At 33.8% G+C, this 558,698-nt stretch overlaps 37 protein-coding genes, 6 long non-coding RNA genes and 3 other non-coding genes across 85 annotated transcripts; 23 read left to right on the forward strand and 23 right to left on the reverse strand.

Annotated features, from left to right (window-relative positions):
• Positions 1–10,652: 10,652 nt before the first annotated feature.
• LOC149490292 (uncharacterized) lies at positions 10,653–52,757 on the reverse strand. Its single transcript, XM_089702791.1, has 6 exons — positions 52,608–52,757; positions 36,848–36,977; positions 14,201–14,315; positions 13,813–13,970; positions 13,550–13,698; positions 10,653–13,473 (listed from the first exon to the last, which is right to left on the reverse strand). The coding sequence occupies exons 1-6, from the start codon at positions 52,659–52,661 to the stop codon at positions 11,743–11,745; spliced, it is 2,337 nt and encodes a 778-aa protein (XP_089558917.1). The 5' UTR covers positions 52,662–52,757; the 3' UTR covers positions 10,653–11,742.
• Positions 21,993–106,820, forward strand: LOC149490293 (uncharacterized). Its single transcript, XR_016316547.1, has 2 exons — positions 21,993–22,175; positions 106,524–106,820. It is a non-coding gene; the product is annotated as an uncharacterized LOC149490293 (long non-coding RNA).
• On the forward strand, positions 79,837–105,597 carry Mct1 (Monocarboxylate transporter 1). Its single transcript, XM_089702819.1, has 7 exons — positions 79,837–79,956; positions 83,310–83,772; positions 101,146–101,265; positions 103,213–103,437; positions 103,663–104,442; positions 104,526–104,726; positions 105,285–105,597. Exons 2-7 carry the CDS (start codon positions 83,625–83,627, stop codon positions 105,440–105,442), a joined length of 1,632 nt encoding a protein of 543 aa, XP_089558945.1. The 5' UTR covers positions 79,837–79,956; positions 83,310–83,624; the 3' UTR covers positions 105,443–105,597.
• On the reverse strand, positions 106,730–122,239 carry LOC149490295 (visual pigment-like receptor peropsin). Of its 7 annotated transcripts, none has more exons than XM_089702919.1 (8): positions 121,733–122,239; positions 113,704–113,842; positions 109,629–109,785; positions 108,719–108,846; positions 108,283–108,499; positions 108,113–108,197; positions 107,659–107,808; positions 106,730–106,977 (listed from the first exon to the last, which is right to left on the reverse strand). In XM_089702919.1, the coding sequence occupies exons 2-8, from the start codon at positions 113,798–113,800 to the stop codon at positions 106,864–106,866; spliced, it is 948 nt and encodes a 315-aa protein (XP_089559045.1). In that variant the 5' UTR covers positions 113,801–113,842; positions 121,733–122,239; the 3' UTR covers positions 106,730–106,863. The 7 variants fall into 7 exon arrangements, with proteins under 7 accessions (XP_089559045.1, XP_089559029.1, XP_089559024.1 ...); XM_089702903.1 differs by lacking the exon at positions 121,733–122,239 and adding an exon at positions 119,146–120,640; XM_089702898.1 differs by lacking the exon at positions 121,733–122,239 and adding an exon at positions 119,084–120,640.
• LOC149490296 (SET domain-containing protein SmydA-8-like) lies at positions 119,240–127,330 on the forward strand. Its single transcript, XM_089702933.1, has 3 exons — positions 119,240–120,488; positions 126,637–126,800; positions 127,053–127,330. The coding sequence occupies exons 1-3, from the start codon at positions 119,315–119,317 to the stop codon at positions 127,218–127,220; spliced, it is 1,506 nt and encodes a 501-aa protein (XP_089559059.1). The 5' UTR covers positions 119,240–119,314; the 3' UTR covers positions 127,221–127,330.
• On the forward strand, positions 121,547–123,743 carry LOC149490297 (SET domain-containing protein SmydA-8-like). Its single transcript, XM_089702851.1, has one exon. It carries the CDS (start codon positions 121,697–121,699, stop codon positions 122,891–122,893), a length of 1,197 nt encoding a protein of 398 aa, XP_089558977.1. The 5' UTR covers positions 121,547–121,696; the 3' UTR covers positions 122,894–123,743.
• On the forward strand, positions 124,368–126,500 carry LOC149490298 (uncharacterized). Its single transcript, XR_016316546.1, has 2 exons — positions 124,368–125,840; positions 126,030–126,500. It is a non-coding gene; the product is annotated as an uncharacterized LOC149490298 (long non-coding RNA).
• A 710-nt stretch (positions 127,331–128,040) lies between the features above and the next one.
• LOC149490299 (putative alpha-aspartyl dipeptidase) lies at positions 128,041–129,800 on the forward strand. The gene is made up of 3 exons (XM_089702470.1): positions 128,041–128,454; positions 128,913–129,476; positions 129,560–129,800. The coding sequence occupies exons 1-3, from the start codon at positions 128,291–128,293 to the stop codon at positions 129,621–129,623; spliced, it is 792 nt and encodes a 263-aa protein (XP_089558596.1). The 5' UTR covers positions 128,041–128,290; the 3' UTR covers positions 129,624–129,800.
• On the reverse strand, positions 129,581–135,759 carry LOC149490300 (uncharacterized). Of its 2 annotated transcripts, none has more exons than XM_089702457.1 (9): positions 134,885–135,759; positions 132,524–133,755; positions 132,273–132,433; positions 131,932–132,013; positions 131,416–131,624; positions 131,236–131,331; positions 131,030–131,147; positions 130,477–130,796; positions 129,581–130,192 (listed from the first exon to the last, which is right to left on the reverse strand). In XM_089702457.1, exons 1-9 carry the CDS (start codon positions 135,448–135,450, stop codon positions 129,977–129,979), a joined length of 3,000 nt encoding a protein of 999 aa, XP_089558583.1. In that variant the 5' UTR covers positions 135,451–135,759; the 3' UTR covers positions 129,581–129,976. The 2 variants fall into 2 exon arrangements, with proteins under 2 accessions (XP_089558583.1, XP_089558575.1); XM_089702449.1 differs by having other exon boundaries at positions 130,477–130,799; positions 134,885–135,758.
• Positions 135,760–139,576: 3,817 nt separating this feature from the next.
• On the forward strand, positions 139,577–142,648 carry fand (Pre-mRNA-splicing factor SYF1 fand). Its single transcript, XM_089702481.1, has 2 exons — positions 139,577–139,739; positions 140,025–142,648. The coding sequence occupies exons 1-2, from the start codon at positions 139,701–139,703 to the stop codon at positions 142,515–142,517; spliced, it is 2,532 nt and encodes an 843-aa protein (XP_089558607.1). The 5' UTR covers positions 139,577–139,700; the 3' UTR covers positions 142,518–142,648.
• On the reverse strand, positions 142,645–145,508 carry Fbxo42 (F-box protein 42). Its single transcript, XM_089702494.1, has 3 exons — positions 145,117–145,508; positions 143,818–145,016; positions 142,645–143,532 (listed from the first exon to the last, which is right to left on the reverse strand). Exons 1-3 carry the CDS (start codon positions 145,286–145,288, stop codon positions 143,050–143,052), a joined length of 1,854 nt encoding a protein of 617 aa, XP_089558620.1. The 5' UTR covers positions 145,289–145,508; the 3' UTR covers positions 142,645–143,049.
• Positions 145,509–149,547: 4,039 nt separating this feature from the next.
• Miga (mitoguardin) lies at positions 149,548–215,425 on the forward strand. Its single transcript, XM_089702828.1, has 10 exons — positions 149,548–149,910; positions 150,248–150,404; positions 150,473–150,610; positions 209,633–209,799; positions 210,194–210,388; positions 210,988–211,097; positions 211,845–212,013; positions 212,938–213,042; positions 213,435–213,563; positions 214,200–215,425. Exons 1-10 carry the CDS (start codon positions 149,815–149,817, stop codon positions 214,515–214,517), a joined length of 1,584 nt encoding a protein of 527 aa, XP_089558954.1. The 5' UTR covers positions 149,548–149,814; the 3' UTR covers positions 214,518–215,425.
• TRNAP-UGG (transfer RNA proline (anticodon UGG)) lies at positions 153,194–153,265 on the forward strand. The gene has a single exon. It is a non-coding gene; the product is annotated as a tRNA-Pro (tRNA).
• Positions 153,871–153,942, forward strand: TRNAP-AGG (transfer RNA proline (anticodon AGG)). The gene has a single exon. It is a non-coding gene; the product is annotated as a tRNA-Pro (tRNA).
• uzip (beta-pore-forming protein unzipped) lies at positions 178,985–203,395 on the reverse strand. Of its 2 annotated transcripts, XM_089702505.1 has the most exons (4): positions 203,151–203,395; positions 189,526–189,587; positions 181,925–182,135; positions 178,985–181,665 (listed from the first exon to the last, which is right to left on the reverse strand). In XM_089702505.1, exons 3-4 carry the CDS (start codon positions 182,124–182,126, stop codon positions 180,515–180,517), a joined length of 1,353 nt encoding a protein of 450 aa, XP_089558631.1. In that variant the 5' UTR covers positions 182,127–182,135; positions 189,526–189,587; positions 203,151–203,395; the 3' UTR covers positions 178,985–180,514. The 2 variants fall into 2 exon arrangements, with proteins under 2 accessions (XP_089558631.1, XP_089558640.1); XM_089702514.1 differs by lacking the exon at positions 189,526–189,587.
• Positions 207,635–209,314, forward strand: LOC149490307 (uncharacterized). 2 transcript variants are annotated; one of them, XM_089710802.1, is made up of 4 exons: positions 207,635–207,806; positions 208,034–208,234; positions 208,322–208,625; positions 208,864–209,314. In XM_089710802.1, exons 2-4 carry the CDS (start codon positions 208,034–208,036, stop codon positions 209,139–209,141), a joined length of 783 nt encoding a protein of 260 aa, XP_089566928.1. In that variant the 5' UTR covers positions 207,635–207,806; the 3' UTR covers positions 209,142–209,314. The 2 variants fall into 2 exon arrangements, with proteins under 2 accessions (XP_089566928.1, XP_089566936.1); XM_089710810.1 differs by having other exon boundaries at positions 208,870–209,314.
• Positions 215,426–217,564: 2,139 nt separating the features above from the next.
• mxt (Eukaryotic translation initiation factor mextil) lies at positions 217,565–236,187 on the reverse strand. Of its 4 annotated transcripts, XM_089702532.1 has the most exons (13): positions 235,946–236,181; positions 235,630–235,754; positions 235,389–235,542; positions 235,158–235,311; positions 234,179–234,380; positions 233,349–233,420; positions 232,701–232,761; positions 230,895–231,036; positions 230,364–230,498; positions 229,588–229,777; positions 227,694–227,759; positions 225,914–226,035; positions 217,565–219,119 (listed from the first exon to the last, which is right to left on the reverse strand). In XM_089702532.1, the coding sequence occupies exons 1-13, from the start codon at positions 235,951–235,953 to the stop codon at positions 219,021–219,023; spliced, it is 1,530 nt and encodes a 509-aa protein (XP_089558658.1). In that variant the 5' UTR covers positions 235,954–236,181; the 3' UTR covers positions 217,565–219,020. The 4 variants fall into 4 exon arrangements, with proteins under 4 accessions (XP_089558658.1, XP_089558675.1, XP_089558666.1 ...); XM_089702549.1 differs by lacking the exon at positions 233,349–233,420 and having other exon boundaries at positions 235,946–236,182; XM_089702540.1 differs by lacking the exon at positions 227,694–227,759.
• A 558-nt stretch (positions 236,188–236,745) lies between these two features.
• Piezo (piezo type mechanosensitive ion channel component) lies at positions 236,746–285,044 on the forward strand. Of its 7 annotated transcripts, XM_089702624.1 has the most exons (54): positions 236,746–236,943; positions 237,792–237,862; positions 250,917–251,012; positions 251,468–251,679; positions 251,958–252,084; positions 252,294–252,540; positions 252,655–252,823; positions 253,145–253,279; positions 254,569–254,677; positions 255,071–255,152; positions 255,239–255,470; positions 255,884–256,082; positions 257,363–257,562; positions 257,850–257,998; positions 258,184–258,327; positions 258,488–258,557; positions 258,931–259,055; positions 259,409–259,604; positions 259,884–260,063; positions 260,151–260,320; positions 260,563–260,695; positions 261,165–261,392; positions 261,726–261,964; positions 262,083–262,268; positions 262,661–262,850; positions 263,359–263,510; positions 263,649–263,812; positions 263,948–264,421; positions 265,582–265,697; positions 266,454–266,573; positions 267,328–267,436; positions 267,660–267,817; positions 268,037–268,116; positions 268,835–268,996; positions 269,812–269,956; positions 270,116–270,232; positions 270,319–270,485; positions 270,758–270,922; positions 271,682–271,792; positions 271,876–271,962; positions 272,645–272,792; positions 275,833–276,047; positions 276,255–276,413; positions 276,763–276,889; positions 277,117–277,263; positions 277,420–277,520; positions 277,788–277,969; positions 279,616–279,796; positions 280,048–280,145; positions 280,275–280,369; positions 281,482–281,585; positions 282,367–282,508; positions 283,007–283,760; positions 284,613–285,044. In XM_089702624.1, the coding sequence occupies exons 2-53, from the start codon at positions 237,799–237,801 to the stop codon at positions 283,151–283,153; spliced, it is 8,055 nt and encodes a 2,684-aa protein (XP_089558750.1). In that variant the 5' UTR covers positions 236,746–236,943; positions 237,792–237,798; the 3' UTR covers positions 283,154–283,760; positions 284,613–285,044. The 7 variants fall into 7 exon arrangements, with proteins under 7 accessions (XP_089558750.1, XP_089558696.1, XP_089558734.1 ...); XM_089702570.1 differs by lacking the exons at positions 266,454–266,573; positions 268,835–268,996 and having other exon boundaries at positions 253,145–253,297; XM_089702608.1 differs by lacking the exons at positions 263,948–264,421; positions 266,454–266,573; positions 268,835–268,996 and adding an exon at positions 264,551–264,598 and having other exon boundaries at positions 253,145–253,297.
• LOC149490310 (uncharacterized) lies at positions 244,331–245,829 on the reverse strand. Its single transcript, XR_016316497.1, has 3 exons — positions 245,257–245,829; positions 245,069–245,130; positions 244,331–244,994 (listed from the first exon to the last, which is right to left on the reverse strand). It is a non-coding gene; the product is annotated as an uncharacterized LOC149490310 (long non-coding RNA).
• On the forward strand, positions 273,633–274,662 carry LOC149490311 (uncharacterized). Its single transcript, XR_016317646.1, has 3 exons — positions 273,633–274,031; positions 274,158–274,219; positions 274,294–274,662. It is a non-coding gene; the product is annotated as an uncharacterized LOC149490311 (long non-coding RNA).
• On the reverse strand, positions 285,039–288,771 carry Polr2B (RNA polymerase II subunit RpII140). Its single transcript, XM_089702635.1, has one exon. It carries the CDS (start codon positions 288,628–288,630, stop codon positions 285,100–285,102), a length of 3,531 nt encoding a protein of 1,176 aa, XP_089558761.1. The 5' UTR covers positions 288,631–288,771; the 3' UTR covers positions 285,039–285,099.
• A 6,655-nt stretch (positions 288,772–295,426) lies between these two features.
• On the forward strand, positions 295,427–299,695 carry jub (LIM domain-containing protein jub). The gene is made up of 6 exons (XM_089702650.1): positions 295,427–297,156; positions 297,672–297,841; positions 298,178–298,240; positions 298,344–298,509; positions 298,933–299,073; positions 299,531–299,695. Exons 1-6 carry the CDS (start codon positions 295,668–295,670, stop codon positions 299,638–299,640), a joined length of 2,139 nt encoding a protein of 712 aa, XP_089558776.1. The 5' UTR covers positions 295,427–295,667; the 3' UTR covers positions 299,641–299,695.
• A 1,560-nt stretch (positions 299,696–301,255) lies between these two features.
• On the reverse strand, positions 301,256–303,508 carry LOC149490314 (uncharacterized protein C18orf19 homolog A). The gene is made up of 3 exons (XM_089702663.1): positions 302,980–303,508; positions 301,686–301,831; positions 301,256–301,610 (listed from the first exon to the last, which is right to left on the reverse strand). The coding sequence occupies exons 1-3, from the start codon at positions 303,348–303,350 to the stop codon at positions 301,372–301,374; spliced, it is 756 nt and encodes a 251-aa protein (XP_089558789.1). The 5' UTR covers positions 303,351–303,508; the 3' UTR covers positions 301,256–301,371.
• A 3,746-nt stretch (positions 303,509–307,254) lies between these two features.
• Positions 307,255–309,929, reverse strand: LOC149490315 (uncharacterized). Of its 2 annotated transcripts, none has more exons than XM_089702675.1 (2): positions 309,839–309,929; positions 307,255–309,546 (listed from the first exon to the last, which is right to left on the reverse strand). In XM_089702675.1, exons 1-2 carry the CDS (start codon positions 309,865–309,867, stop codon positions 307,584–307,586), a joined length of 1,992 nt encoding a protein of 663 aa, XP_089558801.1. In that variant the 5' UTR covers positions 309,868–309,929; the 3' UTR covers positions 307,255–307,583. The 2 variants fall into 2 exon arrangements, with proteins under 2 accessions (XP_089558801.1, XP_089558808.1); XM_089702682.1 differs by lacking the exon at positions 309,839–309,929 and adding an exon at positions 309,700–309,800.
• A 12,163-nt stretch (positions 309,930–322,092) lies between these two features.
• LOC149490316 (uncharacterized) lies at positions 322,093–325,463 on the reverse strand. Its single transcript, XM_089709775.1, has 2 exons — positions 323,494–325,463; positions 322,093–322,296 (listed from the first exon to the last, which is right to left on the reverse strand). The coding sequence occupies exons 1-2, from the start codon at positions 325,461–325,463 to the stop codon at positions 322,263–322,265; spliced, it is 2,004 nt and encodes a 667-aa protein (XP_089565901.1). The 3' UTR covers positions 322,093–322,262.
• Positions 325,464–328,357: 2,894 nt separating this feature from the next.
• Positions 328,358–334,499, forward strand: LOC149490317 (uncharacterized). 5 transcript variants are annotated; one of them, XM_089702738.1, is made up of 10 exons: positions 328,358–328,839; positions 329,060–329,197; positions 329,343–329,552; positions 329,751–330,015; positions 330,141–330,319; positions 330,591–330,672; positions 330,819–330,981; positions 331,221–331,391; positions 331,837–332,680; positions 333,968–334,499. In XM_089702738.1, exons 1-9 carry the CDS (start codon positions 328,813–328,815, stop codon positions 331,862–331,864), a joined length of 1,263 nt encoding a protein of 420 aa, XP_089558864.1. In that variant the 5' UTR covers positions 328,358–328,812; the 3' UTR covers positions 331,865–332,680; positions 333,968–334,499. The 5 variants fall into 5 exon arrangements, with proteins under 5 accessions (XP_089558864.1, XP_089558855.1, XP_089558871.1 ...); XM_089702729.1 differs by having other exon boundaries at positions 331,837–332,675; XM_089702745.1 differs by having other exon boundaries at positions 329,343–329,522; positions 331,837–332,675.
• Positions 334,500–334,527: 28 nt separating this feature from the next.
• On the reverse strand, positions 334,528–346,973 carry Wdr59 (WD repeat domain 59). Of its 2 annotated transcripts, none has more exons than XM_089702706.1 (12): positions 346,568–346,973; positions 346,285–346,492; positions 345,588–346,169; positions 345,232–345,305; positions 344,288–344,626; positions 343,810–344,181; positions 343,422–343,575; positions 338,292–338,475; positions 337,644–337,764; positions 337,250–337,504; positions 336,429–336,637; positions 334,528–334,755 (listed from the first exon to the last, which is right to left on the reverse strand). In XM_089702706.1, exons 1-12 carry the CDS (start codon positions 346,814–346,816, stop codon positions 334,665–334,667), a joined length of 2,838 nt encoding a protein of 945 aa, XP_089558832.1. In that variant the 5' UTR covers positions 346,817–346,973; the 3' UTR covers positions 334,528–334,664. The 2 variants fall into 2 exon arrangements, with proteins under 2 accessions (XP_089558832.1, XP_089558821.1); XM_089702695.1 differs by having other exon boundaries at positions 345,232–345,308.
• A 1,329-nt stretch (positions 346,974–348,302) lies between these two features.
• On the forward strand, positions 348,303–359,912 carry LOC149490319 (metallophosphoesterase 1-like). Of its 5 annotated transcripts, none has more exons than XM_089703043.1 (8): positions 348,303–348,356; positions 350,208–350,400; positions 350,477–350,618; positions 350,870–351,036; positions 351,513–351,607; positions 352,995–353,282; positions 353,669–353,811; positions 359,596–359,910. In XM_089703043.1, the coding sequence occupies exons 2-8, from the start codon at positions 350,286–350,288 to the stop codon at positions 359,612–359,614; spliced, it is 969 nt and encodes a 322-aa protein (XP_089559169.1). In that variant the 5' UTR covers positions 348,303–348,356; positions 350,208–350,285; the 3' UTR covers positions 359,615–359,910. The 5 variants fall into 5 exon arrangements, with proteins under 5 accessions (XP_089559169.1, XP_089559149.1, XP_089559156.1 ...); XM_089703023.1 differs by lacking the exon at positions 348,303–348,356 and adding an exon at positions 349,868–350,127 and having other exon boundaries at positions 359,596–359,912; XM_089703030.1 differs by lacking the exon at positions 348,303–348,356 and adding an exon at positions 349,868–350,121 and having other exon boundaries at positions 359,596–359,912.
• An 84-nt stretch (positions 359,913–359,996) lies between these two features.
• LOC149490320 (cytochrome b5-like) lies at positions 359,997–362,007 on the reverse strand. Its single transcript, XM_089703062.1, has 3 exons — positions 361,789–362,007; positions 360,865–361,265; positions 359,997–360,654 (listed from the first exon to the last, which is right to left on the reverse strand). The coding sequence occupies exons 2-3, from the start codon at positions 361,147–361,149 to the stop codon at positions 360,469–360,471; spliced, it is 471 nt and encodes a 156-aa protein (XP_089559188.1). The 5' UTR covers positions 361,150–361,265; positions 361,789–362,007; the 3' UTR covers positions 359,997–360,468.
• A 9,266-nt stretch (positions 362,008–371,273) lies between these two features.
• Positions 371,274–429,829, reverse strand: LOC149490321 (whirlin-like). The gene is made up of 18 exons (XM_089703084.1): positions 429,586–429,829; positions 416,911–417,077; positions 415,918–416,119; positions 415,522–415,754; positions 411,657–411,810; positions 410,529–410,659; positions 408,354–408,512; positions 405,760–405,885; positions 404,372–404,538; positions 402,163–402,346; positions 401,769–401,876; positions 400,621–400,677; positions 399,913–400,001; positions 399,038–399,104; positions 390,406–390,507; positions 375,294–375,563; positions 374,697–374,837; positions 371,274–374,492 (listed from the first exon to the last, which is right to left on the reverse strand). Exons 2-18 carry the CDS (start codon positions 417,055–417,057, stop codon positions 374,412–374,414), a joined length of 2,418 nt encoding a protein of 805 aa, XP_089559210.1. The 5' UTR covers positions 417,058–417,077; positions 429,586–429,829; the 3' UTR covers positions 371,274–374,411.
• On the forward strand, positions 380,263–388,903 carry LOC149490322 (uncharacterized). Its single transcript, XM_089703072.1, has 2 exons — positions 380,263–380,431; positions 387,967–388,903. Exon 2 carries the CDS (start codon positions 388,005–388,007, stop codon positions 388,197–388,199), a length of 195 nt encoding a protein of 64 aa, XP_089559198.1. The 5' UTR covers positions 380,263–380,431; positions 387,967–388,004; the 3' UTR covers positions 388,200–388,903.
• TRNAP-CGG (transfer RNA proline (anticodon CGG)) lies at positions 398,292–398,363 on the reverse strand. The gene has a single exon. It is a non-coding gene; the product is annotated as a tRNA-Pro (tRNA).
• A 4,793-nt stretch (positions 429,830–434,622) lies between the features above and the next one.
• Positions 434,623–468,129, reverse strand: Rgl (Ral guanine nucleotide dissociation stimulator-like). 6 transcript variants are annotated; one of them, XM_089703180.1, is made up of 8 exons: positions 455,454–455,724; positions 451,322–451,600; positions 441,097–441,201; positions 439,456–439,607; positions 439,017–439,127; positions 438,236–438,371; positions 436,607–438,053; positions 434,623–435,087 (listed from the first exon to the last, which is right to left on the reverse strand). In XM_089703180.1, exons 2-8 carry the CDS (start codon positions 451,487–451,489, stop codon positions 434,951–434,953), a joined length of 2,256 nt encoding a protein of 751 aa, XP_089559306.1. In that variant the 5' UTR covers positions 451,490–451,600; positions 455,454–455,724; the 3' UTR covers positions 434,623–434,950. The 6 variants fall into 6 exon arrangements, with proteins under 6 accessions (XP_089559306.1, XP_089559298.1, XP_089559331.1 ...); XM_089703172.1 differs by having other exon boundaries at positions 451,322–451,647; XM_089703205.1 differs by lacking the exons at positions 451,322–451,600; positions 455,454–455,724 and adding an exon at positions 467,681–468,129.
• A 1,394-nt stretch (positions 468,130–469,523) lies between these two features.
• On the reverse strand, positions 469,524–471,872 carry Rnmt (RNA guanine-7 methyltransferase). The gene is made up of 2 exons (XM_089703282.1): positions 470,508–471,872; positions 469,524–470,404 (listed from the first exon to the last, which is right to left on the reverse strand). Exons 1-2 carry the CDS (start codon positions 471,583–471,585, stop codon positions 470,301–470,303), a joined length of 1,182 nt encoding a protein of 393 aa, XP_089559408.1. The 5' UTR covers positions 471,586–471,872; the 3' UTR covers positions 469,524–470,300.
• Positions 471,873–472,381: 509 nt separating this feature from the next.
• Positions 472,382–479,600, forward strand: Top1 (DNA topoisomerase 1). The gene is made up of 10 exons (XM_089703095.1): positions 472,382–472,547; positions 472,849–473,012; positions 473,231–473,620; positions 473,841–473,943; positions 474,024–474,194; positions 474,403–474,499; positions 475,218–475,383; positions 476,925–478,222; positions 478,343–478,619; positions 478,715–479,600. The coding sequence occupies exons 1-10, from the start codon at positions 472,506–472,508 to the stop codon at positions 478,815–478,817; spliced, it is 2,811 nt and encodes a 936-aa protein (XP_089559221.1). The 5' UTR covers positions 472,382–472,505; the 3' UTR covers positions 478,818–479,600.
• Positions 479,601–479,658: 58 nt separating this feature from the next.
• On the reverse strand, positions 479,659–483,267 carry LOC149490327 (ATPase WRNIP1-like). Its single transcript, XM_089703099.1, has 8 exons — positions 482,728–483,267; positions 482,401–482,619; positions 482,090–482,262; positions 481,627–481,878; positions 480,974–481,133; positions 480,644–480,827; positions 480,250–480,495; positions 479,659–479,797 (listed from the first exon to the last, which is right to left on the reverse strand). Exons 1-8 carry the CDS (start codon positions 482,947–482,949, stop codon positions 479,694–479,696), a joined length of 1,560 nt encoding a protein of 519 aa, XP_089559225.1. The 5' UTR covers positions 482,950–483,267; the 3' UTR covers positions 479,659–479,693.
• Positions 483,268–484,193: 926 nt separating this feature from the next.
• rt (Protein O-mannosyltransferase rt) lies at positions 484,194–489,655 on the forward strand. Its single transcript, XM_089703110.1, has 9 exons — positions 484,194–484,489; positions 484,653–484,828; positions 484,976–485,277; positions 485,665–485,827; positions 485,915–486,229; positions 486,540–486,822; positions 487,870–488,137; positions 488,397–488,614; positions 488,930–489,655. Exons 1-9 carry the CDS (start codon positions 484,358–484,360, stop codon positions 489,416–489,418), a joined length of 2,346 nt encoding a protein of 781 aa, XP_089559236.1. The 5' UTR covers positions 484,194–484,357; the 3' UTR covers positions 489,419–489,655.
• A 328-nt stretch (positions 489,656–489,983) lies between these two features.
• Prosbeta2 (Proteasome beta2 subunit) lies at positions 489,984–491,464 on the reverse strand. The gene is made up of 4 exons (XM_089703118.1): positions 491,273–491,464; positions 490,758–491,194; positions 490,434–490,639; positions 489,984–490,157 (listed from the first exon to the last, which is right to left on the reverse strand). The coding sequence occupies exons 1-4, from the start codon at positions 491,332–491,334 to the stop codon at positions 490,017–490,019; spliced, it is 846 nt and encodes a 281-aa protein (XP_089559244.1). The 5' UTR covers positions 491,335–491,464; the 3' UTR covers positions 489,984–490,016.
• A 583-nt stretch (positions 491,465–492,047) lies between these two features.
• LOC149490330 (uncharacterized) lies at positions 492,048–493,905 on the forward strand. The gene is made up of 2 exons (XM_089703126.1): positions 492,048–492,458; positions 492,733–493,905. Exons 1-2 carry the CDS (start codon positions 492,237–492,239, stop codon positions 493,843–493,845), a joined length of 1,335 nt encoding a protein of 444 aa, XP_089559252.1. The 5' UTR covers positions 492,048–492,236; the 3' UTR covers positions 493,846–493,905.
• Positions 493,906–494,577: 672 nt separating this feature from the next.
• mRpL3 (mitochondrial ribosomal protein L3) lies at positions 494,578–496,922 on the reverse strand. Its single transcript, XM_089703132.1, has 6 exons — positions 496,739–496,922; positions 496,580–496,664; positions 496,049–496,276; positions 495,657–495,952; positions 495,061–495,225; positions 494,578–494,968 (listed from the first exon to the last, which is right to left on the reverse strand). Exons 1-6 carry the CDS (start codon positions 496,786–496,788, stop codon positions 494,716–494,718), a joined length of 1,077 nt encoding a protein of 358 aa, XP_089559258.1. The 5' UTR covers positions 496,789–496,922; the 3' UTR covers positions 494,578–494,715.
• Positions 496,923–499,710: 2,788 nt separating this feature from the next.
• On the reverse strand, positions 499,711–502,744 carry LOC149490332 (uncharacterized). The gene is made up of 4 exons (XR_016316574.1): positions 502,390–502,744; positions 501,941–502,118; positions 501,064–501,165; positions 499,711–500,900 (listed from the first exon to the last, which is right to left on the reverse strand). It is a non-coding gene; the product is annotated as an uncharacterized LOC149490332 (long non-coding RNA).
• Positions 502,745–503,997: 1,253 nt separating this feature from the next.
• LOC149490333 (uncharacterized) lies at positions 503,998–515,370 on the forward strand. Its single transcript, XR_016316584.1, has 2 exons — positions 503,998–504,296; positions 514,727–515,370. It is a non-coding gene; the product is annotated as an uncharacterized LOC149490333 (long non-coding RNA).
• LOC149490334 (protein O-glucosyltransferase 2-like) lies at positions 509,373–512,230 on the forward strand. Its single transcript, XM_089703270.1, has 6 exons — positions 509,373–509,670; positions 509,752–509,960; positions 510,048–510,504; positions 510,576–510,813; positions 510,885–511,184; positions 511,265–512,230. The coding sequence occupies exons 1-6, from the start codon at positions 509,510–509,512 to the stop codon at positions 511,382–511,384; spliced, it is 1,485 nt and encodes a 494-aa protein (XP_089559396.1). The 5' UTR covers positions 509,373–509,509; the 3' UTR covers positions 511,385–512,230.
• CYLD (ubiquitin carboxyl-terminal hydrolase CYLD) lies at positions 512,641–521,317 on the reverse strand. Of its 5 annotated transcripts, XM_089703225.1 has the most exons (12): positions 521,152–521,317; positions 520,994–521,078; positions 520,280–520,553; positions 518,967–519,173; positions 518,112–518,311; positions 517,456–517,635; positions 517,048–517,203; positions 516,571–516,759; positions 516,392–516,500; positions 514,367–514,500; positions 513,800–513,983; positions 512,641–513,481 (listed from the first exon to the last, which is right to left on the reverse strand). In XM_089703225.1, exons 2-12 carry the CDS (start codon positions 521,051–521,053, stop codon positions 513,288–513,290), a joined length of 1,887 nt encoding a protein of 628 aa, XP_089559351.1. In that variant the 5' UTR covers positions 521,054–521,078; positions 521,152–521,317; the 3' UTR covers positions 512,641–513,287. The 5 variants fall into 5 exon arrangements, with proteins under 5 accessions (XP_089559351.1, XP_089559356.1, XP_089559364.1 ...); XM_089703230.1 differs by lacking the exon at positions 520,994–521,078; XM_089703238.1 differs by having other exon boundaries at positions 520,280–520,549; positions 520,994–521,317.
• LOC149490336 (putative phosphorylase b kinase regulatory subunit beta) lies at positions 519,540–549,182 on the forward strand. 3 transcript variants are annotated; one of them, XM_089703146.1, is made up of 22 exons: positions 519,540–519,560; positions 523,373–523,490; positions 524,011–524,146; positions 524,403–524,685; positions 524,936–525,065; positions 525,386–525,537; positions 525,967–526,303; positions 526,447–526,536; positions 529,586–529,612; positions 530,556–530,710; positions 530,955–530,969; positions 531,280–531,399; positions 531,585–531,695; positions 531,887–532,014; positions 532,425–532,600; positions 544,811–545,073; positions 545,504–545,662; positions 546,205–546,330; positions 546,483–546,706; positions 546,788–546,902; positions 547,120–547,353; positions 547,854–549,182. In XM_089703146.1, the coding sequence occupies exons 1-22, from the start codon at positions 519,558–519,560 to the stop codon at positions 548,013–548,015; spliced, it is 3,264 nt and encodes a 1,087-aa protein (XP_089559272.1). In that variant the 5' UTR covers positions 519,540–519,557; the 3' UTR covers positions 548,016–549,182. The 3 variants fall into 3 exon arrangements, with proteins under 3 accessions (XP_089559272.1, XP_089559277.1, XP_089559285.1); XM_089703159.1 differs by lacking the exon at positions 519,540–519,560 and adding an exon at positions 523,117–523,294; XM_089703151.1 differs by lacking the exon at positions 530,955–530,969.
• Positions 549,183–549,389: 207 nt separating this feature from the next.
• On the reverse strand, positions 549,390–553,278 carry shv (DnaJ heat shock protein family member shriveled). Its single transcript, XM_089703301.1, has 5 exons — positions 552,687–553,278; positions 552,429–552,605; positions 551,963–552,130; positions 551,024–551,234; positions 549,390–549,569 (listed from the first exon to the last, which is right to left on the reverse strand). The coding sequence occupies exons 1-5, from the start codon at positions 553,134–553,136 to the stop codon at positions 549,514–549,516; spliced, it is 1,062 nt and encodes a 353-aa protein (XP_089559427.1). The 5' UTR covers positions 553,137–553,278; the 3' UTR covers positions 549,390–549,513.
• Between the last annotated feature and the right edge of the window lie 5,420 nt (positions 553,279–558,698).

Here is a 558,698-nt window from a genome sequence, read left to right on the forward strand (position 1 = left end):
TTATCTGATCTTCCTTGCAAGTTGCCCGTGTGTATTTATTTTATTTCCACACTGTTATAGCCACTTTCAGTGTAACATATAAATAGTAAACAACTTTGACCTGCGGATTCTGGTTTGAGTCAAAATTACGTGATCTGTATCGGTAAGTAGGGAATTAGGAAAATTGATAGTCTGAGAAGAAAGTTACTAGGTACCTAACTTAAGTTTGACGGTTCAATAAAGTATTTTCGGTTCAATAAACATACATATTACATTAATAATTGGTTACCTATAACATATTTTGTCATAAGTTATTAATCCTCTGAAATCTGAATTCTGATTAACACACACACTTAAAGGTTTTACAGTATAATTAGCTACCTAGACCGAAACCAATCACTAAAGTCATTATAAATACATCTGTAGCAGTCACTGTATAGTTAATTGCTCGTCATAAGTCGACATTTAAGTCAATATTTGTGAGGGCGGCACAAACAGGGCGGCGGCGATCAAACATCCTGCTCCTTAGACGATTATGGATTAGACAAGTATGACTTATACTTATGAAGTGAGGCTTATACACGCGAACTACTTTATTTGTTTCAGCTTTACTTAAGAACTTCTTGATATACTTAATGATAAACAGAAGCTTGTTTATCAATGGTGTGACTATTTCAATAAATATACCTAAATTATCTAATTAAATTAATTCCCTATCATCTATAATCTATTTAAAGAAACGACTAACATCATTTTTTGACACCAATCACATAAAAATACGACAAGGCGTGTCAATGAAATAAACATACATACTCTCGCAAAAAACCTCCTGCCACAGTCTGTTAAAATAGTAAAGTTTATTAACATAATGTTAAGTGTTTCATGAACATTAATCAATAACCTATTATCTTCCCAGGTTGTTCTGTAAGTTTTTACTATCATCTACAAGATAACGACCTATCTATCCATTCGATTTCAATCATCTTGCCCCACATCCCACTGCGCCATAAATCGTACCTGCCGTTACATTTTATTACAAGTTCACCTCAAATTTTCCGCAGGCTTTTACCTAAGCGAGTCTAAGTGATGTTCATTTTCGCTGGTAAGGCAGCTGAGCTCTAAGTGAATTTCAGTACATCGTATATGTATACCGTATAGATGATAATTTGGCTTCAGGGTGGATGAGAGGTAACGTGGTGTGACGAAGTGGCGCGCTTTAAGTGCTCTGCTAAATTGATCGCAATGACAACGTTGCTACTGCTAAATATTACCTGTCTGACACTACAGTTATTTCGGTTTATTATATGTGTTGGTGTCAATGAAAGCTCTCCTAGAGAAATTATTACGGAGTATTAAGTTCAAAAGTAGAAGCTTTATTTCGCTGTTTTTATTTTGTTTGTTAACTCTTTATGTATTTCTGTCATTTATAGCTCAGAGAATATGCGAAGCAAAGTTTTGGACAATATTTGCATAACAAAGAAATTTAAAAGGAATGCAAATCTAGCTTTAAGGTTTAAGTGCTGAAAGCTGTATTTGTAGGATGTTACTTCAGTAGTTACTTTGTTATTTGAAGTATAAGATTTAGCTCTACATGTAGATAAATAAATATGGTATATCTTTACATAAATTATTGCAAGCAATGAGAACAGCATCGCACGTTGAAATGAGGAAATAAGAACAGATTCATATGAAAATAAAACCTAACTAACATGCTACACCGTACACGTAGAAATAATTGCTAATCTCACAAATTAAAACAACGTTCCACCAGAACTCCACAGAACAAAGGCAAGAACATAATTACCATTTTAAATTGAAACACGATACACAAGTACGTCTCGCGCACAAAGCCAAATTAAATAGCAAGTAATTCAATCAGGGTCAGACCTTGTACTAATTGCTAAGTCAAAGTGGCGGCGGAGCTACGGGACGAGAGGTTTGATTTTGGACGTATATTTTCCATTGTTTCTATTTATATGTACTGGACTTATTTAGTGGTCGGAGTGACGGACTGTCCCTTTGCCAGCTTTCTATATTTAGGATCGCAAAAGGCCAACCAATGTAGGACATTTTAGGAGTTAATTGTCAGTTGTTAATTCTGAGTTAAAATATGTATATATAAAAAATAAAATATAATACAGTAATCTATTTTGCGGATTATAATCCTATAATTTAAATGATACATTTGAAAGACATTGTGTGTAACCAGTTTAAATTGGAATCCAAGATCTTTATTACAAGCATGATTTTACTACCAAACCATTTTCATTAATTTCACGGAACACAATTTTTGACAAGAGCGCTCGTGGATATCGATTTTGTAATATAGGGTGATTTTTTTGCTGGTTTCTTTTTGGCAATACTGTTTTTGATAGATCACGCGTGAATCGTGTCTTGTGTCTTTATCAAACTTGTTCAGTTTGGTCTATAATTTAACCATGAATCGACTTACGAACGAACAACGCTTGCAAATTATTGAATTTTACTATCAAAATGCATGCTCGGTTAAGAGAGTGTGAAGTCGGTTAAGAAGTGCGCGATGCACTTCATCGATTGGCGATTTTATTTTTTTTTGCTTAAAATGGAAGAATTGGACATGCCTCACACGTGGTTTCAAAAAGACGGTGCCACATGCCACACGGCACGCGAAATAATAGCCCAATTGAGAGCCGCCTTCGGCGAACAGTTTATCTCACGTTTTGGGCCCGTCGATTGGCCGCCTAGATCGCGTGATCAAACGCCTTTGGACTATTTCTTATGCCTACAGGGATAAACCAGCAACGATTGACGCACTGGTAGCCAATATTGAAGCATTTAAGTATTCGTGATATACCGGCCGATATGTTGTAGAGAGTGTGCCGAAATTAGGCCTTGCGAATGGGCCATCTAAACTGGAGCCGCGGCCATCATTTGCATGAAATCATCTTCAAACATTAAATTATATTGATCGTTTTATCAATTCCATTATAGATTACCTACATCAACATTTTCAAGTTTTTTGTGTTTTTTTTTTAAAATCAAATCCTATACCTCTTAAAAAATCACCCGTTATAAGTGACAGTTCAATCTATCGCCTTTTCCTCAAAATTATTGTATGGTCTATTCTTAGTAATTATTATTGGCAACTTTCTAAAAATAAGGAATTTTTTAGCTAAATTTAGAATAATAAATGTGAATTATCTCACAGCACTTTTTAGTTCAGTAATTAAGACGTTATTGTCTTTAAAAAACACAGTCTATGTCAAGGATACACCAGATTATTCCGAGATATTCTTTATCTGTGTAAATAAAAGTCATTTATCAAGAGGACGGTTTGCAGTTTTTGTGTTCCCAACAGATACAAATGAGGTCCCGTTTACTCAACATCTATATCGCCATCTTAAGTCGCGTAATGACTTTTTTATGCTTTTCCCTAGTATTCTTTGTAAAATTGTGGGGACATAAAATGGGGATTGTATTCATGTAAGAAGTGAATTATTTTGTCACATCCTTGTAATTTTTTTTGCGTAGTCTATATATGTTTCAAATAATTTATCGATGTTCGTGTTATATTTTCGAAATTAGATCACTAAATCACCTAATTATAATTATGTAATATTTATTAATAACAATTTTACATTTTATAAATTTCATTGCATTTAAATATCTATACGTCAGTGTGTCATAATCCACTTTCTAGGTAACTTTAATAGCTACCACAGTAGAAATGTACATAGACCGGGAGATACTGACACAAAATTTCGAGTCATTTGTAACAGGATGGCGGTTCTACAGGGGTCTTAGTACGCAATGACAAAAAGAAAAATGATGGTGTGAACGCTGGTACCGGTGGGTTAGTCGCGTGGGCGTTAGTCGAACTCGTCGGAAAAATAGCGAAAGTCAAACGATTTGTAACACAAAAATTTTAGAATTTACCGATAGTCCATAAAAAAGAAGTAGGCGGTAGTGTCATGCCATACTTTTCCGGTATGACTTACAGCCCGCCATACCGACGCGAATGTGTTGATTTAAAAAAAACAATTATTCAACCATTTGTACCAAGCTAACTTTTGCACAGGTAACCATCGTCGTGCAGCCATTTACGAAAATCGCCATGCCATACTTTTCGGACGATTCCAAATGGTCGCCATACCGCCGAAAATCTGCAAAATTTTTTTATTTCGCCTTTCTTTTTGTACCAGTATTGCATTTGGCTTTTTGGAGAGTATTTGATAAAATGTCACCATTATTATATTTGCCATACTTCTAGTAGGGGGAAAAAGTGCTGTCATACTTGAAAAATAAATTTATTGTTAATTTATATAAGTGAAGATTTCCAACACCTAGATCTTTGAAATTTTGTATTTATATTCGTTGATCCTCAAACTTACAGGAAAAATAAGTGCCATACTGTTACAAATCGTTTGACTTTCGCTATTTTCCGATGAGTTCGACTAACGCCCACGCGACTAAGCCGCCGGTACCAGCGTTCACACCATCATTTTTCTTTTTGTCATTGCGTACTAAGAACCCTGTAGAACCGCCATCCTGTTACAAATGACTCGAAATTTTGTGTCAGTATCTCCCGGTCTAACACAATTATATAAATTGCATGCCAACATTCTTAGCAAGCAAAATAAAAATTAAATTGTTATACATTCCGATGAGCGCACTTAATTGAATGTGGGAAAGTCGAACATGCTTCAGTACGAAAATAAATTCTTGGTTTTATTTGATATACAGTAACTTTTACATTAAATAGAAACAACGGTTACTTTTATTTTAATTTGGTAATATTAATTAAACATTTATTGCTGAGCTCATAGTTTCTGCAATCATTCTGTAATGACTGCATTATTAATTGATAAAGTCTGCTGTTCATTTGGATAAATTATAACAGATTAATATTTTTTTCCTTATTATTTCTTTACGTAGGATACAAACAACCCTAGGAAGAAAACCATTTCCCAAATTATTTCCTACCTCCGCTAAATGAAAGGGTTTCCTTATGAACACTGTATTTCAATAGCAATAAATTGCGAATTTATTAAAACAGTAATTCGAAAACTTGTTACCGTGTAATTGGTGTTTGTATTAAACCATATAATATGTAAATTATAGTGCATTGATACGCATTAATTAAATTTCAATCGTGTCTGAATTAATTCATTTATATATTCATACTTTTGAGAATATACGAAAAGAAGCAACGATAAACAACATAAATTATTCTAAGTATATTTTGTACAAAAACTCATAATCGTGAAAAGCCGTCAACGAGAATGAAGTATCAGTACTTCGAGACTTTTCTTCATAAATTTGTTAAAAAATACATAGCTCAACTTCTAGCGATCCCTCAACTTATAATTGGGTTCCTTCGAGGGAGTTTTTAAAACATCAACCAAATGTTATAATGCATACCTACACTTAAAAACTCATTTTAGAATGGGATTACTTTTAATGGGGGTAACACCTACCGTTTAGAAAAAAGTGTTACACATTGTCAATATGAGAGTATATTTTAGAGTCCTTTTCCATCGACAGTTTATAACTTTATACCGTTTTTGGGTACCACTACCATAATATCATCAGCTAATTATTGGGTAGCTGCGGCCAGCGGCAACATAATAATATATTTTTTTCAAATTGTTGAAGTACAACTTTCCATAAAATTAAAAGACGACGAGCACACACAATTTACAAATTGGTTTATAATTTGCTTGCACATTAGCATGTAACTAGTAGTAAAAATATTTAATTACATAAATAGATTCAAACGATACTGATGCTTTGTTGTTCTTAGAAATAGTGACCACGCGGACTAAAATATTAGGAAAATAGCTATAGCTATATAACCAATTTGGTATATTGGAATTGCTTTCAGTGCGATTGACGTGGCAAACAACCCTTTTGATATCTGTATTTGCTAGCTATATCTATTTTATTTGATATATAACGAGCCAGTTCAATATTTCAATATGGAGCCAGTAAATCGTGTGCAGTTTCCATACGTTAAACTAGGTTTGTGAATGACGAATTGCATTGTGATTGCGAACTGGAATGCTGTAACAAATTTTGTATTCGAATGAAAACGCCCCTTTGAATATAACAAGTAAACCCAATCAAATTTTAATACAATAGGTATTGCGTAATGAAGCATATTTTGGTGAATGATAAATTGATATCATGAAATTACTAACGCGAATTATTACTGATTATAGACATTTTAACTTGCATATTTTTGTTGTTTGAGAGCAACATCAACATTGAATACTTTAACTTGTATTAAAAATCTGTTTTGTCTTATATTCATCGTATAATATTAAACATCAACATTTAGTTGCATTTATTGCTCCTCGATATTTTTAACTAATTTCCACTGCGTTCTTGCCACTCAAGCTCACTGTTTAATTATATCCATTTATATTTGATCTACCTGTTTTCATTCATACAGAATAATCCAAGAAGTAGAGACAATTCAGACAGCGCTTACGCCACAGGCGGACAGACAGCACTTGACGAGGGTCTGCAAACTACGCTGTAACTTTAATTAGCCGTACTAATTTCGTCCTTATTTCATAAAAGCAACGACAAATTACTGTACCCTCTGATTACGGACGTAATTCTGTAGCGGTTTCATGATCTTTAGAGGTCAAAATCTACCTCAAAATGGCAGTCATAATAAATAATATTTTATAGCAAAAGTACCTACCGCTTGTATAGTATAATAGTTATGATTGTTATTATCTTCTCTCCTCTTTCGTTGATAAATTTTAAATTATGTAGTACATTTAAATATTAATTGAATACTTTCAATACTTACTAAATATTATAGAGCTCTTTAAAAATATATATATCTACGATTTAACAGTATTAAACAACATTTTATACTTGAAATGTTTTCCTGAAAGAGAAAGAAAGTACTTCCGGGAAAATTTAGTTTTAAAACGTTTTGTTATCTCTTCTAGATCGTTTTAGTTTTAAAACATTCTCTGGCTGTAAGAGGAGCAACAATAGCAAGCGTCCGTAGATAACAGGAATACTGAGTTAATCAGGAGCGCTCGGATTATCGTACAACAATAAATTGTTGGTCGAATCCGAGCTGTGTATGTGGTTAAGCACTCTCGGGTTCAATTGGACGATAACAATGTTTATCCGAAAGATAAACATAAAGCAAATGCAGAATGCAACTGCAGTGTCATATTAGATTATTCGTTTTGTGTTCCTCGCTTTGAAATATTGCGCCAAATGGAGGGCACATAGAATTTTACGTAGGAACAACAATGGAATTTATATTGTTACCGGGAATATCGCGGCACAATATTTCGGAGATTCCAGTTTTGAGAAATTCTTTGGCCTTAAACCAATGTAGCATAATATCAACTTCCCGGTGGAATAGTAAACATAAATAAAAACTTGCACATCTCTAGGTAGAGCCATAGAATGAAAGCACTGCACCAAAATATAGAAGCCATTAGATATTCCATATCCATAGGCATTTAAAACTTTCAAAAGTTTTAAATGCCTTAAAACTTTTGAAAGTTTTCTGTTTTTTTTTTATTAATTTATATTTCGATATGATTAGACGAAAGAATATGACAAATAGAAACAAGGTCATATCAATAGATCAATTGTTTACCTAAGTAAGTTATTGCCAGCTTCAGTTCCCTTTTATAAATTTATTTTATATAAGAAGGTAACGTAGTTGGTTTATGCCATAGATCGATATGCATTGGAGCCGTGGGCTTAGCAATAATCCGAACGCATTGCTTAAGGCTGCGGTTCTCAAAGTAGCACTTCAAACGTAGATAAGTAACAATAGTAATGCTTCAACACAAGCAATTTTTCAATCCTTTACATTAGATACTAATTAATCTTAAATATCTAATACTGTGAGCACATCGCAACCGCGGTAGCTTTTTGTAAAAACAGGTTTAAAAAATACCCTTATTCAGCAGAAGAAGAATTGAATTATATAATACAATATTATAAAATTATTATTAATAAAAAAAAAATAGCAAATTGTGTGCTAGAACCTTCCTCTTGGTCCACTTAATTCATTAAATAAAATCGCATCAATATGTACCTGTTGCGTAGTTTTAAAGATCTTAGCATACATATGGCATATAAGTATATCTTAGCGATAAATGAGTTTATTTACTAAAATATTCTTATTTACAAAGTCTATTGAATGCAAAAGGTTTGCGAACCTCTGCTAGTGCGATCCACAGAGGCCGAGGACGGAAAGTGATTTGTGTTTAACACGAAATAGAATCTCCGGGACGGGCTCCAGGTGATCTCAGCAATTTGCATAATACCGCTAGTTCGTTCACGTCATATCACCAGAGTTATAGAGTTATAGTTATAGCTACATGCCTTTATAAATAGATATTATAACGATAAATGTTTAGGTTTCATACGCACTATCGTCAATACTAACGCAAATCTTGCGAAGAGGAAAAGGTACAGCATTATAAGATGGTTGTAATAAAAAGTAAAAGAGAGACTCGTTAAACTTAGATATTATGCTTCACTAAATTCACTGAAATATACTTAATTAAAATGTCCCATTATCAAATGAGAATGTTAGTAGGTATCCTTCCTATACTTACCTATCCAATTCCTACATTCAATAAGACAGTTTTTGGAGTGATTTCTCTCACAACTTTTTAACAAGCGCTAGAGCCTACAACAACAATGATACAGCTTTGCCATGAGATAAAGTTTCATTAACATGATTGAGTCAAACGCAGTGCGATGGATCCACCAATCACAGTGAATAATGGATGAGACACAACCCGTGTGACCTCTGTCCTAATTTTCGTTGTCAATTTCTTACGATACTTTGGTTTTTGAGTCTTCATTTATAAACACATATCTTAAAATTGCCAAAAAATCTATAAATTATTCGGTCTATTTTTGATTACATATAATAAGGAGAGAATGTATCAGCATGGTAGGTAAACTAAAAACACACATCAAACGTACTAAAGGTGTAAAACGACAGAAGGAAGGATCAGATGATTTACGACGTGAGTCACTAGATATGTAAACAATAATGCGACGATACACGAGGTTCCATAACTTTTGTAATTATGTCCCGTGATGCGAACAAAAACGGTCGTTTCATTGAAAATGGGCAATACGATAGCAAACAGCAGTATAAATTGCTCTTCGTTTTGTTTTAAGTGTTATGATCTTGGTTCGTCATTAAATATTATAAATTTCAATGAAATACGATAAGAGGTAAAAATATAACCGCTAGAAATAAGAATAATGAAGTGATTACTTTTATTTCGTTAACTTTATTAATACAAAATCAATCATTTTAAAGTTTTTAGTATTACGGCAATTGGCATCCATACGTTTTATCTATGTAAATTAAGGTTCCTCACGTTAATAGCTATAACTTCAATAATATGGCAAATTAAATTGAAAAGTACCACACTAAGTAAACAAAAAGTTGAGGTTTTCCAGAAACTTGTACAAGTCGAAGCTGAAGCGTTTGGCAAATATTGATTGTGTGGAGTGTTGAGAAAACTTACGAGAATACTATTCTATTGTAATTTATTTGTTGTTAACTACTAAATTTGAATTTATTGAAAAAAAAAATGGTTGAAAACCTACCAGCTGAATATAATTAAATGCTTTATATTTTGCCTAATAATATAATTTGAAGTCTCTCATCACTTCACGGTATTCGAAGCAATTGAAGTACTCTCTGTCATAAAGTAAGTAATCAGCCTTGTATAGCTGGCTATGTTTTTAACTTATACCATTACATCAAGACGGCGGTAAGGACCTAATTGTGAAATAAATTTATACTTAAATTGTGTACGACAATAACTCTGTTCAAAATGTCTGTTTATAATAGTTAACAGATTTCGATGAATTTTGTTATAAAGAATGGCGCAGGGCGCAGGATGGCGTAAGTTCTGCCTGATAAGCTTCTTAAAAAGTTTTGAATTGTTTGTAATTAATTTATGTATCTAATAATATGACTATTTTGGTAATGTTCAAAGGGTATAACGTCTTTATCCGATATAGAGGAAACGTGATATATACTATAGAAACTTGAACGACAAAGAACCCTTGTTCATAATAAGTCACTCATTCCTTTGGCTCCCGCAGTAGTGTGAAATGACTCTTACCTTCGAGTGAAATGCGAACGCCTGAAGAGTTTTGTGTAGCGCTCTTGCATCTGTCTCACCTAGTGTTTTTGTGCATTCTCTTGAACTCACGGCGTATCAGCTAGTTTCATTGGCTCAGATATATCGTAACTAATTGAGTTTTTATGGATCTTTAAGACTCAAATATTGCAAATATCTTTAGGTTACGTTATTACCGGCTTTATCTAGCGTAGTACCTTTTAATAGTGTTTTGGTATGTTTGCATTTATTTTTAGTTAATAAACTCCGCAAATACTAAAAGAATACAATATATTCGTCGCTCCAATAATAGAATCTATTCAGAGTCATTAACTACTAAACGAAAATCAGGTTATCGGTACATATGATACGATCTCTGTCATCCCAAAATTAAATGACCTACAAAATTTTAGTAGGAAAGGTTTCGCAAAATACGTATGGACTAAATATAAGTCGATTAGCTTTGTTCATATCAGTGGTTAACTACATAATATAGAAAATTTAGTTTATTTCATCATTTTTGGTTACTAAAATAAAACACCAATATTATATTTAATATTTATTTATAAAATCCATACCTACTACATTGTGATAAATTATAAAATTCTCGTTTTCTGTAAAACAGCCATTTTCCCCAGCATCTTGAGTTGATATATCTAACCTCTTTCATCTTAAATGAGATTAATTTAAACGAACATCGTTCGAGGAGGGTAATTAATCTCGGAACAATATTTCAAAGGAATGCGATAAAGTGATGAATATAAATAAAATGTATCAAATACGATATTTTTAAATTAACGAATATAATTAAAATTAATTAATCTTAAACTATAATGATATGATTAGCATGTTTTCGAACTGTGTCTGATAAGTATCTCTTTATTTTGGCAATGATTTTACAGTAATGCTACTTTCTAAGTGACTAGATCTAAAATAATGTAACATAGCTTTGCTATACTCCGAAATACACGAATTGACTAGGTTGCCATTTGACATTTTAAAATACGTGAACACTAATCGATATATTATATGAGTGTAATGAACGATTAAATTTCTTCGTGAAAGTAAGGTCCATGCCCCAGTAGCGAGTATTAACATTATTTAAGTAAAAAGAGTATAAATTTATTTTATTACAATGTATATTTTATTTTATGAGCATCACAAAATAACGTAAGTATATAAAGCAACACGCGCTTTTACTATAAATCTTACAAACTATAAAATCTTTGTGCCAACCAAAATCTTTTTCGACCTCAAATCGATTTGACAAGAATCACTTTAAAACATTTATTAACCGACTTCATTTAAAATATATCATCTAATGTGGGTAGAAAGAACACTAGAAACTCTAGAGAAGTAATTTACGCTAACGCTCGCTAGTGGGATTGACAGTCAGCTTAAGGTGCGCTTAATAAATAATGTCTTAATGTAATGAATATGTAGTCTAATGAAATACCAATCACGATTAAGGGATCATCATGTAATTCTGCTAAGTGCACTGTGCGATCACAATATGTAACTGTGTCTTAAATCTAATACTATGCTGAAATTGTGTATCGTCTTCTCAGTCCTTTAATATCTAAGAGTAGAATTCCTTGGCAGTCAAAATACAGATTTATAGACTAGTGTTTCGAACCTAACCTAATATGCGAAAAGGGTTGAATTTTTTAGCGTGATTCTGAGAATTTTGTGGTCTCCGGCCCCTCATAGGTTTGTGGATTGGTTCAACCGCACCAGATAGCAACGGTGATTGGAAATCGTCAATTTCTTCTTCTCTTAAATTATCATCACTATGTTGGATATCAATGTCTGATGTGTCAGAAATTATTGTTGGCACTGTCTTATCATTATCGTTGATGTCAGCGCCAGTTGTTTTTTCAGAATTGTTAAAAACATGGGTATCTGATATCAATTGAACAGAGGCAGTAAAATTATGCGAATTATCATCTGAATTGGTAGGGGTATCAGATGTATTAATTAATGATGTCATAGAAATATCACTGTGCTCTGTAAACTCGGATGTATATCTATTTATTTCAGTTACGGTTGAATCGGAATCAACTGACAAATTGGGATGTCTATTTTTGAGTGGCTCCAAAGTTGGTTTTGATTCTTCGACTTTACTTATATTGTCTCTAAAGATGGGCATCTTTGTGGAAACTTCCATAACCTGAACGTTAGTTGAGTTGTTATTATGTTCTATGTTAAAAGTAATATTGATAATTTCATCATGTAAGACATAAACATTTGGTGATGTCGCATTTTGTTGGTATTTTGTAGAATTTTTAATTGTGTTAGTCGCAGGTATGTTAATTGTTTCATTATAAATACTTTTATCTTCTACAACTTGTTTTCTAAAATCATTAGGTTCTCTAATAATCACGGTCAGCTCTATAGAGGATTCATCTCTTTCATTGTCATCAGTGAGTATTTGTGTTTCATTTTGAATAGTTTGTTCCCGATTTTCACCTTGTTCTGTTGTATCTGATAATGAGATAGGAGTTTCTACAGTGGTGTAGGATGGTGCTAAAGATAATAAAGATTTATTTGAACTCCTTTTGACATTTATTATTGAAATTGATTTTCTTTTAGAATCATCGTATTTTGCATACTTTGAAGTATATTTTTTCGGCATTGCTTTTTTCGTGTAATCCTTATCGTTATTCTCGTTGTTACTTTTTAATTGCGTGACACTAATTAAAACACTGTTTGCTAATGTTGTCGGAGTTTCATTTGTCGTGTTGTCATTTTCTACATTTACCAAATTAGTCGTCATCGTCACTTGATTGCTTGGATGCATTATATCTTTATAATCATCGTGCTCTTGTGCAAGCTTTTCTTCAAAAGACATTGCAGTCATATCATTGCTTAATCTAGCTTTGGCCATTACTAGGGGTGGGACGAAATGATCAGTAGGTTGATTAAATATCATTTCCAAATTACCAAGCCGAGCAAGTTCATCGTGTAATAGCTTATGTTGAATGTGGCGTTCATCCTCTAACTTATCCGCATACTCGTTACTTGCAATGTCATCTTTGAAAATTATACTGGGAATATTATTATTTAGATTGTTATTTTCCACAGGGTTAATATTTTCATTTCTAGTGGTTGGTTCATATTGTCTGGTCATAAATTGATTGCGCTCTTCTAAAATATAATTATGAACAGGAGTAGATTTTATAAAACTAGCCTGTTCTATATCTCCACGTCCGGTTGTAATAGCCTCCTCAGTCATAACATCATTATCTTGGTCAATGGAAACGTCAGTAGTAACTTGCCAATCCGAATTGGTAAAATGTATATTTAGTGTAGATGAAGCTTGTTCTTCTTCAGTACACGATAAATCTTTCAACAAATCTTCACGTTTCTGAAAGAAAGTGTGATTTTAGTTTATAAGTTATAGATTAAATATTTTTTTTATTTAAAATGAATTTGATACGAACCACATTGCCCGTGCATTGAACGCGTTTCACACCAGCTAAACCACAGTCAGTTGTAAGTTGAACGGCTGCATTCTCCGGAAGGTACAAGACAGTAAGAGCTGGCAATGCTTTTACCATACAGCCCTCGTTGCCAAGCGCCCATTGAGGAACTATAAAGGAATGCTATTTAAATCAATCGCTTTCTCATATCACAAATATAAATTTTAAATAGAAAATTAACAAGAGTATAGAATAGTGTATAAGAGTTCTCATCAATAATTTACCCGGCAGTTCGCAGATAAAGGAGGCAACAGAAGGTCCACCGCATGCTCGAGCATCCCATCTATAGTCCGCTGCGGGATCAGCAGCTGCACAAAGTGGTGCAGTTCGCGAGTCTGGAGCTGAACTCCAATACCCTTCACCACTTAAGCCTCTATAGTCACTAAAATGTAAGTATCCATATTAAGCAATTTTGAAATAATTACCTATGCAAAATGTTAACAATAAATATTTTTTTCAGAAAGCTATTTATGATTAAAAGCGGATGAATAAAGAAAGCTTCTTTTTGTTTTGATGTAGGAAACAATATTATTTTAACAGATCAGATGTCGTAGCATATGACTCTTTCTAATATGTGTAGGTTTAGTTTGTATGAATTAATAATTTTCTTACGTCCATGTGAAATCCCCATCTGGGTTGCTTCTAATGAGTCCAACCCAAACTGCACTGGATATATCTAACTCTTTTAGGTATGCTCGAACAGCGTCATATTGTGCCGTAGTGTCCACTGCAACAAAGTAATATGAATTAAATGAGAATGATTGCATTAAAATCGTATAATTATATGGATTAATTAGCTATAAGAAACAGAAAGACTAACAAATGCTTTCATACTAGTCCGTTTGTTATACTTAGTTACTTGTCAATGTTTTTTTTTCAACTCTCAATATAAAAAAAACGAATACTTAATTTTTAGTATTTACGTCTATGAATATAAAAAAAACTCATGGACAGAAAAAATGTTATAGTCAATTTTTGCATATTTTGTTGTTTCAATGTCTCGTCTGAAGCCTCTTATAATTATTTTCAACTGTTTTTAATAAAAAGCCCTTCTTATTACATGACCCATAAAAACTTCAATTTATAGCTAATACCAGTATAGGAACCTATAACCGTAAATATCACTTTTTGAATTTCGTTCTTGAGTGTTACCCGTAGTATCTTTTGAAATACAGTTATAACGAAAATTGGAGTGAATTCATAAACCTTTCGTGAATAAATAATCATTTTAATGGAACGCTTAGCTTCGCAATAAAGTTGGTATCTCTGTCAGCAGATTTATAGCGCCCTGCCAAACTCGGTGAAGGAAAAATTGTTGGAATTTCGTTCGCAATTTCCTTATATACGCTGAATGAAACCAATCGGAAAAACATACACCGTATTACGCGTTCTAATAAGAGTTTTGTTCAAATTATTCATGGTTATTCTAAAGTTCTCGTCTCTTAAAATGTCATTATTCATAATTTGAATTTTCACTGCCGTCTTGTGAAGTTTATCTCATTTTTCTTAGTAACGATCGATCATCATCTATTTTATGGTATCTTGCCAATTCTTCGCTTATAGAAGACTTCAAAGAAGCCATTTATCATTGTTGATTGGCAGCATATTTTACAATATTTGAATATGTTCAAATAGGGTACATTTTTGTTGAAAATTAATGCATTGTCGTATAGTTTACATTTTATATGAAACTAGAAGTACGCTGAAGGTTTCTATTCATCTTTGATATTGTACGTAGCCTTTGAGAATAAAGGCTTTACCTCCAACAATGTGAATACAATCGAAGTGATTGACAGCAGCATTCGAGCACCAAATTACAACGGGAACTACGATGTTCGAGGATCTTTCGAGTAGGAAATTTGCATTAACGCTGAGTGACGTCAAGTCTACAAGCTAGCTATAAATTTAACGTTCGTTTATTATCGTCAGTTTATTCTTAGATAAGAAAAAATTGGTTATTGTATGTATGTATATTTTATGGTGATCGAATTATAAATACAGTGGCATTCGCGTAGATGTTTATAATAATTGCTAGGTTGTAATAATTTGGATATCAACTAAAATAAAAAGTTTTGGTGTTTATTTGTGAAGGTTCTGCTAGGACATACTTCAGTCTTCACCAAAATTATTATTCGATGCCAGTTTGTGCTTATTTACACAATTAATATAGATAAATAAGTATTTTAAGATAAATTTAAAGTTCGTAGTTAAAACAACAACCATATTTGTTCAAAATCCATACTAATATTATAAATGCGAAAGTAACTCTGTCTGTCTGTCTGTTACTCAATCACGCCTTAACTACTGAACCAATTTGCATGAAATTTGGTATAGAGATATTTTGATACCCGAGAAAGGACATAGGCTACTTTTTACCCCGGGACATAGGATAGGTTTTATCTCGGAAATCCCACGGGAACGGGAACTATGGGTTATAGGTTTTTCTTTGACTGCGCGGGCGAAGCCGCGGGTGGAAAGCTAGTATCTTTATAAAGATCTAGTATCATTGAACCTACAGACTTGGTTGGTACTTCTAAATTTTGTAAAAGCTTGTTGTGTTTTCTCTGTGTACGTTGAGATTTTTCAATGAAGCATAAAGTTTTAAATGGCGAGTTTATTTAAAATTTCATAAAATCGTTCAACATGGCATTTTTATTAAAATATAATATTGCAATATAATATACAGTTCAGTATGCTTTGTATAGCAAAATTTAAAGCTTTGCTAAAGCTTTAAATTTCGTATTGAATATTTCGTTGGTTTTACTCGACTTAATTATTTATCTTTGAATTAAAATTACTACTATAGCCATTCATTAAATTAAAATAAGATATAGAAAAGCGCGAATGAAAGAAAACCCGATAAACCCTTTCAGGCCATAACAAAAGAAGATTAAGTGCTGCTGTAATAACATAATATAGTGGCATTATCTACGAGCCAGTTTTTACTAAAACGTCATTTATCATCCCGTCACAGGGTTATTTCTTCACATTTTATGTAAAGGAAAATTGTATTATACGAATAGACTGTTCCTCTATTCTTCGAAAGCAATGATAATTAATTTAATAATCGTTCAATGGAATAAATTCAAGTTAATACCGCCGATAAATGAAAATGGAAACATTCGTTTATATAACTCTGACATTTTATCATAATATAACGTTGTTCTACAGAAAAGAGCGTTTATTCTTACAAACATTTCCTTTTATTTTATTTAACAGTTCTTTATACCTTTCATGGACGTGTCTAGGTTCTACAGACCTGGCAGTGCGCCAGACAACTCGCGACTCCCAGCGGGACTCTCGACGGGCGAAACTTCGAAACGACGCCAAGTCAATATTTGTGAGGCTGTTTAACTGCCCGCCACACATCTACGGGCGACATTTATTACCCGGATACACACTCATGCAAGTGATAATTGCTTTGTGACCATAAACTTTCAAATTTCAATGCGGCAACTGTGCTACGCAATTATAAATTCATGTGGATAACTTCGATAATAGATGGAAATATTGGTTCACTTCCTTTTGAGCTTTTGGTAGTTTATTTTATTATAACAAACGTTTACATTTGATTGACTAATAGAGTGAGAGTTCCTCAATATAATGTTATAAAATCCGCTTATAAAATCAATGGCAGAATAACATTTTTCAATGTTTTATTCCCCGAATATAAGATGATATGTGAATCAAATATATTTTGCCAAATTAACCTTTAATAGAAATTTGAAATGTTCAAATCGAAAATCGAGTTACCTTTATCAAAAATGTGTTATGATGTTCAAATGGAGCGAAAATAGAACACTATTTAAAGACCAGGTCTGCGCAGAAATTCCTCTGAGTATTACGAAGTTAGCGAAATACAAAATCAAGAAAATTTATATTAAATCGTGATGCGGGGAAGTCATCCGCAGTTTAGTCCCGGGAGACGTCAACATTTTGTACCAGATTTGCGCAGGTGTTCTTGGCTGTCGCGGAAGAATTCCAACAAATACCCGCGGCCCCATCATTAAAGCGGCTCGACGGAACACAGTGGGGTTTTAGTCGGTAAGAATCCGACATAACCCACGGCTCCTTCCCCGGGGGCCGTGGGTATCTTTGGAAGATTTCCCCACTATAAAAAAAAAAAAGGTGTTCTTGGCTGGAATATTCCAATTTGAAATACTTCATTAATATTTTAAGCTAAAACATGAAATGTTATCGTTATTTAATTTTGAATGGTTACAGAATTATAGTATTAAAGTCCAGAGGTGCGATAGTTATGTTCATATTTTCAATTATCGATGATAAAGTTTTATTCTCAGTAGTCATTTGTAGATCAGTAGGTATTCGTAAAATGTTTTTATAGCCATTAGAGTAGCTAAAAATATTTACATATAAAGTTGTTTTTGTTACCAATTATTTCTTCTAAAACGTGAGCATCTCCACGTAAACATTAATTATCTTTTCACCATGTAGGTACGTTCAAATATAAGTTTTCAACTTGCAAAAGAGTTCATATATCCTAACAAAAGGATTTCATAATAAGATCGTTGAACTCATTTTAATTTTAAAAGCGTAGCCAACTAATTTAAGAAGCGAGTCCCTGCATTATCTGACAAGGGTGGCATGAATAGGCTTTGTGCTATGCGACGTGAGAGCTGTGAAATAACGAGTAAATCGATGCATCGGTACCTATGGGCTAAATTCTGTGTAAACTTATTGAATGTGGAATGGACTTTGAACGTGTCAACAGTGTAGATCACCTATAATTATGGCGGCAAATTTTATGTACGATATGTGCTATATACAATGACTATTAGTAGTTATATCAAGAGATTTGTCATGAATATTGTAGACGTGAATCTTCTTCTGACTGTTGTTATTCTTTCACGCCGAAGGCTCAGATGATCTGCATTAATTTTCGATAATCGTCATTTATCGCAGTACTATTCCAGAACGACCAAAAGTGTCGCGCGAAAGCATTTTTAATTTATAATTCAATTTATGGGAACTGTTCTTCTACTTTTATCCAGTTTCATTATTACCATAATAAAACTTCTTAAAGATTTTCTCAAAGTTCTTTAATTAAACCTCGCAACGTAGAATAGTTAAGTTACTTGCAGAAGCATACCTATTAAAAGATTCATTTTATACCTCAAATTATTTTAGAGGCAACAATAGAATTCGAGTCTGTTAAAATAATATTACCTCACATAAATTTATCTTCGCAATTTTCTTTACATAGCCATCAAGTTACAGCATCATGACATTTTACTACGAGGAGTGTTCGAACAATATTACGAATTGGAAATTCAGAATAGTCTCCCACTGATAGAAGTCAGTTCTTGTTAATTGAATATCCTCGGAAATGTTGCTCTTTGCTAGTTACAGAAAGCTCGAGGCAGCTGAGGTCAAATTGGCTATAGCGTTCCGGTTGCTCTCAGATATTGGCTTTGATTAATTAGTAATTTGAGCGATTCCATTGTAATAAAGGATTCATCGTTTTGAACGGCCTTGGTTACTAGGCTATATTGTCCTCGAGGATAGGCTCTGTCAATAGTTGCCTTCTACAAGTATAATAGTCGTCTTACAACGATAAAATATCGATAAAATATCGATTTATGAGAATGTAATAGAAAATAATTAGTATATAAATATCGGTTGTATCCTATTGATTGTACTTTATATTTATGTCTAAATTGTTTGGAATTTATGTATTGTTCCTAAATAAATGGTTTTTATTAGTATTTTTATTTATTTCTACAAAATTGATTAACTAAACACAAAATTGTTTCAAACATGCGAATACAAAAAATGTATCCATATTAAACAAAGCTTTTGAAGAAATTACTTAATTTGATCTGAATCGGAATTTTTTAAGTGGGTTATCAAGGCCAAATACGAAACTAAGCTTAAAAATATTTTCGGATAAGATAAAGAAGGTAGCCATAGTGACTCATTATTATTTTTAAATCATTCTTGAGTGGAAATTTAAGTGTTTTTGAAATATATTTGAAATAAAAATCGAAATGAAATTGTAATTAACAAAATTCTGTGATTTTAATGTATGGTTTAAGTATTTTTAATTTATTGAAACATTTAAATATTTGTATGTTCAAAAACAAAAGAATACTATATGTTCACGGAATAATATTTCGACAAGTGAATGTAGCTGACGTTTATCGCGACAGAGACGTTGGAAAAGCTTTTATTATAGCATAATATTAATGTAATGTATGTTACTTTGGAAGTTATGAGTAATATAAATGGCTTCTGTGTCGTACCAATTTTGATGTTAATTAATCGTTAGTATTAGATATGTCGATTGCATGTGTAAATCCATTCACATGGAATAAACGAAGAGACGTAGCGTTGGTACAAATGCACGTATAACTTTTGCGAACAAAAAGTCAACTTCCAATGACACTATACGCTAGTCGTCGCTAACTAGAGGGTTTAAAAGTTGTGCGGCTTTTGCCCGCAACCCACCGCTTGAACGTAAAATTATATTTCAAAATAATACTATTCTTTACCCTCTCAATATCGAATATTCCACACACACTATATTCACTTCAATGAATAATGATACACAGCCGCCAGGTTTGGTTTCTAAAAAAGTATATTTTTGTTTGACAATTCTTTGGTTCAGTTCTTTTTCAAACCGTTACTGTAGCTATATTCATATAATTTTTTATTACTTTGTGAATACCGAACCATGTACCTACCTTTATAGTTTAGAGATACTTGCGACAAGTTATTAACGAGATATTAATGAAAAATAAACAATGTTGTAAACTGGATAATAGAAGATTAACAACATGTAACCCAATTTGCGATAAGTCCAAGCCATCCCCCTTATCTTCCTTTTACATTATTAGTTAAGTATATTAGTTTGTTTAATCTAAAACAACACACCACCCTATAAGCAATGCAAATGAGTTCGGGCGGAATAATTCTTGCCATCGTATACATATTATCTTATATTTTACATCTATTTACGCTTATACTATCTTATTAAATAAATGAATCGACCTTATTCATATACAAAACATACGAGAGTAATAGGAAAATGAGGATCATGATGTTACGTAGACGCAATATAGCAATTTTTATGCTCTGTACACGTTTCAATTTGGCAGCTTCGCCTTAAATTCTGTGCTTTTGCTTCATTAGGCAGATAAAGGGCATTTGAAAACAGCGTTTGTCACAAAGATATAGAATAGATTCGGTTTGTGTACGCATGTCAGCAATTAAGGGGCATGTTGTTTGCATGCCCTGTCCGGTGTCAAGTGACGGCTCGGCGTGCGCTAGCCGGTTAACAAGCACTTATTACGTACCAATGAACATCGCGTAAACGGCTTGCGGCTTTAAATATTTTTTTCTTATTTTATTTTATTACCTATTTCATTTTAAATATTATAAAAAATTGTTAACTGCAGATTTTGTGGTTGTTCACACTGATAAAAATAAATTACCTAAAACTTGTAATATATATCCTACCACAATGTTAAAATTTAAAGAGATTTAATACATTTATGTATTATTATCCTACCGCATGGCTCACCACTTAATTTATAAATTGTATTTAAGTAATTTAGCGGCTATATACACATAACACCCTTAACTACTTGATTCAATATTTCATTAGATAAATATGAGCATAAATCAAATCTCTTTAATAGGTAGCACATAAGAATATCCCATATAATATGTAATATAAATTATTTAGATAAAACAGCAATTTCATTTAATCATTTATTGAAATCAGTAGGTATAGCATGAATAAAAGCTTGCTGTGTAATTTTAATTAGAACGTATGCTGTGCCCTTAATCATCCATCATTTTAAACCATACCACGATCTCATTTTTATTCCAACGATTTTACATAAAAGCAATCGGTCCATTAATGAATCCATCGGAAGGTTTTAATTTTTCAAACATTTTAATATTGGTAAAGCATACGTATTTCCAGTCATAGGTACGTGCTTCATAGGTATTGATAATTCGTGTCGACGCAATTCACATAAATATGCAGCTTTTATTAAATTTCCGTAATAAAACTCCAATCCTGGAAAATTTTAATTAATTGCACTTTTTTGCATATATTTTAATCACGATTGTTTGCGAGGAGAATTTATTTTAATCGTTCTGATTTATGACATCATCTTCTTCTTGTCTTTTTATATATAAAATTCTCGTGTCACAATGTTAGTCTGCATACTCCTCCGAAACGGGTGGACCGATTCTCATGAAATTTTCTGTGCATATCGGGTAAGTCTGAGAATCGGCCAACATCTATTTTTCATATGTACCACGGGCGAATTGCACATTTGGTTAATCTTATAATATAGAGTAACATATTTTTATAAATCACAACAATTTCTAGAATATTGTCAAGCCCACATTGTAATTGATGCACACATTAAGAGCTAGCGCGCACGAGCAACTTTGTCTCCGCAACTATTTTGTCTCTCCCATCAATTTGTATGGGGAGTTGCGTCGCTACGTGCGCGCACTTTCATACTAGCCCATAGGTGGGAGAGACAAAATAGTTGCGAAGACAAAATAGTTGCGGAGACAAAGTTGCTCGTGCGCGCACTGTCTTATAGTTACTTTCCTACGTATTCAACGAGAAACAGCGATCACTTGCCAAGGCCGCAATTTTACGCAAATTCTTCTTTAACGCACCACTGCGACTGCTTGCAATAAAAGCTAATCTATTACGCGTAAAGGTAATGTTATTCCGGCGTCGCATTATACGAATGTTTTATTTTATTACTTTACTTAGCAAACAGAGCGTACCGCGCGTGATGGATGACTCGCTAATAAAACACGCCTAACCTGGCTACACTACATGTGGGTCACCGTTCAGGATTTATGGACGAATTTTCTCTGGTCTTTGTATCTACGGATCTAACTATATAGCTATCAACGGCTTATCTGAAATGAAATCTTAAGGAACCCATACCAAAATGTGTCCTTGCTTTGTGTTGAAACAAAAACGTACCCGTTGTAGATATTTTGCAACGCAATTTGACGTTGTCTAGCAATGTATTTGTTAAAAAAAAAAAAGTGTGTGCGTGTAACCTTTACGCGCGATTGAAGTAAAACTTCTTTGGCGTTGACGACATATATCACTGAAATGATTAAATATTAACTTAAATAAATAAATATTATATTATAATTTAATTATATTTATTATTCATGTGCTTTACAAAGATTATTTAAATGTTATATTAATATTATTCATTCGAAACAGGTAATTGAATGTCATAATAATTTCTTACGTACGAAATTATAGGTTTGTGGTAACTATAATGTGAAACATAAATTTTACTCTCTAAATTTGCTACTTTTCTTGAAAATACAGCATCTATCGTTGTACCGAAACGCGTTGTTGAATGAAGTCGAGAAGTATTCATAGATAAATCAAATTTTTCTTCTAAAAAATCAATTAACGGCTGAGATTCCTGAGAGCGAAAATTAACATTAAAATCTCCAGTTAGAATCATCGGTAATTCATGATAACTATTTAAAAGTCGAGAACCTTCAATTGTGAAGTGAAGTAATTGCTGATGAATAAAGGAGGATGGCCACATATGACCTGAATGCGAACATTAATCATCGGTGGATCAAAAAATAGTAATTTATGCGTGCTTTTACTAACGGGGTCTAACTTATTTTTTTCGGGCCGGGAAAATGTTATGTATTATTAATAAATAAACTCAAATTCATAACATTGTTTGAACGCATCCAAACGTCTTTCATTTTTACCTGTAGTATATGTGTAGTATGCGTTTCGTTTTCACAGCGCAGCGGGAGTTAATTAGCGATTACGTTTAAAAAAATACTAGAATAATAATATATATTTCTTTGTTTTATTTCACCTATCATATTTAATAGCAAAAACAGTAAGAAAGATATAATTTATAGATTTAAAAAATATTTTTTGCCATAAATACATTTAATAATATACCTAAAATATGTAAAACGGAACGTATTTTTTACCGGCATAATAGACACTAGATGGACACTAGTCACAAAGGTTAGCTTAGATGACACATGACATGACTGACGCGTAGCTGAAAAACATGATTTTGTTTATTATTTGTGTTGTATTGGCTTATACTTATATCAATCAAATAAAAAACATAGGCTACGTCGTCCACCCTTAGAATTTAGTTACGGCTGTAGGTATAACTCTAAACCATATTCATTATATACGTAGCCATAACCTCAAAAATGGCAAATTATGTAAAAATTCTAAGCTCCACCACTTTCAAATAATATATTTGCAATGTGGGATTGCTAAGGGTGGTTAGGCGAACCATTTAAGCCCTATATTAATCATGGTCGCGACATTTCATAGTCAGGTCTTGGTATGTAGGTATGGGCAGTGGCCGATGTCCTTTATGATATTTGTCAGGCTAGTATTTGTAGAAATATAAATAACAACGATAATCACAGGTTGGTCATTCGTATTAACACATCGAACCAAGGCGATGTCACCAATTTGTGAAACCTCATCGGAAATTTGTGATAATATCGTTTGTGAAATATTTTGAATTGGTGTTACATTGTTCAGTGTATCTGTAGATGAATGATATACAGCTACTCCACCAGCAGTTGAGTTGGGTCGTTTGTATTGGGTAACGCAATAAAAATTTTCAATAAGAATTTGTTCGTCATTTTTCATCCAAGTTTCGGAAAATAACAGCAATGTGGACCTTTTTAATACTTTATCATTCAGATCAGAAACATGAGCACGTAAACTTTGGCAGTTGAAGGAAAATAGTGTAATGTTACTCTCATTTACAAGGTTATATAATTCTTCCTGTTGTGTTATTAGGCGAGAATTTGAAAGTCTTTCAAATTCACACTGTAAATCAACTATTCCCCCTGGACGCTTTCTTCCATGATAAAATTTGTTGTCATCGGTGTTTGAGACAATGAACAATCCATTTATATCAGTTACTCGTGATAATGCTACATATAACAGCTGCTGACTGTGACTTTTATTGTATTCATAAACGATTTGATCAAAAGTACCACCTTGAGACTTATGTATTGTAAGCGCACAAGCAGATACTAATGGAAAGTGATTTCTCTTTGCAAATATTGTCTTATTTCTATTCATTGGTACAGATGACGATCTTCATAAAATTGGGACTGCTGTTCTACTAATGTTTAGAGTTTGAATATGATGGGCAGCTTTTTTCCTAATTTTCTCTCCTATCTTACCAGGAAACTCAAGCCATAAGCGTATGATGTTATCACTGTCATCACGTTCAATATACACTAACTTTCCAACACAACCGTTGGCTAAGCCATCAGATACATCAATATTGGTTGTAATAATGTAAAATTTGTTAAGAACTAATATGATTTCATAAGGCGATCCTCCTGTATCAATAACTGACATTTTATGAAATTGTTGGCGTACATATGCTTCTTGTTCAACTGAATGACAACCTATATACATATCTGTTGCTATGGATACTACTTTGTCTTCAGCAATATTTAAAATAGATTGATTATAATCCGCAACATGTTTATTTTTATTTTTAATTTACTTATTTTAAAAGTAATAAATAAACAAGTATATTTAGAGATTTTCAAAAAATTTTGCAATTTAAAATAATGTTTTTAAAACTGTTGAATTTTTCATTCACTTTGCTATTCACAATTGATCCGTTTGAAAATTTGAAAATAAATAATCCTAATTGATTATGATATTTGCCACTAGCTGGCGTATAAGTCAAGAAGCGTGTAGTATATGACATATACTTACAACCAATCAGAACTATTCTTTTTAAATGGCGGAAACTACACAGACTATAGTCAGCGTTACTTCCGTCAGAAAAAAAATCTGAGTTACTCCCTAGTCGCGCCTAAAGAAGTTTTACTTCAAAAATGTAGACTATATATAAATCGGGCTCTGGCCTCGCGTATAAGAATGCGAGCCTTTTCTCTCCAACAGGAACTAGGTTACACTGATTTTATTTATACGTTCCAGGCTAAACGATCGATTTTATTATGCACATGGTCACCCCTCGGGTATGCGTTTACCCTTTAGGGTGTGCCTTAAATAATATTGTTATATGTCAAACACGTCATAGCTAAGCCAAGGTTTTAATAAAAAATTACTTGCAGTGGTATCTCATAAACATAAATAGTTCAAACAAAAAAATAACTTAGAATTTCATTTTTTTATAAAATAAATATCTAGACAGTCATTCGAAAACATTTTCATATTATTTTGTCACCCACAAGAGTTTTATTGATTGACAAACTATCGGTAGTCCGCATGATCCCTTAGGTATTCACATGTAGAAAGTGGTCTGTTTATCATTTTAATTATAGTGTATGTGTCCAATATATGATAAGCTGTATGCCAAGATGTTATCTATATTTTAGATTACATTATATAATTTATTATTTTTCTCTAGCAACACTTGTTTCACAATAAAACGCACAAATGTAATTTTAGAGCAGGCTCCAAGGAGATGTTCGTTTGCAAAAAAAGCGGACCTAAATCTGACTTCTGATATATATTGTATAGGTCCCAGACATCCTATAGACAGATGTTGCCAACCAGTTTTGTGGTCCCCCTGCCCGCACCCCGGTAATTAAATATGGCATACAAAGAAAAAAATAAAAATTTCCCAAACATGCCGTGTGGGGTATCAAATGAAAGAACTTATTGAGTAGATCACGAATATATAGCATACTATATACATTTCTTACACTTTCTCTAAGATTTTTTAGAAAATTTACGAAAATGGTCCATTTTTGAGCTAACTTTAAACCACTATAGATTGAAAACTCATGAATATATTTTTTAAATTATTATTTTAAATAATTAACAATAGTCCATTGTTTATGATTCAATAGTTCGTAATATAATATAAGTGAGCTATGTGGTGGATTTGATGAAAATAACTATATACTATATGAACTTGAAAATATACTCGCCATCTTTGAATGCTCCCCCCACTCCCCCATGCAACTATTTCACTGTACGAAATATTGAATCGTAAACAATGGACTATTGTTAATTATTTAAAATAATAATTTAAAAAATATATTCATGAGTTTTCAATCTATAGTGGTTTAAAGTTAACTCAAAAATGGACCATTTTCGTAAATTTTCTAAGAAATCTTAGAGAAAGTGTAAGAAATGTATATAGTATGCTATATATTCGTGATCTACTCAATAAGCTCTTTCATTTGATACCCCACACGGCATGTTTTGGAAATTTTTATTTTTTTCTTTGTATGCCATATTTAATTACCGGGGTGCGGGCAGGGGGACCACAAAACTGGTTGGCAACATCTGTCTATAGGATGTCTGGGATCTATACAATATATATCAGAAGTCAGATTTAGGTCCGCGATTTTTGCAAACGAAACTCCACTGAGAGTCCGGTCTATTTTAGAAATATTCCTTTACCAATGTACTTAGGTATGACCTTACAAAACATATGTTACAATATATTGTATTTTAACAAGAGTAATGATGTTGCGTCATGAGTAAAATATAACATTTCTGAATGTTTGAAAACTGGATGTACCCGCAGCAATTAATCTCTCTCCTTATGCTCAGTACCTTATAACTTCGTTCTACAGACGTTTTCCATCTTACTTTAATTGATCTTTAAAATAATGACGCACCATTAAGGTAGGGCCCGATTCGTACCTTGAAATTAATGAACTGTAATAAGTCTGATGGCTGGCTCCACCCTGCGTCTTAGACGATGAATAATGACTCCATTAAGTCATGGTGCTCGTTTAATCGAGGACTTACAAATTTATATTCTTACAAAAGTTATTAGACCTCATTTTAGCACCATTAGTTACATTAAAACGAAAATAATGTACTTTATTTGTATAAGAACAATGGACTTAGTTACAAAGAATATCATATTCAATTCTACAAAATAGCTTGAATAATAGATACGCCATTTCATTAAATAAAGAAGCTCTTAAACCTGCGATTGAGAGTACGATATCTAAGAGCTTTTAAAGTGCGAAGAGAATTCAAACTGCTATGAGTGCTACACTTTTCGAATAAGCCGAGCGCGAAACTCAAATAAAATGCAACCAACAGTACATATAAGTGCCTATAATATATGACACCTTCGTTTAAATCGTGAAACCTATAATACTATCAAAATAATTTACTGGAATATATTTTTAGTTCAACGTAGAATAATTATTATTATCATGTTTCGTGTGTCAATAAATTTAATAACCATGAAATTATTTATGCAAATATGGTGTTTAATTCAAAATAATCAATAGGCACACCCACTCTATTCGGTAGTTGAGCGTATACGGTACATGTACATATATGAGGGTAATAAAACCACACCTCGTCTCGTGTGCTAAAAAACGAAATAGAGCATCCCTGTTTGTTCATGCATACGTAAACGTATGATTGGTTTCAGCTATATTATAAGCCACTTTTAAATAAAAATGTACTTTTTATATTAAGAAATAGTAATTGTAAACTTTTATTTGCTATTAAGGTTCGCAATTTTAACAATATTTTGGGTAAAGGCGTAAAATAAGTGTTCAAATATATTTTAAGGATAAACAGGCTTTTCGACCCTTGTTTGTATTACCACGATGATGGTTCAAAACCAGTTCTATTGAAAGTAACCTTGGTCTAATTTTTTGAAGAACGGGGCCATAGATTCATTAAGGACTATAAAAATTATACATAAGATATTCTAAGCCTTATACAAAATGAATTAGTGAAACTAATGGAAGCCCTACAGTCCATTTGTGAACCGGAAGGTGATATTTACGTACCTACTGCAACGAACGGGATGAATTCATTTACTAAAGAATATTAATAAAAGGTTTTCATATTCATCATCTCTTTATCTTCTTATATATAAAAATGAATCGCAAAATGTGTTGGTAAGCGCATAACTCGACAACGGCTGAACCGATTTCGATAATTCTTTTTTTATTATATTCCTTGAAGTACGAGGATGGTTCTTATGTAGAGAAAACGTAATTATTATGTACCACGGGCGAAGCCGGGGCGGACCGCTAGTTCTATATAAAATTGGCTTTCAATTGAAATATAGTGAAAAGTAATATGGGCTTTACATTTCCAAAGAAGCGTATTTTACACATAATAACGCGTGGTAGCTTTTCATAAAAACTAGCTTTAAAAATAACGTTTTCAGGCGCTTTTAAGCCTAATTGCTCTTGTTTCATTTTGCATTTTCTGTGGCACTCTTTTTAAATACTATTTTTGTACTAGACTAGGCCCTATTATATTTGAGCCTACTGTAATCTGTATAGTATAATCCATACTAATATTATAAATGCGAAAGTAACTCTGTCTGTCTGTCTGTTACTCAATCACGCCTAAACTACTGAACCAATTTGAATGAAATTTGGTATGGAGATATTTTGATACCCGAGAAAGGACATAGGCTACCTTTTATTCTGAAATATGTACCACGGGCGAAGCCGGGGCGGACCACTAGTAATTTATAAACATTTTATCAAATCATAACATATATATTCTTTAATATTCATTTACTTTTTTTTTACTTTAGAACACAATATTTCATCATCAATTAATTAACACATTAATGAAAATCACAAAACCTGTTTGTTTTGCATAATTATATAATGTTATATTTTACGTGCAGTATATTATTACAAAATTTGTAAACATAAATTTATTAAGTTGCGTATTTAGCGATAACTCATTAACACCGACAACAAAGTTATACAAGTACTTTAGATTTATGTAATTTTACCTTATCGATTTACATAAACGGATTAGAAGTTTGGGTCCGGATGGATTTAAATAATAAATGGGATGCGATTCAAAGTTGCTGGGTGCAAAACTTTATATAAAGGAACGCCGAGATGGGATCACGGTCATTTATTATCAACTTTCCTTACACTACCACTTGAAGAAAAGATCATTAATTTAGTTTCTATCACATAAAATCACAAATTTTTGAAATTAACTTTAATTGTTAATTCTTGTATCTGCAAAACTATATAACAATTACAATAAAATTTGTAATGAAAGTAATATAGAATATTAAAATGAACACGAATTTAAACATAATTTACAAATTGTCCAAGTCACTTCTACTTCATTATTAAACATTTAATATTGTATAAAATAATGAGAGCGTTAAAAAATAAGAAATTTAATTTCACTAAAAATTTCGTACGTAAAAAATTCTCAGGGGAGCTAATTAAGATTATATTAAACTTCGTGAACATAATAGATATTCAGAAAGTTTTATATCCATTCCTCTTTATCATAGAATGGATCCATGAACGTATTCTGGAAGATTTACTTTCATTGTTTAATATTTAATGAAGGTTGTTCGGGGAGCAGATAATTCGATTCATCAAGTTTCGTTTGTTAGGACTCGAGACGCTTCAATAATAAAGTTCGTTATTGGGCTCACTTATCGTGAACGAACGAAATATAGAATAGGGCTCCCTGGAGATTTGATCGGATAAGTAGGTATTCCATGAGAAAACCGTATACAGGTTACATTATCGATGATTAGGTACGTTCTCGTATTTATGGATCAGTCTCTGGTTGTATCCCTATAAACTACTAACAAGGTCTTTAGTATACCGCTATAATAGTTTTGATGAATCATCCCAAATTTTAGATAGGGTATAGCAACATCTTGAGTTCTTACATAACTGCTAATTCATTTAAGACCTTCAAATATTGATATTTAGATTAGAAAGATAGATTTAGAATATATTTTTAAAATCTGTATTTTTACTTTTCTCCAGCTGATGCGAAGATTTCTCTGTGAATTCTACAGATACAGATAGAGAATAATACTACCTATACTAGTAGGAATACCTACTCAGTTTTGAGACAAAAGCGAAATGATTAAAATGCCTTAAAAAAGGTAACAGAAATACCGCTTCCAATTATGAATAGCCCACTCACAAAAGTTGACCTGTTAACAAGCTTCATCTGTCCTGATTCAAAAGTTTCAGTCTACACTCACACATGCAACCAGCTGCATCACATCCACAGCTGGCCGTATCTTTATCAGAAGACTGCACTCGTACGTGCCTCTGGCCAACGACACTTTGCGAGTCTTTTACCCTCAGTAACAAGCGTTTTGAGACACCTGCAATCAACACTATTGTTCTTGCTTACTTTGTGCATTCTAAAGCTGAGGAAGTCGGAATATAATAAATGTCTAAGAACCAGACTAGATTCTGGAGTCCAGTTAGTAAGTCCCAACTACTAAGTTAATAAGTCCATATAGATATTACTTAAAACAATTTGAATTAATGAGCCAGAAATCAGCATTGACTATTGTTAGTAATTCAGCTTATTAACTGATTGCTTAAACGCATACGGTAATGAACACATTTAAATCTGCATTTCGAATCATCAAATTAATTGAATTTTGCTAGCGAAGAGATAATAGTTGCAATTCGCAATCCAAAGGAAAATCAGTCTCCAATGTACTTATGTACAAATTGTAATTATGTAGTTATTATACTTTAACAGAACCTTGTTATAACTTTTGCAACGGCAATGGCATTTCTGAAGCGAACATTATATTAAATTTATTTATGGGAGATATATTTCGAGTTAAATAGATTTTATAACACTAAATACTCATGTTACATAAACAGTACATCCATGTGCAAATTTTGTTATATTATCTCTTTAAAGCAGTGGTCATTACGGCCTACCTGTGTTTCAAAATTAATTACGATATTACAATAATAAATTGACGTATTTCGTTTTCAACGATATGCCCATAAATTTAAGTAGGTCAATAAAGGCATCGTAGCTGATATAAACAACCTTTTATCTTTAGATCTTATCTTTGTAATCATAATAAAAGCTTTTAGCCATTAGCAAGAATTAATTTACCGCAGGCAACAAATTAAACTCAATTTGCTTAATAAGTATATCCTTAATATACGAAGTGTTCTGGCGAAGCTTGGAAAGTTTTTCGAGCAAGTTTTAGGCTCTAAGCGGAGTTCACGAAACTCAATCGTGACAAGAATAAGCGGGACCAAACTTGGAAAATTCTTTTACTTTGGTGCCAATACATAAAGATTTAAGAGAACAATGGTAAATATGACGTATATTTGAAAGACTTAATTGGATGAGTACCTAATCGTTTATGTACACTTAAATTCTTTTTACTCAAAGCCGTTACTGTAGAAATATTGACCTGGATTCTAGATTCTAATCACATCAGGAAGTCAAAGTGCAAACTTCTGACGTGTTAAACAGAGGTGAAATAAACGATAAGAGCGAAACTACATCTAAACTGTACAAATAAATTGTACAACATTTATTACTTGCACGTAAATATAAAATGCACAGAAAGAGAGACTTTAGATGTTATCTTAGTTATTTATTTATTATAATTTATAAGTACCAAATACATCCAACTATGCATGAAGAATAATAATTATAAATTGTTGTATAAATTAGGCTTAATTTTTTATCGATAGAAGCATAATAAAGAAAGCAAAAGGAAAATATTTCTCAAGATCACCAACATTTTATCACGACTTACACAAGTATTTCACGATGCCATAAATAAAAAACGGAATGATGTCTCTAGAAGCTCTTTGATTTCACAATGGGCCTGAAATCTCCACGTCAATGATTTACTTTCACGATAAACGGTTAAGGGTCAAATGTCACTCGAAGCCGTCGCGTTTAATTTAATACATCTGGTACGACACGGAACTTTCGCAATCTGCTCGATCCAGTTTTTCTTGCAATATTATCTTTACAATCAGAAAAATGTTATAATGAAACACAAATCAAGAATGCTTCTATGTTTTACAATGACAATTTTCTTTAAAAACTCGCACTATCTACACAAAATTAAACTTTTAACATTTTGCCTATAACATTTAATTTATTTGTTTAATAATTATAAATTAACAAAATATTTTACACCACCTCAATTCTTTGAAAGATTGAGTTTCTCTTATCACGATACTTATTTATTTCGTATTTTATTATTATAACCAAAAGAGTTAATATTCTTCTAATAATATTCCCTTTGAATACATCACATAATCCTGTTTTGGTTTACAGACGAATCTCCATTTTCGTGTCACAAACAAAAACATCATTTTATCCTATACAAATATACTTGGCTTGTTAAACAAGGATCCTCTTATTCATAGCCTGTTAAACCCGATAGTTTGCTTCTGTTGTTTAGTAAAAATTTAGTCATAAAATGTATTAAATGTGTAAAAATATATTGAAATATTTAGTTACTTGTTGTTGCTAAAGGTTTCATGATAACATTCACAAATCGTAGTCATACAAAGTATGTCAAAATAGAATGTGTATTATATATTTTTAACCATTTCACTTATCCGTATAAAAAAGGAATGAAGGATCAAAAAAATGTATCTATGCGACACGTGGAGAAAATACGTACTTGAAGACGACTGGTTACATTATTACATACGCTAAAATATTTTTTAATATTTAGTCCGTTTTTTTCATTACAAAGTATTAGGAGTATGAGTAACAATCATAAATAGACTTCCACATTCGAAAGTTATACTTCCTGAATAAAAATAATAATTAAAACAAAAGCATCTCATTACATCTAAAATACAACAAATATAAAACAGAATTCAAATCTCCTAATAAATCTTCCGTTGGAATTTCGGAACCAATTTAAGTTTTCATTTACAAGACAGCGTTATGTTGCAAAGGATTTGCCTAACAAGATGTTTGAAGGAGCAACAAAACAACGGAATGAGATGGAATTGAACTCGTCAAGGATCCCCGCACTGATATTTGTTTCGGGGACGAAATATTCATTGTTTTAATAAATGGAAGTTGAGTGTTTAGTAAAATAAGTATATAGGAACTTTATTGAGTGCTCTTGTTATATAAAATGAGAAGAACACTTTCATATAATCAATATACCTATTACTGAATAATGGCTTAACTGTAAACTAAAACTGATGTTTAAATCATATTTACAAACATCACGATTTTGTCCTGTTATTTTTCGATAAAGTTAATATTCTATGCTGAAAATATCTTTAAAAGAAATGCATGAATTTATTTTCAGAATGTAGAAATTGAGTTTCTTATTTAAATGGATAGGTACTTACATCAAATATGATTTTGTTATCGTAAGGGCAACGAAAAGCGTTTATTATAATTTATGAAATTGATAAAGTGATGAAGGTACGAAGGTAAGAAGGGTTGAATATCTTACCTATATCAGTTTTTATTGAGGACCGACCTCTATCATTGTTATGACGGCGTGGTGTCTTTATAAATCCCTTCTGTCACTGCTACTTGTATTATGTAATGACCTCTTAAATACTTCAATGAAATATAGATAATTTTCTCCAAGAACCAGATTCATGATTGATATTATTTGAATCCAAGGCTTTATTTTCATATTCATATAAATACCTTGAGTAAAAAAATCTGTTATTCTTGTTAAAATTCCCTGACATAATATTCTTCGTATAAGAAACAATGATATATACAACAACGTTTCATCAAAGCGTGAAACAAAATTTTTAAGAAGACTCTGTTGTTTTGTCTATTTGAATAAAGTAAATGGCTACGTTGGTGAATTTAAAGTACAGTGGTACTAATTGCACTTTGCCTAATGCACAAAGTTTGCACGTTAGCTGTTATTTATTCAGTTTAACACCAATTACCGAGCTCAAACTGACACGTGTTAGTATGTAAATGGTTTACTTTGTATGCAGAAGTTAAATATTTAATATTTATTGTATTCGTTAGCTACACTATTCGCGATAGCATAATAATTATCCCTTTTCTATACAAAAATACCTACAATGACTGGTCGTGGATAGATGATGGTTTTAAATGGTGCTTTTAAGATTGTGCTATTTCGCAAATCCAAGTAGATCTAAAACAAAGTAAGTCCTGTCCAATTAATCCTGTCAATATTTAAGAAAATATTGAAACAGATCTTTCCAATCATGCCATTAACAAATCAATTGATACTTTATGGTTTTCATACATTTGGTCTATTTGCAGAATTTGTTGATCGATGTTAAGCAGGCAAGGTTTAAAACACCAGTTTAAAATTTGATCCGTAAATCTAAATGTCATTCCAGTGTAGCAATATTTCAACGCTGTCTGTCTGCCAGTACAACACAGCGACGCTTGCGACCGTCGTTCGACGTGAATCTGTTGGAGTTTAGCACAGGAGTTTAGCTATTTCACCACATCAACTAGTCGGAGAAATGAGAGCACAAATCAACAAAACGTTTTAAAGTGACGCTAGCGAATATTAATATTTGCATATGAAATATTAATAAATAACAGATTTTTCTCGTCATAAAAACATCAATTACATATCATAGAACCACCTTGATAAAAATCCGTAAAAGTTCCTAAACGTTAAACACAATATTATACTATATTTACTTTTATACGTCTAAGTTGATTTATAAGATTCCAATCAGCAGTTATCAGTATATTCTAGCAACTATTACAAATACATAAAGAACCATTATTGTTTCTTAATAAGATTCACTAAATAGATAATTTGTATTTATAACATTTTTTTCTATAAAGATACAAAATTATGTAACGACACACAATTTCCATTACTCTAGAAATCGTAAAACCGAAACTGGAATATAACATCAACGTAAGTATTAAAGATGGTATCGAGCGGTACATTTATTTCTGGCTGCTATCTCGAGTGGAGTCGAGTGACATCAAGGTAATGGGGTCTGGACTGGCCTGCCCTCGATTACCCCTAACGACTGCTCCCAATACTAAAATATATATACGTGTAAGTAAAATCCTACCATAACTGTGTTACGAGTTTCTAGAAGATAAGTCGTTTTGTTTTTTGAAAGAAATTCATAAATTGTGCAGTTTTGTATTATTTTTTGGATTTTTGTTAGAATTTTAAACCAACATCATTTTTCAGCAAAATAAATAATTGAGATAATAGTATATTTCTCGAATATTATTATGTTTGTATGATTTGTTGTCTCGCATTTGTTTATAATGTTTAGATAGTTATCTAAAATTTATATTTATACATTTTTTTATTTAATAATATAATAAATGTACTTCAGTATTATACGGTCTCTTTGATATTGTTTCTTTTTGATGTTGAGTAATTGAATACAGCATCCTCTTATGTTAATATGATAATGCTTATGTAGCTTTGAAAGATTTCTTGCATGAATTATTAGTTAGAGATAAAAAGACTTTTAGATGTTATGCTCATCATTAAATAAACAAGAAAAAATATTTTAATAGTATATATCATATAATTGGACATCCTACCACACGCACTACATTCCAAGAAATAAAAAGTGCTATTAGGTATACACAGTATCTTAGCGAAATTAAACTTGCAGTTGGAACTGCCGACATAAAAATTACAATATTCATCCAATTAAATGCTAAGCCCTCAACATGAAATGAAGCTCTATTTTCACAAACTCTGACCCATTTTTTTCTAAAACAATGGTCCCAATTGCTTTTAAGTGCTCATTACAGCAAACAATTCTGTTTCCTGCAAAAGCCCTCGTTTCATTTTTTAACTCGATATCATTTTATACAAAAAAGATTTTTGTGTTTCTTCTGTTTTTGTGATAGAAAAAACTTACTTTTACGTATGAATAAATTAAGAGACAATAAAATCACGATTATACCTCTCTAATTAGTTTTTGCGTTCTGGTGTAGAGCATTTTTCAAACTCGTGCACTGTGCATGATCTGTATTTATTTTTTATAACAAAATATAAATCTAAATGTGTATCATAAATAAACCTGAGTGGGTATGTGATTTGTGGACGATGACTTGTAACGTTGGGCTGTAAGCGTACAGGCACGGATTACTAAATGGTTCCTGGTATAGCATCTTCTTACGGTATTTTGACTTGAAATCACGGTTATCCTCACGTACCATTTAAATATTTTTAATATTGAATTCAAGCCAATTTTCAATTTGTTTTTCCTTGCTTTCTGTTGCCATTTTGATAAGTAGGTATTTCCCCAAACTCCTTTTTCTATGACATACATTTAATTATACTTTCTTGTATTTTGTGCTAAGGCATTTATCTTTTATTCATAATGTTAATGATAAATTAATGCGTTTTTGTCCTTAATAAATAGTTAAAAAACTATTTTCAACATGTGACTAATGACACTCATTTTAAATTTTGAAGAAACTTTTTTCAACGTTATTCTTGATTGTTTTTATCGAAGAATATTAATGAACGTGAAACGTACCTGTAACAAGATTAGCATGATGGAACTGGCAGACAGCATCAGCCTCGTACCAAGAGATTCGGTCCCTGAAGTAGCGGTAGAAGACGGGGAAGCCTTCCTCAGGCAGCACCCATGTGTTGCTGATGTTCACCTGTACAAAATAAATATTTAATAACTTGCTGTCATCGTATCTCGAAATGTATTTCGTATTGAATGTTGTTTTGCATGTATATTGTTAGATTGAATAGATGAATGTAAATAAAGAAAAACATAAAATAAATCCAATATTACGATAAATCTCTCAAAAACTTTAATATATTCCTAGCTAAACTTTGTGGTTACTAAGTCCAAAAAATAACTTTAAATTTTGTTCTGCCAACATAAGAACTAGATCCGGAAAGTACATTCCAATCGCAAATTAATAGAAACATTGCAATTGCGGCAACTTCCAAGTTCATTCAAATTTGTCCGTATCTAAAATTGCTTGCAACTCCGGCAAGTCAGCGGTAGACACAAAGGAGTGGAAAATTAGAAGCGGAATGCGCCAGCGCTGTGTGCTAATGAACTACATCTGGAATGTACAAGTTTAAAAGTTCAAACTGTTCTAGAAATTCTCCGCGTACTATACTACTATCCATGCAGTCCGGTGGTTTAGATCATTATAGACTGGAGCGGGAGCAGCTCTAACTTGATTTCACTGATTACTTTTTTCAAAATCAAATCTATCTATATTATCTTATCTGAACTATTTTTATGACTTTTACAGTATTGTAAAATTAATGTCATTAATAAAGTAAACGTTTTTACGTATGTTTTGAATATAAAATCCATTCATAATATTTTAGACTATGGTTTGATTGCTTAATTGATTGAATCTATCAATCAATCAATCAATCAATAGGTACACTACGTTTATGAAATACGCACACTTCCATCGCGATGGTTATATTTGCACGAATAACGATTTTGATTTCTTATACATACACTAAACAGTATACATATAATTTATTTTATTTTGTTCTTTGAAAGTTTAATCTCTAGATACGCTTTTATAAGAGCTATCCAGTAACGGGTTCATTGTATCAAAGCATCGATGTCATAAAATACCCTGTAAATAACTGAACTTAGCGCCGACACGGGAAAAGATTACACGTAGCTAATTAACGTTAAATCACGTACATGCCATGATGCCAGAAGGTAACATACTTTCACGTAATTCGGAATTTCACTACGGAATTCCTTACGATCGATTAAACACTTGATAAACGGCTTTGCTAAATTTGAAATCTCTTTATGTTTAGATGCGTGTATTATTTATGTGGACTTAAATTAAGTTTATATCGATTGTTAGTGGAACTCTGATGATTGTAGACTGTAGAGCTTCATCAATGGATTAGATAGCACTGGTATAATACATGTGATAATACGCTCTAACCTTATAACAATATAATTAATCACAATTACGTTTATCTTAACTTATCTATCTAAATTTAAACCAATGAAAGGCCTGATCTAGAGTGATCGCCAATAGCTCAATTAGATATAATTAAAGAGCTTAGTTCGAATCGCTTTGATATGCTAATCCAATTACTGTATCCACACTTGCTTTAGCAATTAAGTCTTTACGCTTTCGCTGATGACTGAGTAAATTGTTCCCTTTTTATATTCAACTGATTCACACGTGATTACATTAGAATTATACCACACTAGCTGTTCCGCGCGGTTTCACTCGCGGACGAACCCGTGGGAAAAAATTTCAGGTATTTCTATAGTTCATGTATAATTCTGGTACATGAGCTACATCACTGCCTAGTACTATCAAAATTCATTCAGTGGTTTTTCTGTGTAAGAGTAACTAACATACATCTAGCCTCACATTTTTTGCAATATCATATGTATGACTCTAAAATAAAAATTTCAATTTAAAATATTTCGCAGGTATAAGGTAAAAAAAATTTCTTTAAAAAATACACCGACACAGAAACTCATGTACAATTCACAGCATCAGCCAAATGTAAACTGTGTTGGATTAATAAATGAGAATGTTTTCGCTAAAACATCTTGTTGGAACATTATGCTATTCGATTTAGGTAATTGCATAAAAGCATTTCTTTCATGACGGAGGAATTTTATTTTTTAACGTTTTACCTTATTATTACGTTAAACTTATACTTATCTGTATATTTTCTTAAGAATTGAATACAAAATGAATGTGACGAAGCTAATTTAGGGGCAGAAGGCAAAAGAAACGGATGAAAGTAAAGGGAAATAGGGCGTCGGATGCTATTATTTGGTGAGTGAAGTATGATATGGGAAGTTTAACATAGATATGGGAATTATTAAAAAAATCTACACTATTATAACCCAGACTTGGCATTGTGCTTGACTAAATTATGAGTACCTAATTCTGTATTTACAAGCTTTCAACTGCAACTTGACTCAAGTGAGCTTTTCCGCCTTATATCCTTTTAACTATTGCACGCCTCATAAGCGAAGCGTTGAGGTGGGTACCAGAGGCGGCTCGCCCTAAGGAGCGCTGGTGCAGTGAACTCCCATAAATAATTATAATAAAATCATACTCCTTAATTTAATTATTAACATTAATTATTACTATTTAAAATCAATCGTAATCTTTAAAACTACTGTTAATACCAATGAATATATCCATCATTCCATCATCCCATACACCTGTATAATACCTACTGTATTATGTAACGCGCGAAGCGGTGCGCTCACGATTGCGCTCCAATGAAAAAAGATTTAGTACATTTCCTAATACGAAATCCAATAGGAGTGAAAGAGAGGGGTTTGCCAGAGCCCTGCGCGTGAAACAAAAGATTTTCTATCGAAAAGTAGCAAAATTCGGTGCGCCGCACCCGCAAACGTTGCCGGTTCGTTTTTACCGCCCGGCAGGACAGCGATTGCGACGTTGCCAGTTGCTACGTCTATAATATAAACAAACACTCGACTCTCGAGTCAACTTCAATGCACGCGCGCGATTCATGCAATTTTCTAATTAAAATTATAAAATACGTGTTGAAATAGCCTGTACTTATCAGTATTACTTGTGAGTGTTAAAATGAACAATAATTATAATGTGGCGTTCATTAAAAAGTGTGATAAAACGTTACAAATTCGGCTTGAATGTAAAGCTAAGGGACCGCCACGGCCTGAACTTGATCTTACGCAAAAATGTACGACAAAAACGAAAACATATACGCGTGTGTTTAAATCTGAACAATATGTAAAAAAACCGTGGTTGTGTGGTTGTGATGAAAGCAACAACAGATATTTACGAATGTCTTGTCGCTTTAAGTTATAGATATTTTTGCACACCAAAAAGAAAGACGTATGTAGGTATTTCCTTTATAAGTAATTTTTTTGATAAATGTACTGCTTTACACCATGTATTTTCAGTGTTTTATTTCAAGTGAACACCCATAAAATTTTGTCACGAGCCGCCTCTGGTGGGTACTACTGTCACTTCGCGCAAAACATCTGATTTTTCAAACTTAAAATGTCTTTATGTATCATACATTGCACTTGTAAGGCGCGGGACATATACAAGCGGCGCGGCGCGCATCGGGCGCGCTGTTGGCGTCCGAAAATGATATTTATATAGAGTGGTTAAATGCATTTTCTTCATGCATAATTTAGTAAAATTATGTTTTTTGTGCTAAAAGAGATTTGAAAGTAACGTTAATTTGAAAGTAACGATTTTGTTTTTGATAATTCCTTGTAAGTAAATAGCGAGGATAACCCCACGATTGCAAATATATCTTTGTTGGAAATGTTGGAATTTACTTGGAAAATTTTATAGTACTTTTAAAGTAATTTTAAAGTAGTACTGGTGTAATGATGGAAGAAAAGAAGGTTAAAATAACACAAAATTTATATTGTACTAGCGGTCCGCCCCGGCTTTAATAAAACACAGGTATGGTTGCGGTCAGACATCTTTAATTGCAGTATAAGGTACACACATGACACAAGTTTGCACAGAGACAATATTTTGTTACCACAGATAAACAATAAATTTTACACCCCCACTTAACAAAATAATGTACACAAAAATTTATATTAATTATAACAACAAAATCAAGGTTTCATTTCAACTAAATTCTTGACAAACCTAACATTTTAATAAATTTATAATGTTTTTCACTACAGAGACTCTTAGTTAAGATATCGGCTGGCATCTCAGATGTAGGTATATAAGAAATATTAACCAACTCTTTAACAATACATTCTCTAATGAAATGATGCCGAACGTCTATATGTTTAGTTCTTCTATGAAACAAGGGGTTACATGCTAATTTCTGTGAACTTTGGTTATCACTTAATAAATTAACAGGTGTATTAACAATTTCACCTCCACCTATCTCAATAATTAAATTTCTTAAATATACAGCCTCTTTGCATGCCTCAGAGAGGGCCATATATTCCGCCTCCGTGCTTGATAATGCAACAGTTTTTTGCTTTCTACATTCATAGGATATTACACATCCAGACATTTTAAAAATAAACCCTGTATAGGACTTCCTATCTATAGAACAAGATGCCCAGTCTGCATCTACAAAGCCAATCAGCGAACTTTCTCCCTTTACAAATTTCAATCCATAGTCTTTAGTTTTACTTAAATATTTTAAAACTCTTTTTAAATGTTTCCAGTGAGTCTCTTCGTAGCAGTTATTATATTGACTGAGGAAACTCACTGCATATGCTATATCAGGTCTAGATAAAACACATAAATACATTAGCGCACCTAGTAATTGCTGATATGGGTATGTTTGACAAATAGATTTAGATCTATCTAATTTTAAATTCTTTTCCATTGGAGTATCTGAACTTTTACAATTTTCCATTTTGTATCTTTTTAAAATTACATCTACAAAATCTTTCTGATCTATAGTAATAGAATCTTCTTTAACAGTTACATTCATACCCAAACAACGCTTCAACTGGCCTAAATTTTTTACATTAAAATTTGTTGTCAATTTACTTATTAATTTATCACATATTTCTTTACTATTATGGAACACAAAAAAATCATCTACAAACAATGCTATATATACTCTAACATTATCATTACAAATCATAAACAAACAAGGTTCATACTGAGACTTGGTGTAACCTAATTCTAACAAACAAACTTCCACCCTTTTATACCAAGCTCTGGCTGACTGTTTTAAACCATATATCGCTCTTTTTAATTTAAGTACTTTATTTTCACAATTAGGCATATTTGAACAAGCTGGTATTTCCATATAGATACATTCATCTAATGAACCATTTAAAAAGGCAGTAGGTACATCAAGGTGTATTAAATCTAGGTTCTTATCTACACTTAAAGCTAACAAAAGTCTCAAAGTAGAATATCTGAGAACAGGTGAAAAGGTCTCTTTATAGTCCATACCTTCTTTTTGTGTAAAACCCTTCGCCACAAGTCTCGCTCTATATCTCACTTTGTTTTCACAATCATATTTAATTTTAAAAACCCACTTGCACTTCACTATTGTTTTATTCACTGGCCTTTCTACGAGTTCCCAAGCTTCTCGATCACTAAATGATTGCAACTCCTCTTTGATTGCTTGTTGCCACTGCACACTATCTGGACCATTAATCGCATCACTCAAAGAGATCTCATCAGTTGACACTTCATTAGCACATAAGTTAGCCCTACCATAGTACTCTGGCTTTTTCCTTACACGTTTCTCTGGAATTTTAATGCTACTGGAAGGTAAATTTGCAATCATTGACTCATCTGGCGAAAATGAATTTGACTCCTGGAAACTATCCTCTGATCCTGAACTGGATCCATCTGGTATAAAAGTCTTGTCATGATAATGTGAGTGCACATCTTCTTCATGATCACTAGACTTGTCTGACTGTTGATCCCCCACTGAATCCTGCTGTTCCTTAGTGCTCTCCTGCACTATCACCTGTGTTGTCATACTGTCATTTTCCGGTTCCATGACCACAACATCTCTTGCCACTGAAACAGTGCGTGATTCAGGATCATACAGTCTATACCCTTTGACGTTTTCAGAGTATCCAACTAAAAATAGTTTTTTTTACTTTCTGTCCCACTTCAATCGCCTTTCTTTAGGTATGTGAGTCATAACTAAACTGCCATAAACTCGTACATGGCTGACATCTGGTTTCTTTCCAGTCCATAGTTCAAACGGGGTATGATGCTGAAGACCCGCAGCTGGAGATCTATTCTTCAGATATACTGCAGTTTGCACTGCCTCCGCCCATAATATTTTATCAAATTTAGCATCAAATAAGAGACATTTAGCTTTTTCAACAATTGATCTATTATACCTCTCACAAAGCCCATTCTGTTGAGGTGTATATGGGTTTGTCTTCTGGTGTATAATTCCAGTCTGCCTTAAGTAATTTTCCATTTGTGCTGAACAAAATTCTCCACCATTGTCTGTTCTTAAAATCTTTATTTTTGTAGATTTTTGATTTTCTACTAAGCTCTTAAACTGCTTGAAATAAGAGAATGTCTCATCTTTACATTTTAAAAAATACACAAAAGCCATCCGACTATAGTCATCCACTAACAGAAGGAAGTATCTGGCCTGTCCGAGCGACTTGTTCTCCATAGGTCCGCAGAGGTCAGCATGTACTATATTCAGAATATTATCACTCCGTGATGAACTTGTAGGGAAAGGTAGTTTGGTTTGCTTTCCCTCGCAGCACACAGTACAATTAGCTCTGCTGATTTCTGCCTTATCTTGGAATGATAAGCCTTCTACTGCTCCATCTCTCATGATATTTAAGTCTTTACTGTTAATGTGGCCGAGCCGTCTGTGCCATGTCCAACTAGAAGTCACTGCCGTCGCTGCTAACAGTTGATCTGACTTCACAATGTTCAACTTATACACACCATTTGTTAAGTTAGCTTCTCCAATGCATTCATTCCGTTGATTATAAATATAGCACACATTTTCTTTGAAAATAACTCTGTTGCCAACACTTATCATCTTACTAACGGATAGAAGGTTTGTAGTGAGGTTATGTATGCATAAAACATTGTTGACATTTACCTTATGCTCCTTATTTCGCACTTTCGTGGTAATATCTATGTCACCGGAACATATAACTGGCACGATTTCATTGTTAGCCACCACTATACTTCGAGGCTCAGTATTATACGATATATTTTTTAGCATATATTTGCTCGACTGCGATATCATATGCGTACTAGCACCCGAGTCTACATACCAGTCTTTGTCACTGTATTTTCCCGTTAGGAACATTGCACTAAATGCATTTACTTGTTTATTCTTTTCGAAGAAACGACATTGATTTTTGTAATGTCCGACTTGCTTGCATTTGTAACAACGAATATTTTTTACCACCGGCTTTCCGTCAAAATGGCTGACTTGCTTATTCGATTGCCTATTCGATGCTGACACGTGCGTTCGTTTCCCGCCATTTTGATTTTGGCGAGAATCTTTTGAAAAGAATGCTCCTTCGGTTTTAATTTCGGTGCCTGCGCTCATATCTAGCAGCTTAGTCTTTATTGTATCTGCACTCATGTTCATTCCGGAATGCTCAATGGCCATTATCATGGGCTCGAACTTATCGGGTAAACCGGCTAATAGAAGCGAACCGACCCACTCATCATTAATTTCGAAACCGGTACCTTTAAGCTTTTGAGAAGTATCCACTATTTGGGTCACATACGCAGTCATCGATTCCGAGTTTTCAAGACGTATAGAAATTAACGTTCTTAGTAAGCTGATACGACGCGTAAATCCGGAATCGTCAAATAACGCCTTTAATTTTGCCCACAAGTTATGCACTTTAGTTTCATTCTTGATGTGTACGTAGAGCGATGGGTCGATAGTCATCACCATCTTTGCTTTAGCCTTCCGATCATCTTGTTCACTTAGGTTAGCACTGTTCTTAATGTCGATGCCTTCGAGGATTAAGAAGTTTTCTACGGCGAATGCCCAATCGGCAATCATCGTAGTTATCTCGTCCCTTCAACCTTGGAACGTTCAATGAATAATTTCCTGCCATTGTAACTGCACAAATTTTTAATTTACTCAAAAAGACTATTTTTTAATTTGCTGGGCCCATAACCTAATAAAACACAGGTATGGTTGCGGTCAGACATCTTTAATTGCAGTATAAGGTACACACATGACACAAGTTTGCACAGAGACAATATTTTGTTACCACAGATAAACAATAAATTTTACAGGCTTCGCCCGTGGTACATATTTCGCAATAAAAGGTAGCCTATGTTCTTTCTCAGGGTCTAAAGATTATCTGTGCCAAATTTCATCAAAATCGGTCCAGTACCTAGTTTATGCGTGAAAACCATACATACATACATACATACATACATACATACATACAAACCTTTCCTCTTTATAATATTAGTATAGATAAAATATGGTTTTCAAACACAGGTTTACATTTAAACCATATAAATCTTATCATTAAAATCTCAGTTCAAAAGTATTTACAGTACTGATCATTCCACAATATTATTACAATTACAAATAAATAAAAAACACAATCAAAATCAGGATTATCTTTATTTCTGACATTGTAAATACATGGGAACTTTCATTATGCTCTTCTTCATTTTCACTTTCCCTACTGCCATCACCTGTGTAAATCATTTCATCGATTAATTCAATTCACCTTTAAAAACAAAACGAAGAAGGGTATGTAATAGCAGCTCTATATAATTCCACACAGAGAGAACACATTTTTGACTGACAGGCTACCGTCTCCTACCACCCGATTTGTTTTTGATTGTGTATGACCGTGAATTGACCTCTATTTGGATGCGATGGGGGAAGCGCGCCTGCGGTACGCCTGCGGTACGCCCGCGGCGCAACCGTGGCGTGCCGCCTCGTCGCCTGTCCAAAATTCTTTCATACAAAATGTATAAGAAGGACGTGGTGCAAAACAGATTCAAGAGGTGCGCTTATGGCACGCCCGCGCCCGCGCCGCTTGTGTTTGACCCGCGCCTAAGATAATACATACACACACATATTAAGAAAAAACACTATTTTTAACGTTCATGATATTTTTGATGTCATTTTTGTTATTTAAACTAGTTAAAAAACAGTTTAAAAAAGTTCTGTCTTGGACGTCCGTGTGTCTGTATGTGCGGATCCTTTTTCTTGTTAACACGATAGCGACCGAAATACTTTACTAATCGAGTCTTTTTTTTTCTCTTACGCTTGAGTATGCTCAGGAATAGAACCCTTTCATTTTTCAGGGTCTGATTCGATGTGGTTTAATTGTTATTAAATAAACAAAAATAATAATTAATAAATATTTATTAAAAAAAAATTATGAGGCGTGCACTTTTGGATTTTCCAAATTATTTTAACCTCTTATGGTTTATTTCTCAAACACTAAAAAATCTATATCCTTCCCTGCCGAAAAAATACCATTAAAACGCCTTTAATTCACAGACAGATTATAAAAACCATATTTTTTTTCACACAGTGTTTTAAAAACAAACAACACCTTTTTAAAAAATACATAAAATAGATTTAGAAATACACAGTCGATTTCTAAGAAACCTTGTTTGTAGTATTTGCACCTTGAAGAGAATTGGAATTACGCCTTCTGTGGAAAACTGGATGGAACATTTACTAAAGATTACTTTTATTTCAAAGCCATATTGGTTTAGTTTATGTGTAGTAGGTATTAGAGAGAAATCTTAATGCTTTAACTATATAGAGGCTTTTTACGCTCCTTTAAGCTTAATAGATTTTGAGCTTTTATACACTTAAATTAGCTTTCCGCCCACGGATTCGTCCTAGTAATCCAAAACTTTACATATTGTACCAAAAATTTCATGCTATTCATTTGTGAAAACAATGAAAATTAGTGCAGTAGTTTTAGATTTGCGAAAAGACATACAATAACCGCACGAAGATCCTCCACCTTGTTTTATAAAATATAGTGATAATAGCATAACAAATATACCTCCATCTATGTGTTCGAATATCTTTTAGAACCCTCATAATATTATATAATAGGAATAATTCAATAAATGAAAAACATGGAATAAACTTGCTATCAGAAGCTAGATACAAGATAAGCAAATAATCCGCAACAGTCGGTTAAGTCTAAATTACCCAATTATAGTTTATCGTGCTCCATTTATACCCCCATAACTTTAATTGTACGCATGCGGCATTCGAGCAAGTAGCTACTATCGGTCAATTAAGGAAAGCTGGCATGTTCACAGTACTCACACTTATGCAATTTCACTTACAGTATGTTCAAAAATAAATGCGACTCTAGTTTCATTTTAGACTTGAATTGTAAAATGGGTGCGTTGTAGATAAATATATGCAAATATAATTATGAAAGCTCTCATAATTTACCTGTAAAATTATAATTTAAAAGTAAATCAATTGATGAACTTAATTATTTATTCTAATAATAATCAATTGGATAAAAGTATTAATAATTATTCAATTATCAAATAATAATTAAATTTCAGGTCATAAAAACAATACAAATAACACGTGCGCTCACTCCCAACATACACCAGGGACAATCCCTTCCAAAATGATAAAAACCTAAAAAAAATAGTAGTAGGATGAAACCCATTAGAAAAGGAGGAGAATGTGATAAAAATTAAAGGAAAAATAAATTACAGACAATCCGAGTTCGGGAAGTGGGAGGGGGGGAGCTTTTAAGGCTAAAAAATGGTTTCTCTTGATTTCCAACAAAACTACAAGTCCTATGGAAAAAAGTTCAATGGCAAAGTTGTAGGTAATAAAAAATTCTACAACTTTTGTATTAACATTTTTTTCACATAACCTCAAAATTTAGGTGAAATATTCAAAAAACCAAGTTATTGGTTTTTTATTTCTTTTTCAAAAAAAATTTTTTTTCTACGATATTTGGTGAAAACTTACCTTATTATGTCCCAAATACACTGTAATTTATTTGATTGAAAATATTTATTTTTTCGCCTTTTTACCAAAAAAACAACCTAATTTTCAATCGAAAATTCTGACGTCGAAATATCAGCTTTTTACAAAAAGTTTGGCTTTTTGTTCGTTGAAATATCTACTTTCTAATGGTCTAAAATATAATATACATTACCATAGTAAATTTACTCAGAAAATGCATACAAACAGTGTGATAATGAGCTATATTTCTTCCATTTACTGTATCACAAAATTCTTCATAGATTTTTAGATATTCGTACTACACCAATTACATCACCCTGTATTTATAAACAATTGCAAAATATGACACATACATAGGCCGGGAGATACTGACACAAAATTTCGGGTCATTTGTAACAGAATGGCGGTTCTACAGAGGTCTTATTACGCAATGACTAAAAGAAAAATGATGGTCAGAACGCTGGTACCGGTGGACTAGTCGCGTGGGCGTTAGTCGAACTCGTCGGATAAATAGCGAAAGTCAAACGATTTGTAACACAAAAATTTTAGAATTTACCGATAGCCCATAAAAAAGATGTAGGCGGTAGTGTCATGCCATACTTTTCCGGTGTAACTTACAGCCCCCCATACCGACGCGATGCGTTGATTTAAAAAAAAAACAATTCAACCATTTGTACCAGACTAACATTTGCACAGGTAATCATCATCGTGCAGACATTTACGAAAATCGCCATGCCATACTTTTCGGACGATTCCAAATGGCCACCATACCGCCGAAAATATGCAAAAAAAAATTTTTTTTCGCCAAACAATTTGTACCAGTATTGCATTTGGATTTTTGGAGAGTATTTGATAAAATGTGACCATTATTTTATTTGCCATACTTCTAGTAGGGGGAAAAAGTGCTGCCATACTTGAAAAATTAATTTATTCGTCACGTTTCAAAAATACGACTGTACAATACGTACAATTAATTTTTACAGTATGGGATTATTATATTCTGTTTGTTTGTATACAATTCTATCTAGAAAAAAATATCGCAGAATGCAAACATGGGGCGGATGATTGTAAGACTTAAGCCAAGACGTAAAAAAAATGAAAAGAATTGGCGATTTGTACCAGTACGGCATTTTTGGAAAGTATATGATGCAACGTGACCATTATTATATTTGCCATACTTTTAATAGAGGGAAAAATTAGTGCCATACTGCTACAAATCGTTCAAACTACGAATAAAATCTTACAATAAGAAAAAAATCTTATACACATTCGTCACCTCCCACAGGTATGGCATTATCACACTTCTATTTATACTCATTCAGGAGTTGTTGAAAAAAAATGTAGGGTGGTACAAATCGTTTGGCGAGAAAAAAAATTCAAAAATTTGCAGATTTTCCGCGGTATGGCGACCATTTGGAATCGTCCGAAAAGTATGGCATGGCGATTTTAGTAAATGGCTGCACGACGATGGTTACCTGTGCAAAAGTTAGCCCGGTACAAATGGTTGAATTGTTTTTTTTTAAATCAACGCATTCACGTCGGTATGGCGGACTGTAAGTCACATCGTCAAAGTATGGCATGACCCTACCGCCTACATCTTTTTTAAGGGCTATCGGTAAATTCTAAAATTTATTTGTTACAAATCGTTGGACTTTCGCTATTTATCCGACGAGTGTGACTAACGCCCACGCGACTAGTCCGCCGGTACCAGCGTTCTGACCATCATTTTTCTTTTTGTCATTGTGTACTAAGACCCCTCTAGACCGCCATCCTGTTACAAATGACCCGAAATTTTGTGTCAGTATCTCCCGGCCTAACATGTGCAATGTATTAAATGTGTTGACGTTCCAGCTCTTCTTAATATACCTATACATATAGTCATTGTTATTTTAGAAGCCATTATCATTCAAAACGATGCATAATTCAAACCCTATGCAGATTACACGTAGCATTATCGCGGGGCTCATGTTGCAATCCATATTAATATTATAAATACAAGAACATTTCTGAATGTATGTTAGCAGCTTGAACGGATATGGATTAATTTTGATGTATCGATGAGACTGGAAAGAAACAAGCATTTGAAAACAAAGACCAGGTAATTTAATTTTATACTCATAATGAATTAAATTTCTCTGTATACACAGAATATTTCTAGAAATTATTACTTATAAGACTATTATATAAATATTTTTAATGTAGTTAATTAGTTTATTCTCTTGGTCTAGAATTACAATCGCATTATATCCGTCATAAGACTTGAACTAACCTTTTCTTTTTAAAATAAAAGTTGTATTTGAATAAGATATAATATTATAATGGAGTTTGAACAAAATATCTTATGCCAAAACCAACTTATATGAGTCCTGAATATTGATAAGTCTGCAAAATATGTAAGACGCGTTATAAACATGTAATTTTAGCTTAAATTTCTGCGACCTGAAAAATAAGCTGACAGTTTAAATACTAAAAATACAATATACTCTAATCTTTAATATGTAGAGCGTAATTCTTAATTTATATTAAACAACATTTAGTCCTTCAAGTACTAAATGAAGTATTAAAGAAGTACCTACTCAAATAACGAATTTAATTTAGCAATTTGTCTTTACGCTTTTCTATCCAATTCGAAATGAAATAAGTAATTCGGGCGTAAGACAGAAAATGTGATAAATGGAGCAATGTCATTTCATCAATTTTTGTTTTATGATTTCATCTCGGCTCCGCTATAAAACAGGATTTCCGTTTGACGATATCGGAGCGCGAGACGCTGTTTGTACTTCAATTTTCCAGAATCCCATAAAGCAAACTCAACAATCGATTCTATGGCGATCAAATTTGAAGATACTATTGTTTGTGTTTTGAATTAAGCATTAAACAAGGAGTAAGTTGTTATATAGGTTATTATGCTTGAGCTTATTTCATTTTAATTCATAAAAGGTAGGTTAACCTTACAGCTACTATTAAAAATAATAATACTAAATACATATGTATAGTAAAGCCAATTATTGTGTGCTTGTGTTTTAAAATTAATAATCTAATTGACATACAATCTAGTAACAATGTGATGTTTGTTATTGAGGTTTAGATTTCTGATTAAACCATTCCGGTAAATTGAAAATGGATTCAATATAAACTGATAGCAGCACTTTTAACGATCGACTTGGCATAAGTCATTTTAAATTTGATTGAAAATGTGTTCGGATCGAAATTAATATTCATAGAATCTTATAAAAATAATATCGTTTAACCCCGTGTGTTATCAGAGATTATTTCTGCGCTTTATATAAATAATGTAGATATTTCATTTAAAGAACTAGGATTAAGATTAAAACAACTTATTAGCCTTTTTGCTGTATTGATTTTCCACCCGTTCTCCTGACAATTTAAAAGCTTTGGATTTGAAGAAATCGCGGATACATTTCTCGGATATTCTTATCGAACAAAATAGCTATCTCAAAACGCGTTATCTAGTCTACAGTCAACTCATTTCATACATTTCAATGCTTACAACTTCTACATGTTAAACTTTGCGCATAATAATTATCTATAAATGGCGTTTGCATGAAATTCTGAAGAGCGATTCAGTTTTAAGTGCTACATATTCATTGACTCAATTCCTTTTGAGACGCTGTATCATGTATAGAGGACGCTTAAGCCTCTTCAAGATATCTCATATAATGTGGTCTAAGAGACCTGGTTTATCATGTCGGCCTTGCTAATTAGTTATTAATAGTTAAGTACAAGAGAATATTTAATTGGATTAAAACAATTGAGCGCATGCAGATATCGCTAAGAAAACTGTATAAGATTATTGGCGGCATAAGATAATATATTATTTTTGAACGAATACTTTACTAATCATATTTTGGATGAACTGTTTTAATTTTCACCTCTTTCACTTCTCTATTCCTTATTTCTTTATTGTCCAATTTGTCTAATGTCTAATAATGTTAATGAGAGGGTACGTTCTTTATAAAAATTCTTTTATAGACACTCTTAAAAGAATGGTTTCTAAGTGTCCTTAAAAGAAGCGACACGTCCATAAATCAACTCAAATTAAATCAAAAAGCTTATAATGATGTAAGGACTGATGAAATCTCAATATTCATATTATCATAATAAGTTTTTATTTCTGATTCGTAACCCGTATGAAGAGAGGTACCGTACCCGCATCTGATTTACGTCTTTATTATAAATCTTGTTTGTCCTTAACTTAATTTTATTTTTGTTCTCACATATTCCTTTTCAAATGGAATTTTTTTCATATTCCTATTTATAGATGTATATTTTTAGAATCATTGATTTTTTTCAGGATCAAACAAGGACACGTGGAAATCTTTGTTTTATTTAATTATTTATTATATATTTTTATTACATTATTTATTATTATTTATTTATTTATTATTATTATATTATTAGGTACTTTATTTTACACAATAATTCCCCGACTTAAAACGTGTATAATATAAAAATAATAATTATAAGTATAAGGTTCCTTAAATGTTAATTTTAAAATTTATGTTCAAAATATCTTAAATGTTGTTTTTTTAATAACAGTTAGGCACAGATTTATTTGAATACATACTTTTTTCTTGCTTTAATTCCAATAATGCTAAATGTATATTAACACTACAACATAATATAACTTTATTAGAAAATTTAATCTTTCAAAATAAATATTTAGTTATGTAACAATTTTTTAAGTTTGCTTTATGGTGTCACCCAAATAAGTTAGTCCTTCCGAGGAATTTTATATATTAATTATAATTTTAGTTATAAGAATAAGATAGAATAGTTTAAACGCTGTTTATTATTACAAAATATATTTGAAGAAAGCAATAAAATAGTAAAGTCATTCTTACCGCACGTCCTTGAACTGTTACGAACAGTGCCAAAAAGAGGCACGAAGTCCACATCACGTAGCCGCGTAGTCCTCGTAGGCGGTTGACGTAGCGGTCTGCTACAGTCGAAGGCCTTCGCGTGACTGCCGCAAGCTACGAGAGCTCGCGTGTCGCCGCGTAGCTCGCCCACATTATGTAAACAAAATATTTGACAACACAGACGACGATGGGCTACTTCAAAGAAAACCTTTTTTATGCACATCTCACAGCTGCGTCGAAGAATTATTGTAATTGTAATAACATATATATACTCTTCATATGTTGTATTTTAAGTAGGTAGGAAGAATATAAAAAAACATTTTTCAAAATGCTGCTTCTAAAACTTATTTCAAACTGAAACCACACTGAAACTATCATTTCAGAGTAATTTGTTTTAGTAATAAGTATGAAGACTGCAACATGTTTTGTCAAGCTATATGAAATACATATATCAACAAAGCTCATAGAATTATAACCCAATTATATTGTGCAAATACAAATGAATAGACTTTAATATCGTTCTATCCAACAATTTCTATTTGTTTAAAAATTATAAATTAAGGGATTAAAACTAAGTTCGTAATCTCTGTACCAAGGAAAATAATACTTTTAGGGCAATATTGACAATAGAAGCAATAGATTGAGCTTTATGTATTTTTATCTTATATTTATATTTAAAGGTCCATTTTGTTCATTCTATAACTTGGAACTTCTATTGGAACTACTACTGGACAATATCATATAATAAATGAACTTAAAAAAGCAACCAATGACTCAACGCGGTCTTTAAATGAAGAAAGCGCTAGAAAGTCAATTCGTATTGTTTAGTTTGCTTTTCATCGTTCAATGAAAGGAAAACACTTTCGTGGAAACATCTTATTCCTTCGCCTCACGTAAGTTATAGTATTTATTTTATGATGTCATAACATATTTAAACTTGATTCTTATTATTTATTAGAATAAACCACATCATCAAATAAACAAAAGTTTTCCTAACATATATGGCAAATAAATTTAAATCAATAAATAGTTTGCACTAGTATTGATCTAAATATATGTAAAGTACATTTTTCTGCCAATGATGATATCATTAATTTTTAATACATACTCTAATAAACAAAGATAAAACAGGCAGGATATAAAAGCGGGAGATCCAAAAGCCCCGCATTCATTTCATATTACTGCAAAAACTTCAGCAGCTTTTGTTTAAAAACTTTTGTTTGAAACACTCGAGATACGAACCAAATAGCTGGAAGAGCGCAGAGGAGTAATGATCCTGCGGAGAAAAACTCAACCTTTTCAATGCATAGATGCAATTTATACAACTGAGGTTTTATATAAAAGTTCTTGTACAAGATAATATTATTATTCGTATTCCATATGCAAAATAAAACAGATGTCTATGAACATTGAAGTGTACATGTTGTTTGTAAATAGTTTAATTTGCTTAATAGAAAAGATTTTTAAGTTGTTTCATGCATTTCATGCAAGTCCATTAAGCTTTCATTGACCTCAGATCTGCTAGACTGAAACCTTTATTTTTCTCTACCAGTTGGGCTGATAAAACTAACAAGATAACTGTATAACTCAAAGACGTATAACAACAAACGCAGTTGCAACCAGTGTTTCAAATAGAACAATAATATCATCCAAGAAAAAAATAAATTTTACATTTCTTCAAATTATTTTATACGACTGATGGCTTACTTACTATATAAATTACATTTTATTGCGCTGTTTTTTTATCAAATACGTTTAATATAGTTTAATTTAAACATACGAGTAAATATTAAAAATGCGTACACATATATAAAGTTAAACCTTCATATTAATTAATACAAAGGAAAATTGTTATAATCCTGACCTAATCAAATATTCTGGTCCCTCGTGCAAAACTTTTTTAATTAATCCAATCCCGTTTTTTGAGCAACCAAAATAACTTGATGAAACAATTTTGATAACGTTAAAATTCAGATTAAAATCAAAGCGCTTGTAAAGACGTTTCTCTGGATGCTGTAATTTCGATAATTGCCCGTTATTACCACAATGCGATTAGTAAAAGCTTGGGGTAATTTGTCTGCAATCATTAAGGCTAACTGGATCCTTGATCGATGTGACTGACCTTTATCTTGAATGAACAGAAGTGTTGGGGCAATCACGATAAATAACCGAGCCAATTAACTTTATTGCATGATTCTTTTATCCTTTTAATAACGGGTATGTTTGGAAACGATTTCCATTTTGCAGTTGCGAGTCGTATTTTTTTATTTAATATATATGGGTAAAATATTTATCAGATAAATTGAATATGAATTCAACTTTATTTGCACTTTATTACCTTACTCTATCGAATTTAAATAGAGGTAAAATATGAATTGAAAAAATTGAATTCAGAATCAGGTTCAGATTGAAGATTGGCAGATATTTCTTTAGATTAGCAGAGCAAAGAAAAAATTTCTTTGTTAAATATTACTTTTCGAATTATTAAAACACCCCTAAGTTTCAGTAAATAAAATATGAGCACACTGTAATTTAATAAACGGGCCAGAGCTTCGCAGTACACTGTTGACTTATACACTTTTCTAGTATTATAAAACAAAAGAAGTAAATCCGTCCGACTTCCTTCCGCGGACGTGATGAGAATATTATGGCACAAAGACGCACATAGTTTTAGACACGTTCCTCCAAACTGTGCAGGGTACCCTTGAATTCTTCAACTCATAATAACGCGTGACTAACATGTTTCATCCGAAGCGCCGCAATCGAAACTGTATCTTATTCCAACGCCTAAAGAACCACTCGATTTACTGGCATGGAATAAAAATATTACGCAATGAACAGAACGCATAAACCCCATATCAGCTATACAGCTTACAAAGTATGATTGGGAATTTTATAGAGCTCTTTGTTTATCGCTTCCATACTTAAATCAAGTCTCGAGACGAGATCTCGCTGCTAACAAGCGACTCTTAAAAATATTTGCTATTATGCGGCGAACTGAAACGAATCAATACCATTAAAATTCATACTTTGAAGATGACTATGTAAGTAAACAACATGATTGCGATACGAAGCTTATAATACGGGTATTACGTTCGCATAGCTAAGCTATTCAGATTTCAAACAGATATCGAAATGAGATCACAATATAAGTTGCTTGAAAATGGAAAGGCGTACTTAAATGGGTATAGACTGAATATTTAGAATGAGTCTGATTAAGAACTCAAAACTATCTGATTTATTAAAATATAATATATTTCATATATGAAATTTTATACTAAAAATATTAATATAAACACTCTCACATAACAACATAGACGACGTGAACTATATTGTTAAACCTTTTATCGATAATTATATGCCACTCCCATATTACTCGCTTGATAAACTAACCTGAAGAGCATTTGTATTAAAGGGGGAATAGTTTATTTTTAAATTAATATTGATTTAATGTGAACACTAGCTGTGTTCATTCGCCGTACATAATAGGCACACTAGATTAGTTCCACTTGGAATGGCGAGGAAGTAAAAGAGAAGCCGCTCTGAACAAAATCTGTTACGTTCCGGACAAAAACTCATAAGGGATTACTGTCTAAGCCTCGAAATTTACTTTAGGCTACGGAGAGGATTCGTATTATTTTGTAGTATAATATTATCGGTTTAGCAATACACATTTTTTCTAAGAAATAACTCAATGATTAAACATGCCGTAACTCTATTTATACAAAAGATGACGCGCGTCGTTGCCTGCTTAAATTCGATTTTAGCTGACTTGTCGAAAACGGAGGTAAGTGTGAAACAATGTGACAAAAAAATATTCATGTTTTATTGTATGTTCCGTATAATTTTTGTATGCCAAATATTATGACATTAAATACGCATATTATATACTTTTTACACGGTGTAAAAACATCGTTAGCGGTTGGGTAACTTAAAACGATTCCCAGAAACTCAAACCAAGAAGCGTTAAAAATATAGTTTCGAACCCAAGTTTATGATATATCGAAATCGGATGAAAACTTATACAATCGTCTTCATAATATAATATGGTTTTACTTTTATTTTACACCAGTTTTACCCGCAGTGCTCCGCTCCTGTTGGTCAGCGTGTTGATATAGCCAGCCTTCATCGATAAATGGTCTATCTAACGAAGAAATAATTTTACAAATCGAGAGAAAACTGAGATTAGCGCGTTCAAGCAAACAAACAAACCCTTCAGCTTTATAATATTAGTATAAATTATTTTTCTTAACTAATAATATATATTTTTTTGTATTTGCTACCTCATTAAAAACGTGTTATTTATTTTTGATTTGCTCATCTGAAATTTTATCGAATAGGTGCGGCTCAATGTTATCTTTTTATCAAAGAAAAGGAACAAATATAAATCCCAGGCACTGAATTCTTTAATTAATCTACATCAAACAGAAACAGTGGGATCTTACAAGCGATTCAGCAAAAATAATTAATTAATACCTAATTAGATACGTATTCCAAAAATATAGAAGCAAATATAAAATGATATTTTGTTTGCAAAAAATGATATTTTGTTTTATCTTTTAAGCAATATGCTTTTAAGTATTATGCCAAAAATTTATTTTATTTTTATAATAAGTAAAGAAATAGAATATTATGAAAATCATTCTGACGAATAAATTTCACCACAATAACAAGTGCCGGAATATCTGTACAATAGAATACAAAATATAAAATGTAGTTTTTATTCAACACTAACTTTATTTTCAGGTTTGCGTATATCTTATTCATACTGCCTGAAGCGTCGTCGTATCGTTACTTGCCAGCGACGGGACTTATTCCATATTCCTCTACCTCTGAACGTGATCTGCTCGCAAATATAACAGAAATACCGCATCACGTTTTAATAGTTTATAGTACATGGTATTGTTCTGGAAGTTTGACGGGCAGCAGGATTGTTGTTACGGCGGCTAGCTGCTTCGCAAGATACAAAGGCGAGACGATTACTGTGAAAGTAGGCGCTGAATCGATAACAGCTAATGGGTAAGGCATTTAGAGGGAAGGCCTTAATTTCCGATGACAATAAAGATGTCTCAAACTCGATTAGAATGTAGATATATAAGTATAGCCTATAGGTAATTTGCGAAACTAATGACTCCTGTGTAATAAGTTGTTCTGTGAATTATGGAGTTCATGTTTAGTTTTTAGATTTTATTGTTATTATAATTTCTCGTGAGAATTTTGTTATATTCTGTAATTTTATTTTTCTTCCTGATTTATTCTCGTATAAACTATAATGTACGTAGTCGGTCAATTTTTTTTTGTTTTAATTATTTCTGAGAAGGAGGTTTCTAAACATAGCCGCCAATATTTAGTGAAAGAAGTTATCATTATCATACCATAATATTTTGCAATATTTAATCACGGTCAAAAAGATATAAATAACGATCTATCTTTGTGTCCCCACAAAAAATATCTGACATGAGATTAAATTGTGCGAGAGGAAGGTGAGGGAGACGTTGATTTATACAAAATATGGTCACGATTCTATTTGCCCAAGTTTTTCCTTATCCCTGTAAGTACGATGAAAGTTTCACGTATGTTATTAATTCCTTCGTGCCCGATCTTGATCCTGGCATGGTGAAAGGAAAAATACGTAATAAACTGAGGTTTTTCCGACATATTTTGTCTTATACATTTTTATATTGTAGTATCCTATATATTTTATATTAATATGATTTTTTCAGACAAGTTATAACAGTTATCGAAATGAAAACGCACGAATATTTTAGACACTTGAACAAAATCGATAATGACATTGCAATGTTGGTTTTGAAGGTAAGTAATTGGGCCATTAACCTCCCTGAAATTTAATGATGAAAAATTAAGTGAAATAATAAATAGTACTAGAGACTTGTAAAATCTTTAATTTGTTACAAATGTGTATTCATCATGTTGCCACTAATGTTATTTTGTACCTATCCAATTAGGTAGAATAATCGTATCAGAAAATATAAAACCGTAGTAACAAAATAATATCCTACTAAAATATAAACGAATAACAGTAAGCATAACGTAGGCACTATTTTATGCCATTTGTTATAATTTCAGAGATGCCACCTCTAAGCTCCTAAAATTTATACTAAAAAGTTGATCTTATTTCTTGAGCTCAATGTACAAAGGTTGCCAACTTTTTAACTATGTATAGCACCTGTGCACTAACAGCTCTTTCACGATACTTTATAAAAAAACATTTAAAGGAATTCAGTGAAAAATAATTAGATTAATAAAAATAATTAATAAGTATTTAGTTATCTTTAGTTATATGATAAAAAAATTGTATACGTAGCACAACTCTATAATACGAATAACATAGGAAAAAATGTATATGTATGTAAGTACTTGGAACACGATTATTATTTGAAATAAAATCACCTTATTACCGGGATTGTATTGATACATACTTACATAGATAAATGTACTTGCAAAATAATTTCACAATCATTACAGGATCATGTCAATTTTGAAGACGGTGGCGGTGTACAGAAAGCCATGTTAATCGAAGCTGATGTCGCATTTCATGTCAATACACTTCTAAACGTTTATGGATGGGGAGGCCCAGTACTGGTACGGGAGCCAGGAACAGATTTTATGACCAAGTTCCTCTCAAGCGGTAATTAGTAAAATGCATCAAAGTATAGTATTATGAAGCCTCGTGAACGTCAGCTGGAGCTCGGTTGGGGGGAAGAGCGGTTGTAGCCTCCCGTATCAGCTGACGGTTTTTCCACCAAGATACAGCCAGCTGACCTATATATTTATCCACAGTTACATATAAGCTATCATCAGGTAAATTTTTGTTTGAGAGGAAATCACGGAAAATAAATTTTTCTTTAAATTTAACTTTCATGTTCGAGACACCAGCTGACGTATAATACACCATGTTGTAACCAGCTGATTATTTTTTTTCGTTGAGATATTGGGTTAGCTACAATTTGACAAATTTTTAGCTGAGAGGAAATGAATGAATGAATGTATTTTTTTTCCTACGTGCGTGGGAGACTACAACCGCTCACCCCCCCAACCGAGCGCCAGCTGACGTTCACGAGGCTTTATAATACTATACTCTGATGCTTCTGACGAATTATCTCTTGAGAGGAAATAATGAACCCAATTTGCACCTGGCTCCCTAACCATACGTTTTGCGATCTTTATTAGATCCAAGCGGAAGTTTCAATCTCTTAGCATTTTATATTACAGCGTCATCTTTTATAAATAGCGAAACTTACTATGTTCTAAAAGTTTTCAGTATTCAAAGCCAATAAATTTCTACGAGTTCTTTGTACAGTAACTAGATGGCGCTGCAATAAAAATAACAATATTGCTTGCCAAATTCAGAGATATCGGCACAGACTAATAATAATATACTACGATATCGGTATGTTTGGCTAGCTAAGGGGACTATAAATAATTCAACTTCAGTATCTACATCGCCTATTGTCACACATAAGTACCGACATGGCGAAATAACAAAGGAACCATTTTACCTTTCAGGGTTAGGTTAAGTGCTCGTTGGGTCTCAAATAAAATGTAGCCATACCACACCCCGGACACTCCATACAAAATTATCGTTTTGACAGTCACACTGTAGAGACTGCAAATGTGTGCGCTTTATGGTTGGCACATTTGTGACTAGCGTAAAAAAAGCGAAATACATCCGTAAACAGCACAATATCTAACCATTTTCTACGAATAACGATAAAATCCAAAATAATAAAATTATTTTAAGTCAATTTGATTAATGTTGTCAATCTTCGTTGCGTATCGTCCTTGCAGAAAAATGTGGCCCATTTTAATCACGATCGCGCGGGGTGAGGTAAGTGTTTAATTTTGGCGGGAGGCGGAGAGTGTCCGTTCTATAGCGTTTAGCTACTATTATATTCTGTGGCCATACTCTGAACACGAAACTCAATTTTTATCTTTTATATTTTCCTTTACTTATACTTGAGCATTTCCTCGAGCATTTCCATGCAATTTTACATTTTAAATACTGGTACATAAAACCTACAAGGCAAAAGCTCAAACACCAAATACATTTCCTGGTTCGAAATGCAACGTTCGAATTCGAATGCTCGGCGCTTGTTCGGCGAAATGCGCACAGCTTAAAGCGAATGTGCTAACCTATAAAATTTTGTTGTATACGTTATAGGTATGTCACGTATGTGGTTGCGGTATATTTTTTTTAATAGTTTAACTTTGGCAATAGAAAAAAGCTTCGCCATGCTTGCGTTTGTGCTTTTACTCGTTAAACATTAGACCAAAACGCTCGTTAGTTTTAAAATCGTTTTTAACAAAATAGTAACTATTCCCAACCCTAATGCTATTTCACATATCTAAATGTTGTCGAATACTCATATTTATAATGCACTTAAAGGAGAAGGCAGTTAAGTACCAAAATATGCCGCTCTGTTCCGTGATGGCAGTCATGGAGAAATAGGAATGTCAGAAACAGTACGGACATCTGATAACGCCCTCAAACTTTTGTGTGAGATATAATCCGGTAAGTAGGTCGGAAGGAAATCAAGTCACTTATTATTAGGTATATTTTGTATGATAGTATTTAGGTTATGAGTTAGATGTTATTGAAAGCACCAGATTAGCCTGTCCGTCTCTATCCAAGAGTATGGATTAAATTCAAACTCAAACATTTATTTATTCAATTAGACTTCTTTTAAAAGCAGTTATGAATCGTCATAACATTTTTAACATTTACCACCGATTCGATTAATCTTATAATATTACTAAATTAACGAGACTCACTTGATGGGTTGGACCGTGGACGATCTAAACACGCACGTTTATGAGAATATAGTCATACTAGCTGTTGCCCGCGACTTCGTCCGCGATTACGTCGTTTTTTGTCATTCGTCGTTTAAAAAAAATACGTGACACTTTATTTTTGAATGTTCTTAATTGTCTCTTATAAAAATAAACTACATTAAAATTGAATACTCTGATAAGAAAATCTTAAAATCGGAGGACATCGAAAATCTGAGGAAAACATGAATTTGATTTAAATTCTACATTACTTAGTAATTCAAATAATAATCTAAATTAAATGTAGATTAACAGTTTGAGCGCATCATTATACAGGGTGTAATCGTTAAGTGTGCACAGGCGATTTTTCCGTAAGTATCACAGATAACAAAAAACTTTAAACTGATATCGAAAGTACTTAACCTAATGAGTAAAATGGCGGTAATAAATTTTTAAAAATAAATCGAGAAATATCAAAAAAATTATCTTTAAACCCTCCCATACATTAAGTATGAAATATGAATATCCCATATACCTACATTTAATATGAAAGATTTTAGCTTTCTTTTTCTTTTTTTGTAAATGTCTGGAAAATCCCCGGGAAATGCTCGGAAAATCCCCGGAAAAGCCTGGGAAATTCCCGGAAAATAACCGGAAAATGCCTGGGAAATGCTCGGGAAATGCGTGAAAATGTCCGGAAAATATCCGGGAAATGCTCGGAAGATCCCCGGGAAATGTCTGGAAAGTCCCGGAAAATAACCGGAAAATGCCAGGGAAATGTCTGGAAAATATCCGGAAAACGCGTGGAAATGTCCGGAAAAACCGTGGAAAATGCCTGGAAAATGCCCGGAAAATGCTCGGAAAATCCCCGGAAAATATCCGGAAAATGCGTGAAAATGTCCGGAAAAAGTGTGGAAAATGCCACTTCAAATTTGCGAAGCAATTAAAGCAGAAAACCAAAAAAGAAAAATAAAGCTAAAATCTTTCATATTAAATGTATATGGGATATTCATATTTCATACTTAATGTATGTGAGGGTTTAAAGATAATCTTTTTGATATTTCTCGATTTATTTTTAAAAATTTATTACGGCCATTTTACTCATTAGGTTTAGTACTTTCGATATCAGTTTAAAGTTTTTTTGTTATCTGTAATACTTACGGAAAAATCGCCTGTGCACACTTAACGATTACACCCTGTATAATATGTACCTAAGTATTAAATTACGTTAGTTTACATAGTAATTTTACTAAAAACACGATGACTTTCTTTCGCGCTCGGTACAACAAACTAAGCATGTTTGTGGTACGTGGCCCGCATCACTTGACCCCCCGCGAGTTCCCCTCCGTTACTATGCGAAAATACATTCGTCGCCCTACCACAGACTAATAATAATATACTACGTATACAAGCCCTACTGTAGGAAAAATTGTAATATTTTAAATTCGAGAACCCTGGTTCCTAAAAAATAATATGACATAATTTAAAAGAAATTTTACGTAGAATTAGTTAGGCATTTCTTTTTTGATTTTCGATATTATATACTAATCATAATTTTTAATTACAATATTATGTAGTAACTATTTGGTATAGGATAGGCATTTCATTTCTTGATTTTCTTTAATAAGTTGGTACGTAAGTTTTTTAGCTCAGTTTAGTAAGAAATTTTAATAACAATTCTTTTAATTATTTATGGTAGTACGTATTTACTCAATAATTGTATGTTAAGTAGTAATTCAGCATGGGCGTAGCCACGGTGGGGCTGGGTGGGGCGCTTACCCTGGCTTTGATCTGGTAAGTACCAATTGTGAAGGGGAGTGGGCGTGGGCGTTGGCGTGGGCCTGGGAGTGGGCGTGGGAGTGGAAGCATGAAAATAAAAACAATTATTGTTGCCCCACCCTGAGCCCATGGTCATAGGTCCCATAGTCACTATTCCACGCGGACGAAGTCGCGGGCACAGCTAGTAGACAAATATAATCAGAAAGCTTTGAACTCCTAAGCTCAACCATAAAAGATAGACATTAATTATGATGTCGGGAGATATTTTTTATATAATATGGAGAACATTTCTTTCATACTAATAATTGTACCAAGTTTCGTTTAAATCCGTCGAGTAGTTTTTGTTTCTATAACGGTTATACAGACAGACAGACGGACAAACATTTTTGGCGTCAGTGTCGATCCCTAATCACCTCGTGATAGTTATTTAGGAAATATATTTCATGTACAGAATTGACCTCTACAGATTTAATATAAGTATTATTCATATAATTAGATGCCAATTTCCATGTAACGTTAAATTCGACTATACAATAACTAACAGACAACGCAGGTTACTCTCGTTTCCGTAAGTTGAGGCGGCTACATATTCGGTCCTCATAACTTCACTTTTTGTGAACGAAACGACAGCGCGGTTTAATTCGATGCCAACACCATCAAAAAAAGGAAATATTTTTAATTGTGAAAAAATATTATGATTTACACTATAAATACTATTTTAACATTAACACAAAATATAAGACTGTGAGTGTGTAAAAATAAATCCAGCTAGTTTCACATCAAACTTATGTTTTTAATTAGGTATACGACATGAAAATATATTAATTACCAAGCAATAATCATACAGGTAAATACTGAACAAAAGTATTAACAGTCAAAGTAAATTTTTACTTACAACATGTAAATGATGAAGGAATAATAATTATCAACGAACTAACCTTTTTGTATTATTGTTTATATATAAATTCATAAACAATAAATTTATAAAGAATAGAAAAAATTCGACCACTAAAGAATGCTGGTTCGAGTCCCGCCTCGTTATCGAATTTTTAAAACACGAAGATTTTTAAAAATGTAACCAATGAACACAATCAATATTAGATTAACTTTAATGGTGTCTAGTTTGACTTAAAATAATAAACATCTACCCTCACTTTTAAAAATGTAGTATATTCACACGAATTATAAGCGCACCTTATAGGGAAGGGAAGATATGGGTTAAAGAGTTAAATAAATAAATAACATAATTATATTTAAATTATTAATTTTTAACATTGTGTTCAGTAGTGTTAACATGTAAATTGATTTGATTTTTACGAAATCTCATAGATGGCGCTGTTTCAAATTTGTATACTAATAAATTCATTAAACTGATTCTCTGCCCAAATTACGTAAATGACATAGTTTTTATTGTGTAAAGCTAGATAATAGCATGGCTTACTCGAAACCAACATTTAAACATGAGTCTTTAGATTGTACGCTGTCGTAATACACGTAATACGTAAGAAAAAAAAAGGTTCACAGCTCCTCCCCCGGAGGTGATAGCATGATAATATGTTTAAAAAAGCCTCACCCGACCTGTTAGTAATATTCATGCAAAATTTGAAGTCAATCTATGCAGTACTTTTCGAGATTAGCCTGGACAAACATACAGACAAACAGACAAACAGACAAACAGACAAACAGACAAAAATTCTAAAAACTATGTTTTTGGCTTCTATATCGATTATAGATCATGGATTATGTATTCTTTTAAAAAAATATTCAATGTACAGTTTTGACTTTCCTACGATTTTATTATATGTATAGATTTCTACTACTACTTAAAGGTAGAGTACCTTACTAAATGTAAGTTTATGAAAATATATTTCTAATAGGTACTATTTTTCAGCAACGGAACCTGAGTGACAACGGTGGAGGTGCGATTTTCAACAAATCCCTCGTCGGTATCCTCTCTGCCGGTGGAACAAGTGGCAAGGGACCTTATTCCGCTATCCTTACAAATATTTCTTACTTTAATAAGTAAGTTAATGTAAAGGAGTCCTGCTGGCATTGATTAAATGTTTTCATAGCATTTTTTTCCAAATAAATAAAACTTTTAATTATTTGAACATCAAACTTTACAACATTCTATGTATAGATGGATATAGAGCTGGCTCTATGTTCCTTATTAAAAAACTTATCTCATCTTTAACAATTAATGTAATACATGAAATAAAACTTTGTCACAAATGGTCTATGTTTATACAGGTTAAGCGGGACGTAATTATCAACAATGACGTACGTAGGTACCTACCTTATCTAAAATATTGAGTTCGAGAAGCCAAAGTGTAAATATTAACTCATCTTGCTTACCATTTATGTAATAATAATTCTATTAGATGAGACAGGTCACATCTTTCAAGTCATGTGATTTTGTTAAAGTAAACTTTGATAATTTTTGCCATTGTTTATGTTTGGCGTAGACCGTACGTAGGTACCTACTGCATGTTGGCGCAATGCGGGGTGTTGGTTTTTAGTATCCACACGACAGAAATCGCCTGATTTAATATAACAAATACTTACAGTTCTATTCATTCATCTTTCTAATTACTGAGCCTACATTAAATCATATCAATAAATACAAATACGGAGACTCTCTGAAACTAAATTTCAAATTTACATCTTATAAATAAATTCGAGGATAATTTTGTAATTCTAATAAAACAGAAATTATAATAAAACTACATTTTGTATTGTTTCAGGTGGATTAAACTAAACACGAAGTATTTTTTGAACAAGTACTGCTCCATGCATAATTCCGGTGACTATTACCATATAGACTCTGTAGAATTCCCAGAAGCTTGATCCGTAGATACATGTTTCTACAAAGTGTGAAACTGCGCGCTGAAGAATGTAGAATGTGGATATGTTTATTTGTTACGAATATAAAAATTCATTTCAACCAATCTTACATTTGCAGTCGTTTACGGAATGACAAGTCAATAACTGCGTTAAAAACAACCGACTTCAAACTTGCACTTGCAACATTTACAAATACAGACAAAAATGCTCATAAAATAAAAACTACTGGGCCTATCCGAATAAAATTTTTATGGGACCAATTCGACACCATCCCGCATCGAACAAAAAAAGAATCACGTAAATCGGTCCAGAAACCACGGAGTAATCGGTGTACATACATAAAAAAAAAAAAAAAAAAAAAAACATACCGGCCGAATTGATAACCTCCTCTTTTTTTTGAAGTCGGTTAAAAAATAGTATTCAACTTTTCATTTGATTTGAATTAGCTCCTAGACTAGAAAACTTGTACATATATTTAAAGGCTGGGGCGATTACTGAAAACGATGTGCTTTGTCAGTGTAGTCTCTCGCCATTGAAAAGTTTAGAGACACATGGATCTAAAACAGGGAGACAGGGGCAATAAAAACAATATTAAATTCAAATACTTTTTACAATTTTTGTACCGCCTTGTTATCCAGGAATTAAAAGCAATAACAATAATTAAAAACATATGTATTTAATATTGCTAATTTTTGTTATCTTTGTTTTGCATTTATTTATGAATCATCGTGAAACTTGGTTGTTGTTTTGTACATGTACTAGTTACAATAATTATATACAAATTTTTCCACATTCTTTCGTATCCAATTACGAAAATACCAGACGTTTGAGTATAAACTTGGTTTTCCTTTTTTCGCGCACCCATCTCCGTGTGACACAATACCAATTACCATGCTAAAATAAAGGAAGAAAACACTTATTTCAATTTCTAGTCTTCTCATTACTTTTCAATTCCTTTTAAATATATTTTAACAAAAACTCCAATTGGATTACAATGAGATATTTTAGACATCTCTTTCCTTTAATGAAATTTAAATAAAACCTAATGCCTACTCGATAATAAACTTTCTTCTTAAAATCAACTGCCTTATAACCAACTTTTCAAGTGGGTAAATTACTCTGAAATTAATTTGTAAAGTAGACGAAGCCGTAACTCATCGCTATTTGAATTTCTATTCGTTTTTAGGGTTCCGTAGCCAAAATGGCAAAAACGGAACCCTTATAGTTTCGTCATGTCCGTCTGTCCGTCTGTCCGTCTGTCCGTCTGTCACAGCCGATTTACTCGGAAACTATAAGTACTACAGTGATGAAATTTGATGGGAATATGTGTTGTATGAACCGCTACAAAAATATGACACTAAATAGTAAAAAAAAGAATTGGGGGTGGGGCCCCCCATACATGTAACTGAGGGATGAAATTTTTTTTTTCGATGTACATACCCGTGTGGGGTATCAATGGAAAGGTCTTTTAAAATGATATAAAGTTTTCTAAAAAACATTTTTCTTAAAGTGAACGGTTTTTGAGATATCAGCTCTCAAAGTCGTAAAAAGTATGTCCCCCCCCCTCTATTTTTATAACTACGGGGTATAAAATTCTAAAAAAAATAGAGGTGATGCATGCTAATTAACTCTTTCAACGATTTTTGGTTTGATCAAAGTATCTCTTATAGTTTTTGAGATAGGTTGATTTAACTGTAATTTATTATATTTGCTGCTACGGAACCCTTTGTGCGCGAGCCCGACTCGCACTTGGCCGGTTTTATTATTTGTGTATAAGTTAAAATTCGTCCTATTATTATCACTTTTATTTATTTTTTCTGTGACGACATACATGCATATGGTAACATAAGTAAATATTTCATTCATATAACAAGGTATTCTGAATTTTATATAATAATAATATGTGCGGGATACTATACCTATATTTCCATGAAAATGTATAAAATATTGCCATTATTTGTTATTTATAGAAATATTGTGTTCCAGAGAGATCTTCGATCGCCGCCTTACAAAAAGCTCGCGTCCCTTTAGCTTACATTTAAGGTTTATTAACACGGGTGTAAACTATTTATCCATTATGGAAAGTTGAATGTACCTGTGCCACATCACGCCGCCGCCTGAGTCCCCCTTGCAGGTGTCTCGATCCCCATCTCCGTATAAACAAAACATGTCTGCACTGAACTTCATTCTATGCATCTTTTCACACTCCTCCTTAGGCACGTAGCGGAGCTCTGTCTGCATTAGCCCTAACTGAGACAGCGGTCCGCCGTACTACATATAATGTACAGAATTATATTTCAGTGATATAGTAAATTAATAATATTAGAAATTGCACTAGTAATATATACCTTAATCATGCCCCATCCGGTAGCGACAAAATGCGTTTCGCTAGCATTCATCCACTTTTTTGTATTTACTAATATTGCTTTTTCCGATCTTTTGCCAAATCTGATTGGTTTCTGGACAAATATCAAAGCAATATCACAAGCGAAGGGAATAGGGACGTTGTAGTCCTCATGAATAAGGATACGTGACACATCGTAGGATTCAGCTTGGTGGTCATACATGTACCTGGAACCTCAAAAATATTTCGTATATTAAGAAAAAGAGTAAGAGTAAATAGTAATTAGTAAGGAGTATTAAAGCCTTGTTTAAATTTTAACATAATTACTTTTTCTTTTTCGTGTCTTAGTCTAAAAAATTCAATTAAAAAGATAGAAATAGGTTTTAGTTTTAGATAAATAGTCATAAAATCTTTCAAGTGTTTCTGCATTCATTTCTCTCTCAATATACTAACTTTAACCTCTGTTTTTCAATATTGTTCCTAACTTTTTTTTCTTTGTTGAGTTTCTAGATAATGTTTTCAGAGTAAAAAGCTTATCACGCGTCACGCAACGTAGGTAGGTACATGTTTGTTTAGACACGGGAATAATTCGTTGCAATTTTTGCTTACGCAACTTTATTTATGTAAATTGAGCAAATATGACCAAATTATAAAATTTTCAATAAATAATTAATTTTAAAACTCACCAACGGCTACCAACATATCACTGGTATCTCTGTTATGATCAAAGCAATGTGCAGCTGTAAGTACAGTCCAGCTATTTAAAATCGTGCCGGAACAAAGAGCTCCTTGATTAAACAACTTTATAGTAAAAGGAAAGCTTTCAATTTTAACTGGTTCACCTCCTACTATTCGGCCTTCTAGATTCTCAGAAACTCCAATTTTAGCATGTATCGCGAACAGAAAAACAATATGAAAAACCATTATTAGAAATGAAAACAGGCTTCAGCATAATTAAAAATTAATGAATGATATCACGTTCACAAAATAGCCATAAATTTTAAATTGCGGATTTATTGCCCAAATCGTAATTTATAGCCAAAACACATACGAACGGCGTACCAATACAGAATTAATGTTTTTTTATAGTAGAATCCGTCGTAAAATAGTTACTGGTAATTGTATAAACCGCCGTAAAATAGTAACTGGTAACAGAAACAAGAGTCCGGTTTATTTAATATCTTTTTATGGAACGTCTTTTTTGTTTAAAATTACAGTTTTGTTCTTAATAATGAAACTTGTACTTATTAATATTTTAAGTATTCGGTGGCTTAAATAAAACTTTTATTTAAGAAAGCTATATTTCGGTGTTTTCCTTTTACATAAAATAATTCAAATGACATGCTACCTACACGATTCGATTTCAGGACCTCAGGACTTAATGAATGCAATGTACGAACATTAGAATTCATTTCACCGTACATAATGTTTTGTCTCGCTCATGCGTACAGAATGAGCCACAGCGATCTGGCGATAGCAAGATGCGAAGTAGGATAGCGTTTACGGGATTTGTGTAACTCTGGCCGCCCGCCTTGGCGCAGTCTGTGCTCAGTCGCCCATCGGTGGTCGCCGACAGCGCCGCGCGCGGCAAACTCGCACACCACTCATAACCTTAATAACTAGGTTATATGTTCCAATAATAAATAAATAATATTCGTGAACATATTAAATTAAAGTTTCCTAATACATAGCAATAGAAGATTCCTATTCAAGTGTGCTTATATTTTATAACGATTTTCAACAATACGTACATCAATAAACATTGTCAAAACAATGATATTGATTTACGATTCAAATTATTTATTTATTGATTACTGTTATCATTACTCAAACAACTGTTAAAAGGTAAGCTAAAGGAAAATTGTTAAAATTATTAAAATGCATGTCAAAAGTAACACCTGTTTGAGTCGTCATGTTTACGATTATTTCAGTCTATGATATTTTTAATTCAATAAAACGCAATGTTTGAATAACATGTCAGTCGTGCATTCAAGAAATAAATATTATGGTCCAACACAGGGGTTTTTATGATAAAAAATATATGAATATATATGAATTATTAAGGATTTTAAGAATGAAAGCAAACTACAACTTTTTTGTATTAGTTATATTCTAAAAGTTTTGAATGAAATTGAAATGAATAAGAACTATAACAAATAATTAAATATATATTGAATATTCATAACAATTTATGTACTGTATTTTGCGTCACACTTTATTTAATTAAATTATGATCTGTATGACTATGAACTGTATGTAAGCTTTATAGAAAAAAGTAAAAAATGAATATGTCACGATAATAAAATATCTCCGAGAAAATAATGTGCTTCATATTTTAGTTACACAGCAACGTGATAGTGTCATAGTACACGTGCGGGTGGGTGGTTCTTCCTCATAGTAGGTTTTATATAAAATATAAAATTAATATAGTTTTTATAAACTAAAAAACACGCTTATAGTAGAGCCATTTTAATAGGCAACATTTGACAGTTCAACAAAATTCAACAATGTAACCTAGTAACGACGACATAGAATAACATGATATTTCGTTTTGTTAGAACTGCACATTTGCTTAACTTTTTTCAATTACGATTACATATTTATAATAATAATGACCGATACAAGTAATTTTAAGATTTTATTTTACTGATAAACCATTCTAAACATAATAAACAATTTCTGAATTAAAGAACTGACGTCGCTACAATTTTGTGTCAGTAAACTTTTTTTCTTTTTAAATTCCAGAGACGTTACTCTAAAAATCGAAATCTGACATCTAGAATCGAATGCATTGATTACTTGTGAATAAAAATCATCATAAATTAATAAATGTGTTTCAAATTCGATTGACAAATGTTTCAAGTCCGTATCGATTAATTCACTTTAATCGATGTTTTTAAGCAGGTTACCTCTCTTCGAAGATAAAACTGATAGACGTCAAATGTTGCCTATTAAATTGGCTCGACAATAGTATTGTCACCGATACTTGATAAGTGTACAAATTTAAATTTAGTAATGTAATAAAGTGTACAAGTTTTATGTGGGTCAAAATCGAGCCTGCGTGTTGATAAAAAAAACTACAACTGGGAATTTCAATGAATGAATACAGCTAGATTTTAATATTTTTGTTCTACATTGATGAACGTCTGCTTTTCAATCATTTTGTATAAAATAACCTTAGAGTCCCATTATTTTGAAAATTGTTTGTCTCGAGTCGTGTACATAATTAATTATAATATTTATAAAGACTTACTATTCTTTGTATGCAAATGTTTACCTATAGTTTATACATAAATTACTAATATAAATAAATCTAAGTACTCACCATCTGCAGGTAAATTTGTGGTAAACGGTATAAAGTACTAAGTACACCAATTGTATTGTTACAAATCGATTGTAAATAATCAGAGCGACCTAGGCAATGTGGCGAGATGGGCAATCACCCGCTCATAATCCAGTTTACTGAGGGTTGTAGCGCTGCGGGATTATCACAATCTTGACAATCATTTCTCACCTATTAAACACACCTAAACCATTAATGTATAGCCATCATACTAATATTATAAATGCGAAAATTTGTGAGTATGTATGTGTGGATGTTTGTTACTCTTTCACGCAAATACTACTGAACCGATTTCAATGAAATTTGGCGTACATATAGAGGGTAACTTAGATTAACACATATGATAGGTTATCCCGGAAATCCAACAGGAACGGGAACTAAGCGGGTTTTTCTTTGAAACGCGGATGAAAGTTTTAAATAATAATGTAATTACTTATGTCGTAGTTCAATGTACGCCAATCATGAAAGTGATTACTTTATATCGTATTTCAATACGCAATCATAAATCAAACAAATTGATCATGTTGACAATTTTCGTTAAACATTCCGTTCAAGTACCAATAAATAACGTAATGGCTGAATTGTATGTGTACTTAGAAGGTACTTAGATTATTACGTTGAAACTTGAAAGCATTCAAAAGCAAAGCATATAATATAATATTCCTACATAACTAAAATACAGACACGCAAAAAAAATTGTAAATTGGCAGTTGGTTAAGTTTAAAATAAATCCATTTCATATGAAAACAGAAAATAGCAGCAACAAAACTGAAAACACACCACATCTATAAAAAGTTCAACGCAACATGCAACGAGTTTGCTCAGAAAAACAACCCTAAAACAACCCTATGAAATAGAGTTGTTTTATTCGCTTACCCGTCATATAAATTCCGCGCGAACTGTACTCACTGAACATTGAGTGCGGATTAAGGCTTCTCGTGTTAAAAGCTATTTTGCTTGTCGATAGAAATACCTTTTATACAAAGCGTAGTTTTAACGTACCTATATAACTAAACGAAATTGCTACTATTATAATAGATGTAATATTTGCTTATAATAAAGGCATTCGATTTAAGATAAACGATTTAAATTGAAAGTATTGAAGAAAATTACAAATAATTCATAGGTGGATTTCGATGGGCTGCGTATTATAGTATATGACATCATTCATTCATTCCCATGATTCGTAAGAATGAAATAATATACTACGTCCTTGTATAGCAAATAATTGATAATAAAGTAATTCAAAAGGTACAGGAAATAAGTATGTTTTTGCTGTATTATCTGTCTAAAAACATGTGCTGTCGTATTTAAATTAAATTAATATAGTACAAAAACGTACCTATCACTATTGCACGCCTCATAAGCGAAGCGTTGAGGTGGGTACTACTGTCACTTCGCGCAAAACATCTGATTTTTCAAACTTAAAATGTCTTTATGTATCATACATTGCACTTGTAAGATACATACACACACATATTAAGAAAAAAACACTATTTTTAACGTTCATGATATTTTTGATGTCATTTTTGTTATTTAAACTAGTTAAAAAACAGTTTAAAAAAGTTCTGTCTTGGACGTCCGTGTGTCTGTATGTGCGGATCCTTTTTCTTGTTAACACGATAGCGACCGAAATACTTTACTAATCGAGTCGTTTTTTTTCTCTTACGCTTGAGTATGCTCAGGAATAGAACCCTTTCATTTTTCAGGGTCTGATTCGATGTGGTTTAATTGTTATTAAATAAACAAAAATAATAATTAATAAATATATTTTATTAAAAAAAAATTATGAGGCGTGCACTTTTGGATTTTCCAAATTATTTTTAGTTCTACAAACCAATTTTTGAATTAATTACTTACAATTTTAATTATGTTGGAAAATACAGTTCAATTTATGTAATGTTATTGGAGAAAATAAAAAATCACTTCCATATTTTTTATGGAATTATTGTTGTCGTATGAAACGATTGCGGTTGCGAGGTACGTTTTTCAACTTTGCATTTAACTTACTTACTTGAATCTTATTATGACACACCCCGGACACTCCATACAAAATTATCATTTTGACAGTCACACTGTAGAGACTGCAAATGTGTGTGTTGACGCTTTAAGGTTGGCACATTTGTGACTAGCGTAAAAAAAATTCGCGTTTTAAAATGAAATACATCCATAAACAGCACAATATCTAACCCTTAATTTTCTTAATCTATCTAACCAGTTGTCAATCTTCGTTGCGTATCGTCCTTGCAGAAAAAATATATGGCCCATTTTAATCACGATCGCGCGGGGTGAGGTAAGTTTAATTTTGGCGGGCGGGGAGGCGGAGAGTGTCCGTTCTGTAGCTACTATTATGTATTCTGTGCTTATGATTTAAATACTACTTTATATTAATACTTGTCATTCATGACTATAATATTATCATTTATGTTATATAACATCCAAGCCTTGCTTGTGTGACATTTCTTTGAAAGTATCCATAATAATCAGTTAGCAAATAACTATAATAAGGAATAGTTTGCTGGTTATTTGATAAGGGGGAATACCGTATATACCTAAATTACCTAAAATAATAAAAAAATTTACTATTTTATTATTTTGTTCAATGATACAGATTATCATAAGATCTATTATCCGTGATCTATAGGTACTCGGAAAATTCAATCAGCAACGTGATCTATATAAGGTAAAGTAGGTAATAATAAAAAATTGTCGACATGTGAACAATGTTTAGATTGACGATAAGATATGTCAACATCAAAATCGATTGTGCGTTTTTTCCTATTAGGTATTTTGTAACTAATCCCAAAGTGAGCGCCACGTGGGAACCACCATATGTTTATTTGATAAAAAGAGATAAGCACCACATTAATAACAACCATTTAATATTCAGCCTATAGGTACTGTCGTATATAATAATAATACAAAGCGGCTTACCATCAGAGGCCAGAGCTTACCTTTGTAATTTTTATTCTTCTTTAAATCGATCCAAAATCGATAGTATTAAATATTTTGAAAAACCATTTATTATGTAACTACATCATTGTAATATCTATACGTCCGACAGCAGTCAGGTCGAATCGGGGTAAAAAATAAGAAAAGTATACCAAAAATAATAAAAAATAGAATATATCAGAAGTTTTCAATCAGTTTCCTGTTGATTTTCTTTATATTATACTTGTGATATAAACAAGTTATCGATATTATCACTGGATTGATGAGAATTATTTATGAGCACTGTATTCAATTATTATTGACCTTTTATGGTCTAAATACCCTACAACCTTGCACACACGATGAATACCAACTATCTAGCTACTTGTAATATTCTTGATCAAGCACTAGGCTACCTAGCTTATACAGGTAGGTACTTATTATTATGAACATTGAACAGACGTTTTCCTATGCTCTTATATATATCAGCATCAAAAGTAAATATATATTACGAATTTGGATCCGATATATAGGATGTCACACAAACAGGACAATAAATTTTAGTATTTTTGTCAAATAATAACTCTCTCTACTCCCCATAACCCGTTGGTCCACTACTTACAGGATACCCTGTATATCGATATAGTTTTGTAACAAAAACATTAACGTAAAATGTTATTAATGATTTATTTACCTAATTGGTTAAGGTTGCTGATTAAAGATACCTATTTATGAATGTGAGATTATCGTCTTTAATTTTAAACATATACAATATAATTATTTTAAAATTGTTAATAGAAAACTGCATAGCTATTAAAGTTTGAAAATGATATTATCATTCAATTTTATTTAAATGAAAAACTAATCGCTATCGCTGGACTTATCTAAAAGTATGCCATGTCCTTAATACAAAGCGGTACAATCATAACCCTGCGTGACTCATCTCTGTTAAATCTTCAATGTTTATTGTATAATTGTAATTAATTAATATGCATGCTTGTCGCCTTTAATTATTTTCCTAATTATAAAAAAAAATTGTCAGGATAATTAATTCACCTTCATAGTCGTATATGAGCCATAGGGCCAAGGGCAAGGAACAAATTTTAGAACTCGGTCAAGATACCAGCGATGACTGACAATATGACCTCCATTTACTTGAGAATTTACAGCACAATTTAATACCTATTTATTTTCTCGATATTACATGTATGGTATCTAAAGGTCAACGAATTGGGGTCGAATAATATCTCAAAAAGAATGTTGTTGTAATAATGTTATGAGGAATACCTAATTTTTCCATAATCAATTGTTATTAACAAACGTCCCGTAAAACAATCTTTGAACACAAACAAAGTTTTAATTATGATTGGCTACTTTCAGTAATTAAGTAGCTGTTTATCTAGTAACCCCGTTTTGTTAATAGTCTATTTGCGTTGCAGCTCATTAATAGATGTAAAGAATGTTTAAATAGAATTTAAAAGCGACAAGCAAACTATTTAAACACGATAGAGCAAAATACTACATGAGGTGGAGAATAAAGAATAAGATTGTTATATCATCTATAATAATTATTATAAAAGAAAGTCGTGTTAGTTACTTCACTTATAACTCAAGAACTGCTGAACCGATTTAGCTGAAAATTGGGAGGGAGGTAGTTTAGAGCAGGAGAAGGATATATGATACCAAATATGTACCACGGGCGAAGCCGGGACGGACCACTAGTATTTTAATATACTTAAATAAATCGTTTGTATGTGGATTGTGGACTACTCAATGTATTATTTTCTCGGTCCATGGCGTAAAAAATATAATTACTTATTTGTTATTATTAAGAAAAAAAATCGATTTGGAGTAAAGTTATTTTGGTAAATTCATAATTAACAGTTCATTTTGTATATTTAACATAAAACAGGAATATTAAGTACAACAACTTTAATAACTTGGCACATTTATTTGCGTAACGAGTTTCAGACTATATTAACATTGAAATATCTATGTATTAATATTTAGTTAGTCGTGTATAAACCTATAGTTTGTATATAGGTATAGAGCGAACATCTAAAAAGCTGTATTAAAATCTTTTAGGCCGATGATTTCATTACCTTGTCAAGCTTTTACAATATTTTCGCTTAAAACCATAAATAATTATTTAACCATTGTTTTTTTATTTTTATTTGTAAGAAAACTTTCAATAAAAGTAGCTAGTATTAAATATATAAACTGAATTTGGAGCAACCTTCACATTTCACATTAACATCGATAATATGAAAATTGATTACGAGTTACGACACACGGACGAAACGGTCATATCAAAAGACGAAGAGATACATTGATAAACCTTGCTCTGGAGGCGTGAACAATCCAGATAAGAAGGAATGCGCAGTTTTAAAATCAATTTTTAAGTTTACATCGAGCATGTACGAGCTATTACATAATTAGTTAATAATAAGCTTGGGATTAAGGATAATTTGAGCCCTGGAGGATATAAAAATAAATAAATAAACAAAATGTGCGTTAACAAGTGTATCTTATTACATATTACAATAATACGTAATGACACTCAAGAGCGATTACCACATCGCCCTTTGACTTTTTAATTGTTATCACCGGCAAACGTCCGTTCGTTTGTCCGCGAAAATAAATACAAAGAGCTAGGCAGGAAACCGTCTATATGTTCATACATAACTTTACCAAAAAGGGGATAACAGGCGCATAATTATTAGATAATAGTATAAACTTTAACCACAATATAACTATGTATAGCATAACATGTTTTTATATAGATTACAATATTTCTTAACAAGACATTTCATGTAAGATTTTAAGAAGCGATTAAATTAGTTTCAATACTTGCATTTATTTTTCGGTTTGTAGGTATATAAACAGTTAATCCAAACACATAAACAAGTATGATATACAGTATACTACCCAACCCACATTTTGTTTTATTTCTTTCCTATACTGGAAAGGTTGCCTGGTAGAGACCGCTACCTAGCGATAAGGCCGCAATTTTCTTTATTTTCAATGTATTGTCTATTGCTTTTCGTATCTATTTCTATAGCAATAAAGGATTTTCATTTCATTTCATATACACTACTTTGTAACTACAAATATTTAAAGAGGAAGTCCAAATCAATAAACAGATGGAAAGTAAGTTACCTATTAATTTATTTAAATCCTACATAAAAATCTATTTCTTTTATGATTCCGTCATAAAGAGGTAGTCAATTTTTTATTTATAATCATTTTTGATCATATTTAAGCAAAGTCCCTGAGAATTTGAGAAAAATATGTTTTTAACTCAAAGCTAAGTGGATAACCTGGTGAACTTCGTAATATTGGTTTGAGTGCGAATAAATGAAAAAAAGTAAATCGGTCAGTGAGCCATCAATATTTTCGATCCTAACACAATTATTTGTCCCAATATTTATATGTATATACTCAATGCATATAATTTTTAATTACAATGAAAAATAAACAAACCAGTTCTAAATTTACCCCCTCAAACATTTTCGGTCTTACTAATAAAATGTTACCCATTCGTTATTCAATGGATTAGTTATTGCAATAACCTGTCTTGTTTTTATAATTGACGTTTCATGTGAGCAAGAGCAGGACACAGCTATGGTAGAAAATGGTTGAAATTTATCCATTGTTTAACTTTTTATTACCTAGTAAGGCCGTTTGTGTAAAATAACACAAGATGTTTGTTGGGGAAACTGGAAAACTGGGAAAATAACGGTCGAACAAAATTATAATAAATTGAACGTTTTACCTTATACCTATAACTATACAAAGATACTATTGTTTCAATTTTATTTTACTTTAAAACATGATTTTTATTATTTTTGCACAACTCTAGGATAAACCATTTCATAATTATTATAAGTTATCATGCTTATAGACTATTATATCAATTATTATTCTACTAAATCACTCATTTAACATGAAATGTAATACATAATAATTATGTAAACAATATTATCTCATCAAAATTTAAAATAATATGATTATATAGAATTCATCCTAATAGTAGGGGAGGCCAGGATGCTAAATGTGGATTTACTCGAGCGTCACGGGAACCTATTAGAATTGGTAGATTAGACCATAGCGAGAAAAAAAGGTCCTATAATGTTTTCACTTTTAGCGGTGGGGAAGGGTTTTTAGATTTTTTTTAATTTAAAAAAGAAAAAAATTGGCTTGGAAATACTCAAGCGCGTTAGATATTGATATTTTGCATGCTCCAGGACGTCACTGAAAAAAAGTATACGTTAATCTGACGATTTAAGTGGCGATTTAATCGCTATGAAGAAAGGGTAAAAAATTAAAGTAATATTATTCGAGCGCGTCAGATTAATATATGGGGGGGTTAATTACAATATAAGAAGTCCCCATTTCGCTAATCTGACGATTCGAGCTCAACCTTAGGGAATTATGGATTATTCAAATTTTCCAGCGGGGCCCCTGAGCGCACCCACCAACCATAACTGCTCATATTGACTAGAGGTACTAATGAATAGCTAAGGTACCGTCCCTTATAGTAATCTGACGCGCTCGAGTAAATCCCAAAATCCCCTCTTGGGCTCCCCTACTATAATATTTACATTTTATACGCAGAGCAATTATAGATAAACAAATGAAAAACTGAAGTTAAAATTATTTAACATCAATTACTCGCAGTGATTATGAGATATACGCGATAACTCGCGTAATTAGATTTTTTTATTTAGAAAACATTTTTTAACTTAAAAATAATAGTACCTAGATACCAAAAACACATAGTATGTCAGGAACCCGTCCGATTAGGGCCCTTCTGGCCTCCTCCACTCAAGCGACAGCTCAAGCCGAGGTTCGTGGTCCCCGTCAAGGGGGGACGCCCTTGTGCATGTCGCTACCAGGGTGAACCTTCAGTTCACCCCCGCGTCCGCGTTAAAATGTAGAAGTTCTTCTGGCTAACATTGAGAGACACCACACAAAAAAAAAAAAAAAAAAAATGTCAGGAACAATTTACATATCAACAAAACCCAAAAACATTACCATAGTACGTTACTTATCGCCAACGTTAATTAAACAGTAATTGGTTGGGCTCTTGAACTTCACCCCTCATGTAAAACAAAGCTGATTTTCACAATTCTTCATTCATTTTTCTCGCATCAGTTTGTTTCCTCGGTTATCTTGTATTTAGCTGACTCGTTTAGTGATAGAGTGACCGCGCGCGAGTGAGTACGCCATTCGCGGCATCAATACACTCGATATAAATACGCTGTGTGCTATATTGTTCTGATAAAACTGATACAAAGGTAAGAATAAAGTAATGTTATATACGGATCATGTAGGTTACAAAAACAAACCCATTCTCGATATTTAAATTGCAAGTAATATATATAAAAAGATATTGTTTATTGTATTGCGAATTCAGAATTTTAGCGTAGCTTAAATGTAGTTTTAATTATTATATACCTACCTATACTATATGTAAATATCGTATAATAAGTTTATATTGTTTACGTGGTTAATTTTATGCGTTTATCTTGAATTATAGGTATAAAATGCACGCTTTGAATATTATGATATCAATATTCACATAATTAAAATGAACATATTGCATATATTTTAAACGGATTGTGAGTTAAATAATTTAATTCATAGGTCTTTTATTGTATTGGCGTATATTATTATCGACAAAGTGCAAGTGATAATAGCATTGTTTCAGTGTTATTCGTTCATGTTTTTTACTCTCGCTGAGTCACTGGCCGCTTTATTATTTGAGGGCGTCCCGGTATTGATACTATCATTTATAAAGCACGTGGACATCTTATTTTAAGTCTTGCTACACTTCCCGGATCACAGCTGATTACAAAGATCCGAAATCTCGAGTAATCTATTTCGATCCGACACACCGTGATCACTTTGTTTTGTTACAATTAAATTGAACACATCATTATTAGTGAAACAACGCGTTAATCTTGCTTTTAACGTTTGAACGTTTGAAACAAGCTTAATGTGCATTCTTGGAAACTTAAAATACAATAACAATTTTGGAATGTTGTTTAGTTTACAATTTTATATATTTGTAAACAAAGATACCTATATTGCATCGTGTAATTATCAATTTCAGATTTTTTTAACATATTCATGGTTTATGCTTAGAGCATGTGCAGAATCGAAAGATTCAGCAGCTACACATTAAAATATATCCACTAACGTCTTTTTGGATGAACGCCATCCGTAATTGCCCCAATACATATTATTTAATTCTATAGTTATAAATACTTACAACACACAAAGAAAATCGTAAAATACATCTTAAATACCTATAAATCGAACCTAAGCCCTCACACAACGAAGTACAGTCCTGTCCACTATATAAATTAGGTCATGATAACAAAATTCCTAGTATTTACAGTGCGTGTGTAGGTGTTTGACGAAGTTAATCCTGTCAATATTACCGGTAAAGAAGGATATGAAATTAGAGCAAATTAACAAGACCTAACTAGTTAGAACTCTGGAAAACTGACGAGCAGTAGACATAATCTTATATATACGCTGTTATCAGTAGGTGGCATTATAAACGCCGAATTGATGCTGCAACAAGAAGGTCAGGTGGTTTTACCAAAATTTTACAATGCCAATTCTTAAAATCGCTGACAAGTTCGTAAATTAACACATACCAAAAGCTCATCAGTGAATAAACTGAAACAATACATTGCATAAACAAAATACATAACTTTTTTAATTTGACAATAATAATGTAAATTCTATTTTAATTAAAATTAAAACATCCTACTATAATATTATAAATGCGAAAGTTTGTGAGGATGTGTGTGTTTGTTACTCTTTCACGCAAATACTACTGAACAGATTCCAATTTACAATGAAATTTAGCACACATATAGAGGGTAATTGATAGGATAGGTTTTATTCCGGAAATCCCACGGGAACGGGAACTATGCTAAACTAGTTCACTATAAACGATAAATATGAAAAGCTTGAAAGCTTTAAAAATAAAGCTATGAAATTAAATTAACTATACAGTGAAATTACTCGCTGCAATAAATATGTGATAAGATGAGTGAGCATCTTATTTTCTTCTTCTAACTCTAGAGTCTAGAGTCTAGAATCTAGATGTTAGTGCAATTCTAGCAATAAATTTAGTTTTCGAGAGTTATCGCTGAATCTTTACATAGAGTTAAGAAAAAACTGCATATAGATATCGCTCCAATGAATGTAATTATTCTTTTGGGACAACATTAAAAAAATAAACTAGATTTTCGATAGATAGCATAAAACAAGATATTGGTATCAAATGCATTTTGCCGCAGTATTTGTTCCGCTCTAACTGGGCACAGTAAATATTGACTTGTGTTTAGATACTTGATCTGTTTCGGAAATAATATTGTTATCAACCGCATTTATATATCTACCTACCTACATTTAGCGCCATCCTATTATGAAGTTGTTATTGTCTATTCAGCTAAAACATATTTCTAAGAACATAATTAGGTACCTATATTTATTTCAATTAATAAGAATAACAATCGGTTGTAAATCTTTAAAATCATTAATTTTGAAATAGTATATGTACCTAGTATATACGTATATGTATATACAGTACTACAGCCACAGTACAGCATTACTTTATACATAAATACTTACAATTTGTAATGTTTGTTTAAATGTTTTATAATCGTAATTCCTAAGAGTAGATAGTTATATCTATTTAATTATATAAATATATAATCAATATACATATATAAATAATTCATCTTCCAAATAATAAAATAACGCATTCAAAGTAATTAAGGTTATATATTTTGTCGAGTACGTATATCTACAAAAACGACTTTTTAAAGTATGTACTCAAAACGTTATCTTTAAAAAAATTCATAATACGTCGTAGGTAGGTACCTACTGCGCTTATATGTATTTCAATTCAAAGCTGGTTCATAAAGCGCTCTACCAAAATACTGCTGTATTCCATTTATTACTCTAACAACTTACATGCTACTAAAACGTTCTCTTTCATGAGGTAAATGTGAAATTTTCTTTTATAATAATTGATACATATTACTACGTACTGAAACTTTTTTTAATAATATAATGATTGCTTATTTAAATAGCATGTTAGACATAAGCTATGCACCTATTTAACATTATTTATATTGAAGGTAAAAATGCTTAATACTTCAAATACTTGTTAAGTCATAATATCTTATCACATATTTATTGCAGCGTGTGATTTTTATAATACTAATAGATATGTAAAACATTTGTAAATCGATAAATCAAATTAATCGTAACAATTAAGTAATCTCATATTACAAGCATTTATCGTGTGTACAAAGGTGTTTTATAATCACGCTCATCTTAAAATAAAAATAATCATTTCGTCATATCATGATTGACCCATCCCGAAACTTGCACAAAGAAGTGTGATAAAATTCCTGATATCCATATCGATTTTATGTTAAAATGCTACCTATAATCTCTGTTAGTGACAATACCTTGTGATAATATTCAAGTACCTGGTGACCTTACACATTTCATATATTTTATGTTTCATTAATTTTATGTATTTATAGAGCATCTCTATTGAATCATAATAAAAACGATATCTACACATACTTATAGATAAAATAATTATTTGTTTCAGGCTTACCTACAAAAAACAGGAATGAAATACAAGCAATGCACTACATCAGCGTCATGAAAACGAGATAATGATAATTATTATCAGGCTCTTTAGACGCTTCGGCGCTTCCTCCTTCCTTCCAAATAGATTATAAACTGATCAAGTGACGAGTGCCTCTATTTGCACAAGATTTAGAGTAGCAAATATTCCAATAGCCGTATCTTATCAACAATATTCTCCAAATAAGTTAACAGTATTTCACTTCAACTCGAATTACGCTTCAAGGCATATCAAGGGAGAGAAATTGTAATAGTGCCAAAGATTAAATAGTTGAAAATGTCACACGGAGGAGTGAAGACTACGAAGAATGGGAATGGAGCGCAAGTGGAGTCGTCGAGAGAGGAGTCTGAGAGCCTGGCGCCGCCTCCCGACGGCGGCTGGGGGTGGATGGTCGTGTTCGCTTCCTTTATGATACATATCGTCAGTGAGTAGATATATTTATTTTAACTTTTTATCTTATTGAACTATTAATTATTAATCACTGATGATTTTTACCTTTTATATTTACCTACCTTAAATTATCATACCTACATACCTACCTATGTAGTACCTTGTATGATTTTAGAAACATTAAAACAAAATTAATTTAAAATCGAGTTATTATTTTAACAGATTAAATAATAATGGTATCATATGTGTTGGTGTACTTTATCAGTTAACCAATAATTAATTAGGTAATGATATAATCTGTAATTCTTAAAGCCTGTGTATCTCTCACGATCTCTAAACAATAAAATGTTATTGACAATAAAAAGCTAATATGTATTTTGTAATTATTCTTTCACTTGCTTTATTTGATATATACACACATCAATAATACATAGATAGCTACATCCCTGGTACTGCACTAATCCTTATCCGCCAAATTTAACTACGGATCAACAACTTTACGAACACTTCCAAAGAACACGGGACCTCATACCGCAATAAGACATTGGTATTAAATTTTAAGTAAGAACTACCGATATCGTTGGTAAATTAATGTAAATGCTGACACGTCTAATTATTTATAATTAAATTTATGAAAAAAAATTGCCAATTTTAGTCAAAATTTATAGTTTTCTAACAAGAAATAAATATTTTTTGTTGTAATATTTTTATTGAATATTTTCATATTATAATTATCATCCAAGATTCCACCTTGGTGAGTAAAATTAACATGTTTTATAAAAAAAAATCATGAAATGTTTTTAATTTTTTAAAGATCCTAAAATGAACTACAATTCTTCCATTTACAATATCATAAATTTTTCATAGATTTTTAGATATTTGTACAATGCAAAATATCCCTAGCCTTTGTTGATGTGTGTATTTTGTTATTATTCTAAGACTCGGTTTATTTGACAATATATCTTCTATATATATAAAACTCAAAGGTGACTGATATAGTGATCAATCAACGCACAGCCCAAACCACTGGATGTATCGGGCTGAAATTTGGCATGCAGGTAGATGTTAGGACGTAGGCATCCGCTAAGAAAGGATTTCCCGAAATTCTTGCGGGAACGGGGAAAAACGGGGATGCACGTACAAAGTCGTGGGCGGAAGCTAGTTTCTTATAAATTTAATTTAGCTCAATGAAAACCAGTAATAATCCAACGTATAACTAAATGCATAATGCATTGATAGACGTTGTGTTTGTGGAGTCAAATCAAAAAGTCTGTATCGAAATGTTTTCGCTACAGTGTATGTCGCAGGAATTTTTTAATTTCATACTTGCTGTAGATTTCCGTTCATAACAATGAATCATATTTTCATACTCAGCTCTTTTTTTTCACACCTATATTATTAAGTATTGGATATTATTAGGTACTCGACAAAGAAAGTTTAAAAATAAATCAATTACGAGACCTTTTGAAGAATACTTAGACCTTTTGAATTTTATTAGGGTAGTTACGATACTTGAACTTTTTATTTTTTTTCTCCAAAAAAACTCAAAAGTGCAACTTGTGACCGATACTGATAGATTGCTCTTAATTAGGTCTATAATTAGTAAAATAAACACATTCCTCCATGGAAGCCTTTAGGAGGAATCGATTTTCAAAATACTATATTAGGGTAGTTTGAGTTACTGAACTTGATCTTTTTATTTTTTTCTTCCAAAAAACTCAAAAGTGCAACTTGTGACTGGTACTGTTAGATTGCTCTTAATTAGGTCTATAATTGGTAAAATAAACACATTCCTCCATGGAAGCCTTTAGGAGGAATCGATTGTCAAAATACTATATTAGGGTAGTTTGAGTTACTGAACTTGATCTTTTTATTTTTTTCTTCCAAAAAACTCAAAAGTGCAACTTGTGACCGGTACAGATAGATTGCTCATAATTAGGTCTATCATTGATAAAAATACTAGATTCCACCATGGAGGCGTTTACGGGGAATTGAATTTTATTAGGGTAGATACGATACTTGAACTTTTTATTTTTTTTCTTCCAAAAAAACTCAAAAGTGCAACTTGTGACCGGTACCGATAGATTGCTCATAATTAGGTCTATCATTGATAAAAAAACCAGATTCCACCATGGAGGCCTTTAGGAGGTATTGAATTTTATTAGGGTAGTTACGATACATGAACTTTTTAACTAACTACCCTAATAAAATTCAATTCCCCGTAAACGCCTCCATGGTGGAATCTGGTATTTTTATCAATGATAGACCTAATTATGAGCAATCTATCTGTACCGGTCACAAGTTGCACTTTTGAGCTTTTTGGAAGAAAAAAATAAAAAGTTCATGTATCGTAACTACCCTGATAAAATTCAATTCCCCGTAAACGCCTCCGTGGTGGAATCTGGTATTTTTAGCAATGATAGACCTAATTATGAGCAATCTATCTGTACCGGTCACAAGTTGCACTTTTGAGTTTTTTGGAAGAAAAAAATAAAAAGATCAAGTTCAGTAACTCAAACTGCCCTAATATAATATTTTGACAATCGATTCCTCCTAAAGGCTTCCATGGAGGAATGTGTTTATTTTACCAATTATAGAACTAATTAAGAGCAATCTATCAGTACTGGTCACAAGTTGCACATTTGAGTTTTTTGGAAGAAAGAAATATTTTTTGATCGATTGATGTTGAAATTGTTTGAGCCAAAATCATGTTTTACTGCGTATAACTCAGAAACGGTAGGATATAGGAAAAAATGATTCAGGTACAACTTGTAGATAATTTTATGGCCTTTCAATTTTTCCTTGAAAGTTTTTCTCTAACATGTACCGTTTTTGAGATTTAAGCGAAAAATGAAAAAATGGACCCATTTCCCCCCTCCCCCCACTCCGGGGCTCCTCCTAGTGGCCCGGGGTTTTAGTATGTTTATTACCTAGGGACTCTTGACATGTTTCCGAAGAAACATCTTACGTTACTAACTCACGCACTCTAGACCCCCCTTGGAGGGACTCATTCAATGGACTACTATCCTACTAATAATTATAAACGCGAAAGTTTGTGAGGATGGATGTATGTGTATGTGTAGGTATGTATGTATGTTTGTAACATTTTCACGCAAATATTACTGAACTGATTACAATAAAATTTAGCACATACACAGAGGGTAACTTGGATTAACACATAGGATAGGATATTTTTCCCAGAAATCCCACGGGAACACGAAAAACGCGGGCGAAGCCGCGGGCGGAAAGCTAGTATTCACATAAATATTAAACAAGTGTTATAATCTCACTTAACAACTAAAAATTCGAAGTATTATAATATTTAATCAAGAATAATCTTTCGTGCGATACATATCTAAAAATGTACATATTTCTGACTAAGATTATGTTCTGATTGTCAGATTCATCGTAGACAACTTTATCATGACAAATTATCTTCTAGTCATGTGTTTACCTATTTGGATTATATTATAAAGATATAAAATTTATATAGATATATACCTTATACCATATAGGTAGGTACATTATATAAATCTTTCCACTATCAATAATGTCATACCAGTTCTTAAGGACGTAAATAATGTCTTAACCTATGATGCTGATAGTTAAAATATAAATAAGGAATGTTATTAATTTATTGTCGCATCTATTAAAATTAATAGTTATTTACACAACATATGTAATGTACATACACAGCGTGTAACTGGGATTTATAAATAATGCAATAAAGGTATATTATAATACGGTTATATTTACAACGGCAATGACTGGACTGCAGTGCGCGATAGAGCGGTTGGCACGAGGTCATTATGCATTGCTCTATAAAGACATTGAGGACTATTTATATGCGTTAATAATATATAGTACATATTTTCCGATAATAATTTGATCTTTAAACAAATGCAATAATATTCTATTAGCGGAAGATATTCATTAGTTTAGTCTTAACTATAAAGCACGCTATCCTCTAACTAAAATTTTACAGCACCTAGTAGGTAAGTACCAACTCAACACTAACAGTTAGGTTGGTACTACACGTCTCACTGGTTTGTTTGTGTATTTCAAAAACTCTATTGTCCCGCATTACTTCCTGTTTGTCTCGTCCTTCGTCCTTCTTACGCTGGATTATAATGAACATAAGACAAAAGCACTGTATGCAACTAAAGAGCACCATCACTGTGACGTAGCAACGATGTATGACAGAAATAAACTTAGCGCATATGACACGTGCTTCGGAAACAAAAGCGCTAATTTAATGACTTTTAAATAAAATACTCGAAGTATGTAGCACGTATTATTAGGTAGCTCAATACCTACTTTTAATTCATCTTTAATTTACATCATCAGAAGTAAATTTACGCTAACTAAAGAATGGTAGGTATATAATATTTTGAGTATGCAAAGTGTTAGTTAAATACACTCATGTGCAAAGTAACAGTATACTAACAGCGTGCTATGATAAGAGCTGACACTATAAGCTCGTTGATGTGCATATTTACGTTATCTTGTGTAAATAATTTATATAAAATAAATATTGCAGTACAAATGAGATAATACAATTTGGTTAGCAGGCTTCATAGATACTTAGATTTTTAAATGCATGTAAATTACACATACAAATACTCATGTGCCAACTGCCAACCATATGAAACGGTTTTGTATTGACGTATTTATACTATGATTGGCTGCATGTTAGCGAAAACACGTGTTACACACTAGATGCATAAAATTATCACACTACATTAATCTGTTTTGTATTGCGTTACAAAATAATTATAATTCATAATACAGTGTGATTATAGATAGTTATTATTATAATATATTTTACTACTTGACATGATAATAATAAAATACTACAAAATGTTTCAAAATTAACTTTAAGTAAAGAATACAATGAAAAAATACAGCATGCACCTGAAAATAACGTGATATTTGAAATATCAAACTGTATGGAATGCTACAGTTATTATGTTAGTGAACTTAGCAGATCATTTTTAGCAGATCAAAAAAAATGTGAGTTCTTATCGCGTGCAGTTGAGTTCTACAGTTCCTGATACTTTTTAGAAATAGTTCTGGCGTTTTTAGTTTTTACCTTAAAAAACGACATTTGAAAAAATGATCTGCCAACTTCCCGTAGCAGATCATTTTTAGCAGATCAAAAAAAAATGTGAGTTCTTATCGCGTGCAGTTGAGTTCTACAGTTCCTGATACTTTTTAGAAATAGTTCTGGCGTTTTTACCTTAAAAAACGACATTTGAAAAAATGATCTGCCAACTTCCCGTAGTAGATAATTTTTAGCAGATCAAAAAAAATGTAAGTTCTTATCGCGTGCAGTTGAGTTCTACAGTTCCTGATACTTTTTAGAAATAGTTCTGGCGTTTTTACCTTAAAAAACGACATTTGAAAAAATAATCTGCCAACTTCCCGTAGCAGATCATTTTTAGCAGATCAAAAAAAAATGTGAGTTCTTATCGCGTGCAGTTGAGTTCTACAGTTCCTGATACTTTTTAGAAATACTCGCGTAAAATGAAACACTAGAAAATTTATTTATGTCATATTTCATCATGCCGTAGCACCATTCCGTAGCATCATGCCGTAGCATCATGCCGTAGCATCACGCCGTAGCATCACGCCGTAGCATCATGCCGTAGCTTCATGCCGTAGCATCATGCCGTAGCATCATGCCGTAGCACCATGCCGTAGCATCGCGCCGTAGCATCATGCCGTAGCATCACGCCGTAGCATCATGCCGTAGCATCACACCGTAGCATCACACCGTAGCATCATGCCGTAGCATCACGCCGTAACACATGCCGTAGCATTACGCCGTAGCATCACGCCGTAGCATCACAGCGTAGCATCACGCCGTAGCATCACGTCGTAGCATCACGTCGTAGCATCACGTCGTAGCATTACGTCTTAGCATCACGTTAAGGCTGCAATTAGACGACGCGCGCGGTCACCGCGCGGCCGCCGCGCGGCGACCGCGCGGTGGCCGCGTACTAACTGTTCAGTTATAGCAGATTTATGTTTTATTAACTAGGACGTAAAGTTGAAATTAATTTTGAGTAACTAACTGCGCGGTGGCCGCGCGGTGGCCGCGCGGCGGCCGCGCGGCGGCCGCTCCTCGATCGCGTGGCGGCCGCGCGGCCACCGCGCAGTTAGTTAGAGCGGGAGCACACGATGCGTTGCGGCGCCGCACCGCAAAGATTTCACCGTGTCAGTGGGCACACGAGTGGTGCGGCGCCGTAACGTTGTTCTGTCGCAGCAGCGTCGTAGCAGCGTTGCATAGCGTGTCCTTCCTTGTGACACAAAACAACTGAGCGGTGCCGCTCCGACGTCGCACCGCATTCACCCCTCCCCGCCTCGTCTTGGTGGTTACAAGTCCGGTGCGGCGCCGGAGCGCATCGTGTGACATGCCACAGATATTTCTATGTAAGACAACGCAGCGACACCGCTCCGGCGCCGCACCGCCGCCGCAACGCATCGTGTGCCCCCGCTCTTACTCAAAATTAATTTCAACTTTACGTTCAACTGGATATGGTCCGGGTTCGCAGTGGCGTGGCTGACCGCGCGGTCAGACACGCTGTAACATTCCTTGTCATATAAACGCGCCCTAAGCCGGGTCCAGGTCGGGTTTTTTCAAATGTCGTTTGTTAAGGTAAAAACGCCAGAACTATTTCTAAAAAGTATCAGGAACTGTAGAACTCAACTGCACGCGATAAGAACTCACTTTTTTTTGATCTGCTAAAAATGATCTGCTACGGGAAGTTGGCAGATCATTTTTTCAAATGTCGTTTTTTAAGGTAAAAACGCCAGAACTATTTCTAAAAAGTATCAGGAACTGTAGAACTCAACTGCACGCGATAAGAACTCACATTTTTTTTTTTTGATCTGCTAAAAATGATCTGCTAAGTTCACTAACATACAGTTATTTGTATTTTAATAGTCGATGTTTGCGGTATTTTGTTTAATATTAAGCTGATTCCAATTCAGTCATTTTAGGCATTTGAAACATATGTATTTCACAGTAGATATAAATAAAATATAACTTATGTATCGACCTACTTTGGTACATATTTAAATATCATTAAAATGTATATTATACAATCTACAAATAATTCAAATTACTTATAGGCTGCAACGGCTGCAACCCAATATACAATATGACTTTTCTCTGTAAGTACGTATATTGTATGTATGAGTAAATTTGTATTTTCATACATAATATTTTAATGTGAAAAATAAATTTTCATTACTTTTCTTTACTACACACATATACTATTAAATAAATATATCAATATAAACGATCACGAGTTAAGCCAATAGAAACATTATCATATCTAGTAACAGATGTAGTCATCAATAAAACACCCCTCATTTATCTATTTTGGCACCATTATAATTATTTAGCCATCATATCAGCCATTTAATAGCATTGGTCATACATTTGTACTTATGTATGTAGTACTTAAATAGTTTCAACATTATCGATACTGAATCACGGCTTAATATTAATATTCTTATACACTTTATTCAATTACCTAAATAAAAATTGCCGACGCGATGCATTTTCCGCGCGAAGCGTCGCACTATATATGTTTTTAGGCCCGAAAAGTGACATTCTTGTTTTATTGGAAATATCCAAGGAGCTTCTCTTTTTAAATGCACGAGTAGAACACCCAGAGTTTTATTTCAAAAACACGATTTTTAAAAAAAATATTTAAAATATTGGAATTTTCGCGGCCGACTGAGCTAAATAAATTCGTATAAAAAAAATAGATACACTAGATAATTTATTAGGTTGCCAATATAATTATGTAGTGGTTACAGGCGCAAATTATCCCTTTTTGAAATTTTCGATATTGTCGATAGAGGCGAAAGTATTGTAATTTTTATTGATCTTAGTTTTTATTTTTTTATATTATATGCAGGCGTTAGTAGAAGCTCTGTTTAGTCCCAAAAGAAGCCTTGAACTGAGATCTACATGTGACAAAAATACCACATTCTAACCACGAAGTTATTACGAGAAATAGATTTTCAAAGAATTCAAAGTCAATATCATTATTTCATATCTAGTAACAGATGTAGTCATCAATAAAACGCCCCACATTTATCTATTTTGGCACCATTATAATTATTTAGTCATCAAATCAGCCATTTAATAGCATTGGTCATACATTTGTACTTATGTATGTAGTACTTAAATAGTTTCAACATTATCGATACTGAATCACGGCATAATATTAATATTAATATTCTTATACACTTTATTCAATTACCTAAATAAAAATACATTGCCGACGCGATGCATTTTTCGCGCGAAGCGTCGGTGTATGCGGACAAGGCTCAAGATAGCGCGTGCCGCTTTCCTATACGGAAAATCCATCCATTGCGAGACTGCTCGCTCTATGTGGAGATGACGAATAAATTTATAATGCCTCTTGATATTATGAGTAAATTAATCAATTTTTGGTGCCTTGTTCCTATCTCCTACTTCCTAGACTCTAAAGTCTGGAGTCTAGATATTTCCATTGTACCAAAGCGGTCGAATCAAATTAAATGATTGACAAATTGTACAAATGTTTCATACTATCTGTGATATTAGGTACGCACATAATATGTGTTATGATTCATCATTACATTATTTACTGTTAATCAGCATTGCATTGACCTCATGATCTGTTGTTACTATCATATCTTGTCAACACTACGTAATAAATTATTGGCAAACAGTAAATACTTGTACATAACACTTATATTTGTATCGATTAAATGAGAAGCACAATATTATTTTAGTATTTGTGCATTTAAAAATAAAATAAAAATAAAATAGTTTGGAAAATCCAAAAGTGCACGCCTCATAATTTTTTTTTAATAATTATTTATTTATTATTATTTTTGTTTATTTAATAACAATTAAACCACATCGAATCAGACCCTGAAAAATGAAAGGGTTCTATTCCTGAGCATACTCAAGCGTAAGAGAAAAAAAAAATTTGGAAAATCCAAAAGTGCACGCCTCATAATTTTTTTTTTAATAAATATTTATTAATTATTATTTTTGTTTATTTAATAACAATTAAACCACATCGAATCAGACCCTGAAAAATGAAAGGGTTCTATTCCTGAGCATACTCAAGCGTAAGAGAAAAAAAAAAAGACTCGATTAGTAAAGTATTTCGGTCGCTATCGTGTTAACAAGAAAAAGGATCCGCACATACAGACACACGGACGTCCAAGACAGAACTTTTTTAAACTGTTTTTTAACTAGTTTAAATAACAAAAATGACATCAAAAATATCATGAACGTTAAAAATAGTGTTTTTTCTTAATATGTGTGTGTATGTATTATCTTACAAGTGCAATGTATGATACATAAAGACATTTTAAGTTTGAAAAATCAGATGTTTTGCGCGAAGTGACAGTAGTACCCACCTCAACGCTTCGCTTATGAGGCGTGCAAAAGACTCGATTAGTAAAGTATTTCGGTCGCTATCGTGTTAACAAGAAAATCCTCGGCACATACAGACACACGGACGTCCAAGACAGAACTTTTTTAAACTGTTTTTTAACTAGTTTAAATAACAAAAATGACATCAAAAATATCATGAATGTTAAAAATAGTGTTTTTTCTTAATATGTGTGTGTATGTATTATCTTACAAGTGCAATGTATGATACATAAAGACATTTTAAGTTTGAAAAATCAGATGTTTTGCGCGAAGTGACAGTAGTACCCACCTCAACGCTTCGCTTATGAGGCGTGCAATAAGCCTTTATTACTGTTTACAATTTGTTACAACTTTAGTATCTTTACAATAAATATTAACAATTTTCTTAAACAATTACTTTCTTATGGGTATCTTCTATCTTATCAATGGGTTTCAATTAACAGTTTGTCTTTCTACAAAGGCCTCCTCTAAAGACTTCCATCTCTCTCTATCTCTCGCTGTTCGCATCCACTCTGAACCGGCCACTTTTTTCAGATCGTCTTCCCAACGCTTCATTTGACGTCTTTTACTTCTTTTCCCATTTGTGCATTTATGGTGTAATAAATATTATGTAGCTAGTCATAAATTAATTAGAAGGTTTTCATGATTTGTAGGTAGGTAACGATCAATGGACGTTTCAACGTTGTATACAATAAAAGTTTGAGAGGAAATAAATCAATAAATCAATGTACTCTACGTGTATTGCAAATGTTTTAAGGTAAGAAAAAATGTGATGTTGTTTCATCATCTCTTGTCTGATCGGATAAAAATAGCCTTCGTTTTAATATCAATATTGATGGTGCCGATCACAGTGCCGATTGTGTCAAATAGATAACAGTATCAGGAATAAATATTTCAAAGAAAGTATTTATTGCAATATATAGCAATATAAACAAATATTTTCAATTGAAATAGTGTTTATCGTGCTTAAATATCAAATCCTGGGTTACTAATAAATAATGTAGTCTAACTTCAAAGCAAAGCTTAAAATAAAGTCTGTAAATACATGAAAAAAGTCTATTGGCAATTAGAATTATTTATATACATTTATATCTACTTACTAGCTTTCCGCCCGCGGCTTAGCCCGCGTTGTCTAAAACCATATCTAAAACCTATAAATCTATACTAATATTATAAATCTGAAGAGTTTGTTTGTATGATTGCTTGAACGCGCTAATCTCGGGAACTACTGGTCCGATTTGAAAAATTATTTCGGTGTTAGATAGCCCATTTATCGAGGAAGGCTATAGGATATATATCATCACGCTAAGACTAACAGGAGCGGAGCACTGCGAGTAAAACCGTGGAGCACAGCTAGTAAATTATATACTAAAACCTTCCTCTTGAATCTCTTTATCTATTAAAAAAACCGCATCAAAATCCGTTGCGTAGTTTAAAAGATTTAAGCATACATAGGGACATAGGGACAGAAAAACTACCTTGTTATATACTATGTAGTGATGATTAGCATCTGATCTAGTCTCGAGCCTTCCACTGCCTATTAAACCTATAAATGCACTTACTTGTTACTTAATTTATCACAGACGCATCAATTTGGCGTAAATCAAAAGAGCCACATTTACCTACCATTATTAGATACTATCTACGACAGTGTTCCGCAAAGTGTGTACCGCGGCACACTGGTGTACCGTGATCATTAGTTGGTGTGCCGTGGAAAAGTAAGGTTATCTTATAAAATTATTTTTAGTAAGTAAGTAAACCTAAACAAATCACGCGAGCGCACGTGCGAGGCGTTTTGTTTCGTTCTGTGATTTCGTTAGGCCGAGCAGCCGGCCGCCGGCGCGTCGCGGGAGGCGGGGACGGAGGCTCGCCGCCCCGCTACCCGATCCCAATCTCTCTGGCTTACAGTCACCAGATGGTCACCAGCTGTGGTCACCAGTACGAGTCCGCCGTTTAAATTCACCGCACGCTTTTGTTTCGTCGCGTATTATTCTATGCGTAAAATAATTGTTATAGAATAATGGATAAATTCATTAAGCGTAGTGTAAGTTTGTCAGGTGAAAGTAATGAAGAAGAAAAAGACTCAATGAAAAAGAAACCCAAAATTGTTCATCGAAAATATGACGAAAGCTACATAAATTACGGTTTTACATATTGCGGAGACGAATCTTGTCCTACCCCAAAATGTCTTGTTTGCGGAGAAACATTGGGTAATAATTCTATGGTGCCCAGTAAACTAATACGACATTTAACTACTAAACACCCATCAGTAGCCCAAAAAGACAAAACGTATTTTCAACGTTTGAGGGACCAATCGAAGAAGCAGGTAAATCTCATGAGTTCGTCTTTCAAAACCTCAGCCAAAGCACAAAAAGCAAGCTACGTAATCGCTAATATGTTAGTAAAAGCTAAAAAGCCGCACTCTCTTGCTGAAACTGTAGTTTTACCTGTTTGCAGAGAAATTGTCAAGATAATGATTAGCCAAGAAGCTGCTAAAGAAATTGAAAAAATACCTGCATCGGCAGAAACAATTTCACGTCGAATCAATGACATATCTAATGACATTAAATCGACGTTGATTGAAAAATTGAGAGTTAGTGGAGTTTTTGCGCTACAAGTTGATGAGTCCACTGACATCAGTGGTCATGCGCATCTCATCTCAAATGTTAGATACATTGATGGATGTGAATTCAAAGAGGACTTTTTATTTTGTCTGCCACTGCCTAACCATACAACTGGTGAAGAAATATTTAAAGTAACCGACGAATTTTTTAATGAGCATAATTTAGAATGGCATAACTGTATAAGTGTTTGCTCGGACGGCGCAGCGGCTATGACAGGGAAGGTTAAAGGCTTTATAGCTAAGGTTACTGAAAAAAATCCTGACGTTCAAAAACAGCATTGTTTTTTACATAGGGAAGCTCTCATGACGAAGTCTCTTCCTGACGATCTATTGAGTGTTCTTCAGGAAATTATCAAAATCGTCAATTATATCAAGTCGCGACCGCTGAACTCTCGTCTTTTTAATGCACTGTGTCAAGAAATGGGGGCAGATCATCAGTCACTTTTATTTCATACAGAGGTACGATGGCTTTCTCGCGGTAAAGTACTTTCCCGAATTTATGAGTTGAAAAATGAGACTGAGATGTTTTTGCAGTCCCAGGGTTCTGATTATGAACATTTATTTAAAAAAGAAGAATGGCTAGCAAAACTTGCATATCTGACGGATATATTTGCTCACTTAAATGAGCTCAATAAAAAAATGCAAGGCAGAAATTCCAATATTTTGACATCGTCGGATAAAATTGAAAGCTTTCGTAATAAATTGGAACTATGGATCAGTCTCGCTACGAATGGTAATAATGAAATGTTCCCAAATGTCATGGCAGCTGATCCAGAAAAAAAGGTTCAGGCTTTGATTGGCAAACACTTAAAGCTTCTTGCAGAGAAAATGAATTTCTATTTCCCTAAGCGTGATCTGCAACCTATGGACTGGGTTCGAAATCCATTCTCCGAGAACATTCCTTTCGGCCACTTACCAATAAATGAGCAGGAAGAACTGATAGAAATGAAAACGGATCGCACATTAAAATTAAAATTTTCTGAAACTGATTTAGAACAATTTTGGCTATGTGTGAAAAATGAATATTCTTTGCTTTCTAAGCATGCTATTGCAATACTTTTGCCGTTTGCAACGACCTATTTGAGTGAATTAGGATTTTCGACTCTTACCACAATAAAAACCAAAAAAAGGGAACGCCTCAGGACGATCGACGAAGAAATGAGAGCAGCCTTGTCAGCGATTACTCCAAATTTAGACCGTCTATGCTCAATTAAACAGTCTCATGTTTCGCATTAAATATAATGTTTGTTGATTAATAATAAAAGTTGATTAATATTACTTAAAAACTGGTTTTTATTTTGTGGTGTACCTCAAATTTTTTTCGTTTTCCTAGGTGTACTTTGAACACTAAAAGTTTGCGGAACACTGATCTACGACACTTATACCATCGAAGACACATAAACATAATATTTATTCATTCATTGTTTGTATTGTTTGGCGATAAGCTATATTAATTTACTATCATGTGTTATCTGATTGAGTAATATATGTATTATTAACATAATTGTACCGATGAATCATACCATTAATATTTTTATCCTTTTGAGATCGATATGATATCTACGATCAATCAGTGATAAGACCAATTCTTGGCTTAGAATGGCAGTGATTGAAATGAAAACACAAGGTATGAACTAACTTCCATAAAAGTGAAGTCCCATGTCCCCTAGTGGGGTTACTAGGGGCAGATGCATTATACATCTGTTTCACTGATCGATTTTCTTTAGGGACAAGTAGGTGATCAGCCTTCTGTGTTCTGCTAGACCGAGACATTTTTTTTTCTTCGTCTCCACCGGGAATCGAACTCAGGACCCCTCAGTTCTACGCTCACGCGTCAACCACTGTACCAAGGAGGCGGTCGAAACTTCAAGAAGGTAAACAGAAATCTTATCATTATCGACGTCTGTCTTCTCAATTCCACCGCTGAGAATTCGTGTAGGTGGTAGATGACAGATGACGTCTTATATTTTTGTACTTTCATCTTCCTTGTAAAGATAAAATTAACTAGGGACAAAGGGTTGTTTTTTTATATAAGCTAGAGGTTTTAATCCATATTTTAACCATTGAGCGACCACTACTATAAACATGACCTAAACTTCATAGAAAAATCTTAGCGTGGGTAAAACGCTTACGAAACTCTATAAAATTGTCTTATGTCTTGGCAAAATGACGTATGAAATGAGTAGGCGGATAAGTACTCTCTTTAGAGTACGTATATCAAATTAACGGAACGGATGCTTAATAAAATCACGACTATTTATTCGTTTATTCGGATCGAATCATCTCTGTTAAAATACAATACACAGCTGCTTTTGGTACCGAAATTCGACGGGAACTGCTTTTAATGTCTTAGATGTATTGTTCCGAACAATACAAAAACATTCATAATAACTGTGAGTAGGTACAAAGGAAATGAGGATAAAAGTATGCCTATATTCAATATCATGGAAATTAAGAAAATATTTTTCGAAGAAAACTTTTTGTATGGCTTATAAATATGATATGATCACAGAAGGTTCTCTTTTATTATACAACGTATTGTTGATTTAACAGAAAGTTGTTTTTATGTTGTATTAACAATACGGAGCTTCCGTATAGATTTTATTGCGTTTTAATTGTAAAATATATCGAATCTGTTACTTATATTTGAATGCTCTGTGTCTTTATTTAAACAATATTATTCTTTCTTCATTGTTATAGAAACAAAATTTACACGTAGGTAGAATTGGTAAGATTCGAGAAAGTCATTTAATGAAAATTAGAGCAGGCTCCAAGGAGATGTTCGTTTGCATAAATAGCGGACCTAAATCTGACTTCTGATATATATTGTATAGATCCCAGACATCCTATAGATAGATGTTGCCAACCAGTTTTGTGGATCCCTTCCCCGCACCCCGGTATGGTCCGGGAGCCAGCAGCAGATTTTATGACCAAGTTCCTCTCAAGCGGTAATTAGTAAAATGCATCAAAGTATAGTATTATGAAGCCTCGTGAACGTCAGCTGGAGCTCGGTTGGGGGGAAGAGCGGTTGTAGCCTCCCGTATCAGCTGACGGTTTTTCCAGCAAGATACAGCCAGCTGACATATATATTTATCCACAGTTACATATAAGCTATCATCAGGTAAATTTTTGTTTGAGAGGAAATAACGGAAAATAAATTTTTCTTTAAATTTAACTTTCATGTTCGAGACACCAGCTGACGTATAATACACCATGTTGTAACCAGCTGACTATTTTTTTTCGTTGAGATATTGGGTTAGCTACAATTTGACAAATTTTTAGCTGAGAGGAAATGAATGAATGAATGTATTTTTTTTCCTATGTGCGTGGGAGGCTACAACCGCTCACCCCCCCAACCGAGCGCCAGCTGACGTTCACGAGGCTTTATAATACTATACTCTCATGCGTCTGACGAATTATCTCTTGAGAGGAAATAGTTAACCAAATTTGCACCTGGCTCCCTAACCAGTAATTAAATATGGCATACAAAGAAAAAAATAAACATTTCCAAACATGCCGCGTGGGGTATCAAATGAAAGAGCTTATTGAGTAGATCACGAATATATAGCATACTATATACATTTCTTACACTTTCTCTAAGATTTTTTCGAAAATTTACGAAAATGGTCCATTTTTGAGTTAACTTTAAACCACTATAGATTGAAAACTCATGAATATATTTTTTAAATTATTATTTTAAATAATTAACAATAGTCCATTGTTTACGATTCAATAGTTCGTACAGTGAAATAGTTGCATGGGGGAGTGGGGGGAGCATCCAAAGATGGCGAAGTTTATGCCAAATCTAATCACACAGAGGCTGATTCAAGAATTTTCTGCCATATTTTTCATTCTGTCAAACACAAAGACAGTGCAGAGATAATTATTCTAAGCCCTGACACCGATATTTTTGTATTAGGCCTTTATTTCTGGCATAAACTTGAAAATATACTCGCCATCTTTGAATGCTCCCTCCACTCCCCCATGCAACTATTTCACTGTACGAACTATTGAATCGTAAACAATGGACTATTGTTAATTATTTAGAATAATAATTTAAAAAATATATTCATGAGTTTTCAATCTTTAGTGGTTTAAAGTTAACTCAAAAATGGAGCATTTTCGTAAATTTTCTAAAAAATCTTAGAGAAAGTGTAAGAAATGTTATAGTATGCTATATATTCGTGATCTACTCAATAAGCTCTTTCATTTGATACCCCACGCGGCATGTTTTGGTAATGTTTATTTTTTTCTTTGTATGCCATATTTAATTACCGGGGTGCGGGGAACGGGACCACAAAACTGGTTGGCAACATCTGTCTATAGGATGTCTGGGATCTATACAATATATATCAGAAGTCAGATTTAGCTCCGCTATTTATGCAAACGAACATCTCCTTGGAGCCCGCTCTAAATGCGTATTCAAGAGTAAATAATATGCTCCCGCAAAAGGAAACGTTCAGACGTTTCTTTGTTACAGTACAGTTGTGATAGTCTTTGTTGGCACCAGAGTTGTCAGTGGCTATATTGACGTGATGCGGTATTGTGGGCTATAAAGTGCCTATCATGTTAACCCAGTTCGCTGAGAATCTATCGCGATAACAGAACTGTGTGAAAGAATCACATTCTGGTGATATAACACGCACCACGTGGTACGTCGGACGTTGAGTGCAAAGTTTCAGTCAATAAACTCTTATTCAATTCATTCCGCTAAACTTCTTTATGTAAAGCTAGTGTTTTTGCCTTCTGATGAAACTCTTTGTACGAATTCCACTCATTTATCTATTCTGCGTTTAATTCAAGTGAAAATAATTTAACTAAAATTAGAGTATTCCCAAAGAGAGCTAAGATAACATAAAGCTGTTTATATTCACGGAAGACTGTTCTGTTTACAGAATTATCTTATCTTCATTATACCTCTGCCTTTGGTACAGTCAGAAATCATGATAATTTCATGAATGTGAAATATTTAATTTAGCCTCGCTTTTATTTAGGAAATAATAATACTGACAACTTCACAAACAATAAATAGATTATTCCACGAAACGAACTTTGTTTCACTCCCTCGCTGAAGATAATCGAAATAATGTCTAAAGTATCTAATAAATGAATTATTAAGGCATCCCCACCTTAATACATCTACGAAGTCAATATCTTTCTTTCGCCAACTTTCCGCACAATATAGTCAACTTTCTGTTCAATATAAAACTTCATTCAGACATAAAACATTATAAAGGCACGTCTTTATATCATATTGTGTATTATCATCATCATCAGCCCTTTATGGATCATGTGTATAGCAAATTAATGTTAATATTGTTCCCTTTCAGCCGATGGCATGACCTATTCGTTTGGCGTGTTCTATGCAGAGTTCCTGACCTACTTTAATGAGGGAAAAGGCAAGACTGCGTGGATCGTGTCTATCCTCGTCGGGGTCACCCTTAGCTCAGGTTTTTATCATCATTAATTTAAAGGATTTTGGCGATGTCACAGCATTTGGCTCACTTTGAATAATGAATGAGCCAACTTTTTACTCAAGCCCAAATACGAGTATATTAGAGCGGAATTATTTAGTTTAGCCGTCTTTTATGCCCTCTAATATGTGTTATCTGAGATGATGAGAGAGGGGTTCGACCCCTGGTGAAGATGCAATCAAGAGAAGTTTTGCCATTGTACCGCTTAAACAGTGAAAAAAATACACTGAAATTCTTTCATCAATTTTAAACCGACTTCAAAAAAAGGAGGAGGTTATCAATTCGGCCGGTATGTTTTTTTTTTTTTTTTTATGTATGTACACCGATTACTCCGAGGTTTCTGAACCGATTTACGTGATTATTTTTTTGTTCGATGCGGGATGGTGTCGAATTGGTCCCATAAAATTTTTATTCGGATAGACCCAGTAGTTTTTATTTTATGAGCATTTTTGTCTGTATTTGTAAATGTTGCAAGTGCAAGTGTAAGTCGGTTGTTTTTAACGCAGTTATCACTTGTATTTATTAAGGGGGCGCATAAAGCAAAATAACCAATCTTCTATTAGATGATACGTGTAATATGCAAGACCAAATCTAAAAAATAAAATATATATCAAACTAGATGATATGTTCAACGATTCTGTTTAATCAAAAACATAAAATATTAAAATTTACTCGATAAAAAAAAATCACCAAGTTAGCTCTAATTTTCACACTTTTACGTTTTCTACTTGACATGGTAATACTTATTATGATTTTTTTTTTCATAAACAATTATATTAAAACATTTGCAAGATATTTGTCAGAGCATTTTGTGTAATTACTTTTAGTTTTGGTTTTATCTGCGATAAACCACTTTTGGCGCTCTTTTTTTCTCGAGATAAACGTTTGATTTTGTCACGATAAAAGTGGTTTATCGCAGATAAAACCAAAACTAAAAGTAATTACACAAAATGCTCTGACAAATATCTTGCAAATGTTTTAATATAATTGTTTATGAAAAAAAAAATCATAATAAGTATTACCATGTCAAGTAGAAAACGTAAAAGTGTGAAAATTAGAGCTAACTTGGTGATTTTTTTTTATCGAGTAAATTTTAATATTTTATGTTTTTGATTAAACAGAATCGTTGAACATATCATCTAGTTTGATATATATTTTATTTTTTAGATTTGGTCTTGCATATTACACGTATCATCTAATAGAAGATTGGTTATTTTGCTTTATGCGCCCCCTTAATTAGTTTTTTATCACTAAAATTTTGCTTTTTCATCAAAGTTGAAATATCTTGAATACAAATTAAACATAAATCCATACTAATATTATAAATGCGAAAGTAACTCTGTCTGTCTGTCTGTCTGTTACTCAATCATGCCTTAACTATGGAACCAATTTTCATAAAATTTAGTATGGAGATATTTTGATACCCGAGAAAGGACATAGGCTACTTTTTATCCCGGGAAAATGACACAATCCCGGAAATCCCACCGGAACGGGAACTATGCGGGTTTTTCTTTAACTGGGCGGGCGAAGCCGCGGGTGGAATCTTAGTATGTAATAAAGGCGAATCATTACCCGCAATTTCAAAGTTTGCTCATATTCATTTAAATGAGAACCTCGGGGGTTCAATGACCCCATCCTTCAATACCTATCTCTCAAATATTTACAAGCCTTATTAATTATCTCTCAGTATTAAAGACGTCGGTACTTATAATTTATCGTTCTACAAATCTTGTATTTATACAAGAAGCTATTTCTTAGTATCATTAAGAATAATACAAACATAATAAAAGTTGGTAATAAAATAAACTGAAAATTGTGTTTTCTACATTAAACCTAATTTATATGAACTAAAAGAATACAAAATATTATATTATTTATTAATATTTAAATGTTATTAATTTCTGCAACCATGAACAATTTCAGGTCCCATATCAAGTTCGTTTGTGAACCGATGGGGCTGTCGATCAGTGACAGTAGCGGGAGCCATGCTGTCTGCAGTCTGTGTCGTGATATCGGCCTTCGCGAACAACGTCACCACGCTCATCTTCACTATCGGTGTGGGCACTGGCGTTGGCTTCGGGTTCATATACTTGCCTGCGATCGTCAGTGTTACGGTCTGGTTCGAGCGTTACAGGAGTCTTGCTACGGGTAAGCTTTTCTGCGTATAGATAGAGTCTTAATTTGTCCTTGAGTTTTCCTTCGCCTTTATAACTTTATTAGTTTAACATTACATACATTGATACATACATATACCTATTGATTTACAAAACAATTTGACAAAAATTTTCAACTGACGCATAAAATTATATTAGTTTAATAAACTAACTATTTCAATCAATGGAATTTGGCTAATTTGTAATTTTTAATTTTCAGGCATAGCTGTATGCGGGTCTGGCCTTGGAACGTTCCTCTTTGCACCGATTACATCCGCTCTAATAACAAACTATGGATGGCGAGGTGCAATGGTTATCATAGGGGCATTTATATTAAATTGTATTCCATTAGGACTAATGTTCCGACCAGTACCTGAACGACCAAGAACACCCGTGACGGAACCGATGTTGCCACAAGAAATTAAATCACCACTCAAAAGATCTCAAAGTACGGAGCATGTTGTACGAGCAAATGGTAAAATAGAAGATGATGTAGCTAGGCTTACTCTTTCTCAGCCTGTGTTGAATAAACCACAAGAACAAAAACCTATAAGTTCACGTCACGGAAGTGGTATCATGCAGCGCCCAGATGTGTTGTACCAAGGAAGTATGACAAGTTTAGCGCGACTCAGGGGACCATCCATGGAAAAATCTCAAGTATCAATGAAAAGAGAAGAACGAGAAACGCGATGTGGCTGGCTTCCATGTTCTGACGAGTTCAAAGTCGCCTTATCAGAAATGCTTGACATTTCACTTCTTGTAGATCCTATTTTTATATTATTTGCACTGTCTAACTTTTTAACTAGTATAGGATTTTATATTCCTTATGTCTACACAGTGCCTATGAGTGAAAACTTGGGCATAGAGAATCCACCATATTTAATCTCTATCATAGGTGCAGCAAACTTAGTAGGAAGAGTCATTCTTGGATATATAAGTGATAAACCGTGGGTTAATCGACTCTTAGCTTACAATGTATGCCTTACCATAGCTGGAATAAGTGAGTAGATAAATTATTATTTTGTTATAAAATGTTTATTTATTGTATTTAAATATGATTAAAATGTAATAATATTATTTCAGGTACGGCGTTGGCTATGGCCTGTTGGGAATTTTGGGGTTTGGCTCTTTATGCAACTGTATTTGGCTTCACTATTGGTGCTTATGTTGGTCTCACTTCAGTGGTGCTAGTTGATCTTTTGGGATTAGAGAAATTAACAAACGCATTTGGGTTACTCCTACTGTTTCAAGGAATCGCTTCACTTATTGGTCCACCTTTTGCAGGTAATTATATAATATACAGGGTGTCCCACTGTTGGTATACTAAGCTCAAAGGAGGTTATAGTTTTGGCTACGCTGAGTACGTAAAAAATACTTAAAAAATTCCAGACTCATTTTTTTTTCAAATAGATGAATTCTTAAAACTCTATGTGTACACCCATAACAAGCAACCCGCCCATTTTTGCCACTAGCACGTGAGCTATCATTTAAGATTATGTTTTCATAGACAAAATGCTCACATTAGAGAAGCGGTTTATGACGGCTGCGCGAAGCTAGAGAAGAAAACATGGATTTTCAGGAAAAAATTATCAAAAAAATTTTGACGTAATTTTGTTGTTTATATATTTTTTACGTGATCAGTGTATGCAAAACTACAAGTCCCTTCGCGCTTAGTATACCAATAGTGGGACACCCTGTATATCTCAACATTATAAGAAACAAGTTTATCTATTTGTAACATAAAATAAAAATTATGAAAGATAACGATGTCTGTATTTATATAGTGATAAACACTTTCGTAGGTACTGATTAAATTTCTAAAAACACTTTATCTAATTACAGGATGGCTTTACGATACATATCAATCATATGCGCCCGGCTTCTACGTCGCCGGTGGCACCATTTCCCTTAGTGGCATCATTCTATTCTTAATACCTGTACTCGAAAGGAGAAACAATAGGAGTCAATGGAACCAGAATACTGACATGGAGAGCATTTAGCAGGATAAGTTCCGAGGGACCAACTTTGAGTACCCCGTTATTGTACTCAACAGTCCCTCGACGCCGTCCTCCATCACCTCCTCTGAGGACACATATAGCAACAGGGTATATACAACAACTTTAGATGATAATATCGATTTTATGATAGAAACTGAACAAATGTGATTCATAACTCTAGTGAATGTGATGACATTTTGGACGATAATCAAACCCATTCCAAAAAAAAGTGAATATAGTGCGCGTAATTAAGATATCAAAGTGTAAAATAATAAATTAAATATTATATTGATCGAAAAATATATTGTGTAAAATATAGTGTAACTAATACAAGTAAGATTAAGTGACTGCAACAAATTTGTTATAGTACCTAAGTGTTATAAAGAAAAATTATATAAAGTTATGATTTACATGTGCGATAAAGTGTGCGGTTCCTCCAACATATTTCACACAAATCTAACAAAACATATCTGTCAACCTAATTTATCTCGAATAGTAACTGCACTGTATGATTGTTTGCGATAAGTATATAAAAAAATTACAGTATATTCATCTTAAATATTATAAAAAATATGAATAGGTGATAATGTATTATGGTTAAGAATTTCAAAATCTGTGAAATTACTACAAACAAGGGACGGTGTAAATCATAGATGGCCTTATTGTGGACCAAACATGTACGTAGAATTTTACAAGAAGGAATGTAAATACTAAATACCTATCAGTAAGATAAATAGACAGCTGAGCAAATTTTACAAATAGTATCCAATAAGTACAATCTTCCTTATTTTACCATAAAATGTAAGTTTATAAATCTTCCAAGTTTCTACTGGTGTTTGCCATAAATATTTTGTATAATATTTGATTAGACTGACTTAAATAATATCGTACAAAATTCATCTTGTGTAATTTCGACTGATTGTTGATTTTGATTACGGTTACCTGAGTTTTAAGTAAAGTTACCATTATTATTTAAGAATACTGGTGTTTATTTTTTAAACCTTATTAAGCCAAATTTGTTATAAAATACTAAAATCGAATTAAATATGTTCAATAATCACATATAAATAGACATAAAATTAAGATTTTATTATTTTACATCATAATAACTATATCTTTTCATTTCATACATTGAAATATACAATGAAATAAAAATACAGTATTTTCAAAACAAAATATATTTTCGGTGGTTAGGTATAAACAATCCGATTAAATGTGAAAATAGGAACTATAATCTTACGAAATTAAAACCCAATTGTTTCCAGATGCTCTTACTGATGATTTGGAAGGTAGTTAAGTATATTTTACATTTTACATGTTCATATTTAACTTCTTACAGTGTGAATAAAAACATAAACAATTATATTTAACTAAAAGAATACTTGGTGTGTATTATTTTCAAAAAAATAGAGTAAATTTCTCCTTTATAATTCCTTCTTTGTCTCTTTAACTCCAGTGATCTTGTAAAAGTTCAATGCCTTTCCGCGAATCTGATCATCCACCAAAAATAACGTTATTGACACGAACGCAGGTGAAATCTGAAAATAACACAAATATTTAAAAACATCGACCCGCTTTACAAGCTGATTAATAATAAGGTATGTGATGCCTTGTGAAAGTGGATGCTCAAAAATTACAATATGCTATTCATCTACACTAATATTATAAAGAGGAAAACTTTGTTTGTTTGTTTGTTTGTTTGTTTGTTTGATTGTAATGAATAGGCTCATAAACTACTGGACCGATTTTAAAAATTCTTTCACCATTCGAAAGCTACATTATCCACGAGTAACATAGGCTAGGTTTTATCCCGGAAATCCCACGGGAACGGGAACTATGCGGGTTTTTCTTTGAAAACGCGGGCGAAGCCGCAGGCGGAAAGCTAGTATTTTTATACAGCACAATCCTGTGCAAGTATTTCTTAGACTAGAAACATTGTGAGAAAATTTTGCTAAAATAAATACGTAGGCTCTAATAATCTCGATCACTTTTCTTCTGTGCTTTTACTATGGTCTAAGATCCGAATATAAGTCGAAATGCAACGGCGTGATAATAGAATGAGACCAATTTTATAATAAATTTAGTGTATTAAAAAATGTATTAAAAATGGGTTGACTGGGAAAATCCTGGATAGGACTATCAAGTTGCCACTATCAAGTGTTAAACTATGGCTACAGATATTCCAATAATAAAAAAAAGTTGGAAAACCGTTTACTCACCGAACTCAGCCACATCGACCACTGAACGAGAAGTACTGATGGCACGAAAGAAATGTATTCATTCAAAAGCTGTGATAACACGACCGATCCCCTTACCATAGTTATCGGTAGCCAACACATGATAATCACTGCAGTCATTGCAACTACGCTCTGTAATATTATTATGTATAATATTGATTATAATATATCCTCAGATATCCAGCATTGTAACTTTAGCGCTAATACTTGTTAGGTTAAATAACGACATCATAATATCAATATACAAATAAAAAATACAAATAAAGGTATTCAGTGTTATATACTATATACAAATAAAGTGTATACAGTGTTATATTTCAACCAATAACCTCAATTAGAAGTAATTTAAGAAAGAAACAATATTTAAAAGTTCAGTTTACCTAATTAGTAATTAATTAAAAAATGTAGAGCAAGTTCATAATAACAAAATATTGACCTTTGTAAACGGTGCTTGTTCCATCATTTTTTCCGAGCTTTCGTTTACAGCCTCTAATTTTTGGGCCCAGTATAACATCACGATCCTTAAAAGTAAAATAAACAATGAGATAAGCCCTTTAAAATTGAATTTCAAAAGACTTCAACTTATAAATAATTATTTTTCCTTACATAAAAGAGCCCGATTTAACGCTGCGCAGTAAAAATATGAGGACAATGAATTCTTTTTGCCAAGAATCTGGCAACACCATGTCGAAAGTACAGGAGTTACAGGTAAAATCTAGTCCATAACTACCGATACCAAACAGGGGCGGTATGGAATATAGAGCGGCGAAAAGGAGGCACAGTCCTTGATACATGCAATAATGCCATTTGATTGGCTCCCACCCTGAAATATATAAAATGATAATGAATATTACAATTATTATTATTCTTGTATTAAAAAAAACCTTTAAATAAATTTTTTAGGACATTTTTCACACGCACGACTGATTCCATACTAAGCTTTTCGCTTGTATTATGGAAACCAGATGGCTGATAAACATACATTCATATATATAATTTTATTTAAACTATCCAACATTCGAATAAAAAACATACTTATTACCATTATTTATATATTTATGCACTACGTATCGCTCGATACAAACATGAGTGAGGCACTCCACTTCGTAAACTGATAAAAATGTATCCCAAAAGCCGTTGAATGTACACGATTCCTTAAAATCGAACCAACTGAAAAATAATTGTGAATTATTGAGTCGGAGTGTACTAATGTATTAAATAAATTAGTATTTAAATTAAAAATTGATATTAATTTAACGAATTAATTCATGCATATGTCGCAGGTTTTTCATAAAATTAGGTTTTTGATCAAAAACCTAGGTTTTTCACCATAAACCGGAAGATGACACATTTTAAACTCAATTTCATCAAAAACCTGTAACAATCCAGATTTTTGATCAAAAACCTGAACTAGTATGGGTTTATGATAAAGTTCTTGTCAAAATCACGGGTTTGCTTTGTTTTATGACAAATTTAAATGAAATAAATAAAACAATCCATCATCATTTGCAACTTAGTAGAAAGAAAACATCAAAATTTTACATCCATGATCCAATCAATATTCTCCTCCTTCAATCCAATCAGATTGATCATAAACCCAAACTAGTTCAGGTTTTTGATCAAAAATCTGGATTGTTACAGGTTTTTGATGAAATTGAGTTTAAAATGTGTCATCTTCCGGTTTTTGATGAAAAACCTAGGTTTTTGATCAAAAACCTAATTTTATGAAAAACCTGCGACACATATAGTAAGGTAAAAATAAAATAATTAAAACGTGATATTTTATAAATTTTAACAATTTCAAATTATAAACAACAATGTGTAATGTTAAACATTACATTCTCTAACAAAATTAGATTACGAGACTGTAAACTAATTTTTCAATCTGTATGAAAAAATAATCACTTGAAAATCAAGAAAAGTTTGTCGTACACCACCATTACACCACTTACCTTTCAGATAGAAGTAAAGAATGGCAGAGAGATAAACCGCGCCGTAAACAGCTAATTAACGTGAAGAAAGCCAGATTGCGATAGCTGAGATCGTATTTTAGATTAGTTAACAAGAGCGCCAGATTCAACCACAGACCTAATAAAACAGATACCGAATCTGGAAATAGACAAACATAATGCTATTTCAGTATGATTCCTTTTCTTTGTTGTAAGTTACGACATCGATAAAGCTAATGGCTCAAAGCTTTCTGTTGCTATTTCAATCAATTTCACTTTGTTATAATTTGTAAAACACATAAAAAAATGTATACCTACATTTTATATGAAAATACAATAGAAAACTTATTTTCAATTTATTTTATACATGACCAATAATGCAATTATTATAGAATATTTAAAACAACAGTCATAAAAAATGAACACCCATTCTTTTGATCTTTAATGAAACTAGTCAAAAATCCTAACAGAGATAAAATTTTTAAAAATCATTTTATTATTTATTTTATTAGAGTTTAATTTTTTTATACGAACTTAAATTTTGTACACATATATAAGACTAGCTGTTGCCCGCGACTTCGTCCGCGATTACGTCGTTTTTTGTCATTCGTCGTTTAAAAAAAATACGTGACACTTTATTTTTGAATGTTCTTAATTGTCTCTTATAAAAATAAACTACATTAAAATTGAATACTCTGATAAGAAAATCTTAAAATCGGAGGACATCGAAAATCTGAGGAAAACATGAATTTGATTTAAATTCTACATTACTTAGTAATTCAAATAATAATCTAAATTAAATGTAGATTAACAGTTTGAGCGCATCATTATACAGGGTGTAATCGTTAAGTGTGCACAGGCGATTTTTCCGTAAGTATCACAGATAACAAAAAACTTTAAACTGATATCGAAAGTACTTAACCTAATGAGTAAAATGGCGGTAATAAATTTTTAAAAATAAATCGAGAAATATCAAAAAAATTATCTTTAAACCCTCCCATACATTAAGTATGAAATATGAATATCCCATATACCTACATTTAATATGAAAGATTTTAGCTTTCTTTTTCTTTTTTTGTAAATGTCTGGAAAATCCCCGGGAAAGCCTGGGAAATTCCCGGAAAATAACCGGAAAATGCCTGGGAAATGCTCGGGAAATGCGTGAAAATGTCCGGAAAATATCCGGGAAATGCTCGGAAGATCCCCGGGAAATGTCTGGAAAGTCCCGGAAAATAACCGGAAAATGCCAGGGAAATGTCTGGAAAATATCCGGAAAACGCGTGGAAATGTCCGGAAAAACCGTGGAAAATGCCTGGAAAATGCCCGGAAAATGCTCGGAAAATCCCCGGAAAATATCCGGAAAATGCGTGAAAATGTCCGGAAAAAGTGTGGAAAATGCCACTTCAAATTTGCGAAGCAATTAAAGCAGAAAACCAAAAAAGAAAAATAAAGCTAAAATCTTTCATATTAAATGTATATGGGATATTCATATTTCATACTTAATGTATGTGAGGGTTTAAAGATAATCTTTTTGATATTTCTCGATTTATTTTTAAAAATTTATTACGGCCATTTTACTCATTAGGTTTAGTACTTTCGATATCAGTTTAAAGTTTTTTTGTTATCTGTAATACTTACGGAAAAATCGCCTGTGCACACTTAACGATTACACCCTGTATAATATGTACCTAAGTATTAAATTACGTTAGTTTACATAGTAATTTTACTAAAAACACGATGACTTTCTTTCGCGCTCGGTACAACAAACTAAGCATGTTTGTGGTACGTGGCCCGCATCACTTGACCCCCCGCGAGTTCCCCTCCGTTACTATGCGAAAATACATTCGTCGCCCTACCACAGACTAATAATAATATACTACGTATACAAGCCCTACTGTAGGAAAAATTGTAATATTTTAAATTCGAGAACCCTGGTTCCTAAAAAATAATATGACATAATTTAAAAGAAATTTTACGTAGAATTAGTTAGGCATTTCTTTTTTGATTTTCGATATTATATACTAATCATAATTTTTAATTACAATATTATGTAGTAACTATTTGGTATAGGATAGGCATTTCATTTCTTGATTTTCTTTAATAAGTTGGTACGTAAGTTTTTTAGCTCAGTTTAGTAAGAAATTTTAATAACAATTCTTTTAATTATTTATGGTAGTACGTATTTACTCAATAATTGTATGTTAAGTAGTAATTCAGCATGGGCGTAGCCACGGTGGGGCTGGGTGGGGCGCTTACCCTGGCTTTGATCTGGTAAGTACCAATTGTGAAGGGGAGTGGGCGTGGGCGTTGGCGTGGGCCTGGGAGTGGGCGTGGGAGTGGAAGCATGAAAATAAAAACAATTATTGTTGCCCCACCCTGAGCCCATGGTCATAGGTCCCATAGTCACTATTCCACGCGGACGAAGTCGCGGGCACAGCTAGTAGACAAATATAATCAGAAAGCTTTGAACTCCTAAGCTCAACCATAAAAGATAGACATTAATTATGATGTCGGGAGATATTTTTTATATAATATGGAGAACATTTCTTTCATACTAATAATTGTACCAAGTTTCGTTTAAATCCGTCGAGTAGTTTTTGTTTCTATAACGGTTATACAGACAGACAGACGGACAAACATTTTTGGCGTCAGTGTCGATCCCTAATCACCTCGTGATAGTTATTTAGGAAATATATTTCATGTACAGAATTGACCTCTACAGATTTAATATAAGTATTATTCATATAATTAGATGCCAATTTCCATGTAACGTTAAATTCGACTATACAATAACTAACAGACAACGCAGGTTACTCTCGTTTCCGTAAGTTGAGGCGGCTACATATTCGGTCCTCATAACTTCACTTTTTGTGAACGAAACGACAGCGCGGTTTAATTCGATGCCAACACCATCAAAAAAAGGAAATATTTTTAATTGTGAAAAAATATTATGATTTACACTATAAATACTATTTTAACATTAACACAAAATATAAGACTGTGAGTGTGTAAAAATAAATCCAGCTAGTTTCACATCAAACTTATGTTTTTAATTAGGTATACGACATGAAAATATATTAATTACCAAGCAATAATCATACAGGTAAATACTGAACAAAAGTATTAACAGTCAAAGTAAATTTTTACTTACAACATGTAAATGATGAAGGAATAATAATTATCAACGAACTAACCTTTTTGTATTATTGTTTATATATAAATTCATAAACAATAAATTTATAAAGAATAGAAAAAATTCGACCACTAAAGAATGCTGGTTCGAGTCCCGCCTCGTTATCGAATTTTTAAAACACGAAGATTTTTAAAAATGTAACCAATGAACACAATCAATATTAGATTAACTTTAATGGTGTCTAGTTTGACTTAAAATAATAAACATCTACCCTCACTTTTAAAAATGTAGTATATTCACACGAATTATAAGCGCACCTTATAGGGAAGGGAAGATATGGGTTAAAGAGTTAAATAAATAAATAACATAATTATATTTAAATTATTAATTTTTAACATTGTGTTCAGTAGTGTTAACATGTAAATTGATTTGATTTTTACGAAATCTCATAGATGGCGCTGTTTCAAATTTGTATACTAATAAATTCATTAAACTGATTCTCTGCCCAAATTACGTAAATGACATAGTTTTTATTGTGTAAAGCTAGATAATAGCATGGCTTACTCGAAACCAACATTTAAACATGAGTCTTTAGATTGTACGCTGTCGTAATACACGTAATACGTAAGAAAAAAAAAGGTTCACAGCTCCTCCCCCGGAGGTGATAGCATGATAATATGTTTAAAAAAGCCTCACCCGACCTGTTAGTAATATTCATGCAAAATTTGAAGTCAATCTATGCAGTACTTTTCGAGATTAGCCTGGACAAACATACAGACAAACAGACAAACAGACAAACAGACAAACAGACAAAAATTCTAAAAACTATGTTTTTGGCTTCTATATCGATTATAGATCATGGATTATGTATTCTTTTAAAAAAATATTCAATGTACAGTTTTGACTTTCCTACGATTTTATTATATGTATAGATTCTAAATATACCTGTTAAAACCAATCCTTCTTTCAAAATGGATCTATCTCCATCGTTAAATAAATTTTCCCACTCGCAACTCTGTACGGACATATTAACTGCAAACATGTAATAATTGTAACAAAGGTTGAAGTTGACTGAAGTCGATACCTGCAATTCAAGGATAATATTATAGTCTTAGTTATATCTATTATTCAATATCTAATTACTTTGGTATATTATATACCTTCTGTATAGTATAACTAAATACCTTGAGCTGGTTTGTTTACGCTCTGTTTCTTAATCCGACACATTGTTACAATGTTTGAAAACCACATGATATTTTACACAAACTTTCGCAGTTCAAGGAATTCTGAATATTTTGGCCTCTTCTTTGTATTACTCAACTTACCTGTCTTATTACTGGCTCTATGGTGCAATGGTGAGCGTGATAGATGTTTAAATACCTACTCATTTATAATTTTAACCATCAATATTGCATTCAGAAATTGAATTCTAGTATATTCTAGAAGACTTTTGAGTCGAACATTTTAGGCGATTGAATATCCATAAGCTGGAGAGTCTTCCTAAATAAGTACCTATTATTTGAATTTTGGGTAGAGGAATCGACTTTATATAAATTAAACACTAGATGCTATTTACAATTTTATTAAGAATATGAAACAAAATATTTATATCCCATTGAAAATCTTCGTTTAACCCCAGCTCTCGGTACGGCATTGCAAAGAACTTCTTCATGACTTCTCACCAAGCCTGAACAAGGCTTTCGATAGATTCATAAGAGACGCACTTAGTTGCTTTTAGAATATAATGTTAGTCCCTTAGGTATCTCATCGCGTATTGAGGTGGCAATAGTGCGTAATTCTTTCGCATTCTCCCTAATAATGCTGCTCTTAATCTGGTATCACCTGACAGGTAACATAATACAGGAACGCATGTTGCTGCCTATAAATACAAAGATTTTATGTAATAAAATACTTATATCAGGACTTATTTGATTCGTAGGTATATCACAATATTGTAGAGATAATTTACAACCTTGAACACTTGTAATAAATGTTACAATAATTCACTAACATAATATATAGTAGGTATATACGCTCCATAACATATTATTGTCGCTTCATCCTTCGTAATAAAGACTCGTCCTTCAATCTCGACTTCCTCAATGAAAAGTAAATACATAATTTATGAGCGAGTAACACGTCAATATCATGACCCCTTTAAATGCTATTATATAGGAAGTAGGCAGATGGGGTCTGATTTTAAGATCTACTTATGTATTTGATTCCATGATCATTGTGAATATAATTTAAATAAACGGAATAATGGAAGTAAAAACGTACAGAGATAAATATTCTTCTTCCTCTTTTTACTGTACATGATTGATTTTAATACATAGATTTTGAATGTTATACAACACAAACCTCAGAGGTAATAGGTGCAATCAAGGCGAGCACCGGGGGCACATGGGGACGGTACCCATAGAGAAGCAGCGGGAACCACTGGCTACCCGCCACCAACGCAGCTGGGATCCATAATGCCAATGTTATCACGCTCAGCACATGCACACACTACAAACAAAAAAACACGAGGAAGTCCCATATCCCCTTGGCAGATACATTATACATATTATGTACATATTAACGCTGAAAAATTTTACGGTCAGGTAATTTGATAGACCTAAACAGTTTTTTTCTTAGTCTCTACCAGGATTCGAACCCGTCATAGGTTCAGACATTAACCACTGTACAAAGGAGGCATCATAAAAAATAACTCAAGAATATTCATAAGATAATTTTCAATTACCTTTGTTAAATGCTTCTCTTCTCTAAGTATCTCGTTTCTGTAATAAATACTTTCTAATCGACTTGCTTTTCCCATGTAATAAAATCTGTAAATTGTATGAGTTTGTTAAATAAATTATATTTCAACACCATAACAATGAAGAAATAAGAAATACTAACATGCCAATAACTGGAACGACCCCACAAACGAACACATATGGAACAACATAACCCAAATGTTTTGCACCAGCTTGAGCAGAGGGCCACAATAAGGTGCATATAGTACCAGTTGCGTCACACGAGTACACTCCATATCCGAATAAGGGTGGTATAGAAAATACCACGGCATTTACCCAACTGCATGCGGTGAGCGTCCAATAGTATCGATAATAGAGATATCTCTCTGGAAAATAAACATATTAAAGAAAAAAATAACAGAGAATACGTTACTTACCAATATAAATTACTAAACCTACCTCGCCTAGTGTATCTTGCGAGCCAATATCTTTCAAGAACAATGGTGAATATAGTTGTCATTTGGAAAATTCCATAAAATTGATTCAAAAATGCAAAAAGCTGGCACGCATGTGTGCCAAATAGCCATCTGAAAAGCAAGAAAATGTTGTATATTCCTGTCTTGAGAAAAAGAAATACGTTGTCTTTGCTTGAATTATCGTGGTTCAATAAAACTAACCTTTGGCCTATTGCAGATGATGCTGCAAATGGAAAACTAAGTAAATTTCTGCCGAGTGACGCTGAGCAGACGTTAAGTATCAACACGTGGCTTTTGGAAATAAGAAGGTGACTGTGGATGAAAGTGGCAAATAGCCAACCATTGAGCAGCATCCCGAATACACCTGTTGGCACTCTTCTTATCAAATTCAAATTACATTCGACACAAGTATTAATAAGCTTTATAAATGACTGGAATGTACCCTTTAAAATAGGATGCTCTGGTGAGACATAATTAATTATGGCGATTAAAACTGCCTAACAATTTAGATCATATCAATACTTACCAAATATAATTAGACATCCTCCAAGTAATGTTTTGTAAGAACTATCGAAATAATACCATGGGCACTCGTCTTCGTTATACTCAAACAATGTTTGCATATTATTCGAACTATTGTAATTAGTTAAGGTTCGCATTAATGGTAAATAATAAATCCGAACACAATTTTCACAGTAAATTTTTGCCGTTTTTACGTCCATGTAGGCTGTGTGGTCACGGAGACTGGACAGGTTGTCGAACCAACTGGTTCATGATAAACAAAAGACGCAGATCATGTTACTTACCAGAACTACATTTTAGATTCAACTATGCAGACGGAAGCATTTAGCTCCACCGTGGTTTCACAAGTGGACAGTTGCAATACCCACAAATTCAACGATCTATCTGAATATTTTCGTCTGGCTTCACTTGCTGTCAATGTGAATAAGCTCTAGGTTTCTAGTGAAATAAAATTCGCCTTGCTTTCAGGTGTTTTATACAAAAAATATTTTAATGTCCGATGCTCTACTAATTCCTAATTCTCCGCAATCTAAATCTTTACTAATAATATAAAAAAAACTGAAGGGATTGTTTGTTTGAAGGCGCTCATCTCAGGAACTGAGCAAAAAAAAATACTACCGGGCCGATTAAAAAGAAATCACCGTTGGATATGAACAGGGTCTCTATACTCGTTATTAAGACCTGAATCGGGTAGAATTCCCTTTTAATACCGAAAATTAACTCTAGTTATAACCGTTTTTCTTCTTAGATTCTTAATGTACATAAAAAAATGTATATTAAAGTTTCGAATATGATAAAGGGCATGGTTGTTTTAATTTGTTTATTTTACAATCAGGTTTTTTGGAAAAAAATCATGAACTGAGGTCGATTTTTGGACTTTAAACCAAAACGCTAAGTCAATAATTATTGCAGTGTTTTTACATTGTGTTTATGAAATTGAAACACAGGGCATGGTTGTTTTAAATTTTGATTCCATATCCAAATATCTTTTTAATAATTTTTATACGTACTTTTACTACGGTAGATTCGCGGCGGTCCCCCGATCCCGCCTTGTAAATCACCTAGCAAGGTCGCTAGCCCCTATTAAGGCCTTAAAAGTTTCATTATAAAAACCGGCCAAGTGCGAGTCGGGCTCGCGCACAAAGGGTTCCGTAGCAGCAAATATAATAAATTACAGTTAAATCAACCTATCTCAAAAACTATAAGAGATACTTTGATCAAACCAAAAATCGTTGAAAGAGTTAATTAGCATGCATCACCTCTATTTTTTTTAGAATTTTATACCCCGTAGTTATAAAAATAGAGGGGGGGGGACATACTTTTTACGACTTTGAGAGCTGATATCTCAAAAACCGTTCACTTTAAGAAAAATGTTTTTTAGAAAACTTTATATCATTTTAAAAGACCTTTCCATTGATACCCCACACGGGTATGTACATCGAAAAAAAAAATTTCATCCCTCAGTTACATGTATGGGGGGCCCCACCCCCAATTCTTTTTTTTACTATTTAGTGTCATATTTTTGTAGCGGTTCATACAACACATATTCCCATCAAATTTCATCACTGTAGTACTTATAGTTTCCGAGTAAATCGGCTGTGACAGACGGACAGACGGACAGACGGACAGACGGACATGACGAAACTATAAGGGTTCCGTTTTTGCCATTTTGGCTACGGAACCCTAAAAAGGTACAAGTAAACAGGATGCATAATATCCAAATGAATTATTGTGCATTATAGATAAATTGACACAAATTACAATTTAGGACTTTTTGTCTTTCACAAAATAAATAGTCTTACCTATATATAAAAATGAATCGCAAAATGTGTTGGTAAGCGCATAACTCGAGAACGGCTGAACCGATTTCGATAATTCTTTTTTTATTATATTCCTTGAAGTACGAGGATGGTTCTTATGTAGAGAAAACGTAAACATGTACCACGGGCAAAGCCGGGGCGGACCGCTAGTTTAATATAAAAAAAGTACGAAACAAAACCAATATTGCATTAATTTAATATTTCTTGTCAAATAAAGTAGTGAATAGAATTAAATACTTAAATATTTTATCAGTGACGAACAAAATTATTATATAGAGTCTGTACTCTATCTACATATTATTATGATTTATATCCAAATAATCAAGGAGACTTGATAATCTAATGAAATATAATTTTTTACCAAAAGAATTATAATTAAACACCGACTTTAACATTGTCGCCTTTATTGATCTATTAAAACCTAAATTTCAAAAACGTACAACGAGAATTATTATAATCTAACAAAATATAGTCTTATTTCGTTTATAGTCGCCAATATGTTTAAAGTATTAATTGGACCGGGAAATTGTTTGGTTGTCATGCTAAATGCGCTCGTTGTATTTATTTTTATATTGACCGGTGGCTTTGAACAGTCATTTTACATATCTACCTGACAGTCACAACCGTTTATAAATAACATTAACGTACTTATATAATAGTCAAATTTTTGCCTAGTGACTTCACGCTTTCGTTCCACATATATCTACATTCTACAATAACTATAACAATAAATAAACGAACCCATCTTCCACATTTTTGACGTAATCACCTGTTGAAAATTGACGCAGCGATGTTTGAGTTTAAAACTAACCGCATACATTACTCACACACCTCGTAAGTCTGGCACACATCGATCGTCTTAGTTAATTACAGATAAGTCTGTATATGTTTTTGGCGATGTATATCCGATGAGCGCCTATTCCGTGTTATCAAACCAACTAATGTTGATATTCACGGCGAGTACGCAGTGCAGTGCCGGCACCGGACGAGTTGCGACAGGATGTTGTCGATGGAGCAATTGTCGCTAATAGTGAAGGAGCATCTCGATCAGATACAGATCAGCAAATTTATAAACCATTCCAATAAATGGACCATTCGCCAGTCCGATGTTAGCGGACGCGGCCTTTTCGCTACGGAAGATATAAGGGCAGGTGAAGTGCTATATGTGGATCATCCACTTGTTTACGGTCCACGATCCGGAACTATCATTCAAAGAGGTTGTACTATTTGCGGTAACATCGATAGTGATACACTTTTTCGATGTACAAGATGTGGTTTAGTATTATGTTCGCAACAGTGTTTAAGCAGTGATGGCCATTACGATGACTGTATACAGATTTCTGCTTGGAGCAATAAAGTACCGATCGAAGATGTGGACGAAACCCTCTTGTCGAGATGTTTGGCAGCCATAAGAACTTTGTCATTAAATGAAGATAAAAAGCAACTATTACAATCTCTACAGTCACACACTTTACCACAACACGGAAGTGAAATAAGAGATTTGGTGAAGTATTTTGACATTTCCCCCGAAGATGAACAATTAATGTCACTGGCTGTTTGCATTCTTGACGCAAATGCATTTCAAATAGCGACTCCTTATGGCAGTAGCGAAATGAGTATGCGTGGCCTGTACCCTGTATCGTCGCTAATGAATCATAACTGTGTACCGAATACGAAACACAGTTTTAATCGTGATTACTACATGGTAATCAAATCCGTAAAAGCCATTCCTGCTGGGACTGAACTTACTACATGCTACTCCGGCTTGTTGTGGGGAACTCCGGCTAGACGACTGCATTTATTTAAAACAAAACACTTTTGGTGTAAATGTGAGCGTTGCGCTGATCCGACCGAGAGAGGCACATTCTTAGGGGCTCTTAAATGTTTTGAATCAAGTTGCACTGGCTCTCTTCTTCCGATGGATCCGCTCAAAGCAACATCAGCCTGGCACTGTTTGAGTTGCGAATTGAGAGTTCCTAATAGTAATATTTGTGCCATACAAAGTGCTCTTGGCAGTTTACTTGGATCTTTAGACTTCGACAACGTTGGAGATTTAGAAAAGTTCGTTTTGAACAGGTTATTTAAATATGTTCCAAAAACAAACCAAATTGCAGTAGATTTGCAATGTCGTATCATATGGGAATTTGGAGAAAAGGATGGATTTAGGTGGCATGGTGAGTTTATTTCCTTGTCGTATTATTTAAAAAAAAACGTGAAAGAAAATTCTATGCATGAATTATTTTTATCTACGTTTACAGTTTACGATGATAACAACATATTTTATAAGATAGATCACAACTTTTCTGACATGTTTCGATGATATCGAAGGATAAAAAATATCGTCATTTTACCTTGCTCTCTATTTTATTCACTATAAATATAACACTTATACAAAATAATAATTTTGTATAAGTGTTCTCGCTTCTATGTAATGCTTCGCTTCTATCGAAATGTCGAAGATAACTTTTCAAAACTTTTTTTATTTTATAAACAACATTAGAAATTACGTATATTCTAGTAATTAGTCTTAGCATAGACTAATTAAATAAATAATTAAGTAAATAGTCTTAGTCATTAGTCTTTCTTATCTTTTAAGTTAATTTTGATAAAATATGCTATAGCCCTTACCAATAAACAATTGATGGCCCTAACTGATAGTTCACAAATTAAATAGATAGATAGAAGATAGGAAACACTTTATTGTACAATGCACACAAAAATAATATTTACAGAAACAATAATGTACAATTTGCGAAACAAACGTTAACATTTATAATCCTAGAAATATTTTATTAAATTACCTTTACATATTATGATTTTATTTTATTTTTCAAATCGAAACATCTTACACTTAGAGAATAATAATAAACATTATACTTATAACCATAATGCTATTAAATTTATGAAACAGTATCAAATTACTCACTCGTTGCCACAGCATGTATGAATCTAAGTAGATATAAAACTGTATAAGATATAAAATATATTTGATATAATATTTTCTTATATATATGCTAAAACGTAAAGTAACTGAGGCAAGAAAGAGGTAATTTATGTGAGATTATTAGAATGTAGGGACTAGAGAGTTTAGGTAACCTTTGTGTCTATACTCTGCAGGATTGATTTTGAAATTCTTTTACCCGCTTTTACTATTAGAAGTTTTCCCATCCTTATAATTCTAAGTGATCAATGAAATAAAAAATAATGCAATCATTTAACCCGCTTCAATGAACGTGTTCTATTTTACTTACACAAGTAATTCCAGTAGCTATTTTCAAAACAGTCTATTTACATCGACATCGTAACAGAATACCGTCAGTCAATTCCATTCAATCGGAGTAAACTTGACGCGCGTTCTCTTACAAATATCGCCAACGCGAAAATGATAAACGATTGCTTTGACACCGTTCAGCAATACCTGTGCGAAAACACCGCCAATGTATATTCTAATGTATTTCGATTGAGTCCATCAGATCTGGGCGGAAGAGGGCTGTTTGCAAATAAATGTATCAAGCGTGGCTCCATAATTTTTGTCAACAAGCCATTAGTCTTAGGACCACGACGCGATCGTGCCGGCGAACTGTTCTGTACTGTATGTTACAATATAAATGACTCTTGCAGTCCTTGTGAAAAGTGCGCTTTGATAACATGCTCTATGAAATGCAAAACATCGCCTGAGCATACCAAAGAATGTGCTTACGTCAACGCTAAATGGCAACCTAAGACTTCAGTGGATTTTGAACGTTCAAGAATACTTTGTAAAGCCCTCATTTACATACGATTTTTATTTTTGTCTGATAAGGATAAACAATTTCTGCAAATATTTCAAGCAAGTACAAGTAACCAAGTTTTTGAAGAATTTGAATTATTATGTGCTCAAGATATATTGCAAAACGATGATATGAATTTCTTAAAATTTGCAAATTCTATATTAAAGATAAATTCGTTTAGAATTCCAGCTCAATCTAATACCAAAACCGTCCCATTAAGAGGCTTATATCCATTATCTGCGTTTTTAAACCACAGTTGTGTACCAAATACAAGAAATATTTTTAGAACAGATTACGCTATGGCTGTTTTAGCAACGCGAGATATAGAAGTTGGAGAGGAATTATTAAGCTGTTATACAGGGCTTTTATGGTGCACTCCTACGCGGAGATATCAATTATTTAAAGCAAAACAATTTTGGTGCAAATGTCATCGGTGTCAAGATGCTTCTGAAATGGGTACTCTTTTATCGGGATTAAAATGCATCAACAAAGAATGTACTGGAACCACCCTACCTCACGAACCTCTTAAGGTCAACACTGATTGGCTATGTACTACTTGTAATATGACAATACCTATTGAAAGAGTACGCGATATTCATGGAATACTTGGTAGTCTCCTAGGTACTTTAGATTTGGATAAAAAATTATTAGAGGTTGACGAAAGGATTTTAGACAGGTTAACCAATTTTATCCCTTCTTCTAATCATATATTAGTGGATATAAGAATAAGACAGGCTTTAAGTTATGGATATGCTGGATCAACCATGAATGGTATAAAATTTGGTGTTGTTTGGTGTTGCCAAAACTAATTCAGCGTAATTCGATGTCTTTTGTTGTAAGCTGCTTTATGTTGTTATAATATTGAATGGAGAATCTTACATAAGATTAATATTATACTTCTGTATAACAAATTACAATTAGGTAGGTGGTAGGTACGTAACCAAAATTTGCTTTTGCTATGAAATATTATTGCTTTTAATTACGAGGTCCTAACATAAAAAATAATTTTTAATCAGTTTACTATCTGTCACGTCAATTTCATCTCCTTTTTCAGTGAAATGAATGAAAAACTGAGGGCTTGAATTTAAATATGTACATCTATATTCTATACCTACATGTTAAACTCGTATACCTATGCAATATGCAGCATAAGTACTGCTGTCGTCTCGCATAAGATTTCGATGAGTAATCTACCTATAATGTGGTTTAGTCAAGGTTCTGTTTACATGCGGTTAGGTACTAATGATTTATTAAATGACACAAAACCACTCTAATAGGGGTTTGACATTCTCTTATCTAATAATCAAAATGTAGAATTTACAACATTTAACCACATAACACAGAGCTAGAGCTAGAGCAAGAGCATTATTTCGTGATCTTTTAGAGTAAACGGAAACTCGTATTCAGTATTAGAACATTGCATAGAATCTTTTCAAACGCACTATAAACAATAAAAAATTAAATAATGCTCTACGCCTGTTTATACTAAAATAATTTGACATAGTGGGGTAAGAATGAGCATTCGCTCATTTGATATACCTAAATATGCACGTGAAACTGCCCTCTCGGCATACCTACTGATTTATTGATGGATTAAGGGTGCGTATAAAGCAAAATTACCAATCTTCTATTAGATGATACGTGTAATATTCAAGACCAAATCTAAAAATAAAATATATATCAAACTAGATGATATGTTCAACGATTCTGTTCAATCAAAAACATAAAATATTAAAATTGACTCGATAAAAAAAAATCACCAAGTGAGCTCTAATTTTCACACTTTTACGTTTTCTACTTGACATGGTAATACTTATTATGCGTTTATCGTGACAAAACCAAACGTTTATCTCGAGAAAAAAAGAGCGCCAAAAGTGGTTTATCGCAGATAAAACCAAAACTAAAAGTAATTACACAAAATGCTCTGACAAATATCTTGCAAATGTTTTAATATAATTGTTTATGAAAAAAAAATCATAATAAGTATTACCATGTCAAGTAGAAAACGTAAAAGTGTGAAAATTAGAGCTAACTTGGTGATTTTTTTTTATCGAGTAAATTTTAATATTTTATGTTTTTGATTAAACAGAATCGTTGAACATATCATCTAGTTTGATATATATTTTATTTTTTAGATTTGGTCTTGAATATTACACGTATCATCTAATAGAAGATTAGTAATTTTGCTTTATACGCACCCTTAACCACTAATACATTATATAACAATAACCCCTTTTAATTTTTATAAAAGAGCTTCTAAAAGCCCAAATAATGCAATTATATTTATAGAAAAATTATTATTGTAATTTATTTTGATGACAAACTTGGCCGAATATGCGTAATGATCTAGATCATTGACCTATAAAAGACTTGACGGTTAATAAATTTGTTTATAAACCGCTTTATTTTGCTGCGTATTTTTGTCAGCTCATACGTGTGGAAATAACTCGTGAATTGCGACTAAATTTTTATTTTTATCTCATAATATTCTAGAATTAGGGAATGGAAAATACCTTACAGAACCAAATGATTTTTGTATACCTACCTACTTAGATTCAGTAAAATGAAAATTACTAACAACTTAAAATTTTGTTTATCGATAATTTGGAAGTATGGATGCACATAGTTTGAACATATTTGGATGAAACTTGGTAATTACAGCATTATCAGATAATTTACCAGAATAAAACCAAAGCCTGTTGAGTTTTGCCCGAGATATCTGGTCTTATCTGTGGTGGAACCATTTTATTTTATAATATCAAACTAAGTTATAATTTACTAACAAATTTGCCTTTGTATTTTGTAATTAGATGAACGCAGAATTTGTTTCGATTCAGCTGATGATTTTTTAGGTCACAAAACACTTCGCATTCTGCTAGCAATTACATGCAACAAGTTTTTACATAGGCATTTTATTTTCACTTTTTATTATCTTTTTACACATTATTCAAAGCGTTTCGTAGAGACTATAGATTTAATTTGATTAAAAATTTTAATTTTAATTTTAAAGATACATATACAAATACTTTTATTACTTATCTCATTTATATTCTTATCACATGTTAAATAAGGATATTCACTTAAAACAAACATCCATGCATTTAAATTTAAAATTAATCATTCGCTCATAGCACTGCGCAATTCTATAATGCTTAGTATCGGATATGAAATGCATAAAATATAACGCATAACTGTGTATTATTTTAAAATATGCACATAATGGCATTGTGAGTTCAGTGCATTGCGTCGAGCAGTTACTGCGCAACAAGTGAATAAAATCGTGTACGATAATTGCGCGGGAGGCAGTTGTTCGATCGATCGCCGTTGACATGGGCGCCGCTGCAAAAAACGCCCGTCCTCACGTGGTCACCAGGTGGATTGGTTTACCTGTGCCGTTAGTATTACGTGACTAAACCCCACCTTACGTACAAATTAATACATCAAAGGAAAATTGGCACCAGATCGATTCGCGTAGTACCTAATCGCTATTGTTGTGGTAATCATTGAGTAACAGTTTTATTAGTGCATCACGATGTGTTGATGGATGTCACATATTTTATTCTCTACACGTACAATGTACCTACATGCGTTAAACATGAAAGAGATAGCATTTTGAATACTTGTGTATGCATTTAGTTTGCAATAAAAGGTTCGTACAAACTTTGCCAACTATTCGTGTTATCTATTTAGGATGCAAATCGTTGAGAGCATGATATATTACAGTTATAACGCGTCACTATACAAAAAAAATGTTGTGTGGTTTTATGAAACCACGGTAAAAGTGAAACTGTTCGAACGGTTCCGAACACTGCTTTGTGTAGCGCATGTCGCGTGACGGTCGGCTGCCGAGTAGGTAGGTATACCTACTCGGCAGCCGCGATACACGCGACATGCGCTACACAGACCAAAAAGTTTGAGACGATGTAATAAAAGTTTCACTAAAAGTAAGAGACTGCTTCTAAGATAGTAATATTTTTATTATCCTGGTAGGTACCTACATACTATGTACCTACATCGAGTTGTACCTAAGAATTAATAACAACTTTCATAGCTTGAATTTTTTTTAATTATTCAGGAATGAGTATTAAGTATTACCTAATTAATAATTATTGCTCTCTTCACCCTTTAACTTACTCTCGTAAGTTGCGACTACTTATTTAACATATAAGAGCTATAATAATATTATTTCTTATGTGTGCAATGTTTAAACTCGCTAAGCAACGTATTTTGTACAACCTGTGGCTTATAAGATTTAAATATTACTTCTTATTTCTATAATTTACTTGTTGTGTCCCGTGTTTTAGCCGCATTGCTCCACTCCTATTGGTCTTAGTGTGATGATATTTCTTGTATAATGTATAACCTTCCTCGATTAAAGGGCTATCTATCAATGAAATAACTTTTCATATCAGACAGAATAGTTCTTAAGAACACCGCGTTCAAACAAAAAAAATTGTTCAGCAATTATATATTCAATTACATGCCACTAACGATTGTTAAAATTCTATACAATTTTTGTCCAGTTTTATATAGGATATTATATATATTTCAGAGCTATCGGAAGCGCGGTTGTCGCTGAAAGAGAGCCTCTGCCGCAGCACGCTGCGCACGTTGGCGGCGCTGGGGCTCGGAGACGCCCACTTGCGGGGCCTGCTGTTGTACCACCTGCATGCTTCGCTGGCGGAACGCGCCCGACGCTGCCCTGAGTTATACGAAGTACGTTTCTATCTTTTGTTCAAATTTAGTTCGTCATTTTCCAAATTGGATCGCGAATTTTAGTTGTTATTCTCAGTTTTGTGTTAAAAGCAGTATTATATTTTCTTAAAAAGGATATTACCAGATTTTGTGCAAGAAATATTCCTAACGTTTTAAGGATAAATTGGCACTTCTTCAAAAACTGCTTCCTCCTTCCACTAGGAAGATACCACTTCCAATACATATTTACTTTATTTATATAATCCATTTCAGGACCTCAAGATTGAAATTGAGAGCACAATCGAACAAGCTTATCATATTCTTCAAGACGATATATCCTCACCCCCAGACTTAGAACTTCGGCACCAATATCTGGGGCCAGGGTGTGAAAAACCTCACGAAGAACGATTTTTAATTCTAGATTCATCAAGACCGAATTAATATTATATAGATTTTGTAAATATAATTTATATCGTAGATTTTTAGTCGAAAATAGTAAATGTACACGAACTGAATTTTTATATTAATAAAATGCTATTAGATTGCATGAACTATTTGTTTTATTTAAAAAAATACTAAAATTATTCTATGTTTATTAATAATATAGTTATATAAGTAATTTTTAATTTGTTTAATATTAACAGTAGGTATTCTCAATCCATAAAATTTTTCTATCACAGTTAACATAATAGGTAGGTATTTTACTGTTTTATTAAAATGACCTGCGAAGCGAGCCATATAAAGGGACACACAGAAACATTAATTTAATCACATCAGCGCCAGTTTAAGAATCACAGTCACGAGATTCACCCAAATAATTTGCTGAAGTTTATTTTGTCATAAAATAAAAACGATTTATGTTTTTCATGTACCTACTTTATATTCAAAAATGAAATCATAGTTATCTAGATTTTAAAACTAAAATTCTTAAAGCCACAAATAGGCGTAGGCCAATATTGAATCCACCATAAAAACTTGATAAATGAGAGAAATGTTTTCGAAAAGCTTCCCACTCAGAAAACCATTTTTGAATAGGGCCGTTGAGAAACGTATTTTTACGACATGTACCTACAGACCTATTTATACTGTGGTTCAATTCAATTTTTTCGAAGGGTGGCAATTTTGTTTGAGTACAATTCTGCCAATGTCACGTTGGGAATTGTGGTTGCGTGTCGTAAAAATACTTCACTCAGAGCAATAAACCATACTTCACGATCAGCTGTTGTTATCAAATAAGTGAATGTCAAATATGAAATATCAGCTGTCTGTCAATGTTGACGCTAATTTGCTGGTCGACCTATATTTCAGAATTGCGAAATCCATTAGTTTATTCAGTGATGATTCAGTGCTTAAATGTATTTTTTCAATAAAAGAATAGTGCAATAATAATAAATCTACGTTAAAACATATTCTTATTACCTACATGAAGTTTGAATAGATTATAAAATCGAAGATTAAAACGCTTACTGATAAAAAATACATAGATTACTTGTAATAAGTGTAGATAATTAATGCGATATTCACAATTATCTCAGTATCTTGTAGTGTGTGTACGTGGAATATCGCAAAATATAATGCAAACAAAAAGACAAGCTCTGTTACTCTCTTCATCAAATTGCCATGGATATTCTTTATTGGAGTTTGCGAGAGACGAGATATGCAATTTCTTAAAAACGTAAGAATGCCTTTAATGTTAATTATAAATTCTGAGGGATATTATTTACTCAGAAAAGAAGCTAAAGAATAACTAGATTTTAAAAGAAACAGCTAAATCTTATTAAGTACCATCCACATTTTTAGTAAAAGTTTTGCATTGAATTTGCCTACCTATTTATTGAAATTTTGAGGTCGAATTGAATTCTCATTTATTCCATTTTTCATATGCTCTATTTGATATAAGATAATAATAGCAAGCCCCAATAGTATTGTTATACTGCTTATTGACTGTTATTCTATGTATTTCATATTATTATTTAGTAGTAAGCAAATGTTAATTATGTTAAATGCTTCTTTGCTGTTTTTGCAGACCTTTTGATTGAACATACTAATACTATAATTATACTATCCTACATTGTGATATAAAATTCAGTAATTTGATTAAAATTGTAATGGCAATGAGCATACTTCTTCTAGGAACAATGTTGAGGAATTAATATTTGTACCATATGCACAAAACGATTTTGACGGCTATACAAATAAAATCAAAGAAGTCATCAACCCATGGGGATTTTCTGTGAAAGGATTGCATACATATGGAGACCCAATAGATGCAATAAAAACTGCAAAAGGTATCTTTATAGGTGGAGGGAATACTTTTCTTTTACTAAGCAGATTATATGAAAAAAAAATAGTACAGTTAATAAAAGAAAGGGTGGACAATGGAAGCTTGGTGTATATGGGAAGTAGTGCAGGAACAAATGTAGCAACAAAAAGTATTCATACAACGAACGACATGCCAATTATTTATCCTCCCAGCTTTGATGGTATTGGTCTTGTTCCATTCAATATAAATCCTCATTATTTTGATAAAGTTGAGAGTGAAACCCACAAAGGAGAGACCAGAGACCAAAGAATAAGTGAATATATGGAAATGGACCATGCTAATTCAGTACTAGGATTGAGAGAGGGTTCAATTCTATTTGTCAATGGGAACTCTCTTATCTTAAAAGGAGTGGCTGGCGCTGTTGTGTTCAAAAAGTAAGTATGATGTTTATATAAACAGAAACTACATACATAGAACATAAAATATTAGTTAAAAAATCTATTATTTTGTTTTTCAGGAATGAAAAGAAAATCGAGTATGATGTTGGCACAGATGTGTCGTTTTTATTAGAAAAAAATTAAAATATAATTCTAATGTGCATAGTGTCATATATCTATGCAGAATGCCAGCTGCAACCTATCGTAATTCCTAAGAATATATTTTTTTATTTATAAAAGTAAATTATTGCATTGAATATGCTGTTTAATGAAATAAGTGTCAATTCTAACAAATGTTTAATAAAATATTACTTCACTGCATACTATTTATTTTTAACTAAATCTTGTGCAAGGCAGAGTGTTCACCATAATTTTTCAAGATTCTGCAAAGTAGCAGATTCATTGTTACATTCATGATCTACACTATAGTTTTTCATTTGACAATCCAGCACAATTCACTTTTAAAGTCTACCACTATAAGGGTGACTGCGTCGATGTCAGCCGCTGACTGGGGCTTCCATGAGCAAGGCCCGTGCCGCTTGGAACAGAGAGTTTTGTGGGGCGACTCTCGCCTGTCCCATGCGCTCTGCGGCGGGCAAGTGACACAAGTACCTCCGCAGAGCTAAATCTCTTCTTGCACTTAGCCCGCGCGTGATCTCGCAACCCAAACCGAAGAGCACTTCACGCTGCCGTTTTCTTTTCTCCATTGCCACCTTTAATAAAAAATTACAGTATAATTTTCTAAATAGCATATTTAATTTACAAATCAAATTAGCCCATTTACTTATTGGGTATACACTGATATTTATTCGCAAATAATAACATACAATATATTCTTATGATATTTCTAAAAACACTTATAAATTAAAGTTATCACTTATCATATTTCTAAGGTGCACAATCCCTTTTACACAATTGAATGATACATAATTACATACTCTACTTGTGCGTATTAAATAATAACTCACTATACAAAAAAACACTTTGCATAAAATACCTGTATTGACGCAACTGGATGAAGATCATTAACGTCTGGTACATTTGAAGCACTATCTTGTTCTTCATGTTTACCATTTGTTAACGTTGTCCCATCGCTGGTTGTATGCGATTCATTTTCCAACTTCGCTGATTCTCCATTCTTTTCCAATATTTTCTGTACCTTATCCTTTCCTGCCATATTTACTGATAGACCGAGCCTTGCAAGAACCCTTTCAGGTCGCCATCTATCTCGCGCACCGCCCGTTGGAGGTTTTTGTTCACGGCGGTTAACATCAGCCACGAGACTAGCCCAATCGACGCCCAAAGCATCCCCAAGACCTGCTAAAATACGTCAATATTTAGTTGTAAACACTGTGATAGATAGTTTTAGTAAAGTAAAGACTTGTTAGTTACAAGTCTTTTTATAATTTTTAGGAGAAAATATTCACGAAACTGAAATACAAGTAATAATTAAATTTAATAAAATAAAATTGAGTTACTTTACGTTCTTTGACGATCTTTAATGTTGTCGAAATTCTAACAACCTAGTGATGATAAATTTGTACACTTACTTCGCGTTTTCTCTTCCTCAAGCTCGCCATCGGATATTTCCTCGAAATCCAGATTGGCAACATCATCCTCATCCTTACCATCTTGTGAATCTTTCTCCTCACAGGCGCCGTTTGTTTCCTTAAAATGACAATTTTTTTTTTATTATACCCACTTGATATATGCATTACATAATACATTACTTGCTATAATATTATCTTGTCTTCACCTGGGTATTTTCTTTTTCTCCACCCTCAAGTTTTGATTTACTTTCGTCCCCTAACTTTTCTGTTTGGCTATCTTCATCAACAGTCTGATCAAGCATCTGTATAAAGTTATAAATATTTGTGTAATACTTTCATTTTATATACAATTAAATCAATTTTTTTATATTAGAACAAGCACTTACATCATCACGTTCTAAAATATCATCAGGATCATCACTAATTTCACTCAAATCATCTGGTATTGGTTTGTCATCCACTTCTGTTTCTTCATGCGCTGAAGCTATGGGGGCTTGGGCTGCGATATCTTTCGATACTTCTGTTTCGTTTCGTGGTCTTCGTTTATTGTTGTCATTACGTCCATGATCCATTCTCATTCCACGGTTATAATCATCTGAAAGGTATAATCGGTTATAATCTTAATATATATAAATCTCGTGTCACAATGTTTGTCCTCAATGGACTCCTAAACCACTAAACCGATTATAATAAAGTTCACACACCATGTGCAGTTCGATCCAACTTGAGAGATAGGATAGGTTTTATCCCGGAAATCCCACGGGAAATGGAACTATGCGGGGTTTTCTCTGAAAACGCGGGCGAAGCCGCGGGCGGAAAGCTAGTCTCATATATATAAAAGTATATGTGTTAATAATTTTTAACTTCAAGAGACAGCCCACAATTAAATTATAATTATATACCATGCATACGATTGCGATGAGCGCCTGGATGACCTCGATGGCGCCAGCCTTCGTCTTGTTCTTTATCACCCCATTCGCTCATCTGCCAATCATAAAACATATTAATTATGAATTAACACCATAATAGATAATGAATAAGCATAATTTCGTACCAGCATGAGGACTGGGACAGCCAAGGAATATATGGGACAGGATAAGGCAGGCAGGTTCTTTTCTTTTCCTATAATCTATCAACTCATTCCAATAAACAGTCTTGTAATATAAAGCAACCTAGAGCCAAAGAGGAAAGATTTGCTTATTAAAATAATTCATGCCATCACACATACTTCATAGTAAATTACCTGAGACTCATGCATAGGCCAGTGCCGTTCCCGGCCCCAATCACCTGATCCACGATAATCTTCATTGTCCCATTCTTTATGATGCATATAGCCACGCTCACGGTCCAATGAACCAGATCGTCTTTCCCAAGAATGGTCCCGATGGCGACGATCGTCGTAACCTGTAATAATAAATTTAATGTTATTAAAAAACTTTGATCAATATTTGTTAACTCAAAAAAGATAATTTTAAATGAAAATAAAAACTCAACCCATATCTACACGGGAATCTCCCATAGGTTCACCATACATTCTGTCTTCATCTTCGGGATAGCCTCTGGATGGGCCAGGCATATCATACCCTGGATCATAATGCCTATCTCTTCCTTGAATGTAGCCTGGAGACCTATCGCTATCTCGTGGCATACTACCATAACGATCATCCATTCTATCATAATGCTCCATATTATGCCCATGATCATATTGTCGTTCCATATCATAATCACCTTGTTCCCTATCCATACTATCCATTCTGTCTCTTTTGATAGATCGATCTCTTTCAAGTCGGTCTTGCTTTCTTCCCCCTCTTTCAGAATGGGAATCTTGCCTATCTTTCGAAGAAGATGGATTTTTATCAGTTTCGAGGGCTCTATTAGATATGGCTGCTAAAGCAGCTAAACGCTCTTCTGGCCGAGGGAGTAACCTTTGCATTGGTTTGTTTGGTTTTTCCAATCCTTTGTCCGACCTTCCACTTCCTAAGCCTCGCTCTCTGCCGCGACGCTTATCATCTCGTTTAGTGTCCTTATTATTACGATCTCTGCCTCTATCTTTTCTGTCATGTCTGTCTTTTTCTTCATGTTTTTCTTTTTTTCTTTCCGCGGACCTACGACGGTCGCGTTCTCTACTAGCTGATCGTTTTTTGTGTCGTTCTACACTGCCTTCTCTTCGTGTTGGTTTTTTTGGTGACACAGGTCTGCTTCGTTCTACGCTTTCTTTCCGCCTTGGTTCTTTTGGGTTAGACCCATGACGACGTGGAGAGCGAGATCTACCCTTTTTAGGAGACCTACTACGCGCTCGTACTCGCTCTCGCTCCTTATCGCGCTCCTTGTCTTTTTCTTTTTCTTTGCCACGGTCCCTCTCTTTATCTCGCTCTCTTGTGGATTGTGGTGATCCGCTTCGATTTCTCCTTTGTGGAGATTTGCTATGTTTCGAAGTTGTTTTTGATAGTAAACTTTTTGTTGTTATTGGTGGTGTTCCACCAGACTTTTTACCTGGTGAAAGAGATTTCTTACCAATTGCTTTTTTTGTCACAGTTTTCTTTTTATTCTCCTCATTTTTTTTCTGCAATCTATCATCCTTTTTAACACTTCCTTTCTTAGTTTCAGATTTATCTCTTTTTGCAGGATCAGTTTTAAGTATTTTCTTTTTAGCTGGTGTGTCACCATCTGATGAAGAACTTGAATTTCTCTTTAATTTTCCTTTCTTTGCTCTTTTTTTAGCATCCCTTAAAAAATTTAAAATACAATTATAAGAGATCTTTTATTTATTAAGTACTTAAATATATATTTATACAGGGTGGTAGCATCATAGCAACTTTTATAAAATTTTATTTAATAAAACGATAGTTTAAAATTTAAATCAACATTTTTAGTTAATTTCAAGTTATGCAATAAATTTATGAATTTTAGTTGTTAAAAATTAACACTCTTAACTCATTGTATAAATATTAGGAATTTAACAGGCATGTTTTTTTTTCTTAAATTGGCACACTGGTGACCATATCTTTTTTTAACACCATATTAGATTAAACTTAGAAAAAAATATGCAAAACATGAAATTTGAGTTACATCTTCTTTAAAACCACTATGTATAAAATATTTACAAATTAAAATTATGGTTTAATATTCGATAGTGCATTTATCCACCTATACTGTGTCAAAGAAAAAGATCGAAAATATTCCTTCATTTGGAGTCACAGCACCAGACAGAGTGGCAAAGGCTATTTTTTATAGAATTTCAGAACAATGTTGGAACAACAATCATTTAACAACCACCATAACATTCTCTATTTCCAGTTACCAAATTATCAATTTATTACACCACACCCTGTATAAACTAAAACATAAAATCTTCTTTTAGATAATGCAGTCTAAAAAATATTTAAATATGTTTTGAAAGAAGGAAAAAATCCATAGTTCCCGTTCCCGTGGAATATCCGGGGATAAAACCTATCCTACATGTTAATCCAAGTTACCCTCTATATGTGTGCTAAATTTCATTGTAATCGGTTCAGTAGAATTTGCGTGAAAGAGTAACACACACACACACAATTTCGCATTTATAATATTAGTAGGAAGTAGGATAGGATATTGACTCTACCACTCTCTAAAAGAGCATCTTAGTAGTTTCTTGGCGGTTCTTACTTCTTCTCTGTAGAAACTGCTTTCCGAATCAGTGGTAATTGGTAAAACTATGTTATGATAACGATTCAAAAGTGCTTCTAGAAGAAGTCTAATTAATTAAATAAATGTTTGAGTTTGAACTAGTTGTAACAAAATGCATAAGTGATGCATCTAGTTCTAGGATCATGTGACATATATACATTATGTTTACAATCTATGATAATATTATACCTGCCAGAGGATGAAGATGAGGAACTTCCATCAGATGAGGATGATGTCACACTTGACGTGCTAGAACTTCTAGATGATGATGAACTGGATACCACTTTTTTCTTTTCTTTACTCATATCTTTATTAGAGTCCATTTTCAGTTGTAATTCTAATTCACGTTGCAGCTGTAGCCGCCTTTTTTCAAGAACATCTGTATCTGCATATTCCAAATCATTTTGGTCCCAATTATCAATCTCACCATCTGGACTTCGACCCGTTCTCACAACAACAGTTGAATGTAGTCTACTTTTCGCATCGTCTTTTAGCAATCGCTTCTGGTCACCATCTTTGATAGCAGCTCTTTGTTTCGAAGGGCTGATCAGTGTGTGAGTTGAAGCAAACTTGCAACTTTTACCATACGCACAGCTGCCGTGTTGGGCCCACTGCCTGCAATATTCAGCAGGTTTTTTAGCACTTGAACTAGATGCCTTCTTAGTACCGAGACGCTCGAAGACACTGGGTCTATTCGACAAGTCCTTTGTTTTTGGTAATTCAACAGTAATTTTCCTTTTTCCTTGTTTTGACATTATAATTGAAAAACATTTGTCTTTTAATCAACTACAATACAGCGAATATGAAAATAAACATTCATCACAAACACAATTTTCTTAAATGTAACCACGAAGATGCTTTCACAAATCAGATAAAAGTGGAAGTACTGAATATATCTTTCTGAATTCGTATAACCTAAACTCAAATAAAATATTAAACTCGGTACTTAATAAAATTCGTACACTTGTAAATAATACACCGGAAAATAAAATCATAAATCAAAATTCAAGACTCAAGAACGCCTGCATTTTGGTTCTCCAAAACGAAAATGCAATTGACAAGTGAGTAGTGACACTTGACCACAGAACATAATATATAATCAGGGGAGCACTTGACGGTCATTCCTTTTTTTAACGGGCAATATCACGGCCAATCACGGCAATAGGCACCTTTCTGAGGGCACCTTAGATAGAAAAAAAAATCTGACGAAAAATTCTGATCCATATATCCACATACTGCTAACAAGCAACGCATCATTTTTCCTTAGATCTTCGAATCTTTTGACTGAAAGATGAAGTATTTTGATGTGAAACTGTTAAGTTGTGAAACGGGCATATGTGGTATTACCACAAAACAATTTAAACCATGATTTAAACTGTGATTTAAACACAGTCTAACTTTAAACCAGGGATCTGTCACACATCAAACAAATCAAAGTGTCAAAACCAGATTAAAGAGAACCCGCGCTTAAAGATAAACCCTGTCTATAGTTTTTTGCGGTAAGATAGTTGATATTTAAGGGATTAGGTATAGGTTTTATTTAAAAAATATTCAAAAATAGAAGCCCCGCGTAGGATGGGTAGGTCGAATTGCAACCCGCACCGTGTATCAACAGGATTATCAGGTTATACCAACAATATCGTATTTTTAACGAGCGGGTTTTAAGTCGCTCTTAATCGTCTCTAACACTCTGATACGTATAATTAACAGGTTATTATCTCGTTCGATTGCTTAATCACGCTAAATCGTGTCGGGCAATGACCTAGTAATCGTATTGATTCCATTCTTGAGCATCTAAAATGTATATATCTATAACATAAATTATCATATTTTAAGAAAAGCACAACTATCCCCAATGGTGCAATGGGTCTCAGTGGTCTCAATGGACAATGCTTAGAATATCGGACGTGCAAAAATTAAAGTGATTTATCAATTTATCCGTACATTATCCACAACACGAATGCTCCAAACGGTAAAAGAAAACATTATCAGGAAACCGGCATCTTCAATAATCAAAAGTTCTAAGACATTCTTAGAAGACCACTGGAAGACATTCGACTGCGAAGAAGAATGGCCTGACCAACAATTTACACTATGCATCATGGCGGAAAAAACGATCCGTGTGATTGTGATAGCGTTCTTGTACATATATCCATTAACCAACTTGTCTCATTCTAACTAGGTGACCATGGCTTAAAAATTATGGGACAAAAGCGAGTGAGATAATGTCCGGTACATATTAAATTACATTGATTTAATTTATACAAAAATAATTATTTAATTTATAGTAAATCGTCTTTGGTGATTGTGGCTAATAGGTACTGTACAAGAAGCTTATATGGTACTGTACAAGGCTAATAATATCAATGTACAGTCTATGGTGGTCTTAGATCATTAAGTAATGGATAACACTCACAGGCGCTTCCCCTTTTGCCGAGGTATAAGATTTTTCAAATCGAAAAATCTTATGCATTCATAAAAACTACTTGCGTAATCGATTACAAACACTGTGCGTATTCGTAAAACATCGAAAGGACGTCTGCGAGTGCTCCGCTAAAAATGCCGTTTTGTGCTGTCAAGTCTTGCAGAAGCAAGTCAAACACATCAAATATTAAAAAAGATGGAATAACCTTTCATTTTAAGTATTTTTTTATTTTTTTTACGTAAATATCAATTTAAATGCAATTTCTAATAATCGTCGATGTATCGTTTAGCGATATGATCAAGACAAATAATCGAGTCATGTGTTTACTCGATCATTGATGCGGCCTCACGAGACTATCATGGAAAGAAAATATACAAATTTAATCTTTATGAACTAAGAGATAAAGTTGAATTTAAAACGCGATATTGAACCGCATTCCCCACGAGACTATATTTTAAAGAAATACAAATTTAGCGAGACTATCTTGAAAAGAAATACAAATTTAATCTTTATGAACTAAGCGATAAAGTTGAATTTAGAACGCGATATTGAACCGCACTCCCCACGAGACTATAAAGCGATGTAGCGAGACTATCTTGTAAAGAAATTCAAATTTAATCTTTATGAAATTAGTGATAGAGTTGAATTTAAAAACTCGTCGCTTAAAAGGTCGTAAATTTTTACGACTTTCTTAGTGACGGACTGCTTTTAACTTGAACGTCGATAAAAAAATATTTTTCTAAGTAAAATTTGAAATGAGATGAGAATTAATCTTTATTATATTAAAATTTTACACAACTGCATAAAAAGGAGTATAATGTTTATTTTGTAAGTCTTGTATACTATATGTATTTATTAAAATTTACGCTCGGTTACTTTTAACTGGCAGAACATTTTAATGGTACGGAACCCTTCGTGCGCGAGTCCGACTCGCACTTAGCCGTTTTTTTTGTAATGTTAATCTTGTAACCTTTCTATTATGTAATCTATACTATAATATTATAAAGCTGAAGAGTTTGTTTGTTTTTTTGTTTGTTTGTTTGAACGCGCTATTCTCGGGAACTACTGGTCCGATTTGAAAAATTCTTTCGGTGTTAGATAGCCCATTTATCGAGGATATAGGCTATATATCATCACGCTACGACCAACAGGAGTGGAGCCACGGGGGTGAAACCGCGCGGAGCAGCTAGTTTGTTTATATGTATGTATTATATTATGTATTTCAGATTTACAAAAAATCCTGCTTTAAGGCTAAGGTGGATTGAATGCTGTGGGAGAAAATCAGAATGGACATCTCGGTACAGAAATAATAAAAATTTCTATACCGATATTTATTTTATTGAATATAATATGTGATGTGTTGAATAAATACATATTCAAATACAAATAAAATGGCGTTTTATTGTTTTTTCGTATGCATATAATAATGATGAAAACGTTACAAATTACCTGTGTAGTATTTTTTATGAATATAATATTAATGTTATTTCTAATTTCAACAAAATTATTATTTTTGTAATATCGATATGGTTACATCCCTTTAGAGCGATTGTATTATTACGTATATAATATGTACAGAGATTTTTCTGTGTAATCGATGTCTGTGTGCAAAAACATGTAGTCTGTCAATTTTGTAATAGTTTGAGTTTGTAAAGACACAAATTATTTTTGTGAATGTGTGATTATGTTTCAAAGTGTGAGTTACCCTCCCCGCACCAAAATCGGCAGAAAGTTTAGTTAGAACATTTGCCAGCGTGCTCCATCCATTAGGACTTAGGACCTAAGTCCTAATGGATTAAGAATGAATTAGATCATTGTCCCCGTTTTCCAATTACAGCACTAGAGCGCATTATGCGGCATAATGCTTAACGTTGAATGTTCCAACTACAGCAACGCTTCGCACAATCGAGCACTAGAAAAAGTAATGCGCGTGAATTGATGCGTGCAATCGATTTATCGTTAGTAATTATTAATTGTTGGAAAAAATTTTAAAGCTTTCGTTTCATTGTAGTTTTTTCGAAATAATCAAAGTTAATTCAAATTGTGTTAAAAAAATTAATATAAGTATGGATGAAGGTACAAACATTGAAAAAAATGTTAATGAAATAATCAAAATCCAAATTACTTAAAATAATCGTAAATATTTTATGTATTTATTATGTATACCACTTTATTTACACATTAATGAGGTTATTGCTAACTCTATGAATATTTTTTTTTTTCAACACTGAACTTAGCGCAACCTGCTGGTGCGTTTCACGTTCCAATTAAGCATCAGCATAATTCGGCATTGTGCGGCACTGAGTCGCATTATGCTCTGTAATTGGAAAACGGGGTAAGTACCTAAGTCTTAGGTACTTAATGATCTAAGATGGTGGTAGCGGTAGTCATGGATACTGAAGTCAACAGTTTAACACTGGCAATTATTGTCAAAATATGTCAACGTCAAATGTGGTTGTTTCTCTGTCTATGTGGTGGTTCATTCATTTCAGTAATTTCTGTAATTTAAAAATAAAATCAATATTAAATTAAATATTGTCCAATTTATGAAATAATAATAACCAACAAGAGATAACCAAAATGCCGATGCTAGATGGGAAAGAAATTGAAATATTTTTTGTAAGTATTCGAAATATATAAATCTGAAACGAAACTTACGGTTTTGATAATAGTTACATACAGTAATACGATTTCGACTAGTACGCAATTTTCTCTAACTTGCCAATCGAAAAAGTCTAATAGGCATAGGCAGTACCTATTGAATGTAACTATCTAGTTCGAAATTTACTCCTATTCATAACAATTTGGCTAAGTAGCATCTACAATTATTAACATAAGATTGTCTGTTATTGTCACTTATTTAAAGCATAAAATAAATAATGATAAATATTTTCAATTTTACAGAGTGAAGAAGATCTTCCTTACGAAGAGGAAATTTTAAGAAATCCTTTTTCTGTAAAGCATTGGCTTCGGTATATTGAACATAAGAAAGCTGCCCCAAAACAAGAAATAAATCTCATTTATGAAAGAGCATTAAAGGAACTACCTGGTTCATTTAAATTATGGTACAATTACTTAAAATTGAGAAGAAGTCAAATTAGAGGAAAATGTATAACAGACCCAGCATATGAAGATGTTAATAATTGTTTTGAAAGATCTCTAGTGTTCATGCATAAAATGCCAAGAATATGGATGGACTACTGTAGTTTCTTGACTGATCAATGTAAGATTACCACAACAAGAAAGGCTTTAGATAGTGCATTAAGAGCATTACCTATTACTCAACATCATAGAATTTGGCCCCTTTATCTAAGTTTTTTAAAGAAACATGACATTCCAGAAACAGCAGTTCGTGTTTTTCGTAGGTATCTTAAGTTATGCCCTGAAGACACTGAAGAATACATTGATTATCTCATTTCAATTGATAAATTAGATGAAGCTGCTGTCAAACTGGCTCAAATTGTTAACAATGAGAATTTCCAGTCAAAGCATGGTAAATCAAACCATCAACTGTGGAATGAGTTGTGTGAACTTATTTCTAAAAATCCAGATAAAATTCATACTTTGAATGTTGATGCCATTATCAGAGGAGGCCTTCGACGCTACACGGATCAGTTAGGTCACTTATGGAATTCTTTGGCAGATTATTATGTAAGAAGTGGTTTATTTGAAAGAGCTAGAGATATATATGAAGAAGCTATTCAAACCGTAACAACAGTTCGTGATTTTACTCAAGTTTTTGATGCATATGCACAATTTGAAGAACTAAGTTTAAGCAAAAAAATGGAGGAGGTTGCCAAAAAGCCTAATCCTAGTGAAGATGAAGATATTGATTTAGAACTAAGGCTAGCTAGATTTGAGTATTTGATGGAAAGAAGATTATTACTACTGAACTCTGTACTGTTAAGACAAAATCCACACAATGTAGCAGAATGGCATAAAAGAGTTAAGTTATATGAAGGCAAACCTCATGAAATTATTGATACTTACACAGAAGCAGTGCAGACTGTTGATCCCAAACTAGCAGTTGGAAAATTGCATACCTTGTGGGTAGGTTTTGCAAAATTTTATGAAAATAATGATCAAATTGAAGATGCAAGATTAATTTTTGAAAAGGCTACACAAGTGAGCTATGTTAAAGTAGATGATTTAGCATCTGTTTGGTGTGAATGGGCTGAAATGGAAATACGACATGAGAACTATGAAGAGGCATTGAAATTAATGCAAAAAGCTACTGTATTGCCCAGTAGAAAAGTAGCATATCATGATGAAAATGAAACAGTACAAATGCGTCTTTATAAATCTTTAAAAGTATGGTCAATGTATGCAGACTTAGAAGAAAGCTTTGGTACTTATAAGTCTTGCAAGGCTGTTTATGATCACATTATTGACCTAAAAATAGCCACCCCACAGATAATTATCAATTATGGCCTGTTTCTTGAAGAACATAATTACTTTGAGGAAGCATTTAGAGCATATGAAAAGGGGATAGCACTTTTTAAGTGGCCAAATGTATATGATATATGGAATACATACTTGACCAAGTTTTTAAAAAGATATGGTGGTAGCAAACTCGAAAGAGCAAGAGATCTCTTTGAGCAGTGTTTGGAACACTGTCCCCCAGAGTTTGCCAAGTCTATATTTCTATTATACGCCAAGTTAGAAGAAGAACATGGTCTTGCTAGACATGCAATGTCAGTTTATGAACGGGCCACTACGGCAGTCCTACCAGAACAGATGTTTGAGATGTTTAACATCTATATAAAGAAAGCTGCAGAAATTTATGGTGTTCCAAAAACGAGGCAAATATATGAAAAGGCAATTGAATCCTTATCGGAAGAAAATGCAAGAGAAATGTGCATTCGTTTTGCAGAAATGGAAACTCGCCTTGGTGAAATTGACAGAGCTAGAGCTATATACGCTCATTGCAGTCAAATGTGCGATCCTAGAATCACAGCAGAGTTTTGGAATACTTGGAAAGAATTTGAAGTGAGACATGGAAATGAGGATACAATGAGGGAGATGCTTAGAATAAAGAGAAGTGTCCAAGCAACATATAACACACAAGTGAATATGATGTCAGCACAAATGTTAAGTTCGGCAGCACAAGCGGCTGGAACAGTGTCTGATTTGGCACCAGGTATGAAGGATGGAATGAGAATGTTAGAAGCTAAAGCTGCTGAAATGGCAGTTCAAAGTAAGGGTAACATACTGTTTGTTAGAGGGGAAACTCAAGGACTTAAGGAAACAGACAAAGTTGTCAATCCTGATGAAATTGACATTGATGATGAAGAGTCTGAAAATAGTGGTGAAGATGATGACACTGAAATTGCACCTGTTGAAAAAAAAGAAATCCCAGCTGCTGTATTCGGGGGCCTTATGCCTGATAAAGAGTAATTGGATTTTTTATCATCAAATAAATTAAACACTAAAATGAGTTGTTTCATTTTGTTTATCTATGTACAATTAGTTTATTTACAATAAGATTACAAAACAATTAATTTCTTTCTTGTCAATATAAAATAAAAACAAATTAAATTGGTAATGGTAGAGTTTTTTTTTATTACAAGAGTATCATTCAACTTTTATAAAAAGCTTAAGCAAAGCAAGCCATATTAAAACATCACGTCAAATTTTAACTCATTTTTTTTTGTTTTAATTCAAATTAATTCAGGTCTATATCTTTAAATTATATACAATTTTATTTTTGAATCCACTGAGACATTATAATGTAACATTTTGACATAGATTTTCATTTAAAATACATAATATTTTATCAGCAAAGTTAAAAACCTCTTGTGTGGCATACTATATTTATTATGTATTACATTCATTGCATTGACTTTTTTATTATGACTGTTACATATTTTGTATATTAGTTTACCACATGAATGAAAATAGTACAATTCATTACGGGACATAATTCACTTCAAATTATGTCTCTTGGAGGTGTAATAAAATGTAATGAATTAGAATACATATTTTGTTGTTCTGTATAATTTAATATACTAATATCGTTATGAACACCGCCAAACATGATTAATTCACCATTTCCCTTAACTAATGAATACATGACTAACTCCTCAGGTGCCCCATTCATTTCACCTAAACGTGGACATAACCAAGACACATAATTCATAGAATTACCACTAACTACTGTTGAGATGTCCAGTACATGCATAGTTAAAGTATTTCGTTTTATTTTCTTCACTGCAGGCTTTTGGGGTTCATTTGCTGGCTGTTCTTCCTGAACATTGCCTGCATCCAATCTGTTCTCTAAATGTGCAATTTGTCTTTGATTGATAAGATCATTTTCAGGTGGAGCATTATTGTAAGCAGGGTCACATGCAAATGCAGCCATTCTATATTTATTCGCCTCCTGTAGCTGACGCACAATTTTCATTCCTTTATTCTGAAAAAATAGAGGCAGTTTATGATTATTAATGTAGGAATTGAGTAGTTAAAATTAAATATAATATTAAATAACTGACTGTAAAGATTCAAGATTATATTAAATAACTGACTGTAAAGATTCAAATAATTTTTTTTGTTCTGATAATATCACATTTTGCAAAATCATTGGAACAAAATATATGCCAAGTGAAAAGGATATGTATTAACATGTTATCTTACAAATTTAATCAATTTTTTTTAAATATTAAAATAACCTATTTAAAATATAAGAAGTCTCACAAACCTTGTTTTTATTTCTTCTCAGTGTTGAGTCTTTCATATTAAAATCTAAACCACCACCTGATAATTTGGACTCTTGACTAGAACTAGCAACCATAGGCTCTGCATTGCCATTCGGTACTTGATCATTATTATTTTGATTATTGCTTGGCCCAGCCACCGGTTCTGCAGGTTGATTTTGCCCCTGCATCCGCATTGGTTGCCTTGGTAACACACCTCGTCTCCCATTTATGTTCTGGTCTCTATCTAAGGGCCTCTGTAGGCTTTGCTCCACTCTGACAGAAACTGGTGCTCCCTCAGGTCTACCTAAATTTGATAATCTTACAGCAGATGTCACAAGTGGCTTTGCTGTATTCCAACCATTTCTACTTCTACTTAAGCTAACAACTTTGTCTCCCACTTTGCAAGCAGGATTACACCAAATGTTAGCTGAAGCCCATTCTTTATTTTTTACAGCAATCTCTTTCCATGTCCAAGTAGGCCCTTTCATGGTTAAAATCCAACAGTCACTATAAACAAATCTATTATAGAGAGTCTGTACTCCACCTAACAGCATAAGCCGTTCACAATCAAGTCTAATAAGCGATTGAGCATATCTGGGTGGGGGTCTTGGTTTAGTTGTAGCTTGTTTCCTCCAATTAAATGTTACAATATCAAGTACCCACACATCATTTGAACATTGAATTTGGAAATTTTGAGCTGCTGACATAACTAATCCTCCAAATACAACCATTTCATCTCCTTTGATACATGCTGAATGTCCAGCCATTGGTGGTGGGGGATTGCTTGTATTAATGAGTATCCATTTATTTGTATTCACACAGTAAAAATGAATGTCATTGAACATTGTAACATTTTGGTAATATTGGGAAAAAGAGGGATATGTCCAACCACCAAATACAATCAACCATTCTTTATAATGTACCATGGTAGTGTATGCTTTTGGTACGGGGTATGTTCCTGTTGCTAAGGGTCGTACCCATTGCCTTTGGGATAAGTCAAACCTCCATAAATCATTAAATGATGTGGCGTTTGTTGTACATCCACCAAATATATACATATTATTTTCCAATACACATGCTGCATGGGAGAATCTTTTGGTGATTGTAGGAACAATATACTCTGTTGATGCAATATTTTTCCATACAATGTTGAATTCGCCAACAGCTTTGATTAACTTAATTGACGTTTTACGTAAAACACCTAAAAATGTTAATATAAAAATAATTAGTTTCTATATAAATTGAACAAATAATTACTCATCATGGAAAGATGTAACAAATAAATTATAAAATATACTAACTTTGAGCACAATGACACCATCGTTTACATACAGTCATGCAGTTTTGCAAATCTTTGTATGGAGGTAAAAAACCAAGGATAAATTCAAGAACTTCATCAGGTAAATCTTCAATTCCAATTTGAAGAGTATGGAACTTAAGAGATTCATGTATTATTTCCATTTCGACAAGCATTTATAAAATAAAATGTGGTAAAAATGTTATGGTATGTTCTTTGTCAAAAATACATGATAATTTCAATAGATGGATAGTGGCCAAGGTAGGTTTTTAGGATTTAATGTACAGCCATGCTCTAGATAAGGGCTCTAATTATAATTTAAATTAAATAATTATCTTTTATATTTGTTATTTTTACGCTATAGCAGAGCTAAAATAAAACGACTGTAATTTATGTCAATTTGACATTTGATAAATATGTCAACTGTCACGTACTTTTTTAAACACGACGTGCAATGCCATGGCATATGGGAATTTTTATTTTTGTTAAATTAATTTCCATTGTAACCTACGTAAAGTTTCAATCAATATTTTTAATGCCTTTTACTACCTAGTTTTCATAGATTTCTTTGTACCACAGAACAGTAAAAACAAACTGTTTTTACAGTTCTGTGTACAGTGTACTATACTGATGTACTCTGCTAGCCCACAGTGCTAGCCTCGGAGCAATTAACAAGCCTGGAGAAGTAACAATTAATTGAACGTTTCTTATATATAGTGGCTCGCTTTTATTCAATACCCTAATTAATTCGATAGAAAGAGACAACACACTGTTATCGGCTTGGCATTCAAATCCACATGTAGCCACTTTTTGTTCTAAAAAGGTAGTGCTTGCCACTTTATCGAATACTAAAATATCGATAAATAAAAAAATTAAGTTATAAAATTGCTTGAAGATAATTTAAGATTCTTTTAATTTTGAATTATGGATAGGTCCAAATTTTAAGATTCGTTTAATTTGGAATTATTCATTTACGATGCGTATTGCATTGTATGGTAGTGGTATTTATAAAAAATATTATTAGGTATTTCGGTTTAGGTTGTTTTTTATGGTTTCGTAAAAAGGTACGTATTTTTTCCTGTTTTCATAGATTCATTCATAGAATTATACGGAACCCTTCGTGCGCGAATCTGACTTCCACCTGGTTGATCTTTTTACAAATCAATAATCGTATCCTACTAATATTATAAAACCAAAATATATAAGAATGGACATTTGATATTCTTTCACGTAAAACTACTGAGTGAGTTTTTATGGAACTTTACAATTATACATATTATATATTACAGATTAAACATCAGAATAACATATAGGCTACAATTTACCGCGGGAAAATAACTCATTCCCACAGGAAAAAATTGGTAAAAGTTTAAAATAAATTGCTTCAAATAAAACAAATAAAATTTTAATTTTTTTTACAACATTTTATTTCGATACTTAATTAACAAATTACAATATTTATTATTTAAAATAGATGCCACCTTAAACTTGTGGCACAGCATCTCTGCAAAGCACTTTACGTTTCTTCCCGTCTGATTCGAAATGATTTGAACAAAGCCGAGAATGTTTTGAAGGCTTCCAATTTTCCCTGTGCTATAGCTTTAACCCAAACATCTTTTAATTTTTCTCAAGCCAGAAACCTGCAAATAACAATAAAATCCATACTTAAATACCTTTTTTTTCTCCTAACCTAAAGCAGTCATTATCAATGAAGTACTTCGTACCTACTCAAGTATCGATAATTGCACAACACTATGGAAGTTATATTTTGCATTTTTTCTAAAAACTAAGCTGATTATGATTTCATTTCAATGATTAAGGTTAGATAAAACATAGATGATTATGAAAATAACGTAAATTAGCTTATTTATAATACAATTAACAAAAAAATTGATCAAAACACTAACCTGTGAAAAGACAAATTCCAATCTTCATCCGATTTCCCAGTACTACGGCTTTTACAGCCGTGAACAACACAAGCCATGTAATCTTTAGTAAATTATCTTTTCAGAAAATAACATAAGAAACTAGAAAACACGTTTTTCACTTCAAAAACAATAATTAAAATCACCATGCGTTAGTGACCAGACTGGTCACTAAAACAAATTTCAATGGCTACATGCTCAGGCTACATGTCATTTCAAACTGTCGAACTGACATATATCTGTCCTCTTTTTTCGCATGACATTTTGCCATAAGCCAAAAAGGCCAAACTAGTGCTTTATTGTACAATTAATTGTTACGAGTGCTAGCCCCTCTCAGAGGAATAAACCTATAGAGTACTTGTATCGAGCGTATACAATTTACATATATTTGTTTCTCTCTATCTAAAGAAAACGTCGTATGAAAGAATGAGATAGCTATAGACTACAAGCTACGTTTCAACATAGTCATGGCACCATTTTTACTATAGGTACGTATTTAGATAGATAGAAGGTGATAGTGATGGGATGTTCTTCAATCGATAAAATCGTGAATGCATTTTGCATTTACGGTTTCGTGAAATAATAAATAATAAAAAAAACAAAATTAATCATAAATTTCAGTTGAATACATTATTTGTTTAATCCTACGAATATAATAAATGCGAAATTATGCGAGAATGGATAACTTTCTCTTTCACTGCTGAACCGATTACAATGAAATTTTGTACATACACACATAGGATAGGTTTTATACCGGAAATCCCACGTGAACGGGAACTGTGCGGGATTTTCTTTAAAAACGCAGGCGGAAAGCTAGTATATTTTAAAATAAATTTTAAAAACTTGAAATGTAACTAATTTAAAATAAAGATCAATAAAGTTAAAGGAGTGAGGAGAAAGGCACAGTCAGCATGAATTTTAACAAGTTCATAAAAGGACAGTCTTAAAGAAAACATTTTCCTTACATCCTACTAATAAAGCGAAAGTTTGTGAGGATGGATGTTCGATATTCTTTCACGCGAATACTACTAAACCGATTACAATGAAATTTGGAAAAATTACTTTTGATCCCGTAAATCCCACAGGAATGGGAACTATGCGGGTTTTTCTTTGAAAACGCATGTATATTAAGTAGGTATGTATTTCAATAGTAGTTTCTCATCTATGAGAACTGTCATTTAATCAACCGTTTAATTTTCACATAGTTAAACATTTAAAGTAAATGTGTAAAAAAATTTCCAAATAAAAATTCACTCACACACAAATGTATTTATTATCTAAAGGAACAAAAAAAAACGTAAGCGTTGCACACTTCTTCTAGAGTATCCATCTTGATAACACGCAGGCTCGAAATGAAGTGAACACAATCTAGCAAATTTCGACGGCGTCCAATCTACACGTCTCATGTTTTATACCCATTTTTTATTTAGCTCTGGAAATCTAAAACAAAATGAATTTATTAATAATCTAAAAGAGAAACAACAAACTAAACAGATAAGTCAAATAAAACAACCACGTGGTATTTTTTATTTTCCTGCTGTAGAAAATTTACATCTATTATTTGCTACAACAACTACATATAAATCTGATATAAGAAACAAAATAAATAAATCAACATTAATATGAAATAGATTTTTTGTCATAAATCGATAATATACGCTAGATGTGTTACAACACTACGGTGGTAAACAAAATGCCAAACGTGATAATATTGTGACATTTTTTAAAAATTATTTAATTCTTTTGTATTCCACAACCCCATTAAGTGGGTAAATGTTACAGTTACAACATAAACTTATAAAAAAGCGCTTGATAAAACCTTCAAATAGGGTTAGAACATAAATATTTATCAATTTGCTGAAAATCACTTACCGATGGAAAGATATTTTTTCATTGTTTTCATCCAAAACTCCCATTCGACTAGTAATAGCCGGTAGCTAAACATACAATAGTCATTTTAGCACACTGACAAATAAAAAGAAACACTATACACTTTATATTTTCTAAATATTTCGTTAAAAACACTTGACGCACTGAGCCCACCAGCTGGTTGGAAAACAAACTGACTGCCGGCGCGCTACGTTTGAAGACAGTGCAGATACTCTATCGCTATCTCAATCTGACTTATGCTGTTATTGACTAAGAGTAAGTAGATTAGAAAATATGTATTTTGTTCTGTCTCAATATAAGAACTCTATAGGTTTATTCCTCTGAGTAGCCCCTATTAAATAAATTATCTCACAGTGATACATGTCATTTCAAACTGTCGAACTGACATATATCTGTCCTCTTTTTTCGCATGACATTTTGCCATAAGCCAAAAAGGCCAAACTAGTGCTTTATTGTACAATTAATTGTTACTTCTCCAGGCTTGATAATTGCTCCGAGGTGCTAGCCCCTATTAAATAAATTATCTCACAGTGATCTCACCTTACTGGCATTTGGTAAGATTTGGACAAGATAAGCTTCTTGGATTTGGATTAGTAGACATTGTCAAATGTCAACTAATGTGAAATGTCAGTTTGACCGTTTGACGACTCCGGGAAATTTAAGTAAACACGGACAGTGTGAAGATTATCTTTCCAATAATGTTAATTAAATTGGAAACCGTCTGATATATTTATTTAATATAGTTTAGGACTATTTGTAACAATATATATTAGTGCATATCATGCTTGATTGTTAGACGATCTAACATCTAACCTTAATTATATGTAAGGCGGAACAATTTAAAAAATTTAATAAGGAAGACATAAGTGGATTGATCGTTGTCCAAAATGCAGCATATTATACAGGCCAGCCCAATAATGGATAAAATAAAGCAATTCCAGCATGCTGTAACATTCAGGTTTCAACTTACCACTTCACAGAAGGTCATTAAATATGTTTTTCTTTGGAGAATGTAATGAATGTTTTGTGAAAAGTACATCATATTTTATAATAAAATGTGTTATATATTGTTGTTATTTAGTTTTATTATTTTTTTTTATTAAATATATGTTTCATAATACATTTATTTAAATATTATAAACAGGAAAGTTTAACAACATTCTTATAAAATATATAGAAATAAGGGAACCAAATATAAGTTGACAGGAGTAAATATTTTGTATTATAATAGATTGTAAAATAACCCTATACATGAAATATATACTACGCTAACAATTTTCTATTTTGAAAAATTGAAACATTTTTTATTTATATTTTCAGGTCATACTTTGGAGTATTGGTGTAGTGGGTACTAGTGCAGTGGTTGTGGGTGTACTCTCAAGGTATTTAGCAAGGAGGAGGGCAAAACCTCTTCTAAATCCCAGGATTCAAAGGGCTATTAATAAGAGATTGTCAAGAATGAGAAGTCCTAATGGAGGTAACAATATAGGGAATAGGAGGTATTGATTGTAATTTTTCTTTTATAAATATCTTATTTTCTTGTAGGGATGGGATCAGTAGCGAGTAGCGGGGGAAGGAGCAGTCCCTTGGGCTTTAGTGAGCGACTCTCAGTGGCTTCTGGATCAATTGGATCAGGTGCAGGAGATGCTGCTCCTCTATCACCACAGCAACTTGGTGTTATGGGTAAGTCTTAGTTTTATCAATGTTTATTAAAGAAAATGAATTAGACATTAATGAAAACTAATTATAGTGACATCTCTTATTCAATAGCAAACATGTTAACTAAGAATAAGTCCACACGGCGCGTCGCGTCAGCGTTGCGTCGTCGCAACGCAAATATTTGACGCATAGCCGGCCACACGGGCGCTGCGCCATCGCAGCGTTACTACTACTACAACTGAGCGCTGACGCCCCCTCCCGCTTCGTCTCGGGGGCTGCTATCCGTCACGTGTGCGTTGCGCGCCGCAGCGCGCCGTGTGAACACCTTGGTTATTTGTATGTAAAACGACGCAGCAACAGCGCTACGACGACGCAACGCTGACGCGACGCGCCGTGTGGACTTACTCTAAGTGTGCACTTGCAAAAATTGAATACATTTGTATTTTTTATGCATTCTTGCTATTTAAAACTTTATAATCTTTAATACACTTTCTAATACATATATCTAAATTTAAATTCTATAGAGGTTATTTTTTTATCAAGAATACAAAAATCTAGGTGGGGTTGTAACAGATTTTTTGCAGCGCCATCTATTGTTGAGTAGTCAAACCACTGCGATAACTTAAAGAAACTAAATAGTTGTTCATTGAGATAATAGATGTCGTAAATTATAACTTTCAAAAAAATCTATTTCCACCCGAAAAGTGAAATTTTTGTCAAGTATAAAGGATATAAATTTGTACAATATACGAAAAATGAAAAATAATGAAATTGATAAAAACGAATCGCTTTAAATAAATGTGTAGTTATATAAAAAGATACAAAGTTCAAACATTCGTGATTCGCTTCATGAAAATAAAAAGGAAAAGAATCATGGTGTAGAAACGTTTTGTTCGTATTCAATGTGTATCATTCACTTTGAAGAGGAACAGGATTTGTAGTGTCTCCTTCCTTGTGCACTGCTTCCTATTGAATAATGTAGCAATTACTCTAGCTCAGACTTGTCTCGCTTGTCTTGTCAAGGAACATTCGAGATTATCCGTTGAATATAGGTGTTGAGCTGACTCTCTATTTGAATTGAAATTTTGAATGCGGAATAAAGTATGTGGGCAAATTAATGGGAAAAGGAATTTAAAAGAAAACATATGGAAAACACATATACATTTTTACGAATCTGAATCTTTACGAAATTAACGCAACATATTTATAAATAATTGGGTACCTACTACCTACTTACATAAATATTTCCGATCATCATCAAGATTTTTAGATCATTAAGTAAATGATCTAAGTCAAGATCAGAAAAAAATATAATTTCAATCGATTAAATGAAGAAAATATATGCAATTTAGTAATTAGGAACTAGAAAAGTACATATTTGACAATGTCGTCGTTTGGATAAAATTTTCTAAATCAGTCTTACTATTAAACTTATCAAGACTTTCATAAAAATACAACTCAATACGGAATTTATTAAGAATAATTAATAATTAATAATCATACAAACGAACTGTACATTAAATTTATAGTAATTACTACAATTATTCATATCTCGTTATTATTGGTTTCGCCAAGACGACCGTACGAGAAACTGCGCTGAGAAAATGTCATATAAATTTAAATGTACAGATTAACCCACAATAAATCATTTAAATACTTCTCACGTTCCTTATATGTCTCTGTGCTTATTATATTTTATCTCGTAGTCAACGGGTTTAAAATTATAATTTATAATGCGCGAAGATCATCCGTTTACAGTTTATTCAATATACATTTTATATGTATAGAATTTTGTAATTCATTTATTTTTAAGGCACTTTATCGCATTTTGCTTCGATATTTTTTATACACGATCCATTGATATATAATTTCTATTGTTATAGTGTGTAGTGTTGTACAACGAACGTTTTATTGTGAAAAAATTGTTATTAATAATCTAAAAAGTTTTTCATAATCAAATTTTTGGAAGTTTAAGAAAGACTAGGTATAATAAGTGTGGGCGTAAGCCTCTTTAATTTCCGAAGTCAATTTCATAATCTACCTTTTATCTGATGTATAACACCTTTGACTTCTTCAAATAACATCGAACACCTTCATAACATCATTTTGTTATTTGTACAACTACTCTTTATATTGGGTCTATTATTGAGTCAAGTGTGAATGATGAGTTACGCGATTTTAATTCGGAGGTCACATTGCACCTTGCGCGTCATTTTGTAGATTCATCACCGTTTATGCCTAACATATTATAAGTCTAACATATATTATATTCGGTGTATTATATATTAAATCAACTCGATTTTGTACTACTGTTCTACCGATTGCCCATATTTGCCCAGCGATGTTGTACACTAGGTACGTCCTATTTTCTCCCATCCCAAAAAACTCTTTAAAATCGAACGAGCCGTTTTGTGAGCACTGTGAGTTGTGATTATGAGTTTTTTTTAATTAATAAAGATGGTAATAATTAATAATGTAACATTATCATTATCAGCACATTTATCAGTGTCAGATTAAAACGCCATAATTACCACTAAAAATATTATATACCTAATACGATTAAAATATTAAATCAATAAGGTTCTTAAATTTGATATTTAGTAGCGTGGCTCGTTGGTCTAGGGGTATGATTCTCGCTTTGGGTGCGAGAGGTCCCGGGTTCAAATCCCGGACGAGCCCGGTTCATTTTTTATTTTAAACATTATTATCTAGTATCCGCTTTTTATCATAAAATATATTATATATTTGTATGCTTTCCTTTTATCGCTGATAATTTTATTTTATTTTCTGAATTGTACGCACGGAATATTATTTAGAGATTATGTACTAGGTAATAGCAGATGTGTACTCCATAGCATAAAATAACTTCAAGGTCTGTTAGAGCATTAGCATATAACTGTTAACATGTATCATGTATGTAACATTTAAAATACGATTTTTTATCGATAGCTCCTTTTATAGTCACTTCAAATTTCTAAAAATAGAATCATTATGTTCAAATACAAGGTAGTTTATTGTTGCTATTTCCCCCTATTATTTATATCTTGTTTTTTTTCTATTAAAAAGAAATAAATATTAGGTACCTACGTTGCAATTTTAAACATTGATTATTAAATTTTGCACAGTTTTAGGTGCACATCGGAAAAGAACATGCCTTCCTTGCTGCGACTAGTTTTTTATTCAAACTGTCGATAACATATTATTGTGATATTAATTTATGTAGAGTCGATAAAAAATTATCATAAAAAAGGAAAGTATCAGTAATTTCGTTATTTGTCTCAACCGGCTCGTTGGTCTAGGGGTATGATTTTCGCTTAGGGTGCGAGAGGTCCCGGGTTCAAATCCCGGACGAGCCCGGAAATCTTTTTTTTTTGTTTTTCTATTCCAATGGAATGTTCTTTGCAAATAGCGATATTCTCTGATAATAATGCGAAAGGATAATCTTTATTCTTCACTAATAATTATAAAAAAATACTTTTATCATTTTAACAACAAAATAAATTAAAATAAATGGATCTCTGTAATAGCTAATTTTAAGCGTTGGCGAATTCTTTTTCTTATTTTACCGTCTTTTTAATGACTTTATAATTAACATTAAGAAGCTTATACATAAAGTACATTCTACCAGGTTACATTGTGAGTTCGCTCTCTCTATGCTGGCTCTCGTTTTTACTTAAGGTTGATGTTCCGACCGTCCCTCCATACATTTTTGATTACCTCTAAACACTTAACACAGACACTATTTCTTTAAAACTAATCATTTTATCACTTCTCTATAATGAAATGTGTGCGCGTTCGACCTTTTTAATCAATAATTTACAATATTTACTTAGAAAAACAACAGTAAAATACCGGAAAAATTTGACACTTCTACAGTAGTGTGCGTGACTTTTGCCAAGCGAAACACGACATAAAGCACGACATCTAGCGCATAGACTATATACTTATTACAGATCTAGCGCGTCAATGTCTAAACGAAAGGCGATGTTTAGACATTGACGCGCTAGATGTCGTGCATTCGCGTTCGTTATCTTATGCATAATGAGCATAATTCTAATAAATCAAAGTTCTGTGTAAAAATTGAGTAATTTCATTTCCAATCGTTCAAAGAAAATAACAATAAAATAAAATAAAACTAATGACCTTAGAAACTATGTTTTTTTTTATTTATTACTCATTATTGTTCGTCCGTCGTAGGTCTGTAAACTGTATTGTACACTGAAGGTAAATGGTACTGTAGGTACTTTAGTTCGGCGTCGTCGCTCGTCGGCTTGATATAAAATTACATTCTTGATTTCATTGACACGCGCTATGATTTGCGCGCGGAATTTCTTGTGTTGTGAATTTATTTTTGTATGCTATGCATTTTAATTGATTCAAATTGCAATGTTTCTCTAGTATGCATTTGAGACTATATTGTAAATTGTAATAATTGATCGTGGGTATAGTAATTAATTATTCTAATAACGCAATTAGTAATATATGTATTTTCGGTGGGATTCAAAACAAAAAATTGGCCCGTGATTTTTATGAAATTTCACCACATTGCAAATCACATCAATCATAGTTCATACACATGTATGACGAAAGTGATTAGTATTGTGGCTAACATTGACTCATCAGTTCATCACTGAAACCAGTGATAAATCAGTACCTATATCATATTGTGTTTGAATATTTTTAAACAATGATATAAGTATACAATTATTATAAATCGGTAAACTATCAAAGTAATCACAAACTTGCAAACATTGGTAAAATGTCCAGTAGTTTATGAGCCTATTCATTACAATTTACAATCAAACAAACAAACAAAGTTTTCCTCTTTATAATATTAGTGTAGACAAACACTATGAATACGATCACTAATGCAAATTCGGGGATTTTCTAATTATTGCTAAATAATAATTGAATTCGTTTTGAAATACTCTATAATTTTTAGTGTATAAATAGACATTTATAATGTGGTGCTCATTTTTTTTGTACTGCTAACGCTATTGTAGGTACCTATTTTCGTTGTTTTATTTCAAGTGAACACGGCCATACAATTTTGTCACGAGCCGCCTATGATTGTAGGTACTTTTGTTAGGCTCCTTCGTCGTCCGCGTCGGCTCGAAAGTTCTTGATTTCATTGTCACGCGCTATGATTTGCGCGCGGATTTTCTTGTGTTGTGAATTTATTTTTGTATTATTATTATTTTTTATTTATTTTTTTATTTTATTGATTCAAATAAAATATTTCACTAGTATGCATTTGAGACTATATTGTATTATGTATAATTTATCGTAGGTATAGTTATTCTTATAACGCAGTTATATTTTCGGTGGGACAATTTGACCCGTGATTTTTCTGAAATATCACCACGTTGCAAATCACATCAATCATACACACGTATGACGAAAGTATAGTGGCTATAATTGACTCATCAGTTCATCACTGAAACCAGTGATAAATCAGTACATATATCATATTTTATTGTGTTTGAATATTTTTTAAACAACGATATAGGTATACAATATTATTATAAATCGGTAAACTACCAAAGTACTTCCGAATTTTCAGACAGACAAACAAGTAGTTTGAACACGCAGTTTTCTTATACTAGTAGCAAAAATCAAAACCATAATATTATGTTTCCCTACTATATTTTACTAAAAGTCGAGTGCGTCGAAATCGTAAATAATAATATGTTTTTCACCTTCCTGGTTATTTTCCCATAGTAAATAGTGTTTTAGGTTTGTTGTTGTAGGTAGGAATAATAATAATTATTCTTACATGTTGGTTATGAAATGTATATTGAAATAATTTACTTTTACAAATCATTAGTGATATAAGTTTTGAGTGAAAATGCTTGGATCAGCATAATATTATATGTATCGGCGACGGCTGGATTTTAAAAACTATGTGGGCTGGTTATATCCTCTATGTTGGGCATCGTGGGTAACTTCGAGCATCAAAAGACATAAACGGAATCTAACACTGACGATCACTAATAAACTGAAATGAATACTTTGTATAGCGAATCTAAACTCAAACTAATATAGAGACTGATATAGACTCGAACAGACAAGTCCGCTCGGCACGAGCTCCAACACTTGAATGCCCGTCCGCTACCACGGCCATGTCCAAGTGCACTTCGTGAGTCATGCGCTTGCGTTCGGTAATATCAGGGGGGGGGATCTCCGACACGGCCATCTCTGACGATCACACGTCCTCGTGTGAAGTCTCTACAAAGACTACATACTCACAGTATCCTGCTCGGCCATACTGATTCTCGTCAACCATTTTAGGTCGTCACTAAAACAAACAATAATCATTATTCATCAATCAGCGCTGCACCAACAGCTCTCCTCGATTTCGCACCTACGAAACGTAACATAGCTCTGAATAACGTCGCACCAACGACTCATGTCGATTTCGCACCAACGAAACGAACACAACACTGAATAATGTTAATACAATGACTCACCGCAATTTCGCACCAACGAAATAAATAAAGCACGGAACATCGTCGCTACAACGACACACCACAATTTCGCACCAACGAAATGAGGCTAACACTTAATAACGTCGCTACAACGACTCATCTCGCTTCGCAACAACGAAAACAAGGATATCTCAAAATATCGTCGCTACAACGACATTTCTCGTTAACGCACCAACGTAACGAAAAGCAAGACAAGAGACAAATGGCAACTGCATCTACTACCACTCAACCACAGCACTCAACAAACGGCACTACAATGCATTACAAAATCCAGATAAAGCATTTTACATCTCCCCTTTTACACAAAGCTCTTACGTCATTTTAACTACTACCACTACTAGCTACTACTAATAACCTCATGGTCGGATATTTTCCTGACTCTGTTGTGAGGATTTCGGAATTAATGATTTGAAGTGGTAACTATCATTATACCTCAACCATTTTAAGCGTACCCTTGTACTTCAATTCAAGCTTGTTTTGATTCATTTCCTCAATGTCGAAAAGAAGATTATCACCAATATTAAATTTCCATTGGTTAGCTTTACTTTTATCATAACATGATCGACTTCATTATCAATTACAGACATTAACCCCAAAGTCTCCTTTAACAAATAATAGCTCCTTCAGCTATCTAGCTTTTGTAACACGGTTTATAGTGAAGTTCATTGCCAGTCATACGTCACCTAACGTATCTTGACAATATCGATGTTTGCTAGACTCTACTGCTATGTCTAGCTGTGAACAACCAAAGGCTCATGATGTTGATGTTGATGACGATGACGACTTCCATGTTCAGCAGTGACTACGAAAGGCAGATGATGTTGACGATGACGATGATGATGACTTCCATGTCTAGCAGCGTACTGCAAAAGGCTGATTATGTTGACGATGACGCCATGTCCAGTAGTGGACTATATCGATGACGATGATGAATGATGACTGCCATGAGCACACAGTTTCAACGTACTCTTCACTATCTACCTGATCATTAACACCACTACCTTCGGTGGAGACTACATCTTAATGTAACTTTATTATTTTTTACAAAATAACTGAGAAAACATTTACTTTCTAAGCACCTGCCCGATTATCAATCGTACTGGCTAGTTATCAAAACAAATTAACACTGGCTTCTAGTGCCGTTATACTACTTCTAGTACTACTAAACCACTCTACACATTTTTAAAGCAATAGAGCAAAACATATCGGGTGAAAGACTCAATTAGACTTAAACATACTCCTTAACATCATTCTTCCCACTAAGTTCCCCTGTAGCATCAATGTGCACGAAATAGTTACTAACTTAAGAGTTTTGCTTGAATTCTGTCCGAGCTAGGCTTAGAGATCTAGCAAGTGATAAAGTTGATAACGAACTTACGTACGAACTTAGACATGTAACACAGATGCACGACTAAATCGTGGATATTATGTACCACTGATCTTTCACCATTTTATCTGCACCTTGACAAATAATTTGCAACCTTTCCGCATATGTCTTCCAGACATCAGTAACAACTCATTCTGCATGTCCAAATGCCTCTCATGGTCCTGGCAACCAGTCAACGGAAAGCTCAGCTATGTTGACTCGATTCTGCCCCACACAATTTGGAATAAACGAAATACATACTGTGACAGTGAATGTGCATTGCGCGAAACTCGAAAGGCAACCAACATCCTTTATACTAGCTCCCTTTATCTCTGTCATGAATGATATTAGAGTCGATAGACTGGAGACAGACCCTCTCTACCTGTGAACACCTGAAGACACTCCTCTGCTTTTTACTAAACGGCTCCCACCGAATTGCAATCAGTCACCACTGCAAACTTGCAAACCTGTAAATAATACCTGAAGTGCATAACTGCATTAACCACTGCTATGCTACTGCAACTTAAACTGCGGTCTCGTGTGCATGGGAGTAAAACCTGGTCTCTAAGGCAGTAGTTCTACGTCTGTAGTAAGCAACTGGATGCTACTAACCGTCATGTTTCCGTATCAGTTCAGTAACACATCCATCCACGCTCGCATCTATGTGAACCGGGATCATACACCATAAGAATAGGCTTTGATGTTAAAAGACTAATAAACGTTCAACTGATTTGCTCATGTGATGATGAGTAATCGCTGATTAATTTTACTTCCCTTGTAACTTGTAAGCATAAACAATAGTGCTATAATTTAAGAAAACTGTTAATAAACTAACAGAACTAAGAAGCTGTATAAGCTATGTAATTGTACTTTACCATCCTTAATGACAAACCCTAAGTATTCAACACTACGCTTCCAAAACTTACATTTGGATAGGTTTAAAGAACCTTCCTCAAAGCATCCGCTCCACTCCTCACTACAATCTGGATGCGCACTGTACCTTGTTCCACGTCAGAAGCTACTTGGTTTCACTAATCCAGCTGTTAAAAAACTCATTGACTTTGTTACGCAATCTGCTGCTCGTTCAACGCACAAAACTCCTTAGAACAGACACATTTCAACAGCTGTAACTCAGATGGTAAATAAAGTGCTAATGCAATAATAATAACACTAAAACACAACACATTAAAATTCTCTAATTGAAATTCACGCCTCTGCATGATGGACTTATGTCCCTACGTAAGTCGTAAGCCTACCAAACCGCTAGGTATCTTTCTTCTATCAGTACCCGTGTATACGTGTGTAACGTTATTAACTAAGCAACACGCTTCAATAAGATGAAATTATTGTATTGTCACTATTCCTTAGTAAATGTGCACAGTGTGAAATAAATCTGTCTAATTAAAGTAGGTAGTTCAAAATCAAGTTCGTTACATACGAACAATAAAGGAAGCCAAATGTAAGCGTGTTAAAAATCAAAACAATTTCTCGTATCAGACTTGCTACAAACAAGAACATTATTACGCAATAATGTAACACATTAGAATATCACACATGTAAACTTTGTGTTTAATTTCTCAACCTAATAATCTAGCATCGCTATCATAATAATGAGTAGGCACAACACAAATTAAAATTACTAAAAAGTAATCGCCTATTGTAACTTGCCATAAACCTTGTTATGATCTGTCTACAATATGTTAACAGACTATTTTGAAATTAATGTTATTATTAAAAGCACTTACTAGTCAATTTGCTACTAGCAATTATATCTCTGATAAGGATACACTCAGTACCAAAAAAACAAAACTTAACATGACGTATGACTCACAGTTGTCCATAAGTTTGCCACACGGCACGTGTTGACTCAATGATTGCGCTCAGGCAACGTGGATGTACCTGACCTGCTGGTTTTCGGTGATTCTATGCCTAGTGCAATCATTAGCACCTTATCCGCTCGTGCACTCCGATGCAAAGTGGCCAGACACGCCACACATGAAACAAATGACTCGCGATGGTTAAACCCTGCACTAAGAGGACTGCTGATCCGTCGCGCGCCCTCCATCTGCTGTCTGCGAATGGCATTCACACGCAGGTCTCCTACAAACTTATTGATAGCACACAGTCAGCGAAGCAGCCCTGTTACGCCTCGCACTTGTCCTGTAAATGTCACTAATTTGCGGAGCCCTTCACCGCATAAAGACGGCTGCCCTGAGCTCTCCCAGCAGCAATCCCCGGCAACAATCTCAGTAGTAGCAAGGGCCACACGCTGCAAACGCTTGTCAAACCGTGAAACACGCGACAACACGGTTGAAGTGGCAACTTCCTTCACGCTCACATATCGCCAAGAAGCCACTGACGCACACAACCCGACGACACACACCGACAGGCACTCACGTCGCTTGGCTCGCCACCCTACAAGTTAACACAAGCAGCCGCAGCGGACTCAACATAGTCACATTACGGTACACAATACGGTAACAATTCTCCTTACTGTGTCCCCTGCTACCAGAAAATAAATTAAGAGACATGATAGACACTGCAAAGCACTTTAACGCATCATAAATAGCAAATAGTAACAAATAATAACTTTAACGGCTTTTTTCAAAACACAGATCAACGGACAATGGCATTACATCACGCACGTTATTGTTCCACTTGTTGTATGTTGTAAGCACTCACCGGTTTTCTTATGGCTACGATTAAACGTCGCATGATACTATTTTGCACCTCCAGAATAATTTTATAACACGTCTACATTACCACATGACGATTGTAAAAATCACGTTTATTCTTTGTGCTCAAAGCAATCCCGCTTCTGATATCGGCGACGGCTGGATTTTAAAAACTATGTGGGCTGGTTATATCCTCTATGTTGGGCATCGTGGGTAACTTCGAGCATCAAAAGACATAAACGGAATCTAACACTGACGATCACTAATAAACTGAAATGAATACTTTGTATAGCGAATCTAAACTCAAACTAATATAGAGACTGATATAGACTCGAACAGACAAGTCCGCTCGGCACGAGCTCCAACACTTGAATGCCCGTCCGCTACCACGGCCATGTCCAAGTGCACTTCGTGAGTCATGCGCTTGCGTTCGGTAATATCAGGGGGGGGGATCTCCGACATATGGTACTTCAAATACATGTTTTGATAAAAAAAACAATAGTGTAATAAAATAAAACTGCGTTTTATTGTAATCAATGTTGACAATTTTAAATTCCAAAATTATTGATCAATAAAATAGTTTACACCAACAAATATAACTTTTATTTTTATAACAATCGTTCATAATATAAACCGTAGCAGGTGGCGTTTTGAAGTTCTGTCTACTCATACAGAAAAATGGAAAACTTGTTTTTTTTGTAAACAATTTATTACTCATGTTGTTTGGCAACTCGAAGCGTGGTCGTCCGTCGTAGGTACTTTTGTTCGGCGTCGCGTCGTCGTCCGCGTCGGCTTGATATAAAACATTCTTGATTTCATTGACACGCGCTATGATTTGCGCGCGGAATTTCTTGTGTTGTGAATTTATTTTTGTATGCTATGCATTTTAATTGAATCAAATTGCAATATTTCTCTAGTATGCATTTGAGACTATATTGTAATAATTGATCGTGGGTAGGTATAGTAATTAATTATTCTAATAACGCAATTATATTTTCGGTGGGATTCAAAACAAAAAATTGGCCCGTGATTTTTATGAAATTTCACCACATTGCAAATTATATATTATACAATTACAATTACAATTATTATAAACTAGCTGTGCCCGCGACTTCGTCCGCGTGGAATAGTGACTGCATAGTAGTTACTACTTAACACACAATTATTGAGTAAACACGTCTTGAAACACGTACTACCATAAACAACTAAATTATTAGTACTTACAGATTATTTTACAGTTAAGAAATAAAATAAATAATAACACAAAATAACTGTTAGTAAAATTAAAACTAAACTGAGCTATAAAACTTTGTTACAGAAGAGTTCAAAATTTCCAGGGTGTGGCTATCCTCTCGCTCCCATGTCCCCCTCTTCTTTCCCCGGGAAATGCTCGGAAAATCCCCGGAAAATGTCTGGAAAATCCCCGGAAAATGTCCAAAAAGTGTCTGGAAAACATCCGGAAAATCCCCGGGAAATGCTCGGAAAATCCCCGGAAAAAGCCTGGGAAATTCCCGGAAAATGCCTGTAAAATGCTCGGAAAATGCGTGGAAATTTCCGGAAAACCGTGGAAAATCCCTGGAAAATGCCAGGAAAATATCCGGAAAATGCGTGAAAATGTCCGGAAAATATCCGGTAAATGCGTGAATATGTCCGGAAAATATCCGTACAATGCCTGGAAAATCCCCGGAAAATGTCTGAGAAATGTCCGGAAAATGTCTGGGAAACATCCGGAAAATCCCCGGGAAATGCTCGGAAAATTCCCGGTAAATGCATGGGAAATTCCCGGAAAATGTCTGGAAAATCCCGGAAAATAACCGGAAAATTCCAGGGAAATGTCTGGAAAATACCGGAAAATAACCGAAAATTCCAGGGAAATGTCTGGAAAATATCCGGAAAATGCGTGGAAATGTCCGGAAAAAGCCTGGAAAATGTCGAGAAAATGCTCGGAAAATCCCCGGAAAATATCCGGAAAATGCGTGAAAATGTCCGGAAAAAGCGTGGAAAATGCCACTTCAAATTTGCGAAGTAATTAAAGCAAAAAACCAAAAAAGAAAAAGAAAGCTAAAATCTTTCATATTAAATGTATACGGGATATTCATATTTCATACTTAATGTATGGGAGGGCTTAAAGATATTTTTTTTTTATATTTTTTCGATTTATTTTTAAAAATTTATTACGGCCATTTTACTCATTAGGTTAAGTACTTTCGATATCAGTTTAAAGTTTTTTGTTATCTGTAATACTTACGGAAAAATCGCCTGTGCACACTTAACGATTACACCCTGTATATAGGTATAGTAAATGGATGAACCGATGTTAATTAAATATGTCTAATCTGGGGGCACGGCAGTGCCCCCGCCAAGTCGAGCAAAAAAAAAGCGGCACGGCCGTACCATCCTTTTCTCGAAGCAATTCGGGCCTTTTTCGACCCCCTATAATTCGGTTGTGGATAAAGCAAGAAACCTGAATCTTCAGTAACTAATCCGGCATTATATAAACACGGAATATTTAAAATTTCAGTCAATTTGAACCAGTAGTTTAAGAATGACAACTTGTTAAAGTTTCTAAATTTTGTCACTCACTGACTCACCGATCATCAAAAGTCCAAGGCACTTCTAGCAGACTTAGAAGCTTCATATTTGGAATACATATAGAGTTTAGTGTCTTAATCATGGGAAAACTTAAATATTTTGTAATTTCGGTCCAGTTTTCCAAATACACCAACTGCATCAATAACTTTGTAATCCCATATAAATATATGGGATTACAAAGTTATTTATGCAGTTGGTGGTTGGTGGTGGTTATAAATTTAATAGGTGTAGATAGGTACCTACCCAAAAAATATGTGTCAACAATTAAATACTGCAATGCTAAGATCTCTCCCACATCCTGAAATAAATCTTATAGCTATAGATAGCATTGATTGTCCCAGGTACCTAACAAAAAGAGCTCGTGAATGTATAAAAAAATATGAAGACGATGCTTCTATGACTGCAGGTCTAGAAAAGAACATAATTATAAAAATAGGCGCAAAAGTCATGTTAAGGCGAAACATTGACGTGAGTCTCGGTTTAGTTAATGGATCTATCGGTATAGTGCGAAAAGTAAAGGTTGATCCTGAAAATTCAAAAATAATTAAGAGAATATATATCACATTTAATAATGAACCTGATGCATACGAGCTTGGTCCGGTCAAAACTAAATTTGAAATTATTAATAGAGCTTATGTTCATCGCGAACAATTTCCCATATGTATAGCCTATGCTATAACTATACATAAAAGTCAGGGCCTAAGCCTAAGTAATGCGCTGATGGATATAGGTTCTGCAGTGTTCACATCCGGTCAAGCTTACGTGGCACTTTCGAGAGTTACAAGTCTGGGCGGTTTACATCTCATTAATGTCGACTTTGGAAGTATTAAAGCGCAGGAATCATCAATTTGTGAATACAACAGATTAAGAAGTATTTACCGTCCAGACTTGTCAAAAATTGAGACATCAAAGCCTCCGAGAAAAGCCCATAGAGACAGGGAGTGGGCTTTGAGAAAAACTGTGGCTGAAGCTCAAGAAGTAGTACCGGAAAAGAAAAAGAGGAAGACTACATATAAAAATAAGAAAATATCATAAGACCTTTAACAAAATTCGTTAGAAGTAGATGGTATCAAAAAGAAAGGCTCTACAAAAAGAAGTGAGATCCCATCAAAAACATCCTGTAAAAAACCCAAGTCTCGCAGCTCAGTCTTTCTACCGTCAAAAGTTGTGAGATCCATGTAATACCAAGTCGGTTAATCTATTTAGTGTCTACTTGAAGGACCTTCTGTCTTAAGTTATTACATAAGTTATTATCATGCCAATATTAAAAATATTTAACGTTTTAAACAAATAGATCGACTTGGACATCGCATGAAAACAAAATGAATATTACAATATTATATTAGATTCTTTAGTCTCTCGCGCCTCACGCGATTGAAACTCTCGTTCCTGTTGGTCGCTGGCCCGTCGTGCTGTGTAGTGTGATACATACTAATAATCAAATCAAGCGATGTCCAAGTCGATCTATTTGTTTAAAACGTTAAATATTTTTAATATTGGCATGATAATAACTTATGTAATAACTTAAGACAGAAGGTCCTTCTAGTAGACACTAAATAGATTAACCGACTTGGTATTACATGGATCTCACAACTTTTGACGGTAGAAAGACTGAGCTGCGAGACTTGGGTTTTTTACAGGATGTTTTTGATGGGATTATACTTTACACGTCATGCCCTTTCATTTCATATGTCACTTGAGTCAAAATTCACTTTTTTTATTATCTATCACTTTTATACCTATATCAAATAAATGGATGAACCGATTTTGGTAAAATTTGACTTATTTTTACTGATAGGTCGTTCACTTTCATTTAATATATCACTAAAGTATATTCGACAACTTTAGTTATTTTCATTCCCACTTTTACCCCTATATACCTACTTACAATAAATGGATGAACCGATTTTGAAACAGTTTATTTAAGAACCAGCGTCGGAAAATATGCTGCCTAACAAAAAAACATCATCTAATTCGGATTACCTGCTAGCGAGCTACGGTGGCACAAACACACACACACACAGCGGTCAAACACTTATCACCCATATTTTTGCATCGGGGGTTAAAAACATAATATAATACGACATAATTTAAAGGACATTTTATGTATAAAATTTACCTAGAAATACCCCTCCCCCCTACTACCTCAGCTTACCCCCCCACCCTTGGGGACTTTCGATATGATCACTTGGACATAACTGTAGCGTATAACAGATAACTTACGTTTTATCGTACACTGTATGTGTACCATAGAATGCCTTAGCAAATGTTCGCCGTGAGTACTAAAATGGTCATAACTTTTTTATTTATGAACCGATTGACATGAAATAAACACTAAATGTTAAATGAAGATTACCACAATATATTAGTGAAAACCGCATCGAAATCGGATAAGCCGTTTCTGAGATTAGCGTGTTCAAACATACAGACAAACAGACAAACAGACAAAAAATTTTTTAACTACAGTTTTGGGTTTGGGATCGATTTAATAATAACCCCTGCTAATTTTTTTTTACATATTTTCATTGTACAGACACCACTTTTCTAGAATTTTATTATATGTATTGATTACAATTACAATTATTATAAATCGGTAAACTATCAAAGTAATTACAAACTTGCAAAATATGCTTTTCCGAATTTTCAGACAGACACACAATTTTATTAGTTTGTTTTAGCAAAGTAGGTACCTATACCTATACGCTTACGTCGCGCGTCGCGTCGTCGAAAACGGTGCGCCCAGAAACAAACATACCTAATTCAGTTACAATCCTTTTTTTGTTCCGTAATTTATTGTATTTATTCTAATACGATTTTTTTTATTCGTCGGCCAGTTCTACTAGGTATAAAAAGATAAAATTGAAATATAATTATTGTAGCGACAGCCATATTATGTTACTATGTTTTCGTAAATATGTTTTTCACCTTCCTGGTTATTTTCACATAATCTTATCTTATATATAAAAATGAATCGCAAAATGTGTTGGTAAGCGCATAACTCGAGAACGGCTGAACCGATTTCGATCATTCTTTTTTTATTATATTCCTTGAAGTACGAGGATGGTTTTTATGTAGAGAAAACGTAAATATTATGTACCACGGGCGAAGCCGGGGCGGACCGCTAGTATATATATATATAAATGAATCGCAAAATGTGTTGGTAAGCGCATAACTCGAGAACGGCTGAACCGATTTCGATAATTCTTTTTTTATTATATCCCTTGAAGTACGAGGATGGTTTTTATGTAGAGAAAACGTAAATATTATGTACCACGGGCGAAGCCGGGGCGGACCGCTAGTCTTCTTATATATAAAAATGAATCGCAAAATGTGTTGGTAAGCGCATAACTCGAGAACGGCTGAACCGATTTCGATCATTCTTTTTTTATTATATTCCTTGAAGTACGAGGATGGTTTTTATGTAGAGAAAACGTAAATATTATGTACCACGGGCGAAGCCGGGGCGGACCGCTAGTATATATATATATAAATGAATCGCAAAATGTGTTGGTAAGCGCATAACTCGAGAACGGCTGAACCGATTTCGATAATTCTTTTTTTATTATATCCCTTGAAGTACGAGGATGGTTCTTATAGCTAGAGAGCTAGTTAGTTTAGTTTTAGTGCAGTGGCAGTGTAAATGTTGTTGTTGAGGTTATGTAAATTTAACACTTTAGTTAACTACCAAGATATAAAGAAATGAGGATAGGACACAATAACTATTGGTTGAGGTATTTATAAACTCATAATATACTTTTAAAAAAATCACGTTTTAATAAATTTCTAGAATTAAATTAGAACAGCACAGCAAGAAGAAATGTACCATATGTACCCGCACAAAGTCGATATTGTGTTGCCTACCGTTCGACTCAATGGCTAGGGTTGTAACTACCTTTAATAATTATTACCAAACTAATAAACCGAGTGATGCGAAATAACCATAATTCTTTTAGAGTTTGATAAAATGATCAGGCAGGTATTTTCTTTAATCCTCTGAATTCTCGGTTACTAAATTGTATCGTTGAAATTATTCTTAATCGCGTAAATTTAATAAATAATCATATGGAAAACACTTTTCATTTGTTTTTTTACTTTCACGCCCAACTACTATACAATAATTACGTTGTTTCGGTATTTTGACGAGAAAACGCAGGAAACATCCGTTGTATCATTTTAGATAGATTGTATATTTTGTATCTGTAGAATTGAAATCAAAGCTATGTATATGTTGTCTCCATTCTTTTCTTATCGGATTGTTGATCCCAATGCGAATGCGTCACTTAAATTTTATAAAAGACAATTAAGAACATCAAAAATAAAGTGATACGTAAATATTTCACAGTGCAATATATTATATAATTAATAATAATTATATATTTATGAAAAAATAATTACATCAGATTTAATAATAGCAATTGTTTTGAATGTACATAATATGAATAAATGATTACATCATAATAGTAATAATTACAATTGTTTTATTTCCCATTTGTTGCAACCCTAGCATATCTTCATGTAGCAGCAGAAGTACCTACACTGGCGGCGCGGCGGCATCGTGCGACATCAAAGGCATTGCCTTACTAGGTAAGTTTATAATGACTCATTTCTTTTATTATATAATTTACGTTTTACTTTTACAGAATCCGATTCAATGGATTATGAAGACGAGTCACACAACGCCATACGATAGTGATGATGAATGAACATTTCAATAAATGCATGCGTGTTTTTTTATGTTGTTTTGTAATTGTTAATTGTTTCTTAAATAAAGAAATAAACTAAATATTTAAATGATGATTTGTTATTTGCAACACAACTTTATATTTGAGATTCTTTACAAATGTATATTTAGTTTTGTATCATCAAATTTATAAATTTTATTCCATAGTTTTCAAAATTAAATGTAAATGACCATAAAAACATTAATAAAGTAAATCATTGATGTAAGGTCAGGGAACGTAATACATATATACATCTGACCATGTAGAAGCTAAGTCTTGTTGACTGCTGAAGTCTGTAAAGTTTTGTTGTCTGCTGAAGTCTGTACGCAATGAAAATGTCTGCCGTTTCGAAAATAAGTTTTTAAGACCCTAATAAATAAAATATATGTATATATAATGGCAGATCTGGTCAAATACTTTCAAAATTGTATTTTTTTCAGCACTTTCATAAGTGTCTGCCAGAATGTTATCCGCGTGATAATGGTCTGCCATTGTTATTTTCCGATAGTAATAATAATCTATTTTCAAATATCAAAATGGCAGACGTGGTCAAATGGTTTCAAAGTTCGCCAAAAATTTCCACCTGTCTTACCTAAGCGCGCGCCCCGTCCACCACTCTGGGCTTAGTGACTCCTCATCTCATGTATAGTAGGTATAGGGGAATCAACACACAAAAATCCAGGTCTGGTCAAATACATACAGGTAGCTTTGCGCTAGCTCTCTAGCTATTACTTCTTATGGAGAGAAAACGTAAACATGTACCACGGGCGAAGCCGGGGCGGACCGCTAGTAAATAATAAAATAATAAATAGTGTATTAGATTTGTTATTGTATCTTGTATACCTACGAATAATTATTCTTACGTCTTGTTGGGAAATGTTCAAATACCTACCTATTGAAATAATTTACTGTTACAAATCATTAGTGTTATTAGTTTTGAGTGAATAGGCATGGATCAGAAATTCAGAATATAATATGCTACTAACTACTCAAATACATACATGTTTACACAACAAACACCACTGACCTCTATAACTATAAGTTATAGAGGTCAGTGACCGTCAGTGACAAACACTATGGATACCTACGCTCGCGAATGCAAATTCGGTGATTTACTAATTATTGATACCTAGTCATTGAATTCGTTTTGAAATAGCCTGTACTTTGTAATTTTTAGTGTTATAGACATTTATAAAATGTGGTGCTCATTTTTTTGTAATAAATCATCCCGAACGCTATTGTATTTTCGTTGTTTTATTTCAAGTGAACACCTAGGTATACAATTTTGTCACGAGCCGCCTCTGGCCTCTGGGTGAAATAAACAAGTCAAATGATTTTTGTTCTAATTGTATTTTGGTAGTAGTTTGTTTAGAATTTACATTACCATTGTTTAATTTTTATTTTGTATTTGCAGTAAAATAAAAAGATGAAAAACTTCATTAGGTATATTGTACGACACCTCACTCTGAATCGCGCTAGCGAAATTTTTTCGTTACAGAGCACATATACAACTTTCGGACAATCTTCATTGAGGCCGGCCGGCAAATCGAGTATGTCGAGAAACTTCACTTATTCGATGGAGGTATTCTACCTTCCTTCCTCCACAGTTGTGGGACCCCGACGTGCATTGAACACGCAGCTTTCTGATACTAGTAGCTAAAATCAAAACCACAGATATGTCTGTGATCAAAACCATAATAATATTTTTACCTATTATTTTACTAAAAGTCGAGTGCATCGAAATCGTAAATATGTTTTTCACCTTCCTGGTTTTTTTTCCATAGTAAATAGTGTTTTTGATTTGTTGTTGTATGAATAATTATTCTTACTTGTTGGTTATGAAATGTATTTTGAAATAATTTACTTTTACAAATCATTACTGATATTAGTTTTGAGTGAAAATGCTTGGATCAGCATAATATCATATTTGCTACTTCAAATACATGTTTTGATTAAAAAAAAACAATAGTGTAATGTAGGTAATAAAATAAAACTGCGTTTTATTGTAGGTAATCAATTTTGACATTATTTATTTCCCAAAATTACAATAAAATAGTTTACGCCAACAAATATAACTTTTATTTTTATAACAATCCTACTTCCTACTAATGCGAAAGTTCATACATGTTTCAAAAGAAAAACTTTTACTTTTACTATTATTTCAATTTATCCGGTTTAATTAAGACTTAATATTGATACATATGATCATTATAAATACAAATAGGAATTAACAATATAACGAATACGTGGCACAACTAAAATTTTACCGATACCACCCGTGGTCATTCTCCTTTGTGGGTCATTTGTAACAGGATGGCGGTTCTACAGCGAAAAAAGAAAAATGATGGTCAGAACGCTGATACCGGATACCTTAAGATACTGTAATATAAAATATTACTAGATTAGATAAAATATTATAGGTAGTATCTTCACCGTGTGTGACGCGCTTTACATTCACGCCATCTAGAGTTAAATCTTTATCATTTTTGTATACGTCTGTGTGTGTAAACGACCCTGTATGCAATGACAGATGTTAAAACGCATAATTTTACCGAATTGGGTGGATTTTAAGGCAATGATATAACATATTTCAATAAAATATAATATTCAGTAACCGCCATGACTATTCCTAGGTTTGATGACTATTCCAATTACGCAAAAACTCAAATAAACTAGAAATGTAGAATTCAGCGCCATCTAGCGGGATATTGGCTGGGAACAGATCGTTGCAATCACCTTAACATACTTACTTAATATTTCCTAATTTTCGTATCTTCATCGCTCTCAGGTTTTGATTGAATTTTCTCCTGATATCATTTTAATAATTCCTACGTTCCGTTGCTTAATTAAGGTGAAAACAATTATTCACTCAAAGCTTCACTTACAAGTTGAAAACGCGAAGGGTTGTCGATTTGTTTGATTGCACCGTTTGTAAACAGACGAGGGAACTTCAGTACTTCCTGGCCCTTTCCACAGTCGTCCCTTCGTGCGCCGGGAATAATTAAAGAGCCTCTTTTGAGCTGGTCTTTGCTAAAATATGTCCTCGGGAAACTGAATGCGCCTCGTGAAAAGATACCCTACATGGCCTAGGGCATAGAATATTTTTGTATGCTCAAATCCCTGAAGCGTCGTCCCCGCAGTCAGTGTGTTACTTATGAAGGGGTCTGTTTATTTGTCGACGTTTTCAGTTCTCTTGATCCTGTTTTATCGCAGACATCCTTGTTTGTAGCAATAATAACTGACTAGAAGTTTTTAATTTACTATTTGCTGCATCGATTAGACATTTGGCCATCTATCAAACCTTGATAATTATAGTATGTAATACCTATCTATATATGTATTACAAAACCTGTACCGACTCTCAAAATTTTGCAAAATCAATGCAATAGTCATTAATCTTGTAAGGCTCGTTTAATCTTTATTTTGTGTAAATTAACTCTGTGTGATAAATGGTCGTCTTATTTCTAATTGTAGAAAAATTATAATTGGTTCGATTATATTTTGTAATTCTCTTGCAAAATAGCTAAAGGCAATAAACCTTCGCATAGCTGAGAAAATAATAAGTATAACTATTTATTTTTATTTACTTATAGTACTCCTTGTGCCGACTTCGTCCGCGACCCGCGTGGAACTTTTAGCAAATTTAATCTATATTCTATACTAATACATATTATAAAGCTGAAGAGTTTATTTTGTTTGTTTGTTTGAACGCGCTAATCTCGGGAACTACTGGTCCGATTTGAAAAATTCTTTCGGTGTTAGATAGCCGAAGCCGAGATAGAAGTGAAACCGCGCGGAGCAGCTAGTTGCAAATAAACTATGTGTATCTAGCTCACACTAAGTATTTTACTGCAAATGTCCGACACAATCACACAAAAACATATCTTATTTCTTATTTATATATTTATATTTAAGTAATAACCAAAAAGTTTCAATCCTCTATTCTAGCTTTTAAAATGACGTTATTTTCATATTGATGCACTGAATTTCTTTTAAAAATTAAATCGTTTCAGGAGCGTGATTGTATAATATCACAGAAATATAAAAACAAATTAGTGATGAAATAAGGATTATAAGATAGATACATCAATCGTTTAGATAAATTAATAAGCAAAATCTTTAATTAAATCTATTTTATTTATATAATAGTTGAAGAACTAATTATTATTTAAAACTAGCTGTGCCCGCGACTTCGTCCGCGTGGAATAGTGACTGCATAGTAGTTACTACTTAACACACAATTATTGAGTAAACACGTCTTGAAACACGTACTACCATAAACAACTAAATTATTAGTACTTACAGATTATTTTACAGTTAAGAAATAAAATAAATAATAACACAAAATAACTGTTAGTAAAATTAAAACTAAACTGAGCTATAAAACTTTGTTACAGAAGAGTTCAAAATTTCCAGGGTGTGGCTATCCTCTCGCTCCCATGTCCCCCTCTTCTTTCCCCGGGAAATGCTCGGAAAATCCCCGGAAAATGTCTGGAAAATCCCCGGAAAATGTCCAAAAAGTGTCTGGAAAACATCCGGAAAATCCCCGGGAAATGCTCGGAAAATCCCCGGAAAAAGCCTGGGAAATTCCCGGAAAATGCCTGTAAAATGCTCGGAAAATGCGTGGAAATTTCCGGAAAACCGTGGAAAATCCCTGGAAAATGCCAGGAAAATATCCGGAAAATGCGTGAAAATGTCCGGAAAATATCCGGTAAATGCGTGAATATGTCCGGAAAATATCCGTACAATGCCTGGAAAATCCCCGGAAAATGTCTGAGAAATGTCCGGAAAATGTCTGGGAAACATCCGGAAAATCCCCGGGAAATGCTCGGAAAATTCCCGGTAAATGCATGGGAAATTCCCGGAAAATGTCTGGAAAATCCCGGAAAATAACCGGAAAATTCCAGGGAAATGTCTGGAAAATACCGGAAAATAACCGAAAATTCCAGGGAAATGTCTGGAAAATATCCGGAAAATGCGTGGAAATGTCCGGAAAAAGCCTGGAAAATGTCGAGAAAATGCTCGGAAAATCCCCGGAAAATATCCGGAAAATGCGTGAAAATGTCCGGAAAAAGCGTGGAAAATGCCACTTCAAATTTGCGAAGTAATTAAAGCAAAAAACCAAAAAAGAAAAAGAAAGCTAAAATCTTTCATATTAAATGTATACGGGATATTCATATTTCATACTTAATGTATGGGAGGGCTTAAAGATATTTTTTTTTTATATTTTTTCGATTTATTTTTAAAAATTTATTACGGCCATTTTACTCATTAGGTTAAGTACTTTCGATATCAGTTTAAAGTTTTTTGTTATCTGTAATACTTACGGAAAAATCGCCTGTGCACACTTAACGATTACACCCTGTATATAGGTATAGTAAATGGATGAACCGATGTTAATTAAATATGTCTAATCTGGGGGCACGGCAGTGCCCCCGCCAAGTCGAGCAAAAAAAAAGCGGCACGGCCGTACCATCCTTTTCTCGAAGCAATTCGGGCCTTTTTCGACCCCCTATAATTCGGTTGTGGATAAAGCAAGAAACCTGAATCTTCAGTAACTAATCCGGCATTATATAAACACGGAATATTTAAAATTTCAGTCAATTTGAACCAGTAGTTTAAGAATGACAACTTGTTAAAGTTTCTAAATTTTGTCACTCACTGACTCACCGATCATCAAAAGTCCAAGGCACTTCTAGCAGACTTAGAAGCTTCATATTTGGAATACATATAGAGTTTAGTGTCTTAATCATGGGAAAACTTAAATATTTTGTAATTTCGGTCCAGTTTTCCAAATACACCAACTGCATCAATAACTTTGTAATCCCATATAAATATATGGGATTACAAAGTTATTTATGCAGTTGGTGGTTGGTGGTGGTTATAAATTTAATAGGTGTAGATAGGTACCTACCCAAAAAATATGTGTCAACAATTAAATACTGCAATGCTAAGATCTCTCCCACATCCTGAAATAAATCTTATAGCTATAGATAGCATTGATTGTCCCAGGTACCTAACAAAAAGAGCTCGTGAATGTATAAAAAAATATGAAGACGATGCTTCTATGACTGCAGGTCTAGAAAAGAACATAATTATAAAAATAGGCGCAAAAGTCATGTTAAGGCGAAACATTGACGTGAGTCTCGGTTTAGTTAATGGATCTATCGGTATAGTGCGAAAAGTAAAGGTTGATCCTGAAAATTCAAAAATAATTAAGAGAATATATATCACATTTAATAATGAACCTGATGCATACGAGCTTGGTCCGGTCAAAACTAAATTTGAAATTATTAATAGAGCTTATGTTCATCGCGAACAATTTCCCATATGTATAGCCTATGCTATAACTATACATAAAAGTCAGGGCCTAAGCCTAAGTAATGCGCTGATGGATATAGGTTCTGCAGTGTTCACATCCGGTCAAGCTTACGTGGCACTTTCGAGAGTTACAAGTCTGGGCGGTTTACATCTCATTAATGTCGACTTTGGAAGTATTAAAGCGCAGGAATCATCAATTTGTGAATACAACAGATTAAGAAGTATTTACCGTCCAGACTTGTCAAAAATTGAGACATCAAAGCCTCCGAGAAAAGCCCATAGAGACAGGGAGTGGGCTTTGAGAAAAACTGTGGCTGAAGCTCAAGAAGTAGTACCGGAAAAGAAAAAGAGGAAGACTACATATAAAAATAAGAAAATATCATAAGACCTTTAACAAAATTCGTTAGAAGTAGATGGTATCAAAAAGAAAGGCTCTACAAAAAGAAGTGAGATCCCATCAAAAACATCCTGTAAAAAACCCAAGTCTCGCAGCTCAGTCTTTCTACCGTCAAAAGTTGTGAGATCCATGTAATACCAAGTCGGTTAATCTATTTAGTGTCTACTTGAAGGACCTTCTGTCTTAAGTTATTACATAAGTTATTATCATGCCAATATTAAAAATATTTAACGTTTTAAACAAATAGATCGACTTGGACATCGCATGAAAACAAAATGAATATTACAATATTATATTAGATTCTTTAGTCTCTCGCGCCTCACGCGATTGAAACTCTCGTTCCTGTTGGTCGCTGGCCCGTCGTGCTGTGTAGTGTGATACATACTAATAATCAAATCAAGCGATGTCCAAGTCGATCTATTTGTTTAAAACGTTAAATATTTTTAATATTGGCATGATAATAACTTATGTAATAACTTAAGACAGAAGGTCCTTCTAGTAGACACTAAATAGATTAACCGACTTGGTATTACATGGATCTCACAACTTTTGACGGTAGAAAGACTGAGCTGCGAGACTTGGGTTTTTTACAGGATGTTTTTGATGGGATTATACTTTACACGTCATGCCCTTTCATTTCATATGTCACTTGAGTCAAAATTCACTTTTTTTATTATCTATCACTTTTATACCTATATCAAATAAATGGATGAACCGATTTTGGTAAAATTTGACTTATTTTTACTGATAGGTCGTTCACTTTCATTTAATATATCACTAAAGTATATTCGACAACTTTAGTTATTTTCATTCCCACTTTTACCCCTATATACCTACTTACAATAAATGGATGAACCGATTTTGAAACAGTTTATTTAAGAACCAGCGTCGGAAAATATGCTGCCTAACAAAAAAACATCATCTAATTCGGATTACCTGCTAGCGAGCTACGGTGGCACAAACACACACACACACAGCGGTCAAACACTTATCACCCATATTTTTGCATCGGGGGTTAAAAACATAATATAATACGACATAATTTAAAGGACATTTTATGTATAAAATTTACCTAGAAATACCCCTCCCCCCTACTACCTCAGCTTACCCCCCCACCCTTGGGGACTTTCGATATGATCACTTGGACATAACTGTAGCGTATAACAGATAACTTACGTTTTATCGTACACTGTATGTGTACCATAGAATGCCTTAGCAAATGTTCGCCGTGAGTACTAAAATGGTCATAACTTTTTTATTTATGAACCGATTGACATGAAATAAACACTAAATGTTAAATGAAGATTACCACAATATATTAGTGAAAACCGCATCGAAATCGGATAAGCCGTTTCTGAGATTAGCGTGTTCAAACATACAGACAAACAGACAAACAGACAAAAAATTTTTTAACTACAGTTTTGGGTTTGGGATCGATTTAATAATAACCCCTGCTAATTTTTTTTTACATATTTTCATTGTACAGACACCACTTTTCTAGAATTTTATTATATGTATTGATGATGATGATGATTTTATTTTGTTACCGAAAGAGTCTTTGAAACAAACTGATTACTTTGATTACGTTGTTTTATATTTAGCTTTAGGATAAGTAGGTACTCAAACCTTTTGTGTAGATTTATTATGAGTTGAGGATGATTGAATTAGATTAACTTTTTATTAGTTATTAAACTTATAAACAAAATTCAAATATTTCGTTACGAGAGTTATTCAGTTATTTTGAATCCGGGTTCAATGTGATGAAGACAAATCGCGTCCTGAATTCCAAATTACCTACGTAATTTAATACTTTAAAATTCGGTTATTTTGGCTTCAAAATGTATTCGTACCTAATTCTGCTTATTTAGTGGTTAGCATTTTAGTACAATTCAGTCATAACCTCGTTTCAAAGGTTTCCCTTAAATAGCTTCTTTATAGGCGATTCATACAAAAATATTTTCCTACCTTTACAAAGAAAAGTAGGTTATTTTTATGATGGAACCTTTAGATTTAGACAAATGCCATTGTCGTGATCTTTACAAGCATATTTGTTAGTATAGGTATACCTATTGTATGAATATATTTAATTTATTTAGAGGGCAATCAATTTTATTACACTGAAAAATTGAATTGAATGATGAATCTTGCCCAAAAAATTTGGGATAAGGCAAAGCGTCCTCATCCTATCACAAATTCCATCATAAAGCTACCCTGCTCATGAGTGGGTGTTAATACCTGATATAATATGTTTTTGCTTAAATATTATTTTCGCCAAGGTTCTACTAGATACTGAAGTTTTGTAACTGACAAAATTTCAGGATACCTACTTTTTGATAAAATATTTCACCGCTTATGCGGCGATTACACCTAACGAGTACAGTGGCGAGTCAGTGTCCTCGGCCGAGTGCTCGGTTGGTATAAACACTTCAACGAGTGCTCGGCCGAGTACTCGGCCGAGAAGAGCGGCGAGACAGTCACTAGAATCCCAATTTGTTTACTCGGCCGAGTACCCACTCGCTATCCCGCTCGGCAGGTATAAACACGCACTCGTCGCGTCACTCGGCCACTCGCCACTCGTTCGTTTCGTCATTGTATTTTTTCAAAGAATTATTATTTTTATTTATTATTTCTAATAAATCCCACAATTCATTAATTATATCTGGTAACAGCCGATTTAAAACCCGTTAAAATTCTTTTTTTTTACGATCCATTGTAGACGTCCGCGTCGTGATCAAAACTGAACTGACTCGCCACTTAACTAGTGAAATACGTATAAACACCCACTCGGTTCGGCAACTGTCTCGGCCGAGAGCGTATTTACTGACTCGCCACTGTACTCGTTAGGTGTAGGTAATCAGCGCATTAGGAATGGAAATTGAGCAGGCCAATTTTCTTTACGAAATTTTAATTTTTTTTAATAGGTACAACATTGACTATTCATAGCATTACATATAATTTTGATACAAAACTTTTATACGAAATAAATTCTATAGCAATTTGAATGTTTCTCTTTGAACCAAAACCTACCTTTGTCGAAATATTCATTTAACTTTTCATTCTCCTATCTAGATATTATTAATATAGCACATCTTTCTATACAAAGTTGCTAGGAACGTGACTTTTCGACGTCTTTTTATGCGACTCTTTTACTTTATAACCATGAAATTATCATTTTGGGACTTTTTATGTTCATTTCCTCGCACTTCGTTGTGGTTGTTGGGAAGAATAGGATTATACATATTATCGTAAACAGTGTTAAGGTTTTAGAAGGGAGAAAAGATAACATTTATATCTTTGTTTTTATCTATTATCATTTGATTACCTGAAAATTAATTCTGTCTTTAGGTATGTAGATGGATTGTTGAGAGTCGAGACCTAGATTTACATTTAATCCGTCAGTCCTCGGATCACAGACACAATAGAAAATCTATTGTGTCTCGGCCCGATCGGGCCGCTCGGTGGTCAATGGGTTAAAGAAGGTTACTAAACAATAAATATTCACAAAATAAGTCTAACTCAGACAATCAATCAAAATATGAAAGGTGATTGTATTTTCATCCACATTTTATGGAACGTAATCCATCAAAGTTATTATTTACTAGGCTTTGTAGTAGATAGTAATGTAATAACCATTTTAGCTGAATCTCATAGTTATAATAGTGATTGCAAAGAAATTTCTATCAATTGATTTATTATATTACTTTTAGTTTTATTAGACCTTTAACCCTGAAACAGCAGCACCGATTTTGAGAATTTTCAATTTGTTATCGCTATCACCTAATTGTTTTCTGGTACTACAATATTAACTAAGGTAGGTAGGTACATAATAAAAAACAAGTTTCTGTTACACTTTAATGATTTAAAACAAAACTTACATGGAACATCACAATTATGCTTTGCAAAACAATATTGATGTCATGAGATTCATATTCATATAATATCTAATTATACAGTATTAACAAATATCTTAAAGTTACGAAACAGTTTTACTATCTAAGGGAGCGTTAAGCAAAAGTCCACATCGAAATGGCATTCTAATAAGGATATTCAATATATTACTTTGAATTACATTACACAACGAGACAAAATGTAAGCAAAATTTAACTCGAAACACACCTTTGCGTCAAATACTCTTTAAATACAAATGTATTAACCCTAAACACTTATGGAATAATGATATTCTAGGTGGGACAATGATTATACTCCTAATAATAAGGTGATAAGAAGTAGATTCTAGAATTACATGAGAGCTACGATAAATGATGACGAAATACTGAATGTAACAAAAATATAATATGAAAAAAATATAATACATGAAATGAGTTCACTTACGCTATTAGCTCATACAAAAATATCATTCATTTCTTTACACATACAAAAAATTGCTAAGCATTATTTTATATAATAATATGTAGGTATCATACAGACCTTATTCCATTGATTAATATAATATTGATACATTTAATAATTGGGTAATGGGAAAGTACAGAATGGTATTATTGGAAGGATTTACTTTGGTATTTAACCTATACAATATAATAAATATAATATGTTTTGTGATCCTTAGAAGTAGCAATGATTTGTAGCAAAATTATATTGAAAAATAAATATAATCTATAATTGAACAAAATAAATTAATCTACTAACACTATCAGCTACACAATATAATTATTTCTAAATAAAACTCTTTGTAATTTAGAACTAATAATAACAAAAGGATTAAAAAAACATAGAGGAGGTATTACAAAGATATGTCACAATTACATTAGCGGAAAAGGTCTAATAGCATATGTTATATGTGTGCTTAATTTTTGATGATATCATCCGATGTTTTCGATTAACATAATTTAAAATTACAAATAAACTTGTACTGTCTTCACTATTCATAAAAGTCAATTAATAGAAATATTTCCTTCTTTTAGTTAACTTTTATAGTTTTTTCTCTGAGTCACTTATTGCTCTAGGTATATTAAAATAAATAAATCAATATTTTATTTACTTTTAAAAGCAGGATGTTGGTAACGATTTATCATTGTGATAACTCTTTTTTGAGATGTTATCCACACTCCTTTATGCAAAATTAAGGTCGCTCTGCGACTCTTAATATTCTTAACTATATACAAACTCTATTTACACGCATGTGTTTGGCTCCTCCATTTGCTTGGAATGAATATCTTCAACGGGAATGTTTGCAAAAACCAACTTATATTCCTATGTACAATATTACTACACTGCCGTTATCGCAGCCAATAAACGAAGTTACACAATACGTCTATCAACTCGAAGCAATAGTAATGGTTTATTCCATAGATATATCAATTCTGTTTATTTACATCAAGAAGCTAATATGTATATATTTTAATATAATTTAGAGTAACATCGCGAACAGAGGAATAAACAAAACAATGGAAACTACTTTGATATTGGCACCGTTGTTGGGATTACTTCCCAAACCTCCGACAACCGACCTATTGATATTATCTTCCTTTTCTTGTGGCGCTTTAACCATATCTTCGCTACTGTCTCCTAATATGCTGTTGCTATCCATAATCATACCAATGTCGTTCTTTTCTACTGAAGGTGGAAGTGGCGGAAGTACGGTCGTCGTTGTTGTGGTAGTAGTCGTAGTAGTAGTGGTGGTAGTGGTCGTCGGTACCAAAGTATTGTTGCCCGTATAGTAAATTTCTCCATAAATAGCTTCCACCTCTACAGTGTTTTCAATCCGTTCACCTCGCATTGGTCTCGAACGCGCATTGTTTTCTTTATAAAATGTCATTAATTTAGCTGTGTATTGTACGTCGCGATCAGTATTATTGCCTCTGAATGTGACATTGCAAGCAGTTCCCGGTTCTAGAAATATTTCTAATTTAAAAAGTTCTTTTTTCTCTTCCGTGTAGGGGTTGGCCCATTCAATTTGAGGGAAAACGGTTCCATCGCTCATTTCTATAGTTGTATTTAAACCGATTGCAATACCGTGTCCGTGGCCCCAAGACAACGTATAGTTGAACTTATATTCTATCTCAGTTGTCACGGTAGCAGCCACATCATCATCGTTTCGTAAAATTCGTTCTTCAAAAACTTGTGGATCGGTTTGTCGTACGTGTTGTGTATCTAAATCTAACTCCACATTTTCCAATTTATAACTGATCGGTTCTTCTTCTATCAAAATCTCTCCGCTATGTTCAATTAATTCATTGTTTTTCTCATCGAATGAAATCAATTCACCCACCGTACTCTCGTAATTTATTCGTCCAATGTTGTGCGAGAAACCGCCATCACTTTTTACTCTGCCGACAAAAGTGGTATCTAACGAAGAATCCACAGCTACTGCGCCGCTTGGTTTAGAATTAAATTTATACCAAGGCTTCCAAATAATCAAAGATGCGTTTTCAATGTTTTCCATGACTTCAAAGATATTGTAACTCTTAGTACCTGATACAGCACAGGATGTATAATCAGGTCTCAATTGTCCCAGTAGCATATCGCCTTCATGTCTGGTTCTACATAGATAAATCGGCCCTGAAACATTATAAAGAGGTTTATAAACGAGTTTAAGTAAATTGTCAAATCAGTGTCAATGTACAACTGAATAACTTTAAAACTGAAATAAAAACTAAATTAAAACAATATATAAAATTTATAAAAAAAATAATTTAAAAAGATACACGTACTGATAAATATGCAGAATGTTATAGGTACATACTAAAATGTTTAAATCTTTCCAAAAGTATGTATTATATGTAAAGTAATCCGGAAAAGTAATCCGAGCTATATATACCTTTTTCCGACTCCGCACCAATCACGTAGTTTTCCATCGCTTCTTTTTTGAGGTTTGCCCACTTGAGTGTACTGGATGTGACAATTTGTTTTAGTCTCGCATTGAATAGGCCAACCCCAGCTTCACTGAGCACCGGGACCGCTAATGTAATTGTCGCCAACAGGACCCACCACCCACTCGTATAATTTCTAGTTCTCTTCATGATTGCTATCTGTGGACAAAAGATTTGCTTTACATAATTGTATAAGCGAGCGTATATGCACAAGGTAGAAAGTTTGCATAAACAAGCCGTGCCAATGTGGTTCCACGATCACTTGCAAACTCAATTTTCCTGACAGAATTACTGAAACCATTTTACGCTCAAGCGCGGTGACGAGTTTAGCGAATATTATTATTATAAGCGAATATTATTATTATATTATTGCGTTTACGGTACATATTTAAACCTTTATAGGATACCTTTTACCGTGAGATGAATAGGGCTGAAGGGATGATAAAATTTTTAAACCTGAACACATTTAAAAATCTTTACGAGCTTATGAATTATCTACATTCTACAGGAATACTTTAAACTATTAATCTATTTGTCGTAGTTATCGTAGTAGATTTATAGCGTATTCGCGTTTATTAAAATTTAAGGGTAGGTAGGAAACATAAATTTTTCTTCGAATACATTGCATTTCAACGTGGGTTGTAGGTACAGAGGGTGAATGTTGGCAAGGAGGCGCCAAGCAAATCGATCCTCTAACCATTAGAAGGTAAAAAAATGCTTGTAGTTGTAAGACACCATTTTTATAATGTTTTTATACCTTTGTACAATCAAGTTTATTCTATAATGTAAAGAAATTAACATTTATTATCACCAAGTCAGTACAAACATATTTCTTCATTCCTTAGAACGTAATTAAGTTTATTATTTCCAACATTGCCTTGTTGTTTTTTATTGTAAATATAAATCTATAAAGTAAGTTAGGTAATAAAACTGCGCCTTATCTACCCTAATATATTATATCGAGCGTAAATCAGGAGGGTGAGATTCAGATTCCGATACACTTTCAAAGTAAATAGAAAAGGCGTCTTCGTCTGGCTATTTTGTTTACTCAATATTGAATTGAGTTTTTCCTACTATGGAAAAATAAACTTTACATTTACCTACTAGGGACTTGTTACGATATATTTACATCATACCTTGTTGAGAACCGGTTCCAAGATTATGCTAAGCAATTCCATAATTCAAGGTTAATATCAATTGATAATAATAGATAGTATTTAACCTTATGTGTAGGCTTACAGTAATCTTTATAGACGTAATTAGGAAACATGATTATGTTGTTAAATTGAGCAAGTGACAAACATATTTAACTATTGATTTGGACGAAATAATTAGTAAATGCCTGCAGTGTTCATGTGCCAAGTTTCATATAGGTTATTGACGACCGCACTGCGACCCCTGTGGAGGCTTTTAAACAAATCGATGTTTCAATATTTAAAGAGAAACCTTTACCGTAGTTTCCAGTACGATAAATTTATCTGCTCTTATTTATATTTTGGCCTTCACGTGTCTAGTCAATTCAATAAAGACTTTTGAAACTTATTATATATGTACTTTATTAACATTGTTAGATCATAAAATAGCTTCAAATAAGATATAGGGCTTATTTTATGGCCGAATATGTCATTGTTAATACCGAAACTAATGGTTTTAATTCAATTTAATAACTCCACTTGACACGGTCTATTGCGTCTGACACAAATCCCGACGCCCCATTCGTTTGTTTGATTAAATTGTGATATATTGCTTCTGATATTAACCACCTCATACGATAAGCTAGCCGTGACTAAGTCAGTGTTATTATTTCGACTACAAGGTGCTGCTAAATTCCTAAACCCTACAGCATCTGTGGAACACGTATCTACTTATCGATTTTCCTGTAATATAACCCGTATCTAAAGTTTATTCTGTCTTCCAGACGCTGGTATATATTTCGTACCTAAATACAGCAGATGTATCTCATATGATAAACACAAAATAAAATGTTCATTGTATTATTATATAATTTATTTTGCAATCGCTCTATTTGAATAGTATCAATGAAGAGTTTGTAATATTATAAGGCAAAGGTTATCTTTAATGTTCGTGAGTATCAATTCCTTACTACTCATGTTTAATTTTTTCTCTTTTACTTTTGGACTGCAAAAAAAACGCTTCCATTGCAATTCAAAACTCTTGAGTCTTGAGACACACGTGGCAACGGAAGGAAATTTGGTTTTGCAGGTGCGAAGCAAACGGTCCCTAATCTGTTTTTCCAGTAAAATTTTGTAATGTTATTTGCACATAGGAACACAGTATGCTTTAGCGTACACATAGGTATATCTATAGACTCGTAGTTGAGTGTGACATTGATTTTGTGACTTCAACACAATGCCCTTCTCCGACAGATACTTGTCTAGCCCTAGATAGCGGAGGGGAAACACCACTTTCAATAAAACAAGGAAAACTTTTGTTTTCTACCTCCCCATCGTTCGCGACTACATTTAACCGAGTAGACAAAACTCGACATTGGCCAATTGCCGTTAGGGGAAATACGATGACTAACAGAGGCTGAGGTTTTCGAAAAACTTCCAGGAAGGCATTTTGGCAGTTTCGGAGTATTGTAGTGAGCGGTGACATCATTGGTACAAAAGTATTTATGCAAGTGCAAACTAATTCTGAACAGTAATGTCATTGTAGTGGTTGTAAAATTTTATGGCACGACCCCGTGGATAACTAAAGGTCGTTTGGCAACTGATCTACCTTCCATTACGTAATTTCTAATTATGGAGAAGGACATTTTAACGGCGAATGTGGATGTCAAGGTCTGCAAATAAAAAATATTAATATTTTTGAAAACGACTTTCAATGCTCTTTGTCAGCTTGTGTTAAAATTTTTATCTCACTGTATTCGACAAATTATATGTAAGTACAATTTTTTTTATTGAAAGATAAAAAAAATACCTTAATAGAGATGTTGTGATCGGTGCAACTTATTGGTGTTAAAAATCCTTGACTGTTATTGTATTGTAACTAAAGTCACTGTATCCAAACACCTATATAGAAAACTCACTTAGACTCAACGGTTCAAGACTCTCATTGTTCCAAGAAATGATTTATGTATCGTAATCACTTCACATGGCACTTGAAGTGACACGGAGTATATTCGGTTACGAGCTCGCTATTGTTGCATCGGATACTGTTCATCAACACACCATTCACTGTTACAAAGACTCATCAGTAACGCCAATTAACTTCACGCTTCAATATTATATTCTCGTGTATCTTTTATGATTCCCTACGGTTGTTTGAGGCTTTGGTACACGTAAAATTGTAGTTATTTGAATGACTTTTTTGTCTATGATTAGGTGTGAGGAAATGAACTTGAGTCTTGAACTCTATACTGTTTATTCTTTATCGTTTAAAGATAAACGCATCATCAGATACCTAGTGCATTATTTTGATATTAACCGCAGATAGAGATATTTTTCTAAAAAATAATTTCATACTCAACGTCCGATATCAGAGGCGAACCAACGTGCACGGCTCGCACTGTAATCGCATTAACTATGTAAAAGCAATCAATAATATAGGGGATTAGTGTCGCCTGCTTCAAAGCGAAGGCTTAGAAAGCTTTGTCATATTGTTTTATTTGGATTATCCATAACATGTTTAGTGTTGAAATATGTGTGTCGCAAATATCGACATACGGTATGCGAAAAATTCTAAAAAACAGATACTTATATTAGTTATATTTCAATCTGCAATCATTGTATGTACCTACTTATAATTATATTGTCTGGATTTCAAACTAACCCTGAGTTAGTAAATACTAAATATGTAGGTATAAGCTTTTACATAGTAAACAATAGATTATAGACTACCGCAATAAGTAATAGACTATAAATAAACTGCCTAGTATATTCATATTTATTTATAGTATACGTATAATTTAATAAATTTTATCTTAATTGACCATTCCAAGCTCGTCCATATCAAGGGCTGAATGCGGAGAGTTGATTTTATCTGTCATTGTTCTCAGAGACGAACATCGCTAAGCTTTTAACCCAGATATGTTTTGCTTGACTTGCATTTATATAGACGACTTAGCTCTCTGGTCAATAGACAATTAAGTTAATTAAATGACTCTTGAACCCTCTTATTTTCTTTCACTAGATTTTTTCTTAGTCGAATCAAAGAATTTGTGACACGTATTTAAAACACACTGCTATAGCGTAAGTAAACAGTAAACACGACGAGTTTTACTTTTACGAATTACGATACTTGGACTTTTATGCTCCGACAATTTATGCTTTATGTATTCCTTTTCCAGTTAAACTATTCACGCATGCAGGAATATTTAATACGACACTTGTACATATACGCGCTAAGCGCATTGTTGACCTGGATCTAGAATAGCACTCTCAATGATGCTTCGCGTGAGATGGGTTATGTTCTGAAAGGCAATTACGTTGGTAATAGCATCGTTATCAAGTGCTGCATTATCATCGGGATAGTTAACGAGTTCTGCTTTCACCGGCCAATTTAATTTAAAAACGCTTTGTTCATACGGCGAAAGCTAGGGCAAGGTCGCTTCTTTTGTTACAACGTCTTAACTGACCCTTTCTTTTACGCTTGAATCGTTGATTGAACCTTTAGCTAATATGTTTCTACGGGAGTTCTAACTTTAAAACAATGATCTTTCACACCGTGCTGCAGCAAAATGATAATGTGCATTTCACTTTATTAATAGTATTCACACGGGCGTTAAATAACCGTTATATAAGAATAGAGCAATAAACATAATGATTGGGAACAGTCGTGCACTGTAATGTTCTGCTACTGGTAGGAATAGTCTTTTTTGCGGTAGCGTAAATTGCTCTCTGGGCGCCGTCGTTTGTGCCCGTGTACCGGTGGATAACTGTCGATAAATCATTCTCTTTATCATTGTTCGTTTCTACGATGCATTGGGTACAAAGCGCAATCAAAGGAAGTGTTTAAGTACAGTTTCTCGCTAGCCCACATTATAATAATTGTATAGTGTCGGCTGAGTGTTATATTTAGCTAATTCTTACTCTGATTATTCTCTCTGATCATTCTTATTCGAAGCAACTTTATGTTGTTTGTCGAATTGAATACTTTTTTTCATATCGTAAATTTATCAATGGAAGCTGGAATGCCAGTTATGCAGTAGATAGTATTTGTTCTGGAGATTTAGTTGCGGATCGCTGCGTGTGCGCAACGGTGCATGAGTAGCTGATACCGTGGGAATATACCCTAATATCTCAAAGCAAGCATAGTTGTGATATTGCAACACTGGTGCTCTGAATAGTTTCCTTATTTAGGAAGCTGCTATGTTTGATTGTTTGTGAATTATGTTTTGGAGCAATATAAGTAATTCAAATTAGAATAATTATTTTTTCTCTTGTATACATGTATAGTGTATAATGAATTTAAATCGAATAAGGAGGATTTTGACGAGTAGGTATTAATTTCCATACAATAGAATATACAAAAACGCGAGAACATCGAGCGTTCTCCTATAATGATTAATGATAGCTGCATTTATGAAGGTATAAATAAGTATTTGTATGTGATAAACGGGAAGACAATAGCGAGGGTAACCGCGGCTGACTCATACGTAGCCTAATAGACGTATTCATACCACTTGAAAGCTCTGAAACAATGGGATGCGGGTTTGCTTACCGACCTCAGCATCGACTTAATGTTCCCGACAAGTCTTAACGTTTAGGCAATAAGTGATGGTATACACTATATTTGAGTATAAAACTTGTTAATTGGAATACAAGAATTTTGAGTACCTACTCATGTCACTTTCTAAATATTATTTTATAACATAGACGGTTCGTGCAATTTTAATTCAAATGTCAAGGTTGTCTGACATAAGAATCAATTAAGGATCGTGGTTTTAATAACATTGAAGCTATTTAAATTCATTAAATGTTTCCATTATGAAATTAAAAATTCATAGAAGTTGTAAAAGTGCACATAAAATATGTGAACCAATTTGTATAGGTATTTTCTTGCAGCCATCACGCAATGACTGGCCCGTGCCCTAGATACCGCATTAGTTCAATCCATTAATATAATGATAGACCACAAACCTGTCCCACAAACCCTGCAACTTTTACTCGTGGAACTACAAAACACAAAACAATTTACCGTTACCATTTTTAATTTACGAATAGAGCATGAATCCGTCCGGTTGCACAGTGTGTATTGTGAATAAACTGTTGCAGTCGCGCCATCAATGACGATCCACAGCCGTGACGGGGTGTCGGGAGATTTGCACGATAAAATAGCACACGCATTTACGCCTGCGTTTCCGCCGCCATTATGTACAGAATACTCTCCACTGTGGTCAAATGACTACATCAATTCGTATCACTGCAATATGTCAGCGACCGCTATTCGATAGAAATGAATTAGCGCCGTCGCGTCGGTCGGTAGACAAAGTTACACCGTAAATCAAACAGCGAGAGACTAATTAACGCGGTATGGTTGGAGCTAATATCATCACCTGCTGGTCACGCTCCATGAATACGGAATTCGTTATGCCGTTTATTTAGTCAAACATTATATTTCATATTTACTATAAGTAGAAAATAAGTAATATTCACGATATTAAAACTTTATTAATTTTCATGTTTATGTTCTTAATGATCACACATATGTGTTAAATGAGTAATTGATAATGTGGTCTATTTGTAGTCACTTTACGTAACAACAATCATAAGCAATTTTAGACCTCCCGCAATGATACTAATGATAATTATGAATGTAGACTGTATTATCATTACATTTTATAAGTGCACCTTCGAGTCAACATGTTTATAAATAACATGATCATTTTTTTTAAAAGTACGTCATCATACGGTTTAAATCCTCAAATTATATAATCAAAATGCACGTAAGGCGGATGCCGGTATGAAGGATGACAATCTGGCTCCCCACGGTTTGCGACAACGAGCTGCAAGGTCGGTGTCTGATTGTCAATAATAGCAGCATTTATGATAGTGACGACATAGTGCCCCAGTTTGATGTAACGATATTTATCATTTAATTGTCCCTATCATTTTTTCTTAGACGGGAGACTCGAGTTGAGATAGCGCGTCCGCTTGTTATGATAATGTATGACGAAAGCACTGTTGCTCCGTATCACAACAGAGTAATAAATTAATTAACTACATCCATTATTACATTTTGACAAAAAGTTCAAGTCTTTGTAAGGTACTATTTCCAACGCATATTTCTTGAAAACTTCCTACAGGATCAAGGTGGGCCCCTGCTCTTGAGCCAGTTACCAAATCGTCTATTTTTAGACTGTTGACAACACTTCGAAAGAATTTCATTCAATTGTCGATGTTGAATTGACAATTCGTTCATACTTTTTTTTGTGTTAGTCTCGCATGAGTTAATCGATTTCTCGTTCGATTTACTTCAGAGAATGTTGAGGAACATTCCTTTTAGAGATATTCCCAAAATACCTAATCTCTTAAGTGATAAACTTATTCGTTTTAGTAATAATATAAATTGAGCTTGACTTTACCTTAGTGATGTTGCTATGAGAAATCCAGCTTTAATAATGTGTACGCAAGTTTGAAGTTAGATCTGAAAAAATAAAAATCAATGTCAAATTTATAACTTTGAAAAAGCTACCTAAATAAGAACATCGCATTATTATATTAGTAACGAATCTGCACAAACAAATTCCTCTTTATGGACCATAAAATAAACAAACGAATGCAACAGCTGCCGACTAACTTAATCCATTTCATTTGCGAAATTCTTATTATTATACACATCTGCTCTTATAATTGCTAGTGAAGATTTAATTTTTCTTATTTTTAGCCCTTTGAAAGAGTTCTCTATTAATTAAGCACTTTCGAGTCTGCTGAGCTGCGGTCAGGAAACCACCCACAAGAAATTTAAATGCAGCTTAATCGCGTGGTTGAATGAGCTAATGAAACGTAAACCGACGTAATTTTCATAAGACGTAACAGTTATAGCTGGTTTTAATCATATTAATGGGCCATGACTTTAAGCTAATCTTGGTATCTTGCAATGCAGCTTTCCGTTAAGTACAGCTTTAGAGTTACCTAGCAAATTGAAATTAGGAATACTTTAAATTGGAAAATTGTTTTGATACGTTAATAATCTATAAATAGGTATGCATTTTATTAACTGCATACTAAAAAAAAATTAACAAACCGAACAGAACCGCATTTTATATCATTTTAAAGCAAATTTGGCTCGTTTTACTTGCACGGCGAATACTATCAACTCGGGTGCCGTTAGCTCTACTTAAAAATTCTCAAATGTTGGTGCAATACGGAATGCGAATGCGTCGCATTACAAGTGTAGGTGATAATGCAGTCGTTATGCAGCGGTGGATCGGCCTTCGCCACGGCAACAGACCCATTGTGAGCTGTTACAATGAGCACTTAGAAACTGGATATCAGCGTCTTTGTACACAACTACTCGAGTTTAAGTGTAGCACTCCGTGAGTAGCTAATTGCTTGAAGTGTTGATTATAAATACGTCTTTGCCACTTGTACTTCATACTTCTAATGCCGATTATTATATATTTTCAGATTCTCTATTAACCGTTTCTTATTTGTGGCTTGGAGCTGTCCAACTGAATTGTTCAGTTAACCACAAGTAAAGTAGGGACTTCCAATAACGTTAGGGGAATCGGTTAGGCGGACAACTGACAGGGGTCAAATAAGTAAAGTGCACCTATTTGTCTTAGAGTTAGAGAAATAACAAGGTTTCTAAGATTTAAGTTATAATTTATTTTAATAATAAATATACAGTACTTATTGGACAACCTACCTTTTAACTCAGCTTTAATTTTTCGGCTAATTGACTTGACTTAAGATATTGCCTAACATCTAAATAATTAAACATTATTGCAAATAAAACACTTAATTATAATAGCGGTAATATTTTGAAATAATTTTATTTCAAAATACATATTACCTATGAATTTTATTTAACCACCACAAAACCACAATAACGAGTTAACATGTAAAATGTATTCACCCTTTTAACGAGAAATAATTTAAAGCCTAATGAATTACGGAAGTAGAGAATAACAACCGACGCATATGTCATTTGAATCGCGATAAAGTTATACTATGACCGCCCCCGCAGTGTTTCAAATCCCAAATTGCCCGGCAAAATTGCACAGCCCTTTGTTCAATGGAGTTATTATCGCAGACCACTGATTCGGAGGACCGCATTTGCAAATATTATGATTCGTTGTATTATTGCGCACTTACCTACGTTGTTTTCAAAGCGATATCCGGAATTCGATTTAGATTTTCATTCGAAGCTGCATTGATAAAAAACGCTGGCATAAAGATCAAAGTCGTGATATCAAAGTTACATGCAATATGCTTTTTATTTTTTCAAACGCAGATCACCGCACAAAGAGAGAGAGGGAGGTAAGCGAGGTAGTTTTCTCGGTTTCCATGGCGACGCCCTGCAGACTGCTCTCTTTGTTCAGTACTTCCGAATTAGTGCATCATTGAAACGTTCAATGTCGCACACTATTCCCCTCTTGGTGATTAAATTTGTCTATAAATGTCATCATTTAGTTACAACACCACTGTAACCCCATCGCACGTGCGTACAATTTGTTTTACACAATTACGTTAATTTACGTTAAATTAATTTAAATTGATAATCTGGTTCCCCTTTTTCTATTAAAACGGATTTCATTGCGATTTTATAGTATGGGTTTCCACCTATCTGAGTGTTTGCACACCCTCTAGGCTTAATTGCATTTTATTTATTCAATACATTGTGCCTCCACAAACGGAATACAAAATATAATGCCACAGGGAGAAGTATATCTGAAGCATTGATTTATGACGGTGTGAAGAAAATTTGTAACACATAGGTATTATAAATTATATACTGACATACCAAAATACTCTATCTACTTTTAACAAGTCGAACATTACAAATATCATAACAATATTAACTTAAAAAAATTCGTTCGAATCTTGTTTTCGAGGGCAAAGTTGAAGCCAAAAGTTACTTAAACTTCTGCTGATGTCATACCTGCTGCGTAATAAAGGAACCCTCCTCAATCGATTGCAGAGTACATTACGTATTTATTGCTAACAGGGTCCTCGGGAAGGCCAGAGGAAAATGTAAATGTGCCTCAGTTCCGTAATTCCTGTTCCGTGCAGGGCTTACGTTGATGTTATCTGCACCCTTGATATATATGTCACCGTGACGTTGATAACGACTTATATTGCTTGTTTTGGAAATAAATTTCCTCTAAGGTATTTCTAAATTAAATTATGTTTGGGTTATTACAGTTTTATTGAATCTATAATCACACGCAACGCTATCGTTTCGTATTTGACGACATTAAAGTCGTCGGTGCTCTACTTAGAAAACCACTTCATGCTGCTTTACTTTTATTTATATTATCGATAACTTCATATGGCTGGTCTACTGAATGGTGTAGGATTGATAAATCACGTATGCATATTCCATTATTTATGATGATAACGCAGTAATCTTTGTTCGTTTTTATAGCGCACAATTAATTCACAATTCTGGTATTCATAGAGCACATGTTATGAATAGTGCATTCCGCTCTACAGATATGGATGTCTCATAAATACTCACTTTCTTTTTGTGATCAATCTTAAGAAATGCTTTAATGAAGATCGTGGTCTTGTAGAAGAATAAAAAAAAAACTAAATAAACATTTCCAAAAATCCATTCATAATTTTAAATTTTTTGTATCAATTTAAATTAAGCTACATAAAACTGTTAGTTATTCATATTTGAATAACTGTGAACACATGTTCGTAACAGAAACAAAATAAGGAAAGTTCTTGTAAATATGAACAGAACTTATGTTCAAAATGGAATGGGCGAGTCGGATGAAGTTCTGAACAAACAGTAAGGGCTTGGGGTGACAAACGCCGCACAATATCGCATTAATTAACTCCAATATCCTACTATATTTGACTATTAATGTTGGAATTTCTAAGGAAACGCATTAAGTATAATATAATTGAGAACCCCCTTCTAATATAGTACCTAATATTTCAGCTTTGCATTAATACCGTTACAATTTCGAGTCGATATTTGCTATATTTAAAACTTTAAAAGATACAGTTATTTTGTATGAAAAAGTATACAGAACACGATTCTGTTGAACATAATTAATGTGAAAAATGTCCACGAGGAAGACTCTACCAAGTGACTAGACAGCAAATAGAAGACGACGACATAAACATTAATTTACCAATTATAAAGTACAATTCTCGTATGTTATATTTAGTAGCATGATTCATCTACGTAACCCTTGGTTACAGTCCACTGGTTGAAAGTTACTTCAACATACTCATAGTTTATATTATTATGACGTCACTGGCTCTGTGAGTCAACTTGAAAATGAATCAATGAAAATTTTACAAAAGTAATACGATAGAATTTGACTCATATTACGGTAATGAATAATTACCTCCGTTTATAGACGAGATAAATCGTATTTCGTATTGCTGAACTTCAATTCCTTCGCGTCGCGTTTAAATTGAATATAAGATTTGAAATCGGTGCGAGCGTCTGCCTTTTATTCATACTGCTCGGTTGGAATAAGGAGTCGCGATTTTTTTGTCTTGTATTGGCGTGGTATACAAAAAATGCGAGGTGCAGTTTAAACGATAACGGCTCCGTGCCGTGGGGGCGGGTCGATGTACGCGGCTCATTGTGATGACTCACCGGTCACCACTCACCAGCACATCTCCAAGTTTTCATACTTATTTATTCTCAGGCGCAAAATTGAAAATTATATGAATAAGAAATTGCATAACTCATCTTAACGTGCGGTCATGCGCTAGACTTCTTATTAGATTGTAATGGAATTTAGATGGTTTTATGTGTGATTAAAATTGTATTTTAATTTTTACGTATTAATTGAAACATCTAATAAATAATGTTTTCACAAAAACGATTACATTTAGCTCATAATTCATATATTATCGCTGACTCTAACACAAATAATAAATATACATGTGTTTTATATGTACATAAAAGTTTTATCGCAAATACGATTTATTTGATTAAAGCAGTTTTTATTGCATTTTTCCAAGATTGATTCGGAGAGTAATGTGGCATGATTACGAGGCAAGGCCGTATGAGGAATAATGATTGCTAACAATTTAATTGAACCTACAACTTGCGTAACACCGGTTGTAATTAATTATTAGTATGAGGCTAACGCGGACGGCTACGATAGGATATCTAATATTAAGCACTTGCAATTATTCCGTTTGATTGATATGAGATTCTTTTACGAATTAATCGCCACTTTTAAGGTATTAATTCCATGTCAATGAATAAGATTACAGAGTTTTGGTCTAGAAATACTAATCACCTGTCCATATTGAAATGTTTGTCCATAAATGCATGAAGGCATGTAAGGCGGACTGAACATTATAAAACTAAATTGGTGAAGCATGCATTAACGGCAGTCACACTCCAACTGCATTAGACATATGATACACGAAAAGTTAGAAGGTAACTGATTCTTCTCCGTCAGATTTCCTAGTAATATGATAGTCGTATAAAGTTACAATAATCTCTTCAGGACAACTCTCAGGCTCCAGTAGCTCACTAAGCTAAAATAAGAGCAGCCGAGGCGTTGAACTCTAACATAAAAACTGTTGCGTGTAATAGTGCTAGGTCATGTTTTGACGTAATAATAAGAAGGAATATTAAAGTCGGTAATAACAATAAAGAAGCAGGGTTTATTGCTATTGACGGTGGCCTGTGTGCGGACTCTTGAGGTTCAAGTAGATCAGTTTACGATTGCGCACACAAATAACTCTCTTTACTTTTACGCGCAATGTTCGCTATGCATTTTATTACTCCAATTGAACTCTTAATTTGGAAGCGAGCAACTTTTTATTTCTTTGAACTACCTATATACATTAATGATTATGTAATTGCATATAATTTAAGAATTAATTATGGTACACGAATATATTTTATGTCTTATGATATGCACGGCATGCGGTCCTGCATTAGCATTTCCTTTGAAGTTCCGTGACCGTTCTAAAGTTCAAAATGTTTGTACCTAAACCCGGGTGCTGACTGAACTAAAGAACACTTTGGCCAAGTTGGTAGAGCGGCTCTTGCGTAAGTCAAGTGCTTGTTGCACTCAACACGTCTCCCGTGAAGATGTCGCTACTCGCGAGTACCCGCGTTTTGTCTTCGTAAACATCGCTCTTGAGCCTTATTTACCACCACGCACAGATATAAAATGTTTATAATTGCCTTGCGTCATAGTTAGAACACGGTGTTTCGTATTTTACTTGTATATTGGACATTAGATAAATTTAGAATTATCTAATAAAATTTATTCCTAACGAAAATTAAATGACAACGATTAAAAAGAACCTTTTTACCTCATCGATAACCAAATATTTAATATTTTTCTTTGTCACAAACATGTGTATTGTGTACACATCACTTGAATGGTTTATTTACATTTTGTTCTCGTCGAACCATCATCGTACCAAACAAATAAAATCTCTACCAAGTACCAACTGTATGTTTTTGGAGACCAACATACTTGACAAGCTCTTCAAAGTGAATGATAATCTTTTATCGAATTAGGTATAATAACCCACTAATATAAAAAGTACGTGTTATGTTCCCGATTCGTGACTAGAAAAAGTACTGCCTTATTCCACAGTTCAGGCACGTTTGCAAACCATGCACGTTTTGTACTAATTTGTGAGTAACAATCGTCCATGTATTTCCTTCATTTTTACGCACTGAAATGCAATTTATAACACATTTCATTATCATTACGATTTAATGTGAGAAATAAAATAAATATAGGTGTATGCATTAGCATACACCCATATTTATTTTATTTCTCGACTAATGTCGTGTTTTTATCGAGACATAAACTTGTTTAATATCTATATGAGATTGAGGTACAACGGAAGTGAATAATATAAAATCAATTGGATATACAGTTCTGTAGAACTATTTAAAGTAGAAAAAATATATCTCAGCGTACAATCGATCATTTTCGTGACTGGGTTCATTTGAGATCGTGCACCGTTATCTTTGGTATTCCAAAGCGAATCCAAAAGAACATCGTTTTAAATGGGCTCTCACCCGTTTTAAGTGAACCTTTTCAGTGTAGTTTTTCAGAATATTTTTAGTGCCGCAATACACTCGAGGCTTTGCCATGAATAAATTCAAGGCATTTAAATTTTTATAACGGGTCGGCTTTTCTTGTGAGCGTCGGTTACTTGTCTGTTATAAACTTTGAAATAAATGTAATACAATTTAGGTTATATGTATTATCAATATCAATTGTTTTGCCGGAAATATTTCTTGTTCTATTCAAAATTATCAAAACTGAGCACAAAGCTATTAAAGCTTCTATCATGATGATTAACTATATTTATGAGGTTACACGTTTCTTCTCTCGGGAACTTAGCAGCGGGTAACGGAAGAACTTGCTACACGCCACAATTAGTGCCCTGTCCCGTTACCGGCACATTGTCTGCGTCGCTCCTCCGCCGCCTGCCAGTTGCGTTCCTTTGTGATTTCCCCATGGAATGTTTGTTCATCGATCAGCACTTTATTGTTGTTCGATTGAAAAATTAATTCCATTCTTTACACTGATTCGTACAATATCACGATCACTGGTGATACATATTATGTTTTTGTTAGAAGAGATGTATTTTAATACATTCCTAATGCTTATTTTATGCCTATTATGTTTTCGTTCCGATTAAAACCATGAATCTGTTTTTTATGTACATCGAGTTAGAATAGAATCATTATTCGCGACAAAATTAGTGTTAATTGAATAGCTTGGGCCACCGTTAACAAACGGTACGACCTAAAAAAGGGACGAGAACCTAGCGGAAGTGTAACAGTATTGCAAGGGCTTCCGGAAAGTTTTCTTTTGCCATCTATGTCTCAAGAAATAGCGTTGTTGATTATTAATAAAAAAATTGTTTATAAATAAGCTAGTTAGACATAGAAATAGAATTGCGGCCGAGAAATGGTAGAGTATAAAAATAGCGGCCAGGTTAACAGAGTGAAAGAGAGAGAAATGCGGCGAAGGACATTTGGTCGTTCTCTATTGTCGATGGTCCTTGGCATCAACCTTGCTCGTGGGAATGAGCAGACAACCTTGGAATACCTACAATTCTTTATTTCAGCACACATGAAAAAGTAATTAAACATCAAATCAATAATATCCATTTATATATATTCCAAACGTCCTATTAACAACAGCCAATAGTTTTGTTTAACGTTAATGTTCAAACGGATGTCTGTGAAAAACTGTAAACATGTCGATGCACTAGATAGCTTTTACCCGATGCAGGCCAAGTAATACGTATATGGCACTATAATCTTCCCTCGCCTGCATTGCATCACCAAATATTGCATTGAGTATCTAAGTGGCTTTCACTTAATTATCCAGCCCTATATCCAAGTGCCCAAGTAAAGCGTGTCGGTGTAGGTAATGGTATTGAGGAAATAGGATTATTTTTGGGCGGATATTAAATTATAGCCGGTGAGAGCTGGACCATGTGCTGCGGGTTCTTTTGTGGTTAGATTTTTATGAGCTCATCGCTTATCTTTGACACATTCAACCATAAAGTAACAACGCATTGAAATGCTACAAAAGTATCAATCGTTATAACAGCATGTTAAAGTCTAAAGATGTCGTAAAATTCTAGAAAAGTTAATTCGTAATTCGACCGGCTCACGATGGTGTCATGTAAGAACAATGAAGACTTTATTAAGTATTTCCTTGAGTGACTGCTAGGCAATTTGTCACGTGGGTGCGCACGCGCCAGTAGAAGGAGGGGAAGACTTATTGATTTTGGCCACAGTGTCGTACACCGGACGTAATTTTTTATTCTGTATTCATACACCTGTTGAGTGCATTGTTTCAATTAATTGTCTTTATATTAGAGTGGGTTTGATTAATTTCGTCATAGTGGTACGGAATCATTTTGAAACATATTATATATATGTCGCAGTATTTCTTGTTGGATATCCAGTTTTGCAAAAATTATTACTATGTATTTAAAGTTCGTATATACAGTTACCTACTTACCATTAATTTCTAATATTTTTAAATCTACAGTAAAATCAATTGTAGAATGCAAAAACTATTTAAGTGGTCGAATATTGTATTCGGCTACGTTCTCATTATTGATTAAACTCATAGCGTTAGGTATAAATTATAATAAATCTGAAATATAAGAACATATTGCTTTTACGAGAAATGGAGCAAATACGATTATGCTGAAAAGGGAACACCGAGTATCGAATTACAGGCAGCCATACACGATTCGCAAATTCGCGTAAATCGATTGTTCCACTGGCCATGAACTCTCGTCAACTCTCTCAACAATTGTACCAGTATTTCACGGAAATCACCAGTAATCTTAAACATCACGTTCCTCAAAAAAGGTTTAGTTAAAATACATTCAGTTTTTTATTAATTTAAATTGACTAAATTCGTCTCAGCTCATTTTTGGTACGTTACAAAAACTCTCTTTATTAATTTTGCCTATTTACTTTGTGCGGTGAACCATTTTGCTCATCGCAGGCAACTTCATAAAGTTGAATAAAAAGCCGAACGTTATGCCTGAGTCTGAGAAAAAAGTGGTTTGTACGTCCAACTAACTACGCTGGATTTCACTTTGATTTAATACTTCAACTTTCCAAATGAAAATAGAAAAAAATGCGGTTTAAATTTATCTCTTTATTTTCTCTGGAAAGGTCTTTGGGATTTACAAAGTTTCGTTAAAACCTACGTTTTATGGTTATTATAGTGTGATAGTAACCAGAATATCCCAAAGAAATGAGCAGCTGCATTTCGTCCCCCTCTACTCAATCATTGTTCGGCCAAGGGTCGTAGGGAGCAATGGACGTGCCGCAAAAAATATAATAGACTAATCTCAGGTACCGATGTTGCACACACTAAACATGAGTATAATATAGTTTCGTAGTAAAGTATAATAATAGGTCTAAGTAAGGCGGATCTTATTGCATCACTGATCACATAAGAACAGCGCTCAGTTAAAATTTCTTCCATTTGTATAAACTTTGTTCAATAGATATTGCAAACTGTATACAAACATTCATTGAAATATAAATTAACAATTGCGGTGAACTAATTCAATGCAAACCTTTTAGGCTTTGTTAAATGGACTTTATATCATGCATTGTTGTAAGCCGAGTTATATTCTGTGGCGCTGTTGATTTACATTGATTTTGAAATCGTGTTAGAATAGAATAAACAATAAAATAATGTTCAAATTCCAGTGATATTTTTTTCAAATGCCAGGTTCACACAATTGTATTAAAGGTCCTTTCGATACCTTCAATAAAAATGTATCTTGGAAATACACGGAGCGTACGTTCTATATTAATTTAAGTATATATTTATCTCTGTGCAAGTTGAGGGTATGAAGTGGAGTGAAAGGCTGCCATTAGTAGTGGCACCCTACTATAGAATTTCCCCTTAGTTGTCCGTCAGACAGCTAAAGGAAGTGCATTAAGCTATTAGTAAACAGTTAGCGTAGGTTGCCACCAACAAAACTTTTGTATCGGTATTGATAATAACTGATTTTGACCTAACCTTCATACTGAAACGAGTTCCCATCGAGGTTGAAGGCGTCTGCCCACGCTTTGGTGGAATTTGAATTTTGAAAGACATTGAACTTAAGCCATTATTATAAAGTACACAATCACCATGAGCTCCATAATCTCTATGGAAATAAACTGTCCCAAAAATATAATCTTATTTCTCAAAAATGTCGAGTATAAATTGAAACTGGAATAACGGTCAAACGTCTACCATTTTTGTTACATTTAAATACGAGTTAATGTACGTGACTATTGCCAGAAACAACAAAAAAAACATTTAGTAGCGTATTTGCCAAGATCAGGGCCAAGCGGTCACCGCCCGAGATGAAAAGCATCCAATGTTAGCTTTGCTTGTGATAAAAGTTTTATCCCTCTCAATGTCGCCGGTGATGTCATCTTTAAGTCGAAATACGCAATTTATAATGATATATCATATCCGGCATAATAATAAGACAGTTGTTAATAAAAAAATAAGATTATTGAGTCGCATCAATCACAATTATAATATATCATGCTAAATTTAAGTTTTAATGTAATATATCTATAAGTGGATTTTAAACAGCGTACAATTTTGGATATATTTCAGCTTTATTTAGGGCAAATGTCAAGATTTATTTAATTCCCGCGGGTGTGTTTGGCAATTCTTGGCCGTTGCTTCGCGAGGGTTTCGTCGCGCGGGCGCGTATCGATCGCATTCCCGCTGTACGCCGTTGCTTGCATACGAATACGAGAATCGGCCCCACATTCAGTCCCTTATCAAAACCACTTCCAGACTGAACCCTTCGTTAGCACAGTTTATGATTGTTACGTCAACACGACCATTACGGCTCGCATTTTTTTATGTCAATAGCCCTTTCATAAAAATCACGAAAGTTATGGCCGTCCAGCGGACATGGGACAAAGCAAATTGCAAAAAGCTTTTCCTAATTTGCGTTTACGCGAGGGACACGGCCTCGTTTCAGTAGTATGTCAAAATAGCCTATTTAAACAGAACGCTACTGGTTATTTGAACAAGACACGGTCTCTGGTTTTATAATTTTTGATGGCAGACTACTAATAAATATAGAACGATTTTTAACAGTGCTCCCATGACTAGGATTAAATAATAGCTCATTATATTAGAGAGGAAAATTGTAGGGTTTCCATAGAGCCCACAATTTTTCCGTTAAAGGCAATTATGACCGCCTCCCTGCTTGAAATTGACACAATTTTCCAGTCGGCATCGTGCCCACCCCTTCTTATTACGTCGCGAATTTATCTCAAAGATGGCATCGTTTATGTAGAGCACATAAATTAAGTGCTTAATTATGAATATGTATTAAATTTCATAGTGCTATCTTAGCGGTCGTTGTTGACTTTGTTGTTATTTTTTGAGTATCTCAAAAAAGTTACGTTTCGTTAAAATGTTACATTTTGTTGTGATAGTTTTCATTGTATAATTTAAGTCGGTTATTGCCAAGAAGCTTGGTAACAATTTAAGGTGAATGAACTTCGGAAATGTATTATTAGACAGTCAATACATTGGCAATTACTAATCAACGTTACTGGGTGATCAGAGAAACGGAAATTAATAGAGTAGCAACCGACCGGCGATGTCGCCATCGAATTAACCTTTACAAGCAATTGACCATCGGCCATCCTTCAAGAATCTACTGGCAAAATATTAGAAGACCGAGCTCAGTTTACGGAACAAGGTGCCGCTAATTATCTACCAACAACGTTACACCTACGCGCGTAAAATAATACGTATGTTATTCACAACTTTGTTTATTCGGTTTGTTTATTTAGTCGGAAACACACACGAATTCCTGTTGCGTATGACGTGAGCAGTATGGATTTGCAGATCGATACAACGACGCCAAGTGGCCTCTGGCGCGACTGGCTCGATGTTACTGTGACAATTAAAGCTTCAATGTGGCCGACTTTACCCTAATTACTGATATCATATAACTGTGACGTTTCCTTTGTTCAATCCCTATCTTCTAACTCTTACTGCCTGCGTCTTGTGCTGTACTCCTGTCTCCTACTCTACCTACTCTACAGTGTTATCAAACATTAGGTACACCTTGTAGAGGTTCTTCTAAGGTCGATACGACAATCACTTAGTTCAATAAAAAAAAAAGACCAATTTAAAAGCCACCAGTCACGGCTATTTTATCCGGACTTCTTAATCGAATTCTACATAAGTGATTCATTAAATTACAGCTTCTAATTTATTGTTGTTCGCGGTATCGGGTCCTATTCAAAAGATACGTCATAGTGTTAGTTTTTGCACGCCTCATAAGCGAAGCGTTGAGGTGGGTACTACTGTCACTTCGCGCAAAACATCTGATTTTTCAAACTTAAAATGTCTTTATGTATCATACATTTCACTTGTAAGATAATACATACACACACATATTAAGAAAAAACACTATTTTTAACGTTCATGATATTTTTGATGTCATTTTTGTTATTTAAACTAGTTAAAAAACAGTTTAAAAAAGTTCTGTCTTGGACGTCCGTGTGTCTGTATGTGCGGATCCTTTTTCTTGTTAACACGATAGCGACCGAAATACTTTACTAATCGAGTCTTTTTTTTTCTCTTACGCTTGAGTATGCTCAGGAATAGAACCCTTTCATTTTTCAGGGTCTGATTCGATGTGGTTTAATTGTTATTAAATAAACAAAAATAATAATTAATAAATATTTATTAAAAAAAAATTATGAGGCGTGCACTTTTGGATTTTCCAAATTATTTATTTTATTATTGTTATTGGACTATACGAGTATAAGCACGTGGAGCGACGTGCAGCTGTCGCTGACAATGCGGATTCACAAATCTCTTTTGACAGATGTTTTGCGAGTTACATATCCGTAGTATTTCATCGAGTTTATATGTATTTCATACATGAATGAATTAACCGTTCGATATTAGAATATTATTTTGTAGTAAATTATATACAAGTAATAAGATAAATTATTAAATCATTTACATTGGAATCCAAGTTGTAGAGTCGCAAAGAATTTAGTTCACCGTTAAATTATTTATACTTGTATGAAATGCTGCCGAGTGGTTAATCGTGGATTAATACGGATGATTGCAACATATCAAGGCAAGAGAAATTTCTATCTTCGGTCCTTGGATGAACACAGGCGATATGTCTTATAGGATTTGTCCATTACATAAGTCTGGCGTCTAAACAGCGTGTACGGAGTGAACCGGTTTAAAGGAAACGTGTTAGGAGGTCCGTGTATCCAAATGTTACTCTTGTTACTCCATTGAATAAACCTAGTATGCAATTGTGGTAATAAACAAAATGTAAATATAAAAGGTTTCGTTTACCTTCAATGGCTTGTAAAAAAATTAAATAGATCAGATAAGATCTTTCAATGTGAGTACCAGAAAATATTTAATTATTATTTTCCCAAATAAAGTGAAAATTTATATTGTAGAGATGATATTGTAGAGATCGTATCAACCATAATGTGATTACGGTTCCTTTTGTGTGATCTTACCTGAACTCGGAAAAGACCGGCGTTATTAGCGCGGGATGAGGCAAGATGATATAAAGGTAAATCACTACGCTTAAATTCCTTATACGCACATCACTAAATTGTTTGAACACTGGAGAACTAGTTGGCTTATATTCACAAAGATCTATCAATATTATGGAATCGTAATATTTATGTATTTGAAAGATGGATTCAATGAAGAGGAGGGTACCGCCGCAGTGCAGAGCCTCTGATAGACTGACGGAGCGCGGAACGGGCCCCGCGCCCGAGAGGCGAGGCCTAGGGCTGTCACACGACCGACGTTTGAATATTACGAGTGCATATAAAATGGTTTAGCTTGATGCTATTTTCTTTAAGTATTGCAAAATTCACATTGGGATACAGTACCTACCTATATGATTAATTTATTAACACTTATTAAAAACTAGCGGTCCGCGCGCGCGCCCCGGCTTCGCCCGTGGTACATATTTCGCAATAAAAGGTAGCCTATGTCCTTTCTCGGGTATCAAAATATCTCCATACCAAATTTCATGCAAATTGGTTCAGTAGTTTAGGCGTGATTGAGTAACAGACAGACAGACAGAGTTACTTTCGCATTTATAATATTAATAGGGAAGTAGGGATTGTAATGTTTAAACGTCAGATCGATTTTTCATCCATAAAAACAATCAAAATATGAATGAGCAAACAGAAATCTTATTTATATTTATTAAACATTTTAAGCTCCTTCATAACATTGAAATGAATACCCGATATTTTAAATTTAGTGTATACCCTACCAGCGCCCGCGGCGCGGCGCCCGCCTTGTGACCGTCGCGGTCGCGATCGCCACGCTTTATTATTCCAATGCCGTTAAATTTAAACTTCACGTTATCAGTTATCACTTGTCTGTTAATATACATTCACCTATGTTGGTAAATAAACAATCTATACGAGTAAATTACTATGAACAATAAAGGCTTCTTGGAAAGTTATAAAATAATTTATCAAGTTAGAATTTTGTATAGAGGTGCGGTTAAAATAATGCAGATAGTATAAATATAACATTATATTATTTAATAACCTAATGCTCGCATGAAGCTTTCTTTAAAATATAATATAATATTTAGAATGAATTCTCCTTCCATAAACTCTACCATTTTGATATCGAAACTCTACCCATTACTATGGGTAGAGCATAGTAGAGTCTAGTACTCTGACTCTATTATGCTCTATTTTGCCTGGTTTCATTAAACAAAAAACAGAAATTTCATTTAATTTACTATTCGTGTAGTATGAATTAATATTCCGTGAATTTTATTCGCGACTCATGATCCCCGGGCGGAGCAAAGTCGGTCGGTGTGAAAATTCGGGGTTAGGTAATTAAGGTAGCTGTAAGCTGACACCGGGCTGACTGGCGCACCTTACCTTCCACAATGAATTTATTACCATGTTGAATCGCAACACTTACCATATCCTTTTAATATTATGAAGTATGAATATACGAGGGAAATGAGATTTTGTTCAAATTTTTCATTGCTTGTCCGTTAGGTTTGCAAGCAGAAATATATCTATATACAGTTGGGTTTGAATAAAAAACATTAATCATGCCGTATTTTGCAACCTTTTTGGCTCTTTGCGATTAAAATTGAAAACATTGATAAGTAATAATCCTCTGAAATTTCATAGGCTAGAATTCTGAATTGTCATAGATGTTACAAAGATTTATTAATAACCAAGTTAATAACCTATAATAGCTGTATGGTCCATTGAAAAGTTACATTTGGGGTTGCATTTTTTAGAGGACGCAATTTTATTTTTTTGATGTGTAGGGGTGGTCAGTGTGAAGCTATCACCAAGTTTGTGGGGTCGCCACCCTTGTCCCACGGCCGCCATCTTGAAAATAGCGGTTGATATGGTTTTTACGATATATCTCTTAAACTATTTATTTGATAAAAATTTTTTTTTTACATTATTTGTTGCAAATTAAATACTCTACAACTTTGATCCTGCAACTTTTTGTCGTAGAACTATAAATAAAAAAGTTATAAGCGAAAATGTTCAGAAATTAGAGATATTTATATTTCTCAATAAAACTTTTTTTTTATAATTTTACGTAGAAATGATATTTGACCATTTTTGTAGATTGTTTTTTGATTTTTTCATTAATTAAATAGCTAAGGTTTTACAGCGCTCCGAAGTGAGTACCAATTTTCAGTACTCTGAACTATACAGTATACTTATATTATGTGTGTACTAATAATAATTTGTCATCAGTAATGGTTTTTTTTGTTATTATAATATTTTTAATAATTAATTTTGCAATATCACTAATAATTAATTTTTGAATCTTTTCCCCACCACCCAGGAGGTAGAGTCTGGAAGCGCGACTTTTTTTTACGTCGAAAAGCAGGTCTGAAATGTTCTGCAGTGTGCTTCTATTGTTCTGGAGTATGAGAAAAGAGCCAATAGCCAATATATGTATGGTTAAGAGTACTGAAAAATAGTACTCACTTCAGAGCGCTGTAAAACCTTAGTTATTGACGTTATAAAAAAATGTTGTACATAAAAGTTGTTCCTCGAAAAACAATCTACAAAAATGGTCTGATATCATTTCTTCGTAAAATGATAAAAAAAAGTTTTATTGAAAAATATAAATGGCTCTAATTTCTGAACATTTTCGCTTATAACTTTTTTATTTATAGTTCTACGACTAAAAGTTACTACACCAAAGTTGTAGAGAATTTAATTTGCAACAAATAATGTTAACAATATTTTTTTATCAGTTAAATAGTTTAAGAGATATATCGTAAAAACCATTTCAACCGCTATTTTCAAGATGGCGGCCGTGGGACAAGGGTGGCGACCCCACAAACTTGGTTTTAGCTTCACACTGACCCCCCCTACATATAAAAAAAACAAAATTGCGTCCTCTAAAAAATGCAAGGTTAGGCCTAAAAAATGTAACATTTCAATGGATCAGTACCTATACCTATCATACAAATTGTTATCGCTTGATATTTTCAATAATTTTTTTTTTATTATAAAATCATGTTACGAATTATAATATTATGACGGTCAAAATAGTTAACGACATGCTTGCTTTGTTGCTGCAGACAGATTTATTTAACACGTCCATAAATAAATATAAATCACATGTTTTCGAATTCTGAAGTGCTAAATGAGAATCGTATTGTAATTTATATAAAAACTCAACATGTTCAAAGGCATAATATACATATTTTAAACCCAATTAATACTTGCTTTTCTGTTATATAGATAAATCCGGATGGTTGGCTATCGCTATATTTTTATTTGGTTTGTTTCCAGAACTTTCGACCGGGTGAATCAATTTTGATGATTCTTTTTTATTTGAAAGCTATCGCCTTCCGGTTTGTGCTATTTAAATTTTGTCCAGTTCTTACAATTTGAAGATGGTTTAGTTTTTTGTTAAAAATAATTATTTTGTAGCTCTATTATTTCTGTTAGATGATGAATAAAAATTGATGTGGTAAGTGTATTATCACGACATCTATATGACTTTATAGATATAAGGGCTTGGTTTCTGTTGGTTTTGCTATTTTCGCTGCTAGAGGTCGCTCTTTATTTATAGTCTGAATGCGAATATTTAAAATACTTCTTAATTGATTAATCAATGTGAATTAATGTTTAAATGTTAGTGATAATTAATCAAATGCCCATATTTAACAAAATTTAAATTAATAAAAAGAAATTCAATCGTCGGTTGACGCCATCTATGAACGGAATAAGTAACCTAAAATGTATGTAGTTGCTAGCTTCATGGTACATTTCTATACACAAACATGATTAGCCGCGTCCAGACCGGCTGAGCGCGGCTCGCGAGCCGCGCTCAGACTTCCTGCTCGCGAGCCGTGGCATCAGAGCTATTTGTGAAAAGTTCCGAGCCGCGCTCGCGAGCCAAGGTGAGCCGGTTTGAGCATTCAGTTTATCTCCGTATAACGATGGAAAACCACGTTTTATTAGCTGCTGCGGCGCTTGTGTTGTCTGGATATATCATAAAAAAAAGAAAAAAGAAACAAAAAATCTGGATTAAAAAATTTTACCAAAACCGAAACCAATACGGTAACAGTTTGTTAAAGGAACAGGAACTCGCTTGTTTTTATTTAAATGATCTGGATCTTTCGAATCCCATAACATTTTGAAGCTTCCGTAAAGTTGTATTAAGCGAATACTGTCTTCTTTATCCATTTTTGATTCTGGCTCGCGAGCGTCGTCCGTATGTCCGTCCACACCGGGCGAGCAGCTCAGACTGAGCCGCCTTTGAGCATCGCCAAAAACCGACAACGCATGGCTCGGGGCTGAGCGGCGCTCGGCCGAGCCAACGTGCGCCCGAGGAAGCCCGAGCGCCGTCCACACCGGCCGAACTATTGGCTCGCGAGCGGGACTCGCGAGCCGCGCTCGGTCGGTCTGGACGCGGCTATTGAAATAAACTCGTTACCACAGCTCGTTACTCGATAGCTGATAGACTCAATGGTCGCCATTACATATCATCTTGTAGTTTGTGTTTTGAAAGAAATTGAGTATGTCAAATCTACAAATAGCGCGCGATTTATTTGATTTTAAGTTTGAGTCTGTTTGTTGAGTTTGAGAATATTGATTCGTAAATTTATTATTTTGTTAGACCAAGGAACTGTTAAGGTAAGTTTGTTGTTTTTTAATATAGATTTTTAATAAGCTTAAATATTTAAAGTTTATTAGGTAATTATTTAAAATAATTTAGTTGTTATCATGAATTTAAAGGGTTTTCAATGTACTTACCTGATTTAAATAATTTGCCCTTTGACAAGAATTTAATACTTATTAATTTGTTTGAATTCATTTTAATTTTAATTATTTGCCATTTCATATTTTTTTACATGTTTCAGATGGCACCACCTCGAAGAATAGTTAGAGAACAGCTTGAAATCCTAATAGATTTCTTAGAATCAAACAGAGACATGTCCAAAGGTTTGCTGCCAAGTGCACCCATGAGCCATCAGGCAATGCGACATAAATGGGCAGTGCTGGCCAAAAAGCTGAATGCTGTTGAATCAGGAGCTTTAAAAGCACCCGATGGATGGAAGAAAGTATAATATCCCCAAACAATTTTGAAAATAAATAATTCTTTGCTTTTTAATGAATTTTAATAATTATTTTTTGTTCTTTTTTTACAGTACTGGTTTGAATGGCGGCATAAATGTAGAAAAAAAGCTGCAAATGCTAAGAAATTTCAATCTGATCCAAACGCTAGTAGCAGCAGATTTGTACCACTTAATGATCTAGAAATAAGAGTATTGGAACTAAATGGAGAGGGTTCAGTCAGTGCTGCAGTCTCATCATCCAAGCAGTTAGAAAATTTCTTAACAGAAAATTCAGACAATGAGGAAGTTTCTAACGATGAAAGCATAGATGAATCCGTCCCAGTGAAAGTCAAAGTTAGACAGTCTATTAGTAGCAATAACTCTAAAATGCACACAGGTGATTCTTATTATGTATTTTTATTTAAAACAAAATTGATGATGGCTTGCATTTTTAATTTTGTTGATCACATTAATTTGTGAAAAAAACATTTTTAACCGCTGGACTCACAAAATTTTTATTTTTCTAAATGTTTATAAATATTTTACAATAATAAAAGCATTTTCTAAATATGTATTTAAAATGAAACTGCTTTGAACTGAGTGTCCATTTTAATTACAATTTATTATTTTTTCAGATGAAGCCAGAATCACACCGCCTCCCCGCTGGGCGTTAGATTTAGAAGAACGTAGAATAGCGTCACAAGAGAGAATGGCGGATGCCCTACAATCAATGGCCAGTACACTACGCTCACAAGAAGAACGCAGATCAATGCTGGATGATAGAATAGCAGATACATTGACAGCTCTAGCGGGAACCATACAAGATCTCAATAGTGGGGTACATGATATGATACAACACATACAGAGCTCTAGTCAGACGGAAAGATCCTATAAGGAAGTTGTATTGCTGTAATATAATAGAAGATAGTTGTGATATATAGACTTAATGCATTTTAAGCACAAAGCTCAAGTTCCTTGAAGACAATCAATGTTTTATTTGAGCCATCTTGCCATATATTTTTATTTGTACAAACCTATACTATACTAATATACATTAAATTATTTTCATTTACCAAATAAACACATTTAAATAAAATTTATTTGTTTTATTTGTATGTTATGATGTGAAACAAACAGGCTATCCATAATTATTCAAAGGTAGCAGTAATATTAGGATAGGATGTATGTCTATGTGTTGAACTCATCCTAAACGGCTAAACCGATTTTAATAAAATGTGTGTTGTGGATGCGAGATTATGTTAGATTTGCCATGTTGATTCTTTACTGTAGCTACCAGATTTTGCTGTACGTGGCTGCTCATTTGATTTCCAGTGATTTCCAGTTATTTTTATGAATTCCATTCGATAAATACACAACTTATAATTTTATTATTTGTTCAAAAAGGTATGGAAGCTCTGGAAACGAGTATAAACTACTGGGAAGATGCGCTGGCCGCATTTTCGGTGAACGCACGAGGCGGCGGCGCCGGCACGCTCGCACTCACTTCGCCTGAAGAGGCGGAGTTCTGTAGAGAGATTCAGGAACTTCTACAAAATGCCTACTTGCTACAGGTAACATTTGCAACTATTCAACATTACAGGAAGACGTACATAATATTATTTAAAATTTCATACTGAAAGAGGTGGGCCAATGACTGATTCTCAAACAGATTTTAGGTACTATAAAACTCAAGTAGAACAACGGCATATTCTCCACTAAGACGCACATGATAACAATGTTTCATTTTCATTTAAAAAATGACTTGATGGATTCACCAGTTTATCATCCTAAATGGTACATTTATTGAGGGAGGGTAAAGAAACCTATATATTCCAAATTCTTAAACCCGATGTCTGCGATCTAAGTCGCCTTACTACTTATCTTACATTAAACAACAACCAATGCCCATTTCTAGTTTAAAATATGTGTCTGGTGTTTTATTATTTTCTTTCTCTAATTTTCCAGGAGCGTTGCGAGCTCCTGTTCCTCGACCAGCGGTCGGTGCTGTTCCGCTCAGAAAGCGGCGGCGGGGGCGGGGCTGGGGGCGGGGAGGGGTCACTCGCACGCGTGCGGCTGCTCTCTACACACACGCACGCAGGTTCCGACCGCACGAAGGAGCTCCACTCTAGTGCTGAGTCCTTCGCCTCGGCTGAGGATCAGGTCACTATCCCAAAAAAAATTGACATTCAAAATCTTTGATTCAACCAGAATCCAGATTTTACTGAATGTAAAGTCATCTATAAAATTTTCATATTATCATAATATATTAAGAACTGTTGCGGTATTGCACGTACGTAACGCACGCACATAACGTGCGAACAAACTTTTTCAAGATTTCGTCTTTCTTTAACTTTTGTCTAAGAGCTAGCGCGCACGAGCAACTTTGTCTCCGCAACTATTTTGTCTCTCCCACCCATGGGCTAGTATGAAAGTGCGCGCACGTAGCGACGCAACTCCCCATACAAATTGATGGGAGAGACAAAATAGTTGCGGAGACAAAGTTGCTCGTGCGCGCTAGCTCTAATGTAAACATTAATGATAATAATAACTATAGAATAAGAAGGCAATAAAATTAACTAATTTTAGTTTCACTTAGTAAACAATGTTAAAGCCTTACAGGATTATTGCATTGTATGTAATATTTATATTTTTGCAGTGTTTTTAATTTGCACCCATTATATTATTGTCTACTGTCTTTGTCTGTTACATTATGAGTTTTATAATAATTAATTGTAATGTTAAAATTTGTGTGGTTGCAGGTTGCAGACCTCAGAGACTTCGATGATTTAGCTGAAACAGTGCCAGAAATAGAAAACCTAGAATTATATCAAATGGGTCTTAAGCAGCTAGAAACAGGCATACCTTATAGGTATTTTCTCTAGTAATATTTTTCACCATTTAATTATTATCTTATAGAAAATCAAATACGAAATAAGTTGCATACTGATCTCTATTACAATTGATTTTAATTGCATTCAAATAAGAATCATTATTTCTTGATTTTAAACTCAAACATTTATTTATTCAATTAGATTTCTTCTAGAAGCACTTTTGAATTATTAGAACAGTTTTAACATTTACCATACTTACCTACTTTTATCGTTCACTTTTCTTCATACATTCAAAATTGACCACATCGCCTACCCCTTTATTCAGTAGCAACTTATCAAGAAAAAAGTAATAGTTCGATTCAAACTTAATGGCGGTTCGGAAGTTACGTCAACGTCCCGCTGATATCTAAAATTGTATTCTGAGCATCGGATCTCACGATGAACCGAGCCACCATTAGTTTGTAGTAGCCACCATGTAAATCGTACTGGACCAATATCTTATAGTACTTTAATCTAATCAAATAATAAAAAAAAGACGGGTTGCACTCCGGGAGTGCCGGCAGAAGTGAAAACTTGATTATTAACGTTCAGCATGTTTGATATTTTGGAATGGTATCCGTCTTACGCATGGAATATAAGGGCTAAAAAAAAACATCCGTCTTACGCTTTTTCGATCAGGCCACGTGTCCTGACGCGAGTTTAAGATTTTATACCCAACGCCGCTAAAGAAGTTTTCACTTCAAAAAAATTTAAATTTAATCAAATCTTAAATTTTTTTGTACCAGAACGCTCCGCACGGAGGTGTTGTCGTGCGGCTCGGACGCGGAGTTCCTGTGCAAGCTGCACGGCCTGCGGCTGGCCTTCCGCGCCGTGTTCCGCGACCAGGCCGCCTGGGCGTGGTTCATTGATGCCGGGCGGCAGGTGCTCACTGACCTGCTGCTGTTTGCTGATAAGGTGACACGCATTATATGTAGCTTTTATTACGCAAACGCACTTTAACATGTGCGTGCGCGCATTATCAATTATTTTGTATAAATATGTATACTAGGTACTCGTATGTGTTCAAGACATATTCCAACGATCTTGATGATCTTTATTTTTTTTTTGACTAGCTTCTGCCCGCGACTCCCTCCGCGCGGATGTCGGTTATCGTATGGTTTATTTCTCCATTTTGAACTTGTAAGCCGTTTCTAACGCAACGTGTGTTCGCGGTTCTACAGAACAACGTCTATGGATAAAACTGAAAAACTAAGATTTTTTTTCTACGTATTTTTCCAGGATAAAAAGTATCCTTTTTATGCCCAGGATAATCTATACTAATATTATAAAGCTGAAGAGTTTGTTTGTTTGTTTGAACGCGCTAATCTCGGGAACTACTGGTCCGATTTGAAAAATTCTTTCGGTGTTAGCCCATTTATCGAGGAAGGCTATAGGCTATATATCATCACGCTAAGACCAACAGGAGCGGAGCAATGCGGGTGAAACCGCGAAGCGCAGCTAGTAAGGTATAATTATACCAAGTTTCATCGAAATCGAACCGTTAGTTTTCACGTGATGCCTGAATATACAGACTGACGGACAAAAAATTTTTAATCACATATTTGGGTTTGGTATCGATCCAGTAACACCCCCTGCTATTTATTTTTTGAATATTTTCAATGTACAGAATTGACCCTTCTACAGATTTATTATATGTATAGATACACTACAAATATAACAGGCAAAATAACTGATTGAAGTAGACAGTATAACCACAAGTATAACTATCATTATATGTACCTACAAATGAGTATTATTAGCTTAGGTTCTAAATTATCATCTTCTATAATAAATAAACCAGCACAATTTACTTGAGGAATGTATATTTTTAATTTTCAGGAACCTAAAGAATTTCTAGTCGCTTATGAAGAAATGGTGTCATGGACTACGGATGCTGCCAACTGGACTGTGTTAGAAAGCGAACTGACAAGCAAAGGTGTTAAGGTGGGTTGTCGATATAAATATATAAAAAAAATCATCTATTCATTAAAAATACTGATTATGCTTTATTTTTGTCGTTGGAAAAATACCAAAGAACCTCATGTTAAATCATCCATTGAAACCCTGGACTATCAAAGTGTTTCATGTTTATTATAAGCTCCATAATTTTTAACTACTAGCAGCTCCGCGCGGTTTCACCCCCGTGGCTCCACTCCTGTTGCCCGTAGCGTGATGAAATATAGCCTATAACCTTCCTCGATAAATGGGCTATCTAACACCTAAATAATTTTTCAAATCGGACCAGTCGTTCCCGAGATTAGTGCGTTCAAACAAACAAACAAACAAAAAAACTTCAGCTTTATAATATTAGTATAGATATATACTTATTTCCCCAGGTCCTGACATTCTACGACGTGGTACTGGACTACATTCTGCTGGATGCCTTCGAAGACCTGGCATCTCCGCCGGCTTCAGTGCTGGCCGTTGTTCGCAACCGCTGGCTCTCCGACGGGTTCAAGGAGACGGTATGTTTAAGTTGCCTTAACTATATATATATCTTAATACTAGCTGCTCCGCGCGGTTTCACCCCCGTGGCTCCACTCCTGTTGCCCGTAGCGTGATGAAATATAGCCTATAACCTTCCTCGATAAATGGGCTATCTAACACCGAAAGAATTTTTCAAATCGGATCAGTAGTTCCCGAGATTAGTGCGTTCAAACAAACAAACAAACAAACAAACTCTTCAGCTTTATAATATTAGTATAGATATATAAATCTCTTGTCACAATGTTTGTCCTCAATGGACTCCTAAACCACTTAACCGATTATAATAAAATTCGCTCACCACGTGCAGTTCGATCCAACTTGAGAGACAGGATCTTTGAAACATGTAGGTACCACGGGCGAAGCCGGGGCGGACCGCTAGTAGGTATTATAATATAAATGCTTGTGTCTAAGCCTTAAACTAAGTTTGAAATTAATATTAGAATTGCATTACTTCTAGACTCATATATTTTCTACTCTTAACAAACCAATACGAAACCTGTATTTAATCAATAAAATTCCTTAGAACTTTTATCAATTCTTGTGACTTTATAAAAATCTGTTTGCAATATACTCATTATTATACATACATTTAAAGACGGCTTTTTAAATTACAGGCCTTAACAACAGCAGTGTGGTCTGTGATCAAAGCGAAGCGGCGCTACCTACAATACCAAGACGGTTTCATGGCCCACTTCTACTCCATATCCGAGCACCTTCTACCTGTTCTAGTTTGGGGTTTCCTCGGGCCAAGAGAACGGCTAAAAGACGTCTGTGTATCCTTCCAATCGGAAATAGTAGGCTTTATCACAGACTTATTCAGTTTTCAGAAGTCTAGATACACTACAGTGGAAGACCTGGCCGTAGACATAATGCAACACGCCAGAACCCGGGCCGCTAATATCACAGAGAAGTTGTCCGAGCGAAATTATTAGATAAGCTTAATGTTCAAATCATGTCACGGTTTATGGTCATATTGTATAAGACACTTGTTTCGCATTTTCCCGCAGGCCTATCGTTCAGATTTATTAAGAAACAACCTTGAATCAACTATTTCAAGCAGAATTGTTTTCTGCGTCATAAATATGTTTATGTTTGGAAAGTGCGAAACCAGTAAGGATATATCAAAATATATTAATATAGACTCAGGTGTAGGCTTTTCTAGATTTAATCGGGAGATATCGCATGGATTCTATTATAAATGTATATCAGCGCCATCTAGTGTAGAAAGACCATTATAACTTCATGTTTTGTGAGCTTGAGTAAGGGGAATTATATTACATTAGTTAAAAACGTCTCTCATCTATAATATAAGTATTTAAATGCATTTATTTTAACGTTTTGTATCATAAGTTACTTTTTTTATTGTATGAAATAATTGTTGCATTTTTATTCAAAGTTTTTAATTAAATGTAATAAAGAGCCTCTTTCTCCAGCGTAACGTAAGGAATTAAGTTATGGGCAGCTCAATTCTACAGGATCATTTCATTACATTCGTATTTACTCATAAATAAAATAAGGAGTAATATTCAACATTCCTGTGTTGACTTGATGTCCATTTTTATGGCCACAGAGATATTAAACTAGCTAACACAAATGTACCTCTTACTTCCACGTGCAACTTCGATCAAACTTGACAATATCATTATTTACTTCATCAATGATTGATTACATAAATTAAAATTCACATAAATTGATGCATTTTCTTTGTCTAATTTAAAGGTTGTCAGTTCTACGTACATTAATCATATGTACATTCAAAGGTGTATTTTCATATATGTACCAATAATAATAGCAATATATGTATATCAAATCGTAATCGCTTTGCCATTATTTAATCTCCATGTAATGGTCCGGGAGCCAGCAGCAGATTTTATGACCAAGTTCCTCTCAAGCGGTAATTAGTAAAATGCATCAAAGTATAGTATTATGAAGCCTCGTGAACGTCAGCTGGAGCTCGGTTGTAGCCTCCCGTATCAGCTGACGGTTTTTCCACCAAGATACAGCCAGCTGACATATATATTTATCCACAGTTACATATAAGCTATCATCAGGTAAATTTTTGTTTGAGAGGAAATAACGGAAAATAAATTTTTCTTTAAATTTAACTTTCATGTTCGAGACACCAGCTGACGTATAATACACCATGTTGTAACCAGCTGACTATTTTTTTTGGTTGAGATATTGGGTTAGCTACAATTTGGCAAATTTTTAGCTGAGAGGAAATGAATGAATGAATGTATTTTTTTTCCTATGTGCGTGGGAGGCTACAACCGCTCACCCCCCCAACCGAGCGCCAGCTGACGTTCACGAGGCTTTATAATACTATACTCTCATGCGTCTGACGAATTATCTCTTGAGAGAAAATAGTTAACCAAATTTGCACCTGGCTCCCTAACCATAAGAATTATGAATAATCATCTTAATATATATAAATCTCGTGTACCTATATGAATGTTAAGAGACATTTGCTTCAAGTGTCGATCAGCACTAACTAGCCTAGCTAGTGAATGTGCGTTATTGTTCGCCATTTAAAACAATACTTTTGTATGCGGTTCTGGTTATGTAATACGCTTTATCATTCAAAAAATATTAATACGTGTAACGTGAAACAGTAGTCGCTTAACTTTGTTGTACAGCCAATCTTGTGTTTTATTTTGTAAATATATTTAATTTATGACAAATTTGTTTTATTTATGTTGGTAAGCCTAGATTATCAAATAAATTGTAGATATCAAGAATGCCACTATTACTCAGTCAAATAAAATATACAAACATGAGAAAACTGGTTTTATTCACTGATTATACTTTTGCCCGCGGCTTCGCTCGCGTAGAATTTGGTCTGCCATATTAAGTTACTTGACTTTTTTTAAATACATTAAATATTTTTTTTAATCTAGTTAACTCGACATCGTACATCCCAGATCGCCTCTCCCCCGCGACTGCGACGCCGTTAGGCTCTCCCTTCAAGTCAATCATATCGTGATAACTTTTAAACTATTCGGCCAAATTACTTAGTGTGAAAGACAAAGTTTTATAGCGAGAAATTTATTCATTTTGATAAGAGTTTTTTAATATACACTAATATGTGCATTGCTAAATAGTACGAAATTCAATAAAATTTATGGTTCACAATTTTGGTCGTACTGGCTCGCACATGAAAGGATTTATGCTGTCGCGGACTTTTATTTAGATCTACTTAGGTAATATAAACAATTCCGCGGTCCATCATCTTTATGTTACTCCATTGGTTTAGTCAGCGCACGCCAAGATAGCACTCAGATGGAAAGATTTTTTTCCGAATTAACTGACACGTATCGTTATGATGACCATCTATACTAATAAAATAAAGAGGAAAGGTTTGTAATTATGTATTTATGTATGGTTTTCACGCATAAACTACTGGACCGATTTTGATGAAATTTGGCACAGACAATCTTTAGACCCTAAGAAAGAACATAGGCTACCTTTTATTGTGAAATATGTACCACGGGCGAAGCCGGGGCGGACCGCTAGTAATTAATAAAATCATTATAAATTTTAGCCTATGTGTTATTCATCTAAATCAGTCCAGTAATTTTTTCGTGAAAGAGTAACAAACACACATACACATACATCCATCCTCACAAACTTTCGCATTTATAAATATGTATTATAATTTATAATATTATTAAGTAGGATTATGGTGAAATTGCGTTTAGTAGTAGGTATGTACATAATTTTTAATGCCACTTAAACAATAGCTTATGATTACTTGGAGCGAAATAAAAAAAAATAAGATAACTTATTAGTCTGCATTGGCTTATTTATTCACAGCAACTTTCTAATAATTTGATAACATTTGGTAGTTGAGGTTTTAAATCATCTCATTTTGTATATATTTTAATGTAGATATGTGTAGAAAAAAAATGTTGCCATCTGCAAAAAAGATAAAGATGTGAAGAGGATTCTCTTTTAAATTAGGTAATAAATAAAACTCCAATTTATTATAAAATTTAGTATATCATAAATTTTCACAATATAACCTTTGTATTACTATACAACAAAAAATGGACAAATATAAAATTTAAGGTTATAATACTTTCCAATGAGCACCGTTTTAAAACAAATTCATTTTCAATAGTACTTTTTTATAGAGATATATTCCAGAGTGTATACATACCTAAGTGCAGATTTTTATTCCATTTCCCCAGTGTAATGAAATGTGACATTTATATCAATGTGCACCAAATACAAATAAAATATATTATCAATCATAAAAACATGCTTTTTAACTATATTAATTTCAAACGAAATCCATCTACAAATAAACTTTTTAATTTAATAGTTAATGAATAAAATAGTAGCATTGCTACAAATATAAAATATTATAAGGCTCTTTTAACAGCATCATAAACATATATAAATATGTATTAACAGTCTTAAAATATTTTTAATATTTTCCATCAGTTATTCGTGAAATATTTCTAAACAATATAGGATAGCCTGGAACGACTGGAACCTAGACTTGTGATAATTTCACAATAAACTAATAATTAGCTGCCATAACTCATAGGTAAAATATTTTAAAGATCAACGAGATAATAATAAAAAAAACTGTATCTCAATATGAAATTTGCATGTAAATATAAAATATAAAGATCAACGAAAGTTATACCATCCAGGCTTTTCCTGTGAAAATAAAATCTTACGACATATTGAGATATCTACTTGACAAGACTAGACACTAGATACAAGTTTGAATGAGTATACAAACACACAAAGAAATGCATGCATTCTTCTTAAAATAAATGGAATCACTCTATGATATAAGAAACTAAATGTTCCTTCAGAGTATACACAACAAAAACATATTAAGAACATGCACATCGGACGTCTACGTTTTAAATTCCATTTCAATCATGTCTGCTTTAAACGCCACGTTATTTGTTCTATCGAAGATACTAAACACAGTAAATATTTAAGAGCAATGCATTAGTGTTGAAAGTATGTATTACGAAAAGAGATCACATATTGCGGACGAAGAATTTTAACAACGCAACATATCTCTGCGTGATTACAATTTATCACAAACTCTATTAGATCCACACTCATTATTTCGTAAATAATGGATTAAAAACTACATACTACGATATCCACATTAAATAAAATAAATATTTTGGTGAGCTAATACTTTTAGTGAGTAAAATATAAGTCCGCTATATTAGTATATCAAGCGCGTGAGAAATCTTCGAGAGACGGACGGGTCTTAGCTAGGCTATAGCGACAGGACTCTACGGGTAACCTAGCTCGAAAGCAAAGACGCGGGTCTCGCGAATGACTAAATAAGGAGTGAAGCCGCTGGAAATGTATGCTCAGGCAACTGTGTGTGTGTCACTCGCGCACGTGTGTGTGTGTGTGTGTGTGTGAGGTGAGTGCGTGCGCGTGTGTGTGGGAGATTACTCTGGTTCGGGCGAGTCGGGCGCGTCTACGGCGGCGACGGTGACCGCAGCACGAACCTTCTTCAAATAACTGGCGCTGTCAAACTCCAGGCAACTCTGCAGATATCAATTGACCAAAATAATTTTTTTGTTCACGTGTGTACGTCGTTAATGTAAAAATTTTCAACTTTCCCCGTGCAATCCCTTTTTTGTTTTTCTATTTGAGATTGAATGTGCCTGCTTTCTTTCATATTTATCAGTGCTATTATAATACATACACTCAGATATCATGAACACACTATATTAATATTCAAAGCGGTAAATCGTGCGACAGTATGAATTGTTAGATAGCTTCAAGCGTGCTAAGGAAATAGGTAACATATATTTCTTTTAGATGATGTCGTTCAGAGATTAGTGCGCGCTAATGTTAGAAGGGAAGCAAAAGAGTAAGCAAAGACGATTGCGTTTTTTAAGTTTTATATTTCAAGCAACAGACAATGACAAGAAAATAGAAATAACACTGGAAATTTTGATAACAAAACCGAAACTTTTAACAAAACGTAAACAAAATATAAGCATTATATTCAATAACAAACACGTTGCAGAGTATCCTGGTAAACCTCTACCTGTATTGTACCCCTCTCGAATATCCATTCTGTCCAAGCAGCATGAATATTTAAATCGGAATTAGTATCGCCGTCCCAGTATATATAGTTATAAACATATTCAAAACATTTTGCATAAAAATTTATCAATAATCATCACAGAATACAATATCTATTAATACTATCATAAAAAATCTTTATAATCACCATTAAACATATTGAGAATTTTCAATTCAGTCTTACAAACGGTCATAATATATTATTACTTTAAAACAAATTAGGAACATTAAACCCTCGTCTGTCGGAACACAGATCTGAGCCAAAAATTTTGTACCCGTTGTCTGTCGTGGCACAGATCTGTGCCAAATCATCGCCGGTTGGAAATTAGCTCATTGTAACGCAAATATAGTTCAAATCTGCATAAACGACTATTTAGTTGATAGCTTATGAATTACTGAATATTTAAAGTCCATCACTTAATAATTTGACCGATAAATATTCGAAATATAACAGTAATTATGTCATACTTTAGTCGAGTAACTTTTAAATTTTAAAGTTTTAAAAAATGTAAAATTTTGCGGAAAGTTGATAAACGGTAAGTATTTATTGTTCTTTTTATTATTATTCACTATATATCCTAATGTTTATGTGCCGAAATAATGAAAATTACCAATAATTATACCACAAATAATGGCTCCAAATATGTATCTACCATTTCACTGTACGTTGCTTAGTTTTTGACCCCTGGTTAATCGTATTTTATTTTTAATATTTTATTTGTTTTTTACATCATTTTACTAGAAATTTTATGAAGATTTTTATAATATAATTCAAAATTTGATACTGTGTTCCATTTTAAAGATATTTCGTTTTCAATTCAGAACCGACAATAATTTCCCCGTAAAATTCGCGTACAGGATGATCGCATATTGTATGAAATTGAAAAATTTAATTGTTCGTCTTCATACATATATATGTTTTGTTTATATTGATGGGTATCGTTTTTGTGGTATTTATTGTCCTCAGGTTTAATACGATATAATCAACTATACAAATTATAGTCCGTAACCTCTATGGAATTCCTTTAATTTTAGTATATTATGGTTAAAAGTGTATATTATATGCTGGAAAAATAGTAAAAAAAACCTACATCGGGAACAATGGTTTTCACTATGACCTATATATAGGACAAAGTGACTATGTTACTATGTAATTTGTGTAGGACAAACTGGAAAAGAAATTTAACACATTAATTGTACAACATATTCTTACCTTAATACAAATGCAACATATTATTTTTTATTGGGGAACCATATGTTTCTGAAAAAATAAAAAACCGGCCAAGTGCGAGTCGGACTCGCGCACCGAGGGCTTCGTACAAACTTATTTTTTTAATTATGCTGTAGGTATCTTTTAATTCATATTTTAGAATTCTTTATCTGTGCTATAAGACGTTGCTATTGTAAGTTTTTATAACCTTGCAAATGTCGAAAATTACGAAAATTTGCAGCATAAACGGTTGTATCTTTTGATTGCGTTGGCATATATTATGTTTGATTCTGTTTTTATTTTGTTTATCTGTCGTCTCACAATTTCAAAATGAACGACAACACGGGAGTTGTCATTTTTGAAACCCAGATAGTCCAAAGATGTTTTTTACACATATTTTGGGGTTATTTCTTTAAAACTGGAAGAATGTTTTTTTATAGTTTTGAGCCTCAATACGATTCGCGCTTCAAGGACTCCGAACAAACCTACTTTTTATTATGTTTTAACTTCTAGTGTTTTTAGTGAATTTTTCTTTATCTGTGCTGTAAAACCTTGCTTTTAACCAAGTCCACTTAACTTTTGACCCGTAGGTTTTGATTCCCTTGCTAGTAGTTGCGGTTTTCAGAATATGCCGCATATGAATATTATTTCTTCTGATTGCGTCTTAAATCTTATATTATCTCCATACCAATTTGCATGAAATTTGGTATGGAGATATTTTGATACCCGAGAAAGGACATAGGCTACCTTTTATTGCGAAATATGTACCACGGGCGAAGCCGGGGCAGACCTCTAGTATGTATATAAAAATGAATCGCAAAATGTGTTGGTAAGCGCATAACTCGAGAACGGCTGAACCGATTTCGATAATTCTTTTTTTATTATATTCCTTGAAGTACGAGGATGGTTCTTATACGTAGAGAAAACGTAAATATGTACCACGGGCGAAGCCGGGGCGGACCGCTAGTGTATTATAAATCTGAGTTTTTAATGTGAATATCAAGTTAATACATGTAGCCGTTCATTAGTTGTAAGTTGAAATTATTATTTTTTTTTATATAAAGTGTAATTAAAAAAATCATGTTATTTGCGATTATTCTTATATCTGTTTTATAAAACATTGCTTTTTACCAAATTTAAAGATTTTATGTACTTGGGAAGTACCCTGTCGGTTTTGATTCCATTGCAAAAGTCAAAATTTGCTAAAAATTGCAGCATTAATGGCTGCATCCCAAAGGGTTTGGTTTTTAAGGGTCCAGAACCCTAATAGGATCACGTCTGTCCATCCCATCTGCCCATCTGTCTGTCAAGACCCATTTTCACAGGAACGCGTGATGTGACATAAAACTGAAATTTATATTGATTACTTGAGTCGATTGAAGCTGTGAAAAAATCAAACTTATAAACCAACGCAATCAAAAGATAAAGCCGTTTATTAACTCAGGCCCCGGAATCACAGACACAATAGAAAATCTATTGTATCGTGGACCGATCGGGCCGTTCGGGGCTCAATGGGTTATGCTGCAAATTTCGACATTCGCAAGGGAATCGACACCTACAGGGTACTTTCCGTGTACGTAGAGTTTTGAAATTGGGGTAAAATAAGGTCTTATAGCGCAGATTGAAGAATAATTTCGAAAAACATAAAATTTCGGAGTTACAACATAATAAAAATGTTGTGTGGTTTTATGAAACCACGGTAAAAGTGAAACTGTTCGAACGGTTCCGAACACTGCCTTATCTCGGCAGCCGACCGTCACGCGACATGCGCTACACAGACCAAAAAGTTTGAGACGATGTAATAAAAGTTTCACTTTAAAAATTGGTTTGTTCGGAGCCCACGGTGTGCGAGTCCGACTCTCACTTGGCCGGTTTTTTATTCTTATGTACTATATGTAGTACATTTGTAGGCCGAATGTTAAAGCTGATGTAGATCGCTGTCTGAAGATTATTTTTATTTGCATTCATGACTTTAAATAGCCTTGGAACATTACTTATTTAATAAAACGAATTAAATGCATCATTTGCAGTACGCCTGCAAATATAAATCTACCCTCTCATTTTGTAAATGACTAGCGATAACAATAATTGTATTTTTGCCTTTTGGTGTCAAAACTGCTTCTATTACCCAGAAGAAGAATGCAATTTTTCTATTTGAAGATATCACATTGCTGTTTAAACTACATAATCAATAATAACTTATTTGTTAGGTAACCCTAAAATAAACTTCCGTCTTGATATTTTAATTTTCTTTCGAAAATAAAAATTTGTATTTGATAGAATAACCTTTTCTGATTCGTAAGCATTTGAGTATCAATAAAAGAGAATTCAAATGGATCCAAACAACGATTCTTATGGCAATGGAAGACAAGACACTCCAAGGCTTACTTTAACAATAGGACGTAACAGTATTTGAAATCAAGAAATATAACTCTGTATATTTTGTCAAATGAACAGATAATAATACTAACACGATTAGTGTTTGGGAATTTACAGCTTTTAATTCCTGATACCAGGATTCTTCATGAAATTCTACACATAACACGTCTTACTTTATTCCAATCAAAATATTTTTTAAGTTTCATGCTGTTTGTGTACTATGGACTCCCTAAACTACTGAACCGATTTTAATACAATTTTACCGATTAGTTTATATCTTAATTACAATATGCTTGGAAATACTGCATGTATTGAAGTACAACTAGATTGGATAGCGTTCATCACTTTCCTGATCACATTCAAGTGGAACCTCGTGGTAATAAATCGTCGTCTCGAGGCGGTCGTTGTGTCCGAACTCCGATGTATAAGAAAAAATGAACAGAAGTTAACATGCTAAGTTGCAAATATTCCTATTTATTGGCCAATGTTGGCGTCAACACCACACATTACAACCACATGAGTATATAAATAGTACAGACACAAAGCTTCATAAGAATTTTTTTTTCTGTCAGTTAAGTAAAATTTATTTAAGTAAATAAAACATTTAGATGTATAATAATTGTTTATTTATTTTGAATCTTTAAGTTTATTGATTTTTATCCTTAACATAAGCTGTATTTTATAAAAAATATTTAAAACTCGAATTTCGGAAATTTTTGATTTATAAGTTAAATGTAACAGTTTTTAATTAAGTTATGGTATAATTAAATGTAGATTTCACTTTTGTACAGCTTAGACATTTTTCTGTATGGATACAGTGCCTTTCGATTTGTAGTTGGACAACATTTCATTTTATAGGTTAATTAAGAGCATGAAAGAAAAAAAAGCATTTCTTCATAATGCTATTGTTACCACAAAAAATATTTTCTTAATCGCTAATTTTAAGAAAAAATAAATTAAAATTAAAATTGATGTGGAGACGTTATACATACAGACGTTAGAACAAAGTCCACCATAAGAATGAAGTCATTTAGGAATAAGACGATTTTTAAACATTAATAAAAACCTAAATATTTTTAAAAAGTAAAAATTACTGTTAGTTTTTATCTAGTTTTGATTAAAATAAAAATAAAAAAAAAGTAGCAAAAATTTTTGAAATGTTCTAATTTTGGAGCAGACTGTAATGTCTGTATTTGTATGAACATATGTGGAGATCGCGTCCACTCATTTTCATGCGTAAACGATGATATTCATACTCAACTTTCTCGAATTTTTATAAAATAAACCTATGTTTTTGTTATATTCACTCAAAAGATTGTCTATTCTAGTGTGAAAATACAAAAATAAAAATCTAAAATACCTTGATATTATTTTATTATGAGTATTTTTCTTAACAATGTCGTATTTTTTCAAAATGTGTGGGAAAAAATGGTTCTAATAAATAAAATAAACATGCCAGGGAGTAAGTAAGGTAACTAATATAAAGTTTGGTTATCTAGTTAGCATCAAAATTTACAAGAGTGTCACAGGTTAAAGTTTATATCACAAATTTTAATATCGAAAAAAATCGGCAAATCAGCGCCGACCGCTCGAATTTCTCCGACAGACAGCACCTTTTTGACGCGGCGCGCCGCGACAGCTGAGGGGTTAATGAACAAATACATCGTCAGACTATAATTTTTTTAACGCTCTTACGCTTAATCAGACTCAAATAATTACAAACTAATAGGATCAGTCTTATTTAAAGTCGCTTAGGACTATTGAATGAAGTCAAGCTTATATCGTTAATTTATCCTTAGCAATCGGACTAGCCTACACCACACAGGATCGATAACATTCGAGTTTATTCTTAATTAATTCCTATCAATAAGTACACTGAGATTTCTTTCCTCCGAAAGTGGTGAAACCTGCGGCCCCTCATGCTCAAAACGCATTCAGTTGCGAGTGCAATTAGATGTTATAGAAATCGTGCATTCAATTTAAGCGAACATTCCAGAACGTGCTCGATCCGATACCGATAAGTTAATCTCGGCTGCCTAAAGAGGAGCCGGAAAACGTTACCCATTCATCAAAATTATAAACCCAAAGATTATCCGGACGTTTACCCACGAAACCCCGGTATAATACTTCAACCCACAATCGAGCACGTTTGTTATGTTAAATATTTTACACAAATGAAAGCTAGCGTTAGTTTCTTGGTTGCCATTTTTTGGTGCGTGGGAGAGGAGGTCGAGCGGGACGAACTCAATCTCCGGTCGGGGAAGGAAAGGCGACTAAACTAGGGGGCGATCGCGAGGCGATTTGTAATCGAGCCTATAAAAGCCGAGCCAGATCTACTTGTTTCCACGTCCCGAAATCTTGTCCCATCTGCTATCCAGAATCTTTCACTGGGGCATCTAGCAAAGAAATTATATTCCTGAGCGTCAGAAAAGGTAATAGGGATATTCAAAACGCCTCGCGATCGCGTTCCCTAGTGGTGGGGGGGGGTCGCGCGCCGGCTGCCCCTCGCTAGTAGAAGTTGCGGCAGAGCAGCGCCGCCAGGTAGTTGGGGTGGTGCAGCGGCGGCCACACGCGGAAGGGCAGCAGGCGAGCGGGCGCGGGCGGGGCGGGGCGCGCGGGCGGGGGCGGGGCGCGGGGGCGCGGCGCCGACAGCGTTACCTTGCGCGCGAGCTCCGGCGGGAACGACGCCAGCCCGGCCGGCGGCAGCTTGCTCAGCGGCGAGTCCGCGTACTGCACCAGCGTCTCGTACGTGTACACCTGCCGCGAGCCTGCGCCTGCACCTGCGCCGGGCCACACGTGTACGTGCGAATGCGAACAATTCGGTTCGCAATCATTGAGATATACATATGGAGACGACACCGCCTACATCACTTATGTTCCGCTCAACATACGCCATATGGCGTAACTGCACGCTCATTTTTTATTTGTTTTAAAGTAAAACGCATCAAATATGCCTTCGTGTGTGTTACGATATTCCACAAATAATACAAATAATACGGAAAAGTGCAAAGGAATAACTTTCATCGGTAAGTACCTAACTAGATAATAATTTTTAAAACTTAGTTAGAGCAAAAAATGGCGCACAGATTTTGTTCGTGGTGTCTCCCCCATACGTAGTAATATTATCTCAATGTTCGCAATACTCATCATTACCGACCCGAAACATTAGGTGTTTCCGGTCCGTATGTTGATTATGAAATACTGATTCGCTTTTTTGCAGCAAATGATATATTGTCATTTATCGTATTGCTGCAAGGAATGTCTACTAGTTAAGGTTCTATCATTTTTTTATTTTTCCGTAAGGAATGGTTGCTTTGTGCCAATTTTCTTGCTATTAATACAATATGAAACATTCATTTTGAAGCAAGATATATAATCATAAAAAGAAAATAAATATCTATTGTTAATTAGTTAATTAGTCACAAATGTTGCAAAATAATCTTGTTAGACTGACTTCTGCATTCTACACGAACGACAAACCATTCTAATATTAATCATTTTGCTAAATAATGATATTAAAAACAGTCTTATCACATTTTAAATTTAGAAGTCAAGTGATAAAACTGCATGCAGTTAATGGTTCTAATTTATATTAATCAAAATGTTGAAACGGAAAGCTATATTAGTTTTCACAATGCACAATAAACAAAGTGGTATTAAACAGACCTTGATAAATATTCACGTAATTTCTGGATTAATGTTAAAAACTTTATGATGTTTGTGTTCTTGTTGTTGTATATTATAAAAACATGAAGAGGCTATTAAACTTTTCTAAATTCTCAAACTATGTATAAACCTTCTTACTTAATCATGTAACATTTCTAAATATGTATGCAGTAATGAAATAAAAATAATAAAATAGGTGAAATAAAACTGAATAAGTAAATGATTTAAATGAATATGATACGATTACATGTGTGTACGTGTGCCTGTCATATGTATAATTTCCGGCAAATAACTTGAACATCGATAGCGAGCGACATTAAAAGCGCAATTTTTCTTCGCGCATCGTAAATATTATTGCGACGAAATTAATGTGAAAGGTTACAATATTTAAACACACTTTTTTAAGTTTGAATACTTACATACATTCAGAACCAAATCAATCTAAATAATTTTATATGGTTTAACTTAACCCAACCAGATATTTCAAAATTTTCATTAAAACTAATCGTTGACACGTTGCGTTGTACATCCTTACATTATTTCAGTGTGTCCAAACATTGCAACCGCAAACATCCATACAGAAGCAAAGCATACTCCTACGCACAACAACCATCGAACATTCCAGACGAGTGCCAGTCAACATCGAACATTCTAGAACACCATGGAACATTCTAGAAGGTGGCCGCTCGCGATCGAATGTTCTAGAAGGGTTCGCTCGCGATCAAATGTTCTAAAAGGGTGCCGCTCGCGATCGAATGTTCCAGAAGCTTACCTTGGTTCTTGTCGGTGGAGGTGGCGCGCGAGAAGCGCGGCCGGCGCGGCGCCGCCTCGCCGTCGCCTGCACACGCACAACGCACACTGTACCTACACGCGGCGCGACACCGCCGTGGACGGCACACATTCATCAACAATTATGTTGTTTTGTCCGTCAAAACATGCTAAATTGTACTTTTGCAGTTTGTTTGTTGTGTGTAAATAAAACATCGACTCGGGTGTTGTGTTATTTATTAATTGAAACATGTACAAGTGTGTGTGTGTAAAATAGTTGAAATGAAATAAATGTCGATCAGATGTGGTGTACTTTTAATGGAATTAAAGATTTTATTTATGTGGTAGTTTTATAACTTGGTATTTCTTTTTAGATGATAGAGTTGTTTTGATGACGTTTTGAATTTTGAAAACCAAGTGTGAAAGGTACCTGTTAATTTACGAAACATGTAATACCATAATTGTTCATGAATAATGAAACCGTCACTAGTTAATGTTATGGGCAGGTGAAACATTAATAATGGCCGATGATAAAATGTTTAATTTGGAAAAACACGCTGCCATAACCCGTGTTTCATATAGTCTATGTGAAATGGTATAATAATAAATACACAATATACATACTATAAAACAATTGATGAGAATTGAAATTCAACCACAATCTATGAATTACTGTTTCCAAACCCTACATGCTTCAGCCAGTCGCTAAGAGATATTCAAATAAATACCTTTATTATTATTGTAGCTGTATTATAGCACTCTTTGCATCTAAACAGCAGAATCTCGTCATGCTTCCTAGGTTAGTATAAACTCGAAGGCGCAAGAAAAATTTGTTTCAAACTTTATTTTCATGCAAGTATTACTATTAAATGTTGAAATTTTAATCCTTTTAATAAATATAAAATAGATCACTAGTATTACTTAAGACTTCCACAGTAAAAAAATCGTTTAAAATACTTAGATTCCTAATTTTCAAAAATTGCTTACTTCCGATGACGTCTTCAACTAAAAAAGAAGAGAAGTAGAAATATCCGAAGAGAAGTAGAATATATTTAATATTATTTGTATAAATCAACCCGTATATGCCTAGACATTATCTTATTGTGATAAGACATAATAAAATTATCCCTATGCAAATACAGATTCATCTAAACACTAACTAACCTAATACACAACAGTACAGCTTATACTCTATGGTATAGCTTTACACCGAACCACACATAGTTGACAACTAGTATCATGACGTCATCACTCACCCCCTCATACACATCGCTACAGCTAACAGTAAACACCGAGCTACGTCAGTCCGATGACGTCATCACTCACCCCCCTTCATACACATCAGGACAGCTAACATCGAACTACGCTAGCCGCATGACTCATTACGCACCCACTCATACATAATGACAATAGTGATCTGTTACTACGCCTAAACAGCTAACAGCGTTCCACCCCCCTTGATACACAGCGACACAGATAACAGTAACCAGCGAGTAGCATCAGTCCTACGACGATATCACCCTCCCCCCCCCCCCTACAGCGAAACAATAAACACTACCTTCATACACATCAGCACAGCTAACATCGAACTACGCTAGCCGCATGACTCATTACGCACCCCCATCCCCCTCATACACATCACTACACCTAAACAGCTCACACCGAGCTACGCCACGCCAGTCCGTTGACGTCATCACCTTCATACACATCAGCACAGCTAACACCGAGCTACGCTAACACGATGACGTCATCACTGACCCCCTCATACACATCACTACACCTAAACAGCTAACACCGAGTTACGCCAATCCGGCCCCCCCCCCTTCCTACACATCGACACAGCTATACAATAAACACCGAGCTACACTATTCGCGTGACGTCACCACTGCACACGTACCTGCGTTGTCGTCTGTCTGCGGCGGCGCGAACACGTCGTCGTCATCAGCCCCGTTGAGCGCGGCGTCGTCGCGCAGCAACAGCGCGGCGGCGGGCCGCTGCGACAGCGTGAAGAAGTCGCCCGAGCCCGCACCCATCGCCTCCAGCGCGCCCGCGCTCTCGAAGTACTCGTCCAGCACCAGCTTCGCCGTCTGCGATCAAATAAATAAAAATTCTTTATTGACAAAAAAAAATTGGGTGTTTGTAAAGTAGGTTTACATGATAACGTCTTATTGGTGGCAACGCTCGAGATGAGACGGGAGATCGGTCCGTCTCTCTCTCGTTATACCTGCGATCGCGCTCGTGAGGTTTTGGTGTGACACAAGTTTCTGAATATGTCACCCGACTAAAACGATTTTAAAAACGTTATCAGTTATCACGTTTAAAAAATTTACGTTTTGAAATATTGAATTCTCTGACTCCCAAACTAGGTACCTGTATGTCAGAAGTCAGCGCCCTCTTCCGAAGAGTATTCAAGAAATGCCAATAAGAAAAATAAAAATGTATAACAAACAAAAAAATAAAAGTAGAAATTATTGTTTTTCTCGGCATGCATGTGTGTGTTTCGGTGTTTAGGCCTTGTGGGTGTGTGTGTGTGTGTGTGTGTTTGTGTAAAAAAAATTACATTCTTTCCTAATAACATTAGTTCCATTACAGCTTTGAACAAACAATTTCATATTGGTGTCACCAAATACTTTTCTTCTTGATATTATGTAAAGGAAGGCAAATAAAACTCACCTTAACGAGATCCAAATTGTTACCAGTGATCTTAATGGAATGTTGGCCAAAAGTCACAGTGTACTTATACTCTCCCAGGGCAGCATCGTTGGTAGAAAAGCTATGCAGCAGAGCCCTATTGTTATGCGGCGATTTCTGAAATAAATAAATGTTATGTTATGTTTGTTACGCAAATTAACGGATAATATATAAAATCTATGAAGATGTGATATTTGGTTATGCAACAATTATTCATCCCAAAACATTAATTCAAATACGACAAAATTGCTTACCAATTGCGTGTATGTCGCGTTTCCGTATTACATCTTTCCACTTGATTAATTTTGTTTTTGTGAAAAAAATTGAATCTAGTAAAGTCTTTATTAAATATGTACTATAAATTACAAATATTGCAGCAATAACATATTATTATCATTCAGATTGCATACTGCTTCATAAATTGATCAAATTGAATAATAAAATATTTTATCAACACAACTTCTCTGCTCAACGAAACCGAAAAAAACAACAAGTTATTAAATAAAAACGAACCTCTCTAGGGCGCACCGGTTCATCGGAACCATTGGAGTCTAGCGAAGCGCGTGAAGCGCCGAGCCCGCCCTCGAGCGCGCCCTCCAGCCGCACGGGCGACGCGTTGCGGCGAATCGTATCGCCAATCAGGTGTTTTGCGTGGCTGTATCAGATATTATGTGTGTTTAGAATGTTTGCACGTTGTTATAAAACGCATGGGTGGACTTAAAAATAATAAAATACGTTATGGAAACAAGTAATTAAGATTTAACATGTGCAGTAGGTATCGACAGCTTAAATAATACTGGATTGTTATGGAAATTAAAAATAGCACTATTATAGTGATTATGTTGTTGTTGGCCGTTTCTAAACTCCGTTTACCCTGTAAACCTTTCAACATCTTGATGATTTTATATAAGTACTAGCGGTCCGCCCCGGCTTCGCCCGTGGTACATATGAAAAATATATGTTGGCCGATTCTCAGACTTACCCGATATGCACAGAAAATTTGATGAGAATCGGTCCACCCGTTTCGGAGGAGTATGCAGACTAACATTGTGACACGAGAATTTTATATATAAGATAGAATATTTTAAGGTTACATTTTCTTTTATTTTTCGTTATTCTTCAAAAAAAAAAAGACAAACAGATTTATATGATGGTAGTAAGTTAATTATTGTATTCGTATCATCGCGTTTCTCGTTATATTTTTTTCATGTTTTAATAAATTAATGAGTTTCAAGTCATGTAAACACTTCACGAGAAATATATTATGATGATATTATAATATGTAATACGCAAGGCTACAAGGCTTATAATATGCAATAAACAATTACGTCAACATAATCGTCATTATGCCGTTCGCATGTAAAATTCTATAATGATTCATTATTCAGTATAGGCTATACTATTATTCCCAAATATCCTGTGTTTATAAACGAAACAGCTAGAATCACGAAATCGCCGTATCCTTATAGAGCTTCATAACTCATGAGTCATTTACGCATTCCAGTTCATTAGCCACTGAAGCGTCAATTTCAAAACCGAGTAATATTACATTGCATCTAAGGCCATATCTTAGCGTGCAAGTAACGTTATTTTATCTCGTTTTTATTTTATCATAAACCTGTTAGTTACACGACAATGCGTGGGCGAAAGAATGTATGTCAGACATAATATTCTAAATACCTTTTAGAAAAATCTTATCTATTATAACGCAAATCTAAAGATAAGGTCAGTTTCAGGGTTCTGTTTGAGCACAAAATTAGAAATTCTTTATTATACAGGGTGTCCCACTATTGGTATACTAAGCGCGAAGGAACTTGTAGTTTTGCATACACTGATCACGTAAAAAATACTTTAAAAAAAAATTACGTCCAAAATTTTTTGCTAAATTTTTCCTGAAAATCCATGTTTTCTTCTCTAGCTTCGCGTAGCCAGCATATACCGCTTCTCTAATATGAGCATTTTATCTATGAAAACATAATCTTAAACGATAGCTCACGTGCTGGTGGCAAAGTTGGGCGGCTCGCTTGTTATGGGTGTACACATAGAGTTTTAAGAATTCATCTATTTGAAAAAAAAATGCGTCTGGAATTTTTTAATTATTTTTTACGTACTCAGCGTATGCAACACTATAACCTCCTTTGAGCTTAGTATACCAACAGTGGGACACCCTGTAGAATCGAGTGATTAATAACATGAGTGAATTATGTCTGATCAATCTATCAATTAAGACTGATTAAATTAAATTGATTGTCAATTTTACTAACAACGATAAAAGTACCTGAGTTCTAATAAATAAAAGGAAAAAATATAACGACTTACTTTACATTCTCCTCATTGGGTCCAGTAATTTGCACCAATCGCTCTTTAGCTCCAGGGCTCACTGAAATCATTTCATTATTTATTTAATGTAAGGGTTATTATTCCATTGTGCGTGTTAGTTTTGTTACCATTTGGAAAAGCTTAAAGCTAAATGTGATTATATGGCGTGAGATTATTTAATGAAAGTTAATTTATTATTATTGATAGCCTGGAACTGAATGAACTCCTCGATCAGAACCCTCGATCTTATTTTTATTTGTTTTCATACATAATAAATGGTAGTTTCGAATTGCCTATCTATCAGAAATGAGCGAGCATGGGCAAGACAAGAGCGGATTTGTTTTAATAATAATTATTTACAGCAATTCATTATTTTTTTTTAAGATGGAGCATGGACTTACATTTTACTTCTTTCATTTTTTTTAAGATCTCTTTATTATTACGTTAACGAAACATTTAAATTCTGGCGACTTAAATTTCGCCGAGGATAAATATTTCGTAATATCATAATTTTTTTCCAGTGGCAACCCTATCATAAAAATATTCTCGATCATTTTAGATAGTTAGGGGGAAAGCATAGAGACAGGAAGGTTCCAGAACACCATGCTAAGCGTCGCACAGCCCCACACCGTCACCGTGCATTCATACCTCTCTGAAAGGATATTATTGTATCACTTAGCTCCTCGATCATGTGCACCCGCCTGCCCTTGATACCCATCACTGGAAACCCAAAATCAAACTTCAGACACATTCGCAAACTTACCGAATAACCTCAATTGGGGTACAGTTCTCCCAAAATAATAGTGGTGTGGAATTGAGCCTATACTCTTGTTAAATATGCGATTTGTTTTATTTTTAAGGGTTTAAAAATTTTCGTAGCATGTAATTTATATGGACATTAAAAAGAAGTAGACATATTCATAAGATGTATCATCATATAAATGTTATTAATTAATTATATATATTATAATATATTTCTTTATATCTTTTCTTAAAAGATTAAAAATTAATAAGAAATTAAAATGTAAAAGAATTTAAAATTACTAATTATCAACATGCACAATTTAAACTACAGAATAATTAATTAAAATATAATTGATTTTAACCATGCACTATAAATAACAAAAGTTACATGCATTTTCAGTAATTGAAAACAGATTTTGGTTTTCTAATAAGAATGCAATCTGGATGCAATATCAACAAGAAAAATTATTTCAACTTTGTTGACCTAATGGCAAACATTTATTGTATTTAAATTCAAAGAATACCTTACAATTATTACATAAACCATTGTTCTAACAGCCTGATATAATATTTAAAATATAAAAATGATTTAAATAACACAAAAATGTTTATGAAGTTCAAACCTTATCAAATACTTTTTTGTAATTGATAAACTGAAAAGATGCGCATTTATTTATATAAACAAAAATTAAATCAAACCGTTTTTTCAGTATAAATGGAAAATATTCACATACCTTTTCCAGAATCAGCGTTTCGGATAACAACCTCATCCTTGGAGTAATTCTTTCCGGGTATCTTAGTGGGCTTGGGGAACTTTCCGGAGGGCTTGATCACTTCACCGGGCCCCAGCAGGGTCGGCGGCTCGGCGGGCGCAGCCAGCGTCGGGGACACCGAGCCACCGGACCCCGCACCCTCCATTGTTGGCACCAAGAGTGGCTACACATAACACCTTTAGTAGCTAGGTGATCAGAAAAAAAAGACGGGTTGCACTCCGGGAGTGCCGGCAGAAGTGAAAACTTGATTATTAACGTTCAGCATGTTTGATATTTTGGAATAGTATCCGTCTTACGCATGGAATATAAGGGCTAAAAAAAAAAACATCCGTCTTACGCTTTTTCGATCAGGCCACGTGTCCTGACGCGAGTTTAAGATTTTATACCCAACGCCGCTAAAGAAGTTTTCACTTCCAAAATGTTTTAATGATATTTGATGATATTATTTTATACTTTGTATTATTGCCTCTCGATGGAACTGCATTTTATTATTTAGATTTTGAAGTAAAGCATACAATTGACTAGTTCCACTTTTATTTACTTATAAATAAAACATTTTATAACATGTTTTGGTGAGAATAAATTGTTGCTTACAATTGAAATTCATCGATTTTTGTACATAAATCATTATAATTCTAATACAGTGTTAGAATTAAAAAATAGATGATGTCATATCACCAAAATTTTAATTATTTAGGCATGCCAATTACTAGTATCATCACATATAAATATATGACCTAGACATACATATATATATTTAATTGTGGTTGTAAACTAAATTTTTAATAAGCACTAAGCTTGTATCATTGCTTAAATAAATGTAAATGGATTAATTTTGAACATTACATGTTAGTCACAATTGTAAATAGCTAAGTGGTAGAACATACTATCTCCATCTCTTTAATTAATATAGATAAGAAGTGTCAGAGCAATCATTTACCTCTGCGTGGGTGCCACGGTGTCGGTAGTATTGACTCATATAATCCGAACCCTGCCAGTGTTTAGCGCGCAACTCAATTAACTCAAGCAAATGAAGTCGAGTTTTTTTATCAAGTCGCTCATCCTGGGATCCATTGCGGAACACAACAAAATACCTGCAAAATAATACTTTTTTATTTTTTTCTTGCTCCTAATCGAATTATTTATTTACTTAAATAAAATTTTACCATACCTGTCTAAGAAGTCTTTATACAATGCCTCTAGTTGAGCTCCATAGAGTTTCAAATTGGAATACATAGTGGAAACATTACTTTGAAGAGCCCGATCAAAATTCCCCTGCATCATTTGATAAGCAACTGCCTCCGTCAGTACTATTAGGTCATCAACTACAAAATAATTATAAGTTAGAATTAGAACAAATATTTATTTTTAAATTTAAAGTATGATAAATTATAATCCAATAAGATTCTTACCAGAATTTATTTTAACATCTAATACCGAGTTGCGGTTATGTGCAGAACTAGTCGTCGATTTAAGGGGTCTGGGAACTTCAAGTTTTTTGACTGTGCGGGTCATTTTCGTTAGAGTCGACATGGTGCTGTTGGTAAATAAACCGAAAACATTTTTATTTTGCAGCAGAAAAAAAAATCATTTGTTTCTAAAATTTGACGTGACGATTAATAATTGAACAATTTTAGCGAAACATTCGTATGTAACCTTGTCATAATTTATTCATAGCTAATGAAACAATGAACAGGAACCAGGCTATCATAAAAATGGGCAACTCACTCATCCATGGCGACTGGAGTTTTTTGTAATGTACACAAACTGAAACCACTATTATCGGCAAAAAGCGTGAAAAGTGAAAGTGATGACAATAATCCTAGCGAATAAATTCGGAACAAATCCAATACGTGTTCATTACTCGTAAAATTAGTTTTTCTTGAAATATAAAAGTATATGTGAAAAAATTTAGACTTTTTGAAAGATGTGATATTTTACTCGATGATATACATTTAGACAAAACAATTGAAAACTATAGAACACTATGAATTAAGAAATAAACAAGAAAACTCACCTGGCTACGCCATTAATTCGCAATAAAAATAAATTTAGTGCAGTGACGTTCAATCGTTCACTCCACACTTTTACATGTAAAAAATTACCAAAATTTAATTAATTATTTATAACATTATTTAATAGTAATATCAATTACAATAAAACCTTTTTTTGTAAAAATTAAAAATAAATACTATTTGAAAATAATTATAAAAATCGATATTTCAGTATCGCTTTAGTACCGTATCGATAAGCTTTATTGCATGATTTACTCAGTGTTATATAGCTATTTTTGATAGGCAATCTATAATGCCATGATCATAGAATTCATAATCAGAAAATATAATATTTTAATAAAATATTTATATATTTTTATATCGAAATCGGTAAATTTACGGTTTTAACACCGTGCATCACTCAGAACAAAGAATCCTATGATCGTTGTTCAGAGGTGCATCACAGCTGCTTACTGTCAAGTAAACGTCAGCAGTCGCCAGTCAGCTGTCAGTCAAACAAAAAATGGTGCAAGACGCAAGTGTCACTGGAGAATTGGAGGATGAGGGTCGTGTTTTGGTTCATATTATGATTTATTAATGATGTAAATAAAATGATAAAACAGTGTTTTAAATTAAAAAATAAAAAACTTCTATATAATGACTATAAGTTTAAAGTGAAGTGTGTTTTTCAAAGTGGATTTTGTTTAGTTTAGATACGTAGTTCATGTAAAGGTACTTATTTATTCTTATTTTTAACGGCATATTTTTATCTTCATTAATATTATTTTTATAATGTAAAATATTACAATTATTTCATGTGTGCAAAACTTCTGATAACCATACCTTTGAAAGAGTAAGCTTTTGATTTTATAATAGCATTTGAGTTATTTTTTTATTAAAAAAATTATATTTATATTTATTCGCAACTTTCAAAGCAACTTTTTACTTACCTCTGCCTTCTTATATTGTCCATATTTCGTTAGAATTCAAGACACTATTCAATTTATTTTGTTATTGTATTCAACAATCTTATCCATACTAATATTATAAATGCGAAAGTAACTCTGTCTGTCTGTCTGTCTGTTACTCAATCACGCCTAAACTACTGAACCAATTTTCATGAAACTTGGTATGGAGATATTTTGATACCCGAGAAAGGACATAGGCTACTTCTTATCCCGGGAAAATGACGAAATCCCGGAAATTCCACGGGAACGGGAACTATGCGGGTCTTTCTTTGACTGAGCGGGCGAAGCCGCGGGCGGAAAGCTAGTTTCCTATATGTATTACAATTAAATTTCAAAAAAAATGTTTTTTTTAAAGAGTGAAACAGAGATGGAACATTTATAGATTAAAATAATCATCATTATCTTTATATGTAGTACAAAGCTTATTTTTATATACTTATTATTTTATTTTTTTAAGACATTTTAATTGTTATAAAATTACCTTTGTACCACTGTATGTAATTAAAATTCAATCCAATTAAAAGCTTGATTGATGTTTCCCAGTAGTAGTAAAAATTACATGATTGCAATTATTGTTAGATATCCTTTTAATTTTTTTTTGTTTTGTTTCAGCACCACCATGCATAAATACTACCTGTCCTTGTTGCTGGTGCGATTAGTGCTGCCAGCAGCATTCCTTTTGAGTAAGTGAAATTTAAAACATATAAATTTGCATACAATTTCCCATATTTCTTTACATTCATCTTTAATATTGTTTTAATTTAAAAAAAAAGGAACAAGTTACAACAACAACATCATTTCAAAATTATGTACCTACTTATAAATCAGTGCTAAATATTTGAGTTTATGCTTTTTGTGTGTTAGTTAGAAATATATTGTGATTCAATATTATGTTCTTATCAATGCATAACCATTCTTGTCATAGAACTCCACTGCATATTTATATATAAGTTTTACATTACTGTGTAGTGTGTATGACCCAGATCAGATTATAATTTCGAAGGAGTTAAAAAAAAGTAAAATGACTACAAGTTCATAAAATAATACTTATTATAAGAAATACATTAATGAAATAAGCTTCCAAAAGATTAAGGGGAAGTTCTTTATCAAGCAGTGTAACAGCATAAGATGAAAAAAAAATTGTTAATGAGAATTAGGCTGCAACACTTTCCTGGTTTTCGCTTTGTGCATTTTAATTTCTTATCTTATTTGTGGGAGGTTTTTACCCCCAAAATCCTTCCCCCTGCTATCCATGTATATGTTTGTAAACATTTATGGATTTCATAAGCTTTTAATTGTGTATGAGGAGATAAATGTTATCAATCACATTGTTATCTCTGGGTAGTTGAAAATGTGACATACTTTCTTGAACTTTTATGATTTGTTTGAACTGTTTGAGAAACAATAAATATTTCCTGGGCGTTTAAGTTAAATAAGATTTTCCATTTACTTTAAATGTTTAAATAATAACTTCTAAGACATATTAAATTTAAATACGATTTTTATTTAAATAAATTTAATTTCACCTCGGTTTATAAATTTGGTGGGGGTTAAATAAAATCCCACGACGTCTCACCAGGGAGGAGGGAAAAAAATAGAAAAAAAAAACACCTCACATAGTTTATGGACGCCCCCAATTGCGAAAGTTTGTGATTATGGATAGATGTTTTGTTCAAAACTTTTTCCTCTTTCACGGAAATATTACTGGACGGATTTAGATGAAACTTTACAATAATATGGATTATACAAATAATACATGAGCTATAGAAAAACTTGATTCCAGAACGCACGGCTCAGCTTGTTCCATTCTACTTCTATAAAAAATCTCTTACAATTCTTAAAGTGTAAATTATTTCGTAAGATCTAGTAGGTATACTATGATAGACACTGGATAACCAGAAACATTCATAATGCAGCTATTAATTACGGCAATCCTAGAACCCGAATCAAATTAAGGTCATCTATTATTAATAGTAGATATAAAATTACAATCGATTTTTCCCGGATCTTTCACAAAGCGACATGTATTGGACGGTATTTCAGCCTCTTCAGTTTGAATTCCCGAAATAAACATTACGATCAATCTGTTTTAAAATATGAGGCGATAAAAATCTCAAATGTTTAACTTATTTATACATAAATACATCTGTAATACGTGTTAACGTAATATCTTAGTAAATAAATCACTTTGAAAAGATTTATTAAAGGCAATATCTAAGCTTATTTTGTCACGAGTTAGATAAATGTAGTGCTGTGGTATTTATACAATTTTTAAGTGATTTTTATTACTTTTAAATCATTATGATCTTCTAAATCTTTATAATCATGAAATCGTATCTATATCTCATTAGAAAAAAGAAGATTTAAACACTACTTTATCCCTGAAACAAGGATCGTGTTTTGCAATAACGCCGATAGCTGCTATATCAAAAGAAAGGTTACAGAAAAAAATAGCGTAAACTTTACATTTTTATTAATATTGTAATTCAAATCTGTTTGATAATAATAATGTCGCATTGCGGGGAAGGAATAATGTATCCTCAGGGCGCGTCATTTTGGGTGCGTCCTAGCGATATGTATTTCGACCTGACCGAGTTGTCGTGGCCTACACGAGACCTTTGATTACTCCGCCAAATTGCACGACCCCTTATGATTGCGTGATCGCAAACCGTGGCGGCCGCGGCGTTTGTTGACTCGATGGTTGTAGCGAACTGCGAAGTTTGTACGCACACTTGTTCATAAAGCTTCAGAGTCCAGAGACATAATTGATTATAGTGAAATATTATAGAATTTTTCCGTGGCTCGCGATTGTAGAGTCCCAGATCTAGAGATCTTAGATCACAATTCACAGTAAATTTTCCAGAATGTTGAAGCGTACTTCTTCGTATCTAATAGTTAGGTACTGCAACGGCTAGAGCTGTATATACTAAGTATGATTTGGGACTCGTTTACTTAACTAATGGACCACGCCTGTCTGCACCTTGTCCTTAATTAAATGTCTGGCCATCCATTTCGAAGACTACAAGTTTAAACAATAAACTTCACTACACTACACATAAATCTATTGGATACAAAACATTTTCAAGCAGATAGTCCTGAAAGTAGATTAATATAGACTGTATTGTGTTAATATTATACGATAAATACTGAATAACGTTAGTGCAGGTCCACACTGCGAGCCTAGCGCGGTTGCGACGGCGGGCGCGAAATATCAAACGTATGAAACGCGCCTTTGCGTCCACATTGAAATGACTATGGCGGAAGCCTAGTGCGACGGTAATGAGCGAGCCAGCGCGCGTAGTTTTCAAACTCTCCTATACGCGCGTTCTGGCCACACTACGGGCCTAGTCAGCAAGCGACCCAATGCGCGGACGGCGGGGGTATCAAACCAGTTCGGTCTTGTCGCTCGACTTCTTATATTATATCCTTTATTGTTTTTCGTAAAATAGCGGTAAATACTTAATTGTTGAAGTGAAACTTCTTTATTTATAAGTGCGATTCAATCTAAAACACTTATATACACCACAGTAATTTTGTAGGGTATAATCTCAATTCTTCATATAAGATTCACCCGTTATTCCACTGTTTTATTTATTTCGTGTACAACTTCTATAATGATCTCATCTCAAAATCGGACTGTCCAGTAAAAATAGCAAATCGTCCAAAGTTTGCAACACCCGAAAAACGTCGAACCGCTACTTGAGCTCGCGCGTCGGTGTGGCCACCGCGAGCGCCCGCTCGTCGCGCCCGCCTAGGCCGCCGCCACCGCGCATTCAGTGTGGACGCACACTTAGTGTTTATGACATTTATTTTGCCATGTTTGTACACAGATTGATTCCTTAAATTGAATTATCTTTTTTATCTGATGCTAGGTAAGGTCACTTGTGATGTACAATTACATTGTCTGAATTGTCCATTTAATTAACCCTCGTTACGTTTGGTGTTAATATGGAATCTACTGGCATTATAAAATAAAATTGAAGTTTTAAAATGGATGTGTTTATAATCTGATCAAACCAGGAGAAACAAACTGACACAGATGTTATTTTAATGTATGAGTTATTGACCGCAACGTTTACACATTTGAATTCTCATTTCGCCTCTACAGCATTATAGCACCATATCACATTTTCTTTTAAGATATTTTAGCTTTTCATGCCAAATTGGAAAAGATAAGCCGATCTCATTTCCAGGCTTTCGGTGGGTAATGCAATTTATTTTGGAAATTACTAAATCGTAGATTATATTCTCTAGCTTTGTCTAGCTGCAGCGTCATGCCCATGTGACAAGATATTGTAAACACACCTTTACATTACTTTCATAATATAAAACAAGTTGCAAACACGACACCCGCACCGGGAGCTAAATAAAATTAATTAAACTCCTGGACCTTTCTATGTAATGACAGCAATGGTGTCAACTGTCACGCAATCTTCATTTGCTTCAATGACGACTATTACCATAAGTTCTAAAAAATCTCTAGGTCCCCACCCTGTTATATCTACATTACTGACCATAATATGATAATTTGTATCATAAATGTTAATCAATTTGAATTAACTTTTAAAAGTTATCAATGGAATAATGGAAAGAGAGTCGAGAACTCTTCAATGCATGTGTTACAACTGTTACAAGGTTGTAATTAGAAACGACTGCGTCGATTAACATTTCGTTTTCTAGGTGGATACTGCTTAGGTACAATTCAACTTATTTCAATGAATGTTATTTGTTTAAAAATAAGATAATTGATGGTGATCCTTTATTCCAAACTCAAACATTTATTTATTCTGACTTTTTCAAGAAGCACTTTTAAAAACGTTATAACATATTTTGCCATTTACCTTCGATTCTAAAAGCAGTTTCTATCGAGAAGAACCGGCACGAAACTCCGTAGTTGATCTTCCTTTAAAATCATCCCAATATACTCTTAAAAAAATTGCTACTAGCTCTACCTCTATACTCTTATTGTGTCCGATTTTAATTTTCCTTATATATAAGAATTCTTTATCGGACAATCTAAATTAGAAAGTTCGTTAAGAATAGAATGGTGCGGGAATTAAAGAGAATCGTGTCCAAACATTTTACGAGTGCAATCTCGGGTTCACGATAAATAGGTTTATAGATCTATGTTGGGAAACAGGTGACATATTCAATCTTCCTATGTTTACGTGCTTAAAGTGCGTCACACACGGTGAAGATACTATAATATTTTATCTTAAGATACTGTAATATTTTATATCACAGTATCTTAAGGTATCCGGTATCAGCGTTCTGACCATCATTTTTCTTATTGTCATTGCGTACTAAGACCCCTGTAGAACCGCCATCCTGTTACAAATGACCCGAAATTTTGTGGGTGTCGTACTGAAGTTACAGTAGGTACATTTTACGGTTTTGAGCAAAGCAGTACCTTATAGGTATTAAATAATTAGGTACTTGATATTTAATATCAGTTTTCTTTTAATTTTTTTTATTAATAATTTATTTTTTATTGGGTATGATTTTAAATTATTACAGTAAAAGAAATAGTCAAAGCTGAATTGCTATATTATGAAGCTACATTATGAAGTTTATTTCCAAGAAACATTACTGTTATTACTTTTTGAACAGCAGTTTAAATGACGTGTTATTGTATATTAAGCAAATCAAAACTCAATATTTATGAAACGGACAAAACGTTTGGCATTCCATGTAAAAGCAAATATACTACATTACCTAACTGTATAGAAACGCACCGATTTTGGACATCTACGTATTGGGCCGGCTTGCCTTATCGTTTCTGATTCACAAGGTCACACAGCAGTTCAACTGGTTAACTGACGTTATGATCTCATCACACTATCGAACTTGTTCTGAGTATAATTATTATAATTAGCACTGCCATATTACGTATGTATTCTAAGGTCTGCTTTTAGCCTTAATAGCATCATTTGGACCACAGACCACTAGGCATGTATGCTAAACCTTTTTCAATTAAATATATTTATGAATATTAAATATATTAATTAATACAAACGTTTATATTTCTGTTGCTTTTTAAAGGAAGGATTAAAAATACCGTAAGGTTTATATCCTTAATACTCCTTATAAATGCTTTCTAAGGAATTGGAATGTATCAGTTTCCAAAACAATCTACAGATTGCTATAAACATCTCTTTTTAGGTTTGCGCTCAGTAAGGTGACGAAATGAGTAGGTACGATTATTATTGATTGAGTAACGTACACGTTTTCGTATTTTCCCAGTTTTTAAATTCAAGTTGCAGATCGTAATTCTTGTACTGTTTATTTTCGTAACGTCGATAGTTTTAAAAGTAAACACTCTAGTTTTTTTACGCTCTAATTAGATTTGTTGAAGTACATACTGTATATTTAATTTAAGACGATACACAAAAAAAAATCCACTGCTTGGCGGGCGGAGTCTAATAGCTCGCTATCGCGAACGCGGGTGTGCGCGAAGTCATTCTTGCAAACTCGCCGCGCTGCCGCTGGCCGACTCGGGACAAACATGTATGGAGTCGTCATACAGTTATAATATTGTTATACTGTATTTATTTAATTGTTGATTTATTGGTTTTATTTTCTTGCTTATAAACAAATAATCTTCTTTTTAACAACTACTTAGACATTATTAATAATTATTATTATTTCGTAATGTTAACTTTATTACAAAATAATACAGGTTATAAATAATCTTTAAAATAACAAAAAATATTGTTACTCTGAAAAAATGAAATGGTACTCAATAACGCGGACTACTGAATTGATTTAGATAGAATTTGATGCTGACGTAGATATTACATCATGCCTAGAAATGAAAGGTACTATTTCTGAAAGAAGTTATAAACCCTAATTCTTCTCAGTCAAAGTCAAGAGTGGAAGATATCACTAATACAGTAAAACTGATGCGAAATGGATGTTAATTTGTATATTTTTTTGTTAGTTGTTACTTAATCACGTCAAGACTACATTACCAATTTTGATAAAATATAGCTAATTGCCTGGATTTACACATAGGATACTTTTTATCCGAACTGAACACTTCTGTGGGATAAAACAGGATTCACGATATAACCTAATTCCACGCGGGCAAAGCCGCGGTCGGAATGATATTTTTTTAAATAAAAAAATTGTTTTAAAAAAAACACAAAATATATTGACGCATGTATTTATTTTTTGCACTCTATTATAATTGTAATTATTCATTACAAATAATCAAAATAAAATAGCCAGAACAAAGTTAGGCCCTGGTAGGGTAGGTAGGCAGGTACAGCAATGTGAGACGAACACTGGCTTATTTATACCAAAAATAATGTATTATAAACATTAAATTAAGTTTACAACAAAAATACATAATATTAGCTAATGTGAAAACGAATCAACCAATCATCCCACAACAATGAAATGTGCACACAAATATTCATCCAAATCGGTTCATGTGATTAGGAGGAGTGACTGCAGCGCCATCTTCCGGGCCCAATTGTGTTTCCAGATCACCCAGGAACTCAATTTAATATACTTACACAAAATTTTTCGAAATGAAAACTCACATTACTATGTAAATATGAATATAAACCTGTTTTAGTACTAAGCAATTTCCCGCACAGGTGTAGTAAGTATAAATGAAATAAATATCAACATCAAATTCTTTATACAACATACTTATCTACCACCTACTAAGAAATGTAATTCTTGAAATTTTTTCGTATTTTTTTAAATATAATACTACTCCAATGAGCTCCTGTTCCATATTACATCCACCATACTTCCACTAAGTTCACCATGATTTTTTATTTCTTTGCACTTTGTTGCTTTTTGCTAAAAATGGAATCATGCGATAAAACCAGTAGAGCGTTGATAACATACATTTTTGACTGAATAAAGGTACTTACGAAGGAGTGGGTTCACATTGTGAACAATCAGTGGGTTTATTTTCCTTCTGGATTCCGGATTTCTGAAAAGATTATTTATGCTATAAATGAAAAAATCTTACACATTCGTTATGTACTTAAAACAGGGGTACATATCAAATATCGTCTATAATACAATTATCATCAAATTTAAAATAAAACCAACTTACTTCATTAATTTGTTCCAATTGTAAGCATTCTTTTTCCTCCAACCTTTATGTTTCTTCTTTTTATTTTCTTTATTGTCCCCATTTGTCTCATTTTGTCTTATCGTGTTGTCACCCTTTTTTACGATTGCGCAAGCGACACAAGTTCCCCGTGTGACGGCCGTAGCGGGAATGACTCGTGCAGCGATCGGGGTAGGAAGGTACAGGGCGGCTCTCGCTATATTGGCTGGTCGCGCGCTAATTTCAAGTATTTCTTGTTTATTTCAAAACCATCGCATATTTCAAAATTCTAACACGGTAGACGTATAGGTTGTATATTTTATAGTTAATATCCAAAAAGTCGTAACTTTACGTTTGTTATTTTGAAGATGCCAGAGATTAAAAAAAAATAACAATGAGAACTTTGTATTTTTTTTCTATCGAGAAAATATCATGGAATCATGTTTCTAAAACGGTAGACGTATTGTGTTACTATTGAACTTTCTTGTCAAGAATTTTCATCACGACAACTTTAATAATATAAAAATTACGAAGGTTTGAAAAGGGCCGTAAATGTTAGAAAAATTAATTCATCACCTTAAGTTACAGCTACAAGCCACACGTGGTAATCTAAATTGTCTTATTGTATTGGAATGATTAACAGTTAATATAATATTATTTAGGCATGAATCTATACAATCACCAGCGGAAATTGAGTGGGATAAACAATTGATAATAGAGTGCAGTTTTACATTAACAACAATATTGTATTTATCTACTTATTACAAATTGTGGATCACCCTTGGTTTCAAAATTTGTCCATGAACTTGGATTAACTGCTCAAAATTCGTACATCATAGAGTTCAATAAGTTTTGTATCACTTCTTGTGTCGCTACTAAAGAGTAAAGACCTATAAGTTATCAATTCATAGTGCTAGACTGAAATAATCCACATTTCATTTCATACGATGACAAATTAAGATGGGAACAACATATAAATAGCACAGTAAAAAGAATCAGAAGACTTATATTCGTGTTCAAAAATCTTCGGTCTATTGCCAACACTACTCTGCTCATCCAGGTATACAATGCTCTTTGCCACTGTATACTAACTTATTGTATATCTGTCTGGGGAGGAGCCTGCAAAACTCTAATGCTGCCTGTAGAAAGGGCGCAAAGGGCTGTCCTTAAGGTTATGTTCTACCTTAATTATAAACATCCTACAACTGATATATACAACAAATCAAATGTTCTTAGTGTTCGAAAATCTTATATTTACCAGTGCATCCGCAGAAAACATCGCATGATAGATCTTTCTAATACAGAGGTAAAAAGACTTAATCGGCTACCTATCCCCTCAACCTCATCCAAATTCGCTCAACATCAATATGAATTCTTAGCAACAAAATTGTATAATTTGTTAAATAGTAAATACAACGTTAGGGTTTTAAATCATAATAAAATTAAACGAGTTGTGAAAGATTGGCTAAAAGATATGGATTACGAAGAAACAGAAAAATTAATGATAGTAAATCACTAGGACGTATTCAACCACCCACCCACATGTCATACGTACTAACTTACTCACATGCTCTACACAAACACACACATGCACACACACAAACACATACACACATGCAAACACACACACACACACACACACACACACACTATATATATATATTTATTATATGCGAACAGATACGTGCACACAATATTTATAATGGGAATGACTTCTTAAAATTGAAATATTAACTTCAGTTTTTCCTTTTTTTTTTTGTATAGATATAGTTATATTTTTTTTTTCTCCTTTTATCTATTTTTACTGTATAAACATAAAACTGTGAGTTTGCAGAAACATATAAATATAATATAGATATAAAGACTGGGAAGAAACTGGCCTTCGAAACACAGTTTACCACTAGTTCGAAGGTCAGGGTCTGAACATAATGCTGTACCTGTTTCTTGAAAATAAATTTTTATTTTATTTTATTTTTATTTTATAGCACTTATAGAAGGCACTAAGTAGGCACTCAGTTAATTATTTCTCACTATATAAAATTCCAAGCAAATAGGTACCGGTCAAATGTGGCTACTTGACCACATTTTTTTACTTTTTCTTAGCTAACTTATTTATGTTAAACTTTTATTAACATTTTATGATTTGTTCATGTCATGAATGATTTCATCATTCACTTTTACTAGGTATTTCTTTAAAATATATTGAATCTGACATTATTTACAAATAAACGTAATACAGGTCAAGTTGACACTGATGTGGTATCTTGACCTTGCACATCAGTTTTCATAGGTAGATGCTTAACATTCTTGTTTTAGGCTAAGTTGCTATTACTTTTTAAGTCTTCGACTTTTTAAATATTGCAGCCCGAAGCTTTACAATAAACTGTTAGGCTCTGGCTACCTGGTCAAGTTGCCACGGGATTTGTTATGATTTCATACAAAGCATTACATGTCGGATAGGGTTGTCACAAATAAGACACCAATTTTAATGAACTATTTATTTATTAAACTAAATTTAATACATATGTATATGTATATTACTTAATACTTATAGGTATTTATTAATAGGTAAGGAAACATTTATTTTTCATTAGAAATATGTATGTTAAATCGTTGTCATCAAAGAGAGTATAAGTATCTGGATTGTCCGAAATTTGCAGCAAATTTATTGATTTTACTATGCAAAACTCGAAACAGATAAAAAAAAGGAAAAAATGCAGTCACGTTATTTTTTGTGTCAACCCTAGGCGTCGGTCAAGTTGCCACGCAGCGGTCAATGGCAACTTGACCTAACCTGAGGCATCAATGCCCAAGCAAATATTTCGACAGATGAGCCTAAAATTGGATAGTTCCCACTGTAAAATCAATCTCTAGGGTTTATTACACAACATATCAAAACTGTACTCACCTGAGATGTGCAGTTTAAGCTCTACAAACATAATAATACTGACACCGGCAAAAGATCCTTAGTCACAGTCACACTTCGATACGTTATATTGCGAGAACCAACAGCGTTACCGCTTTAAAATTAAAATATGTTGCCAATTAATATTTTAAAAACCTACCAACATCGATACGTTAGGTCAATTTGCTTTCAATTCTACAAAATTTGATATTTTGTTGTTAAACGGAAGGTGTGGTCAAGTTGCCAAGTAAAGGTCAAGTAGCCACATTTGACGGTACCTACATTGTCTTTTTTGCTTCCATGTGTAATGATTTTTAGCAGTTACCATTGTTTGTAAAGGCTCCTTTATATTTATAAAACGCCTAACCTTGACACGTCAGTCGTTACTAACTAAAAACAGTACACTAGAAATATTTCCCAAAACTATAATAGCTAAAACTGGCTAGCCACTTGATGACTTGAGACAGGAAACATGATGAGATAATCTTTTGTGAATATCCAAATATGTAGCTCTTATTAATAGCGCCAGGTCATTGATCTATTTACGAATGCTACAATGTTGCACAACTCTGCTCTATGTTGATTTTTTTAATAAAATAACTTTACCGCGCTCACAATAATCCCTTTTGCGGTAGGTACCTAGAGCCGATTGTTAAACCGAATGTTGTTTGCTTCACAAGTTATTATTTTCTTTGCCTACCCTATTTTTTGGATTTTGGGTAAGTAAATAACAAAAAGTTTATAAAAGCGATGTGCGTAAGCCATAAATTAGTGCACCATTTACAAAATCTGGTTTGAGCAGAGCTGAGTAAATTTTTCTATTTAAACAACTACAAATGTAAACTTGGCCTATATTCGTTTTGATTCTGACTCAGTGAACTCTAATTCGTGTCTGTAAGCCTATTACTGCTCCAAAATATACTACGTGGTGTTTTAAAATGCTGAATCTATTTTAAGTCTTATACTCAAACAATGCTAGAGCAAGAGAGCAAAAGCAATTCTTACTGAAGTAAAAATACATAATTCTTTGAGGATGTTTGTAGGCCATAACTTAGTGTACCTTCACAGAATTACCATGGCTTGATTCACGATTTGACTTTATACCTATAACTGCCGAATAAACTTCAGTGAGTAAGCGCTAACTACCATTTGTGTTCAGTCAATGGAACTTCTCACAACAATAATTTTCATTAGATATGAATTATAAAAAGATATATATGTACCTAAATGTAGATAATCATCAACATAATGTATTTGAATGATGTCTTATGTTGTGTTATTATGCATATAGTTACAAGTTATAATAATGCTATAATGTTAGTTATTATGAAAAATGAAGGGCTGGGTAATAGACGTCACAAGGCACAGGGGAATAATTTAACCGCATAATTCAAGGCCATATCCATAGCAGTTATGAGGATAAGTAAACGTTATATAATTTTAACGTAAAATATTGATATAAATCTGTAAAGAATCTAAAATGTCTCCCTATCTATCTAACTGGTCTGATAGGATTTTAATTGCTACTGGCTTAACAATAAGCCGATGATTGAAAAGCTTTTGAGTTAAATAAATTTTAAAAACAGTAAAAAGTAATGAAACTTTTTTTTAAATATACTTAACTGTTGAAAAAGATCATCTATGAACAGCTAACGGAACACGTTATTCTGTTGTGGGTGTGCATTGAATAGTAAAGCCGCAAATATTTATTTATAGATGCCACAATATCAATTACACAATGATAAGTAGCAGTATTGTCTTTCTTATTACCTACTCTGTTTACTCATTCAGTTAGAGCGATTAGCATAAACGTAAAATAAGTAGGTAATACTTCTGCAAATAAAGTTCTTTATTTATCAATTGATTAATAAATGTCGACATGAAAAATTTCTTACCGTTTCATGTTTTTTTCTTTTCGTTTGGAATAAAAGTTAAGTGCATAATAACATCAAAGAGCATCGGAAATACCAGGTCAGTTAATTTAGTACTGAAAGGGAATAGCAATAAAAGGCAGGTCGGTTCCAGATAGTGGAAAAATGGGTCGAAGTATAAAACGCGATATACGCTTGCTACGGTGAAATGTTAGCATGGCATTTCATCGCCAGGAAAATGCGCTTCGCATTATCAGATACGTAAGTAGGCTCGCGAAACGAACGATAACACTAAAAATATTTTTTGTTTACCATAAATATATTATGGACTGAGATATCCGATAGTATATCCTACTATCTAATCCTTTAAATATTTGTGTTTGAATTAAAAACTTCTTTTCTTCTTTCAACTTATATTATTTATATTATAAAAGTTCAATGTATAGGTTTAAGCTTTTTGCAGTTTACAATACATACATCTAATCGCTCTTAGTTCTTACGCAATGTTACCCGAGTTCTGATTCCACCTTGTGTTATGGTTCCAACTAACAATACTGTCTACACCTAAATAAACTTCTAATAACAATTCAATATTCATATTACCTATACGCTGATACATTTGATTGAAATCAAAGGCTAAATTTTGATGCCTAAAGAATACCGATGAGTTTTGAATATTTCAATTGTTATAATATGGTCTCAAGGATATTATAATATTACGTCACTCCTAGAGTATTAAGTTTAGGGTCTGGAAAGTGACGTAATCCCTAAAAACAAATACATATAGGTAAATGAATTACCGTGCAAATTGAATGCAACGCACATACCGATAACACATATTGATTTCATTGATAAGATTACTTGAACAAGCATCTGTTTTTTTGCAGGTATAGCACTACGACCGTTTGGCCTCTCCCTTATATACCTCCTTCTCTACTTAATAGCACCGTTCCCTCAAGTTCCTGACTCCAAAACGTTTAAAGGCAAGTATTTACGGCAACATATTCAGAACATTACAAAAATGTAATCTATTCAAATTGGCGTGAATCATGTTTATACATTTGTATGATTCACGACAAACTTTTATGGTTTACTCATGAAGAGTAGGTCTTAAAATAATTATCGACAAAATAGTAAATTAGGTACTAAATTATATTATTTAAAGTATCATAGTCTCTAATGAAACTGTGAATAAACTATGTAGGTCTATATTTGATGCCTGCCGAATAAGCAATTATTCGTAGGTGGAAAGGGCAATATTTACAGCTAATTGTTATCAAACATAAAATTTGTCGGGTCGTCGTCACAATTTGCTTTAAGAGATTACGTAAGCGTAGCATTCCTCAGTGGATATATGCATATAAACATGTGTTCTACTTTTTAGTGATAGCCGTATAATCTAAACAATAAATAATATGAATTTAAATAAAATTTTCAGGATGGCGAGGAAAATATCTTCTCTTGAATATCATCGTGTCTATTCTTCTATTATTAACGCATGCAGCATGGCACAGCGTGCTTGCAGCCTTCGGGAGCTATGGTTCAATTCTCGAAAAATATCCAATCATCAAAGAGATTGGACTTAATCTTGGCCTAGTCTCCTACAATGGTATAGATCCACTCATGGCAATTCACTATTTGGCCCCAGAGGTAAATTTGATACAAACATTATATTTTCTGATAATAATATAGATGAAGGTCAGTCACCACATGTGTTTGTTTATGGAAGCAATATAACCATGAATCAAATGTTTCGTATCGACTATAAATTAGAATTACTCACAGAATTTCATAAACCAACCAGTCTATTGTTTAGATTATTCTTTCAGAAATTTATGATTATTATATTTTTTTACTATAATATCAGTAGTAAACGTTAACAGTAATAAAATGTTAGCGTATTTGTTACACGTAATATTTCTTTCCAGTTAGTAATGACAGGCGTGTCCCTTGCTGTGTATATAATGGTCCGGAAACTCCTCGTCGGCTCACCTACTGAGGAAGTTGAGAGGAAAGACTCTAAACATCAGAATTTTCCTTTACTAACTAGTGCTGGTGGGTACACCATAATTTTCATGATTTTGGCACAGTTACAATTTTATAAAAATTGAAAATATTCATTTAATGTTTAAGTTTTTTCACTGATTTTATTGCCTCATCAAACAGTTAATATAACCTCTTTGAATGCCAAGTATATTGGATAATTTTTGGGATAAAAAACTATCTCCAACGAACAACGTAGGTAAATATTTCTCCTTTCACAGGCAAATACGCAGCGTTATTCCTCATAATGTTCTCCGGTATAATGCGGCCTAGTATCACTTCGGGGATATATTTCCTCGTGTTCATGGGGGCAGCTACAGCTTGGGCTCTAGGTCGGCCATTAGAGCGCGGCTTTGCGGTTATAAGTCGGTGTGTGATGGCCATCATGGGGGTCCATATAGCTGTTCTGCTGGTGTACCAGTGCTCTTGGCTCATCGAGATATATCCACCTGATATGGACATGGCTAGGTGAGTTGTAGAGCAGAGCGTCAATATATCTTTATTTGTCTTGTGATAATATTGTTTACACTAAAAAAGTCGACAACTATTGTCTATCTATTATTATTTATACCTTATTTTCAGATACTTCGGTTTAACCAAACTAGTTATAATAAATAGTACAAATTCATCGACAAGTTTTACATACGAAGTCACGGAAGATCACATGTGGGCGACGCTGGCGAGCCCTCTAGTCATTCTGTTCGCATATTTCTTTCTGGCTATTGAATCGAGAGAACTCTTCAAGCCCAAGGTATGTAAACGCCAAACTATTAAACTTTCTATTGCATTTTGATACGAATGATAAACTTTTCAATTAACGTTAACTGACTAATAGTTCTGCGCTTTAATAGAATTTGGAACGGACGTCGCAATTAACACTGTTGCGTAGATTTGGCAAGTTTTGTTATGTAGTTTGTACACACTCATACCTTTATAAGTACGGGCTTAGGTGCTACTATTGCGGTGCATTTATAAGCTACAGTTCATAACACTAGCAATTTATGATGGGCATTAAAGCCACGCTAGGGTTGTACACGTAATGAAATTTATTAATGCTGATGGGGCGGTATAGGCGAAGAAAAAGAGTGCTTTAACTGGTGTAGAAGCGGGAAAAGTGAATGGATCGCTTTTGCGCGGTGTTTCGTTCCACCGCGCCAGCCGGTACGCGCCGAGAGACAAATGGAGAAACGCAACGAAAAAAGTTCGAGTAAGCACGCCCCTGGATGTACGCACAAATGTCAAATTTTCATCTATGCACTTTTTATAGTATTTTGGTTAGCACATGGTTGTATAAATACTATATGGCATAATAATTGGATTTTAATAAAATTAACGGATTCCGTACTAAAACGATGATAAAGAACCTTTTGTCCTTTAATTATTATATTTTCCCAACAATTATCGATGCCCATATTTAGGTGTCTTACTGGAAATTTTTAAGTTTGCAAGGGTGTAAATTTGATCAAGAAATAACTTTATAATAGCTATGAGGAGTGAAATAATAATAACCAATATTAATATTGATGTTCAAATCAATTTTGTACGGATTCCTCGGTTTATAAGATATTTTCTCTTTTGAAATTATGTATTGTTACTTATGTAGTTGTCTTAGGGCTTTGTAGGAATACATATGTAGTAATAATGTAAATAAGGCACTCGTAGTAGCACACTGATTGGGTAATTAGATAACATGAAGTTGGCACTAAAGCAAGGCATGTCCGCTTCTACTAACATTGTAAAATAACATTTTGTTTCTTTTACGTATCTTGTTTTTTTTTTAATTTTATTTTTGCAGCCTGTTTTTCATTCTTTTGTAGGTTGCATATTCGTACATAAATTCCCAAGCACTGCGCGGTGACACCGGTGAGACTACTCCCGTGGGTATTAATTTTTTTTCTTTTAATCAATCATGATATCATTCTGTGTGTCTGGGAACCATATCTGGATCATGACCATGTGTTTCTGCTTGCATTGCTTTGTGTCCACCAGTATGCTAGAGCACTTGTAGTTGATTAGTGTTGCTTTTAATCATTAATATTAATTTGTACTTTTCAAAATTTTGAATGTATTTGTTGTGTTTGTGTGTGTTTTATGTTTGGACGTAGTTAAGGTACTGTTGAAATAATTTAATCCTGATATATAAAATTTATAAAACATCTTTTTATGTGGTTAAGAATAAAGTTATGCTATTAGTAGTTGCACTGCTCAAAATGCTTATGAAAACTCATTCGAATGGGTTGTAAATTAATTATCTTATTTCGCATTTCGATTCCTAGCGAAGACCAAAACGGTTTCAAAGTCACAAAGCACAGAAAGTTGTTCTATTATTAAATCTATTATCAAAAGATAGAAAATAATATTTATTTACTCATGATGAACTTCCAATGGTAAAAGACGATATAAAATAAAATTCGAGCACAAGTATTACATGGAAAAACACATCAACATTAATAAAATTGTCTAAGCATATATTAATCTATATTATATTATGTATAGTTAATCAGCACAATTAGTCCAAGCAAGCGATGGTCCAGCGTAAGATCGGGTTCTGTGTCTCGACCATTGCATCAAGATTCTACTGGATCCGTAGTAGTACCAGATGAAGGTATGTTGATTGAATTTAAGGGGTAAACAAATTCAATATTTATCGCAATTGATATAGAGTTCATTTTGAGATTCTTAGCTGACTTCAGACCATGTTAAACAAAATATTGTTTATGATTAATGTCAAAAAAGGCTGCATACAAAATTATGAGAACAACGAGTCATATTAGGATTTAATTAGAAGATCAAGAAGGTTATATGGGGTCATCTCACAAAATACAATTGGTAATTTGAAACATCGAATGACGTAATTATTAACCATTCGAATAGTGATTCACTTTTGCCAACGACTTTTGCATTAAAAAATCACGTACATTTGATATGATAAACAGGTTATTGTTCGCTGCATGTGAAACTCACATTTTTATCTTAATAAATGCATCTTTTGTTTCAGAATCTGTTATGGAAGTTGAAGAACCAACTTTGTTGGATGATATAATATCTGCTATCATTGACTTTTTCCAAGTGCTTGTTAGGTAATAAAAAAACAAAAATAAATGATACTGGGTTATGGAAAAATAGTGGAATGGAATGGAAAATTACATTTTTTTACATTTTCCAGGTCATCCTACATAGCAACAACGATAACAATGATGGCTTGGAGCATAATGTTCCACTCTTGGTTGACCTTCGTGTTCCTAATGTGGGCAAATATTGTGTGGCTCTGTCAGGACCAACGATCTTTTATGCTTAAGACGAGTCCTATATTGGTCCTATACGCCATGTTACTGCTATTAGCTCAGTATATTTATGGAATGAATCTTTACGAATATGAACTGCCTTCTAATATTACGGTGGGTTATTTTTATTTTCACTTTGTAACTTGTTTAGTCGTAGTAGTTAATTAGTTACTGATTAAGCTTATAAATTGACTAGCTTTCCGCCTGCGGCTTCGCCCGCGTTTTAAAAAAAAAACCCGCATAGTTCCCGTTCCCGTGGGATTTCCGGGATAAAACCTAGCCTATGTCACTCAGAAATGATGTAGCTTTCCAACAGTGAAAGAATTTTTCAAATCTGCCAAGTAGTTTCGGAGCCTATTCAATTCATACAAACAAACAAACAAACAAAAAATCAAACCTTTCCTCTTTATAATATTTGTATAGATTTACCTGGCTTATAACAAGTTTTGTTAGCAGCAGTTACTGCCTGAGCCAAGCTACATATTTTTTTATCAAGTGCTTATACTACAATCGAGGTACCCCCACAGGAGGTGAATCTTCGGCAAATAGGCCTGGGCCGCGTGGACGGCGAGCCGTGCGTGCCGCTGCTCATCAAGTCACTGTTCACGTGCATGTTCTGGGTGACGTTGCGGCAACGCGTGCAGGAGATCCGGCAACGTCGCCAGTCCGCCGCCGTCACCGACATGGCGGCGCCGCTGCAGCTCACCGTCTCCACCGCGGCCAGTGGTGGGTACAGTCACGTGCACGTGCCGGCGACGGTGCGGCAACGCGTGCAGGAGATCCGGCATCGTCGCCAGTCCGCCGCCGTCACCGATGTGCTCGGATGCATTTATTTGCGAATTTATATAATTTAACCAGTATAATGTAATTGGTATACCAATAAGATAAACAAACTTCTCTATTCATATTAATAGAGTTCTGACCTCGAGAAGTTGCACGCAAACAATAATTAGGTCTATATGTTATTATTTCATAAGATGGATTGTTTTGTAATAACAAAGTCAGAGATAAAACTAAAAATATATTTTAAATGCTACAAAACAGGTCTGGCGCACGGTAATTATGTTTTATTGACATAAAATTACTAATTTTGTTAATATTTTATAAACTACATATTGCCAAATTAATTTTCTATTTATAATTATGATTTTGAAATATGAGCACAGAAGATTTACTATTCATGTTTATATTATGCACGATAATTCTAATTGAATTTTTTTAAAGAAAATCTCGTTGAATCCTATGCACCCCTTTCTCTAAATTTACCTCATATATTTTCTAAAACATCACTTTCTAATCGAAAAACTTTCTTATTTTCACTTTTTTAATAACTGACCTACGTTCTTATATTCTAAAACTCAAAAATAACATTTTTATATCATAACTAGCGGTCCGCCCCGGCTTCGCCCGTGGTACATATGAAAAATAGATGTTGGCCGATTCTCAGACTTACCCGATATGCGCAGAAAATTTAATGAGAATCGGTCCACCCGTTTCGGAGGAGTATGCAGACTAACATTGTGACACGAGAATTTTATATATAAGACTAGCGGCCCGCCCCGGCTTCGCCCGTGGTACATATGAAAAATAGATGTTGGCCGATTCTCAGACTTACCCGATATGCACAGAAAATTTCATGAGAATCGGTCCACCCGTTTCGGAGGAGTATGCAGACTAACATTGTGACACGAGAATTTTATATATACTTATTAAGACTAGCGGCCCGCCCCGGCTTCGCCCGTGGTACATATGAAAAATAGATGTTGGCCGATTCTCAGACTTACCCGATATGCACAGAAAATTTCATGAGAATCGGTCCACCCGTTTCGGAGGAGTATGCAGACTAACATTGTGACACGAGAATTTTATATATAAGATGTATTTTCTTATGTAAAATCGACGTTGGAGCCAAATATGAAAAATATTGACTAACGTCGATTATACGTTATAAAATTGTTTTTTTTTTTCCATTACAGCCTTGACAATATATTTTATTAATGTTTCAGTATTAGAAGCAGAACGTGAAGACGAGAACCGATCTCGACTCTTACGTGCACTAGGAGAGTGGTTACGGGCCATGTGCGCTCGATATTGGATCTACGTAGTGGTGATAATGCTATTCGTTATTGGTGTCACAGGGGATCGGATGACGATATTCCGCATCATTTATATGTTCCTGTTCCTTGGGTTTATACTTATGTTCCAAGTATGTGAAAAATTATAATCTAAAATATGTTACCTATATCTAAAAGATCACTTAATAAATTTACAATAAATCGCTTATAACTAAGCTATTTTATAAGCAAAAATGGCTAAGATATTGGAACTTTTGTTTTTGATGATCAAAGGTGGGATATAAATTTGAAAATATGAAATGTAGCCGCTATTGTCTATTTAATTTGTTTTTGTTATTCTTGATGAGGGGATTGACCATTAAAGTCATTAAAATCAACATGAAATTGCACATTAATTATTTATTGTGTTTTATTTCAGATAAGTTGGTACTGGTGGCGAAGACTGATGTATATATTTTGGATAACAGTGATTATATACTCTATGATAAATCTTATATTGATCTATGTATACCAGTTTGATAATTTCTCCAAAATGATTGAAACATATCTTATGATTAATGAGAGACTGTAAGTAGATCGTAGAAATTCATGATTTTTTTAATGTGTTTGAATAGATGCATTTTCAGAACACCTAAAAACTAACCAATTTACTTGAGTTATGTTACGACGAAGTACTACTTATATACCAATAAAAATTCTACGAACACTATACTATTTATTATGCCTCACTTTAAATTATTCTCTGTTTTCAGGCAGCACGATCTAGGTCTTGACACATATCATCCAGCTGATTTATTTGTGAAGCTTCTAACTCCAACGCTTTTCTTGATAATCACGATAATGCAAGTGCATTATTTCCACAAAGACTTCATGGAGTTATCGGACCCGAAAACAATGTAAATATAATAAAGCTTTATATACTGCATTTATTATAATACTTATTTGATTTGAATTTTCATTTAAACAAAATATTCATATCAAAAATATGCCTTTGTATCTCAGTAAAATAACGTAAACTAAGTAAAACTTATGGATCTATTGCTTTTTTTATGACAGATCAGATAGCATAGTTCGAGAAGCTGGATCCAATCGGCCTAGCCAAGTTCAATCTACAATGAAAGATGATGTAAGTAACATTTCTTTTCCGTTCTAATTAAATTAATTTTAAAATAATACAATATATAAAGAGGAAAATTTTGACACTAAAAAACACTTCTAATATAAAACTTAAATAACATTATTTCGACTGCAAAGTAATTGCAACAGGAGGATAAGGAAGCCTCTTGAAGGCCGTAGGAGTGTTGAAACATATCGCAAATGGTTGTATTGCTTTACATGTAAATTCATTAACTTATAACGCATGCCATGCATATTAATTATCTTTATGAAAAACAATAACTTATTTACAATCGCATCGGAAAAGGTATTCACCTTTCATATTTCACCAAAATCCAGTATACATAATTTAGCTCTGCAACAATATTTTTCTTTTAATTAAGCTACCAGCTCTTCCGGATGAAGAAGAGCGCGAGATTCAAGGAACTAATTCGCCAAGTGACACTGAAGTCGAACAATCTATGGCTACGTCTTCCATACATACTGCGGCTAGACGATCAATGCACAGGTAATGTGTAAACAACATTTAGAGTTCGTTTAAATAAAAATTTAAGAACATTTCAAGTGTACCTTGTATGTATGTGGTAAAGATTGAGTTTCGGAACTCTGTAACTGTTTAATGAGTACGGCATGATGGCAAAGTGCTAACAAGTAAAGCGAATACGATAAACAGCATTCTTGGACCGTTTACTTATTCTATTTCGATAATTTTCGCGTGACAAATTATAGTGATCAAGCATAGTAATAAATATGCCAGATAAATAATATAACTTTTATTTGAAAATGTTATAATCAAATATTTATATTACTGAACAATTTTCATAATTTTACAGTAAATTATTGTTTAATTTATATTCACAGGAAACCCTCCCGCAGCCGATCATACGCGCCAACAATAACGGAACGAGGTTCAATCAAGTTCCGTCCGTGGCTTGCAGCTAACTTCAATAAGATGAGAGCATTGCTGTTGCAGTGGACGGACAAGGCGTTTATATTCCTCGATATACATCTTATTAAGATCCTCTTTATTTCTCTGATGCTGCTGTGTGTGTTTAATGTGAGTTTGATTTTATGAAAAATATCTAAAACCTTTTTATTAGTAACGAAAATTTATTCAAATATCAGAAAATATCAAGTCATTTTCCCCACTATAAAAAGGTCATTGAGATTTTTTTAAAGATATAAATAATTTGATCACGAGGCGGGATTCGCATCTTTTTTGCCAACAGGGGCCGGATTCAAAATATTTGTGAAAACTTAAAGGCAATTCATCATTTTAAGCCCAAAAATTTCAAAAGCTATGTATGCAACTAAATTTACAAATATTTATTTTCAGGTTTGCGCGATGCACGTTCCAATAATGATTTTAATATCACCAGCGCTATTGCTAAATTCTAGAAAACAACGATTTTGCATTCTTATCATATCGACGCTAATAAGTGTGTATCTAATGGCCAAGATGGTTTACCAAATTGAGTACATCAAGCATTCCTTCTTTGATGTAAATTGTACCATGGTAAGAATAGTTTAAATTTTTTGATGCTTATTTTAAAATTTGTGTGGAACAATATCAAGTCATTTTAAATAAAAAATATTTTAATAGGAGGGTGATAACAGCACAATAAACACAACAACATACAATAATGCTGAATGGATTGGCTTCTACAAGGCGACGCGTGAAAAGCCTCTAGTGGTTCTGTTGAAGGGATACATCGCTTTGATTGCAATGTTCACTTTCTATTCTTTGGTTACGTATCGACAGCAAACACACAGGTATTTATATTTTCTCATTTTTATTTTTTTGTTAATACTTTTTAATTACCGTTTGTGATAATAGTTTTCGAATAACCATAACATTTCTTAGACAAGGTTTAAATCAATTCAATGTATGTAAAAAGGTATTTTCTCTTAATTCATAAACTATCGAATAGTTTTTCATCTGAATTTTAACATGTACTTAAACTGCGTCTTATTTTTGTACTGAATGCGTGTAATTTATGTAATTTTTTTTACAGGGATTTGGGAGTTCTACCGCATACTAAAGAGAAGCTGATGTTCCCGGAAGTAACTCGTAAGGACGCTGACAAGGATTTGATACATTATATCAAATATTTATTCAACTACGGCTTCTATAAATTTGGCGTCGAAGTAAGTTTGTTATTAAAAAGTTTCCTTGTAAACTATTTTTGCTAAACTTTATTATAAACAAACTTTTTGCTAAATTAAGTTTTCGTATTCTGCCACTAGAGGTGCTGATTTCTCTTTCTGGGCTACAAAATGTAATTCCTTAAGTAAAATAACATGGTTGTAAAGAATTCTAAGAAGACTTTTTAACGTGATAACGTTTTTAAAATCGTTTTAGTCGGGTAACATGTTCAGAAACTTGTGTCACACCAAAACCTCACGAGCGCGATCGCAGGTATAACGAGAGAGAGACGGACCGATCTCCCGTCTCATCTCGAGCGCTGCCACCAATAAGACGTTATCACGTAAACATCTCGATCGTAAACCTACTTTACAAACAACCATTTTTTTTTAATATTGCCTAATACAAACAATATCGTCAAAATTCCAATTGAATACTTTTAATGTAAATAATAACTTTTTTTTGTTACAGATAACATTAATATGTTTAATGGGTGTGATCGGTTCTCGTATGGACCTATATGCCGTAATATACTCCGGATGGTTGTTAGCTCTTGTATCACTACGAAGGAAACCGCTAGCTAATCTGTGGCCTGCGTTTACTGGGCTAATAACACTCCTTGTGCCCTTACAGTATATGATCGCTGTTGGTTTTATGCCGCAGTTCTGTATAGACTATCCTTGGAGAGGTGATGATCAGGTAAATGGCAAAGTAATATAGCTTCTATGACTTATGGGATATGGTTGAAAGTCTCTCAACAATCTGTGGTCATCCTTTCTGCATTTTTATCACTTCTGATTGCGTTCGAATGTAGGATTTATATTAGTTTAGCTAATCGATTTTCATTATATTAATCAGTTTATAATCTGTCAATGTTGATGTTATCGCTGTTTAGAGATATTTCCGAACCGAAGTTTTTGGTGTGAAAAAAAGTTTCTATCCAAATTAAGTAGATGGCAACCAACTCCCTTAAAAAAATCTACCAAATTTTTATACGTCAAATAAAAACTCTAAGTAAACAATTTGTTTCAGCAAATGAAACACATACGCACATGGCTCTTTCTACCATACACGGCAGAACCGCCTCACGCTGCTAAACTGATATTCGATTTCTTCCTATTGATGTTTGCTTCGCGGCAACTGAAAGTGTTTAGAATAGAAAAGGCGCAAGGAGATAATTACCCGGGCGGGTCTAATAGCGAGGATATAGGCAAGGATTGGGAGACGCCGAACTTTGTCAATCCTGTGCCCGATTTTCTGTGTTATGTTGGGTAAGAATAGAAAAATTTAATGATTTGTAAGATTATATCCACATTATTAACCAAATTACCTTAAATTATAAGTGTTGCTAGTTTTTTTTTTCTATTAAATAGCATTTTTCCTTTGTAGGTCCTGGTTAGACGTGATCAAGCGGATGGTATTCCTAGGCATGCTGTGGGTCACACTAGCTATCATGTTCATGACGGGAACCAATCGTGTGAACTTATTCTCTATGGGCTATTTGATTGGCTCGTTTATATTCTTGTGGCAGGGGACTGACTTTTATCTGCGACCTAAAGATGCTATACTGCAATGGTATGATTTATTTGTGTTTCAAATTCACCTTTAATGACAAGAATACTTAAAATATTTTTCATTTTTTTTTACGTTAATTGCTACTTTTAGTTTACTGTTGCTAGATCGTATTATTTTAAATAAAAGTGTAATTTTAAATAGTGGATAAATGACCGAAATGAGGCATAAGATGATGTACAATGCGATTTTTAGTAAATGTTAACCAGTGTTACAGAAGAGATATTCTCTGTAACTTTTGCTGACGTGGGAACCTTTTTGACATCATCATAATTTTAAAATTGTATTTTACTTTGAATTTTATTGTCGTTTACTGTATCTTTGTTTTGGCGCCAAATAAATGAATTTGAATTTGAAAATTTGGTGTTTCTCAAAACCCCACTAACCAATTCCAGGTGGTCATGGCTAGTGCGGTACAACGTGTGCGTGGTGGTGATAAAGGCGGTGCTGCAGATCCCGGGCTGCATGTTCAGCCGCGTGATGCAGGAGCACGCGTGCTGGCTGGTGCAGCTGCTCGGTATCGGCTGCGTGGACAAGTTCGCGGGCGGCAATATCGCGCAGTTCCTCAAGATGCACTATGATAAGGTATGGCAATAAATATTTCAGGACAATAGGCATGACGAAAGACTTTGAAATCCTCGATCCGAAAATTTCTATGTTTTATTTTATTGATAATCTCATTAATCTTAATGTTTTAAATATTTCAAGTCACTATTTTTAATTTATTTATTATATATTTTCCCTTAAAAACACTAATTCGATCATTTATTGATACTGTCGTCATGTATATTTTCACAGTATGTGGATAATTTATTGTGCATGAAATTATAATTAGGGATGCTTATGTTATGCCAGCTTGATCCCGCTACTTCAGTCGCATGGATAAAAAGTAGCCTTTGCGCTTATGAGTTATGACTACATATTATAAAACAAAGTTCTCTGCAGTGACAGACTGTTTGACCGCGATTAACTAAAAAACCACTGCAACAATTTTCATTATGTATTACGCGTTGCATTATCATACATGATTAAAAAAAACACATAATTTATTTCTGTTTCATAACTATTATTATAAAAATTTATTCTTTGATAGGATACGGCTTGTTCTGTGCCTCAAGAAGATATTGGACTCGCTTGGGATGGAGTGTGTTTCGCCTTCCTCATACTGCAGCGAAGATTGTTCCACAGCTACTACTTTTACAGGGTTATTGATGAAAGTAAAGCAACTACAGTATTAGCTTCCAGGTTAGTTTGTTATTAATTTTATATTATGCTATAATGTATGTAAGTAATGAATTATATATTGAATTACTTCATTAAAACATATAACTTAATATAATAAATCCTATAAACTGTAATTGAATACCGTAATGATTTTTGTAGAGGTGCGGAATTAATAGAAGAACTTCGACAGAAGCAAATGATGATTCAAGAGGAACAAGAAATTAAAATACTTGAAAAGATAAAAGTGAAAATGGAAAGAATTAAAGCTAATCAGAAGAAAATACAGGGTGCTATGTCAAAGGAACCTGTGCATCACGATGCAGGTAATATTTTTCTAACTTTACGTAGAACACTAATATCATATACAATTATATCTCGTTATATTTATATGAAAAAAATAGGAGAGTTTATTAAAGTTGTAAATTGAGAATATTTTATTACTTCGGTATCAAAAATAGAAGAGGACGAAGAAGAAACGCAACAAGAGGAAACAGACCGAGTGCCGCTAGAGCGCGGTGAATCGGATGCCACAACGGTGCGCGGCTTCCACACTCCCGATAGTCCGGCGTCCCCTCGTGGTTTCCACACCCCCCTAACACCATCCCCTAGGCATACACCACCCCCCACCCCGTCTCCACCTCCACACCCCCTCCCCGCTTTGCCCGCTCCTGCTATCCAACCCGGCCCACCATCTCCATCATCCGCTTTAATGACAGTATCGCTCGATGCCTATCTAGAACCGCGTCGCATTTCTTTCGAATCCCCGCCTTCCTCTGAACTCCTCCCTCGCGCCCAAAGCCCGGAAGAATCCTATCCAGTATTCTCCCCCCCTCCCATCCGCCGACGTCACACCGTTGCAAGCCCGAGTGTTCTCCAGCGAACCTCCATTATATCGTACTCGAGCCGCGCCGAACCGAATTCTCACCATACGTGTAACTATGAACGATTTATTTTTAGTCGTTTATTCACTGCGACTGAAAATACACGATCACTCCTGTATATATTTGTAAAGCAATGTTAAATAACTGTTATTTTACCTTAATTTTTTATGTGTAATGTAGGAAGCCACGGCGGGTCTTCGCGCCGTTTATACACAAAGAGACACGAAGGTACAGTCCAAACGTGGTTACGGATAGATAATCCGGTTGAATAGAACGTACGGAGACATACTAAACTTTTCTGTCTGGGCTCTGTGGAGATTTTAACAAAAAATATTCCATTTTAACCTCGATCTATGTTCTACGATCCATTTAATTATCAATATCACGATCGATACTTGTTTAATCTAAAATTAAGCTTAAGTCAATAACTGTTGTCCTCGTCTGGGTGAGATTCTACTTAACTGTTTCCGAGAATGTGTTGAGAGCCCCGAGCTAATCCGCTTAGCTTCCAAAGGTGTGAGAGTGGTGTTGAGTTTTGTCTTTGTTCGTAGCGCGAGGAAGGCCGCAGTATAAGCCGCCCGCCAGCCATCAGAAGGGTAACGTTGTCTCGAAGTTTCCATCGCATAACATTGTCTTTGCGTTACTAACCACTTGTGTTCGCAGCTTAGCGGTGATGGTATTTAGGCAAGTTGCATCGTGAAGAGATTAAAATTGAATTGTGCATTTCATTTTGTTTTGGAATTTTGGAAAAATTGGAATTCATCAAATTAGCTTGCTAGATTATAATGCATGTTTGCTTATTTGCAAGGTATTAACTGGTTTTGCACGCTCTTTCTTTCTCTTTATGTATTCTAGTATATAATGTATTTAACATAAGTAAATACAATTCATATAATATTATAATGTAAAATAAACTGTTAAATATTAGTAAAAGTTTGTTTTCACTAAAACTATAATTTCACTGAAGAATTTAATTTATATGTTATCACTGTTTTAATAAATTTGGTACAAATATATTTTTGTCTGAGGGTGCAAAAATGCAGTAATATTGCAATGAATGTCATATCACTTTAAATTTTTATTACAATAATCACAAAAAATGTCATGCTATTTAACGATATAGCAAAAAATGTGTAAATAGCTTCGCCTTTTTCGCTTAACTGTCAATGTAGGAAAATTTCGAGATGTTAAAAGCCTTTTCTCATATACAGCTGTACGCTCTGGTGACTACTACATGTTCGATGAATTTGACGACTTCGATGTTCATCTCAAGGACGAAGAATCGAGCACAGACGAAGACGAACCTAAGGAAATGGGTATCGGCAAGGTAACTTCGATACATCATCATCGAATACCTACATCAGTTACATATATTTTAGAATTCTGTCTGGGATTATCTTTGTAATGAGTATATGAGATTGGAAATTGAGCATGACATTAGAGTTATGTGGTGAAGTGTAGTGTTTTAAGGAATCTTAGCATGTCAATTTTGATTTAGATCAAAATCGGGTGGTGGGGTTATAAGTGTGCTTTTGTTACAAAATGGGCATGCGGTGACTAACATGTGCGCCTTGCAATAATATAGTACGTACAAAATGATTTGTCTAGTTTTTCGTGAAATGAAGTTGGTTGGCTTTAGACCAGAATATTGTCTATTTTCTTTTAATAACATCCTATTTTTTGTGTCTCACAAATACCATAACTAAAAAAATCAAATCTATGAACTTACTAAACATACAGTAGATAATAAATTTAGTTGTGGGTTTTCAGTTCTCACTAATATGATTCAAATCGTTGATTAGTTAACACTTATTGTACTTATCTTCTTACTTTGTTGCGAAATTTTTCAACAGATCAATTTATCTATTAATGCGTTTCGGTACTTTACATATTAAATATTTCGATTTCCTCAATAATTTTGCAATACAATATTCTGGTCTACACCTGTCTTATAATCTTAACGTTGTTTAAAATATGTGACGTCAGAGTCCTATGTGAAGTTCACTTAAAATTGGTGACATAAAATGGATAGAATTCACGAAAAGCTAGTGAACGGTGGGATTGCACCGGGTTGTGGGTATAGTTGCTGTCGACGGCGATAAAGACGGACGTGCGTCGCGCGGTGTCGCTGCGGCGCGCGTCGCTGCCCGCGCTGCGCACGAGCCGCCGCGCCTCCGCGCCCGCGCACCCTGTGTCGTATCAGGTAACGCTAAATTCCAAATTTTTTTGGTACAAATAAATTCTAAATTTTTGGCAATATTTTTTGGTGACTTTTGATTGATAAATTCTAAATTTTGGACACATATTTTTTGGCAACTTTTGTTTGATAAAATTCTAAATTTTGTCAATATTTTGGCGACTTTGCAAAACTTTTGATTGAAATTTATTGGATCTTTTGAAATTCGATTTCGGAATACATATATTGGCATTTAAGAAACATATGTTTGGCTTCAAATTTATGATTATTTATTAATCATTGAAATGAATAACGGCATAATAATACCGTGCGTAAGGGTAAGTTTAATATTTATAAGGTAAATGTTGCTTTTGTTTTGCATGCTAGAAGCTTTTCGATATTTTATGTTGGGGTAAATTATATATTGTATGCATAGTATACTGTGTTTTTAAGTTTCCTTTTATTTTTGTAAGTTATGATATATGTATGTTTTGATTTATAAGTATTTTATACACACTTATGTCGTTTAAATTTTTATATGAAAAAATAACAAACTTGTCTTTATTATCATGTATCAATATTTTTATGTTTATTTAAATACATATTTCCATTATTTAGTATATTTTTAACTAAATGTTTCTTATATTTAAATACAATGTTAATAATTAAATCATGAGTTACAGGATCCTTTATGACATCTTTCTCATGTAACCTTGTAACATCATTATTAAGAAAAATTGTTCGATAATTGTTATTTAACTGGTGAAAATTGATGACATAGATGCGTTCGCATTCGTCTCGCGGGGACGCAACGCAGGACGAAAGGGATATTACAATGCGAGAACGACCTGGACCTTCTTCGGAATTAGATGACTATGCTCCATTACCTGGTGAGCAAAATATCTCGCTAGAAGTTCATAAGATTATATTTTATTCATTAAATTAACAACATATTTTTCAAATAATGGATAATTGGAGCACGAGTAAGCATCATCAATTTATCTATTGATTTAGTTTAGTTTATAATATTTATAAAATGTTGGTAACCTTTACTTCTTGAAAGCTTATTTGCCTTTGGGTAACAGTAACTAATAAATAATTTGAATTCACCAGAAAACGAAACATGGATGGACAAAGTGAAGGGCCTATTGGATACAGTGAACGCCTTCATATCGAGTATCCTCGTTTCGCTCACACGTCATCTAATGAAGTATTCGCGCGACTACCGATATGTCTCTCGTACTCTTTCTATTGAAAAGAAAATATTGAAGGTATGCTTTCACAATCATTGATTGTATTTATGTATATATGTTAAATTGAAAGCTAGTAAAGTTCCGTTAAGAAATAATGCCTTCCTTTTGTATAAACTTCCTGAAACTTACATAACTTTAAAAACACCTTTTACATAACTCTAGACCCAATATTATTGTTTTTCTAAGTCAATTTAAAAATCTGACATGTTAAAATGTATTTTCATTTAAAAATTGCAGGAAAAAGAAGGCTTCGGTATTGGAATAAGAGAAGGATCACAGATGATCTGGGAACCATTACCTGATTCACTCGTACACCAGTGAGTATTATACCTTCAATTTATATAGGTACTTGGCCAAAGACAAAAGTCTATAATTTGGCACTTCTTTTAAAGCGCTTATGTGCTTTAATATTTATCTGTATCTTGATTGCATTTTGTTATTGGTCAAATACAAGTAGTATATTTAGTTTGTAGATCATGCTACATGCATGTAGATGCTAAGTAGCAATATAGATAGAAATAGATTTAGTTCAAGTAGTAAGTAGTGATTTATTTTGCATGCTGCATTGTAGAGAATCGGATAATTCTAGAAATAATTTGCTAGTGCCGATGGAGGATATGGGGTGCGTATTAACCATATTTAGAATTTCATTTTGTCATATAAATAATTATTAAGTATATTAATTGGTCATTAGATAAAATAGTTTGCTAAAAGTTACAGGAACAAATATAAAAAAGCCTTATTTACAATATATTTAATTTTTCATTTGTGTGGTGTTGAATGTAATTCAAGACGTTAAACGACATGATCTCTTATGCCTTAGCTAAGCTAAGCATAAAACTTAGTGTTAAAGTACCAAACGTATTAGTATATGATACTTAAAATCAATAAAATTCATTCATTACTTTGCCTTTTTATTCACCATACACATCCTAAGATTCATATAAATTTCTAAAATTCATATGAATTAAATTTCATCCAAATATACCAAACTCTCCCAACACCGGTAAGTATAACACATGGGCGTGTTTCCAGCCGTAAGTTAAGTGAGATAAGCGTGCCGGAGATCCGCATTCTGGCGCCGAGTATGGAACGCGGTCTGGACCGGACCCCCCCGCGCACACCGTCTCCCTCTACGCCGTCTGACGACGACACGTCAGAACACGAGAGCGCGTTTAGCTTGCAGACCACGGAAAGGTGCTGGCTGGCTTGGGGAGTGTACTGTTGGCGGGATTGTTCTAATTTCAATTTGAAAAATGCGCTAAAAAATACTTGGATTTACTTGAATAGATTTGGTGTGCCTACTTGTTATGGACACGCATTTTAATGTTTTGATCACGTATTGATATCCCAAGTGTATTCTGACAGATGATTTTCTTTACTTAAATTACAAAATATACTCATAAAAATAGAGTAAGACAAATCGATGATCTCAAGTGTCTATAGAAATATATCTTTTGTTATGTTATATAGAATTTCGTTGAAGTAATATAATTATACAGTACACTTCCCATTTGGTGTTTTTCGTCGTCGCTTGCTGGATGTTTTATAATTCCATTTTCTTCTATTCTTGTCTTTTTTATTATCGTTGTAGCTTAAGCATTTTATATCAATACAAAAGGTAAGTTTCTGAATGTATTTTGTCATGCAAGTTGTCTTTTCAGCGTAATTACAATAAACTAAAGCATTCCAAGGATTTTTTACGAAAAATATATTTTCTCTTTCTTCTTTTTATCTATTACATTGTCTATTACATTTCTTTGATTAAATACTTATAGCGGGAAACTTTTGTAAAAATAACTTTATGAATATACTTAACCATCTGCTTTTCTGCACTATACCCTTTTTCTGTACTATGTCTATACCTTACAGCAATATACGACTAAGGAGTGCTGTAAGTGTGTCTATATCGTATTTTCTGTGTCACCTTTTAATCTACCTAAAATTCTCTGTACATACATATTTGCTATACTAGTTATGTTCAAGTATTCACGTGAACTAATTGATTACAGTAAAGACATCACGACATTGGAGGAACAAGACGACTCAATGTTCAAACAAGACAAGTGTCCGCTAGTGCACCTCGGATATGCTCTGTGGTATGCGGTATTGGCGCATACAGACATCGTGTGCTATATCATGGTGTTTATTAATCAGGTAAATGTCACAATAATTGATTAAAATACGATTAAATACGTAACATCAACTTTAACATGTTCTATAGTTAAAAGAGGAGATATAATCCTTCCTCCTTCTTTCTCTTATTGTTTTTTATACATTCTTACTTAAAGAGGGTGAATAATTTGTTTCCTACAGATACAATCAGCTACAATATTGTCTATTCCACTGCCCCTGATGGTCTTCTTGTGGGGAACCTTAACAATACCAAGACCGACGAAAACATTTTGGGTCACACTCATCGCTTATACTGAAGTAAGGTTTTGTCTTTTATATAGTCTGTGTAAATATACAAATATATATGATACAAGTACTTATGTTTGATTTTTTTTTCACTTTAGGTCATAGTATTGATAAAAAGCATGTTCCAATTTGAGATATTGCCTTGGAACCAAAAGGCAATACCGGCTAACATGCCTTTCACAGCGCCACGAATTATAGGCATCGAAAGGAAGTACAATTATGCGTTGTACGATCTGTTGTTGCTGCTTATTATCTTTTTACACAGGTGTGTTATATTTTAAATATATTTCTTGAAACATTAGGTATTACAGGATAGCTATCCGATGTGGACTAAGGATAGAAGATATCAATAATCCATTTGCGTGGCCAATATTCTCAATAAAGTTCAATTTTTCCTTCAATAATGTGCCGCTCGTAAAACGTCAATTCAAACTATGTTCATAATTTTCATATAAGCCTCTGCAACTTGTATCGTTATAAAACATACTTACCTATATTATTAATCTCATCAAATCAATCAAATATATATCTCGGCAGGTTCATGTTAAAATCCCTAGGGCTGTGGAAGGAATCCAGCCCAGAAGTGGAACTCCAAGAGGATAGAGACTATCCGCTAACCGCGGAAGATACGCAGATGCTAGTGGAGGGGCGGGGCGCAGAAGTGGGGCAAAAGTACGTGCAAATGCACGAGAGAATCGGCCCGTGAGTTATATTTGTATTTCTATTTGTTATTGTCTAGATTGGAATTTAAATTTATTACATGCCTTTAAAAAGTAGTTGGGGAAAATATAATTTTAAGAGATTTCTATAACAGAATGTTTTGCAGCTTATAAATAAAATTAAATGGTTGTATTAAGGTTATTTCTATAACATTATTAACTACATTTTAATTTTAACCTCTCAACCACCGAGCGGCCAGATCCGACCGCGACACAATAGATTTTCTATTGTGTCTGTGATTCCGGGGCTTAATGGATTAAAATGATGTATTAAAAGTTTTGCAATAATGTTGTACCTATAATAGCCAACTAAACTACAATTACCCTATTTAATTCCCAACAAAAGTAATTGTTCAATTATATTTAAAAAAGTAAAGAGTGAGAATAAACGATGTGTGTACGGACAGACAGAGGTGTGGGGCGGAGACGTACTGTGATGTTGAAGAATAGGGATAGATCGTCCATATACACGTAAAATTTATTTTATTTTGTTTCTATAGATAGTGTTGTAGTTTGATCTTATAATTTAATAAAAATCCTTAATAGGTAATTAAATAATGTATAAATAAGCATTGATAATAAATATTGCTTATGTCGTAACTTGAAACTTGTGTAGCTCTGTATAAAGCAATGTTGACTAAAAGAGAATCTAGAGGAGTAATCATTAGTAATGTAAAATATTAAGTAGTAATTGTGACGATAAAAGGGTTTATGAAAAGGAAATAAAATAATATTTTTATAGAGCAAACGGATCCAGTTCAAACGGTGTATTACCGACAAGCGAAGGTAATTTGCCGCAATTAGAAGAACGTCATGACGAGCCCGGACCTTCTAAAGAACCAGATGAATATGGGTAATGTTATTTTTAAAATAAATATTTAATTCAACTTTTATTAATGAGAGTTCTCATATAACTTCAAGATATATTTCTTTCAGTGTAAACGATGATGAAGAACCAATAATTACCGTCAACACTACATTAGAAGATACGTATCAGCATTATCCCAATGTGATACTATTATCGTAAGTTAATTTCTTTATATTGTTATCCTATTTCGTTCTATTCAAATTGAAAATGTGACACTAGAGAGGCATTGATGTAATCTATCTTCATGATGAAAAATTGGTCAGAAAATATATGTGCGCACTGCGCATATTGGCGTCTTCTGTTGCCTGAGATTTGAATTCAGTACTGAAAAATACATTTAATTTCACTTTTGAAAGCTCGGTCGTTTTTGCACATAATTTCGAAATACTTAAGCTACCCATCCGTATCTGTAAGGTAGCTAGAGCGTATTAAGCTATTTTAATTTAATTAATATGACACACATAAACGTTACTCTCCTTCCACCGTTTTAAAATTGCCGAAAATTATTAACAACACACTTTTATAACATTGAGATAATATTACTACGTATGGAGGAGACACCACGAACAAAATCTGTGCGCCATTTTTTTGCTCTAAGTTTTAAAAATTATTATCTAGTTAGGTATTTACCGATGAAAGTTATGCCTTTGCACTTTTCCGTATTATTTGTATTATTTGTGCAATATCGTAACACACACGAAGGCATATTTGATGCTTTTCACTTTAAAACAAATAAAAAATGAGCGTGCAGTTAAGCCATATGGCTTACGGAACATAAGTGATGTAGGCGGTGTCGTCTCCATATGTATATCTCAATGATTTTAACGTACTTTCCAGGATAAAGCGCTACCTAAGCCCGACGCAGCGCTTCTTCGAGCGCATGTTGGCGCCGGGCGCGCGCGTCACAGCGGACGTGTACGCGTACATGTTCCTGTGCGATTTCTTCAACTTCCTCGTTGTTATCTTTGGTTTTGCTGCTTTTGGGGTGAGTTACGATAGTGATTGGTGGAAAATGCTTAGTTTGTCTTATTTACAGAAAATATATTAGGGACTTTACACTCATAATATATTTTAGTCATATTTATGGGTATATATGAGAATTAATGTGCAACTTATTACTAATAAGTCTTTGCAGAATATTACTGGTAGGCTATTAAATGGGTGTGACTTAACTTTTCAACTTAAGGTGATGAATTAATTTTTCTAACATTTACGGCCCTTTTCAAACCTTCGTAATTTTTATATTATTAAAGTTGTCGTGATGAAAATTCTTGACAAGAAAGTTCAATAGTAACACAATACGTCTACCGTTTTAGAAACATGATTCCAGGATATTTTCTCGATAGAAAAAAAATAATTTGGAAAATCCAAAAGTGCACGCCTCATAATTTTTTTTAATAAATATTTATTAATTATTATTTTTGTTTATTTAATAACAATTAAACCACATCGAATCAGACCCTGAAAAATGAAAGGGTTCTATTCCTGAGCATACTCAAGCGTAAGAGAAAAAAAAAGACTCGATTAGTTAAGTATTTCGGTCGCTATCGTGTTAACAAGAAAAAGGATCCGCACATACAGACACACGGACGTCCAAGACAGAACTTTTTTAAACTGTTTTTTAACTAGTTTAAATAACAAAAATGACATCAAAAATATCATGAACGTTAAAAATAGTGTTTTTTCTTAATATGTGTGTGTATGTATTATCTTACAAGTGCAATGTATGATACATAAAGACATTTTAAGTTTGAAAAATCAGATGTTTTGCGCGAAGTGACAGTAGTACCCACCTCAACGCTTCGCTTATGAGGCGTGCAATACAAAGTTATCATTGTTATTTTTTTTTAATCTCTGGCATCTTCAAAATAACAAACGTAAAGTTACGACTTTTTGGATATTAACTATAAAATATACAACCTATACGTCTACCGTGTTAGAATTTTGAAATATGCGATGGTTTTGAAATAAACAAGAAATACTTGAAATTAGCGCGCGACCAGCCAATATAGCGAGAGCCGCCCTGTACCTTCCTACCCCGATCGCTGCACGAGTCATTCCCGCTACGGCCGTCACACGGGGAACTTGTGTCGCTCGCGCAATCGTAAAAAAGGGTGACAACACGATAAGACAAAATGAGACAAATGGGGACAATAAAGAAAATAAGAAGAAGAAACAAAGGTTGGAGGAAAAAGAATGCTTACAATTGGAACAAATTAATGAAGTAAGTTGGTTTTATTTTAAATTTGATGATAATTGTATTATAGACGATGTTTGATATGTACCCCTGTTTTAAGTACATAACGAATGTGTAAGATTTTTTCATTTATAGCATAAATAATCTGTTCAGAAATCCGGAATCCAGAAGGAAAATAAACCCACTGATTGTTCACAATGTGAATCCACTCCTTCGTAAGTACCTTTATTCAGTCAAAAATGTATGTTATCAAAGCTCTACTGGTTTTATCGCATGATTCCATTTTTAGCAAAAAGCAACAAAGTGCAAAGAAATAAAAAATCATGGTGAACTTAGTGGAAGTATGGCGGACATAATATGGAACAGGAGCTTATTGGAGTAGTATTATATTTAAAAAAAAAATACGAAATAATTTCAAGAATTACATTTCTTAGAACGTGGTAGATAAGTATGTTGTATAAAGAATTTGATGTTGATATTTATTTCATTTATACTTACTACACCTGTGCGGGAAATTGCTTAGTAATAAAACAGGTTTATATTCATATTTACATAGTAATGTGAGTTTTCATTTCGAAAAATTTTGTGTAAGTATATTAAATTGAGTTCCTGGGTGATCTGGAAACACAATTGGGCCCGGAAGATGGCGCTGCAGTCACTCCTCCTAATGATATGAACCGATTTGGATGAATATTTGCGTGCACATTTCATTTTTGTGGGATGATTGGTTGATTCTACTAATATTATGTATTTTTGTTGTTAGAAAGTAAATTTAATTTAATGTTTATAATACATTATTATTGGTATAAATAAGCCAGTGTTCGTCTCACATTGCTGTACCTGCCTACCTGTACCTACCCTACCAGGGCCTAACTTTGTTCTGGCTATTTTATTTTGATTATTTGTAATGAATAATTACAATTATAATAGAGTGCAAAAAATAAATACATGCGTCAATATATTTTGTGTTTTTTTTAAACAATTTTTTTATTTAAAAAAATATCATTCCGACCGCGGCTTTGCCCGCGTGGAATTAGATTATATCGTGAATCCTGTCTTATCCCACAGAAGTGTTCAGTTCGGATAAAAAGTATCCTATGTGTAAATCCAGGCAATTAGCTATATTTTATCAAAATTGGTAATGTAGTCTTGACGTGATTAAGTAACAACTAACAAAAAAATATACAAATTAACATCCAAAGTTTCGCATCAGTTTTACTGTATTAGTGATATCTTCCACTCTTGACTTTGACTGAGAAGAATTAGGGTTTATAACTTCTTTTAGAAATATTACCGTTCATTTCTGGGCATGACGTAATATCTACGTCAGCATCAAATTCTATCTAAATCCATTCAGTAGTCCGCGTTATTGAGTACCATTTCATTTTTTCAGAGTAACAATATTTTTTGTTATTTTAAAGATTATTTATAACCTGTATTATTTTGTAATAAAGTAAACATTACGAAATAATAATAATGATTAATAATGTCTAAGTACATAGTTGTTAAAAAGAAGATTATTTGTTTATAAGCAAGAAAATAAAACCAATAAATCAACAATTAATATATGTACAATAACAATATTATAACTGTATGACGACTCCATACATGTTTGTCCCGAGTCGGCCAGCGGCAGCGCGGCGAGTTTGCAAGAATGACTTCGCGCACACCCGCGTTCGCGATAGCGAGCTATTAGACTCCGCCCGCCAAGCAGTAGATTTTTTTTGTGTATCGTCTTAAGGAATATCCTATTGTTATGATAGACTGAAGCAATTTTTTGTCAATACACAATTTCCATTAAAGAGACTAACAAAAAACTTTATTTCAGACACATCAAGGCGATGGCGGTGTTCAAGCCTACTTTGAGGAAAACAAAGTGCCCATACCATTCTTAGTGATGTTGATATTACAATTCGCTTTGATAATCATCGACCGAGCGCTATATTTACGCAAGTTCATGTTGGGCAAAATATTGTTCCAATATGCGCTAATAATTGGTGTGCATATATGGATGTTCTTTGTACTGCCTTTTATCACTGAAAGGTAAATAAATCATGAAATAGTTTTTGCCTCTTTTGAAAATCTTGAAACAGTGAAACCATTATAAGGTACCTTTTCTTTCAATTACTCATCAAGATTTAATGTGGTGTTATAACATTATTTTACACGATAGTCTATCTAAATCTATTTTATATTTTTATATTTAAAGTACCAAACTAATTTACATAAAAAATATACTACAATTTTCAGAACATTCAACACGCTACTTCCTCCTCCTATGTGGTATATGGTGAAGAGTGTCTATTTGCTGTTATCGGCTTATCAGATCCGATGCGGATACCCAAGACGAATTATTGGAAACTTCCTCTGCAAGTCGTATAACTTCCTGAATATGATCTGCTTTAGAGGGTATGTGTCCTTTTAAAATGAAGATAAATAATAATAAATGTCGCTCTATTGATAAACAGTTATAAAGTCTGACAATTGTACCTACACAAACTATGATATTTTACATTACTAGAGGAAAATATTAAATTACCAGCTTTCCGCCCGCGGCTTCGCCCCTTTGTCTAAAGCTTAATAACTTATATACTAAAACATTCCTATTGAATTGCTCTATCTATTAAAAAAACTGCATCTAAATCAGTTCTGTAGTCTTCAAGATCTAAGCATACATACGGGATGCGACTTTGCTTTAAACTTAGGAGTTTAGTTTAACAATTGGTAAGTAATTTAATCTATATTTTTTGTTATTAAGATTTATGGCGGTTCCATTCTTATTCGAATTACGTACACTCATGGATTGGATATGGACAGATACATCCATGACTCTTATGGACTGGCTCAAAATGGAGGATATATTCGCCAGTGTTTTCTTGCTCAAGGTATTGTATACGATTTGGAACAAACATTTACGTAGTAATAAAAGCTTTTTTGAACTTATATACATTTATTTGTTGTAGATTAATTCTTCACTTTTTAAGTATTATCAGTATTTAAGTATTATCAGTACTTAAAAATAAAGATAATTAACCAACCATTTGATTTTATTGTCTTGAATGAGTATATCTATTTGGCTCACCTAGTAATCAATTTTAATTTATATTTGTAGTGTTCTCGATATGTAGAAGACGAATTCCCGCAACCTCGCGGCGTCAAGAAGTCCACTACATCGAAGTATTTATTAGGAGGAGGCGTTTTAGCATTTGTCATTGCTATTATCTGGTTCCCGCTCGTTTTCTTTGCTTTCGGAAATTCCGTAAGTAACTCAAAATCTTTATATAGAACATTAATAGAGAAATATTTTTTGCAGAAAAATTTTCAGATGTGATTGTTATTACAATTTGAAAAAGAAATACCTTTATATAAATTAACAAAAATAATTCAGTGATGGCATATTATTGTTTTTGTGTAGGTCGGTGAACCCAATCCGCCCACAGATGTAACTGTTAAAATACGCATTGGACCGTTCCTACCAGTATATCAAATGTCGGCACAATCTCATAATATTGATGTGTAAGTATTAAAGGTTATACAAGTATTTTTTTGTGATCATAAATGCATTAAATATAATAAGTAAACAAAGACCTTCAATGTAAAAAATAAAAATACTCGGTTAATGACTTTTATTGAATTTTCACGAGCTGTGTTGTTACGAGAATATACTTTTTTAAATTTATAGAAAATTTTGTATTAGTAAGTATGACTAACAAATATTCTACAAGCATAATCAAAGTAAAATTACGTTCAACCAAACAACTATAACCAACTTCCCATTTCCAGTTTCACAGAGCAAGACTACACGCAGCTGAGCAACATGTACGCGCGCGACCGCACCGCGCAGACGTTCCTGTCCAACTACATGTACAACGACGTGGCCGTCGTCACCATCAACCCCAACTCCACCGCAGTGTGGAACATCTCCCCGCCGGAGCTCGACCGCCTCGAGAGAGAAGCGTTATCTAGTTAGTGCTTTGATTGTAAAAACACGACTCTATAGACTCTGAAATAAGACTCAAAATCGAGTAAAATGTCCGAGCGGCGTTGTATGACACATTACTTGTAACCCCAACTCCACCGCAGTATGGAACATCTCCCCGCCGGAGCTCGACCGCCTCGAGCGAGAGGCGCTGTCCAGTTAGTGCTTATAAACACATAGTAGTACTGAAAACTCGACTCTATAAGCTGGAAAATAAGACTCAAAATCGAGTAAAATGTCCGAGCGGTGTTTTATAAAAAATTCTTTGTAGTTAAACCTCTCTTACGTGGCTATAAACTCCAACTCCACCGCTGTGTGGAACATCTCGCCGCCGGAGCTCGACCGCCTCGAGAGAGAGGCGCTGTCCAGTTAGTGGGAATTTACTCTCTAAAGCCTCGAAAATAAAGCTCAAAATCGAGTAAAATGTCCGAGCGGCGTTGTATGACACATTACTTATAACACCAACTCCACCGCAGTGTGGAACATCTCCTCGCCGGAGCTCGACCGCCTCGAGCGAGAGGCGCTGTCCAGTTAGTGCTTATAAACACATAGTAGTACTGAAAACTCGACTCTATATGCTGGAAAATAATACTCAAAATCGAGTAAAATGTCCGAGCGGTGTTTTATAAAAAATTCTTTGTAGTTAAACCTCTCTTACTTGGCTATAAACTCCAACTCCACCGCAGTGTGGAACATCTCGCCGCCGGAGCTTGACCGCCTCGAGAGAGAAGCGTTATCTAGTTAGTGGGAATTTACTCTCTAAAACCTCGAAAATAAGACTCAAAATCGAGTAAAATGTCCGAGCGGCGTTTTATGACACATTACTTGTAGTGAAAACCCTTTTTCGTGGCAATAATACTCAAAGTTTGGTCATAGTCACCTTCAACTCCAATTCCATCACCGTGTGGAACATCTCGCCGCCGGAGCTCGACCGCCTCGAGAGAGAAGCGTTATCTAGTTAGTGGGAATTTACTCTCTAAAACCTCGAAAATAAGACTCAAAATCGAGTAAAATGTCCGAGCGGCGTTTTATGACACATTACTTGTAGTGAAAACCCTTTTTCGTGGCAATAATACTCAAAGTTTGGTCATAGTCACCTTCAACTCCAATTCCATCACCGTGTGGAACATCTCGCCGCCGGAGCTCGACCGCCTCGAGCGAGAGGCGCTGTCCAGTTAGTGCTTATAAACACATAGTAGTACTGAAAACTCGACTCTATAAGCTGGAAAATAAGACTCAAAATCGAGTAAAATGTCCGAGCGGTGTTTTATAAAAAATTCTTTGTAGTTACCTCTCTTACGTGGCTATAAACCCCAACTCCACCGCAGTATGGAACATCTCGCCGCCGAAGCTCGACCGCCTCGAGCGAGAGGCGCTGTCCAGTTAGTGAGAATTTACTCTCTAAAACTTCGAAAATAAGGCTCAAAATCGAGTAAAATGTCCGAGCGGCGTTGTATGACACATTACTTGTAGTGAAAACCCTCTTTATTGGCACTAATATTCAAAATCTTGTATCCTTCAGTAGAAAACTTTGCCTATTAGGAGTTATTTAGGTTAACTTTAAGTCATACACAGCAACCATTTACAAGGAAGTAACTAAAGTATCTAAATTTATATTTATTTTTCTTTCAGATGCATCGCTTTCCGTAAAATTCACATATGTAATAACGCATCTGAGTAACAATCCACAAAATCCACCGACCATAGAGAATAATCGAGAAGTGCCGTTGGATGCATTTATTAATGGAAAAAGGAATCCTGAAAGAGATACCTTACTCAATTTACTAGCTGGCACGGCGCGTCCAGATGATTGGTGAGATAAATATATTATATATACCTTATGCAATCACTATTTAGAGTCTAATTTAAATTGATTTTTTTTAAAGAGGTAGTTTGTGAGTTTGATGGATCTTATTAGTAGATTAATCTGGAAATACTGAATTGTATTATATGCTATGAATAGGAAAGAAGAATAAAATAATAAGAAGAACAACTCCTATTTTTTTTAATTTTTCTATTCTTTCGGAAGTTTGTGTGAATTGTATGTTATTCTCTTTGTTTTAGGTTGAACGTTAAACATGTATTCCCAAAGTTCGTGAAAGTGTTTAATAAAGGAACTACAAAAGCCGCTTTCCAATTGATGCCTCCTGATCCCGATGGAAGTAAGATATAAAATACATGATAGTGAAAATTTTTTATTAAAATTTTAAATGCACTAAAAAATATATTTTTAAATAGTTTGCATAGAAAGAATGTTTATTTTAAATCTCTGATTTAATTATTTTTTACAGATGATGAATCGAGGTCTTATAGAGACGTTAAATTACGTTTAGAGAGAGATAGAAATTCCAGTTATTGGAGAGTTCATGAATCTTGCGAAGAAAGGGTAAATTTTTAACACAATTTTCTTAACTAATTTATATACCAACTAGCGGTCCGCCCCGGCTTCGCCGGTGGTACACATTTCGCAATAAAAGGTAGCCTATGTTCTTTCTCAGGGTCTAAAGATTATCTGTGCCAAATTTCATCAAAATTCGTCCAGTAGTTTATGCGTGAAAACCATACATACATACATACAAACCTTTCCTCTTTATAATAAAGGGTGATTTTTTTGCTGGTTTCTTTTTGGCAATACTGTTTTTGATAGATCACGCGTGAATCGTGTCTTGTGTCTTTATCAAACTTGTTCAGTTTGGTCTATAATTTAACCATGAATCGACTTACGAACGAACAACGCTTGCAAATTATTGAATTTTACTATCAAAATGCATGCTCGGTTAAGAGAGTGTGAAGTCGGTTAAGAAGTGCGCGATGCACTTCATCGATTGGCGATTTTATTTTTTTTTGCCCAAAATGGAAGAATTGGACATGCCTCACACGTGGTTTCAAAAAGACGGTGCCACATACCACACGGCACGCGAAACAATAGCCCAATTGAGAGCCGTCTTCGGCGAACAGTTTATCTCACGTTTTGGGCCCGTCGATTGGCCGCCTAGATCGCGTGATCAAACGTCTTTGGACTATTTCTTATGCCTACAGGGATAAACCAGCAACGATTGACGCACTGGTAGCCAATATTGAAGCATTTAAGTATTCGTGATATACCGGCCGATATGTTGTAGAGAGTGTGCCGAAATGCGAATGGGCCATCTAAACCGGAGCCGTGGCCATCATTTGCATGAAATCATCTTCAAACATTAAATTATATTGATCGTTTTATCAATTCCATTATAGATTACATCAACATTTTCAAGTTTTTTGTGTTTTTTTTTGAAAATCAAATCCTATACCTCTTAAAAAATCACCCGTTATTAGTATAGAAGTATAGATACCATTAGACATGCTTTAAGAATAGATGTTATTTTTAAAATACAAAAATACAAGTCTAGCCTGTTTACAAATGTAATCTGTTGTTTCTGTAAATCTGCTTCACTGTTTAACGTACCCATAATTTAGGCCAATTTTTTAAGTAATTGAGTAAAACAATGTAATTTTCAGGATCCGCTCGCACCGATACCAATGAACAACTGCGACATGCTGGTCATGTACACGTTCAACGATAAACTGTTCCCAGAGACGCTTAACTTCATATCCGGTGGCGGGTAAGTTTTTATTTTATTGTATTTGGCTTATGTTATGTAATGTTTTACTAATTATAATAATAAAAACAACAAATATTCAATATAAAATTATTTAAAAAAATATTTGTAAAATCTTTCGAAATATAATTATTTTAGAGCTAGCGCGCACGAGCATCTTTGTCTCCGCAACTATTTTGTCTCTCGCACCTATGGGCTAGTATGAAAGTGCGCGCACATAGCGACGCAACTCCCCATACAAATTGATGGGAGAGACAAAATAGTTGCGGAGACAAAGTTGCTCGTGCGCGCCAGCTCTTACGTGTCATTCCCATTGAGATAATATTATTACGTATGGAGGAGACACCACGAACAAAATCTGTGCGCCATTTTTTTGCTCTAACTATGTTTTAAAAATTATTATCTAGTACATACTTAGGTACTTACCGATGAAAGTTATTCCTTTGCACTTGTCCGTATTTTTTGTATTATTTGTGCAATATCGTAACACACACGAAGGCAAATTTGATGCGTTTCACTTTAAAACAAATAAAAAATGAGCGTGCAGTTACGCCATATGGCGTATGTTGAGCGGAACATAAGTGATGTAGGCGGTGTCGTCTCCATATTATGTATATCTCAATGGTCATTCCCAAAAGCGACGACATAAGTGATTAAGTTCTAGTAGTGTGAATAAAATATTTATAGAGGACCATTAATTACTTTTTGAATAAATCCTGTCTATTTACTTGCTCTTGCGCTCATAATATTAAATTTTCCCGTATTTACAAAAAACAATTTCCAGTATCATCGGTCTCTACACGACATTCGTGTTCCTCGCGTCTCGAGTTCTGCGCGGCTTCTTCTCCGGCATCTACACCAAGATCATGTTCGACGATCTGCCCAACGTGGACCGCGTGCTGCAACTGTGCCTCGACATTTACTTGGTAAATCATATAGTTTTATATATATTTTATTCGTTTATCATTGTATTTTTATGCTATATACGTATATACGTATAAATTTAACTTACCTCTTCATTAATTTTGTTATTTTAGAGCTTTTAGTTTAGTTTATAGACATAATACTATGATCAATATTGGGAAAAGCTTCTGGCTCCTGAGACACAGTTTTAAACTCGTTCGGGAGCCAAAGGATTCATTATCTAGACCCACTCTAGACCTGTATAATTATTATGTCAATAAATTTTTTTTTTATTTTTATGCTACCTTTAAGTTTTTGGCCTATCAATTATTTTAATGTAATTTTTTTACAAAATACGAACACCTATTTATAATGACTATTATTTCTAGATTAAATCCCAAATTAAAGAAATGTTAATTTAAATGGGCCGTAATTTAGCTAGATGGAGTTAATAATAGTTTGTTATTTCAAGTGGAATGAAAACGCTCTATATGTCATATTAATTATTATTGTATTTAAAGGTTCGCGAAGCACTCGAGTTGACGCTGGAAGAGGATCTCTTCGCCAAATTAGTGTTCTTGTATCGGTCACCTGAAACTATGATAAAATGGAGTCGGCCGAAGGAAGAAGATAGTCAGGAACAAAGAGCTCTGCCCGCTCCACAGTGATTTAAATAACTCTAATCTTTGAAGCTAGGTACATCTTGCTATTGAATAAAATAAATTTGATATTTTTCATACTCATCAAACGTCCAACTATGTGCATAAGTCAAATATGGCCGTAAAGCTTGTAATTAGGACAAGAACAAATGATGTATAATTTTCATAAGAATTTGAACACATTAAAAAGTAACTACATTCTGACTATATGATTACACTCGTCCTCTCGACGTCATACAGAGAGAGTGTGAACGATCACATTTGATATTTTTATAGATTTTAGGATAATTTTTTACTTCTTCACACCTAACACGGTGCGGTTAGCAGTTAGCTTCCGATTCGCACTGCCTTTATATTACCTAATTATGTCCTGTACGTGCCTGTACCTATATTATTTATTCGTATCAATCAAATATAAAAATAAAAAGCGTTGTACAGCAATGAAATATTTATTGGTGCTTGTTTCTTTACAAAATATATAATGCTACTTACAAGACATAAAAAAATGATTGTTTATTTCTTATACTTTCCTTCTTGTTATCGCACTTTCATGTAGTACTTAATTTAACTTCTTAGAAGTACACGCTCTCTTTATACATACCTAATCTTAGATTAAGTATTGGTCTCCGCGCGCGCGCTACGACTAGATACCGCCCCACCTAAAAACAATAGCTCCGTGAGTGCGGCAACTCATTTCTGTAGTGTGTGTTAGGCAATTTGTAAAGGCGCTAGTGTGTGTGAAGAATTGGGCTGCCAGCTACATAAATTTTACCTCATAAATGGGAAATCTGCCATCTTGGAAAGAAGTTTTGAAAAATATTTTTTTTCATCCTTACCTGGCCGGGAATCGAATCCATGAACTATTTGAGTCGCATGACTCAAATCCACTTGCGACGCTACTATACTATAGTCACAAAGGTTGTTTAAAAGTAAAAAAGCGGAAATAAAAAAATAACATATTATATGAGTCAGTTAAACATGTATTAAACAAGAATAAATTATTGTTATTATACTTTTTTATACATGTGTTAGTAATAGCATTGAAAAAAAAAGTTCAAATTATTGCTTAAAGATTCCCTCAACCACGTGTATTTTTTTGGATATGCAGTACGGCAACATTGAATGGCGTCGTATTTTCGTAGAAAAAATTTTCGAAGTAAAGGAGAAATTTCGAATAATACGATACTTAGTGATGGTACGTGATCCCAGTGTCTTTCTTATTTTGTGTTGTATTATTTTTAAATAGTTTTATGACACAAATGGGCATTTTACTTCAAATTTTGTTCAAAATCTTTATAAACTATCGGTTCGCCCTCTCCACACAATGCTTGTGACACGACTGGCTTGGGTACGCCGAATTCGGCGTACTATTAGTTGCCGCATTTTTCAAGTACGCCGGCGGTATCTAGTCGTAGCGCGCGCGCGGAGACCAATCCTTAATCTAAGATACCTAATATTATATTTTAAGAATTATTATGCACTGATTTATTTTTAGATTGTATCTGCGTAGATTTTTCGTGACATTGTAAATTTTTTTTTTTTGTTATAAGCTGCCTTTTTAAAAATAACTCAATATGTGATGTCACTAAATATTGTTATACAAATTCTATACTTGTTGTATTTTGAATCAATTATAATTTATTATGTTGAAATATTTATTTAACGTTATCGTGTTTTCTTATGAAACAGTAATTCAAATCTACCATACCAAACTTTACCTCACATATTTCGTAGGTATATAATATGAATTGTTAAGGAAATAATACTTTGTTGATTTTAGTTTAAGTCATAAATTTACCAGTACAAGTGGCATGAATGTACATTTTTTTATTGTAACTGTTGTATTTAAGCTGCATTTAATGTTGTGGTTTGTGATAATAAAAGTTCTTTAAAATGTTAATGAAGTTTTATTTATTTTCTCAATTAAAAACATTATTCCTTATTCTACTATAACATTAAGCAATAACCATCAGCCGCGGTGCAATATTCATTGACATTAACTCCTGGAATAAAAGTTTAGCCGCATATGGAAGTCTAACTTGCGAAATCTGAGTTTTGTTTTTGCATCCTTTGCATTCAAATGTATTATTTCGAAGATTAGCTATTGCAATCAAACCACAGAAATTGCAAACATGAATTCTGTATGGATCGGATACTTCGAATAGACGCTCTCTTAGAAATTGTGCAGCGCCATGAGCGATTTGACAATCACGTTCCATTTCACCAAAACGAAGACCTCCATCTCTCGCCCTACCTTCCATAGGTTGACGGACTAAAATCTGCACAGGTCCCCTGGCTCTTGAGTGAATTTTATCGTCCACCATGTGCTTAAGACGCTGATAATATGTAGGGCCCAGAAAAACCTGAGCATTAATCTTTCTGCCAGTGTGACCGTTGTACATAACTTCGTTACCACGTAGATGATAGCCATATTCTTGCAACAATGAAGAAATTTTTTGCACATTTACAGCATCGTTAAATGGTGTGGCATCTCCAATCTCGCCTTTATTTGATGATACTTTGCCTTGAATACACTCGATCAAGTGACCAATTGTCATACGAGAGGGAATGGCGTGAGGATTAATAATAATATCGGGAGTTAAACCTTCGCAAGTAAAGGGCATATCTTCTTGTCTGTACTGTATACCGCAAGTACCTTTTTGACCGTGACGAGAAGCAAACTTGTCGCCAATTTGAGGAATACGTACGGATCGCACTCTTATTTTACAGAATTTATAGCCTTCGCTATTTAATGTTAGCATTACTTGATCAACAATACCAGTTTCACTATTACGCAAGAATGTAGAAGCATCACGCTTCGAATAGCGTTTAGTTGTTCCTTCTAACTCATCATCATTTTCAGGTAAAGTAATTGTTTTACCAATGACTACATCATCCCCTGAAACTCTTATACCAGGAGCTATAATTCCGTCATCATCCAACTTATCATACAAAGCATTTCTCATTCCTTGACAAGTTTGTCTGGTTGGTTTTTCAAATTGCTCTTCCTGATCCCCTATTCTTTTTGATTCTGAATCTTTGTAAGATCGATAGAAAACAGATCTAAAGAATCCTCTTTCTACAGCAGAAGCATTTAAAATGACACTATCTTCTTGGTTGTATCCTGTGTAACATAAGATAGCAACAATAGAATTAATTCCAGCAGGTAATTCTCTAAAACGCAAATATTCCATAGATCTTGTTGTTACTAATGGTTTATGAGGGTAGTACAGTACATGAGCTAAGGTGTCCATTCTTACATGGAAGTTGGTGATATAAACACCCATAGCTTGTTTACCCATAGCACTTTGATAAGTATTTCTTGGGCTTTGGTTATGATCTGGGAATGGAATAATTGATGCACAAACACCTAAAATCATGGCTGGATGAATTTCACAATGAGTATATGTAGTACAGTAGGCATATTCTTTTACTTGAGCAAGATCATCAGGACTCATTGCTATCATAACAGTCTCTTCTTCCAAAGTATCAATGTATTCAACAACACCACTAGCTACTAAGTTTTGCCAACCATAGTTATTGTAATCCCTTTCTTTTAGTTGATCTATGTGTTTCTTCTTAAGCAGTAGTGCTCCATTCTCTACAATCAACAAAGGACGACAAATTCTACCTGCATCAGTATATATTCTTATTTCTCTATCTCTTATATCACGAATCATACTGACTTCAGACACAATAATATCCATTTGACGTCTCAGTTTTCTTAAAGTTGCCATCAACTGTTCAGGATCTCTATGAATTCCGACCCAACAACCATTTACAAATATTTTTGTAGCATCTGCAATAGCTGATGGTGCTATTTCTTCCAAATTTTCCATAGACCATTCCTCCAAGAACTCCAAAATTGGAGAAGGTTGACTTCCAACAGAAATATAAGCCATTAAAGCCAAATTCTTTACAAGTCCGACAGCAGCACCTTCAGGTGTTTCAGCTGGACAAATCATTCCCCATAAGGTGTTATGGAGCTGGCGAGGCTTAGCTAATTTACCATCACGACCAATAGGCGAATTTACACGCCGCAAATGAGAAAGTGTGGATGCAAATGTTAAACGGTTCAATACTTGTGACACTCCAGCTCTCGCTTGATGAGCCTTTTTCTGATCACCCCAATTTCCGGTAGCCAATGAGTATCTCAAACCATCAGTGATAATTTTAGTTTTGATAGCTAATTCAAGATTGAAATCTTTTCCTTTGTCAATAAATTTCTGCGCATACATTCTTACTTCTTTAAGGAGATTTTTAAATAACCCCCGAAACAGGAAAGCTAACAGGGGGCCTGCTAGGTCGAGTCTTTTATTTCCATAGTGATCTCTGTCATCTAATTCACGACGACCCAATGCAGCCAGAAGCAATCTATGCACCATATATCCTAAGAAATATGCCTTCTTTGTTTCACAAAAATCAGACACACCAACATGTGGCAACATTTCTTTTTGTAAAATCTCCCTTGCATATTTTATACGCCTTTCCTTAGTTACACCAGGTCTTGCACCTCTGGCTCCAATAAAATTAAGAGCCACATTTTGTTCCTGTATAACAAAAGCTTCATCCAAAGAGGGCTTTACCATTTCCATCATTTCGGGATCATCAAAATCATAAATGATGTGTTCCAATATATCTCTATCGGCTACGAATCCAAGAGCACGGAATACAATCATTATGGGTATCTCTTGTTTAATATAGGGTACAATGGCCACAATTCTTTGTCCAATAGCAGATTTTTTAATGCTTTGCCCACCACGAGCCATCATGTTAACCCAAAGAGTTGATGTAGGTCTTGAGCTGTGTTCCAGACAGGAACGAATTTCAGTTTTATAAGCATATTTCCCATCTTTCATGCTGAATACATATACAGTATTTGTTGCCATTTTTTCTTGAGCAATCAACACTTTCTCAGATCCGTTTATAATAAAATAACCACCAGGGTCAAGTGGGCACTCATTCAGTTCAGTTAAATCTCTGTCAGTAAGATTACTCAGCAGACAGTATGTAGACCTTAACATGATGGGGATTTTACCAATAAACGTTTTTTGATGCTGGGTTTCTATTGGATCTTCATTTTCTTTAACAATTGTTTTTGTGATATCAACATACAAAGGAGCAGAATAAGTCAAATTACGCAAACGTGCTTCATTAGGCATCATAGGCGATGGAGCGCCGTCTTTTTCCCAATGGGTTGGTTTTGAAAGGTAAATCTGATCGAACTTTAAATGATATTTGGGAGGTACTTCGATTTCACCAGATGAATGTTGGGCTTCTGCTTGAAGTTCAATAGGTGGAGAATCTTCAACTATGCGTTGCACGGACATCTGAATAAATTCATCAAAACTATCTAACTGTTGTCTTACTAAACCTTTCTCGTCAAAATATGCATTGATGACAATCCAACAAGCTTCTTGCCATAGCTCCGATGATATTTCTTCCACATCTTCTTCCTCATATTGATCATCTTCAGTGTCATACATGCTGGTTTCAGAAGATTATATGATTTTAATAATAAAATCACAATATCTACAAGATACAACACAACTGACGCTGTGACGAGGTACAAAATAAAATGGCGATGTCCGAGAGGCGAGAGCATGACAAATGACAATTGTGAATTGACAGTCAGACGTAGCAAATGCCGCCTGAGTTTGACGCTAATCAAAATGTCAAAATGACGTTTTATGGTTTAATATTAATTCCTCAAATAATTCATAGATACAAAAGTAGGATTGGATACATAAATTATTGATATTATTTCGAACAGTTTTGATATCAGTTTTTATTTGATCAACTGGCTCCTTTGGGCGTATTCAGAAAGAAAGCTTGAAACTTATAAGCACTTATTGGCGCTTGTCAACGCTGCACTGGTTCGTTCTACACAAAGGAAGCAGGTTGACGCAGACCAAAACAAATTTTATATGGCAGCGCCCAGCGCTGACCAGCTTATCGGCGCCTATCAGCGCTTATCGGCGCGTGTTCATATATTTTCCTGCGCGGGTTACCAGCGCTGACAAGCGCCGATAAGCTCTTATAAGCGCATATAAGTTTCAAGCTTCCTTTCTGAATACGCCCTATCGCATTACTGATTACACATATTCAGAATCCGAAAATAATAATAAAAATGTACGATCAAAAAGCCAGGGATCATAAAAATTATGTTTACATACGTGCAATATAATTTCATACTATTACAAAGGCATAAAATTCAAAGGAATTTGACTTCGCTTGCGTTGAATTGAAGTACACCGATACAATACAATACACCGAATACAATACAATAATTTCTACCTTGTACCCTTCTTGTACCTAAAATTATGTGTTAGAGTTTTATGTATAGTAACGTACGTTCTAATTCCGTACGTTATTTTTGGATTCTAATTAGAAAAACTCGTCTTCTGTTGACACGGACTCTCGTGTCCTGAGTTCCGTGCAGAATTTCATGTAAAAAGAAGCCATAGAAATAAATTAATAAGCGGTACGTAACTGTAGCGCTAAGCGAAATGTGCGGGGTATTGCGCATAGGTGCTCTAGCGCCAGTAGTATATATCTCAAATACCATAGTACCATACTTTTTTTACTTCTGCGCAGGTTCGGGCTAGCGCGCGCTAGTTAGCACAGCTAGAATAATTTAGAAAGACAGAATCTTAGAGTATAGATATAGTATAGAGCGCGTGTATTGCACAAATTGCTCAGTGCACATCGTAGGCAGATGAGCTGATATTATATAGATGTGTGTGTGACAAATAGGGATGGGTAGGTATCAATTGCGTGTTGAACTATCGATAAGTTATGTAAATAAATATGTATCATAAGTAAATTGTATGTTCAATAAGTTATTATATATGAATAAAGTATAAATATGTAATTTTAAATTTGTTTACCAACTGAATTAAGTTTGTTTATTCCATTTGAATATTTCTTCTATTAATTATAAGTACTTTAAAAAAAGAATATCAGAAAACCGTGAGTACTTTTTAAATAATAAAGTTAATAAAAATATAAGGTCGGGTTTAGTGCTATTTCTTTAATAATAAATCAAACAAGGCTAAACTGTACATTATAGGGCGTGGAGTTGAGAGTCGTAAATTTTTTTGTGGTTAGCTATTGTCCTATGGAACCTAAATCTGATATTTCACACCGCGCAAACTTTTAGTTTTTGAGTTACGAATTTTTGAAAATCGGAAAATTTTACTCCATTTTAGCTTTGAAACGCGAACTTACTGTTATGACAGTGTCAAATTGACATACAGCGATTGTCAAAAGCGTTTCATTTCAGGTAAAACATTTCTATCTAACAAAAAAAAATTATAATTTAAATTTTAATTATGAAATTTGTATATTTTTTAACAACAACATTAAAAATAATTATTATTAAGTATAGTTATTGTAAAATAGATTAAATAAAATAAAATTATTAATATTCGCAATTTATAATTTAACAAAAATATTAATTGTACGCTTTGTACCGTGGAACAAAACAATAACGACGTCATTTTCAGTTACCGTTCGTTTGCCGCCTTTTAGTCGAGATCATTTCGTGCGTACTCCTGTTAAGCCTTAAAACTGTACAAAACTATTAAACTTTTACTTTTAGTATTCAAATAGGTAGCGAGGAGCGAAGCGACGAGCGTGTTAGGTTAACATTTGGTTGGACTAAAGCAAAGGGGGCGCAGGACTTTTGATGGAGTTGGTGTCATTATAACACCTATTTATTATTGTTTTATCGTAAAGATTACGCTAATATAAGCATGTTTTATAGGAACAACTTTTCTCTAAAAATAAAAAATGGCCGAGATATTCGCCCTCAAAGATTGATGGTTTTCAAGGGAGCTGGGACATAGAAAAATTTCGATGGATGTTGGTGTTATTATAACACCTATTTAATATTGCTTTATCGTAAATATTACGCTAAAATAAGCATGTTTTATAGGAACAATTTTTCTCTAAAATCAAAAACGGCCGAGATATTCGCCCTCAGAGTTTCAAGGGAGCTAGGACTTGGAAAATTTTCAATGGATGTTGGTATCATTAACACCTATTTATTATTGTTGTTTTATCTGCTGCGAAAGTCCGAATCTAGCTAAAAAACGTTACGCTAAAATAAGCATTGCATTATCATAAGACTAGCCACAGAACCGAAGCTGTCAACCCTGAATTCCACGTGGTCTTGTCTGCCCTACCCCTAGAGTGTATGTAAAAAGCCGAAGCTGCGAAGCGGAGTACGGGCGACCGTGCTTTGTCACGCAAGGGCGGAAGGGCTGCACTTCCCGTAGCGCCGGAGCTAAGGCAGTGTCTGACACAATATAAAAAAGACATGAGGAGATAGGGAAAGTCACTAGGTTAGGTTAGGTTAGGTTTTATCATCAATCTTTGAGGGCGAATATCTCGGCCATTTTTGATTTTAGAGAAAAAGTTTTTTCTATAAAACATGCTTATTATAGCGTTTTGAATAAAGTTTTCCTAAGTATTTTATGATTCCTATACAATTTTCACTTTGGATCAAAAATTTTCTAAGTCCTTACTTTGCGCCCCCTTTGCTTTAGGCGGACCGCGACTTTAGGGCGATTCCCACTCAAACAAAAAAAAAACTACAGGTTAAGAAACTAAAAAGAAAAGCAGTTTACTATGAAAAGTCCCTTTATCGATTAGACACCTCAAAATAATGAAATTCAGGGAGCATGTTTCAAAAATTTAACCATAATGTTTATTACATTAAATCTGTCATATTTCAAATCAAAGAGCTAATGCAATATTACTAGTATTGAAAACTATTAATGTAAAGTAATAAATAATTAATATTAATTGCTTCAGATCAATGTGGAACTGGAAAAAAATACATGCTTTAGTTATAAATTGATGTTAATTTGCATCCTTGCCTGCCAAAAAGTGGTAACAATCCAACATAACCTCAAAAACTTCATTTGTAAATATCTCGAAAACTATTAATTTCCGCGCCCCCCCCCTTTACAGGGAAAGTTCGTAGTACCTACCCCCCCCCCTCCACCCCCCACCACCCCCAAATTCCACGCCCTATAATGTACAGTTTTACCTCAAACAATAATAACAATGTTTTAAAAATGTTAAATAAAAATAAGAAATAATTAATAATTTAAAATGATAATACAGTAGCACCTCTATAAGTCGAAAATCAAGGGAGACGCCAAAAAATTCGAGTTCTAGAGTTTTCAACTTATGGAGGATTTCGACTTAGGCGGATTTTGATTCGACATACAGAGTTTGAGGTTTATTCTTATAAATTTAGAGTTAGAGAGGTAAAATAAATTAAAATTTAACTTGCAGAGGTGACAAACATGTTTTTATTTATTACAAATCAACATTATTTCAAATCATTTTAAAATAAAAAATTTGGCATTAAAAAAAGTCAGTATTTTTTTTGCTTTAGATAATTTGGTTGTTCTCATTGTCTAATCTATAAATAGCAGAAAATTCTTCTTCTTCAAAGATACTGGTTTGCTCTATAAAATTTCGTAAGGTATTCAATGCGGTTCTTGCCTCTTTTATGGAAACCTATAATGGAGCGCATGTACTATTCACGTCTTCTATGTCATCTTAATCATTAGTATCGGTTTTCTGAGCTACTGAATCGTTAATTTCGTCATTAGATACTTAATGCAAACACGTGTTTACATGAGTCATAAATTTATTATCGTATACTCCTAAAATGTAAAACGTTGCTATGTTCGAGATACAGAGGTCAAATTTAATTTTTCGAGATATAGAGTGAAAATATGTACCATAATGGCTTGGAGGGACTCGGTGATAATTTCGACTAACAGAGGGTATAGATTTCAAGTAACGGAGGGTTTCGGGTATGAAGGGAAGGGAACAGAACATTTTTTCGAGATTTGGAGGTTTTTGACTTATCGAGGTTCGACTTAACGAGGTGCTACTGTATAATAAATAATATAAATAATTTTTTTATTTCATTTTATCCATTCTACTATCAAAATCTTCAAAATCAATTTAGCGGTTCAGAAAATATATCGTAAAATTACATACTTTACATTTACCCTATAATACATTCGCATTCATAATATAAAAAAGTGTATCATACAAAACACACCACAAATTTATTTAAAAATTTATTTACATTTTTAAAAGAGTTTTAATTTTAAAGTTAAATAAATAATTTGTAAAAATATAGTTCTTCTAGTAAACTTTATATCGAGTACAGCGTTGATCAGGTCACATCACTACGATAAAATGGCGGCAGTGAGGCGCGCGAGCAAGCCTGCGCGTGTCCGCCTCCCACCTCCCCCTCACCCCCGCGATGCTAGATTTATTTTCATAAAAATAAGTATAACAATCGACTTACTGATGAAATGTGATACTGGATTTCAATTTTGTGTATTTTCTAGTATCGTTTTTGCAAGATATAACTGCACATTTCACCATGTTTATTCCTAGATATGAATAAAAATCAAGAGCAACGCACTTCGTCAGCACTCAACCACGACTACGAGCGCGCGCGGCGGGAACGTCGTGTTGTTCCCACCTGTGCCTACTGTTCCCACTTGGTTGTTCGCGCTCTATAGATATCTATACTCTAAGGACAGAATCAGGTTTAGTCTATGGTATTACTTGCTCTGTCGTCTATGGTTGGTCGGCAATCGGCATTCATCACAGATGATAAAAGAAAAAAACAAATCTCGCCACTGCAGTCTGCACTCTTCTAATCGCGAATCGCGACTTGTAAATTATAAACAGACGTTCGAACTGGTGCGACCGGACCACCGTACTCGTGCGGTGCGATCGACTCGCCACACGACCGCACCGCACCTAGGGTTGCCAGTATTTAAGATGCCAGGATTTAAGGGTTAACAGCATCAAAAATACGAGTTTTAGTTATTTTTTACGGGAGATAATTAAAACAGCAATGTTAAATAGAGAAAATTTATTTTTGGCATTTATATTTGCTGTTGGAAGAAACAGCTTTTAATAGCTCTTCATTTTCTAAAGCGAATGTATAAAAATCTTTGCACGATAATTTAAAATTACATTTTATTAATTTGCAGCTTCGCCTTTACAGTTTCAATATTCAATTGGTTTCGGCTATCCGTCCAGGCATTGCCGCACAAAGAAAATATTCTTTGTTTAAAAATTATGATTAAATTTACGATTTTTAAAAAAACATTTAAAATATTGGAATTTTCGCGGCCGACTGAGCTAAATAAATTCGTATAAAAAATAGATACACTAGTGACTAGATAATTTATTACGTTGCTAATATATGAAGTGATTAAAGGCGCAAATTATCCCTTTTTGAAATTTTCGATATTGTCGATAGCGGCGAAAGTATTGTAATTTTTACTGATTTTCGTCTTTATTTTTTTATATTATATGCAGGCGTTAGTAGAAGCTCTGTTTAGTACCAAAAGAAACCTTGAACTGAGTTCTACATGTGACAAAAATACCACATTCTAGCCACGAAGTTATTACGAGATATAGATTTTCAAAGAATGTCAGGGTTGTCCCTAGTAAACAAAATTATATATATCATCTATCTATTACCAAGTTTTTGTTTATGTTTTAGTCGTTAGTTATAGTCGATATTTCAATATATTATTATATGTAGGTACATAATCTTTATATGTAATAAATTAACTGAACAAAAAAAATATCTTAGATTTATAAGACAATTCAATAATATCAAATTAATACAAATTAATCTCCTTTTTTTGTGAATATTTCGAGCATTGATCATAGTAATCTCATTAAAAGTCAAACCGAATTCCTTGAAAATCTATTTCTCGTAATAAATTCGTGGTTAGAATGTTGTATTTTTCAAGTTACAAACATTGAAAAGAAGAAAACGAAGAGAAAAGAATGGGCAAAATTATATTTAAAAGACAGGGATTCATTCAGACATATGCAGTCATATCATAAATCTTTGTAGAGTTCTAAAATTTATATTATTAATCTTTTTTCAGTATTAGCCACGTCATCCGACGCCATCGCCATTGATAACGATCGACCGACGTCCGTTTTGTTTGGCGGTAGAACTATGACTAAAGCTGTAATAAGTATATAGTCTATGACTAATGCGCTGTCCGGTGCGATCGCCCGTCCACACGCGCGAATTTGGTACGGTCCGCACCAAGTTCGGATGAAAAAACCATCGAACCAACCGTACCGTCAATAATAATAATTATGTCCGGCGGACCACTGTACACACGATCGAATATGGTCCGGAGCGCACCAAGGTCACGGTGCGGTCCGTACCAAATTCGAACGTCTGTTTATAACTGTAGATCAACAAATGCTGCAACAAACTTCAATTTTCAAAGTAGATAATAAAATTATTAAAAATATAACATAAATTTGTGGGAGTGACCAAGTGTAATCTCTACCCACTAATTGCATTTTTTGTTTGATAAATCGTTCATACCTACTCTAATGTTTTGTTGAGGTATCCATCAAATTACAAATATGAATCATTCATTTTGTTACTGTATGTTTTTATAGTTCATTCAGTTTTGTTTTAAATTGTACCATGGACTTCTCAAGAAGAAATAATGCAGAAGAACAAAGATGTATTCTTGGGCTGCAAGATTTAAAAATTACAAACAAAGACGAGAATGATACTGAGCAAGCGCACAGTGCAACGACATCTAACATATCAATCCAGACCAAATCGAGACCTGTGGGCGCAATCGAGAGTTTCACATTGGGTAATAATCCAAATAATAGACAGGATTATAGTTTTTATGAACGCTCAAATGTTATAGCAGCCTCGAAATACGCTACTCCGAAAAGGGTGGAAACTATAGCTTCGATTAACAAACGCGATATCAATGCGACTGCGCTACCGCCGAGCCCTACGCGTTCAATAGATTCAATATCGCAAAGATCTATAAGTTATCAGACTGAAGACTTATATGAAATACCGGGTAACACAAACACGTCGTATCCACCACCTGTTTACGAAAATATAGATTATTACGGTGAACAACAATTACCTCAACCTCCATTCTATCACCAATTGTATCAACAAGGCCCTCCACTTGCGCCTGAAGGATATTACGACACACGTTATAGCAAGGCTCAACCACAGGTTCCTGTAAACACAAAGCCAAAACCACTTGTTTATGAGAACATGCTTTGTTCTGATAATGAAAAAAAAGTTGATTATAAAGTACAACCTAACCAACAGCACTTCATACAACAGAGCTCTTCTACCCCTGGGCCCCAAGTTCCAAATACTAGTCTAAATAAAAATATAACCCATTTGTCAAGTGATAAAACTAAACTAGATAAGATTCCACCACCGCCACCATACAATACAGCCCAGGACACTTGCAGTAGTGATTATACTATTATGAAGTCTGCTCCTCCAAAGTACACAGATGTGAGTGCTCTCTTAAAAAATGATAACACAGTGAGTTTTGATGACAAAGTTGTCAGTGTTCCCTCAACTGCAATATATGCTTCGATAGCACCTAGTGCCCAACGACCGAAAGCAAATATTGCTACTGAGGTTCAAATAGCTGTTCCTGCACCTAAATTCTTTCATCCTAAACCACAATTAGGTAATGGACTTGGTAAAATAAAACAGCCAGTGATAAATGGTGGGTATAGTACTAATTTAAAAATGCAATCAGGAAGAATGCAGATAGTTGATGATACGAATGGGTCGGACTATGTGTGTATGACTGGTGGAACTCCAGCTGCTGCAGTGGCAGCGGCTAATAGGGATAATGTATCCCTAGGTTCAGAATCTGTAGGGTCTAGAAATTTAACTTCTACTAGAACATCTCTGTGCTCTCCTGCTCAATCCCCTGCGCCTAGTCCCACACCAAGCTCGGTATCACAAGTGTCTGGTGGTTCAAGGGGTTCAGGAGGACGAGGGAAGAGTTTGCTGCCTTACAGTATCACACCCCCCCGCCCACCTGGTCCTAGTGAGGCTCAAAGAAAAATAGAAGAGATGACTAGACAATTAGAAGAGGAAATGGAAAGACAGGATGAAGAAGGAGAGTATTTTGGTGAGTAAACTTATTTAAAACTAGCAACTACATAAAAAACTTATTTAAATGTATTCAATTCATTCAAATAAAGCTATATTATATTAAAGTAAATTAAATCTGTTTTACAGAGAATTTGAAGAAAATATGCTAATTTTATATACTTGCATCCTTCGCACATGAGTGACTAAGGTTACTCTAATCTGAATATTAAAAACATTCATATTATTTTAATGATATAATGAAAATAAATCCTTTTAAATTGTGTAAATGTGAATCATTAGGAAATATAATAATCCATACTAATATTATAAATGCGAAAGTAACTCTGTCTGTCTGTCTGTTACTCAATCACGCCTAAACTACTGAACCAATTTGCATGAAATTTGGTATGGACATATTTTGATACCCGAGAAAGGACATAGGCTACCTTTTATTGCGAAATATGTACCACGGGCGAAGCCGGGGCGGACCTCTAGTATGACATAAAACTCAACTTGCTATTGCTTTAATTAAATGTTTATTTTGTATTCCAGGTATATGCCATACATGTGGTGCAGGTGTAACAGGTGCGGGGCAAGCTTGCCAAGCTATGGGCAATCTATACCACACCAATTGCTTTATTTGCTGCTCCTGTGGCCGAGCTCTCAGGGGAAAAGCTTTCTACAATGTGCATGGAAAAGTGTACTGTGAAGAAGACTACTTGGTACGTTCACTAAACCTAGAAAACATTAAAAAATGTAGCTTTCAAATACTAATTCTATAATTTTGCTCGCTACTGGTTATACTTATTTTGTTCTATTGACTTTGACTAATTACTACAGACAAATATATTGAACTTAAATTTTTTAAATCACTCATTTAATGAATAAAGTTCTAACAAAACTTGAAGTATGTTATGATATTTTTTGTAACAAATAGATTCTTAATGTTTATGTTTTTTTTTAAAGAAGGAAAATAAATTGTAGAATGTAAATTTTATTAATAAAGTTAAATATTTTTACATGATATTAATGAAAAAATATATTTTTTTCTTTTTCAGTATTCTGGTTTTCAACAAACTGCAGAAAAGTGTGCAATATGTGGTCATCTTATAATGGAAATGGTATGAAGCTTAATTTATTTTTTGCTATCACTATCACTATGAAATAAGGACATATTAATATATGTATACTTTTATGTGGTTTATAATTATTTTCCTCTTACAGATTCTACAAGCCATGGGCAAATCATACCACCCTGGATGTTTCCGATGCTGTATCTGCAATGAATGTCTTGACGGAGTACCTTTCACAGTGGACGTTGACAATAAGATTTATTGTGTCAATGACTATCATAGGATGTTTGCGCCTAAGTGTGCCAGCTGTGGGAAAGGTATTTTAAATATAATAAGCTATCTGTATCTTAATAATAATAGATTTATATTGAAATTAAAGTGTGGGAATTTTTATTCTATTTATCATAAGAAAAACAGAATAATAGCAGTTTGTTAATTTAGAACTACTACTATTACTAAATAGTAGTCTAATTGAATAAATGAATGTTTGAGTTTGAGTTTGAACATTAATATGTAACTTATGTAAAAAGCTATGTAAAATATTATGTAGGATTCGGATGTGTTTTAAGTAATATGTAATTAAATAAATGTGAGTCAAGTAATAATTAAGAAAAATAAAATATGTTATAAGTTTTTAAACTCTTCTTCATTTTGTAATATTATGTGACTGAATACATTAGTCATAATAAGAAAATTAAGGAAATGGTAATGTTCTACAAAACTCTTAAATTAAATTAAAGGTATCACACCAGTGGAGGGAACAGATGAAACGGTGCGCGTGGTGTCGATGGATCGCGACTTCCATGTGGATTGTTACATGTGCTGTGTCTGCGGCATGCAACTCACTGATGAACCTGATAAACGATGCTATCCCTTAGCTGGTGAGTTATTAGTTTTTTTTTATATGTACTGTGTAAATGGTAGTACTAACATATTATTAACATTTATGACCACCTATGGAAGGCTGAATTTAAGTCAGAGGTTAGGATATATTTTTAAATGTTAAGTGCTTATTTATTTATTCATAAGTCAATATTTTCATTTAAATGTGTGGTAAGACAGTTAAGTAGTTAAGTTTTTTAAGTATTAAAAAATACTTCCCCATTCTTTTGTATTTTAGCCTATAACCTATACATGATATAAAGACAAGATGCACTGAAACTTAATTTCTCTATTTATTTAAAATAATATATGTATGTTTATCAGCCATTTGGTTTCCATAACACAAGTGAAAGCTTAGTATGGGATCAGATCGTGCCGTGTGTGAAAATTGTCCTGAAATATTTATTTATTTTCTATTAGTATTTGTTGTTTAACAATTATATTTTAATGTTTCAGGAAAACTGATGTGTCGCGCGTGCCACTTGGCCACGATTGGTGCAGCCACAGGTCCCGGCATGCCGCCCGCCCCGCACCTCTCACCAGCTTCCTATCAATACATGGGCTAAATAAAGTATTCAAAGTGTATGCTTCGTGTACATGCCTAGAGATTATGAAATTGTTCGGATATAAGATTCCTTAACAAAAGGCTATAATATTATGCCTAAAATTATTAAATAGGGTTTTATAATTTTACAACAAAGCCCATTTATAGATGAAATGGAACAAATGGTTAAGTTAAATCTTATACTAAGTATTATTTATCTGTTCATTAAATAGTTGGATGCTTCAATGTATGTAATTGTAAGTAAACAGTGGGCAGCAATATAAATGGAATTGCAATATGCAATATAACATACCATGACTTATACCGGATTTACTTGTAATGTTATGTATTTTTTAATTAGCAATGGATTTGATGTTATGCTAGTTTATCTTCATTATAAATAATAAATAATAAAAACTTTATTGACATAAAGAAATAGGTACAGCTTATATATGAATCCATAGGCTCCTGAATTAGTTAAATACTGTGTCTCAGGGGCCAAAATTATTATGTAATCTATGTCTTCAAATAAATTTTATCAGAACAATTTTTTGTAACTATAAGCTTTAAAATAAGTGTGCATGGTTTATTTTACATGGTGAAATGAATAACACTAGAGTCTAGCTCTATATCAGTAATTAGTAAGTAGTATAAGTATTGAAATAATTTTGACTGCATTATAAATATTTTATGAATATTTCATAAAGAGCAATAATTAATATATGTTTCTTTAATTACAATCAACAAGAATATGTCAATGGAGTATGAAGAAATAATACTAGGTTGAGGTCCGCTAAAATATTTCAGCAATATTGCAAATAATAAAAGCTTTAGACAGGCAGCAACAAAGGATACATTTAAAATTAAACTCCTAAATATAGCTGACAAATAACCATATTGAAATTAAAGTAAGCAATTGGAAGATAAAACCTTCAAATAAATGACATATAATAACTACATATTATACAATGTTTTTAAAGCTATTTGTGGGCAATTTGCCTTTTATGAAATTATACAAGTTATTATAATGTACTTTATTATTATAATTAACATAGCTACTAGGATTTGATTGTGATTTTGTTAAACCAGTTATGGTTGATGCCTATGTTGCCTTGTGATATAACAATAGAAAAATGCTTACTAACATCAAATAGAACAACAAACTTTTTTATATGTGTGGTAAATTGGGATTGATTTTACATATTTTTTGTATAATATGTTTATTAAAATCAGGGTTTTTTTCAACACAATTGAAATGGTACAAATTATATATATTAATACAAAGTCACAAGTATTAACACAATGTCTAATATTATTATCATTTAATTTATTTGCAAAGTTGATGCATTTATTATTTTTTACGTTCAAATAGCACCTCTGGTTGCACTCTTGTCACTTCCGTATTTATTTTGTTTAATGATTTAAGAAAATTAAATATTGCCATAATAAACATTCCAGCTATGTGCTGTCTTATTTTATAGGTACTTAATTAAATGTAGAATTCCTTTGTCTGTACATTATGGTACCGATGTTGTGATTATTTTAATTTTAAAATACATGTACAATTGAAGGTAATTGATAATTGTGTAAGGCTCAGCTTTTATATTTATATTTTGGAAGCAATAAATATTTCAAACTGTAGTTGTTATAAATTTATTTCAATATAAATAAATACACTAATCATTTATACATTTTTGGCCAGGCCATGATAAAAGATAGTTTCTAACAACAATAATTTTTATTGAAAAACCTGTTACATTTTCTTAATTTTATTCTTCATATTCCGCATTTCAGATTTATATCTTTTCATTTCATCAAAAACCTGTGTTTGTTTCTCTTTGATTTGTGTTTGATAATGTTGCTTGCTCTCATTGAATCTGTCTTGTATATTATCTTTCCTTTCCTGTAACATTTCCTTGAGGCGCTCACGGGACGGAACTGGTCTAATCCATCCTATAAGTGTTAATTTATTTATGGCATAGGTTGTGCCACCTGCAGAATAAAAAAAAAGTAAATAAATACATTGTTATTTAATTTTAGCTCCAACTCGTAAACATCCATACACACCTAGAGTTACAGCATATCTGAGGGGTGTAGCAGCCTTATAGAGTGCAAAGGTTAAAGCAAAATAACCAGCCTCCGATTTCTTTAATGGTTCCATAAGCTTTTCACTGATTCCAAGTGATTCTAGCAAGCTTATTACATCAACACCACTGAAACATACATATAATATAAAGGGAACTATATTTTCTATCACCAAAATTTATATTTGTCATCAAGTTGTATCACATAATAAATAGATCTATCACCACGAAATATTTTCGTTCTCAGATAAACAAAAATTGTTCCCAGGTATGAATTATCAAATTAATGTTAATATATGTGTAAAATAAGAGATCGATAACCAATAAAATTATATTGCATTACATGAATATAAACTTCGTTCTTATAATAACAGTTTTGTTACTTAAATAATAGCTCTGTGCTCAGAATGGTAGATCTGTCACCAAATAAATCGATAATCGATCCCTGACTGCGATTCCTTTTTATTTGATATTTTGTCACCAATAAAGTAGTAACATTTTATTTCGTTCAGATATTGAATTAATAGTATTCGTTACCAATTTAATACATCAATTTATAATTTAAATGAAAAAATGATCAAAGGGGCGGAGACAAATTGGCGCGACAAGCTGATTATTCAGTGGTTATTATTTTTAAGAATAAATATTGATTATTTTAACTTTAAATACCTAAGTGTTTTATCTACTATTCTGCTAGCCATAAGCCAGCTATTTTAAACCAGCGCTGATTGTTCAGTGGTAATTATTTTAAACAATAAATATTGATTATTTTGACTTTAATTGTTTTATTTACTACTCTGCAAAATTTTTTATTGTTGAAATTTAGAACCGAACCCTAATTTTTTATTTGAATTTAATGCAATTTTCTAGTAACATAATAATATGATTTATTGGTGATCTCTTTAGATTAGTTTGCTTAAATACTTGTTAGGACACACCTATTATAATACATACAAAAACATTTATTTGGTACTAGACCTTATATCTCAGGATTTTAGGTGATTTATTCTGTAACTGATTTTGCATTGTTTGGTGACTACATTTTGGTGACAGATCTACTATTTTGAGGACAAACCCTATTATTTAAGAAACACAAAACTAATTAAATTGGTGATAGCTTAAATGATACCCTAATATAAATACTTATTTTAAAATATTTCAATGAACTAGCTTTTAATTATATTTTAATGGTTTTCTTAAAGCTTGTAGTGTGTAACAGTATGAAATGTTATCTATTAAATATTATATTTCTTCAATACTGCAAGATGCGTCATTACCTTCTTACAGCATAGTAAAATCCACCAAGCCACATTGCAGACGTGGCCATGTGCACTGGTACTAAGACGTACCAATAATCTCTATACATTTGCTTGAATCGCTGTATAAGTCCAGGTTTCTTTTCTGCCTCGGGTGGTAATGGTTTTGCGTCATCTTTGTTACTCTGTGTAGAACAAGTCCTTACGGGGTTCCATGACAATCTTAAGTTATTTTCAACTAAAAAAGGCTTCTGTACAACACTATGTGGACCTAAAACACTGCTAGCTAATGTTCTCGATGGTAAATGTTTTCTTATGTTCCATTTTACCGGTTTGGTTATGTTTTGTAGATAGTGATGATTTCTACATAAATGTCTTAATGTCAGAGCCATTATGATTAAGTTGACACGATTTAATAAGGTAGCCGTCTATGCATTTTGTGTTTTGCAAATTATGGTGTAATGGTGTAATAACAAATATGAAAGAAAATATTTTTGTAAAACTTCTGAATAATGATGACATTGACATTCGATGTATTGACAGCTTAGGACCATAGTCAATGTAGACAGCTGTGGTAGACAGGGTTGCCAAAGCTATGGATGGCTAATTCATCCAAATCCCCAAAAATCGTGATCGAATTCCCCACTTAAATCCCACGGGAACAGATACTATGCGGGTTTTTCTTTGACTGCACGGGCGAAGTCGCGGGTGGAAAGCTAGTTACTGATAAGTTTGAATTTTTTCACAGCTTCAAGGGACAGTAGATGCTACGGTAATTAAATTTATATTGAACACTCTAGTAGTCTATGCATAGACTTGAATATATAATTTCAGCTTGATACCTTCAGTCCTTCACGAGTTCCGGAGAAAAAGGAACTTGACAGATAAAAGGACAGACAGTCGACGGACAAGAAAGTGATCCTAAGTGCGCAAGCCCCTATTTAAACTATAGTAAGTCACAGTCGCCGGCGACTGGTCGACAGTGCGTAATAGCTCTAAAAGGGTTCCGTTTGTTGAAGTAAAACTTCTTTAGGCGCGACTAGGGAGTAACTCAGATTTTTTTTCTGACGGAAGTAACGCTTACTATAGTCTGTGTAGTTTCCGCCATTTAAAAATAATAATTCTGATTGGTTGTAAGTATATGTCATATACTACACGCTTCTTGACTTATACGCCAGCTAGTGGCAAATATCATAATCAATTAGGATTATTTATTTTCAAATTTTCAAACGGATCAATTGTGAATAGCAAAGTGAATGAAAAATTCAACAGTTTTAAAAACATTATTTTAAATTGCAAAATTTTTTGAAAATCTCTAAATATACTTACTTGTTTATTTATTACTTTTAAAATAAGTAAATTAAAAATAAAAATAAACATGTTGCGGATTATAATCAATCTATTTTAAATATTGCTGAAGACAAAGTAGTATCCATAGCAACAGATATGTTACATATAGGTTGTCATTCAGTTGAACAAGAAGCATAAGTATGTATAATTTCATAAAATGTCAGTTATTGATACAGGAGGATCGCCTTATGAAATCATATTAGTTCTTAACAAATTTTACATTATTACAACCAATATTGATGTATCTGATGGCTTAGCCAACGGTTGTGTTGGAAAGTTAGTGTATATTGAACGTGATGACAGTGATAACATCATACGCTTATGGCTTGAGTTTCCTGGTAAGATAGGAGAGAAAATTAGGAAAAAAGCTGCCCATCATATTCAAACTCTAAACATTAGTAGAACAGCAGTCCCAATTTTACGAAGATCGTCATCTGTACCAATGAATAGAAATAAGACAATATTTGCAAAGAGAAATCACTTTCCATTAGTATCTGCTTGTGCGCTTACAATACATAAGTCTCAAGGTGGTACTTTTGATCAAATCGTTTATGAATACAATAAAAGTCACAGTCAGCAGCTGTTATAATATGTAGCATTATCACGAGTAACTGATATAAATGGATTGTTCATTGTCTCAAACACCGAAGACAACAAATTTTATCATGGAAGAAAGCGTCCAGGGGGAATAGTTGATTTACAGTGTGAATTTGAAAGACTTTCAAATTCTCGCCTAATAACACAACAGGAAGAATTATATAACCTTGTAAATGAGAGTAACATTACACTATTTTCCTTCAACTGCCAAAGTTTACGTGCTCATGTTTCTGATCTGAATGATAAAGTATTAAAAAGGTCCACATTGCTGTTATTTTCCGAAACTTGGATGAAAAATGACGAACAAATTCTTATTGAAAATTTTTATTGCGTTACCCAATACAAACGACCCAACTCAACTGCTGGTGGAGTAGCTGTATATCATTCATCTACAGATACACTGAACAATGTAACACCAATTCAAAATATTTCACCAACTATATTATCACAAATTTCCGATGAGGTTTCACAAATTGGTGACATCGCCTTGGTTCGATGTGTTAATACGAATGACCAACCTGTGATTATCGTTGTTATTTATATTTCTACAAATACTAGCCTGACAAATATCATAAAATTTATTCATCAGCAATTACTTCACTTCACAATTGAAGGTTCTCGACTTTTAAATAGTAATTATCATGAATTACCGATGATTCTAACTGGAGATTTTAATGTTGTTTTTCGCTCTCAGGAATCTCAGCCGTTAATTGATTTTTTAGAAGAAAAATTTGATTTATCTATGAATACTTCTCGACTTCATTCAACAACGCGTTTCGGTACAACGATAGATGCTGTATTTTCAAGAAAAGTAGCAAATTAAGAGAGTAAAATTTATGTTTCACATTATAGTTACCACAAACCTATAATTTCGTACGTAAGAAATTATGATGACATTCAATTACCTGTTTCGAATGAATAATATTAATATAACATTTAAATAATCTTTGTAAAGCACATGAATAATAAATATAATTAAATTATAATATAATATTTATTTATTTAAGTTAATATTTAATCATTTCAGTGATATATGTCGTCAACGCCAAAGAAGTTTTACTTCAATCGCGCGTAAAGGTTACACGCACACACTTTTTTTTTTTGGTTGAGGTTTGGAACCCTATAAAACTGAGAGCAATCAGAATCAGCCCAATCAGCGTAATATTTTGACGTTTGTTTATGTTTTCAAACTTTGATTATTTAGACTATAATTGTACATACCGCGTCACATAATTATCAGGATGATTATAATAAAAACTACCTAGTTAGTCAACTTTCGCTCGCTCCGGGGAACCTCTCTTTTATCGGTACTCTACATAGGCAGCCAGGGAAAATGAAATGGATAGATACATCACTTTAACCCTTATTCAAACACGAGCCTGTGGAGGAGCTAACAAAAAAGTAAGATACGTTCCTGGGTAATTTTGGGTCGTAGATTTCAAAAATACACACAAAAAAGGGGTTAGTGGGGGGGAAGTACCCTTTTTTCGGTGGGAAGTATATATCCCGTCATCTGTTCTCTCTTGTAAAAAGTTTGGAAAGGTGGGAACTATAGCTCCCAGTGTCCACTCCAGACATCAATATTTTAAAACACTAGTTAGTTGCCCTGACTCCACTTGTGAATTTAATGTTATCGTAAAAAATTATAAAGATCAAGTTTTTTAATAAAGGAGGTGAAAGTACTCATCAATGCAAGTTTCTTTTACTGAGGGAAGAATTCGGGAATTGAAAAATGAATGACTTCAACATAAAAATGGCATTTTTCTACAACAAAATAAAAACAATAGGTAAATACTAATGTATTGAGTTAAGATTTCTAATTATCTGATCAGGAAATAACGAATAACAATAAATAAGTTGCTTATACCAACTAAAAAAGATTTTTTAGACACACAGATTTTATATATAGAATTTCCGAATGTCGTGTGCAGTGACGAACACTGGGATGATATCTTCCCACTTAAAGACTTAATTTCAATCGACACTACCAAGGTATAAAAGAAAGATTCTGGACATATTTTTACGTTTCACGCAACCGTAATATAGTCTAGTTTACATAGCTAGAACTGAAATCTACTTATCTAATTTTTTTTGAGCACTACACCAAAAACTAAAAAATAACGGTCGTTTTCGGCTGCAAAATCACGTCACCTGACTTTGACGTGTGTTTACCATGACATGTAATAATTTTCTGAAAAGTGTTTCCATGAAAAAAAGTTCTCTAAAATGTTAAGATTGCGTAGATTAATATTACACTGCATTAGGTTTAAGCATATAAAAATAAAACACGATTTACTTCAATCTGGGACGTGGGAAGTATAGCTCCCAGCGTTTTAATAAGGGTTAAATATATTAATTAACTAACTCAGCTCCTGTTGGTCTTAGCGTGATGATATTATAGCCTTTAGCCTTCCTCGATAAATGAACTATCTAACACCGAAATAATTTTTCAAATCGGACCAGTAGTTCCCGAGATTAGCGCGTTCAAACAAACAAACATATACATATTAATTAATATAAAAAAGGCGTTGTTTGTAAAGCATTTTTATTGAAAAAATAACGTGTTTTTTTACATTCTACACAAAACCTATATAATGAGTGGATATTTCAATCTTAAGTATCTAATATCACAGATGGTTTAAACGTTTACCCTAATTTAATGAGAAATTTTAATACAGTTATATACAGTAGCAATAAAGTTTAAGATGGTAGTTATTGACACAATGGCTTTGATCGCCGTAAAGATTAAGTCGACTAATTGTACCAGTTAAAAACCAACTGTGGTTGTCGTACCGCAGTGTGCCTTCAAAAACAGCACTGCCAGGCTCTGTACGTATTGCAACCATAAATTCGCGCCACCCTAGTTCATTTTTTTCTGCTGTACCAACTTCCATCTCTGTTGCATCTATGATTTCTGCTAGATTCAGACCGGCACATACTTTATAATCGCGCACAAGTTTATTTAGTTCTTTCATCATGTGAGCTGCTGCTTTTGTAGCCTGAACACTATTTGTTGGTATTTTTCGACCACGATGACAGGTACACCAATGATCATCTATTCCAGCTATAGAGCACGTTCGGTTTGTCGGTATGGGTAGAAATAAACTAATACTACGATCTCCCGAGTATGGCTGTTTGATACGTGATTCTATTTGTGAATTTTCTATTTGACTCAGTTCTACAAGATCATTCAAAGTTGCGTGAATATCAAATGGTGTAGTCAGGCGCCGGCTGTTTGTTTGCAAATTTCTAAAGGCTTCACTATATTTTCTTTGAAAAGAAGATGGCAGTAAAATATATACAAAGGGCAATCGTTCTTCTAAACGGCCCTGTTTTGTAGTTCTCATTTCACCCCACCTTATTCCATGGTCACTAACCAGAAATATTATAGTGTCATCTAAAATACTTAGTACGTCTAAACTTTTAAAAAAGTTTACGTAAGGTAAATCCATTACCATGGGATAGTTCAGATAGTCATGACTCATTGTTACTTCCCAAAAGAAGCCAAATAATTTGGATGATCTTAAAGTTATTAATAGATCTTCAACGTAATCCAATAAGACTTTATAAAAATATTTGTCATTCATACATAGATATGAATTAAAATCTTTGTTTTTTCCAGCGTTGCGTTCCGCTTCATTAATAAACGTATGAATGTAGTAATCCGTTGGAGTTTTCGTGAATCCTACTTTAAAGTAGTTAAACGTTCCAAGTGTGGCACTGTCTTCGCCCAGAGCTGTATGATAACCGGCCTGTTTATACCACTCCCAAACGAATGGGCAATTATCGAATGAAGACCTCTGATTTGGAACGCACGTTCTTTTTAATTCAGACTCTTTGATGCCCATTAACATGGGTATAAGATTTGGAAATGTGTTATCGTCAACTTTGTTATAGCCGAAGAGCTCAACGGCATTCTTAGCCTTTAAAAATTTTAATGTTTTAGGCATTGTTCGGTGAAAGTTGAGTCTTGATACTGCATCAATTCCCAAAATCATAACATTGTACGCTGTTTTGTTTTTAGTTATTTCATTTGCGTGATGTTTGTTTATGGGAAATAGATAGTATTGTTGGTAAATTTTTTCCATTCCTCCAAAGCATACTACATAAACGAATTCATCTTTTGCTTCTATGACATCGGAAAAATATTTGCACTTGCGATATTCCACCCGGTCGTCAACGTCTGACGAAGTTATATCTTTAATAGATACAGGCCGCAAAAAGGATCTGTAGCAACATTTTAAGTGCTTCTTTTCACCGACGATATAATGTCTGACACTTTCTTCTCTAATCCAGATATGAGTTCTATTACTTCCAAGTAATGCTATTGATGTATTTGAACACGGTTTCATTTGATCTGGATATTTAACAAATTGTTTTACACTCTCATCAAGTGGTTGTAAACCTGGTATGATGCATCCTTGGGTCTGTATTGTAAATCTATCTTCATCCATAATATCATAATTGAAAGAGTCCAGTGATGGAACTATAGCGTAATTGCTAAGAAGTATTATGTTTGTGATACCATTAATTGATAAAAGAAAAAAAGCGCTAGTAAAGAGCGTCGCAACAAGAAACAAGAAGCGCAAACGCACCGGCATCGAGCCAGGCATGCCACCGTAGTAAGCCATACGACTCAGACTGAAAAGAAAAACACAAAGTTTTTACTTACTAAGTTAAAAATATCAGATAAAATTAAGTGGAAAATTAAATTAGTAATGGATAAAACGTGTCACTCATGCTGATTGGATAACGACATAGATAGAGCAAGAACAAATTAACATTAATCTCTACCGGCGTTACATCAAAACATGAACTTTCATATCAATTTATGGTACGATATCAATTGTATAATAACTAGTCATAATTATATGATAACTATAATAAAGGTAGAATAATTATTCTATTTAAACAGGTAATTTTTAGTTTTTACCGATAAATAGTGTTTAGTTTGTGAGCCATCTTTACATATAAAATATCTAACTATTATGAAATAGTCACCACACATAGGTACCGAGTCAGCGATAAACTACACTGACAATTAGTATCGTCTATATGTTACAAAAACAAAGCATGAAAATACAATTTTACGGATAATATGAGAAGGTCAATAACATTATCCACGCTTGTACTATTTCAAAATTAATTTCACAATACATATATATGTACACAATAATATACAAAACTCTGCCAGCTGTAAAACATATCCATTGTATTTCAGTTATTATGCATAATTAATCACTACATAGTATAAAACAAAGTCGCTTTCCCTGTCCCTATGTCCCTATGTCCCTATGTCCCTTTGTACGCTTAAATCTTTGAAACTACGCAACGGATTTTGATGCGGTTTTTTTTAATAGATAGAGTGATTCAAGAGGAAGGTTTATATGTATAATAACATCCATTAAATAGTGGAGAAGTACTGTTATTTTTGAGGTTTCTAATGTGATGTCGTAAAAAATTACATTGTTTCCGCTTATATTGCAAACGCAGGCTGAACCCTACGAGTTTTATCAAAATAATGTACTAAGTATTATACACATTGAAAAGGTCTACAGAAAAGACCGCGATGGTATATGTCTATCTCTTATGGATAACCCACAATAACATTTTTTTGTCATTTACTTTTTACGACAAATAATAGCTAATTTTCGAAGCGATTTTCACCAATACAGCATTAATCCTTAACCAATTAAATACCTTGAATACATTGTTCATTTAATATAGATCTATATGGCACTTTACACCGTATGATTTAGGTGAATATTTTCGAAGATATTACAGATTTAAAAATTGCGGGACGTAGCGTTTTCGGCGGTACCGGCCGGCCGGGCCGCTATGTTTTTACATACAACGTTCACAGTTTTTCTGTAGTGTATTTAGTATATCAGCATTGCACCCGTGCGAAGCCGGGGCGGGTCGCTAGTTAATTATAAACCATGAGTTTGCGTCAGTGGCATTCATAGTTTGATGGCGTTGAAAAAAGATCCATTTCAAGAAACACATTTGAGGTCAATTTTTTTTGTAAGAAAGAAAGAAATCATTTATTCATGTACTAAATAAGCTAACTAAACAAAAATAAGGTAAAAAAATATTAATAATTAAAATTAAAATGTTAGGTAAGGTTACTAAAAAAGTTGGTACCTACAGAAAGGGAGACCTCTCATCATTATATGGATATTGTGTAAAGCAGACACAGCGCTGATTTTCAGAAGTTCCCTGTTTCAGGTGGCACTTGTCTTTTGCTTTCAGAATGATTATATTTTCTCACTCATCTGTTATAGCAAGTCCAAAATCCTGAACCAGTCAATATCCTTATTGACGGTTATTAAGGTTATTGACTAATGGCGTCGGTCAATATCCTTTATTATTGACCGATTTATCCTATATTATTGCCCGACACCATTAGTCAATACCCTTATTGCCTGATTTAAAGAGCAGACATTCAGTCAATATAGATTTTAACCAACGTACTGTACGTATTTTAACACTTAAATCTTTCTGTAATGGGCGAGAAAAGAACATCCTAAGACATCCTAAGGCGGCCACTGAAAATCAGTGATGACACACTGAGAGGTTGGCTGAATTATGGCATAAGTATATTTTAATGCTCCATTTTTACTGACACTAAATTGTATCTTTTTTTTCATATTACCATGATAAACTTTTTTCATTTCATTTCATTTCACCACCCAATGTTCATCACCCAACACAAACAGCCATCCACATGCTTGGCGAACGTTCATAATGCTAGGTCCACACGCTGGCTGTTTGTCACAAACACCGCTAACAGCAAACGAAGTCCCAAACACCAACCACAATCACCCAACACAAACAGCATCCACATTCCACATGCTTGAAAAATAATATTATAGATAAATTATGATAAAATACGTATTTAAGGCGATAGAAACAATTCAACTATATATTTATACTAGCGGTCCGCCCCGGCTTCGCCCGTGGTACATATGAAAAATAGATGTTGGCCGATTCTCAGACTTACCCGATATGCACAGAAAATTTCATGAGAATCGGTCCACCCGTTTCGGAGGAGTATGCAGACTAACATTGTGACACGAGAATTTTATATATAAGAAGATTTAAACGTTATTTATTATGCATACCTACCTACCATAGGTATGCATAATAAATAATCTTATATTTCGTGTTTCTCATACGGAAGATTGCTCTAAACCGTTGTTAGGCGATTGTGAAGGTAATAATATTATTATTTATTTAATTAAGTATTTAATTTGATAGATAAATTAAAAAATTTAATCAGAGATAATGTAAAAAGCAGTTTTAATCCTAATAATATTATAAATGCGAAAGTTTGTGAGGATGTGTGTGTGTGTTTGTTACTCTTTCACGCAAACTCAAACTCAAACTCAAACATTTATTTATTCAATTAGACTTCTTCTAGAAGCACTTTTGAAACGTCATTAAGTACATATTTTTAACATTTACCACCGATTCGGAAAGCAGTATAAAGCAAATACTACTGAACCGATTACAATGAAATTTAGCACACATATAGAAGGTAACTTGGATTAACACATAGGGTAGGTTTTATCCCGGAAATCCCACGGGAACGGGAACTACGTGGGTTTTCCTTTGAAAACGCGGGCGAAGCCGCGGGCGGAAATCTAGTGAACAATAATTTTTCATAGACTCCTATTTCAACCCTTTAGAGATTAATTAAAAAAAATATCCCATTCTGTCCCGGGGTGCTCAACTACTATTTTTATAAGTGTTTTGACAGACAGACGGACAACAAAGGCTCGAGGGTTCCGTTTTTCCTTTTGTGGTTCGTATTCCTAAAAATGTGTCTAAGTATCTCGAATTCAGATTTATAAAGCAGTAATTTCCGTTACCTTACTGAAAAATAAAAGGGGATATATTACATGATCATTATGACCTTCAAAAGCATATAATAGATATACATTTTTAATAACTTACAACGTTGTTATTTACTTGAATTGAATATTGTACGAATAGATTACGATAAAATATGATGTGCTAAGAGATTCGATGTCATAATCTTTGTGATTGTCTATTATATATATCATCGTCGGGTACCTTTCTTGTGTCAATACGTATTGAGAACACTCAGTCGAACATAATTAATTTAAAAAGTAATAAGTGTAAATATTGTGTTAAATCCGTGTTCATCACAAAGGACTTACCTTCAGTGTATCACAACCTAAAAAGTTTTAATAATTAACAGTGGTAAACACAAACTTAAGTTTAACAATTGTGTTGAATGATACTGACTTTTCTCGAATACCCTCAAGTTGAGAACGTAATATCAACCGGGAGCATTTATTAGTGTGCTTTTTTACAAAAACCGGTAAAACACCGAAGTATTGGAGCATTTATTACTGTGCTACTTTGACTTTTGAATTATTTTTATTACTTTTATTGTTCAACTTAAATTTGCATTATGGTAGCCTGCTCAGCGTGTAATGTGAATATTTTAGTAACCCAAAAAAGAATTAAATGCACCAATGGAAACTGCCATCACCTATATCACCAGGATTGTGTCAAGTTTAATGAAACAACTGGTTTACGTTCAAAATGGGTGTGCCCTGTCTGCGTGGCTTCCAGACCCAAGGTGGGAGACAACTCCAATACCCCCGTTCACGACAAAGTTCCTAGAGATTTGATGGCAATGCCGACGACCTCAGACAATGACACGGTGATATTGGAAATTCGCAAGCTCCGTGATGAAATGAATTCAAGATTCGAAAATCAAGAAAAATGTCTAAATAAATATAACTCCACGCTTATTAAAGTCCAACAAGACTTAAAGGATCTTGGCTCTCAATTTTCTTTAATACGAGAAGAATTGGATGAAGCTGTAAAGTCTATAAAATTTTTATCAGACGCACACGACGACCAAATAAAAATAAATGAACATACTGAAAGTTCTCTTTCGAAAATTCTTGACGAGAACTCATTTCTCAGGTCTGAATTAAATTTATTAAATACAAAAATGGCTCAGCTAGAACAATCCACTAGAGACAACAATTTGGAAATTCAGTGTGTCCCTGAACAACGAAATGAAAATATTCTTAACATTATAAACAAAATAGCAAGCACAGTAAAGTATGATCTAAAAGACACTTACATCGCGGGTTTCCACAGAGTAGCTAAGTTGGATTCAGAATCAAAACGCCCACGCAATATTATACTGAAAATGAACAACCAACGTACCCGAGATGATTTCCTAGCCGCTGTAAAAACCTTTAACCGCCAAAACGGAGAGAAATTAAACACATCTCATATTGGCCTTGCTGGTGCTAAGTCGCCAATATTCATCTCGGAGCATCTCAGCCCTGCCAATAAACAACTTCACGCTGCCACTAGACTTGCTGCTAAAGAAAAGAAATACGACTTCATTTGGATAAGGAATGCCCGCATTTTTATTCGTAAGGATATTAAATCAGAAGCAAAGTGGGTAAAAAATTTAGATTTTCTAAAAACCTTGTAAACTTTAGCAACAACATATTTTCTCTTTACTGTATTTATTTTAAAATTCACTCTAAAATGTTATTACCAAAATGTACGAGGCCTCAGAACCAAAACAGAAGAATTTTACAAGTCTGTATTGTTAAATAACTACGATGTAATAATTTTAACCGAAACGTGGCTTAACAATAGTGTATTTGACCATGAACTTTTTGACCATCGTTATAATGTTTTCAGACGAGATAGATCGTCAACTTCTTCTAGTGAGAATAAACGAGATGGAGGTGGTGTCTTAGTTGCAGTGAATAACCGTTTTCGTGTTATAAGAAATTCCAACTGGGAATCAGCATGCGAAGACCTTTGGCTCTCATTAAAAATTAATAATAGTTTTTTAATACACATATGCGCTGTTTACATACCTTCACCTGTTAACTCGTCGTACCTCGAAACTTTTTTAAATAATACTACTCAAATCATACATAATGACGTGAACTCTCAGCGCTCTTCCACTTTTGTGATAGGTGATTTTAATCTATGGGAATTAGTATGGCAACGCGATCGTGATTTAAATTACCTAAAAACGTCTTCCCGTTGTAGTTCACTTAGTACATATTTCCTCGATTCCCTTGCATTTAACAATTTACAACAATGCAATGCTGTCGCGAATTCAAATGATCGTATTCTCGATTTAGTTTTAGCCAGCGAGCCGTCGCATGTCAACGTCTATAATGCTGATTTTCCTTTAGTTTCGATCGATGCGCATCATCCCGCTCTTAAAATTAATATAGAAAATCCATCTCAACGTCATTTGAAACCAAATAGCGACATTGTTTTATATGATTTTTATAAGTGCAATTACGAAGTAATAAATTTTGAACTGGAACAAGTTGACTGGACTTCCCAATGGACAAACGCCTCCAACGTTGACGAAATGGTCACAACTTTCTATGACACTGTATTAAATATTATTAAAAGTAATACTCCAGTACGCAAACTACGCAATGAAAAATATCCCACATGGTTTAGTCGCCCCTTAATAAAATCTCTTAAAGAAAAAGCTAAGTTTCATTCAAAATACCTAAAATATGGGAATCTCAGAGACAAGCTCCAGTTTGATTTACTTCGAAGGCGATGTAAGGACATGCTAGACCACTGCTACTCAGAGTTTAAAAATCACGCGGCTGATCATTTACGTCATCGTCCTAAGCATTTTTGGAAATTCTTTAAAGATAAAATGAGCAACTGCACAAATTTACCACATGAAATGGTTTTTAATAATACGGTTGTTAAAGGTGGTCAAGAAATATGTAATGCTTTCTCTGATTTTTTCCAATCAGTATATTTTTATTCTTCGAATTCAACGACACTATCCAAAAATATGCATGATGCAGATACAGACAGTGGTGTCGCCCCTTTTAGCACGTTGGTGATATCTGAAAAAGAAGTGTTAAATCGCTTAAAACTTTTAGATGCCAATAAAGGCCCAGGACCCGATGCAATACCACCAATATTCTATAAAAATTGTGCCAAAAGCCTATATGTACCACTTACTCTAATCTTTAACGAATCATTAAAATTCAGCGTCTTCCCATCTACTTGGAAACTCGCACACTTAACTCCGATTCACAAAGCAGGCTCATTAAACGAGATTACCCAGTACCGACCTATCTCAATTCTAAGTACACCTGGAAAAGTTCTAGAAGACATAGTAAATACTAAACTTTTGGCCCACATTAAATGTAAAATTGATCAAAACCAGCACGGGTTTCTGCCTCGTAAATCAACAAACACAAATCTGTTAGGTTATGTATCTGATATAGCTGAAGCACTTGATAAGAATCTCGAAGTGCATGCCGTGTACACCGATTTCAGAAAGGCGTTCGACTTAGTAAATCATGATCTTCTATTACATAAGCTCTCAAATATGGGGATACACGGATCCTTATTAAGATGGTGCGAGTCATATTTACGCAACCGCTCCCAGCTTGTCTCAATCCGAGGTTTTAAATCTACCCCCTATACTATTCCATCGGGAATACCGCAGGGCTCCCATCTCGGTCCTCTCTTCTTTTTAATATTTATCAACGACCTCCCCCGTGTAATACAATCAAACTATAGAATGTACGCTGATGATTTAAAAGTTTATAGAACGATTAAGGATAAAACAGATGTTAATATACTTCAATCAGACTTAAATAATATACAAAAATGGTGTACAAATAATCAGATGTGCTTAAATATTAATAAATGCCATCACATTACATTCTCTAGAAAGAAAATTCGAACACCCGTAACTTACCTTATCAATAATTTACCACTCACGGAAGTGAGCTTTATCCGTGACCTAGGCGTGATCATGGATAGTTCTTTAAGTTTCAGAAACCATTACGATCATATTGTTAAAAAAGCTTCACAATTATCCGGCTTCGTCACGAGACAAATGAGATTCCTGAAACAACCTCAACTTACCATTTTAATTTATAGCACCCTCGTTCGTGGAATACTAGAGTATTGTTCAGCTGTCTGGAGCCCTAGTTACCAAGTCCATTCCGATAGAATTGAAAGAGTCCAGAAACGTTTTTTGTATTATCTTAGTTACTCAGAACATAAATGTAGGGTTTTAACTTCCTATGACCAGCGTCTATCGTACTTTAACTTGAGTGGTTTACATACACGCAGGAAAGTAGCAGATATCTTATTTCTTTATAAGGTTCTACATGGGGAAGCAGATTGTCCTGATGTCTTGGAGCGCATTTGTCTTTCAGTTCCGCGTATCACTACTCGTTTACATAACAGATTATGTTTTCTGCCAGCTTCAAGTAAAACTAATCTTGGTCAACATGCACCTTTGTTTCGAATGTGTACCTATGCAAATAGTATCCGATCAGAAATAGACATATTTAGTGGTTCTCTGGTCTCAATTAGGAATAAATTATTAAATTTCATCAAATAAATAGTTATTATAATTATTGTTATACATAGATAAGGTATCCAATTGAAATTTGTAAATTTGCATGCTGTGTCTACATCCAGAAGGTTATAAATCAACTGCATGATAGTACATAATTAATAGAATAAATCACAAACATTTGTAACCAGTTTTGTAGACCAATAAATAAAAAAAAAAAAAAAAAAATATGGAAGACAGAATATATTATTGAATTAATAGGTACCTAAATTTAACCGTAGGAGTAAATAAAACACATTTGTATAGGTTCATGTGTCGACACCTCCTACGTATAGTATCGTAATCAACAAAATTGCGAAAATTAGTTTTACACATTTTCAAATTCTTCATAAGATATGTTATCGTTTGAACTAATAAAAAAATATATATTTACAATAGAACCCTAGATAATAAGACTGCTAATTATCGTATGTTCATCTTGATCGAAGTAAAATATGGTATAATGCAGTTCCCATACACTACGCGGGGGTGCGGGGATCTTTGAGCCGTGCGACCGAATGGCAACTGTTAGTAACGATTAAATACGCGGGAGAGGAGCACGTGCGCTGTTATCGTCGCTGTTTTGTAAACTTTGCACTGATTTTCATTATTTAATCTACATTGCTAGATATATATATATACTAAGTATGTCATCTAGGTCAAAAAAAATGATTGAATCAGTGATTAGATGTGATGAGATCGGATCACAAAAAGTAGAAGAGGCCGTTACAAATATAAATTGTGATGGTAATGTGTGTACCCAAGACCAGAGTGTTGAGGATTCTATGAGGATGGAAGGTAAATTATGTTTTACTAATATTTATATTATACCTAATTATGAAAAAAAATACATAAATTTAAAAACGTTTATCGCCCATAGTAAAATATCGTAAGTATGACTTACGATGTTATACTTCGATTTCAGAGACTTTTCAAATATCGTAAGTAAATACTTAAGATACTTTACGATGGGATAGTAATATAAATGGTTCCCGTATTCGTACTTACAATACTTTACGTTGGAATTTCTTCTTGTTTTTCTATCCTATGTTGTACTTAAGATATTTTACTATGATACGATGAATAACTTACTATAGTATTTTTTTCAAAAGATCTCAATTAAAAGATATCTTTCATTTTTTTTACAGAGTCGCCGCTCCCTTCTAACGCAAATACACACAACAACAATTTGTGTACACGTCTTTAGAAAAAAGATGTCTTTAGAGAAGCAAATATGCGAGGCCGTCATTCTAATCATCGCAAAATAATAACTGAAGATGTTATCAAAAGTGTATGCGATCACATTAAATCGATACAGCCTGTAGAATCTCATTATACTCGCAGTAGAAGTAATAAAGTTTACCTAGATGGAGACCTTAATTTTCAGCGCTCGTTTGATTTATATAATGAATGGCTCGACACGTGTACGTACTCTTCAAAAGCTAGTACTGAACGGCAATACCGCGACATAGTTAATGAACACTTTAAGATTAGTTTCTACGTGCCAAAAAAAGATCAGTGTGACAAATGCCATATTTACAAGAACATATCTAGTCCGACATTATCTCAAACACAATTACACGAAGAACACCTTAAAAATAAAGAGGTAGCTCGCAAAAAGAAGTTGTGTGATAAAGAACTTGCCAAAATATCAAACGGTAAATTATTAGTCGCCACATTTGACTTTCAAAAAGTACTAACTGCTCCATACGATAATATAAGTGTGCTGTACTACAAAAGAAAGCTTTCTGTATTTAATTTGACAGTTTTTAACTTAGCTGAACAAGAAGGTACTTGTTTTATGTGGCATGAGGGACAGGGCAGACGCGGGGCAAATGAGGTAGCCAATTGCTTATTTAAGTACATGGCTAAATATAAGGATCAAGGTGTAAATGAATTTCGGTTTTGGTCGGACAATTGTGTAGGCCAGAACCGAAATCGTATCGTATATGCTATGTACATGCAAGCAGTGATTATGTTTCAAGTTACAATACATCATTGCTTTTTAGAAGTTGGTCACACCCAAAACGAAGGCGATAGCGTCCATGCCTTAATAGAAAAATCTGCCAAAAATAAACTAATTTATACACCGTTTGAGTGGTTTTGTTTAGTACGCTGGGCTAAACAAAAAGGAAAGCCTTACATAGTTGAGGAATTATTACTAAAGGGAAATTGGGTTAAAAGTACTACTGGGGATAAGGTGCAATGGAATAAAATAAGAGAAGTCTTTGTTAAACCTGAAGATCCTTTTAAGTTATTTTATAAATATGATTTAGCTGCCGATGATTATCATGTTTTATGTATAAAGGCGTCTACCAGGAGACAATGCATATCCAATGTAGATGCACTGTATGAAAATAGACTGCCGATTCCTAAGGCAAAAAAAGATGATTTGATGAACATGTGCAAGTCTCATATTATACCTAGTACTCATCATGATTTCCAAAGTTTACCAGAAAGTGGCAATGACCTTAATTTGGATTCAGATTCAGATTGATTTTTTAAATTCAAGTTCTTATTAAATATTTTTTATTGTTGTATGTACTGATTTTGTAATTTTAAAGACTGAACAATTATGATTATTATTAGTATAGATTAGTAAAGAAAGTTTATTTTACTTTTTGAAAAATATTTTTGTTTCGTTAGTTTTAAAGATATATTATAAGCAAGATTGCGCCCGAAATGATAGGGAAGTTTATTTTATTTTTAGATTCTGAAAGAGATTTTTGTTTCTTTGGTTTTAATGATATATTTTATTGCAAAAATGTGCCCAAAATGATGGGGAAGTTTTTTATTTTTAGTTTATGAAAGAGATTTTTATTTCGTTGATTCAAATGACATATTTTATTGCAAGGTTGTGTCCAAAATGATAGGGAATTATCATTTTCTGCTAGTATAACACTACTATTACTACTTGTTTTTTTTTTTTAATTTTTTTTTGTGTGTTACTGATGTTTATTTGGACTGCTGTAATTGAGAAATACATTACATTTCAGTTTAAGGAAAAGAATTTCATTTCAATCATCCCTCAATATACGTCGCTCACGAAACGATACAATGACCTAATTATAAAGCATACTGTCGTATCTATACACATTTCACATTATTATTTTGTTAGTATCCTTGTAAATTGTCGTATGTGTAACATACGTTATTTAATCCTACATATAGTTCGACGTAAAGTATAGTAAGTACTACATACAATGAAGTACGATTGATATTTTTCGAAGTACAATATCGTATGTGATTTTTAAGAAAATCTAGAAAAATAAAACCGGCCAAGTGCGAGTCGGGCTCGCGCACAAAGGGTTCCGTAGCAGCAAATATAATAAATTACAGTTAAATCAACCTATCTCAAAAACTATAAGAGATACTTTGATCAAACCAAAAATCGTTGAAAGAGTTAATTAGCATGCATCACCTCTATTTTTTTTAGAATTTTATACCCCGTAGTTATAAAAATAGAGGGGGGGGGACATACTTTTTACGACTTTGAGAGCTGATATCTCAAAAACCGTTCACTTTAAGAAAAATGTTTTTTAGAAAACTTTATATCATTTTAAAAGACCTTTCCATTGATACCCCACACGGGTATGTACATCGAAAAAAAAAATTTCATCCCTCAGTTACATGTATGGGGGGCCCCACCCCCAATTCTTTTTTTTACTATTTAGTGTCATATTTTTGTAGCGGTTCATACAACACATATTCCCATCAAATTTCATCACTGTAGTACTTATAGTTTCCGAGTAAATCGGCTGTGACAGACGGACAGACGGACAGACGGACAGACGGACATGACGAAACTATAAGGGTTCCGTTTTTGCCATTTTGGCTACGGAACCCTAAAAATCAAGTATTCCTTTTAAAGGTAATATAACACTCATAAAAATGTAGCTGTATGCCAAATTTGGTTCTTAATCAAGAGTATTTGGCTTCATAAACATCAATAATCTACTTGCAAATCTTTAAATAGCTGTACTGTAAAGTTGATCAAATACAGTTACGATATTATACGTAGGAGGTGTCGGTGTATTGAAATTAAAATCACAACGTCAACGTCTAACATTTATTTTCGGGAAATGTACCGTCTACGTCTTTGAATCAAATAATGAGGTAAATTCATTTGAAATATTGAGGAAAAGTAATCGGAAATAACAATTAAGTTTAGGCCGAGTTAATTTAACAACATAATATGTAACTTCATTTCGACGTACATTATTGACGTACAAGAAACAAAAACATACGTACCTACAAGTTGTATATAGTACCAATACGTAGGTACTTATATTACATATAATACAGTCAATGTGCATCCATAAAATTGGTAACATCATTTTTTTAAAACAGAAATTATATATTATATACCATTAAAGAATAGCTAAATTCACAAAGTCTTGTGTGATTGCGTAGATGTTGCAGCTCTCACCCATTTTATCTCGCTTCACGAGTCTTGCAAGGGGCCTTGGCGAGCCCTTGTAACGTATTTGACCTATTACTTCTGCCTCCTTATAAGATATGTTCCTATACTGTTGTATTATATTTAAAAATTTAATAGTTACGTACTTACTCAGGGAATACATGGTATTATACACTGAAATCAACAACTATAATGAATACTGCAAGTAAACAACAATTTATTTATTTATTATATCTACATTACACATTACATAATATTAAAAAACAACTTATTATATTTTTAGAGAGCTATAAAAATACAAAAAATATTTTAACAATCTACTTATAATGGAAGATCTAAATAAGCCTAAACGTCTAAATACTTATCAGTATTAAGTATGAATTTGATTGGGAAAACTTTAGAATAGGTGCCTGATAATAATAGGCATTTAAATTATTTTATAAGTTATATTTTCTAGATAGAGAGATAGATAGATTTGTTGGCTGAAAGGTTGAGTTTCCAGTGAATCAATCGGGCTGATCAATACCTTCCGTAGTACCTTGTAGTAGACGGACTGTGAAGTAGGGCTAGTTATTTATATATACGTAGTATATTATTATTAGTCTGTGTTTATATATATAATTTAAAAACGCTATTGAGTTTCTCCACTGCAATCCAACTGCATTTTTTATATTGCAATTAAGAAACGCCTAAATGATACTTAATATCTGTTTAGCCTGTGTAACATATTCTTTTAATTATTTTATTTATCTTTGTCTTTAAGTATCTTTGATTCTCATGCCCCAATAACATAAAGCGTCGGTAATATATACCTACGAAACGAAATAACATGAATCGCGAAAAAATGTTTGTTAATTTATCTGTGTTCTTGTTACCTACTTGAGCTGAGAAATTGAACCGTATTTGAGAAAATGAGTTGAATATTCAGCTACAGCCAAAGGCTACAGCACAGATTATTTCAAAGCTTAAACTTTCTGAACATTCTCATTGATAGATAGCATTAAAATACGATACCTACGTTATATTATTACCACAGAATACTAAATAGTTTCTATGTAAAATGTAAATATTACATAGAAAGACAAATAGATACTACCTAGGTAGTTATGATTATTTTGTTTGTCACAACATTTTTTTTTAATAAAACACACAATCAAATCGTAAAATAATTGTGTTAACTACAATTTCTCTTTTAAACATTTCATTAAAATAAGATGTGTATACTGATTAAAGAGAAGATATTTATTTTCCATCATAATATGCAACAATTCCTTTTAGGATACCTACAACTTTTAACTCATAATAATTATGATATGATATAGTTAAAGTATTATTGATATGATTGATATGTCTCTACAATAAACAGGCTAGAATAAGAATAGTAGATAGCAATTGTAATTATTGAAGAGAACAAAAAAAAATGGAAACAATCTAGACTAGACTAGGACAACGGTAGTGGCTAACTCTACTTAGTACTGCTTAGTGTGAACGATATGTTTTTAAGATTTCTATACATACATTTGTAGAAACTTAACATAATCTCACACTTATCTACTATGTTTGGCACTAGTGCACTTATTCGTATCTATGGGCAAACTTTTTTTTGACTAGGTAGTACAAACATGAAATAAAAACATGTACTTGTTAAAATTAACATAGGCCTACACATGCAATACAATCTCAAGATTTCATATTTTACGCTAAGATTAATGTATCACAGATTTAATTATAAATTAAAATATCTACTTACTGACAGAAACAATACAATTTGAGTTGATAATTATGCTCGCAACGACTTTGTTCTCCATAAAGGTTTAGGCGACTAATAGTTCCTGTTAGAAGCCAGTGTTTATTATATCTTCGCATAGTAGCTTCAAATACGCCATTGCTTGGACCAACTCGTACAACTACTAAAAATTCGCGCCATCCAACTTCTTTGTCATAGGGAGTACCAACAATCATTTCCGTTACTTCCATTATTTCCATAAGGGAGAGTTTGGCGCATTTCGGATTTTTACGAACGAGCATATTTAAATGCAAAGTTAAATGATTGGCAGCATCCTGTCCCTCAGAACTTTTAGTCGATAATTTTATTCCTCTATTACAAGTACACCAGTGATCCTCTATTCCCGCCATTTGGCATGTACGGTTATTCATTATTGGTAAAAACAAGCTTATACTCCTTTCTTTATAATAAGTTGTGGAACTTCTGAGTTTAATGTTATAATTACTAATGGCTTCCAAATTCACGAGATCCGAAAGAGTTGCATGTATATCGAACGGTGTTGTCAGACGGCCGCTGTTTAAATTAATGTTTTCATACGCAACTGGAAAATTTTCATAAAAGGACGATGGCAATAAAATGTGGATCAAAGGTAATCTCTCCTCTAAGCGACCCTGTTTTGTAAAGCGGATGTCACCCCATCTAATTCCATGATCGCTTAATAATATTAAAACTGTGCTTTCTAAATAACCTGATTCGTCAAGCAACATTAGAAACCTTTCATAGCTATCGTCCATTAACATTGGATAGTTCAAATAATCGTGGCTCATTGTTACTTCCCAAAAAAATCCAAATAACTTTGATGTCTTTAAAGCATTTGTTAAATTTTCAATATAATCAAGAAGAACATTATAAAAATAGCTATTGCCCATACATATGTATGAATTGAAATCGCGATTATTGCCTGAATATTTTTCAGCTTCATGCATAAACGTATGCAAATAATAATCAGTAGGACTTTGAATAAATCCAAATTTTTCGAAGTTAAACGTACCAAGACTGGCACTGTCTTCTCCAAACGCTGTGTAAAAGCCTGCACTTTTAAAGGAATTCCATATAAATGGGCAGTTATCAAAAGTAGATTTTGTATTTGGCCAGCAGGTCTTTTTTAAATCTTGCTCTTGTATGCCTAAAAGCATAGGAATTAGGTTTGGAAAAGTGTTATCTCCAACTTTGTTGTATCCCAACAGTTCTATGGCGCCTCTTTTTCTTAAAAAACCCAACGTTTTTGGCATAGTTCTATGAAAGTTTAACCTTGATATAGCGTCAATGCCAATGACTATTACATTGTATGCAGTTGGATTTTCTACAAAATCATCATTTCGGTTAAAAAGAGGTTTCTTCGGAGTAAATGCAAAAAATTGTTCAAAAATAGTGATGTATTCATGAACACAGGATACTTTGACGTATTCATTAATAACTTCTATACTAGTCGAGAACTCAATGCATTCGTTGTACTTCACTCTATCATCGATTTCGGCCGAAGAGACATCATCGACAGCCAGAGGTCGATAGAAAGACTTGTAGCAGCAAGTAATATTTGCATTTTCAGTTAAATTAAAATGTCGAAGGTTCTTTGAATTGATCCATATATGTGTTCGATTTTTATCTAATAGTGAAGTATTTGGATTTTCGCATTGTTTTACATTTTTAGGCCGTTCAATAAATTTTTTAATACTGTCATCAAAAGGTTGCAGCCCAGGTATCGTACATCCTTCAGTTTTAATTGTATAGCCTTCATCAGAATGTACAATGTTGTAAGGGAATGATCTTCGCGCTGTTTTTAGTGGATCTTCCGTGACAAATAAAATAAGGGGACTATTGCTTAGGTAAAGTAGGCAAAAACTGCTTCCGAACAATATTGCAAGTAGAATCACGTATCGTAAACGTATTGTTGTCTTTCTGTTTCGCTCCAAATTTTGCTTTGTTATCACCATTCTGAAAATTAATCATATGCTTAACGCGACATTGCTTTTTGAATCTATTTATAAAGATCTACTATTTTTGACTAACTATTAAAATTAAAAATGAAAATATATATCTTATTATTATACATTTCAATATTTAAATATTCTAAAATCTACATTGCTAATTTTTACTTTTATTTTCGAAAAAGTATACGTATGTATAAATTAAAATAAACAACTTAATAATAACACTTACATGAAATCACTTGCATTTTGGCATCACAGATAGCACAGTAGGATTAAGAGACATAAACATAACAAGATTAACGTGACGTAAACATCAGTAGTTTTCATTTTAAAACAAATATCACAGGGATAATCGAAGCTTTTTTGTTTGTATAAGAGAGCACCATATTGGAAGTTCGTGTCCAAAGTTATTGACAATAATTCAATTGTGATATATTTTATCTTTGAAAACTGCATACATGTCGACGCGAAGACTCCGCGATTTATGAAGAGAGGTGGACCAGAAGCTGGGAAGAGCATGCGCAGTGGCGAATTTAAATTCAGGCTGGACTGTCCACAGTTTCTCAAAATATATTTACAGAAAGGGTGAATTCTTTTATCGTTTATGAAAATGAGAAATAGATATCTATCACTAAGTATTGTGTTGTAACTTTGATTCAAATTGTTTGATCACCCGAAATAACAGATCTTAATATGTATAGGTACCTTATAATATGATTTTTAACTACTTTACTACAGGGTAAATTTTTAATGGGCTAATTAAACGATGGTTCTTTAAGCAAACTCAATTTGTTGTTTTATTCTTCTCTCGTGTTTACCTACCTATAAACCTAGTAATGCCGATAAAAAAAATACTTTACTATTCACAAGACGTCACCTCTATCACACGAAATCTTCAACTGAGGGCTTTACATGTAATGTGCAGCATGCAATATGAGATATGAAAGAAAATATAAAATATTTTTTACAAAACAATGCCCGCACGCTATAAAACTGTATGCTAATTTAAATTGATTTACCTACTACAAATGGTTCGAGTGTTCATTTTTAATAAGTTATTGTAATTTACTAGTTAACTACAAATATTCCGATTTGAAATGTAACTTTGATTTTTTTTTCAAAATTAAACATTTAATAAAAAATTATAACATAAATACCTTTCTATAGGAACAGCTGTTGAATTTGTCTTAGAAAGAAAAGCAAATTATTACAAATATCACGGGCATGTGAAAGCTTTCCGTTCAAAAAAATTTTTAGAAAAATACTAACAATAATTATTGACAGAATCTCACACGAGTGAATATTCATTTTTTGTTCTTTGTGTTTATTCTTTTTTTCTCCAATGTAACTATGTGTGTGTTAAATAATGGATTTAAATAAATAAATAAAAAAGGTATGCGTGTACACACGTAAGAAGTGAAACTACGCAAAAATGTCACGCGTACGGCGTAACGCAAAAATGTCACGCGTACGGCGTAACGAAAAAATGTTACACTAAATTTTTGTCCAACCCCGATAAAGAAGTTTCACTTCAATAAAATTCATTATACGTATTAATCTGTGTATAATGGATCATGAATATAAAACACTAGGCTTATATTTTGAGGTCATTATACTACAAACATCTAAATACATTTGTATTCCAAATATTTTATAATAATCGGTACTGACCTCTATTAATCCTTTTAAAACGTTATTATAGTGTTAGATGCGTGGGTCGTGTGCAGTTAACGACTTATGGCTAGAATTTCTAGCGCTCCTTCAACATAACACTCATTGTTTTGCCCGCTTAATTGCCACTTTATCGGTTTGTTAGTGAATTAAACTGTAGCAACCGTCACACGCAAGTTTAAAAAAACTATTATCAATATTTTGACTTTTATCGTGATAACATATATCAGCTTTCGCTACACTATTCATAATTTTAATTAACAGGCGTAATCTATCATGATATTTGGGTAACCGTTGTAGGTATGTTTGGTACCTAATACGAATTATTGATAAAATAAAAAATTAATTATAATAAGCGCGAAGGGACTTGTAGTTTTGCATACACTGATCACGAAAAAAATACTAAAACAACAAAATTGCGTCAAAAAATTTTTGCTAAATTTTTCCTGAAAATCCATGTTTTCTTCTCTGGCTTCGCGCAGGCGGCATATATAGCTTCGCTAATGTGAGCGTTTTATCTATAAAAACATAATCTCAAACGATAGCTCACGTGCTGGTGGCAAAGCTGGGCGGGTTGCTTGTTATAGGTGTACACATAGAGTTTTACGACTTCATCTATTTGAAAAAAAAAATGCGTCTGGAATTTTATAAGTATTTTTTACGTACTCAGCGTATGCAAAACTTTATAGTTTTGCATACGCCTCCTTTGAGCTTAGTATACCAACAGTGGGACACCCTGTATATTCGTGACATTTTTATTCGCGTTTCCATGAATCATGAATCCATTATCCAATACATAGGTATGTTTACGTTTTAAGCATTAATGAATAATCTTAATTTTCACTTGATAGCTTCGGGCTTCCTTGGTACAGTGGTAAGCGTAGGAATGCGCTTCAATTTATAGGTACTGGGAATCAAATCCGGTGGAGATGATTAAAAATTAAATGAAAAAGAAGAACCCGCTCTAGCATTGATTGAGATGGCTGTTATAAATTTGCTCTACCTATATTAAAGGAGTTAGGAAATGCGGGACTTCATATCAGTTACAGTTGAACAAGAGTAAGATTAATGACTTTATTACTCTTACTCTTCAAAATTGAGAGATAAACAAATATTTGATTGTATAGAGTTTAATCAAAATATAAAGCAACATATTTTTGTTTCAACGAGGATTATAATTTATAATTTTATGCCTCCGATCGATACCCATTCGCTTCGATTAGTAACTAATATTCGATTTCTGCCGCACCGTGGTGGCAATCAAAGTTGTAATGAAATAGAATCCATTAATTTCTGATCTACCTCGTTCATGTCATATGAAAAGATCTTTTTATTAGACTTCTTTTATAGGTTAAATATTTTAATAATCAGCAGTAAAATCTTCGTGAATAAAATTTAGAAACAAAAATAATAGTTACGATTGTTGCAATTGGCATTGTAGGTTACCCGGTGATATCATATAAGCAAGGAGTCCCTTCTCGTAAGGGTCGAATGATTTAAATTTATTATACTCACCGGAATTGAAGGGGAAATTAGGGACTTTACGCATGCGCCAAAATACCTAAAATTGTCAGGCTTACGAAGTGTATTTCTTTAACATGCTCCTGGCTGTTAGTGTATAAAATTTATTGAGATTATTATTGAAAATTTTTACAAACAATTTGTCGATTACAAGATATGAATGAGGACCACGTCGTTTACCCTCGAGGTAAGAATCTTTGCTTTTGTGAGGTTAGGAGGCCGTGGAAAATCGATAATTTAATAACATAAGCCTGATGATTATTTATTAATCATGCAAGGTAATGACGCACGCAATTAATATAATTTCATTAAATAGTACTAGATAACTTCACGAAAGTAGAAATTTTGGTGATTGGGTCTTGTATTTATGTTTGATGTGATGTGTGATTTTGGAAATCTTTTTTCAGGTCCTGGCCCTACTCTTCCTGACACTTATTCCATGGCCGGGACCCTCTGTATTCAAAATTACATGTTCTCGTGACAACTCGAAAATCGTAAGAAAAGTAATACAAAACAAATGGCTCCCGGTTTTAGAAAGGTTCCAGGTCAGTATATGCAATGTAGGTATATTTTGGTATGGTATGTCGAATATATCTTGTTTAAAGTGGTGTGCTTTTAATTTTATACATATTATTAATTTACAGTGGATTCATTTAGTTTTAAATCGTTCATTTGAAATATACATTTTAGGTAAAATTACCCCTGGAATGTCCGTTCCACCCTGCGCGGGACATATTTGCACCTCAACATGCGGCCAAACTTCAACACCGCTCATCCCAGTGGACATGTGCTTTCTGCGGCAAATCCTTCTACGAAGAACGACACCTTGACACACACTTTGACCAGCGACATAAGACTCACATTAATAAGGCAAGACATTTAAATGCTTTTTGCCAGCACGTATGTACCATTTTATCATATTTAATCGATTGCAGCCAATCCTTTTATATTACCTACAACCCTACCATTCCATTTGCATATCCAAGTTTAGCAAATACAAAAAAAATTAATAATGTAAGTGAGAATGTTTGCCCTTTGCACTTTCATTGAAGTCATTCCATCGTAAGTATAGGTATCTAATGAGTAATTTGTTTACAGGCCGAAGATGCAGTGTGTTTAGCAGATTACTGTGATATAATGCGGTGTCAGGTACTGATCGCACACGGGTTGCTAAGCGACGGCGTCGTACCAAGCACAGATGTAGAAGTGTGGCAAGATCTGGAGTCAGCGCGGAAAGCTCTCGCACCAGCTGCTACAAGGAGTATCGCTAAAGTACCAAGCCGCCGTCGGCAGAGAGCCCGACCTCCTCCACCCATACCAGTACCTGACTGTCCACGAACGGAGGGGGATACTCAAGAACCAGGTAAGTTGATATTAATTGTATGCAAATTATGATAAAATTTAATTGAAGTACCTAAGTATAAATATCAAATAGTGTATCATATAAATTTTTATTTGAAACATTAACGTACATATTTCTTTTTGAAGTAGAAACTCCAGAAGAGAAAAAAAGAGAGGAGAGCGACGGTGATACAAATCAAACGGCAGAACTCTGTGATGCTGACACTGTTGAATCGTCTCTGCCGCCGGACAGTCGGCAAAAGAGGCTTGCCGATTTACAGGCAGAGCGTGCTGCCTGCGACCCTAATAAACTTCAGGGTTTAAAGGTATTTCACTATAACGTAAGATTTACGTCATATTGTATTGTGTGGTGTTAAAACCACCTGAGATAACAGTAAAGATACCTTTTTATTGAGAAAACATACTTCATAATGTTATTTATTAACTAGGAGCTTCACTTGTGCAAATTTGGATAGCAAACAATGGAATTCAGAATATTCCACAGTACCTAAATAATGATAAATAATGACTATTTACCGTTATTAACACAAATAAGCTATTTTATTAGTTAATTTCCTAAAATAATGATTTTTCTAGGTGCGCTGTGAAAAGGTTGTGCATTCATGTATCGCGACTCTTCTTTTACATTTAACACAACCACAATTTACTGAACTTGAAGGTAATGTCCAAAGAACTGATTATTTATTAACAAAAGTAGCCCTTGTAAACTTTTTATCGAATTTAATGATAAATGCAAGTTTAATTAGCTTTGAAAGTATTATTATTTTAATGAATATTGTTTTTAATGTAAAACTACTGTTTCAGAGGAGATGCAGCGCGCTGTTTGCTGGTACCTAAGTTGCGACCGTTACTGGGAGGACACGACGCCCGCTGCCCGCGCTTTTCCTTGGCCACTGTTGTTGGCACTGGCCACGGGACTTGCGCTAGCTTTGTGCATGTGCTACTATATCATATGGATTGTGTTTGAGTAAGTAAATATAAGTATAGAGGGTAGCTTTTTTTCTCAAATCTATCTTTTCGCAATTCTGCCGTTATTTTCATTAAATGTGATTGTGATGTGATCCCAATAAATGCATCAGCTAACTACAATGAGTCATTTAATTTTTCTTGGGTACAATCCCATCAAAACGTGGCATGTATATCTATGTATCGGTCCATTCTATCCATTCGGAAATTTAATCACAAATAATTGAATATTATCTGTAGCTCAGAAGAGGGTAGCATAGCGGGTAGCGCGTCCGTTTCCATGACGACACACTCTTCCCCGGCTCGCGCCGAGAGACTCGGGGGCGAAGACGCAATGTTGGATGACGAACACGACGACCATTACATTTATGTCACATACCCGCCAGAATTGAAACGGAGGCTTCTAGAAAGGTACGCTAAAAACATCACCCTGATTATACTCTCTCCGTATATAAGACAGACGAGAGTAGATTGAAGGTTATTTTATGATTAATAGGTGTTTTATTAAAATATGCAATGTTACGATTAGAAACTAATTATACATAGGTATTGAGATTATTGTATCAAATCTGGAATAGTAGGTAATGTTTTGCATTCAGCATATAATTACATACCTACCTACTTTATTATCTTCTAGTTATTCGTAAAAAATATTTGCATTTTACTACAAGTCGTAAAGTAATTGTCTTTTTAGTGTGTGTTGTTGCTATATTGTGTTTGTGTCTCTTTATAATTACCGTATGGTTGAGTGTACAATGTTTTTAAATTAAGATTGTAGGTAGTTGTTTTTTTTTACATAGACGCATATTATGTAGATGGGGAATGAATAATAAACTAACAATTGTTATTGTTTTAGCTGCTACAATAGAACGACTCGTCTTTGAGAAACGACCGCTCATCTCATTTCGTCGTGCATGGTTTTTAGTTAATATTTAAATAGACATATTGGTATGTAGTCATTAGAACAAAGACAGTCTGATTTAGCCAAATGTACCTACCTAATGTAATCGTCTTCTGTGCCTTCATTTGACTTTATTTTGTATAACGTGACATATTTATGTAGAATATCGTTATAACTTCTAATCTCTTGTGACTTTTAAAATGTAGAAGAAATGCCTGTTATAAATGATGATATGTATAATATTGTATTCCGCAAGTATCTATTGCATTATCATAGATAGGACTGTCTTTTCTTGTTTTTAACGCGTTCGTTTAGTTTCTCGTAAAATACATACTTCTATCTATCTATTTAGCCTAAAAATATTAATAAAATAGAAATCAAGTGATAAGGTACAGAAAATGATTAAGTCCAATACACAAATCGCTCGCACAATAGAATTTCTATTTACCTACATAGTCTAAAATCAAAACTTAAATAATGTAAATTTCGTGTAATTTTTAAGTTTAGAGTTTGTAAAATTTTATTTAGAAGTAGTTCGCTTATTGAATAAAAATGGTGCCTATTTTGTATAAACATAGGAAAATGTAGCGTTCACTTTTTATAGGTACTAAATAGCAGTTTGTTTAAATAGATTGTTTTTAAAACAAATGGGTTTGGCTTTGTATTTGTATCGTGTTATCGTTTAAAGTATTTGTAAACCTAATCAGTTAATTAACAAATGTAATATTTAGATAGTTGATTAAAATTAACTTTTTGTTCACGGTATCCTTTGTTATTACATTTAATCAGATTTGGTTACGTGGGCCACACTGAAAGTTTTGCGTAACTAATAAATAAAACAATTTACTTGTCTAATATTATATTTACTACTTTTTAAAGTATTCTCCGTTACATTTAAAACACTTTTTCATCCGTTCAAACCATTTCTGGAAACATGAGGACCATTGGTTCGAGGGTATGTTTTCTGCGTGCTGTTTGAAAGCAACCACGGCCTCTTCTGGCCACGTAAATGTCGAACCACTCATTGAATCATATATTTTTGGGAAAAGGAAGAAATCGCAAGGTGCTAGGTTGGGACTGCGTGCGGCATGAGTCACATGCTCTATGTTTTCAGAAGCCAAAAATGACTTTGTTTTGTTCGCGGTGTGCGCCGAAGCACTGTCATGGTGCAACAAGATGCGACTTCTAGGTCGCTTTTCTCTTATTTTTTCTAAGACATTGGGCAAACAAATAGTGGTGTACCACTCAGCATTAACAGTCTTTTGTTACTCGAGTGGGATAGTGCAGACAGGATTCGTCTTAGAGAAAAATAATGCAATCATTTGTTTGGCGACCCTTCTCGCCTGCCTCAATTTGGTTGGTTTGCTGTCACTTTCAAACACCCACAAAGAATATTGGTGTTTTCTTTCTGGAATATAACCATGTATTCATATTTCATATCCTGTCACGATATTATACACGGCATTAGAATGTCCGTAATTGTACTTTAATAGCATTTCTTAACACCAATCTACTCGATGTCGTTTTTGTTCTGGAGTGAGTTTGGGAGCAATCCACCGGCAACCAAGCTTCCTAACTTTGAAATGTTCATGTAAAATTTTCTGAATTTGGCTCATACCAATCCCCAAATGTCCTCGAATCTCCTAATAAGTGATATGGCAATTTTCTTAAATTAGTCGTCTGACGGTAGCCATATTTTCCTCCGTGATCGCAGTTGAGGGTTGACCTTCACGAATTTCATCATGGAGAGAAACACGGCCGCGATGAAATTCAGCATATCAATGCCTTACAGTGCTCAAATGAGGTGCTTCCCTCCCAAAAGTATTTTGAAGGCGAGCAGTGCAAGCTTTCGGAGAAAGCGAACTTTTAAAATCATCAAAAATCATCGCCCTAAAATTGTTTCGTGTTAGTTCCGTTTTTGCTACGGACAACGAACTTCAACTTGAGATAAAAAAAAATTGACAAGTGCTTCCCACCAAATTTTTTTTTCCTCAACTTATGAGACTTCATATGTTAAAAAAATAGAACATTCGAAATTCAAACATTTATGGGTGGCCAGAAACGCAAAACTTTTAGTGTGCACTAGGTATTGTCTTATGTCTGCGATTACATCTTGTACCTGATAATTAAAACGCCATTTAAGAATTGTAAGCGTTTAAAAGCACAAACCATTAGAATTAATATATCAAAGGCAATAAGACTCAGTCATTTATATTAGAAGTTATTAACTTGTATGCAATTGGCACCTTTCTTTGCTTTTATAATTAATTGTCTCTGATTGGATCTTTGAAGGCTTTTTGTTTTGTAAATCCTATTTGTTCTTTTTATTTAGAAACAACAAAAATTAACGAGCTATGTTTGTTGTTTATATTATAATTGCTTATTGTTGTAATTTCTTTACCTTTATAATGTTTTTACATTTATCAATTGGATTTTGCAGAAAATATATGGACCTTCATAAATAAGTACTCTGTGTTCTTATTTTATTATTATAATAATGCTTCAATGAGACTGAAGAACTCATTAATGATAGTGTTAAATTTTAAGATAAAACCTACTTTTTAACTCACTTAATCTAAGATACTCATTGCACAGTTAATTTATTTAAAAAATGTAATTTACGAAGTTTGTTAAATAAAGTTCTGATTGAAAGTTGAGATGTTTTTATTCAGTGTAAAATTTTATGTTACAGTCTTTGTTATAAATAATATTTATATAATTTCCTCTAGCTTTGCTATAAATTAAAACGAAATATACAAATAGGCAGGCAGGCAAAATTATTTTCATCCGTATTTAACGCCCTTCCATCCCGAGTTTCCTTCCATTACGCACTTGCAGCCGCACCCCGTTGGACAAGTATCGTGTTGCGCGAACCTATAATAAATATTTGAACGTTAATTAACAATAAACAATGATTTTAATTTCCAAAATATTATGTTGGATAGAAATTAAGAACGTAGATAGAAAATAATAATTCTAAGAGACACGAAGTAACGTGCGTTTTGTAACATTAGGAGAGTCGAAGACATTTAGCAAGCTACTACATTGAGAAAGGATAAGTAGCCCAAAAGGACAGGAGAAGTCTCTGATTTGAACTATTCAATCTGTTTATATTGCATATAATTTTCATGCCACGTACGTTTGTCCGCTGTGGATACTCTGAACCGTTTTAAATAAAGCACATGAGCAGTTTTATCCAACTTGAAAGATTATAGGATATACTTGATAAATTGAACTGTAGATATAATACAACAGTCGTACTGTCGTAGTCATTTCGTTATATAGCTGTTCCGAACAAACCATAGTCCACATTGACAAGTTAAAGCAAATGAATGGAAATAGCTATAATTTTAGTGACTGATTTCTGTCTTCAGAATCTGGGAAGGAGATTTTGGGAGATTTTTGACAAATTTAATGAACAAAAAATTAAACACGCATTTCCACAAGACAAAATACACACAAGTAATATAGATTCATATTTGGTGCCGTTATAAAGCACCTATTATTTATGTGAAGCGCAAAGAATAAATATAGAAACAGAGTTACTTTTGCATGTATAATCTGAATCTGAACAAAAGACTAATATCGTAATTATTTTACGAAACGTTGAATCATGCATGCCGTATTACATAATAATTATTTATGCAATAAAAATAATTTCTGACGGCAAGGGGCGCCAGGTGATCATCCTAATACCATGCGCGTACTTATGGTATGCACCGCATGACTGCATCGTCGTACGGACAACATGCGTAATGCGCGTAGTAGCTTTTCGTAGACGTCGTTCCGATTCGATTCATTCAAACCTATGTGTCGCGAGAGGATGCATATTCTATGTGATTTTACGTGTTTTCTACGCATATCGATATGAATAACATACGATATATAAGAAGTATTCGCGGTAGGTATGCTGCGTGATGTGGGGCTCTATCCAATCACCTAAATCCACAAGACGCAACTACGTGCGCGGGTGCGTAAAAACATCCGCACGTCGATTCAAATCTGTACTCTTCTAAAATCTATTTTTCAATCCTTGGTTAAAACTTATTCGTCGAATAATGTATAAAACTACCATTTTAAAAACGTATTCTAATTGCCCGTATTTGACAGTTTACGTGATATTTTAATATTATTGTGTAATACTTTATTGGACGGATGAGTTTAATCCAAGCATTAAAAAATCGGCCCTAAGGCATTGAGGTATTATTACTAGAGAGGGCATCACGAACAAAATCTGTGCGACAAGCGCGGCGGCGCGGGGCGGCTAGTGAGTCATACAGTTTGTAGATATTCTGCCTCTTATTACTTAAAAATTAAAACCAATCAATGTACCAATAAATATTGTATAACTTATTAAAAAAATATGAATAAACTTATCAATTAAAACTAATTAATGTAACAAATAAAAACTGAGTTTGAGACGATTGACTCTAACTCGTGTTAAAAAAAGTGTAGAAGCGATGTCCTCTCTAGTACGTAGTACATTGTCAATGCCCTAAGGGTATGTAAATAGCATTTGCTTTAATCGCTTTAGAGCGGGCACTCACCAGGCGAGCATGTGCCTTGCGTGTCCCGCGTGCGTGCACAGCGCGCAGGCGGCGGCGAGCCCGCGCACGGGGCGCGCGCACACGGCGCAGGGCAGCGCCACGCGGCACGCCGGGCAGCCCGCGCCGCGCGTGCACGCCCCGCACCGCCCGCACTCCCACGCTTCCCCTTCGTACTGGATGTCGTACTTGCAATGGACCAACTTCATTACCTGGGTCAATACATAATTATTATTTAAGGATTACCAACATTTGTCATTGACTGAAAAATTAGGACACAAGTTGTGTACAACGCATCGTGAACGTCATCTTAAACATAAGTTGGCGAGGAGCGAAGCAACAAGCGATTTAGGCAAAGACGTTATACTATTAACTAGACTGTGCACCATGGCGCAAAAACCGGTCCGAGTGAGAGCGTTCACAAGCCAACTTGTCCTTTTCTAACTAGGTGACAATGGCTCAACAAAATAAGGTACGAATTTCTTGAAAAGCAAGTTAGTAAATGTCCAGTACATATTATATTGATGATGCGCTACCTAATTTTAATGTATAGATTTTCTAGATAATGTGACGAATATAATTTATTTCATTCCAACCGTTTTTCGGAATAACATACATTTACTAGGAATTATATACAATGCCGGATTAAATACATTGCCGGTAACATAATATGTATAATAATCCTTAAAAACGTATATTATACATTAAATTTCATCAAAATCGGTCCAGTAGTTTATGCCTGAAAACCATACATACATACAAACCTTTCCTCTTTGTAATATTAGTATAGATAGTATAGAAGTATAGATTTACAAGTTACTCACCTCAGTGCGTTTATATAACAACTGCCATCGATGTAAAACATCCGCATACGTTCTCTTGAAACAATGGTAAAGATGTACAGTCGCCTCGTCAAGCACACAGGCAGAGTTTCTATCAGACTTCATAAGAGAATAGTCCGTGTTTAAATTTTCCGCTTCAGAACACGAGTTACTACGCAATATACTTGGCAGTGTCCAACCGTCAGCGCTTATCTCGCTGTATTGGTTTATTGTGTTGTACGGTGATGTATTATTACCCTAAAATAAAAGTTATAATGAGTTCATATTGAACATGCAAAATTTTAAAATTGAATAAAATAAAAGGTAAAGTTTAAAGTATGTATTCTTGAAAAAACATTCAATTCTCAATTGGATAGTTTTATGTTTCCTAACTTACATAACTAGACGTACTAATAGAGGATTGAGAACTGGAACTGCTTGAGTCGTTGAATACCGCAAAGGCACAAGTTAGCATGGCCGCCATTTGTAGATCGAGTGATTTGGCATAATGTGATATTCTGAAAAACAAAATTAAAGATGATGTTGAATATATGATTGGCATGAAACACTGCCAATAAATCGCATCGTTTTCTATTTTAATTGCAAATGAATCATGGATATATTTGCATTGAGCTTTTAATTTTTGCCATGTCGAAAATCAAGATGCCCTATGTCTTAATTTCACAGCTTCACAAAATGATACTCACAGAAATTGATATTTAGTTTGAGAGGACATACACTTAAAATGCTTTATTTTTCGCCCCGCAATGCGAAAGACGCGGGTTCTAATCCCGCCGCTTAATTTTTTATTTTTGAAGTGAAAACTTCTTTAGCGGCGTTGGGTATAAAATCTTAAACTCGCGTCAGGACACGTGGCCTGATCGAAAAAGCATAAGAAGGCTTTTTTTTTGTGCCCTTATATTCCATGCGTATTAGACGGATACCATTCCAAAATATCAAACATGCTGAACGTTTATAATCAAGTTTTCACTTCTGCCGGCACTCCCGGAGTGCAACCCGTCTTTTTTTTAATTCTCTTACTCACAGAGTCTGCAGCAGGTTACAGCACAGCGGATGCCCCGCCCAGCCCATGGTCTCCTCGCTGGACATCAGGTGGTCCACCGGCTGCACGCTGAGCGCCTTCGCCACCAGCGCCGCGAGCGTCCACGTGTGCGATAGCTCCTCTTCACCTTCGTCCGCTGATACTTTGGCATTGTGTTCACACATTTCTGCGAAAATATTTATTTATTTATTTATTTTATTTAAAAAACATCACATGTCATTACAGGACAATGCCCAATGCGACAGAGATACACTTTACTATACAATATAAACTTAGCTAACTTAAATACTAAATTGAAAATATTCATACAAAAATCAACATGGAAATAGAAAATTTAAATAACTTTTTTTAAGAATAACAGATTAACTGTAGTATCACCCTTGCGAATTCACTCATAGGACAATAAAATAAGTCCGCTCTTTCGTGCGCTTCATTTATGATGCGGATCGCCCGTACTATTGGTGTATTCGCAAGAAGGTTGGTTCGTGCTGTGGGCACAAGCAACAGTGGTGAGCGGTGCCGCTTCCACGCGAATCTGGTGGGGACGCAGAAACTCAAACATTCAAGTAGTCTTGAGTTCTGTTCCCTACCACGAAGAAGACTTATTACATAGACGGCAAGCGAAAAATCTCGCCGTACACTCAATTTATTGTACCCCACCATACCCAATACAAATAAGGTGGGGTACATCAACGGATAAAAAGGATATACCCCATATAATTTTAAATATAGATGTCTCATGAATTTATTTTGAACTCTCTCCAACATTAAATTATATTTGTCCTCATGAGGAGCCCAAACTGCTGCATTGTGTTCCGACTTCTTACTAAAGCTTTGGTCTGGTGATCATGACGCACAACGCTGAGGTATGCGCCCCAACGCAGCGTCACGACGCAGCATTTACCGTCCCTGCGGAGAGGTGGTCAGTTGATTTTGCCGCAGCTACCAAGGTAGACGTGAACATGAACAATTTTGCTGTAATTATCAAACTTCTATGTTTTTTGTCTTTATTTTTTTATAAAGAAGGATAGCTGCAAACTAATTCTATTAAATTGTCCTCGAAAAAATTCATATTGTCGCATTCATATATGCCGTGACGCATACCCGCACACCGCAGCGTTCAATCGAGAATGACGCCGCGCTGTGCGGGAGTACACCTCCCCACTCACCGCGCTTGCCCTTCGCCGCGGACGCATACTGCGACGGAACAAGAGAACATTGTCGACGTTTTTCATATGATTGAGTGTCCGGCATCGCAAACCGTATACCTCAGCGTTGTGCGTCATGATCACCAGACCAAAGCTTAACGCGTTATATAGGACCTTGAGTGTTGTAATGTTAGTGAAATCTTTGGCCTGTCTCAAAACAAATCCAAGGTTCCTGTATGCCGTTTTACATGTTTTTATTATATGTTCACGAAATCTTAGATCAGCAGAGAACCAAACGCCTAAGTCCCGACCCTGCGTCATACGCTGAATTGAGACCGGACCTATTTTGTAGTCATACAAGAGAGGAGACCGAGTACGATGGAAACTCATTACCGAACACTTATTAGGATTGAAGTGAAGCTTGTTTTGACTACTCCAATGAAGGATCCTAGCAACATCATTTTGTAGGCGTTCACAGTCTGACAGATTTCTTACTTCGGCGTATAATTTCAGATCATCTGCGAATAGCAAACACTGACCATAAGTGAGGACGTCTGACAGGTCATTAATCATTATAGTGAACTCTAATGGACCGAGGTTACTACCCTGACTTACACCTGATCTAGTGAAATATGACTGCGATTCGCAGCCATTATAGTCGACATATTGTTGTCTGTCTTTCATATAGGAGGCCCAGAATTTTATCAATTTCGGAGTAAATCCCATCTTCGCAAGCTTTCCCAATAGCACATCATCATCTACAGTGTCAAAAGCTTGATAATGAAAATATAATACATATAAACAAATGAAAATATATAATAATAACTAGCGGTCCGCCCCGGCCCGTGGTACATATTTACGTTTTCTCTACATAAGAACCATCATCGTACTTCAAGGAATATAATAAAAAAAGAATAATCGAAATCGGTTCAGCCGTTCTCGAGTTATGCGCTTACCAACACATTTTGCGATTCATTTTTATATATAACTAGCGGTCCGCCCCGGCTTCGCCCGTGGTACATATTTACGTTTTCTCTACATATAAACCATCCTCGTACTTCAAGGAATATAATAAAAAAAGAATTATCGAAATCGGTTCAGCCGTTCTCGAGTAATGCGCTTACCAACACATTTTGCGATTCATTTTTATATTATAGAAGATAACGTTTATGTCTTATCATTTTCAAAGGCTTATATAGTATACATTATACATACATATGTTAAAGGTTTATTGCCAAACAAAAAAGTATAAGTGGCACCCGTTTTAGGCTAAGTTCAAAGAACTTGCCTGTGTAGAAAGGCAGGATAATTGGACATGTTCGCAAAAAATTTTAAAAATTAAAATACTTGTTGAAGTTATCGTGAAATAGGGTCCCATCAAATACCTCCTATGATATGCATAAATTTTACTCAATTGCTAGTTTACAAAATAAAAATATATGCGATTAACTTGCCATTTCATTCCCTCTCTAGTATACCTATATTAAGAAGAGCTGGAACGTCAACACATTTACACATTGCACATGTTAAGCCGGGAGATACTGACACAAAATTTCGGGTCATTTGTAACAGGATGGCGGTCTAGAGGGGTCTTAGTACGCAATGACAAAAAGAAAAATGATGGTCAGAACACTGGTACCGGTGGACTAGTCGCGTGGGCGTTAGTCACACTCGTCGGATAAATAGCGAAAGTCCAACGATTTGTAACACAAAAATTTTAGAATTTACCGATAGCCCTTAAAAAAAGATGTAGGCGGTAGTGTCATGCCATACTTTTACGATGTGACTTACAGTCCGCCTTACCGACGTGAATGCGTTGATTTAAAAAAACAATTCAACCATTTGTACCGGGCTAACTTTTGCACAGGTAACCATCGTCGTGCAGCCATTTACTAAAATCGCCATGCCATACTTTTCGGACGATTCCAAATAGTCGCCATACCTCGGAAAATGTGCAAATTTTTGAATTTTTTTTTCTCGCCAAACGATTTGTACCACCCTACATTTTTTTTTCAACAACTCCTGAATGATTATAAATAGAAGTGTGATAATGCCATACCTGTGGGAGGTGGCGAATGTGTATAAGATTTTTTTCTTATTGTAAGATTTTATTCGTAGTTTGAACGATTTGTAGCAGTATGGCACTAATTTTTCCCTCTATTAAAAGTATGGCAAATATAATAATGGTCACGTTGCATCATATACTTTCCAAAAATGCCGTACTGGTCAACAGCAAACAACCGACCGACCGACGACGACAAATCGCCAATTCTTTTCATTTTTTTTACGTCTTGGCTTAAGTCTTACAATCATCCGCCCCATGTTTGCAATCTGCGATATTTTTTTCTAGGTAGAATTGTATACAAACAAACAGAATATAATGATCCCATACTGTAAAAAATTATTTTACGTATTGTACAGTCGTATTTTTGCAACGTGACGAATAAATTAATTTTTCAAGTATGGCAGCACTTTTTCCCCCTACTAGAAGTATGGCAAATATAATAATGGTCACATTTTATCAAATACTCTCCAAAAATCCAAATGCAATACTGGTACAAATTGTTTGGCGAAAAAAAATTTTTTTTTTTCAGATTTTCGGCGGTATGGTGGCCATTTGGAATCGTCCGAAAAGTATGGCATGGCGATTTTCGTAAATGTCTGCACGATGATGATTACCTGTGCAAAAGTTAGCCTGATACAAAATATGGTTGAATTGTTTTTTTTTTTAATCAACGCATCGCGTCGGTATGGGGGGCTGTAAGTTGCACCGGAAAAGTATGGCATGACACTAGTCACTACCGCCTACATCTTTTTTATGGGCTATCGGTAAATTCTAAAATTTTTGTGTTACAAATCGTTTGACTTTCGCTATTTATACGACGAGTTCGACTAACGCCCACGCGACTAGTCCGCCGGTACCAGCGTTCTGACCATCATTTTTCTTTTTGTCATTGCGTAATAAGACCCCTGTAGAACCGCCATTCTGTTACAAATGACCCGAAATTTGTGTCAGTATCTCCCGGCCTATGTGTAGCTTTTATTTTGCAATTGTTTATAAATACAGGGTGATGTAATTGGTGTAGTACGAATACCTAAAAATCTATGAAGAATTTTGTGATACAGTAAATCGAAGAATTATAGACTATTTTACAGTATTTAATGTTAAAAACTGTTAAACTGTTATGACGATTCAAAAGTGCTTCTAGAAGAAGTCTAATTGTATAAATGTTTGAGTTTGAGTTAAGAAAACCAATAGTGTGAAAATTATACAATAAACATGTAACACATATTTGTTAGCGCGTATTGGTAGGTATTACGTACTTACTACAAATATAATATTTCTTAGATAGATATCTAAACTCGACTGTATATTACTCGACCAAAGTCAGGACAAGTCTGCTCCGCAACTGCAGAAGACGTCCGTTATTTAAATCATTATCAAAACAACCATCCGTGTGTTGGGAGTGAGCGTACACGTGTTATTTGTATTGTTTTTATGACCTGAAATTTAATTATTATTTGATAATTGAATGATTATTAATACTTTTATCCAATTGATTATTATTAGAATAAATAATTAAGTTCATCAATTGATTTACTTTTAAATTATATAATTTTACAGGTAAATTATGAGAGCTTTCATAATTATATTTGCATATATTTATCTACAACGCACCATTTTACAATTCAAGTCTAAAATGAAACTAGAGTCGCATTTATTTTTGAACATACTGTAAGTGAAATTGCATAAGTGTGAGTACTGTGAACATGCCAGCTTTCCTTAATTGACCGATATTGTTGAAGAGATAGCTAAATTTGAAATCGAAATCCACGCAAATTCGTTCGGTAGTTCAGGCATAAATGAATATCAAAGAGTAGCTTTTCCCCAAAGTTTTCGAAACAAAACATATTTAATTCCTACAACAAGGTATGCAAAGTTGAGATATCCAAAGCTACTTACCAACTGGATTGTCAGGGTTGATAATATACTTCTCGGCAAGTGTTCTGTTTAGTAGGAATAAACTGTCAGCTGAGTACAGGACGACTCGAGGCGATGAGCAGCCAGATATACTGCCGCGGCTGCGCATACTGCCAGCTCGGCGACTTTGAGCTTTCTGTGTATGTAATAGAGCTTTTATTTGATAATAAATGTAACAGAACTATTCATTGTGAATGTGTGAACGCTTTGACAAAAATCGGTCGAATTAAATTTCGCGAAATATTTTGCTAGGTAACATTACAAGGAGTTTAAAAGGACATTTACATAAATTTTACCTTCGTTTTTTCTCCATTTATTTAATTAGATAGGGCCCTAACAAATGAATAAGCTAACTCGAAAATTCACTTACCCAACGATCTTGAAAATAGAATGTAGTGATAGAATTCGACGCGTGCCTATGGTGCAGCTGTGGGAAACCGGAGGCGTTTGTTGGTGAAGGAGTAGTTGTAGCATGTGGAGACACAGAACTGTACCCAGTTCCAAACAGCCCTGGAGTCAGAGATAAGGACGACATCGACCTTGGCGTCCCACTCTCGTGTTTTAGAGATAACCGCCGGGCATTGGCTGGTCTATTGAATACGACTAGTGTGCTAACACCGCACCATTTAGCGCTGCATGTACGAGGGAATGGGATGCAAGAATCACCTGCATTTTCACTCTCAGACTGACTTCTTTGGCTTGATTTCATTGAATCTGAATCGTCGGATGACTTCACTGGAATCTAGAATATAAATTGATTAATATTTTTATTGTATGATAATTTTCGATGACTTTAAATTATCATTTCCTTGATGTTTTTGATTTTTTTGAACAACTTTGAGCCATACCTCATCTATTGAAGTTGCCAAAGTTTTCAAACAATACAGCAAACATCTTTGGCCTTCTTTCTTCTTACGATATGCAGTTCTGTTAATAGCTTGCAATATTTTTATTGTGGTAGCGCTGTCTACATTTGTTCCCGATAACCATGAGAACTTTGGTATTGTTTGTTCTGTCACATTTCTCGGGAACGTAACTTGCAAGTTTGCAATGTATCCGTTGCGCTCTGAATGTATCTGACAGGTGCGAGTTTCAATATTCATATCTGTTACTTCAATATTGGCCATTTCTCTTATTGATTCAAATTCTTCATCTATGGAGGTAGGTGTTTTATGTACAATTTTGTTCTGTAAAGATAAATTTTATTTTTCCAGTTATTAGTTAGTTTAACAGTTAAAGTTTGTATAGCTTAGGCCTATTGTTCACGGCCGCACGAAAAACGCAAAACGCGACGTTGCCGCTCCGTCCGCGTCGGCACGGTTATAATTGTTTACGCAAGATGCAAGCTTTTATCTTGCAATTGTTAATTTATGAAAGCGTGCTTGATATTCTAGAATATTCTAAAACTGCACGCGTCCATGTCGCGTCCTAGCCCATTGTCCGCAACAATAAGCTATTGCCATATAATGACACTTTTACTAACTTTAAATACCATAATCAAATTAAAACATAAAAAACGAAATTGTAAAGGCATTGTAGGTGCAAGTGAGCTATGTATACACACACAGTAATAAAAAAGTTCCACTTATAAAGTGATGTGTTAGGGATATTGTAAGATAGTTTTCTTGCCATTACAATAATAAAAATAGTAATAGGATGGTACTATTACCTTTTTCTTATGGATTGCTTATTGTTTTAATAATAAAGATTTATTAATAATAGTGTTTGTTTAGTTATATCTCTCAATAATTAAAACTATGTCAATGAATATCACTTATCAAAACTAACTTACCATTTGAATTTCCTGACCTTTGTTATCATTCATTGACATGTCATTCATTGAACTTATGGTAGATGCATAGCTTGCTGCTGAAACAATTTGTTTAGAATTATATGACTGCATTTAAAAGCAAAGAAAATTATGCATCATTATTATACAGAATTTAGTTTTTTAGCCATTGACAATTAATAATAACATGTGCAGTCCATCCTATTGAAGATGAAAAGCTGTGTAATAAAATAAAGAGGTTCTAACAATTACATATTTCAATAACAATCAGAATTTATCCCGTTTAAAAAAGCTACACACTGCAAAAATGGGATAGAATTAAATTAAAAAATACTTAAAATAACAACTGATTTCTTTACCATCACTAATATTATCTTCTTCATGCTCTACATCATCAGGAAGAAAATGGGAACACATTTTCAGAAGGGACGGATGCATTGTCCATATCCTTAGTGTTTGATCTCTCCCCCATGTTATTAATTGATAGTTTGAAGGCAGGGTATTGGGCCTCCACACCATTGTCTGAACAGTATCAGTGTGCCCAGCCAGCCTATGAGTTAATGTGCCTTCTATCCATATTCCAATCACACCAGCTTGTTCAACCCTGGGTAAACCTCCCCACCCCACACCAATTGTCAATAACCCACTACCAAACGGAGTATATATAGCTCTCCATACTGGAAAATTAGTCATTATCACATTTTCTGGCCTCCTAGCATTATTGATATCAAAATATTTGATGCTCCCATCGTGACTTGAAGTGACTAGTTGATATTCATGGTGAGGACTCCAATCAACGCCATGAATCTTACAAAGGTGTGCTGATATATAATGCAAGGGTGCTGAATTTTTACGATAGTCCCAAACTTTAATATCACCATCATGGGCAGTGGCAACTATATGTGAAGCTACTTTATTCCATTGGACTTGAGAAGCACCAGCTGTAACAAACAATAAAAACCTTTATTATAGTTTTAAAAATAATATTGATATACTCAATACAATGTAGATTTTAGTACATAGCACAAGATAAACAAATAATACTTTGTAACTCACCAACAGCACAAAGTGAAACAACTGGTTTCCTTGAATCTCTTAGATCCCATAAATGAGTAAATGTATCTATTGAGCATGTGGCTATTAAATTATGATCCTGCCGATGGAAATGCGTGTCACTAACTACACGAGTGTGACCTTTCAATGAACATATGCAAGTCAAGTCATTGCCTGCTCGCCATTCATATATGTCTACTCGCTGATTACTCTGGAACACAAAATACAAATTCATAAATTGTAAATAATTTTATGAAAGAAGTTATTCTGTATTTAGGTTACATACCGCTATGGCACACAATTTTTGTCCAGGGTATGTCTGACACCATTCAGCACCTGCTGCGTCGTATTTACTATGCCGAGGATATTTTTTGATTATGTCCCCGGTATTATCATCAATGCTTAGCTGTTTAATCGCTAGCCATCTTCGCCCAGCTAAAAGCACATTATTGCCTGAATAATCAACGGACATAGCCGTAGCCTGTAATTCTCTGTATTCCCATTTCATGATCTCTGAACTCCAATGAACAGACATTTTTGTTGCACTATGATACTACCTACATAATATAGAAAAATATCACAGGTAAGATCGTTCAATCATTAATTCTATTTAAACATTTTTTATTAATATTTGTAAATAAACGCAAATTGGGAAACAAATGTGACTTTGACGCATTTTATTTTTTTTAACACTACTATCTGCTGTCAAGTGTCATCTGTCAATTATGCAAATGACATTGATAATCAGCTGTCCTCTCAAATGGTGGTCCTTGTACGTGTCCTACAGGGTCTTAGTACAGGGTGGTCCTATGCACAGAACCACAGAGCAAGTAATATAAGCAATTTGTGCAATACACGCGCTCTATACTATTGTAATCTTAGATCATTAAGTAATGGATAACACTCGCAGGCGTTTCCCCTTTTGCCGAGGTATAAGATTATTCGAATCGAAAAATCTTATGCTTTCATAAAAACTACTTGCGGAATCGATTACAAACACTCTGCGTATTCGTAAACCATCGAAAGGACGTCTGCGAGTGCTCCGCTAAAAATGCCGTTTTGCACTGTCAAGTCTTGCAGAAGCAATTCAAACATGTCGAATATTAAAAAAGATGGAATAACCTTTCATTTGTGTATATTTTTTTATTTTTTTAACGTACATTTCTAATTAAATGCAATTTCTAATAATCGTCGATGTTTCGTTTAGCGATATGATCAAGACAAATAATCGAGTCATGTTTACTCGATCATTGATGCGGCCCCACGAGACTATCATGGAAAGAAAATATACAAATTTAATTTTTATGAACTAAGAGATAAAGTTGAATTTAAAACGCGATAATGAACCGCATTCCTTACGAGACTATCTTTTAAAGAAATAAAAATTTAATCTTTATGATCTAAGTTATAAAGTTGAATTTAGAACGCGATATTGAACCGCACTCCCCACGAGACAACTTGGAATGAAATACAAATTTAATCTTTATGAACTTAGGGATAGAGTTGAATTTAAAAACTCGTCACTTAAAAGGTCGTAAATTTTTACGACTTTCGTGACACAAATTATTTTTGTGAATGTGTGATTGTGTTTCAATAGTGTGAGTTACCCTCCCCGCACCAAAATCAGCAGAGAGTTTAGTTAGAACATTTGCCAGCGTACTCCATCCATTACTTAATGATCTAAGATTGTAATATATACTCTAAGACCCGTTGCTTCAATCCATTTATTTTTCACAAGAGGATCTTTCGGAAAACTGAAACAAATTTGCAATAAGTATAGTAAATATTATATTTTAAACCATCGATATACCTAACTAAAATTCATCCCTTTCATCATTAATATTATAGGATTAAAAAATAATTATCATTTTTCTGTTTTCAATAGGTATCGATTTTACCGGTGGAAATATTTTCATTGACACCTTCAACTTTTTTGGTGGTGTTTGCACAGTTCATTATCGATCACGGGGCCATTTTCTGTTTGCATTAGTACGTCACACACGGAGAGTGGTCGAGAGCGGACTGCGCATTGTGGCGAGCAAAGAAGATGATCTATCCTCTATTCGCCACGCGAGGTACATATAGGTAAACCAGAATCTGATGGCAATTAGGGAAATCAAAATTTTGAGTGTGCAACCCTAGGGAAAATGGACTGAACGATTTTGATACTGCGTATTTTTTATTTTGTCCCATATCATTAGTCACATTAAACAAGTGGATAATACTGTATTTAATAATGAGATATCCACGTAATATTATGTAGGTACTTATTACATGTATAATATAATAAGTACCTACATAATAGAAATTACTTTTCTAAAGGTAATACATAATATGTATTATGTATTTACACATACCTATATTTGAATAAATGTATATCATTATGGCATGTGAAAATATGGATGTAATGATAATGCAGATCAAAACTTAGATACTATATTAATTAACGATTGTTTATAATTTTTTATAAAATAAAACAATAATAAAATAAAATCATGTTTATTTTCGTAAGTATTAACACATTATAAAATTGACTTGTACACCTTGGACTTGACAAATAGCCAAGAATGAAAACTCCTGTAATAAGTTTTCATAAAATTATATTTTAATCAACAAACAACATTATTAATTTAAAGTATCAAAACGGGTAAGTCCAACTTAGCAATAAAATCTTTCACGCGCTTTAAAATTGAAAATTGTGATGTGTTTGACCCTTCTTCATCGAATGTTTTTCTATACACATTGTAAACAACACCTCTTGCTTGTGATCGCAGCGGTTTTATCGACATTTCGAAGATTTTGAAGACAAAATCCTAAAAATTAATCATCAACACAATAATTTGACAACTAATTTGATAGTTGTCAAATAAAGTTGCCACATGAAAATCTTTTATTTTTAAAATATAAATATGCCATCAGATTCTGGTATAGATTGTCTAATCTAAAAATGAACGCCCCTCCACTGTGTTTACGCTCACATTCAAAGTACGTGTATAGACGCAATACACACAAATTGGTCTGCCTCATTGGTCGTTCAGTCCTCCAGTCCTGTCCATGCCCGAACGACAGGACCAGTTGGCCAACTAGTGCATAAATGACGCGATGCACGACAGAACGGACGTGTCATTCCGTACATAGCGCGCTCTCCCCGCCATACAATGCTAGGCACCTGAACTGATCGCCCGATTAGTTGACAAATCAGTGCGCGAAAGTCAAAGTTTGCAGTAGAATCGCCGCGCGCACACATATAAAAGTGGTTCAATAATTATTTGTCCTCACACATTGAAACAATTAAGTTTAGTGGAAGGGCGTTCATTTTTAGATTAGACAATCTATAGACCTATACACTCTTTCCTTCTATCTCGATATAGTTCTGTGGTCCTATGCACGTCCTTTGACTAGGTATCACTTCCCTAAATACAATATTCCTAGAAGTATATGTACCCACTAAATAATATTTAAGTATGCCATTCGGTAAAAAATCTTTCTTAAAGATAAGCGACACTATTTTTTAATTTTATTAGAACTTATTTGCCTAGGATTTTTTTAACTGGTATTACCGAGTACGGTAAAAAAAATAAATAGTCATAACAGCGGGTAATTTGACACTAAAATATTTTATTGGATTTTCAAAAATGAACACTTTTATTTTGTTTAAGCTTATCTCAACTAAATAACACATGAAACAATTATATACATAATTTAATTAATTTAATAATGGGTCTAATATATTTTAGTAGGCGTCTTTGTCTTCTTAGAAGAAAAATAATTCCGCGAATTATTTTAGGTTTGCTTTTCATCTACATTTATTGTGAATATCTTATTTATTATGTATCACAGGTACAGGTATGCTCAGAATCTAGTACCATATACTTATAGTATCAACATTCATTATGTATTTCATTTAAAGTTTATACTTTTTTCAGTGTGTTTGGCCGAAACTCGAAAAAAAACAAGCCAAAGATGTGGAACCAGTGTATGCCCTCGTTATTGCAGATATTCATATGTTAGGTTCTCGGAATGGTCATTGGTTAGATAAGTGGAGAAGAGAGTGGCAAATGCATCGTGCATTTCAAACAGCCATGACTCTTCACAGACCAGAATTAGTATTTGTTTTAGGTATATATAAAAAAAAAATAATATGTAATCTATTAATTTATATAAAGCAAGCACTGAATTATACAAACTTTTTCAGGTGATTTATTTGATGAAGGTAAATGGTGCTCACAAAATGAGTTCAATGAGTATGTGGAGAGGTTTCATAATTTATTTGCAACACCTGAGGGTACCACTATGTATACAGTTGTTGGAAATCATGATATTGGTTTTCATTATATGTAATGATAAATATAATTATTACTATTGCACTTCTTTTTTAAATAAACACACACAAAACTTGCACAGAGCTTTATACCATCTGTTTGACCTAATGCACACTAGACAATCTGTATTAATTATTCTACTCTTTGTATAGTTACAACCCATTTATTAATAATTTGCTTAATAAAGTTTTCTTAAGGCATGGGCACATAATATGTATGTGCTAATATACTTTAAATATACATTTCTAAACGAACAATATTTTTAGGATAACTCCACACTTGGCAAAAAGATTTGAGGAACAATTAAATTCTCCGCCTGTGAATTTAGTAAGTTTGCGGGGTAACCATTTTGTTTTGATCAATTCTATGGCTATGGAGGGTGATGGATGCACTCTCTGTTCCAGGGCTGTAGCAGAGATTAACAGAATTTCTGGTAGGTATTTATGTATGCCATAATATATTATGTAGTTTGATAATGTAATGTTGACTTATTCATCATCTGGATGTACAAGTTTGTAACTACAACTTTCAACTTTTTCGATTTATCCAAAGCTAAGCAGTTAAATGCAGAATCTATACTGCTAACATTATAAATGTGTAATGTTTTTATTTTATTAATTTTCAAGTTATACTTTTGAAACTAATCATAAGTGAACAAATGAATGGTACAATAATTTTGAAGTGGATAGAAATGGTGGTGTAATAATAATTTAATTTAGTAAAGTTTAACATATTTATAATTGAGGCAGGTCATGGATTACTTTTGAATCATTATTACTGCCATACAATATATTATTATGAAATTCAAAGATAACTTAATGGTAAATTAATATCATAATGATAGACATTGAACATATGTGTTTCTGATGTCACTTATTAATATTGAATTGAGGTCAATGACATTTAAAGTGTTATTTTTAGATGTATTAAAATGCAGCAGTGGCTCAGCACTTTGTAAAGGAAAAGATAAAGTGCCCAAGTACAGTAGGCCAATATTGATGCAAGTAAGTATGTAATTATAATTATAATATTTTTAATTGAAATTACTATTCTCATGCTTTCTATTAAACTGCATTTACACAATCGTGTTCGTTATTTGCCTCGCTATTGGCAAAACGAAACCATCTTTTTTAGAACTAGTCACTGAGTATGATACAGTTTTTATGGCAACATATAATCAATATAAAAATAAGTACCTAACATTTTATTACATCAATGTTTGGGATTATCATAGATCGAAAAGTACATATAGTTGCATTACGAGAGTAAACTCGCGAGCAGAAAATAAGTTTAATAGTCTGCTTAGAATTTTTCGGGCCACTGGTTAAAAATTAGTAATTAAGTAACTGGTTGAAAATTAAAACCATACGAAAAGGTTCAATATTAAGTGTTTTCTGTAAAATTTTGTACTTTCAATTTCATGTACAAACGCAATGTACAGTAGGTACAATAATTGTAATACATACTATAAATAACTTCAAACATCACTATAAATATTTAAAACGTTTTTTGTATGGGGTAGTCTCTGTGCATCAAAGAAAACAAAAAAAAGCAACCAAAACATGAACTTTATATTTATTTTCGTTATGTTAAAAATATATATAAATGGCACTTATTATAACTTGGCCGGTTTTCGACCTGATTTCCCTAGTACATAATAATTAAAGTTCACAATTATAAATTGATACGCTATACAGATGTTTTTGTTTTTAATCGTCGGTTAAGTATCTTGTCGGTGAAATCGGATCTCAATGATTGATTATTATCATTGACATTTAAGGTCATCTAGCGCCCTAGCGGCCTAATAGATGCAAAAAGATGTTTCATAGTTTCAAAATATAATATCGATGCTTATTTTTAATATAGGTCATAGGATTTTAGAAATAAGAAACAAGAAAAAATTTTTTAACACAAAATTAAATATTTATGCATAAAAATAGGTCGCCAAACATGTAAAATCTTCGTTCCTATTACATTCCGTCTTAATATCGAAGGAGTGATAAGTTTTAAAATTATTTAATTTTTGTGAAGGAATGAAAAAAATTTTTTTTTAAGTACGTTTTTAATTAAATATTTTTATGTATGTAACTTAGATCGTAGCACCCCTAATTGTTTATCGCACAATTTTGACCGTTATTTTGGATGCAGAATATTATGATTTCCAAACTTACATTCTAGATGTTGTACCTAGCCTAGATGTAAAACTTGCAAGTAGGTATAACATTGACAACAAGAAGTCGCGAGGTAGCCGAGCGAGTTTTTATAAACCTCAAATATTGTGCGATTTACATTTAGGGTTGCTAACAGTAACTTTAAAGTGATATCGAAATAAATAATCCTTGCTTGTTACGTTATATATGCGGATAAAGGTGGATGAATAATGCATTTCAGCATTACCCGCTGTACAGGGAATCAGATAATATTTGCACAGAGCCCGACGCAGCGCCCTTACCGCTGAGGAATAATCTATTCGAGGAGCGTTGGGATTGTTTATCCAAGGAATCGACGGAATATTTAATAGAGAGCTTGTTGCCTCGTGTGGTGTTTGGTGCGCACACACACCACAGCTGTTTGGTGCGACACAGCTTCGTACCACGCCCTGATCATAAGATAGAGTTCATTGAATACACCGTGCCTTCCTTTTCCTGGAGGAATCGATTGGACCCTAAGTACTATTTGGTTAGTCTGTTTGTGTTTTGTGTCTGATGAACTTTGAAATATAATTAAGACCCCATATCACAAATTAAGTTTGGGTATTTATTCTGCTAGATATTTCTGTTAAATTTTATTAAAATAGTTTTTTATTGAAAACGTTACTAGTTCAGGAAATATTAATGTGTAAAATGAGAAATATTAACGTTCCTTTTTTGTCAGTTTAATTACCTACCAACGGTACAGTTATTTATTTGTTTATTTTTATTTAGTTACAAATAACTCATAATTTTACGATTGATATCATCTTTAGAATTCCTGTTTTTTAACTCATTAAAAGCAATGTAACATAACCTATTCAACAAGGTCCAAACCAAGGGTCGCGGTTGTAACGTACACGGTATGTATTACAGCTGACCGTAACCCCGGACGAGGTGAGGGTGGCCAAGTGCGGGTTGCCGCAAGAATCCACGATACAGATCACGGCCGTGGTGCTTCTGTTGATGTTAGCTGCGTATGTACGCTGGTGTTGGAGGCGGAGGTCTTTTAGACATATGTAAGTAGTTTTATTAGCTTTTAACATATGGTTGTACTGAGAAAAAACTGAAATAATTTGGAAAATCCAAAAGTGCACGCCTCATAATTTTTTTTTAATAAATATTTATTAATTATTATTTTTGTTTATTTAATAACAATTAAACCACATCGAATCAGACCCTGAAAAATGAAAGGGTTCTATTCCTGAGCATACTCAAGCGTAAGAGAAAAAAAAAGACTCGATTAGTAAAGTATTTCGGTCGCTATCGTGTTAACAAGAAAAAGGATCCGCACATACAGACACACGGACGTCCAAGACAGAACTTTTTTAAACTGTTTTTTAACTAGTTTAAATAACAAAAATGACATCAAAAATATCATGAACGTTAAAAATAGTGTTTTTTCTTAATATGTGTGTGTATGTATTATCTTACAAGTGCAATGTATGATACATAAAGACATTTTAAGTTTGAAAAATCAGATGTTTTGCGCGAAGTGACAGTAGTACCCACCTCAACGCTTCGCTTATGAGGCGTGCAATATGTGTAAAAAAATAAAGTGCATCTGGGTAATTCTGAATGACGGTACCTACATTCCAACATGTGAATTTAATACGTAAATATGATTGAAATAAAAATTATATTATTATCAAACCTTTATATTTTTATACAATACCTTCACTTACTTAGGTATATAGTTAAACCTCGGCTCTGATGTTGACAATTTTCCGAAATTTCCCCGCATCCGTACTTTCCCGATGCACTTACATGATGCATCGGTATTTGACTTACGATTTAAATATATACGTCGATTACGAATATTTAAAGTTATCTTCTTATAAGGATAATCGCTAGTAATTATATTATCATTTCATAATAATTTAGAAAATATTTTTATGACATATTTTGATCCATGACTAAGCCAACAGTTAAAGCGCTAATTGATTTTGTCTGCGTCGCTATGAAATTATTTGGTGATAGAATGAATGTAATAAAAAAGCGATTAATTATATAATATCAAATTATTATTTTTCCATTTCATAATATGTACAGGTACCTACTTCACGATTTGGACAACATTTAAATGCAAATAAAACTATTTTAGGCTTGGCGTAATTATAAGTTTGACAAAAACAAGTAGCCTATGTTTGACCATGATTTCTGGATTATTTTAATTCAAAATATCATTGATATCGGTCCTTATTGGTGTAGCCGCGAAGTGACCGGTATTATAGACGGACGGACATTCGGATTATCAATATTAGTAGTTATATATATTTAACATACTAATATTATAAATATGCGAAAGTAACTCTGTCTGTCTGTTCCACAATCACGCCTAAACTACTGAACGAATTTGCATGAAATTTGGTATGGAGATATTTTGATACCCGAGAAAGGACATAGGCTACCTTTTATTGCGAAATATGTACCACGGGCGAAGCCGGGGCGGACCTCTAGTAGTTATATATATTTAAAATTTAAATAAAGCTTCATAAATTAAAGATTTTACGACTGTTATCTATTATTACCTAGTTATTGAAATTTGAAACCCACTCGCGATTTTTTTATGTGTTAAATATAGGTACTAGTTTTAAAATTTCAATTGACATAAAACAACGCGAACATAGATTTATTATTTGTACTACTGATATGATTTATGAATGTGTTATTACTAACTTGGAAGTTAAAAATCGCATTATGTAGGTACATAATATTTATTTACCCTACAAGTAATGAAAATGAAAATAATTGATACAAAAGTATAACGAATACAACAAACAATTATACTTGGCATTTATAGACTACTCAAAGGCGTTCGACAGCCTCGACAGGCACCACTACATTTGGCGGAGCCTTGAACAACAAGGCGTCCAGAGTAGTTATATAGAATTGCTTAACAGTTTGTACGCATCTAGCAAAGCCTGCATTAAACTGGAATCAACAGGAGAGCCATTTCCTGTTGAAAAGGGCGTGCGCCAAGGCGACCCTCTCTCTCCTACGTTATTTAACGCTGCACTCGAGCACTTAACTGGGACCACTTAGGCGTGAACATTAATGGAGCTCACCTAAATCACCTAAGATTCGCCGAAAAAGCAGGGGTCGCCAAGTTAGAAGATGGGAAGATGACTTGAAACAGACTGCGGGACCATTTTGGATGAGAGTAGCAAGGGACAGGTCACATTGGAAAGAATTGGAGGAGGCCTATGCCAAAAGGCACACCGAACTTAGGGACCCCTTGTAACCCTATGTTTAGGAATAAAAGGCTATATTATTAATGAAAATGAAAGAAATAAATAGATTTATTATTTATGTTCTTGAAATAAGTAGTAAAGAAACAATTATTACTAAACTTTATTATTGTTACGAATTTCCATTGCCCAGTGCGGAGTGAACCCACTGAATTCCACTGTGTTCAGTCGAGCCCTTTTCAGCGGTCGCGGTGGGATCGCGCATCTAAGTTCAAATCAACGGACTTCAACCACTCGAATTGTTGACTTAATATTGTGAAATATATATCCAAAATAAAAATATATTTGATTTCAAAATAGGGGATCAAAATAACTCATTTATTTAAGAAGGCTATTTATGTCTCAATTTTATTTTTGTCAGAGATTTTAAAGATAAAATCGAACGAGACGTTATTAAGTATACTTTTTATGGATCAGGTACTGAAATAATCCAAAGAGAATGGTAAATATACAATATCAATTATTTATGGCCCTAATGAAGCACATTGAAGAATATTAATACGTTACAGAAAGTTTACAAGCGCCAAAGTAATAGCAAAGGTGATTTCAAATTAAATTTTGTTTTTTCCGTTCATAACTTTGTAGAATTAAGCTGATACGTTATCTGCGGGTTGGCCAGTTACGTGCAGGTCGGAGGTGAAATCCGTGCACAGTTGAGAGACACAACTATTAAATCGGATGATTAAGTAAAATAACAATATGATGACAAATATGTATCTTTTGCTTCGTTTACGCTTCGGCTTCTCCATGACTTGCAATACATATGTCGTGGCCATATCGTAGATTTGCTCATTTCATGAAATGCTTGATCATTTCACGAAATGTTCGCATTTCATAAAATGGTTGAATGTCTATTGGCCATATCATGATGTGGTTCGAGCAGATCAATAATAATAAGAAATCGTTTCTCGATATGGGCAACTAAAAGCGTGTTTTTTTTCATGAAATGATCAAAATTATTTGATCATATCGTAAAGTAGTTACATTAATCATTGGTAGAGGCGCTGCAAGCGCTGTGTTTATGTGTGAAGACTGAAGACGGCGGCCGCTGGCGAAAATTTTATTATTCGCAGTTAAAAACTTTATAATTCGTTTAATTACAATATTATGAAGAAAGTCATGACTTTCGAGTACTATGGAAACTGCGGATATCTTATATAACTATATTTAGGTATAATATCCTACTATATTACTATGCCGCTCTGTTATAAATTATATTATATTGTTAATCGTTTTTTGGTCCCGCAGGACAGGCTTCGCCTAGTGCGGGAACCAATGAATCTCATAATTATATTAATATCAAATTATTAAATTAATTAATATTGTGAAATACACCATATTGTAATAATCCTGTCTTGTTAAATAAAGGAATTATTATTATTATTTATTTATTAGATATATTTTTTAAATATTTTATGCACTCCGTATATTTTATACGATCTGGCCAAATGTGGATGACAAAATCATGAAACGTTGACGATTCAACGATCTGGTCAAACTATGTTGGCTACATCATGAAATGCGACCATTTCGTGAAATGATCAATCATTTCATTAAATGAGCAAATCTACGATATGGCCACGACACATACTTATTAAGCACGACACATACAGTTGTACCGTATATTTTTTTATGTGAAGAATGATGTTATTAATAAAAATAAATATTTTTGTCACAATCTTTCTCTAGCAGGCTGGTTTACGAAGAAACAATTACTCCAAATAAGTTTTAAACTTTATTAAAACAATTGGTCTATACGTACTCTATAGTTCCTGCTAAGATTGATATCCTTGAGGAAAACGTATATAAAATACACATTACCTATGTACTTTGGTCTTGGGAAACCGGATTTCCACCACACCTTCTGTCTCATTTATCTAGATCATGCAATATGTTTATTATATTTAAAAGTAAACGTTTTTAGTCTCACATATAGAGTTTAGTTTTCGATAGCCGTACAATCATGAAATCTACACGTGATGTTTGAAGACATGGGCCTTCTAATCATTTTATTTGTTAACTTTGTTATGTACATATAACACGCCTTAATTATTAGAGGATGCATTGGGCCACCCAAGAAGGACTTGCACCTGTTAGCAATTGCGACATCGCGCACACCTGCGATTCCAGAGAGTGTTGCGGCAATCATCGCCACCGCGACGCTGTAGCTGCCCCGCCGAGGACGACGAGCACTCTTTGTTCCAACATTGAACGGGAGGGACGTAGTTTAAGTTAGGAATAATTTATAATGTAATTTTTTTACAATAAATTATTAATAAGTAAATTTCGTTTTTTTTTGCGCCTTCGCGGGTCGGTCAATATAATTACTTCACAACTCTTTTCATATTTTATTATTATGTTATATTATGAACTTTATCATTTAAATCCAATTATTGAAACAATATCCTAAAACTTTCGACTAAAAATGTTAGTTTCAAAGTATTTTAGGTTCTTATCACGCGTGCAGTTGAATGCGTATCTTAATGCTTCACTATTACACACGTACGTAACGTTTGCATTAGTTGCGGTAGGTCTGACTGAAAAGCCAATTCGTTCTTCAGTCGTATTAAAAAGCTTTAGAATAAATGTAGAGCTATAGACTAAACAAATGCATTAATAATGATAAAAGTGTCGTTAGGTTGTTGAATGTCAAGAATGTTTTCTTAGGTATATGACCCAACATATATATAAGTACTTAATTAAGATGGCGGATACCTGTATAAGATGAATTTATCTTGGTGGACATCTAGTAGCCGAAGTGTCTGGTAATTTGACAAGAGATAATACGCAAAGCGTGAATCACCTTCAAATAGTCATACGTTGTGCGAAGAGTAACAAAGTTGACATTTTTTATTTAAATCTATCAAGGCTAAAGGGGTAACTGAGCATTTCATATGATACGACGAAAAAAAAACTTTTGAAGAAAAATATCACTTTTGGCCTGCCTCAAAAAATATTGGTGATATCGTTACTTCTTATATGTTTCCAAAATATTTCTTGGCAACCCAAACCAAATCAAAAACCTTAAATTGGATAAGCGATTAGTAGGTATGAGACAAATGCTCAACCATATTATTCGACATAGGAACATTCGTTAAACAACACAACTAATATGTCGGTAAAATAATAGGTTCTAAATTCGGTTAAATCCAGCAATATGCATGCATCGCTGCATAATTTTGACAGATATGAAGAGGTGAAATCGGTATACATCTGAGTTATGTTTCATGATCAAAGAAACTAATTGTATCTTTCCGATTACTTCGCATGCTTTGAAGTACATGAGTTTAATATTATTATTATTGCATCTGGTAATTTTGCTTCATCAGGTGTTTAGGATTAACAAGTAATTATTGTTGGTGGTTAGATACTTCTCCAGTAATAATATTTAATTAGAGGTAACCAATTAGTAACTTATCTACTTAAAGTTAATTAGTAGAATTTTATCAATAATTTAAATAATTGGTATAACCTTCTAAAGATTTGGTAGCCATATAGTTTAGCCATGTTAAGAAATGGTCAAGAAATAAATAGTTTTCTTTTTTGTTTCAGGTCCGATAAGAAAGTATGAACAGAAGAGATACTGGATGTTTACAAGGTATAAAGCTTATATTGCTTCCAATTTACTCTCAATCTCATATGTATTTTTAAAGAAAAACGTGTTATTTTAACTAGGTATTTATCAATATTGATCATAACACGTCCAAAATACATGTCGATACTTTTATTGAGTGAAATGTTATTTTTCTGTAAACCAATATATTTGTTTATATTATATTGTTTAGCTTTATCTTATTAAGGAAAATTAAAATGCAGCTTTACGTCATGTAAGTTTACGAAATAAAGCTTAACATATTATCCATGACTTATTTCTATTAAATCACGCAGTCGACTATGTCAGATAAATAGGGTATCGTCAGAGGTTCGGAAATAAAGATAATTAAAGAATCGTAATCAGTAGAAAACGTTTATTGTAAAGTACATATAACTAGAAATAATAATAGGAACTTGTGCCACATACTTTATAGTATCTAGCAAAAATATATACTCAGTTTAATACTGTAGTGAAGTCTTACAACTAATCTATTTAAATGCACAAAGGATACAATCATTTGTGAACATTGAAAAACTTCCTAGTTAATACTTCTAAAAAGTCTCTCCACACGCTTATCAAAACTTATGTCGCCGCAATCAGCGAGGTTAACTCAATATTCACATCTACAATAATAATAATTTAGCTTTTAAGGTTATTACACTAATATCTTATGCCGTTATGACCTAGCCTATGACTTGCGAAAAATAACTTATTATCAACGAGCACATTAGCACTTGTGCGGGCTTGTTCTCTTGCGTACAAGAACCCTAAATAATGTTCACTATAATAGAGCACATAGCAGATAATGTTAATGTTCAATGTGATATTGTTTATTCGGGGATATCACTAAGCCGCATTCCTCCTGGGCGTCGGTACATGCGTTCATGCATGGGCAACTCTCCCATAAGGAATCTGTCCAGAGCCTTGGTGGCTATTTTCGAATGCCCTGAACTTCGGAAGGCAGTGCTCGCATCTTGGCCGGCATACTCCAACATTATATCGGCGCCACCAGGATGCTAAAAATAAAATTCTAGGTTAGGTATTGATGAAAGTTACATTCTTCATTGCTTTGGTCTTCGACTACTTTGAATGCCTACTAGTAAATTTTAAAGCTTAAATAATATAATCTTTTGGCATACTAAAATTGATTTATATTTGGGAATTCAATTTGATTATATTAGAAATCTAAACTAAAGAATAATAATGTATTTTAAATTGATGCTAACCTCGTCGAGGAATGTTGATATATCGTAGACGCGGTCGTAGATAACGACCCAGCAGTCTTGCATGGTGTCGTGTAGAGAGACTTCAGCGAGTGAAATGACTCGGTCTTTCGCCTCGGGGGTGCCTGGCTCTATTCTGTCTGACCATTTTGGTTTAGCCTCTACACTCCATGGGTTAACTAGTCGTAAGGCTGCCATGGTTAATGCCATCATATCGAAGTCATTAGAGTCTGGTTTTATATCAATCGCGCCCATATTCACTTCGGGTGGCGTTTGTACAGACGTCATCGTGCTTCTTTTGTCTTTATACTTTTAAGTAAAGGTAATCCGTAATCTTCTTTTCACTTTTCAAGTGATTATAGTTTCTTAAATACGTTTAATTTTATATTAAGCTGTTCTTACAACTGAAAAAAATAAACACAATTTATTAAAATTTAATTTCATAAAATTTCAAACTTTATTAAAAATATTGGATGTTGAAATTTTTTTTACCAAATTTGTGTTATTATTGAAATTACATAAAAAATAATTTGATTTGAATATATTATATATTTTTTAATATCTTCAAATATAGTTGCCAGATATTTGGACATCATTAGTATATTTTTGTAAGTTCAATATACTGGAAGTTTTAAGTTATCACATCAATTTAACGAATTACTGCGATAGTCGAAATCATCGCGAACAATTGTTGACGCAATTTATAGGCTTTAAAGATAACTAAAGGTCACTTGTATGACCTGCAAAATATTAAATACATATTTAGTTTTGGATATTATTGAAATTATTTTCTAGAATAAAATTCACAAAAAGTATAAAAAAATTATTTTATGTTACAATTTAGATTCATCAATCATCATCGAAAATGCGTTTATAACATTAACTTTACACTGACTTAATGAAAAGTATAGATGGCAAAATATTTACCTTATAATAATCAATGCGTATAATCGCAGCTATATGCGTTATCTCTGCTGATGTTCGAAGTCCGGAGAATTACTGTCACAACAATTATCACTATGCCACCACTGATCGTAAACAAGATTGAGAGTAAATAATTCAGGTAAATGCATGAGAGCGTAGATCATTGCCACAAGCTAATATCGACTGATCATCTATAACATTCAATTGATGAATGAATTGGGTAGCCGTGTTGCGATATTTATATAGCTGGCGGTTCGCTGGGCACGCGCCGGGGTCTGATGTAATCGGTGAGGCGGCTTGCGCCGGCTGCGGCGTGCTGCTGCGATACGCATACATGCGATGCCAACCTGCGATTTTTTCAATTTTCAGCAAATTCCAAAAACAAAGGACGAGGTTCTATGTTCGTCTGTATTTTTTTGGGCTTACGATTTTTTTCAAAAAATGTTCAGGTCAATTGCAGCATCCGGAGGTGTTCAGATTAATAATTATCCTTATTATTCAGATATTAAGCTCTTCGTTCATATTAAGTTTTTATTCGGGGTCCGTTACTTAACACACTTGAAGGCTGTTACCGCTATGTTGTGGTTATTTTCGTCCACAATTTTGAGAAAATTATTTTTGGATCTTATAATGCGGTTGTCGTTACTTTCGTTCAGGATATGGAAGTTAATTTTGAATTTTTGCAATAGGTAGGTAATTCAAATTAGACTCATTCCAGTGACGTAGAGTTTCTTTCACTGGAATTATTTCACGTTATTAGATTAAGCAACTAAATATCGTGGTAGATATTATAATTTAGTAAAAAGAATAACAATAACAGATACATAAAACATACCTATATAAAAACTCGTAAATAAAATCCAACAAAAAAAAAATACCTGTTGATGAAATAATATGATGTAATTTTACCATTGAGTTTCGGAAGCGTATGGAAATTGATTGATTATCATTTTTTAATGCACCTAGCGTCGGTATACCTTGACGATGTTGACGATCATGTTTCAGAGACATTTTACTCGACTATTCAAGAATATTAATATATAATTTTCTTTCATTCATTTTAAAAATAATGTAGGTAGGTATATGTTCGTGGAATATACCTTAATAGCTCGTTTATAAATCAATAAAATACAGAGACTTTTATATCTTTTAAATAACGTTGATATGAAGATTCAAATTTAAAATGAATTAAATTTTAATTTTATACCTATGAACTTATCTCTACTTTTTTGTTTGTTTGATAAATGATAAATAGGATGAATTTATTTCGAAATTTAAATTGTAGGGTAAAATGCATCATAATTTTGAGTCTTGTGTTGACTTGGAATTCGTCATTTTAGGAATAAAATTAATATGCTTTAAGATTTCCTTTCTTTAACTTAAAACGTAACTAATCCAACTTTACTCGTAAATCGTACATAACCTATCTTAAAATACACATGCGGAACTAAAAAAAATCATCTTGGTCCTCTGACATTAATTTCAGTCTATAAATGGCTCATTATACCATTTGTAGAATTGGACAATTTTATTAAACGTATAATATAAAATATTATAATGTTTTGGTAACATAGGTTTGTGATCGGTCGAGTTGGTGACGTATAGCGTTGAATGAACTCGCGTAATATTAGAATGATAACATATTATGATTAACTTTCAAGATGATTGATGTATTTTGCCAAGTTGTTTGATAAATTGTTTTCCCGAATATACCCCAGTATTTACGTACGTTGAACGTCACATCTACAACAAAGATATCGTTCCATTTTTCCCACACTTTCTTGATACTGATTAGTTGATTACTGAGTAAATACAAATAGTATTCGAAAGTCTTATAAAATATAATCTCGCTCTTTTGTAATTAAGAAGTTTAAAATTATTTAATACACCACTGTATCGTAAAGATTTTTGGCTGTAAATTCAGTTAAATCTTTTAATTAAAGCAGCTGTCTATTTCCGGTATGATAAGACTGAGTACGATAAAAGTATTCATGCACCTTGTACATGTACATACTATTTACAAATTATTATTAAAATTGTGGACATATATTTTTTAAAGAAGCAGTTCAAAATCTTGTACATAAATATGTAGGTATGTATGATGCATTAATTTTGCATTCGTTTAGGATTCTGAATTGTTTGTTTATTCTGTTTAAAAATATTAACTTTTAGCTGTTGTATTTGTCTCATGAAATTTTAATTTTACTTGAGCTAAACCGGATTTTTATGGAAGACGTATATTTTTTTACAAATATCGTATTTTAATGTAATGATATTTTTTCGCGTAAATTTCCTATGGCAAAATAATATTATGATGTAACATTCCTCCGAAATTACTGTACGAATTGCGCAGTTATCGATATGTTATAAAAGGTTTATTTATATTAACCTACAAAATATATTCTGTTTACATGTGTTTTTTTTGGAAATTGGAAAACACCGTATTTTGTTTATCGGAATAATAATCCCATCAAAAACATCCTGTAAAAAACCCAAGTCTCGCAGCTCAGTCTTTCTACCGTCAAAAGTTGTGAGATCCATGTAATACCAAGTCGGTTAATCTATTTAGTGTCTACTTGAAGGACCTTCTGTCTTAAGTTATTACATAAGTTATTATCATGCCAATATTAAAAATATTTAACGTTTTAAACAAATAGATCGACTTGGACATCGCTTGATTTGATTATTAGTATGTATCACACTACACAGCACGACGGGCCAGCGACCAACAGGAACGAGAGTTTCAATCGCGTGAGGCGCGAGAGACTAAAGAATCTAATATAATATTGTAATATTCATTTTGTTTTCATGCGATGTCCAAGTCGATCTATTTGTTTAAAACGTTAAATATTTTTAATATTGGCATGATAATAACTTATGTAATAACTTAAGACAGAAGGTCCTTCAAGTAGACACTAAATAGATTAACCGACTTGGTATTACATGGATCTCACAACTTTTGACGGTAGAAAGACTGAGCTGCGAGACTTGGGTTTTTTACAGGATGTTTTTGATGGGATCTCACTTCTTTTTGTAGAGCCTTTCTTTTTGATACCACCACCAACCACCAACTGCATAAATAACTTTGTAATCCCATATATTTATATGGGATTACAAAGTTATTGATGCAGTTGGTGTATTTGGAAAACTGGACCGAAATTACAAAATATTTAAGTTTTCCCATGATTAAGACACTAAACTCTATATGTATTCCAAATATGAAGCTTCTAAGTCTGCTAGAAGTGCCTTGGACTTTTGATGATCGGTGAGTCAGTGAGTGACAAAATTTAGAAACTTTAACAAGTTGTCATTCTTAAACTACTGGTTCAAATTGACTGAAATTTTAAATATTCCGTGTTTATACAATGCCGGATTAGTTACTGAAGATTCAGGTTTCTTGCTTTATCCACAACCGAATTATAGGGGGTCGAAAAAGGCCCGAATTGCTTCGAGAAAAGGATGGTACGGCCGTGCCGCTTTTTTTTTGCTCGACTTGGCGGGGGCACTGCCGTGCCCCCAGATAAAAGCTATTACCTAACTTTCCATTCAAATGATGTGTTTATGTGTATATTGTTATGATATTATAGCGCCTACATCAAAAACAAACCATCAGGCTGTTTTGCTTGCATATTATTATTAATTTATCTCGTCACACAGACAAATATTATGTAGTAACAAAAAAGACGTCATTGATTGTTTACGTCAGTGATTTTTCTTTGAAAGAATAGCTTCTGCTGGAAAAAATTAAAAACAACTAGCGGTCCGCCCCGGCTTCGCCCGTGGTACATAATATTTACGTTTTCTCTACATAAGAACCATCCTCGTACTTCAAGGAATATAATAAAAAAAGAATTATCGAAATCGGTTCAGCCGTTCTCGAGTTATGCGCTTACCAACACATTTTGCGATTCATTTTTATATATAAGAAGATGTATTTTATGACGAAAGACTTTTCGTCATTATACTTAAAGATTATTCAACATAATGAACAATGGTCTGTCTTTTACTTCTCTCTCTTTTAAAAGCGAGTAAAGTAAGCTTTGATGTTGCACATGCTTTCTACTTTATAATGCTTATGTGTATGTATTATGTGCGGTATTCTGCAATAATAGAGATAGGATGAGTTTTTAGAAGGTTGCAGCGTAGGAAGTTAAATGTTTTGACTAATGGGTCACTGGACCTATCTCTTGACGTACGTAAAGCGATAACATACTGTATCACTACATAGTATAAAACAAAGTCGCTTTCCCTGTCCCTATGTCCCTATGTCCCTTTGTACGCTTAAATCTTTGAAACTACGCAACGGATTTTGATGCGGTTTTTTTTAATAGATAGAGTGATTCAAGAGGAAGGTTTATATGTATAATAAGATCCATTAAGTAGTGGAGAAGTACTGTTATTTTTGAGGTTTCTAATGTGATGTCGTAAAAAATTACATTTATTCCGCTTACATTGCAAACGCAGGCTGAACCCTACGAGTTTTATCAAAATAATGTACTAAGTATTATACACATTGAAAAGATCTACAGAAAAGTCCGCGATGGTATATGTCTATCTCTTATGGATAACCCACAATAACCTTTTTTTGTCATTTACTTTTTACGACAAATAATGGCTAATTTTCGAAGCGATTTTAACCAATACAGCATTAATCCTTAACCAATTAAATACCATGGATACATTGTTCATTTAATATAGATCTATATGGCCCTTTACACCGTATGATTTAAGTGAATATTTTCGAAGATATTACAGATTTAAAAATTGCGCGACGTAGCGTTTGCGGCCGCCCGGCTATGTATTTTATACCCGTGCGATGCCGGAGCGGGCTATATTTTTATACCTATACAACGTTCACAATTTTTCTGTAGTGTATTTAGTATCAGCATTGCACCCGTGCGAAGCCGGGGCGGGTCGCTAGTTATAGTCTATAATATGATATCACTATGACACTGATTGCGCTTGAGAAGGGTGCGGTGACCTACTTTTTGCCAAAATGTATTGAAAACGCGTAAAACATTATTACAATAAAAATTAACTCATATTAATAAATGCATAAGCAGTTTGTTACACACTGAATATTCTTCGTTTGATACTTCAATATAACACTAGTTAAAACTCGTTCCCAAAGGAGTTTGTAATACAAAATACCATCATTTAATGCGTTTTATTTAGAGATAATAATATCTATCTGCTCTTAATTAAACCTCGTGATAGCGTTTACAAGATTTAACTGGATGGGGTCAAATGGTATGGGTCTTATAGCTGAGCGATAGAAAAATTTACTGAACAGCGTAGAACTTGATTTAAGTTCTGGTTTTAATATCTAGCACGTGGTTTATTTATTTATTTATTTATTTATCTGTCTCGAGATATGAGGCGTGCCAACAAACGTAAATCCCGACAAGAAAACTCATCAATAATTAATTAGTATTAGTCGTGAGTATATTGTATTATCCTCACAAATGTAATATTGTTTATTTTCGCTTTGATAATAATCATATAATAAGCAGTTCAGATAGCTAGCTAGAGCGCAGTATTAGAAAATAGAGTATGTTTGGTGGATAGGCTGGCCTTGAATACCGATAAATAATTTAAACAATATTTACGCGGTGATCAGTTCAAATGTGATCTGGATCGAGTTAGTGCAAGATAACGTTCCACGTAATATGCGTTAAGAGGTCAAGAAACAAGTTGATCGTCGACAAGCCTGGCTAGGTCTTTAATTATTAGGAATAATTAACCTCTCATTTGAACACTATTAATGCAAGTCTTGCACATGATTAAATTGCTTAAATGTCTAAACAATGTAATAGAGCAGGCTCCAAGTAGATGTTCGTTTGCAAAAATAGCGGACCTAAATCTGACTTCTGATATATATTGTATAGATCCCCGACATCCTATAGACAGATGTTGCCAACCAGTTTTGTGGTCCCCCTCCAACCACCACGGTAATTAAATATGGCATACAAAGAAAAAAATAAAAATTCCCAAAACATGCCGTGTGGGGTATCAAATGAAAGAGCTTAATGAGTAGATCACGAATATATAGCATACTATTACATTTCTTACACTTTATCTAAGATTTTTTAGAAAATTTACGAAAATGCTCCATTTTTGAGTTAACTTTAAACCACTATAGATTGAAATCTCATGAATATATTTTTTAAATTATTATTTTAAATAATTAACAATAGTCCATTGTTTATTTTTTTTCTTTGTATGCCATATTTAATTACCGGGGTGGGGAGATGGGGACCACAAAACTGGTTGGCAACATCTGTCTATAGCATGTCTGGGATCTATACAATATATATCAGAAGTCAGATTTAGGTCCGCTATTTTTGCAAACGAAACTCCACTGAGAGTCCGGTCTATAACGAGGATTAAATAAGATACATGAGCTGCATTTCGTATTAATTGTCGAACTAGATCAAACGGTTGCTGCTAATGAATGAAAACGTTCGTCAATGCCATAACTGACTTGACCTAATTTTCTCACGTGTTTGATTAAATTTTAATTTTTACATGAGCTGAGTTCGATAGGAAATATTTTAGAAGAACAAAAGGTGATGTAATGGAAAGCTTGTGTATTGTCATGTTTATAATGAGGTCATGGTATTTTAGCTAACGCATGTAAAGTTAGAATCGGAAGCCGAATCGCAAACGCAGGCATTCCGTCCGGCTGATGCAAGTGTCGCGGCGTCTAACGTGATCCGCTTGTGGGCGTGACGCTGTCCCACCTTCGTGAGCGTTGCGTGTTTTATACTAACATAAATAGAAAGTTATGTAAACCCGTACAAATCCAATATCTCATGTTATCAGTATCTGATAATTCACATGTTATTGCATTTCATCGTTAAAATTAATTAACTCTAATCGTTTATATTTTGTACGTCGGGACAAATATTTTTGTTTTTGCACTGGCCCGCTATCACATCCACGTGGACATTACATATATTTAAAAAAAAAAAAATGATTAACACTAAATTTAATTAAAATTTGAAGTGAAGATGACCACAAGTGTAAAGTACGCCTTTAGTCCATCGCGTTTCACGGTTTCAGCCATATCTCTCGAGATTATGGCGTAGATTACCAGTAATACTTTTATCATAGTCATAGCATAGTAGTGCATTATAATTTTATTGAGATCTCATACAGTAAATTATTGCTGAAGCAAATATATAGTCATTTTATGTTAAATCAATATTGGATATTACAAAATGTTTATTATAATGGAAAAATTATTCCACCTTAAAAACAAAAACAAATCACAATTAAGTAAACAATATAGTATGAATTAAGTGAGGTCATTGAATCCCCCATGAGATTAAATAATAACAAGACAGACGATAACTCGTAATTTTAAGAAGAGTGCTTCATAAAAACATGTTTACTGATTAAAGAATGTAGTGACGCTAAGTTTTCCTCAGATTATGGAATAAAGTTATGTGATAAAAAAATGTGTTTACACTTAGATAAGTTTAACAATTGCTATTGGTCAATTCAATATGATATGATGCTTAAGGTTGACTGCCACATGCTACCTCATGATAAGAGGAGATAAAGCCTACTTTACCTTCGTGAAATCAGTTTGTTTTTGTTAATTTTATCAGCCTATCTTTTGTTTTTATTAATGCCATTTTGAACAACATTTGAATTAAATTACTACCACGTACCAAATACTTGCATCTTAATTGTTATTTTTGTAATTAAACGATAAATTGCGAACTATGAACTCTTGAACACAAATTTAATGTACTTATAAATCTGTTACCTACCTAAACGAATTGGTTATTAGAGAAAAATGTATTTGTAATATCTTGCTTTAAATTAATAACAGGCTTTTACTTCCAGATACGTTTAACGAACACAGTAGATTTTCTTTACGGTTTTTTGTATTGTAGAGTTTACTCTAGACTAGAGGACTGCGCTATTATATTGCATTTGTTACTAAACCGTCTTGTCTTGAACTTTATCTATCTTAGATTTTTTTAAACAACCGAGCAAGGACTACTTTGCAGAAAATACAATTTATCACGAACTAATGTTTGTTTTTATAATGTGTCCGTACCTATATGTTTTGTTGCAATTATTTATGCTAATTCAATTATCTACCTGATATACTTATACTGCCTAGTTGCGTAGTATTGGTTGTAAAGGTTTCTTGACTTAAAATCAATTAAGTATAAGGTAAAGTCAAGTTGAGGAAAAAATAATACATATAATATATTACGGAAAAAAAATGATTTACCTAATGAAAAAGATATAACTTATGGGTTTTCCAATTTCATTTGCTCGTTTCGTTTTCCCATTTTGTATCGATTCTCAGATAATAATGAAGTAAGATATTAGGTGACTTTTTTTTGGAAATAGGAATTTCAACATACGCATGGGTCCTTGTAAGTTTCGGGATACCCCCCACCTAGTAAATGGTATAAAGCAATGAAATAATCAATATAATTTAACAGTGAATTGTAAGTTTTATTGTTAACTTTAAACTCAATTAATAGATGAATTTAGAAAATATGAAGAATCTATGAAAGAATGTCTCTATGATTTTCATTAATAGTTGTAAAACTTGCACACACACCTGCTTATAGAAAAAGAGCGTTTGTATTGAGCACACGTGTCAGAAATAAAACTTCTGTGGCAAGATTCAAATTTCAGATACCAAGATCGTCGCCTAACTACATGACGGTATTGCCATGACCTTGAAATTTTACTCTCAGTATCATCATAGTATATGAAAACGGGCTATTGGAAATTAAATCCATAAAATCCCCGCCCATTGTACTCGTAGGTCGTGCTTAGTTTATCTTGATTGTTTTATGTTTACACAATTATTCCAAAACAATAAATGTTTTGGTAATTTCGTGTCACTGATAAAATTATGTGGCGTCATTTGACGTCGAATGTTTTTCATTTCTTTTTAAATATTTAACGTTACAACTAAATTACATTGCGATGTCTTTAATGTGCCAAAGATACATTTCAGTATGCAAGTAAATTAACACTTTCTTTTATCTCTTGATTAATAAATTTTTGAACAAATTTGTTCTTACTATGATAATGTCATACAGACTATATTTTTGGAATTGAAAACCTTAGCAACACTTGACTCAACTCAACACAATGCTATAAATCAAGATAGTTGCTTTAAGAAAGTGAAATGATTTATGTATTATTGCGCTTTGTTAACGCTTAAAAGTAGCTCTTTATTATCCTCTTTGTATTTAATTTTAGAATACTGTCTTCGTTAACTTCTTACGATAACATTTATAATCAGCAATATGGACATTTATTTAATTAACGAATTTTCCTCATACATCTAATCTTAATGCCATCGAATGCCCATATTGCGAATAGTTTACAAGTGTGCTACTCTAATAAAATCTCAGTTTTAAATCAACGTACGATTTTTATACACAATGTTTTTGAAAACTTTCGTGTAGGCACAGGGAATAAATAAAACAAAACAATTATTATCTAGGTAACAATATATTTTTGTTATCAACGGCAAACTTAACAACGAACTACAATATAGATCTTTCCAACATAATGCCAGCGCGAAGTATAGGTAATTGTATTTAACCTAATTAAGTTTAAAAACGTTCAGGAGCTAAGTCCTTATATTATTCACAATAATCACATTAATTAGGTCAACTAAGGAAAAATAAATGGACGGTATAGAATAGATAGGAATTTGCTGGACAAGCAATAAAAATCGAGATACAAAAAAAACATCATTGGAAAGCGTTTAATGCATTTAGAATTTAAATACTTTAACACTGGTTACGAGTTGTGTGTAAATGAAAATATAGATAATTCTTTTCTATTAAAATAATTATTTGTCATATTTGTTATTAATTAATATACCTAGCACAACGGTTAAGGCAGCTTCATAATAACATCTTGTGCAAGTGACTTGGGAATTAATGTAACAGTCTGCACTATGGATTCATTTTGTTTTTATACTGTGGACAAGACGACAAACAAAATAGTGATTGTTATATGCTTTATTATACGTATATCATTTGTTATGGCTAAACTAATATAACCTATTAAATAGGCACTAAAATATATTTTAACATTGCTTTGTTAAATGAATTGACATTTGTCGCAAATACTTTAATCTTTATAAAATATAACATACCAATTTCCTAAAATATTTAATTGATATCAAAGCAAAGAATTAGATAATACAAACACTTAATATTGTAATACATATAATGACACAAACTACGTAAATATTTTAATGAATAAATATAATTTCTTCTCTATTCATACCAATAAACAAAAATTTGAAACTACTCGATCGGTAATGCTATCATCTATCATTCAGAATTCAGATAATTATGAGTAATTAATAATTATCATACATTTTTTAGTGAATTGAGTACATCAATTTGAAAAGATAACCGTCCAAATGATAAAATATAACTTTTTTTTTAATTTTCAAATTAAAGTTAAGTTTTGATGGTTTCAAATGATCTAAAAGCTATATATGAATAGAACATGCAATTTATTAATAGATAATATTATTTTTACAATAAAATATATTTTAAAAATAAATTATAAATATGCCGTTTATATTTTGTCAATTTACATAGCTAATTATACAAATCCTAATATTAAAAAGCGTATCTTGTGAAATAGCGGTCTATAAGTTCGGAATAGAAAACTGCATTTGTATTTTTTACTGTACAACAATACATAGTTGAAGGATTGTATGCTTTTGGCACTAACTTGAAATATCATAATAAATATATAAGTATTTTACAGTAACTCGTATTTACAGCTTATGTAATATTGAACGAGCACATTATATATATATTTACAATTTAAATGCATCTCAGATAAAACATTAAATATGACTGGTTACGACACTTATGTAGTAAATAGGTACATTTGTGGGTTATATAGTAGTGACAATTCATTATCTACACCTGTACATCGATTAGAAGCTTCAGCGAGAACGACAATGACTGATTAATATTATTTTCCATAGCCGAATACAATTGAGAAACGAAAGAAAATTTCCATTCAGTCTCTTCATCATTAATTTCATAATATAACCTTTTCAATGCGCCCATATTTTTGTTATCCGCTGATAAGGTTCTCGACCTTTAGTTATTGAAAAGTCTGAATGTAATTTCAGCTATTGCATTACTCAAAAGCAAAGCAACTAATAGCCATGTTTTTTTATCTTTACTGAAATCTATCGATTAGGACTGACATAAAACTGACACAGGGTCATTAATAACTAACATCTAACATAAAATTTATTATATTGCACACACCAATTAATTATATATTTGTATACATTAAATAAAAGAGTGGGCTAAATCCCTCTCCGCCATAACCTCCTAAACTCACCGCTTAACTACCTTATGGAATGACATGCTAGGCGCTCCTATGTTTTCTTTACCAAGCAAACTGGTCTATAATAATTGAGGATGGTGGGAAATTTTATGTGAATTACTTTTGTTGGGGTTTCATTATAAATACTGTAACATATTATATGTCATCATTGACATTCTTCATTGTTTTCGGTGAAAAGTATTGTGTCAGTCGATTGTTAATGTTGATGTTGATCGTTACTGCAAACAGCTTGCTCAGTGAGCGCCGCGTGCTACAAGCTCTGCTCTACCGCTGTCGTGATGATGCTCTAGGGCCTATCTAAGTCTACCGTCGATACAACGACCTGGGATGAGATGACCCGCGTATTAAATAGTACTCGATGCAACGTTGATGGCACATGGATGACGCGAAATCTTTAATGAAATGTACGCGAAGCTCTAAAGTAACTTTAGTGATGCTAATATGAAAGCGATCGAATGTTACAAAATAATATTTAAGATGATCAGTTACCCGTAGCACCAATGCCAATCTATGTTAGCAAAACTATGTTATCGTCGCGACTTTACATTCTAGTTCTATTCGTTTAATCGTGATGTATCGAACAAACCTACCTGCGAATTTTACTCGTGAAGTTATGAGTTTATTTAAAATGTTTTAGATTAATTTATGATGTTTTAGTAAAAGTAGAACATTGTTATAAAATTCAGTCACCACTACTGGTAAAATTGGTAATTTCTATATTCTAGAAAACAATTTCCAAAATTTGTTTGACTACCCATAAAATCCCGGTGGAGAAGTGGGACAATTCATTTCGAGAACCGATTTATTGGGCAGTGTGCTTTGTGAGTAATTTTTTCATATTATTTTTTGATATATTTATTCGCCTCCCTTGTGCCATTAATTTTGTATAAGCCTTCACAGAACCTGCGTGACTTTCTCATTTCAGTCCGTTGCACGTCTAATTTCATTCATTCGTTCGGATTGAATTCGTAGAGCGAACGTATACTGACTAAGCGCCTGACGTGATAATCGAGCAATTGTTATTTTCTTAGTAACTGTCGTTTGCGACACTTGAGTCTCACGTCGCAATAATTGCTCTGAAAGAAGACGCAGGCGCGTATAGAGTCAGTATCCCGTTTAGAAGAGCATGTGGCAGCGCAGGTTGGAGTTGGCTATTCCGTGGTGTGCGCGGTGAGGTCGACCCCCGGCGTCGCGCTGCCCAGCGCGGCCGGCGGGTCGCTGGCGGGGAGGGACAGTAGATGTTAGGCCTCCAGAAATATTAGTGCAGTTGGCTTTGGTTCAAGGTTCGATTTTTTCGCCTCCACAACTAGAAACTCGATTTCCTGAAAGAGATAAATTTTGTATTATTAAAGTTATAGGGTGACAACTGACATATGTGTATTTTAATCGGATTTTCTATATTTTATATTATTTCTTGTAGATTGAACTTTTCACAAATCACAATCAAACATATTTAAAACACTTTACGTAAATTAACACACAACTACAAGTACACATTATATAATATTATCATCCAATTTACTAACTGGTTTATCTCTCTGCGCAAACGACTCGGCTATAAGCCTGGCCACTTCCTGATGCTGCATTCCCTCGACGCGATGTCCGTCCACCGCGAGTATTAATTGACCCACTTCCAAGCCGCCCGCCTCGTACGCTGAACCGTGCTCCTTGAATTTCAATCATTAAAATATAGCTAGGGAATTGTGACGCGCATTGTTACTGACTTTAAGAACTTTATAATTGCGGAAGTGCATGAGCAATCTGAATGAAACCTGAAGAAAATAAGTTTTATCGAAATTAAAATCATTCACAGAATGGGTAATCCGTCTTACATAAAATTGCTTAACGTACACCCATTTTAAAGTAACAGTTTCATTGAAAATACATTAACTCTCATCCAGTTTATAAACTCGTCATAATGCTAATGAATAAGTTTCACGATATAAGTTAGTTGAAGTATTTGAATCTGTAAGGGGACATTATTCTGGTCAATCTCCCATATTTCTCAACTAAAAATTTTAAGTTTTCGAAGTTTGAGATTATGGAAAAAAAAAATTCTTTCCTGTTGTTCTAATTTATGCACAAGATATCATAGATTTGTATTATTTTGAAAATTTACTTACATGAATATTAATGATCCTCGGTAGCGGATGCTTAGTGTTCGCCCCGCCTTCAATAGCAATACCCAGGATTGGTTTAGTCTTCTTGACAGTAATATGTAGATTCCCATGATGGTCTGGCACGACTCTTGCAGAACGACTCTCATCCCCTTGGCCTTCCCCGTGTTGTAATCGTTGCATAGATTGGTGCCTTCGTATGCCTCCCCGATCTTCTAACAATGCACCTCCCTCTTCCTTCATGTCGAAACTACGCGATAATTTGTGTGCTAGTTCCTGTTAAAAGATAAGAAATTTATACACAAAGGAAATGTAGGTACACATGACTTTGTTAGTAAGAATTACTTGATTGAGGCTTCAACAGTAACTTCTAAAACTTCTTTAAAATATTCACAAGAGTACTTACTTTCTAACTAAATAAAACCTCCTAATACATACTATATACAACATTCATACTAAACTGTGACGCTACTCTAACAGCAAAATCTTCAGCCTCTAAAACAACTTTGTGCTCTAATATAGGATAGTGTAGCTGGGTGGCAGAGGGAAGGAGTTCTCCTGAGTTATCTGGAATTATTCACAAAGACCTTGTGCCTCTCAGTTACAGGAATGTAAATGGTCCGTATGTTGAATGTATCGAGAAGCTGTAAGTGAGATGTGAGCTGGAGGCATATAATCATGCTTTTCGATCACTCGGTGGCGTGGTACAAACGTATTATACAAGTGTCGGTTTTGGTTTCATGAGGAGTCTTTAAACCAATTAGCATATTTATATAGGAACAGAGCCGATTTAGAAAATGAAAATTGCGCAGCAAATAAAATAAATAAATAAAGAGTAGCATTGACCATTTATAAAACGATAAACAAAATCAAATCTGAAACTCACAATCACGAAATATTTTAGAAGTATAGCCGATCTAAATATTTTCGAAATATCCGGTCGAATAGACTCGATAGCTACAAAACTGTTTCATGCACAATATTACTCTCATCCATCTCTACAGGCTAACAAAAAAGACAGACGAAATGAAAAATAACCGAAATGGAAATAAATGTGCGTAAAACTACTCCGAATCGAACATAAAACTAACATAGGTATCGACAAAATATAATGTGCAACAATAACAAAAGTGGTAACAGAAGTTTCTAACATCAAGCAATCCTTCCGATTTTAAAGCGAGAATTTTGAAAAAGGAATTTAATAGATATCGTGCAAAAGTAATAATCGTCAATGTGCTAGGACAGATCGCTGATTATTCCGACGGTGGAAGGCCGGGCCACTTACTAGAGGTCGTCCCCAGTACCATGATTTAACTTTCTGCGTCCAGCCACCGAGTGATGAGCGCAGCCCCTCGAGGTAGCCGCACTGAAACATCACACTCACTCAGCACCTGAATCTAGCCAGAACAGCAGCGCTGTCAACTGTTCCCTATTCCCCTAGCTCTCGAATAGCTATTCTTTATAACAGCTCGTTCTTAAATAAAATGACTGTCAGTATGCCAGAAGGTTATACTAGATTGAAGCAACATTTGCGGCCTATTATAATCATACTTGATTAATAATTTTAGCTGTATGGAGAATAAGGAGCATAGGAACTACAAATGAAAGAAGAATATCTAGCATACATTGTTGATTACGAAAGAAATATTTAATGGCAGTTCCGAGCTAGAATGCAAAGAGAATATTAATTATACGTACCTGGTCCTATGTTGAAATATGAGATAGCATGTAACAAAACAGTAATTTTTTAAAAATTGTGTGGTCTTTGAAGTACATATCTACGTAACGAACAGTAAAGAAACGGTTACTACATTTGTACAAGTTAAAGAAATTGCATAAAATTAGCGTCATTCATTGTATTAACGTTTTGTCAACTTTCTATCGATTGTGCTGCCTGTTGCGGCACGCTCCATGTTACGGTTCGATATAATAAGGTCACTCCAATAATGTTGATAGAAGATGTTAAGTAGATACTTGATGTGGCATTTAAAATGAGAATAATAATAATTACATAAATACATAATATCATAATCAATAAATGGCACCTTAAATGGCGGACTGCGGGACTGCGAGATTGTTATTTCTTACAATATCTCCTATTATCTAGGTCCTGTATCTGGGGACGGCCTCGACATGGTGCGTCTTGTTAGCGTTCTCTATAAACAATGAGATAGCATCGTGGATCGACGACACGCGCTAAAACGATACCGCGCCAAACGTCCGAGTGGTCGTGGACGGGTGCATTCATATTTTATTTTCATTGAGTTATTGTAATATTATTAATTAAATTTTGTGATAGGTTGCAACTTTGCGTACTTTAGAGGTGGTATAAAATTTATTCCACGCAATAATATGCATCACAAATGTTATATTCCGTGAGAATAATAAAATGTTGATTGTCTTTTGTTTGAGTTTATGATGTGAGTTCGCAGCGTGCGGTGTGACAATGCGAACATAACCATATCCCAACCGCACTAATAACGACCTCGTAACGCACACCCTGAACATTGCTTACCCTGACTCTAATGTTGTCCTATTGTTCATACAATTGTGGTTTTAGGCACATTTTATTCTGCATACAGCAATTGTTTTAATTACATATATATAATATTACAATTGCAGATATGATATGATGGATATTCCCGAATTGAAATTATCGATAATAACACTACTATAATTTTAGAACAGTAAAAAAAGTGTGTTTTTTATCATCTATTGATACGCCAGGCTTTTGATATCATATGTGATGAATAAAAAATTGCGACTGCTGAATGAATTTATAGCTGAAACAACAAAGGCGATTTAATGATGATTCAAACCGTTGATATCATAATATTACAAATATATTCCGAGTCAGGACTGTTTGCAAATTATAAATATGATATATAAATCACAATTTAGTGCATTTCTTATCTGTCGAGCATCGAATGCCCGGCACCGTTATTTCATAGATAACAGAAGACGTGAGTTGCCTATCTCCAAATAACGCTATCTTTCCCACAAAGCGCGGTCAATTATAAGTAATATTACTATGTAGATACTTAAATGTTTAATCTGTGGTCCAAATCAACACCCGTTAGCTTTATTAAAAGGTAGCGGCGATTAACTGTGCTTAGATGTAAAATTTACGAATGTTGCAAATATTAGCCATATACTTAAATTCGATTAAAATGTTAATTTATTAGCTATTATGCACGACTTGGGTTTTATATTTTTCAATATCCTTTGTGTCTTTGATAAAGCTTTATATTAAATTTTACTATAGTTGCGTACGTACAGGGCTATAAAGTCCAGTCGTAAAACAAACATTTTGCAATATTATAACCCTCAGGCCTCACTATATCCTTCCTGTGTGTTTGAAAAACTAAACGATAAAACATTAGAAATTGAAATTGATATTCATCAGAATGCAGTCAAATATTGAAATGCCTAAAATTTTAAATTTCATACGTATCTCTATTTTCATCCAAAAGCTTAAAGCAAGATTTTGCACTGTAAATTATTACTTTATAAGCTTTACGATGCAATAAAACGCGCAACAACATTGCGCATGCGTATTACGTTTCATATTTTTGACAATAATCACTTAGTTCGAGTCGGGAGAGTTACATAAAGACATACATTTTCGTTACAAACAATGACATGTGGTAACATTAGAACGGAATTATCAAATAGGTGCAAGTGTTTAAGGCATATATTATAGAAGTAAATTCATTCTGGTCTTAATTTAAATACATTGCAATTGTTGTGTTCAATAATATTATTTTGTCAAAATGTCTTTCTTCTTCAAGTTTATTTCAGTAAAAGGTATGTGATAGTATAAATATACGAAAGTATTGAAATACTTAAGTCTTTCAATATTTATAATCTTATTAAGCTTAAATTTAAATGTTTTCGTGTTGAGATCCTTTTTATGATGTGAATGATCAAAACTTATGATATATACAATGCAGGATAACAAAAGAAAAGAAGGAGGAAAGATTTGACTCCAACGCATTGGAGGCGTGATCAGCCATTATAGATGTTGATGAAAAAGCAAAGGATATGTGGTTCAAGAAACGCACTGGAGAGCTCTAAAGTTTCCGGTTTGTCCAGTTTGGGGCAGATGTTCGGGCCGTGGGAACTAACGGAGATGATAAAAACAATTTAATTATAGACATCAAAATTAAGCCGTACTTTAAAATCCTGCCATAAATCTTTGTAAATCAAACGGGATCGAAGTAATGGTACAATACTACCAGTTTCACGAAGAGGTTCAAAGTTTGAATGCATTTTTTCTAGGCAAAGACTCTCATTATCACGTAGTTCTAGTTTGTTTTATACATATTTTGGTAATGCAAAGAAAATCTGATTCCACTACCTTTCGAAAACATGGGTCAAAAGACCTGAATCTTTAGGAAATACACCTAAGCTAAGTCGTTATTGATAATGTCTCGATGTATCCTGTTACCTCAGTACCTACTGTTTATATAATAACTACTTTCACAGTAGAAATGAATTATTTATAAACTTATTAGAATTGCGGAGATTTTGATACATTTGACATTTGGTATTTGGATACCCAACATGACCAAAACTAATTATTATCTGGAAATTAAAGCTTTGGTTATTTTTAATTATTTTAGTGTGATTTTCTTACATTCAGATGCTTATATCATTCAGAAGATTTCGATTTGCCATTGACAATTATTAGAAAAGTCTTAATTTTTTTAAGTATGTCAAATATAGGTATTTAGTCGTGTTAATAGTTGCAGCCTTATCGCTGGATCAATATTGGCAATAGTTAAGAGCTTTCTAAATCACTCTTTAACGAGGCGCATGAAGTCAAAGTTTGAACGTAACAATACGGTTACTTGGGCAATTAAAGGGAAGCGTGGGTGGCGGTGAAATTACCTCGGAGATTTACTACCTAATGCCTACCATATGGCGTTTTATTGCTTATCGTACTCCATATGCAGTGGTCGATTGGCCCAAGAGAGTGTGGAGTGAACTCGATTTGCACAGAGAAACAGTCGCGGCTGGTAGACCAGTCTTGCTCTGAACGGCGACTGGCGCGCACGTCTTTTATTATTTTCTCTCACACCAACTTGTTTACAAATAGAAACCAGTGTTGGTTATTGTAGTAAAGAGGATAGCCGTGACAGGTGAGTCAATCTTAAATCGAGGTTAATGTTTCGATTGTCGTATTTTACCTGTTCATTGCCAACATTGATCCAGCGTGTCGGGATATAAACAATCACTACTTCAGTCAACTTTTTTACTTGTGTAACATGTGGAAGCACGCTCGGTTCAATTCTGTTTTTGGCCATTGTTACTTATGTAGTTTAAGGTTAATTTTAATCGTTATATCTAATGTCACTTTTAACTTTTTACATTGCCTTCACACAATTATCCTTAACCTATAAATTGGTCACAATGGATGTCTATTGTTTTGTGTTTGTTCATGTTAAATCAATAGCTAAACATTATTGTTATTTCAAAACCTTTATATAGCTAAAGTAATGATAATAAAATAGTATATTTATTGTTCTTTTAAGTAAGTAGGTTTATACAATATACCCTCAAACGATGCCCTTTCATGGAAAATTAAAACTTATTATTTTGTGAGTTTCTTTTATTATTCATAGGAATATTGAAATAGTAACGATGACACTTATTTGTATATTGTTATGACGATAAAAAAGTATTATCGATTTTGAAATGATTCAGAGATAGTAGCAACCGGTACCTACTGATAATTATTTTTTAAAAATAAACTTCAGTCTATATTTTCGTAAAGGCTTAAGGTGTTGGTGTCCTTTTACGGCTTATTTGAAGAAGTGAAGGGCAGTACCCTCAGTTTCTTTGGGAAAGTGCCGTATCTCGTGCATTGTTTATTAGCGGTTCGTAAATCGTGATCTACTAACAACAAAGATGCATTATCCATAGACAAGACTGAATTATTATCACTACAAGCCACAATGATAGCAGGGGTTAGACACGCTTATCGGAAACTTATCTAATCCATTAAAATATAATACGTCGGAAAAAGGTGCATAAGTAATCTATTGTTATAAACTTAGTATGAAAGTTCAAACAAAATGAGTATCTATTTATGACGACTTTATTATCGATGTAAAACGTGAACTATTTTTATTCTGTGGCAAATTGATTGCAAAATTCTTATTCTAAACTGGGAAAGTCTTTAAACTGAAATAGGTACCTACTTTTTGCACTGATAGTTGAAGTTAGCATCCATAGTTCGTAAGTGGGTAATGTGGCATTGCCGCACCATTATCCCGTACAATAATCGTATCGATAGACATGTCAGATAATTAATTATTGATGTAAAACGCAAGATTGATCGGTAGGATGAGACGCGCCGCCGCGCCGGGTCCCGCTAACCAAACATCCCGGCCGTTAACCGTTGTATTGCTTTATTATACATCATAATAGACCACACACAACTTTCTTATTTTCATAAACGATAGAAAACGGTGAATTATTTAAAACGAGTGGGCACCTCTTGGGTTCAACGAGAAACTTGTATTGGTCTCTGTATGGTCTCTGTTGACTTTTGTGAAACGATAAATTATACAGCGAACAAATTGTATAATTTATCGTTTCACCACTTAGCCAATAATAAATTTCTTGTCTGCGAAATAATTTTGCATATAAAAAATTCTTATACAGCTCTCATAATATTTTATGGTAGATATGGCTTGATCGTGGAGAATATTTAGAAAACCATAACTAAAACATTACGGAACAATGTATAAATGGATAACTCCCCTATCTCTTACTTCTCTTCTACATAATAGCAAACCATTATTTTTACCATAATTCTTGAAATCGGTATCTAGAACATTTTCCATCATTATTTATTTTAAAAAGGTGTATCCTAATGAAGATGTCTTGCATGTTGTCAATGCAATGCAAATAAATTACACTCACGAACCCTCGACCTAATTTCGCCTTAAGACTCACGACATTAATAATGTTTATTTTTACCAGTTATAAATTTCACAAATTTTTAGCATACAATTTTAAAGGGCGGTGCAGACAGGCCATCTGTTATGGGCTAATTAAAATGTTACAGCGGACCGGCTGCTGCCCCATATTAACTTAATGAGTTTGCGCGTTATATTCGCAGCTATATTTGAATAATTGTTATGAATTGTTTTATAACACGGAAACAATTTCGTGGATCACGTAAAATTAATTAAGCGGGAGCAAAGGTCGTATCTCGTAATGTTTTATTGTACCGCTCTTCTGTGTTTATACACGGGGTTGTTTTTATGTCTAGCTCTCAGCCATGGGTTAAAAATAAAATAGTAATTTAAATTTTCTTATATTTCTTTTATAAAAGCACACGATTTCCAGTAAGAAGATTGACTTGTGGTTTTGCTATTTGGTATTAGTATTTAATGTAAGAAGCCTTATAAACGGGTAACTGCATCTGTAAAGGTGTTGAGGTTAAGATCATTATATAGAAAGTATGAGATAATAAGTAAACAGTAAAGACAATATTAACGAGTGAGTGGGTGCCCCGGTCGTATGGGGCTGATAAGTGGAGCATGTTCATTATCACCACTTGTAACGGGCCGCAATTACGGCGACTTGTCACGATACTGTTTATCTTGCAATAATGCACGTGCCGATCTTATAACTTCTTATTTAAACACCTACGAAATTGAATAAGTTTAAAATTTCGCGTAACTTGGCACCGCAAGTCCGAGCCAAGAGTGGTAGTAACTTATGCGCTCTATCCTAAGTTTTATATAAATGTTCAAATTTTCCAGTTGGCAAGTTTTGAACAGGTAAAGCAATTTTAAAAACGGAGTAGTTTTATCACGGTTGGTAAATAAAGATTTTTAAGTTTTTGCGCGGAGGTTTTTACAAGCCCATTTTTTCTTATATTTATGACTTATTTTATTAACGTTGTATAATAAATGAAGAGCTCTTAGTGAACATAATAACTAAAAACTTTAATTGTACTTAAGTAGCTGTTAGTATTCGTAATTTTCTTGCGCGATATCGTAAAATTTTTATTCATATGATACGTTATATCATCGTATCTTGAGAAACACTAGATAAACTCAAATAGTCACTTTCGCAACAAAAATCATATCTCTTCCTTTTATACTTCGCTGAAGTAAGGATAATTACATATTGAGTAATAAAAGAATAAAGACGCGAGCAACCAGTAAGCGGTTACATAATTAATTTCAAGACACAATAGTTCTTTGTTAAAAATTGGACATAAACGTTTATATTCAATTCATCCGACATTTAAACTATATTGTACTTTTTAACTCGCACAATTACGTCCATTATTATAATCGTTAGCTTCGTTCATAAAAAATAAACTACTTATAAAAAAATTATGCCAATCTGTGCTTTATTTGAACCGTGAAAAAACGGACAAAGAAATAGAGAAAAAGAAACTCTTCCATTATTATCATCATGACATCAACAAATCTAGCACATAATCTGAAATCTGGGTTAAATGCGAAGCCTATCTAAACTCATTATCCATACAAATTCAATTTGACATAAATACTCCTTGACATAAATGCGGAATTATTATACGGTGCTATTATGCAGGTACACTTTGCCATTTTCGAATTAAACGTATGTTACATGTCTTGAAACACATGACCCCGGAAAGGCGAAGTCCTGAGAAAGTATAGAATCATTATTGTAGTCGTGCTGGCCACCTGCTCTACTCAGATAACTGCAGGAGATTTGGTACAAGCTCTCTGCGTTAGTTCGAAAGCAATATACCTAAAATAAAATAATATTGGACATGAGAACAATAAAAAACAAAACGATGCCATCAAAATACACAATATGTAGGAAAAATAAGCTATAAAATACAATTTAGCCTCATTGTGACCTCAAGTGAAGAAATGGCTATTTAATTCTTAATGATCTTTTAAAGTACATCATTTATTCAGTCTATTAGGTACGGCATACACACGAAGGGAATACAAAAAACTGATATGTCGCGGTGAAAGTCAGACAAGTGTAAGTTTAATTGGATGTTATTTACGATGTCACGTATGAGAGTGTCATTAAGAACTTGGTCACGATAGAACTACATACGTATTATTATGAGACCATAATATGCCTCTTCATGGAATGCTTTATAGCCATCTCGACTTATATGGCCTCGGAATTAACTAATAACTTCTATTTAGGGACACTTTATATCATAACTTTTGGTAACGCATCTTTTACTACTTTATAAAGCAATTGATACAATCTCTTAAATTTTAATAGCGACTGAAAGCTAGCTAGTCACTTTAAATCAATTTTGATCTGTAACAATGCCTATAATATTCTGAATGAAAAACGTAACACTCCTAAGACCCATTGTAGTATTTAAAAGCCATTGTAGTTACAGACTTTCGCATTTTATTATTATGATAGGAACAATGTTAAGAAAAGATCAATACACCGATTATATAAATGGACCTGGGTTTATTTTAACCATGAAATCTTATCAAATGATCTCAAAACGAGTATTATAAGTTCATACTATAGTGCAATAACATTGCACATGAACAATGGCCACTTTCATTGCAAGTAAAATAAAAAGTACAAGCCGTTTCGTGTAATTGCGTACAACTATCATTAAATGTATCTACAAATGGACGTGCTTGTAAGATCGCTCGGAATCGTTTGACGCACGCGACAAGTCCAATTTATCTCGCGGTATGTTCCTCTCAAGCGCAACACACTCGTATCATATTGGTATGATGTCGTTAGATTCATATTTTACCGATCGAATCGTAATAGAAATGGAGAAAGCAACTTCGCTATTTATGCGATATCTACTTTGTATACATATTATATGCAAAAAACAAATGCAAAAATATTCCAATGATGCTGATCAATACATTCAGTAAATTCATTATCGGATATGTAATTTTATACAATAAGTAAATATTTTTTACTATAGCGATTAAATAAAAAGCAAATATCCAACATAAACATTTAATAAAAAGGTCTATTAAATGTTTATGTTGGATTTATTTTTATGTTTCTATTGTGAAATCGTATTTAATTGCTAGCGCGCATTTATCTTAACTGTGGGAAACTCGTATATCATTCTTGTTCAATAGTATCGGATCAGCGGCGATTTAATCGCTTTGATTCATTCTGTAGCGTTAGGGGGTCCGGTATTGCACCCACGGCTGAGTCATGCGGCTTAGTAAGCCCTAGCCGGTATAAACAAACCAAACTGTTTAATTGTAGCTTACAGTTAAAGGCTTACAATTACGTTCTACAGTCATAAATAAATACAGTGTACCTAAGTTACGATTGATTATAAAATGTACTCCGTATTTAAGTATATCCTTAAGTTAATTGAATTTTAAATATAATGAAGCTTATACTAATTTTTAACCATACAGTATTAGATCAATGCTTGTTTTGTTATCAATCGAATGACAGCTGAAACTGAGATTCTATACAGGAATACAGGATATTATTTTCCCAGAGTTCCGGATTAACGCCAATGTTGGGTCGGATTAACTTCACTATGACAGTCCAATTTATTCGAACTCTCCTTATAGAGAAAATCGTATATTTGCTTTCAAGGGCATCCAATTACCCGGGATGTCAATTTATAAATGGACAGAGAAAGACTTGAATTATGTACAGGCGATGAATCTGGACACAAATAAGCTTGAAAAGTGTGCGAACTCCTTAACTCGCTAACAGTCCACTTTCACGGAACGATTACGACATTATCTTGAGCCGAGTGCAATTTCAACCGCAAATCCTGTGTTTGAGTTGTTGACTCACGGCAGTTAAATATAGGTAGTTATATTATATACCTACAGCATAAACACTTCTTGTGAAGTGCGTGATACCTCAAGTGGAGGTAATTAATATTTTTATCGTAGTTGTAATATCGGTAACTGTTTGAGGTTTTTAACGCCACTTAACTGCATTTGTCGTTAGCAGAATTAACATTTACATCCGTGCAATATACATCATTATTTTAGTAACGTCGGTGTGGTAGAGGAACTACTAGAAGACTAATTATACTGTTTATATAAGGTGTAATTTATTTGTTGTCCTATTCTATTCTGTTTATAATGCACAGTTTAATAGACAGAAGGATTTGTGTAATTATTATTAAAAAAGTCTCACAGAGGTATTTCAAAGGATTATAATGACACGGGTCATATCAGAGACAGTCCCAAATACAAACAAAAATAAACTTAATATTCATAAAAATTGTATACGTAAAGTAATTTGAATTGAAATTGCGGGATGTCTGTTATTTATGAAAACAAGTCGGAAACGACACAATGGACTGTCCTCATTGTTTCCGAGGCATTCGTTTAAACCTCGCCGTATTACAACTGGGCGCAATCCCGCTCTTATTAATGGAATAGCTTATTTAGAACACTACATTGATGCCAGTATAGCGATTTCAATCTTACGGTATATTGTATATTTTGTTGTAATAAAAGTTGTGCTGCTTCTGCACAAGAAATGTACAAAGAACTTACCTATTGTATTACGAAGTTTTGTCAGCGATCGATAGCCATAAATACTAAGAACTCTTTGAGAAATGTTATATCAATTCTTACCTAGCAAGCGAATTTTATACATTTCACGTTTGCTTATTTCTACTGTAAAACTTGTTATTTAGTACATTATCTATCCCGTATTTCTGGGGATGAATTTTCATGCATCGATTTTACGTTGGAAAGTTTATTAGGTATACAAAATATGAACCGGACCAAAATATGAATATTCGAAACTCAGTGGTTAATCGATTCCAATTACGGTCAGCGTATCGTTACGTATCGGTAATCCCAAAATTGCAAGCTGAGATTTTTGAAAGCGTCAAAATATATTATCGTCACTGCGCTTAGACACACTTTCGCTGGAGAAAGTTAATCGTGCGTAAATATTATTGTTTTAATATTATAAGCGCAATGAATGAATCAGATTATCCGGTATTAATATTCATCAACATAATTTTATTGTTATAAGCTAATTATTATTGATTGCCAGCGAAAGTTCCCGTCACGTAGGTTCATTGCGTAAGCGTCAATTGCGATCATTCATTTCTAGCGATATCGAGTAAATTGCAAACAAAGAAATACCTATAAAAATATATAATAACGAGTCAAAAACCACGTGCGTAACTAATATAACAAAAAAAATTGCACACACATTAGTCCAAATCAAGCACACTACACAATACCGAAAGCGACATTCGTCATGTTAGCCAATTAAATTATTGTATTGTTTAACCCACATCGAAACCAGTCTCCGCATAAACAATGTCTTTAGAATAAAGACCAAAGACGGTCACCACTCCATTGTGGAAACTAGAAATCAATTGCATTGGCATTGACACTCACACATTGTGCCGGCGCCCGCGTAACGTGATTTTTATATAATTTGTAATCAACATTTCGCAATTTCACACCAACGATCCTAGTTTACGCAACTGTTTCTAAAATTTAGGTTAAGTGTGTGACATTACTGCTTAACATAGATATTGAACTCAATCTGGCAATGATTTACATCATAGTTTGTTTATAAATAATAGTTGTTATTTATTGCCATTTTTGTTTCTTGTTATTTAACTTAATATTTCTCCATAATATGCAGAATGTCGTGTACCACATATCTTAACGTTGATCAATATCGTTATTTTTTTCAGGTACTTTTTGTAACCCAGAAACCCTAAAAGTGACTAAAATGGAAAGCTGGTTGGGCGACGTGAAACGCGTAAAGATCCCACGGCCCAAGTTTGCCAGCAAATATCCTGCGGAACCACCGAAAGATTATCTAGATGACTGCTCTGACCTCAGCGGGAAAGGGAGGCTGCACGGCAACAAAGATTTAGCTAAGGCCACGGAGGAACTGAGACGAACGCTTCAGGAGAAACTATGATGTCTTCGTTAATCATAATTAGATGTAAGATTATTTCATATGGATTTAAGGTAATGAGGCATAATTTGTCTTGCCCAACACTTGATACTTACGCGTTTTTGAAAGTATAGATGGGAGGCCACTCGTATCGATGCCATTTCAATATCTTTCAATATCAAATCTTATCGTTTTAATCATTTGGTTTTGACGTCCTTGAGTACGATGTAGATAGGCAGCGGAACTTTCATTTATTTAAATGGCTCTTTTTCATTATCAGTATTGTTATTACTTTTTATAATAATTTAGCTAAGAACTGTTTGTACTTAAATTGTAAACTAGTATGGATCTATTGGAATTGGAATGAAACTACGGAATTTTAATAATTTTAAAACACCATCATGACAATATTAGTGCTTCCAATGTTCCTCAACTTTAACTTATGTAATTCTGATTTGTGTATCGAAAAAAATGATTATTAGATATCATAAAAAACAAGTTCTTAAAATTTCTAAATAACTTTAATAATCGTCGATCAAAGTAAAGTAAAACGACTGGAAAAGTAATTAAACTCATTTCGAAGTTTATTATAACTTCTGTACTCCTTGTAAATAGTAAATCGAAGATTCGCTTCTTCACTTACAGGTTAAGTAGCTTAGACTGATTTTAGATTTAAGAACACTATATATAGACGAATCTCTAAGAATTAAAGATTTCAAAAAAATATTTTATGTTTTATTAGTATTGCACAAGATAATATCTTCATCTATGGATATTCAAATTGATACTCTTTAAAGTAGTGCAATATAAGGTTAAAGAACCGATATTCTCAAAAAGGTAATAACAGCAAAATGTTTTAGGACACAGAAGGTAAAATATGAGTCAGATCTTATGTGACTGTAACTTTATATAGAAGGTTGTTACAGAGCTTATATTACAACGTAAAGGTTGTGCGACCGCTCGACTGAAACTTGAGTGAAGGTTCGTAGGCTCGTAATTTGGTTCCAAATTAAAATAACGTCAACATATTGTTGAATCTTACTCCTATGACCTATACTATTAGCACAGCTATTAAGGTTGACTACTTTGTTTGTTTTAATGCATTAATTTCTGAAAGTACTGGACCGATTTCAAATACTCTTTCACCATTGGTCATGTACAAGATCCCTGATTGCTATAGGCAATTATTTATTAATTTAATGAATTAAAAAACATCACTTGCCATTACAGCCATGCCATGCCATTTTTATGTACCAAGCGAATAACCATTAATCAAATCTCATAAGTCATTTTCTGACTCCTGACTTGTTTCATACGCCTCTGGAAGGCCGAGATATGCCAAATGTCAACACGTATCAAGTTGAATAATATGGTGAGTCGATAGCCATAATCTAAGAACAAACTGCTATAGTTATATACTAAACCTACTATTTCATATATAATTAGAAAGATTCAGTGTCAGCATCTTGGTTGATTACACACCTTAATTGCCATTGTTTATTTATTATGTAAGTCAATAGACTAACTTAAAACAGTAGGCAGATATTTAACTCATAACTGTACATAGTTATCTTGAATTATAGGTACGCTAAATTCATAAAATTTTTCATTAGCAACGAAAATGAGAACAGCCAGATAGAGCGCTGGCTCCACGCCAAAGTTTTCAGTTAGACAAAAAGGGAAATGTCAAATGAGTGTGCTTCCGAACTCAATCCAATTCCGCATCACACTTTCCTTATGAAGGTTTAGAAGACGTGACGTCACGCTCTTCTGAGAAAACATCGCATACATGTTCCTAGGTAATGAATTATGGCATAAGTGTCTCGAGACATAAATAGATTGCCATCGGACGTGATTCATCGTTCACAATTATATGACAAGTTCATCAGCCACCGTGGCGCTTGGCAGCTTATTCTACTGCGAACTGTGAGCTTATAAACTTATTTAGTATTTCCTACTTTTAAATCTCTTGTTCTGCTATGAATTGTTTTATGTTGACCTATTTTATTAGCGTAATCTGCAGCGTGTTGTATGTGCTTAATAAAATTTTAACAATGAGTTTGAATAAATTGTAAAGGAGGTAGATGCCATACACATATCAAGTTAATGAAACGCAAGAAGGCACGTTCAAAGACATCTGCTTATCCCATCGACATAAGGTCAGTACGCTTTTGACATGTTATGTGAGATACGTGTACGTGTGTAGTGTAATCACTTAACTACTACTTACAGTGTCATCATAGTGCTGCGTGTGTAGCGCAGTGGTGCTCCCTTCTCGTGAATTACATGGTGACGAGTGCCGCCTCGAACGTCGACCCTCTTCCTCGTACTCCTGAAGACACAAATCATTTTCAAAACCGATCAAACAAACGTAAAGTAGAGTCAAAAGATAATAAATACGACAGTTCATGCAAAGCACATAGCAAGCAGGAAACATAAAAAAGCAAGGAAACATATCACGTCACACAACGCAACCTTGATGCAAGTCCTTAAGATTCGGTGAGAACGTGTCGAGACGATAGATTAGCGATAAGGGGTGTGTTTCAGAGAGTGATCGCAGTCAGACTGCAAGCTGAGGGCTGACCAAGTCGCATGGCAATTGATTTTCATTCTATTTTTGCATGTCTGCGGTCTAGATATACTCTCAATGCCTTTATTTACCCAAATAATTGATCACTTTTAATTAAATTAATCGACACAAGTAGTTTAAAACTAAAAATTTTGGGCATAATTTTATTTGTACTTTAAATTTCATTATTTACTTCATAGATATGAAGAACTGCGGCTTTTGACCTGAATGAAAATGTTTGTAACAAAACCCGCCAAAAGTAAAATAAAAGATTTCCACTTCTCAATAATAGTTGTTCCTCCCTTTTTTCTTAGCTCTCGTAGATGAAAGTTCAGAATACAAAATATTAATCTTGCTGTAATTACTATTATAAACTGTTACGATTTTCTATAGGTTAAAAATTTCATGTTTATTTATGACCGTATTTTCGCCTGATTAATAATTACTTTCACCTATTGTTTTCCAAAATAAAAAGATATCATAATTGGTCTGGGTCGCGATAGCACAATAGAAACCTAATCAGTTATTGATTCAGATATCAAATTAGTCTCATTAGTCTTTATTTTATCAGTTATCACTTATCATATTACCATCATAAAGTAAACAGTTCGTAGAGATAGAAATATTATATGGATGCTTATTACGATAAGGAAAATTGTTTTCTCATCAAAAGTTCTCTGTACTGCCCAAGTATATCTCGGTAAAGGGAAATCTTCTGGACTGTATATATCAAGAGATCACTTCAGTTCTGCATTATTTTCAAAAGCTCTCCAATAGATATTGTTAAAACAAATTCAACCGTTTGGTGATTTTGTTCAAAATATATATGTAAGTACATACTTATATATTTAATTTTTTACTTTATTGTAGTCTTTGTTCTGTTTAACGGCAAAAAAACTATTGTGTAGGTGTAACCTATACGTTGAAGCTTGCGTGATTAAATTAATAAATTACTTGACGTTATCGGTTAGACATAACAAAAAATAAATATGTATTTAAGTAAACTTTATTTTATATTGAGTGTAGGCGTGGGTACCTACTTGAATACCAAAGTTGGTACATAATATATTTAACCACAAATAAAATAAAATTGATAATATTTACTGCATTTGAAATAAAATTCGAATATTATAAATAGTGTCATTTGACGACTATGAGCGGAATATATGTAGAATACATAAAGTAGGTAATTTAAATTTTGAGCCCTTGAATCTAATCTCTATTTGCGAAATGCGAATCTTGAATGCAATGCTTGATGATTTTAGTAGCAATATTTTTTTTAAGTTGGATCCATTGGTAGGCACGCAGTTTCTAGACCACCTGTGTATCTTGAGTAGGTATATTTTCTGATTCATTTTAACATCTATTTAATTTTATTTTGCAAACACGATAAATTATTCTGACTCTTATAATATATTCTTAACATCTAGTAAGTTATTGGCAGCGATCCAAGTAAGATTTGCCGACGCGTTCTGCTATAAGTATCATTATTTCATGAAAGCTGAACGTTGCCTATACTTAACTTTGAAAGTCAGTCCGCTAGAAGATAAGGCATGTCTAGAAATAATGTATTTTTTATTATTCCTACATTGCAAAGTTAAAAAGGAAGATGTAAACTTGGTGAATGAAAATGTTTTGCAAAGAATAATATACTTACAGTAGAGTTCTTAGCGGCTACCTACAAAAATTAAATACCTAATATACTTTCATAATTCAAGGTTAAAATATTAATGAACCATTTCAAACCTTTCATTTGAGAAAGCAATTAAATTAATAGTATAATAATCTCTCTTGTTTCAAGATTAAAATTAAATATTTTATGCGCAATACAACCTACTTTTTGTAAAAAATAGAAACATTCCGCAAATAACGTCACGAAAGGGTATAAAGAGACCCTCGACCCTATTCATGGGTAGTTTTTATGTTCCTACTTCAATGAACTCTTTTTGAAAATGACTGGATTTCAAATTCGAATCACATTTCAAATGGTGTCTTCTTTCATGAAGGAAGTTCAAGAACTCTTTTAATTTCCGATTGCCTTCGTATTTTATCATGTCGATCATATTTTGATAATGGTTGGCTTCTATAGACTTTTAAGGTCATGAACTCATGAGTATTTCTAACTAGTCCAAACATTTATTTGCTGTTTTAAGTACCTTTCAATGTTTATCGATAAGAGACACAATTTTATTTATTTATTTATTTACACTTATTGTGCTGGCATACAAATAAATCCTTAAAATTAAAACTTATAACTAGTCCAGCACAGAAGGCGGCCTTATCACTTAAGAGTGATATAATAATGAATTTTAGGGCCGATTTTTCAATGCTTGGATAAAACTTATTCGTCGAATAATGTATTTGACAGTTTAGAAAAATCGGCCCTTAGTGTAATTTAGGTGCTTGGCAATGTTACATTACATGAGTTCATTTGATACTACTTATTGATATAGATAGAGTCGTGAACCATTGTCACAAATTGTGAAGGTATATTGAATGGTTTTTTTCCCTATTTGTATTCGTGATTAATCTTCTTAGTACCTAGTAACTAATGATAAACGTTATTATTTATAGTTATGTTGAAGTCAATATTTATTGCAATAAAGTACGTCATATCGTTAAGAATACCGTAATAATATAATCATAGAATAATTATTATGATTCAGAAATAAATCATAACAAGGCGTAATTATTTCTATTCGCTCGAGTATTACGACTTTTAATTTAATAATGAAGGTTTATTTGTAAAACTTTGCTCTCTACCCTATGCAGGCGTTGCATATTGGAGTGTGCTGAAACTTCATGCGGTAATAAATAAAAATGGAAGTGCAGACGGAAACTATCTTCATGACATCTGAAAACATATTGAGACACTTCTTTATGTATGAAGTAGCCATGTATTATATATTTCAAACTATTTTTACGATTTGATGCTTGTCATACATATAGGGATGTCAAATTATGAGAAACTATATTTAATCAGTTACCTAATTAATTAATATCCTCTATATAGGCGATACCACAATGGACGTCTGAGGTTGCATTCTAGTTTGGCAACATTGGAATGATGCCCGTGGTATTCATTAAAATTCTCATTTATAATATTAACAACAAATGCTGCTGTATGTATAATATATCTTACTTAAATAAATGTAACACTTATTTTATTAATTATTTAATTATGAAGGTAGGTATTATCTTATCACTTATTAAGTATTTAGTTGATTCGCCCAACGATATCATGCAGAAAATCTTTACAGATCACGAACACACAAACAATGAAATGAGAGTTTATGTTATTTGTTATTAATTGGTCCAAATAAACTTATATTATAAATAGTCGTATATTAAATGGACCCCAGATAAACAGAAATAACAATCGGCGGAAAAATTGGTTTGTTATTTTTATTGTAGCTAATATAGATAATTTGTTTATTCGAATGGCTCTATACATCTAACAAAAACAAAGCTGTTGTTGTTATTAATACGCCAGATATTTAATCAAAACTTGACAACATCTATCATGCTCTACTCTACCCTAACGTCGAGTATATCGACTTTTGAAAGTTCTATCAGCCACTAAAAACAAAATAATACGACCGCACACAAACAATCATGACTGGCATGTTAGATGGATGAGTCGGTTCGATATTTTCAATCTCTTAAGTGTTTACGGAGTGGGCAATACCTTAGCCATGGCCTTCAAGTCCATGGGCATGTAGTCGCGGAACGCGACGCGTCGGCGGCGGCGCGACATGCCGTCTGCTCGACCGGCCGGCGTACCGAGCACTGAAGTCGACAACAAACGCTGAACACCCCTAATGCACCCAATTTCCCGCGCACGTGATATTTTCATTTTCAGTTATTGTAACAATATGCTACGAACACTTTCTGTGTTGGTTTACCATTAACGAGTTCAACCTGTTATAGGTTGCGTATCCGCGTATGACGCTAAATTGAAGACTCTATATTACTTATAGCTTTTAGTAGTTTGCAATCCAGTGGCTTTATAGATAACAACTTAATTAAAAACAAAAAAAAATATTTTTTACTTTAATCGAAAGGATTCAAAACGCATAAAAATAAAAGTATAATCGTAGTATAAAAATATAACCATTGAGATGCTCTGAGCTTCAAAGCTTTCAGTTGAAAGGCGTATGATAAGTGGACCTTGTCGTTTGTTAAACCTTAAAAAGGGAATTGGTCTACTTATCTTTATGACATATCAAGGTGGCTTCCCACGACGCAACTCTACCTCTATAACTCTCTGACGTCACCACCGCAGAAAAATTATGTGAAAGCATAGACTTAATTTCGTTAAAAGGTTTACTTTTAGGGAAGTCTTTTAATTTATTGGATTGCGGCAGTAATTATAACAGATTCCGTTTTTATTTATATTCGTACATTCGTATTGACAGTCCCTACAATAGGTATTTGCATGGCTGTTTGTTCTATTTGTCTGAAACTCTCAAAATCTTCCAAGATTATTAAAAAGTTGTATTTTAACTAAATAATACATTTTCTTCGTAATTTACATAGTAGATAAAAATGTATAAATTCATGAAAACACTTTACGAGTGTACCGCCAAGTCTTTGTCTGAGGCTCGGTGGTTTTTATGTTGTTTTTTAAAAGGGTTCTTGTAAATTAAAAAGAGCTGTTCCTGTAAGAAATGTCAACAAGCGGATCCCGCAAGTGGAAAAAAAATCTTTATGCCGTCTTAACCGAGATTTTTTTATTTATCTTGCCTTGCCGCTGTATCTGACATAAAGTGAGGGCCTACTTTGATAAAACTTTATTTACATTTTTTGTTATCGTATAGTTTACTTTAACAATTACATTGAACATTTATTAAAACAAAATAAGTTTCCGTAAACTAAAAACTACCTGCAAAGCGGAAACAGCGGTTTTTTTGTTAATTATTAACTGGATGATATGACAATAAAATATTACTGGTTCGATCTAACCTGCTACAAAATGCTTTTTATAACAAACTGAAAAATGAATATCGTAGAAGGTACAGTACAAAAAATAAATATATAGACACCTGTAGTTTATTGTTATAATCAACAAGATATCATTATAGAGCTACCTATGCTATGTCGGTAAATCATAGTGAACGAGTTAGTTGGAAATAAAAAGCACTTTCAGATTTCATTGAAAACTACTGAAATAGAGCACCTACTTGTGGCACGCACTTGAACGTTTATTTTACGATTAGATCCTTAGAATTAAAACTGGTAATAATTAATACTTGAATGTGTATTTAAATATACGAAATAACTATTTCATTTGACTTCTTTGTTATAACTACATCTCTATTATTATTAATGTTCTTTTTAATATGAAATTGGCTATAATAGTTTTGCATGTTAATTCCATGCCAAGAAAGTATATTATGCCAATTTCTTTTATTGTCTCTAGATTAACGATCGAGACTTCATGGTCATCTAAAATACGACTTTTTATTATTTTATTAGCTTTTTGCACCAATATTAATAAATAAAATAGTGTAGTGTACATATTTTGAGGTTTCTAGCCTCATTGTTATTAAGAAATAATTATTCAAACACGCTGACTACAAACACATGTATTAATCAAGCTAATTTTTCTGGATTTCAACAACTTTAGGATTATTAGGTTTAACGAGAATTCGATGAAAATGTATGACTAAACATAAAGTAAAATATTGTTCATCAAATATAATTCTACCCACTACCTTATATAATCTAGATATAATCCAATAACAAACTAATTTATCATTACTAAAAGGTATAATGAAATAATATAGAAAAAATTATGGGTCATTTGACCCACCAGGTGACCTATCTAGAATGATATAAGAGCATAAAATAATAAGATTCAGCACTATGACGTCACTTGTAAGCTGTTCACCTGAGTGCAGATGAGACTTCGAAAGTTCAGGTGGAGATTTTCTCCCCTTGTCTCCTTGATTTTTGTACGGCGTTGCGGACTAATGGCTTAAAAGCAGTATAGAAATAGTATGATGACACAGATGGCGTACAAAAATGGTGGTCCACAAAGTCGGAATTTATTTTTATTTTTCGACAGTTGCCGGGGTAAATTTGGTCATTTGATTTTGTACGGCATCTGTGTCATACTATTTCTATACATATTACTTTTAATCCGCAACGCCGTACAAAAATCATGGAGACAAGGGGAGAAAATATCTACCTGAACTTTCGAATTCTCATCTGCACTCAGGTGGACAGCTTACAAGTGACGTCATAGTGCTGAATCTTATTATTTTATGCTCTTATATCGTTCTAGATAGGTCACCTGGTGGGTCAAATGACCCATTATTTTTTCAACACGGGCCTGTAGTCTAATACTGAAATACGAATTATCATGCGATTTAAAGAAAAAAAAATAAGATTGTCACGTGGCGTGGGAGTGGATTTCACATATTTTGCCTGAACTTTATACTACTATTTACTTGAACTGTAAGTTCATTAATAAGCTGCAGGATTATATACTAACGTTGGGTAGCTTTACAGTATGAAGTTGTGTAACCATTGAAATAATATTCCTGTAGTTGAACAAGCAGGATCTATTCATCAAGACTAGACTTTTAATCCTGCTAGACGTGAGCTGAATCGTACATCTGTGGCCCACGCTTATAATAATCAAACTAATAGAACGATGACTAATGAGTTCTAGATATTTAAATTATTAAAAATATAGGTATAAATAGAGCATAATTGGAAATTGATAATACCTAACGCTTTATCTGTTTAAGGTTTTTTTTGGGGCATAAACTGCAACTTTTATGATGCGACCCGAGACGGGTAACTTTTGAAGTGTAATCTAGTTAGTACCTACCAATATTTTTTTTTCAATTGCCTCCAATTGATTCAATGTTTTTTTCTATTATACAATAGCAATAATAAATTGATTTAAAATACCTACAAAATCACTAAAGAAGTTCTACTTAACTACCTATCTATAGAAAATCACTTTTTCTTTGTACACTTTAAACAATTTATTATTCGCAAACTGTAAATAATGATATAGTGAAATAGATACAAATATTAAGATAACCGCAATTTAGATCAATTTATTTTAATCGTTAAGTCAAAAATAATTGGCATAATTTATATAGTTTGGTTATAAAAAACGGGTAGTGGTTATTTCTGTAACAAAAGTTTTAATGAGCGAGAAATCCCAAAAATAACCATTACAGAGTTATTTGAAATTTTTGTACGGTAAATTAAATAAATTTATCTTTTCAACTTGCTTACTTGGAATAAATTATTGAAGTTAATTGCTTAGTAGTTAACTAGTATTAAAAAGGTAAAGGAATTAATTAAGTATTTATAAAGACTAAAATATGGTTTAAGTAGATAGATAATATAGTGTACCTACACCTAAACATACAATTTATCATTTAAATAAAATGGAGAATAGAAATCTTTTATAAAAATGTTTAAATTATGTATGTTTAAAATTTATCATTTATTTAATGATGACTTTCATACAATAAATAAATCTGAATTCCACAAAATTTGGTACAAAAGGAATATATGAAGGGCTCGTCCGGGATTTGAACCCGGGACCTCTCGCACCCGAAGCGAGAATCATACCCCTAGACCAACGAGCCGATGGCTTCTGTTGCGAAATAGGCATACGTATTAGACATGAACTGGAATAATACGTTATATTTTTAAAAATAGACCAATTACCACGCTTACTGTAATTTTATACCGTGACTATTATTTTCACGATAAAAAAATGTTGATATTGATTGAGCGACACGGTTTTTCATTTTATATTTTACAGTTACTTCGAGCCTCAGAGGAAGAAATTTAGAAGGTATCTACTGCTAGGATATATTAAATTTATAGTATTATAGCCTTAGAAGAAGTGAGTGGCCGCTATTACCGATACGTTAAAACTATCTTTATTCGCAGATCGTACTATCGATAGTGAACAATGAATTTTGCCAGATTTACCCCACCAATTTAAAATGTTAATTTTCAGGAAATAACGGCCATTGTTGTGAAATTGTGAAAATCTAATGCTAGCCGTTATTACTTCATGCAAGAAGAGTGAATCTTATCAACTTTGTGCCAGTGTCGCGATGTCACTCCATTTGTTTCATTAGATTTCGTAGGAGAAACAATTCGACAATTCTTTAGCGCGGGATTGAAGAAAAAAATCATGTCTGGTGTCCTTTTGAGAGTGACATCAAGGACACTGCTAGTAAAAGAGTGTAAAAAAGTGATCGTGTAATAGAATGTTAAGAAGTGTAGAAGGTAATTCTGGCAAAATCACCTCGTGCGGGGGCTCCAGGTCGTCGTCCATTGGTGGCGCGTCGGTCGCCCGCCAGGCGCGCCCGCTCCTGCCCCATACAACACCTCGTCATAATGCTTGACCAACTCAACACTCAAACACTAAGCAGCAATATTTACTGCATATAAATACGAATAGTTTATTTATATACAAAGCCTATGATGAAGTTCATCAAAGATCTTATACCTACGGTAAAGCAGCGGTGTTACCTAGGTACCCTATGCCATGCTGCATAATCCACAATGCGGTAGTCTTAAATGTCACTATATTAACGATTTTATTCTTGTTTCAGCTTTTATATATTCAATGATCCATGTATCTATGTTATTTTTATTTGAAGTCAGCAACAATAAAAATGCTATTGCTGTTACTGAGCACGCCATTTTTCGCTTAAGAGACTATTATGAAACGGGTTTACGGGCATTTAACTCAAAAGAACCCTCACGGAGCAGGATAATGATATAAAACTGACGGTGACAGTAAATACGATCGTTTATGTGCCTATAAAGCTATCGGTTTCAATACGAATTAAATTACGAGTGGGTACCTATTTGCGGCCAGTGAGATGTTGCATGAATTAAAAAATAAATATTTTTTGTTTTTATTTTTAGTAAAAGAGCGAACGAAAGCGAATACTAAACGAGGACTCGCCCTTACCGACTTGAAGAGCTCTCTTAAATTTAAACGAGGCTTAAAAGCCATCGACGTACAGGTTGCAAGGATTTATGCTTCGTTTAGTAGAGAGTAGCGACACGAATGCAGGAAAATTAGTGAATTTTGCCTAAAAGACATCTGTTCACATAGGCTAATTTAAGATAAGTAGAAGAGAGATATGTTAAATAGATTCGTGCCTGTACCTGTAGGTGTCGTGGGGCGGAAGACCCAAGCCGGAGTCCTCAGAGGGCGAGCGGTGGTCCACCACTAGAGGGACCTCCGGCGGCACCTCCTACAACAATATACTACACCTCACCTGACCATTTCATATTTGAAAACAATTGGGCATTTTCAACACGATTTGTAGTGCTTTATTGGTCATGCGAAGTAAGTGCAATTTTTTGATCACGTACATATACTCAATTTGCTTTACAATTTTAATAAAAAAAATTTTTAAAGATTTGGTTTTTTCATATTGCCAATTGTATTAATGTAGTGTAAATTAATATATATCATATACGGTATTCCGGAAAAGATTGTCCTAAGTTGTGTTGGAAATAATAAAACAGCTAACGTAATAAATATACGTCAAGGCTTGCTTACATGGAAGCTATAACTATCTATGGTTTAACATGAAACGTGACACGATATGCCGTTTTCAGCATTAATTAAATTTGTACAAACATAGTCTTTCCGAATTATATAATCTGGCTGCATGGTATCACGTAACATGTTTAAATGACCACAAATATTTATGTTTCACAATCACACGGTACTCTATAACTGTATGCAGAACAAACTAGGAAACAAATAGGAAAATATTTCTGGTCAGATTTAAATGTGACCAATCAATATACGCATGCAACATAATATAACAGATGCTATAAAGGTGTGTTTACACAAGCACTCACCGGGTCGTGTAGATCATGCATTGTCGAAGACGGCAGCATGTGGCGCTCGCCGCCGCGCTACGGAAAATAGATTAATCTCATCTATATGTATAAGCTCAACCTATATGCTACTACTTATTGTCTCATTAAATGCTTTCGTGCCTTGTGTGCAAAAGTGCAAAAGTTTGCCTGCGTTAGAAGTGCTTAATTGCATTGTATCTCTTGCATAACCTAGTTGAAGATTAAAACATCATGTAATATTGATGCATGTGCTTTATACTTATCTTTTCAGCTATGTTTCTATTCTTATTCGGGAAGACTCAAACAATAACAATATCGCAAGTTCAAAATCTAATTTAAATCTATTATATCCTGACTATAATTAAAATCCTCCAAACCACTTGAACAATACGAGGGGAACACTACTCTATAGGTATATATATTTTCATATTGTTTAAGCAAGTCTCATTTGCATCTTGTCATTAACGAAACAGGGAGGCCGATCTCGACGGCCAATCTTCCTTGTATATTGCAGGCTGACTCTGTAACCGAGTTAGTTGTGCTTCGCAAACGGAGCGCAAAATTGTAATTGAAGTTTCCTGCCAGCGAGATTACGAGGAAATAATACAGCTTCGTTTCAGCTACCTTCAGCACAATTTAAAGACAAAAACTAGTGAACACTAAATCTTCATTCTGGCTGCGGTGAGATAATTTAATTGTATTAAAACTTCGACAAATCTAGAGAGTTAGTGCTCGATAGCTGTAATGCCAATTTATCTCTATATACTTCGATACAGCTAGTTTTCGTAAAAAGAAATGAAACAAACTTTATATCATTCAGCATTTCAATATAATATAAATAAATTGTTATAAATTAAACACAGTTGACTTACAGATTGAGTTACTCTACATTTAATGTATTTAGACATACGCATGTAAACAAGGCTTTAGGCATATTGCAATAAGGATACACTACGATACATAGGTGTGTGGATAGCTAACATTTCTTCATATTTGGTAACGATTACACTTTTCGTAACATTGTATTATAAGAATGGAAAATTTGAAAAATATTACAAACGTGATTATTGAGCGCTCTAGGACAATGTATTTTAATAATCTCTGTATACCTGAAGGTGGTGTCTGTTAAGTGGTGAATATTTGTATACCTTTAAATGGTGGTCGGGTGGCGGTTCATCTCTCCTGTATACCAATTCATCAAACCTTGGCCGGTCTTCGGGTAAGAGAAACTCCCGTATTTCCGTCAGAAGTGAGTACTGCGTGGAAAAAATCAAATTTCAATTTACTGCGTATGAGGCCCTTGTCAGTACTTAGTTAGGTAGATTTTAAAAATAAACTTTACATATATACATAATTTTTAAGCTACTTTCTCACACTTTCAAAATGAATAAAGAATAAATGCGTCATCAGATCCGTTTCACAAAATAACAATTATGAAATCTTTGAACAACAAATTTATTTTTTGTTTTAAAGATTTTTTAATGTGAAATTTTATTTTAAACATTAAATATGATCTGTTTTAAAGAAATCCTTTAATAGTACCTTTTGTGGAGTATCTAGCAGATCTCTCAGCACCGTCAGAAAGGAGTCTGGAGTGAGCCTTCTCGTTGCGTATTCCTCCATGTAATAGGCAAGTGCAGGCAAATCACTTTGTGGCAACAGAGACTTGGCTTTTTGTTCTACAGCTACGGCTGCAGCTCCTCTCCGTCTGCCCCAACCGCTTATTCTAGCCGAAGTAAATATAATTGTAAATACTACTTAGTCTCTTCTTAGGACTTTTTATATGGGACAAACTTTGTTTATTTGTTGTATAACTTTAAAATAAGTTTTTCTGGTTAAATGGCAATCATCCCATTTTCTATATATATATATGTATCTAATATTTATATTCATTTTAATTTAAACTAAACTACGATACTACGGTTTATAGGTATTATAACCGTCCTTCTAAACGTCTTACTTATACCTAATGTTAAAATAATATTAATTATTAATAAAACATACAGTCAACAAATTAACTAATCATAAACATTTTGGCTTGTAATAGATGATATTGAAATATAAAAATTAGTACGCAAATTAACATCATAGATCCAGCAGCAAACTAGGGTATGAAATACAAGCAAATTAAAAAGTAGCGCGAGGGCGAGAATGCAAAGTGATTGGCGCAGGTCATTAACTATCATAAATCACTTTTTCCTCGATCACAGCCACGTACACTATAATATTACTGTAAAACTATGCAATTTCTATATTACTTGAAAACAAACAATGACGAGCGGACATGGCTATATGATTCATAAAGTAACATTTGCAATTGATGATTTATTTAGAGGCTAATTTCTGTGGTTGAAGTCAGTCTTGTGAAGTCAGTAAAAAAGTAATGTGTAACTGTATATCTACTAGTTACTACTCAAATATGTACTTATTTCTAGATGTTTTGAACACAATTTATAAGGTACAAATTAGATTTAATTAAAAATAATCTTTTACATTTTACTTTGTAGTCTTTGATTTAATATTATCAATAGACGTTTATGAAACAAAATGTACATATGCATTTTGACTAGGTATCAAATGTATAAATGCCTTCATGTTATTTGCATTGCGGATGTGTAGGCAGAGGAAATTATTTCAATCTAAACGTAGAGTAGCAAACGAGGAGAAACGGTTTGATGAGACGTGAAAATATCTATAGATAACTAAAACCAACAATAAGCTCTATATTATAAATGATTTACGATCGAAATCAATCCGGTACATAAACACATACACCTACGGTTTTCAGTCCGTCTGAGTTCAGTACTTAGACGAAATTGAAAAATAATTTTATTTAACCACACAGATTTACGGTGTGTTCGCATACATTGAAAACAACCTTAAATCTTTTCACTAGCTGCAAGTCTAAACAGTTTTGGAATTCCTTCACATTTATAGAAATACATATCATAATTAGCTAGTAAATTGTAATTAATATCTGATTAATACGATAGATTTGGCAATCGTCTCTTTGAAGTACAATTATTGTTAGCTTGTTTATCCATTTTACATTGAGGCGAAGTGACAGTAATCCAGTCACGATAGCACGAGCATAATATTCTAACATCAACGATAATGTTCAAAGTTTTGGGCTCAATTTCGATTTAATATCTAGATACCTACATTATTCGAAACCCGAAACCAAACAAGAAGTTTGAACACGATTTAGATTTGCCTGATGTCTACATTTTCAAGGTATGTACCTTGATAGTGAGAGTGAGAGTGAGAGAGTATTTTTAAATTCAAAGCAACTTCAGTCTTGCAGCGAAATTTTGCTAACTTTTCCTGCATTGAGAAAACTTATAATTACGTATCCTTAAACTTTTTATATTGTTTCTACAAAGACCTAAAATATATCTTATATTACGGAGTAACTTCCATAGATTATTGCAAAATGTAGAGGAAAGTAATTGAGATTTTATCTTTTGGTAGTTCTTGCGGTTTGAATTTTTCCGAATATAATAAACAGCATAAATCGAATATTATATTTGTATCTAATAAAAATTATAATATCTACAAAGAAATGTTTTTGGCCGGTTTTTCTATTTCGATGTTGAGTAGTATTTTGACCAACCAATATAATTGACCGCTTCCGTAGTAATTAGTGTACCTAGTAATATTATTTTAGAAAAATAAACAGTTATTATTTTTATTCAATTATTAAATACTAAATGTTAATTAATTTATAAACTTATATATATAGGTATGTTACCTGGGGGCCGCTTCCCGTTCCCCATACGCTGTACAGGCATGAGGCACCTTGCCGACGTCCCTGACAAGCAAAGACATTCTTTTGTGGTACTTTAGTTGTGCGACTGCTTCATCGTGTGTCACATCTACGAAGGACTGCCCGTTTACTTCTAATATCTGATCCCCGACCTGGTAAAAAATTAAAGGGAATTAATATAAATCATAAAAAAAATTGAAATATAAAGAATCTCTACATGATATCTATTAAGAGCCTTTAACAAAGAAACACTTTATTAAATCTCTAAAAACACTGATTTTGTGGGTAGTTTCGCAATAAGAAATTCTTAATTCAACTACTGAAAACCATATCCCACATAGATAATATTGCACGAAATTACATTTATCAAAAAGAAAAAACGAAAAATTTACCAGATAAAAACAACAAATAACATAAAAAATAGCATCGAGGTCGGAAAAGGTACGAAATATTAGAGCCTAAATTGATTTCATACGAGGCAATAGCTGGCTTTATAGCGGGTTTACATTGAATTTATGACACAATTTTGTTTGCTACGATATAAATTGTTTCCTGTTTATCGGTGATCTTTAGCGCCCTATAAGGCTGCGTTAACAAATTTTTATTGAAAAACTAATAAAAAAAATTATTAGTTTTTCATTTCGCAATAAAAATATTTGTTTTAGGATTCTAGTGTCGGCTTCGCTTGCGGTGAAAATTTTACTAAAACGCAGAAACAGTTATTGAGTTTATCCATTATAAACAACTAAAAAGGAAGTGTGGAAACACAGTGTGGAAGCAACGCAAATAATATAAAAATAATGTAACTTTTTTAATTTCAGAAACAGGTGCATCATGGCTTAATCTCATTAAATATAAATGGGGAGGGCAGTGTTTTAAAATACATGCTTACATAACGTCAGCCAAATGTAGGGACACATTAAAATTCATGAACACGACTGCTATAGAGTGATTATTCATGAGAGGATCGAAACTGAAAATGGCACATGTTTGAAAAATATGTTTTTACAAATTGTATAATACTCATTTCATAACTTAATTAGATACTTTACTTTCTATTTAAAATAAAAGCAACTCAATGAATGAATATTATTTGAAAAGTCAAATAAAATTAACATAATGATGATACGGTTTTTAGTTATGAACCAATAAAAAAATCATAATAGGTAACTATCAGAATAGAGCGTTACGTGCATTTTTTTTTGTCTTGAAGAAAATTAAAGACTTAAAGTACGGTCTACTATATGAATGAACACCTACCCAAAGAAAAATTAAAAAATAATCGTTTCCTCTTAGATTAAGGATTGCGCTACGACCGCGCGCGCGGAGATCAATCCTTAATCTAAGCGTTTCCTATTGTGTTTATTACAAACCATTAGTCCAGCTCTATCTGCAACGGAGTCTTTGTCCACTCCCGTGATGTAAATGCCAAGATTGTACTCCAAGCCGCCTCTTATCATCAGCCCCAGTGACTGTCCCGGCTCAATACATAGATCCACCTGTGTACAAATGTACCGTTGAAAATATGACCAAAGGATAAAAATAATTCAAAGAGCGTGTGTGCCATACGTATCAGAAGTGAAACTTCTTTTGCAAGATTCTAACTCTACTCCATGACATAATATATCAATTGGATATACTTGAAAATTTCATGTAAATTCTCCCCATACTTTTCATTACATTTACAAGCTTACAAACTTCGCAGACAAAATGAAGCTAAACGCAGCATCCGAAAAATTTACAGTTCTGTCGATAAAACTGAAAAGAATAGAATTTGCTTTCAAATAAATCTTCTTTATTCCCAGTGATCGAGTAAATTGGCAAAAGAGAGCTTTACTGGGGCGCTTTGATGCCGAACTGAGTATCGCTGATCGCATGTAAAAGTAATTCACTCTTTGCGATTAAAAATAGACGTTACATTCTGAATCTTGCTCCGGAAATATTGTTAATGATTATTATATATTAAGAATTAAGATACACCGTAATATTTTTTATTATATCTACTAACTACACACACCTTTGGTAAGGCTAAATATCTATTTTTCAATTTCCATTGATTACAATGTGTTACGTTTGTTCAATAATTTCAATAATGCTAATACATGTGCCAATATATTGAAATTTAGCAGAGTATAGCCAAACATGTATAGACACTGGACTAATAATACAAATGCCTGCCTGAGATAACAAGATATGTCATACGGCTATAACTTTAATTGCATACTAGTATTACGCATTCGTATATGGATTACTTGCACCTGACATTGTATTACCGGCATTATGGCGTAGGATCACAGGAGATTACTTCAATGCATTACATGAAGCCGTGAGTTTATGACGGAATTGTAATATTTAAATGACGTAATAAAGGTGTTCGTATTATTTCATCTGTTAACTGTTTCATACAAAATTAAATTATTGCGTATATTTACTACGTACGTACGTACTTTTCAACTTTATTGGTAATGCTTACGATAGTCGCTTGTATTTATTTAATCTCAAGATATAACAAAAATTTAAACTTTAAAAGTTTCAGTTTATGTTATCAATAAAGATTTTATGACAATTGAAGATTTCATGTAATCAAACACTTTTATTTGTTTTATAAGTCGACGTCACAAAAAAGTTCGAAACACTTTAAAAAAATGCAGTGAAATATAAAAATAATTTTCATCTCACTCAAACTCGAATCAAAATACTTATTTCAGGCATAATTTATCTTCTGCGCACTTGTATAAATTTATTATTTAACATTTTAAAAGGGTCATTGCAGATACCTACTATTTTCAGAATCCATTGAGAGGAACGATTTGAATTACAGATGTTTTCTTTTAAATGATAATTATAATACTTGACCGATATTAAAATTGTAATCTACTAGATATATAAAATAACACGAATTGGTCGAATATTATTCCTTATATCCATATAATAATAAATGGTTATTATTATATGTCCGTATAAAAACCTATTACCTACCCATCAAAATATTGCTATAAAGTAAATCTTACATCTAAATACGTATGGATTATTATACAGGATATCCCGTGGCATAATAATTTCAATGGAAATTTTGCGTACGCTGATTGCGTAAAAAATACTTTTCATATATTAAAAAATCTACAATATAAACTAGATAGAGTGTAAAAGCTTATTTGTCAGAAATAACAGTCCTACTTTAGATATAAGGGTTCTTATAAAAAGGCTTGCTTTCTTAATTATATCATCGCTGAATTTCAAAATGTTTCGGTCTTAATTGCCTTGAAATATCAACTATGTGCAAACGATCGAATTATGTTTTTGGGTCGCTTCTCCTTTGAAATTTCACTGGTTGCACACATTTCTTCATTTGTGACATTTAAGGCAAGGCAAAGGCAAGTCGGCGTTGTCTGAAATAAAAATACGTTCTCTATCGCACTAAAAGTTTACCACATATTCTGTAAAAAGTATAATCGAAAATCCCGAGGGTGCTGTGACCTAGTTGCCAGCTTACAAGGCATTAAGAGGTTTCTTTTAGCCCACAATCGACCTACCACTGTGTATTTCTGATTCCCGATTGCAATATTAACTGCGTCATTGTTTTAATGCTAGCGTTTGTTTGAAATTGCTACCGATCCATCTCAGTTTATTTTTAATATTTTATTTACGTAGGCGCTATTATGAGAAAATAGTTGTGTAACGTCATGCTAACTCACAATGCATACTATAAATATTATATTGTTGTGCAACAAATAACAATACTCAAAATTAGACGCGATACTATCACCGCTAATCTTTTCCATGTTCTAAATAATCTATATGTCTTTAATTTTTAGATAATAATTACTATAAACTTGTTGAAGAATGTAAACATGAATTTGGTTACGACACAGCAACAAAGGTGGTTTAAACTCAGAGTGATAAATATACATCTATAAAGTGCAACAATCGAATAGTGGGACACACGATAAAATGAATTTTACATTACCCTTCGTATTGATCGGTCCTTGCTAGCTGAGCGCGGCGGGCGCAGCGGCGGCGGCGACGCTGGCCGGCCGTAGCGGTCCATCCAAGAGCACGATGCGCGACCGACCAGCGCTCCAGCTGTCCGTACCACCATCGTCAGTTGACGACATGATTTTAGCATCTAGGAAGAAATATATTTACTGTAACTAGGTAAGGATAAAGGGACTAATTATTAACTTGAATCATTAAATAGCATCAAGCTATTAGACCATTATACACCATCATTATCACTTCAACAAAACTTTTAAATCGATTATCATGATAGAAAATCGAATTGATTTTCATAGTTTAACAACTGAAAGTAGAGTTTTTCCACACTTTTAAAGAATTTTTCGGCCTGGAATAAATGCAAGAACAATGTAAACGAATAACTTAATATGTATTTGCTGATGTGAAATATATTACGTAAATATCGTAAAGGCAAAATTTTATAGCAACATAAAGTCTAGGAATAGTCGAGACAGTACGTCCGTACGACATTCGTTAGCCGGCTCGACGCTCGATGTAATAAAATTTACTGCCCGATTGGCTACCACGTACCTCGCAAGGGTCGAGAATCCCTACCAATATTAGATATGCGAACGTATGTACGTGTATGTATGTTCCTTTATCACGCGAAAGCAAGATCAATGTTGAAAATTTAAGAATAGGGACGGATTAGGTCTACGAGAAAAATAAGACTGAATTTTTTTGTGAAAAAGAATAGACTGGGAATACCGAAAATTAATAAGGAGACCGACTGAAGCCCTTGACGTTCGATAGTTTAACATTATATATTAATGATCAAGGTGCCAAGAAAATTACCTATATATTCTCCCCTTATCTTACAATAAATTAATGAAAAAGTCTTTTGATCCATAAATACAATATAATATCATAAGTTCTTGTTATAGCATAGATATAAATGCATAACTTATGAAGTATAATAATAATATTTATATATACATAATCATCCTAAGTTTCTTATCCCGAGGAAATAAGCTTACGAGAATATAATAAAAATAGGAGATGCGATGTAATAAAAACTTTGTCGTAGCGCCGAGGCCTACGCGCCGTAGCAATTGCTTACTAATAAAGAAAATATTGTTCGTAAAAGCGTACTTCTGTTCTCGTATTGTATTCCCAAATTACTGTTCATAAAGATTTTTTTTTATTTTATTATAAAACATTGTAATTTTAATATAATACATTAATTGTTATAATTACACTTTAATTAACACGAAGTTAGGTTGAATATTCGTTTTAATAACTATTATGTATAAGAGAAAAAGATCGTACTTGCCCAGTTGAACACTACCTACTACCTAGTAACACTAGCATTAGAGAAGGGCGGTGCCCAGTGCCTATTAGCCATTAACTAAGCTCGGTCACGAAATAATTACATTCACTGACTGGCAACACAGCTGGCATTGTTTAATTTCGCTGCACATTTTCATTGCCACAAATAGCAGCAATAGAGGAAATTTAGTTGGCAACGTTGTGATTTTCGCAATATTAAAATAGAACCTCAAATAGCGTTTCATACACGTTCTAACTAGCTTTTACTTCATTTCACATAACGTAACAAAGTATTGTAGCCACAAATATAGTATCCTTTAATTTCTTTACTCTCAACTCAAACTCATTACTTACACGAAATAATTTCTATGATAAACACGATGGTAAGGTCCCTTTTTCTGAATAAAATGTATGAAATTTTTTATTCAAAACACATAAACATGCCTATTTGAAAGATCCCCATGCTTCATTTAGAAAAGTAAGACATAAAATCGATTGAAAGATACAGCGGTAGCCATTTAGATAATTTATTTTGGTCTCTTGCAAATTGGTAACAGAAACGTGCCATGAAAAGGTCAAATGTCAAATAAATATACATTGTATTTATTTTAGACGACGGCATAGAAATATCTTTGTTCGACAAGAACAACATAGTTTGTGAAGATAGCTTATTATAATAAATCTCCGTTGATGTATTAAAAACATTTCTTACAATATATATATTTGGTACAGGTATCAATAAATTTTGCTGGAAGGCACGTGGAATTATTTACAAGTTAGGTACAATATTTATTTGGCGTCCCAGGAATAATGTTTCATTGTGAAACGAAATATTTTATTATACTTGTTTAATAATTACCTTAAGTGCATCCTCATGTGATATTCCGGAGAAAGGAGTGCCATTGACTTGCAATATAGAGTCTCCGGGGCGAAGCCCTGCGCGCTCTGCTACTGAACCTTCTTCCACTCTTGATATATACACTCCAACACCTATGAAACGTTACTCATATTGCATCATAACGTTTGTTTTAATAACTCTTAATGAAGTCTCAAAATATTTGTTTTAAATAATTTAATCCATATTCGAATGATATGTTTCTAACGTCATTGTTTTACATATTATATGTATTAACATTTATGTTCATTATCAGAATGAGCATATTATCAATTTCTTTGGCTGCAAAAAATCATGCAAGCTCTACAGAAGAAATAAAGTATATACTCTTTTGGAACTATAATCACGTATTGTCACGATTTTGTTAATATTTTAACCTGTATTCAGCGTTTATTTCAATAATTAACTACGAGTAGGTAGGTACTTATTTGTTTTTGTGGCTTAATAAAAACATACTTTATCTACAGTTTTATTGTGAACGCTGACACGTTGATTCCATATAAATAACTTAATAAAATCCATGGATCGGATGAGATTAGCGTTTCGTGAAAAGCCTTTGATCACTGATTGGATCGCTTTGTTTGACCGCACCGAGTTCTATTTATATTCGAATCAATAAACGGAGCTCTATCTGTGTGTTTACAACAACATTTAAGGTGAACTTTTCCCATCTATCTTATGATATTGGTAAAATAATAATGTGTTTTTGACAATCTGTTAAAATTGTATTGATGTCGTATACGTTATAAAATGTATAACTATATTTAAATTTTCATGGGAACGAGACTTGTACCAAATACTCAATACATAGATGATGAAGTTATCATGTAGGTAACTAATGCTGATTAATTTCAAAATCCGTTATAAAAGTTGTAGTGTTTCTTAACTAAGCGAAATGGAAGGTGCAATTATTTCTTAACTAAAAATATCTAGCATGTGTCTCTATATGTTAACAAAATTATGCTGTAACTCAACTTCCAATGTAAGAAGAGCTGTCCAAACCTACACTATTTTCGAATGTTTGAATATTCACTAGCCAATCTACTTAACATTGAAGCTTCTGCTGGCCTAACACCTAGAAAGAAAACGTACCTGCTTCTTTACCTCCTTTGACGCAAATCCCGAAGCCGTGCGAATCCGCGGGGTCCCGGCTCATGGTGACTGTGCGGGTGGCCGGCTCCGTCGGGGGCGCCGGCGCTCCGCCCGAGGAGTACGGCCTTTCCCTCTCCGCACCTCGGTATATCGCCTGGTAAAGTATTGAGAAATTAATATTACACGTGTTGAAAACTTAACTATTACAAGAGGAAAAATTATCTGTCGTTAGAATCAAATCGAGTGAATAGAGACAAGATAGAAAGTAGAGTTCGATATTGGGTCTTGAGTTAATGTAAAAAGAGCACTAGTTTCAATTAACGTCTTAATTTATCTTGAAGTACGTTATCTTTTATTAGAAATTCACTATGTAATGTGACATGGATATGCATGGAAAGATTTTCAAATAATATTTAAATATATTAAATAATCATTTAAAATGTTTGTATTTTTTTTTTGCATAGATTAAATGTATTTTAAGGAATTCTAGTAATATAAAAATAACTGCGTTAAAAACAACCGACTTCATAAACAGAAAAGTAAAAAATAAAAAAGATTTGATATTATTAATTACTACATATTATTTAGATGTGCTATTTACTAAAAAGGTTTGATGTCGGTGCACGGGCTTAATACTAGTGTTTGGCACCGACTTCAAACCTATTTAATAAATAGCACATCTAAATAATATGTAGTAATGAATAATATCAAATCTTTTTTATTTTTTACTTTTCTGTTTATGAAGTCGGTTGTTTTTAACGCAGTTATTTTTATTTAATACTTTTTAGTGTATTTATCAACACGAATCAAACGAGCCCAATCTCGATATAATTGAGTCAATATATTACTGAGTTCCTAAGGCCACCTTCCGATTCCATCATCAAATCAGCTCTATGTCATGATAATGTTTCATCGCTATCCAATTTACATAAGTATACAAAATTTCAGCTCAATCGGTTACCGGGAAGTGAATCAAAGTTACTTGCTACATTTCAATGAAGTCATCGAGTACAGACAAAAATGCTCATAAAATAAAAACTACTGGGTTTATCCGAATAAAATTTTTATGGGACCAATTCGACACCATCCCGCATCGAACAAAAAAAGAATCACGTAAATCGGTTAAGAAACCTAGGAGTAATCGGTGTACATACATCCAAAAAAAAAAAAAAATTATACCGGCCGAATTGATAACCTCCTCGTTTTTTTGGAAGTCGGTTAATTAAAAATAAAATCTTTTTAAGCACATTACATACTATCTAAGCGTACATTACGAGTTAGTCGATACTATTATTGATAACGATTTATCAATTCTATTTTATTTCATAGGAATGATAAATATGTGTTATTATGAATTATGAGAAATATTCAATTTGTTATATTCCAGTAAGCATTGCGTATATCGTTTTTATTTCGAGCACATTGCCTTTACAAATCTTTTCAATATCTGCTACGAGAAAATACCGAAATAGAATGATATTTTTCTGTCGCTACGGAATCCTGAAATCTTAGAGAAAATTGTTTTAGTGCTTTTACTCGTAGGGGAAAATACATTTTGGATTGAAGCACTTACAGACATTGACCGTAAACAAACCTTTTTTACAGATATAAACTATAACTTTTGATAATAATATACTTCAGATAATTTATTCAATACTCTCAGAATGTACTATAATTACGTTTCTAATACTAAACAATAACTAATCTTTATTCATAAATCATATTCAATCAACATTTTAGTGCAATAAAATCATTATTTTATCGTTCTACATATAAAATTGCAATATTTGCAAATATCCAAATGATTTACGGCTTACTTTATGCCAAAACTTTAACCAAATAAAATATTAAAGAATCATCCGAGAACCGATTATTCCTAAACTATATTATCTCTCTGAGAGACAACATCAGCCTTTTAGCTAAAGCTCGAATGCAAAGCTTTACTAAATGAAGACATGGACATATAAAAGTTTTAATTATTTTCACTTCCATTACATTCGATACATTTGTTCATTTTGTTAAAAATTCTTAATATAATTTTAAGAATAAATAAGAAACTCTTTTAATATTTTCAAATATATTTTCAAAACCGTATAATTTTCTTATGTTTAATTTAAGAACCTTTGTAAAGTTTATCATTTAGTAAAATCAATCGAAAGAGGATTTAAATTTACAATCAACGTATTACATAACTAGTGAAAGCAGAAAATGACTAGGTAGTTAATAAATAAAAATATATATTATGAATAATGTTATTACAGTAAAAACTAGACCATGAAAGTTATTACATATATAAATTCATTTACGCTTATTGATAAAGTTTAGTTTTTTACAAATCGACTCGCATAAAACGTGTCTCTATAACCAAACCGAGGCAAACAAGGTAAAGGAAAAACAAACAGGTAATTAATATATACTACTATATAACCTGGATATTTATATGACTTGTGTAAATTACCTCATAATTCTCGTTGGAATCCAATTTGAAGACAAAATGTAGGACTTCAGTTCACTAAACCGCTCAATAACTGAACACATCACGCACCGCTTAATGCTTCCCGGCATACATTTTACGTCACTTTTGTATGAATATCGATCACTACGAAGACCTACTATGATCACCTACATACGAATTCGAAAAATAATCAAACCCATAAATTTTCCGAATGTTTCTCGTAGAGTATCCGTAGCAATAAAATAGAAATCACACCTTAAATAACAAATTGTTCTGAATTCTAACTTATAAGGAAATACAAGAAATTAATGGCATTAAGAATGCTTTTTACAGGAAATATGAAATAGACATGGCTCATTACAGCATTTAGACTCGACTGACACAAACTATTACATTCAGCGGTGGCCCTCACCTGACTGAAATCATAATATGGACACACCTTTACATGTATTAAAAGGTTGTGACCGTATTGTATTTGAGATGTAATTAACAAATGTTTTAAAAAACTAACTTTTTAAGCTTTATTAAATTTATCCAATATACAGTATTGTATAGTCAACAATCGACTACAATTCCATCTGCTTGATACTGCCACTAAAAGATTCGCGACTGCTTTTTAATGCATCGATCAAAGATGCATCATATAGGTATATGATAACCATATAATTTCCTCGATAATAACTCATAACTGCCCCCCTAGTCAAGTGGCTTTCTGTTAGCGTAGCGTTCAATAGAATAGACTACGAATGTATGAGGTATATCTCATACATTCGTAGTCTATTCTATTGAACGCTACGCTAACAGAAAGCCACTTGACTAGGGGGGCAGTTTAGTTTGCGTCTTTAAATTTTGAAGTAGTTAATAGATATATGGGGCAGGCACTCAGGTTAGGTCATATCCATTTGTTTCTCTAAACGTTTACCGCTGCGGCCATGAATAAAGTAGTAATATCGACTCGTAGCAACTCGGAATAATTCACGCATTTGACAGGCCTCGCCGGACGCCCACGTTTCATACATCAGACTATTTTTAGAAAACCAATTCCAAATGTGTCAATAGGTAATATCAACAACGATTAGCAAGTTGGTTTTTCTCATTCATATATACCTAGTTTGAAACTTCAGTTTATTTTATAATAATAGTACAAGGCCGTCAGGTATTTTCTTAATTTTTGACGCAAATTTCTTGAGTTTTCCTTTCATAACATCAAAAAGATAATTATCGCAATCAGTCCACCCGTTCACGCGTGATGCCATAACCAAGGAAAAGAGATATTGATTTTTATATATTATATGGTATATGTATATGTAGAGTCATCTCTAGTAGTAGTAACTACCATAATATTTTTGTCTTTGACTGTTTATCTATTACTTAGCCGAGCTAATCCTAGTACTGAGTATATAAACTTACATGATGTGTAGTACTGCTAGGACTGCTGGCTGGGGAATGCCGTCGTGTTGGCAAAGGTGCGGGCAGAGGAGCTGGCAGCGGTGCCGGCGGGTGCGACGGCGGTAGGGCCTTCCCCAGCGCCGCCGCACCGCCCTGCCCGAACAATCGTAGCACTTGCTCCGGTGATATCGGCCTCTTCTTGCCATTGGAAGCGCTGAGGTGGCTTGTACTGTTTCTTAAACTTGTCGCACCGGCTAGTAATAAAGAATTTTAAGCTGATTACCATTTACTCTACTTATACTTACATAATTTAACGAATTAGCTTCATAGGATGCCCGTGCCCAGCAGTGGGAACGTATATGGGCTGATGATGATGATGATGAATTTAACTAATTATATGACGCTATGAACACGAACCTGCACTATTAGCTAACGTTGAGGAACCGACATAGGGGGTCCGTGCTAGTTTTCCTGAGTAGTGGTGCGAGTAGGCGGGGTGATGGCCGTGCGAGGAGGCCGGCCGCTCCACGATGGTGTACGAGGTGCCCGGCGGCGAGTAATACACGCCGCCGCGGGCACGCGCTCGCGCATCCTCCGCCTCATAGCTCTGCCGGTTGTCCTGCAACCACTGCGCGTATCCAATATTTCTTTTAAGGATTTCCCTTAATGGGATTTATTTTTGATACATTTGAAAAGATGTTGAAATTTTTTTTTTTCTGTAAAAGGAATAACAGCCCACATTCTTGTTATATGTGAAACAACTATAAACAGGATGTGGCGTAATTATAATGTTTAATCTGGTAACTTCACACCACCTGGACCACCACAAAATTTGTTGTGTTGTGTTAAGTAAAAGGTTATCGAGGTATTCAATATTTTAGAAAAAAAAATTTGGTGGTATGGCTCCAAAGAAAGAAATTTTTTCAATCTGTTTTAGCGTCATAGCATTCCGGGATAGATACGCTATCGAATATTAAACGATAATTTCAAAACTTTATAACTTAAATTTCATGTTTGCTTATATTCGTTCCTAAGTTTAATCTTACGTGGTGTAAAAAAAGATATCGTGACCCGTGTGCCAAATAAAGAAAAAACATGCCTGTTTTATCAAGATTCCGAAATGGTATCGTTCACTATAATATCAGCATTTCATATAAATTAAATTCCTAATAGAATTAGTCAAGAGCCTTAATTTTTATAACTACAATAATTCTTATATTTATTTCATTACTTGCAATTTACTTAAAAGTATTGCTTTATCAAATGACCCAAAAAATAATATACTTAATCTTCATTGAAGTGACAAGCAGGTAATCTATATTCACTTCCCTATACTTTCTGTCCACTTCTTATGATCTTAGTAAACCATACCTATATATTTCTTACAAAAGACAAGCAGTGTATCTCTACCTGCTGCGAGCGCGAATGCCTCGCGAGATGATGTGCAGGCGGGTGCTGAGGCGTGGCGGAGCGCCAGCCGTAGCCCTGCGCATAGGGCGGCGGCCAGCGCGTGCCGAACTCCGCCAGTTCGGAGCCCTCGCCCTCCCCCGACCTCATGCCGGGGGCCACCGCTCACTCTATAACAAACAAAAACTTTTAATGACCCCCGTTCGTAAACACAATAAAAAATACAAAGTAGACTAAAGTAAAAAAGCTTTGTAAAACTTTTAGTCTTTATATGATCTAGTTTTATTATTGAGATTTTTTCTATGAAAGAATAAAAAAATATACATGTTTCTGTTTATGATCACTTATGAAAAGCAAGCTGACTCGGCCATTCTCTACTTGCTATGTATGTAATATGGATGGTGGTATTCAGGGGTGAGAGGCATTCCTAGTTCACGATCGAAGTAAAGTCGTCGGCCTCATAAATCCATCCGCGCCCAGGTGTTGCGAGTGCTCCTAAATAACCCAAGAATGCGGTCTATCTACTACCCTATTACCAAATTATTTATACTTTATAATTTACTATTCTTGTTAAAGTTTCCTGAAATGGTGCCAATAACGAAGGAAACAAATTGCGACATACTTCAAAAACCGCGATATAAATTATAGGCACCATTTGTTTAAGAAATTTATTTACGAGCTATGGACATTGAAAATTTATGATTTAAGGACTTATATTAGATTTTATAATTACAATTCAGCCGAATAATATTCAGGCACTTCATTAAACGGCGCTGGTGATCAGAGACATAAACTAGCTTCCGGGCTTCCAGCTAAGAAAACTGCCTACGACATCACCATTTCAAAAATACAGTACCATTGTAGTCAAAATTTGTAATATGCTTCAACAATACTATTTAGAAAATCATGATAAATTAGTGATAGATTGACTGTAGGATAGACGAATTATACAATATCGTTAACATAATAGTTCCGTGATCCCTTATCGACCACCCAGGTTTTGTAGGACAAGCGGCAAGCCTGCGGCCGACAGGCACATTTCCGACAGGGCTATTACTTACAATATATTTTAACAAAAGCTTACCGTAGTTTGAGACAGTTAAAGATTAATAGCTTTACTATTGAGAAATGATCCCTAAACGTTTCTAATGTAAAGTGAAAATCAAATTTTATTATTTTCTATTTATACTTATAATATTGAATTAAGTTATTTCTTTATTTATTATTTGTTTCGCTTTAATACAGAAACAGGTTCAAATAGATAATTTTTTTATCACCAGAGTGAAAAGGCCGATCTCCACCTCTCTCTACTTCGTACACATTGTTAAAGAAACGAAAATAGACTAGACTTTGACTATTCAAAAAACAATTTGCAGTTGAGATAAGAATAACTAATAATCGATCACTTTTATAAATATTACTCTTGCCCGTACATTAAACGACATAACTACTGTAGTACCACGTAGTACTGTATGCCTTAACCCAAAGCCAAAAAATTCCAGTCATTGGATTTTTGTACAAACATTTCCATTATAAAACAACGTGCTCGTATCGGGTTTTCGGGTAAGGTTTTTAACCTAGACCATGAACTTATTATTGGCTTGCGTGCCTCTTGCACAAGACTTGGGATTTCTTGGGTAATTTTTTGCAAGTTTATTTGAAATATGCAATTCTGAGAATTAAGTAGTATTATTGATTCAGTACAGTCGCTGCAATAAAACGATAGGCAATTATTTTTACAGTTTATTCGATATACTCGTATTACAGCTATGAAGTAAGTAAATAATAATCAATTTTCACATCGGATAAGAACAGCCCTAATTGTACAATGTGTTTAACATATAAGAACATATTAGTTGCTGACTAACCGATTGCGGAACTTTGCGTACCTATTATGCATTATCTTGATAATGTCTGCGACGCAACTACATAGAGCCATTTCGATAACAATGCGCTAACAGGTTCCGCGTAGATAATATTACATTTTAAAGTTCTTTTGCCCATTTTATTTCAAAAACCAATTCTTTCTAGGATCCATCGGTCGAAATACGACACTCTTTGACCACAATACAGGTACTCATTCTGTACACCAAAACATACCAATCAAAATATTTTCATGGATCATTGAAAGATAAATCTATAAAATAAATGTATATTTAATTTTAAATTGTGTTAGTTAAACCCAACATGAACATCTCATACCTCAAATTCGGCGGAACGTATAGTTATAATTTTTGATATGTTGGATTTGTCTTTGCATGGCGTAAGATAATCTATAATATAAAAATGAATCCCAAAATGTGTTGGTAAGCGCATAACTTGAGAACGGCTGAACCGATTTCGATAATTCTTTTTTTATTATATTCCTTGAAGTACGAGGATGGTTCTTATGTAGAGAAAACGTAAATATGTACCACGGGCGAAGCCGGGGCGGACCGCTAGTCTATAATATAAAAATGAATCGCAAAATGTGTTGGTAAGCGCATAACTCGAGAACGGCTGAACCGATTTCGATAATTCTTTTTTTATTATATTCCTTGAAGTACGAGGATGGTTTTTATGTAGAGAAAACGTAAATATGTAACCACGGGCGAAGCCGGGGCGGACCGCTAGTAATAAATAATTGTTGAAATTTTGAAAGCCTTTCAAACAATGTGTACCCTATTGGAGACAAGGCGAGGAGCTAATATTAAAAGAAATACTTCTGTACGATAGCTGGTTATGATCAGAAGGAATAAACAATACTCTCATATTTTGTGAACATAAATACTACAAAATTGTACAAACTTATTCCTGGATCCATTTCCATTATATTCCTATAAGGCACATTAGACCGTAGCTTACCTATTTGTAAGCAATATTTATGAGAAACAATCTATATTTATCGGGTCATTGTCCGTAATAAACCAATATCTAGTAAGTTATTCAAGCCAGATCACATTGTCAAACATTTTTCGGGTTCGGAGGAAAACCTCCGCACTGCGGTTGTTCGTATCAATATTGTTACACTAGCATTGTCTGTATTAAATAACAGCATGGAGTATTAAAGTTACGATAAGATAATAGAATATATACAACTATGAAAAATCAAGTTAAATACAACGAAAGGGACAACTCATGTATAAAACAAATTGGATAAAAAAAATCGTAAATACAAAAAAAATACTCTAAATTCAAAACACTTTTGCCTTAATATTATAGATTACCAATCTATAATATTGAATCTATAATATGACATGCATAATGAATACACAAAGCCGTTAGCTTATCTGATAGGTACGTTTTCAAAATATAAAATATGAACCCTTTAATTCCAACCAAAATGAATTAAAAATTGAGAGGAAATACTTCTAAAATCTTTTATGAAGTGCGTTTATTATTGATTTCCGCAATTATTAGCCTTGCTAATAAGGCAATCAGTGCACAATAGGATATTTGCCAAGAAGAGTTATCAGCGACAATGTTTCATGTTGATAAGCTGAGAAACCGTCTTGGCGCCAGGCCAGACTGCGCGCCCAGTTCGCATTCATATCACAGTATTAACATTTCAACGTGCTGATTCGTTATATTGTCACTTACATTTTTATTGGGAAGCTCAAACATTTTTGTCATACATTTATTCGTTTTGTGGCTCTAATAAAACGCTCAAAATGCCCAACGCAATAAAGAAATGTCACCACGCATTCTGAACATGAATTACAGGATACACCCAAAAATACTATTAAAAACATTTTATAATATGCATGCATCAGAGAGTATGTCACACATTCATGTCATCTGGTGCATAATTGCAGTGCCAATTAGCTTTCGAGTGTAGGCCTTATGGATGCTTTCTACGTTCCAAGCCTGACGCGTCTATGTGTTAAAACCGACACATTTCCAATTTAACTAAGTAAAAAAATGTTAATGTATGTAGCTACAAAACATTCAATGTTACAAATCTTTCAAACCGTTAAAAGGAAAACGTTCTATGTTCGACCTTATTATGTATATGTACATATAACTTTTATTTATATATGTTATCAGTTTCTTCCCCAACTGTACTCCTGTGATGATAATTTCAGTCATTGGATCCTAAATTTGCTTCATATTATTAATTTTGAAATAAAACTATTTACTTAAAACATAAAAGTATAACGTGTGTTGGTGTACAATATGTGTGGGCTTTATACGCCCAGGTACCGCCTTGCAAGCTCCGTTTGATAAAAGCATAGAAATAGTGAAATGCATCCTGTCCCACATATCTCTATTGTCACTTGTTAGGTCGGCTTTGTTTGCTCTGAAACCGTCGACGAGTTGGAAAATGAATACAAACCGCTAACGACTAGAAAATTGTCCACATCTGAGAACAGATGAACATATTAATAACGTGTACGGCACTACTTCCGTCTTGTTGGTAAGCACTGACCTCTTTACACACTTATTTTCGACATAATAAGATGTAAGAACTAGGTTGATTTAATATGTTCTACTTTATCATTTAAAAATACTTTTCAGCCAGCCATTTTAGGTGAATTTTACATTTAAATATATCGCCCATCTTATCTATTCAGTTGGTATTCGTAGAATGCAATCAATTTTCACAAACAATTTTGGGGTAACATAAAATTTGAACTTTATTGTTTAAGAAAAACTTTTTCATCATGGGCGTAGCCACGGTGGGGCAGGATGGGGCACTTGCCCCATCCTGGCTTTGACCTGTAAGGTACCTAACCAAATCTATAAACTGATGAAACCGTCAGTCTATCTAGTATCTAGGTAAACTTAAAATCCGTAACAAAATCACACTCGTTTCTCGAAAGTCGACTGATCTATATTTTGTGTTTTTATGGTCTGTAAGAACCTAAAACAAAAATGAAATTGGATCGTTGTTTCCAGCATTTATCATTATTTAATTTTCTATTGACATGTTTAATATATTTCATGGTAAAAAGAAATTAACCCTACAGTAGTCCCGTGGTCTACACGTGTAATCCAGTGATACAAAATTGCAAATTTCTAAAAATCTAATAGCTCCAGTTATTTTATCCACGCAGTGCAGCGTGGAGAGTCGGGTGCGCGTGATTGTGCAACAGGAGCTTCGCAAAATTCGCGGTCTACGTACGTATGCCACGGGACCAACTACGTAAGTTTTTTGTTGTGACTGTTTCATTTATTTTTTACAAATATTAAGTATATTGTGATTTTAAAAATAATGTTACAGACTTATAAATTATTAATTTTATAATGTATTGATTTATATTTGCAGGTAAAAATAGAGTTATTTAGATAATTATGGACAACAGACGAAAGAGACTGATCGAGGCTTGGTTTGCCGAAGAACATTGTCGTGATGAACACTGATTATTTTTAATTAATTCTTGGAAAAAAAATGGCCAAATTTTAATCAAAATTTTTATATGACAAGAAATGAAGATCCTAACTATCCAAGTTTCTACCTTATTGAGAAAGATTAACATTTTTAATTAAAATTAAAAATATCATGACATTTTTTTATTTTATATTAAAGACCTTAAAATGAGCTGTAATTCTTCCATTTACAATATCACAAAATTCTCCATAAATTTTGAGATATTTGATGCAATACCAAATATCCCTAGACTTTGTTTATGGGTGTATAATAGCCCCAACCATATTTTTAGGGTTCCAAAACACAAAAGGAAAAAACCCTTCTAGGATCAACTTGTTGTCCGTCTGTCAAGACCCTTTATCTAAGGATAGCTTGTAAGCTGGTATCATGCTTAATTCATATCGACTGCGGTCCCTTGAAGCAGTGAAAAAATTAAACTACTAGCCTAATTGGGTTTTGAGTGGTTTTGATTCCTTTTTCATAAATACTTCGCACTGCTTTTCTGACACCAACATAGGATTCATATGAATAAATGCATTTGTGTTGTCGTAGTTGTAAGAAATATGAGGTCTATGACAAGAGCTGCGAAGGGCTCTCATGACGTCATGGGAACAGAGGGAGGAGAGGGGTTCAAGGCCGGAAATGTAGGTCAATGGGACACGGGTGAAAACGGGTGTCGAATTTTACTACAAAACAGTTTTACTACGGCCGCAAGCCCCCGTATACTAATATGTGGAGGTTGTAAAGTGACAGCGGACTATGTCATGACATTGTAGTTATATTATTAGTACCTATAGCCCGTTAGCTACTATTAACTATTCTGTGACCTAACATCTATCCATGTAATACAGTTATATGATTTTTCAGTCAACGCAATCGTAGCCGTACGTCATTTAAATATGTATATGTATTGTGGTACAAAACTAATCCTTATATAAGTACTTAGGTACCTTATAAACGAGCAAATCTTGTTTACCTACTAGCACAGACTAATAATAATATACTACGTCTACTAGTAATATTTGGTTCCTACTAGTCTAGTCATATGCTATGTTGCTCTTGGTTTATGTATATGTCGTGGTCATATCGTAGATTTGCTCATTTCATGAAATGGCCAATTTAGTTTGGCCAGATCGTTAAATCGTCAACGTTTCACGATTTGGTCATCCACATTTGGCCAGATCGTCGATCTGGCTAAACGTTTCACGAAATGCGACCATTTTTGTTTCTTTTTTAAAAAGCGATTCGCTTCTGGCACTCGCCGGCCGCTGCCGCGGCACGCTCGCTTTGCTCGCTCGGCTCGTGCGTTGTTTATTAAAGTCTAACCTAACCTAACCTAACTGTTTTCTATTGAAAAAACCATTCGATTCTGGTATTCGCCGGCGCTAGCGCGGCACTAACTTAAATGACAATAAACAAGTTCTTAAAATATCCTGAATTTTTTATTGTTTTATGGACTCTCTTAGATATTTTATACGATCTGTCCAAATGTCGATGACCAAATCGTGAAATGTTGACGATTTAACGATCTGATCAAACTATGTTGGCCATTTCATTGACGACGCGGTTGGCGCAGTGGTAAAGTAACTGCCTACTGAGCCGACGGTCCCGGGTTCGATCCCCGGTCAGGGCAAATATTTGTGTGATGAACTCAATTATTTGTTCTTGGGTCTGGGTGTTATTATCTATATATGTATTTATTAAATATTATATTTATCGTCGCCTAGTACCCACAACACAAGCCTTAATTGAGCTTACTGTCGATTTGTGTAATAATGTCCTATAATATTTATTTATATTTATATTTATTTATTTATTTCATGAAACGAGCAAATCTACGTTATGGCCACGACATATACATAACAAGTAAAAATTATATGAAAAATAAGTTTTTATAAGTATAAGAAGGTAGCGAAACTTATATTAGGTATGTATGTAGATTGTAGATGTTAAAGTTTATAATCTATCGAAAGCTCAAAATAATCATATAAATTTTCCAATTAAATAACTAAAAGCACCAATATTAATATCAAATATTTTAATAGGCGTGTTTGTAGAGTCAACCAAGTAGAAGATGAGCAAGGCTTACATGGTTCGTCTCATCTGAATCACTTCCACATGGCTGGTGTTCATGTTGTCAAAGAAGATCAAAGAGGTTCGAGCCTTTTGTAATGGCGTAAAACTGGCGTCTTGAAGGCTAGAACAATGGCCTAAATGGGATACTCGAGACGCTTCACTACATTGGTTTTATCAACGTCAAACGAAATTATTCCACATACTTTGCCTATGTAGACAACAAACTTATTTCGTGATTTTTAAACGACCAATAGGAAAAAAGTATTAACTAGCAAAATATGCGAAATTCAATACAGTTATCAAATATCGAGCGCAATCAATGAATTTGCTCATTTAAAATATTTAAACCTCGTTAGCTTCGCGTTGATTAGATTTGAATGCGAGTCTTTGTTGCCAATAATTATTATTTTTCGCACGGCTATTGGTGAAATTCACTTCCATGTTAAAAAAATTACATTCTTTATTCGATTACTTTTTACTTCTTATTAAATATTTATTTATTTATAATAATTTTATTTATAATTCTTTATTGAACAAAATATGAGAAAACAATAGTATGCAAAATATCTACAAAAGTATGCATTAAAAACTTAAACAATTCAAAATCTTCAACCCTGAATGCGTACGGTGAGAAAAGCTTAAAAATAAAGGAACAAATATAATTTCGGTCACAAATAAAACAAAAACTAATTAACCTACATTTTTATTTTAGGAAAATTTTCATTACACAAATTACGAAATAGGTACACAATACGCATACAATATCAGAGACATTCCTTGAATTAAACATAAAATAGGACAGAATTTAACGAAAAGTAGAACAAGAGCGGTCGCTAGACAGTGAACGGGCGAAGTTACGGCCGCATAAATAATAAAAAAATAAAACAAACAAAGACTCAGTATATTCTAAGCAAATGGTAGCATTATATTTCATTTGTTTGCAATTGAAAACATGTGATCATTGTTTTTTAAGGTTCTTTATGTGTGTCCCAATTTGATTGCAAACTAGCTGGCCCGATAAATGTTTTTCTGCCTTGTTTGGCGATTCATTTTTAATATTATCTATAGAATACACAAATTGCATGCTAAGAATTAAGTTTTGGATATTTATAAGATTTATATTTTCCAAAAAATGAAACATTCAAACGAACTAACAACAACCTAAATACTATTGTGATGTTTTTAATAAACATTAGTTTCTTGAAAAGTTCTCCATAAAAGTAATCTATTTAGAGTTTAGACGCCCGCTATGTTGATTGGCTGGGTAAGCCCAGATTACAATGACTAATTTAATTAAATGCTACCTGTTTAATTTATCAACGTCAGGAACGCTGATCGAAATTAAACATTTGCAGGCTGAACAAATACATTTATTATCTGTGCGAACATTATACAACGTTTAGAAATATTTTTTTAAAATTAAGAATAAATTATATTTCCAGTAGATACGTGGCTATAAAATTTTACATTTGATACGTTTTAGTTTACCTATTTACTAATAGAAAATATACCAAATAACTTTCTTAGCTTTAAAAATAGCACCCCGAGATTTTTATAATAATGTTGATTGTTGCTCCAGTGTTGATGGCATGTCACATTGAATGTTATTCAGATAAAAAAAACACTACATAAATTTTAACCTTCGAAGTCAAGATTTATGAATTTAATTTAAACAAGATTTAAAAGCATTATGAGAACAATTAATTCTGCTATTTCAAGTCAGAGGTAAATAACTTGAAAGCTCTATTGTTAAGCGGGCGAGCCGCAACAATACAAATAGTGGGTATACAATATACTCTACTATTAATTAATTATTAAATTATTATTTACTTTAAACAGTTCCAATCTTTTATCTGAATCTAAATTTTCGATTCTGATGTTTGTCTAAAATGTTCTTAACTTTTAAAATAATATGTATTTAGGATAACAACGTCATATGCTCCCGATGGAAAATTAAGAATCTAAATACCTAAACTGATCTGCAGTGATTTTTCGGATTTATTATTAATTATTATGTCTCTCTCCATAATACACGGGTACCGCCATAAGGACGATAACCGGTCCTTTGGAAGGCTTACGTGGGGACACAGGTCCAACACGCAAAGGCCCTTTAGAGAATTTTAATGTGTTGTGGGACACCAGCCGCAGCCTGCCCATGCCTGCACTGTATAATTATTATTATTATATTCATTATTTATTTTACTCATTATCTGTTACGATGTAAATAATTCAGTAGTATTAATATAAAAAGCCTGAAATTCTATGATTAGTCAATGCCTTTTACTACAAAAAATATTTTAAGCAGGCAAACAACATTTTTTTAAAGGTTGTTTGCCATAATTGGGTTAATTAATTGTCTTAATTGGGTTATTATAATACATATTATATAAATATTCTAATTAACAATAATATCGAATATTGTAACTCAACAATACTCAGCAGTTTAGTTTTGTATATTTAAAACCTTTCGTGAAATCAACCCCTTTTGTGCGGAGTCGTTCAAACTCAAAGACGCAAATCACATCGCGTGTACAAAGCCCTTAAAATATTTCCGTTTAAATTTGTGGTTTTATTGCCACAAAACGAGTACCAAAACGTTGGTAATGAAATTATGAGGCTAATAAAATACAAATAGGTTAACTGTATTATGTGAAAAGTCCGAATGGAAATAACGAATTCTAAAGTTTGAATGTCTTTACAAGATTTTGTACTTTTTACAAACTGCTTTTTAAGTACCAATAAGTATCATTTTCTTCTTGTATGTTTGTGAGTATGTATTTAAAAGTGTATTAATAGTAGTCCTAGGTGAAAATTATTTGTAAGTAGGTAGTATTTGTGATATAACCTATATTTTTCTTTCTTTCAAAAGTAGCTACTTAAGTATGGTATCTAATAATTTTTAATAAAAAAAAAAATTTTTTTCGAATAAAGAAAAGGTTTAATAACTCGAACGATACCTACAATTTGTGATCCCCTAACGATTAAGATAGAAAAAAAAATTCAATCTTTTCAACGTTAGCTCTACATGTAGAGAGGAAATTTATTTTTTTCAATCTACACGAAGACAATACAAGTTGGCCAGGAAAAATAGCTCGGTTTATATTGCATTTTATTACATCAAGTAAAAATCTAATTTAGCTGAACTTTTCTGCATAAAAGAGGCGAAGCATAATTCGCCAGTACAGAAATGAATGCTTCGCTTGCTTGCTCGTCACGTTCGCTCACAAATATGCATGTAATTTTAATTACAATGGCGCTTTATACCTTCATCGACCACATTCCTCTGTGCTTTGGCTGAACGTGAATTTGAACGCCAAGGCGTAAATATTTTCACGATTCATATGAAAAGGAGCTTCTTCTTGAGCGTGATATGTAAATTAGGTATTATTATTTATAAGGAAGTTTTATGTACGATGTTATTTTATGCGACTATGAATTATTGGCAAATACCAATGTATTTCCTTACTTTCATTGATAAATAACTTGTTTTCATTCACACTATGTGTAATTTCGGTCAAAAGTTAAAATTCTTGAAGATTTGGTCCAAAATTTTCTTATGCCTCAAATAAGGCAAAAACCCCGTTATTATTTTACAACAATTAACAGGGATCGATGGAAATGCTTGTGAACTTATTGCATTGTTTTGTTGGTCGCGTGCGCCCCCATCCCTGTCACGCGATTTCATATCACGTCATATTATTATAGTTTACACCGAACAAGAGTAAATTCAAACTAGGTAATTATTAAGCTTTATGATTACCTCATTAGAAAGCTTAAATGAAGCTAAAATGTAATTTATTTTTATTAATTTTGTTGTATGGAAAGCTTTTTAAATATTTGCTTTTGCCTTTCATTAAATGCTTTCAATTAACGGCAACCTATTTCATTATTTATTTTTATTTGTTGGGTATTGTTATCTACTCACAACAAATTTACTACAAATTATTTTATAATGCATACCTTTTCTTTACTTATCCATTTTCATTTTTAATTATCGTTGAATACTGAATATGCATGCATATAGAGTGCATAATGATATTTTTTAATGAAGTTTCATAAATTATTTTTGCCTTCTGCATATACTAAATGGACTTTGCTTTATCTACTACATACATGCGTGTTTATGTTTGTAAATAAATTCAAATGGTAAATAGAGAAACGTAAATCCCAGAATAATAGAGCTAGGTAATTGTTTCTTTGAATCTCCATACCTATTAACCCCAGATTCTACACATTAATTTTATTTTTCATTGTAGTATAGCAGTAGGTATTTAAATTACATATAGATGGCCTGTCTCTGTTGTGGGAATAAAAATGGGCTATAAGCCCATATCATGGTTGTAGAATTATGATTGGACATATTAAATTTCAAACACCTTGGGTAGTTAATTTTTGTACATATGACGTAGACATTAAAAGCTAAATATTGTTCCTCACATGTGTATTTAGTAATATTGCGAGGAGACCAGCAGGAACCTGTATAAAGTACTAAGACTACAATGCAAAGTGTATTTTTTTAGAATTCGTTATATTGTGTTATATCATTACATGTTTTTTTTAAGTATTTACCAGTTTTATCATTTCAATAAATAGATTTAAGTTAAAATAAAATAAACGTAATCTCAGAATATTTAATACTAGATTTCCGCCCGCGGCTTCGCCCGCATTTTCAAAAGAAAACCCGCATAGTTCCCGTTCCCGTGGGATTTCCGGGATAAAACCTATCCTATGTGTTAATCCAAGTTACCCTCTATATGTGTGCTAAATTTCATTGTAATCGGTTCAGTAGTTTTTACGTGAAAGAGTAACAAACATCCATACATCCATACATCCAGACATCCATACATCCATACATCCATACAAACTTTCGCCTTTATAATAGTATTAAGATAAGATTCATTAATAATACGATCAAAAGATCAAGGAATGTCTTGTAGCACAATGGGTGTGCCATAATCAGATTGCGGCACTCATAGAGCTTCGTCGTAGACATTGGCCGCTCCCAACACAAGCCCTACGGTTACATCGACACCTAAATACACACTGTATTTTTAGTATCATGTTACTAAAGAGCAATTGCTAAAGTAACTTTAAATCCAACATAACCAACATTTTTGACAATGAGAGCGAGTACATATTGACAGTTGTTACGCTAATTCATTCCAACGTAAATTATTGTTCATTGATAAACTTAACATCTAATGCCCACTTGCGGACTCAATTAACGACCGCACGAAATAGAGTCAACTTACCTAACTATTTCATTTTGCGCGCGGATTCATTATGTCGCATATTTACTGTTTGTGGGCACAGGTTTCGATTCACATATCTGTCCCCGCGTTATAATCACGTGATTGCACTTAGCACCGAACCGACACTGGGGTACGAGAGGCCGAGGGCGGCGACGGTCGCAACGCGCGCGTGTTGTTGTTATAAGAGAGATCCTCGGAGCGAGTGAGGTGAGGCTCAGGCGGGCGGTGGAACGCGACTGCGCGGAGCCTCCTCACCGCGCTCGATAAGTTGGCCATGAAAATTTCAGCCGAGCAGCTGTCAACCGGTGGTGGCACGCAGGTGGCGCGCGCCACGCACCGCTCGCCAGTCGCCACCATGCTAGTGCACCCACTCATTCAGATGTTCAATGCTACCTACTTAAGTTACTGTAATAATCTAAGCTTAAATCAAATTGAAATCACTACATCATCTCCCAGGCAACGATCGTCGAAAGGTTAGGATAAAATATGTTAAAAACAAAGTAGCATCCTTTCCAAAACGCTAACATACATAGTTTAATATTAAAAACCTACTATCGGTAGCTGACGTGGTAATCATTTTAATTTGGTACATGGAATTTTTCATAATTAAGAACTCTATCTCAACTATAGAAAAAAAGAACCTTCAGATAAACGACGTAGTGACATGCAATTGGGCCCATACCGATACTCCTCTAGTCAGTCTCAGTAGTACTCCTCCCATTAAACAGTCACTTTATAGAAACTAACTAGATCGCCCGGCAATTTTTTTTCTACCAGTTACCTATCACATATGACTTATTGACTTTGGGATATAAATAATTAGTTAAATGGTTAAACAATATATTTTAGGACGTAGTATACAATTTCATAAAATTCAGAGGAGTGTGCTGTGTGACAACTCACGCCGTGACATGAAATTTTTTATCTGTGTATTTTTAAGTGAAAATCCTATATGCGCGTTGATAGTTAAATTTTAAGTCGCGTCATGGCAATATCGACACGTCATGGAGTACGAGGACGATTTTCGTATCTTTGAATTTGAAAGAAGTTTCACTTCTGACTTGTGTGTTCGGCAGACACGCTCTTTTTTTGTATGCATCTGTTTATAGACCGATTTTAATTTAATTTTTATGGGTCTTCAGATGGACTCAAGATTAGATTTTCAATACAAATGTGAGTGAAGCCGCGACCAAAACTAGTATTCCATAACACACTTTTAAATAACCCTGTAGCCTGAAATTGATAAATCCTTGGTCCAGATTCTGAACCATTTCTAGAGAAATTACAAATATTTGATGTTAGTGAACTTAGCAGATCATTTTTAGCAGATCAAAAAAAAATGTGAGTTCTTATCGCGTGCAGTTGAGTTCTACAGTTCCTGATACTTTTTAGAAATAGTTCTGGCGTTTTTACCTTAAAAAACGACATTTGAAAAAATGATCTGCCAACTTCCCGTAGCAGATCATTTTTAGCAGATCAAAAAAAAAATGTGAGTTCTTATCGCGTGCAGTTGAGTTCTACAGTTCCTGATACTTTTTAGAAATAGTTCTGGCGTTTTTACCTTAACAAACGACATTTGAAAAAACCCGACCTGGACCCGGCTTAACGTGATGCTAAGACGTAATGCTACGACGTGATGCTACGACGTGATGCTACGACGTGATGCTACGGCGTGATGCTACGCTGTGATGCTACGGCGCGATGCTACGGCGTAATGCTACGGCATGTGTTACGGCGTGATGCTACGCTGTGATGCTACGGCGTGATGCTACGGTGTGATGCTACGATGTGATGCTACGGCATGATGCTACGGCATGAAGCTACGGCATGATACTACGGCGTGATGCTACGGCGTTATGCTACGGCATGATGCTACGGCATGCTGCTACGGCATGGTGCTACGGCGTGATGAAATATGACATAAATAAATTTTCTAGTGTTTCATTTTACGCGAGTATTTCTAAAAAGTATCAGGAACTGTAGAACTCAACTGCACGCGATAAGAACTCACATTTTATTTTTATCTGCTAAAAATGATCTGCTACGCGAAGATGGCAGATAATTTTTTTCAAATGTCGTTTTTTAAGGTAAAAACGCCAGAACTATTTCTAAAAAGTATCAGGAACTGTAGAACTCAACTGCACGCGATAAGAACTCACATTTTTTTTTTTGATCTGCTAAAAATGATCTGCTAAGTTCACTAACATAAATATTTGGCTGTTGCGATTAGTTGATAGTTGCTATAACAGATAAGATAACTGATCTATACTAATATTATAAAGCTGAAGAGTTTGTTTGTTTGTTTGAACGCGCTAAGCTCGGGAAATACTGGTCCGATTTGAAAAATTCTTTCGTTGTTAGATAGCCCGTTTATCGAGGAAGGTTATAGGCTATATATATTATATCATTACACTACGGCCAACAGGAGTGGAGCCACGGGGGTGAAACCGCGCGGAGCAGCTAGTAGAGAATAAATAGGGTAACAAATAAAATAACATTTAATAATAATTAATAACGTTTATTACAAAGATATTATACAACACGTTATGCAAGACACTGGTGTTGGAAAACTATTAAAAATACACAACTACAAAGTTATTTACAAAAACTACGACAAAACAGTTCAGTTTAAAAAAGTTATCATGTATAAGTTCTTAAATATCTTATAGTCTTTTGTTTAGAGTATATCTTGTAAACCAGTGTCGTAAAAACGAGATATTAAATTAAATAAGGTAAGTAGGCACGTCGAATTACAAATGCACTTCAAGTATAAATACAGTTTAACTATTTAGACGCTTTCTATTTTATTAATTTCAAACGAATACATTGATTAATCATTATAACGGACCGAAATTGTTTTATTAGAGTATTTTAAAATAGTGGTTACAGTTAATTTTCTAGATGAAATTCGGTTTTCAATTATCTTAAAGCTTTTAAACAATATTATACAAAGAGAGACAGCACCTCGCTACTAGACATAATATGCCTTTGGCTCAATATTAAAATGTTTACTCTCTATTTATTTTACTTACATACCTACTGGAGATTCTTGTTTATACACGCTCTTTATATACACATATTGAGTTTTGACAACAACATTAACATAACATAATATAAACAGACTCTATCGCTAAATATTGGTGGCATCCTGAACAAACATCTAAATCTATATTAACAGCAAATTTACATAAGACTACTTAAGTACGAAAAATAATACTATAGAGCACTACAAAATTGTATTATTCCATGCGTATCACATAAATTATATAACTTATAAACGTTGTAAAACTAAAAAATAAAATGTAAAAAAAATAAATTAAGAAATCGACAGTATTAAAAGAAAATATGTTTATATCAAGCCCTTTGTGCAAGTTTTTTAATGCTGTTAGTGAGAAAAATGAGTTCAATATAACTATAACATATATAAATGCCAAGTAAGGAAAAGCTTAACAAATAACGAATTCAGTACAACATGCAAAAATAAAATAATTCTTATCTTTTTCTTTACTCATATCGCAAACTCTCAAATGCATCGAAGTAAGAAGATTAACCCTTAATTTGGCATAGTCCGGTGTGACGGACACTTATTTAAAATAAATCCTGCCAAGTTTTTATTTCATGTTCATCGATTTCTAATCGATTAAATGTTTATTCATACCATAAACAAATAGAAAAAAAATTAGTAATAATTGTGACAACATTGCATATGTCAGTTGGGACGCAAAATGTCTGCGAAAAGGCAGCCACCTGTTTTGTTCAAGGTATTTATAACTATTTTACTTATTTTTTGTGGAAAAATGAATTGAATTATATATTTATTTATTAGATAATAAACATTTCTATCATTATTTACAAAAACATACACACTTTATTACATTTTAATGGTGTTTATTTGTAACCAAAATGGTTTGTCCGTCACAGCGGACATTGCTAATTGTATAGAAAAGTACCACTTTATTACTATGTCCGCTGCGGCGGACACCGCCAAAATGTGTGTGCTTCTGTTTGTTTGGTTATGGTTCTGAGTTTGGATTTTTTTTCTTTGCCAACAGCCTAACCGCGCAAGTAAAATTATTGCTTTAGTGCCGAATGAACATGCACCTTCCAATGCTAGCGAAATATCAGATTTGGAAACTGAATTGCATGATGCAAGTACTAATTCTTCCAACCCTTGTTTTCTCCTGCACCATCTTCCCTTGCTAACGTAACAATAGATACATCCGACGATGAAGAATTACACTCCGAAGATTCTGATAGACCTGCTGATGACCAGATTCTTTCGTGCGTAAATTGGCGAGTCTTTTTTTGAAAATGTTCTATCCCTATCTGCTATTCCTAGATTGCCTGCAACGCCTATAACGCCAATAGCTTCTTGATTAGCACCCCGAAAAATAAGATAATAAGAAACCACCCACAGTCAAAGCCAAAAGACCAAAAAAAAAACAACTTTCAGCTGACTTACAATTATTGGAGAGTAACTCAATTCCGTCACCAAGCGACAATAGAAGAAGGTGAGGAGGATGATTACATAGACATGCCAGAAGATGATTCACCTTTGAGTTTCTTTCACCTTTTTTTCTCAAGATATTTTTACTAGTTTCGTAGAGCAGACAAACTAATATTCAGTTCAAAAAACTGGCAAGTCAATTCAACTAACAGAAGAAGAATTTAGACTTCTTTTTTAATGTTCATACAAAATAAACATGAATTGTTTTTTTTTTAATTTTCATATAAAATAAACTGTACTCCGGTATCAAATAGTTCTATAATGTTCATTTCTGTATTTTTCTTTAGTAAAAAAACATAAAATTAACAGTGGTTTTTATTTTCCGTAATTTGGCAGTGTCCGCTGTGACGGACACCAGTTTTCCCAGCAGTGGGCTATGGTAGATTTTTTTTTTCATTTTTCGAGAACTTTATGACATACTCCTGAAACCACAAAATTGTCAAATTCATATATTTTGAATATTTTTATCGGTGCCAAATTAAGGGTTAACGAATAATATAAGTTTAAAAGTACACATGATTCATAATAAAATTGTAGAGCATATAACGAAATTTGCTGAGGGGTTTATTAGACAAAATTTCATATCCTACGCCCTATACCACAAAATTTAGTAAAAAGGTCTCATAACTGGTAATCATTCTAACACGACAGATTAGTTATCATGTGAATATTTCTTGAGTATAGAAAATTTATTGATATTCAGTCATGAGAAGAATGATAAAAAGTTGTTGGAACAATGTTATTCACTCAATATCATTAATATTTAATAGAGATTCTTATAAAGGAGAACACATTTTATGTTGCTTCGGAAGTATTGAGTAACAATAATTACGAAAAGCAAAATATACCAAGACACAGTCAAGCTCGTTTGTTTTTAGTTTTTCCATTGACGACAGAGTCGGTTTGATCCGATTTTCGTGGTCTAAGGATGAAATTAAGGTTGTATGCAGTATTCACCGCGTAATAAACGTTAGCATTCGCTGGCAGCACCATTTCTGTAACAAACAAAATATTTTGGTTTTTAAAATCGCTTTATCAGAGTACTATAATTTAATAAACGAAAAACCGTGATGATATGGCCTAGAAATTGATTACCATTTGGTATGAATATATGTCAGAGAAATTATGTAGAAAGTGCAATTGTGCAATTAGACTAAAAAAGAGCGAATGCTCATTCCAACCCCCTTCCTATGTCATATTAGACCGGGAGATACTGACACAAAATTTCGAGTCATTTGTAACAGGATGGCGGTTCTAAAGGGGTCTTAGTACGCAATGACAAAAAGAAAAATGATGGTGTGAACGCTGGTACCGGTGGGTTAGTCGCGTGGGCGTTAGTCGAACTCGTCGGAAAAATAGCGAAAGTCAAACGATTTGTAACACAAAAATTTTAGAATTTACCGATAGCCCATAAAAAAGAAGTAGGCGGTAGTGTCATGCCATACTTTTCCGGTATGACTTACAGCCCGCCATACCGACGCGAATGTGTTGATTTAAAAAAAACAATTATTCAACCATTTGTACCAAGCTAACTTTTGCACAGGTAACCATCGTCGTGCAGCCATTTACGAAAATCGCCATGCCATACTTTTCGGACGATTCCAAATGGTCGCCATACCGCCGAAAATCTGCAAATTTTTTTTATTTCGCCTATCTTTTTGTACCAGTATTGCATTTGGCTTTTTGGAGAGTATTTGATAAAATGTGACCATTATTATATTTGCCATACTTTTAGTAGGGGGAAAAAGTGCTGTCATACTTGAAAAATAAATTTATTATTAATTTATATAAGTGAAGATTTCCAACACCTAGATCTTTGAAATTTTGTATTTATATTCGTCGATCCTCAAACTTACAGGAAAAATAAGTGCCATACTGTTACAAATCGTTTGACTTTCGCTATTTTCCGACGAGTTCGACTAGCGCCCACGCGACTAAGCCGCCGGTACCAGCGTTCACACCATCATTTTTCTTTTTGTCATTGCGTACTAAGAACCCTGTAGAACCGCCATCCTGTTACAAATGACTCGAAATTTTGTGTCAGTATCTCCCGGTCTATATTATTTTAGTGTAAACTGTAAACATGCATAGAGTATTCCTTCGTTGTTCTTAGTGCGTTCAACAAAAAGAAAAGATTCTATGCAATGTTCTAATACTGAACAACACTGAGTACGTATAGTTTTCGTTTACACTAAAAGATCACGAAAGAATGCTCTATGTTCGTTTGATGTAAATGCACCGCAATATGGTAGCGCGATCAAAAAATACGAGGTTAACTCCTGATTTTTTTCCAGTTAAATCCGTTGTACAAACCAATAAATGGAATATAAAATTAAATAATCCGTTAATGGCATAAATATTTGAACTTATTATTTAAATCGTCTTTTTTAAATGACGCAAAGGTCCTAAGGTACCTTCATATGCACTTCATTGCACAGTTCATGGCAAAGTTACCACCGGAAAGAAAAGAATAATTGTAATTTATATTATCTAATGATAGTATTGATGTCTTACCTCTCTCCGGTAAAACTTGCGCCAAAGTGTACCCATCGGGATCCCCGTCGAGATTCAATTTGAGCATAGCATTGCGAATCACTTGCGGCGTTCGTTCATTGTTACTCAACATGATCGACTTATACAACACCACGCCTTCTGTTTCTACACAGTCCGACTCGAATGTTACGCGAATTATATAAAAATCAGGACCGTTGTTACGAGTATTCGCATGAGCCGGGCTGTTTGCTTGCTTGCCGTTCTGCTTCTGGCCACTGTTAGCGCTAGACAAGGACACGTCTAATGAAGGAATAGAAGATGACGATGAGCCGTGAGAAAGTCTGGTAGGAGAAGATCTACGCTCTAAGCTATCTCTCTTCCAAGTGTTCCCAACACCATCCGTCTCGCAGTAAAATTGCGAACTGTTACTGGAACTCGTACTAGCGATAGAATCGTTTTTCCTATGGCCGTGGTTATTGTTTTCGTTCACTTTCTTGGGACGTCTCTCCTTAGGCGGATTCGTTTGCGGTTCTATTTGACACGAAAGCTGGTGAGCCTCCGCGTCGTCTAAAATTATCACGGAGTCGAACCATCGGTCGAACATCGGATCGGAGGGTAAATGGTAAGCGTTCGCAGCACCTTGCAATAGCTTAATCTGAGCGAGCACCTCGAATTCTTTGCGTCTCTTATCGAAATTAATGAGGCCATCGGCGACCGTGTCCGGTATGGCCGTGTCGATCATGGTGAGGTCCGTTAAAAACGTGCCCAAATAAGGTATCGTTCCGTGGCTGACGCCGGGCGAGCCCCGTTCGTGGAGGAGCTTTTGCAATTGACGATCGTTCTCCCCGACCGTATCGGCGAACTTGGCGGTGCCTTCTCTCATGAGAAGCTCGCGTTGCGCCCAACGGTTGTTGTCTTCGCTGAAAATCCTCGCTAGTTCCTCGAAGAGTTCGGCCTTCTCCTTGTTCAGTAGCGCCCAGGTCTTGCGGAGCCGGTAGACGGGGTTGCTCTGCAGACCCGAGATGATCGCCTTGAGCGAGGAGAAGTTCTTGAGCACGCGCAGCTCGCGCGCGATGTCGAGCCACGCGGCGAGGATGTCGGCGCGCTCCAGCGGCCGCAGGCTCGGCTCCAGCAGCACGGTGGAGATGACGCGGAAGGAGACCGCGTTGAACTGGTTGACGGTGGCGAGCACGGTGGCGGCGTCGTGCGAGCGGTCCTTGTCGCGGCGCGACCACACGGCGCCGAGGCACTGGTGCGGCACGAGCTTGCGGAACAGCTGCATGTCCATGCGCGTGAGCTGCTCGGCGAAGTGGCGGTGCGGCACGTGCGGCAGGCGGTACGCGCTCGTGTGGTGCGCCGCCAGCCGCATGCCGGGCGCCAGGCACACGCCCCCGCCCGCCCCGCCCGCCCCGCCCGCCCCGCCCCCGCCGTTGCGCTCCGCGCTGAAAACGGCTAGCTTCTGCAACACCTGGACATTAATATAATACCGTAAATAATGGACGATAATATACATAATACTTCATAAACAGAACAAACTATAAATCGAACTACTTCCCAAGTAAATAAACTCTCCTCATAAAATTCTTGCTTTTTACCAAATGCTAGGTAAACTGTACTATGTGTTCATAATATGTATGTATGTAGGCTAACCTTCGAGTGCAGTTCGGAGCCGGGCAGGTGTATCTGCGTGAAGGTGAGGAGCTGCTGCAGCGCGGGGTGGTGCGGCGGCTGGCGGAAGTCCTCCGGGTACGTGTCCAGCCACACGTGCAGGCACGCCACCAGAGTCCTGCGAAGAAACCATTTAACGTGTATTTACAGTAACATAATAATAATTAAAATATGAAATTAAGTTAATCAACAATATCTTGTGTTGGAACATAGTTAATACTTTAAGTGAAAAATATGGTAATATGTATTATGTTTGAAAATATATTTTTGATGTGAAATCTTCTTTAGCAGCGTTGAGCACTTTTTCTGTAATGGGTTTAAAATGTTAAACTCGCGTCAGGACACGTGACCTGATCGAAAAAGTCTAAGACGGATACCATTCATTCCAAATAATCAAACATGCTCAACGTTAATAATCAAGTTTTCACTTCTGCCGGCACTCCCGAGTCCCGGAGTGCAACCCGTCTTTTTTTTTATTTTTATTTAGGTATGACTTTACTTTTTTTACATCTTAATATTTTATTATAAATTATACTAATCATTATTATTTTATTAGTTAATTGTTCTATACATTAGAAGCCAAAACATCGCACATCATCTAAAAAAGCTTGTTCGTAGTACTTATTAACACCGATTAAAGAACCTTTTATGGTTATGACTGTTGTAACTGTGCTTTAATTAGCCAGTCAATCGGTTTCTTCTTTATATGTCAGTTAAAACTTAAACATTTCAACATGCATGCTCATCTTAAAAGGAAACTAACTTTCTGTGTTGTTGCGAAGTATCCGATCCTGTAGAGAGCACATCTTCCGCCGCAAGAGCTTCATATCGTCGCAACAAAAGATCCAATACTTTGCCGCATTCCGCAAATGACCTGGAATTTTTGTGTAATAATAATAAATAACAAAAGAACAGGACAGAGTATTTTTTTTCATCATACATAGAATTATGTATCCTTTAAGTACCAAATGAAATTTTAATTTGTAGCTGGACTTATAAATGTGCTTTTGTAAAATCAAAAATCTTATTGGTGTTTACTAATAGCAAGGAATACATAATCCTATTGGTATAACTCAAACGAAAAGGATAAGATTTTTGCCATTAGCTTCCTTACTTCCCATCCATTAAATATCGTACCTACCTAGTACCTACCTTAAAACATATAACGATATACAATAAACAATTGAATAAGTATTTATTACCTGTATGTGGCGAGAAAAACATTGACGTATGTGGATTCCAGCTCGCCATCGTCAGTCGCCAAAGCTTCGACCAGCCTCTCGACTGTGCCCGCCTTCACAAACCTGACCCGAACTGTCTCCCACTCTAGATGGGAGATTTCGTCGTCAGATTCCTGCAATTAAATTATTTTAGTCATTATTTTGGATTTTCCAAAATTGTGGATACCTCTTTAACACATAGTATGTAGAATTAAAAACGTATACTGATAGTTGATACGTTACGTTAGGGTCAGCTCACACCGAGACGCGACGCGGCGCGACGCTGCGCGCACTTTTTTCATAGAGCGACTCAGAATATACTTTATTCACTACACGAAAAGATACACATTACATTGTGAGAATTCAGATTACGTTGCACCACGCAGCGCTGCGCCTCGAGGTGCCTCGCGGCGTAGCAATGTGTATCTTTTCGTGTAGTGAATAAAGTATATTCTGAGTCGCTCTATGAAAAATGTGAGCGCAGCGTCGCGCCGCGTCGCGTCTCGGTGTGAGCTGACCCTTACTGATACGTTAGCAATCCCTGGATTGCTAACCCAAGAAGACAATTACCTTTATAATTATTGAAATTTTATGATCACTAAATTAAGTGAGCAATTTTATAGAGATATCCTCACCTCCTATATAAAATCTTTATCTTTATTTTGAATCAGATTTTTTTAATCCTTTGGAGAAAATATCTCGTTACTGATTTTATCATTTATGGATTCAAAGATTAGTTTATTTGGCTTAATCCTGTATCGTGAAACATTCACTGGTTTTTACGAATTGTATTCTGAAACACACGTATGACCTCATGTGATCTGGTCTATAGAGTGCACCTGCAATTGTCAATTCCAACATGAGATATGAAACAATTAGCTCAATTGGCCAGTTCCTAATATTTCGACCGTGAATTGAGTTTGAGACACGATACATGTCATTTGATATACTGCTGTTATAGATATTTCCTTCTTTTGTCTAATACGACCATGATGACTAATTTTAATAAAGACGTATCGATTATGCAGTTATGTCCTAAATAGTCGATTGCTGTGTTCCTACTTCACACAAATGAATATGCAGTCAAGAGAAGTACCTACAGTCACCTTCTATAATTCATAAACCTAATCGGTTTAACTAACTTACTAAATTATTGTTACGCATACAACTAAAGACAGGAAAGACCCAAGACACGGTTTTATCCGGTCAATGTAATAATAATAATAAATAACGTTCCCTAGTCTTATAGAGTCCATCAATTAGCAACAAAAAAAACTAATAAAATCGTTTAATAACCACACAAGCCTTATGAGGAATTGAGTGCAATTAAACAAAAGTTTTGGAATCCCTTCACTACCACACCATGACCGTTATTGTGTGAATATAAAACAATGCAATCATGCTCTGATGATTCACTTAAAGTTAACAGAGTCAAATTACATTTATGGCATGTTTACGTTTCGGTTTTTCCGCCTTAGTGTGTTTTGTAATTATACAGTTATAAACATAAAAATCTTAATTTTTGAAATATGTTTTACGTTTTATATCTATTTTCAACAATCAACCATAATCCAAAATTTAAAATAAACTATATATAGTAAAATGCTTTCTCGTTTCTCTTACACTAGAAGCGCAGCGCGTGGGCCGATGGTAGCGAACTTTCTTCAAGTAGACCGTGTAAATAGCGCCATCTACTCGCTCCTCGCCCCACAACCGCCATGTTGGCTGCTGGAAAAAAACACAATCTCATTACTTTAACGAATCAATTATTGAATCAATGTCCATATCAATGTTTAATGGAGAAGTGATGTATTTCCAAACGAAATCTAACTTCCTAACTAATATTATAAATGCGTCTCACTCTGTCTGTCTGTCTCTTCGATATAGGATACCTAGTAGTACATAGTTTTATCCCGGAAAGCTCACGGGAAAGGAAACTATGCGAGATTTTTTTACGCGAGGAAATCTGCTGGTGGAAAGCTAGTGCCTAGTAGGTATAATTTAAAGGTGTGAATTACTTCTTCTTTTATTTATCTAAAAAATAAGATCATTTATCTATCAGAACAATTTTATTAATTATAAAGGGTGTGATATTATTAACGAAAGATAATTTTAGAAGTTATTTAAAAAATAAAATATAATGTCTCACTAATTTCATTTAAAAAATTTCAGCGTTTTCACTTCATAGTATAAAACAAATTCTGTCCGTCCCTATGTATTTTTTAAACTGCGCATCAGATTTTGATGAGTTTTTTTAATAGACATAGTGGTTCTTATAATTAATACCAGTTACCTATTTAATGATTACCAAAATAAAAAAGCCAAATGTAAACGAATGTCTTGAATATATAAGTTCCTGAAATATGAGCCTCATAGGTACATAAATTTTTCTTTTTAATCAATGATGAATGAAAAGATCAACTTTTCTGTACATTATTTTTAAAGTTTTATTTGTCTTTTCAAGAAAATAGTATTTATGTGCTTCCTTAGTAGTTACTCAGCGCTCTTGTAAAGTTGTAGGAGAATATAATATATTTTCCTCCTAGGTATTACACGATTACATAGGTGAATTTATTCATCATATGCAAAAAGAACTTAAACATTCAACTTATTACCTTGATTTTACATATATTTGAAGCTATTATATAATCGCAAATTAAATTACGTGTACCGATTACAACAATGATATAAATGTGTACTGTTGCATTACACTTATTAATTCGTATGTGCAATGCATACCTAGTAGATAACAAAGGTATATATAATAAAGGTAGGTATATATATTATGTTGGCAACAATTAGATACGCTGGTATCTTACATAATCGTCATCAATGACATCAGACAACAGTAGCTGCTCGGCTTTACTGACGCCGCATATTCTCCACATGGCCCATGTCGTCACGGCCGACGTCAGTTATCTCAGCTGTACATCGCGTTTACTTTCACTATCGCACCGCAAAACAATACACATGCAAATCTAATAAATAGTAATTGGATTAAACGTCGGACATAAGTCTGCGAACGTGCGTGACGCGGGTGAAATCGGAGTCGCGCGGCACACTTGCAGAAGATATCCGGCTCGGCGAGTTTCCTCCCGCTAAATACACGATCCACTACTATTCGATATCTCAGTCCAGCTATCACCTTTGACACTCGAAGCGCTTCTGCGTTTCATTATTTACTAACGCACGATTGTTACCGTTTCGTCACACACACTGAAACCATGATTAATGTGGAGCAAATAACTTTGAATTGAACTCTGTGCGCATTATCCTGTTAAAGTCACATTGCAGTATCGACTGTTTACTTCACAAACAATCTAAAGCCAATTTGAGGAAAATGCCATTGCCTATTCTTATTAAATTTATTGCAGTAACAGTGCGCAAACTCAGTGAAATTTTTCTTTTTGAAAAATAAACCGTACACAAGTAGGCAACTGTATCGCGGTCGCATAAAGACTGCTCTCTCGTAGAGAGATCGCGTGAAAAACACCGATAGAGCACGTCAATGACGTGTCTATGTGTTAATTGCATAAATATAGCACATGAATACACTTCTTGTTATGAATTATTTACTTTGTAACGTAAACTGAGTCAAGTTAAGGATAAGCACATAAAGATTATGAAATTAATAGTCCTTGTTTAAATGTTTACGTATTTTGAATTTTCCATGGATCTTTTCCGTTTTTTATGTATCTTGTTTTCGATTAGGAACAGTAAAGAACTTAAGACTATTATGAATGCCAATGACATACTGCATAGCAAAAAACTATTGATAGATCGCGTTTCTAATACTGCATTTAAAATGATATTATGCAATATTGGATACTACCGGTAGAGCTTGCATAACGAGTCGGTCGCGTGTTTCCTTTACTTTCAAGTTACAAACCAATGCTTATCGACAATACCTTCTATTAAAACACAACAGGTGGTTTTAAAAAAGCAACGGTTAGAACAATAAGTGCTTGGTACCGAAACAAAATAATGGAAACAGGTCAACAGAACGGAACATAGTTAACAACAAAACGCAAATACATCATTAATCTACTTCTACTTGTACGATAAAATAAAATATTAATAAAAGCTTTTCATTAAAAGATAAAATTCATTCTATGTATTTCATTAAATTAAGTGAGTGCGTCAATATCTATATTTATAATTAACTAGTGGTCCGCCCCGGCTTCGCCCGTGGTACATATTTCGCAATAAAAGGTAGCCTATGTCCTTTCTCGGGTATCAAAATATCTCCATACCAAATTTCATGCAAATTGGTTCAGTAGTTTAGGCGTGATTGCGTAACAGACAGACAGACAGAGTTACTTTCGCATTTATAATATTAGTATGGATTAATTTCATTTTATAATTTGATATAAAAAACAATTTATAAGCAATTTGAACTGTCAAGCTAGCTTTTGAGCGATAGTTTTGTATTTGACGTTTATACTAAATAATTAAAAACAAATCCAAATAATGAACCAATATCTATTTCATTTATTTGACTTTACAATCCAATTCCTTCAATTTAAAAAGTATAGGTCTACTATTTTTACTTGACACAGCGCCAGCAGCCTCGGCGACGCCATTGGCTGACCTCTGATGACCCCACGAACAATAAAATAAGTCATGCGAATAACAGGGTAAATACATAATGAGCTTAGTGTTTTACGCAGATTGATGAAATTTGAGAGCAATGACGTTCAACGTAAACGTTGAAGATAATTTAATTAGCCACAAAATCTAACCAAGATTGTCAGAAACTTTCGAGTATAAATGCATAGGCATTGCATAGGTATATAATATCTTCCTACAAGAGGAAACACAATTTACAATATAAATTACTATAAGAGGAGATTAGTTTTTTTTTATATAATTGAGAAAGTTTGCGCACTAAATACAAAATAGAATACAATATGAGTAATTTCAGCAAATAAACATCATACTGACTCATATTTGTTGAGGATGTTATTGAGGTACCGTGAATAAATATCGATCGAGCATGAATGCGGCAGCAGTCCGTACTTTATAGACCTAAAAATAGAACAGATGTCATACAATTTACGCTATCTGACTCGTACATTTCCCCTGCAACCTATTTTTCAGTTTCATCGCCAAAAAAGACATGGTTTTCCTCCGTTTGAAGGGCAAAAAGAAGTATAACTTAGATGATACACATAACTACGTTTCTATTTTGTTATAGGTAATCGCATAATCTACCTAGTAATAGTAATAAATAGGTAATGATTTCTAACAAAAATATACTTATATGTATTTGTATATGCAGAATAATGTAAAACATAAAATACAACTTTTTGTTATAAACATCTTCTAAGCAAAACGGCGGCGCCCGGAAAGAAAGTAAGGTTATAAAAAGAACACGTTTTCACTTTGAGTTACACGATAAAATAACATGCTAATGTGAATTTTATGCAATTAAACAAATTTTATGTATAGTCAAATCGTGTAAAATATAATATTTGATATAACATAATACAAAATGTTGAAATTCATGGGTAGGCAAGTAACATAGTTGTAGATACGATCGACTTAAGTACTTCATGACAATCTAAAGGTCGTCGTTCCAAAAATGACATACGCGTTACCTCGCGTTACTAAGAAAGTAGTTTCTTTTTATGAGTCGCATACAATACCGTATGCAACCATATATTTATTTGTTGAAGGCAATTTAGCTAAGGACACTAGAGACTGTCAGGCAGTAAGCATGACGGATGCGCTTGGTCGCTTTCGGGCCCTTCCTTTGGCACGATATCCAAAGCCTCTGCGAACTACTACCGTGAACCGAATAAATAATGGAACTTTTGTTATACGGGTGCAATATCCTAGAAGTTATCTTTGAATACTTAACTTATAAGTCAATTTTATAATGGTTTGCAATAGAAACTGCTGATATATGGTTTTAACTTTTTCTAATTTTCAGAGGGAATCCAAAAGTTTCAGTTTGTTCGGGCAATTTAACATTAGATACAGGCCTCATATAATTTATATATTTATTAAGCATTTGAATTCCATAAAACCAAAAATATCAAATTCTACAGGCCTCATGTTTAATAATAGTCAAAGGGGCCAAATACTAGTAATGTCTATTCAATAAATAATTATAATTTTTTTAATGTCGATTCTTACATGATTCAGATTACCGCTGCAGCTGGCGCGGCGCGGCGTTAATTAGATCAGATAGTTTCACATTAATACAACACTTATTGCTTCCTACATCCTGAGCTTATTTCCTTTCACCAGAGCGGGAGATAGTTCATTAATTATAATAATTTAATAAAATGTAAGACGTAAGGAACTGTTACATTTAAAATTTCCACCTCAATCTGATTAAGTTATGTTTTATGTAGTATACACCTTTTTTATAATTTTATATGCTTATGATATTTATTTTAATTTATATAAAGTAATCCAACAACTAATAGTGCAAACAGCTGAGACAGCACAGACGCGGTCGACGACCCTAGACCTCTGAAATCGATAATACAGCAAGCAATGGCAACGTCCTGAACGGTCTCTAATTAAGGTGATCTCTCATTGGTTTAGTAAATAATGAAGATTAGTGCTACCTAATACTTCTAACATTCTCCCCATAACGTTAATAAGCCTCAGAGGTTTCGTTTAATCCTGTATTATTTGTGACGTCTGAAATTAAATATACTAATAATAATAAATATATAATCGCATCATGCTTAATGAAATTAAGGTATTATCTATTAATTCAGCTCTCGATGAAGCAGCAAAAAGGGGCATTTGTTATAAAAGCATAATAATACTTTTTGTAACTTAAATCTATTCAAAGATTTAATAAAAAAAAACTACACAATAATTAATCGCCCCTAATTCAGCAAAAAAAATAAACTACTATTTTCTGTATGTTTGTATACGTATTACGCATTATCCACTGCGACGAAATTAATATATACCCAATATATGTATAGGCCCAAGTAAAAACACCAATGAATTGCTAGATTTTAAATAACTGCACATACGATGGAACTAGATATAAGATATACTTGGTTCGATAGATAATATATGTATCACACACAGACAGCTGACGCTTTCGGAATTACTGTCGAGGTTTCATTGACAATAATGTGCTCATTGTTCAGGGACAGAGTGCTCTTGACCTGTTAATCCGACGAATCAATACATTCGTGGCAAAATTACATTACAACAGTTAAAAGTAGGAAGGAATACATATTATAATCTATAAACCTAGTTTTACTTTTATTATATCGCTGAAATACGGTGATTTTATGTGTATTCGTTTTATGGAGGGCGCGTACTTTTGGAATTTTACAGGATCTGCCTACTTATTTCTTTCAACTTCATTCAAAGTAATTACAAAATAAAAGAAAAATAGTCAACTGGACACGGGGCACAGTTGATTCAGAGGTAAGTTGTTGAATTACTTACGTAGTGTTTCAGCAGTGATTAGTCATTAGGTAAATATGTGCTGTGTGCATTTTTAAACCCCACGTCAATTAATTGTAAAATTTAAAGATATATTTGCCTATATGATAATTTGAGTATTGGATGATCGTTTTATCAAGTTGTCTCTAGGTAGACTGTTGCTGCGCTATAGTTGAGTATCTACTTGATCATCAATGAAAAATGATCGAAACTCGGGGGACATCGAATGCGACATATTGCTTATCGATTGTGACCGAAACAGGGGCACACCGCACAGCTAATAAATAACATGCACAACGAAAAATTGTAGGTAAACATAAAAAATACAACTTGTAAAAATACAATAAATTTAATGTTCGTAACACGCATTTTATTAACTTTGCAAGTAGAATTTAGTTTTGGATGGCTTTTTAAATTTTCATGCTTTACAATTTACAGTATTATATCGGTTGTATAGACATAATGCCTTACCATGCCATGTATGTAGGTAACTGCATAATTAAAAATTGCTCAGTCGTTTTCCTGCTTCAACGTTTTTAATAAAATTTTAAACATTTTTCCCTCGTATTTTTTAAAGTCTATAAAAATGTGCATACAAAGGATAGTCCTTACTGAAAGTACACTCTAAAGCCCTTAAAACGGCGCACGCAAAACCTGAGAGGGTTTCCTTGTTATAAGGAAAAGGTTATTTAGAAATTGCTTTCCGCACAAATGAAGAAGATTTGGTTAGGTTAAAATATTTTTAAATTAGAAACATTATAAAGGCGCTATAAAACGATCGTAAGATTTGAATTTAATATTCAATTATATTTGGTGACTTCGTATAAGTCAGTATAAGTTTTAACCTTTCTATTATTTTGCAGCAATGCATAGTAGAGGGTGGTAGAGGCTTGCGTTTCACAAACACCACATGCTTGTCCGCTTGAAAGCCTCGACCTAGTGTAATTACACGTATTGTAGTCGTGACCTTCGTTTGCTGAGCACATGTCATATATGAAAAAACATATTGGATTTAGCAGTCAAAGATCTAGCAAATCTATACCAATGTTGTGGCGATTAGGATTATCATTAATTATCTATACATCATCACTACATACTATAAAACAAAGTCGCTTTCCCTGTCCCTATGTCCCTTTGTACGCTTAAATCTTTGAAACTACGCAACGGATTTTGATGCGGTTTTTTTTAAATAGATAGAGTGATTCAAGAGGAAGGTTTATAATTTATATGTATAATAACATCAATTAAATAGTGGAGAAGTATCGTTATTTTTGAGGTTTCTAATGTGATGTCGTAAAAAATTACATTTTTTCCGCTTACATTGCAAACGCAGGCTGAACCCTACGAGTTTTATCAAAATAATGTACTAAGTATTATACACATTGAAAAGGTCTACAGAAAAGTCCGCGATGGTATATGTCTATCTCTTATGGATAACCCACAATAACTTTTTTTGTCATTTACTTTTTACGACAAATAATGGCTAATTTTCGATGCGATTTTAACCAATACAGCATTAATTAACCAATTAAATACCTTGAATACATTGTTCATTTAATATAGATCTATATGGCCCTTTACACCGTATGATTTAAGTGAATATTTTCGAAGATATTACAGATTTAAAAATTGCGAGACGTAGCGTTTGCGGCGGTGCGTATTTCCAAACTATACATAGCCAGAACGCAACCATAGGAAACTGCTCGTGTATACTTTGTAATGCTGTTTTTAAGTTTGTTATTACAATATATACACGAATTTTGCGTACTGATCGTGTATAATTTGTAACGCGGTTGCTTGCTTCTTCGTTCCAAACTATACACGACCAGTACGCAAAATATAACTAAATATGTACCTACCTACTACAAAACTTACGCGTGAGCGAAATAATAAATATATATAGGCAATCAAATACTTGTACAGCTATATCTATCTACTTTTATTATTCTTGATTGATTCAGTAAAATATGGAATAAAAATATTATTAGGTAACCTTAGAAAAATAAATAGGTAACAGATATAAGGGTTACCTATGGGTTAGGTTAGGTTCGTGTTTTTTAACTACACAAATATAGGAGCCCCGCGAAGCGGGTCTCCGTCGCCTCGCAACCGTCCTCTTCTGGACTTTACATTTTAGCACTATTAGATCAGTCAGAATCGACATTGAAAATCGAGAATTTAACAATAATTCCAAAAGTTTTCAAACTTCGGTCAAGTAAATGGTACATTGGGACGACAATAAATCTCATTTTGCAACCTTGTCCGCAGTCCGGAACATTGTTAAAATTGCAATTAAATTATTTTTTTGCTGTATGGTCGTGAAAAAAATTCCAAAAGTTCTGCAAACTTGGGGAAGTTTTCGATATAATATTTCATATCACGTATTAAATTTGCAATCAATCTAAGTGTACGGAACATTGTTAAAATTGCAATTAAATTATTTTTTGTACTGTATGGTCGTGAAAAAAATTCCAAAAGTTCTGCAAACTTAACACAGATATCGGAAATATATACCGAACGGTTGTATAAATTTGCAACCTTTTTCGTTGACCGGAACATGTTTATTTATAATTATTTTTATTTGTGGTCATTTTTTCGAGTAAGGTGGTCTCGGAATAATTACAAAAGTTTTGGAACTTGGTTGCAAACTTCGAAAACATCTATTCTGGTGCATTTACAAATTTGCAACCTCATTCAGTTTAATAAAAAAAAAAACATTAATATTCAATATTAAAAGATGTTCCGTACACTGAGATTGGTTGCAAATTTAATACGTGATATGAAATATTATATCGAAAACTTCCCCAAGTTTGCAGAACTTTTGGAATTTTTTTCAGGACCATACAGCAAAAAATAATTTAATTGCAGTTCCGGACTGCGGACAAGGTTGCAAAATGGGATTTATTGTCGTCCCAATGTACCATTCACTTGACCGAAGTTTGATAACTTTTGGAATTATTGTGAATTGAATGTCTAGACTGACTGGAGTATATTGTCAATTGTAAGTCGTGTAGTATAGTCGGGAACGAAGAAACAAGCATCCTCGATACAAAAAATATACGATCAGTACGCAACATTATATGTATACACAATACACATGCATTTTAATAATAGATTTCAAAACAACAATACAATAATATAAACGCGAGCAATGGAAAGACGCCGCGCTTACTCCGAAACATACACGATTAGTCCGCATGCGTACTGGCGCTGTATATTTTGGGACGCTATTCTTACTTACTTCACTACAAAGCATATGCGAGTATTTGCGTACTGCTGTTGTATAGATTGGAAGAACTTTGTAAAAAAGATATTTCCAAACTATACGTGATTAGTTTCACACCGTTGCGTACTGGCCTTGTATAGTTTGGAAAGACGCTGCGGCGGTTCCGGCCGGCCGCCCGGCTATCTATTTTATACCCGTGCGAAGCCGGAGCGGGCCGCTATGTTTTTATAAATATACAACGTTCACAGTTTTTCTGTAGTGTATTTCTATTTAGTATATTGCACAGTTCGTGCGAAGCCGGGGCGGGTCGCTAGTAGCTAATAAATATTAGTACTCTGTAGTATGTACAGTCAAAACTCGTTGCCGGTCAAAACCACTATTGCGGGCAAAAATCAAATGGAATGTATCTTGTACATTTTTTGTGTACATGTATTGTTAGTTAGATCTCTTGCAAAACATCAATCAAATTGCATTACTGGATTTAAAAAATAATCCTGTTCCGTTCAGATAGAGACAAACATTGTAAAAAGGTTGCTTTGTGTTTATTAGTTTTAAAAGTGGAAAGTAAACAAATTACTTAATTGTAATAACAAACACATTGCTTAAATATATTCAGTCTGTTACATGCGGAACCATGTTAAGATGCAGGCCTGAATTCTTTCACATAATTCATGCCTTGACCTGCATCGTTAACTACCTGCCTACCACTAGTACCGCGTACATTGATGAGTTTCAACTAGGCAGTCAAATGGAATATTATTATATCCCATTCGTCCTTTTACCTTTTAGTGTGTAGTATGAAAGGAAAAAATAAATTATACAGTTAAAACAATAAATTTGATTGAATTAACGGTAATATTAGTTGATTTATTTTCAATGGGTTTACTAATAAATACATCATATTGCTGTTTATAAACCACGATTGATATGCTATCATATGACTATTCGCTTTATTGTGGTTGTTTATGTGTGATATGTGTGTGATTCAGAAACTTTACTATTTGTCATAATCTACAATATTCAATGATTAGTCACCAAAAGGAAATATAATGTACTTCATCAATTTTTATGATGAAAATCATTCACACATCATATTGCCTTGTTGTATGTTTTCCACGAACACTGTTTATCAATCATCAAACGAAGGATTTGATAATGTAATGTCGGTGAGCACCAGAACGAGCCGCAACTAACCTTGACGTACCACCTCGTCTGCGACTTGCGATGCCTGGTGCGGCGGCGCTCTGCACTGCGCTGCTCGCGTGCCGGCGACCGGAGAGCGTGGCACTTCGCCGCGAGGGCCTTGGTGCGCTCCGACAGCGAGTGCCGCAGCTCTCCCCCCGCACACCCCCGCACCAGCATCGTTCATCCACCAGCCCCCTTCACTGACTTATCATCCGGCCCGTTATCACTGCTCATGTCTTTTATCACACACTCAATATTTACCGCAAACGATACACCGCTCGCGCTGCACTATGTCACACGAAGCAGGTAATGCCAAGCGACGGAAATATGGTGCTCTAATTTATTAACAAAAATTAAAATACCAGTTTTTTATGTACGGTCAAACAGGTGTACATTTACAGATACATAACATTAGTTGACATGGCGACCAAAATGTTATAAAATGTAACTCTTATCTGATTCGTTACTGAAACGACTAAATTTCTGGTTAGTATGGTATACAGGGTGTAATCGTTAAGTGTGCACAGGCGATTATTCCGTAACTATTACAGATATCAAAAAACTTTAAACTGATATCGAAAGTACTTAACCTAATGAGTAAAATGGCCATAATAAATTTTTAAAAATAATACGAGAAATATCTAAAAAATTAACTTTAAACCCTCCCATACATTTAGTATGAGATATGAATATCCCATGTACATGGGTTGATCCAAAAGTAATGATAATCAATATTAAACAAGGTCATTACAGTTAAAATAATTATGTATTTCTCTAGATAGTCTTCTAACTAGATAATATACTTCGATATTTTTTTTCCTTAACTTTGAAAAAAAAACTTTGACTTCATCTACCAAAACCCCTCAAAATCGGCCATCACTTCGCTGTCGTCTTAAAATTTCTTGTATCGACGGTGTTTCTTGTGCCGAGGTAAGAGATAGAATTAACTAGCCGATTTTTGATTGGCAGCCATCGCAACTGACGCTTTGTGATCTGGTGCGTTGTCTTGGTGAACCAACATTCAAGACCGAAGTTTGCCATGTCTTTTTTTCTTACTAACCTACCCGCAATCTTTTAATTTGGTCTGTGTAGTAAGAGCCCTGTGTAGTAGTGGCTACCTTCTTAAAATATTCCACATTTCTTCAGCGTCCCAAAAAACTACGGCTTTAATCTATTCCACTAATTTTCACTTTGAAAATCTTCACCGTCACTTTGGAAGCTCGCATCCAGGCCATTGATTGTTTCTTGGTTTCAGCATAAACATGGTGAACCCAGGTAACGCCCATGGTCACAAATCGTGACAAAAAATTATCCTGATCTCATTAAAAATTTAGAAATTCACCCTCTAAATGTCGAATCGTTGTTTCTTCTTTTCGTCGGGAAACATTCTGGCTCGCACTGTTCACATTAAAATTAATGTTAATACTTGGAAACGTGGCCTGTAGATATAATTTTTTTGTGATAACTTAGTGATTACATGAGCAAGCATAAAACATTTATTTTATATTTTTATGTGCACAGGAAATACCCAATTATCATTACTTTTGGATCAACCTATACATTTAATATGAAAGATTTTAGCTTTTTTTTTTGTTTTTTTGGTTTTCTGCTTTAATTACTTCGCAAATTTGGAGGGAAGTTCATTAAGAAACTGTAAATAGACCTCCTCATTGTATTGCACAATAAGGACGTCACTTCGAAAATCTACTATGAATACAAAATGTATGGGAAATAAATTGTATGGGAGCGTTTAATGTAACATTTTTGGTTATTTCTCGTTTTATTTTTAAAAATTTATTATGGCCATTTTACTCATTAGGTTAAGTACTTTCGATATCAGTTTAAAGTTTTTTGATATCTGCAATAGTTACGGAATAATCGCTTGTGCACACTTAACGATTACACCCTGTATATTATTTTATTGGAGTCGGAAGTAAGGACTAAAGTATAATGGGTAAATATCCTCGCTATCTAAAGTACGTTCATGGGTAATTAAATTACAAGCTACTCTATCTACCTATAACGCGAACACAAGAATGAATCAAATTGGTTTGACAATGAAGATTGCAATCACACGTTGTATATTATAATACTTTATGAGTACATATCTGATAACTATAAATCATACAATGCTGGAACAAAATACGATTCGTGGAACTTGTCATGTTTACCTTTGCATACTTTAAAACAAAAAGTGTTAAAACTTAAAACATAAGAAAAAATGACGAAATCGAGTAACTAAATTTAGGTGCCTAGCATATCAATATTGAATATACAGTATAGGTAGGTATTTCATATATAATTAATACATACTTTCAAATACGACTACCTATATCAATAACCTTGTACGTGTATCAAAGTATAATATGTATTAGGTAGGTAGTTCGCAAATCGCAATGTTGACAATAAGGGGACATCCTCATTGTGACACACCGTGACGTACGTTTGATACCTCATGTTATACACAGATATTCTACAGTCAGCTTGTAATATTGATTGTTCTGCAAGCTTTTCAGTTGATAGGTACACAATATGAGCGATTAGGGATCTTCTCGATATAGTTCTGTGGGATCTACCAATTTTAAGTCACTAAAATGCTTTGTTCACAATATTAACACAAACCTGTGTTAAAAAATAACAAAAATAAAAAAGATGCGTATCGATGCAAAAACAAAAAAAAAGTTAATTGCAATTTTTAGAGATGATTTTTTTTCGTTTTTTTATTCTTGAAATAGAATTAATTCGAACTGATGTAAGCTACATTTTATTTATTTATTTTAGGATTTCCGGGATAAAAACTGAATCATTTCATAGCTTGCGGTGTGAAGAAGAGACAGACAGACAGAGTCACTATCACAGCTTCATATAAAAATGTATCGTTACAAAACAAAACATCTAATCAATATTTGTTTATTCAAAACATCCATCATATAATATAGATATTACGTATATCATTATATATAAATTCAGGAATTTTGAAGCAATGAAGATCATTTTTTTTTGTTACTTCAAATAAAGGAGTATTCAAAATACATAATTGGTTTATGGAAGTTGAAGAAACGACACCGGTGACATTCCCGAATAGAAACTATGGTATGTATAACTAAATCTTCGATTTTTTTGAGTTTTAAAGTTATACATAATACATAGATACTATACGTCAGGTAATATACGTATAATGTATATCATAAGTCAGAATACGTTATAAGTTAGGTAATTGCCCGACTCGCGTAGGCCAGCGAGAGAAGGTCGAAGCGTGTAAAAAAACAACATTGTATTATAAGCTGTCTATCCTTTGGAAACATTGTTGGTACACATATACGTGAAATATGTATAACCATACTGGCATGTAGGTAGCAACTCCCATCCTGTATTGGAACATTCACCGAAATTTAAATATTCATTTGGAAGTAGCTTTAAGCAATTTCCTTTATCTGGAATTTTATAATGTACACCTGGCGCGTCAGTTGCTTTTTATCTCACAAATCAACGAAAACTGAACCGTATGTCTGGTAAAATTATCAAGAATTGAGAGACAGGTGGCGTAAAGATAGGCGTCAGGTGCACAAAAGATTTCTTTTGCAGTTTTATTGTGACAGACCCTTTTATAACAATGAACACTACAGAGCTCTGCGGTTTTATGGAAATGTTTTCTAGGGTAGGCTGGCCTGATAAATGATAATAAAGTAGGTATCAGTTATCACACGTAAAATATAAAGCATAAAAAGAGGGAATTTAACTGGTTTGCCAATTTCCACTACTTTATAAAATATTCTATATTATATTTTATTGAATTTCCCTGCCTGGTTATGCCGAAAAATATCATGATAATATTATGGAGGTCTGTAGCCAGCCTTATTTACATAAATATGTAGAATTTTTTATTTATTTTTTGTTAATTTTAACAGTATTTATAAATAAAAGGAAGTATTTAACAAAACAAAAGAATGTGTTTCCCAGCATTCAAATATTGCTGTGTAATTTGCATAAAACAATTAAGAAATCGTAACTTGTGTGGCAGACTAAAACTAAACATAATAATGATTCATGATGATTGGTGATGAAAAAAATTAATACGTAAAAAAAAAGTATTGGGATGATATTCCGTTTCCTAGCTTGGCATTAACTACTGCTATGTTACCTGTAGCCTAATTATTAACCTCGTGCATAATTATCATGTGAATTAATCCAAATGACGCGAAAAACTGACACTTAACAAAAACACAAGAACGAATAATTTTGAGCAAAATAGTCACTTCCAAAACTGATCACTTCTTTAACACGCACAACTTCTTAATCTACAAAGGTAGGAATGTTATGTTTTTGTTATCACAAATGTACAAGAATGAGTAATCGCGCCAAATAAACTGTCAAAGCGATTTTGTAAAACCCTTCCGTTCTCTGCGCTCGGTGCGCGTCGTCTGACGTCGGCCGAGAGCCCCGATAGCGACAGCTGTGTTGAACCGTGGAGTGCTCCAAGGTTGTGACGCGAGGAGACGAGATAGCTTCGAGGAATACGCATGTGCCGTAGCACTGTTCCAAATCGTCATAATTGTGATGTCACAAAATGTCAGCTTAACTTAATATTATATATAAGGTTATACCCATAGGCCATACATAAATAATATGTAAATATAACTTTATTGCTAATGTGAGTGAGTCATTATATACCTACGATGTTTTGTTTTCGAAATGATATAAATGTGGTGCTCATGCCGTGGTTCGAACGATTTGATATAGTTGTTACCGGAAATGTATGTAATCCGTCATTGTATACAATTCCTAGGAAATGTATATAATTCCTAAAATCGCACGGAAATGTGTGAAATAAATTATTTTATACACATTTCCTAGGAAATCTATACATTTCCTAAATAGCTATCGGAAATGTAAAACATTTAAGATATTGATATGTCTCAGGCAAATTGTATATAATCTGGCCGTTTACAAACGGTCGGCATTTTGTAGTAACTATGCCGATAATTCGTAATCAGAGATTTTTGGTTTGGATAAGGGGATGGGTTAGGTTAGGTTCGTGTTTTTTAAAACTACACAGAAATAGGAGCCCCACGAAGTGGGGCTCCGTCGGCTCGCGACCGTCTTTTTGTATAATTTTGGAAAAAGACGAATTTTCGGCATATTAAAACAGCTAGCCGTAATGTAATACGGCGGATTATACAATCCGACTGCGCCAAATATTCGCGGGGACAGCGGGACGAGGGGACTGATTACTTGCCAAATGAAAATTTGATTTTATAAGAATAAATATAAGTTGATTTTGTGATATTTACGTTAAAAGTAAATAGTTGATTTTTTTAATGTTAATTAGTAAGATAATAATATGAACATAACATTCACGGTATGACTGTATCAATATGAGCTATAATAAAAAAAAATAACAACGTGTTTTATTACAGAAAGCATTTACTTTACACATTTCCTAATACGATATTGGAATTCTATACAATTCCTAGGAAGATTATACATTTCCTAGGATATGCATGCATTAAATAGTTTTTTAAACAATATTTTATACATTTCCTAAATGGTATCGGAATTGTACACATTTTCTAGGAATTGTATACAATTCCTAGATTTCATACATTTCCGGTAACATAGATAAAACGGATTATTCATTATTCTAAATATGGAATAGGTATATCGCTTCTTAGCTAAGCTTCTTAGCGATAAGGCCGCCTATTTGTACCGCTCTATATTACTTTGTTTGTATTTTTTGTATATTTTTTTTGTTTGTGTGTGCAATAAAGTGTTTATTATTATGTTTCTCAGTTCCATAATACTCGGGTACCACCAGAAGGACGGTACCCGGATCTTTGGAAGGCTTACGTGGGGACACGGATCCAACACGCAGAGGCTCTTTTGAGAATTTTAACGTGTTGTGGGACAAAAGGCAGCCGCAGCCTGCCCATTATTATTATTAAAAATCATAATTCTTTACAAAGACAGAACCGACTCCTTGGTACAGTGTTTGACGCGTGAGCGTAGCACCGAGGGGTCCTGGGTTCGATTCCCGGTGGGGACGAAAAAAAAAATGTCTCGGCCTGGTAGAACACAGAAGGCTGACCACCTACTTGTCCCTAAAGAAAATCGATCAGTGAAACAGATGTATAATGCATCTACCCCTTACACCACTAGTTTTCCCTATAGTAGCGTTAGTTTTGACATCGCGGGGGTAAAGACGTATTTGGAATTAAGATTGACGAATAGAGTTGCTCAATTTCTTATCTATCTAATCTAATAGTGAAATCTGAAAGTTTATAGATATGAATCATGGATGTAAAGATGAATGTTTATCACGCAACTACTGAACTGAAGGTATTTTATATACTAAAAATATGTAAAAGCGATGAATAAGAATAGAATAAAGTTTTGTATAGCATAAGAATAGAATAAAGTTTAGTATAGCAGCGTCTATAATCTATATGCAACAATTCTTATATGAATGAATGATTGAATAAAATCAATATTAATTACAAATGAGCTCAGGCAAATATCTCGCCTCGGCTTCGACGACTTTCTCATCAATCAACGAGCAATGAATAGAATTCTAAACCTGAATATTAAAGCAGCATTTCAATATCAGCGTGTTTAGACTACAAGCCCGCATATGAAAAAAATATGGGTCAAATGAACCACCACGGGACATATCTAGAACGAAAGAAGAGCAAAAAATAATAAGATTCATCACTATGCCGTCACTTGTAAGCTGTCCAACTGAGTGCAGATGAGAATTGAAAAGTACAGGTAGACTCGGTAAATTTTGGTCATATATTTTTGTACGGCATTCTTAACCATCGATAGATCCATTAAAAATAATAAGAAACCGCTCAGTGCCGTACAAAAATGTTGGTCCACCAAGTCGGAATTTTTATTTAATTTCCGAGAGTTACCGGGGGTAAATTTGGTCATTTGACCATGTACGGCATCTGTGTCATACTATTGCTATACTGCTTTTAATCCATTATTCCGCAACGCCGTACAAAAATCATGGGGACAAGGGGAAAAAATCGAGAGTTGTAATCCCCTCTCTTTCCCCACTCCAGGGGGTCATTTGACACAACACGAAATAAATTTATTTTTAAAGTATTTTATGCATAGATAATATTTTTTCATGTGCCGTACATTTTCGTTGGTTCAAAGGGGAAAAATCTGAAAAAGAAAAAATCCATATAACGAAATGTTTGCTTTATATTTTGATAATAAAATATAAATATACATTAATATTAAGAAGCTCGAGGTGGTTAATTATCACCTTGGAAAGTCGGAGTCAAGTGGAATGGACTCCGTTAAATTGATGAACTAATAAAAAAGCTATGAACGAAAAGATGTGAATTATATGCAATCAGCCCATGAATACAGGTAAAGTCACAAGCAAATGCTAGTAATATATACATATTCAAAATGTACAAGTAAAGCGCTTTCAAATGATACCAAACACGGCATATTTATCTTAACTTTATTTTTTTACTCTGTATGTTTTGTCCGCTAGAGGGAGGGCACCACATTAGATTTTGTGAAACCCCATATAGCCTTTAGCTAGCTGGTCGCTGGTTATCCAGTGAACAATTCAGACGCTTCTAATGATATGTCATTTGTCGAATTCTGATAAGTAGTATACATGACCTGTCAAAACCATAACCCTCCTTTTGCTTTGCCGTAGTTGGGTAAAAATATGTTAATGCCGTACTGTATCAAATGGCCATCAAGCACCCTTAAAATTGTAGCTTTCGTCGCTTTCATCAGCCTAAAAGATGTGGTCTGCACAAAAATGTACGGCATCGTTTTTTCCTAATTTATCTATGTTAATACTATTTAAAACAACGAATAAAGTGTAGAAAACTATTATATTTCATTAATCTACGATGTTTAAACTTTAACAAAATTTCTGGTTTTGCATTTCTCTATAACTTTTTTTAGAACGGTTTCTTTTGAACGGCAATACTATACAACAATTGAATTTTACAATATCATGTTAAAAAAAAAGTTCCCGTACAGGGTCAAATGACCTTACAGCTCTTTATATCAAGAATTCGATGAAATTAAGATGATTATTGGTATATATTTAAAAGAACAATTATTTTTTGACGGCATTGCTTTTAATAGTACTTTTGAGTGCTAGATAATGTTTTGGAACCGAAGCCGTACTTAGTCAAATGACCCCCTGGAGTGGGGAAAGAGAGGGGATTACAACTCTCGATTTTTTCCCCTTGTCCCCATGATTTTTGTACGGCGTTGCGGAATAATGGATTAAAAGCAGTATAGCAATAGTATGACACAGATGCCGTACATGGTCAAATGACCAAATTTACCCCCGGTAACTCTCGGAAATTAAATAAAAATTCCGACTTGGTGGACCAACATTTTTGTACGGCACTGAGCGGTTTCTTATTATTTTTAATGGATCTATCGATGGTTAAGAATGCCGTACAAAAATATATGACCAAAATTTACCGAGTCTACCTGTACTTTTCAATTCTCATCTGCACTCAGTTGGACAGCTTACAAGTGACGGCATAGTGATGAATCTTATTATTTTTTTGCTCTTCTTTCGTTCTAGATATGACCCGTGGTGGTTCATTTGACCCATATTTTTTTCATATGCGGGCTTGTAGTCTAGTTGTCTTTAAAATATGCAACGAATTATTTGTTGAATATTAATTTTATTATCATACTAGCTTTCCGCCCGCGGCTTCGCCCGTGTTTTCAAAGAAAAACCCGCATAGTTCCCGTTCCCGTGGGATTTCCGGGATAAAACCTATCCTATGTGTTAATCCAAGTTACCCTCTATATGTGTGCTAAGTTTCATTGTAATCGTTTCAGTAGTATTTGCGTGAAAGAGTAACAAACATCCATACTTACAAACTTTCGCCTTTATAATAGTAAAGTCCGGTCGCGGAGCAGAAAGAATTTTGTACAATGACCTCTTTACCTACTGACAGTGGTCACAAACATTTTTGAATGAAGTGCAGTTTACATGAAATATTTGGAGGAGAAAATGTTTTTTACTAATTTATTAAATAAATGTCCTTTATTCATTTACAATACTTATTAGATAGTTACATTTTAACTTTTTCAATAACCACGATATACATATTATATATAAAAAATGGGCGTGTACACACATAAGAAATGAAACTTCTTTATGACCTTATTTTTAAAAAAATAATTTACTATGTAGGTACAATATTACAGAAATACGTTAGTCTAACACGCGATTTCGACTTAGGCGGATTTTGAATGGACATCAAGAGTTTGAGGTTTATTCTTATAAATTTTGAATTCACAAAATCATAATTGAACACCTGACACCAATCAAGCAAACACAAACCTTACGCTCTCAGGTTAAAGGTTTACAATCCCTAAGGACGGCGGTCATTGCACCTGTGCGAGCAAGACACATTATTTTTACAAGGGAGTGACAGTGACAGGTAATAACAGGTTAATGTACGAAATTCTTCCTGCTCCGCGACCGGACTTTAGTAGGATTATGTACGAACGACGCGGACGGTCGGCGTAGTATTAAACACTACAACAGCACTTTTATAAGCTATAGATTAGTTTGCCTATAAAATTGTAAAGCAACACAATCTTATTTGCAAGATACTTTCTCATATTTCATATTTGGTATTTATTTGTTTAATTTTTATCGTACTTAGCTTTTGTAATTGTTTTTAATTTATATGCAGTGACAGGCTTTTGGTGTTGATCTGTTTTATTTTTGGCTCTTACAAAAAGAAAAAATCTAATATCGTCGTAATAAAATAATCGTAAAACTGATATAATAAAAATATAGGTACATAGTACGTATTTGTAAGTAAAGGACTTCAACGCGCTTTTCGTTTTAATTATAAATTAATTCCGAGAAGTCTAGGCTAAATTACCTATAACAGTAATTTCAGTAAATGACTCATATACATATTTATTATTTATCTCAAATCACATAAAATAATAATACAATATTAACTAAGTACTTATATAAAAATTGTAAGTAATAAAATATATAATATCCAAACAATGTTGGCATGAAATATTTCCTTTCATCTGAATTATCATAAAATTAAAATGTAATTATGTAATTATTAGAATTCATTTAAATACATAAAAAGCAACATCAGTTCTTTTCAATAATAGTGGCAAATAAATCTTCAAATAAATTTATTTGAAGACTAGCGACCCGCCCCGGCTTCGCACGGGTGCAATGCTGATACTAAATACACTACAGAAAAACTGTGAACGTTGTACATAATTATATAAAAACATAGCGGCCCGCTCCGGCTTCGCACGGGTATAAAAATAATATATAGCCGGGCGGCCGGCCGGTACCGCCGCAAACGCTACGTCCCGCAATTTTTAAATCTGTAATATCTTCGAAAATATTCACTTAAATCATACGGTGTTAAGGGCCATATAGATCTATATTAAACTAGCGGTCCGCCCCGGCTTCGCCCGTGGTACATAATTACGTTTTCTCTACATAAGAACCATCCTCGTACTTCAAGGAATATAATAAAAAAAGAATTATCGAAATCGGTTCAGCCGTTCTCGAGTTATGCGCTTACCAACACATTTTGCGATTCATTTTTAGGGTTCCGTAGCCAAAATGGCAAAAACGGAACCCTTATAGTTTCGTCATGTCCGTCTGTCCGTCTGTCCGTCTGTCCGTCTGTCACAGCCGATTTACTCGGAAACTATAAGTACTACAGTGATGAAATTTGATGGGAATATGTGTTGTATGAACCGCTACAAAAATATGACACTAAATAGTAAAAAAAAGAATTGGGGGTGGGGCCCCCCATACATGTAACTGAGGGATGAAATTTTTTTTTTTCGATGTACATACCCGTGTGGGGTATCAATGGAAAGGTCTTTTAAAATGATATAAAGTTTTCTAAAAAACATTTTTCTTAAAGTGAACGGTTTTTGAGATATCAGCTCTCAAAGTCGTAAAAAGTATGTCCCCCCCCCTCTATTTTTATAACTACGGGGTATAAAATTCTAAAAAAAATAGAGGTGATGCATGCTAATTAACTCTTTCAACGATTTTTGGTTTGATCAAAGTATCTCTTATAGTTTTTGAGATAGGTTGATTTAACTGTAATTTATTATATTTGCTGCTACGGAACCCTTTGTGCGCGAGCCCGACTCGCACTTGGCCGGTTTTATTATATATAAAGATGAACAATGTATTCAAGGTATTTAATTGGTTAAGAATTAATGCTGTATTGGTTAAAATCGCATCGAAAATTAGCCATTATTTGTCGTAAAAAGTAATGACAAAAAAAAGTTATTGTGGGTTATCCATAAGAGATAGACATATACCATCGCGGACTTTTCTGTAGACCTTTTCAATGTGTATAATACTTAGTACATTATTTTGATAAAACTCGTAGGGTACAGCCTGCGTTTGCAATGTAAGCGGAAAAAATGTAATTTTTTACGACATCACATTAGAAACCTCAAAAATAATAGTACTTCTCCACTATTTAATGGATGTTATTATACATATAAACCTTCCTCTTGAATCACTCTATCTATTAAAAAAAACCGCATCAAAATCCGTTGCGTAGTTTCAAAGATTTAAGCGTACAAAGGGACATAGGGACATAGGGACAGGGAAAGCGACTTTGTTTTATACTATGTAGTGATGATAGTGATGATGTAGATCAAAACTGCTTATAATTTTTTATAAAATAAAATAAAAATAAAATAAAACTAACTATGTTTATTTTCGTAAGTATTAACAGATACACACATTATAAAATTGACTTGGACAGCTTGGACTTGACGAATAGCCGTATTGGAAACTCCTGTAATAAGTTTTCATAAAATTATATTCTAATCAACAAACAATGTTATAGTTACCTACATATAATATTTTTTTAATTTTAAGTATCAAAACGGGTAAGTCCAATTTACCAATAAAATCTTCAAAATTGAAAATTGTGATGTGTTTGACCCTTATTCATCGAATGTTTTTCTATGTAACACATTATAAACAACGCCTCTTGCTTGTGATCGCAGGGGCTTTTTCGACATTTTCGAAGATTTTTTAGACAAAATCCTAAAAATTATTCATCAACTGCAAAAAAGACAAATAATTTGACAACCAATTTGATAGTTGTCAAATAAGTTGCCACATGAAAATCTTTTATTTCTTAAATATAAATATGCCATCAGATTCTGGTAGACCCACGGTAGACCTATATTTTCGTAGACAAAATTTTCAAAGTAAAGGAGAAATTTCGAATTATACGATACTTAGTACCATCGTACGTGATCCCAGTGTCTTTCTTATTTTTTGTTGTAATATTTTTAAATAGTTTTATGACGCAAAGAGGCATTTTACTTCAGATTTTGTTCAAAATATTTATAAACTATCGGTTCGCCCTCTCCACACAATGCTTGTGACACGACTGGCTCGGGACTCGGGACTCGGGTACGCCGAAATCCGAATTTTTCAAGTACGCCGGCCGCGGCGGTATCTAGTCGTAGCGCGCGCGCGGAGACCAATCCTAATCTAAGATGCTGTTTTTCCAATATTCTACAAAAAGACGGTTGAGAGCCGACGCGACGGAGCCCCACTTAGTGGGGCTCCTATTTCTGTGTAGTTTTAAAAACACAAACCTAATAACCTATTACCTAACCCACCCCCTTATCCAAACGAAAAATTTCTGATTACGAATTCTCGACATATTACAAAATGCGAGCTTATGTAAACGGCGAAATAATACAATTTGCCTGCGACATTATTTTTATATGTAGTTACTAGTTATCTACATAGTGCGTGCGCGTTAATTCGAAGGTCTGGCCGGTCGCGGTGGCCCGTTCACTTCTACTTTCTACCGAAAAATGCGTTGTCGAATTACACCGTGCTATTACAGCATTTGTTATGCTAGACGCGAGAAGAAAGTGAAAAACCATTAAATATAGGTAGTTATTACTGTTTTCCTGTCTTTTATTTATTATTTTACTAGTGGTCCGCCCCGGCTTCGCCCGTGGTACATATTTACGTTTTCTCTACATAAGTTTCCTCGTACAGCGTACTTCAAGGAATATAATAAAAAAAGAATTATCGAAATCGGTTCAGCCGTTTTCAAGTTATGCGCTTACCAACACATTTCGGGATTCATTTTTAGGGTTCCGTAGCCAAAATGGCAAAAACGGAACCCTTATAGTTTCGTCATGTCCGTCTGTCCGTCTGTCCGTCTGTCCGTCTGTCACAGCCGATTTACTCGGAAACTATAAGTACTACAGTGATGAAATTTGATGGGAATATGTGTTGTATGAACCGCTACAAAAATATGACACTAAATAGTAAAAAAAAGAATTGGGGGTGGGGCCCCCCATACATGTAACTGAGGGATGAAATTTTTTTTTTCGATGTACATACCCGTGTGGGGTATCAATGGAAAGGTCTTTTAAAATGATATAAAGTTTTCTAAAAAACATTTTTCTTAAAGTGAACGGTTTTTGAGATATCAGCTCTCAAAGTCGTAAAAAGTATGTCCCCCCCCCTCTATTTTTATAACTACGGGGTATAAAATTCTAAAAAAAATAGAGGTGATGCATGCTAATTAACTCTTTCAACGATTTTTGGTTTGATCAAAGTATCTCTTATAGTTTTTGAGATAGGTTGATTTAACTGTAATTTATTATATTTGCTGCTACGGAACCCTTTGTGCGCGAGCCCGACTCGCACTTGGCCGGTTTTATTATATTATAGATTTAGGTCTATAATACGATTATGCGCAATGGAACGCTCTTCGGCTCTTTGGCTCGGTACTGTATACAATTACACGATTTAACATTTAAACGTTTATATTGTACAATACCTACTGATTGTGACCAACTTAATGTACCCAACGATGTCGTTCAAATACAACTGTTATACCTATTTGATCATATTGTAATTCATGTGCTGCAACAATAGCGTGGCAACCAAGTTGGCTGTTGCTTCACTTGTTGAAGTCTCACGAACACTTTCGAAACCTTATTAGAGGCGTTATTAATAGATAAAATATACATATTTAAATTAAAAAAGAGAGAAGTTTTGTTAAGTATGTAGGTATATTACGTTAAGTTGTTCTTGTAAAAAATACCTAATGTAATGTGATAGGGTCATTGCGCCTGTTCGCGTCCACATGCCTATTCGCGTCCATTTTGCGGATATCTTTTAGAAAATTCACGAAAATAAGTATACTTTAAGTAAAATTGTAATAAGAAAAATTTCCGATAATACCTCAATGTATAAGAGACATGCACACATATTCAAAATATGCCTGCGCACCGCCTATCCTATTTAAAAAAAATATTTAATTTTGGCTATTAAACGAGAGAGCTAAAACGCGCGGGATTTTGAGAAAAAAATAGTGCGCAGCGTCGCGTTTGACGGTAAGTATCTTATTGTTAAATGTGAATTTTTGAATATGTAACATTTTCTTTACTTTGCTAACAAAACATGGAATAGTATGGATTATAAATCAGCTTATTTCTTTTACAATTAATAGCTAAAATAAGGTGGACGCGAATTACTACACCGAATTTGTACAACTTCCATTTTGCGTCCACGGTGGGCGCAAACTATACCTATAGTGCATAACAATAGAACATATTGCGTCCACATTGTTTTTCATTAAGTAGCAATGAATTGTTTGTTAAAATATGTAATTTAAAATAGATTGTAAATTTTTGACTAAGACTACAAGTTGATAATTTAAATTTTCATTCAAATTAGCAAATTTTATGCAATTTTTTTCATTTTAAAATGGGTTTTCTAAGAATGAGACTAGTATCTTTGAGAATGAGAATCAATAAGTCTTTGGTTAAGAAAATAATATAAACAAAAAACAAATTTAATTCATTAGAAACTAAAAATAGGGTAGGTAGGTAATCTTAATAGAACTGATTATTATTTATTTACATAACGTAACTTTGTTTTTTGTTTATTTTTAGTTCTATTAATGATGAGAAGATAAATATAAATAAGTTTTTCCAGTTTCCTTACAGTGAATTATATTAATAATAATGTTGATTTTAGGGTTCCGAACCTCAAAAGGAAAAACCGGAATCCTTGTAGGATCACTTTGATATCCGTTCGTCTGTATGTCCGTCTGCCGGTCTGTCTTTCTGTCAAAACCCTTTTTCTCAGTAACGCGTTGAGATATAAAGCTGAAATTTATATTGAATACTCAAGTCTACGGTCCCTTGAAGCAGTGAAAAAATCAAACTTATAAGCCAAAGCAATCAGAAGATACAGCCGTTTATGCTGCAAATTTTCGCAAATTTCGACATTCGCAAGGGAATCAAAACCTACAGGGTACTTTACGTGAACACAGACACTTGAAGTTTGGTACGAAGCAACGTCTTATAGCACAAATAAGGGAAACATTGAAAAAATAATCATTTAGAGTTAAAACATATGAAAAAAAAACAGTTTATACAGGAACCCTCGGTGTGCGAGTCCCACTCGCATTTGGCCGGTTTTTATTAAATAACTATTCGTAAATAAATAATTTATTAAAATCTAATTTTTATTTGCATTTATCTGATAAAATATCACCCAATACACTCTTAATTCTTTTTCTAAGCTGGTGGACGCGAACTGGTCCACGGATGGACGCAAACTGGAATTTTTGGACGCGAACTGGGTAAAACGCCTAATTCTGCTATTTGTCTAGATAAATAAAAACCATATGATATTTCCAACACAATTGAAAGTAAATCTTAAAATAGACTATGTAATGAACACGTTACATAAATTTTGCGTTGAAATTAGTTCTGGAACATTATTATTTTCTCCTTCAAACTTTCCAACTGCACTAAGTGGACGCGAACAGGCGCAATGACCCTACATGATGCTTTGTAAATTTTTGCAATCAATAAACACCTTAGTTATTAGGTACGTAGTTAGGTACTATTTTTATTATGTATTAAAGAGTAACGTTTGAAAAAATGCTACCCAATATACCTAGGTACTGTACACTTTTTTAAACTTGCGTTTAGAATTAGTAGGTAGGTATTTTTATTCAGATATCTTCGTGATCTAATTCCAAGAATGCCACCTTGAAAAAATGACGTTCATTACATTCAATAATTATATCATCACTTTTAAAAATAGCCTGTTCTGAAAACAGTTTGCACATAAATTCGCATATAGGTAGGTACGTAAGTAGGTATACATGATACAACTTCGGTCAATCATCGTGGGTAGACGTCGAACACAGTATCTATGGAAATATTGTTTATTGAATTCTCTGTTAACCCAACACACAGTGAAAAATGGAATGATAAGCACAATTCGTTCGACATGGAAGTTTTAAATATGTGGAAATATGGAAATGATATTACCAAGCTCTCAGCATCCTGGCTCATCTTTTTCTACGCATGGTTCCTGCGAAGGACTCGCGCCCTGACGGCGCTACTTCAAACCAGGTAAACAAAGCCACCGTACCATGGCACATCAACACAACACGCCACATTCCATCACTGCATCCGTGTTTAACATATGATTCCTCCGGCCGGTCTGACGTCACACGCTTTCTCACACCACAAGGCTGCACTGCATTTAACTAATAATGCCGCGTCTTAACCCTCGGCAGTGACTTATTCAATTAAATTAATAATAATTTTATACGCTCAATTGGCTGATTTGCTTCCCCATATCAAACAAAAATATGTTTCGCGTGTGAAGAAAATACGATCGTATGACGCAGGTAACGACTTTCGCGCACGAACTGAGTGAAGCACGTCCGCTTCGTGGCACAGCAGCCGCCGCGCGCGCACCACGTAACGGCACAAGCCCCCGCGCCTCCGCCCCCGTTAAACCCAGGCCTCCGAACCTGCTCTGTCTCTCCTCATGAATACCTGCACACGCACTAGCATACGTGTTTTGATTATCTCCTACAATTATTATCGGTACTATTGTAGTCTACAAAAAAACAACATTTTTAAAGTATGTACTTACAAATAAATGCGATTGTTATTATTAATAATTATTATGCAACACGCAACTGATTAAATACAATTTACCAATAATACCTATAAATTTTACGATTAACAATTAAATGAAATATGAATTTCTTATCAACACGTGAAGTCTCACTTATCAATACGTATCAAGACGTATATTTTCATTATGAAAGTTATCAACAAATATTACGAAAGTTAGAAAGACATTCATTTCAAACTGTTCACTATGATCCTTCTCTTTGATATTTGAAATATGTACCTTCAATAGGCCAAGTGCGAGTAGGACTCGCGCACGGCAACGGAAATACATCATATTTTTTCATCATATTTCAGCTTTCTAGCTATCACGGTTTATGAGATACAGCATGGAGACAGACAGTGGAGCGGAGGCTTAGTAATAGCACAGACTAATAATAATATACTACGTAGGTATACAAGTAATAGGGTCCCGTTTTTCCCTTTATGTACGAACCCCTAAAAAGTAGAGCCATTTAGCAAAATATACGATGTTTTTTATGTATTTACTAAATTACCGCCCGCGGCTACGCCCGCTTTGTCTTAAACCTAATAAATTAAATACTAAAACCTTCCTCTTGAATCACTCTATCTATTAAAAAAACCGCATCAAAATCCGTTGCGTAGTTTTAAAGATTTAAGCATACAAAGGGACATAGGGAAATAGGGACAGAGAAAGCGACTTGTTTTATACTATATGTAGTGATGATAGCGATGGGGAAGAGTAATTTTTTGTAATACCTAGTTTTTTATTATTCATAATCCATACTAAGTAATATTATAAATGCGAAAGTAACTCTGTCTGTCTGTCTGTTACTCAATCACGCCTTAAGTACTGAACCAATTTGCATGAAATTTGGTATAGAGATATTTTGATACCCGAGAAAGGACATAGGCTACTTTTTACCCCGGGAAATAGGATAGGTTTTATCCCGGAAATCCCACGGGAACGGGAACTATGCGGGTTTTTCTTTGACTGCGCGGGCGAAGCTGCGGGTAATTAATATTTTTTTTATTAACACGAACGATTTTTCGAGAAGTTTGAGAAATCGTCAGTGTGCTTTTACCGAAGAAGTTCTTCAAAATGAAAATTGTAGAAATTATTTTATGTAAGTAGGTACATTTTAATTACGTCGAAGTGACAGTCCTGCAGCCTGCTCCTGCTAATATTCTACAGGATTTAAGGGTGAAAAAAAAAACAAAAAAGTATTTTCGAAATACAAATGCTTTTATTAATGCCACAATTACACTTTTTATTGGTTCATTATTTATAAAATAGCACTTGCATGAAGAAATTATCACTAAAACTATGAACATTTAATATATATATATATTTTGTGAACAAATCACAAAAACACTGAAACAACATAGTGATATTATGCGTTATTAATAGGCAAACTTATTAATTAACTTGTTTCTATGGCATTAGCAAGTCAATTTATAGTACTACCTACTTATCGTAACATCTGAACTACTAGTGGTCCGCCCCGGCTTCGCCCGTAGTACCTACATATTGTTTAAACTATCCTATATCTCAAGTTGGATCGAACTGCACATGGTGTGCGAATTTTATTATAATCGGTTAAGTGGTTTAGCAGTCCATTGAGGACAAACATGAGGACACACGAGATTTATATATATTAAGATTATTAGATGAAATGTCACTAAATACCTTCTCATAACTTTTTTCAATTTAACTTTGTTGTTAATAACATCAATAACTGAGCAAAGTTTTTAAACCTGCTTGTCCATATATTATATCAATATTATGTCTTATTATGCCATGTTCACAAATGTCATACACAGAATAATATATTATTCCAATTATAGTAATGAAAAATTGTCAAAATTTGTATAATATTTACTGTACTGTATAATATGAAACCTGTTTTAAAATGTTTCTGGTAGATTTTTTATTTATACTTCTAATGCAAGTGCTTAATTTTACACAGTATGTACTTAAAATTTATCTATACATAAAACCTCATTGTTTAGAACTCGCATCACTTGAGGGGTTTTCATCCGTCTTGTTTCTTGGTTTTTTCTCTTGTTTCTTACATTTTTTGAACACAAATGCCATATATACATCTAAAACAAAAATTTTATTTTTTATGATAATAGGTAAATATATTATTTGTATGTGACAAATATAACAGAGACAGTATAATATAATTTAACACTTTGTACTCACTTGCTACTTCCCACTCAGATTTGCTCATTGTACTAAGGCTATAACGTTCATTTGTATTTTTGTGATTCTCCCAAAATACTTTTGCATGTTCATACTCAGATTCACTAGCAATCAAATCCTTGCCTGGTGGTGGAGGATAACTTTCAAAACATTTAATTTTGTATAGTAAATGCTTATATTTTTCCACATGGTCTTTATATACATCTGCTAATCCCGCCTTGTATACTAATTCAAGATCATATTCGCTAGCTAACTTCTGAAATAAATCGAAATAGACTAAAAACTCAGGACAATCCACAACTCCTTCCAAATGAAAATCATATTTCCCACCAAATAATGGATAACCATCCTTTGCATCGAACATCAGTTTGATGCTGTAAATCCTATTTCCGAATTCTCCATTTTCGGATTTTTGAGCACGAGATACTATTTCATTTGCATTTGGTAATGTTCCAAAAAAATATCCACCAGGTTTAAGGCATTCAGTAATATTCATTAGCATACGCCTTGCTTGGCCTAAACTTTCAAAACTATAATGCAAACCAAACTGGCAGCTTACTATATCAAATCGAATGGAAGGATCTACATACTTGTTTCGCAGGCATTCTTTTGTACAATCAGCAGCAATAAACTGTGCAGAAAATGAATTACCTCTCATATCTTTGTATCTTTCTTTGCATTGTTGAACAGAAACTTCAGCAATGTCTGCAAACACAACATGTTCCACACGTGCCTTCTGCCATTTGCCCATATCTCCACCTTTGCCGCAGCATATATCAAGTACTTTTAATGGTCGGCCATAATCTTTTTCTCGAATTTTATCAACATATTCTTGGATAAGGACAGATTTTACCCAATTATTAAAGTTTCTCAAGTAAAATATTGGTGAATTAAATCGTTCCCTCAGACCTTTCTCTTCTAAATGGTTGTAATGCGCAGCAACAATAGAAGTGTGTTCCACTTTTCTTGGTGGCTGATCTTCAGAATCAGCATCTTGCGCCAGACGTCTTTTTAAAGGATTGCCTGTCGAATTACCTTCTCCTTCACCTTTTACATCATCAGTAGCCAAAGTACTCATATTTTAGTCTAATTTTATATACCCTACAATAAACTAACTGAAAAATCAGTCTTAGTGAATACTAAAAAAACAGTAATAGTTATGTCAGTTTCATTTAAACATATTCTTATTTTTATATAATGAATATTTGTCTATTTATAAATACAATATTGCCAAATAAATCGGCATTTCGTACATAAATCCTTTTCTTATGTACAATTTACAAACTAGTAAGGTTAAATTATAAATAGTAAATTTTTCAATTTGTCAACAATACACGTCAAAAGTCTCAGTGGTCGAAAGTCAAAAATACAGAACACCTACCTACTATCAAGTATCAACCCAGTAACCCACAGACAATACAAAAGTGGTATTGAATTGGCTTTATTTTGTGCTATTTATCTTGAGTAGGATCCTGAGAGATATTATTATTAATTACTTCTTGCTATTCTATTTGACCTGTGGACGTACCCGTGGACAAATGGAAATAATAATGAATATTGCAATTATATTAAGAATATACACGGAGAATCCAAATAGGATTTTAAGGCTAAAATGAAGCTAAAATGTTTACAAACTCATATAAAAATATAAATAAATAGATCCCAAATAGGTAGAACCACGGTAGAACCAAAGAGTAAATGTTTATTTTTATAATGTTTGATTATTATATAAATAAAATATTATAATAAATTGATTGCACACAATCAATCGATCATTGTATAAAGTATTTTTCGGTAAATCCGGCAATATATATTTTTTACAGAATGAAATTTGAACGAAAGAGATCGTTGAACTATTCGATGTGAAGTTGTTTAGTATTGCGAATAGCCAGCGCATGCGTAGTCGTCCTAGCTCGGCACTTAGAATTTGCGCTCCGTCCACCGGGCACCGGCCTCATGTAATCTTGATCTCGAACAAACGGCGTATACGTAGGCAAAATGAGTGTTGAAAATCCAACCAGTGATAATGACTGTGCCTCCGTAAGTACCTAGATCAATTTATTTTAAATAACTATTCTATTTCTCGCATTTTGGGATATGTATGTTGTCCTGATTTTCGTATTTACTAGTGTAGCCGCGTACGACAAAGCAAAAATTTTCTAAGTCCCAATATGGCGTCTACTGTACTTTTCACGTTGAACAGAAGCCAAGCTTCCCTATGCAAAATGGATGGATTTATTGTATTGTTCATCTCACATTAAAGTAATAAATTCACCTTATTCTGAAATATTACGTTTATCGTCTTACTAAAATTTGTTGTAATTTTTTTTTTTTTTTTCAGGGAAAAGTTAATGGTAATAAGAGCGAACACGTGAATGGTATTCACAACGGTTACAGTAATTCTGAAAAGCATAAAAGCAGCCACAAATCGTCTAGCAAGGATAAACACCGGGATAAGGACCGCGACCATAAGAGCTCTTCCAAACATAGCAGCAGTTCAAGCAGGTAAGTGTTCTAGAATGTTCCGACCACACTTCATTCATTAATACTTTAACTAGGGTGAGCATTAGAAGTTATCGTTCTTGAACGAACAGAAAGCAAACTTTTATAGGTTATGTGTAGTAGGATATAGATTTTTTTTGTCACATAACCTTTAATTTTTTTGTAATTTCAATAGTAATATCTATATAATAATCATCTTTTAATACTCTAATTGTTTTCAGGGATAAAGAGAAAGACAGGCATTCTAGCAGTAAAAACCACAGCAGTTCCCATAAATCATCAAGCAAAGATAAGGACCGTGAAAAGGATCATAAGGACAAAAAGGACAAGGAACGCTCCGATAAAGAACGCAGTGACAAGGATAAACATAGAAGTGATAAAGATAAGCACAGAGATCGAGACAAGGATAAGAGTGACAAAGAGAAAGACAGAAGCGATCGGGACAAACACAAGTCCAGTGATGGAGATAAGAAGAGGGATCATTCTTCCAAGGATAAAGAGCACAAATCTAAAGATAGGGACAAAGAGAGGCAACATGATCGACACAAGAGTGACAAAGACAAACACAGAAGTGACAAGCACTCAAGTTCAAGAGATAAAGATAAACATAGGTAAAGTATAGTAAATTTTGTTTTTGGATTTTGGAAAGGTATAAAAAATTTGCTAACTCTTAGCAATTTTAGCTATTCAGGAATTATATAAGTATATTGTTAATTAATTCATTCATTAATTAGCAATGGTAACTGCCCTGACATGTTATAAGTGCTTTTCAATTACTCATTATTCTACTAGTAATAAGAATTACATAAAGTTAAACAATTTATCACACAGCTCAAGTAAATATCGGGAGAAGAGTAGCAGCGAATCAACCAATAAAGTAATTAAATCTGATTCTGATTCTCAAGACTCACCTATGAAAGAAAAACCCTTACAGGTATTTTTGGATGTAAAGATTAACAATAAAGTTAAATATGTAAACAAGTTCATATAATAATGTGATATTTTTTATAACAGATTGATGAAACTCGAATAAAGGAAGAAATTAAGGTGGAAAGTGACGATGGATATGCTGGAGCTAACACCACCATGTCTTCTTGTGACTACTCACTGTCACAGTTCAAAGACGAGCCTTTATCTGAATTGCCACCAGAGGAAGATAGTGATGATGAACAGGATCAACCTTTGGTAATTGAATTAACAATAAAATTGGTGACTTTATGTAATAAATCATCACATGTCTATTGAAATCAATTTAAGTTTACATGTATGTAGTAGGTATTAAATAACAACAAATGAGCGCTTACATTTATTTTCCTCTTGTTTGTTATGTAGCACTATGGTATGTTGTGTTTCTATTGAAACATGATCTACAGAATGCTGTATTTTTTTATAGACATCAAGGAAAGTGAAGAAACGTGCAGCAAGTGAAGAAGAGGAAGAAGATACTCCATTATTGCAAAGAAAAAAATCTAAAAAGAAAATTAAAAAGGGTAATTAACTTATGTGTTACTATTATATAATCAATCTATTCAAATCATTATAAATTATATGTGTCTTACTGCATGCCTCAGCACTACCAAAGCTAGAAAGATTAGATAGAATTTTTGTGTTGTGTGTGTGGTGTAACAAACATAGCTCTCTTTTATATTTCACATTGAATGGAGGTATTTTCTTCTTAAAAAAATCAATAGATTTTTTAAAGAAACGCACTATTCACTCATGTTCCATTTTTATTTACTTTTATTTATCTAAATAAAGAATGTGCGTTTCTTAAAAAAAAACTGATTTTTCCACCAAGAGTTAACAATACAAAGTAAAAGTATTTATAAAAAAATATAAACATTAAACAATATGAAATGAATAAATACTTCATGAATTTCAGATGTATCTCCAAAATGTTAGGGCCTAATTTATATAAGTTTATGTTAATACAAAAGGACAATGACATAAAACTTTTTTATGTCATTATAAATCCATACTAATATTATAAATGCGAAAGTAACTCTGTCTGTCTGTTACTCAATCACGCCTAAACTACTGAACCAATTTGCATGAAATTTGGTATGGAGATATTTTGATACCCGAGAACGGACATAGGCTACCTTTTATTGCGAAATATGTACCACGGGCGAAGCCGGGGCGGACCGCTAGTTAGATATAAAACTTTGAAGCCTATGCTATTATAATCCCTTGTTTCAATACTTTTAGAGCCAAGTGAGTTTGATGAGGATGAAGAGGAAGAAGAAAAGCCTAAAAAGAAGAAAAAGAAGGCAGAAAAACGAAAGGTTGAGAAAACAGAACCTCAAGAAAATCCTAGTCCCACCAAGCGCAAGAAAAAGGATGGCAAGGAAGAAGAACAGGAAGTTTGGAAATGGTGAGAAATGTTGAATCTTTATGATGAAAATGAATCGCCAAATGTGTTGCTATTGCTAGGTTTAAAACTCGAGAACAGCTGAACCAATTTGGTTAATTCTATCATTATGTTTAAGCCCATACCATGTGTCAACTGAATTGCAACAAGTTCAACATTAATTCGTCACTATTTTCATTGTGATATTTCATGTCTTGACTACTATTCCATTTATTGTAATTTGTAACACTAAAGAACCCTTATTAATTCAAAAGCTTATATCTCCCACTTTTATGTATTATAAAAAAAAAATTGAGCATTACAAGAGAATTTAAACAAAATTGCCTTAGTTATAACATAAAAAAAAACTTCTTTACATTTAGTATAGAGATGAGATCTCTCTCAATAAAACAATATTGTACTTACATAGGATTAGTTAAGAGCGTTACTCCCGCTCAACTCGTACCGGCTACAGACATGCCACAGAGCAAGAAATATAGGTAGTACCGGCCGTTACTGAGTAACAAGCCGTATTTGGAGCAATTTTAAATAATTCGTTGTAAAAAAAATACACATTTGTTTACTAAAATTTTATTATTATATTCTTAAATACTAGACACTTATTAATATAGACACAAACAAATTACATTTTATAACGAAAATCACGCGCAAATATTTCGAAAAACAACAAAATATGTGCGTTTGAGTGGATTGTTTTTGAATGAAAATTAATTTATTGGAGTGTTTTTTTAAGCCATTAACTAGTAAATTAATCGGTTTATTGAAATATAACGTCAAAACAGACGGGAGTCTAATAATTTTACTAATATCTGGCTTCTACGTAAAGCTTCAACCATGAATTCCAAAAACGGCCTGTGAAAAAAAAACCTTTATAATGGAACAACTATATACAAAATGTAGAAAGTTTTTCTTCCAAGAAACAAATTTTGAAGTGGCAAATAATAATACATAAATAAATATAATTACCTACTAAAAACTTAATAAGTCATATTTTTTAGTACTTCTTAAATCAGCATTTCCGGCTATAAGTAATCAGATTCTAGGGCATGAACGCTCATAAATGTTTCAAGCTTCATTAACATAAATAACTAACATAGCTTTTAATAACAGTATAGAATGTAACATTCTTGGGGAGGGATAAAATTAATTAAACTTCTATATTATATAGAATATGAATAATTATTCTGAAAAAGTTTGTACTCCTTGCTTTGTTGATAGTAACACGATATAAATGTCACTATGGGTTATATTGTTATTAAATTACTACGCTAGATGGCGCTCTTACCAATTTTTTACTGACAGTGACAGAAATATAGATTGAGGTTATATAAATGCGGAAAAATAGATATGTTGATTTCATTGGCAGTGAGGTTATGTGAAATAAAATCAGTTTTACGCGTGTCAAATTTTAGTCCCGTGTTAGTTTGTCAATTGCGAATATCTAGAAAAAAGTAATTTGACTTTATTTATTATTGAAATTGAAAAACCTGTTTTAAAATATGTATTTAGAATACTACATACTTAATAATTTTTCCTTTCTTTAGGTGGGAAGAACAGAAACATGATGATGGCACTAAATGGCGCTTTCTTGAACACAAAGGACCTCTTTTTGCGCCGCCCTACGAACCTTTGCCATCAAATGTTAAATTCCGTTATGATGGGAAAGAGATGCGACTATCTCAAGATACTGAAGAGGTTGCAGGATTCTACGCTCGTATGCTTGATCATGATTACACCACTAAATCAACATTCAATAATAACTTCTTTAATGATTGGCGTAAGGTTATGACATCTGAAGAAGCTAAAATTATTAAAGATCTTTCCAAATGTGATTTCAAAGAAATGCAAGCCTATTTCCAAAGTGTCTCAGAAAAAAATAAAAATCGATCAAAAGAGGAAAAGGCTGCTATTAAAGCTAAAAATGAAGAAATACAAAAAGAATATGGCTTTTGTATAATTGATGGGCACAAAGAAAAAATTGGTAATTTCAGGATTGAACCTCCAGGTCTATTCAGAGGGCGAGGTGAACACCCTAAGATGGGTATGTTAAAAAGACGTGTTATGCCTGAAGATGTTTTGATTAATTGTTCTAAAGATAGTAAAATACCCAAGCCACCTTCTGGTCATAAATGGAAGGAAGTGCGTCATGATAATACCGTCACATGGCTAGCATCATGGACAGAAAACGTACAGGGTCAACCAAAGTATGTTATGTTAAATCCAAGTTCAAAACTTAAAGGTGAAAAAGATTGGCAGAAATATGAAACAGCTCGCAAACTGCACAAGTGTATTGATAAAATACGAAATCAATATCGTCTTGATTGGAAAGCAAAGGAAATGCGTGTGCGTCAACGTGCCGTGGCATTATACTTTATTGATCGTCTGGCGTTGAGAGCAGGTAATGAAAAAGATGATGATCAAGCAGATACAGTGGGCTGTTGTTCATTGCGAGTTGAACATATTGAATTGCACAAAGAAAAGGATGGAAAAGAATACGTAGTTGTATTCGATTTTCTTGGTAAAGATTCTATTAGATATTATAATGAGGTGCCAGTGGAAAAACGTGTATTTAAAAATCTTGAATTATTTATGGAAAACAAAAAAGGCAGTGATGATCTATTTGATAGACTGAACACCCAAACACTTAATGATCATTTAAAGGATTTGATGCCTGGATTAACAGCTAAAGTTTTCCGTACATACAATGCATCTATTACCCTTCAAAGGCAGTTGGAAGAATTAACCGATCCAGATGCAACAGTTCCAGAAATGATTCTGGCCTATAACAGAGCGAATCGTGCGGTTGCTATTTTATGTAACCATCAACGTGCAGTGCCAAAAGGTATGTATGATAAGAGTCATGTCATAGTGGTATTCATTATTTATTTTTGTTAATTGCACTAAATTAGGAGTGCAATTATTTTTCTTAAACAATTTTATAATAAAACTATGTATGCTTTAGGTCATTCAAAATCAATGGAAGCTCTTAAAGAAAAAATACAAGCTAAGAGAGACCAAGTCGATGAGGCTGAAGAAGATTTGAGAGAAGCAAGTAAGGCTGCAAAGAGAGGGTCTGTTAAGGAAAAACTGGCCTGTGATAAAAAGAAGAAGGCATTAGAGCGTCTTAGGGAACAATTGAAGAAACTGGAACTGCAAGAAACGGATAAAGATGAAAATAAAACAATTGCACTTGGCACTTCTAAGCTCAATTATCTCGACCCTCGTATTTCAGTTTCATGGTAAATATGTTTCTTATTAATCGTTAAAATATTGTCTGTAATATAATGTTTTCTATCTTATTCTTATATTTAATATACTATTTTATCTATTTCAGGTGCAAGAAGCATAATGTGCCCATTGAAAAAATATACAACAAAACACAACGTGATAAATTCCGTTGGGCCATAGACATGGCCGGGCCGGACTATGTGTTCTAATATCAATATAGCATTAGCTATAATATTATATATATTTTGTTTCGTCTGTAAACGTTCCACTTTATACATGTTTATTATCTTGAAATTATTTATTGTTTTATGGATTTTTGACGTGAAACAAATTTGTGTAAAAAATCAAAAGCAAAATAAATTTTGTTCCTCGCATAAGGATCCAAATTAGAAGTCTGATTCTAATTTATTTTAGACAATTATTTAGTTGCCTGTAGTTCAGTAAGTAGTACGTAGTAAGCATTATTTCTAAAATGTACAAAAACTTGGACTTCATTTTCTGTATCTCATTTATAATTTAGTTTAGATAAAAATTAATTGCTAGGATAATAAGGTACTTGCTAGTTTATATTTTCGTATGAATGTGTTGAAGGATTGTGTATGGATTTGGCAGTTGCTTTGTAAATATTAGTGAGGCTTTATTCAGTCAGTACATGATGAAGTTGTTTGTAAGCAATAGCTATTTTACAAAATTACAAACAAAACATTACATTGCATAGATTTTACATGTAATGACATGAATGCTGCCCAGCATATATTTCTATTGAGTATTTTTTTGCACAATGTGCAGCAGTAAAAGTTGTAAAATAAGAAATAATGTTATTTTATTTTTTATAAAATAGAACAGTGTTTAGGAAAAGTAAGTGAAAAGGTACAATGTTGTAGATAATTGTAACATTACAATAATGTCTACTTCTTGTAAATAGTAAATTTTTACCATGTCATAAAAAATTGTGAAATGAGATTATCCGAATAAAAATAATGACACTAGAATTTTTGCATTATTTTTTAATAATCTTAACAATAGTGAACATAAGTATATAACAGTAAATATTTTAGTTCTTCTTATCATAGTTTCATTGAGATTTAGCTATTATCCTCATTAAAAAAGTTGACATTTTCTAAACCCTCCGGCATATATACAAAACCAGAAGAATCTCGATGTCGCGTATTGTAACCTTCAGCATATCCTGAAATTTAAATTGTTTAGCAATGAAATTGGGACTCGTAATAGTTTTTATATATGTCTAAGAGGTTCATTCATCATTTTTTCAGAAATCATTTTGAATCAAGACGGAAGTTGAAAAATTAAAGGAACTAAGATTTTAAAAATCTCAGTGGATTACCCGCTACAACGTTAAATCTCTATAATATTTACTAATGTTATCTGTATATTCGCACGCGTGGCCAAAGTGGAGTAGTAATAATGGTGATTTGGAATTTGTAATTGATTATATTAAAATGTAAATGGGCAATATATTTCATCAAATAGAAACTTACATCGAATTTTATCTAATTTGAGATAGTAGTACACTGTTATACACTGAATATATATCACAAATAGACATCTGACATCAAATCTATGAAATTTTTAAAGAATAAAGTTTTAACATTACATTTTATGCCATAAAAAATAAAATACCCAAATCTTTCATCAGTTTTGTAGGTGCGTTACGCAAAACCAGTGGAACCGGCGGCAATGGTCCTTTTGTTTCTTTCAAAGAATGCTGAACCCTTTTCATGGCGTGATAAACTTCTGTGCTTTTCGGTGCTCGCGCCAGTCTCACCGCACACTGCGCCAGCAACACGTCACACTCCGGCATCCCGATGTGCTTGCATCCTTCAAGGCACGCTACCGCTTCAACTATCGCGTTCGGATTGCCTAAGCCTGACAATAATTGGGAATTTATTATCCTACAAAATCCTTTAGCCTTGAGATTATTTAAAAAGTTTAGTTTCCTATCAAATTATTACACATTATATGTACATTTTTTATCAAATAATTTCGAACGAGTTCTGCACAGAATTTTTTTTACCAATATCTTCACATGCAGTTCTTATAAGTCTTCGGGCAATAAACAGAGGGTCTTCTCCACCGTGCAGTGCTCTTGTAGTCCAGTATAAAGCTGCGTTGTCGTCACTGGCGCGTATTGATTTTTGAATAGCAGATATTATATTATAATGTTCTTCCCCCTTTCGATCATATAGTATATGAGTTCTCTAAAACATAAATAATGTTTTAAAAGTTAATAATACCTACAATTTGTCAACCTAATTCTTAGACTATCATTTTAATAGAGAGAAATTAAAAAAATCAATGCCATTTTTACTCATAATGGCATGAATGCAATATATAAATGGTTTACCTTTATTCCATCCTTTAAATTTTGAAGAGTAATCACAGGAGTGGAAGCAGACCCTTTTTCATGTGATGCTAATGCAAGTTCCAGTGCTCCTAATGCAATTCTGGCATCACCACCACTCATTTCAGCTAACCACTTCAAAGATGCTCTCTCTATAATACATCTTGAAGAAAATAAAATCTATACGAATATTATAAAGTGGAAAATTTTGTTTGAACATGCTAATCTCAGGAACTACTGGTCCAATTTGAAAAATTATTTCAGTGTTAGGTAGCCCATTTATCGAGGAAGGCTATATATAATCACGCTAAGACCAACAGGAGCGGAGCCACGAGAGTGAAACCACGGAGCACAGCTAGTAAATAATAATTTAACATCATTAATCATTATGTACCTCAACTGATTAGTATTTATCACCAATAAGTGAGATGCCTTAAACATAATACCTATAGTTTTTGCAGATGTCTAATAAGCATTGTATTTACTGTAGCTAATCAGAAATGAAACTCAATTCCAATTTTCCAAAAGTATGATGACTATTTGCAAACAGGCTATTGGGCTTTATTTTGAGAAATCAATTACTTCCCCTTTTTTCAATAAAAAAAATCATTATTCTTAGTTGAGAATAGTAATATAGGTACGTACCACCTACTCACTTTGTAGTATTATTTTCCAAAGAATTTTCTTCCAGCTCATCTACCACTGTAGCCAGATTATTTTGTTCTACAGCTCTCTCTAATATTTTAGTAACATCATCAACAGTTAGTTTTTCTAATACAATTACTCTACAACGACTTAAAAGAGCATTGTTTAAGCTGAAAGATGGATTTTCTGTTGTTGCTCCGATTAAAGTTATTGTGCCATTTTCAACATGTGGTAAAAATGTATCTTGCTGCAGTTTATTAAATCTGTGGAATATGGAATAACAGTTACTGCAGCTACACATTCCCAATGTATAATCTTCATGATGTGAGTAATGTACATTATTTATTTAATACATTTCCAAAATCAGCAAATAAAGCTTGTCAGATTGGTGTTCAAGCTTCAAAGTTATTTAAAATATTATTTAGCTAAGGGAATTTGTATTTGTCTTATGTTGTTGTTAATTAAATTTATTACCTGTGTATCTCATCCATGAACAATACTGTATGCCGTTTGAATTGAGCTTCATTTTTGGCAACTTTTACAACTTCTTTTACATCATTAATTCCTGACATAGTTGCTGATAACTTGACAAATCTTAAATTACTTTGTTCCTTGCATACATTTGCAATTACATTGCCCATTGATGTCTGAAATCCTACTACATATTAGTAAATTGTGTTAACTAAAAATAACTTTTTTTTATTAATTTATGGGCTTGACATCACCATACATGCAACCAAACTCGTAATTCAAATACTATATTTATGAGGAATAGTAGCATTTACCTTTCCGCAGCCTGGTGGTCCCCACAAAATCATATTTGGTATTTTCTTTTTTGAAAGTATAGCATGTAACATAGATCCAGGACCAAAAGATTCCTTGTGACCTATAATATCATCTAGTAAGGAAGGCCTCATGAATTCCGCTAAAGGTATATCTTTATTATCATTGTAGTCTTTCTTTCCTTTATTTACAGTTTGATTCTGAGATTTATCACCAACATTCTAAAATTTATATAGTAAATTTAGTTTTGTTTACACCTATTTCAAATAAATTCCAAACTTAAGTCTTTGAAAGAAGACGAAAAGAAAAGAAGTTATCAAAGAACTGACCATAGCAGAACTGGAACTTATGTCTACTTTATCCTTTTTAACTCGCTTTATTTGAAGTGATGAAATATTTTCATTTGGTGAGCCTGGTCTTTTACAGCTCTGTTCAGATTGTGTATTAAGAAATATACATTTGTTTACATGAATTTCAATATTATTTTTCGCGAAATCTCTCCCACAAACTGGACATTGTACTAAATCTATATCAGCATTTAAAGACGTCATTGTGTTTAACTAAACAATGAAAGCAAAATGCACGAAATGACAAAAAAAATAACAGATAATCTGTTTTATTTGGTTGCATCTAACAATCTCTATTCAATTTATTTTTGTTTTCACTCCACTGCGACGACGGAACACAATTATTCTAGGACTGATACTGATCACGTCACAAACATTAATCTGCATTTATCATCTTTCAGCCTTCAGCAATAGGTTTATGATATTAGTATAAGTTAAGAATCATGCAAGAATCATATCTTGCGGCCGCTACGGCGTAATTTTTCAAAAATTGAGGCTCTTCAGTAGTTCAGTCTTCACAATGACAAACACAGATTAAGTATTATAGTCCTTTTCAACTAGGATGATTCCTGTGACACTTCATCGTGTTCCGAATTACGTATTTTATGTTTAAAACGCCAAAATAATTTTAGTGCTTATTATCATATTTTATGGCGGCATTATTACCAAAAATATAAAAATGAAACATCTTAAGCTTATAAATCAAAAACAGTATTGTTTAGTTTAATATAATGAAAAATAAAATAAAATAACACAAAAATATAATACCTACGCAATTCGTGTACATGAAATGGATCGTTGAAAAATCATAGAGTTGGAAAATCATATAATCGGCGCCTATCTTGTGATCGTTTGTCAATCGAGTCAATCGTCTGTACGAGTGCGTCAGCCTTGTATACAAGTTGCATTTTTGTATTGATACTTTACGTGGTATTCCGTTATTGTTACTAATTGTTATTGTTGACTTTTTGTTGCTGTTGTTTGCTAAGTTTCCTTAGTTAATTGTTGGCGAAATGCCGAAAAAACTAATTTTGGTACTTTATTCAAATCGATTTCATTTCCATATAAAATATTATCGATTAACGGAAAAAATTGATATGATTTCAGTAAAGACATCTCTACACGTGTCAAAAATCGATGTGTCACAGAAATCATCTTAGGTGGAAAGGACTATAGTTACTACATGACAAATTGACAATTGATGAATTGACAGCTGGACGGTTGATAGAGATAAACGGCGGGATACTAGGATACAAGACAATTGGAGATATTAAAAAAAAACCCTTTTGCCATATATAGAAATAGCATTTGTACATAATTACAAATCTTTAAATAGGTAGGTAATTTAAAAGTGTTTTGAAAAATTTGAATGAATAAGAATGGATTGTTACTGAATAAGCTGAATCTAGAATATTTTAATATATTTTGATATTTGTATTGTCCTTGACAGTTGTTCACACTTCACACCGGTTAGTTGATTAGTTCCGTTAACTCCGAGACTGATTGAAAATGTTTAGAAAATTTTGCTTACGTTTATATTTTGAAATAGAAAATTAAAATTAACGCAAATTTTTCAATCACATGAAGAATTTCCATGAGTTAAGCATTTAAGATGGACATGGAGTCAACAAAAGCTATAAAAAATCGGAAAAATAGAAAGGAACACAACAAACAAAACGAGGTCAAGAAAGTTTCTGAAACAGAGAATTCTGAACAAAGTTTAAAATTATTAAAAAGAGAAGTCGTAAGTATTTTTGATAACACGAAAACTAACCATTACATTTTACTATACAACATATAAATTAAAAGAATTAATGGTCTTTATAAGGAATAAAATAAAATTAATTGGAGTAAAAGTAAATATATAATAACTCAGTGATTGAAATTTAAAATATCATTTATTTCAGGGTGATGGTGCCCCAGCACAGAATGAATATGAATGCAAAGATGATAAATATGAAGAGAATACAAACATATCACATAGATATTATTTAAAAATCGAAATTGATATAATATTTCTTATTCTCTTAGGTTTAGGTCTTTGCACTAGATTGTATAACTTAGACAATCCTCATTATATTGTGTAAGTTTACTTTACTAATCTTTTTAATCAATACATAGATAATAATAAATATTATGGCTTTATTTTTTGTCGGAAACAATACTATTTTCTTTAAATATTTAATGTAGTTAAATACTATATTTTATCCTAATTAATTTTAATTTTCAGCTTTGACGAGCTACATTATGGTAGATATGTATCACTTTATACAAAAGGTGTTTTCTTTTTTGATGCCCACCCACCATTAGGAAAACAGTTGTTGTATTTAGCTGGTCGTATGGCTGGCTATGATGGAAATTTCACCTTTGATAGAATTGGATCTCCGTATACAGAAAATGTACCTGTGACAGCTTTAAGAATTCTACCTGCGATAAGTGGCAGTATCCTTGTAGCACTTTCATATCAATTTATGTTGGAGACTTCAGTACATCAAGTGACTGCTGTATTAGCTGCTTTATTGGTTTTGTTTGGTAAGTATTAATGTATTATAAATAAATATCTATGTCTCTATATAATATACTGATATAACTTTTCAAACATTATTCTTATAAGAAAAAAAAACATATGTGGCACTCGAGGACTGCCGCGGTAAAGCTATTGCATAGCATCGCATCGCTGTTTCGGTTGGAGTGGGGGGTGTTAGGTTTTTTCGCTACGGAATTTTTACATTCGGTCGCCGCGCTTAAGGCCCGTGATAGAAGCTATGCAATAGCTTAAAAAATAGACTGAAGGAATAGTTAATGACTAGTTAGAATCAAATATTAATTGTTGATTAAAAAAGGAAAATTGTGTATATTCTAATTTCTAGTTATGTATTTTCAATTTTGTAATATAATTGCTTATTCCCTGTTTTGTAGAAAATAGTCTCCTGACCCAATCCAGATTTATGCTATTAGAAAGTATACAAATTCTGTTTGGAATGTGGGGAATTCTGTGTGTAATTAAAAGTACAAGAAAAACTGGTCTGGCTTCAATATTATGGCTTTGTATAGGAGCAGTATCACTTGGATGTTGTTTCTCGTAAGTAAACAGAAATTGCATTAATTTTCCAAATTGTCATTATTGCAGTTACAATAATTATCTAAAATAATATATTATTATTTACAGCATTAAATATTCAGGGTTCTACACATATTTTTTGGCATTTATATTGGTTGGACGTCAAATGTGGAACAGATTTGGACAAGTCGAATCTGCTTTACGTCTTGCGATGTCGGTATTGTGGAGAGTAGCTATACTGATCATAATTCCACTCAGTGTGTATGTGAGTGTATTCTATGCACACTTGGCAATGCTTCCAAAAGCTGGACCCCATGATAGTGTTATGTCTAGTGCGTTCCAAGCATCATTACAAGGAGGCCTTGCTAGTATAACTAGAGGACAACCATTACATGTTGCGCATGGCTCCCAGATTACTCTAAGGTAATCAATAACCTTAATTTTGTAATCATTATAATTTTTATGGTCTATGGTGCTTGCTCTATTTATGCGAGCCAAACACGTTAAACAAAACGAATTCATTTAATTGTTTATTGTCTAAATTAGTAAGAACCCCGAAGATGACCTTTTACGAGAGTTTTCTACTTTAAATCTATAAACCAGATTATTTCCATAATATTTTTCAGCATCCATATTCAGAAATTTAATTGTGAATTCTTACAAATACATCTACTTATTTTATTGCTCCATGTATGGTAAATAAAATTTTTAAACATTTTTTAAATAAATGCAGACACTCCCACGGGCGCACGTGCTGGCTGCACTCGCACGCGCACGTGTACCCGGTGCGCTACGCGGACGGGCGCGGCTCGTCGCACCAGCAGCAGGTCACGTGCTACAGCTTCAAGGACGTCAACAACTGGTGGATAGTGAAGCGGCCCGACGTGTCGTCGCTCACCGTGTCGTACCCGCCCGATGCGATCCGACACGGGGATGTCGTGCAGCTGGTGCATGGACTCACTACTAGAGCGCTCAACTCGCACGATGTGGCCGCTGCTGTGACACCCCACTCGCAGGTGATCTTTGATCATTAAGGCGCTGACAAGACCCAATTTTGTTAAAATTGAAGTTATTTGAGCAGTTTTTTAAGAAAAGATATTTGTTCTAGCCCATCAAAAAAAATATATGTTAATATTCATCATATTTCGAAGACCGTGGACGGACTCGATACATAATTGGACGAAATCGGCTCGATAGAAGATAATTGCAAAGATTGGTCTTAAAATCATCATTAAACGATTCTATGTCTTTATTTTTTTGACGTACGGGTCTGCAATTTAAAACACGAAGTCAACATATTCATACCTGAACCTCTAACGAGTCATATTTCCCAAATGACCCACACTTTTCCTTAAATCACATATTTTCTTATTATTTTCTTCTACGACCTGGCCCCGCCCAGAAACAGTGATATTGCGCTCTCGTTTGCGCACACTGTCCAATTGTATGGGAGTAAACGAGAGCGCAATCACTGTTAAATTGGGTCTTGTCAGCCCCTTAAGTGAAGTACATAGTTACATAATATCGTCGCACATCGTGTCGTACCCGCCGGATGCGATCCGACATGGGGATGTCGTGCAGCTAGTACACGGACTCAATGATGCATGCATTTCCTGTAGAGAAATATAGGTCAAGTGTAGGGAAATAAATGTGAAATACATCTGTTCTATTTTATAAGAGAATTGGTAGGCTAATTTTCTAATTTGTAGTAGATGAGTGCTCATGAAAAAATTTTAAAACTATTTTTCCATTCGTTTCTGTATTGTATTGTATAAATTCCGTGATGAGAAATATATCGTAACTAATTTCGTTAAAATACAAGTTTGAAAGGCTCTGTCCTTTGTTCTTAACATAATATATGGTAATTTTAGTAACCATGTTAAAATTAAACACAATGTTGCTTTCTTACAGATGTAAATTAGTGACCTATTCGTAACGAATTGTAATTCAAAAATTAACATTATTAAAATTTTATTGCAAAAATGTATATTCACAGCTTTTTGAGTAACAAAAATACCCATATAAAATATTATTAAAATTGTACAACAAGGCTGTATTTCCAGGAAGTATCGTGCTACATCGACTACAATGTGTCGATGCCAGCGCAGAATCTTTGGCGAGTAGAGATCGTGAACCGGGAGTCCGAAGAAGCCACATGGGACAGCATTCACTCGCTAGTGCGGCTCCTCCACGAGCCCTCGGGCTCCGCCCTGCGGTTCAGCGGCCGCCAGCTGCCGGCCTGGGGCTTCCATCAGCACGAGGTGGTCGCTGATAAGGCCACTGACCATCAGGATACAGTTTGGAACGTTGAGGAGCATCGATATTCGAAATGTGAGAATTATTTTGGTGATGTGTAAATACAAGGTTTCGGACTGATTTGACCATATAACACCCTAAGGCCTATCCTAAATCTAACCGTTTTCTAGATTCGAATTTTCTTTTTTTATATAAAATTTTCGGCTTGGTTCAAATAAGAAACGATGAAAACTATGCGCTTTTAACGGGAATTAAATGGTCGATTTACACTGTACCATGTACATATGTTGAACATTTATAAAAAAAAATATTTCTTTAACAATTAATTGTACAGCTGAAGACCGTCGCGAGCGCGAACGCGAGCTCGTGTCCGCGGAGATGATCCCCACCACAGCGACGCGGCTCTCCTTCTGGGCGAAGTTCGTCGAGCTGCAGCGCAAGATGGCGGCGCACGCGAGTGACGCGCCGCACGGACACATGTTCGCGAGCGAGCCGCACCACTGGCCCGTGCTGCAGCGCTCCATCGCGTACTGGCTCTCGCCGGACTCTAATGTGAGTGTGACGCGTGCTGGCTAGCGGCTCCGAGCTGCACGCAAGATGGCGACGAGTATTATGGTCTTTTAATGGAAAAAATGTTTAGCATACTATTTTAAGCTAAATGGCATATGCACAAAAGCTTTGTTTATTATTAAAACTTGTTACGGATTACATAATATTTTAACTTGTTACGGATCATCTCCTACAATCTGATATTTTCAAAGGATAAGTACATACATATTAACAAAAATGATTCCCGATTCCAGAAAAAATCCATACAGAACATATTTATGTATTTATTAGTTGAATATAATTGTTTTCGTTTTGCAGGCTCAAGTACATCTAATTGGCAACCTTGTGACCTGGTACGCGGGCACCCTCTCAGTATTATTGTACGGCGCATTCCTCGTACTCTACGCCATTCGAACAAGAAGAGCTATCACGGATCTTCCGCCCAGAGCTTCACAGAAATTCTATGACGCCGGATGCATTCTCTTTCTAGGCTATTGGCTCCACTACCTTCCCTTTTTCTTCATGGACCGCACACTTTTCCTACATCATTATTTACCCGCCTATATGTTTAAGATATTACTTCTCTCTTTTGTCATCGATCACCTCTATTATTTAATACAAAAGCAAGAAAGAACAAGGTCATTAGCTCACATATTTATATTTTGCATAACAATTTGGCTGGCGTACGTAATACTCACCTTTAAAAAGTTTAGTGTACTCAGTTATGGAAACACTGATCTCACTGAAGTCGACTTAATGAATCTCAGATGGAAAGATACATGGGACTTTATTTTACATAAAAAATAGAATATTCATAAGAAATACCTACTACTATAATACTGTACAAGTAATGCCATTCCAGTTGAAAGAGTTGTGAAACTTAGTCATTAGTATTCATTCAAGACTTATTATTTATAAATATTTAGTGTAAGAACAACATATTTTTATTTTATTTAATTTATATTTTTTATATCTTCTTGACTCTTTATATGAATTTATAATACATATCTTAAAAACAAATGCTATTAAAATATTTTACGAATAATGCAAGGTGTTTTTATTTATCTTTTCCAAAATAATTTTATTATTCGACATGAAACTGTTTCTAAACTACCTAGTTGTAGGTACGTACTAAGTACCTACCCATTGATTTATGATTTTGTTCAATTACAATATAATACAGCGCGCTTTGTGCGGGGTTCATTCAGCTAGCAGCATAGTAGGATATGGAGACGCATTTTATTGTAATGAATTTAAAAAAAAATGCCAAGTAGTCATAATTTGGATTCTGTATTTTAATATGAATAAGAGAGGCAATTATTGTGAAGAATAATTTGCAAAAGGATATTCTAAATACATAATAACTACAAAATATGTTTAAAAAATGCTTTATTTAAATGAAATTTTAACGGCGACTTGGGGAAGGTTCAACTTCCATGGGTTGTACTGGACGAACCGACACTGATTCCACCTCCAGAGGGATGACCCTTTGCTTCAATACAGCTGTGGTTCCTGGAGCGTATCTGTATGAACCTTGCTTCTTACCCTGAAATTATAAGAATTTTTTTTAATACTTTGAATGAAATTTAAAAGGAATAAAAGACATAGTTCATGAAACACTCATATGTTTCAAACTTATCAAATCATAAGCAACCAAGTAAATTAATAAAAAAATTATATTTATACAGCCATCTTCATGTAGATTCCTTTTTAATTAGAGTTGAGAGAAAATTGAGAATTTTTTTTTGTTTCATGTTTTCTAAAATATTTTTATTTAGAAATTTTTATAATATGATAAATATTTGTAAGTGCCATATTTTACCTTCACATTAGCTTCCTCATATGTTCTTAAGTATTGGGCAGGGCCAGTATTGCGGATTACACATAAGTCAACATTGGAACCTGAGCCCAAGTCATTGAAGATACCAGCTGCTATGGCATCTCTAACAAGCTTCTTGCCTTCTTCTTCAGACATGTTTGGCTTCCAACGTGACTCAAAAACAGCCATAGCTGCCAATGATCCAGAACCTATAAATTAAAACCAGAGTTAATGATGAACCTGTTAAGGATTTTTTTTTGTTATATTTGGTTGATGATAATTAACATGTGTGAGATTATACTTAATTTTGGTAGCAATAGTACTTACCCATAGTTGCATATGGCAGTTTGTCTACAGATCCATGAGGGTAAATACAATAGATATGGGATCCAGTGCGGTCCACACCACCCAACACTAGGGCAGCCCCAATGTGACCTTGATAACGGAACAGCATACGTTTCAAGAGAGTTGATGCGGTCTCAACTGGTACCACCCGCCCTGTGTGAAGGCGCTGAAGCTCTAATTGAGAAGCCACAGTCTGAGTAGTCATTTCGGTGTCTGCAGCAGTACCGGCACCGCAGCAGTACATATTGCTTGCTAGATAGTGGATTTTCTGGCAGTTTTTATCTGATACAACAGTGTTTTCAGTGGCACGAGTATCGGCGCCGAGAATCACTCCATCAGCATAAATAATACCGACAATAGTTGTGCCGGTTTTTGTCGCTTTCGGTGCAGGAAAGCCTTTTTGGTCGAGGAATGCATTTCTAAAAGAAGATACAGTGTTTGTTTATGAAAGTTAAACAAAATACTTAACACCAAATAGACAAGGTTAATATTCTCACCTCTGACAATTTTCAAAAGAAAATCCTGGTGCTGGCACTTCTGGAACAAGTACTGATGCCATGTTTTTTTTATTTGTTTGTTGTTAATAACGTTTATAGGGCCCACTTGAAAATTATAATAATTCAATGAATTAACAGAAATGTAAATGACATTAAAACGCAAACAGCTTTCTCATCCTCTGACAGTGGCATCTGGCATCTGCCATCCGCTCAAATTCCAATCACTTATCGTGACATTTGATTTTTATAAGAATAGAACTTGTGATAAAACTAAATCTTAATACGAATTTTCTATTGCATATCTTTCTTTGAATAAATACACAAATAAATAGATCTAAGTAAATATTAGAAGAAAATAGGAAGTATAGAAGTATAACACTTCCTCGTGAGATACGTATTTAATATGTAAAACGATCATGAAATAAATCGTAGATAGATTCTGCATTTTTTTAATTTTAAAATAATCGTTATCTCTATTAAATCTGTTTCAAATGGACAGTGTGAACAGAAACTTTAATTCCTAAAAAATGAGTTTCTAAATTTAGTGCCTAGATTTAGAGAAGTATAACGACGCTAAGCGCATGTTATATTATTATTCATTCCATATCAGTTTGTTCTAACTCATGTACCTCCTAGCCTCCAAAGTAATATCTTTTAAATTACCTAAATAATATTGTGGAATTAATATAACTTTACTTAATAATCGCAAAAAAGTCGTTACAATATTTTTTAAGTCTGGTAAGTAATATTCTTCTAACTGGCAACTCAGACAATGTTTTTTTTATTGCTTTGTGTTTTGCTATCGATAGACGTGATGTGTGTAAATTATTTTTATACCTTTTTCTTTTTAATGTAAAAAGACAAAGGATTAATATTTAATAATAGCATTTAGCGAACGATTTTAATAAGAGCTCTTTGATACTTTCCTAGATTTGTCTTGTGTACCGAGTAAAGAATCTTAAAAATGTCTGTGGCTTTTGCACCTCGCGGAAACCGGCCTCCGTTAAGTCCTGCTCAAATACAGAAAATGTTGGATGAAAACGCTCATTTAATACAAACTATTCAAGAATATCAATCGAAAGGACAACTAGTTGAATGCCACCAATATCAGCAAGTACTGCACAGGAATCTGGTTTACTTGGCATCTGTGGCCGACGCTAATCAGAATATTCAAGCTATTTTACCGGTACGGAGTACGGACTACATTGTAGCACATTATTACTTCTTTTTTATTTAAATATGCTTGATTTTTATTTAATTTTATATAATTAATTATAGTGCTATATAAATATGAATCTATTGAGTATATTATGTATAATTTTATTGTTTTCACCTGTGGTTTTTACAGATTTAAGATTATATCACCGTATTCAAATCTTTTGAATTCATTCTTAAAATTTATTGATCTCAATTCAATTTCATGCTTTTCAATGTTATCTATGATCTTTTCACTTTTGCAGCCACCACATCAACTAGCAAGTGGTAATGTACCTCAGGGTGCACTCAATCCCCCAGCAACTGGTGCGGAAGTCCCAGGGTCACCGCAACAACCATATCGTCCACCATCAGGAGTTTCAACTGCACCAACTAGACCAACACAATCATATGGTCAACGACCATACCCACAAAACCAGTATCAAGGTCAATATCAAGGAGCATATCCACCTCAGGGAGGTTATGGTCCTCCAGGGCAGGGATATGGCCCTCCTAACCCATCCCAGCAACCCCAAGGATATCCACCCAACTCTAACTATGGGCCTCCAATCACCACTGCTCCAAATAACTACCCTCCTTCTACACATCCTGGCCCTGGTTATCCGCCATCATCAGGGCAACAACCATATGCACCTCCTCCTGGAAGTCCCGCTGCAGCAGGTTCCCCCTATCCAGTGAGAGGTCCATCTCAGCCGGGATATACAGGAAATTCTGCATATCCCCCTCCTCAAACAGGTGCCAACTATCCAAATGTTGGTGTTAGCACATATAACACAACAACTTCACAACCACAGCCATATCAAACCCAATCTTTTCAAAATACAACACCCACTTCTGCTTATGGTTCAACACCTGTTTCCCAACCTAATAGATCACCACAACCTCCACCAAGTGGATATACTTCACAAAACCCCCCAAGTACAGGGTATGGCTCTCCATCTGCTCAATCTCCAACTTTCAATTCTAGTACTCATGGAAATAATGGGCCACCATCAACAGCTGCATCTGGTGGGCCACCTCAAAGTGGTCCTCCACAACAGTATCCTCCATCTGGACAACCTTCTCCATATCCACCTGCGAGCCAGCCACCATATTCAAATCCATCCTCGCAACCTGGTAGTCCTGCCCCTTCAGTGTCAACTGCTCCTCCTCCCCAGTCCTCATATCCCCAAAACCCACAAAATTACCCTCCAGCTGGTGGGGCTTATCCTCCGCATGCCTATCAACAGGGATATCCACCTAGCCAATATCCACCATCCCCCTACCCATATGCTAGAGCTCCAGCTCCCGGTGCACCCCCGCCGGCTGGTGCTCAGCCATATCCAGGATACAGTTTCCAACCTCCTAATCAACAGTAACTCTCATGCATGGATTACTTTGTAGTATATAATTTTCAATATAAATGACAAGTCACAATAAAGGGCGGGGGCACACGATGCGTTGCGGCGGCGGTGCGGCGCCGGAGCGGTGTCGCTGCGTCGTCTTACATAGAAATATCTGTGGCATGTCACACGATGCGCTCCGGCGCCGCACCGGACTTGTAACCACCAAGACGAGGCGGGGAGGGGTGAATGCGGTGCGACGTCGGAGCGGCACCACTCAGTTGTTTTGCATCACAAGGAAGGACACGCTGTGCAACCCTGCTACGACGCCGACGTTACGGCGCCGCACCGCTCGTGTGCCCACTGACACGGTGAAATCTTTGCGGTGCGGCGCCGCAACGCATCGTGTGCCCCCGCTCTAAAGTGATGTTAAATAAATGCTGATTAATTTTGTAACCCATATTTTTATGGCTATCATATGGAAACTCAAATACATATTTTTATATTATTTATGTAGGATAATTTTATGTACTGTGCTTTTAATTTTATTGTTATATAAAATTAAATACTTATAGTAATTAATATTCATCATGTTAGCTTATAATATTGTACTAGATAAGTTACAAGTAGTTTTGAAATAAAATAAATAAAATTATTCCTAAATGTGTTTTTTTTTAATACAAGTACTTATTTTTTTTAATACTTATTTCTTGAATACAATTAAAAAAAAAATAAGAATGCATACATCTTGCAAATAAAACAATCAAGATTTATTTATATTTTATTTATAAATACTATACTATACACTAAACATTCAACAAATAATGTTTTAACATTGGACTATAGTGCAATTATTCAAATTACTTCTTCTATTGTAACTTAACTTGTACTTAAAGAAAAATACTTCTATGATTCTTCATATGTAATTGTAGGCTGGTCAAATTGATGTATGGATTCATCATAATATTCCAATGGCAGACCATCAACATGAGGCTGTGTTGGAAAAGCGGGTGGTGTTTTCAATTTCTTCAGTGGCAATATTGTATCATAGATATAGCACATAGCACCAGTTTCTCCGGGAATTGCCACACCTAACGTCCATATGACATTGTGTTCAGTGTTTATGCGCAGGATTTTAACACCACGCAAAATACGCCAACTAGAAACACATTAAAATATTAGTCAATAATCCATAATTTAAAAATAATATACCATATTTTATATATGGCACATAGAAAAACGATTACACACCTATTACCCATGTGACCAGGCATTTTAGTACCAGGCCAAACACGTGCCTTCTCACCACCAGCACCGATGTTACCTGGCCTTCTGTGGGTTTTGGTGACACCGTGCGATGCAGGCATTCCTTTGAAACCCCATCGCTTCATGACACCTTGAAAACCTCGATCAATTCTATAACAAACAATTCCCAAATTTGAATGTATTACATATATACTATACCAGTTATGTATATTACATATAATATATTATGTATTAAGAACAATTTCCAAAGGGTTTTTAAAGTGAAACTTTTATTACATCGTCTCAAACTTTTTGGTCTGTGTAGCGCATGGCGCGTGTATCGCGGCTGCCGAGTAGGTATACCTACTCGGCAGCCGACCGTCACGCGACATGCGCTACACAAAGCAGTGTTCGGAACCGTTCGAACAGTTTCACTTTTACCGTGGTTTCATAAAACCACAAAACATTTTTTTATTTTCATTGCTGTCTAGAATAATTTTATACAGATTAAACTCTAAAAACTCTTAATCACTGATAGAAAACACACATGTTAGAATTTTTTTTAATTTTTTAACCTGCTCCAAATGCATTACTTAACTTACGTTTTTGCACGGATGTCAACACAATCACCAACTCTGAAGTGCGTAGCATATAATGGTGTACCAGTTGGCAGCTGTGCACTTGGGGACACCATGAATCTGCATAAATGCCTCTTAGGCAGCATTCCAACATTAGTAAACATTCCACAATAATCTTTTGTGACAGTACTCGGATCTATAGTTTCAGAACCAACTAACAAGCAACCTAAAGTCCTCTTTTCTCGCCAGTTTGTATTAGCTATTTTCATTGGTTTAAATTCTTCAGGTGGAATATATTTTATAACATGATTGTCTACAACCTGGAAAAATTAAATGAGAAATTTGTACATTTCTTTTTCCTCAATAATTTTATATATTATGTAAATAGTTAACAATATAATTAAGATATCGAATACCTGTAGTAATGTAGTTTGATATTTTTTACCATCTTTTGACCATAGTGGATAATTTCCAATTTTACGAGCAATAACTCCAACCCGTCTGGTGTATGGAGTCCATTCAGCTGACTGCTGGGGTTCAATGTTAGCCAAAGGTGATTCCAATATGAGTTGAGACTTATGTTTATCTTGCTTTACTTCTTCAATAAAATCTTTATTATCTTGTGTTAACAAATCATCGCTGACCTGTTGATATTTAATATACTATGCTTTATTGAGTTCTAACAAATTAAACATTATTAAAAGAAAAACTGATTCATAAGTTTGGTATTCTTTATGTAAAATTATATAGAACATTATAAAGGCTTCCTGCTTTTCCAATATAATTCTATTCATTTTATCAAACTGCTTTATTTTTGGACAGGACCTTTGTTGTCCATATAATGTAAATATTTAATTTTAAAGGTTCATTTATTACTATTTTCTTACACTAGTTAACTACATATAAGTTATAATTTAATTGTATTAATATGACTACTTGATACATACTACTCTTTCTTTTTGAACAAACCAATAAGGAGGCCGGTATCTCGGATTTTGGCAATGTCTGGATCTTTTAATAACATGGTCAATCCTAGAAAACAATAAAAATTATTATTGAAATTAAATAATTTATATTGACTATGAAGAGATTTTTGGTTACATTACCTTAATTTGTTCAGGACGTTGCATAAGAGCTGTATATTGGATGTAGTCATTATTAGGAAATATAAACTAATTTAAAAATGTAAAATACATGTGATTAAGCTCTAACTATAAACAAATTATATGAAATATCCTCACGTTGAAATTATATTGAACAATTTGCGGCAAGTGACAACTGACAGTTCGTGTGCTAATATAATGACAATCACAGATTAAGTATTACTTGGTGATGAGAATGAGCACAGATTATTATAATCGAGTAATAACATTCAAAAATTCGTTCAGTAACTGCATCTATATATTAGATAACTTTTTTTTATTTGAATAAATATATATAGGGTGTCCCAAAAAGTAGTGATGAACGGAAGCTGGGAGATAGAGGACCTAGAGGGCTATCCGAATCACCCCCATGTATGTTATGCGGTTTTTCGTATTTTCGGAGTTATGACGTTTTTTTCAATTTTTCACCTATCGCCTCTAAGTAAGGTACTCTACGTCCCAGCTTCCGTTCATCACTACTTTTTGGGACACCTGTATATTAATGTATCAAAGAATACACCATATGAGGTTGATTTCTTCATGGCATACAATAGTACCTAAGCGAGCGTTAGTTTTTATCCATTTTCATAATAAGAATATTTTGCACCTTGTGAAATATTTTGTAAAACATGTACAAGCAGATTCTAATATTTTGTATTCAGGTTTCCGAATCTGAATTCCTGATCAGACCATCGATCTACTATAATTTTATGTAGTAGTAATTATATACACCAACCTAGGTTAAGTGTTGATAGACAAACTAGCCCTAAGCTAGATTTAAACTAGTATGTAAGACAACAGCTAAGCAGCCTTTTTCCATTGTACATCAAAATATTCAAGGCTTGGCTAGCAAATTATTAGAAATAGAATTATTTTTAAATCATAATAGAATTAAAATATTTTGTGTAACAGAACATTGGCTTAAACAATGTCAGTTGTTAATAAATATTGATAATTATAAATTAAAAAGTATATACTTTAGGACAAATGCTATTCATGGAGGTTCTCTTATTTTTGTACACAATAGTTTAAAATGCAAGGAACGAACTGACATTGTTAGCCTTTCTGTAGAACGCACCATTGAACTGTCCTGTTGAGCTTGAGCGTGAGAGCGTTTTCACATTATCCGATCCGATATCGGATATCGGACGCCGATAGCCGATATCCGATATCGGATACAATTTTCCCTTTCACATTGTCCGATATAAAGCGTCCTAAGTGTCTTATTTACGGTCCATCTTGACGTACGTCCCGCCAAGGTCATACACGATGCACGACGCAAAACGACAGTGAATAGCGTTGACGTACGTCAATAATTATTATTATTATCTTGCTGGATGTGCACGACCAACTTTTCATCCAGCAAGCACCCCCACCACCGCGAACGTCGTGCAGATGGACAGTGAATAGCGCGGACGTACAGCAGATTAGTGTTGCCAACAGAAATTAATGTAAATACTTGGAAACGTGGCATAATGATATGATTTTTTTGTGATTACTTAGTGAGTACATGAGCAAGCAAGAAACGGTTATTTTTGATTTTTATGTACACAGGAAATCCCAATTATCATTACTTTTGGATCAACCTTGTACACATGGACAGTTTATATTCAGAAGTTATTATTTTAAAAGAACTCCAAGGCGAATTGTTGAATAACACAGATTTTTATGCAAAAGTCCACTGCAGAAAAATGGCAATTTATTTAAAAAAAATATCTTGACGAATTTGTTTGTTTAAAAAAAAATGATTAGCTATATACTCTCTGTTCCCGCCACTTTAGCATTTACTGAAAGAGTCTTTTCGGTCATGAATGTGAAGTGGCGGGAAGAGAGAAACCGAGCTTCATTAAAAATTAATTAAAAATGAGCTCTTGAAATGTATAAATTTAGATTTGGAATGTTTGGATTCATATAATTCATTTAAAAATAATGAAAAATTCTTAGTTACTGCAAAAAGTACAAAAAAATACATTTTTAAAAATATTTATTTACTCTGTATTTACCTCCTTTAAAATCAGATATACTCTATTTCTTCAAATAAAAGTTGGCAACCCTAGCCATGCTTGATGCGCGCACGATCGTCAGTAGGATACATCCAGCAACGCGACCTTGAGCCGACGTACGTCGGGGATTGACCGTGAATAATTAAGCGTCTTATTCACGGTCCATCCCCGACGTACGTCGGCTCAAGGCCGCGGTGCTGGATGTATCCTACTGACGATCGTGCGCGCATCAAGCATGGCTAGGGTTGCCAACTTTTATTTGAAGAAATAGAGTATATCTGATTTTAAAGGAGGTAAATACAGAGTAAATAAATATTTTTTTAAATGAATTGTATTTTTAAATGAATTGTATGAATCCAAACATTCCAAATCCAAATTTATATATTTCAAGAGCTCATTTTTAATTAATTTTTAATGAAGCTCGGTTTTTCTCTTCCAGCCACTTCACATTCATGACCGAAAAGACTCTTTCAGTAAATGCTGAAGTGGCGGGAACTCTAGTATATAGCTAATCATTTTTTTTAAATAAACAAATTCGTCAAGATATTTTTTTTAAATAAATTGCCATTCTTCTGCAGTGGACTTTTGCATAAAATCTGTGTTATTCAACAATTCGCCTTGGAGTTCTTTTAAAATAATAACTTCTGAATATAAACTGTCCATGTGTACAAGGTTGATCCAAAAGTAATGATAATTGGGATTTCCTGTGTACATAAAAATATAAAATAACCGTTTCTTGCTTGCTCATGTACTCACTAAGTTATCACAAAAAAATCATATCAATAGGCCACTTTTCCAAGTATTTACATTAATTTCTGTTGGCAACACTAATCTGCTGTACGTCCGCGCTATTCACTGTCCATCTGCACGACTTTCGCGGTGGTGGGGGTGCTCGCTGGATGAAAAGTTGGTCGTGCACATCTCTGAATAACGATCATATGGAACTGCCATATGCATGTACTTTTCCTGCATACCTAAGTAAACAAATCGGGGAACAAACATGGCGGGCTAGGGACGTTCACTTGTTCGTCTAGTCGATAATATTGTATCGATTGATGATAGAGTTAAGAATGGGTAATTCAGGTAATAAGAATTTTGTCTTTTTGAATGATAAGTATGCAGTAGGTGCTTACCTAGTAAGAGGTACTTCTTTCAACAAAATAAAAAAAGATAACTACTTCTATCGGGCAATCGTTACTCGGTAATTCGTGATTCGGATTAACCATTTTGCAATTGTACCTACCTACTAGGGATAGCTGTAGTGTGTAATCAATACATTTTGATATTTTCGTTCTGCAGTTTTATATGAAACAGCTGATTTTTTTCGCGATTGACAGGGTTTTCTTTATATACCTATGTATCCACACTAATCCTATCCTATCATACTTCCTACTAATATTATAAATGCGAAAGTTTGTGAAGATGGATGTGTAAGTTTGTTACTCTTTCACGCAAATACTACTGAACCGATCACAATGAAATTTAGCACACATATTGAGGGTAACTTGAATTAACACATAAGATAGGTTTTATAATATTATAAATGCGAAAGTGTGTATGTATGTATATTCCGTTTTCACGCTAAAACGGATAAGCCAATTTTGATGAAATTTAACATCGGGTTTTATTTGACTATGGAGCCATCCATAGGGTACTTTATTTATTTATTTATAAGCTTTATTGCACACAAACAGAAAATACAAATTTTACTTAATAGGACATAATTTAGTCAAAAGGCGGCTTTATTGCTCCAAGCAATTTCTTCCAAGCAACCCATTCGATCATAAGAGCATTCTTTACCCGCGACTTCGTTCGCATGTACGAAAATAAAAAAGAGCAGAGCCGCTGGCTAAAATACATGTGAGTGACTCAAGCAGATGTTCAAGGGCAAGTATAGTTAAATAACAAACACAATTTTTTCATAAAATAATTTATTTAAGTTATAGTGGTTACTATATAATATGTTTAGGTACATGCGACAGTAGTCTCAGATGCGGCATATGAGCTTGGCCATATACAGTGTGGAAATTTGTTGACGGACCACTTCATTTAAACATTTAATTTTCTTTTTCTGTTTCTCCACTTTTTCTTCTATTTTTTTTTAATTCTTCGAGTGCTGAAGCCTAAAACATTAAATAAATTTTAATTATTGATAACAGTTCTCATAATTATACACATGAATCTCAGCATGTATGACTAAGACTATGAAAAAGTTACGTATTGAAGTTCCCTTTTTTTAAACAAGAATTATTTCATATAGGTTTTCTATTCAAGAACTGCTCTTACCAATTCAAGATCCTTGGCATCTTGTGGATGTGGATAACAGCATGATGGTTGATCAGTAGTATTTCATATGTCAATTAAAGCAAATTGAGATGGATGGTCTGCCTGAAAGAGATAAAAATGTTACATTAGATATGGTCCCAAGTAATAATAAATAGATTGCTACAGAAAAATGGACTCAATGTTTGGTAAATTGTAAAACTTTTAGTATTTTTTTTTTATTAAAATAATTTATTGAACAAACATAGTGTATTATATACTTATGGAAAGTGTAGCTTTCCAACAACGAAAGAATTAAAAAAATTGGACCAGTAGTTTTGAGGTCTTTTTGTGCATACACAATCAAATCTTTCCTTTTTACAATATTAAGTATAGAAAAAGTTTGAGACCATGTAATAAAAGTTTCACTTTAAAAGATTTTAATAATGTAGGTAATATCTTAAAAACTAAAAAATAACTCAGTAGGTTTTAAGTACCAGTCATCACACCACTTGTCTCATGACACTCTAGGTCTCTAGAGCATATAAGTCAAAAAAGATATTGTGAAGCATATAGCAATTAGATTAATCGGTCAACAGTAAGGGGGTACAATTTCAATTACTACCTTGTACCTAAAAAAAACAAACAGGATGAGCTAAATAAAATCTATACTATAATATTATAAAGCTGAAGAGTTTGTTTGTTTGTTTGAACGCGCTAGTCTAGGGAACTACTGGTCCGATTTGAAAAATTCTTTCGGTGTTAGATAGCTCATTCATCGAGGAAGGCTATAGGGTATATAATATATATCACCACGCTTCGACCAACAGTATTGGAGCCACGGGGGTGAAACCGCGCGGAGCAGCTAGTTGTTTAATAAAAAGATTGATGAATTATTTACCTTTGCAAATACTGTTGGGATAGCATCATCTCTCAATCAAACAATGTTTAAAGTCTTATTAAATGCGCTCTCTTCAAAGTGCAATGAGCACACATTAATGTTTTTAGTTCCTGGCCGGATATTTTCTATGCCAATCTTTTCCAACCATGCCTTTCGCCGGGATTCGTTACTTGGTAAACTAAAACGAGAAAATATACAACAACATATAACTTCGCACGTAATTAATAAACAAATTAATAATTTATCGATAAGGTGTTTATGCGATGATGTTCGACACTAGCACTCATGTTTATGTTTTCGATGCAAATGAAATAAGGAGAATATTGCGGGTTTCTACAGCTCATAATAACTAAGATGATTAAATGTAAAATGATTAAAAGATTTCTTTACACTTGATAATAAATACACTTTAATATAAGCAACAATTTAACAAAATGTTAGCCACTTACCCTTGAAAGGTTAGATTCGGCCTGTTTTTGCTTTGGCATAGGCCACAACCTACTATAGAACACTTCATGGTACCTATTATTAATTTCAATTATACTTATTACACTAGATTATGGTCGAAAAACACTGGAAAATCATAAAAATTTCACAATGACATCTTCTCACATGTAAACAAAACCGGATACTAAGATGGCGTCCGTGGCAGCAAAGCTACATCGATGCCAATGAAGAGGGCGCTAATAAAAAGAGTGTTGATGCTTTTTCTAAGGTAAAACCACTGTTGTGAGAAAGAGATGGGTATATCATTATTATTTCCGCGTCAAATTGAACAATTACGGCAGTTCCATAGGATTCTTTGTTCTGAGGTGCACATCCAGCAAGATAATAATAATAATTATTGACGTACGTCAACGCTATTCACTGTCGTTTTGCGTCGTGCATCGTGTATGACCTTGGCGGGACGTACGTCAAGATGGACCGTAAATACGACGCTTTATCCTTCCGATATCATCATGAGTGTTGCCAGAAATTTTCACATTATAAATTAAATAAATTTGTATCAATACCTACTACAAAGTACAACCTAGTGTTAGTTAATTATGTTAGAAATTAAGCGTCTTATTTACGGTCCATCTTGACGTACGTCCCGCCAAGGTCATACACGATGCACGACGCAAAACGACAGTGAATAGCGTTGACGTACGTCAATAATTATTATTATTATCTTGCTGGATGTGCACGACCAACTTTTCATCCAGCAAGCACCCCCACCACCGCGAACGTCGTGCAGATGGACAGTGAATAGCGCGGACGTACAGCAGATTAGTGTTGCCAACAGAAATTAATGTAAATACTTGGAAACGTGGCCTATTGATATGATTTTTTTGTGATAACTTAGTGAGTACATGAGCAAGCAAGAAACGGTTATTTTTTATTTTTATGTACACAGGAAATCCCAATTATCATTACTTTTGGATCAACCTTGTACACATGGACAGTTTATATTCAGAAGTTATTATTTTAAAAGAACTCCAAGGCGAATTGTTGAATAACACAGATTTTATGCAAAAGTCCACTGCAGAAAAATGGCAATTTATTTAAAAAAAATATCTTGACGAATTTGTTTGTTTAAAAAAAATGATTAGCTATATACTCTCTGTTCCCGCCACTTTAGCATTTACTGAAAGAGTCTTTTCGGTCATGAATGTGAAGTGGCGGGAAGAGAGAAACCGAGCTTCATTAAAAATTAATTAAAAATGAGCTCTTGAAATATATAAATTTAGATTTGGAATGTTTGGATACATATAATTCATTTAAAAATAATGAAAAATTCTTAGTTACTGCAAAAAGTACAAAAAAATACATTTTTAAAAATATTTATTTACTCTGTATTTACCTCCTTTAAAATCAGATATACTCTATTTCTTCAAATAAAAGTTGGCAACCCTAGCCATGCTTGATGCGCGCACGATCGTCAGTAGGATACATCCAGCACCGCGACCTTGAGCCGACGTACGTCGGGGATTGACCGTGAATAAGACGCTTTATTCAAAAACATTTAAAAAAGTTTGTTTCACTGCCAAGAGTTTGTATATCAGAGACAAAATACGCAACTCTGATAGCGGCAGTACACATGGGGCCAAGGCGTTGGGCCAACGTGTTGGGAAAAAATGAAGGATATCAAGATTCCTGTTCACACATTGGCGTACTGATCATTCTGCATTGGCGCTTCAAGGATGGACGTAGTCCTTAGAAGTTCTTGCAGCCGCGGCAATTTATTTATACAGTGCGTTTCATTATTACGTACATGTGCATCAATAATAATGAATGTACTCTGCCGTCTGCGATGATACCATTTTCCAATCTCTATTGTCCTTTTTTTATATCTGTATAAATAAAACATTATTATGTTTAGATTTTTTCAAATGTTTAAAATGTGTGCATTTTACATTTAATTTAATTTTAACTACCTATAAAACGAAACTTTAAAGATTAGATTTTAGATAATATTATTATATCAAATGATAATATTATTTATGTAATAAAGCACAATTTGATCAAAATCATGCTCATTGTATATTGTTATTTAATAATTTTTAAGAACAAGTAACTTTTTAATACTATTTTACTCATTTTATAAATATATTCATTTTTTTATCGCATTGTATGAAAGTGAGATAAGAAAAACATCTAGAATAATATAATAAATAGAAAATAGAACATCTAATTTATTGAGTCATATGGTTTTATTTTTGTGTAGTTCATGCCGTGGATTCCAAATTATTCCTTCATGTCGATACAATTCTACGAATTGTAAAACCTCGGCGCCGCCATCGCTATCGGAACATGGTTAAACGTAAATTTCATCGACGCGCAACGATACTGTCTCCGCTGACGAGTAGCAACAAACTGAACAAGACACCAACGTGTGAACGCTGTTTGTGGAGCGCGCCAAGATCCTTTGATGTGTGCACAAAAAACCGACAACATTCGGTTGGCCTGCCAATATTGGCGCCAACTAGGCTAATGAAGCCAACATACCGCCAAGTAGCTCTCTACACGTTGGCCCAACCCGTTGGCCCAACACGTTGGGCCCATGTGTACTGCCACCATAACAATAAAGTTAAAACGGTTTGGACAATTATTAATGGTGAATTGGGCAAAATCCGATCAAACGATAGTACCATAAAACTTGGCAACTCTGGTAGGGTCATTGACAAAAGTGCTGATGTTGCGCTTGCTTTTGAAGATTTCTTTAGTAGTGTCCCTGCTAGTTTAACTAAGAATTTAAATTCGTCTTCAGCGCTTGCAGAGTCTTTATTGAGGGATCACGTTGCTGAGTGTAACAAATTATTTGAATTGCGACACGTGACTGCTGATGAAATTGTTAAAACTTTTAAAACATTAAATTTAAAAAAAACATGTGATCTCTGGGGTATGTCTGTAAATTTAGTAAATAATATCATAGAAAACATTGCCAATCAACTAGCGTTTATATTTAATCAGTGTTGCGACTGTGGTATATTCCCTGATTTACTAAAGTTTAGCAAAGTTATTCCTTTATTTAAAAGTGGTGACCAAGAAGACAGTAATAACTATAGGCCAATTTCCATATTACCAACTTTGAGCAAAGTCTTCGAGAAACTAATTTTAAACCAATTAAATAGTCATTTTGCATCAAATGGTTTACTGCACGCCAAACAGTATGGTTTCACAAAGGGGCGCTCTACCACTGATGCCGGAGTAGCTCTTTTATCACATACTAGCGGTCCGCCCCGGCTTCGCCCGTGGTACATATTTACGTTTTCTCTACATAAAAACCATCCTCGTACTTCAAGGAATACAATAAAAAAAGAATTATCGAAATCGGTTCAGCCGTTCCCGAGTTATGCGCTTACCAACACATTTTGCGATTCATTTTTATATATATCACATATATACAAAGCATGGGAAAATTCAAAGAATGCTTTGGGGATATTCTGCGACCCTTCTAAGGCTTTCGACTGTGTAGAACATTCCACTCTATTACGGAAACTAAATTTTTATGGTATCAAAGGTTTAGCTCAGGATCTCATAGCTTCATATCTTCAGAACAGGGTACAAACCGTTGTCGTTAATGGAGAGAAATCTCGCGGTGCGCCGATTAACATAGGTGTTCCGCAGGGATCTATCTTAGGACCGTTTTTGTTCTTAGTGTATATTAATGACCTACCTTATTATTTGCAGGATATGTGTGAAATAGTACTGTTTGCAGATGACACCTCATTAATTTTTTATGTGGATAGACATGACACAAATGTTGACGAAGTAAACTCTGCTCTTTTACGCATATCCAATTGGTTTAATGCTAATAATTTACTATTAAATACAAAAAAAACAAATTGTGTAGAATTTATCCTCCCAAATGTAAAAAAGGTGAAAAGGAATATTATTTTAAACGGGGAGGTATTATACCCTGTGGAATCGACTGTTTTTCTTGGTTTGACATTAGATGAGAAGCTACAATGGGGGGCCCATGTTACCACCACCGCTGCTAAGCTCAGCTCAGCTGCATATGCAGTTAGAAGAATAAGGCATCTCACCGATGAAGAAACGGCTAGATTGGTTTACTTTAGCTACTTTCATAGCATAATGTCCTATGGAATTCTGCTATGGGGCAGGGCTGCAGATATAGAAACTATATTTATATTACAGAAAAGAGCCATACGCTCTGTATATAATTTGCGTGCTCGAGACTCACTAAGAGATCTCTTTAAGAATACTGGTATCCTTACTGTACCGTCGCAGTATATATTTAATAATATTTTATATGTACATAATAACGCTTACTTACACACAAAAGTAGGAGATAGACATTGTTATGACACAAGAAACAGAAATAAAATTGAAATGCCATTATTCCGGCTAGCTAAAGTTAAAAATTCATTTATGGGCCAAGGTATACGCTTTTACAACAGAATTCCTCATAATATTAAAGAGTTTAGTAGTTCTAAATTTAAATCTTATATAAAAAATGTACTTGTCAAGAGAGCCTATTACAGTATTAAGGAATATATGGAAGATAAAAACCCATGGAGGGTTGTCGCGTAAAAACCACAGGACAGTTCTTTGGTATATTATGATAATATATTATGATATTACATATGTAATTTGTAAAATTGTAAATCTGACATGATTAACACGTTCACTGCGCCATCATTATCAAAGAACTTTCACCTGGTGCTTTGGAGACCTAAAAGATCTCGAAACTTACCAACCCTTTGGTGCGTTTGAGACCTAATCAGTCTCCTAAAGATACAGTTTTGAAAATAATTTATATCTTCCAGAAAACAATGACATATACTTTGAAGTTTTTGTGGATGAAAGATAGTCTATTGTTTTATATTTTGCTAGGTTCGCACACAGTTATGGCATTTAAATAAACTACAAATACCAAAAAAAATTAGATATCGATTGTATCTCGTACCGCAACCGAAGATAGTTCAATATGTGTAGTAAGTAGTGATGGGAATAAAATAATATACCAGTTGTCGATTGAAATAGTTTTATTAATTATGCAAAGTGTTTTTCACTAAAACATGGTAAGCACATTAATTGCTTGCATTGCGCGCATATGGTAACAATTCGTTTTCCGAACATTTTCAAAAATTTTTATTATAAGTACTGGACGATGTAGCTGTATAATCCGGCTTTGATTTTTTGTTCTTCTCCGTAGATACTGCTTTCCGAATCGGTGGTAAATGTTCAAAATATGTAATGACGTTTCAAAAGTGCTTGTAGAAGAAGTCTAATTGAATAAATAAATGTTTGAGTTTGAGTTTGTTAGAAATCTCACCAAAATAAATAGATTTTTTACATTTTTTTCTTTTAAAAGAACTCATTAGTTTATAAAAAATAATCAACATCTAAATACGCGAGTATTATTTCCAAAACGAGCGAGCTCCCACATCGATGCTAGGACAACACTAAACCGAATCACGCAGCGTCCGCGCCGCCTACCCTCCCTCTCTTGCGTCTACGAGGCCTACGATTCCACGAGTACCGACATATCTCCTAACGCAAGGAATGAATATAATTGCAGTACTGTGCGTTAGGGACCTAATCCATCTCTAATTTATTTTTTAATGTTATTGAACTCAGCTTTAAGTAGGAAGCAAATATGTATATTTGTCCTACTCATACTTAAAGAACTTTACAAGTTAGATCCTCCCGCAAGGAGTGAAAAAAACACGATTATATTCAACGCACAAAACGAAAGTCCTGCAAGGGATCTGATAGATCTCGTAATGCAGCGAACGTGTTAAAAAGAGCAACTATGGAGTTTCTTGCCGATTCTTCTCCGTAGATACTGCTTTCCGAATCGGTGGTAAATGTTAAAAACATGTACTTAATGACGTTTCAAAAGTGCTTCTAGAAGAAGTCTAATTGAATAAATAAATGTTTGAGTTTGAGTTTGAGTTTGATTTTTATTATTATTATGAGCCATGGCTGTCCCACTGCTGAGCAAAGGCCTCTCTTCCCTCAATCCATTTCTCCCTATTTTGAGCAATTTTGCTCCAATCCGCTAAATGGGAATCAAGCTCGTCCCGCCATCTTGTCCTGGGCCTACCACGCAGCCTTTTGTCCTTGTTGGGGATCCACAAAGTGGTAATTTTCGCCCACAACTCCTCCGACATTCGGCAAACATGGCCAGCCCAGTTCCATTTCAGCTCAGCAGCTTTATGAGCTACATCGGTTATCTGCGTTTTTGAGCGCAGTATCTTATTTTGGACGCGATCCGTAAGTTTTACGCCCAAAATACTGCGCTCCATCGATCTTTGGCAAACCCCAAGTGCGAACTTTTGGCGATCAGTCAATGACCAAGTCTGTGCACCGTAGGTGAGGATGGGTAAGATGCACATGTCCATGAGTCTTCGCTTTAGTGAAAGAGGCATCTTTCCTTTCATCAGCTCTTTCATCGACCAAAAGCTTCTCCAAGCGTTCTCAATACGTTTACCAATTTCTTTATCCTGTCTTGCTTGGAAAGAAACTATTTGGCCAAGATAGGTATACTCATCGACATATGCAACTGACCCACCCTCGACAATGATGGTGGTTTTGGTGCTATTAGTCATTATCTTTGTTTTGGTCATGTTCATCGTAAGTCCAACCCTAAGGCTTGCATCGCTCAGGTCTTCGAGCATCGTTTGCAACTCTGAGGATGTAGAGGAAAAGAGGACAATATCATCAGCAAAGCGAATATTTGTTAACCGATGCTCACCAATTTTAAAGCCTCTTTCCTGCCAGCGAGGTGCTAAGCTTCTAAATACTTCTTTGAGTTTGATAAGAAAGAAAATGTGCGCGGCCTTCTGAAAAACCCTTGGAAAAATAAGAAAACCGAATGTGTGTTACTGGGTTTAGCCCGGTTCGGAAATTCGGAATACACAATTGACATACGCATAGAGTGGACTTGTCAATTGACAGCTGATTTGACATAGAATTGCTTTGTAAACAAACTGAAAGAAGAACTTTGTGTGAAAGGCGAAAGCATCATTTTTGTATCTTATTGAGATTGAAAATGACCCAATTCTAGAGCATTTATTTATTTCTTTTAAATACGTGATAACTATATTATTTAGAGCTATGATTTTACAGCAATTTTGTATTACATTTATATTTTTATGTGCAGCTTTGTGTAGCAATGCACAAAACATTATTTTTTCGGGACCGGGTTTACAACCTCAAACTGTCGTTATGCCTGCAAGATATTTCTTTGTTAATTTTACAGATGTCAACGAAGAAACGTTTGTATATTATACTTAATTAAAATCTAAAATACTATGAAATTCTCAAGAATATTTATCGAATTTTTTTTTTCTTATAAGGTATTCGTTGAAGTTCGCACAAAGTTTTGCTGTAGAAATAACTGGGCAATCCTTAAAAAAAGCTCATTGTAGAGTATGGTCAAATGTCTTAGATAGAAAGGATGGCACATTTATTGTACGATACAAGATATATGAAGTTTGTTCAAAATTGTCTATTAATATGTACTATAACAGTAAACATATCCAGAATTCTCCTATAACATTTGACGGTGAGATAGTTTATATAAATTGTACTGTATTTTTAATCTAAAACTAGCAAAATACTTCATATTTTTTTCATTTATGTCATGTTTTAGGTGCAATTCTTCCTGATCAATGTACATGTCCAGAAAAAGATTTAAATTTGTGGCTGGAAAATAACAAATGTCCCTTAACTTATGATCAAATTAATAAGGATCTTGAACCTTTTAAAACTGTGCAAATAAAATCTCAAATTAAAACAATAATTAAGAAACATCATAGTCCAGAAAGTACAAGCTTTTGCCATTATGTTGTAAAAAATAATGAGATTTATAGAGATTGCTATGGGAAACATGTAGGTTTTAACATGTTTTCTGATAATGTGTTGTTGTCAATTACTAGAAAAGTTGTGTTACCTGATATGGAGTTAATGATTAATCTTGGTGATTGGCCACTGATCAGGAAAGGAGGTGAACCACTGCCTATGTTTTCTTGGTGTGGTAAAGACGACTCCCTTGATATTGTTATGCCCACATATGACATTACAGAGTCAACATTAGAAAACATGGGAAGGTATATACAATTCTGCATTTGCTATGTCTGCAAAAATTAATTAAAGTTTTTAATAAAATAATTATTTACAGGGTAACACTAGATATATTATCAGTTCAAGGAAATGTTAAACGCCAATGGAAAGACAGAGAACCAAAAGCAATTTGGAGAGGCCGTGATTCTCGGTCTGAAAGATTGAAACTCATTGATATAGCTAGAGCTAACCCAGATTTGATCAATGCATCTCTCACAAACTTTTTCTTCTTTAGAGATAAAGAGGCACAGTATGGCCCTAAACAACCACACATATCATTCTATAAATTTTTTGATGTATGTTTTTACACAATAATTATTTTTTTGTATGGAATTATACATTTATTTAATAACATTTTTTTTCTCAGTATAAATATCAAATAAATATAGATGGAACAGTAGCTGCATATAGATTACCATACCTTCTGGCTGGTGGTGGTTTAGTACTAAAGCAAGATTCACCATACTATGAGCATTTCTATAGAGAACTTAAGCCCTGGGTACACTATGTACCAGTATCAAGAGATCTTTCAGACTTGAAGGAAAGAATACTTTGGGCTCAAGACCATGATGATGAAGCTCACAGAATTGCTATGAATGCCAAAAAGTTTGCAAATGAAAATTTATTACCACATCATATTCTTTGTTACCATGTAGTTTTGTTTTCTGTAAGTAATTTCTGATTTAATAATTATTTTATTTAAATATTTTTATCTGGAATAAGTTGTAATTTAATATTTACTTTCAGGAATGGAGTAAAAGAATAACAGATGAAATAACAGTAAAGCCCAACATGACTCATGTGCCACAAGCAAAATTTGAATGTGATTGCAATTTGAAAAATCTGATGACTCATGAAGAGTTATAGTCAATTTAAGTATTAAAAAAAAGACGTGTGGCACTCGGGGACTGCCGCGGTAAAGCTATTGCATAGCATGCCTTCAAGCCACACCTCCGTGTCCGTCGTAGTGGGGAGCGTGAGGTTTTTTCGTTACGGAATTTCTCAATTCGGTCCCCGCGCTCAAGGCCCGCGATAGAAGCTATGCAATAGCTTAAAAGGAAACTTTAAATCAGAGCAATCTCAAACTGTTCCAACTAAACAACTATGTACTTACAATAGTGGCTATCAACTATCTATAATATATACATTTATTATTACATAGGTTACTATACTATACTATTATCATCCAGTGGTAAAATTGTATGACCAAAACATTGTCATAAATCATAATATTGAAATATTATTAGTTTAGAATAATATTTTTAGTGATATGAACCTTTTTAAAATGTGTATTCATGGTCAAATTAGAATCTCAAAAAAATATCCTACTTCAATAACTTAAAACTATAATAGTTGTGAAACAATGAAATCCTACTTGAAAATACATTTCATTACTAGGTAGTACCTACATATTATTATCATAAAGTAGGAATATTTAAAATAATAATTTGCGTAGATAAGTACCAACGACAAGTAAGTACACACAAAAACAATAGAAAATAAAATCAAGATTAATGAGTGGATATAATTTATTTCTCTTTATTAAATTAAATCATTCATAAATAATAAGTAATATTTTAATGCTATAGTGATAATATTCAACGGCAGATATAATATTATGTATTATGTAACAAAATGCATTTGTTAAGCCCTTTAAGTCTATCATACTTATTTTACTAATTTAATATATTACATAAGTGTCTTAAACACAATACTGCCATATTATGTTATTAAAGTATAACTAATTATTTTATAGATCATATAAAAAAAATAATAATATGATAAATTGATATTTACAAATGTATTGATGAAATCTTAGATACTAGTAGTAGAAATAAGATTAGAAAAATGTGATAAATATATTTTTATCTGTAATATATTATACAAATATCATTCTGTTGTTTTCAATTATTGTGTTTAACTCCAGTGTGCAATATTTTATTATTCACACGATTTACAGATTTAACAAGTCTTGTTTTGCACTGAGACAGATAAGGCTATCCTACGTAATTTATAAACTCTCAAAGTGAACTGTCTTTTCTACAAGTATCAAATTATGTATGAGTGAAGAAATTGCATTGATATTGCCCCCAAATAGATATAACATAGTTGCCTGAAAAAATATAGCTTAAGTCAATCCCATAAGTAGCTACAGGCATTAACGAGTTTCGGATCAGGCTTTACTACTAAATTTATAATGCGTATCCATCTTTAGAATGTTGGGGTTTTGTTACAAAAAATTTATTCAATATCATTTACCTTACTCATTCCCCCCATATATTATAACATAGCTGTCTTCTAAGTTCTATAATTATGCAAAAGTCACTTCATTGATCAAAGTTCACACACAGCAGCCTACAAAAGAAGCGACGTCGAATCTCCAGCCACCAGTATTTGGTGACAAGTAGCAGAAGCTGCAGATCTCATCAGTCTATCTGCACTTAGTGACGTCACTGTTCTATTATCAGCAGCCCCCATCAGCCTATCTGTACACAGTGACGTCACCGCCCATAACCCCACACGTCTATCTGTACATAGCGACGTCGGGGCTCCTATAGAAGCACATGCACGCGTCGGCCAGTAAGCGCTTGGCGGGTGCGGGTAGTTGGCTCGTACTTAGTGACGTCACCGTCCATAACCCCACACGTCTATCTGTACATAGCGACGTCGGGGCTCCTATAGAAGCACATGCACGCGTCGGCCAGTAAGCGCTTGGCGGGTGCGGGTAGTTGGCTCGTACTTAGTGACGTCACCGCCCATAACCACACGTCTATCTGTACATAGCGACGTCGGGGCTCCGATAGAAGCACATGTACGCGTCGGCCAGTAAGCGCTTGGCGGGTGCGGGTAGTTGGCGGTCGTGCGGTGCGGCAGCGTGTAGTGCCCGCCCGCCTTCATCGCTGAGCCACGCGCCAAGCTCGTCGATCTCGACTATCTCGGGGATATTGTAGCCGTTGCGCTCGCCTGGAGAACAATAACATTACGTTGAATATGGGAGAGCACGATTTTGGCCAGCTTGTAGTGCGGAGGGTCAAAAATGAGCATAAAATTTTAAATTTTACTATGGAATATGATGTGCAAAATGAATAAATTGTATCAATTTTACTGAATGATGTGCGACTTCATGTTTTGAAATATCATACTCTATATTTGTATTGGAATAGTAAACAAACAATATTTTCTTTTTTTTTTGTTATATGCAATAAGTTTTACTGAGACTAGGCTATTGGTAAAGAAGATATTATATTAAAAAATGGTAACAATACAAATCTGTCCTCATACCTTTTCTATCAGCCATAGAATCGAAGAAACACCAAGGAGCATCATGTGCTACGCCTGTCTTGACAAAAGCGACATAATGGCTTGTTTCTATACATAATACTGCAAACAACTCCATATAAACTCTAGGTACGGGACAAGACTCCAAAATGTTGGCGTACTCTTCACAAATCGACAATGGTGTTGCCTGTTGAAAAAAAACGGTATTTAAAAAAATATGATAAAATAAAGACATAATTAAATTGCAAACATTTATTGTGTAAAATAATTATTTAAAGTAAGATGATTGATGGAAACGCAAAAAAATTCGAAAATTCGATATCGTACAAAAATTTACATCCACAATGCCAACAAAATGTTACCAGACAAAAAATAATATAATTAATTTATTTTGGCGAAGTCCCACTATTGCGTGGATGGCCTCAACAAACAAAGAAGAAGAAGAATCATTTTATCACTTGAGCTTTTTCTTATCTCAGTTTAAAATCATGATTGCCTCTAAATTTAAAACAATACCTTCATCTTATAGACTTACATCAAAATGGTTTATTAACACAATACAGTAAGTACCTTATGCGAGCGAGTAGCATGCGCCAACCGCAAGCACGAGTTACATAATGCGCCGGAATCAACCGCGCCGCCCGCTGCGCACGCGCTGCACTCCCAGCGCGCGAGACCGCCGCACACGCTGCATTGACGGGGTACTGGAATTAAAAAAAAAAGACGGGTTACACTTACACTCCGGGAGTGCCGGCAGAAGTGAAAACTTGATTATTAACGTTCAGCATGTTTGATATCCATCCGTCTTACGCTTTTTCGATCAGGTCACGTGTCATGACGCGAGTTTAAGATTTTATACCCAACGCCGCTAAAGAAGTTTTCACTTCAAAAATCTTTATTTGACCTTTTGTTGTACAATTTTAGACACAGACATAGATAGACTACGCAAGTACCGCGATCTGTATGAAAACCAAGCGTGTCATATTTTTTGTACTGACCTTGACGCGTTATGACGTCACGAGCGCTTTTTAGTGATGGTAATTTCATTTTACGCTAAATCGATTAGGACGCCACTCGCGCGGCGATTCTAGTATCGTCCTATCCCATCGAAGTAAATCGAAAGAAATCAGATCAAACTAGATCTATGTCTAAGAGGTAATTAAATAAATGAATCGTAATCGATTACTAAATCGATTCAAGACAGAAAAATGATAATTACCATAGACAGAGGAATGATAAAATAAATTTATAAACCTTTTAATATTCTAACAAGTAAACTAATGTGTTTTAGCTTTTTCTTACATATGCCCATTGAGTTACCGTGTACTACGTACTAGAGAGGCCATCGAAAGAAAGTAATGAAACTGTCAATCAATCAATCTTTATGTCCCGTTGCATTAATCCATTTTTCTTTTATGTTCGGGTTACTTGGAAAACTGAAAAAACAAACATAGTCTAAGCAATAAGGAGTTTTCTTAAAAAACTCCCAAGATGACACTTTAACTAATGGCGTCCATGTCATAATATTTATTTTTAGTACCTTTGTATTAAAATACTTAAAAGTTCTAGGTCAAGTCGTATTAAATGACAAAAAAATCTATGCCTTTTTTTCTGAAAAATTGCTCCTTCAAATTATCATTTTTCTGTTCGATTATAAAATCGATTAGAATCGAGAACTGTTGCATCAAATGAACATCACTAACCACAAAATTGGACAGAAAAATGAGAAGACGCTATTCATTGCTTGTTATCATACGACTCGATCTTTACCGTGCCAAGTAAAAGCCGCAATGTATTCCGAATCATTTCGTATGATTTGGTATCCGTGTTTGTCACGATCGTTTTCCACAGATATTCTTTATTTGATTTTAAAATAAATAGTGCATATTCTGATTAGAAAATTACTTACCGGTGGAAGGAAACATCTCTGCTAACTCGGCCACTCACAGCTGTGGAGTTTCTACAGTTTATAACGGCGTAATTCGGCATTTTACTTTATTCAGCTTCACGTCTTTCCTTGGCGAACTGCAAGCGCGGACTGAGTGTAGGCCAGCGTCAAGTAAGTTTCATAATCTTAGTTTGGACACGGGAAGTACATACACTCGCTTAGTCTATCTTGATACATGTCTGTGATTTTAGATATGAGGCTTTGGCTCTCTTGCTAGGCATAGCCTGTGTTAAGAGAGCCAGTCCCTTCCCTTAATACATTCTGATCTTGATAAAGGTTAAAAGAAAATAAAATTTATATGTACAAGGCAAAAGGAGAGACTCTCCATTCCAAGGATTAATAAGTAAATATAACCTATAAATACGTTTATAGGTTATATTTACTGATATTTTTTATTTTTTTTATTTAAGTACGAAATTATAGTTGTTTCGTTTTAAATAAACGATATTGAATTAAACTGTATTTTTAATAGACTAAAAAAACAAGACTCAATCAATAGACTCAAAGACTCAATTATAAGATTTTTAAGGTTTTTAAAGTTAATAACACGCACACGTGTTAACACGTCCAACGTCTATGAAAAGTTTTAAAAACCAAAATTGGGGACCGAAGTCAGAAGTACTGTAAAAGTAAAAAATATTACTAACATCCTTCAATCAGGTCTGTTACATCCAGGAGAGGTGATGGTAGAACTCTTTGATACAGCTTATAATTTTTCCCAAATCTTGGCATTTGGATTATAAATGCTGCTGGAACCTACAAAATAATTCAATTATTAATAAAAATCTTTAAAAACAACCCCAATAAAAAAATTCTAAGATAATACCTCGCTCAATTTAACTCCAGAAGTAGCGAAAGACTGTTCCAACAACTGCTGTACGCTTGGTAATGTAACATGTTCGTCTTTTTCTACAAAAAGCTGGTAGCAATATGACTCTTGGCCCGATGATAGTTTCAAGAATGGTTCCGCTCTTAATAGTTGTGCCACCAAACCGTTTAAAAATTCTTCGGGGTCCTAAAGCAATTTTTTTATTAATGACAACTCTCATTGTTTACTTATTAACATGAAACAGTAAAATTTCAAGACATTTGAAACTTTGATGCGTTATAGATAATAAAACAACACAATGTGTTGTATAATGTGTTTTAGATAAAAGGGACACATTTTTTTTAACTAAACTATATTATAGGTGTCGTAATGGATATTAAACGATAAAATAATGTAACTTACAATTATTAACCTTTATAATGTACAAATAATTAATTAATTAAACAACAGGGCCATCTAAAAAGTTCTACAGACCTTTTCCTCCGAAGTAAGTCCGGGCACGTCAGAGAGCCGCTCCAATAGAGTGCGCAGCTTCATAACTCTATCGGCACGCACGTAACCATGGCGACGGAGTGGATTCACTATCTCTTCACGTAACACGCGCTGTACCTCGGAGTAGTGAGGCGAATCCTGTTTAAGTTAAATTAGTTTAATTTAGTAACTTTTTTCGATGTGAATTGTACATTGCTATGAATATTTGTAATTATTGTTGTTATGGTATGGTACATAAAATTGTTAAATAAATAAATATGAAAAAAGCAAGAAAGATTTCGTAAGAAATTATTCTTCTCTTAAGACACTTGCTTAATATGTAACAAGCTATTCAAATCTAAAATGAACAATAACTTTAAGACATTTTAATAATTTTAATAAGTAATTTACCTCTGGTTCGGGTGGTCGATATAAGAGTGCATCAAACACACTAGTGAATGTGAACATAGCGAATAGGGTTGCGTCGAGATAGCAGGAGTTGTGATGTCCTTGAATCCCGCGGTTCTTCCCCGCTAGTTCTCCGAGCGAGTTTAACGGTGGCACCACGCCGGGGACTACGGGACAATCCGGCTGCAAATATTATGAATACTATATTATATACCTACTTAGTGTATGGACACTTATAAATTTATATATTTATTAAGTAAACCTTATGACTTCCAACAAGATTACACTAAATGCTTTACGCTACTAGGGAGGTGGAATAGAATCAGACAGAGCGAGAGAGTATATGCGTTAATTTCAACATTACGAACTTTAACTTCTTCCGCGCGTAGAAAAAAATGTAATAAGGATAACTCCACGCACTATTTTTAATATGTATTTACTTCCCTTTTTTATTTCATCATTAATTTACAGTTGACAGCATCGGAATACTATGACTCATTTAAATTAATAATCATAATAACTTTATAACATGGAATGGAAGCTTCAATAAAAAGCAGACACAAAAAAATGACGTGAAAGCAACGAAGCTAAAAACTTGCATTAGCTCTCAAAATTTGACATCAAAAGAATTCATACTTAATATAATATTACAATGTTACCTGATCAAAGTGTTCCGTGTCATGCGCGAGCGCGCGGTCGGGCGGCGGCGTGTCGCGGAAGCGCGCGTCGCGGCGGCACAGCGCCAGCGGCACGAACAGCGCGCGCCCCGCCGCGCACGCGAACAGCCGCTGCCCGCCGCGCGACCCGTCGCCCAGCCCGCACACGCTCTGCTCCAGCTCCACGCCCGCTGTTGCTGTGTCTGATGCACGATGCCATTTAAGTGGTTGTTTAAGTTAGAATGCTCCATTTTAAGGAATACTGGTTCAAAAATTCATTAGTGATGTCAACAACACGTAAATTATAGAAGCGAAACATAAAATGGACGACGCCGCCCCGGCGGCACGCGAACAGCCGCTGCCCGTTGCGCGCAATGCACAATTTTGATTTGAGGCTGTTGCTCGTTTGGAATACTATTTCTTATCTTATCTAGTTCACGAAGATGAGTTTCACTTCAAAACAATATTTAGTTTGATTATAGAGCAATACGCAAATAGAAACGAAACTCAATGAAAATAGAAGTACAGTACGCGGGTACAGTTAGAATACTAATGTTTAACACATGTTTAACATTAACTATTTTGAGAAATAAAATAGATATGTTTTGTCAAAATCTAAGTCTTTTAGTAAGGTTCATCTACAAGAAGTAAAGAGTGATCGAGTTCAACTATATTTTATCGCTAATCAATATTTCAGAAGGATTTGAAATCGCGCTTAGGAATATTTTCTTTTTTTTCCTATTCAAAACTTTTAATCGTGTTACTTACCTATAATGAGTTTTGGTAGTCATAAATAAAAATTGTTGTGTAAAGATGGTGTTTTAAAAATTAAAATAAACACTATTTTGAAAATATTACCATCTATAACTCCGATCCATCTCACGACACCATAGTGATGTTGATCAACATCTGTCGCCACCTCCACTAAGGAACCGACTCCAATATCCTCTTGCAAATGCAAAGGTGATTGTGCCTGAGGTTGCGTCCGAGACTGCTGGGCGGCTCTAGGAGACCCCAACGACGGAGTATCATACAATTCTTCAGGAGCTTCATTGCTGCATACGTCTAAAAATAGAGATTCACATGTTGAACTGAATAACTACAGTATTCAAAATAAATTTACAAGATTTACACACTAGTTTCATATTGTAGAACACATAATGGAATTTCATCTATCGAGAGTTCTCTCAAATAATACGCTTGCGACATAGCGCGCTACGAACTATTGGCGGCTGATCACCCGCGTGAACTAAAATTAGAAAATAGGAAAGCTAAAATGGGATGTTTTAACGAGTGCACTCAATATACATTCGACCTGTTTTATTTACTTTTAAATACAACAACATGTAATAAAATATTAGTGATACGTAGTTAGAAAAGTTATAAAGTGGTTAAAGAAAATATACATATTGTGATAGTGAAATATTATGTGATTTACTAATAATAATCATGGTAAGATTTGCTCCTTTATAATACACACAGTTATCTAAAATAAATAGTGGTCATAATAGTTCCACAAATATTTATTACGTGAATAACGTCATTGAAATATTTTCAACATTATATCATTACGATTGTTATAAAATACGAATATTATAGATACGAAAGTGTGTTTATATGTTGGTCTTTCTTTCACGTCGTAATGTAGTAGTTTTATTAAGTTTATGCCGAATTGGTCGAGCCGTTCTCGGGTTTTGCGTTTAGCAACATATTTGGCGATTCATTTTTATTATACCTATAGATTAAAGGAAATGAGGAATGGATGTCCGAAGTCAAACTCTACCTAAGATTCTAAGACATGGAATATTACTGCCAAGAAAAATATCTAATTAATTTCATATATACTAAACTATGTTGTTTATAGAAAGTCTATTTTAACCATGATTTCAATTATAAATCATAGTAGCTTTCCGCCCGCTTCTTTGCCCGTGTTTTCAAAGAAAAACCCGCATAGTTCTTGTTCCCATGGAATTTTCGGGATAAAACCTATCCTATGTGTTAATCCAAGTTACCCTCTATATGTGTGCTAAATTTCATTGTAATTGGTTCAGTAGTATTTGCGTGAAAGACTAACAAACAAACACATACACATCCTCACAAACTTTCACATTTATAATATTAGTGGGTTGGGATTAGTGGGATAAATAAATTCAAAACTATGAATTACTCACCTACAAGGATTCCAGTTTCAATCTTCTTTGTATCATGCACCATTTTTGCGTACTGATTGGTTGTTTCACTTGTAATGGAATAGTTTGATGTTGTTGGTTTTCTTCGCCTATCTGGTGCAAGATGATTGATCAAATTAACTGATTTCACTCTTTCGTTTTGAGGTGTTCGCTGCATAGTTCTTTTAGGACTTTGCGGCAATGTTCCATATTTTGGTTTTTCTGGTTCTTTTGGTGGGGGAGGCCAACTACCTCCGATTATACTGAAGAGATCTATCTATAACATTAAATACAAAAGAATGATTTGTGTGTATAAGTCAATTATAATTTAAAAATCCCATATTAATAAACACTCATTTTGACAAGCATTGATCCATCAATCTTAATAATTAGTTTCAATCCTTATTAAATGCTCAGACATTAATTTTAATAACATACATTATAGACATCCACAAAAACACATCCAACCACATGCCCCCTAGTAAATTATGTCTGATACGAACATTAAGAAATAATAATTAATCCCAATAATTGTTATTGTTTTTAGTATTGTGTCATAACCCAGACAATGTATACAAACTTATTTTATTAATAATTGTAGTAAAATTATTAGAATGTTTATTATTGTGCTTTACGATATCACGATTGCTGGTGTATTATTACAAAATGCATGACTAATGATCATGGCCATGTAATGATAACAATAATCTTTGCAACCTGCGGCTCCCTGTTGCTGGCACTCTTAGATTCTTGCTTCTGATGAACTTCATGATTCATTTTACTGCTATTTTATTTATTTAAACTAAATAAAAAGGATTGAAATTATAATTTAATTTACAAATTGCAATACTGATTAATAATTTTAATCAACACACCTGTTCCCCAGTAACTAGTGTGCGATGTTCCTCAATTTATCATTTCAATTGTAATGTAATTAAAAAGCAATTAAACTAGTTCATAAATTTCAATTAACACGAATTGTAATTTAAAATTTTGTTTGTTTTTTTATTACAGTTCAATGACAGACGTTCATCATATGACACTGATGATTGACGTTTGATACGATTTTGACTTTTGACATATTATTATCTACATTACTAAGTGATAAGTACGATTACTACGATATTAATTTAATATTAATTATTATTGCTTTAATCATGATTAACAATAAAGCAGTGATTCTCAAAATGACGATGTTTAAATTGGAATATTTATTGTAGTATTAGAGTCTGGCCAGCCAAAGCTGAACCCAGTAAAAGGCGGCAAATTTAAAAAATATGGACCTGGTAACATCGGCTTAGTTAGGAAAAAAATTTTTGATACTTTTGATATTCTTAGAGGTGATCATAGTATATGGCTTAGGTATATGGGTACATTAGGTACACAACAAATCAGGATTTAAAAGTTATTAAAGGATGTGGTAGCCCTGTCAATAAAACATTTGACTTACATTATTTTTTTTGTATTTACTAATCATTGTAGTTAACTCTTTGTATTTCCTAATTATTATAAACTAGATTTCCACCCGCGGCTTCGCCCGCGTTTTCAAAGGAAAACCCGCATAGTTCCCGTTCCCGTGGGATTTCCGGGATAAAACCTATCCTATGTGTTAATCCAAGTTACCCTCTATATGTGTGCTAAATTTCATTGTAATCGGTTCAGTAGTTTTTACGTGAAAGAGTAACAAACATCCATACATCCATACATCCATACATCCATACAAACTTTCGCCTTTATAATAGTATTAAGATATTAAGATAAAAGCTGCAGCACAGCATTCTTTATAGTTTTACCCATATTTCAACACTAAAACCAATAAATTCGCAAATAATTTGAACCTTTTTCAACAAAACTGACAACTAACTACGCAGAAACGCCATGATAACATTTCAGATTGCAGATAGTGTGGCCGCTACAAAAAACACTGGGTTCAGCTTTGGCTGGCCAGACTCTATAGATCCACTTTTAGGTTACACTTTTAGTGCCTTTTCACACGTACCGGTTGCCGGGTAGCCGGCGCCGGCTACCCGGTGGTGAAGTGTATGGGCATGGTACATAACTTTCACATGTACCGGCGTAATTTATCCGGCAGGCGGTTGCCGGGTGCGCGCCGGAACCACCACTGTGCGTCCGGTCGCCGGGCATCGGTTAGCCGGCGGCCGAACTGACAGTGGTGTATGGAACACGCAACTAGCTTTCAGATGCGCCGGCCAGTGAGTCGTCTAGTATCCGGCGCCGGCTACCCGGCAACCGGTACGTGTGAAAAGGCACTTACTGTTGTGTGGTTATTATTCAAATATGTATGTGAAAAAACTTATTGCATTGAGAAGATTAAATTTGAAGTCAATTATTACTGAACACATCGTCTCTTCTTTTTTTTTTGTTTATGGCCTTCCCGATCCCATCTAATAACTTAATACTATTATAAAGGCGAAAGTTTGTAAGGATGTATGGATATATGGATGTATGGATGTTTGTTACTCTTTCACGTAAAAACTACTGAACCGATTACAATGAAATTTAGCACACATATAGAGGGTAACTTGGATTAACACATAGGATAGTTTTTATCCCGGAAATCCCACGGGAACGGGAACTATGCGGGTTTTCCTTTGCAAACGCGGGCGAAGCCGCGGGCGGAAATCTAGTTATTTAATAACAGTAGAGACAACACATCGTCTCAAACTATAACTTGCTCTGTGGTCTCAAACACTTCTCAAACATGTCCTTTGTCTGACCTTCATCCTATAGACAAAACTTGACATATTTTGTCGGCGATAAAAGTCAAAACTGGTCAAAACAATTAAACACAGAGTACTTTTATATATATAGGTACAATTAAACTTCAAAGTCTACCTGCAAAGTGCAAAGTGATATGATTATATTTCTTATTTATATTCTTTGATAAAATATATACATAAATATTTTTTTGTGTATTTAAGTCATTAATAATGTATCGTTGTTAAGCATTTAATTTTTTTCGCATTTTTTGAGGCCTTAGATTTTTTTTAAAGTTTGGTAAGAACTTTCATATTATTACATAAAATTGCAACAAAACTTTTGTATTAATCTCATGTGATCCTGTATGAATTGCAGGCAAATCCAGACCTAATGATTCGTCAAGGGAGTATCGATGACATAAATGCTCAGCAGTTCCTAAAGATAGCAAATTATGAAGACACTGTTAGACAATTAGATATTTATTATGCTATTGGTAAGATATAATCACTAAATACAATACATATTTAATATCTCTTTATATTAAACATATTCTATTAGAGTGTTTCAGACTTGATCTGTTTCAACTAAATTATTATTTTGAACAATATAATATAGCAAGATAGTAATAATTATCTTTGCAGTAAAGGAATTGCAAATTGTAATGTAATATCCTGTATATTATATACAGGATATAATATGTGTACATCCATACTAATATTATAAATGCGAAAGTAACTCTGTCTGTCTGTCTGTTACTCAATCACGCCTTAACTACCAAACCAATTTGCATGAAATTTGGTATAGAGATATTTTGATACCCGAGAAAGGACATAGGATAGGTTTTATCCCGGAAATCCTACGGGAACGGGTTTTTCTTTGAAAACGCGGGCGAAGCCGCGGGCGGAAAGCTAGTATGTACATATATGTTTCTCATAAATGGTGGATTGTGATCTTTTTTTATATGAACTTAATCTGATATTTATAATGTAAATTGTAATGTATAATTTTTGCAGTTAAGAGACAACTTTTAAGATTCCAAAGCCCAATCACAGGGTTATTCCCAGTGCTTTCTTCAGATTTACATGTTGGAAGTGTAAGAGACAGCATTTATTGTGCATCTGCAGTATGGGGTCTCTATCAGGCATACAGGTAACTTACTTAATCTATCTATATATATAAAATCAAAGGTGACTGATATAGTGATCTATCAATGCACAGCTGAAATTTGGCATGCAGGTAGATGTTAGGACGTAGGCATCCGCTAAGAAAGGATTTCCCGAAATTCTTGCGGGAACGGGGATGCACGTACAAAGTCGTGGGCGGAAGCTAGTTACATAGTTATAAATATTTTTTTTTCCTACATTTGGATATTCCTACTATTTTTAAATGTTTTTTTTTTGTACAGACGAATAGATGATGACAGAGGAAAGTCTCATGAACTAGGACAAAGCACAGTAAAATGTATGCGTGGTATATTAGAATGTTGGATAAAACAAGCAGCAAGGGTTGAAGCATTCAAGACAAGACAGAGTGCAGCTCACGCACTACATGTTAAATTCCATCTGACAACCGGAGAGCCAGTGCTTACCGATGATCAGTACCATCACCTGCAGATTGATGTGGTTTCATTGTATTTACTGTTTCTGGTACAAATGATCACATCTGGCCTGCAGATTATTTATACACAGGTAAATTTAAAGATATTATAAACCAAAAAAGTTTTTAAGTTATGCACTAGCTTACTGTTTTTTTAAATTGTTCTTATTTGGTTACTTAATTCCTGATGAATCTGATCAACACATTAGCAAAAATCAAACTTAATAAAAAGTTTTCCTTAATGAAAAGATTTACAGATAACTTTTCTTCTTGCTTTAATAACTTTAGAAACTTAAGTGAAGTTGATTTAAGAAAACATTTTTATTTTTTTTAATCTTACAGGATGAAGTTGCATTTGTACAGAATTTAGTGTATTATGTGGAAAGAGCATATAGAACTCCTGATTATGGAATGTGGGAGAGAGGCTCTAAATACAATGATGGAAAGCCAGAAATACATGCTTCTTCCATAGGTGAGCTTTTAATATGCATACAGCAAAGTAGTAATATTCCATAACTAGTATCCTTTTGGTCAGTTAATTTGTTCTTCTTATTTCACTCAAACTTTTTAAAATTGTATTATTTCATTTAAATCCCAATTGAAGCTACCTATATAGAATTTTGAATTATTATAATAGGATTTTTTTAAATTATATTTTCATTTCGTAAATAAGATATGAAAAAGTGATCCTTAGAAAAAACAGTTAAAAAATAGTTATCAAATATTCTATGTTTGGTTGATTATTCTTCAATCATTAAAAAGGTGTATGAAATTTATTTTATTCCATTCCAGGTATGGCAAAGGCGGCTTTAGAAGCAATCAATGGTTGCAATTTGTTTGGAGACAAAGGCGCGTCTTGGAGTGTGGTGTACGTGGATATTGACGCACATAATCGAAACAGAAGTATTTTTGAAACCATGCTACCTCGAGAATCAAGTTCTAAGGTAAGTTCTATTATTTTTTTTATTCCGATATTCTAAAGGAATTCACACAAAAATAAACTGAATAAATTAAAAAATACTTGGAATGTTTACTTTTAAAATTTAAATCATATACTAAGCAAGATTTTTAATTTCAAAATGTTTCAATCACATAGGAAATTCTAAGAAACCATTATTTCCGTGTTCTTCTATTATTTCGAAAATTATAACATATTGATATCGTATCTGTATCGTAATTACACTTTCCGATTCTAACGACTTTTCACTGCATATATAATAAATGTGACGTTTATACGACGCGACGAATCTACGCTGTAATACATTATTGTTTTATGACAACACAGAGAGAACAATATTAAATACGTAAGAGTGAGTTAATATATTATATTAACCAATAATCATATGATTATCATAGATTTAAACTCTGTACAGGGAGTTGATGCGGCTCTCCTCCCTACAATATCATTTCCCGCATTCGCCACCCATGAAGAAATCTTAGTGCAATTAACAAAATCAAACCTTTTAAATCGTTTGAAAGGCAAATACGGTTTTAAAAGATTCAGCCGGGATGGATTTAAGAGTGCACTCGAGGATCCAAATAGACGATATTATAATGAGGGAGAACTTAAGGAGTTTGATGGTATTGAGTCAGAATGGCCGTTATTCTATGTGATGATGATAATCGATGGAGTGTTCCGGACTCTGCCTGAACAAGTAGAAGAGTATCAGAGGTTGTTGAAAACGAGAATTTATATGGATGAGTTTGGAGGTATTTATTTTGTACATCTTCAATTTTTATATAAAGGAGTAAATTAAAAATAACATGCTCTAGTCCCTATCAACATTACTTTATTACTGGCAGCATATTAACCTTTTTATGTATCGTAACAAGACTCGTAATATCTATTCCAGATCCAGTCATTCCATGGTACTATTATGTACCAAAGGAAGGAATAGAAAATGAACGCAGCGAACCTTATTCAGTTCGAAGACTTCCTGCAAGTATGTCCATGCCTATATTCCTAATTAAACCTAATTTATTATGCGATAATGCACTGAAGCATCAATAAGAAAATAGAGATTTCCACCCAACTCGGATCTTTGTATTTTGGACCTTTACACATAGAATATATCTTAATGTATTTATATTATGTAAAATTGGTATAGGTACATCCTAATTAATCTAAAAAAATGTGTGCGTGTACTAGAGTACACACGTAAGAAGTGAAACTTCTTTATGTCCTTATTTTTCAAAAAATAATTTACTATATACAATATTAAAGAAATACGTTAGTCACACGCTCGTCGCTACCTACTTAAATATTTACACCGGCCGCTGCTGCAACTCGCTCGCTTCGCTCGCTCGGCTCGTGCGGTAGTTCAAAAGTTAACCTAAGATGCTCGTCGCTTCGCTCCTCGCTACCTATTTACATATTTACACCGGCTGCTGCTGCAACTCGCTCGCTTCGCTCGCTCGGCTCGTGCGGTAGTTCAAAAGTTAACCTAAGATGCTCGTCGCTTCGCTCCTCGCTACCTATTTGAATATTTACGCCGGCCACTGCCGCGACTCGCTCGCTTCGCTCGCTTGGCTCGTGCGGTAGTTCAAAAGTTAACCTAAGATGCTCGTCGCTTCGCTCCTCGCTACCTATTTAAATATTTACACCGGCCGCTGCTGCAACTCGCTCGCTTCGCTCGCTCGGCTCGTGCGGTAGTTCAAAAGTTAACCTAAGATGCTCGTCGCTTCGCTCCTCGCTACCTATTTAAATATTTACACCGGCCGCTACTGCAACTCGCTCGCTTCGCTCGCTCGGCTCGTGCGGTAGTTCAAAAGTTAACCTAAGATGCTCGTCGCTTCGCTCCTCGCTACCTATTTGAATATTTACGCCGGCCACTGCCGTTTTCAGCTTATAAAGGATTTCGACTTAGGCGGATTTTGATTGGACAGAGAGTTTGAGGTTTATTCTTATAAATTTTGAATTCATAAAATTATAATTGAACACCTGACACCAATCAAGCAAACACGTGTTTACGTGAGTCATAGATTTATTATCGTATACTCCTTAAATGTTTTCTAAGAAACAATAGTGTACTTTCATTGTCGGCACGTTCTTAAAGTCAATAACTTATTTTTGTTCGAACAATAGAGGTAATATGTTTTCTAAGAAACAATAGTGTACTTACATTGTCGGCACGTTCTTAAAGTCGGTAACTTATTTTTGTTCGAACAATAGATGTTTTCTAAGAAACAATAGTGTACTTTCATTGTCGGCACGTTCTTAAAGTCGGTAACTTATTTTTGTTCGAACAATAGATGTTTTCTAAGAAACAATAGTGTACTTTCATTGTCGGCACGTTCTTAAAGTCGGTAACTTATTTTTGTTCGAACAATAGAGGTAATAAATTCCTAATGATTAAGTTGTTAAGGTTGTACAATAAAACGTTGCTATTTTCGACATACAGAGCTCAAATTTAATTTTTCGAGTCATAGAGTGAAAATATTTACCAAAATGGCTTGGAGGGACTCGGTGATTATTTCGACTAACAGAGGGTAGAGATTTCAAGGTAATGGAGGTTTTGGTGTTTGAAGCGAAGGGAACAAAACATTTTTTCGAGATTTGGAGGTTTTTGACTTATCGAGGTTCGACTCAACGGGGTTCTACCGTATATATTATAATATGTGCGTCATTAATTTCTGACTGTTTCGAGATTTGGTGCAAAATAAAAAATAGTGTGTAAATAAAATTTGTAAAATTAAATGAACAAATGAAAGAAAATTAATTAATTATAGTAAAAAAAGCATAAAATAAAATATTCTATATTAAAACGTATATATAATAATATGTGCGTCATTAATTTCTGACTGTTTCGAAATTTGGTGCAAAATAAAATTTGTAAAAAATTAATAAAATAAAACAATTTAGTAAAGATCTATAGGCATATGTATGTATTTATACAAGATATGTATATATTTATACAGGGAACTTCTCAACGTGTTATCTATGAAATTATACTTTTACTCAATTGTTTAATTTTATTTACACACTGTTTTATTTTGCACCAAATCTCGAAACAGTCAGAAATTAATGACGCACATAGTAACTATATATACATATTAAGACAGAGGTTAAGCTTAAATAACTTGAAAAATAAATAACATGATCACGCCCACGTGTTGGTGTTTTAAAAAATTCAATCAAAAACTGAGAATAACTTTTAATATTTTAGAAAAATAAATATGTACCACAATCAACATTCAAATGTTAGAAAAAATTTATACCATAATTCCACCCACGTGTTAGTGTATATCTATACATATATTAATAAAATTTTAAAAAATTGAAAAATACAATCAAAAAGTGAGGTTAATTTTAAATAACTTAGAAAAATAAATACCATAATAACACCTAAGTATTAGAAAAAGAGATGTAATTACTTACTTTTTTTAGAAATTCACTGGAATTAGAATTAAAATAAACACTTAGATTTTGCTGATCACTTTAATGTAATATTACCACGTCACTATAGAGCGTTGGAAATTAATACGAGTGCAATAGAAAAACGGTCAAGTAAAGTGATAGGACGTACGTTAAAACGATACGCTATCCCTACTCCGCTGGAGAAAGTATACTTCGAATCACGCGTGGTAGGGATAAGAAAAAGTTGGCGCGTAACGCAAAAATGTCACGAGTACGGCGTAACGCAAAAATGTCACGCGCGCGGCGTAACGCAAAAATGTTACACAAAATTTTTTTCCACCCCCGATAAAGAAGTTTCACTTCAATAATTAATTATCCACACTTAAAAATAATGTAGGTAGTATCATGGACTAATAGAATCTAAAGTAAATATATTCTATATATAAAAAAAAATATATTCTATTAGTCCATGGTAGTATGTAAAATGTATTGTGTTCAATTTACATCGTCTTACAACACGATAATTGAAAACAACTTATTTTTTCGATATAACAGCATCAAAAATGAATTTGTTCTATTCAAAAATACAACGCTAAGAGAAGGAATTTTAAATTTCATTGTATGTATAATTTCAGACCAACCCGGTGATAGCGAAAATAAAGGTAACGCCCGTGTGAACCAAAATTGCAAAAATTCTTGTGCTTTCATTCGACTTTCTATCCTGACGATTTCTAAGCTTTCTTTGCCACTTTAACGCTATAATGCACTAATAATACCCATCTTGAGTCTCCGCACCTAATATTTCCACACTAGTTCTTCTTTCAATTTTAACTATGTACAATTGTACAATGTACATCTTTATTGATGTTTGCGTAGCTGAGTTCAATGGCACATTTTTCTTATAAATTTGCACTTTCGTAAATAAACAAAATTAAATTATTTGTAATACGTGTGATTGTTTCATCATGAGCACTATAGCATCGTTTTTACAACCATTGCACCTTTTTCTAAATGTTTACGTTGAGATTTAACTAACACCTTATTTTATACACAATTTAGTAAGTAGGTATGTGTTTTAAAAAGTATAATAATTATATTATATTTTATTATATTCAAGTTTTATGAATAACATTTATTTATAATTTGAATAGGAATAAGACTTAATCTGTAATCAGGTAATAGAAAATGGTCACTAAGGCCTATAACGGTTCATGTAATACGCATGTCATGCGCACAATACGTATACTTGCATCTTGCGTAGAACATAATATTTTAGAAAAAACATTCTACGGCCGCACGATAAACGCATGAATAGCGATTGACGCGACGTTGCCGCTCCGTCGATTGACAGGAGCATGCGAGTAACGTGCGTGTAACGTGCACTCAATATACATTATACACGCGTAAAAATTACGTGACTTTTTTTAAAAAATAATACAGCTTATGCATTATTTTGTTACCACTTTGTTTTTCAAGGCAACGGTGAAACTTTAAAAACAACTCAATAGGTTTTACTAAATATTTACAAAGCCTATATTAGCAGGTGGAGGTAATGCAACCAAGATATAATTTCAAAATATTTTTTTATTAATTTTCATATTCTAGATACCGGTGGTCTATTTCTATGGGCGCAGTCGTTATTTGTATTGGCTCAATTACTAACGGGCGGTTTACTGCACGTCAATGAACTGGATCCTATTCGTCGATACTTACCCTCTTATAACCGACCCCGTCGAGCCGGGAGGTATTCGGCTTTTCAGGTAAATTGTGTAAACTAGATCGAATAGTTTTCTTATTTTAAATAGTTATTTGAAATGATAGCTATTAAAGCCCTATTTTCGTTTTTCTTAAATAATAGATTTTTTAGATATACATAGATGATTAAAATTATATAATCCTTTCAATTTAATGTATTTAATTAAATTTGTTAAGTTTAATTATATGTTTATACATTCTCTGAAATTCCTAAACAACAAGTTATTTCTTTCCATGCAAAAATCGCAGGCTAAGCCGACGTTTGTAAGTATTATTGTAAATTGCAGATCAGAACACTTTTGTGTCACTGAATTAGCCAAGCAATGTATGCCAAAACTGCACAGTATTTAAGCTAATTTAATATAAGCAAGTATTCACATATATGTACCGCTTAATTGTTCTAATTCTTGTATGAAGCTATGATAAATTAAATAGTTACCAATTATTTATGTATTTTTAATGTTGTAGCACTTATGTTAGCTATTAGCCTTTATGCAAAAGATCGTATTTATCTATAAATTATCCTGATCTTTATCGTTAAATATTTATAGAATTTTATATTGAACTTTTTCAGGGTATCGCAACAGATCTTGTGGTACAAGTTGTTTTAATAGCAGAGTCAATGAGACTTCAAGCCATGATGGGCACCTACGGTATACAGACTCAAACGCCTCACGAAGTTGAACCAGTCCAGGTATTTACTTGCGAACTGTAATATCCAAATTTATATAATCTAGTATTTTTTCGAAAATTATTACATTTTTATTTTAATAAGGCGTGTATCGACATAAGCATTTGTTTATTAAGGTATTTCCAAACTAATTTGTAGTATTTATTAATTCTTATCAATATTATTAATAAGTTAATGAAATTTTTCAGATTTGTAGTTCTACTCAATTAGTACATGTTTACCGAGAGTTAGGAGTTTGTGGCAAATTAAAGCTGACAGGTCGACCAATCAGACCTGTGGGATCATTGGGAACCAGTAAAGTAAGTAACAACAAGAATTATAAAATTCTTCATGTATCCTATTTCTTTGATGCGATTAACATCAGTGGAAACTATTATTATTAGTATGTATATCTTAAATTTATACATTTTTATTTCACTTTAATTCGCACTATGGCAGCATTATTTTCCCAAAGATAAAGATTAAATTAGACTTCATAATTATTTTACAGATTTACAGAGTTTGCGGAATGACGGTATTATGCTATCCGCTAATATTTGAAGTGTCTGAATTTTACCTGTATCGAGACATGGCGTTGTTGATCGATGACATCAAGACAGAATTACAGTTTGTGGGAAAGTGAGTCCATTTTATATGCTATCGATTGCTTGTTATGGTAAAGTTTTTTTTTTGATAGAAATAGAAATAAAGTATTAATACTACAACAGAAATTGTATCATTCAAACTGATGTTCTTAATACCAACCAACATTTATAGAATTTATATTACTCCCATTTCTACATGACATACATACATAATTCATGCCCTAATAGAATTATTGATTAATCAATCAACCATCAATCTATATTTCTACTAGTGGTCCTCCCCGGCTTCGCCCGTGGTACCTACATGTTTAAACTATCCTATCTCTCAAGTTGGAGCGAACTGCACATGGTGTGCGAATTTTATTATAATCGGTTAAGTGGTTTAGGAGTCCATTGAGGACAAACATTGTGACACGAGATTTATATATATCTATATTTGTATAGATATTGGCGTCTATCGGGTCGTCCAACCGTCTGTCTGTTAGTGCGCGAGGAGCACATGCGGGACCCGCACTTCAAGCAGATGCTCGACCTGCTCGCTATGCTGAAGAAGGGCCACTGCGACGGGGTCAAAGTGCGCTTGGGACGGCTGCAGAATCTCATCTCTAGTTCTTGTATTGGTATGATGAAATTTGTAATTTTATTATTTATTTATTTATTTATTACTTATTTAGCCTTTTAAACTGGGTGAGGATGGTTTTTTTTTTTGACTGTATAATTTTCTTAGTGATTTTTATGTATAATCCTATAGAATATCTCTCAGCTCAGTGTGCCTTCTGGCAAAGGCCTCCTCCAGTAGTTTCCATTGTTTCCGGTCTTTGGCTACTCTCCTCCAATTGGGTCCCGCGGTAAGTTTAAGCTCATCTTCCCAGCGCATATGTTGACGTCCTCGACTTCTCTTGCCATCCCTTGGATACCAGTTAGTCACAATTTGGCTCCATTTTTCTTATCTAGATCTCAACATATGGCCGGTCCATCTCCATTTTTGGAGGTCTATTCTTTCCAGGATATCAGTCAGTTTTGTTTTCTCTCTTAATTGCAGGTTACTGATTCGATCTTGCCTTTTTGATCTTGTGATGCTCCGTTCCATGCTTCTCTGGCACTTTGCTAATTTTTCTCGATGGTATTGTAAGGGACCATGTTTCGCAGCCGTAGGTTATGCAAGGAAGGATACAGGTGTTGAATACTTTTCTTTTTATTGCCATGCTGTGATCTTTTGATTTTACAATTTCCTTCAGAGACTAAAATCTCTTCCATCCATTAGCAATCCTTTTATTTAGTTCCTTGGTTGTTTGGTCTCTTGGGGAGATTATCTGACCCAAGTAGCAATATTCGTCGACATATTCTATTTGTTGATCTTCGATTACAATGGGATCCATTACCGAGTTGGTCATCAGTTTTGTTTTTGTTATGTTCATTTTTAAACCCACTTTCGAGCTCTCTTTATTTAGAGATTTGATCATCTTCCCGAGTGTCTTTGGATTTTCTTCCAGAAGAACAAGATCATCCGCAAATCTTAAGTGGTTTAGTTTTCTTCCAGCTACGTTGAGGCCTAGGTGCTCCCAGTCCAGATTACGAAAGACGTTCTCCAGAACTGCTGAGAACAACTTCGGCGACATTGGGTCACCCTGTCTAACTCCTCTCTTGATTCTGAATTCTTTACCCAAGGCTTCCAATTGGATTTTTGCTTTGCTGTTTGAATATATATTCTTAATAATGTTGATATATGAAGCAGGTATACCTTGCCTTCGTAAGCTTTCCCATATTGCTTTATGACTAATACAATCAAATGCTTTAGCATAGTCTATAAAGGCTATGTATAATGTTTTGTTGAACTCATTATACTTTTCAATAATCTGTTTTAGTGTGTGGATGTGGTCTATTGTAGAAAAGTTACGTCTGAATCCAGCTTGCTCTATTGGTTGGCTTTCGTCTAATTTTGCGCTTATCCTGTCCAAAATGACCTTTGCGAAAATTTCGTACACATTCAACATTAAGCTTATAGGTCGGTAGTTACTGATGTCATCCTTTGCGCCTTTCTTATGTAGTAGGATTATATGTGAAGTTTCCCATTGTGTTGGTACATATCCAGATTTCGAAATTTGGTTGAACATCTTGGTAAGTATTGGTACTAGTTCTTCAATAGTGCCTCTTAACATCTCGTTCCTTATTTTGTCTGGTCCCGGAGCTTTCTCCATTTTTAAACTTTTTATTGCCTTTTCCACTTCACTCTTCAAAATATCGGGTTCCCTATCTGGCATGCTTTCTGCTGTTATACTTTGAGATGGTGGTAAATTAGGATGGTTGTGTGCGTCTTTGTTAGAGTAAAGTTCTTTATAGAACGTCGTGGCTAGTTCCTGTATACATTTCCTGTTTGTGATAGTATCTTCTTTTTTCCTTAGTTTGGGCACCCACTCTTTTCCTGATTCTCTCAGTTCTTTTAGAGCTTTTCTTACACCACCTGTTCTCATTACTTGTCTCTCTAACACTTCTAATCTCTTATTTTTGCGGTCTTTCCTCATATTTTTGTTGATTTGTTTGCTTATTTCTGTAATTATTTTTATGTTCTCTTTGTTTTTTCCTTGGGCCAGTAAGGATTTTTTGCGGTTAATTAGTTGGATGGTTTCATCGCTAAGCGGGTACTTGTTTTTGGTTTTGTTGGTATTAATAGTTGTAGCAAGTTTTTTTTTCCAATTTTCCATAATTTACTGTGATGTCGGTTTCATTTTCAAATGTTAGTTCTTTAAAACTATCTTTTATAGACATGCCAATTCTTTTGTAATTTTCCGTGGCGGTTAGGATTGAGTTATAAGTGGTAATGTTCTTCCGTCCTTTTTTTGGTGGTAATGCCAGAATTGTACTTCTGACCATCCGATGATCGATTTAATTGATTGTAATTTTATATCTAATAATAAAAATTGTCTTGCATTTTTTTTTAATTTACTTCGTATTTTGATACTGTCTATCGCGTGTTTTATCGTGCACTAGCTGTTGCCCGCGACTTCGTCCGCGATTCGGTCGTTTTTCGTCATTCGTCGTTTAAAAAAAATACGTGACACTTTATTTTTGAATGTTCTTAATTGTCTCTTATAAAATTTAACTACATTAAAATTGAATACTCTGATAAGAAAATCTTAAAATCATCGAAAATCATAGACATCGAATATCTGAGGAAAACATGAATGAATGTGATTTAAATTCTACATTTCTTAGTAATTAAAATAATAATCTAAATTAAATGTAGATTAACAGTTTGAGCGCACCATTATAGAATATTTACCTAAGTAATAAATTACGTTAGTTTACATTGTAACTTTACTAAAAACACGATGACTTTCTTTCGCGCTCGGTACCACAAACTAAACATGTTTGTGGTAAGTGGCCCGCGTCACTTTACCCCCCACGAGTTCCCCTCCGTTGCTATGCGAAAATACATTCGTCGCCCTACTGTAGGAAAAATTGTAATACTGCGGCCTGGGCGTTATAACACGCTCAGGGAATTCCTGAGTGCTGATAGACTTCCGTCTATCGGCATTTATACCAATTTTATATTAATATCACCATCTTGAGGAAAAGCTTCTAATGTCGATTTAAAACGCATATATACGGATTAACCTGATGAATTAACATGTTCTAAAATTGTGAAATGAGTTCAGTTTTAAATTCGAGAAATATTGATTTCTTGTATTCGATTATTCGTCGTAGTCGAATACAAAATATATTTAAAGAAACTTAGGTTGGCCTTCAGGCAAAAGGGATCCTATCAAATGATAAACTTGACCTTGTATCTTAAAAGTAAGAATGAAAGGAGCATCTAATAATTGTTGAGCACCAAAGGATCATTTAAAACGCAATACTATAAGAGCTAATATTGTCTAAGAACTGTTTAGATTGCACATGTTCCTCTAAAACTTAAAAGTAGTGATTTCAAAGGTTCCGGCGTATCTTCAAACGAAAGCCGACTCCTTACTCCACTTTAAAGCATTACAAAAAGAACATACTACGTTAATATCGCCTATACAGAAGATGATCTGTAATCAGTTGTGAGGTTATAAGCAAACCCACTTTTATATTATTTTGTCGGACCACACCACCGAATTTGTAGATTGATCTTCTATGTTTACCTCTAAGTCATTAAGACTATGTCGAAATCTGTTTGCAATAAGACGGGCCTCTCGCTATTCGTCCGTTTAAAGAGACCAATAGTTTCAATTCTTAATCTTTCATTAAACAAACTTATTAATCGTTCTTGTCTCAAATAATGGTAATATTCGCGTCCCTACTCTAGTCATTGCTTATGCTCATGTTCATCTTCGAGAGATCGAATAATATTATGGTGCACCCTATTATTTGTCAAACGGTCTTCATATTGAGTAAAAGTTTCAGAATTCTCGAGATAAAATATGACGATCGTGATCAGCTGTGAGACGTAATTCCCTCTCAGTGAGGGTTTCGGTCTCACGGGATAGTACAATATGCCATTTGCGATCAGCTGTGAGACGTTATATATACCCTCAGTGAAGGTTTCGGTCTCACAGGATAGTACATGCCGTTCGCGGTCAGCTGTGAGCCGCAATTCTCGTTGTGAAGCGGTTTCAGGTTCGGCATAACACATGTTGTTTTCGGTCAATAGTAAGCCTCTTATCTCTAACGATCCTTGAGAACTCTTATTTCTCATTTTCTTAACTTTGCTCGAATTTCGATATATAAAGATTTTTTAGGTGGCACTGATGCGGGTGAATAAAAATTAAAACGGACTAAGAGTGTTATAATCTCAATCATCATCATCAATACATATAATAAAATTGTGGAAAAGTGATGTCTGTACAATTAAAATATGTAGAAAAAAATTAGCAGGTGTTATTATTATCGAGAAATCAAGAGAAACCATTTTTTTCTCTTAAAAGCTCCCCCCTCCCACTTCCCGAACTCCGATTGACCGTAATTTATTTTTCCTTACATGTTTATCATATCCTTTTCTAATGGGTTTCATCCTACTGCGATTTTTTTTTGTTTCAAAAATTATCTACCCTGGTGTATAGGTAAATTTTCCACATAAAATGTCCTTTAAATTATGTCGTATTATATTTTTAGCCCCCGACGCAAAAAGACTGGTGTTATGTGTTTGACCGCTATGTATTTCTGTGTGTGTGTGTGTGTCTGTCTATGGCACCGTAGCTGGCTAACAGGTAAACCGAATTAGATGCGGTTTTTTTTGTTAGGCAGAATATTTTCCGACGCTGGTTCTTAGATAAAGTGTATCAAAATTGGTTCATCCACTTATTATACCTACATAGGGGTAAAAGTGGGAATGAAAAAAATGAAAGTTATAATTTATTTTTAAAGATCGTCGGGAAGTTTATGAAATTATTTATTCCTTTTTCTATACACTTTTCTTCGTCTAAACGGTTTAGTTACGTGCTCTCTCTCTCTTCAGCCTTTAGTTACGTGCGTGAGACAGGAAAGATCTAATTTGGATTTGTTTCTGGATTTGATAAAAACTGAGTATCGATTAAGCTGATCAGTGGCTACTGGCTACACCATAGATTATTAAAAACATCCGTTTAAGAAAGGAAGGAAATAGAATTTGCTCCTCTCCCCCCCCCTGGTTCCTAAAAAATAATATGACATAATTTAAAAGAAATTTTACGTAGAATTAGTTAGGCATTTCTTTTTTGATTTTCGATATTATATACTAATCATAATTTTTAATTACAATATGTAGTAACTATTTGGTATAGGTTAGGCATTTCATTTCTTGATTTTCTTTAATAATTTGGTACGTAAGTTTTTTAGCTCAGTTTAGTAAGAAATTTTAATAACAATTCTTTTAATTATTTATGGTAGTACAACAGTACAGTATGGTTGTACGTATTTACTCAATAATTGTATGTTAAGTAGTAATTCAGCATGGGCGTAGCCACGGTGGGGCTGGGTGGGGCGCTTACCCTGGCTTTGATCTGGTAGGTACTAATTGTGAAGGGGAGTGGGCGTGGGCGTGGGATTGGGACTGAACGTGGCATATGGCGTGGGAGTGCGAGTGGGCGCGGGAGTGGGAGCATGAAAATAAAAATGATTTTTTATTGTTGCCCCACCCTGAGCCCATGCATAGGTCCCATAGTCACTATTCCACGCGAACGAAGTCGCGGGGACAGCTAGTAGACAAATATAATCAGAAAGCTTTGAACTCCTAAGCTCAACCATAAAAGATAGACATTTATGATGTCGGGAGATATTTTTTATATAATATGGAGAACATTTCTTTCATACTTGATTTCTGTGTAGCTTTAACCATTAAGATACACGCATTAAGAACGCACACGCGACGAAAGCTTAAAAATGGAGTTGCTGCTCTGCTCACGAATATGAAAAATAATTGTACCAAGTTTCGTTTAAATCCGTCGAGTAGTTTTTGTTTCTATAACGGTTATACAGACAGACAGACGGACAAACATTTTTGACGTCGATGTCGATCTCTAATCACCTCGTGATAGTTATTTAGGAAATATATTTCATGTGCAGAATTGACCTCTACAGATTTAATATAAGTAGGTATACATATATTTAGATTCCAATTTCCATGTAACGTTAAATTCGACTATATAATAACTAACAGACAACGCAGGTTACTCTCGTTTCCGTAAGTTGAGGCGGCTACATATTCGGTCCTAATAACATGACTTTTTGTGAACGAAACGACAGCGCGGTTTAATTCGATGGCAACACCATCAGAAAAAAGGAAATATTTTTAACTTTGAAAAAATATTATGATTTACACTATTAATACTATTTTAACATTAACACAAAATATAAGACTGTGAGTGTGTAAAAATAAATCCAGCTAGTTTCACATCACACTTATGTTTATAATTAGGTATACGACATGAAAATATATTAATTACCAAGCAATAATCATACAGATAAATACTGAACAAAAGTATTAACAGTCAAAGTATATTTTTACTAACAACATGTAAATGATGAAGGAATAATAATTATCAACGAACTAACCTTTTTGTATTAGAGTCCCGCCTCGTGATCGAATTATTAAAACACGAAGATTTTTAAAAATGTAACCAATGAACACAATCAATATTAGATTAACTGTAATGGTGTCTAGTTTGACTTAAAATAATATACATCTACCCTCACTTTTAAAAATGTAGTATATTCACACGAATTATATAAGCGCACCTTATAGGGAAGGGAAGATTTATTATGGGTTAATAAATAAATAACATAATTATATTTAAATTATTAATTTTTAACATTGTGTTCAGTAGTGTTAACATGTAAATTGATTTGATTTTTACGAAATCTCATAGATGGCGCTGAATCAAATTTGTCTTTATAGTACTAAGATTCATTAAACAGTTTCTCTGCCCAAATAACGTAAATGACGTAGTTTTTATAGTGTAAAGCTAGATAATAGCATGGCTTACTCAAAAACAACATTTAAACATGAGTCTTTAGATTGTACGCTGTCGTAGTTCACGGAATACGTAAGAAAAGTAAAGGTTCACAGCTCCTCCCCCGGAGGTGATAGCATGATAATATGTTTAAAAAAACCTCACACGACCTGTTAGTAATATTCATGCAAAATTTGAAGTCAATCTATGCAGTACTTTTCGAGATTAGCTCGGACAAACATACAGACAAACAGACAAACAGACAAACAGACAAACAGACAAACAGACAAAAATTCTAAAAACTATATTTTTGGCTTCTATATCGATTATAGATCATGGATTATGTATTCTTTTAAAAAAATATTCAATGTACAGTTTTGACTTTCCTACGATTTTATTATATGTATAGATAGCTGTTGCCCGCGACTTCGTCCGCGATTCGGTCGTTTTTCGTCATTCGTCGTTTAAAAAAAATACGTGACACTTTATTTTTGAATGTTCTTAATTGTCTCTTATAAAATTTAACTACATTAAAATTGAATACTCTGATAAGAAAATCTTAAAATCATCGAAAATCATAGACATCGAATATCTGAGGAAAACATGAATGAATGTGATTTAAATTCTACATTTCTTAGTAATTAAAATAATAATCTAAATTAAATGTAGATTAACAGTTTGAGCGCACCATTATAGAATATTTACCTAAGTAATAAATTACGTTAGTTTACATTGTAACTTTACTAAAAACACGATGACTTTCTTTCGCGCTCGGTACCACAAACTAAACATGTTTGTGGTAAGTGGCCCGCGTCACTTTACCCCCCACGAGTTCCCCTCCGTTGCTATGCGAAAATACATTCGTCGCCCTACTGTAGGAAAAATTGTAATACTGCGGCCTGGGCGTTATAACACGCTCAGGGAATTCCTGAGTGCTGATAGACTTCCGTCTATCGGCATTTATACCAATTTTATATTAATATCACCATCTTGAGGAAAAGCTTCTAATGTCGATTTAAAACGCATATATACGGATTAACCTGATGAATTAACATGTTCTAAAATTGTGAAATGAGTTCAGTTTTAAATTCGAGAAATATTGATTTCTTGTATTCGATTATTCGTCGTAGTCGAATACAAAATATATTTAAAGAAACTTAGGTTGGCCTTCAGGCAAAAGGGATCCTATCAAATGATAAACTTGACCTTGTATCTTAAAAGTAAGAATGAAAGGAGCATCTAATAATTGTTGAGCACCAAAGGATCATTTAAAACGCAATACTATAAGAGCTAATATTGTCTAAGAACTGTTTAGATTGCACATGTTCCTCTAAAACTTAAAAGTAGTGATTTCAAAGGTTCCGGCGTATCTTCAAACGAAAGCCGACTCCTTACTCCACTTTAAAGCATTACAAAAAGAACATACTACGTTAATATCGCCTATACAGAAGATGATCTGTAATCAGTTGTGAGGTTATAAGCAAACCCACTTTTATATTATTTTGTCGGACCACACCACCGAATTTGTAGATTGATCTTCTATGTTTACCTCTAAGTCATTAAGACTATGTCGAAATCTGTTTGCAATAAGACGGGCCTCTCGCTATTCGTCCGTTTAAAGAGACCAATAGTTTCAATTCTTAATCTTTCATTAAACAAACTTATTAATCGTTCTTGTCTCAAATAATGGTAATATTCGCGTCCCTACTCTAGTCATTGCTTATGCTCATGTTCATCTTCGAGAGATCGAATAATATTATGGTGCACCCTATTATTTGTCAAACGGTCTTCATATTGAGTAAAAGTTTCAGAATTCTCGAGATAAAATATGACGATCGTGATCAGCTGTGAGACGTAATTCCCTCTCAGTGAGGGTTTCGGTCTCACGGGATAGTACAATATGCCATTTGCGATCAGCTGTGAGACGTTATATATACCCTCAGTGAAGGTTTCGGTCTCACAGGATAGTACATGCCGTTCGCGGTCAGCTGTGAGCCGCAATTCTCGTTGTGAAGCGGTTTCAGGTTCGGCATAACACATGTTGTTTTCGGTCAATAGTAAGCCTCTTATCTCTAACGATCCTTGAGAACTCTTATTTCTCATTTTCTTAACTTTGCTCGAATTTCGATATATAAAGATTTTTTAGGTGGCACTGATGCGGGTGAATAAAAATTAAAACGGACTAAGAGTGTTATAATCTCAATCATCATCATCAATACATATAATAAAATTGTGGAAAAGTGATGTCTGTACAATTAAAATATGTAGAAAAAAATTAGCAGGTGTTATTATTATCGAGAAATCAAGAGAAACCATTTTTTTCTCTTAAAAGCTCCCCCCTCCCACTTCCCGAACTCCGATTGACCGTAATTTATTTTTCCTTACATGTTTATCATATCCTTTTCTAATGGGTTTCATCCTACTGCGATTTTTTTTTGTTTCAAAAATTATCTACCCTGGTGTATAGGTAAATTTTCCACATAAAATGTCCTTTAAATTATGTCGTATTATATTTTTAGCCCCCGACGCAAAAAGACTGGTGTTATGTGTTTGACCGCTATGTATTTCTGTGTGTGTGTGTGTGTCTGTCTATGGCACCGTAGCTGGCTAACAGGTAAACCGAATTAGATGCGGTTTTTTTTGTTAGGCAGAATATTTTCCGACGCTGGTTCTTAGATAAAGTGTATCAAAATTGGTTCATCCACTTATTATACCTACATAGGGGTAAAAGTGGGAATGAAAAAAATGAAAGTTATAATTTATTTTTAAAGATCGTCGGGAAGTTTATGAAATTATTTATTCCTTTTTCTATACACTTTTCTTCGTCTAAACGGTTTAGTTACGTGCTCTCTCTCTCTTCAGCCTTTAGTTACGTGCGTGAGACAGGAAAGATCTAATTTGGATTTGTTTCTGGATTTGATAAAAACTGAGTATCGATTAAGCTGATCAGTGGCTACTGGCTACACCATAGATTATTAAAAACATCCGTTTAAGAAAGGAAGGAAATAGAATTTGCTCCTCTCCCCCCCCCTGGTTCCTAAAAAATAATATGACATAATTTAAAAGAAATTTTACGTAGAATTAGTTAGGCATTTCTTTTTTGATTTTCGATATTATATACTAATCATAATTTTTAATTACAATATGTAGTAACTATTTGGTATAGGTTAGGCATTTCATTTCTTGATTTTCTTTAATAATTTGGTACGTAAGTTTTTTAGCTCAGTTTAGTAAGAAATTTTAATAACAATTCTTTTAATTATTTATGGTAGTACAACAGTACAGTATGGTTGTACGTATTTACTCAATAATTGTATGTTAAGTAGTAATTCAGCATGGGCGTAGCCACGGTGGGGCTGGGTGGGGCGCTTACCCTGGCTTTGATCTGGTAGGTACTAATTGTGAAGGGGAGTGGGCGTGGGCGTGGGATTGGGACTGAACGTGGCATATGGCGTGGGAGTGCGAGTGGGCGCGGGAGTGGGAGCATGAAAATAAAAATGATTTTTTATTGTTGCCCCACCCTGAGCCCATGCATAGGTCCCATAGTCACTATTCCACGCGAACGAAGTCGCGGGGACAGCTAGTAGACAAATATAATCAGAAAGCTTTGAACTCCTAAGCTCAACCATAAAAGATAGACATTTATGATGTCGGGAGATATTTTTTATATAATATGGAGAACATTTCTTTCATACTTGATTTCTGTGTAGCTTTAACCATTAAGATACACGCATTAAGAACGCACACGCGACGAAAGCTTAAAAATGGAGTTGCTGCTCTGCTCACGAATATGAAAAATAATTGTACCAAGTTTCGTTTAAATCCGTCGAGTAGTTTTTGTTTCTATAACGGTTATACAGACAGACAGACGGACAAACATTTTTGACGTCGATGTCGATCTCTAATCACCTCGTGATAGTTATTTAGGAAATATATTTCATGTGCAGAATTGACCTCTACAGATTTAATATAAGTAGGTATACATATATTTAGATTCCAATTTCCATGTAACGTTAAATTCGACTATATAATAACTAACAGACAACGCAGGTTACTCTCGTTTCCGTAAGTTGAGGCGGCTACATATTCGGTCCTAATAACATGACTTTTTGTGAACGAAACGACAGCGCGGTTTAATTCGATGGCAACACCATCAGAAAAAAGGAAATATTTTTAACTTTGAAAAAATATTATGATTTACACTATTAATACTATTTTAACATTAACACAAAATATAAGACTGTGAGTGTGTAAAAATAAATCCAGCTAGTTTCACATCACACTTATGTTTATAATTAGGTATACGACATGAAAATATATTAATTACCAAGCAATAATCATACAGATAAATACTGAACAAAAGTATTAACAGTCAAAGTATATTTTTACTAACAACATGTAAATGATGAAGGAATAATAATTATCAACGAACTAACCTTTTTGTATTAGAGTCCCGCCTCGTGATCGAATTATTAAAACACGAAGATTTTTAAAAATGTAACCAATGAACACAATCAATATTAGATTAACTGTAATGGTGTCTAGTTTGACTTAAAATAATATACATCTACCCTCACTTTTAAAAATGTAGTATATTCACACGAATTATATAAGCGCACCTTATAGGGAAGGGAAGATTTATTATGGGTTAATAAATAAATAACATAATTATATTTAAATTATTAATTTTTAACATTGTGTTCAGTAGTGTTAACATGTAAATTGATTTGATTTTTACGAAATCTCATAGATGGCGCTGAATCAAATTTGTCTTTATAGTACTAAGATTCATTAAACAGTTTCTCTGCCCAAATAACGTAAATGACGTAGTTTTTATAGTGTAAAGCTAGATAATAGCATGGCTTACTCAAAAACAACATTTAAACATGAGTCTTTAGATTGTACGCTGTCGTAGTTCACGGAATACGTAAGAAAAGTAAAGGTTCACAGCTCCTCCCCCGGAGGTGATAGCATGATAATATGTTTAAAAAAACCTCACACGACCTGTTAGTAATATTCATGCAAAATTTGAAGTCAATCTATGCAGTACTTTTCGAGATTAGCTCGGACAAACATACAGACAAACAGACAAACAGACAAACAGACAAACAGACAAAAATTCTAAAAACTATATTTTTGGCTTCTATATCGATTATAGATCATGGATTATGTATTCTTTTAAAAAAATATTCAATGTACAGTTTTGACTTTCCTACGATTTTATTATATGTATAGATAATATTTTATTGTTAAACTGTTTTTTTTTTTTTTAAGAAAGCGAGTAGTTTAACTTAAACGAGCAATTAATTTCAACTCGGAATAAATTTCCAGAATAAATTTTACTTCATTATTTTTTGTTAATAATTTGTATGGTCCGATAATTTTATATTTGAATTATAACTCAATCAACTTCATTCACAGAGCACCTTGACTTCATGAGCCAAGGCGAGTTCCCGTCAGAAATGTTCACGCAGTTCAAGCAACTCCAACACGACTACATCGGTTACCAATCTCTAACAGACGTGCCGCGAACACTCACGTACCGCGAACAAAGTGTTAACTTCGAAGCTTACAAGCACAGAGCTACACATGACGTGGTATCGGCGTTGCGGGGCACAGATAATATATTCGCGCAGTCGCAGCTGTGGGGCATCCTGATGGATAGAGAGGGGCCGATGTATGAGGTAATATAGCCTATGGTTGTGTAGTAATCGTATATAGAGTAGAGCGTCAACTATAAAGCGTAGACGCACCGCGCGACGCATGACATAGTCACAAAAATAAAAGACTCTTGTTTAATAACTCAGGCCCCGGAATCACAGACACAATAGAAAATCTATTGTGTCGTGGACCGATCGGGCCGTTCGGGGCTCAATGGGATAAAAACAGTTCTTAAGTAGGTACAATAAAGTCTTCAAAACAAACACATAAAAAGTAAATAAATGATGAATAAGTTTATAATGAAATTAAAAACATACCAAAACGTAGTAAATATCTCATTTCAGCCATATTTAGTTAAAAATCGTCTATAAATTTGCAACCCATCGACTTGTCGAGCCCTTGGCAAGATAACAAATATGTATGCAGGTTATTGTATGATATATTTATATGCAGGTGAACGGTGTGAATGCTCTAGAGTCGCTCAAGAGCCTGTACCACAGCGCGGGTGTGCTGCGGCACTGGAAGGCGGTGCGCTATTGTTCCTCTCTGCTCAATCATACTGTGGATTCTATTAGCCCTTTTATTACCACTGTTTTGGTCAATGGGAAACAGGTTAGTTTTTACTGATAATGATGTTGCTCTAATGTTCAGTACCTCTACCATGAGTTGACATAGTTAAATCGTCTGACGTAACTACAATAGTAAACGTGAATAGTTCTTAACTTCCACGAGATTATTTACCGTGAATGACGTATCTATCGTCGAATAGTTATGACATATGTCAAAATTAGAACTCATGGTGCAAAAATTGTATGGTTACTACAGCGGGTGTAGTATAGTTATCTACTATAGTATACTATTGCACTTCATGGTAGGACTTTTAGTTCCGCTACGGCACACTAGGGGCGCTGTACGAAATTTTATACAAACCGCTTACTACAATCGCTAGCAAGTATCTTGTGCTTTAACTCATGGTAGAGCTACAGATAATATAGTTGTAACGTTTCAGCAGCAGATGTAGTAGTAACGAAGTGTGAATGATTATTGTATTTTGAATTCGTTACAGTTTACCATACAACAAATATTGCTATTTTTATTTGTTTTTTTTTCTTGTATTTAGATTTAATTTATCATAAATGCATTACTGATTGCAGCTCACTGTAGGTGTGATTGGTCAGAAAGAGACAGTGTTCGACAAACCAATGACGCCCGGAGAAATACAATCTGTTATGTATTGCACTATTCAACCCTATGATGTTATTGGAGCTGTATTACAACAGGTAGTTAAGTATATCTATTGGTGGAAACTACATACAAATTTGTTTAGTAGTTTTTGGAGTTTGTTGCGAACAGACAGACTAGAGACAGATTTTTTAAGATTACTTTTAATCGTAATGACTACTTATAATGAAATCATATCTTTATTTTTCAGGAAATAGTATTATACTGTGGACGACTAATAGGCACAAATCCGGACATGTTTAGAGGCATTCTCAAAATTCGAGTCGGTTGGGTTCTCGAAGCTATTCGGATTTATTTGGAGATATTCCCTAATGAGAAAAAAGCAGATGCCACATTGGAAAGTTTGTCGCCGTACAAATTGCGTACTCTTCTACAAAAAGTTCTAACTGTTTCTGATTGGGCTGATGAGAAAGGGTAAATATTGATATTAATAATACATTTTTTTTAATCTTGTAAATGACATATTGTTATGTAATTTTTGTTATATGTTTTAAGGTTAACACCTCTACAGCGCCGTCAGCTCGAAGGTTGCCTTTGTCGAGTTCCAAAACACTTCTATGTACAGGTCTGGGATATACTTCTGCGAACACCAAAGGGAATCATTGTGCAAGTAAGAAAAAAACTTTATGTCCTACAAATTAAGGATGCTTTTTCTTTACTCTCATAATTTTGTATAATATCACTGCTTGGAAGAAATTGTTACCGAAAACCTTATATTACCTATGTGATATACCTGGATATTTGATTGTTTATATTTATCCATTATATTACCTTGATTCTAAGCATCATTAATATTAATATTATTTCTTATATTATTTTGATTTCAGGGTCATGCAATCGCCGCCCAGCCGACTCTAGTAAATATGTCCCGTTCGGAGTTATCATTCGCGTTACTCGTAGAGGAAGCGTTAGTTCGCATCGCGTCCGCAGCGCGGCGCCAGCTCTGTGTCGAGCTACTCTGTGTGTTCGCTACAATCTTGCGCCGCAATCCCGAACTGTATATGCAACAGCCTCTGGATCTTGACAAGTTGTTAGATGACGCACATTCTACGTATGCTAAGGTGAGTGCTCTGTGTTCGCTACAATCCTGCGTTGTAACCGCAAAATATTTGCTCTGTTTAATAGATACTCTATGTATATGGTCAAACCTTGCACCAGAATCTTAGAGCTAGCGCGCACGAGCAACTTTGTTTCCGCAACTATTTTGTCTCTCCACCCATGAGCTAGTATGAAAGTGCGCGCACGTAGCGACGCAACTCCCCATACAATTGATGGGAGAGACAAAATAGTTGCGGAGACAAAGTTGCTCGTGCGCGCTAGCTCTTATCGAAGTGGTTTGATAACACAAAGTACTCAATGCTCATAGGTCAAAGTATGTGTTTATTGTCCTGTACCAAATTTCAAAACCTAATCCTTTGAATACAAAAAAATTTACAGTAAAAAATTACAATATTTTCTATTTCTTTCCTTGAACAAATTAATATATAACCTATTAGAAAAAATCATATCCCTCAATGTTTACAAAGCGAATTTTCAAATATGTAACTTGAATAAAACACAGGATAGCGGCCAACCAGAAACGTCGTGTTCACTAGCGGGCGCAACGGCCGGCGTGACACTGGGCTATCTCGCGAGAGCGGTCGTAAACAGCGTGCTACAAACCGCCTCGCCGCATCTCGACACAGCACAGCCTACCGCACATGACACCTGTCTCATTACATAGGAATAGTTAACATTGTCAGTGTTGAATTGATTGCGTTCTGTTGATTTGGTTTTGATCGAGAAGCTTATATCTAATACACTGGAGATTGCAAGTTGGTGTGAAAGGGATAAAAAAACATACAGGCGTCATTCAACGTCATATTTTCTTGTTATAAGTTAATGGTCATAGTGCAATCTCCAGTGTATTAGATATAAGCTTCTTGGTTTTCATGCAAAATTATTGACGTGACAACGTCTTATAATTCGATAGAGCCGGCTGCACGCACGAAAAAACATGAATCATGCGGCGTTACCTCGCTCTGAGGCGTTCCATGTGAGGCTTGAAGTGCAAGCGAGAGCACGGAACGAGGGACAAAGAAGCACAATCAGACGATGTCACGTTCAACTATCGTCAGTAAAGGACTTTACAGACAACCAATTTTTTTTATTATTATTGCAAACATCTTGCTCGCTACGGGACGTATCAGCCGACGTGAAGTCAGGAATAATTGCGCGCGCGGACGTCAAAGGCGTGCTGCAAACCGCCGCGGCCGCACTGCACGGCACACGACTCTTGCCTCATTACACCTAAACACGATTTGTGAAAAAAATAAATAACTAAAATGTTTGTTTCATAATGTAAACAATATGTTAAATATAAATATGATAAATGTTATTGCTGAAAAGATATAACAATAAGTATTTTTTTTACATGCGAAAAGAGATTGTCTTATTTTGCAAATCATTTTTATATTGTAAGCAAAGTTGTAAGCCTTGTATTTCTGTTATACATAATATTTTTTATGAGATAAATGAACCTTGTGAAATGTGAATAGTATCATGTGAATCAATTATTTTCATAATATGACTAGAAATAGGCTAGTAAACTAGTATCAATTAATAAAATAAAATATCAAATGTATGATAGTTTATTTTATTTGTTACAATATGAATTCACGTAAATTGTGATGTAGTGATATTTAAAAAAAACATACTAAGTTCTTTAAAAATGACAAAGTATTTTCCTTCTTCAAATATTACTAAACTACTGTTTTTATAGAAAAGTTCATCTGTAATTTTTTATATTTACTTTTTTAAATGTAATGAATTCTATCAATATTATAATATAATCCATTGTATTATTTGTGGGTTGTATTTTGTTAATAAAATTTTACTGTTGCCAAAATTTTTGTTTTATTAAGTAATTAAACCCATGTCTCCATATAGAGCCTAGTTTCAATACTTAGCAATCTGCCAGACTGACACAAATTTTCTTTCGTCTTTACTGGGATCCTATCGAAAATAGTCCTCTACTTTGCTGTGTTCGCTGTGTGTTTGGGTATAAAAAATACCTAATGGTTGTAACATGGTTTTATGGGTAAAATAAAAAAAAACATTAGGTACATGACAACTTTATTTTACAAAAACCATTGAGCTTTCATATCTTGACTCACATGTTTTATGATCATACCACTCAAATTCACTACTACTTAAATAAATTAAAGTCAATTTTTATTTCACTAAAGTCCATTATACACTTTATTATTTGGTGATTGTCGGAGGATTTTCCGCAAAGCTGAAACAATAAAAAAATGTGTTATCATGACTTTGCAAATTCAATCAGTATGAGCTTTGTTGTAAGCGTTTTAAAAATTCATAAATCAAATGGGATTAAAACTTATTTTCTAAAACTAAGTATCATAATTATTTGTATATTAGGTAAAATTGCTATGTATAAAATATAATACAAATGTTTCAATAAACTTGCTTTATTATAGTAGGGGAGCCCAAGAGGGGATTTTGGGATTTACTCGAGCGCGTCAGATTACTATAAGGGACGGTACCTTAGCTATTCATTAGTACCTCTAGACAATATGAGCAGTTATGGTTGGTGGGTGCGCTCAGGGGCCCCGCTGGAAAATTTGAATAATCCATAATTCCCTAAGGTTGAGCTCGAACATAGAAATCTAAATAACAAGACACTAGAAGTCGTAAGCGTGCGTGACCTTGTCGCCACTCAGGTGATTTGCACAACACCAGTGCATTCGTCACTGTTCAGTTGCTCTGGAGACGTATGAGTGTATACATGGTGTGTTTCAGCAATTCCCATTGCGGAAATTCTTCCACAAGTTGTAATTATACTTATAAAGGAATAACATTTCATCGGAAAATATTTTTTTTTAGAAATAATGCCGTTTTTCCTTAAAATTATAGAATATTTACAAGTATTACGAGCGTCACCATAGTAATCGAAATAACAATGAATGACACAGTCGACCATTCTTATTATCACGTTTGTTCGTATTGGAGCAAAAAGTCTCATATACTTAGGGATGTTATTCTAATTCGTGCGTTAGGAAACATATTCAAAAGCTTAATTTAATAGATAAGTTAGTTTTCACTAAAATCAAGCTGTCCAATAAAAGGCATAGTTTACTTGTGTGTACTGTTTAGCTTTCGGTTTGAATGTGTTGATTTTGGCGACAGCGGTTTTCATACGAATTATGACATTAAAGCACTTCTATGTGTCTTGTTATTTAGATTTCTATGAGCTCGAATCATCAGATTAGCGAAATGGGGACTTCTTATATTGTAATTAACCCCCCCATATATTAATCTGACGCGCTCGAATAATATTACTTTAATTTTTTACCCTTTCTTCATAGCGATTAAACCGCCACTTAAATCGTCAGATTAACGTATACTTTTTTTCAGTGACGTCCTGGAGCATGCAAAATATCAATATCTAACGCGCTTGAGTATTTCCAAGCCAATTTTTTTCTTTTTTAAATTAAAAAAAATCAAAAAACCCTTCCCCACCGCTAAAAGTGAAAACATTATAGGACCTTTTTTTCTCGCTATGGTCTAATCTACCAATTCTAATAGGTTCCCGTGACGCTCGAGTAAATCCACATTTAGCATCCTGGGCTCCCCTACTAGTTTAAAGGCAAAATAGAACATATTTGGTCTTCAATTTATTGATAAACAAATTACTAACAGACATGAAATTTTTATTTAAAAATCAATTACCTTCTTTTTCATCATCAGTAAAGTCTTGTTTCGGAAAATCTATGTCAAATGTGACATACAGGTTACCATGTAGGTTGTTATTTTCAAAGTTGGGCATGCCTTCGCCCTTCTTCCTTACACGAGCACCAGCCCATGTCACTTTATCCCTTGATACTGACACTTTATGCCCATCAAGATGTATTAATTCCAATGTGAATCCAGTAAGAGCGTCCTGTATGAAAGGAAACAATTTAATTAACACATTGTTAATTATATGTATAACGCAGTTCATTAAAGAAACGAATCTTCAATGGCGGCGCTTATCATTCCCTCTCGCTTACACACGGCCGTACGGCATGCAAAAAAAATATCGAAAAATACATTCACTAAAATGTATTTGATTTTCCCTATAATAGTTTTTATCATAAATTTACAATGCATTTGCGAAAGTAAATAATGTTTTATTGGAATTTGACAAAATATGTTCTTTGGGAAAAGTTGTTCAGTTTTATGGGCTCATTACAAATATTATGGAGATTTTGTTACATTCTGTATACGTAAATATGATAATTCATATAAATACACAAATACCATAACAAAAAAGTTTGTCAACAAACAATTTGAAATAATTAATAAAATAATTATCCATTTACGTTATTTTTATTTTCTTTTTTGCTGACCCTACCATACGTCGGTGTCAGCTTTGGCCGCCATTGAAGATTCGTTTCTTTAATGAAACGCAATATACCAGTTGTTTTATCAACTGTATTGTTATCACAAATATGGCCTTGATACAATTTATGGCATGTGAAATTAAAGTGTGGAAATCAATTCTGAGAAATTAAATCTGCATTTCTAAGACCACATTTTATTTAATTCTAGATCTCAATTTTTATGCTTATTGAATATATTTTTAAACATATTACTTCCAGGTATCTTCAGATCATTGATTCAACTAACCTGTAAAGATATAGTGACATTTGTGTATAAATCATCACCGCGTCTTGTGAATTGTGGATGCCTTTCTGTACGGAACACAATGACCAAGTCGCCCGGCTCACCATCCATGTGTGGTTCTCCTTCACCTCTTAATTTTGTCTTATGGTTGTCTGGTGCACCCACTTCAACCTGTATACATATTTATTTTTATAGTTTAACACACACCAACAATGTAGTACCTATAAGTATGAAATATGAAGGGCTTCATTTACTGATTTTCCTCAATTTAATCATAAAATCTAGCTAACTCTTGAAAAACATTAAAACAGTCAATATTTGGAGCCCGGGTTTGTTTTGTACAGTAAATTAACTTATTATTTTCATAGTAATTGATTCGCACCTATTCTGTATTCTTTAAAATAATAATCTTTTTCAAGCCACTTTTAATTAAAAGCTACATTCCTAAGTAAATAACAAAAGAGCTTACCTCAATTTCTAAAAGCCTCTCTTCATTAACTAACTTAACATTAGGACATTCATCACAGACTGTTTGTTGCATCATCTGGAAACGACCTGGACCCAAATTTCTCGTTACCATTTCTTGTCTACAGTTACATTTTCGAGTCCCTGATGCAGGCTTTATTACTGGTTTGTTACGGGTAATCTGAAATCAAGTCATCATACATATTTATCTGGTTACATAGAAATTATATATGAAAACAAAAACAAAACCTGTTGTACTTACTTCAATGAAATTTCCATTATATAGTTCTTCTAATGTAACAGTAAGTTCCATAACAACGTCCGCCCCTCTAGGTGTTTCATGTTGCTGAGACTCGCCACCAAAATGAAAACCAAAATCACCGAAAAAGCTCGCAAAGGGATCATTATTGTTCATCATACCATCTTTCTTCAAGCAATCTTCGCCGCACCTATCGTACAACTCTCTTTTTTCAGGGTCTGACAGGGCCTCATATGCGGCTCCAAGATCTTGAAACTTCTGCGATGCATCTGGGTCGTCTTGATTCTTATCTGGATGCAGAGCTTTTGCTAATTTTCTATAGGCTTTTTTAATATCATTTGTTGATGCCGAGCGTGATACGCCAAGTATTTGATAAAAATCCCGACCAGCGGTTACTAAAACTAAAGTTGATATGAAGTAAAAGATCCAAACGTATGTCGACCTGAGAAGCATGATTAAAATATATCTATTATTATTTTATCACATAAAACATTGGTTTTCTAAATTACAATCTCCAATATCAACGAAACACATTTTACTTCTACGATCACATTCACAATTTATTCAACTTTGACAGATTTTAACTCAGTCAGCTAGACAAGACAATTCGTCGTTCTTTGATTGGTCGAGAGAACGGAAAAGCCTAGAACTAAAAGAGATTATGTCAAAATTCAATAAACCAATAGAAAATAGCCTCGTATTTTTATCCAACTCTTACCAAAAAACGATAGGTAATGTTGTTATATGGAAGCGTAAGGGCGTATTCAGAAAGAAAGCTTGAAACGTATAAGCGCTTATTGGCGCTTGTCAGCGCTGGTAACCAGCGCAGGAAAATATATGAACACGCGCCGATAAGCGCTGATCGGCGCCGACAAGTTCCGACAAGCTTCAACAAGCGCGGTCAGCGCTGGGCGCTGCCATATAAAATTTGTTTTGGTCTGCTTCAACCTGCTTCCTTTGTGTAGAACGAACCAGCGTTGACAAGCGCCGATAAGCGCATATAAGTTTCAAGCTTTCTTTCTGAATACGCCCTTAGCTCGCATTCTTTTACAACATGAAGTTGTAAAATAATGCGAGTAATAATATTTGTATAATAATTTAAGGTAAATCTTAGTCAAAACAATTCTTGAAATTAGATAATGTAATCCCATAAATTGCTTGCATCGCCACGCTTTTGGTGAATGGTTTTTATTTATTATTACTGTAGTCTGTAACATATTCGACATTTTATTTTCCAGCAAATATTAGACTCGGCATCGAATCTATTACAACTCAATCTGCAATTGATCATACTGAACCAGTATGAATTGAGCAAACTGAAAAAAAAAGACATTTTTAATTCAGAAACTTTTTTCTTCTTTGGCAATGTAGGCAAAAGCAGTGACACACGAGTGACACAAGCCCCGTTTTCCAATTACAGCACTAGAGCGCATTATGCGGCATAATGCTTAACGTTGAATACAGCAACGCTTCGCACAATCGAGCACTAGAAAAAGTAATGCGCGTGAATTGATGCGTGCAATCGATTTATCGTTAGTAATTATTAATTGTTGGAAAAAAATTTAAAGCTTTCGTTTCATTATATAGTTTTTTCGAAATAATCAAAGTTAATTCAAATTGTGTTAAAAAATAAATATAAGTATGGATGAAGGTACCTACAAACATTGGAAAAAATGTTAATGAAATAATCAAAATCCAAATTACTTATGTATACCCATAGAGAGGTTATTCCAAACAAAAACATTGCGCGCGGCCGATGTGGTGGGTTACGAGTGGAACGAGCGAGGCGTGGCTTCAAGTTCAAAGATTAAGCAATGCGTGCAGATGCGACACATTGTGCAATCTGTTTACTCGGTACTATCTGGTGGTACTGATACTAGGGAATTAATAAAAAGAGGATTTTATATTAAACTATATATTTTAATTTCCTTTAAATAATATCAATTTAGTAAGCTTTTGTCGTTTTGTGTAGTAATCAATAGTTTTATCAGTTTTTGCTTCATGATGTAATCGAATTTTGGAGTATTGGTTTATAATAGCCCTAATTAAATGGATACGATGATTCAATGTTGATGGCGTTTACGTATAAGAAACTCACATTTTGAAAAATCTCACGTGAGATTCGAGGATGGGGGAGGGGGTTGAATAAAATCTCACGACATCTCACCAGGGGGGGAGGGAGGGGCAGAAAATTTAAAAAAACACCTCACGTAATTTATGGACGCCCCCTTACTCAATCACAATTTTTGTAACGAATGTGAAAGACGAAACAATAAATACGCAAAGCGGCTTTTACTACCTATAAACGGAACTACATTTAAAAATATACTTTATTTATTGAGTTTTAAAGTTGCTTCCATTCTGTTTATTTACATTCTCAAAAACATCAATCGCCGCAGAGGCGGCTTGCGACAAAGGCGGCTTGTGTCAAAGGCCTCGGCGATATCATTTAAGAACATAATATTATGTACTTTAGGCAAACTTGTAATAGGATCTATTTTACTTTCTTATTAGTCCATTTGACAAGGATATTGGGTAAGATACCTATTGGAATAATTTTATTATTATGTATATACTTATTAAATGCGCGAATAAAAAAAATTTTTAGTCGCAAATATAGAAATTGGGTCGCATTTTTTTAAACCGCGAATAGTGAAAACGCGAATAAAGGAAGCGCGATTAAGGAACTTTTACTGTATTAGTACCTGTGAATGTTGTGTTTATTTGTAATTGTTGTGCATAATAATTTATAAATCCTATTGGAACAACTGTTGATGAACCTTTTTTTAATAAATAAAAATAGGTAAATAAATAAATATTATTTAATATAACCTACTGTTTTACTTTGCGTAGTCGGGTAAAAGTATAAATATTTAGGTACTACACCACGGTAATCTTTCCTAGTATATATTGTATATTCATAGTTAAAAAAATCCAGTTACATTTTTTAACAGACTCATCGATAGTGTCACGTCTGTGCTGTTAGTCTATGAAAAATGGCGCGAAACGCAGAACGCGTGGTGATTTTTCGCAAAATGATAACAATATTAGTAAAATGCATGACTTATTAATAATAAGGAAACTTACTGGTGAAAAGTCACTCCTCGGGCTTTGTTTGTATTATGGGAACTCTTAAAACAATATCTTAGCACACACGAAGGCATTTTGAACAGAGCAATAACACGTGTTGACGCGGCAAGCGGGGGGCACAGTCCGGCACAGACTAAAGAGACTTGTGATTCTTGCCTCTAGCTCGTGTTAAAGAGAGTGTAGTAGCGATCGCCTCTCTAGTACGTAGTACATACTATCTCGATGTGTATACCACTTTATTTACACATTAAATGAGGTTATTGCTAACTCTATGAATATTTTTTTTTTCAACACTGAACTTCACGCAACCTGCTGGTGCGTTTCATGTTCCAATTAAGTATCAGCATAATTCGGCATTGTGCGGCACTGAGTCGCATTAGGCGCGGGACATATACAAGCGGCGCGGCGCGCATCGGGCGCACCGCGGGCGCGCCTGCCGGCGCGCCTCGGGCGCGCTGCCGGCGCGCCTGCCGGCGCGCATCGGGCGCGCTGTTGGCGTCCGAAAATGATATTTATATAGAGTGGTTAAATGCATTTTCTTCATGCATAATTAGGTAAAATTATGTTTTTTGTGCTAAAAGAGTTTAACATTAATTTGAAAGTAACGATTTTGTTTTGATAATTCCTTGTAAGTAAATAGCGAGGATAACCCCACGATTGCAAATATATCTTTGTTGGAAATGTTGGAATTTACTTGGAAAATTTTATAGTACTTTTAAAGTAATTTTAAAGTAGTACTGGTGTAATGATGGAAGAAAAGAAGGTTAAAATAACACAAAATTTATATTGTACTAGCGGTCCGCCCCGGCTTCGCCCGTGGTACATATTTCGCAATAAAAGGTAGCCTATGTTCTTTCTCAGGGTCTAAAGATTATCTGTGCCAAATTTCATCAAAATCGGTCCAGTACCTAGTTTATGCGTGAAAACCATACATACATACATACATACATACATACAAACCTTTCCTCTTTATAATATTAGTATAGATAAAATATGGTTTTCAAACACAGGTTTACATTTAAACCATATAAATCTTATCATTAAAATCTCAGTTCAAAAGTATTTACAGTACTGATCATTCCACAATATTATTACAATTACAAATAAATAAAGAACACAATCAAAATCAGGATTATCTTTATTTCTGACATTGTAAATACATGGGAACTTTCATTATGCTCTTCTTCATTTTCACTTTCCCTACTGCCATCACCTGTGTAAATAATTTCATCGATTAATTCAATTCACCTTTAAAAACAAAACGAAGAAGGGTATATAATAGCAGCTCTATATAATTCCACACAGAGAGAACACATTTTTGACTGACAGGCTACCGTCTCCTACTATAGACCGGGAGATACTGACACAAAATTTCGAGTCATTTGTAACAGGATGGTGGTTCTACAGGGGTCTTAGTACGCAATGACAAAAAGGAAAATGATGGTGTGAACGCTGGTACCGGTGGCTTAGTCGCGTGGGAGTTAGTCGAACTCGTCGGAAAATAGCGAAAGTCAAACGATTTGTAACAGTATGGCACTTATTTTTCCTGTAAGTTTGAGGATCAACGAATATAAATACAAAATTTCAAAGATCTAGGTGTTGGAAATTTTCACTTATATAAATTAATAATAAATTATTTTTTTAAGTATGACAGCACTTTTTCCCCCTACTAGAAGTATGGCAAATATAACAATGGTCACATTTTATCAAATACTCTCCAAAAATCCAAATGCAATACTGGTACAAAAAATTTGGCAAAATAAATTTTTTTGCAGATTTTCGGCGGTATGGCGACCATTTGGAATCGTCCGAAAAGTATGGCATGGCGATTTTCGTAAATGGCTGCACGACGATGGTTACCTGTGCAAAAGTTAGCCTGGTACAAATGGTTGAATAATTGTTTTATTTAAATCAACACATTCGCGTCGGTATGGCGGGCTGTAAGTCACACCGGAAAAGTATGGCATGACACTACCGCCTACTTCTTTTTTATGGGCTATCGGTAAATTCTAAAATTTTTGTGTTACAAATCGTTTGACTTTCGCTATTTTTCCGACGAGTTCGACTAACGCCCACGCGACTAAGCCACCGGTACCAGCGTTCACACCATCATTTTCGTTTTTGTCATTGCGTACTAAGACCCCCGTAGAACCGCCATCCTGTTACAAATGACTCGAAATTTTGTGTCAGTATCTCCCGGTCTATACCACCCGATTTGTTTTTGATTGTGTATGACCGTGAATTGACCTCTATTTGGATGCGATGGGGGAAGCGCGCCTGCGGTACGCCCGCGGCGCAACCGTGGCGTGCCGCCTCGTCGCCTTTCCAAAATTCTTTCATACAAAATGTATAAGAAGGACGTGGTGCAAAACAGATTCAAGAGGTGCGCTTATGGCACGCCCGCGCCCGCGCCGCTTGTGTTTGACCCGCGCCTTATGCTCTGTAATTGGAAAACAGCCAAGGTCACACGTAAAATTATTACTGCAACCATGACAACCACATGACAACAGACAGCAATCAGCGACCAGCGTTTGACGTTTGTTTATGTTTTCAACCATAGAGTAACTTATATAGGATGGGTATAGAGTCTTCAGCTTTGTCTGGGGTAGAGCTCCATCTAGTGACTAACGATGGTACAACATTTTCCTATATGCATAGGTATTACTCGTATGTATACGTATATTTATACCTCCTTAGGTTAGGAACAGTATGGTTTGTTTCGTTGAGTAGAAATAAATAAAACGACATTTAATAACTTAATGTAGTCATTTATTTAAATAAAATATAAATTAGGTACATGTCAAAATTACAATCTAAATTATAATAAAATTACAACTTTAATTAATAAATAGCTACAAAACAGAATTAAAAAATAGGTATATTATGTTTTAACAAACATCAACAAATAATTAAGGGGAATTCTAA

The sequence above is a fragment of the Colias philodice genome, chromosome 2 (genome assembly GCF_061535455.1).
Source record: "Colias philodice isolate Cphi_HAF_F1 chromosome 2, ilColPhil1 Martin Lab GWU primary, whole genome shotgun sequence".
Taxonomy (NCBI): domain Eukaryota; kingdom Metazoa; phylum Arthropoda; class Insecta; order Lepidoptera; family Pieridae; genus Colias; species Colias philodice.

What these genes read in the sequence shown, in the direction of transcription:
- mRpL3 (XM_089703132.1), bottom strand. Translation starts at nt 496,788, where the DNA reads ATGACTACATCCAATATACAGCTCTTATGCAACGTCCTGAACAAATTA. An exon ending in ATCAAACTACATTACTACAG is followed by an intron (nt 495,953 to 496,048) that starts GTATTCGATATC and finishes TAATTTTTCCAG; the next exon opens with GTTGTAGACAATCATGTTAT. An exon ending in CCTGGTCACATGGGTAATAG is followed by an intron (nt 494,969 to 495,060) that starts GTGTGTAATCGT and finishes ATGTGTTTCTAG; the next exon opens with TTGGCGTATTTTGCGTGGTG.
- Miga (XM_089702828.1), top strand. Translation starts at nt 149,815, where the DNA reads ATGCAGCATATTATACAGGCCAGCCCAATAATGGATAAAATAAAGCAA. An exon ending in AATGAGAAGTCCTAATGGAG is followed by an intron (nt 150,405 to 150,472) that starts GTAACAATATAG and finishes ATTTTCTTGTAG; the next exon opens with GGATGGGATCAGTAGCGAGT. An exon ending in ACAGCAACTTGGTGTTATGG is followed by an intron (nt 150,611 to 209,632) that starts GTAAGTCTTAGT and finishes TTGTTCAAAAAG; the next exon opens with GTATGGAAGCTCTGGAAACG.
- Rnmt (XM_089703282.1), bottom strand. Translation starts at nt 471,585, where the DNA reads ATGAGTACTTTGGCTACTGATGATGTAAAAGGTGAAGGAGAAGGTAAT. An exon ending in ATCTGAGTGGGAAGTAGCAA is followed by an intron (nt 470,405 to 470,507) that starts GTGAGTACAAAG and finishes TTTTTGTTTTAG; the next exon opens with ATGTATATATGGCATTTGTG.
- LOC149490316 (XM_089709775.1), bottom strand. Translation starts at nt 325,463, where the DNA reads ATGGTGATAACAAAGCAAAATTTGGAGCGAAACAGAAAGACAACAATA. An exon ending in AAATTGTATTGTTTCTGTCA is followed by an intron (nt 322,297 to 323,493) that starts GTAAGTAGATAT and finishes CCTACTTCACAG; the next exon opens with TCCGTCTACTACAAGGTACT.
- Fbxo42 (XM_089702494.1), bottom strand. Translation starts at nt 145,288, where the DNA reads ATGCTTGTCGAAATGGAAATAATACATGAATCTCTTAAGTTCCATACT. An exon ending in ATGGTGTCATTGTGCTCAAA is followed by an intron (nt 145,017 to 145,116) that starts GTTAGTATATTT and finishes TAACATTTTTAG; the next exon opens with GTGTTTTACGTAAAACGTCA. An exon ending in TGAGAAGAAATAAAAACAAG is followed by an intron (nt 143,533 to 143,817) that starts GTTTGTGAGACT and finishes CTATTTTTTCAG; the next exon opens with AATAAAGGAATGAAAATTGT.
- Polr2B (XM_089702635.1), bottom strand. Translation starts at nt 288,630, where the DNA reads ATGTATGACACTGAAGATGATCAATATGAGGAAGAAGATGTGGAAGAA.
- LOC149490315 (XM_089702675.1), bottom strand. Translation starts at nt 309,867, where the DNA reads ATGGCTCACAAACTAAACACTATTTATCG. An exon ending in AAACTAAACACTATTTATCG is followed by an intron (nt 309,547 to 309,838) that starts GTAAAAACTAAA and finishes TTTTCTTTTCAG; the next exon opens with TCTGAGTCGTATGGCTTACT.
- LOC149490307 (XM_089710802.1), top strand. Translation starts at nt 208,034, where the DNA reads ATGGCACCACCTCGAAGAATAGTTAGAGAACAGCTTGAAATCCTAATA. An exon ending in CACCCGATGGATGGAAGAAA is followed by an intron (nt 208,235 to 208,321) that starts GTATAATATCCC and finishes CTTTTTTTACAG; the next exon opens with TACTGGTTTGAATGGCGGCA. An exon ending in TAACTCTAAAATGCACACAG is followed by an intron (nt 208,626 to 208,863) that starts GTGATTCTTATT and finishes TTATTTTTTCAG; the next exon opens with ATGAAGCCAGAATCACACCG.
- Wdr59 (XM_089702695.1), bottom strand. Translation starts at nt 346,816, where the DNA reads ATGTCTGTTCATTGGAGTTCAGAGATCATGAAATGGGAATACAGAGAA. An exon ending in CTATTAGTACGTCTAGTTAT is followed by an intron (nt 337,505 to 337,643) that starts GTAAGTTAGGAA and finishes CTTTTATTTTAG; the next exon opens with GGTAATAATACATCACCGTA. An exon ending in TGTTATATAAACGCACTGAG is followed by an intron (nt 336,638 to 337,249) that starts GTGAGTAACTTG and finishes GTATTGACCCAG; the next exon opens with GTAATGAAGTTGGTCCATTG.
- mxt (XM_089702527.1), bottom strand. An exon ending in TATAAAGACTTCTTAGACAG is followed by an intron (nt 235,312 to 235,388) that starts GTATGGTAAAAT and finishes ATTATTTTGCAG; the next exon opens with GTATTTTGTTGTGTTCCGCA. An exon ending in GCAGACAGACGACAACGCAG is followed by an intron (nt 227,760 to 229,587) that starts GTACGTGTGCAG and finishes GTGCGTGTGCAG; the next exon opens with GCGACGGCGAGGCGGCGCCG.
- LOC149490320 (XM_089703062.1), bottom strand. Translation starts at nt 361,149, where the DNA reads ATGACGTCTGTACAAACGCCACCCGAAGTGAATATGGGCGCGATTGAT. An exon ending in TATCAACATTCCTCGACGAG is followed by an intron (nt 360,655 to 360,864) that starts GTTAGCATCAAT and finishes TTTTATTTTTAG; the next exon opens with CATCCTGGTGGCGCCGATAT.
- rt (XM_089703110.1), top strand. Translation starts at nt 484,358, where the DNA reads ATGGACATGGAGTCAACAAAAGCTATAAAAAATCGGAAAAATAGAAAG. An exon ending in GGCTCCCAGATTACTCTAAG is followed by an intron (nt 486,230 to 486,539) that starts GTAATCAATAAC and finishes AAATAAATGCAG; the next exon opens with ACACTCCCACGGGCGCACGT. An exon ending in GGAGCATCGATATTCGAAAT is followed by an intron (nt 488,138 to 488,396) that starts GTGAGAATTATT and finishes TTAATTGTACAG; the next exon opens with CTGAAGACCGTCGCGAGCGC.
- LOC149490334 (XM_089703270.1), top strand. Translation starts at nt 509,510, where the DNA reads ATGATTTTACAGCAATTTTGTATTACATTTATATTTTTATGTGCAGCT. An exon ending in CATTCTATAAATTTTTTGAT is followed by an intron (nt 510,814 to 510,884) that starts GTATGTTTTTAC and finishes TTTTTTTCTCAG; the next exon opens with TATAAATATCAAATAAATAT. An exon ending in ACCATGTAGTTTTGTTTTCT is followed by an intron (nt 511,185 to 511,264) that starts GTAAGTAATTTC and finishes ATTTACTTTCAG; the next exon opens with GAATGGAGTAAAAGAATAAC.
- LOC149490330 (XM_089703126.1), top strand. Translation starts at nt 492,237, where the DNA reads ATGTCTGTGGCTTTTGCACCTCGCGGAAACCGGCCTCCGTTAAGTCCT. An exon ending in ATATTCAAGCTATTTTACCG is followed by an intron (nt 492,459 to 492,732) that starts GTACGGAGTACG and finishes TCACTTTTGCAG; the next exon opens with CCACCACATCAACTAGCAAG.
- LOC149490296 (XM_089702933.1), top strand. Translation starts at nt 119,315, where the DNA reads ATGTTGTCGATGGAGCAATTGTCGCTAATAGTGAAGGAGCATCTCGAT. An exon ending in GGATGGATTTAGGTGGCATG is followed by an intron (nt 120,489 to 126,636) that starts GTGAGTTTATTT and finishes TATATATTTCAG; the next exon opens with AGCTATCGGAAGCGCGGTTG. An exon ending in GCTGCCCTGAGTTATACGAA is followed by an intron (nt 126,801 to 127,052) that starts GTACGTTTCTAT and finishes AATCCATTTCAG; the next exon opens with GACCTCAAGATTGAAATTGA.
- LOC149490297 (XM_089702851.1), top strand. Translation starts at nt 121,697, where the DNA reads ATGATAAACGATTGCTTTGACACCGTTCAGCAATACCTGTGCGAAAAC.
- LOC149490327 (XM_089703099.1), bottom strand. Translation starts at nt 482,949, where the DNA reads ATGACGTCTTTAAATGCTGATATAGATTTAGTACAATGTCCAGTTTGT. An exon ending in GACCACCAGGCTGCGGAAAG is followed by an intron (nt 482,263 to 482,400) that starts GTAAATGCTACT and finishes GTAGGATTTCAG; the next exon opens with ACATCAATGGGCAATGTAAT. An exon ending in TTCATGGATGAGATACACAG is followed by an intron (nt 481,879 to 482,089) that starts GTAATAAATTTA and finishes CATATTCCACAG; the next exon opens with ATTTAATAAACTGCAGCAAG.
- Prosbeta2 (XM_089703118.1), bottom strand. Translation starts at nt 491,334, where the DNA reads ATGGCATCAGTACTTGTTCCAGAAGTGCCAGCACCAGGATTTTCTTTT. An exon ending in TCTTTTGAAAATTGTCAGAG is followed by an intron (nt 491,195 to 491,272) that starts GTGAGAATATTA and finishes ATCTTCTTTTAG; the next exon opens with AAATGCATTCCTCGACCAAA. An exon ending in ACTGCCATATGCAACTATGG is followed by an intron (nt 490,640 to 490,757) that starts GTAAGTACTATT and finishes TTTAATTTATAG; the next exon opens with GTTCTGGATCATTGGCAGCT.
- LOC149490299 (XM_089702470.1), top strand. Translation starts at nt 128,291, where the DNA reads ATGCGATATTCACAATTATCTCAGTATCTTGTAGTGTGTGTACGTGGA. An exon ending in ATATGCAATTTCTTAAAAAC is followed by an intron (nt 128,455 to 128,912) that starts GTAAGAATGCCT and finishes TACTTCTTCTAG; the next exon opens with GAACAATGTTGAGGAATTAA. An exon ending in GGCGCTGTTGTGTTCAAAAA is followed by an intron (nt 129,477 to 129,559) that starts GTAAGTATGATG and finishes TTTGTTTTTCAG; the next exon opens with GAATGAAAAGAAAATCGAGT.
- LOC149490292 (XM_089702791.1), bottom strand. Translation starts at nt 52,661, where the DNA reads ATGTGGACTTCGTGCCTCTTTTTGGCACTGTTCGTAACAGTTCAAGGA. An exon ending in TCATGCTAATCTTGTTACAG is followed by an intron (nt 14,316 to 36,847) that starts GTACGTTTCACG and finishes ACTTTGTTGCAG; the next exon opens with TGGACACTACGGCACAATAT. An exon ending in GATGGGGATTTCACATGGAC is followed by an intron (nt 13,971 to 14,200) that starts GTAAGAAAATTA and finishes CTTACATTTTAG; the next exon opens with TGACTATAGAGGCTTAAGTG.
- CYLD (XM_089703225.1), bottom strand. Translation starts at nt 521,053, where the DNA reads ATGAATCATGAAGTTCATCAGAAGCAAGAATCTAAGAGTGCCAGCAAC. An exon ending in CCAGCAACAGGGAGCCGCAG is followed by an intron (nt 520,554 to 520,993) that starts GTTGCAAAGATT and finishes TTAATGTTATAG; the next exon opens with ATAGATCTCTTCAGTATAAT. An exon ending in TTCTATGGCTGATAGAAAAG is followed by an intron (nt 513,482 to 513,799) that starts GTATGAGGACAG and finishes ATTGTTCTCCAG; the next exon opens with GCGAGCGCAACGGCTACAAT.
- shv (XM_089703301.1), bottom strand. Translation starts at nt 553,136, where the DNA reads ATGCTTCTCAGGTCGACATACGTTTGGATCTTTTACTTCATATCAACT. An exon ending in AGAGGCTTTTAGAAATTGAG is followed by an intron (nt 552,131 to 552,428) that starts GTAAGCTCTTTT and finishes ATATGTATACAG; the next exon opens with GTTGAAGTGGGTGCACCAGA. An exon ending in ATGTCACTATATCTTTACAG is followed by an intron (nt 551,235 to 551,962) that starts GTTAGTTGAATC and finishes CCTTTCATACAG; the next exon opens with GACGCTCTTACTGGATTCAC.
- LOC149490314 (XM_089702663.1), bottom strand. Translation starts at nt 303,350, where the DNA reads ATGGCTCTGACATTAAGACATTTATGTAGAAATCATCACTATCTACAA. An exon ending in TTTTACTATGCTGTAAGAAG is followed by an intron (nt 301,832 to 302,979) that starts GTAATGACGCAT and finishes TGTATGTTTCAG; the next exon opens with TGGTGTTGATGTAATAAGCT. An exon ending in CAGATATGCTGTAACTCTAG is followed by an intron (nt 301,611 to 301,685) that starts GTGTGTATGGAT and finishes TTTATTCTGCAG; the next exon opens with GTGGCACAACCTATGCCATA.
- LOC149490336 (XM_089703146.1), top strand. An exon ending in CTCGAGAATCAAGTTCTAAG is followed by an intron (nt 525,538 to 525,966) that starts GTAAGTTCTATT and finishes AACTCTGTACAG; the next exon opens with GGAGTTGATGCGGCTCTCCT. An exon ending in CAAAGGGAATCATTGTGCAA is followed by an intron (nt 546,903 to 547,119) that starts GTAAGAAAAAAA and finishes TTTTGATTTCAG; the next exon opens with GGTCATGCAATCGCCGCCCA.
- LOC149490317 (XM_089702721.1), top strand. Translation starts at nt 328,813, where the DNA reads ATGAGGACCACGTCGTTTACCCTCGAG. An exon ending in ACAATTTACTGAACTTGAAG is followed by an intron (nt 330,673 to 330,818) that starts GTAATGTCCAAA and finishes CTACTGTTTCAG; the next exon opens with AGGAGATGCAGCGCGCTGTT. An exon ending in ATCATATGGATTGTGTTTGA is followed by an intron (nt 330,982 to 331,220) that starts GTAAGTAAATAT and finishes TATTATCTGTAG; the next exon opens with CTCAGAAGAGGGTAGCATAG.
- fand (XM_089702481.1), top strand. Translation starts at nt 139,701, where the DNA reads ATGCCGATGCTAGATGGGAAAGAAATTGAAATATTTTTT. An exon ending in AAGAAATTGAAATATTTTTT is followed by an intron (nt 139,740 to 140,024) that starts GTAAGTATTCGA and finishes TCAATTTTACAG; the next exon opens with AGTGAAGAAGATCTTCCTTA.
- LOC149490321 (XM_089703084.1), bottom strand. Translation starts at nt 417,057, where the DNA reads ATGAGGTCGGGGGAGGGCGAGGGCTCCGAACTGGCGGAGTTCGGCACG. An exon ending in CAGATAGAGCTGGACTAATG is followed by an intron (nt 404,539 to 405,759) that starts GTTTGTAATAAA and finishes ATTTTTTACCAG; the next exon opens with GTCGGGGATCAGATATTAGA. An exon ending in CACCCGACCACCATTTAAAG is followed by an intron (nt 400,678 to 401,768) that starts GTATACAAATAT and finishes TATTTTCCGTAG; the next exon opens with CGCGGCGGCGAGCGCCACAT.
- Rgl (XM_089703180.1), bottom strand. Translation starts at nt 451,489, where the DNA reads ATGCTGGTGCGGGGGTGTGCGGGGGGAGAGCTGCGGCACTCGCTGTCG. An exon ending in AGACGAGGTGGTACGTCAAG is followed by an intron (nt 441,202 to 451,321) that starts GTTAGTTGCGGC and finishes GTTTTTTTCCAG; the next exon opens with CAGCCAACATGGCGGTTGTG. An exon ending in GCAAGTTTTACCGGAGAGAG is followed by an intron (nt 435,088 to 436,606) that starts GTAAGACATCAA and finishes TGTTTGTTACAG; the next exon opens with AAATGGTGCTGCCAGCGAAT.
- Piezo (XM_089702624.1), top strand. Translation starts at nt 237,799, where the DNA reads ATGCATAAATACTACCTGTCCTTGTTGCTGGTGCGATTAGTGCTGCCA. An exon ending in GGTTTATACTTATGTTCCAA is followed by an intron (nt 257,563 to 257,849) that starts GTATGTGAAAAA and finishes GTTTTATTTCAG; the next exon opens with ATAAGTTGGTACTGGTGGCG. An exon ending in TCAAGATGCACTATGATAAG is followed by an intron (nt 262,851 to 263,358) that starts GTATGGCAATAA and finishes ATTCTTTGATAG; the next exon opens with GATACGGCTTGTTCTGTGCC.
- jub (XM_089702650.1), top strand. Translation starts at nt 295,668, where the DNA reads ATGGACTTCTCAAGAAGAAATAATGCAGAAGAACAAAGATGTATTCTT. An exon ending in TGAAGAAGGAGAGTATTTTG is followed by an intron (nt 297,157 to 297,671) that starts GTGAGTAAACTT and finishes TTTGTATTCCAG; the next exon opens with GTATATGCCATACATGTGGT. An exon ending in ACGATGCTATCCCTTAGCTG is followed by an intron (nt 299,074 to 299,530) that starts GTGAGTTATTAG and finishes TTAATGTTTCAG; the next exon opens with GAAAACTGATGTGTCGCGCG.
- LOC149490322 (XM_089703072.1), top strand. Translation starts at nt 388,005, where the DNA reads ATGGAAAGCTGGTTGGGCGACGTGAAACGCGTAAAGATCCCACGGCCC.
- uzip (XM_089702514.1), bottom strand. Translation starts at nt 182,126, where the DNA reads ATGAAGAGAACTAGAAATTATACGAGTGGGTGGTGGGTCCTGTTGGCG. An exon ending in TGGTGCGGAGTCGGAAAAAG is followed by an intron (nt 181,666 to 181,924) that starts GTATATATAGCT and finishes ATAATGTTTCAG; the next exon opens with GGCCGATTTATCTATGTAGA.
- LOC149490319 (XM_089703023.1), top strand. Translation starts at nt 349,999, where the DNA reads ATGGGTCTAATATATTTTAGTAGGCGTCTTTGTCTTCTTAGAAGAAAA. An exon ending in ATTATGTATCACAGGTACAG is followed by an intron (nt 350,128 to 350,207) that starts GTATGCTCAGAA and finishes TACTTTTTTCAG; the next exon opens with TGTGTTTGGCCGAAACTCGA. An exon ending in AGAATTAGTATTTGTTTTAG is followed by an intron (nt 350,401 to 350,476) that starts GTATATATAAAA and finishes AAACTTTTTCAG; the next exon opens with GTGATTTATTTGATGAAGGT.
- Top1 (XM_089703095.1), top strand. Translation starts at nt 472,506, where the DNA reads ATGAGTGTTGAAAATCCAACCAGTGATAATGACTGTGCCTCC. An exon ending in TAAAAAGAAAATTAAAAAGG is followed by an intron (nt 474,500 to 475,217) that starts GTAATTAACTTA and finishes CAATACTTTTAG; the next exon opens with AGCCAAGTGAGTTTGATGAG. An exon ending in CCTCGTATTTCAGTTTCATG is followed by an intron (nt 478,620 to 478,714) that starts GTAAATATGTTT and finishes TATCTATTTCAG; the next exon opens with GTGCAAGAAGCATAATGTGC.
- LOC149490295 (XM_089702892.1), bottom strand. Translation starts at nt 116,694, where the DNA reads ATGGACGTAAAAACGGCAAAAATTTACTGTGAAAATTGTGTTCGGATT. An exon ending in GTCGTTCCAGTTATTGGCAT is followed by an intron (nt 115,587 to 115,659) that starts GTTAGTATTTCT and finishes TACAATTTACAG; the next exon opens with ATTTTATTACATGGGAAAAG. An exon ending in TTGCACCTATTACCTCTGAG is followed by an intron (nt 114,638 to 115,119) that starts GTTTGTGTTGTA and finishes TTGTATTTATAG; the next exon opens with GCAGCAACATGCGTTCCTGT.
- Mct1 (XM_089702819.1), top strand. Translation starts at nt 83,625, where the DNA reads ATGTCACACGGAGGAGTGAAGACTACGAAGAATGGGAATGGAGCGCAA. An exon ending in CTTTATGATACATATCGTCA is followed by an intron (nt 83,773 to 101,145) that starts GTGAGTAGATAT and finishes GTTCCCTTTCAG; the next exon opens with CCGATGGCATGACCTATTCG. An exon ending in CCTTACCATAGCTGGAATAA is followed by an intron (nt 104,443 to 104,525) that starts GTGAGTAGATAA and finishes ATATTATTTCAG; the next exon opens with GTACGGCGTTGGCTATGGCC.
- LOC149490300 (XM_089702449.1), bottom strand. Translation starts at nt 135,450, where the DNA reads ATGTCAAAACAAGGAAAAAGGAAAATTACTGTTGAATTACCAAAAACA. An exon ending in TCATCTTCATCCTCTGGCAG is followed by an intron (nt 133,756 to 134,884) that starts GTATAATATTAT and finishes AAATTTTTTAAG; the next exon opens with GGATGCTAAAAAAAGAGCAA. An exon ending in ATCCAGTTGCGTCAATACAG is followed by an intron (nt 130,193 to 130,476) that starts GTATTTTATGCA and finishes TTTTTATTAAAG; the next exon opens with GTGGCAATGGAGAAAAGAAA.